The sequence below is a fragment of the Neofelis nebulosa genome, chromosome 16 (genome assembly GCF_028018385.1).
Source record: "Neofelis nebulosa isolate mNeoNeb1 chromosome 16, mNeoNeb1.pri, whole genome shotgun sequence".
In the NCBI taxonomy this organism is placed as follows: Eukaryota; Metazoa; Chordata; class Mammalia; order Carnivora; family Felidae; genus Neofelis; species Neofelis nebulosa.
In genome coordinates, this window is record NC_080797.1 from 5,230,248 (window position 1) to 5,717,834 (window position 487,587).

General features: G+C 48.2%; 1 protein-coding gene and 1 long non-coding RNA gene across 5 annotated transcripts in view; one reads left to right on the forward strand and one right to left on the reverse strand.

The window, feature by feature from the left end:
* LOC131497600 (uncharacterized) overlaps positions 1-10,055 on the reverse strand; it is a 24,550-nt gene extending 14,495 nt beyond the window's left edge. Inside the window, exon 1 of the long non-coding RNA XR_009255041.1 lies at positions 9,869-10,055. This is a non-coding gene — a long non-coding RNA (uncharacterized LOC131497600). The remainder of the gene's footprint in view (positions 1-9,868) is intronic.
* A 185,522-nt stretch (positions 10,056-195,577) lies between these two features.
* Positions 195,578-479,674, forward strand: SHISA6 (shisa family member 6). Of its 4 annotated transcripts, XM_058705523.1 has the most exons (6): positions 195,578-196,325; positions 220,607-220,767; positions 325,840-325,935; positions 467,880-467,936; positions 471,458-471,610; positions 473,332-479,674. In XM_058705523.1, the coding sequence occupies exons 1-6, from the start codon at positions 195,685-195,687 to the stop codon at positions 473,877-473,879; spliced, it is 1,656 nt and encodes a 551-aa protein (XP_058561506.1). In that variant the 5' UTR covers positions 195,578-195,684; the 3' UTR covers positions 473,880-479,674. The 4 variants fall into 4 exon arrangements, with proteins under 4 accessions (XP_058561506.1, XP_058561507.1, XP_058561508.1 ...); XM_058705524.1 differs by lacking the exon at positions 467,880-467,936; XM_058705525.1 differs by lacking the exon at positions 325,840-325,935.
* Positions 479,675-487,587: the final 7,913 nt, after the last annotated feature.

Consider the following 487,587-nt stretch of genomic DNA (forward strand, 5'->3'; position numbering starts at 1 on the left):
ATTATTACTAGACGTCCAAAGGTTGACCAAGCTTACCCACTGGAAGGTAAGGGCGGGGCGGGTGGGTGGGGGGAGCGCAAGCCCTCATGTTCGTTCTGGCTCCAGAAGCCAGACGCAGGTGTTACGGGTGGACCTTTACTCTATGGGCAGAACAGTGCAAGTACAATCATGGTCTCCGGAGTCCGACAGCCTGGAACTGAGTCCCCTCATTCCGGCTTTCCAGCTGCATGACTTTGACCTTGGGAAAGTCACTTAACCCACCTGGATTCCTGATTGCAGGGGTCAAGCAGAAGCTGGCTGACAGCTTCCTGGGGACGGACAGGTGCATGCAAAATGCAGGAGGCGGGATTAGAAAACGTTGCACCCCTTTTCGCTTCTACTTAAGGGGCTCAGGTCTGAGCCACGTGGTTGCTGAGCGGGGTAGACAGGCCTGGCGTGCTGGCTTGCAGTCTGTCGCTGCGTCTCACGTGCCTGGCCACGGTGGGACCCGGTCCCTGGGGACTTCGTCGGTGTGATGGACGGCAGACTCTGGACTGGGCCCGAGAACAGTCTTCCCTTCAGCGCGCACCCAGAGCAGAGCTTTGGTGCCCTCCGGGTCTGCGAAACTCCACATACAGAAAACCACCACAACAAAGGCTTGGAGCAAGCCGCACAGGAAGGAGCTGCGTGTCTCTCGGTGCGAGGAGGCATAAACGCGCGAAGTACGATGTGTTTTGACACAACGAGCTCACAGGCACAAACCCACTCTGTCTGCCGGGCTGCGTCTCTCATGCGCACCAGCCACCTGCAGACGGGAAGATGCTGTCAAGGCAGAGCAGCATGAGAGACAGAGAGTGAGTGGGGGAGGCGCCCCCATACTTTTTTTGTTGTTGTTAATGTTTATTTTTGAGGGAGAGATAGACTATGAGCAGGGGAGGGGCAGAAAGAGGGAGACACAGAATCTGAAGCAGGCTCCAGGCTCCGAGCTGTCAGCACAGAGCCCGACGTGGGGCTCGAACCCATGAACCGTGAGATCATGACCTGAGCTGAAGTCGGACGCTGAACCGACTGAGCCACCCAGGTGCACCCTTTTTTCTTTTAAAAAAAAATTTTTTTTTAAGGTTTTTTTTCTTTTTTAACTCCGCACTGTGTTAAGCTCCAGGGATTCAGCAGCTAGAAAGATCAGGGGTTTTGATCTGAGGTTCCCGAGCAAGGAGACAGAACGTCTGAACATGAACATAATTTCAATTAGCGATAAGTATCATAAAAAAAATAAAATAAAATAGGAATAGGACATAACAGGAAACAGAGTGTCTTGGAGACACGAGTTTAGATAGGGTGATTGTGGGAAGGTGAGTTTGAATTGAAATCTGAAAAATGAGAAGCAACCAGTCCGATAATAGCCCCGGGGTGGGGGCGGGGGGTGGGGGGGGGGGAGAAGAAGGAATAGTAGGGGTGAGGGGTTGGGGCGGAAGCCTCAAGAAAGAAAGCAGTTTGGTATCATCTGCAACCAGGAAGCAGGCCAGTGTCACTGAAACTTAGTGATCAAGGTAACTTAGTGATCAAGAAACTTAGTGATCAAGAGTAGACAGCCAAGTCAGACGGTCAGGCAGAGGCCAGCTCATATAGGACCTCATAGGCCATTGAAAAAGAGGCCTGAGGACAGCAGAGATCACTGGAAGGTTTTAAGCAGGGAAATGACAAGTAGACTTTTTCTAAGTTTATTTTTTATTTAAAGTGTTTAATGTTTATTTTTGAGATGGAGTGTGAACAGGGGAGGGACAGAGAGAGAGGGAGACATAGAATCCCACGCAGGCTCCAGGCTCTGAACTGTCAGCACAGAGCCCAACACGGGGCTCGAACCCATGAACCGTGAGATTGTGACCTGAGCCGAAGTCGGACACCCAACCGACTGAGCCATCCAGGCACCCCCGTGATTTTAAATAATATGCCCCCAAGTCACTTCTTGAGAAGTGAAAAGAAAAATCAGTAAGTTATAGAAAAGAAAGCTTTCAACAGGATGACTGAGCCATCCCGGCGCCCCGAATACTTTTTTTTTTTTAATTGCAAAACCAATATGACAACATTAGAGAAAACACATCACATGAAATGTCACTGCCCCAATATGATTTCTATAATTTGTCTTTACTCGCGATCTTTTTTCCCTGTGCTTCTTACCTTTTCACACAGTTGTAACTGGTCTTTGGACTTAATATTATTAACATAAGAATTTTTCTTGAGTTTTGTCTTGGTCTTATTTATGACCTATTTTCTTTTTAAGTTACCCAATGCTATCTCATATGCATTCACTGTACTTTAAATTACTAATCACGGGGGCATCTGGGGGGCTCAGTCGGTGAAGCGTCTGACTCTTGATTTCAGCTCAGGTCATGATCTACGGTCGCGAGATCCAGCCCTGTGTCAGACTCCACACTGGGCTTGGAGCCTCCTTAAGATTCTCTCCCTCTCAGAGGGACACCTGGGTGGCTTAGTTGGTTAAGCTTTAAGTCATGATCTCACGGTTCATGGGTTCAAGCCCCGTGTCGGGCCCTGTGCTGAGCCTGGAGCCTGCTTCGGATTCTGTGTCTCCCTCTCTCTCTGCCCCTCCCTTGCTCATGCTCTGTCTCTCTCTCTCTCTCAAAAATAAATAAACATTTTCAAAAATTAAAAAAAAATTTAATGCCCTGAGGAGGGCACCTGTTGGGATGAGCATTGGGTGTTGTATTGAAACCAATTTGACAATAAATTTCATATTTAAAAAAAAAAAGATTCTTTCCTCTCCCTCTGCCCTGTCCCCTGCTTTCACTCTCTCTCTCTCTCTCTCAAAAAAACAAAACAAAACAAAACAAAACAAAACAAAAAACACTAATCACAGACTCCTGGACTTTAAACTGGTACCAATTTTGTACTATGGTAATATTGATCATTTTGGCTTCTTTTTTATTCCTTTTACTCACTTGCATTAAGCAGGATTCCTGGATGAAAGAGTATAGGTATTTTTATTACTCTTACATATTTTTTTTTTTTTACTTAAATAATAAGCAATGGTCTTTCAATAAAATAATGCAGACTGATCACATGTGTTTGTATGTTTGTATCTTTGTTCTCCCGAGATCCCACTAAACTGACAGAGGGCGGAGAGCACAATACGTGTTTGGAGGGCTCGAGATAGGGACTGAACACAGGGGTAGGCTGTAGCCTGCTGGAGAGACCGTGTGGTGAGGCTCTGTGGATGCAGAGAGGAGGGGCCGGCTGAACCGGAAAAACTAGAACAATGAAAAGAAAAAAGAGGAAATCATAGAACATACCTCAGCCTCTTGTGAATGTACCAGAATCGGCTTAACCTTTCCCCAGCATTGAATGTCGTAATGGCTCATTTTATGTGTCACCTTGACTGGATCCTGGGGTACCTAGATATTTGGCCAAACATTACTTCTGGGTGTGTCTGTGAGGGTGTTTCTGGAAGAGATTACGTTTGAGTCAGTAGACCGACTGTAAAATAATCGAAAACAATAGAATATATTTAATTGGTCTCTGCCCCTGACCCCGGGCACAAAGCTCCTAGAACCTTCATAATTTCACCTTGTTCTAATGTGGCGACTCTCGTGGGGTCTTGGGTGGCTGCTGGGTGGGGGCTGGTCACCAGAAGGACCAAACCATGATTAGAAGCTTGGAATTTTTGTGCCCAACCCCCATCCTCCAGAGAAGGGAGAGGATCTGGAGGGGTTCATGGAGCTTCCAGACTGGTAAACACCTCCACATTGGGAGGGTGATGCTCTAACTCCGTGGGAGACAGAAACCCTTGTGCTCAGGACCCTCCCAGAACCTCTCCCTATGTATTTCTTCATCTAGCTCTTCCTCTGTGTCGTTGGACAAACTGGTGAACATAAGCGTTTCCCTGAGTTCTGTGAGTGTCACCAACAAATTAATCCAACCCAAGGGGAGGACTGTGGGAAGCTCCGATTGGCAGCCGATTGTCCAGAAGCCCGGGTGACAGCCCCGACTCGTGGTTGGTATCTGAAGGGGGTGGTGTGCAGTCTTGTCCGACTGAGCCCTTCACCTGTGGGACCTCATGCTACGTTAGACAATGTCAGAACGCAGCTAAACTGTAGGATACTCAGCTGGTGTGGGGGAGAATTGTTGGGTGTGGGGTATATCCCACACCCATTTGGTGACCACGAGTGTTAGGAGCGTTCTTTTTTTTGTCTTCTTTTTTTAGTTTATTTTTATTTACTTTGAGAGAGAGATAGGGAGCCAGTGGGGGAGGGGCAGAGAGAGAGGGAAGGAGAGAATCCCAAGCAGGCTCCTCACTGTCGGCGCAGAGCCCGACGCAGGGCTAGAACTCACCAGCCGTGGGATCACGACCTGAGCCGAAACCAAGAGTCGGATGACTCATGGACTGAGCTACCCAGGCGACCCCATTCGCGTTCTGTATGAGCAGAGGAGACATATTCAGGAGGAGGACTGGGTAGCTTTTCTAACTCGCTGAGTACAGCAGATTGCCCTTCCCCAAGTGGTTGGGGATCATGCAATGTGTTCAGGGCCCGAATGGAACAAAAAGGCAGAGGAAGGAAGCATCTACCGTCTCTGCTTGACGGCTGGTGCTGACCTTGGTCTTTGGCCCTAGGTCTTTTGCCTGTGGTTCCCACATCTATACCGCTGGCCTCCCTGGGTCTCTGGCTTACAGATGGCTGGTGTGGGACTTAGCCTCCATAACGGTATGAGACAGTCCCTCATAATGAACTCCTTTATATATTAAAAGAGTATGTAATATATCAAAAGAGTGTGCCTAATATACAAAGAGATTTTACATATGCCAAAGAAAATATATATATTATATCTCTAGTATCTATCACCTACCCACCTGTCCTATTGATTGATTGTCCTATGGCATTGTCTAACACGATAGGTTACCTCTAGTGTCGTTTGGCGCCTAGTATGACATTGGTTTGCACTGTGAACCACGTTTCATTGACTGCCCGTGCACATCCCAGCTCCCTAGGACAGCAGCCTCCTGGGAGTGAACTCGCCAGGTCACGCCATTGGAGGGTCTTCTCCAGGTTCTTGTCAGGCACTGTCAAGTTGCCTTCGAAAGGGCCACCCCGCCCCCCCCCCCCCTTGCATGCCGAGACGCTGGTGTCCGTTTCTGCGCGTGCGCAGTTTCACCCCGGTGCACCTGTGTCCTCAGAACCTTGAAATTCACCTTCCTCTCTCCTTTGGAGTCCCCCATGCTGCCTGCCCCTGGTGTTTTCCTAGTGCCTCTCCTCTTTATTGACTCTCAGATAACCCACCCCTCTTCCCTCTTCCAGCCCAGGATGCATTTCATCAGAAGTCCAGACCCAGCTGTTACAGGACTTGGGGAAAAATCACTTAAATCCACTGGAAACCAGTTCCCTCAGTGGCAAAGTGAGAGGATCTTATCACATAATCTCTAAGGTCCTCTCATTTTAAGGTTTTATTGATAATAGAGAATGATTGAAAATAACCAAAATGTTTGGGGTGCTTGGGTGGCTCAATGCATTAAGCGTCCAACTCTTGATTTTGGCTCAGGTCATGATCTCACAGTTCATGAGTTCAAGCCCCGCGTCAGGCTCTGGCCTGATGCATGGAGCTGCTTGGGTTTCTCCCTCTCTCTTTCTCTCTCTCTGCCCCTCCCCTGCTTGCTATCTCTCTCTCCCCCCCCCTTCTCAAAACAAATAAAAACATGATTTAAAATTTTTTTAAAAAGAGGGGCGCCTGTGTGGCTCAGTTAGTTAAGCATCTGACTTCGGCCCAGGTCATGATCTCACAGTTTGTGAGTTCAAGTCCCTCATCAGGTTCTGTGCTGACAGCTCGGAGCCTGGAGCCTGCTTCGGATTCTGTGTCTCCCTCTCTCTCTGCCTCTCCTCTACTCCCTCTCTGTCTCTGTCTCTCTCTCTCTCTCTCAAAAATAAACATTAAAAAATTTTTTAATAAAAAAGAGAAAGAAAAGAGAAAATAACCAAAATGTTTGACAACAGGGTTTAGTTAAATAAACAATGGTATATCCAGAGGATAGGATACCAAGCAGTCATTTTTTTTTCTTTAAGATGGACCTAACTGTCTCGTGTTACCATGCTAAATGAAATCCGCACAACCCTGTAGGATTCCACATTTAATCTCACAAATCTTAATGCCTAAACATAAAAAGAAACACACCGCAAGGCTAATAGCAATTTTCTATATAATAATTATATTCTCGGTAATACCGTCGTCATAAAAATGGCATTTTCTTTCACTATGAAAACCAGATACTGAAGTAGAATGAGCTTAAGCTTTTTGGCCTCTGTGCAGCTTTTCTGGGCCCCCAGGCAGGACTAGGGCACTTGGTCCCGGCTCCCACCGTATCTAGAATAAGCTTCCATCACAGCAGACATTACCCTGCATGGTCATCACAAGCCAATGGGTCTGCTTCCTACCGAATTCTGAGTCTCCTGACAGAGTCTTTGTCTCGTTTATTGATGTAGCATGTGACGCCTGGCACTTCGAACACGCCAGACACATGTTGAAGAGTGAAACGATTCCTGTCGGAACTCCGGACCGATTCAATCGGATTTACTTCGGAGGCTTGATATTGCCCACTACCTCTCAGTTTCTACGGTGAATACTGTGAGCCCCTCAGATCATAGTTTCTCCTCAAGGCTTTGTCTACAACTGAGCTGAACTGCAACCGGGAGATGGGGGCTGCCCAGGCATATGGGTAGGAAAATTCCTTCGAGGGACATGGGGGCATCAGGCAGCCATACCTGGTGCATCAATTACGTGCACACACATCTATCTCCCCACGCAGGCTTCAAGCTGTGATTTCGCTTCTTGCGCAAATGTCAAAACGGAGTAAATGTGCCAGCTGGGCTAGAGGACATGAGTAACTGTTCCCCCCGGCAGTTACGTTTCTCAGGGCAAATTAAAGAATGGGCAAAATTTTGTTAGCTCAGCCTTTCTGAACTCCATTAACTCTGGAACACCGAGGAAATTAGTTTTGGGGATCTGCAAAGCTGGGGATGGGATTTCGGACTCTGGGGACCCAAATGGGGTATTGGTGCGCCCTGGAAAGCCTCCTGGGATGCTTTACACTTGGGATGCCACCCTCCTCACCTCCACCGATGGTCACTGTCACGAATGCTATAGAAAATACGTCCAAGATGGGGCGCCTGGGTGGCGCAGTCGGTTGAGCGTCCGACTTCAGCCAGGTCACGATCTCGCGGTCCGTGAGTTCGAGCCCCGCGTCGGGCTCTGTGCTAACAGCTCGGAGCCTGGAGCCTGCTTCGGATTCTGTGTCTCCATCTCTCTCTGCCCCTTCCCTGCTTGCTCTCTGTCTCTCTCAAAAATAAATGAAACGTAAGAAACAAACAAACAAACAAAACAAAAAACAAAAAAACCCTCTCCTCCGGCTCTTGTGGGTACCCCATAAAGCCCAAATTCCTGAGCTGGTATAAAAGGGCTTTCACAGTCTGACCCAATTCCCCACCACAGAGCCCATATCGCAGACACACTGAGATGTACACATTGCTCTGGGATGGCTTCCCGACTCATCACGCTCCTGTGTCTTTGCACCCGAAATACTTCTGCCTGGAGAGCTTTCCTCTGCCTCTTTGGAAATTTTGTTTGCATCCTTAAAATCAGCAAGCATGGATTCTTGCTCTCTCCTTTGGGTTTTCACAGTCCCTTAAGCAAACCTATTCTCTAGCAATTACCCCCGGCGTTATAAATATCTGTTGACGTATGTTCGTCTCTTACTAAACTATGAGATTCTTGAGAGCGGAGACCTGCCATTCATCTCTGTGGAGCCAGTGCTTAGCAGAGTGTCTGACTCATCATGGATCCTTAATTCATGTTTATTGAATTTATTAATTAAGCCATAACCAAGGCATCACCATCCATTTAATTGCAAATGAAGTCCCAAAGATGAAATTAACAGCCTCATTTCTATCAGCCTCACTGATAAAGTGATGACAAACACTGAGTGCTTCTCACCATACCAGCCAACGTAGAGCAAAGAAAAGCATCCAAGGGCATTGGCCTTGCCCTCGAGTAGATTGTGACAGAGTGGGAAAGATAAGATTCCCGTTTACAAAACAAATTGAGGACAACATCAGGAATGTTTGAAAGCTATGTTAGTTGTAGCGGGCCTCTGAACTACCTGGGAAGATCCCCTTCCTCCTGGCCCGCCATCTCTTCCTAAAGTGCGGTTGGAAGGTGTAGTTGTTTGGAACCCAATGTGGGGGGGGGGGCAGGGGACCTTGAACTCATCAGGCTCAGAAGAGGTTTCTAGATGAAGCTAGGTCAAGGTTGTTGACAAAAATATGGTTTGGGGAGGAGTAAAGAAGAAGATTGGGAGGAAAGCATCTAGAAAGGGGAAGCAATGCTGTGAACCCACATCACAGGCAACCTGAGTCAAATCTTTAGGTACCACAGTTGTTTGAAGGATTCTGTTGTGCTGTGGACATAGAGAGCAACAATAAAGATAACTCTGTTCATCTTTTTTTCTTTACCATCTACACAGCGTTGATGCATCCTTGAAATAGTCATCGGGTGATCCTCATGACGATCATATCTGGCGTGTTAAGTGCTTAGAGGTTGAGTCTTCCTTGACCTTGTCATACCATAGGCTAAGGCAGAAACCCTTCTCCATGCTCCAAGGGGCCTCCGAGGTTCCCTGTGACACAGCACATTCACATGCTATGTTCATTGGTTTATTCCTGGGGAGAGTAGGTGCCATATCTTACCTGTGTCCAGCACTTGGAGTAAAATAGGAGCTTGGTAAATGTTTGCGGCATGAGTGATTGAATGCATAAGTGGAGTACAATCCATGGCGACCCTACTTACCATCACTATTGTCTCCATAAAGTGCCTCATTCTCCCCCTGAGTTCACAGGTTACTCACCAAGTCCCTGGCAGCGAACACAAAGATTCCCAACCCATCTCAGCATCTCCAGCTCACCAAACACCAAATGCACAGAGTTGCCCAGCAGAAAGCTGGATCCGTCCTTCCTCCAGGCTTGGAGTTACTAAAGGCTGGATAATAAAGATAACAAAGCATGGCATGCCAGCTAGAGCACAGAAACAGACATGACCCAGCAGCCCCAGGCTCTGCTGATAACAAAGGCTTTCTGAGCAATGGCCCTTCAAAGCAACAAATCAAGATAGACAGCCTGCCAAAAACATGCCGATCCAGCAGATGCAGAATCCTTTACCCGCTGAGAAACAACACTTCCAGCCCATCCATCACTTAGACAACTCAAATTAGATGGTGAGAACATCAAAGAAGCAGAGTCTGCCTTTGTGGCTGTAGGAAAGCTCCTGGGCAACTTTGCTCCAGGTACTCCCCTCCTCCGCACCTTTCAGGTAACCTAAGGCATAAGTACCCTTATCTGCCTGTCAGATTTCCATTCATCCTTCAAGACTCAGCTCCAATGCCCTCTTCTGTGATGCCTTCACCCATCTCCAAACAGCACGTTGTTAGGTCAAGAGTAGATTTTAATGTTGTTCTGGCTAAGGGTCTGTGCCCTGCCCAAATTCCAATCTTCTGACCCATCACCTTTTCCCCAAAAGAGGTACACACAAAGAGAAGTGACATGGGGCACAAAAACCCCATTTGTATTCAACGCCTCAGTGTATAGCTCTCAGAAAAAGCAGAACTAGATTATAAAATTTAACTTGAAGCCCAAATTGGGTTTCTATCTCCTCCTAAAGCCAGAATCCAAGTCCTGGGGTCTTAGCCCCCTTAAACATGGCAATGATGAGTGCATTCACTTGTGTAGGATGAAGGAGAGACTTGGCAGTCCTGGCCTGATGAGGCAGGCTCTGAGTTCACGCATCAATCCTACCCCATGGGAGGGGTAGGCGGGAGAGGAGAGAGATTATTACTTACCTTTTTCAAATCAGGTGGCCCCACTCATGTATGGCTTGGCCAATGGCTTGGACTCTGGCCAATTACATTAGCAAGGAGAAGGAGGGTCACCTTTCTTTCAAATGTGACTTTAACCCTTTAACTACTGATCACATATCCATGGAATCCGATTTTTGAAGTGACTCTTCCATACTCAACACCTGTGTTCTGATTTGGATCCAAGAGCCTGGAAAGTTCCGTTTTCAGGTGCCGCTTAACAATGCCCTCTGTGCCTTCTCATGAGTGGGCAAATTCAGCAAGAGGAAGGGTGAAGGTGTTCCATTTTATAAAGAATCAAAAATATCTAAGTCCTTCTACAATGGGCTTATGTGTCGTAAGAACAGCTCATGACACTTCAAGACTGTCTTGGGGGAAATGTTCAGGACTTGTCTCCAGGATGGAGTGGGACACTGTTAGGGAAGGAGAAGTAGAGGTGTACAAAAAGTAAGGAGATCCTTTAGGGAGGAAAGAAAAAGAAGCTGGGAGAGATCAGGGAAGGAAGGGACCCCTGACATCCTTCTGTGAAGACCCTAGGGACTGAAATGAGACTCAATAGACAAGTTTGTTTGGGACCACCTCTACTCTGGTTGAGTTCATGGTCACCTGATGGTGAAATTACCTCTTAGTAATACACTGTACCTGCACAGCTTCCTGAATGTGTGGATATAGCTGAGAACTCTGTTACTTCTGGGAACACTCCAGCTTTCCCATCCTTGGTTATGGATCCTGGTTTCAATTCTGGCATTTCAGACCCAAGTGGCCTCTAGTATGATGTCTGCCCTAAGGTTTGGCACAGATTGTGAACTATGTCATCAGCTCTTTCAAGGGCAGGGGAATCGGTAGGACAAATATGGCACATGTACGTGTTGGAACACTCTGCCTGGCAGTCTGCTTACCAGTATGGGGCCCCCTCCCCTTTCAGACACAAGGAAGGATTGTATTTCCCTGCCAACTTTGATGTTAAATCAGATACAAGACTACCTTTGGCCTAGGAAATGTGAGCCAGTGTAACTTCCATAAAGGTGCTGAGCATTTAACTGCCAGTGGCCAACTTTCCATTGCTTTCTCCTCCTCTCAAAAAACCTAAAGCATTATGTTCAGATAGAGGCATAATAAATAGTGTGGAGTGGTTATGTGGCACAAACCACCTCCCAAAACAGTGGGGCTTGCGGCACAGACAACAGATTTTTGTTGAGTTAAGCCACAGAGTTTTTGCTGTTTTCTACAATATGCATTAGATGTAAATTATAAATTATAAATCTAGATAGGATTTATATAACCAACTGGGGGTTCAGTTGGTTAAGCATCCGACTCTTGGTTTCGACTCAGGTCATGATTTCATGGTTTGTGGGATAAAGCCCCACATCAGGCTCTGCACTCGCAGTGGGGAGCCTGCTTGGGATTCTCTCTCCCCTCCTCTCTCTCTGCCCCTCCCCCACATGTACATGCTCTTTCTCTCTCTCTCAAAGCAAATAAACATTTAAAAAGTACAATATCCTTTTGAAAGTAAATCTATAATATTTATATATGAATAATATATACAATTTTTTTGAATGGGAATATTAGTTCTTTCATCATTTAACTCTTTTTCACCATGAATGTATGTTATTCTTATAGACACAAAAGTGCGATTTTTAATATATGTGTATGTGCTCTTTCTCACCCTGGTGCTTCCCTGAGTGGGTCGTCTGATAGGCTGACAGTCCTTGAAGGCCGAGTTTTGCTTTCTGCTTCTCTCACGCAGATTTGTCACACACAGATGGTGCTCAAAGAATATGTGTTAAATGAATGAATGATTAGATGGAGGCTCTCTCCTCCTTAGCTGTCAGAGAAGCTCAGAAGAGCATCACCTTAAAGCAGGAGTGGAGACAGAGTGAGGGGTCAAGGAGAAAATGAGAATGATCTGGACACAGGAAGTCGATGGGGAAGTCCAGGGTAAAGAACTTTCTGAAGACCCATCAGACACAGTGCCTTGGAAATCTTGTCTACCACCTCCTATCCATCCTTCGAGGACCAATTCAGATCCTACTTCTTCCATGAAGCCTTCCTTGACTTCTCCAGTCTTCAGGAGTCTTCTTCTTCCAAGTCCTACAACACTCAGACTATAGATCAATGGGATTTCAAACATAATTCCTTATGGGGTCTTGGAGCCCTCCTGTCCTCCAGAAATCCCTTGTGAATGGGGCGACTTGGTGGCTCAGTCGGTTAAGCGTCCAACTTCAGCTCAGGTCATGATCTCATGGTCTGTGAGTTTGAGCCTTACATCGGGCTCTGTGCCGATGGCTCAGAGTCTGGACCCTGCCTTGGACTCTGTGTCTCCCTTTCTCTCTGCTCCTCTCCCCCTCACGCTCTGTCTCTTTCACTCTCTCAAAAGTGAATAAACATGTAAAAAAATTTTTTAAGAAATACCTTGTGAACTATCTCAGAAGAGGGAAGATGTGCAATCTCTCCATCCTGTCCTTGACCAGAACAGCTAAGACAGCTGTCCTATTTCACCTGCTTCCATATACAAAGAACAGGTTCTGCTGCTATAACAAAAGAGGGTGTGTGTGTGTGTGTGTTAAACAGGCTGTGGTATCTCCTCAGATACTTTATTTCAGAAGGCGTGGAGACCAAGGTTTTGCATCTATTGGGGTGTCTGGGTCTTCTGCCACTGGTGAGGGAGAGGTTAACTGTGCCCATCTGTGATCTGGCAGCCAGGGCCTCTCAGCCATGGGTTGCCATAGTGACAGTCACAAGACACTCAGTAGTACAGACAACTGCATCAGGAGGCTCCCCCTCGCTCAGCCTAAGGCAGGTATGTTCCTACAGACAGTGTATTCTGCTCTTGTCTTTTCCCATTCAGATTCCTTGGAAACTGCTGCCCCGAGAATCCATGTAAAAGAACGTCTCGTACTTCTGGTGTATTTTTCAGCTCACTTGCCCTTTTCAGGAAAGCAAAGCAAAGCCGGACTTCCATTTTGGAAGTCAGAATCAGAGGGGACCTGATGAGCTACGTATAGAATCATTGCTTAGACTTTGGGTCCCAAACTGAGACAGAGCCTGCCTCTATGCTGAGATCTCTCTTCTTCATCAGACGGTCCTTCACCCAGACCCTCCAGTCTCAGAGGCTGGTTCCCTGAACACTGGTCCTTGCCCACTATTGGAGCACTCTGTTGAAATTCTTTTTCTAACCCTAGTGAAACCAAAGAGAATATGGCCTGGACACAATGCTCAACACCTTAAATACTTGTTCCCTATTTTATATACGATAAAATCGATGTGAAGAAAGTCAAATTGCATGCCTAAGATCGTATAACCTGTCGACTCCAAAGTTCATGCTCTCAGCTACTCTGCTGTCTTGTCTCTCATGCGAAGCTGAAACTAACCTCCCTGGTGACTTCTATTCTCATTCATTCTCTGGAGCAGTAGGGGCACAACTCCCCTTCCATTTCACAGCCCCGTACCTTGGAGAGAACATACGTGACGTCCTTCAGTGGATTGGGAACACCACAGGCAGTTGTGATGCTCCCTCGGGCCCCTTCCACTCCAGACCAAACTTGTCTGTCCTCCCTTAAAATGTATGACAAGACGATCTGGTCATCATTCTTAACAAACAGATGCGTTTATATCAGAGTCTTTCCAGAAAAGGGCAGACGACTCTGGAATGCTGCTCCCCCAGCCACCCCCTCCAGTGACTCAGCATTGGGCCACCAGGAATGAAATGCCTGGCCTCCACACCATCAGCTTATGCACTGCCTAACACCCATCAAGCAAGCAACAACTATGAGGCCATACTTGGTCCCCTGGTCCCAGTAGTCATGCCAGCGACAGGAGCAAAAGTTCGTCTGTCTTGGCACAGACTTTGGGAAGGCAACTGGGTGACAGACAGTTTGGTGACAGACAGGATACACCTTTGGGTATTGACTAATTGTCAAGCATGGGTTGAAGTCCTCAGAAACTCACCCCTTTTGCACTGTACCCTCAGAGAACCCCATGATCATAGGATGCGGTATTTAAAGGGACAATGGTGATTTTTTTTCTAATCCAATCTGATAGTAACTGAGACCCAGAAAGATGAGACTTCGTTGTCAGTTAGCAGCATCAGGAATCAAATCCAGGTCTGTCCGAATCCAAAGTCCATCCTCTTAACCCCCACACTGTAAGGTGTATTGTTCTCTAGTATTGACCAACACCCTGGCTTTGGGAAGTGTGCAAAATGGACATAGTATAAGTACAATATAGAACTATGAATACTAACTGGAAAATAATCTGCCATCTGCCCAGCCCTCCCCATCAAAGGTAGCCAGTGTTGTCAGCCGGGACCAAGACCCACACCTCTCTCGTGTTTCCCTGAGGCAGCCCTTTGTACTCTGTACATCAGCCTCCCTAGTGCACCCTATCACAACATGGGCAGGGATGGCATGATCTGGGGCATAGAGTGACCCAACAACAGAATCATGGCTCTCGGTGAGCTTGTGATTCCATGGTAGATGCAGAAACAACCCCACCTCGTGCATCTTCTCAGCAGACTGTGACACAGCTGTGTGATTCGTCCTTCTTAAAACCCTTCCCTCTCCTGGTTTTGGAGACAGTACCATCTATTAGCTCCTACATAATCATGAACTCCTTTGATGACTCCTCATGCTCTCCTAGATCTCTAAGTATTGGTGGCCTTCAGGGATCTTCCCTCTCATCTCCAAAGAGACCTCATCCTAGGTGACCTCATCAGTTGCACGGCGTTGAGTACAACTGATGCTGACGACCCTGACATTTTCCTCTTCAGCCTTGACCCCCTTCCTAAGCGCCAAGCTCCAACATCCAACAACCTATATGATGTTTTCAGTCCAATGGTTCCAGGGATCCTTGAACTTAACATTTCCTAAACTGAACCATATCCCCCCCCCCATCCCAAGCCCATCTCTCTCCCTCACTGCTATTGGACTTACCTTTCATTCCCATGGGGTATTCATTCAACATATGTTTACTGAGTGTCATCATTATTACAAGCATTATTCTAGTCCATGGGGCAAAAAGAAAAAAAGACGAAGTCCCTGTTTTCATGAAGCTTATACTCTAGTAGCAAAACCAGAAAATAAAGCAGTAATAAGCTCGATAAATCACATAATTCAGGCATCAATACTTATGCCTCCCTCTACATCTCAGTAGATGACATCACCATGGCTACTTGCTGAGGCCCACATGCTTGAAGTCATTCTTGACTCCTGCCTTTCCCTCAATATCTCTATGTGATCCATCAGCAAGTTCCACCAGCTCTACCTCCAAAATATATTTGTTTTGAAGAGTTAAGTGGTGGAGGTGTTAAGAATGGATGGGATCAGGGATGACTGAAGTATAAATCGTATGCTGTATCTGGAAAAAAAAAAAAAAGGAATATGTTAGATGAAAAAAATTTTTCTTCATTCTTCAGAGAAATACAGGGAATGGGGATCAATCACCAAGCACACTCATGTTGGTTACCGGGACAATTCATGCTATTGCTGCTTTCCTGGGTTTTGTATTTCTCCAGGACTTGTTTTTTGGGGAGGGGGCTCTCTAATTCCTCTTTTCACTGAGGTGGGGGTGGTGGTACATCTCTTGCCATTGTATTCAATCCAAGGAAGATCTCCAATTGTTCTTACGAAGTCTGACTGAGGCATGGGTGCAGGGGCATGCCTTTCCATGCCTCTTCCCACCTCATTGGTATGTCCTCATCCCATCCTCTGAGTATGGGTCTTAGAAGTGTCTTGCAGTGTTTAAAGGAGGGCTTACAAATGGAGTTAGATGGCAACCAAAAATAAGTGTGTGCATCATAGGTGTCACTTCTGTAGGATGATCATCAAATGATCTGTTGGTCACGGCTGACATCAAAATGGGGGACAGCCACAGAGTTTCTCTACAGGGCTCATGCCCCCTGCAAGGACTCACTTGGCTCCCACGTTTTTCCAGAGTCTTGGCAATATTGAAAGCTTTCTTTCTGACACAGGGTGAAGTTTGGGAAGCTCTTTGTGTTGATTCCATATCTTTCTGCCTGGTCCCTCTGGGTGTCATCCATACTCTGTCACCTCTCTTTCCTTTCTTTGGTGGTGGTGGTGAGGTAGAGAGAAGCCTTGCTTTGATGCAGCCTGTACAAAATCTATTGCCATAATCCTGCACTGCCCCCCTTCTTCCTGAGACCTCGCGTTTCAAATTGCAAAAGCTTAGCCATTTTGCCAACCTTCTTCTGAGACAAATATGTAGAATGTCTAGTGGACAGAATGGTGAAGTTGATGGTGAAGAAAACACACCGAAAATAACAGAATCTCTCTACCAAGGTCGTGTTGTCATTGAGAAAGTCCCCAAATTGTGGGGTAGGCTACACCTGTAAATATAAGACCGTTGGGGTTTATAAAGAGTCTCTATGTACAAAATCTCACTTAATCTTAACATCAATGCTGTGAATTAGTTACAGTTAAGATAATACAAAGGATAGATGATAGATAGAGTAGGTAGGTAGGTAGGTAAGTAGGTAAGTAGGTAGATATGATGGGTGGGTAGATGGATGGAGAGAGAGAGAGAGAGAGAGAGAGAGAGAGAGAGAGAGAGAGAGAGAAGGGTGGGGGAGAGAGAAAAGCTGCCCAGACCTTATCACCAGGTGAAAACCCTGGCATTAATGACTACCGATTCTACTGGTAGACCTCTACCCTGGACCTTTGACCCAAATACCCAACGTTTATCCATCTGAGATTCACTCAAACAACCAACTTAAGGCAATTTCTCTTCCCCTCTCAGATCTGGGAAGCCCATCATGGGGTCATAGGCTTACCGTCCTTCCCCACTGCCCTGAGTGAGTCCTATACTGTTGCTGTCCCCCACTTGCTGGAGATAATGTGATCTGGAACCAAGGCAGGAAGATGGGGCTTTAAAAGAGATGGGTAAAAGGGAACAGACTTACAGGTGACTGTGACAGGGGTGGGAGGGAGCTGCATGCTTGAGCTTTAAAGAGTGTGGAACAAACTTTAGGTCTTCCAACCATGAGCAACATAAAGTGGAATGTGCTGATTTTTTTCTTTTTGATTTGTTTTTAACTAGACATGTTCCAGGGGGGTAGAGCAGACCTGCATTGCTTCTAGGAGAACTTGAGTTTCAACGCAACTGCCAAAAGCCCTTTAAGGACACTGTTGGCTTCTATCCTTCTTATCATGGCCGAGAAGTGAAGGTGCACTGAAAAAAAAAACAAAAAAAACTCATTCTGGTTTAAACAAGAATGGGGGGAGAGGAATCTGGAGTCGACCTTCTCTGCTTTTTGTGGTGAGAGACCACTTTATATTATTCATGATTGCAGCAACGTTAGAGTATCAGTGCTGGGTGGAAGGCCACTTTAAGAAAAAGAAAAAATGATAGAAGAACAAATATTAGAATGAGAAAATAGCCAAAATGAATTTCCGGAGCCGTGGGAACTCAACTACTTTTCTTTTGAAATCTCTCTTCAATTTACAAAACAAAACAAACAAACAACCCCCCCCCCCCCCCCGCCAAACTGCTCAAAACCCCAAATCCTGCAGTTTGAATTGAATAGAAACAATTTCCGATGGCAAAGCTGGTGTCCCCACTCCTCCTGGAATACTCCACAACCCTCAATGGCTCCCAGCATTTGAGGTCTCTGAAGGGGAGGGGGCCCTGGAGGCTAAGCACCCATTGGCTTCTCAGGAGATGTACAGACATTGATAGGTTGGTTGCCAGTGGATTGTAGGGAAGAGGGCGTGTCAGAGGGGTTAATTACCCTTCCTCTTACCTCCGGAACATCCCTGGGCCGTGGGGAGGAGGCTGTGGTGAGCTGTCCCCACCCCAGCTGGTCACATATTGAACTGGTTGGACATCTCTGCTCAGGAGTCTGCCCCCCCCACCCCCCACCGGCAGCCTGAGCTGGCTGAGGGCATCTCTCAAGACCCTGGTACCTCTTTATTCCAGGCTTCAAGTGGTAGCCAAGGCAGGCTCTGGATGGGGGCATCTGAAGCTTTTCCCCTGCATGGGTCTCTTTGGGCATATAGACTCTTTCCCCATTTTTACAGTGGTAGCTTCCCTCCCAGTATCTCTTCTTCACCCCACAGGGAATGGAAACTTCTATTCCCTCTACCCATGATGGGTAGGGCTGGGTAGAGGAACTTCATCTCTCTGCCAAACCCACTTAGAGACTTGTCACAAGAGCAATGAATTACTAATCTAACTGTCCCACATCTGGATGTGTTTAATGACTATAGTGACAGCAACCAAGATCATTTTCTTCTTTTACTTTTGGAGTCCCACCTCCCTGCCCCAGACACACACACACACACACACACACACACACACACACACAAGCCCTCTCCCCATGAGGTCAAGCATGCATAAGGTCCCATCTGCCTTTCTGGGCTGACTGGCCAGAACCTGCGTGTCTCCGCCTGCACCTGGGAGGGGGAAGCAGACTGGCCACCTTTGTTCTTGTGGTGGAGGGGACAGGAGAGCATTTCTACAAGACAAGGAAATCCTGCTGGTCTCTTTGGGCTTATACGCCTGCCTGTACTGGTAGACAACTGGCACATTGGGACACATCAAACACTGGCTCAGAGGCTCTGGTTTACAGCCTTTTTTCTTTTTTTTTTTTTTTCTGTATTGAGTTCTCTATTTGGCTATTTTTCCGTCACTACCTCTCCTTCAGTCGAGAACCCAGGAGGGAGGAGAAATGCACTGCAGGGTTCAAGGACTGGAGCGCCATCTGTGGCCTAAACACGCACAAGCGTGTCGGGGCAATTTTGCATACCGTTTTAGGGGTGTCCCAGATCTTTCTAAGGAAACCAAGGAGGTCCTCTAAAGCAGGTCTGAACGCAGACCCTGACTCAGGGGGCTGGGAGGTGGGACTTGCGGTCTGCATTTTTAACAGGCTCCCGGGTGACGCCCATGCCTCTCATCCAGAGCATCTAGACACTCACTACTCAAAGGCAGTCCTGGGACCAGCAGCGTCAGCACCCCTGGGAGCTTGTTAAAGATGCAGAATCTCGGGCCCCAGCCCAGATCTACAGAAACAGAAACGCTGGCTACCACTAGGTAGCTAATCACCTTCTCATTTTTCTTACCGCCCCCACCCCTCCCACTCCACCCTGCCAGCTCATCCAGGGTTGCAGTGCTTAAACACATGCCGTCTGCATTTTTTCCGGGCAGGACTTGGTTAACTCTAGAGGCTGGTCAAGTAGGAAAATCGTTAATTTCCCCCAAGGAGCCCCAGAAATGCCGCTGGCAGCCAGCGTTCCTCTGTGAGTCATTGGAAGGCTTGCAAACAGGACCTTGTGCAGTGTTTGCGGAAGGTAATGTGGCTGAATTAATGACGATGCAGGAGCCTTCACAGAGGTGATTCTTGGCTCTTCTAATTGTACCATTTCTCAACCTTAATGCTGCCTCACTGTCATTTCTGAATTATATCACCACGCACATCCAGAGACACGCATGCCATAGATTAATTCTCCCACTCCAACTGATCAACTACCCACCACATAATTTATACTCATCTGTCTTTGCCTTAATCTAGCCAAACCCCCTTCCTTCTTCTACTCTGTCAACCGGCGTGCTTTTGAGAAAATTAGTCTTTGGAACGTGTCCCTGTCCTGACGCACCATCCATGAAAGTCCATTCAGAAAGCTACGTAAGGAAACTGGGGACGAGAAAGGTCTAGGCTCTTTCCTGACTTTTATCTCTGGCTTCATTCTGATCGGGCACGTTATCTAACCATCAGTACTTTACATACTGAAAGTTGTGTGCTGTTCCATCACTGACCAGGAGACTGTCCTTCTCCAGCTGCCCTGGACCCCACGGCTCACCACACCCTTGCCCCCAGCCTCAACTCTGTGTCCTGACCTCAGAGCTGGAAATGCTGCTTTCTCCAATCAGCACCCATAGCTGGCTTCCTTCCCTTTCTAGTCTTACTTTCTTGGGTACCTGCCCTGACTGTTGGGTCACAGATGCCAAGAGTGCTCAGCTGTGTCACCTTAGCAGACACTGCTGTCTCCTCCTCAGCCTTCCTTGAGCTCATGGGGAAAAGAGCCACGGACTTGATTCTGACTCAGTGGTCCCACCCATTGTTGCTCCTGGCGTGAACTTGGCATCTTGCTGGCCCGGGCACATGGTGCCCTGTGTGACACGTCTTGTCCCAGCTAACTTCTGGGGTTGTGTCTGCCTTTAATCCTGGACCTATGGTGCTCCTAGAGTCTCCCAGACCCCTCGGGTCCTCCTGAAAGTCACCTTCTTGTATTTAGACAGCCACCTCAATGTTTGTCGGCATTCTCCTATCCGGCTGGCCGTCCAGTCTTTGTGCTGCGGCCTCCCTGCAAGTCCCATCCTGCTGTGGTCCAGGGCCCTGGAAGGATCCAAATCTCCATCCAAATCCAGAACGTGGGCTTCTTTCTCCAGCTAAGACCCTCCTGGGCACTTGGTCCTCAACCCTATTACCCTCCCCAGATGGAGCCAGATGAAGCCAAGGGGCCCGGGGGACGCAAGGAGTCCTGTTAGTGACAACCCAGCCAGCAGGCCCATGAGACCTATTACGGTGAGCCAGCAAAGTCTTAGTTTGGGATTGGGGGTTGGGTGTGGGGGAAAGAGCATGGACCCAACTGTTTTCCACAGACAGCTCCATTGAAGATTCTGGGAGTCAGCACAATGCCACAGTAAAACAACAAAGGAACTGGCCCAAATGTGGGGCCAAAAGAGGCACAATTTTAGATATTAGTCTTTGTTCTTTGCTATTGGATTCAACCGAGCATCGTGAGGTCCCAACCTGTGGCAAATCACAGGAGAAACTATTAGCTTACGACCCCATCAGGGGAGGCACTGGGGTGGGGGGCCGGAAGGGGAGTTTCCAGAAGTTATGAGCTGTAGTCAGTTTTGCTCCCTTACAGAGCCTGACGTGCATGGTCAGCCATTTGACAGTGATCGCGGAACTCCCACAGAACAGAGCTCCTGACCATTTGTTCTGCCCACGCCCCTGCTCTGAGTAAATTGCACTGTTTTTTATCTCCACTCCTTGGCTACGGGGTCTTTCTAGAGAGAGTTATGAAACAGTCCCTGTAGATCACAGGTCTCTGCTATTGGATCTCAACAGGGGCTTCTCTAACACTCATCAAGCCTTCCCTCTACCATGTAGCAGGGTCTCATTCCTCATGCCCCTACAGCCCCTGACTTTATTCCCACATGTGCATTCTAAGCTGATGACCTCCCCCCTCCACCCCGCCCCTTTACAAAGTGCTCCTCCAGGCCCAGCAGCTACTTGACCCAGCCCCTCACTAGCTCCCTCCTCCTGCTGCCTTCCTGCCATCCTTGACCCAAGGTTTTGGCTGGAAATGGAGAAGACTCTGCCTGCAGAGGCTGAAATTCGCACACAAAACACCCACTGTTTCTTTGTTAGCTTTTATTTAGAGGAGGAGATGATGTTGACCACAAATAACAGGACTGAGGAAGTCTCTGGAAGTTCCTGGCATCTCACGGGACACAAAATCAAACCTTAAAGTTCTGGCTTCCAATAAGCTCAAGGCAATCGCCAAGCACTCCCTTCCAGGGGGAAGGACAGATGCAAGGCCCCAGGAACTGTTAGCTGGACTGTGCCTGAGACTGTAGAATCCTCGGGGAAGGACAGGGAGGGGAAGAGAAAATCCAAACCCCAAGGCACCATTCAAGGAAGTATGGTATTGTTGGCATCACTCTGTGCTCTAGGTATGTCCTCTGATGGAATACAAATGCCTTCTCATTTTTCTCTTCTTTTAAAGTTTATTTATTCTGAGAGAGAGCGCGCGCGCGCCAGAGGGGAAGGGGCAGAGAGAGAGAGAATCCCAAGCAGATTCCACACTCTCAGTGTGGAGCCCGCTGTGGGGCTCGAATCCACGAACCATGGGATCGTGACCTGAACTGAAATCAAGGGCTGGACGTTCAACCGACTGAGCCACCCAGGTGTACAAATGCCTTCTGAATTCATTCCTATTTTCCATCAGAACTGACCTTCTGGCCACATCACATATTTCTTCTTTGCTTCAGTGTTCCCCCCCCCCCCACCTCCTTTTCGCTCTCTCTCCTGGTTTTATTGGACAAAATCCATCCAGAAAATCAGAAACCATGCGAAATACTTCAAATGTCAGAAACGCGCTGGATGAAATACGTTACAAAAGCATTGGAAGGGCTGAAAGAGCCACAGAGAGGAAGATGAACTATTCCAGAGATTCAAAATGGCAGGAAGCCACCATTGCCTCCTGGAGGAAACAAAGTGGGGAGGTCCCGGAGCCCAGGCGCACAATGGCGGCTTGGATCACGGGAGGCAATTCAGAGCGATCACTGATGTGCTACAGGAAGCAACAAAAGGCCACTGGACCCTACAGCTGCCTGCCACTGCTGGAATTAGAAGTACCCCTCCTGACACCTGCAGGGTGCCGGCCGCTCTTAAGACCCAGGACCCAGTGAACCACCTGGGATGGGGTGCATGGGTGGGGGCTGATTTACCTGGGGGAAAGTGGAATTCTCTTCAGGACCAGCAGAAAAGCTTCGTCCTTCCCTGCACTCCTCCTTCCTCCAGGTCCACATTCTCCTTTTATTTTCTCTTCTCTCCACCAGCCCCTGTCCTGGAGCGTGTAAGGCTGAGAGACCCCCAGATTCATTTTTCTGGTTGGCCAGCGCACCGGACCCTGTTATGACAGCCAGCAGTGTCGGGGAAGCAAGCTGAGCAACCTCTCCTTATAGCCTGAGTGGGGAAAAACTGCCCAGTGTTCATGCAAAACAAGCTGATCTGGAGGGGGCCGTTTCTTTGTCCCCTGTTCCCCCCCCCCCAGGCCCTCTGCCCCTAGCACAGCCCCCCTCTTAGGCTGCCCCCACAGGCTGGTCTGTGCCCATGGACACCTCTGGGCCCATCAGCTGTCCCCATAACGAACAATGACAGCTCATCACATTACCGGCCTGCCCCTCTGGCAGGAAGGTTAAGGGCTGGTGAGGCTCATTAGCATCTGCCTGGAAGGGGACCAGGCTCTGCAGGCTCTTCCTCCTCTCAGAGCCGCCCCCTCCTTCCCAGGCCCCGTTCTAGCAGGCTCTGGGCTGTGCGTCTCGAGCAGTTGGGGTGTGTCGCGAGGCGTCCTGAAGGGGGTCAGAGTAATCTGTTGTTTGACGGTAGTAAAGGGAGGAAGACACACGCACACTTTGCTTTTGAAAACTTACAGTGGGTTGAAGCAGTCATTTCCCGCTCCCTGGAATTCCAAGATGCTTTCTGGAGTAGGAGAGGAAGAGGTAGGGTCAGCGAGAGCTGGGGCTAACGTGCCGGGAGCTTGTCCCACGGAGGTGAGTGTGAATATCCCCCCAGCGTTGCCGGTGAAGAAAGAGTGAGGCCAGGACTGCCCGCTGACTGTCCCCCTGCATCTTGACTGTTGGCTGGGACAGGCAGAGATGAAGGTAAAAGGGCCATGCATCGTCTTAAGTGGCCCACGATTAGAGCATCCGTCCAAGGGGATCCTGACCCAGCACGTCTCCAACGCGAGTGCCACAAAAATCTCCAAAGGATCTTGTTAAAATGCAGGCTTTGACTCAGCGGGTCTGGCGCGGGGGCAGCTGGGGATTTCCATTTTCACTGGTGTGAAAAATGGGGGAAATGTGCCAAGGCTTCTAGGCCCAAACCATCCAACGCCTTCTGTGAAGTAGAGTCTGGAGGTGGGGTGTTTTCTTACAGGGTCCCTTTTCCTAGGGCTCCTCAGAGTCCCCTAAGCCCAAGTCTTCAAGGACAAAGGCCACGCTGGACCCCAGTGACCATGACGGGGGCTGGTTATGCGTGCCTGAACTCGTGCACGCTAGTTTGGAATGGCTGACTTATTCATGAAATGTAATTACATCCTGCTTCTCCACATTTAATTGAAATCACAGATGGACCAAAATTTCAAACTGGAGGGGACTGTAGAAAATATGCAGTTCAATTCTCTTATTTTAAATATTTTTAAATGTTTTTTATTTATTTATTGGGGGGAGAGGGGGAGAGAGAAAGAGTCCCAAGCAGGCCCCTCACCATCAGTGCAGAGCCTGACTCAGGGCTTGATCCTACGAACTGTGAGATCATGACCTGAGCTGAAGTCAAGAGTCAGACGCTTAACTGACAGAGCCCCCCAGGCTCCCCCAATTCTCTTATTTTCCAGAGGATGAAACTAAAGCCCAAATGCTTACATTAGTGGCTTAGCCCCCAACACAGGGTCTGGGCCATCAATATTGGTTCATCCAATTGATGAAATACCCAGCATCCTGCCTTATAAAGTCCATCAGAACAAGGGCCCTTTGCTGTTGTTTTCCAACTTTCTACATTAGGAGTTGCAACCGCACGTCTGCAGGGGCCAAGGACTGAGGTGGCCGAGAGGAGAGAGCTGGTGTGGGACCCAGGAAGATGGCTGACACTTTTTTTTTCCAGAGAAGTTTGGGGTGAACGTCTGATGTTTAAATATGGGCAGCTAATTCAAATTTAAAGTAGAATACTACGGAGCCAAAACAAGACAAGTTGCCAAAGCAGATACATCTGCTTGCTATCAGCCTCCGATCTTCGTGGATGTCAGGGGTTGAAAAGTGATTTTTGTTCACATGTCTGTCTGGATGCCACAACACAGAGCCAAGGCTCAGTAAATACTTTTCCTGCTAGCTTAGTCAGAAAGAGAGCTTCTTTCCTAAATACGAAGGGAAGTTTTCTGACAGTCAGGATGTAGGCGATAGGTCAGACTGTAGAAGTCTCTCTCCGTGTAACCAGAATAAGTCGTTTAGCAGATTTAACTCAGCTTGGAACATGCTTGGAAATCACCTTAAGGATGGGTGTCCAGTACTCTAAGGCAAGTGACTGGGGATTTTTCTGAGCTGAACTGCTCACTTAACGAGCGAGCCATAAATGGGTCCCCGTATCGACCTACACACTCAGTAGATTGTGTGCAGGGATGTTGGATGAGGTACAAACTGTAGTGTGACTGTCTGTCCAATAGGCATATTTTGTAAATGTTTAATCAACATACATGCAAGAAATGTGCACATAATCTAAAAACAGGAAAGTGCACCGAAGAATACCATTGAATGTGGTAGCTACTGTTGTGGTGAGCATAGCACAATGTATAGACTTGTTGAGTCACTAATGTGACCCTGTGTGTCAACTGTGCTTCGATTTTTAAAAAATACCATCCAATGCATTTTTATAAACTGAACATACCTGTATAACCAGTACCCAAATCAAGAAAGAATATGACCAGCACCCCAGAAACCCCTGAGTCCCCTTTTCCAGTTACTCAGCCCCAATCCCACCAGCGTGAACACTCTCACGTCTTCTAACAGCATAGAGTTTCTTTCTTTGTATACATATTGTGTCTGGCTTCTTTTGCTGAACATTGTAAGATTAATTCATCCATATCATGTGTCGCTGTGTGGCCATGGTGTATCATTGCTAGTCTTCCATTGTGTGTATGTGACACTATTTGTCCATTCCACTATTGATGCACATTTGAATGGTTTCCATTTGGGGGGGTTATTACAAATGGCGCTGCTATGAGATTTCTGGTACATTTTTTTGTTTTGTTTTGTTTTTCTCTTTGAGACTATCTATTTAGTTTGAGAGAGAGAGTGTGTGCGAAAGAGAGAGAGGAGGAGGAGGGACAGAGAGAGAGAGAGAATGCCAAGCAGGCTCCATACTTTCAGTTCAGAGTCCGACACAGAGCTCAATCTCACAAACCGTGAGATCATGACCTGGGCTGAAATCAAGAGTTGGACGTTCAATCAACTGAGCCACCCAGATGTCCCATCCAAGACATTTCTTTGGATGAACATATGTACATATTTCTTTGGAATATATACCTAGGACTGGGTATATATATTGCTGGACCATACGTTATGCATATGTTAAGCTCTGATAGATCTGTCCGTTATCCAAAATGATTGTATCAGTGTGCATTCCTGCCAGCAGTGAATGAGTGTTCCGATTGTTCCATATCCGTGCCGACACTTGGTTGTTGAAAGAGAAAAGCTCAGTTTTGTTTTTCATTCGGTGACAGTGTACTGTATCACATCACTATATTTTAATTTGCATTTTCTTGATAACTAAGAAAGCTGGGCACTTTTTTTGGTATACTTAAGGGCCATTTGGGTATCCTTTTCTATGAAAAGTCTGTTAAAATCTTTTGCCCATTTAAAAAGAAAGGTTATCTTTTCGCTCCATTAATGGTGTCTTTTGATAAATAGACATTCTAATGTTTATGTTCACCCATTTATCTTTTTTTCGTCTTTATGGTTAGCTCTCTCACATCCTGTTTAAGAAGTCTTTGTCTACTCAAGGTCACAAACATATTTCCTTGCAAAGCTTTATTAAGTTTTACCTTTCACATTCTAAACAGAGATTGGAGTGAGCTTCTTTCTGTCTTCTCGAGATAATTTCTCCCAGGCCCAGCAGGCCCATGGCATGGCTGAGCGGCCGTACTCCACACGGGCAGGAGCAGGGATCTGAACTTGGACCGCCAGACCTTCCAATCACCAGCTGCTTCACCTCTCTGTGTCTCACTTCTCCAGGGATAATAACCCTGGCTTCCTCATGGTTTTCTGGTGAGGACTGATTATGTGAATCCACACCCAAGACTGAGAACAGTATCTGACACAAAATAAACACTCACTGAGGGTTGGTGATCTTTACCAGTCTCGATTTGATGAGCTAAGGCAGAAAGAGTGACAAGGAGGGATAGAATGGGCCATCAGTGGGCCCCAAATCCTGGAGAGGGTAGAGGGGAAGAGACTGAGGACCACTCATCTCTATCCATCGCTTAAGTAGGCTCATAGACCACAGACCGTCAGAGTGTAAAAGTCGGAAGGTTCCAAGAAGTACACTCTGGGAATTCAGGGCCACAAAGCCCAAATAGCCAGGAAGCCCCTTGGTCACATTTAGCCCCTCCCCTGAGGCTAGGAATGACGGGCCATGACTGTACAACTTACTTTAAGCAGAAAATAATTAAACAGTGAATTTGGGGGAGGAATCAGATATGTTGACAGTCTCTCAGCTTCCGAGAGGTAGATCCTCATCTGGGGGTTTAGACAGTTTTCCCAGAGTGGGTCCCATGGGAGAATGAGCACTTGACCCTAAGCCCACCAGGCAGAGACCCGAGGACCGGATCACTTAGGGGATCAAGAAATTCCTCGAGAGGATTTCTAGAATTGTGTATATTTCTTCTATTCAGATAAATCTCCAGAATTATATAAAATAACATCATACCCCTTTGCTCAGAACAGGGGTCCACAAACTTCACGTGTAAAAATCCAGCCGCCAAATATATTCTGGGCTCCTTGGTTTCTGTCGCAACTTCTCAACGCTGCCATTGTCTTGTGAAAGCAGCCACGTAGACAACACGTAAACAAGTGATTGTGGCAGTGCTTTATATTTATGGACACTAACATTTGCATTTCATATAATATTCATATCAGAATATGATATATATATTTGGTTTTTTCCAACCACTTAAAAACGCGAAACCATTCTGAGTGTGTAGGCCTTGCACGAATGGGCACTAGGCCAGATTGACCCGTGGGAGGTAGTCTAAGTCAATCCTAATCAGTGGTTTCCCAAGTGTGGTCCCTGGACAGCATCAGCATCACCTGGCACCCTGCCAGAAATGGGATCTCTCAGGCCCAACCCACATTTACTGAGTCAGAAAGTGGGGGGGAGGGGCCCTCATGGTGATTCGTATACATGGTCCAGTTTGAGAATCGCTGGGCACTTGTTCCAAGCCAATGTTCCCACCTTCTGTCTCTATCTTTTTTTTGCATTAGACAAGCCAATTAACCTGAAATCTGGAACCCCTTCTGAGAAGTCCTGCCCCATAGCTGCTGCTTGAGACAAATGGCTCCAGAAAATTACTGGCAGGTGTCCACGTCCTGGGCCACCTGGGCCGATTTGCCTAGTACCAGATGCACGATCAAAATCTGGTATCTGTCACCAAAGTGAATGCGATTCCCCTTTGTGAGCATTGTAACTGGCTAGGTCGGTAGGAAAACATTCACTGCTGTGGGGGCCAAAGTAAAGACCCAAAACTGCAGAGATGGAAGGCAGCACACAGCTTTCATGGGGCAGGACACGGTGAGGGGACAGAAGTGTTAGGGGAGGCAGCCAGCTGAAGCTCATCGTTACAGACAAAGGTCTCCAGGAAAGCGGGTAACTGAGCTCCCTTAGCAGCCAAGCACTAGGGAGGACATCAGACGACATCTCCACTAAAGGGGCAGCAGGGAGACCTGGTCACTGAACTGCTTTGCACCCTGAAACATGAGGCTGCCTCCCATGCCTGGGGGATCCCAGGTCCCTGTAAAATTTCTGGTCCCACGTGAGTCCTGCCAACACACAGTATTGGAGTGTCTGTTCCTTGGCACCAGAAGAATAGAACATTCTCTCAATGGACAGAACTCGGTTCCACTACCTTATTGAGGCTTCCCTTAACGCGTTATGCACGTATGTGTTTTCCTCTCCGACATCTCCTCCTTCATGGACCTAAATCTTACTCTCCAGGACCTCACTTAGAAGCAGTCCTCCCCTCAAAAAAGTCCCCCTTGGTTCTCCTGCTCTTCCTGCCTGATGATTTCACCTTCCACCCCAGAGCCAGCACCCTGTTACCGGAAACCCTGTGCATTGCATTCTGCCATATTTTAAGTTAGCCATTGCAGGGCTGTTCAGGTGACTTGAGGACTCAGGAACCTTTGTGTCCTTGCCCTCCCCAGTCCATGGTCGAAGTTTAATCAAAGTTGGGGGGGGGGGTCAGAGAAGGTCCAGTCATCCCATTCTGGGTGACCTCTCCACCCTCGCCACCCACAGCCATTGCACAGACAAGAAGAACAAAGTCCAGAGAGGTGACAAGATTTGACAGCCTTGGTTGAACAATGTTCTGGGACAGGAAGGACCGGACGTCCCTGGTAGGTCCCTTTTCCTAGCCCTGTCTCCTTCACACTTCTAAATCCCTTCTTCACACTTCAAGCTGAGGGGACCCGAGATAATTTCAAGGGCTTTCAATGACCATCTGCAATGAACTGTACGGGAAATATCTCCAGTCATTTAGTGTTGGCACGTTTCCAGGGCTGTGACAACCTGCTCTTGAGCAATCAAACTTAATTATCTTGTTGTCTTTTCTTTCTTTTTCTTTTTTTTTTAATGTTAATCTCATTTGTGAGGGTTTCTGTAAACAATTAGGTAAGCAGAGACTTTTAATTTGAATGAAGCAAATCGGATGAAGGACTGTATTTTACCAAGAACTCCCTCCAAGGCTTTAAAAATCTCAGCTGAGTCCCGTGTTCGTATCAGAGCCTGCATTATCTCCTTCTAAAAATTCGCTAGAACCTTGCTCCCTGGGAGCAGACACTTGGATGAGCTATGGAAGAAAATTCACTTTTTTTTGGTTTGTTTGTTGACCACCACAGAGCCCAAAAGAGGAGCTGAGGAGGGGACGGTCCCTATTTTGTTTGGGCTCCACCTCTTTGGACCCAACAATAAACTCATGGAATTAGGCTGAGCAGCTGTTTAATAGCAGCAGTGTCTGCTTAGGGAGAAAGAAAAACCCAATCACAGCCCTGCGCAGGCTAGTGTTTCCACCTGCTTACCCAGCCATCCGTTGTCCCTCCAGGATCAGGCATCCTTGCCATTTGAGTCCTCAACGCCCAGCTCTTCGTGGGGGTGGCTGGTCAACCGTCCCGTATTGCCTGATCATGGCCATTGGCTTGCGAGGGACAAAGGTGAAGGAGAGGCAATTATGGGACGTTTTCTGGAATGCTGGGGCAACAGCAGCTCTCTTTCTGCTGGTGGCGGTAGGCTGTAAGAAGGAGTGTCTGGTCCTGTCAGTGGCTATGTTGTCACTTTGTGAGAAGAGTGATCTTCATGAGAATGAAGGGAAAACAAAGGAAAGCAGAGGAGAGAGAGAGAGAGAGAGAGACTCCTGATGCCAGTGGTTGAGTTCATACCCCAATCAAACTACATCCTGGATTTCTCAGTTATTTGGCCAGTAATCCACTTTGCTTCCTCCCTAATCCAGTTGAACTTGTGTGTGTTACTTACAACTCAAAGAACCCTTTAAAATACAGTATTGAAGGGAAATCTTTTCAAGGCGAAAAATGAGGACTGAACTATGTATCGTCAGTCTTACACCAGCAGTTAAAGCCCCATTTCAGCCGAAGCCCACTCAAGAGCCTGAATGATAAACCAAAGTAGGATTACTCATATGGAAAGAATAACTTGCATTCTACCTCTGTTCACTCCTGGCCCTCTGAGGCACTGGGACCCTTCTTCTCCAGAATCCCCAAGGATTTGAGCAATGACCTGGGTGCCTCTTGGTGTTTCTCTGCTGACACGTCCAGGGACGACTTGGCCATACCTTGGCTGCCTGGAGTCCACAGTCCCCTCCCACTGCAAAGGGCGCAGGGCCAGGATCCCCAGATCTTGCCCCTAGTCTGTCTACGACTGTGTACATTAGCTTGGGCAAGGCACACAGCTACCCTCTATCCATTTCCCTCGTGCAAGGCAGTTAGGTATGGCCAAGCATGGTACCCAGGGGTCTAACCTGTTGGAGCGCCTTTCAAAGCCTCCTCTGAGTCCTTGTGCTGCCCTAGCCCTGTCACAGCCTCTCCTCCCAGGGATCTCATGCTCCTGACTCAGACCAGATTCAAACAGCCTTTCTCACCGCAGCCCATGTTCTGCAGAGCTCCTGGTGCCCCCAAACCCAAAGCCAGCACAGCCTCAGAACCCCATGCTCCCCTGTGCCTGCTTAGCCGTGGCCTCACACTTCAGCTCCCCTCTGTGTTTGGCAGCACTTAGAAAGAAAGGAGAATTCCATATGCAGCATCTGCTGGGATTGAGATTCTGGTTCCCCGGAGGCCCCAAGGGGAGATGGGAGTGAGGAGGGGCCCTGCAGCTGGCACGTACAAACGTGCCCAGGAGAGACTGGAAGGCTCTGTACCTGTTAACCACTGACAGTCATCACACGTCTGAAGAGTGAGCGAGACAAGAAGTCCTCAGTGTGAACTGGAAGAAAAAACAAGAGAAGAGCAAGCTAGTTGCAGGGCTCACCCTTGTGGGCAGATGCAGCCTGGCCTTTATGAAGGGAGAATTGAACTTTAAGGCTTCACATGTGTCCCCCATGGGTGAGGCAGATGTGCCCTGAGTGAGCTGGATTCCGGGACATCTGTCAGCCCCGCTTTGTATGGTGCAGCTGGGCAGCCTGGCTCTGTGCCCAGTTATGAGCATCTCTTGGGGCCTGTCCAGCTTACGAGGGGATCAATAAACATTTAAATGTCATGCTTCCAGCAGCCATCCGTCATAGTAAATGTTGCTGTTCAATAAATGTCACTAGAGGGTCACAAAGTCTCTCTTGCAGAACACCCTCTGGCCACCACTTCCTCTCTTGACCCTCCTGCTGGGATCATCACTGTGCCCTGCTCCTGGTTTCAAGTAGCAAAGGGTGAGGGGCTGTTTCTGAGCTTGAAGCTAGGGGTGGTCTTTTTTCCTGGAACTGGCTTCCTTACCACATATACTCTGTGGTCACCATTAGTGCAGTTTGCTGGGCATTTCTGGTTCTCCTTGTTTCTGGAGCAGGGTAAGATCGCACTTCCTGGCCCCTCTGTGATTGGATGTGTCTAAATCACTAGTTCTGACCAATGCAGTGTGACCAGATGTGACAAGTGTCACTTTGAGACTGGAACGTTTAGTTGCTGATACGAGGTTGTCTCCAGATCGCCTTTCTTTCTGACACGGCCACTCAGAACATTGGATATAGTGGCTCTTCCATAAATCTGAGTTTCTGTATGGCTCCAAGGAGTTGAGCCCCTTCTGTCATTGTGGACACACAGCATGAGCAAGAAATATACTTTTATCGTTTGAACCTCGTGAGATTTGGAGAGTCTTTTGTTACTGCAGCATGACTTAACCTCTTCTGACTGATACAGGTTCGAAATTGCTGAGATATTTGAGAGAAAGGAGCAGATATCAACCTGATCCTTCCTCTCACCTGCCCCAGGCATCTAAAAGAACCATACAAACTTTGCGGCTGGAATATAAGCTGTCCTTTTAGTCTAAGAGTGGCTGTTTTTGTAGCACTGGAGAGATTTCTTCACCCCATGTCTGCTCAGGACACTCCTTCCATGGCACCAGGTTCTCGCTGCTCTGGATTCGGGGCCACTTGGCATTCTGAGCGGGCTCTTTGAAGTTAACGCTCACATCCCAGCAGTGTAGCTTTGTATTCTCGTCATTGATGATATCTTTCAAAAACTGTAAAATGAATTTCCATAGTGTCTATATAGTATTTGCACTTCCTTTCCCACCGCCAGGAAAAACAAAACCATTTACACAAACATTCAGTTAAGGACATCATGGCTTTTTGTAAACACATCAGAGTCATATTTTTATTCTTTCCCGCCTCTTTGCTCTCCCTCTGCTTTTCCATAATGCATCTGACCCTTTTAGAATGTCTTTCTCCTGTTTATATTATGTGTATATAATATATTATATATATTCCCACTCCAGAGTTTCTACAGTCTCAGGAAATATTTAAGCTTACTACCCTTACACATTGATTTTGTTTTGTCCTCCTTCCTTTCAACAAGGCACCATAAGTCTTGTTTTTTTTTTAATTGCAGCTTGTTTTCCCCATCTCCAGTCTACCTCCCCCTAATATTCCTCAACTTGTTCCAAAACTCATGTAACACTCTCAGACGGCCACTGTTTTCCTGTGTATGCTCTTTGGATCCCACGGGTGTTTTCTCCTTAACCTTCTGAAAATAGAGGTAGGCATTCATCCATCCATTCATTCAACTATTCAGCACACGTTTATTGAGCACCTACCACGAGTGGACACCGTACCAGGCACTGGAGATACTGCAGCAAATAGGTGGGCATAGTCCCTGACTGCCTGATCTCATAGTTTTATAGAAGAAACTAACAAAGATGTAAAGTCCTTACGTCAGATAGTGATACGTGCTCTGGAGAAATATACAGCAGAGTGAGGTCATAAAGAGTGGTAGGGGCTGGGTATTTTTTAAAAAATTACCAAGCAGGTCTCTTTGAAGAAGTGAGGTTGAAGCAGACACCTGAATGAAGCAATAAGGCAGCCATGCCCTACGGGACGAAGAAGCACCACATGGCTGGAAGGTGTTTGATGTGTACATGGAATATCGAGGAGGCCAGTGTGGCTGAGCCTGGTGAGTGATGGGAGACGGGCTGGAGGTAAGGCTGGAGAGGTAGGCCAAGGGCCTCCTAGGTCACAGTCAGACTTTGCAATGGATCTAAGTAGGATGAGACCCCCTGGAGAGGGAAGAACAAGGGGTGGCATACTCTGGTTCATGTTTTACTTGGATCACTCTGACTTCTGGGTGACGAACGGAGAACATACAGAAACAGAGAGTCTACTTAGGAAGCCAAGGCAGACGTCCAAGAAAGATAATGGTAGTGTGGACAGAATGGTGCTGGTGGATATCCGGAGACAAGTGACTGGATTCAAGATATACCTCGAAGGTAGGGCTGATAGTCATTGCTTGAATACTTAGAGGGTGAGGATGCTTTTGGTGTCAGTAAAAGTGGATGAGTGGTGTTATGAACTGAGGTGGGGAGTCTATGGAGGAACAATGAATGAGGGAGGGCAGGACATCAAGTGTTCATATGTTTTTAAAAATTTTTTAACATTTATTCATTTTTGAGAGACAAGGCACAAGTGGGGGAGGAGCAGAGAGAGGGAAACACAGAATCCGGAGCAGGCTCCAGGCTCTGAGCCATCAGCACAGAGCCCGAGGCAGGGCTCGAACCCACGGACCGTGAGATCATGACCTGAGCCAAAGTTGGATGCCCAACCGACTGAGCCACCCAGGCACCCCATCAAGCATTCAGATATAAACATTAGGCTTCATATAAAAAATAGAGATGTGGGGGCGCCTGGGTGGCTTGGTTGGTTGAGCGTCCGACTTTGGCTCAGGTCATGATCTCATGGCCCGTGAGTTCGAGCCCCGCGTCGGGCTCTGTGCTGACCGCTCAGAGCCTGCAGCCTGTTTCAGATTCTGTGTCTCCCTCTCTCTCTGCCCCTCCCTTGTTCATGCTCTGTCTCTCTCTGTCTCAAAAATAAATAAACGTTGAAAAAAAATTTAAAAAAAAATAGAGATGTGGGAAGGAAGCATCTGGACAGCTAAGGGAGATACTGAGGCTTGAGATGCAGACCAGGGACCCATCAGGGTATAAGTACTGTGTAAAGCCATAGGACTGGCTGGAATCACCAGGGAATGAGTGAGGGTGAAGGGAGCATAAAAGCAGTCCAATGACTTAGCCTTAGGAAACTTCAAATTCTAAAGGTTAAGAAGAAGCATGGGAATCAGCAGAGATTTAGAAAGAGCAGCCGATGATATAGGAGGAGAAGCAGCGGAGAAATGGCTCCCAGAAGCCAAGGAAAGGAGATGTTTCAGGAAGGAGGGCATGATTAATGGGGTCAACTCTTGGCACCTGATGTCTTCTCATCTGCATCACCAAGTTGGAGAATGTCCTGTGAGGGTCCATGGTAGAAACTTTAGGGAACAGAGCTAGCACAGTCTGCTTTCCTCCGGTGGCCAGAGTGGGGGTTTTAATGCCCTTAGAAAGGAGACAAAGAGACTTGCATACTGGCTTCCGTTTCCCTGCTGGACCATCTTCCAGAGGGCAATTACGCAGTTAACAGGCTAAAGGAAGGTACTTATAAGCAAACATCTGTAGCCTCCCAGAGGGTGTGGGCTGGCCTTCAAACCACCACAATCTGAGCTGCGCCTGCACAGAACGAGGGTCTCTCTCTAGTTAGCCAGAACTTCTGAGGAATTTCCAGGAAGGAGATTCTGTCCTCTTATCTTTAATGAATGACAGGAGTTGGGGGATGTCGTTCAAGGGCTGGGAAGTAGGCTATTCAGAGAAAGAGCAAAACAGCAGCTCGTGAGTGTTCCCTTTCTCCATCTGACTTGCTGACTTGCTTACTTTGGACCTCTAAATGGAAATGAGACTCATGGAGCTGGCCAGAAACTCAGGAAACCTCTTCCTCCCTCATGCCTCACGCCGGATCTAGTCCCACACCTCGCCAGTTTTAGCTCCTAAGTACCCTGATCACGTCTTCCCATCTCCACTGCCATTACCGGGATCCGAGCCATCACCCTTGGCTGGACTCCTAATTAGTCTCGCCACATCTACTCTGAGCCCTCCAACCTTTTCTCCACAGTGCAGAGTCATTCTTTCCAGTCTCCGCTTAGAAATGTCCAGTGGCTTCCCACTGATCTTGTGATGAACCCCAAACGCCCAAACTTCCCAGCATGCTGTCCCACTCTGGTCTCAACTCTAGTATCATTCTTTCATGAAGACCTTCTCTGACCCCCTTGTCCCTCATGGATTCCTTTGCTGTCTACTCACGTCAATTTGTAATTATAAACTTTACACCATGATGATTTGATTAATATCTATCTTCAACACCAGACGTTAAGCCCCATTACATGTCTGTTCTGTCCCCGGCCCCATCTCAGTGGCTGTCACACGCAAGAGTGAAAGACCATGTGAAGAGAGCTGCAGAGAACCCAGGTGAGCCTATTCAGCGAGGAAACAAGGTACAAGCAGTTGTCACTTGGGGACCCACTGCCATTGGAAGCACAAGTGCCATTGCCTTGGACACCAGGTAATTTTACTCTCCTCCCGAAGTGGCTTCTGCAGGTCCTGGCTGGGCTCTGAGTTCAGTGACTTCATCCACATGCCCGTAATCATACACTTCAGCTCTTTTCACCACATCCCTGTAATCATACACTTCAGCTCTTTTCACCACATCCCTGTAATCATACACTTCAGCTCTTTTCAGGTCTCCACGAAAAACCCACTCATGCCAGCCATGTTGTGTATTTCAACAAACTGTCACACTGGATGAAGGTCTCCGTTTCTATCCCCACGCTTGGGTGCAGAAACCCTTGGAGGGCCTGAGGAAATAGCTCTTACCCTTCGCATGATAGGAACTCCTTGAAGAACATTAAGGATTATAAGAGGAAAAGATCCCAAGCCTTCACTCAAGTATAAGAACCAGCAACACCCTAGGGACGAGAGAGTGCTTACAGTGCTTTAATAAAAATGATCCAAGAGCTAGTTCTCAGCCTTTTCTGGGATATCACCCACTCAAGTTCAAGATACATCTGTATCTAGAAGGGACTCTACTGGTCATTGAAGACTTTGCATCTGTGGCTCAGGTCATCAGTTTAAGGAGATTTTTCTTTTATTAAATCATTGGTTTTTGCTTCTGCTCAAATTTGCCTCATTCTTCCCCCCCCCCCCCATCAAATACACGCTTTATCTGTACTTTGGATCTCTCCTTTCTGTTTTCTATTTTTAGCATTGCCCCTTTCTTGATTTTATTTTATTTTTCCTTCCTGATTTTGGGTGAATTCCTCAAAATTGTCTTCCACATTGCTGATGTGATTTTTTTTTTATGGTGTTGATTTTTTACTTTTTTATGCATTTAAAAAATCTCTTTTCACACATTTAATACTAACATTCTCTGCTTATCTCATCTAGTTCCCTTTTTACAACTCCTTAGCAGCTGCCTTTTGATCTCACTGTGTTGTCTTTTGTTTTCATATTGTTGATGATACAAGACAAATGTCTAAAATGTATGCAGTAAATTTTTTTTTTTAAATGTTCCCCTCTTGCTTCATAAGTATACCATCCATCTGTGTTCAGGATCTTTTCAGAGGTCCCGTATTATCTCGTTTCCACTTTTTCATCTTTTTTTTTTTTTACATTTATTTATTTTTGAGAGACAGAGCACAAGTGGGGGAGGGGCAGAGAAAGGAGACACAGAATCCGAAGCAGGCTCCAGGCTCCAGGCTCTGAGCTGTCAACACAGAGCCCGATGAGGGCTCGAACTCACAAACCGCGAGATCATGACCTGAGCTGAAGTTGGACGCTCAACCGACTAAGCCACCCAGGCGCCCCTTTTCATCTTTGAACAATAAAGCTTCTATCTGTGTCTGGAATTTGTTCACCAAACTGGATTGAGTAGATCCTTCTGGAATCATCTCATCGAGGTCTTAAGCTTAAGGGTAGCTTGAGGACTTGAGAGGGACCTAGAGCTATGGACAATATCAGAAGGTTAATTTCATGACAGGACAGTGTCTTTTCTAGGTAAAGCCACTGACTTGGGCCCCTGGCTGGCAAATGGTCCCATCCCCAGTCCATCACACCTGGATGAGGCATTCTGTTCTGTGGAATAGTGGGGCATTTGCCACAGTCTCCAGCCCACTGTTTGGTTTAGCTGCCCATGCCCTGGTATACCACGTGGATGTCCTTAAAACTCCCCATGTGTTCTTTCTGCGCTGTTACCCTCCACATCAACAGGAGACTTCCCACCTTCCATAGCTGCCACCAGTAGTCTCATACCTGACACCCATAATTCCCTAGCATTGATCAGATTTTCATTTGCCAAGAGTTCATCCACACATACACAGGACCCACACACGACCCTTCATGTGTTCACTCTTTCCGGTGCCTGGAATATATCAGCATATCTTACTTATGCTTCCATTTCCAACTCCTCCTTGAATACCTAAGTCACTGGTCATCTTCCGCGCCAAGCACTTTTAGATTTCTCCAGCTAGAGTTTCATCTCCCATTATGCCTTAGAAGCATCTCTATTCCCGCCATTGGTAAGTTGTGTTTAAATTGCTTATTCTTTCGTTTCCCCCAGGTAGGTTATGAGTTCCAAGTTGTCAAGGAAGTGTTCAATATACCCTTATTATCCTGTCTGCGTCCTTGACATCTGACAGACAGTTCAGTAAGTGCTTGTAAATGAACCCATCGAGTCAGGAGGCATACACACCAAAACAAAAACAAAAACAGAAAGCAAAAACAACAACAACAAACAAAACAGCATTTTCAAGCTTCAGGTACTTTCTTCATCTTTGCTTTGATAAAGAGCACGGTGGTCTGCTTGGATGCTCCATTTTGACAGAATGTGGGAACTGCAGTTCTCGTACGCACGCTTTTCGACGCCATGTGTCTTGTCTGTGACAGTCCTTCTGGCTTGTGAAACCACACGTTCGAGCTACAACTCCACTGTCTTCCATTCCTCACGGGTACATGGGTGTTTGCAAACATCCCCCTCCCGTCCCCAATGCAGCAAAAACAAGACCCGTTCTCTGTTAATTAGAAGAGTCCTTCAGCTTGAAAAAGAAGAAAACACGCTTTCTCATGTTCTCATTGCTATAAATCACACTGTGCAGTGAGGTGCCTGTCTTTCTCTCCTGACAGACATGGAGAATTGGATATGCCAAGCCCTCTGTGTTAGGTGTACCTTATTTTTGATATTTCAACCAGATGTCAAGAGCCGGGAAAATTTCTTTCCTCTAAGAAAATCCTATCTAATGGTTTTGGAAGAAAGATTGAGATGCACCTGGGTGCTAATTATATTCTGGTTTTAGGGGCACCTGGGGTGGCTCAGTTGTTTGAACATATGACTTCAGCTCAGGTCATGATCTCAGCATCTGTGGGTTCGAGGCCCGCGTCGGGCTCTGTGCAGACAGCTCGGAGCCTGGAGCCTGCTTCCGATTCTGTGTCTCCCTCTCTCTCTCTACCCTTCCGTGGCTTGTGGCTCTGTCTCTGAAAAAAATAATAATAATAGTAAGTAAATAAAATAAGTTATATTCTAGCTTTCCCTAGAGGTGAGTGGTACACTCAGGAGCTATCTCGAATGTGCATTTATACCCTTAGATGCAGAAAATGCCTCCAGTAAACAAAAGAAGTTACTTTTTTTTTTTTGTTAGCTTGAACCTGTGGCCTTTTTCTTTCTTTTTTTCACAGCTTTACCGAGGTACAATTGTTATATGACAAACTGCACTTCCTTAAAGTGTATAGTTTGACAACTTTGGCCAATATACACCCGTGAAACCCATACCATGGCCCAAATAATGTACATAGATATTTACACCCTCGTGGGTTTATAGGCCAGCAAGACCAAGGATTCTACATCCCTAGGAGCTAATGAATCTTTTTCAGCTTTTACCTGTTGCAGACATTGCTTTTTTTTTTTTTTTTTTTTTAGTCATTTGACCCTCTCAGCTCTTCTGGGGTTTCATTTTCTCCTGTTACCCAACTGCCAATGTTGGAGTGTTGGAGTGATTTCTGTTGCCTCTTGAAATCGATCCTGGTCAGTCTGTGGCCACTGGCATTGTGCATCTGGGGAGGAGAGGGATCTCAGCCATTGTGGTCATGCACATCTTCCCATGGGATTATGGTTCTTGGGTAGCCGTCTTCTTCCAGAACTCTTGGGGTCCCCTCTCTCTATTCTACCCCGACTCCAACCAAGTGAATGCAAGTCAGTATTTCTACCACCTCGTCTCTCTCACTGCATCATGACCTTGGCATGTGCTGATGCTGAATTCTACCCTCCTCTTAATCGTGGGTTCCTTTACTGACTGGCTGGCGGTAGCTGTAGGGTGTCAGGTCCCAGCTAGCATGCTAGCAAGCTTCTAGAAGTGGTCTTTTTTTTTTTTTTTAATGTTTATTCATTTTTGAGATAAAGACAGAGTGTGAGCAGGGGGAGGGGCAGAGAGAGAGGGAGACACAGAATCCGAAGCAGGGTCCGGGCTCCGAGCTGTCAGTGCAGAGCCTGACGCGGGGCTCAAACTCACTAACTGTGAGGTCACGACCCGAGCCGAAGTTGGGTCATTTAACTGACTGAGCCACCCAGACGCCCCAAGGTGGTCTTCTTTTAACGTAAGCTTTCTCCTCTTCTGATGAGTGCTAAGGTAGCAAGCATTGTGTGCTTAGAAAGCAAAGGGAAAAGTATGGGCGTCTGAATGATATTAGATCATTATATAGGTTTAACCTGAGTGCAGAATTGAAAGCATGTTAACTTAGAATAAGAGTTGTCATTCACATTCCCCGCCTCACGAGGGGGCATTCATTTTAATTTTCCCATACAGAATATTGAAAGTTAAGTAAGAATCATAGGGCCTCTAAATTACCTTGTGATCATTTGTTTGATGAACAGGGAAGAATCATTTCTCCCTGGGACTATAAAAGTGGTTTTACAAATAATTTGGAAACAAGCAAGTCACACACTGGGGCTTGGAAGTCTTTTCCCCATGGGTAGACCCTTATAAGTGTGAAAATTGTAACGTCATTTACTGTGTTTTTGTTTCCGTGGCATAGTCACTGCCAGGTCTGGCAAAGGCTGAAAGAGGTGACAGGGTCTAACAAAGTTCATGGAGAACTAGGTATATTTGAAGATGAGGCTGGTTGGAGAAAGAGAGAGAGAGGGAAAAAAAAAGAGAGAGCAAGAGGGGGAAGAGAGAAGAGAAGAGATAGGATAGCAGGTTATAGGACATTGAAAAGGATTGGGATAGAGACTTGGAAAAGACGTGGGAAAAGCACTGATTGTAGTTTACAAGGATGAAGATCAATGAAAACAGGCATGGTTGTGTGTTTTCGTTTCAATTACCGCATGACAAACTATCCAGAATGTAGTGGCCTAAGACATATTATACTCACAGATTCAGTGGGTCTAGTCTCCTAGGGGAATGGCTTGTCTTCATTCTGAGATATCTGGAAACTTGGCTGGGAAGACATAATGGCTGAGGGCTGGAACCATCTGGAACTCTCTTCACTTACATGTCCCGCGGTGGATGTTGCCTACGAACCAGGATCTCTGCTGGGAGACCCCTGTGCACAGGTGTTTCACACATAGCCTGGACCTCCTCCCAATATGGCAACCTCAGGGCAGTCAGACTTCTTACGTGGGACTCGTGGTTTCCAGCACGAATGTTCCAGTCAACAAGGTGGTTGTGTTGATTTTGAGAACCCAGCTTTGGATGACCCAGAACAACTCTCCTGCTATGTATACACTTTTGGCCAAAGCTGTCACACGCATGTCAAAATTCAAGGGACAGAGGATGCAGAACTCCACCTCTTGCTCTGGGACGTGTCCGAGAATTCGGGGCATGCTTATTGAAGACATCACAATTTGGCCATTCACCTCACCTGCCACCTTGAAGGATTCCTCCAGACCTCTTACCTTATACTCCTGTCTCACTCCTGAGTGAATCTCAATTTATTTTAATACATAGTTGCTGAATCAGTAAAGGAGGGCACTCACGTTACGCAACCTGAATCTTCCAGGGAAGATAAGGCCAAAATGTTGAGAGGAATTGAATGCTAAGATGGTAAAGAATACAGACCAAAAAAAAAAAAAAAAAAAAAAAAATGCAGTATGTTCAGCGAGAGAGAAATAAAAGGTCAAGGACAGTGTAAAACATATTCATTTTTTTCCCCGTGAGAATGTGAACCCCGTAAAGATAGAGGCAGAGTCTGTCTTTTTCCCAACCTCATCTAATCCTTCCCTAGGGCTTGACGTGGAGGAAGTACTCTGTGAATGTTTCTGGATTGATGAAAAACTTAGCCTTAGTTTGAGACTATCCCCCAAGGTCTTAAAAGTGCCCTAGAAAGCTGTGTTTTTAGCAGAACATCCGGGCAATTCTGATACAGGCCAAATCTGAGAACCACCGATTTGGACAATGTCTGAGGCTCTTCTAACTCTGGCATCCTGTTTCATCAGTACACATTCCACATGATCACAAGCTCCTCAAAGATAGCTATGATGCCTCATAATTCTTTTCTGGTAACTTCCCAGGAGCCATGGTCCCGACACATATTAGCTCAACAAGAAGAAACCAGTAGTGTGATTCCAGGGACCGTCTCAAAAGGACTGACATCTTACCTTCCTGTTGCGGATGTAGATGTCCCTCCTATTTCCCGAGCCTTCCTTGAGCTTTGAGAACTAATCAGATAGGATCTCATTTGGTTTTCCAGAAGGGAATCTTGCAAAGCTTGTGGAGGAGCAGTTCCTAGGAGATTCAGGTCCATGTGAAGAGACAGTGCTCTTATCACCTTGGGATTGGATTTACACGTGATCACATTGTTTCAGATTTTTACGTACATCCTGCAAGGAACATATGTTATGAAACTGTAACTTCTCGTTTGATTGTCCTATACCTCGGTGGCAGATGCTAATAACCTGTGGAAGTAATATAGAGACACTTCCCTTCACAGATGTGCCAACCGAGGCCCAAGGTTGCACAAGGTTTGCTAAGGTTGCACAGCTGTTAGCGATACATCCGAGATCAGACCCCAGATCTTCTGACTTTCAGATGAGAGCATTTGCCCTCATATTTGGAATCCACATAGTAGGATGAGGGAGATTCTGTAATGCCTGAAGTTCCAAAACCTCCCACAAAAGACCACCAGAGTCGTAAGTCAAAGCCAAGCGGCAAGGGTCGTTTATTGCAGGTTCGAACCTGGTCCTCTGCGCACTCATCGCCGGTGACACAAGAGGCCATGATTAGGGTTGGTATAACATTTTTATAGACAGAGACAAATAGCACAGGGGAGGTTTTTACTTGTGGCGGGAGGAAGAAAGGGGGAAGGGGGTAGGTGAGGAATGTGCTAAGCAAGCAGGTTTACAGAAGCGAGAAATGCCGGTTAGTTTGTATACAATCACTCATTCCATTACATATCAGACTACATTTAGGGAGTTTTACAGCCCATTCTATAGCGGGTTACAATCAGGAAAGGCCTCACAATGCTCATAGCAAACAGCAAGCAAAACAGACTTCTCAGCAATTGTATTTCTTATCAAAGATCCATAATAAGCAGAAAAGAGAACCTAGCTTTAAACTAAGGCAGGGCTGTCATTTGGATTCAAAGCTGTTCCTTTCAATTCCTCTCCATCTGGAAAAATCCTAGACTCACCTCAGCCTCAGAGTCACCACCACCATGGCCAGCCAGTTAGTTGCAGGGCATCTGGGCCAGAAAGCGGGCCTCTGAGAAGGTTTCTGAGGCCCCAGAAGCTGAAACAGACCCAAGAAGAAGCTCAGGATGAAATTGAAAAAAACCCTCTGCAAAGAGAGTAGTTCAAGGCCAAGGAAGCCGCAGCTCGGGATTCCAGGGCAGCTGTGGCACTGGTGGACAAGACCCAAGAGAAGATGGCCATCCTGCAGACCTACTTCCAGCAGAACAGGGATGAAATTCTGGATAACCTCTTGGCCTTTGTCTCTGACATCCAGCCAGAAATGCATGAAAACTACCACACAGCTAGGCATGGAAGGAGCAGTTCTGAGCGTGGATGGGAATTTAAAATGCCTTCATAGAAGGGCACCTGGGTGGCTCAGCCGGTTGAGCCTCTGACTTCAGTTCAGGTCATAATCTCACGGTTCGTGAGTGTGAGCCCCATGTCCCCTGCATTGAGCTCTCTGTTGTCAGTGCACAGACTGCTTGGGATCCTCCATCTTGCTTTCTCTCTGCCCCTTCCCCGCTCATGCTCTCTCTCTCTCTCTCAAAAATAAATAAAAACCAGGGGTGCCTGGGTGGTTCAGTTGGTTAAGCATCCAACTTCGGCTCATGTATAAGGCTGTGCATTTATTCTTATAATGTCACCATTGTTTAAAATGCATCTGGAATGTTCTTTGGGATTGCCTTCAGATTCTGTGGCATATTCCTTGGAATATCATTAAGGATAACACCTGTTATCATTTACATGCAGATTTGTTTTGTTTTGTTTTTGCAATAGCCAAATCCACATGGAGCCAACCCTATAAATACTGTGATGGACGGTAGAGGTGTCCCCTCACTGTTTTTGGTCAAGAGTGAAGAATCTATTCGCTCTCTCTCACTCTCTCAAAAGTAATTACACATTTAAAAAATTATGAAAAAAAGGTGGAGGGTCGCCTGGGTGGCTCAGTCGGTTAAGCATCCGACTACAGCTCAGGTCATGATCTCACAGTTCGTGGGTTCGAGCCCCACGTTGGGCTCTGTGCTGACAGCTCAGAGCCTGAAGCCTGCTTCAGATTCTATCTCTCTCTCTCTCTCTCTCTGCCTCTCCTCCACTGTCACTCTCTCTCAAAAACAAATAAACACTAAAAATAAATAAATAAATAAATAAATAACATTTTAAATGCCTTCGTCGAACCAGAAACTTCAGCAAAGCTTGACTTACATTCTTGTGAAAAGGCGTTAAATTATTTCTGTATATTGCATCACGGGGCCCTTCACTTTTTGGAGAATAGCAAATCTAGCTTCTTTGTGCGAACTTACAGCTTACGCAAAGATATTCCCCTTGTACCTCTTGTTTCTTAGAAACAATAGTGTATACTTTGTCCATTTTCCTCTGCCTTCTAGCAACATACATTCAATGCGTTTTCTTTCTTCGATGTTTTAAAAAAAAATCGGTGAAAATAAAATAAAAACTAAAATAAAAAACTAGAAAATAAAAAACTAAAATAAAAAACTAAAACTAAAATAAAAATGGACACAGACCACAGCAGTGGGTTGAACTGGCCGATTTATTGCGGTAAACGTGGCATTAGATATGCTTAGTGATTTCCTTGGAGCGTACGTCAGCTATGTTTTTCTAACATTACCTAACTTTGAAAATGTTCCTATGTATAAATGACCTTTAAGAAGTAACATGGCGATTTTCCCCTAACTTGCCCGCCTACCCTTTGATTATAGATTAATTTCTTACATTATTCCATTACGCATCTGCGTTTATCTATAATCTACCAAGCATTTGCTCTGCTGTTCTCGTGAAAGGCCCTCCATTTCTCAACACCTCAAGTGGAACAGTGACAGGGACATACTCCTAACCACATGAGGCCAGAAGAACAATGTGTTTGCCTGGGTCCGAGGTGCCAGGAAGGGGCCGAAAAGGCCTTAGAAACCCATGCCTCATACATTCTGAGAGAGACAACGCACCTAGGAACCAATGAACCATTCTGTAGCTTAACCGACTAGGTTCAGTCATCATCTGGAATGCCTCCGGGGGGCCAGGTGGGCCTAGGGGTTGAAGTCACCTGTGCCCAGAGATACACTCCTTAGTTGCCGGAGTGGGGATTTCAAATCCATATGTCTCTCCTTTACAGGCCCTCTTGCTGGCAAAGGCATGAGGCTATCAGAGGAGTCTCCATAGAGGATGGCGAGGGCTAAACGTAAGGCCGCACAATTTCTTGCGGAACCTTATTTTCTTCCCTAATGGTTCTTTTCCCAGGGGGCCTGCCGAGGGCAATTCCCCAACAGACAATACCCCCGGTAGTTTTAAGGCCAAATTACCTAAAAGTGGGAGGACGAGAAGCTTCACTGTCGGCGGGCCGCCCTGCAGTCTCTAATCCATCCACAGCCCGGGCCCTGCCACTCAGGCTGGGACAGCTCGGCTTCCAGCAGCCAGCCAGCCTTCAAAGAGCCCTTTCTGGCCAATTTCATCGTTTTAAAACAATGAATACTACTCTAAACGTTTGGGCTGCTTTTCATCTCTCTTAATCAAAATTACTAGAGGACAGGATCCAAGAACATGTTACATGTTATTACTCAGCGTGCAGATAATCGTTTAAAGGTAAAGACTTTGTCACGCAAGAAAAAAAAAAAAACAACTCCTAAAAAGAAGTAAATGTCAGGTTGTTTTTTTAGAGTTAAGCAACACTGGTGTATGCAAATTGCCTGCCTCTCTTCAGAAGATACGGGCGTGTCTGGATTAATCTTCTCTGTTGTTACTTTAAGTAGCAGTGACTAGTCATGTATTTCCCTAACCGAAGCACATTGAATGGAAAATAAAATCATTGCCCCGGAGCCCTTTCTGACACTAATTTATGCCTGTTTATCTTTGATCTTCACATATCCTACCAACAGTCATGTCTGCAAAGATGCTTCCAAAACGTGTTTTCAAAGGAGGAGAGAGCTATGCTTACAGCTCTACCTGGATTTGGTGATTGTTTGGTCATGGACGGGATGAAAAGGACCCATTGTCATAGATCACAAAGAAGATTCTGGAGCAAGTGGTTTGCCCCACGCCAGGTCCAGGCTCTCTGGGCACCAAGTAGGGACTCAGGAAAATAACAACTTCCTGACTCGGCAGCTCTTACCATTTCGGATATTATATTTATGTGAATTCATTCACTTGGTGAATTTGTATTCAAGAGGCCACATGACCTAACAAATAAGAACGAGAACGTGAATGCCGGAGTCAGATTAAGTTCTAAGCCTGGTTCTACCTCTTTACTTGCCTTGAGGACTCAGACGAATTATTTACCCTTTCTGGAAGTCACTCGCCTCTTCTGTGAAAGGTCAGTTAGAATTCAATCCCAGAAGCAGGGCCACGCTGGAATATGTATGTCAAGGATTCGGCCTTAGTCGATCGTGTCTGTCCGACAGTCCCTGGGGAGGCTCTTATGTCCCTGCCTGATGCTGGTACTTGAAATCTGTGGGGCAGGCAGATGGTTGCAAGGCGGTGAAGAAGCACAAGATGGAAGCCATGGACACGAGTAGGAGCAGGCCAGGACCAGCCCAAACTGGTGTCAGTCCTCACCGCCTCCCACTTCAAAGAGGTGGGTGTCCTACAAGAGAGGCTGGCATCCTTCACCGCACAGCCAAACGCACCCCTGGCCCAGGGGATGGTGAAGAAGAAGGAGGGTCCAGGGGAAGGTGGGGCCAGTTCATAGCTGCGGCCCCAGGCCAACAAGGTGGGGGGAGTCCAAAAACAAAATGGCAGCCGTGTCACAGCCACCCTCAGAATCTGGCACCAAAAATATCTCGTAGGGCCCACCCTAACCAGAAGCACACTGCAAAGGGGATTCTGGGAAACGTAGTGAGCACATCACAAAGCCACAAGGTAAGGCTAATGGCAGGACCACACGTAGACATGTCACGAGGACTCATTAAGCATGAAGCCTGGGACAACGCACGGTGATTATGGTGACGATGATGGCACGAACAGCCGTCTATCTTGGGCACCACAAAGGCCAGAAATAGGTCCCCAGTCCCTGTTCTCAATGCCCGTACGTTCTAGTCGAAGAAAGAACACACGCAGACGAGACGTTATCATTGTAACAAATCCCAATTACAACGTCTCAGGAACTGGCCAGTTCCAAATGGGCCAGTTCAGGGGACTTGCCCTTGAAGCACCGGAACCCCTTCTTAGCGTTAATTGGTTTCAATGCACAACTTTGACAACTGCATTTTACATTTCCTGACATCCGACAGAGCGTGAAGGAAACCATTTAAGCTTTGCTTTGCGAGTCTGAGTCATTGCTGGGCGCGTCAGCTATGGTACTGTTCTATACTGGGACCCGTTGCATTGGGGGCAGTTTGGGTTGATGCTAAACAGCCCCGCGATTGATCCTGCTCTCTCGCGCTCTCAGCCCTCAGCCGGCATTTCTCAATCGTTTTATTCTTCCCGCCGATGGCCGTATCTCTCCCGTCTTTTAACGTGCGGCTTCCAATCTGCTATAGCTCGAAAAACCTGATAACTAAGCTTGTTAACACTGTATGCCAAGCGCAGTGAAATGAGCCCTGATGAGACCCCGAGAAAAACGCATTTTGTTGCATTTGTTTCCCCGTTTTTAGGAACAATGCAATTTCAGTGCCCCGCGTAAGCAGTTTCTTCTGTTGTGTGGCTTACTGAATGTGTTCCTGTACAACTCAGAGGCATTCCCGGCGAGTGAGGCCGTGTGCTGCCTGGCTCCCTGTGTGAACAAAGGTCTCGCCAAAGCCCTAGCGGGGAGGACCCCGTAGAAGGACACAGGGATCACACAGCACAAGGCGGTCTAGATGTGCGTGCCCCAGACGACCTTCCTGTGGCCGTTGGGACCGTTGTCACACTGGGCTTCCAGGTTTCATTTCAGCACGGCGTCACCTAGCCCACGACACTTACGTTTCCAATTTGAGGTTAATTATATATTTGGTTCTTACTTGATTTCTAAGTCTTGTGATTTTAAAACACCTCCGAACACGGAAAGTTCAGGAGGTGTGTGTCATTGTAGTGAGGATGTGCGTGCCCGGGGAAGCATTGTCTTTCAACAAGCAAGAATAACTTCCCTCTACACTTCAGCCCGTCGTGTTATCCTAATTTCAATTTTCTGCTTACGTTAAAGAGAAATCTTTCAGTTCTGCCTGTCTGGGGAACTGCATTACCTTTCCAGCCTTCCTTCCGGGGGTGGGGACGGCGGGGAGGTGTTTACTTCTGCTTTGCGACACAGTGTTGAATAGTAGCCAAGAAATGGGCTCTGGGGCCAGGCGGGGTGGGTATGAATCTCAGCTCTGCCCAGTGATGGTTGCATGACCTCAAGAGAGTTAACTTCTCTGTGCCTCAGTTTCCTCATCCATAAACAGAGATAATACAGTATATGCCCGCTAGGTATACAGCAGTAAGGATTAGTTTGAGCAATATATCCAAAGTGTTGAGAACAGTGCCTGGCAGAGAAAGGGTGCTTCTCAAATGTTGGCTATCGATACTCTGGCTTTTCTGCCACTCCAGAACCTCAAAGCATAAAACGAGGCCCAAATGAAAGGAAAGGAAAGGAAAAGGAAGAGCCAGACCATGAAAGTTAATACTGGCATTAGAGCAAGGATTGCTGTAAATCAAATTTATGTAATTATAAGTGTTTTTAATTAATTTCAAAGGAGAACGGCCATGCCCATCAGTGTTTGGCAGAATGCCTGTATTTGAGGATGAAGAAAATTTGTGTGCGTGTGTGTGTGTGTGTGTGTGTGTAAGTGTAAGGCTTTTAGGATTAAAAAAAAATAATGAATTCAGTCATCCATTTAAAATCCCTTTCGAAGTGAAATCACATTTGCATGACAAACAACATAATGTCTATCAATTAGAGTCATGTTTGCCTGGTAGAAAATAGAGCATTCCTGAAGCCAAACACGGAGAAGTACGGCATCTTGTCTTTTCGGTTCCAACTTCCATCCTGGAACCTCAAGAGAAACCCATTGGGTGCCTATAAGAATTGAATGATATCTAGGGGCGCCTGGGTGGCTCAGTCGGTTAAGCATCCGACTTCGGCTTATCATGTGATCTCGCGGGTCATGGGTTCGAGCCCCGCGTCGGGCTCTGTGCTGACAGCTCGGAGCCTGGAGCCTGTTTTACATTCTGTGTCTCCCTCTTTCTCCTCCCCCGCTCATGGTCTGTCTCTCTCCTCTCAAAAATAAATAAACGTTAAAAAAAAATTAAAAAAAAAAAAAGGAGTACACAAGGGAAGACGACCAAAAGAGAGGAGATGGGTGGAAATCCGTATTTTTCTCAAGCTGCTCGTGTGAGCTGGTCCAGCACTGTGGGTCTCGTGTTGATGGGCCCTCCACGGCAACCTTAAGATCTGGGGTTGTGGGAACAGCGGCGTGACTGTGATTGACGCGTGTGTACATGCATGTGTGTGTGTGAGCGTGAACGTACGTGCCATTAAATTAATGTAGCCTGGCTGTCCGGACCTCTTCTTCTTGAGTCCCAAATCACAAAAATCAACCTTGAAGGTCCTTCGTTATCTGTCACCCATCCCAGATGGAATCTGCCAGTTGCCCCCTTGAAACTCGGTTCGGTCTTTCCCTGACTGGGACCAGTCTCCGGTCCTCTTTAACCATAGGGGGGCTGGCAGCGGGGTCTGCTTCTGTCTCTCACCTGTGACTCCTCATTAGCGTCAGAACATCAAAGAAGGGGAAGACCCCAGCAACCCAACCTTTGGAGGTCTCCCCAGCCTGGCTTGGTTTGCACACCCTCTTCTCCCCTCATGCATGATGACGGGTTGTACTCACCGAAGCTTCTGCAGATCGCCTGCTGGAGCCACTGTTACCTGCTTTCCTCCTGAGGGACTCTTAATCAGAAGCCAGGCTTCTGCCCCATGCAAAGGACTGAACATCCCAGACACCAGGTAGAGAGAGTTCCCAGTGGGCCCGGGTCCGGGATAGTTACTATCTTCAACTTTGGTAAATCAAATTATCTGTCTCTCTCTCTTGCTTGCTTAATACCTTCCAGTGACTTCCCAGCGGCCTTGAAATGAACTCTGAAGTCCTCACCATATTCCTCATGGCCTCGTCAGTGCCATCTGCTCTGGCTTTAACTCTTCCTCCAAATTCACTCACAGTACCTTTCTTCTTAGCATCCACGCTACACTCCCACTGGCTATTCTGAGAATGTCCTAAGGTCTTCGTCACCTCAGGACCTTTAACCATTTTTTTTTAACATTTATTTATTTTTGAGAGACAGAGCACTAGCGGGGGAGGGACAGAGAGAGACAGAATCCAAAGCAGGCTCCAGGCTCTGAGCTGTCAGCACAGAGTCCGACGCGGGGCTCGAACCCACAAACCGTGAGATCACGACCTGAGCCGAAGTCGGACGCTCAACCGACTGAGCCCCCCGGGTGCCCCTCCTCAGGACCTTTGCACATGATATTTCAGCTCTAATGCGCCTCTCCTGGCTCCTTGCACAAGCAGATGACTTCTCATTCATCAGATCCAGCTCAAATCTCACTTTTGGAAGGCCTTCACGAACCACCCAAGCCACAACCCAGGTTACTCCCCAGCACAGTGCATGTAAATTTCTTCTAAATCACGTTCCACATTTTAATGATCTTTTTATTAGCCTACTTGATTCTAGCCTGTTTCTCCCATAATTACGTAAGCCCAGTGAGCAGGTATCACTTTTCCCATCCTGTTGTATCCCCGATGCCTATCAGAACAGCACCCGATACATATTAAGTGCTTAGTAAAGAATCGATAAATGAATGCGAAATATTAGGGCCAATGTTGCTACCAGGAAGAATCACTATAGTTAAAAAGCTGAGCATTCAAAAAATAAAAAAGTAAAAAAAAAAAATAAAAAGCTGAGCATTCATGAGCCATCTCTTCTGGTATTTACCTGGAGAGCAAGCAGGGAAGGGCAGACTGATACAATTTCTCTTTCTTACCTACTTCCTCTGTAGGTACAATTGGGTGAGTAGTTTGGAGCCTGCTTTGGAGATTTGATCCTGTTAAATTCAGAGAGTGAGGAAGTCTTTGCAAGAGGCCTTACGCTGTACTTCCTAATCAATTTTGCCACCAAGCCCCTCGGAGGCATACCCAGTGCTCGCCATCTATCAAGTAAGGACGACTTTAATTGTAACTCTTCTGTTGTTCCTAACATATAGGTATTGCAGGCATATCCAGGCATTGATGGCCCTTGGACGTGATAACACCATATTAGCAAAACCCGACACTGAGTCAATGTTTTCGTGCCTGATCCGGAGCCAAGTTGGTAAATGCACAAAGGGGAGTCTTTGGGGCCAAGCGCTACTCGGGGAGATGTAAACTCAGGTCCCAGTTCTAGGAGACAGCTCTGGCCAGGCTCGGGCTGGTGGCAGCTGTCCCCAGTAACTGGATTTATCAAGAAAGCAGAAGGCCTAGAGTCAGGTGAGGAGTGTCCCAGACCTCTCACTGAAATCGCAGGCTCCTGGTTTGGGCCCAAAACGGAGAGATTTTTTTCGTGGAATTTAGGGAGGTGCTTTCTGTCCTGCTCCACTGTGGTGTTGTGTGTGTGGGGAAGGCAGGTCTCTCCTGGGGATGACACAGTCCGACACAGTCCCTGTTGTGGATCCAGGCTCACCTTGTTGTGGATCTGCTGTTTCTGCAGCTGTCAGACCTCGTCTGTGTGTTGGGGGAGGCGATGTCCTACACCACAGAAACCACGGAAGTCTCATTGCCTGGGCTACTCAAAACTTTTTGAATTAAAAGAGTCAGAAACTCGCTCAACCGGTCTAAGCAGTGCAAGGAAAGTAATGGGTTCCTGTAACTGGGGCGTCTTGGGGTGGATCTGGCTTCAGGCTGGGATGGCTCCAGAGGTTCACGTGATATTGCCCCAATTCTCTTTCTCACTGTCACTCGCCATCGCTCAGCTGTTTGTCTCTGCTTGTTTTTATTTTCAGTTAGGCTTTGTTCACGGGACAGTGGCATCGTGACATCTCGGGTCAGCAATTCCCATGGCTAAAGCCTCAAGCTTACGTTGTCTCGAGAGCTCTCGCTCTTGGAAGAGAAACCATGTTTTTTATTCTGATGTTCATGTAAATCCCCCCACCCACCCCAAAGGTCTCTGATTGGTCTTGCTCAGGTCCTGTGTCCAGATCAAAACCAACCCGGGTGTTGTGGGAATGTGGTCACTGATCGCCTGTCTTGGTGGCATGCTCAGTCCTCTGGTAGAAGGGGTGAAGATACTCGAAGGACCTCCCCACCAGACTCACCGTGAGCAGGGGAATCGGTTACCACAAGGAAGGGATACGGAGCACATAGAAAGGAATGCCGACCTTTCGTGCATTTGGAAGGTAGGACGTGTCAGAGCCCAGAATCGGATTAATGCAAGTTTAGAAATGCCAAAGGCTGAGGAAACTCAGCGTGTGGCCAAAAAAAAAAAAAATCAAAGCACGCCCCTTTGGCCTGGCTAAAGCATCCATGCGGAATTAGGGAGGGGGGAATTTGGTATTGTAATTTGGGGAGATTTTCTTTCGAGAAGAGAGAGCCATTTTCAAGTTTAGGTCTTGATTTCTTCCTGTTGTCTGTTAAAACTTAGACATTCCTGGGGCACCTGGGTGGCTCAGTCGGTTAAGCATCCGACTTCGGCTCAGGTCATCATCTCACGGTTCGTGGGTTCAAGCCCCGCGTCGGGCTCTGTGCTGACAGCTCAGAGCCTGGAGCCTGCTTCGGACTCTGTGTCTCCCTCTCTCTCTGCCCCTCCCCTGCTCAGGTTCTGTCTCTCTCTCTCTCTCTCTCTCTCTCTCTCAAAAATAAATAAACATTTAAAAAAAAGTAGGCATTCTTGTTTTGTCACGTGGGTTCATTGTACAGTGTCTGGTCGACTGTATGGATGGAAGGAGTTTTACATACTCTGAGAGAGAAAGTAGACAGCATTGTGACTATCTGGCATTGTATACTCCACGGATTCTGCATACATAGGGTTCAAGTATACACGGTCCTACGTTAGATGCCGTCATGAATCATAAATATGCTGCCCCTATCACGGTCCCAAACAACACAAAGGAGCAGGGTGGCTCCACAGGGCTGGGCTCAGGAGGTGGGAACAGAAATATCCCCGTGGACCCCGGGCTTGTCTGCTGAGCGGCTTGGCTAGAGAAGAAAAACGATGCACATTGAAGGTAACGGGATGATTCCACCAGTCTGCCTAGCCTTCTTCCTTTTCTCACGGAGAAAGCGAGACTTGAGCACTTCCTCCATGCTCCCTTCTGACAATCCCCTTTTCTGTTCCTCCCTCCATCCCCACGCACAGAATGGAGAAGGAGTCCCTACTCTAATCAGACAGTCTCCGGAGACACTTTTTGGTCCACGGTATTTATTAGAGGGGAGGGGCAGAGAGAGAGGGAGAGAGAGAGAGAATCCCAAGCAGGCACTATGCTGTCAGCACAAAGCCCAATGCAGGGCTCAACCCCATGAATCGCGAGATCATGACTCGAGTCGAAATCAAGAGTCACAAGCTTAACCGACTGAACCACCAAGGCGCCCCTCTTGTTTTGTTTTGTTTTGTTTTGTTTTGTTTTAAATTCTTTCTATTCTCAATATTTTCAAAACGAAAACAAAACTTTTCCATCTATAGTATCTGTTTTCCATTTTTGACTCTCCTTCCCTTCTGGTAATTGGAAAGTTAAACACTTTGTTTTCGTTCTCGTAGCAGCTGTCTGTTATATTTTCTTGAATTTCCACCTGTAAATGGTACCTAATGGCACCCACTGCTTAAGATAAAGACCCTGGTGCACTCCCCTTCCTCCTCTCTCTTCACCCTGAATCTTCCATCACCTGACTTAACTTGGTTCTATCATTTTCTATGGTTCCCTTGTGATTAAGCCTATGAATGAGATGACGTTCATGTAGTTCTGTTACTTGAGGTATCACCTCTATTCTATCTTTCAACATCCTTCTCTAGCCCGCCTCGAAAGACCAGGAAGTCAGCCCGCATATGTGATCCCCTCCCCTACTTTCTTCCTATATCCCAACTCCTGAGTCTTTGGTGACTTACATTATTATACGTTTTCAAGGTTAAGCACACGCTGTGGTTTTCACAGACATGTAGCTTTCGTTTCTGGTGTTATTGTTTGTTTTGGGAAATGTTCTAGGACTTTTGCACCCTGAGTTCTTGAAGATTTTGCCAGTATTTCCTTTGGGAACATTATATCTGAATTTCAGTTACTCCCCAAACTCACCTCCCACCCACCCACCCCCGCCCCGTACTACCCTGAGAATTTTCTAGACACTGTTTTGTAACTTTGAGTGTTCCTATAGATAAGTCTTACCAACACCTGTATACGTATATGAGTTGCTTTTCGTGTGTTTACATGTGTGTGTAGGGTGTATACTGGGGACTCCCTAAGATCCTGACAACAATCCCTTTCCCCTGGTGTTCATGCCCTTGCGAAATCCTCTCCCCTTGGGAGTGGGCTGTACTGGGTGATTTGCTCCTAACAGGCAGGATATCATAAAAGTGATGGGATAGCACTTCCACTATTAAGTTACAAAAAGACCGTGCTTTCTGCCTTTCTTGTCCTCTCCAGCTCCCTTGCTGGCACATCTGGGCAAGGTTGCCAGATTTAGCAAGTCAAAATGCAGATGCCCGGTAAATTTAAATTTCAGACAAGCAACAGATAATCATTTAGTGTAAATATGTCTCATGCAACATTTGAGACATACTTACACCGAAAATTATTCGTTGTTATCTGAGATTCAAACAGTTGGCTCTCCTGTGTTTTATCTGGCACCTCTAACTCAGAGGGAGGCCAGCTATCCTATTGTGAGGAACTTTATGGAAATGCCTCATGGCATGGATCTGAGGACAGCCTCCAGCCAATAGCCAGAGAAAAACCAAGGTGCTCAGTCCAACAGCCCTCAAGGAACAGAATCCTGTGAACAGCTGCATGAGTGAACTTGGAAATGGGTCCTCCCCAGCCCACCCCTGAGATGACCACAGCTCAGACCAACCCCACGGTTGCTGCCTTGCGGGTGATCCCGAGCCAGAGACCCCACTGAGGCCACGCTTAGATCTCTGTCCTACAGAAACCATGGGATAATAGATGTTCGGTTTTCTAAGCCATTGAGTTTTGGAGCATTGTGCCATGTATCAATAGATAACTAACACGGGGTGTCTGGATGGAATCCTTTCTTAACTAGAATGTTTCACTGAACTCCCCTCACTTCATGAGGGGTAACTTTGCAGCTGGCATTAATCAATCCCTCTTTGCATCCATGGGAGAAATCTCCAGATGCATCCAAGTTTTCCTTCTTTTTGAATAGCTTTCCTGAACTATTTTATCGTTTTCTATTTCTTTGAAACATTTTATTCTTTCCAAATTCTTTTTTTGTTTGCCCCATTTTCTCAATCCCGTCTCGCATATTCCTGATGGTGTTTCTGAATTTCATTTTCTTCTTCTTTTTCTTTCTCTTTTTTTTTAACTGCTTCCGGTGTTACCATCATTTCCCAGATGTTTTCCTTTTGCGTTTCCGCATGTCCCTTGAGCCTAGCCAACCCACTTCTCATCCCCTTCTATTGTTCTGCCATTTCTTCCACAGAGCCCAACACGGGGCTTGAACCCCGCAAGCCATGAGATCGTGACCTGAACCAAAGTCGACGCTCAACCGACTGAGCTCCCCCAGGCGCCCCATGAAAATTCTTGAGAATTCTGTGTTTTGCCCACCCCATCCGGGAACCTCAGAGACAAGAGCCATCTTACAGCATCTTCCCTTAGGAGGATTTTAACTGTGTGTGTTCTCCCTAACACTCACTAGTTATAGTTTGAAGTAATGAACATGTGTCCGTTTCATCAACTAGGAAATGTTTCCGTTCCTTGATGTCTTTGTTGTTCTCAGGGAGCTTCCAGGAGAAAAAAGGAGCAGAGATTCTGGTACAAGCCTAGTATAAAAAGTCCAGGAGCGCCTGGGTGGCTCAGTCGGTTAAGCGTCTGACTTCAGCTCAGGTCATGATCTCGCGGTTCGGGAGTTCGAGCCCCATGTGAGGGTCTCTGCTGTCAGCACAGAGCCTGCTTCGGAGCCCCTGTCTTTCTCTCTCTCTGCCCTCCCCCCTCCCACTCTCTCTCTCTCTCAAAAATAAAACAAACATTACAAAAAATGAAAACGTTTTCAAACCATTCCGAAATATAGAGAGTAAAACTAAAACACTTATGCCAATATCACACTCTTTCCTTGTGTATAGAAAAAATAATTATTTTTTAACAAAACTCACTTTTTATAAACACTCACATATTGACACTTATCTTGTACCTCCTTCCGTGTCAGTCCATTTAGACACAGGACACTCTCTGTGTGATGGACACACATGCGCGTGCACACCCATGCGTGCACGCACGTGCACTCACACACACACACACACACACACACACACACACAGTCATTTTCCATTTTTCTGGAAATTCAGGCTCTGATTGGTTGTCAGCACTTGGGATCGCTACAGTACAGACCCGTAAGAACTGTGTTCCGAATATCGAACCCATTAGCAAAGGCTTTCCTTTCTGTTCCATTTCCCTGAAGTCAGGACAGGGTTTGGTGACAGATTCCTGGAACACAGAGTGATGGTTATCACACTTTCCTAAAGTGAAAACACGCCCGCTGGCCTCTGAATGCCTGCTGAATTTTATACCCCTCTGTTCCCCCTCGATTTCCTTCAGGGCACCTGGAGACCCCTGGATGTTTGCATGAAACCTAGGCTGCGGTGCTCTGCCTGGCTCTAGGGCAACACTCCCGACATTCCAATCTGTGTGTCTTCTGCGGGCCACTGTGGTCAACACTACTTTCTGTCACATGATAGCAGCCGCGAAAGAGGTTGAGCGGAGCAGACAGACTGGCAGCCAGCCTTCCACCCGGGGAATTCCGTATCTTCCTTTAGCGCGTCTTGGCTAAAACACGTGATGAGAGTTGTTGGCTCTTGTGGTTGATACGCTATGGGAAAGTAATTCTGCATTACTCGGAACTTTTAATGGACACGTATCTATGTTTTCGATATTAAATAATGCTGACGTTATTTTCATGAATCAGTGCTCCCCAAGGTAGGGTTTAAATAGGTTCGTGCAGAATCAGATCCTGAGACAAGGGCTTGAGTACAAATGGTTTATGTGGCAGTTGGGTGTCCCCGGAAGCACAAGGGAAGATGGAGATGGGAGGAAGGGGTGGTGGTCCAAGGAGCGCTAAATGATCAGGTGACCACTGTGGGCAGCTGGAACCCAGTCCTACTGGGGGCATCTGGGCAACAGTATGCACCAGGATATCCCACTCAGGAGCAGAGAAGTAAGGGTCCTAGCCCCCCAACTCCCGTCTGTCATTGCTGAGGGCTGCTCCTGGAGGCGGAAAGCCCCCACACTCTGGCGCATCCTGAGTAGGTCAAGAGAGAGCTCGTAGGTGGAGAATCACCGGTGCTCACTGTCGGACACTGTTGACGTGTGTAGGCCAAGAAGTTACGAGCGGGGAGCCCAGGCTATCTGCTAGAATTGCTCACATCCCTCTGTTCATGCCATCCCAGCCCTGCCCTCTCTAGGAAGTCGTGATCACGATTTAAAAAAAAAAAAAAAAAAAAGACTGACAAGAGGATTGGCTAGAGAGACTCCGATCACCTCTGCTGTGCTTGGTCCCGATTCAGCATCTCCTTCTGGTGGCTTTTATTGCAGATGGAAGGAAGCTCCTCAGCCAGCCCTTCAGGCCCCGGCTTCCAGGATCCTCGTAAAGCCTTGGTTGCTGCACTTGCCCGATCATGACTGCCGCCAGGTATAAGGGCACCAAGAGGTGGCCCAGTGAATCCACACGGTCCCAACCAGTTCTTCCTTCCCTCCATTTGCTCATGACAGTCATGATCAGTTACCCCTGCCAGTGTAGTAAATCCTGTCTGTCTGACGACCCACTAAACTGAGAAACCCCAGAAGCTATCGGCCACAGCTTTGGGCTCAGTGGAACTATTATTATGCCCCCGGTACACCTATCCCCTCCATACAAGTAACCAGTATTTCCAACCCAGAAAAGCCAAATGTTATGGGGCAGAAAGCACAACTTCCCCACCTGAGTCCCTGGAAGTGGTGTGGAGAAAAGCCATTCTTACTTTGGACCTTGGCTTTTGGACCTAAGCCTATGATCTCTTGAAAGACAGCACCATACCCTTTTAAGAGTATCATCCCTAGGCTGGTGCATTAGCTAAATGTTAAGAGGTCATTCCAATTTTATTCAACAAGCCACTTCTGGATGAAACAGTACATGAAAAGGCCACTGGATACCACGATCATGCACCCATTTGTCACAACTCCTTTGCTTTAAGATAGGTCCCTTGTTCTTAGGGGATGTTATTCAGGATCCCACATTTAGGTTCCATGGACCTTTGGAAAGTGGTGCTGATTGACACACGGTGGTCGGGAAAGCAAACCTATACCCAGAACATGTACTAATCCTAATGAGGATTCATTACGGTTCTTTCCAGAGAAGAATGATTCCATTGGGATCAACTTGACATCTAGTGGTAGTTGGTCTCCTGAAAACCCCAGGCTCAGTGCTGGGCTGTGTGGCTTTTTAGGCCAGGACAACCAGCCACAGCAGTCACAAGGCCAGCCATGGCTATCGGGAGCTCATGCTGTTGGGTCCACAAATACTTTTCATCATGGATGAAGGCACTAGGTGGTTGAGGACAGAGGTTGGCTGAAATCTACGTCATTCCATTCCCCTGGTTCTTTGGTGACTTATCAGTGGATGTTTTCTCGTCATTATTGACTGACATGAGACACAAGGACCCATGCACTTGGTGCCCACACCATATACCCCATATGTCTACCGGATGCCCCTTCCCTTCTCCCAATTGCTTCTTCATGTTCTTCTAGGTCCCTTCCCCTGCTACCCAGGCACCTGACAGTCAGCCAAGCCATTTGCCAGCACCCAGGGTCCTTATCAGAGACCACTTCTCTTTCCACACCAAGTTGATGGCTTGGTGTACTGCTCTGAACTCTGGCCCCTGTGAGAACATCCCTTACCACTATTTTAGGGTCCACCCTATATGGAGTTATGGTGTGGCAACACTCTAATTTCTTTTCTTTTTTTTTTTAAATTTTTTATATTTATTTATTTTTTTTTTAAATATTTATTTATTTTTGAGACAGGGAGAGACAGCGCATGAATGGGGGAGGGTCAGAGAGAGAGGGAGACACAGAATCCGAAACAGGCTCCAGGCTCCGAGCTGTCAGCACAGAGCCCGACGCGGGGCTCGAACTCACGGACCACGAGATCATGACCTGAGCCGAAGTCGGATGCTTAACCGACTGAGCCACCCAGGTGCCCCTATTGATTTATTTTTGAGAGAGAGACAGAGCACATGCACGGGAGGGGCAGGGAGGGAGACACAGAATCCGAAGCAGGCTCCATGCTCTGAGCTGTCAGCACAGAACCCGATGCAGGACTCGAACTCACCAACCGTGAGCTCATGACCTGAGCCAAAGTCGGAGGGTTAACCCACTGAACCACTCAGGCGCCCCGGTAACACGCTAATTTTCTAATTTCTGTCCACACCAGTAGGCTGAGCCAAACCCTTGATAAAATACAATACAACAGCAGAACACCAAGAGCCTACCCTTGTGTGGCTCTGCTCCAGTAACACCTAACAGAGCAGCAGCCGTTGGCTCTGCTGTTTGGTTACATTTGCAGGGGGTTTAGCACCACGCTTGATGACCTGTCTGGTTTTTGCAAGGGCCGACTCAGTGCATTAAACAGAGATACGGGAACCACCGCCTCTGCGACCTTTCAGTGGGGCATGATTTTCTGCCATTTCAGCTGGGATGAGTTACTGCTTCTAATTTGCCGTCTTGGCTGGAATGCTGAGCAGCTCCGGGGGCTTCCACTTGGCCCTTCCTACCATGATAGCTTCCCCACTTTGGGGCAGGAACCAATGACAGGGTTCCTCCAGCTGCCAAGCATATCCAACCCAATTAAGCACGCAGAAACCACGAACATTATCACAGTGTGGGCTGGCAGACTCGGTGGTCATTTATGAAATGGAAAGAGGCCAAGACTCCATTTATCACCTGTTTTTCACAAACCCACTCTATGCCATCGTGATGGTGCTTTGGTTTCTCTGGCCTTGGGTGTCAGCTCAAGCTCTGGATCCAATTGCCATTGAAATATGTAGGTGGTCCCCTTTCCGCAGGGCACGGTGCAGTGAACCCTGGGTGATTTCCTTCCCTGTAGTGCAGGTCCCCCTGGAGGAGGGTTGGGGGAATTCATACCATGTATTCTGAGGTTTTCCAGGAGTTTCTATGAGAGGATCTCCCTTAATCACAGGGTTCTGGATCTGAGAACTGGCTCAAACCTGGAAACCAGATGAGGATTATGATCTTGCATTGGGCCACCAACTTCAACACTCTGATCCTCTGTTCTTGGGGTTTATTTTGGTTGGACAAGCCAAGCAGCATCCTATTTGCTCCCCAGCTAGCTGCCCCTAGCAATGCCACCGTTTGTTATTCTTTGCCAGAGAGCCCTGCACCTCTAAGCCTCCTAGTTACTATTCCAGCATTGCTGTCCATTACAATCATTAAATCCACCTTTCCTCTGCTATTCTGGAATTCTATCATTCCCATTTGATACAAGGGAGTCTAGCTTCAACCTCCCACTATCAACCCCGGGCTATAAGAGGAAGCTACCACTGAGCTTCTCAATGAGGCTGGAGGCCCCTTCACTAGCACATTCTCTATTCCCTTAATAAAGGGGCTCTCCTTTGGGCCCTCCCAGGGAACACGGTCAGCTGGTGGGCTGGCTGGTCTCTATTAAATGTCCATTCTAACAAGCACACCTCTGAGCCTCTTGACATCTTCCTCAAAATTCTACCAAGGCCATTCCAGAATCTCTACTTGATTTTCTGCAACCCATCATTGTGTCCAAGCTTCAAAAAGAAGCCCTTCCAATAATCTAGTCTGTCCTGCTCCTTCTATCCTCTCACTATATTGTCTGTTGTCATTGGAGACTATGCCTGTGCCATAAACTTTCCACGACTCAGCTTCTTATATTTCTTCTTTAGCCTCCCACCCTCCAGAGCCCAGATATATGCTCTTATTCTAGTACACACAAGCTGTGCCCTGCAGCTCTTCTGGAAAACAGCCACTCTCTTCCTGTAGCAGAAATGGCACTTCCCTGCTTGAGTCATGCTGCGTCTTGACCCTCATTATCGCTCTTGAGACAATGAGAGAAAGCAAAGGCCAACTTTGAGGAGGATGAGCTTTCTTTAAGGCATGCTCCTTTTGCTGACCTCCAGGCAATAAGGTTGATGTCCTCCAGCAAGAGAGAGAAGGCCACCTGTGTTGACCCATAGCGTTCAGAGGGAAGAAAGTGTTCCAGGTTCTCAATAATCAGCGTAGGAGACATACTGGGCTGTGCATTCAGCCTCCTTTATAAGTCTGCCGCTCTCCCAATGAAGTCTGGAGTCTGATTTTCAGCCCAGTCTTCCCTCTGACTGCAGGAGATGAGAATCTCTTTGCAGACGACCATGGATACTTTCTGGCGTTCTCACCATGCCCTAAGCTGATACACGGTTGATCTGAGTCTGTTAGGTTCTTCCTGTAGAGACTCCATGGCAGTCAATGACGCCCGGCTCCATAATCCTTACAATTACTGCCATGCCCATATCTTTCACGCATCACAGCATAATCATGCACCTCTCTTTCCACCTATCACTCTATCCAAATAAACCATACGTGAAGATCTTAGCACACGTGAGTCTACAGCATGATAATGATTTTGATGATATCCCCTTAATGTCGGGAGTCCTATGGGTGGAGAAGGACCCAATTTCAGAAACCCACCCTGAGGGTCTGCTTCTCAGGATCACTCCTTTTACCAACCGTCTTGGGCTGCGTTACCCCCAGAAACAGATCTTGAGACAGAAATTTTAGTTGAAACGGTTTGTCAGGGAGATGATCCCCAGAAAATCTGTTAGGGGAGTGCAGAAAGAGAAAGGGAAGGAGAAGAAGCCAACAGAGGTAGGTCAATGAGCAGGTTGCTGCTGTGGACAACTCAGACTTGATCCTGGTAGGAATCTCAAAGTCATTTACCCTCCAAAGGGCAAGGACCCTGTAGGACTTGTCTTCCAAATCCTTTCTGTCATTAGGTGATGGCTATTCTTGGTAGCATTAGCTGCCTGGCACTTTTGTCCTGCCCTACCTATACAGGAGCTGAAAGAAAGCCCTTAGATCAGGGGGTCCCCAAACTTCAGCCTATGGGTTAATTCCAGTCCACTTCCTGTTTTTGTCAATAAAGTTTTATTGGAACATGGTCTTGCCCATTCACTTACATTTTGCCTACAGTTGTTTTCATACTATAAAGACAGAGTAGAGATTGTCTGTCCCACAAAGCCTACAATGGCTCCTACCTGGTCCTTTGCAGAAAAATTTTTGCTGCCTGCTCCTTGAGAGGGTCATAGTGCTTGCATATAGGATGCCATTGGCATATACCTAAACAGTGAGTGCTGAGGTGGAAGGAATGGGCAACAGTGAGCATGTACTAAAATTTACTTTACCCATTTTTGGTAGTTACTTGGATTATTCCCCACTTTGCACTTTTGTAGAAAATCCTACCAAGTTATGTATATCTTTTTACACTTTTGTGTATATCTTCTGTCTTTTTTATAGCTTTATTAGGATATAATTGAGATACAAAGGATTGCATGTATGAAATGTATACAATTTGATTGAGATATATTCATATACCCACAATACATCCCCACGATCATGGTAATAAACATATCATCTCCAAAAGTTTTCTTGTGTCCTTTTGTTTTGTGTGTGTGTGCGTGTGTGCGTGTGTGTGTATATTAAGAACACTTGACAGTTACCTCCTTAATGAACTTTTAAGTGTACAATGCCGTATTGTTAACTATAGGGACTATGTCATACAGCAGATCTCTAGAATTCATTCATCTTGTGTAACTGTAATTTTATACCCGTTGAACAATAGCTCCCCATTCCCCCCTGCCTCCACCCCCTGGCCAATATCTCTGATGAACATAGATGCAAAAATCCTTGACAAAATATTAGAAAACCAAATCCAACAATACATTTAAAGATATCATTCTCCAGGGCGCCTGAGTGGCTCAGTTGGTTAAGCGGCCAACTTCGGCTCAGGTCATGATCTCACGGCTCATGAGAGAGCCCCGCATCAGGCCCTGTGCTGACAGCTCAGAGCCTGGAGCCTGCTTCGGATTCTGTGTCTCCTTCTCTCTCTGCCCTTCCCCAGCTCACACTCTGTCTCTGTCTCCCTCAAAAATAAATAAACGTTAAAAAAAATTTTTTTTAAATATCACTCTCCACTATCAAGTGGGATTTATCCCATGGATGCAAGGGTAGTTCAATACATAAACTCCTAGAAGAAAAAACTCCTAGAAAGTAAAACTCTTGGAAGAAAACATAGGCAATGATTTCTTTACCATCAGCTGCAGAAACATTTTTCTAGAAACATCTCTTCTGCAAGGAAACCAAGAGCAAAATTAAACTATTGGGACCAAATAAAAATAAAAAGCTTCTGCACAGCAAAAGAAACCATCAACAAAATAAAAAGGCAATCTACTGAATGAGAGAAGACATTTGAAAATGATATATCCAATGAGGGGTTGATAATAAAAATATGTAAAGAATTTATGCAACTAAACACCAAAAAACCCCCACAATCTGATTAAAAATGGGCAGCGGGCCTGAATATTTTGTTTCCAAAGAAGACATACAGACAGCCAACAGATGCAAGAAAAAGATGGTCAACATCACTCATCATCGGGAAAATGCAAATCAAAATGACAATGAGGTATCACCTCACATGGCTAAAATTAAAACCACAAGAAACAAGTGTTGGTGATGATGTGGAGAAAAAGGAATCTTTATGCACCATTGGTGGGAATGCAAACCGGTGCAGCCACTGTGGAAAACAGTATGGAGGCTTCTCAAACAATTAAAACTAGAACTACCATATGATCCAGTAATCACACCCCTAGGTATTTGCCCCAAAGAAAACAAAAGCACTAATTTGAAAAGATACATGCACCCTTATGTTTATTGCAACATTATTTACAACCCAAGATAGGGAAGCAGCCCACGTGTCCATGGATAGCTGAGTGGATTAAGAAGATGTGAGACATACATATCTTACATATATATAATATAGCTGACAATATATATATATATAATATTCCGGTAATTTAACAAGCAATAAAAAAATGAGATCTTGCTATTTGCAACAGCATGGATGGAGCTAAAGGGTATTATGCTAAGTGAAATAAGCCAGTCAGAGAAAGACAGATACCGTATGATTGCACTCATATGTGGAATTTAAGAAACAAAATGAATGAGCAAAGGGAAAAGAGAAACTGAGAAACAGACTCTTAATTATAGAGAACAAGCAGATGGTTACCAGATGGGAGGTAGGTGGGGGATAGGTGAAACAGGTGATGGGGATTAAGAACACACTTATCTGGGGCACCTGGGTGGCCTGCAAAGAGAAGGTACTTAACAAAACTTGGTTGAAGAGTATTGGATGGATGGATGGATGGATGAATGAATGGATGGATGGATGAGTGGGTGGACGGGTAGATGGGTGGATGGATGCATGGATGAGTAGGTGGAGGGATAGATGGATGTATAGATGGATGGATAGATGAGTGGATGGATGGATGGAATAGAAATTCTGCAGAAATATGAAAAGTCCCTGTTCCCTATGGGTGCTCTCACCTGTGCTTGCCCACTGACTGTTTCAGTCATGGATCTAGCCCGGGGTCATGCACATGCTATATTTTTAAATACTACTTTTTTTTTTTTACCATGCATATGTTGGCTATCGTTCTTAACTGTAAGAAAAGATGTAACAGAATCATATGCCTGCCTTCCATCCCTGTCTCTGAGTCCCTAGCTTCCCTCCTACCACTGTCTTTTCCGAGCTGCTCTGTGCATGCAGCCGCATGTAACTCCATAACCCTGTGTTCCTCCTGCCTCGGATTCCTGTGACACCGCCTCCCCCACCGCCTCCCAGCATGGCCTGTGGCCAACTGAAGCATCCTGAGAGTGAGAAAGAGTACCATACTCCCTGTACACACAGGAAACTAAGGGTCTGGCCTGGCACTGAATCGGGAGATGGAAGTCAAAACCACCTGCTGCCTTGATCGGGTGAAAACAAAGTCTATAGAGTTTGCTCTGTGAGATGAAGCTTGATATGGATATTCTCAGCTCCCCACTCCACCCTGCCCCTAATATGTACTCCCCTTATATTACCAACCTCTGCTTTCCCTAGCTGGGATGATAGCACCCATCCAGTTAAGGTAGACCAGCCACACCTTGTGATTCCACTCTGCTGGCCCTGCCCTCCACCAACACCAGTCCTCTGTTCACCTCAGGAACCCTCTCGGGCAGCCCCACAGAGACCCTCACCTACGCTACTCTCCTCCACCGATTCTGGCACGAGACGGACGCCTTGATTTGTCTGAGCTCTGGTACAATTTGCAAAAGGCTGTGATTTTGTAGGAGTCGAGACTGCGAGGTAGCCATTGTTTACTGGCTCAAAGCCTTGGCATTCCTAATCACACCCAGCCTCCGGCTTCAGGAGCATGAAGAAACCCTATTTACTAGCACTCAATGGGCCTCTGGGTGTTATTTCAGATGCGGAATAATTAGCAATATGCCCAAGAAGCAACAAAGCCTTGAATGGTATTTAGTGACAATTATTCAGCCAAACCATTGCTTACTATTATAGGGGCTTATTAGCACCAAATTGTTTTGATAGGAAGTGGCATCAGCAATAAAAAATAATGGCTGCAGCTTGCTGTGCAATCCGAGTCAGCAGAAAGGGACTGAAATGCGTGCACATCTCTTTTACTCTCCCCCCCCCCCTCCAGAAAATCAGGGGACCCACTGAGATGTGTTGGCAGGGACAGGAAGGGACTCAGGTGGCTCCGGGTAGCGAGCAGGTGGGGGCTGTTCACTGCAGTCACTCTGTCCTTCCTCTTAGTTCTTATCCCTGCGCGGAGGAGAGGTGTGGGGACCAGCCCCCTGTACACCTGTGCCCAGCTCCCCTTCAGGTCCAAGTGTCAGAAAACAGGGGACACGCTGCCATCCCCTCCCCCGTCTCTCTTTACATTTATCCACCAGAAATCTAGGGTCAGATTTCCAGCCTGATTCTAGGCTGGAAGGGAGTTCAGGGCAAAGACCTACATTTTACAGAGCAAACTAACCCATGATTAAAGATGTTTACCTGATATAAGGTCACAAAGCAGGACTGAGATGAGAATCTGTGTAGGCTTGATATGTCCTTTCTCATATGTCCTTTCACACGCTTTAAGCAGCCTGAATCACACTTAACGTGCTTTACTACAGTAGAGAACATATTGTCAGGTGCACGAGTCAATTCTTTGGGCTGCAAATGACTCGAATAGTTTGGAATGGAGTTTCGGTGTGTGAAGTATGTGCACACGTAGGTATTTAGAGGTACACCCAGTACTCAATGAACTTGGCTTAGCTTCAACTCTTTATTTTCTTTCATCTCCATTTCATCTCCCCACAGTCGGGCTCTTAGGAACGTTTTAATTTTCTTTTCTTTTCTTCTCTTCTCTTCTCTCTCTCTCTCTTTTTTTTCCTGTTTATCTATTTTTTAGAGAGAGAAAGACAGAGCACCAGTGGGGGAGGGGCAGAGAGAGGGAGACACAGAATCCAAAGCAGGCTCCAGGCTCCAAGCGGTCAGCACAGAGCCTGACGTGGGACTTGAACTCACAAACCACGAGGTTATGACCTGAGCCGAGGTTGGACGCCCAACCAACTGAGCCACCCAGGTATCCCAGGAAATTTTCATTTTCAAGGTCAATCCCAAATTGCACTTCTTATAGGCTATGGAGAGTACTCAGGGACGAGCCCCCTGCCTCAGCTCTCCAACTTACAAGATTTACTCTTGGAGACAGTGGAAAAAGTGTTATAACAAAAAGATTTAAGATTTATAGAAATAAGATTGAATGAGAATACAAAATGGAGGGGCGCCTGGGTGGCTCAGTCGGCTGAGCGTCTGACTCAGTTTTGGCTCAGGTCATGATCTCACATCTTTTGGGATCGAGGCCTGAGTTAGTCTCCTCACTGAGCATGGAGTCTGCTTGGGATTCTCTCTCTCCCTCTCTCTGTCTCTGCCCTGCTCACTTACACACACACATACACACACACTATCTCTCTCTCTCTCTCAAATAAATAAACTTAAAAAAAAGAATGTGACATGTAAATAGTGTTAAATGTAAATCTTCACATTTTGGTTCTAAGAAAATCAGTGCAACAAGGAAGGGGAGCCATGTGACTGCAGATTTGGGAGTTCTGTTGAGGTGTCTTATGTGAGTCAGTGTCTTAGTTGGCTTGGGCTGCTGTAAAAGAATCCTAGAGGCTGGGTAGTTAAAGCCACACACATGTATGTTCTTCTCCCAGTTGTGAGTGCCAAGGTCAAGGCACCAGAATGGATGGATTCTGGTGGGAGTGCTCTTCTTGGCTTGCAGATAGCTGCCTGATTTCTTTCCCAGTGTGCTCACATGACTTCTCCTGGGGGCCTGCACACGGGGAGGGAGACAGAGGACACACCCTTCAAACTCACCCCACTATTACCTCCAAAGGATGTTTGTTTTCTTCCAGGGCACAAGAGCAAAATTAGGGGGAAATCACAAATTCTACCTCCACCAAATTTAATACAACAGATGAACAGTGAAAACTTTTAAGAACTCAAGTCCCACCTCACCCCTGTCAGAATGGCTAAAATTAACCACACAGGAAACAACAGGTGTTGGTGAGGATTCGGAGAAAGGTGAACCCTCTTGTACCATTGGTGGGAATACAAACTGGTACAGTCACTCTGGAAAACAGTATGGCGTTTCCTCAGAAAGTGAAGAATAGAGCTACCCTAGGGTCCAGCAATTGCACTACTAGGTACTGACCCAAAGGATACAAAAATGCATACCCAGAGGGGTACATGCACCCTGATGCATATAGCAACATTAACAATAGCCAACCTATGGAAACAGCCCAAATGTCCATCAACTGATGAATGGATAAAGAAAAAAAAAAAAAAAAAAAAAAAAAAAATATATATATATATATATATATATATATATATACACGCACACATATATACTGATGGCTGGGACATTACTCAGCCATCAAAAAGAATGAAATATTGCCATTTGCATATGGATGGAACTAGAGTATATTATGCTAAGTAAAATAAGTCAGAGAAAGACAAATATGATATGTTCATATCCTAACAGATGAACATATGGGAAGGGAAAAAAAAAGGGAGGGGAAAAAAAGCCATAAGAGACTCTTAATGGTAGAGAACAAACTGAGGGTTGATCGAAGAAGGTGGGTGGGGGATGGGCGAAATGGGTGATGGGTATTAAGGAGGGCGCTTGTGATGACCACTGAATGTTGTATGTAAGTGATGTATCACTAAATTCTACTCCTGAAACCAATGTTATGCTGTGTGTTAACTAACTAGAATTTAAATAGAAATAAAATAAATTTAAAAACCCCAAATCTTCTCATCAACAAAAAGGAGCTTCAAGCCATAATATTTGAAAAAGAGAGACAGAGAGAGAGAGAGAGAAAGACAGAGGACCCCAAGAATCTTCACAGATCGGTGCATTGGGATGGTATTAGAACCCCCTCCACTCATACCCCTTCCCCCAGAATACTACTTGACGTTGAGAGGGGGTGAAAGGATACATGAAACCATTCTACAAAATCAATTCATTGTCCCCAACTTGGGGAAAGGTAGGTAGAGAGCCACCCAGTCAACCCAGTGTGTGGATGCATAAGGCTGGAAGGGAAGAGATTCCACCACTCACCGCCCCCGCTCCCCGCTGCAACCATCCCACCAGAGACCAGAACAAACAGACAGGAACAACAGAATGATTACAATCACTGGGGGCTAATTATCTCTAGGAACAAGCAAGGACTTAGAAAAACAGAAGACAAATACATAAGAGAAAATACGTAAGCCAAGATCCTCCATGAAAACTAGAAGGGAGAAGAAAGAAAAACCCAGGCAGAGATCATAGAAAGACTAACAGACCACAGAGCTTCTGAAACCAATTGGACAGAGCCCCCCTCCAAAACAGAGAAAACAGAGCTCCCATAGGAAAACAGAAAAAAAAGGGAAAGACTTTCTAAAAAAGAAAACGTAACAAGAGAGAATCAAGGTCCTGTAAATCTTTTACATATGTAAAAGCTAATGCTGTCAATTTATCCATGAAAAGCAAAACATTAGACTCTGGGGATCCAAGCCCCCAACACTATGTGAGAAATTCATCTAAAGAAAGAGGACTTTCTGTGAAGACCTAAGAGAAGTGAAAGAGTAAGCCATTTGTGCATGTGGGGAAAGAGCAGGTGCCCAGACTCTGAGGCAGGAGGTTACCAGACATGTTTCAGAAATAGTCCGAGGCCAGTGTTGCCAGCGTGGAGTAAATGAGGGGGAAAATGGTGGGAGGTGAGCTGGGAGAGGAGATGGAAAGTTAAATCGTCCCCCATCCTGGTGAAGATCTTGGCTTTCACGGTGACGCAGCAAAGCCCCCGCAGGCTTTGTGATGGAAATACGCCACGTTGTAATCCAATATTAACAACACCATGTCTTCCGCTGCATTGAGAATATGCTCTAAGCAATAAGGAGGAAGCTATGGACTAATAAGGAGGCTCTTGAAATAAACCATTATGGTGGTTTGGACCAGGATGGTGGCGGTTGGGGGTGGTGAGAAGTAGTGAGATTCTAAATATATAGTGACATTAGCGCCAACAGGATTTTCACAAGTGGAAGAGTTGGCCTTCGCTGATGAATAGACAGCTCATCCATAATAGCTGGAGAAAAGAAGTAAGTTTTCGGCATGGGAGCCCATAGGTGTGTAGAAGTAATGACAGAAGCATATGGAAGCTACTGAGTGTGACCTTTTTTTTCTCAGTGAAGCAGGAAACAAGGTCACCAGCCCACACCAGGCTGAGGACGGGGGCGGCAGAGGTTTGAGAAGAGAGGAACATGTTTGGAACAGCCATCTAAAGAGAATGGAGACAGTGGACGTCCTAGAAAAATATGGTAGAGTGGCTGGTCAACAAGAAGGGTCCACTGAAGGGCTAGTGATCATTAATTTAAAATGAGACTAATCGACACGCTGGTGTGCCTTCTTCCAACCACATTCAGCTCAACAGATGCAGACATGAAGAGCTTGGAAAGCTGCATTTCATTAGGGCTGAAGATTAGCCAAGACAGTATGATGAGGTAGAAGGCAATAGAGGAGGGGGGGTGACTGTACTGTAATGATAAGCCATGAACTGAAACTGGGTAAGGATGACAGGAGGAACCAAGAGGGTAAGGGCTGGTGAAGATTAACAGGCTGGATAAAGAAATTGCGATTTATATACACAATGGAATACTACTTGGCAATGAGAAAGAATGAAATATGGCCTTTTGTAGCAACGTGGATGGAACTGGAGACTGTCATGCTAAGTGAAATAAGTCATACAGAGAAAGACAGATACCATATGTTTTCACTCTTATGTGGATCCTGAGAAACTTAACAGAAGACCATGGGGGAGGGGGAAGGGGAAAAAAAAGTTAGGGAGGGAGAGAGCCAAACCATAAGAGACTCTTAAAAACTGAGAATAAACTGAGGGTTGATGGGGGTGGGAGGGAGGGGAGGGTGGGTGATGGGCATTGAGGAGGACATCTGTTGGGATGAGCCCTGGGTGTTGTATGGAAACCAATTTGACAATAAATTTCATATTAAAAAGAAACAAACAAAACAAAAACAGGCTGGATAGACTGATTGACAGTCTCCATGGAGAAGAGGTTTTCAAACTTTACTAAAGAGAAGGATCTGGAAAGATAGAGGTAGTGGTTATTGAGGTAGAAACTTAGTTTATGGATATCCTCCTTCACACCCATTGGATTGATGAAAAATCTAGACTCTCAGATAATGCTACATGTTAGTGAGGGTATGAATTAATAGGAATCTTCAGGGCACCTGGGTGGCTCAGTCGGTTAAGCGGACAACTTTGGCTCAGGTCATGATCTCGTGGTTCTTGGGTTTGAGCCCCGCACTGGGCTCTGTGCTGACAGCTCTGAGCCTGGGGTCTGCTTCAGATTTTCTGTCTCCCTCTCTCTCTGCCTCTCCCCTGTTCATTCTCTCTCTCTCTCTCTCTCTCTCTCTCTCTCTCTGTCTCTCTCTCTCTCTCAAAAATAAATAAATAATTTTTTAAAAAATTTTCAATAGGAATCTTCATGCCCTGCTTTGGAAGTTCTGCGACTCTTCAAGCAGAGTGGTCACACTTAGTGAACTTAAGTAAGCTTCTATCCCAAGATCCAGCACCCTGCCAATACCCACGAGAAGCTTCCCACAAGTGTGTAGAGAGACTCCTACGGCAGCGTTCATTGTAAGACTGTTCGCAGGAGCACAAGGTTGGAGGGAATCTGGGCACCAACCACTGGGGAACAAAATACAATGTAGAATATGTATAAAATGTAATATACTGCATCTATAAAAAAAACAATATGTACAAACAGCAATATAGAAAGTTCTTTAAAAGATAGGGCTTAATGGGGGAAAAAAAGGTAAAGAAGAAAGCAATGTTTTTAGAGCTACATAGTTAGGTAAAGATATAAAATTTAATACACTGGAGTGGGTGTCTAAGAGGGAATGATGAGTTTGGGGGGAAGAAGAAGAGAAATAACACAGGAGAGAAGTCATGTCCAGATTGATAAGAATAATGAGTTTTGTTACGGAAGAGATTGATTTCAACTGCATGAAGCTTTAAATGGGGCAGAAACATTAAAAAAAAAAGACAAACTTCACTCTGAGGAATACCTAAAGATGCAAATTCTTCCCTTACTAAATAAAAACAAATGAAAATAAGTAAATTAAAAGCTCAACTCAAGAAGTTTAAAAAAGGAATAAATCTACAGAAGGAAGGGACTAGTAAAGATAAAAAGCAAAAAAAAAAACCCACAAATTTTAAAACTAGAGAGACAGTAGAGTTGGTTTAAAAAAATTAAGAACGTTGAGGGGTTTTTTAAGTAATAATTTGAAAAACCCATATATCACTGATTAGCCGGATCAAGAAAAAAGTACATCATTAGCAATGGGTTCGGTAAAATAACATCAGAAAGAATATTGTAGGTAAAAACATTGTAAAGTGATTTACTTTGATGCAAATAAGTCAGAAAGTAGTGGAGGAAATGGATAGCTCTCTAGAAAAACATAAATGGCTGAAAATGATTCTGGAAGAGATAGAAATTCTAAATGCACCGGTAATATTGGAAGAGCTGAGTACAACAACAGCAAGAAGAAATAACAAGCATTCTAAAGGGTTGCCCATTTCCACAGACATCATTCTAACCCTGAAGGAACGTATAATTCCAATACTATTTATTCTTATCTAGTTAGTAGGACTTAAAGAGAATTTTTTTTTAATTTTGTACAGAATCACAGTAACTCCAATGCTAAAAGCATATACAATTTTATTCCAAGATCTGATACAAACAGCACAAAGAAAAACAACAACTTTACTTATGATTATCAATAGAGAAAACCTTCAAGAAAATTTTATCTAAATAAATTAGCAAATGTTGAACGAATGGTATACTGTTGCGTGGGGTTATTTTTCCCCTGTGAGTATAAGGATAGTTCTACGGGTTGAACTGTGTTCTCACAATAGATGTTCAAATCCTAACCCCAACATCCACGAATGTGACCTCATTTGGAAATGGTGTCCTTGGTCAAGTAAAAATGAGGTCATTAGGGTAGGTTCTGATCCAATAGGGCCCGTATCCATGTAACAAGAGAAAATCTGGGCACAGAAAGATATATACAGAAGGAAAACACCATGTGAAGATGAGACAAAGATTGGAGAGATGCATGTACCAGCCAAGAAATGCCAGAAATTTCTAGCAAACCACAGAAGTAAGAGGAGAGGTGTGGAACAGACAGATTCTTCCTCACAGCCCTTGGAAGGACCAGCCCTGTGGACAGACACCTTGATCTCGGATTTCTAGCCTCCAGAGCCGTGAGACAATAAAATTCTATTATTTAGGCCTCTCAGTCGGTGACATTTTGCTACGGCAGCCTTGCGAAATTAATAGAGACGATTCAAAGAGAAAAACTATATGATAATCCCAGTGGATGCCCAAAGTCATGTGAAAAAAATTCAACAGGGATTCTTGGCAAAACAGTAAAAACGAAGCCTTATGAAAATGCTGGAATCAAAAGCCAGCACCTTGCTAGCTGGGGAAACGCTAGAATAATGCTCATTACAGTCAGGAACAGAAGAAGATACATACTCTCAGGGTCCATATGGTTTTAAAACACTCTTCTGGAAGTTCTACCAAAGCGATTAGACAGGGAATAAAATCCGAGGAGGCACAATTACCACTGTGTCCAGAGATACGATTGTACGTCTTGTGAGAGCCTACGCGTCAACTAACAAATCAAAATAGGAAATTTCGATGTGCTATCTGGTTAATTGACAAGGAGGAGAGCACTCTTCTCTAAAGAAATGGAATAAACTGCCTCGGAATAACGAGAGCGGGGAAAGAGGTTGACAGTACACCAGAGGTGAATCATCCCAGTGTCGGCAGTTGGGCCCCCACCAGGCTTCGTCCCATCTGCCTGCACTACGGCAAGCTGCTTACCTGCAAGCCTCTCCCACTACATATTCCCAGTCGGCCTTACCATTAATGGCTCAGACCCAGTGCAAAATCGACTGATATAAATAGCAGTAGAGAGCTCTTGGAACTCTTGAGAAAAATCAGCCCAGTCCCTCATTTACTAACCATGGGATTACACAGCGACACTAGAGAGAAAGACCAAGGTGAACAGAGAAAAATCAGTGCCAGACACAAAGTCATTTAAAAAATAATAATAATAATAATAAAGAAGTTCTACTTAGTAACTCAGAGAGTTTGGGGAAGATACTGTAATCATGAAAGAACAAAAACGTGGGGCGCCTGGGTGGCTCAGTGGGTGAAGCGTCCAACCTCGACTCAGGTCATGATCTCACGGTTCATGGGTTCGAGCCCCGCATCAGGCTCTGTGCTGACAGCTCAGAGTCTGGAGCCTGCTTCGGATTCTGTCCCTCTCTCTGTCCCTCCCCTGCTCACGCTCTGTCTTTCTCTCTCTCGAAAATAAATAAGCATTAGAAAAATAAAATAAAATAAAATAACAAAAACGTGTTACAAACAGTAGCAATTTTATTTATTTATTTTTAAATGTGTAGTTATTTATTTTGCAAAAGAGAGCATGCGTAAGCAGGGGAGGGGCAGAGGGGGAGAGAGAATCCCAAGCAGGCTGCACACTTAGTGGGGAGCTGGATGTGAGGCTCCATCCCACAACCGTCAGATCATGAGCTGAGCTGAAATCAAGAGTCTGATGCTTACCCGACTGAGTCACCCAGGCATCCCCCCAAAATAGCAATTTTAAATATATGAAAGGGCTTGAAAAGTAAGCCTATAATGGCTCAAACTAAAAATTTAATAAAGGGCTGGAAGAAACCATTAAGGCTACCTCGCAGAACACAGAGCAAGAGATCAGAGGTGGAAAGTCTCTGAGTGAGGGGACAAGGAACATGGAAAATAAAGAGAATTCAAGAGGCACACCTTCTAAGTAGAATCCCAGAAATAAGGTATAGGGAAAATGGAAGGGAGCCCTAAGACAATATAAATAGAAATTTGTGTTTATTTCCAAGGCTATAAAGAGATGTGTTTGGGGATTTCCAGGGGCTTCCTAGTGCAAACTACCATAGGTGAAGAAAGATCTACACTGACATGCATCATGGGACATTCCAGAAAGATCCACACATCGTATGAAATTCCTAAACACTACAGATAAAGAGATAATCCTTAAAGACTTCAAAGAAAAGAAAAAGAGTCATAGATAAAGAGACCCAAACTAGCCCATCAACAGACTTCGTATTAGCAACACTCAATGTTAGAAGACCAAGTTTTAGGAGAAAATTATTTTGAACCTAAATTATGATCAATTATCCTATCAGTCAAGAGGAGTTGAAGAGAGAAAGACTTCCTGACTTGCAAAAACATAAAATGTACCCCCCTATGATCCCTTTCTGAGGAGACAGACTAGTCCAGAAAAAAACATAAGTAGAGAAGCAGGAGAGAAGATGTAAGTAACAAGAAACAGAGAAAGTTAAAGAAAAGAAATTGCAGCTGTGCAATAGGTTGAGATTAATCGGAAAATATACAACAAAGTCCTAGAAGTATGTCTTCGTGAAAGAAACTGGAAATTAATCCAGCAATAGAATGATGGAGTGGCTGGATGATTATAAAAACATGGTAAAGGGAGCATGTATTTCTTTTCTCAGGAAGAGAATTGAGATTTAGTAAGAAGGAAAAGCAAACATAAAAAAAAAAAATCCCAACAACCCTTTATCCAGATATGAAGCAAAATAAAACGAAGCAAGTTGTAAGCTATTGATCAAGTATAGGGAAAAAGATAATTCACTTGACCTGGGTGCTTGAAATAATTCTACATCAAGCGCTATGGGATTTGTGTCAGGGTTCAACCAGAGAAACAAAACCAGTAAGAGGTAAAAATATTAAGAGATTTGCTGCAAGGGATTGGATGTTGCAAACGTGCAGCTTGGCTGGGCAAATCCAAAATCCAAAGAGCAGGCCATCGAGAAGGGCAGTTGGAACTCTTGTGTGCAAACTGAAGCTTCTGTCCGCGGGTGAAATGTCCCTTCTTCCCGGGAAGCCCCAGCTCTGCTCTTAAGGCCTTTGCATTAATTGATTGAGGCTCACACAGGTTATCTAGCACAACCTCTACTTAAAGTCAACTGATGAAGGACTTCAGTTGCATCCACGAAATGCCTTCACAGATACACCTAGATTTGTGTTTAATTGGATAACTGAGGACTGTAGCCTAACCAGGTTGACATGCAACTGCCTATCACAGTGTGCAAAGAAAGCGTTATAGGGACACCTGGGTGGCTCAGTCGGTTAAGCATCTGACTTTGGCTCAGGTCATGATCTCATGGTGCATGAGTTCAAGCCCTGCATCGGGCTCTGTGCTGACAGCTCGGAGCCTGGAACCTGCTTCGGATTCTGTGCCTCCCTCTCTCTGTCCCTCCCCCACTCATGCTTGCTCTCTCTCTCTCTCTCTCTCTCTCAAAAATAAATAAACATTAGAGAAAAATAAGACATTATAATCTTAGGCCACCCTGTGGCTCGTGTAATAAATGGGGCTTGCATATGATACTGTAAATGCATTTGGTTGTTCTTCAGCTTCCAGGATAAGCTTTAGGACAAATGATTGCCAATATGTTTGTGGGGCACGAGATAAACATCATCAACATTGTCAATGTCAAGATATGGATAAATCTTGATGTGGAGCTGTAAACAACCCAAACACTCATTAATAAATTATGGAATGTCCATATCACCAAGCGCGATGCTACGCGTAGTTCAAAGGCGATGCGTGGGTTAAAAGGAGGATGCAGCTCTCCCTCTTCTGATACGAGAATTCCAAATTGTGCTATTAAGTGAAAAAGCAAAGGACAGATCAATATATTTATACACAAGATATATGTGTATACACATAATTTTTTCTAGACCATACATATACTAAGGATATACACACAGACACACACATATAAATACACATGTATTTATGTATGTTTAGACATATATGTATACTTGTAAATTTTTTAGAAAGATATCTGGGAAAGAAAACATTTTTAGCCTGACATGGGTTTTTTTTTTTTTTATGTTTCTTTATTTTTGAGAGAAAGAGGGAGACAGAGCGTGAGTGGAGGAGGGGCAGAGAGACAGGGAGACCCAGAATCTGAAGCAGGCTCCAGGCTCTGAGCTGTCAGCACAGAGCCTGATGAGGGGCTTGAACCCACGAACCGCGAGATCATGACCTGAGCCAAAGTCGGACGCTTAAGTGACTGAGCCACCCAGAAGCCCCCTCTTTTTTCTTTTAAATCATATTCTTTCTGTTTAAAGAATTTCCATCAGCCATTATTTTAGGGTAAATATGCCGGTTGTCTTCATTTCTTTTTCATTCCTGAAACATATTTTCTCTGGATGTGGGATTCCAGATTGGCCATTCGTTGCGTACTTAAAAAATGTTTCGTTCCTTTTGGCTCTCATGACTTCTGATGAGAAATCTACTGTGATTTGAATGTTTTCCCTCTCAGGGAAGGTGCTATTCCTCTCTTGCTGCTTTCAAGATTTTTTTCCTTCTCTCTAGTTTCCAGAAGCTTGCCTACGATGTGTTTTGGTGCGTATTTCTTGGCCTTATCCTGTTCAGGGTTCACATAGCTTCTCGAATCTGTAGTTTGTTTGTTTTTTTAATTTTTTAAATGTTTTTATTTATTTTTGAGACAGAGAGAAAGACAGAGCATGAGCACGGGAAAGGCAGAGAGAGAGGGAGACCCAGAATCTGAAGCAGGCTCCAGGCTCCGAGGTGTCAGCACAGAGCCCAACACGGAGCTCGATCCCATGAACCGTGAGATCATGATCTGAGCCGAAGTCAGACTCCTAACCGACTGAACCACCCAGGCCCCCCTAGCTTGACATGTTATAGAAAGGTACTGAGATGTTAATGGAGAAAGAGAAACTTTTATTTTTCACTTTTGTGCTAGTTGAATATTGTTTTATAATGTACATGTAACATATTTATTATTATTTTAAGGTTACCAATGTTATTTGGATGGTGGGATTAAAAGCCATTTAAATTCTCTTCATATTTTCCAGGTCAAAACACACACACACACACACCACCTAACAAATGTTACTTAAAACCGTTTACGAGGGCGCCTGGGTGGTTCGGTGGGTTAAGTGTCACAACACTTGGTTTCAGCCCAGGTCATCACCTCATGGATTCATGGGTTCGAGCCCCACATCCAGCTCTGTGCTGACAGTGTGGAGTCTGCTTGGGATTCTCTCACTCTCCCTCTCTCTCTGCCCTTCCCCCACTCGTACTGCCTCTCTCTCTTTCAAAATAAGTAAATAAACTTAAAAAAAAAGTAACTCAAAAACTTACTATAAAAAATGTTTACTGAGTACTTACTATATGCTAGGCAGTATGCAAAACCTGGTTATACAAAGGTAGATAAGAGCTTCTGCAGGGCGCCTGGTTGGCTCAGCCAGAAAAGCATGAGATTGTGGGTTCGGGCCCCACCTTGTGTATAGAGAGTTAAAAAATAAATAAGTAAACTTAAAAAAAAAAAAAGAGCTACTGCCTGGAGGGAGTTTCAGCTCAGTTGGGAGATATGTGTATTCAACCAGAATATTATAAAATATCATGGTGTAATGATAGAAATAAGAACATGGTGTGATAGAGGCACCAGTTACGCCCCCTGGAGCATGACGAGCATTCCTGTCGCGGGTGGTCACAGGAGAGGCTGCAAGTGTGCCGTCTGGAGAGGGAGGGACGAGCCAGGTGACTGGACCCTGAACTTGGCTTTCCCATCTGTAAGAGTGACTAAACACTTATCTCAGGGTTGCGAACAGACGAAATGAAATCGTATCTATAAAAAGCTTGTAGCGGCATTCAAGTCCAAGTGCTTTTCTCCTTTCTCTGACTCATACCGGAAGCTGGAAGATTGCACCAGCTAGAGGTTTCTGTTCTTTCTAAGTCAGACACCAACAACAATCCAGAGGGAAATGACTTGCCCAACATGACTGGCTGGCGGGAGGCAGAGGTGAGACCAGAGCACAGATCTCCTGACACTGTCGTTGACACTCCTTGCATGGTGCCCACAAGCAGGGACACCACATCGTCTCCAGTTGTTCGTGTGTTGTGATGGGTGCTGGGCGAGGTGCCATTATCTCCAGTTGCCCGAGTGTTGTGATGGGGTCTGGATAAGTGGCGTGGGGACCAAGGGAGTCACAGAGCCCCAAAGCACAGGTCATTACACTTCTTGATGGAAGGCCAGGCTCCAGGTCTGCAATGAGTTGTCCACCTGTGACCCTAGAGCCTGCGGTCTTTGTTGATCTGTTCCTCCTCCCTCCCTTCTCAGCAACCGCAGGTGGAGGCGTCTGCTCCCAGGTCTGGGAAGCTACCCATGAAGGCGTATTATCATGTTCAAATGTGTGTGTGTGTGTGTGTGTGTGTGTGTGTGTGTGTGTGCTGGTGGGTTAATCCCCTGCATTCTACCAGATAAAGGTCTATGTCAGCCCAGCCCCGGAGTTAAATTTGATGGGGGGCATTTGAACAATAAGGCGGTGCTCGGTTTGTAATACAGATGGAGATGAAAAGTCCATGGCTCCATTTTATAGTGCTTCTACACAGAGGAGGGGCAGTGGGAGCGTCAGCAGCCAAAGGCATCTCAAGAGCTCTTAAATTCGGAAGGAATCTGAGGGTCGGAGCTAATGAAATAATCACCCCCGTGCTCCTGAAGGGCAAGCCACACGCAAAACTGCACCGAGGAGCCAGCTGGGTGTCTGCACGAGCTAAGTTGACAAAGGGGGCTCTTCAAACACTTCTTGCTAATCAGCTAATTACAGATTACCCTGTAGAGAAGTTCCAAATTGCCAGCGAAATGTGCTTCACAATTGCTCTGTACAAAAGGCAAAGGTTATATTTCAGCTGTGCCCATTATTAAACCAAGAGACTGTCCTTTATATTAAAAAGTGAGTGAAGACAATAGGGGTAGTTCTGCTCCCTGCCGTCCTTTCAGCCTCAAGAAAATTTAACTCCGGGGCTGGGCTGACACAGACCTTTATGTGGTAGAATGCAGGGGATTAATCCACCACTAGGGGGTCCCAATTACATCCAGTTATCTAACCAGGTACCAACTCTACAGGTACATTAACATGTCAAAGGACAGATGAATATTTTGCCTCTTAAATGATGTCTTTCTTGAGTTCCTTGGTCCAGGAGATCTCTGATCCTTGGAGCCCAGATGATTCCTTAATCAGCTAGTGGCATGCCTTTTGTGATGATGTTTATTCTGTTGTGGACAGGATTTGCTGTAAATAGGAGGTCAGCTTCTTAAAGTACCCCAAGAGACCAGGGCCATATGCTCAATTGAATCAGGAAATATATATCATCAATAACAGTGCTACTACTAACTGAACACTCCTATGTGCAGGGCACTTTTATAGTTGCTATGCATGTATTAGCTCACTGCATCATCTTAACACTTTGCAATAAGTACTGTTATTACTCTCATTCTGCAAATAAGGAAATTAAGGCTTATAAGCAACTCCCCCATACTACCAACATAAGTAGTATATTAGCTCTCTATTGTTGCATAACAAATGATCCCCACAGCCTCGGGGCTTACAGTGATGATAAACATTTACCACCCTCACACAATTTCTAGGTCAAGAACTCAGGAGTGCCTCCATAGGCACTTCTGACGCAGGACTTCTCGTGACGTTATGGTCAAGACGCCAGTTGGGGCGGCATCATCTGAAGGCTTGACTGGGGCTGGAAGAACTGCTTCCAAGATGGTGCACCACACAGCTGGCGAGCTTGTGCCGGCTTTTGGAAGAAAATCTGGTTTTCACCCTGTGGGCCTCTCCGGGAGATGCTGCAATGTTCTGGCAACATCGCAGCTGACTCTCTTCAGAGTGGGTCATCCAAGAGAGAGCAAGGTGGGAAATTCGATGTCCTTATAATCTAGCCCCAGAAGCCACACATTGGTACTTCCACGGTGCTCTGTTGGACCCACAAGCCTGCCATGATCCAGCGGAGGAAACCCCCTAACACAAGGGCATGACTACAGAGAGAGAATCACTGGGGATGCCTTGGAGACTGGCAGAACTTGGATGTGAGCCTGGGTCTACTCTCTGCAAAGCTGTACTCTTGAACGCTGAACTCTGAAGCATGTGAGATACCTGGAGAGTCATGGAAGAGTCAACGATGGCAAAATTAAAACGACAACACATTGCGTGCCTACTATGTCCTAAGCATTATACTGAGTTATCTGCATCAGACCTAATGATAAGGCTCAGAGAAGTTCAATGATTTGCCCAGCGTTTCAGAAGTGAAATCAAAATTGTCTTTATGAATGCGAAGCCTATAGAAGACAAATGAGCAAGTATGAATGCAGGCCACTTATGTGAAGAGGGGGAAAGAAGCCAAAGTAGTGTGAATCTGTGATTGAGAGCAGACTGACAGCAGAAGGCAGAGTTGAAGTCGAAAATTAAGCCAATACAGACAAAAGAACATCATCACTCAATTGGAATGCCATTGAGCTAAACTTGAAGGGTAAAATCTAAGAAACAGATAAGAAGAAAGAATTCTCAGGGCACCAATTATACACTGCAGTTAGTCAAAGTATCACATTGACATTGCAATCTAGTTCTGTTGAGCTGAGTGCACTTGTCTTTTCAGAGATACATTTTGTGTTTTTAAAGACAAGGAGATAAAAGACAAAGAGATGAAGGTAACTTTGTTTCTTTTTTTTTAATGTTTATTTTATTGTTGAGAGAGAGAGAGAGACAGAGCGTGAGTGGGGAAGGGGCAGAAAGAGAGGGAAACACCGAATCAGAAGCAGGCTCCAGGCTCTGAGCTGTCAGCACAGAGCCCAATGTGGGGCTTGAACCCATGAACACAAGATCATGACTTGAGCCAAAGTTGGATGCTCAACTGACTGAGCCACCCAGGTGCCCCTTTCTTTTTAAAAAAATTTTTTATAAATATTTATTTATTTTTGAGAGAGAGAGAGAGAGAGAGAGAGAGAGAGAGAGAGAGAGAGAGAAAACACAAGCAGGAGAGGAACAAAGAGGGAGGGAGATACAGAATTTGAAGCAGGCTCCAGGTTCCAAGCTGTCAGCACAGAACCCAACCTGGGGCTTGACCTCTTGAACCATGAGATCATGACCTGAGCTGAAGTCAGTGCTCAACTAACTGAGCCACTCAGTGCCCCAAGGTAACTTGGCTTCTGAACATGTCTGTAGACCAGATATATCCGTTTGGGTAAGGAGGAAAATTTTAAAAGCCAAATGTCATTTTCACCTTAAGTGAGATTCCTTTTCTTCTTTTGCTATTATCAATGGTTTAACTAATACACAACTTTACAAATCCAACCCATGCACTAGTCATAGAACTGTACAAACTGGCACAAAATATTTAGAAGCATAAGGTATTATCCATGGCCTAGAGCATCTTGGATTTATTTGGAAAGATGTATGTGGGGAGCCCTCTGCACACAACTCTACACAGTGATTATCTGTGGGTTCAATTTTGTTCATGGATAGTAAGCCGAGAAGAAGGACAGGGGATGTGTGAAGGCAAAGCTAGTAGGGGAAGGATGGGTGGAGAAGAGATTTGAGTCCTGCTTTGGGGATGGTCAGGTTTGGATTGGTCTCTCCATACATTGGCTTGGGTTTCTGCAAAAGCAAAGCCTGAGACAAAGGCTTGGCACATATAATTTGGAAGATAATCCCAGGAAACAAGAGTAAGGCAGAACACAGCGAGACTGAGATAGGGAAGCAGGAGCCAGTGAAGGATGTACCCTCCCTGTAGGGGACCTTGGCTCCTCGGAGATCTTAGAGAAGCATGTGGAGCGCCTCATAGAATGTTCTATCTGAAGGACAGGAGGCTTGGGTATTAATCTAGGGGCTGCCATCCCCCATTGTTTGAGGCTTAACCACAGAGACGTTCACCTCCCTGCTCTTCCTGACTGTGCCAGGACGTGAGGTGAGTGGACTTCTGTGGCTTCAAAGAAAACCTGAAGCCAGGAAAACAAAGGACTTGCCGGGCACAGCCGTGGCTCAAATCAGAGGTGGTTGGAAGAGATGTGGTAGGAGGCACAAAAATCACCTGCTACGACCAAGAAAGTAAAAACCACCTCCCCCTGTCCCCAACTTGTCATCAGCCAGAAATGCATCAGATGGCCACCCCTGAGTGGAAGGGGACGTGGAGAGCAAGCGGTTTCAGCGGGGTGGTCTGTAAGTAAAATACAGCCTGGGAGGCAGAATGGGAATGGGTACTGGGCGGGCAGCTAACACAGTGTGCTTCGTGTCCTAACTGAGTGGCCACTACAACCTGTCCCCCCAGGACCCATGAGTCATGCGGTGTGGGGACAGTTCTACTGGGAGCCACCAGCCACGCTTCCTTCCAGCAACTTGTCAACACTTCACTTTGGTGGTTCCTATGCCTTCCTGCCCCCAGGGAGTGAGCGAAAGGGGCAGCAGACACATAATCCACCATTCACACCACTGCCATCCACCTCTTCCATAAGCTGAGCTTTCTATCGGAATCCTGGAGACAAGCAGAAGGTCAAGGATGGGCCGTCGCCTTGGCAAACCAGAGAAACAGGAGGGGACAAGAGTGAGGCTCCTGCTGCTGCTGCTCACTTGTGCTACTTAACTGCCTGACATGGTGCCATGTTCCTGGCGTGGGTTGCCCCCAGGGGAGGGAAGGGTCTGTTAGACTCTTGGCAACAGGTGGAGACCAAAAGGCAGACATGGCTTCTCCCCCTTCCTTCTCATTCTCTGCTGGTTTTCTTCCAAGAAGGAATCATCAAGACTCTTGCATCTTGAGCTTCTCCTTTCCAGACACCTCCAACACAAGGAAAAGGCTGTAAAATGGGAAATTCTGTCCCATCTCTTAATGCATTTCCTCCCGTCCCCATCTCTGTAGGGAAACGACCCCGCCGAGGCTGGTACCACGGTGGCCATGGTAACCGAGTAATTGACATACAGTCTGTAAGTCATAAACTTAATGAAAGTGTAGTTTTTATTGCACTTCACTCTCATCTCTGATTAAATCAGATCTGCATAACGCAAAGGTATTAAATTTCCATGTTTCTCATTGTCTCTCCCCTGCCAGTAGGAAGAAAGCTCTGTGGTGAGGGAACCCTGCCAGTAGGCTGAGAACACCATGGCTCTAGATTTTGCTGAAAAATGTTTTTTAATAATTGGTGCTGGCTGGCTCACGCAGCAAAGCAAACTTTTGAGAGACGGTTGGATTCTGGCTCCACGGACACACAGCTGCTTTCCTCTGGCGGGTGGAGACCATGGCGGGAGAGAGGAGTAAGTCACAGAGGAGAAAGGAGACATGAATGAGGGACACGTTGATGCCAGAACTAGTTCCAGAGCCCCACGCTGGGGCCAGGCCTGCCTGAGATCTGGGGACACAGAAAGGAACGAGTCAGAGCACCCGAGTGCAAGATGCACAGAATCTAGATGAGAGACTCACCTGGATCATGTGTCCTTGCTAGCAGTAAAAATCAACAAGAATGGGGACTTGGGAGGAATCTGTGCCGGCCAACTGGTAAACCGCTGTGTGGCTGTTTCAAGCTCTGTGCTTCAGGGTTCTTTGGGGATTTAAGATCAATCACGTTGATGCTTATGCTAGAAGAGCTATCGTGCTAATGGGGGCGATGTGGGAACCACTACACTGTGAGAGGTAATGTGACACTAAGGACAAAGGGTGGCCAAAATTTTCAGGGAGGAGTGCTGACTTCTAGCAAGGGCTTTCAAGAAGGTATCGAAGAGGTGTTGCCTTCAGACAACGCTTATTTATGGCAGGGGTCCTGCAAAGCACTTTTAGGTGGAAGGAGGCATCATTCTGTTGACAGTTTTTAAAGTTTATTTATTTTCAGGGAAGAGGGGCAGAGAGAGAGAGGGAGAGAGAGAGAGAATCTCAAGCAGGCTCCACGCTCAGTGCAGAGCCCAATGCAGGGCTCGATCCCAGGACCCTGGGGATCATGACCTGAGCCAAAATCAACAGTTGGATGCTCAACCAACTGAGCCACCCAGATGCCCCCTCTTGAATTTTAATTTAACTTCATCTGAGTAGAAAATAGAAAAAAAAATGAGAAAGGAGTGTATAACAAGGCAATGGTGCTCAACTGGAGACAACGTTTGCCCTTTCTCCCCTCCACCCGAAGGACATTTGACAATGTCTGGAGACACTTTTGGTCGTCCCAATTCGGGCAGGGGCTCCTGACATCCAGAGAGCAGAGGCCAGTTATGCTGCTCTATATCCCATAATGCATGAAACAATCCCCCATCACAAAGAATTGTCTGGTCCCACATGTCAACAGTGATGAGTTTGGGGGACCCTGTATAAGGGAAAATATGCTATTAACTGATGACTTCAGAGATAAGGAGAGAGCTGAGCAGATTTTGAAGTTAAGTCCCTGCCCCAGCAGGACAGATGCTGCACAGTCAGGGCCATGTCCGGTGAGAGGACCGACCCTCTGGGTTCAAGGTGTGTGATCCATGAGGCTGACCAAGGAGTCTGGGCATTTCAGGCCAAGGTGAGGAGCTGCAAAGAAGTCACACCTAGTTGTACTTTTAGTAGGGCTAAATTTTGCTTCCTTGCCTATGATTATGTGTCAAGCATCCCCGGGATCCTCCCTGGGTTTACCCCTTTCCTGCCCCCCTCCCCTTCCATTCTTGGGATACCTCTTCCTATCCTCTGTTCTCCCAAAGTTTAGATAGCAGATGCATAAGCGTGATGTGTTCAAAGTCAGAGTCAAAGAGGTGAGAGTCGGGGAACAGGTCTAATCTCAGGGTCCCATTCCTTCCATTTAAAGACTTTCTAGCAAAGAACTGCTCTTCATTTTCTCTAGTGAGAGGAAGATGTCCAGAAGAGAAGTGAGCTGCCATAAAATTGCTTGAAATTCTTGGGTTTGAATTTTTGATCGATTGAGTGATTGATTGATTAGGCTCCATGCCTAATGTCAGGCTTGAACTCACAACCCTGAGATTAAGAGTCATATGCTACATGGACTGAGCCATCCAGGCACCCCGGGATTCTTGATTTTAACATCAACCATTATTTGAGGTAGTTACTATCAGTTAATGGACGGAGAAGCCATATCTCAAAGACATTATGGAAATCTTGCAAAGTAAAGGACTAGGAAATTATGGCGTATTGTGGGGTGACAAATTCTGGGCCCCTTATAATAATCGCCACCATTATGAAAAACTTATGTTTGGCAAGCATATAGGTTGGGTCAGGCACGTACTACGCGATCTCCCTATAGCCCTCGGAGGTTACCCAAAGTAGCCACGATCTGCAGAATCAGATTGAGGAGCACATCTCTGGGTCTCAGGCCGGGGTGTTATTCATGTTACAAGCAGGGATACCCTCTCCTTCACCCCCAGTTTCTGCACACATCTCATCAAAGTATCACCTTCGGTTCCTGAGAAATGTAACACAGGACACACACCCCCCAAGAAGCATGTATGTGCCTCCTGACTTGGGTTTCTGTCCTGGTTCACTAGCTTCCTGGCCACTGACTATGTCTGCCCTGTCTGGGGCCAACCCTGGACCAACCTTCCAGGCTGAAAGGAGTCCCCAGAAAGAAAAGAAACCATGCCTTTTAGCAGGGCAGGAGCGCACGCACAAAAGCCCCTGTGGATCCTGAAGTTACTGGGTACCCTGAGGAAAGCTGTCATTTCCCAGATTTCAGCTTGAACATTATCTGTTATGTCTTCCTAACAGGAAGCTCAGCACAAAAAGCAGTGGTGATGAACACTGCAGGCCTCATGGGCCACTGAGGGCCATGACCCTTGGGGGTGGTCTTGTCACATGTCAACGGCAGAACTTGCCTCCCCAGGCAGTGCTGGTCAGAAGGAAACTCTACTGAAATGGATCCCTTTTGCAATGGAGGAAACATCCTCTAGAAGCCAATTATAGGCAGGGCTGGGAAGGCGGTTCTGGGGCTGAGGAGGGCCCGCGGTCTAGGGTGAGCCTGTGGGTCGATAGAAGGGAGGTATCTGTGATGAGTCCTCATCTGGTTTCTTCCTTCCCTTAATCTCCATGATGCTGCCCAAGAAATTAGAAACGGATGAAGCTTAGTGATTATGTCTCGCCTCAAATTTCTAGAGAAATGAATGGAGTCCTATGATGATAATTCGGTCCATCAATGGCTTGCCAAATATGACCCTTCAGACAAGCCCTTCAGAGTTGGGTCTCTGACATCTGCCAACACACTGTGAGTATAGTACCTGCCAAAAGATGAACAGTGAAAATGACAACAATCATAGACACTCGCTAAATGCCTTACATGTGTCTTAGCCCTTTTTAATCCTCACAACTACCCTAAGAAGTATGGCTTAATATTATCCCTGTTTTACATTTTAGGTGTAAGGAAATTGAGGCCCAGAGATTATGCCATCTGCTCCTGGGTCCTGAAATGGATGAAGGGAAACCAGGCCTTTGGCTCATGCTCTTTTTCTTGCACAACCTTGAGTCATGACTGCATGAGATACTACTCTGGCCTTTCGGAAACAGGGACAACGAATGAAAAGTAGAGAATATGTAGGATGTGACCTGATCCATCTTCTATTTTCTCAAGAGAGAAAAATCTTAGAAGTAAATGAAAAAAAAATATGCAAAGTAGTAACCAACCATAACTTTTCTTAAAACATATTAGGAAAGGGGCGCCTGGGTGGCTCAGTCAGTTAACCAGCCAACTTCGGCTCAGGTCATGATCTCGTGGTTTGTGAGTTCAAGCCCCGCGTCAGGCTCTGTGCTGATGGCTCAGAGCCTGGAGCCTGCTTTGGATTCTGTGTCTCCCTCTCTCTCTTCTGCTCCCCTGCTCATACTCTGCCTCTCTCTGTCTCTCAAAAATAAATAAATGTTCAGAAATATTAAAAAATAAATAAAATAAAAAATAAACATTAAAAAATTTTAAACATATTAGGAAAAATAAAACCCAATAAAAGATTTAAATACAAAAAAATATATATAGGTAAGATATAAGACTTTCCTTAATTTTTTCCCCCTATAGTCTTGGGTTTTCTTACCGTGGTTCTGTAGCTAACTGGTTTGGACCCTGTCTGGAAGACAGGATGCTTTGGGACATTTGGAACTCTCTAGTTTGGCTGAGGCATTTCACAAATTGCTTGAAGCTTTGGGATCACGTCTTGCAGCTAGTGCTTGCTGAACTCACCTTGTCTGGCTAGTAAAAATTATTTGAGATGTTAATTAAAAATATGGATTTCAGGCCTCACTCTAGGAGTACTTGATAAAGAAAGGAAAAGCCTAAGTCCATGGTCCTTGGCCATAGCTGTGCTGTGAGATTCTTATTCAATTATCCTGGCATGGGACTTGAAGCAAGAAAATGTATTTATTTTTTATTTATTGTTTTTATTTGTTTGAGAAGGATAGAGAGGGCACAAGCAGGGGAGAGGCAGAGGGAGAGGGAGAGAGAGGATCCCAACCCACAAACCGTGAGGTCATGACCTGAGCCGAAATCAAGAGTTGGACGCTCAATCGACTGAGCCACCCAGGCTCCCTGAGAACGTTTAAACTCTTGGGTGATAACAGTGAGCAGCTAGGGTTGATGATGGGTTTGATCTCGCCATGTCAACCCATAGTTATCCTCTGGGTGGTTAGCCTGTTCTCAGCACATGCCTTCCACACTTTTCCTGACCCCCCGCAAGAGGAACCTGTACTCTAAGGCATAAGACAGCTGCCTCTATTCCTTGCATCAATAACCAGACACATGCTGAGTCCACATCAAAAGTGTCCCCTCCCTGGAAACGCAGGTGACCACCTAGTGAAAGGACTTGGAAGCGAGTGAGTCCAGAGGCCTGGCATAAAGCAAACTGCAGCAACAGAAGAGAAATGCAGGTCTCAAGCTGGGGGATCAATGTCCAAATGGGACGAAGGGAAAATAGACAGACTGTAGGCACCGTGAACTTGAGTGAGCTCAGCCTCAGAGTCGGAGTCCATATGTGCAGGGAGACAAAGCATGTGGTCCCTGGAGGTCCAGGGCGCTTGGGGCCATCCAGCTGCAGGAAGCAAAGAGCCAGGGATGAAAGGCAAGGGCTGGGGTTCAGCACGCTTGGACCCTCAGAGTGGATTGCAATCAGCAATGGCATCGTGCGGAAAGGGGCAGGGCTGGGCAGGGATGAAGCAGTGGAGAAGTGAACGGAACATGGAGAAGTGAAACGCTGACCAAAGAATTCCTCCCATCCTCTATTTAAGGACAAGATTGATCCCAGAATCTTTGGAGTGGAAGAAAGTACTTTCACAACAGCTCACCGGATAGAGGACATTCCATCTGGAAGCTCGGAGATCCCCCCCGAAAGCAGGCCAAAAAGAACTTCCATTATCTGCCTATTAATCTCAAGATTCTTGTCCCCGGGCCTCCCGGCAAAGGCTTCTCGCTGATCCTTCCTCCTGGTCTGACCTTGGGAGGTGCACCCAAAAGACTCCTCTGTGTTCTGTCTGTTCACAGAATACTCTCCATACTCCTGGTCACCAAATGTGTGCGCGTTCTCCCCACACCAAGCAGATCTCCAATTCTCCCACACCAGCTGTGTGTCCCACAGTAGCTCAAGTCTGATGCGATTTACCTGGAGTTAGTGCCCACCCCTCAGGTGAGTGGCTCAGTCCCACAAGGCTGCCCCCTGCTTTGCGCACCCGTGGCAAGTCAAGGTTGCCACCAAGGCTCTGCATCAGATGTCTTTGTAACCCTCTTTGGGTTTGATCGTTTGCTAGAATGGCTCACAGAACTTGGGAAAAGCATTCACCTAGTAGATTGCTGGTTGATTACAAAGGATATGACTCTGGAGCAAGCAGACAAGAACAAGATATGGGGGACAGGCATGGAGTTTTCACATCCTCTCTGGGCCCCCACCTGCCCAGCACCTCCGTGTATTTACCGACCTTGAAACTCTCCAAGCACCCTCATTTAGGACTTTTTATGGAAGCTTCATTACATGACGCACAGCTAATTAAATCATTGGTTTTTGGTGACTGATCTTAATGTTCAGCCCCTCTCCTCTCCCTGGAGGTCAGAGGTGGGTTGAGGAAGAGCTGAGAGTGGAAGGTTCCAACTCTCTAATTGTACGGTTGGTTCCCATCTTTAGGGGGCTTCCCGGAAGTCACCCCGTTAATGTAAACTCAGGAAGGGTTGTGATGAATGACAAAAGACAACTTTATGGCTCTTATCGCTTAGAAAATTCCAAGGGTTTTAGGAGCTGTGTGCCAGGAGACCTAGATGATGACAAATCTCGATTTCTTATTATAAATCGCAATATCATAGGAGGTCACTTGCGGGAAGGGTGTTCCCAGCCTGTGGGCACGTAGGTCTACCTTGACTCCAGATCCGGGTCCCACTCACTCAGGTCCGTTTGACAGTTGCCCGTGAGCTGGTGCCAGTGGAGGACAGCAGTCTAAACACCTGTGTCTGTAGGTCTCTAAGCACCATTCCCACGGCTCTATGTTCTAACCCGAGCCTCTAGTTTCGGGGAATATGTGCTCTGTGTAAAAGACACCACACAGCCCAGAGTTGTTACTCATCATAATGACATCACAAAAGGAGGAACTTTTCTCATGAAATACAGCAAAGCCATTTGGGGTGAGATGATCTTCCCGATGCGTATTCCAGAAAACCAGCTGGATGGACATTGCAATCCTCCGAGCCCCAGACACATCCAGGATCTGCCCTTTCCATTTTCTCTGGCTTGTTCCATGGGCTCTATCCCACTGGGTACCTTCTGGCCTCTTCCATGTGCTAAAAGGGCCTCTCCCCAGGAAGGCTCATCATACAGTCTCAGAGCCGCGTGAGGATTTCGTGTGTTCAGCGGGTGAAGTCTCCTTGAGCAGAAGTGAGCACGAGCACAGACTGTGTGTGGGAGTAGATGTTCTTTCAGTGTCTGCTCTAAATGTTCATTGTTCCAAGACAGGGAAATGAATGGGGATTGCCTGAACCACGCTGGAGCTGAAGCAAAACAGCTAACCGAGCTCACGGGGCTCCGCAGGGCAGAATTTTCCTTTTGCTCTTTTGGCCCTACGATCCGTGGGCAAACTCATGGACCAGGCAACTCCTATTTGCTGGCAGTACCTTTCCCAGCCTTCCCCCTACTCTGCTCCTACTGGACGCCCCTTCTAAGGCCCCAGTTTCTGAGTTCTGGAAATTTTTCATGCAGCGGTCCCTGCCCCTGTGGGTAGCAATGACTCCCACGGTGGCTGATCTCATCTTCCCATCCCCCGTCCACCACCTGTGCCACTGAATTCCCTGAATCAACTCTCTGTGCTAAGACCTCTAGGTCTGCCTCTTCACCGGCTGATAAAGTTCTTAAATACTAGCGAACACTTTTATAGCATGGGTAGCACTTTATATCGTTAATTAATTTAATCCCCATGACTTTCTTGTGAAGTGGGTACCATGATCATCCCCATTTCACAGATGCGGAGAACAAGCAGTAGAGAGGTCCCACGGGAGATCAGCGATGGCGCTGGGATTCAGAGGTCGAAGACTGAACCCAGACTGAAAACACAAGCAAGGAAATACACGCACACATGCGCAAACCAGCAAATCAAATACCTTGATTCATAGAAGTGTTAAGTCATGAAACCATGAGGGATATGGCTCTGAAACTGAAGCTTCTGGACCAACAGCATTAGCATCATCTGAGAACTTGCTAGAAATGTACATCTTAAGGCTTCACCCCTGACCTACAAAATCAGAAATGGGGAGAGGGAGAAGGGGAAGCACTCTGTGTTTTAACAACCCCCCCCCCCCTCCACAGGTGATTCAGATGCTTAGTGAAGTGTGGGAACCACTGCTTTAGATCACAGGTCCATCCTTGGATGTTGAGGTCCTAGAAGTGTTCTCCAGCCACTGTGCTCGACTTCCTGAAAACCAAGCTTATTTGCCACACAGCATGGCTCCTTTAAGGGGCTCTGCAGGTCCCTGCCTCTTGGGGAAGACACTACGGTGGGCAGACTTGTGATGTCCCCATCCTAACCCTGGGAACCTGGGAATGGGTCGTGTTACATGGCCAGGAGCAATTCAGGTTGCCAAATCAGTTACTTTAAAATAAAAAGATTATCCTGGATTATTCCGGTAGGTCCAATATAATTATAAGTGTCCCTAAATGGACACCTCCCCAATGGGAGACAATGGGGGACACTTCTCCCCAATGGGGGACACTTCTCCCCAAATGGAGAAGAGGGAAGCTGATGAAGCAGAACTAGAGGGATAGATAGGTGGCTTTGAACATGGAAGAAAGGGAGACAAACCAAGGAAAACAATCTCTAGCCGCTGAAAAGGCCAGGAAACACATTCTCCCTTCAAGCCTCTGGAAAGAACACATCCCTGCCGACGCCTTAGTTTTGGTCCAGTGAAATCTGTTTTGGGTTTCTGACCACTAGAACCATAAGATAATAGGGGCGCCTGGGTGGCTCAGTTGGTTAAGCGTCCAACTCTTGGTTGCGGCTCAGGTCACAATCTCGCGGTTCATGAGTTCAAGCCCCATGTCAGGCTCTGTGCTGGCAGTGTGGAGGCTGCTCAGGATTTTCTCTCTCTCTCCGTCTCTCTCTGCCCTCCCCCCATTCACTCTCTCTCTCTCAAAATAAATAAATAAACTTTTTTTTAAAAAAGAACTGTAAGAGAATAAATTGGTGTTGTTTTCGGCTGGCAAGTTGGTGGTTACTTGTTACAGCAGCCATTGGAAGCAAATACAGACTGCAAACAAACATCCCAGGGCATATTTGACCCCAGCAGCTGTAGAGTCCTAACCCCCCTTCTCAACTCACCTCTTACCCTCCACGTCTTGGCTTCATTTTTTTTTTTAAATTTTTTTTAACGTTTATTTATTTTTAGAGAGACAGAGACAGAGCATGAGCTGAGGAGGAGACAGAGAGAGAAGGGGAGTCACAGATTCTGAAGCAGGCTCCAGGCCCCGAGCTGTCAGCACAGAGCCTGACGCGGGGCTTGAACTCATGAACCACGAGATCGTGACCTGAGCCGAAGTTGGACGCCTAACCGACTGAGCCACCCAGGCGCCCCTTGGCTTCATTTTTTAGACTTCCAAATGGAGTCCACTTTCCACACTTCCTCCTCGTCTAAATCCTACAGTTTCTGTGTCTTCTGGAACTCCCGCTCTCGTTGTCTCCCCTCCAGCTACAGCCTTCTGTAGCTGGGACATTCCTTATCTGGTGCTGGAGGCCGACTGGAAGCCCTGGTGTCTCTGAAGGCCCCTCAAGTAGAGCCTGAGTTTTCTTTCACAGCCTAAAGACCTCAGGGTCAGAAAGCGGTTTCAATGTCCACCAGCGCTAATCCACTATTGCCAACCCCAGCCCATTTCTACGCCCATCCTGCAAAAACCCTTTCTTATTTAAGGCTCATGCTTCTCTTAGCTCAATCACCCTCTCCCCCACCTCCTTCCTGCCATCGATCAGCCTGCCAGTCCCTCCCCACCCCTCACTGAAGATGATATGTCTTTCACTTCTTCTGTCTACCAACACCCCCGCCAACACTCTTGAGGACTGGAACCTCCATGACAATGACACAAGCAGCACCTCCGGCAGTGCCTTCCAACTGCACATCATCTACGCTCTTCCACGGTCACACCTAGACCTTGTCACCTCCAGCAACCACATCTCCCTCAGAACTCACTTTAAGAGCTCAACCCGGTGTCTTTTACTCTGGCCTCCCCCGATGCTACAAACCTTTGATTTCATTGCGCCTTGCAAACCCTGTCCTCATTTTGCTAACTAGCTACAAACCCATGACCCATGAGTTTCACCCCTTCCTTGCAAATATTCTCAGTCCCTCGGTCCCTCTCCGCCACCGGCCCCAGATGTCACACTGTCTTGTTCACCTGGTAAACCGCAGTCCTGGCTGGACCCCCATAGCTGCGTCCTCCATATTGTCACAGGAGCAGCTGAGCTCTGTGTAGAAAATCACACATCCAGGTTAACGGCTTTGCTTTAAAAATCACAGCCGTTATCCCCACGCGAGCCCTTCCTTCTGCCTGATGCATCTGTTGTCCTTCCTTACCAACTCCCCTCCTCCCCACCCTGCCACGACTATTCCATGGTTTCCTTTTTGCTCAGATCTTCCCCACTCTCCCCTCCCACACACTTAGTGGGTGTTCTCCCTCATGCATGCTGGGGAAATATAAGCCATCCCATGGAGATGCTCTCAGGTTCTCATCAGCAGATCCGTAAGCCTTCATTCATCATCACGCTTCTTCGCCTTCCCCCTCCTATAAGCAAGAGAGAGCGCTTTGCTCCTAACCCAAACGAAATCCTCCCCCTGCTTTGCTACCCAAAGAACGCGCTGTTTTGGTTTTTCTTCCTCTTTCCCTCATCATAGATCTTTCTGGAGGGACATCCAGAGCTTTAAGGGCTTCTATCAGAAATGAAAAAAAAAAAAAGGCCTAAAATCAATTACCTACAATTCCACTTTCAGAGGTGAGATAAAAGCCAGGAAAATTGACTGAAAATAAGCGGGAGAGAGAAATCATTGAGATAAGAGCTGACATCACTGGAGTTGAAAATCATCCACAAAACTAAAAGTCAGTTATTTTGATCAGAAGGTTAGCAGAACTAGCAAGTGCCAAGCAAGACTGCTTAAGATAAACAGGGGGGAGCGATCACAAATGACCAACATCAGAACAGGAAGAGGGATTATCATTACAGATTGCATGATTATCAAGACAATTGAAAGAGAACGCTAGGAATAACCTTATGTGAACAAAATGGACAATGCAGATGAAATGCCGTCCCCTGAAAAACTCAGATTATCAAAACCGACACGAAAATAGCCTCATACCTCCCGAAACGTTAAGCTGTTGATCCAAAACCTCACCACAAAGAAAACATTGGGCCTGCATTATTTCACAGGGGAAATCTCATTAAATGTTCGAGGAAGAAATAACATGGAATTTACACAACCTATTCCAGAAAGTACAGGAAGGTTGAGCTACTGATGGAGACAGCAGAGGAGTGAAGGGAGTCAGCCACAAAAAGTTACGGCTTCATGATTCCATTTAAATGAAGTTCTGGAATGGGGCACCTGGGTGGCTTAGTCGGTTAAGTGTCCGACTTCAGCTCAGCTCGGGTCATGATCAGGTCATGATTGGGTCATGATTTCGCAGTTCGAGAGTTTGAGCCCCACGTCGGGCTCTGTGCTGACAGCTCAGAGCCTGGAGCCTGCTTCAGATTTTGTGTCTCCCTCCCTCTACCCCTCCCCTGCTCGCGTTCTCTCTCTCTCTCTCCAAAATAAATAAATGTTAAAAAAATTAAAAATAAATACATAAATGAAGTTCTAGAATCAATACAACTAATTTATCATGGAAAACTTCAAAAAGAGTGATTTCCTTTGTTGGGATGAGAGATGAACTGGAAGGGAATGCTAGGGAACATTCTGGAACAAGAGGGATAGGTGAAACGGACGTCAAAATCAGATATCATGCATTTCACCATAAGTAAATTTAATGACTAGCCACCCAAGAAGGTTAGGTTTGGAGAAGGACATGAGACAACGAGAGTTGGTGGTAAAAGTTGGGTGATGAGTGACAAACCTCATTATTAACCTTCTGTTTATTAACCTTCCGTTTCTGTTGGGGGTGTTTTACATCCCCATAACCAAGCGTTTTAAAATGGAACAGTCACAACAATGGTAGTGTGACGTCTAACGTGAGATATTCCGTTCGTCTGTCACGCCATGTCAAGTCGGCAGACTTCAGGTTTGCACAAGATGGAGTATATTGGTATTTCCTTGCAGTCTGATTCTGTAAAATTGTTCTCATCGGTACCCAATATGCACATTTGCACCCGGCTTTCCTACTCACATTACACCGTAGACATCTTTGCACAGAAACCCAGTCTTCGTGGTCACCACTTTTAATGGCGACCCCTCTGGCCTCTTAATGCTGAAACTCAAATTTTGTCTCATTATTTTACCTACGTCGAGTGTTAGTGCTGCTGGGAATGATACGGCTTGAGCAAGAGTATCCCTCAGGACCAGGCATTTAACTATTTATGCTCTCTATGCTCACGGTGTATTAAGGAGGATTTAAGGGTAGCTTGAAAAGACGCATAAAATACAAGATAGGATAGAGATCAAACAGAACACAAAAAGAAAGAGACACATGGTTAAAGAGGGAACTGAACCAAGGATAGTTAAGGAAGGACAAATCCGGCACTCTTCTTTTGTCTTCAACAAAACATTCCCACAACACCAAACTTTGGGCAATGATGCTTAGTGTGTATGTTGGTTGGGGTCGGGGTTGGGGTTGGGGTACAGAAGGGTAACCAAAGAAGCCTCTTACAAGACGTAGTTATCGTTGAAGCCCGAAAAAGTTAGGGAATGTCTGCGCAACTGATAACTAAAAATAGCTGAGTAGCTTCAGATGTAACTTAGGAAAGCTTTTCATCTTAGAATGGCTGATACACAAGAGCAAAGGGGGGAGGGTGGATCCAGATCCCCGTCCTGCTGCTCCCCTGCTGGTTATTTTGAGAAAATAACTTCCTCGCTCTGATCCTTCGTGTCCTCCTTTGTAAAACACGCACCTCCTAGCACGGTTGAAGGATTTCTTACAGATCCCACGAGCACTGACGGGGACACGCTGGGTGGTGGGCACTATTCCGGTCCTGCGGGAAGGGATTGGCGGGTAAGGCTCCACCTTTACGAGGCTCACCTTCTGGTGGAGGTGAAGATACAGAGAAGGAAACAAAGAAGGAAGGTAGTTTCAGATGGTGACACTTTGATTCGAGAAAATGGCCCTCCAAAGGGGGCTAGAGGGAAAGGGATATGTGTGTGCACTTTGCAAGATCTGTGGATTTGGGAATTCCTCTCTGCAAAGATCCTATTTTGTTAATATTTATTTATTTTTGAGAGAGAGAGAGAGAGAGAGAGAGAGAGAGAGAGAGAGAAAGAGAGGGAGACAGAATCAGAAGCCGGCTCCAGGCTCTGAGCTGTCAGCACAGAGCCCGACGCGGGGCTCGAACTCACAAACCATGAGATTGCAACCTGAGCTGAAGTTAGACTGAGCCACCCAGCTGCCCCAAGATCCTATTTTAAAGGGATCTGAAAGATGAAAGGTGTCAGGGACGAGCCATCGAAATGAAGGGAACATAACACGGAGGCTTGTGTTTTAAGGATCAGCAAGAAAGCCAGCGTGGCTGGAGCAGAGGGTAACAACGTAAAGAGACAAGGCTGGAGAAGTAGACGGGGCCCAGCGCTCATGGCACCAGGGTTCAGGGCCTGCATTGTGTGCCCTGCACACAGAGGCCTGTGCAGGATTTAAGCAGTGGACTTAAATGGGATTCACGTTTTTAAGCCACTGCATGGAGGACGGGTTGTAGCAAGAGTGGAGGCAGGGAGACCAGCTTGGAGGCCGTCAGATTTCAAGGGTGCAGTACAGTTCCTGGCACAGAAAAAGCACTCGCGGGATCGCCTGGGTGGGTCAGTCGGTTAGGCATCCGACTTCAGCTCAGGTCACGATCTCACGGTTTGTAAGTTCAAGCCCCGCGTCAGGCTCTGTGCTGACAGCTCGGAGCCTGGAGCCTGCTTCCGCTTCTGTGTCTCCCTCTCTCTGCCCATCCCCACTCAAGCTCTCTCTCTCTCTCTCTCTCTCTCTCAAAACAAATAAATAAATAAGCATTAAAAAAAAAAAAGCGTTCACTAAATTCCAGTTATTTTGAATTGGTGATCTGTAGCCCTTCTTTTTAGAAAAAAGATATTAGTGAAGATAAAAAAAAATTAAAAAGAAAGAAAAAGACATTAGCGAGGAGGGACAGTGATCTCCTTAAGACATCCACTATTTGAGAAAATCAGGTCTTTCTGTTCTCTGTAGCAGAGATACCTTCTCCTGGCTCATCCAGTGTGGAAGCTTGGGACCGGGGCCTTTTCTAGAGCTTCTTTTCCCGGGCGTTTCCAGGGAGGGGGGTGTGGGGGTCACAGAGAACTCCGTGGGAGGTTGTGAGGCTGGAGGCAGGCACTCTGTGGCTCATCCATGGGGGCGGGCTGCCCCAACTTCCCCGGGGAGTCCCTCCACCTTCTGTGACTCCCACTCCACCAGGCTCAGCCACAGCAACAATCGCCAGGGGCTTCGGTGCGTCCTCATGGGCCCAGCTCCGATTGTGGCTTCTGGAATGTTCTTACTCTCCTCTACTTTACACCCATCCTTCCTTCTCGGGGGCTGCCCTGCGTGCACTTTGGACTCCAAGCTCCAACATTCACTGTGAAGGCGGAAGGCTTGCGGAGAGCATTTGATTCCACAATTGGATAAGGTCAAATCCCCGCATCTGATCATGTACACGTATTGAATAATGTTCATAATTACTCATATCATATACAACTATATATATATATACATATATATATGTATATATATATATATATTTAGAGAAGAGGTAGAAAGTTAGAGTCGTATGGTTAGAGTTGTATAGTGAATATGGTGATATAGTTACAGTTTATAAATTTACATATATATGGGGTTATGTAGTTATATAGTAATATAATTACAGATTGTGAATTTACACATATATAGTTATATAGTTAGAGTTTATGAACTTACATATATATAGTTATATAGTGATACAGTTATAGTTTATAAATTTACATATATAGGGTTATATCATTATATAGTGATATAATTAGTTTATGAACTTATGTATATGTATATAGGTGCATATATGTGTGTGTATATATGTTGTGCTTCTTCAATTGACCCCACTGTTCACCAACAGCAGCAGATCAAAGAGAGAAAGAACCAAATATATCTCTGATTTATGTGGAAATCTCCAAGTGTCCAGTCGCCTGGGTGGCTCAGTTAGTTAAGTGTCTGACTCTTTTTAATTTTTTTTTAATGTTTATTTGTAAGAGAGAGAGATAGACAGACAGAGTGTGAGTTGGGGAGGGGCAGAGAGAGAGGGACACACAGAGTCGGAAACAGGTTCCAGGATCCAAGCTGTCAGCACAGAGCCGGACATCGGGCTCGAACTCATGAACCATGAGATCATGACCTGAGCCGAAGTCCGACACTCAACCAACTGAGACTCCCAGGCACCCCTAGAATTTTTTTCAAATCTTTTTTTAACTTTTATTTATTTGTGAGAGACAGAGCATGAGCAGGGGAGGGGCAGACAGAAAGGGAGACACAGAATTGGAAGCAGGCTCCAGGCTCTGTGCTGTCAGCACAGAGCCTGACGCGGGGCTGGAACTCACGAACCGTGAGATCATGACCTGAGCTGAAGTCCGACGCTCAACCGACTGAGCCACCCAGGAGCCCCAAGTGTCTGACTCTTGATTTCAGCTCAGGTCATGATCTCACAGTTCGTGAGTTCGAGCTCCATATTGTGCTCCACAGCTGGCAGCTCAGAGCCTGCTTGGGATTCTCTCTCTCCCCCTCTCTCTATCCCTCCCCTTCTCTCTCTCTCTCTCCTCTCTCTCTCTCAAAATAAATAAATAAATAAACTTAAAAAAAAAGAAAGAAAAGAAAACAGACCAAACCAGAAGGAATGTATCCTACAAACCAAGCCAGCCCCCGAGATTGACAAGGATAAGACTTGCCAAATTGTATTCTTTGCGAAAGTTCCCCGGTTCATTTTCTGACAGCTGGCACAAGAAAGATTTAAAACCCTGAAGAGGAGGGAGGAGGTGGTTTCCATCTGTGGTCATTACCTGATCCTGCAGATTTCAATTGCCAGGACTAACTCCATGGGGCATGCAGTTTATTATAGATTTCAAATCCAGAGAAGGGTGCAGAAAATAATATAACATACATCCCTGTACTCACTGCTGGTATTTGACAAATGTTAACATTTGCCATTTGCTTTGGAGGTTTTAAAAATAAAACTTTTCAGATACTTTAGAGTATCTGTAAATATCCCACTCAATCCCATCTCCTTATTGTTCTAATTTGAATTTCATGGTGCATGTCTTTGCAGAGTTAGACACATCTAACTTGCACATCTCAAACTTGAACCATCTTCAGGAAGCTGTCACATAGAAGTCTGTTTTCAGGGGCGCCTGGGTGGCTCAGTCGGTTAAGTGACCGACTTTGGCTCAGGTCATGATCTTGCGGTTTGTGAGTTCGAGCCCCACATCAGGCTCACCGCTGTCAGCGCAGAGCCTGCTTCGGATCCTCTGTCCCCTTCTCTCTCTCTATCCCTCCCTCACTTGCTCCCTCTCTCTCACAAAAATAAATAAAACATTTAAAAAACACAAGTCTGTTTTCAATACATACTTTGGTTGGTAGAATTAGGGAGTGATGCCGCTCGGTCTATATCATCTCTGTGACTCTCTTCTAATCCTTGATGATATTCCACATTTTGCACGAGAGCCCATACTAACAAGACCACACCTTTCTTCCTTTGTCCCCGCAACCTTCCAACTCACCGTGGGCCTTGCTAGTCTCAGACAACACATCAGATTCCCGGAAGCCATGCCTCAGGTGACCCTCAAGGCTACTGAAAGTTCTGGTCAGCAATGCCAACGTGGTGGAGGTGGGGATCCCCACACCGCTGAGCAATTCTCCAGCACCCGCTGGATGTCCTACAATTCATCTCAATTCCAATACGGTCTACCTGGAGATATTGTCAGATCCCTCAGGTTAGGGGTTCAGTCCTACAGGACTGACATCCCTTCCCTCCACTGTGAGAACTAAGCCCACTGAGTCAAAGGAGGGATGCAGAGACTCAACACAGGGAAGTGAGGCTTTTATCTATGTTCTTGCAAGAGTGGGTGTCTGACAGACAGGCACACTGGGGGCAGTCACAGCAGACAATTTATCTCCTAGCATGCAAGTCCATCCCCTGGCTCTTCATTGGCTGAGTGCTGCAGAGGTAAGTCCCTCCCTTGGCTCCTCATTGGCTGAGTGCTGCAAAGGTAAGTCCCTCCCCTGGTTCTTCATTGGCTGAGTGCTGCAGAGGGTACAGCCTTACTTGGAGGTCGCCTATGCCCATATAAAGCAAAAAATAGTCTGATTGGAACAAAGGTACATTTTCTGAAGTGACACAGACTTTCAGTCCTTCCTCCCTTTGTTCTTTGGCGTGTGCTCATTGCAAAGCCCCAGAAAAGAAGCCTGTGAAACAGAGAGGGGAAGAAGAACCAGGAAGTGAAGTGTCTAAGGGTTTGGGACTCCACTGTGGTGGCGGTGGTGGGTGGTACATATTTCCAATAGGTTGTAAACGTATTAATTAGTACAGCTTTTATTTGGTATTTCTGGAAATGAATCACCTCCCTTACTTCTCACACTACATCAGACACTAACAGCAATCCAGGTACCACCTGGGCTTCTGACCCACTGGCTACACACGGATCAGAAGTTCCCACAACCCCTTCCTTTGGTGTAATTAATTTGCTAGAGCAGCTTACAGAATGCAGAGAAACATTTTACTCACTGGATCACTGGTTTATAATAACAGGATACAGCTCCAGAAGAGCCAGCTGGGGAAGATACGGAGGCAGGTGTGCGGAAGGGGTATGGAGCTTCCTAGCCCTCTCTGGGTGCACCACTCTCCCTAAAGCTTCCCAGGTGCACCAACGCATAAGTTCTCCAAACCCTAGCCTTTTGGGTTCAGCACCTCTCCCATCCCCAGAGGTCAGGGGGTGGGACTGAAAGTTTCAACCTCTAATCACTGGGCTGTTCCCCCACCCCACCACCAGCCCCCAAATTTAGGTCACCCAAGGGCTTTCCCAGAGTCACCCTTCTAACCAGCTCCCACATCCTGTTTCACCAAAGAAAGGGGACCTGGGTGGGAGATGAGATGAGAGGAGGTGAGAAGGTACAGGCCTATCCACATCTCACACATCTCCCTCTCTGGGGCTGTCTCCACATCCTGTCTCCTTCCTGAGACCTTCTGCTCTGCATCTCCAGGGCTGTCCCCTGCCTCTTTCCTGCTGTGCCTGCTGGGGACTCACATCTCATTGTCCCTGCCAGGCCCAGCTGGAGTGTGACCTTCCTGACAATCTCTTCCACTCCCAATCCTAGCTCTCCGATGCCCTGTCCTGGCCACAGTCCTATAGAAAACTCTATTACAAGGGGAATTTGACCTTTCACAAGCTTATCACCAGGGGATATCACAAGCCTATCACCAGGGGATAGAGAGTTTAGCTTTTCCTTAATATAAAGAACCAATGAGTGTTCTTCCACTGTCTCTAGGAGATAATGATTCTAATGAGTCCTGATTGGGGACAACTTACTTCCTCTAAGAAACCCGAAATCAATACTTTCCTCTCTCTGGGTGCCTGGCTAGTGCAGTTGGGAGAGCATGTGACTCTTGACCTTGGGACTGTAAATTCCAGCCCCACGTTGGGTGTAGACATTACTTAAAAATAAAATCTTCTAGATACATACATACATAATTTCCCTTTTCTTTACGGAATGAATAAAATCACAGGAATATAAGACACAGCATAAAGAATACAGTTAATGATACTATAATAACGATGTAATGGAATGGTTGATAGATACACTTGTGAACATAGCATAATATATAAACTTGTCAAATTACTATTAATACTAGTTATTATTATTACTCCTATAATAATCATAGTATTATAATTAGATTATAATAGTAGTTATATATAATGTGAATAATAGTATATTACTATAGTATATTATTACATAATAGTAATTATAATAATTAAACTCTATACAATTTTAATAGTAATTATATTAGTTATAATAGTAATTATAATAGTAATTATAATATTTAATATTATAATCTAATAATTACTATTATAATCATTATTATTACTATTATGCTATTATTACTATAATAATAATAATCCACTGAAACTAATGTAACACTGTATATCAGCTACACTCAAATCAAAGAAAAAATACTTCCCACTTTTTGAATCTACTAATCCAACTAGTTTTCTTTAATTGGACATTTTCTTCTCAAGGTTCATGGGTTCAAACCCCACATCGGTTCTGGGCTGATGGCTTGGAGCCTGGAGCCTGCTTCAGATTCTGTGTCTCCCTCTCTCTCTGCCCTTCCCCTACTCACCCTCTGTCTTTCTCTGTCTCAAAATAAATAAGCATTTAAAGAATTAAAAAAATAAAAGGGTGTCTGGGTGGCTCAGTCGGTTAAACGTCCAACTTCAGCTCAGGTCACGATCTCACAGTTCATGGGTTCGAGCCTCGTGTTGGGCTCTGTGCTGACAACTCAGAACCTGGAACCTGCTTCAGATGCTGTGTCTCCCTCTCTGCCCCTTCCCTGCTCGTGCTCTGTCTCTCTCTGTCTCTCAAAAATAAATTAACATTTACACACACACACACACACACACACACACACACACACACACATTAATTGGACATTTTCTTAGATCAGCCTGAAAAAAAAGCAAAATCTACCCTGACTTGCTACATGTTTTGTTTGTTTATTTGTCTCTCCCCCCATTCTCCCTTCTCTTGGTAGCATTTGTAGGTGTCTTTGAGTCTAACTCAAGCCAATACTTAACAAAAGAAAGGAGGTTTAGGTTCAGGACATCCTATACTTGAGGCAAATTTATCCCTTCCAGTCCACGGTGTATCAAAAGGCAGTCCCTGCTGGCAAGCGGTGTTTCTATCATCCAGCTCTCTGGGTGCTAAGCCTTGGTCAATACAAAGAGGAACTGGAGAAGCAAAGTTCTGGGGACAATGTGTCGGGAAGCAGGGACCCCTCAGGTGATGAATTTTTCCCAATTCACCCAGGACTTCCCCGGTTTTCAGTGCTGACAGCCCCGCATCCTGATAAACCCACCAGTCCTGAGCAAGCCAGAGAGGTTGGTCGCCCTGCCCTACATGTAAAAAAGATTCTTAAGATCCGATTGGAAGTATTTGACAGAGAAAAGGAGTCTTCAAACTTGGGAAGGTTTTGGATGGAGCTAGAGAACATAATGCCAAGGGCAATAAATCAGTCAGTCAGAAAAAGACAAACACCATGTGATGGTGTTCATGTGGGGAATTTAAGAAACAAAACAAATGAACAAAGAAAGAAGGAGACCAACAAACAAAAAACAATCTCTTGAATACCGACAACTAACTGGTGGATGCCAGAGGAGAGGTAGGTGGGGAACAGGTGAAATGGATAAAGGGGAGTTTAAAAAACTGGGAAGATTTTGCAAAACCCAGGGTCTCCAGGCATTGAATATAATGAAATATAATGAATACAATGAAAAATAGTTGAATATAATGAAATCATATGGCCAGGGGAACCTAAAAGATCATGGGTGCAGGAGGAGTGAGGGTTGTCCCATACAGAGAACTTATGTTTAATCCAAGAACTAAGGGTTGACTCCAAGGGGGGAGTAGGAGACCTTACAGTATCCCCCCCCCCATATTTGCCGTTTGATGAGTGTTCAACAGAAATGAATAGAAAAAGAGATCCCTGTGGCATGTTACTAGAGATGTCTATTTTTTTAATTAAAAAAAGTTTTTTTTCAGTTTATTTTTGAGAGAGAGAGAGACAGAGAGGGAGGATGGAGGGGCAGAGAGAGGGAGACACAGGATCTGAAGTAGGTGCCAGGCTCTGGGATGTCAGCACAGAGCCCGATGCAAGGCTTGAACTCAAGAACGGTGAGATCAGACCTGAGCCAAAGTCAGATGCTTAACCAACTAAACCACCCAGGCATCCTGAGACTTCTATTCTTGATGTGCTCCTTTAACAGTGCGTAACTCTAGGGTGATCTATTCTGATTGTCAGTAATCTTCAATTGTTTTAAAGTTTATTTATTTTTGAGAGAGAGAAAGTGTGTGCACGCATGCAAGCAGGGGAGGGACAGAGAGAGAAGGAGACAGAGGATCCCAAGGAGGCTCCACAGTGTCAGCACGGAGCCCAACCAGGGGCTCCAACTCAAAAACCGTGAGATCATGACCTGAGCCCAAATCAAGAGTTGGACATTTAACCAACTGAGCCACCCAGGTGCCCCTTCAATATTTTTTTTTAAACAAAAGCTCACAAATAATTTTAATGTAATGATTGCGTAATATTTAAATAACTCATGATGGGATTTTTCTTTTTCTGGGAGCATATCTCCATTTCGAAGAATCCAATTTCTCTCATTTAAGAGAATCAGTCGGGGCGCCTGGGTGGCTGTTGGTTGAGCGTCTGGCTTTGGCTCAGGTCATGATCTCACGGTTTGTGAGTTCAAGCCCCGCATCGGGCTCTGTGCTAATGTCTCGGAGCCCGGAGCCTGCTTTGAATTCTGTGCCTCCCTCTCTCTCTGCTCCTCCCCTACTCATGCTCTGTCTCTTTCCTTCAAAAATAAATAAGAAACACTAAAAAAAAAAAAAAAATTAAAAGAATCGGTCACTGGGGCACCTGAGTGGCTCCATCGGTTAAGCGTCTGACTTTTGATTTTGGCTCAGGTCATGATCTCGAGGTTCATGTGTTCGAGCCCCTGGTCAGCCTCTGCGCTGGGTTAATGTGCCAGCATCGGCTCCCAAATAGTCTGATTAAATGTGATTAAAACAAAGGTTGAATTCATTTGAATGACTTTTATATTTTGGGCTACGTGTTTTTATTTTTCAGCTACTTTTAAATATAGGCTTAGATTTGCCCCAGGAATTGGACAAAGAAGAACAAAAATGTATGAGTAAGGGAATGGAAGAAATTACTCAAATTTCCGGGAAGTTAGTTCTTTGTGGGTTGGTGTTTATTATCATATAATTTATTTTTTATATAGGTTATATTTTACATACCTAGTTTGGCTATATCTAGATAGATAGATATATAGATGATAGACAGATAGATAGATAGGTAGATAAATGATAGATAGATGATAGATAGATAGATAGATAGATAGATAGATATAGATGTAGCCAATTCATTTTTTTTTTTTTTGGCTGCCCTTCCTAATCCAAAGGCTGCAGCTTTTTTTTTTTTTTTAGTTTTTTTTTAATGTTTATTTATTTTCGAGACAGAGAGAGACAGAGCATGAATGGGGGAGGGTCAGAGACAGGGAGACACAGAATCCAAAACAGGCTCCAGGCTCTGAGCTGTCAGCACAGAGCCCGACACGGGGCTCGAACTCACGGACTGTGAGATCATGACCTGAGCCAAAGTCGGCCGCTTAACCGACTGAGCCACCCAGGCGCCCCAGTAGCCAATTCATTTAATGAAGAATTCAGTTAATCAACAGAATGTTCCCCGTCCCTAGCCCCTCGGTCTTCCGCATATTGGCACAACAGAGCAAACTGTCTGGATTTTTCAATCGGCTTTAATTTCATCACCTCCATTAGCCAACTTCCCTGAGAGACCCCCAAAGACCGCGAAAGATGAAGCAGGAACAAAGAAAGGTATTACCTGAGAAGACTCTTCCCTTGCTCCCACACAGTTCTCTTCCCAATGCGTTGTGCGTTTCTCAACTCACTTCATTCAACGAAAGCTGTCAAGCATCGAACGTTAATGAAGCTCTGCGTCTGGTATCATGAGTAAACCGGGTGGAAGAAAACAGGATCCCTACTTTGAGAGCCTACTTCCTCTGGAAACTAGGACACGTGTGCACACTGACAGCTTAAGACATGGAATGTGGGTCATTCCAGAAGACAAGGATCAGATAAGAGGAGTCATTAATTTGCCTAGGGAGTCAGGGAGTCCTTTGGAGCCAGTGTGATGTGAACGGACTTGCCGTGGGTCACTGGGTAGACATCTGACAGTGGGGTAGTGCCCAGAGGGCACGCCTAATGGGAGAGATGGGGTGGGAAGCTACGGACTGTGTTTGAGAACGTCGATGAGGTCAGAGCCTTGGGGGTTTGCAGAGTATAGGGACGCATAGCCCCTCCAGGGTCACCAATGTCTTTCTATAGGTGTGTCTGCAGGCCAGGTGGAGTTAGCTGGAAATGCAGAGTCTCGGGCCCCATTGGCAACTTACTGAATTAGAATCTGCATGTTGACGTGATTTGCGCACACGCTACAGTTTGAAAAACACTTGGTTATCGCATGCGGGTTTCTCTCCGGTCGTGTGCAAGGTGACATGTTCTGGGCTCTCAGTCGGATTTGCCAGGATCCCCTTACCTACTGCTCACAAGGCGGTGTGGGCTTCTCTGGCGGGGAAGTTTCCTGCTGATTCCTCGTGTCTTTCTTGGGTTCGGCGGGACCTGCTCTTCCTCCACAGGTAACCACAATATGGTGGGTCAGTAGCAGACTGTACAATCTGTGTGGTTGGTACCAATTCCCCTGCTTCTGCCCTGAGAGAAGTTGTGGAGTTTTCTCTTTATGGGGGCTTCGTTTCGGTCACTTCCTGGAATAGAACTCAGCCGTTCATTCACCACAATCACGGTGAACTAGACTCTATGTTGTCTCCAGCTGTCGTGTTTCAGCTTCGAGCCTGTCCTCTGTGATTCTGGGTCCGGGGTCCTGTTTGGCCAGCGGGGGCCCCCTGAAGCTCTGCCCAACAGCAGGTGCCAGAGGGAGGGAGGCTGTCCAGAGGAGAGGAAACCAGCTTCTTCCTGTTCTTGGCCGTCCTGGTCAGCCTTGCTACAGGATGCTCTTTACCCTGACAGCGGCCTCTAATTCCAGTTTCTGGTTTTCTCCCCACGGTCCCCAAACTAGTCACATCTGTCCCTGCAACCAAGAGAGAAGGGCTGCAGCCAGCCAGTGGGTCCCAGTTCTGGGGTCCCTCCCCTGAGCAGCCACACACCAGCACCCGCCAGCCAGGTAGCGGCCTCTCCTCCAAGACCCGGGTACCCCAATCCGCAGGGTCCCTCCTGAAAGCCTTGGGGCTCCAGGACCCGCAGCCTCTTACCTTCAATCCCCAAGCCCTAGGGGTGGTGGCTGCTTCCCGTCCCACCTCACTATTCCTCCTCTGCCTTGTCAGCTCTCCGGTACCTATTTCCCCAATTCCTTGTATGAAGCCCCTTCTCTCAGGATTGCTGGGATTGACTCTGTCTTTTGGACTAGACCAGGACTGATGCAAGAGCAAACCTTCACAGAGCTTGTCTGTATCCATCCAGTTAAGGGAACATGCAAATAACCGAACAAATACAAGGCATCAAACGCTCTGCTAAAATAAACATAGGGCACAAAAGAGACACAAAAGACAGATGCTAACCTGCCCTCAGGGGAGCCACGAAGTATTTTACAGATAAAGTAGCATCTAGCTGAGACCTGCAGGTAGGTAGGAGTTAATTAAGGGATGGACGGAGGGGAAAAAGACTGTTCAAGACCCAAGCCGAGAGAGAACATGGCATGTCTGTGTCCCCTGGGCTAAGGGAAATAGAGAATTGTTGAGACCCAGAGGTAAGACAACATCTGGTGTGACTGACAATGTTTATTACATTGCTAGAACACACTGTGAGGGGTCAAGAGTATCAACAGAGCAGTCTGAATAGTTAAGGAAATTTCAACTCAGGAATGACCTTCTTGTACGCAGTCTTAGGGAGTCTGAGGACAACTTGGAGCCACTGACGAGTTTCGAGCAAGAAGGAGACTTGATCAGATTTGCATTTCAGGAAGACGGATGAGCAGGAGAAAATCCCTGCCATCAGGGAGACAAGATAGGGGGTCGCTTCATTTATCCAAGGGGAGAAGAAGACAGGTGTGGGAGACTCAGTGAAGTTGGAACGTAGTATTGCTTGGAGGAACAAGGTCAGGCAGAGAGAGAATGAATCAGGGACTCATTCATTCAGTAGATATTTCACATGGTTGGTGAATCTAAACACACGTGCATGCACCCATCTAGGTATCAGGAGCTGTAGGGTTATGTCACTGAGCAGGTGGCATTCGGATGTTTGGTCTGTAGAACTTGCTCAATGCTACAGTGCTGCTCATTGAGCCAGGAGGATCTCTGGTGTCTGATGGGATACTCTTGTATAATTTGTTTCTACCCCTATCGATTCCATAGCCCACGAAACTCTGGAGTCCGCCCCACAATTTGTGCTAATTCTCAGGGACGTCCCCTCCACTGTTTCCAAGCTGTTTTCGACCTTGAATGTTGTCTCTGTCCTCACCATGTTGAACAAGGTAAGAATCTTCACACGTCTTTCCATAGCTTTAAAGTAACTCCTTCTCTCAAGAGCCCTACTGAGCCGGGATGGTGTTACTGGGGATAATGTAGCTGGAGGGTGGGGGGTGGGGCGGTTCACATCACTCACCGCACAGCAAACTGTCTTAAAATCCTTGTTTGAGATTTCAGCTCTGTAAAATCCATTCTGTGATCCTGTCCCGAATAGTTCAGAATCAGGTGCCACCTCACGTGGTCTTGAATTAAATCCCCACCCTCCAACACACCCAAATCCTCCCCGTGGATGTGAGACCTTTGGACACGTGGTAGAGGAATATAAAGATAGGACCTCAGAGGTCACTGATGATTCCACTCAGATTCCAAACGGGAGTTACGAACACTTCCTTAAGGCCAACCCTTCTATGCCACGGAAAAGGGGCAAAAGTGCTGTGGAATCCCAACATGTGCTTGTGTGTGTGTGTGTGTGTGTGTGTGTGTGTGTGTGTTTTAAGGGATAAGCACACTCTTTTTTTTAACGTTTATTTATTTTGAGAGAAAGAGACAGAGCGCACGCAAGGGCAGAGAGAGAGGAAATCCTAAGCAGACTCCATGCTGTCAATGTGGAGCCTGACTTGGGGCTTGAACCCACGAACCGTGAGATCATGATTTGAGCAGAAGTCAGAAGCTTTAACCGACTGAGCTTCTCAGGCGCCCCAAGAAAAACTCTTAGAAGCTAGTGCCCGTGGTCGGAACACGAACGAGAGGGCTAACCCATCGTGTTCAAGTTGCGGATGTCCACCATGGTGGGGGACACCATGAACTAATGCAGATGGAAGGGCACAATTTGCCAGAACTGTGCTCATGTCAGAGTCTCGGCAAACCAGATCCATGGTAGATGGTTCGAAGGAAGAGACGTGTGTGAGCAGACCGCTGACCGGAGAGGCGGGCTGGGCGCAGGGCACAGATGAGGGAGGAGGGATTACCCAGAGACCAGCACCGGAAGGAAGCTGTGGTCACCCCTGGGGGCTGAAGCAACTTGAAGTGGAAAGATGTTGATGGAGAGGAGGAGGGGCACCTGGTGGGGGGGCTACGGTCAAGGAGGGAAGTCGAAGATGAAGCATCCAAGCCGGGAGGAAGAGAGGGGCACCTATCCTGACCTCTCTCCTCCACTCAGTCTCCTGCTGATACTTCCCATTGGCTGAACCCAACCAGGAACCATCTGGAAGGAGAGCCTGGGGGTGACACAGGATCTAGAGCCCAGCGGAGAAAGACTCTGAAGGAGAGGCGTTGGCAGACGGAACATAACCACAGAGGGGGCTGCTCTCTGGTAGGAAGTTCTGCTTTGGAAAAGAAAAAGACCTCAGCAGTCTCTGGTGTGTGGGTTTGGGACAATTTATTCCAGCAGGGCACATGCCGGGAAAGACTAGTGGGCAGGAAATCACAGCCCAGAAGGAGGCCCAGGCGAGGTCCAGGCTCTGACCCTGCAGAAGAACGGGCTTGTGTGGTGCTTCTGAAGGGGGAGTGCTATGGTAGGCTTGTGGCCAGGCTTCTGGCATCGCGTGTGACCCGTCTGTGTCTAACTTTTTTTTTTTTTTTTGTCATTTCCAGGATGGGCCACTGCTCTGCTTGGAGGGGTCATGCAGGATTCTCCTGGAAGGCATCCAACCCCCGCTGACTGACGCTGAGTAGGGTTGTATAACTCAATATCCCACACTGAAAGCTTTCTTTATAGGTCGCGTCCCTCATGGAGCCATACAGGCCTGTCCGTATCAACAGAAATACAGGGAAAGAGAAGCAGAGAAGGGGCCTCAGTCCTTTGGGAAAGACCTCAAGTTTGCAGAAGTAAATTAGGCTGTAATTCCACGTCTCTGTCCGTCTGTCCAAAGGAGAATGGTCCGCTACTCTGGGGACACTAGACTCCTTTAAAGATGTCATTTTGCACCTTCGAATCTCAAGACACAACGTGGTTCCTGCCACGTTCCTTGGCCCCTCTCTGTCCATATCATCACCCTTCTTTCTCCGCTGAATCACTACGGTGGCCTTGTCACCGGCCTTGACATCTGTGGTGTGCCCTCTACCCTGTTCTCCAGGCTGCACCTGGAGACATCTTCCCAAAATGCAAGTCTCATTAAATCAGAGCCTGGCTAAAAACCCTTTGGTGGTTTCCAGTGGAATATTCTCATAGATTTTTACTACCTGGGCACTGCCTACCTTTATTCTCACTATTCTGTAACATCCACTCTCCACCCACCTTGCGCACACACACACACACACACACACACACACACACACACACAGACAACCAGCACAGACCATTTATTTCTCTATTTCAGCTTGACTGGACACCCCGCAGTCATCTTTAAGATATATGGCCCCTTGCGTTTTCTGACTCGGGGTACCAAGATGCAGAGGCCCGCTTCATTCCCCTGGGCTCCCTTTCTAAACATCGTGGAAGAAAACTGCCTGAAATGTTTGCTACAAATGAAGTGTGTGATCTTCTCATTAGTTTCTTTCTTTCTTTTAATCATCCTAAAAGGAGTCTCATAAGTCATGCTTAGGATTTACTGGGGATGCATGATAATGAAGGCAGTCTCCCGATTTAAGAACACTCCTGGGATTTCTCCCATCTCTTACTGCAGGGCACAGATGCTGTGCCCTAGATCAGATCAAGGCGGAGGCTTGGATAGCGGGGGCTGCCCTGTTGATGACTTCCAGTGGGAAGGCGGACCCAGTAATGTGCTCGGGGAAATTTCCTAAGTGTTCACAGAGAACGTCAGGACACTGGGTTTCTAGTGACATTTTACTTGATTGTTACTGAATATGTTCTCAGAAAGCCAAGCTCTCCATTAAAAAAAGAGAGGGAAGTCTTTTATTATGTTTTGAATGTTTGTTTTGAGAGAGGGCATGCGTGAGTGGGGCGGGGGGGAAGGGGTGCAGAGAAAGAGAGAGAGGGTGAGAGAGAAAGAATCCCAAGCAGGCTCCACACTGCCAGCACGGAGTCTGATGCGGGACTCAAACCCACGAGCCATGAGATCATGACCTGAGCCGAGATCAAGAGTCGGACGCTCAACCGACTGAGCCACCCGGGCGCCCCTGGAAATCTTTTATTAACATGTCACAAGAGTTGTTGTTTCACGGAAGAGATTATTTTTAAAAAGATGATATAAAATCCTCAGGGGCCAGGTGCTGTTCTAGAGGTTGGAGAATGGAGAAGTAAACCACAAAGACAGCGTCTGCGTTGTCCAGAGGCAGGACCGGGAGAAAATAAATAGCCAAATGATGACACGATGTTCAGTCAGCAAGTGATAAGACCTGGGATGGGAAATAAAGCAAAAATAAAACGCTTGTGTATGATGGGACACGGTGCCTATTCTTGAGGGAGAGTCAGGAAGAAAAATCTCTTTGAGGAAATGGAGTTTGTTCAGAGACCTGAAGTGATGGGGGAGGTCATGCAGACGTTTAGGGAGACAGTGCACCAGGAAAGGAGCCGGCAAGTGCCAAGGAGCGACAAGGATGCCAGTGTGGCCACATGTCAAGAGCAGGAGCGACACAAGATAAGAGAAGTAGCCGACGCTGAGCTCTAGTGGGCCTTGGGGGCCACAGTCAGGACCCGGGGTAAAGGGAAGCCACAGGGGGACTGGGGACGGGACGAGGGCGGCATGGTGGCCAATGCCTTCAGAGGACCGCTCTGGCTTCCGTGTGTGAAGTGTTGACCGTGGGGAGAAGAGAGAACAGCGGTAGGGACACCGACGAAGAGGAGACCACAGGTCTGTGCGGGACACTCGTACGGCCGGGACTAAGGCGTCAGCGGCGTGGGGTGTGTGGGATGGCCGGGCTCAGAATCTATTTTGGAAGCAGATCATCAGGCCTTCCTGTTGAACGAGAGGAAAGTAGGAGGGAAAGGAATGAGCAAAAGAGAATTCAGGGGATGTGTCCTGAGCAAATGGGCGAATGATGTTCCCATTTATTGAGGGGAAGGCACAGCAGGATCGGCAAAAGTGGAGTGAGAATAAAGACTGTGCTGTGGATATTTTACGTCTCAGAAGCCTAGCAGGTATGAAGGTGGAGTATCGACTGGGCAGTTGTATATTCAAATCCGGAACTTGGGGTCACCATCAGGACTGGAGATTTTTTAAGGCAGGTAAATTCAGGGTGTGTATCAGAATTAATAAGATGGGTTTTAATTTTTTAAAACTGTCTAGGGTATGAGGATAGGGAAGAGAGGAGGGCTGACGTGTTAGAGTGGGTGGGAGAGGAGAATACTCGCAGATGGGACTATGGATGAATGGCCAGCGTTCTAGGAAGAAATACGTGGCCACGTGGGGTTCCGAAAGCCACGCAAGAAAACATTTTAAAAAGGAAGGAAGGAACGCCTGGGCGGTTCAGTTGGTTAAGCATCTGACTCTTGATTTCTGCTGGGGTAGTGATCTCGCGGTTCGTGAGATGGAGCCCCGCGTTGGGCTCTGTGATGACAGTGGGGAGCCTGCTTGGGATTCTCTCTCTCCCTTTCTTTCTGCCCCTTCCCCGCTCATTCTCTCTCTCTCTCTCTCTCTCTCTCTCTCTCTCTCTTTCTCAAGATAAATAAATACTTTTAAAAAAAAAGGAGGGAATCAAAAAGAATGTTGTTTTTTAAAGAACACATCCACCAAGATGCCTATTATTTTAAAAAACAGAGCGTAAGAAGTGTCGGTGAGGATGCAGAGAAATTGGAACCCTCGTGCATCGCTGATGGGAATATAAAATGGCACAGCCACTGTGGAAAAGAGGATCATGGTTCCTCAAAAAGTTAAAAATGGAACTACCATAGGATCCAGCAATCCTGCTTTTGGGTAGAAAAGACTCCAGCAAATATTTATAGACCTATGCTCATGGCTGCATTACTCATAACGGCCAAAAGGTGGAAGTAACTCAAATGTCCATCCTCCCATGAATGGGTTAACCAAGCGTGGCTGGTATTCAGCCACAAAAAGGAAGAGAACTCGGGCACAGGCTACAATATGGATGAAACTTGAGGACATTATGCAGAGGGAAATAAATCAGTCACAAAAGGGCAAATACTGTATGGCTCCACTTAAATCAGGTTCCTAGAGTCGTCAAATCCATGAAAAGCAGATGGGTGGTTTTTAGGAGAAGGAGGGAAGGAGAAATGGGGGGCTATTTTGTAATAGGTATAGAGTTTCATTTCTGGAGGATGAAAATCATTCTGGGGACGGAGGGTGGTGATGTTTGCACAAAGTGAACACACTTAATGCTGCTGAACTGCACTAAAAAAATGAACTATGCTAAACTGCGCTAAAAAACCTTTACACTCAAAAATTTTGCCAAAATTATCAATTTTCTTCTATGTATATTTTTGCACAGTAGCTGATCTTTTTTTAAAAAAATGTATTTTTTAGGGGCGCCTGGGTGGCGCAGTCGGTTAAGCGTCCGACTTCAGCCAGGTCACGATCTCGCGGTCCGTGAGTTCGAGCCCCGCGTCAGGCTCTGGGCCGATGGCTCGGAGCCTGGAACCTGTTTCCGATTCTGTGTCTCCCTCTCTCTCTGCCCCTCCCCCGTTCATGCTCTGTCTCTCTCTGTCCCAAAAATAAATAAAAAATGTTGAAAAAAAAATTTTTTTAAATGTATTTTTTAATATTTATTTATTTTTGAGAGAGAGAGAGGGAGAGAGAGTGAGAGAGCAAGCAAGGGAGGGGCAGAGAGAGAGGGAGACACAGAATCCAAAGCAGGCTCCAGGCTCCGAGCTGTCAGCACAGAGCCCAAAGCGGGGCTCGAACCCATGAACCGTGAGATCATGACCTGAGCTGAAGTCGGAGGCTTAACTGACTGACTGGGCCACCCAGGTACCCCAGTAATTGTTCTTTTTTAAAGGATGATTTATTTTTCAACAAATATGCTGGAACAATGGGATATAAATTTTTTAAAGATAAAATTAAATTCTTATCTCACACAATAAACAACACCCAACTAAAAATGGATTATAATTCTAAATTTAAGAGCTGAAACTATAAAAGCTTTAGAAGAAAACATAGCAAAAAAAAAAAAAAAAGAAGAAGAAGAAAACATAGCAGAAAATCTTATGACTTTGGGTTAGTGAGATTTCTTAAGACATCAAAAGCACATAATCCATTAGATCAAAAAATTAATAAATTGGACTTCATCAAACATTAAAATGTCTCTGAGATGACACTGCTTACAAAGTTTTAAAAAAATCACAGAATGAGAGAAAATACTGGCAAAATACATATCTGAAAAAGGATTTCTATCCAGAACGTAAAGAACGCCTATAATTCAATAATCAAACAACCCAATTAAAAATGGGCAAAAGAATTAAATAGACAATGCATCAAAGAAGATACATGGATGGTTCATAAACTCATAAAAATATGCTCAACACAATTCATCACTGGGGGAAATGCAAGTTAAAACTAAAATGAGATACAATTAACATCTACAAGAATAGTCAAAATCCCAAAGACTGACCACACTAAGTGTTGAAACCCTAATGCACTGCTAGTGGGATTGTGTAAGGGTATGACCACTTAGAAAACATTTCGGCAGTTTGTTAAAAAGTTAAATTGAGGGGTGCCTGGGTGGCTCAATGAGTTGAGCGTCCACCTCTTGATTTCAGCTCAGGTCACGATCTCACCATTCACGAGATCGAAACCCATGTCAGGCTCTGCACTGACAACGTGGACCCATGGGTTTTCTCTCTCTCTCTCTGTCTCTCTCTCTCTCAAAATAAATAAATAAGCTTAAAAAAAAAAGTGCAACTAAGGTAAAATCTAACACACACATAACCCTATTTTATGAATCCAAGCCACCAAAGGTTTTAAGGCACACTATTATTTTATGCGTCGCTTACAAAAAGAAAAATGGAGTCAGTTACAACTTGAAGACACTGTTGACTGTAAGATACATCCTGGTATCAGGAATGTCAAAATGTGAAACACAAATGTGTACCCTCCAGCTGAGGACAGTTAAAACTAAAGAATAAGCATTAGAACACTAGGATACAGCGATCCTGTGTCAGGCTGCATCCAGACATGTTTCCATGGCATTTCCCCCAACCATGTAGAGGAGGTATCTCCCCATCTGACCAGTAGTTCTTCCAGGAAAATCCAGCCCCTTGGTCCCCTGTTTCCTATCCTGCAAGGATCTTTTCCCTGATGGACTCAGTGTCATCTGGTTGGTTTCAAGTACTTTGACCTTGTAAAGGAGTGTTTCTCAAACGATCTGGGTTGAGTCAGGTGGGTTGCTTGTGAAAAACACAGATGCCCTGTGGCCATGGGGTCCAAGTTCATTAGAATTCCCGGAAATGGTGCCAGGAATCTGCATTTTAACAAGCCCATCCAGGAAACTCTAATACATACCAAGGTTTAAGGACATCTACCTTGAAAGAAAACCATTGCCTACTTCAACGAAAAGACTCTCTTCCATAAAAAGGAAATTAGAAATATCACAGATGTGTCACCAGTATAGGCCATGCACCATACCCTGAAGGACAGGGATAACAAAATAAGGCAAAAACCGGTGAGATGCTCACCAGACCCATTTCTCCCCTCTGTCAACAAGTCACATTACATTACAATTTTTTTTTCTTTCCCCTCCTTTTCAAAAAAGATTGCATTTTTATTTTATCAGTTGCCAGTTTCCCCAACACATTTGTTGAATAATCTACCCCTGGCTTACCGATCTGAAATGCCAAGTTCCTCCTGAAAAACATTCTCACATGTTCTTGGATCTGTGACGGAGGTTTGTGTTTTGTTTCTTTTCATTCCCTGTGAAGCACAGACTTGGAAACCTATCTTTAAAATCAAACCAATCAATTACATTATTCAGATCTCTAGCCTCCCTATCTTGTGCCTTTTGATCTGTCAAAGGTTTAAAGAAGTGTCATAACTTCCTTGCTACCTTTCTAATTCTGTCAATTTCCCTGTGAACATCCAATGTTTCGCTTGTGTATGTTTTCATGCCATCTCATTGCCCAGATAAAAGTTTGTGTCAGTTACACATTTACTGTGAACTGTAACGTTTATCAAAACAAACTGAGGCGTCTGGTTTTCAAGTCATAGGGAAAAAAAGGTGGTTTGTTTTCTGTTTCTTCTCAAACCATTGCAAAGAACAAGGAGAAATTTTGAAAGGTAAATTCTACCTTTGATGAAACCAGATTTATACAGCCCCAAACAATATCACTTCTATGGAACAGGAGTGTGAATGAATGACTGCCAACTGACTTAGCAATGAGAGAAAGGTCCATGCCCCCTATAGCAGGGGGTTGCGGGGGAAACTGAGGAGAAGTACGTCAGTATTGCCCGGCTGAGTGCTGGACAACCTCAGGAACTGGAGACAGCAATTACCAAAGAAGCCAGAGGTGAGGTAAGGCTGACAATCAGGTGATTATTTCAAAGTTTCTGGGAGAAGCAATTACATCCAGCATCCCCCACCCTACCCAGCACCACCCTACACAGATAAGGTAAGGGCCAAGGGCACTTTGCCATGCTGATTATTCTAAATAAAAGTTACTTACGAGGCAGCCCGTGCAGGAAGGACACTCAGACCCTCCTCTGTCCCTGTGAAAGCAGGAAATAAGTCTCCCATGTGAAAGGTGTCCTTACTGTACCAGGAAGTAAAGAGACAACCTTATCACCAGAGGTGAGGAAATGCAGAGACGAAAAGACTGTATAAACAATGCTTGTTACTTTTTAATCATTTACTCCACCCAGTCCAAATTCTGTTTAGAATTCCTCACTAAAATGGAGCACCTGGGCAGCTCAGTTGGTTAAGCATCCGACTCTTGGTTTTGGCTCAGGTCATGATCTCATGGTTCGTGGGATCGAGCCCCGCACTGGGCTGAGTGTGGAGCCTACTTAGGATTCTCTCTCTCTCTCTGTCTTTCTCTCTCTCTCCCTCTTTCTCTCTCTCTCTCTCGCCCTCTGCCCCTCCTCCTTTCTCAAGCATGCATGCTCTCTGTCTCTCAAATGAAATTTTTAACAACTTAACCATAAATTAAAAAATAAATAAGTAAAAGTAAAAATGTGAAAACCATCACGAAACGTCCAGCAGAGAGTCTGGAAAACAAAGTTGGAAAGTCTTCAAGAAATAACAACAAAATGATAAAGAGATAGACAAGAGGCCACAAACAGATAAAGGGGGATTAAGAGGTACAAACTTCCAGTTAGAGAGTCAATATGTCACGGGGATGAAAGGCACAGCAGAGAGGAATATAGTCGATAATCTTGTAATAGGGTCTCATGATGATGACACTTCTCTTTGGTAGACCAGAAGTACAGAATCACCGAGTCAATATGCTGTGCACCTGAAAGTAGTTTAACATTTTATGTTAATTATACTTCAATTAAAAAAAAAAAAAAAAGAAGTAGACAAGGAGAAAGTTTCCAAGTCCTAATTATATTACAGTTCCCAAAACCAAAAATCAAGAAAATGTACGGGAAGATATTATCAAGCGAACAATAAAATTAACCTCCCCAGAAGTCAGGGATTAGAGGTTCCAGATTACTTCTGGCCAGATGTTCAGCACAACGGGTGATAAAATCTGCTCGCCAATTCACACAGTGGTGAAATTTCAGAGCACCGGGATGAAGAGAGGATCCTAAAAACACCCAAGGTGGGATGGGAAACAGGTCGCCCGCAAAGGATGAGTAATTAGAATGGTGTTGGACTTTCGCAAAGCAGGAGCCAGACGGTAATGAGGCGAAGACCCCAGATCCGACAGAAATCTATTCCAACCCAGGACGCTGGACTGGCAAGATTTTCAATCAAGTGTTAGGATGGAAATGCAGAAGTCGAAAAACACAAACAAAAACAAAAACCAAATGGCTATCATACATTTTCATCCGCACCCCCCCCCCCTTTTCTTTTCCTTCTGGAAGGTAATCAAGGATCTGTCCCAACACGATTATCTAGTAATTCAGGAAAATGAAAGAGAACTCAGGAGAGTGGGCAGAGTGGATGAAGGGAGTTCCGGACGGCAATAAAGGTAAGTCCCAGGTGGTCAGATGACTCAAGCCTAGAGCTACTGGAGCAGGATGGGTAGCCCGAGTGGGGATGTCTCCTCAAAGAGGTTTGCGACGACAGGTTATCCGACAGATGTAACATGCAAATAATGTTGAGAGATGTTTTTGCGGAGCTTAGTAATTATGGGAAAAGCCACAGGTTCAAGAAAAACAAACAAACAACTAAGCAAGTGAAAAATAACGAGGCGAGTGTGACTCCAGGAAAAACAAATGATGCACCAGAAAGAAAATACTCGTATCACTGGTTGGAAAGGTAACACTGTTCGCATAGTGGTAATAATAACAACCCCTGTAACAGACGTGGTTGGTTCTTCGCCTATTTCTACAGCCTCTTGATTTTCTTATATCGAAACCTCGATTGTGTTCTAAAAATTCTTGCAGGGGCACCTGGGTGGCTGAGGCAGTTAAGCGTCGGACTCTGTACTTGGGCTCAGGTCATGATCTCAAGGTTTGTGGGTTCGAGCCCCGCATCAGGCTCTGCGCTGACAGCTCAGAGCCTGGAGCCTGCTTCGGATTCTGTGTCTCCCTCTCTCTCTCTGACCCTCCCCTGCTGCCCTCTGTCTCTCTTAGTCTCTGAAAAATAAATAAATGTTGGGATTCCTGGGTGGCTCAGTCGGTTGAGCGTCCAACTTCGGCTCAGGTCATGATCTCACGGTCCATGAGTTCGAGCCCCATGTTAGGCTCTGTGCTGACAGCTCAGAGCCTGGAGCCGGCTTTGGATTCTGTGTCTCCCTTTCTCTCTGCCCCTCCCCTGCTCATGCTCTGTCTCTCAAAAATAAATTAATGTTGGAAAAAAATAAATTAAAATAAATAAATAAATAAATAAATAAATGCTTGAAAAGTTTAATTAAAAATAAATAAATAAAATAAAAATAAATACATATTTTTTTAAACCATCAAAAATAAATAAACTGATCAAATGAGGTCAGTTTGTGTCCACGAATTTTAACATTGAACTACAACTAAGAAACAGCTAAAAGAGTTGAATAACGTTGCCTTTAGAATATTGGATAAGAGGGAAGGAGTAAGGACCCGACACATTTGTTTTATCTTTTGAGAATTAAAAAAAAAAAAAGTTAGACTATGCACATCCCTAACCTTTTTCATTAAAAAATTAAAGCTACTTTAAAAGTAAGGCAAAAAATCTTTGTCTCATATAATGTCTTTGACCTTGGATTTTTGTATTCTGCTAATATGATAACCTCCATGTTCCTCATTTTGCCTTTTATGAAATATCACAGTCATGGGGACGCCTGGATGGCTCAGCCGGTTAAGTGTCCAACTCCTGGTTTCGGCTCAGGTCATGATCTCACGGTTAGTCATGAGATCGCACCCCACATCGGGCTCTGCGCTGATGGTGCTGAAGCCTGCTTGGGATTCTCTCTCCCTCGCTCTCTGCCCCTCCCCTGCTCACGCTCTCAAAATAAATCAACGCACATTAAAAACAATAAAAAGTAAGAATAAAATATTACAGCCGTATCTTTTGCCCACGCTCTTATCTTAGCCTGTTCAGATTGTCTTATTTCAGGTTTGTAAAATGTAAACAGTATACACTCAGGTTTGAGGTTCCGACCCCATCTGTCTGTCTCTTGGTAAAGAACCTTGTTCCATTTGCTTTTATTGAAAAGACCCCTATGGTTGATCTTTCTTCTGCCGTCTTTTCCTATGCTTTCCACCGTTTTGGGTTTCTTTGCATTCAGGCTCAATGAATGGATTTAGCATTTTGAGAGACATATTCCATTTTAGCTCTCCTGATTGTTATCTGTAAGGTTTTTCAAACCTGCTTGTCAAAAGGCGTTTCTTAAGCGGTTCTTCCTTAATCATCTGAATCAGGACTGAAACATTAACTTAGCCAATTTTTATGTTTAAGACAGATCATCAATTTTTTTTTTTTTGCTGCTCCCTTTCTCTTTACCTCTTCTTTTCTTCCCCCTTATGATCCACATTTGCCTTTTTACAACTTATTTTTGAAATGTTACATTCTTTCAACTCAGCTGTACTCATACTCATGTAACCAACTGTGTTCCATAGACTGTCCGAGACAATAGATTGGAGAGAGGAACACAGTCTTTGACCTCCAGGCACTAGGGAAGCAGTTACAGTCCAGAGTAAGTGGTAAGAGGTGCACCTGTGTTACCAGAGGACCCAGGAGAGGCGTGAAATCTGGACTGGATTCTCCGGGAGGACTTCCTGGTGGTGATGCTTGAGTTAAATTTGAAAACATGATGTTGAGGACTCAGCCCAAAGAGTGGGGAGAGCTCTTTCCAGGGCAGACAGAAGGAACAGCCTGTGCAGGAAGATGCTTTGGTTTGGCTTTTCTCACTCGTGCCACCCTTCATGTCCCCCACCCCCAACACCACCACCCCCAGAACAGAGAGAATGTAGGAGCCCGTTCCAGGTATGGATCTATGAATCCAACTCCAAAGTCCATTGCTAAAACTGCCGAGTTATAAATTAATCCCCTGCCTCTCGCTGAAGTATAATGGACACCCAGTGCTACATTAGTTTCGGCAACTCAGGGCATTAAACAAGGCTCACCAGGATGAGCGAAGTCACCACGTGTCCCCACGGAATAGTTATTCCGCTATTATGGACGGAAGTTCCCCACGCCGTACTTTTCATAGGCCTTTTGTCTTCCACACAGAGATACCGTAACAAGGGTTGGCCATGCTACACACGTGACGAGCCAGAACTGTGACTTCGTGCGTCCCAGGGTTTTAGGAGCAGAGTGGTGGCTTTGGGGATGGTGGCCGAACGGTCAACGAGGTGACAGCATGAATCCTGCAGCTGAGTTTTGGAAGTTTCTATTGACGTCTTCAAGCTCACGGATTCTTTCCTCGGCTGTGTCCAGCTCATCGACGAGTCCGTCCAAGGCCGCCGTCCTTCCTCTCCGACCTGTGGGCTGTCCTGGTTTTGTTTTGTCTGCCTTTCAGTGTCTCTCTCAGTGTCGTGTTTTGCCGCACATCAGACATGACGATGGGTGAAAGGGACCTGGTACTGGCTCCTGAAGAGTTTTCTTCTCCTGAGTCAGCCCCACTGAGTTGTGATTCTCTGCATGCCTGTCTGCCTCATCCATTCTGGGGGCAACTGTTTGCTCTTTGATATCAATATTCTGATGGAGCTAAGAAAGACAGTTGATTTTTGGCTTGTCCATCTTTTCTCTTGTTGTGTGGACGGGAGAGATGACTTCTAAGATCCTTACGTGTTGGCCAGGAAGCCCAAAGACGTCCCTAGTTTTGGATTTTATTCATTAGGAGTTTGCAAGCAACATTAAGGAAGCTGGTTTTAGAATTTTGGAATGAGACTCCTTAACCGCTCGCTCTGATTGCCTGCCTGGTGAATGGCAGGAAAGAACTAGGCTTTTGTCTTCAAATAAGGATGTATTCATTCACCCAGTCCTGTTCTTACAGACCTATAGAGCTTTAAATTTTTTTTTTTTTTTTACATTTTATTTATTTTTGAGACAGAGAGAGAGGGAGAGAGGGAGCACAAGTGGGGGAGGGGCCAAGAGAGAGGGAGACACAGAATCGGAAGCAGGCTCTGGGCTCTGAGCCATCAGCACAGAGCCCAAGGCAGGGCTCGAACCCACGAACCGTGAGATCATGACCTGAGCTGAAGTCGGATGCTTAACCGACTGAGCCACCCAGGTGCCCCTAGACCTATAGAACTTTAAAGAACACTCCCTCTCCTTGTACAGATAAGCCCATGGAAATTTTCTCAGGATCACACAGCCAGTGACAGATATGGGACTTGGGTCCAGTTCACGGTTCCCTCCACGGCCCCTTTTGTCTCCCTGGTCTACGCTGCTGAAGACAGCGAGCGTCTGTTAACCCTCCTCCACAGAGATGATAACCCCGACAGCAAAGAACCTGGAGCAGGGGCATGGCGTGGCCTCTCTGGGGGAGGCGGGAGTATGGAGGAGATACCAGGATGATTCAGAGCCAGGAAGAAGCATCCTGAGTGGAGGAAGATGGGTGCTGAAAAGTAAAAGGCACTTGGTGACTACAGCAATGTGACAGTCGCCTTACTCCATACTCCCTGGAGCTCAGCACCCTGCCCACATCCGGACATTGTCTGCACGCTGATGCCCTCTAGTGGTTTACAGGAAGAGATCCTTTCCCCAAACCTGCAATGGGAAACTTCACAAGGTTGAGCCCCTGGGAGGGAAAGAAAATATCCTTCCTCCACCCGTCTCTTGGGTGCAGAGATTTGTCTCACCAGGTTTTTTTTTTTCTCCAGATATACCCTTTAACTTCTTATTATTAGACAATCCAAAGACATTTAGAAATATGAGTGAAGGAGAGCTTCCCCCACCCCCCACCCCCCATATGGAGAACCATATGTACCCAAGTGTGAGGCTGGAAGAAGGGAAACCATTAGAAACACACAAAACCCCACGGGGTGTGCATGCACAAATATGCTCACCCGGGTGCATGAAGGCTTTGTGGGTCCTATGAGTTATGAAATGTGCAATGTCCCTTCGAGGAAAAAAATATATATATACATATATATGTATATATATATATATATATATATATATATATACATATATATGTTACAATATATATTTTGTATTTATAATACAAATACAAAATTAAGCACAGAGCCTTGGAACAGTCCCACTCATCAGCATCATAGTGAATAATCTTCGCATGTACCCATCTGGTTGCGCACACACCCAGAGGAAATGAAGATATAAAGCAGAGCTATTTCTGTGTTTTGCTATTACCCTTGAAATCCCATATATACTGAGAATGGCCTGTCTCAGCAAAGTACCTTGGAAGGCTGTGCATTTCTTCTTAGACTGTCACCATTGTTTAAAATGTATCTGGAATGTTCTGTGGGATTGCCTTCAGATTAGGTGGCATATTCCTTGGAATCTTGGAATACCTTTAAGGATAACACCTGTTATCATTGACGTGCATTCTTTTTTCTTTTTTGGCAATAGCCAAATCCACACGGAGACAACCCTATAAATACTAAGATGCATAGTCGAGCTGGCCCCACACTGTTTTTGGTCAAGAGTGAAGAATCTTTTCGCTCTGTGTCTCTATCTCTCAAAAATAAATAAACATTAAAAAAATTATGAAAAAAATTGGGGGCGCCTGGGTGGCTCAATCGGTTAAGCGTCCCACTTCGGCTCAGGTCATGATCTCGCGGTTCGTGAGTTCCGGCCCCGCGTCAGGCTCTGTGCTGACAGCTCGGAGCCTGGAGCCTGCTTCGGATTCTGTGGTCTCCCTCTCTCTCTGCCCCTCTCCCGCTTGCACTCTGTCTCTCTGTCTCTCAAAACTAAATAAACATTAAAAAAAAAAAAAGAATTATGAAACAAAGAGTAAAGAGTCTTAAACATTTATCAAACTGCTTTTTCCTTTCCTTGCTTCAACCCTATTCTGTGAAGAAATTACTCTGAAAAGAACGCCACCATCCAAGTGAAGGGAAGAACCATAAGACGAGGTGCGTGTAGGTGGTGGCCAGGAGAAGGTGCCTCACACCCTCTGGGTACATGAAGGACCACTGACCAGGGGCCCAGATCCCTTCTGTCAGGCCAGGCCTCCCACAGGCTGCTCCCAGCTCAGACATGGCTACAGCGGGGACAAGCGGAAAGACCCCTTCCTTGCAGGGACTCCTCCGAATGGCCCACCTGGGCACAAGTAGACTTTGCTGCCACTTTTTTAGACTACGTGGCGGTCTGGGATATTTCCACCAAACCTTCTCTTCTTGGGTCCTTTGTTGAGGATCGAACCTGCACCACAGTCTGAGCGTTCTTCCAGCTTCCCTGGGCCCCTCCCTATTTTTTCCCCCATAGGCATTTTTCCCGAAAAATGCAGTGAATCCCGTCTTAGTTTCTGCCTCTTGGAGGACCAGACCCAGCCTTCCACGGTGACCACTCTGGAGCACAGCATCGTCCTCGTTGTCTCTAACATCCACATAACGACAATCACGTCTCCGGCCCCATTTGACTTCTGACGGCTGACGGCTTTTAAGCTTCACCCCTTCCGTCGACCCCTTGTACCCCACATCTGGGGAAAATGATGAGAAAGCCTTTGTGCTCCTTCTTTGGAGCCAGGAGGGGCCTCCGACTCCCCGGGGCCTGACCCTTGTGGGAACTGTCACCATGGCTTCATCACCTAACTGCCATGGAAACCCAGGCCAGCCTCCCTCCCTCTATCTGCTAAGTCCTTTTGGACCTGCTTGACAGGCTTGTCCTGCTCTCCCCGGAGCCTTCAACTATGTAAGTACTAAGCCTATCATGCCTTCCTGGTGAGTATAAGGCATCATCGGTTTTGACATCCGAACCAAAGGGGACGCAGAGGGGGCCCATCCATCTCTGAAGGTGATCACAACCGTAACCACGTGTTGTCAGTTGCCAAATACTAGAATCGGCTACCTAGGTCCCTGACAAAGAACGAGTGTTGCTAAGCACCCCACGTCCTGACTTGAGAGGGTCACCTGCTGCACAGCGAGCCCCTGCCTTCCGCGCACGTTCAGCGATGTCCCCAAAGACAACACCATCCACCACTCCTTACGCACAACCGCACAGACTGAAAGGAAGTCTCTTAAGAGACAGAGGAGGTGGCATTTTGATCCTGAAAAGTGGATCTTGCTTTTTCTCCCCAAAGTTGAGAGTCCTCCAGGGAATCCATCATCAAGTGGAAAATGCCAGAAGCTCCTGTCGCTCCACGAGGTCGGGAACCTGGGCACCTGGTCTGAATGTGTATGAGCTAATGGGTCGGCCAAGCGCCTTCTGCTGGGGCAAGTCAGAGGTGACAGGAGAAGGAGGGTGTGGCTGAGCTGGGGGAGGTGGTACTTGTCACCATGTCGCATGGCCAAAGATGCACAAGCTTCCTGAGAAGGCGTGAGAGTAGGCAGGATGCTACTTCGGCCGACAGGGCTGCTAGTGTGGTGGGGAGACCTGTGAACAAGACGTTCTGGGTAGACAGCCGGGAGTGGACACCGCGGGGGGCGACGGAAGAGGAGGAAGACACGGCAGACTGAGACACAAATCCAGGGTGATGTGTATGTAGCGGGCTCTCTGAAACACCCACAAATACCCTCTGAGAAATAACCAGAATTCTTCGGGAAATGTGGCACACACAGAGAACCAATGGCCACTAGGTGTTAGAGAAGAAACAGCAGCCAACAGAAAGAAGAACTTTCGTACCTGGCAGCCGATAAGGAGACAGACATCACCCACTCCCGCCCTTGGCCCCCATCATCGGGTGCGGTGTGAACAGCCCTCTGTGTTCCAAGCCACCAGCTGCCAGTTGGGCGAGGGGGGACTGAAACGATTATGGAACTGGTGATTTAAAATTTAATGTTTATTTACTTTTTGAGAGACAGAGAGAGAGAGAGAGAGAGAGCTCATGGTGGAGGGGCAGAGAGAGAGGGAGACACAGAATCCGAAGCAGGCTCCAGGCTCTGAGCTGTCAGCACAGAGCCTGACGCGGGGCTCGAACTCACGAGCTCTGAGATCAAGACCTGAGCCGAAGTCAGGCGCCCCGAGGAACTGGCAATTTAAAATAACACTGAATGGAAGAGAAAGGAAGCAAGACCGATCTCATAACCAAAAGTGACCAAAGAGTTTTGGAATTTACCTGTGATGTCCTCAAGGGGATCCTCTGTCCAGCGGGGATGGGAAAGCCGGTTATCACCTGAGTCAGAGCAGGAGCTAGAGAAAAGAAAAGGACTCTGTTTCTATTCCAGTGACTTGATATCCTTCTCTAAACACGGCTACATATAATTTTTAAAAATACCAACATCTTTAAAGGAAATAATTAAACACTACCTACAATTGGATGCCCGCCCTCCGTGCACCCAATTTATGGCTTTCACATACTAGGCAATGTTAATTTCAGCTACAGGTTATGGCCGTATTTCCGACCTTCTGGGATTTGCTCACATTGTTCTCTCCACCTTGGATATCCGTCCTCAAGCTCCAAGTCCTATCTTTCCATTTAAAATCTCACGATGCTAGGAAAAACACAACCATCCTTTCTTCTGTCTTCACGGAGTCTGGGGAAGAGAATGGCCCTTGGCTAAGGATTTAATCTAGCATTTTCAAGAAGTAATTACAGAGCCTCTGTTAGGTCTTTGTGTAAGCAGGAGAGCAGTTCTTAAGAGGCATAAAACTGGAAAATGGGCCCATTTCGTATTTCCAACAGGCCCTAGGGGTCCCAGTTTGAAAGGGCGGAGGCATCCTCACTGTTCAAAGGTAAATTATATGCGGTGTTAATTACGCATACTGAGGAGGCTTTGAGAACTGTGGGGATGTTAGAAAGGCATTTCTCTTCCACCTTATGGGTTTAGACTGTAATATCTCTGATAATTAACACTTGTCTTCAGGAAGTGTGTTATGTGTGCGTGCTGGAGGAGGAATTGGAAAGAAACCCCATAGCTCTCCAACTGGCAATCAATAGACGGAGAAGGATTGTCTGCATTTGCCATGGGACGGAGCCCCCTTGGGGGCTGGAACCGGAGGGTCCACGTCGACCTTGGACGGCTCTGTTAGACTTGGGATGCCAAAGGCATCATCCCACATGGGAAGAGTCAGAGCTGGGAGCGTGTATTTCTGTTGGCCGGGAGGGAGGTGGTTTCTAGGTGGTCAGTCCCTGCAGGAAGACAGATAGGAGCTAAGACCCCCAAATGGGAGAGCACAGCCAGGAGCTAGGGGAGCCCATGAGGGCACCCCTGTGTGGGTTTAACACTATGAGTGCCTTTCCCCATACCGGGGCGAAAGTCCTATTAGAGGTTTAGAGATCTGTGCCCCTCCGTCAGTGTCCTCCCATTGCTACAATCCTGCACAAAGGTTGATATGTGACTGATACGGCATACAGCTGAGATGTGCATTAGACACGGCTGTGGCGTGAAGGACAGAGGAACAGCCCCATGAAGGGAAGCGGGCTGGCCCCAGGGGCCGGTGGCCTTCCACGTGTGGCCTTGCGGCGGGAGAAGCATCGCAGCAGGAACTGCTTCCTGGCCGAGCGCTCAGGGAACAGAGATGGGGCTGGGAGCCGTGGGAAGGAGAGCAGGGTGGTGTAGCCGCGCAGGCCGGCCGCCGAAACCCTCGTCGCTTCTCACGCATAACAGCGACGAGCGACCTTTCCAAGTGGGAAGAGGCTGACGTGTCAGCTCCTCTATTCACTCTTCAGGGCTGTCTTCTCAAATGCCACATCCTTCACCAAGCCTCCTCTGAGCTCATCCAAGCTGGCAAGATTCCCCCATGCCTCCAAATGCCGAGAGACCTTGATGTGGGCCCGTCTTGTGGCATTTACCAACTTCTGCTTTATTTTTTTTTTAATGTTTATTTATTCTGGGGGGAGAGGGACAGAGAGTGTGAGTGGGGGAGGGGCAGAGAAGGAGAGGGAGAGAGAGAGAGAGAGAGAGAGAGAAAGAGAGAGAATCCCAAGCAGGCTCCGTACTTTCAGCACAGAGCCCGAGGCGGGGCTCGATCCCAGGAACCGTGAGATCGTGACCTGAGCCGAGATCAAGACTCAGACGCTTAACCTCCTGAGCCACCCAGGCGCCCCACCAATTTCTGCTTTAAGTGAGAATCATTTGTAAGGTAACTTTTTGCCCAGACACCTTTGGCCTGCCCTCACTTCCTACATGCCCGCTGCACATCCCCCTGCCTGACACACTCCCTTCCTAAATAAACGAAGAACATACCAAAATATGTTTGAATTATGCTTCTATCTGAGCCAGGACTAAAACAGCGTCTTGAGAATTACAGGTGCCTGCCCGCCCAATAAACATTTGTTCAATATGCCTATCTCTCTGTCTCTCAACCTCAGCACTATTGACACTTTGGAATGGATAACTCTGTTGTGGGGGCTGTTCTGCTCACCGAGCATGCTTGATAGCATTTTTGTCCTCTGATTCCTAGCTGCCGATAGCACCCAGCTCTAGCCGTGGTAACCAAAAGCGTCTGCAGCCACTTCCAGATGTCTTCAGGGAGCAAAATATCTCTCCATTGGGGTCCACTGCCCTAGATGTTCGGTCCTCTTATCATTTCAGCATTCGTGCTACAAAAAACATTAATGGTTCATAATACGCATGTATGTATATATATATACACATGCACACACGCATGAATGCACACATCGGGATCCATAAACACGAAACACTCAGAGTCGCAAAGCGTGACATAAATAAATCACGTGTGAAAAATGCATTTGAAAGGAATTTCCCAAGCTAGGAAACCAAAGACATCTCTTCCGATTTTTAAAAAGCAAAGTCTTTATTATCAAGTGAAAAAAAAATCAGCCACAAATTGGAGATAACATTCAATGAGGTTTTTTTGACCTTTGTAGAAATTCATGCACTTAGATCTTCAAAAGATCACAGGCGTACGTATAAACACAGGAGGAGATAAACACCGTACATGGAATAGAAAATGACCAAAGGCAACAAGGTGTTTCCAGCTACAACGGTGAGAACGCAGGGGTCTAATGATCCCCCGCCCCCTACACCCAGGTAGTCATTGAAATGACCACTGTTCTGCAAGCAGAAAAACAGATCAGGATGTCGTTCATTTTCCTGCCTGCAAGGAAAGTGTATTATGGGTCTCAAACGTCTAAGGATGGAGGAAACTTTCCCAGGGTTCTGGTGCATGGAACTCAGGCACAATCACTGGAAACTGTCTTAAGACTCAAATAAGACTCAAAAGTCTGTCTTAAGACTCAAATAAGCAGCTTAAAATGGGGTCCCCCTTCAAACAGAGCCGAGCATAAAGGAAGAGCCAACACATAACCCCGTTGATGTCAGCCATGATGGGAGCCAATGAAAGAAGGGTCTGGAATCGATAAGAAGAAGCCTAAGACAATTCATAAATCCAGGGAAGTTCTAGAAGCAAGTACAAGAATCTGGGTTGGCTTCTTCCCCCAGCAGGTGACAAGAGTCTGTTGGATTTAAAGGGACAGTGCTGTAAAAGCAACCACAGTAACAGCAGGCACCTTAGTTGAATTTTCACCAGATACACCCAAGTGAGACTTTGATTTGAAAGGGAGTCAGGAGACAGGTGTGGATCATCCATTTTACCCAGAAAAGTAATGGCAGTAGCTTTCTAGACACGGATGAGGTAATGGGTTCTGCTCCCTATTTCATACCCGTAGTTGTTTCTGGAAATTTAGCCTAAAATGTGTTCTACCAGCCCTTCCAAATATTTCCAAAGTGAATTAATACAATTTAATAAACTCCTTACTGCTTAAAGTAGCTACAGAAGATAGTATGGTCTATAGCTACTAACACAGAAATCCTTGGATTTTTTTTTTTAATGTTTACTTATTTTTGAGAGAGAGAGACGGAGCATGAGCAGAGGAGGGGCAGAGAGAGAGGGAGACACAGAATTGGAAGCAGGCTCCAGGCTCTGAGCCATCAGCACGGAGCCTTACATGGGGCTCGAACTCACCAAACGTGAGATCATGACCTGCGCCAAAGTCGAACGCTTAACTGACTGAGTCACCCAGGCGCCCCAGAAATCCTTGGATTTTAATTCAAGTTCTGTGTGTTTGTGCGTGTGTGTGTGTCTCCTGAAATAACACACGCCACACGAACGCGAATTTGGAAAAAAAAAGGATTCAAAAGATATTCTCCTTAAGAGATGTATTTTATTTTATTTAAAAAATTTTTTTCATGTTTACTTATTTATGTATTTTGAGAGTAGAAGGAAGGGCAGAAGGAGAGAGAGAGAATCCCAAGCAGGCTCTGTGCTGTCAGTGGGGAGCCTGACGTGGGGCTCGATCTCACAAACCATGAGATCATGACCTGAGCTGAAATCAGGAATCAGACGCTTAACTGACCAAGCCACCCAGGCGCCCCAAGATGTATTTTAAATGTAAGGATATAGAAAAGTTAAATATAAAAAAGGTGAGGGGCACTTGGATGGCTCGGTCAGTTAAGCGTCCAACTCTTTTTTTTTTTTTTTTTAAGTGTAGTTATTTTGAGAGAGAAAGACTACGAGCAGTAGAGAGGAAGAGAGAGAGGGAGAGAGAGAGACAGTCCCATGCAGGCTCTACACTGTCAGCTCAAAGCCTGACTTGGGGTCTAAACTCACTAACTGCGAGATCATGACCTGAGCCAAAGTCAGGAGCCAGACGCCTAACCCATTGAGCTACCCGGGGGCCCCAAGTGTCCAACTCTTGACTGCGGGGCCCCAAGTGTCCAACTGTTGACTGCAGCTCAGGTCATGAACTCATGGTGTGTGAGTTCGAGCCCCTCATTGGGGTCTGCACTCACAGCAGGGAGCCTGCTTGGGATTCTCTCCCTCTCTCTCACTCTCTCCCTCATTGCCCCTCTCCCCATCATATAGGTATGTGCCCTCTCTCTCTCTAACAAACTTTAGAAAAGGAGGAAAAGAGATAGTATATGCTATCAACTAAATGCTTGGGTCCCCCCACCCTCCCAGCCCCCACCAAATTCATCTGTGCAAACCTAATCCCCAATGTGATGGTATTTGAAGGTGGGGCCCTTGGGAGGTGCTTAGGTCATGAGGGTGGGGACTTCGTGAATGGGATTTGTGCTCTGATAACAAATCCCAGAAAGCTCCCTTACCCCTTCTGCTACGTGAGAACACAGCAGGAGGGTGAGGACAGAGCAGGAGGGTGGCCGTGAACTAGGAAGCAGGGCTTCCCTGCACACCACACAGAATCTGCTAGTCCTTTGATCTAGGACTCCCCAGCTTTCAGGAGAGTGAGAAATGAATTTCTCAACAGATACATTTCTGTTGTTTATAAGCCACCAGTCTCTGGTAGTTTGATATTACAAAAACCTGAACGGACTAAGATATTATGCAAAACCAAATTTTTAACAAACCTGGCATAACTTAATAGCAGACAAAACAGACTTAGGGCGAAATGTATTATGAAGATAAAAGGGAATACTTTATAGTGACAGAAAAGGTTTGATTCACCAAGTGGATATAACAATTGTAAATTTGTATTCACTTAATCACATAGCCTCAAAATACATACTGATAAATTGATAAAACCAAAGGTAAATAGACAAATCCATGATCAGAGTGGAAAATTGTAACACCTCTCACAATATGTGTTAGAAAAGCAGGTCAACAGGCACCTGGGTGGCTCAGTTGGTTGAGGTCTGACTTCGGCTCTGGTCATGATCCCACGGTTCGTGGGTTTGAACCCCGCGTCGGGTTCTGTGCTGACAGCTCAGAGCCTGGAGCCTGCTTTGTATTCTGCGTCTCCCTCTCTCTCTGTCCCTCCCCTGCTCACACTCTATCTCTCTCTCTCTCTCTCAAAAATAAATAAGCATTAAAAAAAAAAGAAAAGGTCAAAAATCAATAAAGTTATAGATGATTACAATTATGCAATTAGAAAACATGACCTCATAGAGATATAGATAATATTCCTCTCAATAACTGAGGACTATACTCTCTCTCTCTGTCTCTCAAAAATGAATAAATGTTAAAAATATTTATATCAAATGTCTAGAAAAAGTAAATCCACACAAGCAAAAAGTAGGTTAATGTTTGCCAGGGGGTTGAGAGGTTGGGGGAATGGGAAGTGACTGCTTAATAGGGACGGAGTTTCCTTTAGAGGTAATGAAAATATTCTGGAACTAATAGTGATAGTCACACAACATCATGAATGCACTGAGTATCACTACTGATCAATTTTATGCTATGTGGTCCCTCTCCCCACACAAACTAGTGGGAGATATATATTTTTTTGGCTTTTTAAAAAAGTTATTTATTTATTTTCAAAGAGAGAGAGAGAGACAGGCAGAGAGAGAAAGAGAGAGAATCCCAAGCAGGAGGCTCCATGATGTCAGCCCAGAACCCAATGTGGAGCTCAAACTCATGAACCACAAGATCATGACCTGAGCCAAAGTCGGATGCTTAACTGACTAAGCCTCCCAGGTGCCCCTGGGGATGTACATATTTTAAGAAATTTGAAATAAAGTAGGTTAAAAGCATAGCCAGTGTAATCTCAACAAAGTAGAAGAAAGAAAAAAATAAATATAAAAACAGACATCAGTGAAATGGAAAAGAGTCTACAAAGGAGGATCAATAAAGCTACAAACCTGAGGCAGAGGAGGAAGACTAATAAAATTGATATGTGCTTAGTAAGACTGATCGGGGGAAAGAAAGAAGGCACAAGTATGTAATGTGAGGCATGAACTAGGACACATCACCAGAGATCATGCAGACATCAGAAAGGAAGAGAAAAGTTTGAACATCCTTATGCCAACACATTTGAAATTTTAGATGAAATGGATCCAGAATCACTTCATTTGTCAAAAGTGACATAAAAGGAAACAGAAAACCCAAATAGCCTGACAACTCTTCAGGAAAATGAAACCACAAGTTAAGCCATTCCCACAAATACAGTTCCAGGAGCAAATAGCTTCAGTGACAAAGGACAGTTTTACACGGGGATTAAAACAGAGCCTACCCCCCAGTTTGTTTTATGGGGTCAGATTTCTCAACACAAATACCTGACAAGGTCAGTCTGAGAAAATACTCATTTGTGTGCAGGGAAGCAAAACCCCTAAAAAAAAAATGTCAGCAAGCTGAATCCAGCGATGTAGAGAAGGAATGATCTATTCATTATAATTAAGTGGAGTTTATTCCAGGAATGCATGGTTTAATTAAATATCCGAAAGTCAATGTAATATAGCACATCAACAGAATAAAGGAGAAAAACAACAGATGCAGGAAAGTCGTTGACAAATTTAAACATCTGTTCATTTAAAAAAAAGGCTTAGCAAGCTAGGAATGGGAAAAGGCTTGCTTAAGCCGATAAAGAGTGCACACACACACACACACACACACCTATAGCAAATTTGATCCTTAATGAATTAGTGAGAGTTTCCCTTTGCGATTAGAAATAAGACTTGGTATAAAATGAAAAAATGTTAGCATCTATACATCTTACATTAGCATCAAAAGCATCAGATATCAAATACCAAGGAATCGATCTAACAAAAGTTGTGTAAGACTTCACTGTACAAAATGTAAATGGAAAGAGGCACCTGGGTGGCTCAGTCAGTTAAGCGTCCGGATCTTGGTATCAGCTCAGATCATGAGATCAAGCCCCAGGTTGGGCTCCATGCTGAGTGAGGATGGGATTCTCTCTCTCTCTCTCTCTCTCTCTGTCCCTCCCTCCCTCTCTCTCTCTTAAAATAAATAAATAAATAAATAAATAAATAAATAAATAAATAAATGTAAAAAAAAAACAATTGGGGCGCCTGGGTGGCACAGTTGGTTAAGCGTCTGACTTCAGCTCAGGTCATGATCTCAAGGTCTGTGAGTTCGAGCCCCACATCGGGCTCTGTGCTGACAGCTCAGGACCTAGAGCATGTTTCAGATTCTGTGCCTCCTGTCTCTTCCTCTCCTCCACTCATGCTCTGTCTCATTCTGTCTTTCAAAAATAAATAAATGTAAATACAAAAAATTTTTTTAAAAAACAAAAAACCACAATCGTTTCAATACAAACAATAAAATTGTTAGGGGCTGGAGAGTAAAAGTAAAAAGTTGTCTTACTTACAGCAGTTTTGATAATAAAGGTACTTCCACAGTTAAACAGCTATTTTCACTGCAAACTAAAAAGAACAAATTTGTGGATAACAATGAACCAGATGTAGGAAAGCCCTCTGAGTTTGCATCTCAGTCCACAAGCCCAAGGTTCTCTCCTGAGCTCTGGTACTTTTGCCTTCGATCTTTGCAATTTTGCACATGGGACAGTTCAACCCCCTTTCCCAAGGGGTGGGCTGCACTCTCAGGCTGAGCACCCCCTCTCCCACCCCAAGGAAGGGGCAGGGGAGTGGTCTGTCGAGGCAGGATTCACGAGCTCACTCCAGCAACTAGGAGCTGCTTTCGTGGGCTTACGTTCTAGAAGGGAAACACAGGAGAATGTCAGATGGTGAAAAATACTATGGAGGAGAAGGAAGTCCTAAGAAGTTACCCAGCAGGGGAGGGGTCTCTACAGCCCTGGCAGCCAGTGGGCAGCCTGCACGGCAGAGGGGAGGCACACTTTGGGGGATCCCTGGGCTTCGTTCAAGTTGCCAGGTGGGCACTGACCTTAACAAGAAGCTCAGGGCCGAAGAACTTAAGAGGGCTATCCGTGATCACACCGGGGTCCCCAGGCACCGACAGTGGGGCTCTGGGGAAGGGCCTAGGGAACACGCAGAGAGCAGGAGTCAGCAACATGGGGTACCGGTCCACACGGATGCAACCTGGGACGCCTGGGGACCGAAGCAAGGATTTGAGGAAGCCCCGATGATGATTCCCTTCAAGTTGCTACCAGATAACGCGAGCCGGGAAAACTACCCCAACCTCAGGGCTTGAGATCTCTCAGAATTTCCATTTCCTTCCGCCCCTCGGGAGACCTTGCCAAGGCTGCTCTGTTTTCTGTAAGAAAACAGGAGGGTGAGTGCCTCACAGCCTACCCCGGCCAATAATTCATTTGGAGACGAGCTGTTCATCTCTGTGATCTGGATTCCAGTGGGGCGCCCCTGTGTGCACCTGCTCAAAGGCGGGGTGCTCTTGCAGGCTGCCATCGACCGTGGCAAGGGATGCCGGGTGAGGGAGCCCCTCCACATCCGTGTTAACCAGTTTGGGGCCAACCAAAGGAAAAGGATGGGACTCCTCTCTCCTCAGTGTTTCCGGAAAAGCTGGAGGCTGGGTACGGGTTGTTGGGCAGAGGACGGGACTGTAGGTGCAAAACTCACCAGAGCAAAGATGCTGGACTCTGGTGACATTCCTCCCAGCCTCCCAAACGCCCTGCCACCAAGAGATTGTCTTTCTGGCCAGAGATGTGCATCTCCTTTCCCAACCCCGGCTGCTTTAAAAAATGTTATTGTAGGGGCGCCTGGGTGGCGCAGTCGGTTAAGTGTCCGACTTCAGCCAGGTCACGATCTCGCGGTCCCTGAGTTCGAGCCCCGCGTCAGGCTCTGGGCTGATGGCTCGGAGCCTGGAGCCTGTTTCCGATTCTGTGTCTCCCTCTCTCTGCACCTCCCCCGTTCATGCTCTGTCTCTCTCTGTCCCAAAATTAAATAAAAAACGTTGAAAAAAAAATTAAAAAAAAAAATGTTATCGTTACTAGCACAACAAGATCCAAAAGGCAAATAAGAACTGGAAAGAAAATTCACCCCGGGATGGCACATCCTTTGTTTTCATTTTCTAGCTTCCTACCCACCCCATCTCTCTCCCCTCCCGCCCCCCAACCTCATCCGTAAGCATGGAGTGTCCTCAGTCATAATCATGGCAGGCAGAGTTTTTATTCGGCCATCTTTCACTTAATAGCTGATCATTGTTTTCCAAGTTATTGCAGTTTTTTTCTCATTGTAATTTTAATGACCATAGCATATGCCACGGAGCTGATGCTCTAGAATCCACCTGACGACTCCTTAATGAAAGTGAGTCATCCTTCCCAGGTGCATCGCCAGAACCACATCTTTGCAAAGCCTTCCAGGGGCAGCCCAGACTCAGAGAATGTGCCCTCCTCAGAACTCATGAGCATTTCCTCTGGTTCTCAGCCTCCTGGTATGTGCCCCCTTGTGTTAAATTTTTTTTTTTTTTAACATTTCTGTGTGTAGACATGTTGTCTCTCTCTCTCTCTGGATTCTGATGGCCTTGAAAACCAAACTAAGTCATTTACACCTCCGTATCCCCCACACGTCCCCCTTCTCTCTGCCCCTTCCCCGCTCACACTCTGTCTATCTCTGTCTCTCAAAATTTAACATTTTTAAAAAATTAAAGAGAAGCCTATTTAAACTAAAAACAAATTTTTTAATGTTTATTTATTTTTGAGAGCGAGAAAGAGAGTGCGAGCAGAGGAGGGGCAGAGAGAGAGGGAGACAGAGTCCAAAGCAGGCTCCAGGCTCCTAGCTGTCAGCACAGAGCCCGACGCGGGGCTCGAACTCACAAATTGCGAGATCATGACCTGACCGGAAGTGAGATGCTTAGCCGACTGAGCCACCCAGGCGCCCCTGAAGCTTATTTAAAATTAAACATATGCCTAAAAACAATTAAAGGTACACCTAACTTAGGATCCAGGAATCCCACTCCTAGGTATGATGAACCCTTGAGGAATAAAACATATGTTCACAAAAAGCACCTGTACAAGAATGTTCCTATCAGCCTCATTCAGAATAACCCCCAAACCAGAAGACAAAACATATTTCCACTGACAGGAGAATGGCTGAACGATTTCTAGAAGTTCATATAATTCTACTCAGCAGGACAAAGGAGTGAGCTATGGGTTCACAGCACACCTCGGGTGGATCTCGAGGACACCACGCTGAGCGCAGGAAGACGGACACGGGCGAGGCCAGGAACAGCCCAAACTAACCCACGGTGATAGAAATGTTGCCACTCCGCGCACTGACAAGCACTGGACCCCAAACATGAGCTTGCCAAGCACATGAGTGCAAGCAGCTGCCATTCAGACCCTTTTAACTGGATTAGGACCCTCTTCCTTGGACCCTCGGGAAATGTCCCAACGTATCAACTGTAGGGAGCTATCCCAGCAAGAGTTCACTGACAGAGCAACCATGACTCTAGGTATCGCTGATGCCCTAGGCACCCAGGGCAGCTAGAGCGGGGAGTGAAAGGCACCATAAAGACCCTGAGATGGAAAGTCGCTGCTGGATTCTCCCCTCTGTTCCCCTGTGGGGATGTGGCAGGTGTGGGGGGGGCACACGCACACAGCACAGGGCAGAGCGTGGGCCACTGAGCCCACATACCCCTCAGGGGACCCCAGGGCTTTGAGGGTAGGGGAAGAAGGGGATGTGGCTCTCCTCTTGGCCGACTTAATGCCCCACCCTGGTCCTGCCCTTCTTCAGCCAGGGTGTCTCCTTGCCGGGGTCGAGCCTGGGATCCGGGAACCCATCCCCAGCAGCCTTTTCCGGAGTGTGGGCTGTCCGTCAGTCGGGAAGGAGCAGGTCCCATCGCCTGAATTGAGACCACTGGGATGAAAAGGACTGGTTTAGAGATTTTGCCTGGAGCTGGATGTAAGCTTTTCCAGTCCTGGGAAGTGGGCAGACAAGGAGGCTGAACAATACTTTTTTCCTTCGTGCTTCGCCTAACGGAAACACTTTTGTTGCCGTTTTTTGTTTTTTTAATTTGAGAGAGAGAGAGAGAGAGAGAGAGAGCCAGGGAGAGGGGCAGAGAGAGAGAGAGAGAGAGAGAGAGAGAGAGAGAGAGAATCTTAAGCAGGCTTCACGCCCAGAATGGAGCCCAGTGCAGGGCTTGATCCCTTGATCCTGGGATCGTGACCTGAGCCGAAATCAAGAGTCGGATGCTCAATGGACTGAGCCACCCAGGCACCCCAGAATTCTGTTTGATGAGCCCTGGGTTTTAGAGACAAGCAAGATTATCTAATGAAGGCCGTCTGAAATTCAAGTTGCTTTGCAGTGAGCGAGCCGAGGCCCAGGGCTTCCCCTCCATCCACAGGGAGAATTTGCACATGATCCCAGCTTTCTCCCAAGGGTCCAGGTGCTACCCAGCTGGCACTTCCCAGCTCCTCTGCCAACGGTTGGCCCAGCTAAGCCCAGATTCGGTTCCCAAGTCTGTAATGTTTATTTGCTGCCTGCAAAATCACTCCCAAGTTTGCCCTGAAAAATGAAAGTGCAGAAATGAGCTGAGATCCCTTTCCTCATACCTGACCCTGTGGTGCACCTGGCGGGTCTCTACAGGACTCCGTCCTGCTCCGTAAGACGACAGGAGAATGCACAACCTATGGGAGCTGCTGACACTTTGCCCTTGCATCTCAGCACATATCAAGTGATATTTGCTGTTCACCCAAACCCACTGCAAATAGTTCTCCCACCAAGACCCCAAAGTGGGGAGTCTCTCAAACACAGAAAGAGGTCCAGACAATGGGTAACCAAAGTGAATGACAGCCATTCGTTAAATTTCTAACGATCAGGGGCACCTGGGTGGCTCAGTCGGTTAAGCGTCGACTCTGGATTTCGACTCACGTCATGATCTCACCGTTCGTGGGTTTGAGCCCCGAGTCGGGCTCTGTGCTGCCAGCTCAGAGCCTGAAGCCTGCTTCGGATTCTGTGTCTCCCCCTTTCTCTCTCTCTGCCCCTCCCCTGCTTGCACTCTGTCTCTCTCTCTCAAACATAAATAATAAACATTAAAAAATGTTTTAATAAAAAAAATAAATAAAAGAGGAGACAGTGAACATATGACTCTGGCTTCCGAAGGACCTCCTCAAACGAGTCAATATCTCCGACCAGCTTCCCTGTTGAGGTTGGTCCTGGCATCTGAGAATTGTGATTTACTAATCTAAACAGTCCAGCAGAATTTGGCTGCTCCCATCAATGGCATCAAGACAGGAATAAATACAGTAGTTAAAAAACCAAACAAACAAAAAAAAACAGGGATTGGACCAAAAGACAAAACTATCCAGGAAAAAACTCAGTTTAGGTCTCAAACGCTGATGTCCACTAATGGTAGAACATGTAATCTTACTGATTCAAGGTAATGCACTCACTGGTGTTAAAATTTAATCTCATTTAGGTAAATGTTCTGTTATTCTTAGCGTTTTCCCTCGTCTTTCCAGACCTGAGACAGTGACTTCAGGGCCTGGGAATCGGGGGAGATAGGGGGACGTACCCCCCTGCATAAGCAGCGGCCGCGGAGGGGCGGCTGCAGCCGTATCTGCTGTTTCCAAGCCTGGGGCATCTGCCCTTGACCGTCCAGGACCCACTGCTGGAGCTGCTGTGTGGCCCTCACTCCATCCCACGGCTCTTTCAACCAGGCAGACCTCCCCACATCAAGCATGACTGAACCTCCTGCCTTCTCCCCCCAACCCCCTAAATGCCCCCGCACTTTTCAGGGAAGGATTCAGCTCCTTTTCAAATTCCTCTTTTTAATCTATTGTTTATGGATAAACTTTGCCTTCTCTCTAGGCCTCACCTCTTGATCTTTTTACCAAGCTTCCTAGAATTCAAAACATCTGTTTTTGGGTGTTTTTGTTTTTGTTTTTTTTTAAGGTAGCTTGTTCTCAGAATAAAGATCTATGGCATTCAAATTCTTATACTTCCTATGGATTTACCCACCCACCCCCCCCCCCACCAATTAATTAAAAGTATAAAAGCCTTGAAACTGACTCTGTACCACTGGGACCCGATGGGAAGTGTATATGAAAAGCCTCTTCTTCAGTGATGAAAGGAAAGGTAGAAGGCAAAAGAAATCAAACAAAACCACACACATTAGTATCAAAATATTACTAGGGCGCCTGGGTGGCTCAGTCGGTTAAGCGTCCGACTTCGGCTCAGGTCATGATCTCGCGGTTCCTGGGTTCGAGCCCCGCGTCGGGCTCTAAGCGGACAGCTCGGAGCCTGAAGCCTGCTTCTGATTCTGTGTCTCCCTCTCTGTCTACCCTTCCTCTGCTCATGCTCTGTCTCTCTCTGTCTCTCTCAAAAATAGCTAAACATTAAAAAAAAAAAATTTAAATAATGAATTAACATTTAAAAAGTTGCAAAAAATATATCAAAATATTACTTACTGCAAACCAGATTACTTCTGCTCACACCTTCTACCGATAGCCCAGAGCTGGTCGGAGGCATGGCCCAGAGCCTGCCCACCCCCACCCCCGGCATCCCCACATACTTTGTGGGTGCTCCACCTCAAGGAGCCAGGGACCAGAGGAGAGTCAGAGTTTCTCAGGTGGAGTGTGGAATGCGCATGAGTAGGGGAGGGGGCGGGGAGGAGCCTGCCATGTCCCTTTCTGAGCTGGGAGCATGGGCTAGGGATACCGATGAGGGGAATACAAAAGTCCCCGTTATCAAGGTAGGGTCAGAAGACAGGAACAAAGGGATATGACATATTCCAAAACTTAGAGGCTACTCTGCTGTGCTTGGCTAAAAGCAGACCCATTCCCTTCTGCGTCTGGCACGAGTTTGGGGGATAGAGCGTGCCAGACTGAAAACAGATTATCGGATGAGGGGTTTCTTGGGACTCTGATGTCTTCTTTATTTGAACTTCTCCGCCCAACTTCCCCTTGTTGAATGGAAGAGAGTTTGCTGCACACAGTGCTTTGCGTTAGTCCGGCTTCCCCAGAGAACCAGAATCGAAATCAACAGGATATGTAGATATAACAAATCTTCATAAATAATTCTTTATTTTATATAGATATAGGTATAGATAGATATGGATATATCTATAGATATGTAGATAGATATGTATCTGATTTGTCTGTATAAAATAAGGAATTATTTATGAAGTTTTTTTATATCCAGGGGCACCTGGGTGGCTCGCTCAGTTGGTTAAGTTTCTGACTTTGGCTCAGGCCATGATCTCATGGCTCATGAGTTCAAGCCCCGCATCGGGCTCTGTGCCGACATGTCAGAGCCTGGATCTTGCTTTGGATTCTGTGTCTCCCCCTCTCTCTGCCCCTTCCCAGCTCATGCTCTGTTTCTCTCTCTCTCTCTCAAAAATAAACATTAAAGAAAAAAGATTTATTATATCGGGGCACCTGGGTGGCTCAGTTGGTGAAGCGTCCAACTTCAGCTCAGGTCATGATCTCGTGGTTTGTGGGTTCGAGCCCCATGTCGGGATCTTTGCTGACAGCTCAGAGCCTGGATCTTGCTTTGGATTCTATGTCTCCCCCTCTCCCTGTGCCTTCCCTGCTCATGCTCTGTTTCTCTCTCTCTCTCAAAAATAAACATTAAAGAAAAAAGATTTATTATATCAGGGCACCTAGGCGGCTCAGTTGGTGAAGCGTCCAACTTCAGCTCAGGTCATGATCTCGTGGTTTGTGGGTTCAAGCCCCACGTCGGGATCTTTGCTGACAGCTCAGAGCCTGGAGCCTACTTTGGATTCTGTGTCTCCCTCTCTCTCTGCCCCTCCCCGGCTAGTGCTCTGTCTCTGTCTCTCTCTCTCAAAAATAAACATTAAAAAAATTTTTTTAAGATTTATTATATCTATATATCCTGTTGATTTTGATTCTGTTCTATATAAAATAAGAAATTATGTATCAAGATATTTTATGAGCGATTATAATCATCACTCACGCAGTTATGGAAGCCAAGTCCAAAATCGGCTGAGTCAGTGTGCCAGTTCAAGTCCAAAGGCTATCAAGCTCCTGCAGAACCAGGAAGATCAGAGGTCCCCGCTCAAAGGTGTCAGGGAAGAGAATTCTCCCATACTTGCAAGCAGGTGGGACATTGTGTCCTATTCAGGCCTTCAACTGATTGGACGAGGCCCACCCACACCAAGGAGAGCAATGTGCTTTACTCAGTGTACTGATTTAAATGCTCTTCTCATCCCAAAACATCCTCCCAGAAACTTCCAGAATAATACCTGGGCAACATCACCGGTCCTTTCTCCCCACTAATGCTGTCTGCCCATCACCCGCAGCCCCCTGCGATTCTCCACGACCTCTAACCTTCAGGCTGACGCTTTGTCTCTAAGTCGGGGAAATGGCTGCATGTGCACAGGCATGGTGCCATTCTGTGCCTCTCTCCGCCAACTTCCCTAGCGCCCAGAGAGCCGCCCGTCCGCCTCAGGCCCACGCTTCCCTCCATCTCCCTTCCATGGCGAAGTCTTCCGGAAAGAAGCACACACGCTGCCCAGCCTGACCAGGAAGGCCCCCCGGGGAAGGAGAATCTCCGGGCCCAGGTTTGAAGGCCGAGGTCCAGTGTCCATTCTGCCACGTAGCCTCCGAGGTTTGAATCCAGCACCGTTCCCCGGGCCCCAGCCGTCCGCAGGAGCTGCTGAGCTCACAGCCCCGGAACAAGGAACTGGTGGTTGTGCTGAGAGCGATGACCAGAGCTCGGAAACATTAGCACCGATAAAATTAGATTTGACCTGGGAGATCATTCCAAACACCAACTCGAGCGCCTTTGATGTTCTGAACCCCATCAAACTGCACACAGTTCTCTCTCCCTGGCTGTAAAGTCAGTCTCTTCATCAGAGAAATCAAAGAGACCTGTTTTTGTTGTTGTCGTCAAAATCTTTAAAGCTCTTTCCCCGGAGGTGCTGCACCAGGCTGGTGGCTGAGGCTTCCGCTGGTTGAGGACAGCACTGCAGCCCTCGAGGCTGGGAGCTTAGCCGACTTCCCACTCTGAACGGTGCCACCCAGAGCCAGAGAACGTTAAACGATAGCTGCTTCTTAGAGATGGAGCGACTGAGGGCCAGAGAGGTCCCCAGACCTGCCCGTGAACCCTAAGCTTTTAGTTCAGCCTCGGGTGCCTTTTCTTATTGCAAGAGGTGAGGGAAGCAGGCAAGGGAGGTCGGGCAGGAGGAGGGCAGGAAGGCAGTGAGCAGGAGCAAGGAGAAAGTTCCCTGAGAACCGGGACTCATCTGTCCTGTTTACTGCCTCAGCCCACCCCCCCCCCCCCCCCCGCCGTGGTGGCTCTGTGTTTGACGTATGATAGATGCTCAGTAAACATTTGGGGAAGAGGGATGAGAGGAGGAAGAGAAGGAAGGAAGGAAGGAAGGGAGGGAGGGAGAGAGGGAGGGAGGAAAGGAGGGAGGGAAAGAAGGAAGGAAGGAGAGGAGGGAGGGAGGGAGGGAGGGAGAGAGGGAGGGAAGGAAGGAAGGAAGGAAGGGAGGGAGGAAGGGAGGGAGGGAGGGAGGGAAGGAGGGAGGGAGGGAGGGAGGAAAGGAGGGAAAGAAGGAAGGAAGGAAAGAAGGAGGAAAAGAGGGAGGGAGGAAGGAAGGGAGGGAGTAAAGGAGGGAAAGAAGGAAGGAAGGAAGGAAGAGAGGGAGGGATGGAGGGAAGGAAGGAAGGAAAGAAGGAAGGGAGGGAGGGAGGGAGGAAGGGAGGGAGGGAGTGAGGAAGGAAGGGAGGGAGGGAGTGAGGAAGGAAGGGAGGGAGGGAGGGAGAGAGAGGGAAGGAAGGAAGGAAGGAAGGAAGGAAGGAAGGAAGGAAGGAAGGAAGGAGGAGGAGAGAGGGAGGGAGGGAAGGAAGGAAGGAGGACAGAGGGAGGGAGGGAAGGAAGGAAGGAAGGAAAGGAGGGAGGGAGGGAAGGAGGGAAAGAAGGAAGGAAGGAAAAAAGGAAGGAAGGAAGGAAGGAGAAGAGGGAAGGAGGGAGGGAGGGAAGGAAGGAAGGAAGGAAGAGAGGTAGGGATGGAGGGAAGGAAGGAAGGAAAGAAGGAAGGGAGGGAGGGAGGGAGTGAGGAAGGGAGGGAGGGAAGGAAGGAAGGAAGGAAGGAAGGAAGGAAGGAAGGAAGGTAGGGATGGAGGGAAGGAAGGAAGGAAAGAAGGAAGGGAGGGAGGGAGTGAGGAAGGGAGGAAGGGAGGGAGGGAGGGAGGGAAGAAAGGAAGGAAGGAAGGAAGGGAGGAAGGAAGGAAGAGAGGGAGGGATGGAGGGAAGGAAGGAAGGAAAGAAGGAAGGGAGGGAGGGAGTGAGGAAGGAAGGGGGGGAGGAAGGGAGGGAGGGAGTGAGGAAGGGAGGGAGGGAGGAAGGGAGGGAGGGAGTGAGGGAGGGAGGGTGGGAGGGTGGGAGGAAGGGAGGGAGGGAGTGAGGAAGGGAGGGTGGGAGGGAGGGAAGGAGGAAGGCAGAAGGACAGAGGGAGGGAGGGAGGGAAGGAAGGAAGGAAGGAAGGAAGGAAGGAAGGAAGGAAGGAGGAGGAGAGAGGGAGGGAGGGAGGGAAGGAAGGAAGGAGGACAGAGGGAGGGAGGGAAGGAAGGAAGGAAGGAAGGAAGGAAAGGAGGGAGGGAGGGAGGGAGGGAGGGAAGGAGGAAAAGAAGGAAGGAAGGAAGGAAAAAAGGAAGGAAGGAAGGAGAAGAGGGAAGGAGAGAGGGAGGGAAAGAAGGAAGGAAGGAAGAGAGGTAGGGATGGAGGGAAGGAAGGAAGGAAAGAAGGAAGGGAGGGAGGGAGGAAGGGAGGGAGGGAGTGAGGAAGGGAGGGAGGGAGGGAGGAAGGGAGGGAGGGAGGGAGTGAGGAAGGGAGGGAGGGAGGAAGGGAGGGAGGGAGGAAGGAAGGAAGAGAGGGAGGGATGGAGGGAAGGAAGGAAGGAAAGAAGGAAGGGAGGGAGGGAGTGAGGAAGGAAGGGAGGGAGGAAGGGAGGGAGGGAGTGAGGAAGGGAGGGAGGGAGGAAGGGAGGGAGGGAGTGAGGAAGGGAGGGTGGGAGGGAGGGAAGGAGGAAGGCAGAAGGACAGAGGGAGGGAGGGAGGGAAGGAAGGAAGGAAGGAAAGGAGGGAGGGCAAGAAACGAGATGTGACGTGAAGGCAACCTTGCTCTGAGGCCATGGGTTTTTACCATCACTTCCTGATGCTTCTGCTGTTTTCCTTGCACTTCTGTGTTCTGTGAGGGTTGAAGGGTTCGGTTGACTGGTTTTTGTTTTCGTTTGGGGGCTTTTGTTCTGTCTTGCTCTGTCCAAGTTTAAGAGACTGGGGTTGCCAGGGCTCCAGCTTCTGGATGAGTGGAGTCTGCTGATGGTCACGGCGTCATTCTCGTCGAGTGTTCCCCGAGCTCTCGCCTAATGAGAACTAGGGTCAGAACCGGACCACAGAAGTGTGACCGTCACAGTCCACAGGGGTCCACGTCAACGCTCCTCCCTATTGCTTTCCGGGACTCTTCAGGCCCCCGAGGGAGATCTTCCCTGGGGTATCAGATTGTCCCCTCTGGATCCAGATCGTCCATGAGCGAATTAGACCGAAAGACCCAAGCCGCTATCATTCATTCACTCATTCCCGTGCTCATGCGTCTGTTCATGCACTCAGTCGTCCAAAGAGTATTTATTTGTGCCACACGCTTGGCTAGGCAGCTCCAAAATGAATGGGACTCAGTCCCTGACCTCCAGGACTCACCACGAACACAGGAAACAAGCATGTCTACCCCTAACGTCTCCTTCTTCTTGCTCTGGAATAAATGGAGCAGGGCCCCCCCGTCCGCCCGGGTCATGACTCATCTCCAGCATCCTGCACAGCGCCTAGCAGAGAGGACACGCTCAGAAAATATTTTCCGAATGAAGAAATGAGCAAAAGCCCAGGAGAGAGGAAGTGTGCATAAAGAAAGGAGATGTGGGGAAATCGTAAGGAAATAGTAAGATTTATCTGTGATCCTTGGGAACACTGTCCGTATTTTTAGCCTCCTACTCAACGTAGTGACAGTCGTTAGAAACAAAGGACAGGAAGGAGCAGGGATGGTGTCTGGAAGGTAAGGAATGGGGGGGGGATTGAAAGTTTCAGAGGGGGGCAGAGAATCCTTGCAATATACCCCCAGTTGTGACATACAAATGATTGCCTCTCTTGGGGCACCAGGGTGGCTCAGTAGGTTAAGTGCCCAACTTCGGCTCAGGTCATGATCTCACAGTTCATGAGTTCGGACCCCGCGTCGGGCTCTGTGCTGACAGCTCAGGAGCCTGGAGCCTGCTTCAGATTCCGGATTCTGTCTCTGTCTCTCTCTCTCTCTCTGCCCCGCGCCCGTTCTCTCTCTCTCAAATATAAATAAATATAAAACAAGGAGGAAGATAATGGGTGTCACTTCGTGGAGGTCCTTCCCATAAAGCGGTAATCACTGAACAGCAGGAAAATAACTCCCTAAGAGGCCTCTGTGCTGTCACTAGCTCAAGAGTCCTCTCCAGCTGACCAAGTCGAGATGGCCCCAGCAGATAGTGTTAACAAGCTCTATCTGCGGTCTGCTGTCTGCCAGAAGCTCTCTCTTGGCCACAGGTCACCGATCTCTCCCCAGCGAAGGGCTGTGGTGTTCAACCGGACTATGTCACCTCGTCTGGTAGGCTTTCCAAGATGGCAATGGTTCCAACACAGGGAGGGCTGCTTCTGACCAGGGCTGTGTGGGCACAGCCCAGACTCGCTGTTCTCCCAAAGGGAAGAGCCCAGACTTGCACTTTGAGATTCTGAGTCCCAGGGGAGTCTCCCAACTGCTCACAGCACTCCTTTCCTGGCCTCGGAAAGGAAGTCACAAGACCTAAAGGTTGGCCGTTCTCTTGGCTTTCTGGCAAGTAGACCCTCACAGCTCCAACTGGGCTGGCCGGGGTTTAAAAAGTTGTAGTGCAGGGGCGCCTGGGTGGTTCAGTCGGTTGAGTGGCTGACTTCAGCTCAGAGCATGATCTCATGGTCTGTGAGTTCGAGCCCCGCGTCGGGCTCTGTGCTGACAGCTCGGAGCCTGGAGCCTGCTTCGGATTCTGTGTCTCCCTCTCTCTCTGACCCTCCCCCATTCACGCTCTGTCTCTGTCTCAAAAATAAATAAACGTTAAAAAAAAAAATTAAAAAAAAAAAAAAGTTGTAGTGTATGTCCACGAGTTTCAACCCCTCCACATACGTGCTAACCCGGGAACCGAACACACGTATCATCACGACCTGTCAACACACCTACGTGTTTGGGGAAGGATTTCTAAAATGTGGTTTCTTCGTTTGAAAAAGTAGTTCTGTTTCCTAACATGGAGGCCTCCGTGCTTAAAACCAAAGATGCAAAGACATCTGTAGCTTCTAGCCTTGGGCAGAGTTGATTTAGGACTTAAGTGTCAGAAACGTGATCGGTACTGAGGTGTGGTCTCTCGGCCAGGTAGGGCATCATCAGGTTTCAAAGAAACTCTATGAAGTTCAACCTAGATGTATTCCATCCAGGGTTTTCTAAACACACGATTCCTCTGCGTCAGGGGATGCGGGGTTACAAAGAAGGAAAAGAAGATGGGGTGAGCATTGTATTCCTGGGATGGGTAGGGGGTGGACTTGAGATTGGTCCAATTCAGCCCCACTTTAACTAAGAACCTAGGACCTTGCTTCTAAACCATCATCGTTCCTTTATTTGTCTAAACCAACATCATCTACATCTCGAAGAGCATCCAAGAGTCCCAGGACATTCGAGTAGGAAAGTCCACATGGCAAGGTGCAAGAGGGCTGCCCGGAGTGTCGAAACGCGGCTGGACATCCCTCGTAATCAACAGGCAATGTTCTGGCAGCCATGTGCGAGAATTACTCACTGGATGGCAAAGAGATGGAAATTCTCACAACTTCTTGGCATACGGCATGTTCAGTTCTCACTTGAATGGGAAGGGAAGAACTTCAGGTGGTGAATCAGCTCTCACATGCCACCGTGGTGCCGGGGACAGATGGCAGTCCCTTGGGCACAGGAGGGCTAGCCCCTTCTTAGCGGCTCAGCTCCTATCTGTTTGGCCTGAGTCCCTGGTATCTCTATCTGGTCTGGAAGTAGGGAAAACTGTTGTGTGCATCCTTCTCTTTTTTTTTTTAAGTTTATTTTTATTTTGAGAGAGAGAAAGAGAATCCCGAGCAGGCTCCGCTCTGTCAGCGTGGAGCCTGACACGGGGCTTGAACTCACGAACCGTGAGATCATGCTCTGAGCTAAAACCAAGAGTGAGACGCTTAACCAACTGGGCCACTCAGCTCTGCATATTCTTCTAAATCTATTGGCCTTATATCCTGAATCCTGGCTTCAGAAATCCAAAAGACAAGGGGCGCCTGGGTGGTCCAGTCGGTTAAGCATCCAACTCTTGGTTTCGGCTCAAGTCATGATCTCACGGTTCGTGAGATCGAGCCCCAAGGCGGGCTGTGCACTGAGAGCGTGGAGCCTGCTTGGGATTCTCCGTCTCCCTCTCTCTGCTCCTCCCCTGCTCATGCTCTCTCTCTCTCTCTCTCTCTCTCTCTCTATCAAAAATAAAGATTAAAAAAAAAGAAAGAAATCCAAAAGTCAAAAATTTGGTTCCGTTGTTCCGTTTCTGCTTTGACAACCCTTCCGTAAGGTACAGGGTACCTCCGTTCTAGTCATCTGGGCTGGAAGAAAACGCTTCTGTGTGTGTCTATAATGGTCTTCCTAACATTTCCCCTCCTAATTAGGTACAAATACTGCCAGTTACGGGCACAGATTGTCAACTTCTGGCCTCCCCCACAGGGCACAGCCTCGTAAGCTTAAAGAATGGAGAGCTGCTCTGTGTTCCTCCCATGTTTTCCATCCCTGTGCAATGGAGTAGGAATTCGCTCCTCTATGGACACATGAACAGGAGGCATGGGTACCATCCCTCATGTTTGGCAACGGAGGACAGTGGGTATGTTAGAGGTACCATGGGGTCTACTGGGAAATCAAGAAGGGCACCAACCCAAAGTAGACCAGATCTCCTATTTCCATTCCATTGATCTAAGTTCTGCCACCATCTCAAACCCCCCTTGTTCCAAAAGGAAGGAAACCAACCCAACCCAAACCAAAACAGGAGTTTAACTGGACAGACTATCATGCTGTGTGCTGTTAAAGATTTCTCTGGAGTAGACTAAGAAACACACGTGCTGATGGGGCCCACAGGGGAATTGTTCAACCACAACTCAAAGGCCTCCTAATCAATTAATCAACTGGTCGACTCGAATGCCTTTAATAGAGCACCTACTATCTGTCAGGTGGGCGTGGGGTTTAAGTGCCCTCGGCTGTGCGCGAATCCAGAGATGAGCCTTTGGAAAGCGAGATCGGGGTCGGAAGAACATTGAACAGTCAGCAGAAAAGACAGCCACCGGTGCAGTGTGGTGTTAGGGTAACATCACTGCGTCTACTAAATACCTCCTGTGAGTCAGACGCTGTGTGGCCTGCTGTACACGCATCATCTAATTTAATCAGAGAGTAGGAATTATTCTCAATTGGCAAATGATAAGACTGGAGTTGAAGAGGTTAAGGATTTTTTTTTTTTCAAGGTTAAATAGGAAGTAAGAGGAGACGCCGCTCAAAACCAAGTCCCCGGGGACCTTCAGGTGTTAGCCCATTGAAGCATGTGGATGGCTGTAAATCAAGAACGAGAATTCTCTCCGTTTTAGAAACAGAAAACTAAAGGGGCGCCTGGGTGGCGCAGTCGGTTAAGCGTCCGACTTCAGCCAGGTCACGATCTCGCGGTCCGTGAGTTCGAGCCCCGCGTCAGTCTCTGGGCTGATGGCTCGGAGCCTGGAGCCTGTTTCCGATTCTGTGTCTCCCTCTCTCTCTGCCCCTCCCCCGTTCATGCTCTGTCTCTCTCTGTCCCAAAAATAAATTAAAAAACGTTGAAAAAGAAAATTAAAAAAAAAAAAAGAAACAGAAAACTAAAGCACAGAATTCAGGCGACGAGCCCACGATCAGACACCGCTCCGCTGGGTAGCTGGCATTCGAACCCCACCAGCAGGCCCGGAGTTGAATAGTCCCCATTTTTTAGCGCATGGGGTAGTGTGTCTGTCCATTTTATCACGCGCTAAGGCCATAAATTTAGACAACACTGACTACCAATAAGTGGTACTTGCAAAGTCCTTCCTTGGGGCGTGATTGACGCCTTATCTATCATTCAATCTCCTAGATCCACTCCAGACCCTGGCAACTGTAGTCGGTGTGCCCTAATCATGGCGATGCACCGTGATCGGTTGGTGCCCATGACAAGCAATATGGTGGAATATAAGAATCAGTCGAATCAAGACTAGAAGATGGGTTCTTAACCACAACAAAAGCCCTGGACAAGTCATCCACATTTGCTGTATGTCACCTTCCTCACCTGTAACACTGTTAGACGTTCGCCTCCTCCCGCTTGACTTGCTTGTGGTTCAGGGAACCAAATAAAAGTCTTTCCGAAGGGCAGAGAACTAGGTAGACACTTTTGCCTAAAATACAGTGTCTAGGGCAAAAGATTTAAGCTATCAGTTCAATAAAAGAATATCCAAAAACAAAAACAAAACCCCCCAAAACAAACAAAAAAAACCCACATCTTTTTAGGTTTCTTGATTTCATTATGAGGGAAGTGCAAATTGAAGCCACTCTGAGACACTACCACACATCCTACAGAATTGCTAACATGAAAAAAAAAAAAAAGAAAATACCAAGTCTCAGTGAGGGTGGGCAGATAATGGAATTTTCACACACTGTTAGTAGGCATGTGAAACAGTTCAACCACGTTGGAAATTCTTTGGCATTATCTCCATCTGCATATCCTATGACTGAGTAATTCTACGCCTTTGCATGTGGTAGGGTCCCCTCCCTAAGGAATAAAAAAAAAAAATACCCTCAAGGCAACCTGGCTATCCATGTACTAACAACATCCTTCACGACCTTGTAACATGAGACCACTTAATCAGACTGCATGTTTGTGTGTTACCATATATGGGAGAGAGAGAAGTAGAACATGTGTAAAAAAAACGACACCATGTGGTGTTCGGGGCTCAGTTCTTTGGGTACAAACCCAACTGAGCGGTGCCAGCATGGATAAAGCTGCCTCTTGGGAAGAAAAGCTTCAGTGTCACGACTCTCTGTGCGAGAATCCTGCTACAATGCATACACACGTTCATGAAAAGACACATAGTAGAATGTTCAGAGCAGCTCCATTCATAAGAGCCAGTGTCAGGAAATGCACCAGATGCCCAAAAACCACGAAATGGGTAAGCAGTGGAGTATCATGCAGCAGGGACAATAAACAGATGTAACAATGTAGATGTATCACGCAAACTTAATGCTGAATGAAAACCAGACGGAAATAAAAAAAGAAGATACAATATGCAATTTTATTTATATAAAAAGTCAAAAGCAGGTGTAGGGCCAAGGGCAGGCTGTCCCAGATGTGCCACTTTGGCATATTCATTATTTAAGTTACTTTCTTTTTTTAAATGTTTTATTTTGGGGAGAGAAAGAGAGCAGGGAAGGTGCAGAGAGAAGGGGACACAGGATCCAAAGCAGGCTCTGTGCTGACAACAGAGAGCCCCAAAGTGGGGCTCGAACTCACAAACCGTGTGATCATGACCTGAGCCGAAGTCGGATGCTGAACAACTGAGCCACCCAGGCGCCCCAAGTGGTAGGACCTTAAAGCCTGGAAAGCTATAGAAACAAACCTTGTTACTTTCCTTCTCCTTTACTGCCTCAGCCCCAATTCCGCTTAGAATTCCTTACTAATTAAAGTCCCAAAGCACCTGTTTTCTTTATCTTGTCAACTTCCTCACAAATGCAATGTCTCTTTGTCCAAACGTATAAAACGCTGCCAGCCTTGGTCATTCCTTTTCAAGACTGGGACTCTGTGTGCACGCACATAATGAAGATTTGGCTTTCCTCCTGTTAGCCCGTTTCATGTAAATTTAATTCTTCATCCAGCTGGACGATCTTGAAGGTAGGACTCCAAAAAAAATAAAAAAATAAAAAATAAAACCAAAAAAACAAAACTAAACTAAAACCCCCAAATTCTCCATAAAGCAATATGCTGGGTTTTTTTTTTTTTTTTTAATTTTTAACGTTTATTTATTTTTTGAGAGACAGAGACAGAGCATGAGCTGGGGAGGGGATGTGGTGGGGGGGAGTCACAGATTCCAAAGCAGGCTCCAGGCTCTGAGCCATCAGCACAGAGCCCGATGCAGGGCTTGAACTCATGAACCACGAGATCATGACCTGAGCTGAAGTTGGACACTCAACCGACTGGGCCACCCAGGCGCCCTGATATGCTAGTATTTTTATTGCCCAGTGGAAGTGTGCTGAGTGGAAAATCTCTGTTTACTTAAAACTTCTCTTGAGGCTGGTATCTCTAATAGATAGAGTGCTCCTGCGCTGTAAGTAAGAAAACAAGAAAACAGACCGAGAGACAGCGGCAGAGGATAAAGACTCACAACTGACAGAATAAGTGGAAATGGCCATAAACATGAAAGGATACACAGCCTCACCAGTCATGAAATAAATGCAAACTAAACACTGACATTCTTTGGTTATTGGATTTTCAAATATTAAAGATATTGAAAACATCCAATGTTGGGGCACCTGGCTCAGTCACTTAAGCATCTGACTCTGGATTTTGCTCAGGTCATGATCTCAGGGGTCGTGGGTTCAAGCCCCGCCTCTGGCTCTGCATAGTCAGAGTGGAGCCTGCTTGGGATTCTCTCTCCCTCTCTCTGCCCCTCCCCGCCTCTCTCTGTCTCTCTCAAAATAAATAAATAAGCTTAAAAAAAAAAAAAAAAGGAAAAGAAACTATCCAGTATTATCCAAACAGGCAATTTTGTACATTGTTGGTAAGAATGGGACTGGAGTATTCCTCTTGAAGAAAACAGATGTTAAGATTTAAAATATACATTTTTCAACATTTAAAACAGATGAGGGGGCACCTGGGTGGCTCAGTCAGCTAAGCGTCTAACTTTGGCTCAGGTCATGATCTCGCTGTTTGTGAGTTCGAGCCCCGCGTTGCGCTCTGTGCTGACAGCCTGGAGCCTGCTTCAGATTCGATGTCTCCTTCTCTCTCTGTTCCTTCCTCTCCCCTTGCACACACACTCTCTCTCTCTCTCTCAAAAATAAATAAAGACTAAAGAAGAACTTTAAAAAACATGAGCTTTTAACCCTATAGTTCCTATAAAAATACTCAGCAAAGTGTGAAAAGACACAGGTTTGTATATAATAGAAAAATGGAAAGAAACATAAACACAAAGCAACTGGAAACATTTAAAAATAAATAACACTGTTGCCATATCATGTTGCTAAATGCAACAAGGATATGGGAGAATGTACAGATGCTATTATATATACATATATGTATAGTTTTTAGATATGGGTTTTAGATTTTTACAGTGTGTATAAACTGGTACAATCAGGAAAGGCAATGAAGAATTTCTAATACTCCAGGAATAGACCCCAAATGCTAAAAACATTATGTCTAAGTGATGGGAATCTGGAAGTTTAAAATTTTTTTCTTCATCGTGTACTGTCCAAAATTGTCTGCAATGAGTATCTACCCCTTTTCAAATCAGAAAAAAACAGGCGGAATTTAAAATAAAAAGTATATACAATTTAAACTACAGCATATGATAAAAATCATGTCTAAAATATGGACAGCTTAAAGCTTTAAAGGATAAACACCCCAAAGTTAATGGCGTTTAAATGGATGGCAGGATGAGAGGTTTTTCCTCCCTTCTGCTCATTTGCAATCAACAGCTGAGTGATGTGTCGATCATTGGTTGGAATGACAGTGAGTTTATCATTATTGTAATTGATGCGCTCATTAGTACCTGACTTCTCCCTCCTCTGGTTTCCTACGTGCTTGTTATTTCCACACGGCGATATTAATTACGGGGATATAACACTAAGATGAATGGTTAGGAGGGATTCCAAAGGCATCATGGAGACACACGCTAACAGAATAAAAAGGGGTCTTCGGAGTTCATTCTGTCCTGCCTCGCGGCTTAAGACGAGCAGATTTCTGGACCATTCATCACATAAGGCGATCAGTGCTGCTCCTAAAGATGCCCACGGAAATGCCCAGTTTGTGCCCTGACATTCCAACAGCCGCCTGCCAATAATTCACTCTCGCAAACCAACCGGTCAAGTAACCCACCCCGTGGTGCTTTCTTCTCCTTCATAAACAAAACTGACCAATGGTCGTGGGTGAGTGTTTTTCTCCGGAACAAAATCTAAAATTTCAGAGTTTACCTTTGGAAGGAAATACCTAAATGTCAGGGGCGGGTGGGGTGCAGCTGGTGAATGGCCCCAGTGCTGAGGCCCCTCATCTTTCCAGGAACCCCTGATTCATTACATATTAATGAATGAATTCTAATTCATTAGAATTATCCCACTGTCACCAATCCTGCCATGCTGCTTCCTAAGAATACATGGGTCCCTTTATAACGGCCTGGGCAGAAATAGATGCCTTTGCTTTTGTCCCTTGCACAGAATTTTCCAGAAGACTTTTCAAAACACTAATATAGCCGTATAAGCGAAGATAAGAGCACAGGCCACAAGGATATACCGACATGTCAACCACGGTTACAGGCACAAAGTCGGACTACACGTTATTATCGACTATTACTTTCTCTCTAGGTTTTTATTTTTCATTTATTTTTAATTTCTTAAAGGTTTCATTCATTTATTCTTTAAGTTTTTAATGTTTATTTATTTTTGAGAGAGAGAGCGTGTGCAAGCATGTGAGCTGGGGAGGGGCAGAGAGAGAGAGGGAGACACAGCACAGAGCCTGATGTGGGGCTCGAACTCACAAACCGTGAGATCGTGACCTGAGCCAAAGTCGGATGCTTAACCGAATGAGCCACCCAGGCGCCCCTATTTATCTATTTTGAGAAAGAGAGAGAGAGAGAGAGAGAGAGAGAGAGAGAGAGAGAGAGAACACCCCAAGCAGGCTCCATACCATCAGGGCAGAGCCAGACTCGGGGCTCGAACTCACGAACCATGAGATCATGACCTGAGCTAAAACCAAGAATTGGAGGCTTAACTGACTGAGCCACCCAGGCACCCTTTCTCTACATTTTTAAAAATAAGGCATATACATTTTTCCTGTGCAGCGAGCCTTTTGCTATGTGTGTACAATTCTCTCGTCTCAGGAACATTTTCTTCTACTATATCCTTGATGATCCATTTTAATTAAAGTGTATCATTCTGCACATCGAGAACAATATCTGTCTGCTGATTTTACATTCTCTGTTCTCATCTATTCTTTTTTGCTAATTGGAATGTTTCCCCATTGTCCTCTATACCTTTGGGGAACTTTTCCAATGTGTTTTCTGTGTCACTTATATGATTTTTTTTTTCCTGCAGGATCAGTGCTATTTCCCCCCCCCCCCAACTGCTGTGGAAATATTAGCTTTATTGCCACAGTCTTTCGTCTCGTTTTTATCTTACCCTGCTGTCTCTTTATTTAGTTCATTCTCTCTTTAAATTTTTTTTCAACACGCATTTATTTTTGAGAGAAAGAGCATGAGCAGGGGAGGGGCAGAGAGAGAGGGAGACACAGAATCCGAAGCAGGCTCCAGGCTCTGAGCTGTCAGCACAGAGCCCGATGCGGGGCTTGAGCCCACGGACTGTGAGATCATGACCTGAGCCAAAGCTGGACACTCAACTCATTGAGCCACCCAGGCACCCAGCTCAATCTCTCTTTAAAGATATTTTTATTATGTGTCAGAGAAACACTACTCCTTGTTCTCTCTTGAAAATGCCAGGTCACTTCCTAATACTCTGTGCTTTCTTCTCAAACATAGACTTTTCAGATACAGGTTCTTCCTCATCTTTGGCTTGATATACCTCCCTCGGGTTCACGTTCTCACAGATGCGTACTTGAAGACCCCTCAGTGCCTTGGTGCTGCATTCTGTCCACTGGGAGGATGACCCAATCCCTGCTCAGATCTGTGGCTCCAGAATGAGTGAATAGGTGCAGTTCCCCATCCCACCCTCACTTGGATACAATGAGCCAGTGGGGAGCAGAGTGGGTTGTCTGAAGCTGACAAAGGACATGGAGGAGGGCTCTGGGCCTTGAGCCCTGGGTGATGAGAAGTGTCCAGAGAGTGGAACGGGGGTGCATTTGATCCAAATGCGACCTTTGCAAATTCAGCTCTGGGCTAGCATTAGCCGTTCCCCTTCCTTCGAGATCCCAGAATCTCCCATAAACGTGAGACAGGATGGGACCCCTGGGTGGCTCAGTCTGTTGAGCATCCAACTTTGGTTCAGGTCATGTTCTCACGGTTCGTGGGTTCGAGCCCCGCGTCGGGCTCTGTGCTGACAGCCCAGAGCCTGCTTCAGATTCTGTGTCTCCCTCCTCCGCATGTGCTCTGTCCCTCTCCCTCTTTCAAAAGTAAACATTAAAAAAATAAATTAAAAATAAAAGGTACGCAGTTGCATTTTTGTTATTTAACAAAGTTTAAGAGGTTTGTTTATTGTGTCCGTATTCAGACACAACAATGCGCTGAGGGCACGGGGCCGTTATTAGGCAACATTTCCCAGACTTCACAGACACCAGTAAACATTCTGAGGGAGTCTCTTATTGGACGAGCATTTCCTGGAAGACACTTTGAGAAACAGTGTTTCTCAGGCCAGTTATAGGCGAGTTACAATGTGTCAATACCAGCAGCCGCCCTAGAAGAACCTAGAAGTGTCTGAGGAGTGGCTAAGCCAGGACCAGCTGTGCATGGCAAACACCACGTGGGGCTGGAGTGTTCCCTGCCGTCCAAGGCGGTGGATAAGGATTAAGGGAAGGAACGCATCCAAAGCCAAAACTCAATAGCGGGGAAACTCGCCCAGATGCAAGGCCCCAAGTCTGTCTTCCTTTCCATGCCAATCTGCCAGCACGAATCTGGCCAAGAAGCAAAGTGTATTTACCGTTCTGTCTGAGGAAGTCACAGCACAACGATGTTCTCTTGATCTGATACGGCTCATAGTTTCTCACAAAATTCAGAGTATTCGACTTGAAAGGAATAAGGAATTGACCGACGTCAATACCTTTGATCTCAGGGCGCCTGTGTGGCTCAGTCGGTTAAGTGGCCGGTTCTTGATTTTGGCTCAGGTCATGATCTCACAGTTTGTGAGTTCTAGCCCCAAGCCGGACTCTGTGCCAATAGTAAAAAGCTTGCTTGGGATTCTCTCTCTCCCTCCCTTCCCTGCCCCGCCCCCCCCCCGGCTTGTTTTCTCTCTCTCTCTCTCTCTCTCTCTCTCTCTCTTTCTCTCAAAATAAATAAAAACTTTAAAAAATTGAAATATCTTTGACCTACAAATGGGGAAACAGCCTAAAGGGCAAAGCAGGTTGTTATAGGTCATCCCAAAAGGGCAGTGCTGAGTCTAGGACCCTCATGCCCAGTGCCCTTTCCATGAAACCATGATGCTTAGCATTTAACTAAAAAATACAAGTGTGGAAATTTAAGGCCAAATAGCTAAATAAGAGTACTTTATTCTAAGTGTGTGACTCAGCATTCTAAACACAAAATTTAAGCTTTTTTCATCTTCCAACTTGGGCAGAAAAAAAATAAATTATTAGTTTGTTCATTCATTCATTCATTCATTCATTCACTCATTCATCTACTGGGCATCTACAACCTACCAGGAACTGTATGTAGAGGCTTGGAGTATAATGGTGAAACAATGTGACACCATCCCAAGCTTGCGTTTTGATGGAGGAGACAGACGTTATGAAAATAATGACGGAAACAAATACCAGGGTTGGGGTACCTGGGTGGTTCAGTCAGTTAAGAGTCCGACTTCGGCTCAGGCCACAATGGCACAGTTTGTGGGTTCGAGCCCCGCATCGGGCTCTGTGCTGATGGCTCAGAGCCTGGAGCCTGCTTCGGATTCCGTGTCTCCCCCTCTCTCTGCCCCTCCCCCGCTCACACTCTGTTTCTATCAAAAATACGTAAACATCCAAAAAAAAATTTTTTTAAAGAAACAAATATCAGGTTGTTTCTGACAAGACTCATAGACAGCTGAAGAGTAATAATAAGATAAGCAAAATTAATACCTAACCATAAATACAAAGAATCAAGCGGTCGGTCTAAAAACAGGAAATATTTTTTTGACCCCCAAATCCCATTGGCTGGAAAGCTAGAGGAAGAAATCCAAACACAGACATCAATCGCCATCCTCCTTCCTTTGAAAAGAGCTCTGGGGTAGACCCAACCCACAGCTATGGCTCCAGACTAACCTCCTATTTGGTAAACCGCCCGTTGGGGGCGGGAGGAGGGATCTCTCTTCCTTTAGCAACACAGCTTTGTAGGGGAGCAACAAAAACCATTTATCATCGTGAACCTGAGTTGGATCATACCACTGAGCCAGTGGGCATGGTTACAAACACTCTCGAGAAGTATTGCCCAACGGTCTACACCATGCCCACAGATTACACACCATAGTGAGCCGTGTGTGGGGAGGAGAACTCAGGGCAAGAGAACAGAGGCCCTTGCTCGGCAGGGCTGGGAAATGGAGTTCGTGCCATACCTAAGAGAAGGTCTTTCTCTTCCAAGTCAAAGTGATGGCAGGGCTGCTGGAGGGCGCTCTCGGGATTTCACCACACTGCCAAATACAGAACCAACGGGGCCAGGCAGCTTATCCCCAAGGGCTCCCCGACTCTGCCCTGAGTGACACTGGCCAAACCCTTGGACCACGGAGAGTCCCGGTGCTTTCTTTTTTAAAAGTCCCCATGAAAGGGGCGCCGGGGTGGCTCAGTTGGTTGAGTGACAGACTCTTAATCTCAGCTCAGGTCTTGATCTCAGGGTTGTGAGTTCAAGCCCTGCGTTGGGCTCTGTGTTGGGCTCTACGCTGGGTGTGAAATCCACTAACTAGCTAAACAAACAAACAAACAAACAAACAAATAAATAAATATAAGAAAATAAAGGCCCCATTTGAAAACTAAAGGAGAGTGTGAATTTTAAGCCTGGCTCATAGTAGGAGTTCAATACATATGAATCCTTCCTTTCCACCTGCTTTCTGCTTCCTAAGTTAGGTTCCTTCCTACGTTTGTCACTAAGCACCAGGCCCTAAGTTATCTGGGTCTCTGGTGTCATCATCTGTGAAATGAAAGAAGAGGGCGGGAAGTGATGGCCGGGGGTTCCTTGTAATTCAACCCGTTTCGGATCCTATCATCGTAACAGGTGCACCTCTCGGAGAAGGAACAGGAAACGCTGGGATCTCTGTCACCTGGGTCCCTAGGGGTGAGTTCTAGGAGGCTCCCGGGCATCAACCACGACCTCCACAAAGGCACGAAAAATAAACGAGGAGGAAATTGCCAACAATCCCCGCACAGCTGGAGGCGCTCCCCCGGAAATCAGCATTTCATCAGTAGCTTCATTTACAGCAGAAAAGTTGCTATTTGCAATAACGTCGGGACCTGCCGGCTGGATTCAGTGGCTCCCCGGCGACGTGAGCCATCACCAAACTACCAATTTTCACTTCGCAAGTCAGAATGACCCCTCCGGGGTGCCCTGTGCCGGAGGGGAGAAGGGGTGGGTGTCTGCTGGGACAAGTTTGGGCACAGACTGCACAGGGGCATCGGATGGCTGTGGCTGGCCTGCAGTTCCTGCTGCTTGCAACCTCTTCCCAACACAAACACGTAGCGTTTCTCCTTCTGGAAGCCCCTCAGGAGCCCACCCATCGTTGCTAGAGTCAGAAAGAGGAGAGGAAGGCGGGCGAGGAAAAAAAAAAAAAAAAAAAAGGAAAAACAGGAAGACGTGACTGTTGGAGCACAGAACATCAGGTGGTCCCAGGAGTCCCGGTGTTGTGCCGAGATCCGTCACGAGCCAGCTGTGTGGACCTAGCAGTCGCTTCCTCCCTCTGGGGATCCAGCATACACAAGTGTTCAAGGGTCGAGGTCGGACGGATTGGCCTTGACCGGCTTGCGTCTCTAACGTTCTGGTTCTGTTATTCTCCACCGGGAAGGGTGGAGAAAAGGAGGAGGTGGCAAGCAGGGGGGATGGGGGCAAGGAAACAGGACGCAGACTGCCACAGGAAAGAGGGAAACGACACAGACTGGCAGAAGAGTATCCCTCCCAGAGCTTGAAGGGATCTCAGCAGCGATCCTGATGACAATCAGGATCATGAGCGACCGAGGTTCAAGGGCAGCACCCTGCAGATCAATCAGGATGGCTCCCACTCAATGCCCCACTCTCCAGGACCCAGGAGACCCCCCACCCTGTGAGTTCCGAGTCCTGGGGAACCCAAGGGGAGGATGGGAGGCACTCGGGCTGTGAGTCTGGTCATCTGGCATTGAGGTGCCCAGGGCAGTGCAAGGGACCTCCCCCCGCCCCCATCAAGGTTGTCCTGAAGAGGTAGGTCCTGAGCATTGACCCCCATGGGCTCTGAGGATGCACCCCCCCAGCACCAGCACCCCTAGTCACTCTGTACCATCGAGGGACTGACTCCCAGCTACTTCTGTAAGCCTGGAGGGCCATGGGCTAAAGCCTTCACAGGGGCCAAGGGCAGGCCACCCCAAGATGCACCACCTTGGCATGAAAATTATTTTGAGTTAAAAAGCAGGGGCACCTGGGTGGCTCAGTTAGTTAAGCATCCACCTCTTAGACGCTTTGGGCTCAGATCATGATCTCATGGTTCGTGAGATCGAGACCCACATCGGGCTCTGTGCCAACAGTGCAGAGCCTGCTTGGGATTCTCTCTCCCCCTCTCTCTGCTCCTCCCCTGCTCACGCTCTTGCTCTCAAAAATAAAATAAACATTAAAAAAAAAAAAGCAACCAAATCCCTGAAGATTCGGGAAAACCTCTTTACCTCCCCCATAACTACGTAAAAGAATTTAGATAGAAGACCAGCTTCAGGAGGGGAGCTATCCCGATAGAGAGCTAGTGTAGGATGCGAAGGAGGTAAGGTAGGAAGGGAGGAGTCTGGCCTGTTGGTTTCTATGCCCCATTTTTTCTCAGTGGCTCAGCAAACATTTACTTACCAAACATTTAACTCTTTTCATCTCCTGTGAATTGCACTCCTTCCCTTAGAAGTCCCAGACGCCCACCCCGCTCTCCTTAGATCAGAATGACGGACATACCTCATTCTGCCCGACTCGACCCTCTTTGGAATCTCCACGTCTGTTTGGATCCCATATACGTACAGAATTAAATCTCATTTCCTCCTGTCACCCTGTGTCATGTGACCTTGATTCTTAACTCCAGCGAGAAGGACTTAAAGGGTAGAGGAAATGCTTTCTCCCCCTTCACCTTCTTGTCCACTTGTGACTTTCCTGGCTACCCTGTTCTGTTATTCTCACCTGCCTTTGTTTTAAGCTCTTCTAACAGCTACTGTTATTAGCTCAGTGCCTGCCTCTCCTGGCCCCCAGCACGTGTGCTGGTTTCTGACTCTCTCTCCACGTCCTTTTTTCTTTAAAATGGACCTGGCTCGCCTTTTTTGCCAAAAGTTAGAACTCTTTGGGTCTAACTTGGACAACCAGCTTCATCACTTCCTTGTACCCAGCACGGGACACCCCACCCGTAGCAGACGATGAGGAATCCACTCCAGTCATCCCTTAAGGACTTATCTGCTATATTCACATTATGTTTACGAGATCGAGAATGGTGGGAGTAGAGGAGGGATGAGGTAATTGTGAGGGAGGAAAATAATTCTCCCTCTATTTCTTCTAGTTCTTGGCTGAGATCCCCCCCCATTAATAAAAGACAAATTAACAGGAGAAAAACAAACAGAAGTTTAATAACATGTAAAGCTCCTGTATGCATGGGAAAGATCTGGAAAAACCGAGTAGCTCCTGGAAATGGCCCAAGCCAATCTTTAAATATCAGCTAAAGACAAAAAATATCCAATGGTAGGGAGCCAACTATGAGAAGCTATCAGGAAAAGCCCCATAAACAAGGGAAAGGCTGCTGTGCAGATGTAAGTCTTTGCCTACTGCATTGGTAAGAGTTTCTAGAGACTTAGTCATCCTTCTATTTCTGGAACAGAAAGGGAGACACCATTACAGATGGAAATTTCCCTTATAAACGTAGAAGTCTCTTACAAGGGCAACTTCTACTTGGTTTTCAAGAGCTCTTCCTGTGTTTGCTGTTTCGTAAAAGTGACAAAAGTTGCTTTTATACTTTTTTAAGATTTTATTGTTTTTTAAGTCATCTCTACATCCAGTGTGGGGCTCGAACTTACAACTCTGAGATCAAGAGTCCCATGTGCCACCAACTGAGCCAGACAGGCCCTCTGGCAATAATACTTTTATATCTAAAATAATATTTATGCCAAAGAGACATATTTTGGGGCCCCTGGGTGGCTCAGTCGGTTAAGTGCCTGCCTTCCGCTCAGGTCATGATCTCAGTTTGTGGGTTCGAGCCTCGCGTCCGGCTCTGTGCTGACAGCTCAGAGCCTGGAGCCTGCTTCAGATTCTGTGTCTCCCTGTCTTTCTCTGTCCCTCCCCTGCTCACTCGTGTGTGTGTGTGTGTGTGTGTGTGTGTGTGTGTATACACACTCTGTCAAAAATAAATAAACATTAAAAAAATTTTAAAAAAAGAGACATATTATAGGGTGGCAATTCAAAGACAATTCAAAGACAATTTCTATTCAATTCAAAGACAATTTCTATTCGAAGACAATTTCTAGCAGTGCCTGGCTGGCTCAGTCGGTAAAGCATGTGATTCTTGATCTCGGGGTTGTAAATTGCAACTTCATGTTTGGTGTAGAGATTATATTATTTTAAAATAAAATCTTAGGGGCGCCTGGGTGGCTCAGTCGGTTAAGCGGCCGACTTCGGCTCAGGTCATGGTCTCGTGGTACGTGAGTTCGAGCCCCGCGTCGGGCTCTGCGCTGACAGCTCAGAGCCCGGAGCCTGTTTTGGATTCTGTGTCTCCCTCTCTCTGATCCTCCCCTGTTCATGCTCTGTCTCTCTCTGTCTCAAAAATAAATAAATGTTAGGGGCGCCTGGGTGGTGCAGTCGGTTGGGCGTCCGACTTCAGCCAGGTCACGATCTCGCGGTCCGTGAGTTCGAGCCCCGCGTCAGGCTCTGGGCTGATGGCTCAGAGCCTGGAGCCTGTTTCCGATTCTGTGTCTCCCTCTCTCTCTGCCCCTCCCCCATTCATGCTCTGTCTCTCTCTGTCCCAAAAATAAATAAACGTTGAAAAAAAATTTTTTTTTAAAAAATAATAAAAAAATATAAATAAATAAATAAATGTTAAAAAAAATTAAAAAAATAAATAAAAATAAAATCTTAAAAAAAAGAAAGACAATTTCTTTTCTTATATATTTATATATAATCTATTGTCAAATTGGTTTCCATACAACACCCAGTGCTCATCCCAACAGGTGCCCTCCTCAATGCCCATCACCCACTTTCCCCCTTCCCCACCTCCCATCAACCCTAAGTTTGTTCTCAGTTTTTTTAAAAAAAAAATTTTTTTTTAACGTTTATTTATTTTTGAGACAGAGAGAGACAGAGCATGAACGGGGGAGGGGCAGAGAGAGAGGGAGACACAGAATGGGAAGCAGGCTCCAGGCTCTGAGCCATCAGCCCAGAGCCTGATGCGGGGCTCGAACCCACGGACCGCGAGATCGTGACCTGAGCTGAAGTCAGACGCTCAACCGACTGAGCCACCCAGGCGCCCTGTTCTCAGTTTTTAAGAGTCTCTTATGGTTTGCCTCCTTCCCTCTCTGTAACTTTTTTTTCTCCCTCTTCCCCTCCCCCCTGGTCTTCTGTTGAGTTTCTCAGAATCCACATAAGAGTGAAAACATATGGTATCTGTCTTTCTCTGCCTGACTTACTTCACTTAGCATAACACTCTCCAGTTCTATCCACGTTGCTACAAAAGGCCATATTTCATTCTTTCTCATTGCCAAGTAGTATACCATTGTGTATATAAGCCACAATTTCTTGATCCATTCGTCAGTTGATGGACATTTAGGCTCTTTCCATCATCTGGCTATTGTTGAAAGTGCTGCTATAAACATTGGGGTACAAGTGCACCTATGCATCAGCACTCCTGTATCCCTTGGGTAAATTCCTAGCAGTGCTATTGCTGGGTCATAGGATATATCTAGTTTTAATTTTTCGAGGAACCTCCACACTGTTTTCCAGAATGGCTGCACCAGTTTGCATTCCCACCAACAGTGCAAGAGAGTTCCCCTTTCTCCACATCCTCGCCAGCATCTAGAGTCTCCTGATTTGTTCATTTTAGCCACTCTGACTGGCGTGAGGTGATATCTGAGTGTGGTTTTGATTTGTATTTCCCTGATGAGGAGCGACGTTGAGCATCTTTTCATGTGCCTGTTGGCCATCTGGATGAAGAAAGACAATTTTTGGAAAGAAATCAGGTCCAAATCTTTTCAGAGAGTTAACCGCACTTAAGTTTTTTGTTTTTACTTGCTGCAAACTATTGAAAGGCCTGTAAGTAATTCGGGATTGAGTCTTAACCTGTTGCAAGAAAAACCCAAATCTGAAACAAGAGAATCCTAGACGCCGAAAGAGATGGGGTCATATTAGTTTGTGTTGTCTGGATGATCTGAGGGACAACGGGATAGGAGGGAGTGGATATGAATCAGAGAACATTTATGAGCCAGAAAAACCAACGTGAACCCAAAAACTATGGTGAGGACTGGGTTGGCTACCTCTAAGAAGATGCCGGCTGGAAGGATTTTTAAGTCATCCCCAGCGATTACAGAAAGCACAAGAACACCCCCAAGAAAATCTGTGATATTGGAAAAGGATTTACAGTAAATCCATAATCGTGGACGAGGAGCACAAGAGAAATTGCATTAGGCAGAAATCGAGGACAGTTGCGTTCCTAAGAGCCTAATACTTGGTTTCCATATAGCAACATTTCTCCAATTCTACCTCAAAATTTACATGTGAATACAGTCATTTTTTTCATCTTTATATGTTGTTACATTGATAGCTCGTTTTTATAGACTTGGGAGCCCCAGCATTTTGGCTGAGAGTATCTCTATGTTTTCCATACTTGGGGGAAGCACAACAGCGAACCTTCAATCGCACGGTGGTGGCCACCAGGGACATGGACCAAGGAGGCCCTAAGTAGGATTCTTAAGACGGCGAGATTGCAGAGCTCAGCATCAGAAGCATCTGAAACGTTTGTTAAAAGATATGCTTTCCCGGGACCTGATAAAGGTGTTCAAACCTTGGACTGAGGGGCGCCTGGGTGGCTCAGTCGGTTAAGCGTCCGACTTCGGCTCAGGTCACGATCTCGCGGTCCGTGAGTTCGAGTCCTGCATCGGGCTCTGTGCTGATGGCTCAGAGCCTGGAGCCTGTTTCCGATTCTGTGTCTCCCTCTCTCTCTGATCCTCCCCCGTTCATGCTCTGTCTCTCTCTGTCTCAAAAATAAACAAACGTTAAAAAAAATTAAAAAACAAAAACAAAAAACCTTGGACTGAGACCTGGAAATCAGAATCACTTGGAGAAAGACCCAAGAATCAGGTTTAGAGTAAGGGTCTGTGCCAAAGTCTACTTTCCAAAGCAGCTGAAACCAAATCTCTAACACCCACATCCTTTTCTGCAATATAATCCTGCCTCCAGACTGTTGAGAGGTGAGCTGTGTTAACACCGCTTCCCCACCCCCACCCTCCCCCCACCCCCCTTCAGTCTGAATGAGCTAATGGCTTCTTTGACCAGTGGAATACCGTGGAAATAACACTGTGTGACTTTGAGGCTTGGTCATAAAAAGTGATGCCGTTACCGGCTTGTTCTCTGGAGCGCTCACGTTTGGAGTCCTGAGCCACTGTTTAAGACCAACCATGCTGAGGCTGCCATGTTTTTTGGAAGCCCGCCGCCTGAAGGGACCCAGTCTCCAAGTCATCCCAGCTCAGATCTTGCAGGGAAGAGACACCTCCCCAATCCAACGCTTTCCAGAGGGCAGATGATTAATACTGGGGTTGTAATTGACATTAGAGTTAGTTTCAATGTCAAGACTGATCATTATTTATTTACTCAGCCATTCAATAAAAATGGTTATGGATTCCCGCCATTGCCAGATTGTTCTAAAATCCAGAGAAACAGCAGAGACCAAGAAAGACCCCCACACACACACCCCAGTGTCCTGGAGCACGCATTCTAAGGGTGGCAATGACATACATATACTAACAACTTAGGGAAGGTGTTAAATGTTGTGAAGACGGTCAGGTGATGGGACAGGCAGGCGCGAATTTAGATTGCGTGGTGGTCCCTGAGAGTCTCCGACAGAAATGGAGTGAGCTGAGACCTGGTACTAGTTTCCTGGGGCTGACAAAATAAAGTGCCACAGGCGCAGAAATTTACTGTCTCACAGTTCCGGAGGTCAAATGTGAAGATCATAAAGGGCCTCTAGAGAGAATCTACGCCTCTCTCGCGCCTTCTGGCGGTTTTCTGCCAATCCCTGGTCTTCCTCGTTTGAAGAGGCATCGCCTCCATCCCTGACTTGACTGCCTTTTTATATGCACACCAGTCTTACAGGATTTAGGGGTCCACAGCACTCCAGTCTGACCACAACCGAACTCAACTACACGCGCCATGACCCGATTTCCAAGTAAGGTCACATTCTGAACCCCTGGGGGGTTGGGGCTTCAACATATAAAAGGCGGGAGAGCACACGGTCCAACTTGAGGCAGGACCCGCGGGCTGAGGACCCTGCTGGTTCCGTTATCCAGAGCTGGGCATCCCGGGCAGAGAGGAAAGCAAGAGTAGAAACAAGCTTGGTGTTCAAGAACTGGGCTAGCAACCATCCACGGCTGGCGTGTAGAGAGGAAGGGGGAGCGAAGTATTAGCTTCACCCTGGCCATTCCAATTCAGACACAGGGCTCCCAAGCTGGCTGTCCTCTCCATCCCCACCACCCTTCAGAATATCCAAAGAATCCTATTCTAAGACAGAAATCTGATCCAATCTTACTAATTCTTTCAAAAAACAACAGCCAAAAAAGAGGCTCCCTCCATCACCTCTCCATGATTTGTAAGAGAAAGAACAAAACTCCAGGGCCGCTCTGAAGGTGATACAAATCGAGCTCCACTCCAGCTGACATTTCCAGCCTTTTCCGTAAGCTCGACTCACCTCCCAGCCCCAGGACCCACCGTGCAGGTTCAGGACTCTATTGTTTCATACTTTCCCCAATTTTCCGGCTCTTTTCTTGATGAACCTCACAAACCTTAGGAGTTATCTTGGTATCATCTTTGCCTCTCTGGTCCTCGGTTTCTCTGTCTGTAAAATGAGACATTGGGACCAGGTAAAACACGAGCCCCATCTTCCACGTTAGAGTCAGAGTTCATATAATAACCGTATCGCCATCAGCATCAACGTCAGTCTCGCTCTTTGCTTGGTTTCAGGGACGCGGGTGTGGGGATATTTCTCTGTTGCTCTAGCTTTTGTTGGTGTTTTTGTTTTATGGTTTAGCTCTTTTGACACTGACATTCGCTTTTGCATCTTTAAGTCTTGTGTGTTAGGAGAAGAGTGTGGTTTTCTAGGTAAGGGTTTGTACAGTTTTTTTTTTCTTTCCTTGTTTTACTTATCTGCTCCCGGGCCCCTGCTAAATCAAGACAGCTTTTCTGAAAATTGACCCCACAAGAGGCTGTACGGAAATTCTCCCAGACCCCCTCCCGATTAATCCTCTTTTCATTAGCATGTTTATCGGAAGCCAGGAGAAATTCTCGGGCAGCTAATGTTTAACACCTGCAAGTTCTGAGAGTTGGTAGCAAAACCACATCCATAAAAGAATCGCTTGCTTTCTCAGAGATGTTAAATTTGAACCCTTTAAAGGTTGGACTTTTGTTACGATTCCTATTTCTGTTTTTACATCAAGTCATATGTTAATTAATGCTCTCCTCCTTTCAAATGTAAAGAGAGGCGGAAAAAAAAAATCTGAATGAAACCATTTCAGTGCATGAATGGCCACAGTCAAGAAAGCCTTCTGCATTTCAGAGGCGGGGTGGTTTTCCTCCGGCACAAGCCTCAGCCCTGGCCTGGAGGAGGAGGTGGGTCCCCACCAGGGAGGGGGTGTAGACAGGGAGCCGGGTGAGGTCTCCTGGTTTGAAGGCTCACAGAAACTGGGAGGCTCTCTGCTGTGCAGTACTGGGTGAGCTGGAAGTGTGGCAAGAAAGGACCGGCAGGAAAATCGTCAGAGGCTCAAAGCACGGTGTCTGTGTGTGCGTGTGGCGGGTTGGGGGGGGTGGTTACCGCCTCCTTCTCATGGGGGCTGGGGCGCAATCCCACCTCTCTCCAAAAAGCAAGCAAAAAGCCAAGTGAGAGGTGGGGAAGAGGGCTCTAAGAGCATCCCAGGGAGGGTACCACACTGCGATGGGACACGGCCGGGGAGAATCTGACCAAGTCCTTCGGAGTGATACAGGCATGGTGACCGAAGCCCCCGTATTCTGGAAGTTTCTAAAGACAGGAAGCTTGCAGAAGTCCTCAGCAGGTGGGCAGTGAGGAGCCTCACAGAGGACCCAAGGGCTGCCCCTGCACCTCTAAGAGCCAGAAGAGGCGCTTAGCCATCCCAGAGCATCACTGGAGGACCGTCTAAGTTAAGAGAGGAGGCGGATGTTTGGTGACCAAGCCTGACCACATCGGGAAGGGGCGAGGCAGAGGGCGTGGACCCCCAGCAGGTCCAAAGGGAGACAGGAGGATGTCAGTGACAACAGAGGATAGCAGGACGTTGCACATTATCCTAGGTACAGCAGGCACCCATCTACACTGGCGGCACTGTATTTCTAGGGACCGACAGGGATGCAACGAGCTGGCTGGACCCCGAGGCCAGGATATGTGCCACCAAGCAGACAGGTAGGGAGGGTCATCTCCAGTGTCTCTCATTTCTCAGTGCCCTCCTGGGGGGAATGCGAGGTGGAAATGTGCTGGGGAGAAAAGAACCCAGATGGGGACTCTGCCCTCCCCGCCGCCCCTCTCCGCACAGCAGGGAAGAACGAAGGACTAAGGTGCCCCTCCCACCGCACCTCTGCAAAGCCCCAAGGCTGATTGAGAGGAGAGAAGTTATAGTAGGGTGTTTGATTAAAGCCTTGAACCAGGCTGGACTTTCAGTAACCGAAAGCAACCAGTTACACAGTTGGCCCTGGGGATGGGAGGCCGAGTCAACCGAATGTGGTTGGAAGCTCCAATGGAAAGAATAAACCTGACTGATGTTCAGAGCTCACCACAGTCTGCTTGCTAAGCAAGATGTTCTTCAGTGTTCTTCAGGTCACAGTGAGGAATAAATGTGATACTTAATTAATTTTTTTTTTAATTTGAGAGAGAGAGAGAGAGAGAGAGAGAGAGAATCCCAAGTATGTTCCATGGTCAGCACAGGGCCTGATTCAGGGCTCGATCTCATGACCCTGGGATCAGGCCCTGAGCTGAAATCAAGAGGCGGATGCTCAACTGACTGAGCTGCCCAGGCGTCCCCAAATGTGATCATTATTAAAGGCACGCATGCACGCCACACACACACACACACACACACACATGCACGCTTAGCAAAATCAAACTTCCTAAAAATTCTCCTTTGTCTGACTTTTCTTTCCCTGCAGTTTCACACGTGACAGCTTTTCAAAAATATGTCCCCTGCTTTCTACACACAGTCCCTTCCCTGCTGCAGGCCCCCCCTGGAACATTAACATGTCCCAACCCTCCTGACCCACACACACCAGACAATAAGCAGAACCCTTCAGCTCAGGCTGAATTTCCAGGAACAGCCTTGTGGGAAATGCAGAGAAGGTCACTGTCTCAGTCTGTTCGGGGCTGCTGTAACAAAAGTACCAGAGACTTACACAACAAACTTTTTCTTTGCCCCACAGTCCTGGAGGCTAGGAAGTCCAAAATCAAGGTGCTGGCAGATTCGGTGTCTGGAGAGAACCTGCTTCCTGGTTCTTAGAGAGCTGTCTTCTCACTATGCCTCCCGTGGTGGTAAGTCAGGAGACAGCTCTCTGGGGTCTCTTTTATAAGGACACTAATTCCGTCATGGGGCTCTACCCTCAGGACCTCATCACCTCCCAAAGCCACTACCTCCTAATCCATCACGTTAGGGGTTAGGATTTCAGTGTCTGAATTTGAGGGGAGGGGACACAAACATTCAATCCATAATAGTCACCCTTTATCTGGTTTCCTTCCTTCCTTCCTTCCTTTCTCCTTTCTTTCATGACTTGCCTATTCATGATATTTACTCATAAAATATATATATTTTTGTATTTTATTACTCATAATATACATATATATAGAAATTTATTTATTCCTTTAGAGAGAGAGAATGAGGGCATGAGTGGGGGAAGAGCAGAGAGATAGAGGGAGAGAGAGAATCTTAAGCAGACCCCACGATCATTGCAGAGCCCAACTGGGGGCTCAAACCCACAATCCTGGGATCATGTCCTGAGGCGAAATCAAGAGTCGGATGCTCATCTTGTATTTCATATAGTTTTAGGAGTACTGGGTAAGTGAAGAATGTGCCATTTGCTAACGTCCCATGAGAATAATGATCTGGGGGAAACCCGTACAGAAATGCAGTTAAACGAATATTCCTCAGGGACAGTGGTACGTTTGCCCGTGTGATGGAAGGCTGGCCCCACCCTCCACATACACACCGGAACAGCATAAGACGCAACACCAGAAAGGAAAGGCAGGGGGGCGGGTGGGAATGACAGGATTTTACCCCCAACATGAAAGCTTTAGAGGCAAGTCCTTGATATTTCTATGAATTTGAAGGGTTGCTATTTTATTTTCACGTTTAAAGATTTTATTTTTAAGTCATCTCGACACCCATTGTGGGGCTCAGACTCACAACCTTGAGATCAAGAGTCACATGCTCCTAAGCCAGTGGGGCGTCCTGGCCTATTGATTATTTTAAATCAAAGTTACTTAACAGGCAGCTTGTGCAGGAAGGACACTCCTCGGTCCCCTGAAAGCACCTGTATTATAGACACCCTTCCTGTACCAGGAGGTAAGAGACATCCTTATCACGAGAGGTGGGAACTTTACAGCCAAAAATGCTATATAAACAACCCTCCTTTCTTTTTATTCGTTTACTCCCCCGGCTCACATTCTGTTTACAATTCCTCCCCAACTGGGGCTGCCAAAGTTAACTTTCCTTTGTCCTGTCAATTCCTCACTGATTTCTTGTCTCTGTCTACAAAGTACAAAAACTGACCACCTTGGTCATTTCTCTGGGTCTCAGTGTTAATAGTGGGCATCTGTGGGCATCTGTGGGCTCGTAATAAAACTTTGTTGTTGTTTTTTTCTCCTGTTAACCCATCTCATGTAATTTATTAAAAAAAAAAATATTTTTTAAGTAATCTCTACACCCAATGTGGAGCTTGAACTCATGACCCCGAGATTAAGAGTCACATGGGGCCCCTGGGTGGCTCAGTTGGTTAAGCGGTTTTAGCTCAGGTCATGATCTCACAGTTTTGTGGGTTCAAACCCCACACTGGGCTCTGCACTGCAGCACAGAGCCTGCTTGGGATTCTCTCTCTGTCCCTCTCTCTGTGTCCCTCCCCACCCCGAGCTTTTCCTGTCTCTCTCAAAATAAATAAGTAAACTTAAAACAAAAAACAAGAGTCCCATGCTCTACTGATAGAGCCAGCCAGGTACCTTCCTCCCCTTCCCTTGTTGCATCTAAATTTAATTCCTAGTCCAGCTGGAAGACCTTGACCGGTAGAGGGAGAATTTTCCCTTCCCTGCACAAATGAACTCTTATTTGAGATTTTAGGGGCTTACTTGGCTTCTTTTTTTATTTGGAAGCCATGAATCCTGCGGTCTCTAAGTCCATGGGCTGACTTTTTGCAGGAAGGGGATGGGGACTTGGGAGAAAAATCCTCAAGAGTAAAAATGAAAGAATTGGAACACTTCGACAGGCCACCCCGAAATATACAGGGTTTCTGGAAAGGTTACAAATTCGGTGCCTCTTAGAGCTGATAGAATTTGAGCACTTGTGGGTCCATTTATCTCTAAGCGCCAATGGTCACAGAGAAGGCAAAGCAGTGATGGACGGGCACAGACATTGGGCCCTAACTTGTTCTCTCCTCCAGAGCATCCAGCTGTGGCCCAAACCCTGAACATTCCATGCAGCAAACCCAACACCTTGCAATTCACCACACCCAGTCTCCTTAGAAATCCATGCACCGTCACCGTCGTTGCTGTCATTATTATTATTATTATTTGGACAAGCTTCTTGGACGGTTGCCCCTTTAGCGACTCATCAGAGTATTTCTCCAAGTTACATGCATGCCTCTTCCTAAGAGCATTCCGATAAAAACAATATCCTCCACTTTGATTTATTTTCAGTAACATTTTAATGGCCCTATTAGGCTGGCATCCCATACAAATGTGCCCTTGGCCTGCCTCTTACTCTGGCTCTGTTCTAGTCTGACTTTCAGAAGAGAAGAAATCATAAGAGATGAGTCAGAGAAGGCTTAAGAAGGATCAGACATAGCTCCATCTAAAAACCAATCGAGCTCAGGAGATAGCATTGCTAAAACCTTTTAAGATTCCTTCTGTCCGGGCTGGCTTGCCATGTTTTCCCACCAAAAAAACCTGTTTCCTGGAGCATTTATCTTCACATTTTAATGGGTTTAAGAATCACACTGTGAATCAGCTGACAAGTCAGATCACCAGAAATTCTGATTTGTTGGCTTTGGCATGAGGTCTAGAGAAATAGCGGTTCTAATAAGGACCTCAGCCTGGTAAATTTTGGTGCAGGCATCATATTGATTTCAAAGCAAGACATAATAGGCACACATTATACAAAATCAGCCTTATGCGACCTGGAAAGCTAGAGGTTATTTATTTAAGATGTGATAAAAAAAAAAAAAAAAAAGATACGCGTACCTGCATCCTTTTCCAAATGGAGTGCAGAGGCAAGAACCCCAAAGGTAGGAATGAATGGTATTACCAAAGATGAGGGGAAACTTAACCCATCACTGGTGGTTACAGATAGCAAGATGAGTGATTTGGGGGCAGCTGATTATGCTTTAAAATAATCCTTGGGGCGCCTGGGTGGCGCAGTCGGTTAAGCGTCCGACTTCAGCCAGGTCACGATCTCGCGGTCCCTGAGTTCGAGCCCCGCGTCAGGCTCTGGGCTGACGGCTCGGAGCCTGGAGCCTGTTTCCGATTCTGTGTCTCCCTCTCTCTCTGCCCCTCCCCCGTTCATGCTCTGTCTCTCTCTGTCCCAAAAATAAATAAAAAACGTTGAAAAAAAAAATTAAAAAAAAAAAATAATAATCCTTAGAGGGGTGCCTGGGTGGCTCAGTTGGTTAAGCGTCCGACTTCGGCTCAGGTCATGATCTCTCGGTTTGTGAGTTCGAGCCCCACGTCGGCGGGCTCTGTGCTGACAACTCAGAGCCTGGAGCCTGCTTCAGATTCTGTGTCCCCCCCCCCCCCCCCCCCCGTCTGACTCTCCCCTGCTTGTGCTCTGTCTCTATCTGTCTTTCAAAAATGAATACACATTAAAAAGACAATAATAATAATCGAGAAAATGCTCCTATAGGAGGCACCCAAGAGCCATGATCTGAGAAGGAACACTTCAGGAAGAAGATTCATAGATTCATCCGTTCAGCCCAGAGAACCAGTGAGCCACCAAATGGATTGCATCCTTAGGAACAACATCGGATCAAACGAAAGAGGCTAAAATTTATGTCAGGCAGGTTTTATCTCTATTTCCAAGTCTGATCAATGGGTAATAGCTCCCTGGAGCACTTCATCAAGAGAGAATGTGAAGTCATTTCTAGGCTCAGCGGAAAAAACAAAAAACAAAAAAGAGCATTGATTGATTAGCGATGTCTGCCACCAGCAAGGAGAAGGGAGAATCGGAGGCATCCTTGCAATTTCTGCTTAGGCAGTGATTGGCAAGTTTATCCAAGCTCTGTGCTAGCAGAAGGACTCAGTCATTCCTGAGAAGTGCCATCTCTTTCCTGCTCTTTCCAGTCGGGGAAAGGGTTGCCATGTGAGCAATAAAAACAACAAAAACACAAAAACACCTTATGTGATTACGTTTCTCCTGCTAAAGACAGTCGTTGTACTAGCACATCAAACACTTACCTGGTAGACGTCCAGACCTGTTGTCCTTGCCCGTTCACCAGCACAGACTCTCTTATCCAGGTCTTCCAGACTCCTTGCTTTGCCTCATTTTCCAAGAGAGAAGAGAAGCCAGTAAGTAGCTCTTTCCTGTTCCGTTCAAGGTCTTAATTGCCAAACGCTTCCCCTCCTACCCTAGCGATCTCAACATTTCAAACGCACAAAAACGAGCAGTATTTCATAAAATGGCTGGTATGCCTGCCTTCAAAGAGCAAACTCGTTTTAAGTACCTACTTCACAACAACAACAAAAAGTCGGTGTGCTTATATATAACTGAGAAGCTAATTGCCAATCAACCATATCAGAGTTGCTTATGTGAGCGCCTGTCAACACTTTGGTTAACTAATTCGAGTCGGTGCATGCAGACGAAAGAAAGAAAACCACAGCGTAAAGTACTTCAGAAGAAATTTAGGTTGGCGGTCTTCTAGAATTCAGAGTTTTCTCCAGTACAGATTCACCTTCCTCGACTATAGTAAATACCTTTTGGTTGTTGTGTCTGTCCCAATAACCCCTCCGAGCTACTACTTTCTTCCTAAGGGCTCCACAGTTTGGTTGGGGACACCCATTGTTCCAGGGAAGCTGACTTCCAGATCACATAAGGCTGATTTCAACCCAGTGCTAGAGATAAGAGCGAGGGACCAGTCAGGGCACTCGTCCTGCCCGGCCACATTGACAGGCTCAGTGTGGCCATGTGATCTCAACCAATCCGATTGGATTGATACTTAAGACTCTTGCTGGGAAGAAAGATGGAGGCTCTTGCTTGCTAGAGCTGCATAGACCTTAAAACTTCCTCAAACCGTCTTAGACTAAAGAAGACAGCCAGCCTTAGCAGAAAATAACTTTGAAGAAAACATTGTTGAAACAGGGATGAAAAAAAAAACCCCTTGAGCTGCTCTCTTGTGGATTTTTCAGGCAAATGAATCAGTCTGTTTTCTGTATTGTAAACCCACTTTTAATTACCTTCCTTCTCTGTCCCTGGTAACCATAGCTGATACACCTAGTTAATCTGAGTCAGGAGAATCCATTTCATCAGTGCTATCTTTGTTTCCTATGACTCAACTTTTTCCCTTTCTCATTTTCTTTCATGAATGAGATTTGGGAAGCGGGGTAATAAACAGCTGATAATGATTGGGATGAAAATCTCTGGCATGTTCCAGGGAATGCTTTGGAAAAGAATATGCATCTTCTGAATCAATACCATTTACATGATGCTAACAGGAAGGGAAGGAGAACTAGGCTGGTTTTGTTGTAGATTGAAATGCCTGTGTACTACGGGGAGGAATTAATTATGCAAAATAGTAAACTATGCGCAGACAAATGCTAATTTGTCAACCTGCGAACTGAGCTTCCTAAATCTTAGCTGGCCATAAATCGAGTCATTTTCAAATATATTAGGCAGATGAGCTGCACCGCTAGGGTGATATATGTATTTAATCCCGAGGCCCATGCACGTACTATCTTTCATAGGATATGAACACCCCCTACCTCCAGGGCCAGATTTTATTACGTCTTCCGTGAATACATCTGTGAACACTGCACCTTCTTGTTTCTGCCACTAACTACAGCTGAGCTGCTCAAAGAATAAAAGAAGGTAGTGAAACAGAAGCTCGGATTTACGCGTGTGAGGGGTGTGCAAAGGAGAGTCTCTACCTGGCAACACAGGCAGAGGGAGCGGTGACCTTCGATCTAATGCATCCTTGGGAATTTCTCTCGCCCATCAGAGCAGAAAACATAACAGGCCCTCTGAAGACCATTCAGGAAGGCGTAATCACAGAATCTTCTCCTGGGCGAGTAGCTTCAGAGCTTTGCAGAAACAGGAGACAGTTAAGAGAGGAACAGGTGGCGTGGGCAGCGGTAACCTGTTGGTTTGGGTTGGCCCTTGCCGAGGTTAGCGGTGTCTTCATGCTGTGGGGCAGACTTCCACGCCGGGTGCGGGTTTGGCCTGAGGCACCTTGCATCCAGCCACGGAGAGAGTTACAGCCAGCTGCCCCCCACCCCGCCTCGGGGTTGGGCTAGTCTTGAAGGAAGGACAAAGCAGCCCTGAAAGTTGAAAAGTGCTTTGCTTTCGGGCTGCCCCTGGCTGGGAAAGGAGAAATTAACAGGAAATGTCTCCTAAACTTGGTGGGAGGAGGTCGTCGAGAGGGCGTGACTGCTGGTGAACCCCAGAGCTGGACACAAGCGATCTGAGACTCCTCACCCCATCCTCTGTCCTTGGAATGCACATTCCACCCCGCTAGGAGCCACTTGAAGGGCACGCCCTTGAGAGAGCAGCGGGCTGTTGAGACCATCTGGGCCGTGTAAGTGATCAAAGCTTGGTAAACCCTCTACAGAAACTCACAGGCTATCCAGGGGTAATGCAGGAAATCTACTCTTCCTGCAGCTGCCCAGTTAGCAATCTGGAGTGGTCTGTCTCTTTCTTTGGTCTCTGTTTGCCCTCTGGGGCTGGGGTGGGTTTCAGATTTCACCTGGGGGGACTCGGGAAAAATCCACCAAATGCACTTAACCAAATGCACTTACTGAAACCACCAAATGCACTTACTGAAATTATTCCAGGTAGGATTAATTTCAGCATTAAGCTATAACAGGAGATTAAAAATAACAAGGCAGGGAGGGCACTACCTAACTCTTTTTTTGTTTCCTCGCCAACGTGGTTCTGGGGAGGTCTGGTAAGGGAAGCCCTTGTCGTCATTGGACGTTGCGTGTCCTAATTGTGTTGATTTAGGTGAAAAGACCTTTCCGCTTTTCTAAGTGCAGCTTGTCCTCATGCCACCGTCCCCGACTATCACCAGATTATCATGGAGATAATTTTCTCTCAGTATACAAACCACTCACTTCCTTATACTTTTTTATGGTTGAATGGTACTCCACTGTATGAATGCACCATTATTTGCTTGTTAAACTATTCCCCAGGGGTAGGGCACGTAGGCTGTTCCCAATATATTGCTGTTCAAACAAGTGCTCCTATAAATAGCCTTGTCTGTGTATCATTTTGCATGTGGACGAGTATTCAAGTGAAATAAATTCCTAGAAGTGTAATCGCTGAGTCAAAGGGAATGCACAACTGTAATTGTGAGAGATTTCTAAAAAAAAAAAAAAAAAAAAAAAAATGCATGACTGTGGCTTTAATTTTCATTTCTATTATAATTGAGGTTCCTATCTTTCTAGGTATTGGAGGGACACTGTGTCCTTTCCCATGGACAGTCTGCTCACATCTTTTTGCTTATTTTTCTATCGGGTTATTGGTCTTTTTCTTATTGAGTTGGAGAAGTGTTTTATGAATTGGGAAAATTAGCTAATCGTCTGTGATAGAATTACAAATGTTTTCCTAGTTGCTGTTTGCTTTCTATTTTGCTGAATGAGTATTTCCCACATGCAGACCTTTTATTGTTATTGGTGTTGTTAAGTTGAATTTATTAATATTTCTTTGTGTGAAATTTGGGCATAAAGTTATACTTTATGGCAGCATAATCCCATCTACCCTTCATCCAGTTCTTCCCAGTGGTAACATGCTGCAACACTATGGAACAGTATGACAAACAGGAAATTGACATTGCTGTAATCTATCAATCTTATTCAGATCTTATCCATTTTACACGTACTCAGTTGTGTGAGTATATGCGTGTGTGCGTGTGTGTTTTTAGCTTTCCACATTTTGATCATATGCTTGGGTTTATGTATCCACCACGACAGCAGATACAGGACGTTTCCCTTGGCCACAAAGATCTCTCATGCTGCCCTTTTATAACTACCCTCCTCTCACTCACCTTCACCCTGCCACAGAGCCCTGGCAACCATTGATCCGGTCTCCATCCCTATAATTTTGTTATTTCAAGAATGTTCTATCGGTGGAATCATGCAGTGGTAAACTTTTGGGGACTGGCTCCTCCTCCCCCCCCCCCCCCCACCAGTGTAATTCCCTTGAGATGCACCCCCCACTTCTTGCATATCGGTAATCAGGATCCTTTTTATTGCTGCCAGTATTTTGTGATATGGATGTACCATCACATAACTATTTCTCGTTCAAGGGCATTTGGTGTTTTCAAATTTGGGGCTATTACAAGTAAAGGCACTATGGACATTCATGGACAGGTGTTTGCGTGAACATATGTCCTCATTTCTCTGGGATAAGTGCCAAGGAGTGCATCCGCTGGGTCATTTGTAATCACATGTTTACTTTTGTAAGCAACGGCTCAACTTTTTCAGACCGGATGTACTGAAAATACGTTACATTCCATTAGTACCAGCAGCGCACAAGGGATCAAGGTTCCCTGCATCCTCCTCAGCACGTGGTGTTGTCACTCTTTATCTTAACCATTCTGATGTGAATTTAGTGGTACCTTATTGTGCTTTTAATTTGTCTCCCTAATGGCTAATGATGCTGAGCATCTTTTCATGTGCTCATTCACCTTCTGTATATCCTCCTTGGTGACATGCCTGTTTATGGGGTTTGCCCATTTTCTAGTTGGAGGGTTTTTTTGTTTGTTTGTTTTGTTTTTGTTTCTGTTTTTGTTTTGCTTTTTACTTTTGATTTTTGAGTCTCTTTGTATATTCTAGATAACCACTACTTTGTTAGACGTGTGATTTGCAAATGTTTTCTTCCAGTCTATAGTTTATCATTTCATTGACAGTGACTTTCACAGAAGTTAATTTTAATGAATCCCAATGGATCAGGTTGGTTTTTGGTTTAGGTTAGAAAAAAGATCGTGAAATGTGACATGTGTACTCCCCAAGTGTGATGGTTGAAAAATGAACGTGCTTAACGCATTCTGTAGAAGTGAGAGGTATAGAGGCCAGGACCAGAATTTTCTTCTCACTTGACAGATTAAGGGTCCTGTACCTTGCCTTCACTTCCTACTCGAGAACCTTCCCAGTATCCCACAATGAATGGATTTCTGTGTATATTTAGGCAGAATGATATAATCTGGCACAATATGTCTTTTGGTCATGTTTAACTCGTAGGAGTCAAAACTGAGAGCTTCCCAGTTCTCCAAGCTTCCTTTGAGCTCACACATCACTTTCAACCTGCTTTTCTTTGTAATATCAATGCTTTTCCATTAAAATTGTTTACGGGGACACCCGGGTGGCTCAGTCGGTTGACCATCTGACTCTTGATTTCAGTTCAGGTCATGATTTCACGGTTCATGGGTTCGGAGCCCTGCATCAGGCTCTGTGCTGACAGTGTGGAGCCTGCTTGGGATTCCCTCTCTCTCCCTCTCCCTCTGCCCCTTCCCTCCTCATGCACTCTCTCCCTGTCAAGTAAATAAATAAACTTAAAAAATTAAAATTATTTATGATGTGTTGTGATAAGTATGGACTCTAAAGGTACCCACTTGACCCACCCCAGCTTCCGCAGCCATGGATGCAGGAAGGGACCATGTTCTGAGATGCACGAACTGAGCCCATGAAATTCTAAAAGTTGAGATGAAAGCCTTACCGAGGTAGTCACAAGAAATGGCATCATATACTGGGAGAAGGGCCTTCATCAAAGGGATCATACCATGTGGCATCAGGATGGTCTTGGGTCATCCAAGCCGACTAGCGCCCCTCGGCCTGGGCTCTGAGCCCACCCACGGTTCTCCAGGAAAAGTGGGAGCCTGTGACCTTGGTCGGTTGTGCCCTCTGTTCCCAGACTGGCCTGTGTTAGTTCATGCTATGCCTCGTGGTCTGGGGAGGTTCTGGAGGAGTCCACTTCTCTGAGTGGAGGTGTGTGTCTCATCCATCGCGCCCTATGATTATCAAGTTAGCTCAGGCCCAAGCATCCTGCCTAGTTGGCACATCCTCAGAGGAAGGCTTGCTTGGGAGGGCGGTAGCTCTCCCCGGGGAGCCGTCTCCTACTTGTTTGCACTCCGCTATCAGGAGCCTTGCCCGGTCCCACAATGCCCAGGGGAGAGCTGGAGGGCCCCGGCTGCTGGCAGAGCTGGGTCACCCCGAACAACAACCCTCTCCCCCCCACTGCTGGGGAAGAGGCCCCAAAAGACTGAGTGAGCTCTTCAAGATGCCCGTCCCTGGGAAGACGCGAGGAGAACGCTTGGAGAAAGAGCCAGAAGGATCTGTACTTCTCGTTCCTGGGAGAGGACACGGGTGAGGGGAGAAGAGCATGTGTCCGGCTGCAAAACTGCAGGGACGTGTCGCCTGAAAACACGGGGGTCAGTGATGACCCCCTGCCCCCTGAAGCGTAGGGCCCAAGCACTCGGAGGCACTCGTAGGTGCTCCAAGGAGCCCATCGCGTGTTCCCGGGTGCGAGCCTGTCACCAGACGTCTTACAGGTGGTTGCTGCCAGTGCCCGTGGCTGAACCGCTGGGGTCTTTCCTTTCTTGGCTGGGCCCGGGTCCAGGGCCCTTCACTGCCGCCCTGACCTCCCCTCTGCTCCTGAGGTTGCTGCGTTGCTTCCTGGTCTTTGCCACAACCTCCACCTGGCCCCTGGCAGAGCACATCCGCCTCTCAGGCTCTGCCCTGTAGGCACCTCAGCCCTCCTCCCACACTTGACTCAGTGTCCGTGCACCACGGGGAGTGAGGGCGTTTCCAGGGAGCCCGTTTGCAGCCCAGTCAGTGCCCCCACCTTCCTAGCCATGCGGGGTTGTCCCATGTGCCTTGGTTCTAGATGTTGTAACTATATAGATAGAGAGATTCTAGATGGGGAAATAGCGTGGCATGTTTCACAGTCCACTCTTCCTTCCCCCCGCTCTCTGTTTCCTTTTTATTTTATTTCTACAGTTAATTAAATTAATTTATTTAAGTAATCTCAACTCCCAAAGTGGGGCTCGAACTCACAAACCACGAGATCAAGAGTCGCATGCTCTTCAGACTGAGCCGACCAGACGGCCCCCCTCCGTTTCCTCTTTCTCTCTGCCTTCCACTCCCTCTTCCACAGTCTCTAAGGTCGTGAAGAGTGAGGTTTTCTTGCACTTGTCCTACAGCGACTCAGACCTCCTGCACCTAAAGCTCCAGGAGCTTGTTGCTTGTTGGCTGGTGTCGCTGAATGTGCTAAGTGGGGGGCACGGGGGCTCCCAACACCAGCACTTTCCATTCTCTCTTGACCGTGGAGGGTCCAAGGCTTCCTGTTTGCGTCCCTTCCCAGCGAGCCAGTCCTCTCCCTTCCCCGGGCGGGGGGGGGGGGGGGTGGGGGTGGGGGGGATAAATGCCCTGAGTCAATTGGGGAGCAGATCATAAGCATGGAAGGTTTACAAAAGAGACGAGCATATTAACGTTTAAAAAATCTTGTCCCCGGGGCACCTGGGCAGCTCAGTCGGTTAAGCGACAGACTCTTGATTTCGGCTCTGGTCATTTATCTCACAGTTTCGTGGGTTTGAGCCCCATGTAGGTCTGTGTGGTGACAGTGTGGAGCCTGCTCGGAATTCTCTCTCCCTCTCTCTGCTCCTCCCCTGCTCATGCTATCTCTCCCAAAAATAAATACATAAACTTAAAAAAAAAAAATCTTGTCCCTATTACACAGAAAAAGGAGAGCTCCTTTCCACCAACATGCGCGCGCGCACACACACACACACACACACACACACACACACTCCTCTCCCTATTCTGTCCTACTGGAGTCTCTGAAACCCTGTGAAACCAGGGCAAAACTTCTTGAATAGGACATACAAAGGAAAACCTCAAGTCTTTGGGGCAGGGAGGGGCACTTCTATGCTTCTGGCAATGCTCTGTTTCTCGATCTGGGTATTGTTTAATAAAAAGCATAAAGGGATAGCCATGGCTGGAAATCTTCAGTCACACCAAACCTCTCCTTTGGGAACATACGGTCTCTTGCCTGTGACCATGACCTGCTCAAAAGACGATGGCTTTGCCAACACGCCTCTGCTTTTTTCCGGTCCCACCTGGGCCTGAGAACCATGGGCCTCCCTCTCCAGTCTCCATCCCGGCTTGGATCCCTTCTCCAATGCTGCGTCCACTCCTCTACTGCTTCTCTTGGTCATATTTGTTTCTCGCGCATTTCCCTGGCTGGTCCCCTTGACCTGGTCCGGCCTGAATTAATCGATGAGGACATCTGTGTGCTTTCCTCAGCTCCAGGCTCTGTCTTCAATTCTGATTATTCCATTTTGACAGGAGCCATCTTGGCTAATCCACATTCCAAGCATTGCCTGCAATTTTGTCACCAACCCAGGCTAAGTGACAGGTGGGAGAGAATGAAAGCAGAAGGGGAAGATGAGGCAGTGATTGTCAGCCGTGCCGTTTTGAGTTAGAACATCTTTTTAAACACAGACCTTCTTCTGCGGGAAGATGGACAGTGAACCCCAAATAGCAGTCGCTTCGGGATTTGGGAAGGAGGAGGTATATACGTGGGTAGAGGTGATAGGCGTGTTAAGTGTGTTAAACGGAGCTTTAACTTCATCTGTAATGTTTTCTTTTCTTTTTTTTTTTTAAGTTTATTTATTTATTTTGAGAAGAGAGAGAATCCCAAGCAGCCAGCACGGAGCCCTACTCAGGGTTCAATCCCACGAACCACGAGATCATGACTGGAGCTGAGATCAGGAGTCAGACGCTTAACGAACTGAGCCACCCAGGCACCCTGTAATGTTTTAATTTTTAAAAAGGAGAATGCATTCCTATGTTGTTTGAGAAAATCAAAAGATAACAAATAATAAGTATGTCTAAAAACAAAAAGTAGGGGTTTTTTTTTGAAAAATACACAACCGGTAAAAGCCCCAGTGCATAGGTATATAACATGTAAATGTCGGTCTGTATGCTAAAGATAATGCCCAGTCTGATAGGATCTGCTCGTAGTCTAGTGTTATCTTTGCACTGGACCATGAGCCTTATCATGCCCCCATTTGCTCCCCTTGGCACAGACCGTGGACACTGGTGTGCATTTGGCCCCCCAAAACGGTTTTTAGCCAATCTTAAAGGAAGCCATCTGGCTTTCTTAGGGGATGGTGATCTGAAGCGCTGGGCCGAGAAAGGAAGGAAGGAAGGAAGGAAGGAAGGAAGGAAGGAAGGAAGGAAGGAAGGAAAGAAGGAAGGAAGGAAGGAAGGAAGGAAGGAAGGAAGGAAGGAAGGAAGGAGGGGAAGGAAGTGAGGAGTGGACAATCTCTGTTCTTTCTGGAAACGAACAGCAAGGTGTTGAGGGTGCTTAATTATCCCCCCACCCTGTGCTCCCCATAAGCTGGCCCTATGCCCAACTGCAGGGAACTCAAGAAAGAATCTTCTTCAAAGTCTCTCAGCGTGACAGAGTAGGGATTGCTACCAGTCATGGAGGAAACGTGTTCCTGGAGCTCTCGAGTTCCAACGCGGAGACTCGCCGCGTTCTGGCACTCTGCATGTGACTTGTGTCTTGCTCCAAAGCCTACCCAGATTGGGGGGTGGGGAGCTGTCACCCTCTCCTTTGAAACTGCTCTTCCTCTCCATTTGCTGCCACAGATGCCAACACAATTCTTGTTGCATTAATTTGGCCGGGAGAGGGAAAAACGGCAGCAGCATTAATTAAAAAATAATTTGCCACCCAAGAGAAAGCTAGCCCATTTTCCCCGACTTCCAGTCGACGGTCCACAGATTCAAGGGAGGGGACGATGTGAGTTCGGTAGGCATGTGAATGAGAAGCGAGAGGTAGTAGAGAAGCGGCTCTAAATGTGATGAAAATCTTCAATCTTAGAGGTATCTGGGAGGCAGATCTTTGAAGGCACTAAAAAAAAAAAAAGCTGTGAAGAATCAGGGGAAAGTACTGGATGGGAAGGTGATGGTGATAATGGAGGGATTGGAAGAAAATGGCGTAAGTGGATTTTTTTTCTTTTAAACAAAGAGAAATAACGCCATTCTTCCATAAAAGGAACCTGGACCCTTTGGAGACATGACTTGGGTCGAGGGTGGGGGCAGGAAGTGTAGATAGTCCAGAAGATCTCATGCTGGAAAATAAAGACATGCTTGAAAACGAGACAACACAACAACAACAAAAAGCTTTCAGCAAACTGAAAGAGCTCCCGGTGGGCAACGCTGGGACCATTTGAGCACAAAAATAATACTGCAATCCAGTAATACTGGGCTGTGACTTAAAGTAGGAATACCCACAAGGCCATAGTGATGTCAGGGAATGACTGAATATATAAATACGTGGAGGAGAAGAGACGAATCTCCTATACAGAAGAATCCCATAGAATTTATGTGTCTGTGACCCCTTCTTGGAAGTGGAGGGTCACTCCCCACTCCCAACCTGTGACCTGTGCATAGTGACTTTCCTTCCAAAGAGTACACCGTATGGAGAAAGGGGGGGGTGGGGGTGGGGAGCGAATCATTTTGTAGTGGAGGAATCTGACAACGCGCCCCCAGCAGGGGTGATCCAAGTTAACATCATTCCTGTTAAAACATATTAATAGCGTGTGTCCTTGATAAGACGACAATGACACTTCACCTCGGTGGTTCCTTTCTTCCCCCAAACCCATAACTCCAGTCTAACCATGAGAAGAGTCATCAGACAGACTGAAGTGGGAGGGCATGCTACAAAGGTCCTGACCAGTCCTCCTCAAGCCTGTCAAGGTCATCAAAAAACAAGGGAAGTCTAAGAAAGTGTCCCAGTCCAAAGGAGCCTAAGGGGACATAACGAACAAATGGAACATGGGGGGTCCTGGATGGGATCCTTGCACAGAAAAAGGACCTTGGGAAAACACTGAACAGATCAGAATCAAGCATGGGCTTTAGTCAACAGGGACATATCAATAGCATTTGCTTGGAACCATCAATGTCAATTATAATACGGACCTGGGTCAAGACTGAAAACAAAAAAACAAAAAACCTTATATTTGCATTCAGAACCGGAAGCCTCACACCTTGTCAGCCCTGCTTACATTGTAAAAGAAAAAAAAAATTACAGTGGTCGCAAGCTGTGTTTTTAAAACGTAATGCTGTTCTAACTGCGTCTAATTTCAGGTGGACTCCTTTCGAAGTGAAGGCAATATTTTCAGCCATCCAATTTTTTTTTTTTTTTTTTTTTTTTTTTTTGTCCTCGCCTTGTTGACAGAGTAGGAACCACTGAGCCAGAGAAGCAAAGGAGCAAATCTGGGGCAAGAATCCACAAGGCTGACATGCGAATTATTCGAAATCCAACAGTCCTCGTAAACCCGTGTCTCCCGGGCCGCCTGCCACGAAGGGTGATTTTTCTTTTTCATAAGACTTTCCTCTTACTGTGGAATTAATTGAGTTATTTTCGGTTCATTATGTATGCCTTTAAAAGAGACTTTCTAATAAACTCAGTTCTTATCAGTTAGAAGCCTCCTTCTGTTTCACATTTTGTCTCCTGTGTGTGGCCCTTTGTTCGCTAATCAGAATCACAACTTCCAAATGAAGGGGGGAAAGCATTTTGTTCTCTCCAACCCATTTGGCGTGTGAGCGAATCAGAAGCGAGCTAAGACTGCCACCTCTTTATTTGTTGTGTTAACCAATTAAAAAGTGTTACTCTCTTGGTAATAAAGTGTAACTTTGTCCCCCTGGGTCCTCACTCTGGTCCCTCTTGATCTGGCTCCTTATTTAATTTTCTAGCCGGCCTCACTCTGGTCTCAGATTCCGGAATCATCCAGGGCTCTACCTACGTCAAAGCCCTTCTCCGCTGGAGGGAACACATGGAACCATTCTGTCCTTCCCTCTGAGCTGACCGTCCACAGGAGCCGGTGACAGAGTCAACGCCACATAGGGCTGTGTCAGAAAACTCTTGGAAGAAGTGATCTCCAAGGACAGCTGTCCATACAAGGGCTGTGCCCTCAGCAATGTTTATATACCAATAGAGAGCATAAGGTTCGGACAGGAACAGTGAGACCAGAATCTGTACGCATGTTTGTTCAAATATCCAGATAACTGATTTAATAAACTGGAGGGCAGCCAGGATGGACGCTTGTGTACAAAGCCAGGAAGGAATTCAGAAATATCATGGAGGAAATGTGTGTCTCGGAAACATCACATCCCTTGCTGCCAGGACTGGTTCGGTTTGACTTTTGATCCAGCCCTTATGGTTTTGTGTAATGGAGAGATTTGGCAGGATAGGAGAAATGAACATTTTTATTGAACTTCTGAGTTTCCAGAATATTTGAGCATTCATGATCTCACTGGATCCCCACACCCTGTGTTGTTTCAAAGGCCAGAATTACCTACTGTCTTTTTACAGCAAAGGAAACCATGGCCCCCGGAAGTCACCCACTACTTGCTGAACTAGTAAAGAGTAGCCTCAGGACTGGAATTCAGGTCTCCTGAATTCAAGGTTTAGGCTTTGCATCCTACAGCGATGGTTTAATTTTTTCTTCGGGGGTCTGAATTCATTTGATTGTCTGATGACACGTCTCCTAAGCAGACACATGCACACTTTTGCTATAATTTCAAGGGGTTCCCCATCAACCCCAGGGTGCAAACCACTGTCCTCTGCTATGTAATCTCTATAAAGGTCGTAGAGCAAAAATAAGGAAATTCTGAAATAGGACAATAAGCAATTTGAAGATGAGAATTAAGACCAAATTCCTAAGTTCTTCGGCCAAATTTTCTCTCTTGTCCTGGAATATATTATCTCACAGAGGGAATGGCAGATCTTGAAATGAAATGTGTTAAGAAGATACCCTGGGGGGATATGTATACACAAAAATGGGAACACGTTGATGGATGGAAAATAAAAACCTGAGAAGATACAGAACGGCAGGAACAGGGGGAAGCGTAAGATGAAAGGGAATAAAAATAACGGTCAATTAGACATTTCGATCATGATGATTGTGCCACCAGCATAGAGTGCATATTTATGAAATCTGTCGGGGGTGGTGGGGACCGAAAGAGGAACTTGAGGGGTATGGGATGTGGAGGGAATTGGGCGTCATCGACAAGATGGGCTAACGGAAGCCAAGGGGGCACTGACTCGCGTCACACTTGGTCTAGTGGGGCTTATCCCACACGTCAGTTGTGTCTCTAGCTATCTCTGGAGAGCCCATGCTTTAGAATAAATACCTGCTCATGCTGGAAGCTTGTAAGCCACTTCGTGGCCAGGTTCCCTGTCACTGTGACTGGACCCACTGACAACGTCTTTCCTTGCCTGTGGGTTCCTGTGGATGTTCTTATTCCCAACCACTGGATGTACACTGAATCTTTCCCTCCTTTCCTGCTTGGAGCAGGTTTTCCAGGTCTGCTGGGTTTAATTTACCACCCTGCCTTGACTTCCTTCTCCACTGCAAACTCTCCGGGCTGCCTACCTGGTTCTCAGTGGATTTTCTGCTTCATGCTCCACATGTGACTTCGTTGACTTTGTACCCATTGCAAATGGCCGGAGACACCTCCAATGTTGTGTGGCTCAGGATCTTCCTGGTCTCAGTTTCTCAGTTTGATTCACAACTGTCCAGTCGCCACACCAACACCACCATGACATTGTTCTTCAGCCTCTGGGGACTCCTCCTGGAGAAGGATTTGCAGCCGGTTGGTCTCCTCCCTCCAGGTTTGGGATTCTAGGAGATAGAGTTGGGCTTGGGGGAATGGGGTATGAATAGGAAGATACAGTGAACAGGTACACCAAGTGCTGAGCTCAGATTTGCAAAAGAAATGAGAAAACCTGACCCTCAAGCAAAGGTTGAATAAATGGTTCTCAGGCTCTCGAGCCGACTCTCTCCAGAACTTCCTTTGCCAAGCATCTTTGGGCCAGCCTTTCCTCCTTTCCTCGGTACCTGGCTCCAGCAGGCCCTACCTTAGCACTGGTTATGTCTGCAGAGGGGGTTATTCAGGGTCTCGTTCAAGGCTCAGGATGTCACAATGGACGTCTGTCCACCGAAAAGTAATTCCAGGATCCAATTAGTAATTTTGAAAATTAATGGGAGTTAACAATAACAAAATTGGCCCTTTTCAGCCCAGTTACCTCAGTTATTTTAATGATGGTGATTCACCCTTAGCTTGGCACTCAGCCAACAGATGGTCCATCCAGATAGTATCTACATCCTGATGCAGAATCCAGAATTGCTGTTTATTCGTTTGGCTGTATTAATGACCAATTTGTGCTCAGTCAATTAGATTAGATCAGTGAGTTAGATCCAATTAGTTTATTCAAGTTTTTTTCCTTTAAAGGAAAAAGACAAGCCATGCCAACCAGTTTTTTAGTATATATTTTTAAAATCACGTGTACCTATTCTGAAGATACCATTGTCTATGGCATGTTTAATGTCATGAAAGTCAAGAAACAGAATTCAAGGTGACCCAAGTGACGATAGACACAGTAGACACTACCTAAAAGGTAGGACACCAAAGGGTGAAAAGAGTTGAGACCGATAGGGAATGCTGGTTGATATGAATCCTATGCCAAGAAAATATCACATCTGTGTTTAATGTGCTCAGCATTACAGGGGAACATATTTTTTGCAGGTTAACTCATGGGGTTTTGAATAAGATGTCAAAAAATTCCAGCCCAACAGAAAATGTAATAGTGATGCATGGAATTTGCACATGAATATCTAGGACTGGCCGTGTGGTGATTATCCTTGGCATTCGTTGGGTAGAGTCTTCATTATCACTTTTCTTGGGGAGAGCTAACCCTAGCATGCATTTCCTCTAGCTGCAAATCAGTGACGTCTTTCAGCAAAAAGCACATAATAACCAATGACGTTGGTGTCCCTCCTTTTATACATATTTCAGGTTGGGCCAATGGAGCTGCAGAATTGGAATGGAATTCTAAAACCATGTCTATGTAAAGAGGTAGAACCTATATTTGAAACTTCTTGAGCTGTCAGACAAATAGGATTTATTCCTTGTACTAGTTCCAACGCTAGTTAATCTCTGCTGGCTCTTTGGAGCTTTGTGTGGTGAAGAGATTTTTGAGGCTATGACCGGTCTCAGCGGGAAAGCGTTCCATAATTGATTAGTGATGTCTGCCATGGGCGCGGGAGGAGAGCGTTATAGCACGGGATGTTGTTGTAGCCTGTTCTAGCCGCAAGGAGTGACTGAATGCAGTGCCTTGTAGCTAAATGTGTCCTTTTGGAGTTAAAAGTATAAAAAGTGTATGCCCTTTAACCTGTCATTGCTAACAAATTTGGAACAAACATGGACAAAACCACATTTGATAGTCTAGATGATCATAATAGGATAGCAGCCCCTTAAGGGGGCGACAATTCTCAAGAAGCTATTAAGACATTGAGCGCACATGTGGCCCACACATTTGACTCTTCAATTATGTTTCCAGAATATCTCCTGCGGTGCTTTGAATCTGCTAAGGCTTCCTCCTGGAGGTGTGGCTCATGACCTAACTGTAAGAATCTGTGTCCTAGAGAGCTTCTGGACATTCAGCTAGTGGGGGAAACATTTCCGAAGTCCTCTCCGAGAAGTACTTTTTCCTTGCAACCACTGGTGACTTAATTAGCTCCAGCTGCCATGACAAAATATCAACAACTGGATGCCTTGGAGAACAGTCTATTTCTCTTAGTTCTAGAAACTGAAAATACAAGATGGCGTCAGCAAGGTTGATGTCTGGTGAGAGCTCACTCTTGGGTTACAGGTGGCTCCCCTCTTGTTATATGGTCGCATGACAGAGGACTGTGGTCTCTTCTTCTTTTTTTTTTTTTTTTAATTTTTTAATGTTTATTTATTTTTGAGACAGAGAGCATGAACGGGGGAGGGGTAGAGAGAGACAGGGAGACACAGAATCCCAAGCAGGCTTCAGGCTCTGAGCTGTCAGCACAGAGCCTGATGTGGGGCTCGAACCCACGAACTGCGAGGTCATCACCCGAACTCAAGTCAGACACTTAACTGACTGAGCCACCCAGGTGCCCCATGTATTCTCTTCTTCTTATACGTATATTAACTCAGTTGGGGGCGGGCGGTCACCCTCCCAATTTTATCTAAACCTCATTACCTCCCAAAGACCTCATTTCCAAATACCATCATATTGGGGGATAGAGCATCAATGTATACATTTTGGAGGGCCACAAACAGTCATTAGACAACATTTGGTATGTGGTAGAGAGAAGGCAGTTCTATGAGGCCCCAAGTAGGATTCTGGATAGCAGGTCAGAAAGCCTAATTTATTTGTTCGTACTTTGACTAGCACCTAGCAGGACCCATTAAATATTCATTGAAAGACCGATAGACAGAATAAATGCTAAGGAATGAATAAAGGAATGCAGAGAAGAGGTGATCCCAGGCCAGGCTAGCCGTAGAGGTAACATGAGGTCATTCTTGCCCTCACATGTCTGGCTGATCAGATACAGGCTGTGAAGAGTCCAGAGGATATCAATTCTTAGGTACCCATCCAGTTCTAAAATGATGCAGTTCTGGGGCCACCTGGGTGGCTTAGTCAATTAAGCATCTGACTCTTGAGTTTTGTTTAGGTCATGATCTCATGGTTCGTGGGATCGAGCCCCCACAGTGGGCTCCACACTGAGTTTGGAGCCTGCTTGGGATTCTCTCTCTCCCTCTTCCTCTGCCCCTCCCTCGCTCATGCTCGCCCACCGCCCCCCCCCCCCAAATTAAAAAAAAAAAGCCACAGTTCTAGAATTCTAATTATGCAGGATGCAAACTTCCTTCACTCCATCTCTAGGTGGGGAATGCCGGAGCAAGGCATTCCCTTTCTTCTGCTTCCTGTTTGGAGTCTCTCTTATTTCACTACAGCAATTGCTTTGAGTTTTGGAAAGGGTCTGAAAAAGACCTTTCCATTTCCAGTATGACCTAAATTGGCATTCTCTAACATCTCTCTAATCAGAGACAGTAGCAAACATGACTTCCTTCCTTCCTTCCTCCCTCCCTCCCTCCCTTCCTTTTCTTTCTTTCTCATCTGCATACATGTTTTCATGATATTTTGGACAGAACACATTACCCTTCCATAGAGTCATGTTGATCAACTGTGAGGTCAGCTGTATCAGTTAAAATGCTTTCTAATTGCAGACAGACAATCCAGTGAAAAGAGCTTAATTAAAGTGGGGATACATTGGCTCAGGTAACGTAAAAGTGCAGGGGTGGGCAGACTTCACAAGGGGTGAGATTCCAGGTTCAAATGGTGCCAGTGAGACTGTGTTTCTTTCCATCTCTTGGCTCAGCCCAGGATGCTGCTGGCTCCTTCCTCGGGAGCAGCTCTGGGTTCTCCCTTCCCAGGGCAAGATAGCTGTCCTGATGCCATGCTGGCTTCCTCTCAGGGGAAAGGAGTGATCATCTTTCTCAGTCCTGCCCACATAAGTTCCCAGTTATTCTATGGGCTTCTGCCACTGACTTATTTTCTCCGAGTCTCCCAAATAAAGAGTTAAGATGTGCTGTGGGGCTTAAAGCTGGGTCCTGTGGAACCCCGGGCAGATCCCATTAAATGAGAGTGATGGAGGCTAAACCTCTGAATAAAGATTTGAGACTCTGGCTCAAAAAAAGGGGGAAAGAATGTTGGGAGAAATAGCATATCAGATGACAAGTTCCCCAAATGCTCAAAGAGCTGGCATCATGGGCTCCAATCCATAAGATTAACCAACCTACGTATGAAGGATTTCACGTGGATGCCAAAAGTCATCCTAACTCGTACAGGTGTGGAAAAGACTCTAGTCAACTGTAAGCTTGGTCTGAACCAATACATTGATTGGCCTCTTCAACAACAATAAAAATCCAATGTACTCGAATTTTCAGCCGTTAGAGCTGTCTAGCATTGAAATTAATGGCCTGAGAAGATAGTTTCTAAGTTGTCACTAGATGTCCTAAAGCAAAAGCTATATAGTCACCTACAGGGATATCACTGAGGGAATGTGGGGAAGCACAGACTCATTCATTCATTCATTCATTCATTCAACACGTATTTACTGAATGCCCCTGGTGTATGCTCGGATCTCTTGAAGTAGAGGCTGAGACAAATGTCGACAGGCTCCTTTTCAGGGGAGGAAGCAGGACGGTGCAAATGCAACAGAGGCTCTACAAAACCTTGGCCACAGGGAGCCTGGATCTTTGGAGAAAACGTGGCCCATCAGAGTTCCTGCGTTGAGCTAAAATAGCTAGGCCTTTGTACTTTCCAACTTGATTAGTCATTGGATGTGGGCCACTCAGGGAAGGAAGCCTGTGTTCCTGGAGGAGAAGCCTCTGTCCCTAGAGGAGCTGACAGCTGGAGATGTGTCCTTCTGTGTCCACCACAGTCTACTGCGTGCCAAGCAGCGTTTTGACATTGAAAGTACAGCAGTCAACAAAACAGTAGCAAAGCTCAAGCAAGAGCCGGCATTCCGGTGGAAGGTAAGAAGAGAACTTTTTTTTTTTTTAGTTTTTTAAAGTTTCATTTAAGTGATCTCCACACCTAACATGGGGCTTGAACTCACGACCCCAGTATCAAGAGTCACATGCTCATCCGACTGAGCCAGCCAGGCGCCCCTGAGAACTTTTAGAAAATATTTAAATGGGTGTGTAGCGCTTGGTGATAAATGCCGTGGTGCATCATGGTGAGGAGAAGGTAGCCGTGATGGAAGAAGAAATAGCGGGTAGTGGTGGGATAGTTATGCTATATTCATCAGGACGTTGGAGGAAAAACCCTGTAGACATCGAGGGCTTGAAGGGCTCCAGGCACTGAATGAGTGCAAAGGCTTTGAGGACGAGTTAGGACATCACTGTGGCGGGAGGGAGTGAGGAACAAGCAGTAAGACAGGGGCTTAGAAGAGTAGCAGGGGACCAGATCGGGCAGGGCCATGAGGCCATGGTTACACTCAGAGGCCATGGTAAAGACTCACGGTGGGAAGACACAACGGTGGTCGTTTGGTAGACACACTGCCTCCGCTTAGCGTCCCACTTTATAGAGGAGAAAACCAGATCCCATGGCAAGGGTAGGATCAGTACCAAGCTGCACAGGTAGAAATCCTAGAGAAAGTCAGAGTGGAGACAAGATACCGGATATATCCATTAGGATGCATTGGGCTGCATGTTAGAGAAACTCTAGATTCAAAGAGGCTTCCGTAAAAGGGAATTTACTGATTTCGCATTACTGGGAGACCAGAGTTGTGGGAGCCCTGGGCGCAGTTCCGTGAGTGGCTCAGTAATGCTCCTTCTGTCTTTCCATCTGTCGTCCTCGGTGTATCAGTCAGGATGGGCTAGGATATGCTGCGAAAATAGACCCAACTCCAGTGGCTAAATTTAAGAAGCAGACGTCTAGTTTTACTTCACGTCCATGGCCGGCCACCATTTCTGTAAACTGGGGGCTGTCCCTACTGCCATCAGTCACAGGCTGACAAAGCCACGCGCACACATTGCCAATCACCATGCCAGAAGAAAATGAGAATTCTACGGAGTGTCTGGAAGTGCCGATTAAATGCTCTAGTTCGGAAATAACATACATCATTTCTGCCCACGTTTTGTCCACCCTCCTACTCACAAATGGGCCAGAGATTACAATTCTAATATATGCCTGGGAGGCAGAGATACTCAGCGGCCCTGATGATTATCAAAGGAAGTGTCAGCTTCGACTAAGGACTAGTTGCCCCCCACCCCCACCCTCCACCTCCCTGCAAGGTCAGAACATTCACAGATACAACACTCAAAAAAGTAGAGGAATTCTCACCATTTTTGAGAGCGAGGATCATTTCCCCAGAATCTCCCAACGCTTCCCTCAGTTTGTATTGGCCAGAAATAGATCACGTGTTCATTCTTAACCAACCACTGGCCCAGGGGGAATTATCATGGTTGGTTTAGCCCAACCATGATAATTGGGATCTATCCAATAGGGATTTACCTTCTAGAGCCAGAGGTTGGGTCACTTTCTCTTGAGCCTGTGGGCTGGCTGGCTGAAGTCGGTACAGGTGTTGAAAAGATAACTCTTCTCTGGCACTTTTTAATGAGTTAAACCCACAAAGGAAGGATACTTTCATATGGGCAACAATTCAGGTATTGCAACCAGAAGGACAAAAGTAGAAACATGGATGCTGGTGGGCAAATGGATATTGGTAGGTAACGAACCTGATCTACCACGAAGGGCAGAAGAGGAGGGCTGGGGGTGCCAATAAGAAATATAATGCAGGGGTGCCTGGCTGGCTCAGTCAGCAAACTGTGAGACTCTTGATCCTGTGGTCATGAGTTCGAGCCCCACGCTGCGTGTAGAGATTGCTAAAAAATAAGTAAAGCTTAAAAAAAAAAAAAAAGAAAGATAATGCACTGCAGTGAGGGTTGGAGTGAATAACCTTGAAGATCCTATCCAATCCTGAGATACCATTATTTTCTGTGAGTTTGTTGACATTCCCATCTGTGAGCACAGGGGTTCAAATCACATTTGCGGGTGGGACTCTCTGAGGAACCAAACCCATTTCCCTCACTCAGTACCACCAGCTTCCAGATTGCTCTTCTGTGCCGTGGTCCTTACTCCGGTGGACTTAAGAGATCCAGCGATTGGGTCAATCTGACAGTGTCCTCCCCTGGAGCGGAACCCACCAATAGCTCTGGAGGGTTCTGCAGTGGAGGGAATGGGGTGGGGGGAACGGCGTGGGGGCAAGTGCACAAGAAGAGGGAGGGAGGGGCATCCCAGAATCCGCCCCTGGTGCCTTGGAATCTGGGCTCCAGCTCTCCCATTCATCCATTCTGGAGTTCCAAGGAGCGGTTCTCTGCCTTTCTGGCACGGGGGATCCTCAGTTCGGATCACGCAGGAGCCGGACCTAACACCCTTCCCACAATCTCTACGGCCCACGCTCTTGACAACGGCCCCTGCCTTCAACCTAAGCCACCCCGGCCCTTGCGCAAAAGGTCAGGACACACAGGCAGAATTCTGGCAGTGGCCGCGGCTTTTTGTTCTCATTTCCCCCATCTCCTCCATGGACACACGCCAAAGATGATGATTATGACTCCCTCTTGAGGTGGCCTCAAGGCTTCGACTTGGACCCGGGACTCCTTTCCACAGATCCCATGGGCAATCACACAGGAAGACTTCTCTCTCGGCACCCCCCCCCACCCCCCCCTTCACCTACAGCAGATGCATTTCAAAGCTGAGTCTTAAGAGACTCAGGCAGCTTTTTCCAACTCCGCCTCAACGCTCTGGAAAAAGTCCTTGAAAGAGGCAATAAAAGGTGCCACCCAGCGCCGGGAGCGGCTTGCGCCTGTGTTAGGGTTGCGGTTGGGGTCCTGGGAGGGGGGGGGAGGAGTGTGACTCAGGGCGAGAGACCGCAGGCCCTGCTCACAGGCAGCCCTACCACCTCAGACAAGCCACTTGACCCCTGGCCTCAGTTTAGGGACCTGTAGCAATGGGTTTGGCCTCCTCCCGCGGCTGCGAGCGTCGCCACTAGGGAGAGGCAAAGGCTTGCAGATCCCCGAGTCCCCCAGCGGGACTCGGGGAAGGTGGGACCCGCGCCCAGGGCGGCGCGGGGCAAAGGCGGCGGAGGTCTGGCCCAGCCGCGGGGCCGGCTCCGGAAGGGACGCTCCCGCCCCGCTCCCGGCCCCCTCTCCGCCTCCAGGCTCGCCGTTTCCAATAACGGGAGTCCTGGGCTTCGGTGACGCGGAGCTTCAAGTGCCGCCGAGAGTGGGGAGCGGCGAAGAGGAGCCCCCCCCCCCGCCAGGCGTGTAAACGTGGGCGGCGGTGAGCGGCCGCCTTCCCCTCCCCTCCTCTCCCCTCCCCTCGCGGCGCTCCCGCGTGTGCGGGTGTGTGAGTGCGTGTGTCTCCCTCGCTCCCTCCCGCACGCGCTCCGGCCGCTGCGCTCCCTCCCGCCGCCGCCGCCGCCGCCTCTGCAGTCGCAGCCGGGCATGGTGAGTGAGTGAGGGCCGGCCGCCGCGCGCCCCCCGCCGCAGCCCGCTCCGTCCCGGGGAGCCAGCCCGCGGCGGGAGCGCGCTGCGGGGCCGGCGGCCCGTGCGCCCTCGGTGGCCGGCGCGCAGGGCCGCCGGGCCCCCCGTCTCGCCGCGCGGGCTCCGCGCCCCTCCGGCCCCGAGCCCGGCTCGTCGAGGGCGGCGCGCTCCCTCCCCGCCCGCCGCGCGCCCTCCGCCCCCCGCCCCGCCCCGTGACCGGCTCCCCGTCTTGTCCCGCAGGACCCGCCCGGACGGGACCACGCCGCCGCCGCCGCCGCCCGGAGCCGCGCTTCAGGTCCCGCCTGAGCCGCGCCGCCGCCGCCGCCGCCGCCGCCGCCGCCGCCGCCGCCGGCGGGGGATGGGGCTGCCCGGGAGGCGCGCCGAGCCCGCAGGGGGAGCGCGGAGCCGGCGCGCAGCGTGAGCGCCCGAGCAGCCAGCGCCGGGCCGGTCCGTGCGCACCGCGCGCCGCCGCCGCCGCCGCCGCCGCCGCCGCCCGCGCCCCGATGGCGCCATCGCCCCGGCGCCGCTGAACGCCCGCGCCGCCGCCCTCGGAGCCCGGCGGCCGGGGAGCGGCCTGCCGCGGAAGCCCGCCCGCGCGCCCTCCCGCCCGGCCCCGCCATGGCGCTGCGGCGCCTCCTGCTGCTGCTGCTGCTGCTGCTCTCGCTGGAGTCCCTGCACCTGCTGCCCGGCGCCCGCGCCGCCCGCGGCCGCGCCGCCAACCGGACCCTGAGCGCCGGCGCCGCTGCCGTCGGGGGCCGGCGGCCCGGGGGCGCCCTGGCCCGCGGCGGCCGGGAGCCGAACGGCACCGCCCGGGCGCCCGGCGGCCCCGAGGCGGGGAGCCGGCGGGGGCAGCCCGCGGCGGCGGTGGCGGCGGCCAGCGCGGCCGTCACCTACGAGACGTGCTGGGGCTACTACGACGTGAGCGGCCAGTACGACAAGGAGTTCGAGTGCAACAACAGCGAGAGCGGGTACCTGTACTGCTGCGGCACCTGCTACTACCGCTTTTGCTGCAAGAAGCGCCACGAGAAGCTGGACCAGCGCCAGTGCACCAACTACCAGAGCCCGGTGTGGGTGCAGACGCCCAGCACCAAGGTGGTGTCGCCGGGGCCCGAGAACAAGTACGACCCGGAGAAGGACAGGACCAACTTCACCGTCTACATCACCTGCGGGGTCATCGCCTTCGTCATCGTGGCCGGCGTCTTCGCCAAGGTGTCCTACGACAAGGCCCACCGCCCTCCGCGGGAGATGAACATCCACAGGTGAGAGGTCCCGCTCCCCGAGCCTCCCGCCGCCTCGCCTCGCCTCGCCTCGCCCCTCCCTCCTGTCGCGCGTTCCCCCCCCCCCCCCCCCCCCGCCCGGCCCTTCTTCATTCACCCTCGGCCTCGGCGGCGGCGACGGCGGCGACGGCGGCGTCGCCACAGCTCTCTGGCTCTCCGAAACCCAGCTTCTCCCTTGCTCCCCTGACATGCGATAAATCACAGCCCTCTTGCCTTTTTTCACCATTTCTGCAGAACCCAGAACGCAGGCTTTGGTGGCAGGGGCAGAGTAAGGAGCCGTGGAACTCGTGGAGTTGGGAGTGTAAGAATTTTACAAATTGTAGAATTCTGGATGGCCGGGCAGGACTGGGGGAGGGGGGCGGCGGTGGCGGTCCAGGGTTCAGTTTTCCAGGCAAGTGGGCACTTTGGCATAGGTTTCTCTTGCATTCGGTTTTCTGAGTGGAACCAGCACAGCGTCTTTCAGACTAGGGTTCTGAACAATGCCGGCAGCTGACAGGAGAGAGTACCAAGCGATTTAGTATAAATCGGATGTTCTCTGGGTGTGAGAGCTGGGGGTGATCTGGAAAGGATGTTTTCCCCCCGGGGTAAGAAGGGGTAAAGATCTATCTATCCGTTCCGAGTGGACCAAGGGCAGATGGTGTCTCTTCATTACATCCTGCCCAAATGGGATGCTCATTTTCTTGCGGAGATTGGAGGACTTGTTCTTTCAAACCCTGTAGGCAGAACTCTCCGAGTGAACATTCTTGCTGTGCTAAACCTGGTGGGCAGCGTTTCCAGCTTACGTTTAGGGGGCCGGTGGGGGAAGCCTCCTACCAAAACTTACGCCAAGAGCACAGAATATGGTAATGTTTGGTCCTACCCTGACTGCCTCCCATCCCACCACCCTAGCCCCCAGTGAGTCCTTAGGGAGGTCGGAGCCCAAAGAACGGGAAACCAGACTGTCTTCACCACTCGGGGACCGATGCACCCAGGGGAGGCAGAGTTAGCTCTGTTTCTAGTCCCCTGGTGGTGGTGGTGATGAATGAATGACCAGACTTGGTTCAGCAGAGTCTTTCGGGGAAACAAACCGTGCCCCAGGACCTGCCTCCGGTTTTGGCACATGGTGCGGGCACCGGCTGGTAACTGGGACCCCCCTCCCGCTGACCCGTCCTCTTTCTGAGTTTGCCTAGCCGGTCCCCACCCTGAGCCATATACCTGAAGCTCGTCTCTACACTCTGATTGTTATCCTTTTGGCCTGGAAACCTCCTTCCCTTGCTGCTGTGGACGTCGTAAATCACCGATACCTTGATGAAGAGAGAGAAAGGAGGATAGAAATTTCTGGGCATGATTTTTTTTTTTTCTTCCTTTAAAGCTGTTGAGAAAAGATGATGTTCCCTGGCAGGTTTTATGGAGTCAGACGCACGAAGTTTGGGTACTTACACAGTGACATTCTTGGGTGTCAGGACTGGGTGCTTCCAAAACCGTTCGTAATCTTCACTCGTCACCCTAAGGTGCCACTTAGGTGGCACCCCATCTTCTCTTCCAGGTAGTGAGTCTGTGCCTGGCTGGTCCTGGGGGCTGATGGAGGGATTGAGACAATGATGTGTAGTCAGTCGGTGTCCCCTTTGGATTCTCGCTCTTGGCTCCTCTTGGAAAGCAGAGAAGGAATTGCCTGTGAAGCAGGTGGTCCTGGTCCAAATCGTCCCCCTCTCTGTGCCTTCAGGCCTCTTCACCTTTCTCCTGGGCTCCTGGCCTCTCACGCCACCTTCCCACTATGGCTGTGGTCTCCTGCTGGCTGGTGCCCACAGACCTTTCTTTGGGTTTCTTTCTTCTCGGAGCCTTTGTTCTGTGCTCTCTTAGACGGAGCCTTCCCCTGCCCTGACCTTGATGACCTGAATTGAGTCATCAAGACCTGGGAGGATGCTGATGGCCTTTGGATGCTGGCGCTGGCCTGTGTTCTCCGGGACTGTGACCCTGGAGATGTCCCTGTCCCTCTCGGTGATTTTTCCCCTCCCCATCCCACCGACCCCCTTCCCCAACCCCAAACTAGGGTGCTGGTCTGTGTGTGGGTGGATAGCCCTGTGACTGGTGATGTGATTAGAGCAGTTTGTCTCTGGGGTCGGGGAAGGCAGGTGACCAGGGTAAGGGAGCTGAATTCAGCCTCAGACCATTATGTAAATAGGGGACGTTTCTGCCTCAAATTCACCTCCTGATTTTATTCAGTTCACAGCACCTCTTCCAGCAGCTGCAATGTTGCCCTGCTCAAGGCTTTGGAAACTACCATACTGATGCTTGTTAAGTAGGGGATGATGCCTGTCTCTGTGTTTGGGGGAAGGGGACGGAGCATGAGCTACTCATCGAGGACATTCCATGAGTGACCTTGGGCAGCGGGGGGGGGGGGGGGGGGGGGGGAAACTCCGTGTCTGGCCCTGGGTGACTCAGGCACAACAGCATCCCATCTCCGCCCCCCGCCCCTCCCCCCCCCCCCCCCCCACCAGGCGTGTCAGGGTGAGTGTGCACATTGAAGGTTGCTCCTCCCCGACTCCTGGGTGTGTTCCCATGAGTTGCTTCACTTTGCTCACACTTTAAGAGGTCACCGCTTGCCATCCTGGGGAGTTTTTCACGCAGCTCTTCTTGTTGGGAGCCAGGGTAGGGAAAAGGGAAGAGATCAATCCCCACCATAGTGAGTTTTCCCCCCAGGGCAGAGTGGGGAGGAGGAAGGAGGCTCACTCTTCAGAGGTCAGCGGAGGAAGCGGGACGTGCGTCTGGTTCCATGTGCCTTGAAATAGTTCAGCAGAGACGTTTCCATTTCTGAAAAAGGCAAAGAATCTATTCCAGGGCGTGATCCTTTCTCTGGTAGATGGCTAGCTGGGCCGGCAGGGGCTGGGGCCCAGGGAGGAGAACTGCCTCCTTGAAAGGGGTGTTGGTGGCATGGTCCGAAGGGGTGAGAGGGAGGAGAGAAGGGAGGCTGCAGCCCTGAGATCAGCCATCTGCCTCCTCCTGGTGGCCCTGGGCTGGCCAGCCCTCCGCCTGCCCAGGGTACACATTCCTCAGAACAGGGCTTGCTTTCACTGCTCTGGCCCCCGAGGGGAAAAGCAGATTTAGTCTTTTCCAGAAGTGATTAGACCTGGCCATCCTGTTTCTGTAGAAGTCAGCGTCTGTAGGGGAAACTCAGCTCTCCGGTGATTCTGATAGATGAGCAAAGTCACACTCAGCTGGACCCCGGGGAGGAGAAAGTGACGGCCAGAGGGATCAAAGGCAGAGCTGTGCTTTGGATCTGGGGAGCCACTGGATGCCGGGTGACCACCTTTCCTGGCCGGAAGCATGTTTCCCACCTGGATCTCTACCTCGCCTTCCCCTGTTCACCCTCCCCGGGCTGAGGCTCGAGCTGGTACTGATTTGAATGCTTCTTGAGCGGTCTCTGCACCGCTTCCTGGTTCTTGGGGCTCTTTGCTCAGTGAGGGCTGCCCGCCCGAGGCAGGGCTTTGACCCAGCAGCCGGCCCTGTCTGAGCATCTCACATGCAAACCTGTTTCTTCCTCCTCCCCCAGAGTTGATTCATTAGCGTCCTCGACATGAGAATCTCCAAGGGAAGAACCGTAGCTTTAATGGCTACTTAGCAGATGAGGTCTGAAGCCATTTGGGTGACCTAGTTCAAGGTGGTGGACCCAGACCTGCCCTGGGTCCCCCCGCTGTACGGGGGTGGAGGGGGTGGAGGAATTTGGGGTTGGGGGGGGTCGTGCTCAGGGTTGCGGGCCAAAGAACCTGAGCAGATGTTACCAGGAGAAAGGAAGAGCGACAGGAGGTGACCCTACAGCCGTCGGGAGGGTCCTGTGTCTTTGGACTCCTCTGGTTGTTTCTAGAAGAAGCCAGGGAACCCTTTGTTTCCCCTTTTCTCCCTCTAGAAATTAATTACAAATTAATTACAAACCCAAAGAGGTCTGTTCTGTGCGCACAGACCCGGTAACTGTAATAGCAGGACCCCTTTGCTGGCTGACTTCGTGAGGTTCTCTTCATAGGTTCCCTGGCCATGAATTGTCAGAGCACCCCCACAAACACCCCCATTTTTGGAAGCACTGTGAGCTCATTCTAACAAGTCGATCTAAACAGAGAGTCAACTTTTTTATTTTATTATGTTTTACTTCTAACAGAGCAGTTGCAAGGACAGGAAAAAGAAAATCTTGCCTTGGATGGAAGGCCCCCCTTTAATGTTTTCTGTTTCTGCGGGGGAAAGCAGTGAAGTTGGGGAAGGGTTCAGGAAGGCTCATGGAAGAGGGTTTAGGGAAGGTAATGGGGTGAGAAGTGGACACAACGTGCATTCCTTCGTTCCACGGACAAGTCCCACTCACCTGCTGGGGGCCAGCTCTGTTTATAACCACAGAACGTATAAGCCTCTAAGGTGTGTGTGACCTTGGACACATGAGGCCAGCAGAACTCATTCTTAAAAAAAATTTTTTTTTTTAATGTTTCTTTATTTTAATTTTTTTCTTTCAATGTTTGTTTACCTTTGAGAGACAGAGAGAGACAGAGCATGAGCAGGGGAGGGGCAGAGAAAGAGGGAGACACAGAACCGGAAGCAGGCTCCAGGCTCCCAGCTGTCAGCACGGGGCCTGTCGAGGGGCCCGAACCCATGAACTCTTGAGATCATGACCTGAGCAGAAGTCAGACGCTCAACCGGCTGAGCCACCCAGATGCCCCAGTTCATTCTTGATTTTAACATGTCTGCCATGCAACTACTTTTCAAAAACCCTGCACTTTGAGGGTTCCGCCCGGCATGTTGCTGGCTGTCTTTTGCCCTCTCCGGTGCCCCCCGCCCCAGCCCAGGAGGCGTGCACATCGGTCCCCCTTCCCCACCCACAGCCGCACCCCAGGCTCTGAGCACATTCCTTGGGAAGAGCCTACCCACAGTGCTAGGCTGCCAAGACACAGGTAGAGGAAAAAGTCCGTTTCACTGTTTTCAGCCTATTTTAATGAGAGATCAGATTGACTGTGCAGTTGATTCAGATCCATTGTGCAGGAAGCAGTGGTTCAGACAGCTGAAAAAGTGTGCTGATGGAAGGAGGTTAATTCACCAGCCCCAGGCAGACATGCCCACGAAGGATACGGAATAGAAGGGAACCACACCAAAGGAAGCTTCATCCTTCCTCCCCCTGCACTGCCTGATGTCTCCAGGGCCTGGCAGGATTGATTGCCTTTAGATCTTAACTTTCTGGCTCCTCTTCCGTAGTGAGTTAGAATCCCCACCACACGCTGAGAGAGCAGCCAGCCACTGGCTACTGAGTCCCGCATCATCTGCTTTTTAAATTGTGAATTCAGGTGTGGTTTGTCTTGTGGTGTTGATTGTATCCCTTGACGACATCCATCCTGTGGCGATGGGTGGAGGGGTGGTTCTGGAGGACTATATTAGGGTCTACGTTGAATTCATTAAAACAATTTTTTTTTAAAGTTTATTTATTTTTGAGAGGGAAACAGTGCGAGCGGGTGAGGGGCAGAGAGAGGGAGACAGAATTCGAAGCAGGCACCACAATGTCACTGCAGAGCCTGATGTGGGGCTCGAACTCATGAACTGTGAGATCATGACCTGAGTCAAAGTCGGATGCTCAACCTACTGAGCCACCCTGGCGCCCCTAAGTTCGTTCTTTGAAGTATCTTCTTCTGCGGTGATCCCCCCACCCCCTATGTTGGGAAACGCCAGCCCATTGTTTTTCCGAGTCACATTTCTGACCTCGCGTTTCTAGTAGGTACTGCAGACCAGGAGGAGGGTTTATCTGCAGACCCTCAGAGGGTCTCGGTCCCTTGGCCTTGAACAGGCTTATTTCATACACGTTCAGGATAGATTGTGCCTGTCCATTCTTGTTCTTTTTTATCTCTACAAGTAAAACCATGGGCGCCTGGGTGGCTCAGTCGGTTGAGCGTCCGACTTCCACTCAGGTCATGATCTCGCGGTTCGTGAGTTCGAGCCCCGCGTCGGGCTCTGTGCTGACACCTCAGAGCCTGGAGCCCTCTTCGGATTCTGTCTCCCTCTCTCTCTACCCCTCCCCGGCTCGTGCTTTGTCTCTCTCTCCCTCAAATATAAATAAGCAGTAAAGAAATTTAAAAAAGAAGTGAAACCAAAACATTCTGAAAAGGCATGGTAATATAGTTGACCCTTGAATGACTCTGGTTTGAACTGTGTAGGTCCATTTATACGTGGATTTTTAAAAATTAATTAATTTTTTAGTTTTATTCTGCACTTTTTTTGTTTTGTTTTGTTTTGTTTTGTTTTGTTTTGTTTTGTTTTGTTTTGTTTTTAAAGTAGGCTCCACGCTCCTGCTTGGGGCTCCAGCTCACAACACTGGTATTCAGAATCACATGCTCTCCAGACTGAGCCAGCCGGGTACCCTCAGGATACTTTTTTTTCAATAAAGACAGTGCAGAACTGTAACGTATTTTCTCTTACGAGTTTCTTGATATTTCCTTCTCTCTCGCTTACTTTATCGTAAGGTTACCATATATGACGCGTGTAATGTACAAAACGTGTTAATTGACTGCCGTGTTATTGGTAAGATTTCTGGTCAGCAGTAAGCTGTTGTGGTTACGTTTTGGAGGGAGTCAGAAATTATACTTGGATTTTCTTTTTTTTGTTGTTTTTTTAAATTTTTATTTTATTTTATTTATTTAAAAAAATTTTTTTAATGTTTATTTTTGAAGGAGAGAGAGACAAGAGTGTGAGTGGGGGAGGGAAGAGAGAGAGGGAGACACAGAATCTGAAGCAGGCTCCGGGCTCCGAGCTGTCAGCACAGGGCCCGACACGGGGCTCGAACTCACAAACTGTGAGATCATGACCTGAGCCAAAGTCAGACGTGTAACCAACTGGAGCCACCCAGGCACCCCTATTTTATTATTTTTTTAAAATTCACATCCAAACTAGTTAACATATAGCACAACAATGATTTCAGGAGTAGATTCCTTAGTGCCCCTTACCCATTTAGCCCATCCCCCCTCCCACAACCCCTCCAGTAACCCTCAGTTTGTTCTCCATATTTATGAGTCTCTTATGCTTTGTCCCCCTCCCTGTTTTTATATTATTTTTGTTTCCCTTATGTTCATCTGTTTTGTTTCTTAAAGTCCTCATATGAATGAAGTCATATGATATTTGTTTTTCTTTAATTTCGCTTAGCATAATACCCTCCAGTTCCATCCATGTAGTTGCAAATGGCAAGATTTCATTCTTTTTGATTGCCGAGTAATACTCCACTGTATAGATATACCACACCTTCTTTATCCATTCATCCATCAATGGACATGTGGGCTCTTTCCATACTTTGGCTATCGTTGATAGTGCTGCACATTGGGGTGCATGTGTCCCTTCGAAACATACTTGGATTTTCTTAACAAATTATTATTTTTTTATTTTATTTTGAGAGAGAGAGAGAGAGGGCTAGTGTAGGGGAGAGGGACAGAGGAAGACAAGGAGAAAGAAAATCCCAAGCAGGCTCCAGGCTCAGCGCGGTGCCCGACCGGGGGCTCGATCCCACAACCCTGGGATCATGACCTGAGCCGAAATCAAGAGTCGCACGCTCAGCGGGCTGAGCTGTCCAGGTGTCCCTGTCCCTGGGTTGTCAGCTGCACGAGTCATTGCCCCTAACCCCTGCCTGATTTGCTCAGGGGTCAACCTTCTTTCTGTTATTTTGTCGTCCGTTATAGAATCGTTGAATTTTTTTGCAGGCCAAGTCAGCAGCCTAACGTCCTGATTTTATAAGTGAGGCAGCTGACACACAGGGAGGTCAGATCACAGTGCCCCGGGGTGGGGGGAGCAGCTGGGGGTGGTGAGCTTGACCTGGAAGCCGAGGGCCACTCTGCGTCCCGGGCCCACTCTCCTGCCTGGTTGCCTCTCAGCCTTGTCTTGCGCAGTGAACGTCTATTATTGTCTTACGCTATGCACCTGTTTCGGAAACTCTGTTATTGTCTTACGCTACGCACCTGTTTCTGAGTCAACACCGGATAACTTCCCGATACTTAGGGATGTGAGCGACGGCCTTCTCCCTTCTCTTGCTTCCCTGACTTTCCTTGGTCCCTCCTCATTCAATTTTACGGTCCCCTAAAATGATTTCCGTCGCACTTCCACGGTCGCCTTGTAGTTTTCCCCACTGTCCCTTTGTAAAGGGCAATAACCTGACCTAAGCACAATCCTTGGATAAGATCTAAGGAATGCAGACCATCGAAGAAGGGAGATGCCCCGCAGGCCAGAAGGTTGTGAGACCATCAGGTAAAACCGGAGGTGGTCGTCTGTGATTCAGAAGGTGCGGTCTGAATGCTTTCTCTCTCTCCCAGAGATGGGTGGGGACGCGGCCATCTAACCAGGTCAATGAGTTTTGGTTTTGCCAGAGACCGGGAGACCTCCAGGCAACACCCTCCCTGGGGCCCAGGTGCGTGTGATTTCAGGTTTGTCCCCCGGGATGGCCCCCTGCATACAAGACAGCTCTGTGGGCCTCAGAAACGCATTCACTGGTGTGGGCCTTGCCCCTTCTCAGCTCTGGGCCACCATCCCACAGGGGCGAGGTGGATACAAGGTGAGGGGGCTGAAGGGGCTTCAGGGACGTGGCTAACGAGGCTGGAAATTTGGGTCTGACCATTACATGAAATTCACCTCCGCGGCCTGCAGTTTGGAGCCTGATTCTGTGTACCTCTCCTAAACGTGTCCCCCTTCTAAGCAGTCACCTTGGGAGGCCACACGCCGACTCTCCCCCGGACAGTGTTGTCATAGTGTTTTCAGAGCCCATGGCACGTCATCTTGACTCTCTCTGTAACGGGGCACATTTTTATCCTCTTGGGCTAAGATTTGATTCTTGTAAGAGGCGCTAAGTCACGGGGCGGAGGCCGACGAGTGGAATCGGCGATCGGCTGGTTATTGGCGGAAGTAAAGAGTGCCTCTAGCAATGAGGCCTGCTGTCCTGGGATCCACATCAGCTGTCTCCAGAGGCCGAGCCCAGGAGAGGCGCTCGGGTGATGAGTGGTGGGGCCCGCAGGTCAGAGCCCGGCTCTCTGTGGCGGCCACTTCTCAGGGGCCGCACCTCCCCGGCCGTAGGACATTCAGCTCTGCGTTTTATCGGTGTGTCGGGGCAGACCTCGCGGGAGCTGGAAAAAGAAAGGAGTTGAATATGCAGGAAATAGTTCAAATGACTGCCCAGAAAGGGAGGGGAAAAAAAGAAAAAGAGAAAAAAAGAATGTCCCACATTTCTTCAAGAGATAGTAGTCAGATAGCTCAATTTAGATTCCTCATTTGATTCTGAGGGTACAGGGACCCAGTTTCCTCGGAATGCATGCGGCCCAGCTTGGGGTCAGAGCCGGGCTTCTCAGTGCTCTCCCTTTCCTGCACGTGGATGTCACCACCTGTGCAGTTTGGCATTCGCGTGAGGTCCCCGCCAGGGCCGGACAGCCGTCGAGGAGGTAGAAATGTTTGCAAGCACAGGAACGTGGGGCTTCCCGTGAGAATTGCCTGTAGGTTTCTGACATGCGTGTACTGGGCCCCCAGGTCCCCCAAGAGTACAGTCACTGTGCGAGATTGGTCACAGAAGCAGAGCGAGGGTGGGGCAGGTGACAAGGGGCCACAGGGGCAGTTTGTGGCCGATTCTTGCGTTTTTTGGCGGGGGGGTGGGGGGGGGGCGTGGTGGTGGTACAGCGGGTGGGCTGATGTTTCTCTTTTCCATCAGGAGTTAGTAGGACGGTGAGGTGGCCCTCCTGCTGTGTGGGCTGGGGCAAAGCCTCTGGCACTCTTGGACCCTGGGAGGAACCAGCCCTGCTCTGTGGCTGGGGAGCCAGCTTCCTCGGCTCAAAGGTCAGGATGGTGGGGAGGTTTGTTGCCCAGAAGCCTACAGGAGCCCATCACCTGTGCACCTGCAGAGAGCTGGTGTCGAGGAGGGCCAGAGGCCTCGGTTAGCTGAGGGCTCAAGGTCATGTGGATGAAGCGGGGGTGGGGGTGGGGGTGGTGGTAGGGAGACTCTTGGGAGAGTGCTCAGTCCCCAGGGCTTGCTCTGTGTCTGGAACCCTGCTGTGCACTGGACCTAAGCTGCCTCCGTGCGTCTTTCCTTCACCCTCCGGGGATAGGTGCCCATTGAACAGACGAGGAAATCAACTCAGAGAGGCTTAGTAACTTGTCCAAGTTCGCACGGCTAGAGCTGTGCCAGTCTCCATCTCCTTCGGGGGCCAGCTGGCTCTCATCTTCCCAGATGTAAACGGGTCACCCAGATCAGGGTACTGCAGACCCGGGCTGGTGGCCTCGCTTGCATTGCCTGCAGGGCACAAGGCCACCAGGGTGCGGTGCAAAGGCTTGTTTTCAAGAATGGGTTATATTGGTCGAGGATAGCGAAGGCGATGCAAAGAAAATGTAAAAAATCAGAGAACAAAAAACCCAAAGCCACACACCCCGATTCCAATGGACAACCAACAGCAAAACACAAAACACAAAACAAAACAAAAAAACAACAACAGACCTTTCCAGTATTGGCAGAACCCCGGGGCAATGCTGCACGAGTCCCAGCTCTGGAATAATAGGGGCACTAGGGAGAAGAAGTGATTTGGGGGCAAGACGATGGACCTCGGGCCATTCCCAGTTTTAATTACTGAGACATACGGCTCAGAAACAGCTCCATTTATCACTGCCCCCCACCCCCACCTCCCTGCCCCATTTATAACCAGAGCACCGTGCACACAAGACAGAGTTTCAGCCAGCTCACTGCTGCTTCCCGCTCCGGTCCTGTCCTTCTCCCGTTTCCATTTTCCTAGCCGTGCTTCCTAATTCCTCATTCTTTCCAGGTGTTTCTCTGTTTCTTGTGACCTCAGGTCCTCTGTCCTGAAAGGCTCGCTCAGAGGAAGGCATCCTGGGGAACCCTCAGCGCCCCGGGCTTTCCTCCCAAACTTCTGTTGACCTGGTCGTGGCCATGGCCGTGGGCAGTGGTGGGGCTGGCCTGCAGCTCTGGGACAGGGTCTCTGACCGGGGCACTTACCTGCTTGAGGTGGGTGTGGGAACCATTTCTCTAGAAAGTGAACATGGATGCCACCACCTGTGCAGTTTGGCATTCGCGTGAGGTCCCCCCTCCCAGGGAGGGGGGTTCCTGAGCCCTGTTTGCAGTACTCCCCCCCCCCCCCCCAGCCCCCACCCACTTCTGGTCACAGGAACAGGAGAAGCCTTGATCACCCTGGCCCAGAGCCACTGTCCCCACCTCGAGACCATGGAGGCCGAGTTCCAACCAGGCTCTGGGTGGCTACAAGGTTGGCCCTGCTCCCCGGCGTTTGGGAGAGGAGTGCGTGCTCTCTGCCGGCTTCCCAAACACTCATTATTCCTTGCTTTTTTGGCATTTGGTCTCGTGTACTGTTCCCATTAGCTCTGGCATTAAAGTCTCATTACTTAGGACATCTGTCCTCTGGACATATTCGCGGCCCCCTTAGCCAAATGTCCTCTTCTGGGAAGTATGCTTTCCACTCTGTCCCCTTTTCCAGCTTCCTTCGGTCTGGCTGCCCCAGGGAGGAGGGATTTGAACCCGAGAGGGCCCTCCCCCCCCCAGGAGGAGGGGCGGCTGTTGATGCTGAGTGGCATCTGAGAGCGTGTTTCAGAGCCCATCAGCTCCTCCCATTTGGAGGTCTTGGGAATGCAGACCCTTGCTGTCATCCCTCAGTAGGGCAGGAATGGACGCAGAACGCCATAATAGCAAAGGAGCTGTTTCCAGGAGAACTTTCCTAGACCAGCCTTGGATCCCATCAGGCAGGAACTCTGTCCTCAGTCACCCTGATGTCGGGGCCTCCTGTAAACCCACCTCTCGGGCGCTGGTAGGCAGGTGGGTGAATCAGGATTCCAGCCACCCTGTCGGACTGGCAGCTGACACTCTGTGACTTTCTACTGTGTCCTGAGTAGTTCACTCCCTCCCATCTTTGCCCGGGGATGATCCCCCAGAGGCTTGGGGGAGGGGGGGTGGGATGGGGGTGGGGCTCTTGATGCTGTGGGAAATCACAGCGCCTTTCTGTTCTCAGATCATCAGCAGCCAGCTTTTCTTGCCCACCTCCTCTCCCAGCCTCAAGCGTTCATGAAGAGAGTTGGGTCTGTCGCTTCTGTCTCTCTCCATCTTTCAAGTCTGATCATTAAAATGTGTCTTCTCCTTCCCGCGGGTGTCTTTGTCCACTCTTGCTTATTTCTTCCTTCTTTCCTTCTTTTGATCTCTTTTCACTTCTGTTAAGATGGTGGGGGGGGGGGAGGTTCCTTTGCTTCCTTTGCTCTCTCCCTCTCGTTCTCCTTGAATTTATCCCGCTATAACTTCATTAAACTGCATCGATTCAGACTCTGCTGATTCAGAAATTATCCAAATCGGACCTGGGCGAAGTTGTTCTTTCCTCTGTCTGACAAAAACCTGCGACAGACTGATGAATGGTGAAGATTGTGCAGGGCGCACACACCATGCGGAAGGACAGATTTTTCCAGCAGGCTCTTCCGTAGACCATTGGCATGCTAATTACAAATCTTTCTCACCTAGTCAATGATGTAGCTGTCTGAAGATCGGTTTCTGTTTCCTGTTTCCTAGCCTAGTTTGTAATCCTGCAATGGCCCCGGGAAACAGTAAAAATGCATTCCCTTTGGAGCGTTTTTGTTTTTGTTTTTGTTTTGTTTTTGTAATTTCCATGTCTGTTTCCTCGATTGGGATTAGCCTGCTGGAATCCGTGATGCTTGACCTCAGGCTGCTTCAAAGTCCCTTCTTAATTCCCTCTGGGAATGCCTGCTGATTTCCCCTTCTTGTTTCTTTTCTCCTGTCTTTCCCGGAGTTTTTAACATCTGGAAACTCTCTCTTTTTCAGCTTTGGGAGTGGAGAGTCCTGCCACAACCCAAAAGGTTCACCTCATTTCCTCTTGCCACAGGGTGAGCAGCTGGGCACCGGGGTTTATTAGGAACCTGGAGGTGGACTTTGGACAAGTGGCTTTGTCACTTCCAAGAGACCGTGAGCTCTGTCTCTGCTGCTTCTGTGCTTTCTCAATTGCCCATTTCTGCCCAAGGAGCCTGCTCGTACATCACTGTCTCCAACACCACAGTTTGGATTGAGGAGACAGCGTTGCAGTCTAATGCAGGATGTGATGGGATGTGCCTAGACTGTACCCAGCCCCTTATAGGAAAGGAAAGGACTTTGACCTTTCTCTGCATGTGTGGTGCTCCAGGGGCACCTGCATAGCCCCCATTCTTTCACTTTTGGGGCCATCTTCCATCTTTCTGTGCCTTGAAGCATTTCCTGGGAGCTAAGAGGCAGGCTAATCCCAACCAGTGTTGCTTTCCGTGCCCATGACCTTGGGTATGAGTCCCTCAGCCAGCCCCCACTCCGGTCTGTTAGCCTGGCTGTGGGATGGGGCCTGTTAGGTGGTGCAGGTGAGTTCTTCCCTGGTTCATTCTGATCTCAGCATACCTGCAAAAGTTCCGGAAAGCAGAGAAGTACATCTGTCCTGTGAGTTGCAGACAGCCCTGGGGAAAATGTACTCTCCCTTCGGAAGAGAATGCTACCTGGAAATGTCTTCCTGTGACTGCTTGGTTTTAGCATCCTAAACTCATAGAATCTCTTGGGTGAGAGGGACTTAAGAGGTGTTTTAGTGCCTCTCCTTCTGGGGGCCAGGTCCCCCTCCTCTTCTGCAAGTGCGTCGAGAGCTGGGCTCCCTCTGTGCCTGGAGGAGTCCATGGGTTCAGAGGACACAATTCTTGGTAATTCTGATGGGGAGCTAACAGTGGCTTTCTGGCACGAGACGTACCTGGTGGGACAAGCCGTTGCCGTATCCCTTCTGTAAGATGGCAAGACTTCCCTTTGAAGATGGCGGTCAAGGCCCGCTTCAGTTTTCCTGCTTCTTGGATAAACATCCCTAGTTACAAATCTGTTCCTCACAGGACACGGGTTCGAGTCTTTGTGCCTGTACGAATGTTGCTCACATCGAAATGGGGTTGTAATTTGGGGCACCTGGGCTGCTCGGTCAGTTAAGCCTCCGACTTTTGATTTTGGCTCAGGTCATGATCTCACAGTTTCATCAGTTTGAGCCCTGTGTCGGGCTCTGAGCTGACAGTGCAGAACCTGCTTGGGATTCTCTCTGTCTCTCTCTGCCTCCCTGACTTGCACTGTCTCTGTCTCTCTCAAAATAAATAATTACACTTAAAACCCGAAAGAAATGGGGTTGTAATTCTATAACCAAACCGAATGTGACATTTCCAACAGCAACATACAAGTCGTTCAAACTCCATTCAATCCGAAGATTCCTTTTGGGAAATTGGTTGGTCTCCAGTGCTAGGCCGGACTCCCCTGCTGTGATGTCAGGATGATGCATGGGTTTGCCTATTTTGTTCCCACCTGTATTTTGTGGCTCGAGTAGTGCCTGGCACAAGGTAGGCCCTCAGCTAATGAGGTTGAAAGAATGAATGACTTAATTAATTAAAATGGAGAGCATGGTGGGTGGTCTTTCTGTGTGCCCCACTCTTCTGATGTTTGCCTTGATGTGAAGAAACTTGAGCTTGGAAATGACAGTGATGTTTATGATTTACAATTTATTTATTTTGAATGAGAGAGAGAGAGAGAAAATGAATCTCAAGAAGGCTCCATGCTCAGTGTGGAGACCTACACGGGGCTCGATCCCAGCACTCTGGGATCATGACCTGAGCTGAAATCAAGAGTCAGGTGCTCAACCAACTAAGCCACCCATTAACCCTACACACACACACACACACAGCCACGTGTGTGTGTGTGTGTGTGTATAATATATATATGTGTGTGTGTATATGTATATGTATATGTATATATATGTGTGTATATATATGTATAGATATATGTACATATACATATGTATATATATACATATGTATACACGTGTATATATATACATATGTATATATATATACGTATATATATTTATATTGAGAGAGAGAGCGAGAGCGCGCAGAAGGGGGGCAGAGAGAGAGAGGGAGAGAGAGAGAATCCCAAGCAGGCTTCATGCTGTCAGTGCAGAGCCCGACGTGGGGCTTGAACCCACAAACCGCGAGATTATGACCTAAGCTAAAATCAAGACTCAGACGCTTAACTGACTGAGCCATCCGGGTGCTCCCCTATAATTTTTTTTTTTTTTAAAAGAAGGAAGGAAGGAAGGAAAAGGAAGAAAAAGGGAGGTAGGAAGAATGAAGAAAAAACCCAGCTGAATCACTTTGCAGAAAATGTTGCCCTGGTGAGTTTGATACGTTTGCCCTTTCATGCCCCACTGGAATCCTGATTTGTTTTGTTCGTGAGGGGAGTCTCTTGGCTTTTCGGTGGCTGTACTTTATCTCGAAGCTTCCCGGCTCGCTAGCAGAAGCACGGTTTGTGATGGCCTTGCAGAGACGAACGAACAGACACTCTCTTTGCACTTGGCTCTCAGAATCCAAGTTCAGTGTGCAGTGAAAGCTGCTGTGTGTGATCAGACGCATTCCTGTCCTCAGTCAGGCCTGAGTGGAAAATAGGGGATGTGGGTGGTCCCTTCCAGGATGACCCGTGGCCGTCACATGCCATGTGGTTCACTCTCCACGGGAGGAGTTTTGCCCATCTGGCATCAGGGATTCAGTCCTCCGGGACGCCCCTCTCCCACCACTTTTTTGTCGTGGTCCTATAGGCCGAGTCTGTGCAGACACTGGGAGGTTGTATTTGGATTTATTTATTAATCAAATATTTATAGAGTGCTTACTGGTTGCCAAGTTCCGTTCTAAGTGCTCTGCAAATATTAACTCATTTAATCTCCATGATAACTCTAAGAGGTAGACATTATTTTTGGCCTTATTATTTTAGCCTTATCTTTTGAACGAGGAGGCAGGACCACAGGCCACGAAGTAGCTACAGGAGATCACTGATGCGCCCGGTGGCCAGCAGCCCCACAGTCCGGCTCCAGAATCCCGCATTTAGCCACTAGGCTATCCTACCTGCGTTTTGCTGCCCCCTCCGGACTTAGATCTGTGCCTACAGCAAGTCAGGCAAACCACACCGAGATAACAAAAGAGAACAGCAGTGGTGGCCACATTTATTTTTATTTTTATTAAAAAAATTTTTTTTTAATGTTTATATTAAGAGAGAGAGAGAGGGAGAGAGAGAGAGAGAGAGAGAGAGAGCGAGCGCAAGTGGCAGAGGGGCCGAGAGGCTGAGAGAGAGGGAGACAGAATCGGAAACAGGCTCCAGGTTCTGAACTGTCAGCACAGAGCCCGACGCGGGGCCCGAACCCACGAACCGCGAGATCGTGACCTGAGCCACAGTGCCCCTGTTTTTCAAAAACATTTTTTTAATGTTTATTTGAGAGAGAGAAAGAGAGGCAAGTGGCGGGCATATTTATTCACTCCTCTCCCCCCCCACCCCCGGCCGCCCGTGTGGCTCTGGTAACCAATCTCGGTAGCATTTTTGTCTTCCCTGTCCGAAATGGTGGCTGTGCTGGCCACATCTAGGTCTTTGGATCATTCCGGGACAATCCAGATATTTCTGAAGAGCCTAGGCTTGGGGTTGCTGCTACCCAGTCTTCCCAGGCCTGGGTGAATTTTCACAGGACTCAGGAGGCAAGGAGTGGAGTGTGTGGAGGTGAGGCTCTCAGGGGTGAACTGGGGCCCCATAGGATGCGCCTCTAGGCCCTGCCCAGCTCGTGGCTGGCCCCAGGCCACAGCCCCAGGACAGGGGCCCATCTGGATAGAGGACCTTACCCCGTTTGCCTGGAAAACACGGAGCCTGCGGGCTGAGCCTTCCCTGCCCGGGTCCTGCACTGTTTATTGGCCAGGGTGCATTCCGATTGTGATCGTGCCCTGGGCAGCTCAGACCTGCCGAACAGCTCAGTGCAGGTGCACGAACATTGTTACCACAACAAAGGAGATCTCCACACCCATTTGGAGCCTCTCTGTGACGGGAGAGCGGTCTTGTGCACACACAAAGCCAGCAGCTGTGTTTTTCAAGTGGACTGTGAGAGAACCAGGACTAAGAACTAAATTAAACCGTTCTCCTTGGTCCGTGTTTATTAAAAATATAGTCACTCCGATTGTCCGGAGTGCATATTTTCAGAGAATAAAGACCCCCCGTCTGCCCAGTGAATAGGCTCGGGCATGAGGTGAGAGAGGACACGGGCTGTACCCAGGCTGTCACGGTCAAGTATAAACCTCCCTTCTCTGGGACTCAAGTAGCCAGAATACTTTTTTTTTTTTTTTTTAACGTTTATTTATTTTTGAGACAGAGAGAGACAGAGCATGAACGGGGGAGGGTCAGAGAGAGGGAGACACAGAATCCGAAACAGGCTCCAGGCTCCGAGCTGTCAGCACAGAGCCCGACGCGGGGCTTGAACTCACGGACCGTGAGATCATGACCTGAGCCAAAGTCGGCCGCTTAACCGACTGAGCCACCCAGGCGCCCCATGTAGCCAGAATACTTTAACTGGAGTAGGATGTCTGTATTCTACTTCTAGGAGAAATAAGAAAGTAACTGTCAGAGATTTACTTAAAGAGAAAAAACAAAACAAAACCCAAACCCAACCTTTCCTGGTTTGCCCCGTAGTTTTGACGTGAATAGCTTCGTTTCCCAGAATCGTCTTTATTTTGCTTCGTTTCTTCTCCGAAGAGACCTAAAGATTAGACTGGTGGCCCCTCTCAAGGAAGAAACTTGCATTCTTAAAATAAGTGATTTCGAAAATCCTTCAAGATCAAGAGTGTTCTCATTAGTCCTCAGGAATAACATTAACCAGAATAGCTCATTCAGGGAACAGTTGATGTGTTTGGCCTTTTATCATACCTATCCAACAGCAGAAATGTCTGCCTGTTCTTCCCAGAAAGAGGAAAGGCATGTGTAGGGGTCTAAACGAACCAGCTTGCTTCACCCTTGACACAGAAAAACTTATTGGGCTCTAGGAGAACTTACTTTCTCCCCTTTTGTGTGGCTCAGAAATCCAGAGATCTGGCGGGGGACAGAGGCTGGTTTCCATCGGCTCTATCTCAATGAGCAGTGATGTTCGTGGGGTTCGTATGGAAAGTATTAATGGAGATCAAACAGACTTCCCAGGTGAACTAAGAGTCCCTAGGTTCCCCCCACTTAATTTGGCGGGAATCTCAGTTTTACTCCCTGTTCAATGAGGGGAGATTGTGAGAAGAAGTTCCATAGTTTTATCTTTGTTTTTTTTGGTACTCTTTTCCTACATTTCTTTTCAAACTTAGAAACTCCACAAAGCCCAGGGACTGCCTGCTTTCAGAAGCCAAGGGTCTCATGGAGCAGGACTCTGGCTTCATGCAGAGCAAGGGTCTAAGGGTCTAAGGGTCTATGTCGATGTTCTGCTTAGATTTTGTTGCCCAAATCAGTTGCCTGCTGAAAACAGTGTAAAAAGCGTTCGAAGCTTGCTGGTGTCGAGGACCCACAGAGGTCGGTAGAACTGGGTAGCTGAGCGCAGCCGGGTTCTGTTTGGGCAGATTTTCCCACCAAAGATGGATCACTGTCTAAAACCCTGTGTTCAGAGACCGTGGGAGAGAGATAGTAGGTAGAAAAATAAATGTGACTGAGTGGATGGAGGGACAGATGGTTGGACGGGCGGATGAACGAATGGACGAATGGGTAATTTGGTGGTGGCACACCTCTGTTGCTTTGCCTGCCTGTCTTGGAAATCTGGATTTACCCCTTATTGGTTGTGTGTCCTTGGGCAATAAAGCTGACCTTGCAAAATCTTAGTATTCTCATCATACTGATTGTGGCTACCAAGAGCATCTACCAAATAACGTCATTTTGAGGATGATAGGGTATAATGCATGGAAGAGTTCAGCATTGATATCTGGATATCTGGCACGTAGTAATTGTTCAGTAAATGAGAGCGGTCAGTTTCCTAAGTCTTCGATTTCCCGTGTAATTTCCTAAGCAGGCAAGACGATGAAGGAAAGTCATGAAGGAGGTCTTAGCTTTCTCTCTCTTTTTTAAATCTTTTAAAAAATGTTTATTTTTGAAGGAGAGAGAGAGAATGGGGGAGGGGCAGAGAGAGAGGGAGACACAGAATCCGAAGCAGGCTCCAGGCTCCGAGCCGTCAGCACAGAGCCTGACGCGGGGCTCGAACTCACAGACCGCGAGATCGTGACCTGAGCCGAAGTCGGACGCTCAACCGACTGAGCCCCCGCAGGCGCCCCTACCTTTCTCTGGTTAAGGGGAATCACTTGCCAATTTCAGAAGGATTTCATGTCTTCAAAGCATGTGGCAGCATATCAAAAAGTGTTGGTTGGGCTGGGTCCCTTGTGTCCAGATCACTCCGCACTTAGGGACGTTCAGACACTCTTTCATTTCCTTGGGGGTCGCTGACAACATGAACCAAGGTTTTCATAGATAATTGGTCTTGACCTGAATCCCTCATCGACCGACTGAATCCCTCTTCTCTCCAAGCCCAAATGTTCACTGGCGTTTGCTCAGTTGGCGGACCCGGCTGGGGAGACCAGAAGGACTCGTGCAAGTTGACCGTGGCCGTGCACAGGGACGGGAGGTGTATGCGGGCAGCAGTCCCGGGAGCGAAAGGACACCCAGACACGAGTCACGGGCCCTGGATTTAAATTTGTGCTCCGTCACTTGCTAGTCCTCGAATCACTCGGAGCCTCGGTTTCTTGTTAGAAATTGGGGTGGCAGGGCACCCACAAGGGTCGAATGCCCAGGATGACGGCTCTTCCTGCTCAGATTTGCTGCCCAATTAATCCCCTGCCCACCCCTGCTCGCCACGCATACGAAAAAGCCAGAGAATCCATGTGCCAAAGGGAGGGGTGGACCAAGGCAACTGGGGCAAAAAAACATGCTTTTGATAGTGTGGCACAAGTGGGGGAGGGGAGGTTGAGAGGAACAGGGCTGTTAGCAAGCTTCTTCCAGTTATTTAAAAATGATGATGATGGGGCGCCTGGGTGGCGCAGTCGGTTAAGCGTCCGACTTCAGCCAGGTCACGGTCTCGCGGTCCGTGAGTTCGAGCCCCGCGTCGGGCTCTGGGCTGATGGCTCGGAGCCTGGAGCCTGTTTCCGATTCTGTGTCTCCCTCTCTCTCTGCCCCTCCCCTGTTCATGCTCTGTCTCTCTCTGTCCCAAAAATAAATTAAAAACGTTGAAAAAAAATAAATAAATAAAAAATAAAAAAAAAAAAAATAAAAATGATGATGATGTTGGTGATGATGATTTCAATGAAGTAAACTCTACGCCCGACCTGGGGCTCGAACTCACGACTCTGAGATCAGGAATTGCAGGCTCCAACAATGGAGCCAGCCGGGCACCCCAAGATTCTTCGGGTCTTTAAATGAGATGCTAGCCGAGGACCAGGGAGGGCCGGTGGGGTTGGCTGTTGGCTGGAAAGCCCCCTCTGCCCTCGCTTGCCTGGCTCTCTGTCCTGCTGTCTGCTCTCACCGCCCCTCCCCACTCTGAGTGTGCCCTCTGACCCCCCTCCCCCCACCACCTTCTGAGCCCTGTGCTTTCTCTGAATTTCTCTTTGTTCCTCACTGCCCCTTTGCTCCCTAGACCTTTGTCCCTGCCCGTTCTGTCCCTTCCCTGCGTCCCTTTCTCCTGCGTCCTGTCTCCCGTTCCCCCTGTGCCTCTCCCCGCCTCTCCTCTCCGTGGGCCCACTCACCGTCCGCCTGTCCCCCTCCGTCCTCTCCTCCCTTCCGCCCCTCTCTCAGGCCTGGAGCTGGTGCCCACTCTTTCACAGACCCCGCCTCCCTGTTCCTCAGTGACCGATTTTCTTTCCCGCGGTTGGAAAATAGCTCAGGCCCTGACCCATTTCCTGGGGCGCATCCAGATTAATTAGGTGAGCCTGGCATCACACATTTCAGAATTAGAATAATATTTATCAAGCGCCCTGGGGAGAAGGGGATGGAAAGAGGGAGAGGAACAGAGGAACAGGAGCAAGGAGGGAGGTCAGGAGCTGAGGGGCGGAGGGAGGGGGGGTGTGAGTGGGGCAGGGGAGCTGCCAGAGGGGGACTGCTCCTAAGGACACCTCCTGGGAATTAGGGCACCTGTTCCCCTTGCCAGAGGGCACTGGGGAGGGATGGGGACTTGGAGAAGGGTGTCCGGCAGTCAGGGAAGCCACAGAGTGGGGGACCAGGAGCGTGGCCCTGGCCACCACGCCCTTCGTGGGGACCGTGCAGGGCAGAAGCCTGCCCCCAGAGAGCCCGGCTCTTCAGGGACACCTCCTCTGGCACGTCCCTCTCTTTGGCCGTGCTGCCCAGCTCCGCCCAGCCCACCGGGCATCTGGAAGGGATGCCGGACAAGACGTCACCCTCAGGAGGAGATGGCCTGGCTGTGCCCCAGTTAACACTCATTCTCCAGCCGCAAGTCAGACCCAAGCACCCTGGTCTCCACCAAGCCCTGGTGGTCTTCACAAAGGTGTCTTCCCTCCCCACTCTGTCCTCAGAGGCTGCGTCTCGAAGGGCTTCTCGGGAGACGGGCACCGAGAGCCTCCCTGTCCTGCAAGAGGGGCGCTCCATTCGCAGCTCTCGTCTCTTTGCCGACGAGCCCCGGAGTGAATCAGCTGCTGTTAACGCTGTCAGTGTGGACCAGAGTGATAGGAGCCCAATGCCCTGCAGAGGCAGAAAGAAACTGGGCCGAGCTTTAGTTCTTCCCCTGTGTATGTCACATGGCTGGGAAGTGCGCCAAGGCCTAAGGGCACAGTGATGACCCCAACGGACGGGCCCACTCCTCGGGGACATTCCTTTCACTGAGCCCAGCCCGGTGTCTGACCCCTGGTACGGGCTGTTCAGTAGACATCGGGGGAGCTGGATGGCACTGGGCCCTTAATCCAAGACTCCCTTCCTTCTAGTCTTGCCTAGAGGTAGGTCAGGATGTCTCAGTCTCACCACTGTTGACATCTTGGGCCAGAGAGTTCTTTGTCATGGGGGGCTGTCCTGTATAGCGCAGAATTTCAGCAGCACCCTTGGCCTCTGCTCACTAGAGGCCAGTAGCACTTGCCTCCCCAGTCGCGATTGCCACAAACATCTCGGGACGTTGCCAGATGCCCCCTCCGCCAACCCCCCACCAGGGGACAAAATCACCGTGGAGAAACACGGATGTAGGCTCAGTCTTTGGCCTCCCGAGAGCAGTGGACTTAACCACAAGTCTCCATTCTCCTTCCCAGGCACCAGAGAATTGGGAGTCTTTGTAAACACTCGAGAGGCAAGAAACCGAAAAATAATATACTTTTGTTGGGGGGAGGGAGGGATAGCAGCTTTATGGAAATGTAACTCACCTACCTTAAAATTCATCCTTAAATTTTTTAACAATTGTTTTACTTATTTATTTTTTTTTTAGAGAGAGAGTGCAAGCGGGGGAGGGGCAGAGAGAGAGGGAGACAGAATCCAAAGCAGGCTCCAGGCTCTGAGCAGTCAGCACAGAGCCCTACACGGGGCTCGAACCCACGAACCCTGAGACCATGACCTGAGCCGAAGTTGGATGCTCAACTGACTGAGCCACCCAAGCGCCCCTAGCCCAGGGTTTCCTTACCATGGAAACGTGGTAGGAAAGTGTCTTTGATAACCAGAGCAATGAAGGAATCGAGAGGACCTGCGTGGACGTGTGGTTATAAACATACCGAAAATATAACATTTTGGAATGAGAAGGGGTCTAATTAGAAGGGCCATGTTCCTTTAAACCCTTTTGTTTTGCAAATGGGGGAGAAAAGATTAAATGTTGGTTTTAGAGGTCAGCAGATCTGCTGGAAGTTTTAAGAGCTCATCTGGGATTAGAACGCAAATCTCTTGACCTTTTAGGTCGGTGCTTGCTTCTTCTCCCCACACCCTGAATCTCAGGTCCCTGACCCAGACCCCGGGTCGGCCTGAACTTCCTTCACCAGGCGAATGAGCCTCTGTGTTCTCCCTCTGCTTGGTCCACCCAAGCGAACGAGGGCAGTGACACGTGTCTGCTCCTCCCTTTACAGCCTGAGAGAAGAGAATGCCAGCCAGGGGCAAGCGTTTGGAACATCTGAAATTGCTATATAAACGCCAGTAAATGATAAGATTGCCAGGTTGATGCTCTTTTCCTCGGAAGGTTCAGCATGTCAGAGGAGGCATAATGGAAGACAGCAGTTCACGCTGAGACACAGTTTTAGACTGATGTGGTTGTCACTTTGCAAGGGATCGGAGTGCCGGGCTCTGGAGGCCCAGTGTGAATGAAGCCTTGGGGAGGACTGGGGTGGGCCGGGGGAGGCGTAGAGGCCCCAGGGACACCCCGGGTGGATGGAAAAGCCTTTGCCTGGCTTGTACGAAACAGGGATGCACTCAGAACTGGGGACGTGGCCCTAAAATGGCATTCTCTACATGGTGGTCTCTTGAAACGTATCCACACTCACCTTTGCGTCCGCAGACGATTCATCCCTGCCTGTCTCTGTTTTCCGTCAGCAGTGGTCACGGCCACATGCCACACAGCACACCCACAGAGCCAGTCCTGTTTGAAACCAGGTGGGGGAGCGATTTCCCCTAAATTGTGAGCCGTTAGGCGACAGGGACTGTGTCCTATTTACCCGTGTCTCGGCAGCAACTGACGCACGCTGGGTCCTCCATGAACGCACATTCGGTCGTCCGAGGGATGTTTTGAGTAGATAAAAGCTGCTGTCTCGGGATGGCCGGGTCTCCTGCGGAAGGGGAGCTGTGTATCCCCGTTTCTTCCTCTCTGTGTTTGTGTATTTTCCCGTGTGTGTGTGTAATCGTTGCCTCCTCTGGGCTCCCGTTGTGATCATGGTCTGCACGGCTCGTGTGGTCTGATACTTACCCTGTTACCTACACGGCCCGTCTTTACAGTTAAGTCACCCCTTTCTCAGATGGCGGGAGCTATGTGCTGGGTCACCAGTATAACGTCTGTGCTAGCCGGTGTGTCTGTTTCAGCGGGGCGATTGCGCCCCTGTTATGCATAACCTGCTCCTGCAGATGAGGCCACTGATGCCAGCCCTTTCCTGCGGTGGCATCGTACTGACCAGGGGTACAGATATCTGCCTGGCATAAGGGGGTGTTTGAGGAGCTGGTAGTCTGAAAGGGCTCATGGGAAATAAAGACAGAAACCATAATCACTGCCTTTTAGTGCCGATACCGCCCAGGCATGGTGACCTCTACCTGGGTTAGGGTTAAGGTTACGGTTAGGGTTAGGGTTAGGGATAGGGGTCCCCCCAGGACCAGCAGCAGACACAGCTCGGACGACTGAGGACCGAATACTGTGTCTGTGTCTCCTCCCATAACTCTGTGCATCAAAGGGCCCATGAAAGCAAGCCAGTTCCCTCTGTGGTTGTGTATACTTGCTTCTTGAATCTCACTGTGTGATCTCCTCCTTGTTTAGGGCTCTGGCCGACATCTTAAGACAACAGGGACCAATCCCCATAGCACACTGTGAAAGAGAAACTATCTCAGCTATCAATACCTCTCCCAAAGAGAACACACCGGTCAGATCGTCCTCCAAAAACCACTACACCCCCGTGCGTACGGCCAAGCAGACTCCAGGTAAGCGAGCGCTGATCACCTTGTGTCTTTGCTGGGGGCTGGTGAGAGGTTTCGGTGATGTGTTGTCCCGGTGGGGCAGGTGGCAGTACGTGTGCCGTGGGAGACTCTACTGGGCAGGCGGGCTTGCGGATGAGTCCTGGGACCGTCTCCTGGGGAGGGACTGACGCGTCAGGACTGGAGGAGAGCAGTGATCCAGGGCATCCGTGATTGCGTGAGCGGCCGCATCTTCTCTTGCCTGAAAGGCAGCTTGTGGTGGGCGTGGTAGAGTGTGGTCACCCACTTGCCCATGTGGCGAGAAGGTTTACCTTGTCCAGGATGCCAGGTATGTGACGAGAAATTGCTACGGTCATTTGCAGAGATTTCAACTACTGGAGTCTCAGAGGGTAGGGATTATGTCTGTATTATGGGGTGACTTTTCCCTGTGCCTGGTAGATTCCCCGGATATGTGACAGTTGCCGTATCATGGTGGTCATTGCTGTAACCCCATGAAGGAAACTAAGTGGGGTGTATTTTCCTTGTCATATGGATCAACGAAGGAAGCTCAATGAAATTTAGTGACGTGCGCACCGTCAGTAAGATGTTACTACTAATAAAATACCACCGATACAGTCATATAACTCACATTTATTCAGGGGCCTTGTTCTGGGCCAACTGATAGGCTGAGCATTTTACGTGTATTTTCAACGTTTTTTATTTATTTTTGGGACAGAGAGAGACAGAGCATGAACGGGGGAGGGGCAGAGAGAGAGGGAGACACAGAATCGGAAACAGGCTCCAGGCTCCGAGCCATCAGCCCAGAGCCCGACGCGGGGCTCGAACTCACGGACCGCGAGATCGTGACCTGGCTGAAGTCGGACGCTTAACCGACTGCGCCACCCAGGCGCCCCTTACGTGTATTTTCTTATTCTTCACAGCAGTCTGAAAAGTACTTCTGTTGTCCCCATTTTGTCTGAAGAACAGAAAGGTTCAGTAATTTTCCCAAGGACACATGGGGAGAAAGAAAGCCGGGCTCCAAACCAAGGCTAGAAGTGTCAGGACTAGAAAACCCAGAAATCCTAATGAACCCAGCTGGGCTCATGAGTCCGAAGTATCTGGTTGGATAGTCTCTTTACAAGTGCAGCTGGGCAAGTCATTTCTCATCGTGATCGTGACCGGACAGCCTCGCGCTGACCCCGGTCTGCAACACAGCTTCCACGTTGACACTTGGATCAGAAATCTGGATGTCTCTCCCCCTATGGCTTTCCAGAGGATGGGATGTTTGGTCTGAACTTCACCTGCAATAAAGATATACAGGCGCTAGGGGGCAGTAGGTATGTTGCAAATTCAAAATGTGCTGCCAGGGTCAGTTTATTTTCCGTTCATTCTTGAACTTCGCTACGTTTGTTAAATCAGAAATCACATCCTTGCCTTTAAGGTAAGAGAGTTCAGTCTCTTGAGAATCTGATGAAAGTTAAGGACGTTCTCCTTCAGAACTATTCATTATGTATATATATATATACGCACACACACCTATGTATTCATCCAGCATTTTGAATACGATGTGGACGCTTGCAAAGTTAGAAATCCCTGATTTAAAAGTAAAGATGAGAACTCTACTTTTGCAAAAAGTCTAAGATGGCATTTTTAGCCTTGATATCCATCGTAGATGCTTAAAATGTAGGCAGTAGAAGGAATCTTGGCAAAAACATCTGGACCAGTAGTTCTAGCTGGATATTAGGATCACCTAGAAGCTCTTAAAAATGCCGGTGCCCACGCCCCACAAATTAACCTGAATTCCTTAGGGAAGCTGCTGGCATCATTACTTTCAAAATCCTTCCCGCGGTGATTCTCACACGCAAATCGGGTGAAGAGACCATTGGTCCGGATGGATTCCTTGTTTTATAAGTGAAGATACTGGTTCTCAAACTTGGCTGCCCATTGGCATTACCTGGGGAGCTCTCACGATGAGGGGTACCTGGTTCCCACCCCCCGGAGATTGTGATCTAATTGACGTGGGAGTGTGGCCTAAGTGTGAGAGGCCGGTCGCTGAGTGTTGAAGTCTTGTCGGGTGATTCGATCGTGGAGCAAAGTTCGAGAATCGCTGGGTGGTGGGAATTGCCTAAAGGTACAGTCCTAACCAAGCCTTCTCTTCACCGATCGCTGTTTAATCTAACCTTGGTATCACGTCTAGCTTTGAGGAGGGTATTTTTGTTTCCCCAAAGACTCATGGTTTGAGGTCAGGTTTCTCCAGGACCTCGTTTGCCATCCTGGAACTCCGGGTCACGCCAGTATCCAGAACACCCCTGGCAGTTTACCTCACCCCACTCTGATTTTCTCTGTCTCATTCACCAGCCTGCTTCTTCCCAGCCACTGAGTCCAGACTGATTAAGTGGACGGTCCCGCTTTCCTCTTAAATGCGTTTCGCCGGGCAGGGAAGATTTGTCATTTTCTTCTGGTTTCTGCATATATCCTCTCCCGCTAATCCCAGGAGGAAAGCTTACAGTTGGGGGATCCCCTTGTGTGTTTGGAGAAATCCCACCCTGTATTTTTCAAAGTGGAACTCTTCACTTGGCCTTGAGAGATGGGAATTGTTTCCCTGGTCCAGAGAGTGCTCTCGGTAGCGGTAACACTTAAATTCGAAAGCAATTTCATGACCCTCAATGCCTGTAGCTCATAACGGACACAACCCGCTTTTCCAAAATGACTGATGATATCCTTTGCCGCAGAATATTGCAGTTTGAGTAGGAGTTGAAACAGAATTTTACCGAAGTGTTCCAAGCGGAGATTTCCTGTGATTTTTGCCACTGTCGAGTCAACAAACCACTGATCGGAAGAGTACAGTGGTGGCCGTATCAGAGCATGTGAGCAGTTTTGCTCCTCGAAGCGCGGTCCGTGGGCCAGCCGTGTCAGCATGGCCAGGGGGTTTGGTGCAAATGCAGTGTCTCAGGCTCCCGATCGCCTGCTGAAGGAGAATCTACATTTTTTATTATTTTTTTAAGTGTTTATTTATTTTTGAGAGAGAGAGAGAGCGCGCGCGTGAGCAGGGGAGGGGCAGAGAGAGAGGGAGACACAGAACCCGAAGTGGGCTCCAGGCTCTGAGCTGTCAACACAGAGCTTGACGCGGGGCTTGAACCCATAACCGTGAGATCGTGACCTGAGCCGAAGTCGGATGCTCAACCGACTGAGCCACCCAGGTGCCCCAGGAGAGCCTGCATGTTAATGAAACCACTTAGCCAGTAAAGTTTGAGAAGCGCTGGGAAGGCATGGGGTCTGAAATACACCCCCCTGTTTGCTGTCTGGCCCTATGACTTACTACGTACGTGACCTTGGCAGGTTGTTTGTCTTTCCAAGTTTCCTTGTCTGCCCCTTGAGGCGAACAGCCCCTGCTGCCCAGAGTTGTTTTAAGGATATAATGAGTTCAACCAAATAGAATACTTTTTAAACCGGTCTTGACGGGTAGCACGCACTCCATATTAGCCGCGACTGGGCTGCGAAAGTATATCCACAGCTCGTGGCAAATTAGAAAAACAAAATGTGAGTAACAAAGACATTGGTGTTCTTAGACCAGGCGGGGTCCATGGGACTGTGTCTGAGATGAAGGCCCCTGGACCCCAGATGAAGGTTCCTGTGTTTGGCCCCTGCCTGTGGCTCATCCTCTCAGGGTAAAAGATTTGTAGGGCTTTGTAGGACTCAGTCAGGTTTTCGGATGCCAAGAGAATGTACTTGGTTGGGTTAGGAAATGGAGTACCCTGCGTTAATAATAATACAGTGAGAGCATGAGTAGCCAAGGTACCATTTACTGAGCACCTACTATGCGCTGGGTCCTCTATTAGATACTTTTAAGTTCTTATTTTTATCTTTTAAAGTTTGTTTATTGTGAGAGAGACAGAGACAGAGACAGCATGAGCGAGGGAGGGAAGAAGAGAGAGAATCCCAAGCAGGCTCCACACTGCCAGCACAGAGCCCGATGCGGGACTCGAACCCATGAAAATGTGAGACCATGACCTGAGCCGAAACGGAGAGTCGGACGCTTCACCGACGGAACCACCCTTATTTATTTTCTTTAAAAGATTTTATTTTTAAGTGATCTCTGCACCCAACGTGAGGCTCGAACTCAAAACTCCGAGATCAAGACTCCCATGCCCTACTGAATAAGCCAGCCAGGCACCTCTAAGTTCTTTTAATTCCAGTAGATACTTGATAATAGAGGGTGGGCCTGTAACGTTTCTTAAGTATAGGGCCCCCTATTCCCACACTAGAAAATTCCTCTTCCCTTCTGTAAGAACCTTTTAATAACTAAGTCTTTCAGAAGTCCCTTCCCGACTAGGGGCGCCTGGGTGGCTCAGTCGGTGAAGCGTCCGACTTCAGCTCAGGTCACGATCTCACGGTTCATAGGTTCGAGCCCCGCATCGGGCTCTGTGCTGATGTCTCGGAGCCTGGAGCCTGCTTCGGATTCTGTGCCTCCCCCCCTCTCTCTGCATCTCTCCAGCTTGAGTTCTGTCTCTCTCTTAAAAATAAAGAAGCATTTAAAAAAAAAAAAAAAAGAAGAAGTTCCTCCCTGACGTTAAAGGGAGATTCATAACGGAGGGTGACTCTGGACGTAGAAAATCGGTGAAGCCCGTTTCCGTCCCTCCCCCCACAGATCTGGCTGTGCCCCCAGGCCTTTGCCCTGCACTGTGTGGTCCACGCAGCAGCTGCGACCCTCTCCCATGGGAGTTTGTTAGAAGTGCAGAAGCTTGGGCCCTTTCCCAGAACTACTGATCAGAATCTGCGCTTTACCGAGCCCTTCAGACGATGTGTAAGCACACTAAGGCTGAAGAAGATCCCTTCAGCAACGGCGAGCCTCAGCCCTGGCCGCACGGTGGAACCCTGTGCACCGTTCTGGAAATACCACTGCTTGGCCCTCACCGCAGAGATTCTGGATTAATTGGTCTGGCGGGTGGGGTGGGGGGAGATGGGCAGGCGAGGGGAACGTCTTGAGGGCTGTGGAGTGTGGGTGCATCTCAAGACCCACAGCTTCGAGCCCCGCTGGCCCAGGTTAGCGGGCTGCAGGGACACGTCCTCTCCAGGGCAGGAGGGAGTGAGGAGCGGGTGCACTGAGAGGGGGAGGGGCCGGTCTGCAGCTCGGACGGGGACGCCTGGGCAGCGGCAGGGATGAGCACAAATACCAGAATTGACTGGGGGGTCGGGGAGTGCCAGGCTTCGCGAAATGCGCTTGCGTCCGTAGCTGAAGGTCCCCTGAGCCTGTCTGGGGGCAGCTGGGGGAGCGCGGGGAACCTGTCTCTCGCGGTAGCCGGTGACACCACGTGTTGGGGTTCCAAAGTTTGAATTTCCCACCCCCCCTGACCAGGAGTGGCATCAGCTGGGGGAAATGAGCAATCGGTCATCCTGCCTCTTGTCAACGTTGTGTGCTGTGATGGCAGACGAAGGGAGCCAGGGGACGCGACTGCGTAAGGGTTGTGGAGACCGGGAATGAAGCCTGGGCGGCTGGCCGAGGGGCGCTTTGTCACAGCCCTGCACGGCCTGGCCCCTCGCTGCTCCTGTGACCCCCTGCGCCTCCCGCCGGAACCCAGACCCTGTCCCTCCCCATGTCGAGTGGGTGCTGGCCTTGGGGGGTCTTTCCCTGTTTTGTGTCTCTGGCCGGAAGCTTTCCGTCACCAGATCTTTGGGCTGTGACAGCTGAGGCCCAGACAGCACGGCCCTCCCTGACTTCCCCATCTGCGCCCATCCCCTGCCTTTTCTTCCAGGCACTTAGGCCATCCAGCATCGTGTATTTGTGGCTTCGATGGTTAGCTGTCTTTGTCCCTGTCAGGACGTAAGCTCCGCGTAGGCAAGGGGTCTGTCTTTCTCTTCTCTGTGGCGTCCCTGGACCAGGAAGATGCGGTTGCTCGGATGGACGTAGGAGCCAATGTGCAGGTGCTCGTCACGGAGCCGCGTGCCACAGAGACCCCATAAAGGGCTTCTCTATAAAATTAGTAGGGAGTCGGTCACTTAGCCTGGCAGTCTGGTCATCCGGTGGCGAGCTGAGCCAAAGGCTGTGGTTCCAGCACCCAGGCTTTTCACCAGGCCCGTCTGGCTCTGTCCTCCTGTCTGGGGCCGACCCAGCCCTCCGGGCTCAGTGTGGCCGGAGGCTGGGAGTTTGCTTCCCTGGCTGGGTACAGAGGGGCCCCCTCCATTATGGCCAGTCTGTCAAGAAAGACTCTTGTGCAGAGAGAGGTCTCGGGAGCTCCGGCAAGCTCAGAGCCGGTTTCGGGCTGCGGGCGAAGCCGGCCAACCTGGACCATGTACCTGAACTCTGAGAAAATTCCGGTCAACCTCAGCCCCTGGTGGGAAGTGGGATTCTTCTTTCTCAGATCGCCCGCCCCCCCCTCCACTCCCCACCCCAAGGTGACAGGACTGTCTCGTTCTATGGGGGATGGAGAGGACAGCCTCGTACGACTTTGGGGCGCTAAGGGGATGGGGAGATCAGTTGAGCCAACCTGGACTTGGCCTGTGGGGAAACTGAGGCACACGGAGGTTGCCTAGGGGAGAGGTGGAAGGGTGGGGCCTCAGCGCTGGAGCTGGAAGTGTGGTGTGTGCAGCTAGAGAGAGCTTGGCGTGACTCCTCCCTGCCCGGTCACAGGCTCTAGGGCCCAGGCTGTGTTGCCTCCGTCCCACGTCTCTGCAGTGAGGTAACTGGCACCCTCCTCCGACAGCCATTGATGACCGAAGGGAATAATCCGTGTATCTCAAGGGCACTGACCTTTGGCTCAGTGGCTACCTTCACTGTTGTGACTGTCCTGTCATCATCACCCACACCTGCCATTCTCCTCTACCTTTTCTTTCTTTCTTTTGAAAGAGGAGCACGGGTGGGGGTGGGGGAGGAGCACAGAGAGGGAGAGAGAGAGAGAATCCCAAGCGGGATCGACACTGTCAGCACAGAGCCCGACGTGGGGCTCGAACTCAGGAACTGTGAGATCATGACCTGAGCCGGAGTTGGATGCTTAACTGCCTGAGCCACCCAGGCGCCCGCCTGTACCTTTTCCTTTCTCCTTCTCTGTCTTCCTGGCAACTGCCAGGCATCCCTCTGCCTCCGCTCCTTTTCACGGTTTCCCTGATCACTGGTTCTCAACTGCCCTGTTCGTTTTGAGGACCTTCTGGGCCATTCCCTGCCACTCCTGAGTTTTCTCTTGGCAGTAATTTCTTTCCAAACCCACACCTGTGCTTCTGACAGTCTCCTAGCAGACTGGCATGGCCTTTCCCCACCAGAGATTCATGGCCCTTGTCCGGATGTTGGGTTACCTCCCTTCCCCCCACAGCTTGCCCTCCCTCACTCTTAACAGCCATTTCTGTGGGTCCGCGTCTGGGGATGACGGAGGCTGGGCCATGGGCTGACCACAGCAGCCCCATGACATAGCCACTCTCTCTGTTCCCTCCTTGCAGGGTCTGAGAGACCCACAGAGTTTGCTGAGTCGAGGCTGGCGGTGGAGAAAAGGCACATCACTAATCCTTGATAACACGAGTCGCATTAATTAGTGCTTAGAACGGAGTTCATACAAAGCACCAGGCACCACGTAATGCCATTTATATCATTTACTCAGCGTGACCCTGTGAGGTGGTATCATAGTTGCCCCATTTCACAGGTGGAAACATTGAGGACAGGGAGACTGGAGACCTTGCCTAAGGCCATGGACACAGTCCTTGGTAGAGAGAGAGAGGGTTCCCAGCCAAGCGGGCTTCAGCCACTGTGCTATTGAGCTCTTCTATTACTATTTCTTTTTAAGTTTGTTTACTTATTTAGAGAGAGAGAGAGAGAGAGAGAGAGAATCCCAAGCAAGATCCTTGCTATCAGCACAGAGCCCTACATGGGGCTTGAACTCACGAAACGTGAGATCACAACCCGAGCTGAATCCAAGAGTCAGACGCTTTACGGACGGAGCCACCTGGGCTGGGTGCCCCTCTTCTCTTACTTTTCTGTTTCACTGACATTTCCTTATATCCCCATCACGTTGAACCTGGACCACGGGACGTCCTTCACGTATGCCTCGCAAAGAATCTGCCATTACACTCGACCCGAGCTTGGAAGCGTGTAAAACTGGTTTTGGTCTCACTCGTTGGGAAAACACGGGGTAATCAGGCCAAAATCCACTGTCACTCTGGCCTCCCAAATAGTTTATCATGGACCCGATGTTGTCCTGGGTCCTGGAGGGGTGGGGGGGTCCACGAACGGAGCCCTGCGGGTTCCCCGCCCCCGGAAGAAGTGTGGACCGGCATGTAGACATCCTCACAAGGACAACACCAGGCATGGGAGCAGAGAAGGGAGCGGGGGACCCGAGGTTCTGCAAGGACTGGCATGCTTGAGCGGGTTTTGCAGGATGCCCAGGAGTTCCAGAGGCTGGAAAGGGTAAGGTGTGTGAATAGTGCAGGCAGCCTGCCCAGATCATCAAGGGTGGAAGATAAAATCCGAAAGGACCGTTCAAGCAGCCCGCAAGCCCTTTCTATGGTCTGGACAGAGCCAGCAGGCAGCCGAGCTTGGTAATAAGCTTGTGGTTCCCCTTTCTTATGGAGGGACCTGCGTTTTACCCTCTGTTCCACATCAGTTTTGGCCGTCCCAGTATTCTTCTTTCTTGCTTTCCTCTGGGTTGTGGGGCACACTTCTAGCTGAGTGATTTCTGGCCAGTGAGATGGCCACAGAGTCTGTGTCACAGCTGTTTCTCCCGTTTGTGTTCTTGCTTTCATGCATTTTCCCGTAATACTGGCTCCTTTCTGCAAAATTCCACCACTCAGGTTAACTGTGCCTTCACCCAAGAATTCAAGGCAGTTTGGGGGGTGGTGACAAGCATAGACGATGGGGCCAGACTGTTGTGGGGGGGGGGATCCAGACTGCCTCGATTTTCCCATCTGTGAAATGGGGTTGGGCATAACATCTTCCTCCTTGGACTGTTGTGGGAGTGAATGAATTTGAGGGAAAAGGAGTCAGGGCAGCGTCTGACGTAGGGGAGCACTGTTTTCAGCCTGCAGGGGCTCATGTGTTGGCCACTAGGCCACCTGTGGCTGTTGAACGCTTAGAACTGAAATTGGGGGGCGTCTGGGTGGCTCGGTTGAGCATCTGATTCTTGGTTTTGGCTCAGGTCACGATCTTATGGTTTGTGGGTTCGAGCCCTGCATTAGGCTCTGTGCTGACAGTGTGGAAGCTGCTTTGGGATTGTCTCCCTTTCCCTCTCTCTCAGCCCCTCCCCTGCTCATGCTCTCTGTCTCTCTCTCTCTCAAAATAAATAAGTAAACTTAAAAAAAAAAAAAAAAGAACTGAAATTAAAATGTGTTTCAGAGCCTCACAAACTTCCAATGGTTAGTTTGGAAACAAGAATGTAAAATATCTCTGTGATTTTTTTCTGTTGGAACGCACGTTGAAATGATAGTATTTTGACTCTATTGGATTAACTAGAATCGATTCTTACAATGAATTTCTTTGTTTCTTTTCCTTTCTTTCTTCCTTTCCTTCTTTCTTTCTTTTTTTTTTTTTTTTTACATGACCACCAAAAAAACGTAAAATCACATTGAGCCAAATGTTAGTGGTATCGAGTGTCTACTTGGGTTCACGTTTCATTCACGAAAAAAACAAACCCTTCGTGGAGGTTATGCTGTGTTGGAGGAGACAGGAAGTATGCCAGTAGATAACTTTGGAGCGTGCTGAATGCTCAGACACAAGCAGACAGGAGATGTTTTCGAGGAACTCCGGGCGGGGGGGGGGGGGGTTGTCACTTTTGACAGCGTTGTCCTAGGAAGTGAATTTGAGCTGGTACCCGACTGGCAAGCAGGAGTCAGCCATGGAGAGACTTGGAGGAAGAGCATTCTAGGCAGAGGGAATAGCAAGTAGCAAGTGCAAAGGCCCTGAGGTAGAATGGTTTCAGTCCAGGGCACTCCCAACAGGGCTTGGCAAACTTTTTCTGAAAGGGGCCAGGTTGTAAATGTTTTAGGCTCTGCAGCCATAAAGCCTCTGTTGCCACTGCTCAGTTCTGCCATGGCGTGGAAAGTAGCCACCGTAACAGGTACATGACGGGCTTAGCCGGGTGCTCACAAACCTTCATTTACAATAACAGGTGGTGGGCAGGACTTGGCCTAGGGGCTCTAGTTTGTCAACCCTTGCTCTCACCCTCGCTCTGAAAGCCACAGCGGCCTTCTGTGTGGCGTGTGAGCAGGGCCACATCCCTCACCAGGGTGCTGTCCGGGAGCTGGTGGCCAGCCCACGACCGTGAGCCCCTGAGGTGCTTTGCAAATGCCAGTCTCCCTCCCTTTCCTCCAGCTCTGGCCAGGGTGTTGCTCGAACCTGATTTTACAGCCAGTGGAAGGGGTCCTAATGAGGGTTGATGAATTAACCACATCAGAGCCAGACTAGGGTTCTCCATGGACCTGAAGTTCTTGGAAGAAGGGGGTGGGTGGTTATTGATCACCCGGGTGATGAGGCACAAACGTTCTCATTAAGTGTATAAGCGGCCCACCAGGTGGAGGGAGGGACGGATGGCATCCCCTGATGATGACAGCCGCAGGGTGCAAGATATCTTGGGGTGTAGACACCCCGAGGTCACATCACACAAGCCCATTTTGCGGCGCAAAGCGTATCCTTCCGCTGGTCGCCCGCATCGTGTTTATTTCCGGTCTCCAGACGCGTCTCGCCCTGGCTCTTCACCCCCTCCCCTCCTTCTCTAGGAGCCGAGCTCCTCCAGCGTGTAATGCGCTCCACTCCCCACTTTTAACTCACGAGGACAGCCCTCCCTCCCCACCGCATCCCTCCCCCTCTCCGCCCCCGGACAGCCCAGCCGAACTTTGCAAAAACAGTTGTCTACACCTGCTGCCTCTACTTCCTCTCTCCTCCCACCCGCTTCTCAGCCCGGGCGGGCGCTGGCTTCCGTCCCCCTCCACTCCACGGCCTGGAGACCCCCTCCCCACAGCTTTGGGGGTTCAGGGAGCTGGCTCCGCTGGGCTGTGCAGCCAGAATAGCTCCCCTGCCCCCACCCTCTCGAAGCCAAAGCTGCGGCCCCCAGAGCCCGTTCAGGCTGCCCGGGCACGCCCTGCTCCGTGCTCTGGAATATTCTGTCTGCTCTCCCCCCGCCTTGCCCGCCTTCCCTTACCTCCCAGGTCTCAGCTGAGCTACCACCGACCCGGGGGGTGCAAGCCCCAGTGACGCCCCCACACCCTGGGCGGCCTGCCCTCGCAGAGCGTCAGGGAACTGGGTGAAGAGCGTCGGCCCCGGCTCGCCCTCCCCCTGGCTGTAGGGCCTTGGCCGCTTTACTTAACCTCTGCGTGCCTCAGTTTCCGGGTCTGTAAGCTGGGACAGCGACATCTCCTCTGCCTGTTGTAAGTGAGAATTAGAACCTGTGTGCCAGGTGAGGTCTGTTCTCAAGCCCCGTGGGGCCTCGGTGCAGCTCAACCCGCCATCCCTGGGGCCTGGCCTGCGTACAGCACAGCGCGGTAAACGTCCCTTTGGTCCCGGTAGGGGGCTGCAGGTCACCGCTCCGTGTCAACAGAGAAAAACGGCCGTTTGTGGATTGCATCGAAAGCACCTTGCATCCAGATCCGGGGCGGATCCAGAGGCAGACATGCCTGCTGTTTCCCAGGCTCGTGTTTGGACCCCTGCACTCCTGTGGCCTGTGGTAGGCACCTGAGTGTGCCAGGAGAGGGACGTGGTGCGGGGAGACCTGAGAGCCCCATCCATTTTTTGTAAAGTGTTGTTATGGCGTTATGATTATTATTTTTTGAAGTCTACTTATTTTGCAAGAGAGAGCGCGAGCACAAGTGGGGGAGGGGCAGAGAGAGAGAATCCCAAGCAGACCCCACACCCGACGTGGGGCTCGAACCCACGAACCGTGAGATCATGACCTGAGCCGAAGTCGGGCGCTTAACCAACTGAGCCACCCCGGCGCCCGGAGAGAGGCCCATTCTTCAGTGACATTAACGACTCTGGGTGCTTGGTAACACGCTTTCCGTGCACTGACTTACTTGAATCTCGTAGTAGCCCCATGGAGCAGTCACAATTATCATGCCCACTTTGTAGATGGGGAAACCGAGGCCCAGGGGCTTCAGAATCCCGTTGGAAGTTCACACAGCCAGGAGGGGGCTGGTCTGGGCTCTGAGTGCAGGCAGTCTGACCCCACACCCCAAGCCCTGAAGTCAAACTGATCAGAGGTACAGATGGGACGCGGGGAGCCCCCTCGCAGCTGCCTGGAACCCGTCCTGTGGCCGGGGGTCGATGCCGGCTCCTGCTTGGCACGGTATGCAGACTTGGGGTTTGTGGAAGACGCTAGAAGGGGCCGATGTTTTCTCCGCCAAAGGGCACATGTTTTCATGATGTGAGCCGCTCACCTCCAAGGCAGAGATCACTTGGGCAGTGCTGAGCCACTCGCCCCAGGATGCGTTTAAGTAGGGTGGGGGCAGCCCCTGGGTGTTCTTGGCTTCGGGAGAGGCTCGCCCAGCCACCTCTAGGGTTTTTCCTTTCTGAGAATATAACAGGAGTGGCAGCCAGCACCTGCTGGGGGCTGCTGGGGCAGGGTGTGGATCTGGCCCAGTCTGCCCCATCCGGAGCTCACTTAGCACCACAGGGCTTTGTCTTTCTCTTGGGATTCTGTGACCCCTGGGGTCAGAGCTCAGGCAAACCCAATGACCGGATCGCTGTCCCATTCTCTGTGCCAGGCTTGTTACAGGACCCCTTTTATTCCCACTTCAGAATTTAGTGCCACTCAGAGAGTGAGTCCCAAGCCCCCATGTTCCGATCCTGGGGGTCCTGGAGGGCGGTGGTGAATAGCTCTTCCCAGCCCAGGAGTGCCTTAAGAAGGGGTGTGCCCGGAAGCAGAGCCTTCCAGAAGCCAGAGGAGCTGTCCTCGTTCTGACCAGCTGCACCCCTCAGGGCCCCATCTTGCCTGGGGACCTCAGGGACTTGGCCAGCTTGGTCAGAGTGGACACCCTGCCCACGCCCTTCCTGCCAGGGAGGCAGCCTGGGGTCGGGGGTGGGGGTGGGGGTGCAGACGGAGCCCGCTCTCACCATATGGCCGGGGGAGAAGGGAGAGTCACTGAGCTGGCCCACTAATTACCTGCCGCACCCAGGAAGCAGAAGGATTTAGAATGTGTTCTGGCTGTTACCAAAATGAGGTGCAGGGGAGAGAGAAAGACAAGGCGCTGCGGACAGGGTTAGAATTCACAATGACCTCGGTGAGTTGGCAAAACGGAGGGACCGGCAGAACGCGCTCGGTGCAGCGAGGACACGAGCAAGAGGGCAGGGAAGACGCGTTGTTGCCGGCCTCGGGGGAGGGTGGCCTCACGTCCCTGGTCCCCCTGGGTTGGGAGGGACGAGAGCTCCCAGGGTGTGGGGACCCCAGCCTCCACCTGAGTGGTGGTGGGGGGGTCCACGTCCATCACCTACTGAGCACAGGATATTGGGGGGCCAGAGGCGGAGGAGGGGACATCGAGCCATGTCTGTCTAGGTATCAGGCACCCACTGTGCATCAAGCCCTCCATTAGGTCCTGTGGAAGCGAGAAGATAGATGAGATACAGTCCTCGACTCAGGGGCTTACGTCCGGGAGCAGGAAGACAAGTCTATACGGTCCAAGGATAATCAGCCATCCAGGTGCCCCAGCAGAATAACAAGCCACGTGCTGCTCAGAAGGTTCAGAGGGAGGCCACTGTGGTCAGGGCGGGCGTCACCTAGTACCTTAAAGGGTGGGCAGGATTAAATGGGCCAGGAGGGTGGAGGTGGTGAACGGGGGGCCAGAGCCTAGAGGCTAGAGATGCTTAAGGGACCAGTGGTTTGCAGAGGCGAGAAGTGACCGGTTCCTTTGGCAAGATTGGTTGGGGCTTTTCTGTAAACAGTCTTGGTGGAAGAACTGGGGAAAAGGCCGGAAGGAAATGGAACTCTGTGTCCATTTGGAGAAGGCTGCTCTGAGCAGGGGACTTGCCTTTCTCTTTCTTTGAACATAAGGGCTGTGTCCCTGAGGGACAGGAGGTATGTGGGTAGGGGTGGGGTGCCTCGCGTGGAGGCGCCATACGGCTCCTCCGTTAGTTGGGCTAATGATGGGGGATGGGGAAGGCGCAAGGCTGGACCCTGGAGGAGGCTTGGAGAGGAGGCTTGGGGGGGGGTCTAGGGTGAGAGGTGCACAGGGCAAGAGGTGTAAACACTGCAGACCGATAGCAGCACCTTGAGAAGAAGGGAAGGGGAGGTCAGAGTGGGACTCCAGAGATCCCTTCGTTCACATAGAAACGATTTTGATCCTTTAGTGGGGACCAGGCACCGAGGCTGTGGGAGTGAACGAAAGGAAGTGCCTAGCCTCAGGGTGCTTCCATTCCGTTATAGGAGACCGGAAATAAACCCATAAACATAAAACATACAATCAGGCCATGTGAAGTGCTTTAGAGAGAAATAGAGCAGGGAAGGAAAGTAGAGAGGGTTAGAAGTGGTAGGAAAAAGGCTGATCTGAAGAAGGGACCTAAGTTCCTGGTCACATTACCGAAGCAGAGACCTGGCTGGCCACTAGTGGCTGTGTGCAGGGCAGAGGGGAGACCGTGCCCGGTGTGTCTGGGGAACGAGAAGAGCAGGGTGGCTGGTGTGGAGACAGCCAGGGCAGAGACACGGCAGTGGAGGAGGTCAGTGAGCTGGGGCACCGTGGGCCGCGGCGGGGGGGGGGGGGGGGGGGGTCTTGGGTTTCATTCTGGGTGGGATGGGAGCCATGGTGGGGGTGTCAGCAGGAGACTGATAAGATCTGACTTGTGCTTGACATAATCCCTCTGGCTATTGTGTTGAGACGAGACCCTGGAAGGCAAACATGGAGGAAAAGAGGCGTGGGAGGAGGTGGAATCTCCTGTACCATCTTGGGGATGAGACCAAGGCTTCGACTAGGGATGGTAGTGATGGGGGATGTGAGAAAGATTCAGCTTTGGTGTTTATTTGCTTATTCTTAACTTCTTATTTGGAATAGTTTTACAACAATGGAGAATTTTGAAGTGATTAAATGATACAGTGAATAATACCTGTGTGTCCTTCATGATTAACAATTGCCTCCCTCCCTCTCTCTCTCTCCCTCCTCCTCTTCCTTCTCATTGTCATCATTACCATCGTCACCGTCATCATCATCACCATCCCCATCATTGCCTCCATCACCATTATCATCATCACCATCATTACTGTTGCCATCATCTTCATTATCATCACCACCATCATCATCACCACCACCATCGTCTTCATCACCATCATCATCACCACCACCATCATCACTATCATCATCACCATCACCATCACCATCATCTTCATCACCATCATCACCATCATCATCACCACCACCACCATCATCATCACCACCATCACCATCACCATCATCATCACCACCATCATCACCATCATCATCACCATCATCATCACCATCACCATCACCATCATCTTCATCACCATCATCATCACCATCACCATCATCTTCATCACCATCATCATCATCATCTTCATCACCATCATCACCACCATCACCATCATCATCACCACCACCACCATCACTATCACCATCATCTTTATCACCACCATCATCATTACTGTCACCACCACCATCATCACCATCATCATCACCACCACCATCATCACCATCACCATCATCATTACTGTCGCCATCGTCTTCATCACCATCATCATCACCACCACCACCATCACCACCATCACCACCATCACCACCACCACCATCATCACCACCATCACCATCATCATCACCACCACCATCATCACCATCACCATCATCATTACTGTCGCCATCGTCTTCATCACCATCATCATCACCACCACCACCATCACCACCATCACCATCATCATCACCACCACCATTATCACCACCATCACCATCATCATCACCACCACCATCATCACCATCACCATCATCATTACTGTCGCCATCGTCTTCATTGTCATCATTACCATCACCACCGTCATCAACGCTGTCACCATCATCACCATCATTACAGTCACCATTATTATTATCGTCATTATCACCATCATCATCACCATCACCATCACCATCAGCATCATCACCATCAGCATCATCAGAACCGAAGCATGTGAGAGTATGTTGCAGAAATTATGATACCATGATTCTTCGCTCCTGACTGCTCCATCATGTATCTCCTAGACTCAACCATGTTTTCTTACATAACCACGAGACAATTAAAAGATTTAGGAAACTCATCTTTGTTACAATGATAGTGTTTAATAGAGAGTATAGGATTTATTTGAAGTAGAAATGTCAGCATTTGCTGATGGATTGTATGGAGGGTATGAGGGGAAGATAGCAGTCAGCGATGACATCAAGATTTTGGATGGAGAAATGGTTGATGAGAATGGCCAGGCCAGTGCAAAGGCCTGGAAGGAATCGTTGGGAGCTTTTGCCCAAAAGAAAATTAGGAAGAGTCTGAATGTTGGCAGATGAGCTGAGCTGACCTGGGCTGTCCCATTTCTCCAGGGGATGTTGCCACAGCAATTATAAGCAAAGAACCTGGGCTCTCTCTTTCTTTCTCACCATCTCTCCGTCTCTCTCTCTCTGTCTCTCTCTCTCACACACACACACATATGCGCGCGCGCACACACACACACACACACACACACACACACACACCCTACATGTACGTATATATACATATATAGACTTCCTTCTCCCAGTGATGTGGATCTGAATTTAGCCATAAGTACGTCTCACCATAACTAAGCAGAACCCATGATGACCCATTAGACTGTAACTGCCTTGAGGCCAGGGACATGTCTGCTCTGCTTACTGTACTCACAGTGTACATCTTTTGGCATTTAATAGGTATTCAAAAACTACTTTTTTAATAAAATGGAATGACACAGTGAATGTTCTTGTTTAATACCTTAGACAGGATGCAGTAATCATGATTATGTATGCTTGCAAATGGCAGAATACCTAAAAAAACACCAGTTGTTAACACAAAAGAGAAATTTGTCTCTCTCTCCTGGAAAAGAGGTCAGTCCAGGGATGGTAGGCTGCTACAGCGTTAGGGAGCTCCTCTTATCTGTTTTGGTTTCTAAGCATATGGCTTCCATGTCGTGGCCCAAGGTGGCTGCCCAAGTGCATGCCATTGTGCCTGCATTCCAGACATCAGGAGGAAGAAAGGACCAAGATCATATCACATTTCTTGAAAGACATTTCCTTGAAGTTGTCATACCAATCTCGTTTGCATCACATTAGCCAGTATAGTCTTTATTTTGGGGGACCATGTGACCAGTTAAAATATGGAAATTCTTTTACTAGAGAAAAATGGCTCATGGGGGATTTTAGTGACCAGTGTCATAGTGTGGCCTGGAAGGGGACCGGGGCTATGTGGTGCTTTCTACTACAAACCATCAATATAAAAAGCCAGCAGATGCAGTGAATCACTGTGGCGATCATCTGTTCTTCCCCACTGCAAGGGACAATGAGTGGTGTCATTAAGGGCACAGTGTGTGGGATGGTCAGGCCGCTGAGACACCCCTGGAGAAACATCTGAAAACTCGGGAGGAGTGTTGTTTTCCCCCACTTTTGACTCTGAAACAGAGACCACGGAGCGTGACCCCCATCGTGAAGCCAGCACATTTGGGGGAAGCCTCTGGAGAGGGTTGAAGAGTCCCCAGCTCTGTGTCCCCAGCTGTGAGGTTCCCAGAACCCAGGGCTGGGTCCTCTTCAGCTTCGAGTCCTCCCGCTGTCACTGCTGGGAGCTCGTGTACCCTAGCCCATGCCTGCTGAATGAAGAGAAGGCAATCAATTTAGACTATTCAGGAGTTTTACAAGATGCAACCAGTTTTTCCAAAATAGAACGTCGGTGGAGGTTTTGCCAGAAGTATCTAGAGAGTATGTCAGTGTGGACCTTGCCACAGCCCAGCCACCTACCCATGTAAGGAGGCAGGAACAGTCCCTCCTGGATGAGGACCCTCCAGTGGGTGGGAAAGGCAGCCAGCGAAAGCCCACACCTGCCCGTCCCCGCTTCTGGATTCCGATCGGTACGTGAGCTTCATATTTCCCTTTGTGCATGTTTGGCTTAGGGATTTATCACCGCAGCTTAGATCTGCGATGAAATAGATAAGCCTGCACTTTAATAAATGTGGCATTCCTTTCCCCGTGAGAATTAGATGAAAGGAAACAGGGCCTCCGAGGAGGCCAGGGAGGGCAGGCAGTGGAGCTGGGGCAGGGAGATGCCACCCACCAAACAGCTTTGGGACGGGAACACTGGGGCATGGTCGGGGGGTCGTTTTACAGGGAGGCGGTCAGCATCCCTGCATCAGAGGCACAGCCCTGTGTTTTCCCTGGAAAGAAGCTAGAGCGACGAAGTTTTAGGCTTGCAGTTGAGTTCTCCCTTGTGAGAATAGTTTGGATCCTGGCCTTGAGTCCTTCTCCTGGTGTTGTTGTGAAGAAACCTCCTGCAGATCTCTGGAAGAGACATGGCGTGAGCTCAGAGGCTGGGGGACTCTGTCAGGCTACGGTTTGCGCTCCAGGGAAAGCAGAGAGGCACCGTGACAGTGGAGAGAGTGGCCAAGCTGTGCAATCTTGAGCAGAGACATTGCTTCACTTCTCTGGACCTCTGTTGGCTTTTTTCTCCGTGAAACTATGAATACCTACTTCTAGGATCCTTGTGGAGAAAAGCAACGATAAATGGAAAGAGCTAGCAGGGTCCCCGCGTGTGGTTGATGAGCATTATATGGTAGCATTAGTATTCTTAGTATGGAGTTGGGATCAGCATCGTGTAAGAAACAGACCCTTCCGGGGCGCCTGGGGGGCTCAGTGGGTTAAGCGTCCGACTTCGGCTCAGGTCATGATCTTGTGGTTCGTGAGTTCGAGACCCACGTCGGGCTCTGTGCTGACAGCTCGGAGCCTGGCGCCTGTTTTGGATTCTGTCTCTCCCTCTCTCTCTACCCCTCCTCTGCTCATCACTTGTAGGTGACAGGCTTATACGGGCTGACTGACTGGCTCAAGGCCACACGTGTGGCATAGATCTGTGCAGTCACACATGTGACCTTGTGCATAGCAGTACCAGGAGTGGTTATAAGAGCTTGTAAGGACGGGTCAAACAGTGTTTCCAGCCCTCTTCTGATTTTTCGTTCCTAGCCATAATGTTGCAGAGCCTGAGAACATGGAGAGAGAGAGACAGACAGACAGACAGGACCAGGGCAATGACCTGTGTTTCTAGTTTTCATTAGTAACTTCATTCTCTCAGGCCTGTTCTTGGCACACACCTGACTTCTTAGATTTTCTCGTAGATGAAGCTGACAGCAACTTTCAGAGTCATGAGGGTTTGGCTGAGACTGGCTGTTGCAAGCCTGTGGGCTTGCGTGAGTCAGAAGGAACAGACAGACATCCTGAGCCTTGTCGTTCTCTGAGAAGGAGTGAGATGTTTTCCCACATAAACCATCTTAAGTAGGAGCCATGGAAGAAACAAGCCTTGGTAGCATTTCTGTTTAGGTTGTTGCCGCATAGAGATTTGCTTAGACACCTTGTGGGTCTTTTCTTTGAAATTTCCTCTGGGATGTATGGTTGCTATGAGTGAAATTTACTCCCAAGAAGATTGAGATGCATTAATCCACTCGCTCGTCCGGTATGTATTGAGTACTGACCCTATTCTATGATGGGATGTTATGCCCATGGAGAGCTTACAGTCTAAGAGGTACACACAGGAAGACAAGAGTTAAAAATCTGCACAAAATTCTGATGAAAGAAATGTTCACTTATCATCCTTAGGAATAACACTTGTGGACAGAGAGGTTGAAATACAACAGATGACCCAGGATGCATTGAGGGGTACACGTGGGTGGTGGGTGGGCCTTCCTGTACGTGGGAGCATACTTCAAGTTCATTCGTTCTCTTAGGGTTTGGTGAGTGCCTGCTGTATACGAGGCACGGTGTCAAAGACTGAAATGATCTAAGGAGGCAGTACGGCAGATGACTTAGAAGAACAGATAAGACTCAGATGGTCAGAATGCAGGGGAGGGATTGGCTAAGATAGGAATGGAGTGGATTAAAAAACACCATCAGGATAGATAAAAAGAGTGGGCTTCATAGGATATAGGATAGACTTGCTTTTTCTTGAAGTAGCTTGCTTATGATGGGGGCAAATGGTAGGAGAAGGTTAGAGAATGGGTTTGGAAACAGAATGTGGAGGCCTCAAATGCTAGGATTTGTTCAAGGGGAATGCCTAAAGGGAACACCATAATGATAGTAGTGTTTACATTCATATTATCCTCACGTGCTAAAATAGCTGACTTGAAATTTTTGAGTGCTGGTGGCTGGTGTATAAAAATATGATTAATTTTGTATAATGATCCTGCACGCTGCCAACATGCCAAATCCCTGATTAGTTTTATTAGCTTTTTCAGAGACTCTTTCTTAGGATTTTCTACATAAATATTAATGCCATCTGTAATATAGTTTTGCTTCTTTTCTTATTATATGCATTGGATTTCTTTTTCTTGCCTTATTGCACTGGCTACGATCTCCTGTATAATACTGAATGAACAGGGGAAATTTTGTTCCAGACCTTAAGGAGAAAACATTCTTTTACGTTGTAATGTGTGCTACATTTTTTGGAGATATCCTTTATCAAGTTGAGGAAGTTTCTTTTTATTGGAATTTGTGGAGAGTTTTTATCGGAGGTGAATATTGGATTGTATCTCTTTCTCTCTTTTTTTTTTTCCTGTATCTATTGAGATGATTATATGACTTTCCTTTTTAGTCTTGTTTTTTAACCTTTATTTTTGAGAGAGGGACAGAGTACAAGCAGGGGAGGGGCAGAGAGAGGGGGAGACACAGAATCCGAAGCAGGCTCCGGGCTGTGAGCTGTCAGCATAGAGCCCGACATAGGGCTTGAACCCATGAACCATGAGATAATGACCTGAGCTGAAGTCACATGCTTAACCGACTGAGCTATCCAGGTGCCCCGCTTTTTTAGTCTGTTAATATGGTGTATTACATTGATTGGTTTTCAAATATTAAATTAACTTTGCATTCCTAGAATAAACCTTTCTTGGTCAGGGTTTCTTAATCATTTTATGTATTATTAGATTTGATTTGCCAAAATTTTATAAAGAAGGTTTTGTAATTATGTTCGTGAAGGATATTGGTCTGTAGTTCTGTTTTTTTAATCATTTTGGTTTCACCAGTATCCATGCAATACATTCTCATAGAATGAGAGAATTCTCATTCTATTCTCATAGAATGTATTGGGAAGTTTTCCCTCTGCTTCAAGTTTATGCAATAATTTTGCTAAGATTCACTGGCGAGACCATTTGAGCCTGGAGTTTTGTTTATTTTTATAGGAAGGCTTTTAAACTAAAAGTTCGATTTTTTTAATGGATGTAGACCTATCCAGATTCTTTCTCTCTCTCTCTTTTTTAACATTTGTTTATTTTTGAGAGACAAAGAGAGACAGAGCATGAGCGGGGGAGGGGCAGAGAGAGAGGGAGACACAGAATCCGAAGCAGGCTCCAGGCTCCAAGCTGTCAGCATAGAGCCCGATGCAGGGCTTGAACTCATGAACTGCGAGATCATGAGAGATCATGACCTGAGCCGAAGTTGGACACTCAACCGACTCAGCCACCCAGGTGCCCCTAAAACAATTCTTAAAAAGCTTTTCCTCACCTTCCTTACTCTCAATGTCTTATGTATCCACAGAAGCTGCTTCTGTGAACACTTTCCTGTCCCACAAAACTCCCCCCAAACTCAGCCCCCTGGCCCCTGCGGGTCTCCCCACCCTTTGCTATGTAAGCCGGCTTCCCTTCTTGCTCTTTAAAATTCTCTTCACCTATTACCCAGATTTCAAACATCAGGGTACCGTTCCAGAACTGCCTCTTTGGGGTTGAACGTGGAAGGTGGGGAAGGGTCAAGAGCAAATAAATTGGGCCTAAACACTAGTTCATGTTCATTTTGCTATCACACCATAGTTCACCATAGTGCTCTAGAGACATAGGTGATTGACCATCATTCTCTCCTCATCCCCCCACCCAAGGGGCTCCTGTGAAGGAAGCAGGTGCAATGAGATGCCTGCTCGCTCAGAACCTGAGTCTGTAAACTGTAATTTAGATGGATTTCCCCAAAAGCCACATTCCACATATAGGTTTATGTTGTGCAGAGCTCAACATAGGGTTACGTTAAGAAACCGTCCTGGTGTTAGTGTACGATTTGCCCCAGGATAGTTTCAACTGTTCTAGCAGCGTGCCAAAATCATTGAACTCGGACCGGGACATCTGGGTCTTTTTCCCAACCAAATCTTCAGGGTTATTGCATTCTGTAAAGTGTCCCCACAAAAACATTAACCGTTACTTACTGTCCGTGGAGACCGTGTCTGTAACAAAGCTTGTTGCCTATGCATAGCGCTCTACAAAGGCAGATCTCTCTGAATGTCTATCAGTTAATCATCACCTCAGTCTATTGAGGAAGAAGAATTATTTTCATTTCGTAGACGATTCTCTGTGAAGATTCAGAAGGTTTAATTAACGTGTCCATCACCACACAGCCCGGAGGTAGTGAAACCCAGACTTGAACTCGGGTCTTCTGATTTGATGGCTCCATTCCGCACCTGCTTCAGCAATGCCTTCAGAGAACCAGACTTTTCCTACCCTCTGTCTTCACCTTTCTTATTGTCTCACGGCTGCAAGATGGCTGCCTCAACTCCAGCCTTGCTACATTCCAGGCAACAAGAATGGGGAAGGGCAGAGTCCATGACCTTTATGTAGCTGGACTGACTGCTGCCCTAAATAATGTATGCTGTGTTAGCAAGGAGAGGGGCAGATTGGCTCTCGGGTGGATAACTCCCCATGTCTACACTGCTTTTTGAGTCCACTTTCTTCTATCTTATGGGCTCAAAAGGGACTTCCTCTTTGAGGAGAGGCTCACTTTGACAAATCTCTATACCATAAAACAATTTGGAGGCCCCTTGGAGTCCATTGTATTTTTCACTTGACATTTTCGGGGCGCCTGGGTGGCTCAGTCGGTTAAGCGTCCAACTTCGGCTCAGGTCGTGATCTCCCAGTCGGTGGGTTTGAGCCCTGTGTCGGGCTCTGTGCTGACAGCTCAGAGCCTGGAGCCTGCTTCCGATTCTGTGTCTCCCTCTCTCTCTCTGCCCCTCCCCTGCTCATGCTCTGTCTTTCTCTGTCTCTCAAAAATAAATAAATAAACGTTTAAAACTGAAAAAAGAAATAAACATTAAAAAATTTTTTTAAAAAACACTGGACACTTTCACTGACATGGTCCCATTTCTTTTAAGTTTACATTTATGTATTTAGAGAGAGAGAGAGAATGCTTAGAAGGGGCGGAGAGAGGGGAGAAGGAGAAAGCGAGAATGCATGGAAGTGGCAGAGAGAGAGAGAGAGAGAGAGAGGATCCCAGGTAAACTCAGCATTGCCAGCTCAGAGCCCAATGTGGGGCTCGAACCCTGGAAACTCGAGATCATGACCTGAGCCAAAATCAGGAGTTGGGCACTCAACCAACTGAGCCACCCAGGCGCCCTGACCTGGTCCCATTTAAACTCCCTGCGGTCCTGAGATCCAGATATTATCCTCTTTATCATTCGGGGGGTGGTGGGGGGAAACTGAGACCAAAGAAGGTTAGTTAGTGATGTGTTCAATCCAGGTCCTCCTTGTCTGGGGTTCCATGGGGCTCTGCCTTTGCTCCTAACTAGAGAGTGGCTCTGAGGAGGTGCTGGCCCGGGATGACCCGGGATGACCCTGTCTGGCCCCACGGCTTGTGCCCGAGCTCAGGACACCCACCTTGGCCCCATTTTGCGCCCATGAAATCAGCCAGGAAAACAAGCCCTGAAAAATATCCCCCCGGGTTTCAAGTCTCACGGACGCACATGCTCACCTGCAGCCAAGGCATCAGTCTTCACAGACAAGGCTCCACGCTTGGGGTGTCGGCTCTTTCCAGTTGGATCGGAGGAACTTCAGATGCGTTGTTGGAAGCCTGTGCTGGGATCAGGCTTGCGTGTCGCGTTTGGTGTGTTAGGGAGACGGGGACAGATTCGCCACCCCGAAGCTGAGAGGCAGCGCGCGACGTTCGCGAGACTTGCTGTCATTTTCTTCCTTCCCTTCAGCTTCTTGCAGATGAGACTTCTTCGGGGTGGGGGGTAAGGGGGTGATGCGTTATGTATCCCACCGCCCCTGTGAGCCCCGAGAGGAGCAAATCTTCCCTTGCCTTTGGGAAAGCGTGTGTCTGGAAAAGGAGAAAGGGGATCGTTTCTTTGTTAGGAGTGATGATGTTGATGCCTTTTGAAAAGTGAATCTGACTGACGGCTCAGGGGCCTTTGTGTTCAGTTTGTACAGTTCGCATTTAAGGAGAGCGTCATGGGAGCAAGGTGCCGCAGGGGGTGGGAGGGGGACGGGAATCCGGCTCTGCGTTTGCTATAAAAACCCACAAAACTTTGGCCAACGTGAGCATTAGGGTGGCTGGGAGGTGGCTCTTTGGCACTTTGTAGAAGCTGGTGGCTGCAGTGACAACAGTCGGAATGAGAGGGAGGGTGGTGAGTATCGCCTTGTAGGGGGAGGCGTGGCCCCACGTGGGAATGCTTCCTTGAGCTTGGGGAGTACCACTCACCTCCTCTGCAGGAACAGGTGTGCCTCAAACAAGGGAGGTCCCGTTCTTCGGCGGTCACCTCTCACCATACCTCCCCACCTGCCTGCGCCCCAGAATTTGCCCAGGCCTTGTCACTGACGGGGGACCAGAGCACCAGTGTGCATCCCTCTCTACATCAGGTTCAGTAACAGGTGCAAAGTAACAGGTGCAGATGCCCCTGCACCCCGAGCTTATGCAATTCTGTGCCTTTGTTGTTGCCATTTTCTGTGCTAGGAGCTCCCTTCTCCTCCCCAACCACCTACAGAATCCTTGTCATCTCCTACACCTTATGGGCAATGTCACTTCCTCCGGGAAGCCCCCCAGGATACGTCTCTTCCCTTCATCCACATTAGAATTACCCCCTCTTCTCTCCCCTATAGCTTTTGGCTTGTACCCCTAGTTGGCATTTCCATGATCCTGCCCTTTATCAAAGTTGTGTCTCTGGATGTTGCTGGAGCACAGCCAAGAAAAATCATGTCCGTTTCTGGGAAAGAAATGCTCTATGGAAATCAGGGGTAGTCGCATCAGTTTCCCTGCAAAGGAACCAGAACCCAGTCGGGGGACAGGCTCTTCCATTAGGTGAAATGTCTCTTTAAACCCCATAGTTACCCCAGGACATTTTGTCCAGAATATCATAATTCGTTTACTTATATCAATGATATGAATTGGGAATCTCTCCCATGCAGAGCACTGCACCAAGCCTCAGAAGCAGGATTCAGGAGAAAGGATTACCTAGTGTTCGTTAGAACGATGGAAGAAAAGAGGTGCTATCCTAAATGCCTGATGTAAATATTTCGGTGTGAGTTCATTTATGTAAAGAAGCATCTCATCGAGCAGACATGACTGACTATTCTATGCTTTTGATGGATATGGCTTCTGTTGAAATCCCCTGCTTTTTAAATCAAGTTTTAAATGTTTATTTATTTATTTATTTATTTATTTTTTTTTTTTTAATTTTTTTTTCAATGTTTTTTATTTATTTTTGGGACAGAGAGAGACAGAGCCTGAACGGGGGAGGGGCAGAGAGAGAGGGAGACACAGAATCGGAAACAGGCTCCAGGCTCCGAGCCATTGGCCCAGAGCCTGACGCGGGGCTCGAACTCACGGACCGCGAGATCGTGACCTGGCTGAAGTCGGACGCTTAACCGACTGCGCCACCCAGGCGCCCCCTATTTATTTATTTTGAGAGACAGGTAGAGCTTGCGAACTGGGGAGGGGCAGAGAGAGAGGGAGAGAATCCCAAGCAGGCTCCGTGCTGTCAGCATGGAGCCCAACGCGGGGCTTGAACCCATGAACCATGAGATCGTGACCTGAGCTGAAGTCGGATGCTTAACCGACTGAGCTACTCAGGCGCCCCCCTCCCCTTTTAAATTTGGGTAATTTTCATTACTCAAGTAAAACATTTTCATTATAGACAAAAATGCAAAGACACAGCGAATAAATGAGAAAATAAATGACTCGTAATCTTACCCAGAATCACAGGTTTACATTTTGGTCTTTAATTGCGTGTATGTGTCTGGATTTTTAGAATAAGGGTCTACCCTACACCATGTTTCAAAGCCTGTTCTTTTCACTTCACTATATGTCATAAATACCTGTACATATTAATAAGTACACACATAGAATGTCATTTTTAACAGCCCCCCCTTTTTTTCTTTTTTTGAAAGAAATGGAAATTTCTTTTCAAAATTTTCTTGGGAAAATTTGAAACCTATGAAAAGTAGAGCGGTATATATAACGGACCCCCAGGTAGCATCACCCAGCTCCAAAAACTGTCAACTCACGGGTAATCCTATTCATCTGTAGCCTCCACTCCAACACACACACACACACACACACACACACACACACACACACACCACTGTTATCCAGGTTATTCTGAAATAAATAATAAATAAATTATGAAATAAACAGATTCCAGATAGGACATCACTTCATCTGTGAACATTTAAGGCTGAGTCTCTAAAAGAAAAAGACTCTTAGAAAACACACACACAGCCTCAGTAGCATTAGCTTGCTTAAAGAGATTCGCAGTCCTTCGCTAATATCCCCAAATACCCGGCAAGTTCCAGAATCTCCTTTTGTAGCTGCATCGGACCTTTTTATGGAGCTTTAGCATACTTACTCCACTGGTGCCCTGGTGATGGCCCGAGAAGATGATATTCTTGTTTTCCACTATTACAGGTAATGCCACAGTGAATAACGCAGACACAGATTTTTGCACACCTGTGTAATGATCTTCGTGGGATGCGTGGCTGAAAGTGGCAGTGTTGAGTCAAAGGTTGTGTAGGGTTTTAAAGCCTTTTATTCCAAAATGCCAGATTTCCTTCCCCTTAGTTACACTCATTTACGAAGTTCGTGAGCAGTCCAGGAGACTGCTTCCTTATTACCCTTGCGGCTGTATTTTTATTCTTCTGTATAAACGTGAGAATTCCGTCATCAAAATAAAAATACAATGGAACTTGTTTTCATCTTATTTTTTTTTCATGTTTATTTATTTTTGAGAGAGACAGAGACAGAGTGCAAGCCGGGGAGGGGAAGAGAGAGAGGGAGACACAGAATCTGAAGCAGGATCCAGGCTCTGAGCTGTCCGCACAGAGCCCGACGCGGGGCTCGAACTCACAAACCCTGAGATCGTGACCTGAGCCGAAGTCGGACGCTTAACCGACTGAGCCACCCAGGTGCCCTGCTAGTTTTTATTTTTGACTGCTTTTTTGTATAATAGATTCTTTTCAGATGAATTTGTATTGTAATACCAAAATTCCTGTCTGAGATCAAGCATTTGATATCCTTCAGTAAATATATTAAGTTTTACCCATGTGACTTCCCTATACTCCTTTTAAAATACCATGAATTTTGTATAATTTTTCATAATTGTGAATAGGAGTGCTTTCTTTCTTCTCTCCCCCCGCTCTCTTTATCCCACCCAGACTAATTATTGCTGGTATAAAAGATTAATTTTTGTGCATTCTCTAATTGTCAGACTTACTGAAAATTCTTCCTCGTTTCAGTGTTCTCCCCCCCGACCCCGCCCCGCCCCGCCACCTGCTTTTCTTGGATTTCCTAAAACTGTGTTCAGAGCATCCAGTAATAATGATCGCTTTGACTCTTTCTTTGAAGTATTCTGACCTTTCTTTCTTTCTTGTTTAACTGCACTGGCTAACGCTCCACGTAAGGCTGGATGATGAGATGGTTGGCTTTCACGCTTCACTTCTTTACTTGTTTAAATTTTTATTTATTTTTAGTTGAGAGAGAGAGAGCACGAGTGGGGGAGGAGGGCAGAGGGAGAGAACCTTTTCTACTTAATTACGTATTTAATTTATTTTTTATTTTGAGAGAAAGAGCACACATGCATGTGGGGAGGGGTAGAGAGAGAGGGAGAGAGACTTTTAAGCAGGCTCCACACTCAGCATGGAGACTGATGCGGGGCTCGATCTCACGACAGTGAGATCATGACCCAAGCTGAAATCCAACCGACTGAGCCACCCGGACGCCCCAAGACTTATTTCAAAATTAAGAATAGGTGTTGAATTTTTTCTGCTGCCTTTTGGGGCATTTATTTAACTCATTATTTATACCCTTCTCTACCTTGTGAATATGGTGACGTATTAGTGTGAATAAATTCTTCATTCTTGGAATACAAACCCACTTCCATCAAACACGTGTTACCCATTTAAAATAATGCTGGATTCTATTCTCTGATGCTTTATTTAGAGCATGCACATCGGATTTCAGGAGTTAAACTGTCTCCTCCTTAAGGTTTGAGACGCTCGCTTTGCAAAATGAATCGGAAGGTGTTTCTTTCCACCCCGCCTTTACTCCACTGCTGCAGCCAGTGGATTCTGTGCTGGGAAACTTTGAAGGGTTTTACCTGTGCAGTTGCCCTCAGCAAGAAACTGAAAATATCTATATATTTATGTAGATATTAATATTTTATTAAATAGATGTATTTTTAAACAACATTTCCTGTTTCTTCCATGATTATTGCAACCCTGGGGTTTTCTGTGTGTTCTCGAATTCATATTGGTGAGTCATACTTTCACAGAAAATCTGATTTGGTTGAGTTTACTGGCCTAGAGCTGCAAGTGGCCTCTTATTATTTAAAAATACCTCTTCTGGATCAGCAATTATATACCTTTTTTCTTTTATATCATGGTGTTTGTGCGTTCAGGCTTCTGACTGTCGGTTGCCAGAGGTTTAATTAGTTGTTTCGTAGAATCCGTTAGTGCACACGTTGGGATTGGCCTCCAAATTCTTTAAATTTTATTGTTTCCTCTTAAATCTAACAGAACTTGAAGGTGTAAGTTCTTCTCTAAGGGTAGCTATAACTGACGTTTTTGCCTGTGTTTTTATAGGTAATATTTTTGTTACCAGTGTGTTCTAAATATCTACGGTTAGGGATGGGAATTACACTTTTACCCAAAGATTACTTCTGCCCCCAAAATAATCTTTTAGACTTTAAAGATTAAGACTCTACATTTCTTTTTTTAAAAAGAGATTTACGTATGTATGTATATTTGGTGAGGGAGAGCATGTGCGCAAGTTGGGGAGGGGCACAGAGAGAGGAGACAGAATCCGAAGCAGGCTCCAGGCTCCGAGCTGTCAGCACAGAGCCCGACGTGGGGCTCGAACCCATGACCTGCGAGATTGTGACCTGAGCCGAAGTCGGACGCTTAACTGACTGAGCCACCCAGGCGCCCCAAATATGTGTGTATTTTTAATGTTTGGGGTGTAAGGGCTCACTGGACTTCTGTGTCCACAGTGGGTTATACCTTCCTATCTCTAACAGCTATTTGCCTCGAGTCCTGTGCTCTGTAACATTAATATTGCCAGCCCTGACCCTTTGCGTGTTTGCATTTTCCTCCTATAACTTCGCTCTTTCCCCTTGTGATTTTGTTTCATATAATTTTATTTTAGGGACACCTTTTTTACACAATATACCTTCCATTCTGTTTTGCATCTCTACGTGAGAAGCTTTTGTTATAACAGAGGCATGACGCCTACGTGCATTTATTTGACAGCCGATACATTTGGTTCTTCTGTTTTTATGTCCTTCGTTTCCCGTCTATTTTAAAAAAAAAACCCTTCCTTACCGTTTCCCTTCATTCCCTTCCCCCCCCCCCATTGTTGCCTCTTTTATTCTCCAGTGATTTGGAAAGTATTTAGCTTATTTTTATTCCACTGGTGCCTCCCCTCCCCTTCCTCCCTTCCTCGTCTTTCTTCCGTTTTATTTAGAATGAACCAGAGTGTGGAGTCACGCATTCATTCATTCAGTGGATACTTACGAAGGGACTTGCACGTGCTATGTGACTGTGACTTGTTGGTGGTCAGATCCCAGCTCTTACGGAGTTGTAGTTTGATGCAGTGGAGAAGGTGACAAATAGAGCAGGGAAGGCATTACAGAGCGATACCACCTGGACACATGGGGTAGAGCGGTGTGCTGGAAAGTTTCTAGTGGCTTTTTTGCCCTGGACGACCCGGAAATGCCACTCTTCTGGCTTTCCCAGGCTGCTAGAGCAAAATTCCACAAACTGGGCTGCTTACACGCTAGAAATGTATTGGGTCGGGGCGCCTGGGTGGCTCAGTCGGTTAAGCGTCCGACTTCAACTCAGGTCATGATCTCATGGTTCGTGGGTTCGAGCCCCGCGTCGGGCTCTGTGCTGACGGCTCAGAGCCTGAAGCCTGCTTCGGATTCTGTGTCTCCCTCTCTCTCTGACCCTCCCCCACCCATGCTCTGTCTCTCTTGCTCTCAAAAATAAATAAAATATTAAAAAAAAAAAAAGGAACGACATGTATTGCATCAAAGTTCTAGATGCTGGAAGTCCACGACCGGGGTGTTGGAAGGGATGAGTTCTCCTGAGACCTTGACCGGGAAATGGTTGCTTTCTGTGTCTCCTCCACATGTCTGTCCCCCTGTATGTTGCTCGTTTGGTGTCAGAATCTCCTCTTCTTATAAGGACATCTGTTATATGGCACGTAGGTTCACCCTGAAGACCTCGTTTTAACTTAATCACATCTTCAAAGACCCTCAAGTCCCGAGAGAGTCACACATTCCAAGGAACTGGGTGTTTGGGCTTCAGCATATGAATTGTGTGTGGGGGTGGGGTGGGGTGGGGTGGGGCAAGACACAATTCAGCCCCTAGCAGCCTGTCTCGGGAAGTGACGCTTATTTGGAGATCGCCGTGGACGTGTTCCCTTTGAGACGTTCGGTTAGAGCTGCCCTTTATGCAGTACGGGTCAGTGTCTGGACAGCTCAGGAGTAGTCTGCCTTGGAATATAAATGCATGAGTCATCTGCACCCAGGGAGTCATGGAAGGGATGGGGCAACATCCTGTAGGAAGAGAATATTGAACTAGAGAAGCGAGAAGCGAGCCGAAGACCAAGTTGGGAGGTGCCCTAGCGCTTTGAGGTTGGTCCGAAAGAATCCTGGACAGAATCACGTGAAGGAGGCAGAAAGAAAACCGAGAGAGCGTGGTGTTCTGGAAGCTAAGGAGGACAGTGTTGGCATCCCGTCCAAAGCCATGGGAAAGTCGAATAAAACGGGAACGAAAGGGCACCCATTGGGGCAGAACGAGAAAGTCGTCCGCGCCCTCAGGAAGAGCAGTGTCGGTGGGGCCCCGGGGACTCGAGCTGGTTGGGTAACCCACGTGGGGACCCAGTCTGGGTTGGTTGGGTAAAAATGGTGGAAGGGGGGCAGTGGGACTGTAGAGACGGCATGTTCAGGAAGTTCTGCTCGGAGGAAGGAGGTGGACAAGGTGGTGGCAGAGGGGGCGTGAGTCAAGAATGGGTCTCGTACTGATGGGAGAAGCCAGAACGTGACTATGTGCTGAAGCACTTGGTCCGGTAGAACATAGGAGACCGAAGGTAGAGGAGGGGCACCCAGATGAGTGAGTCTGAGGCCATACTGATTCGTATGCGGGCGTGTATTGATTAGCTTGGCTGTGCGTATGGCATACCTCGAATCCCAGTAGCTTACATAAGATTATTCTGTCCTGTTCAAGTGATAGCCCAAGACAGGCTTTCTAGGGCTGGGATGATGGATCTGTTACTAAGGATTGTTCAAGAATCCAGCTCCCTCCATCCACTTATTCCAGCCCCACCCTGGGGGCTTGTCCTTGGGGACCAGATGACCCTACGACTAGACCCACATTCCAGTTATCACGATGGAAGCAGGGCCAATAGAACAGCCAGCCCTGTCCCTTCCGGGTGATGGCCCAGAGGTTTCCCGCACATCACGGTAGCCAGAACGGGGTCACCTGGTCGTGCCTAGCTGCAAAGGAGGCTGGAAAGTCTAGTAGTTTTTCTTAGCGTGCACGGAGTCAGCTCAGAGTTGAAGCTTCTCTCACCATTGGAGAAGGAAGTTGGCAGCGGTCGGAGTCTGGCCCAACAAAGTCCAGAGTGTCCGGCAGTTTCTGTCACAGTCCCCTTCAGCAAGAGGACACGGTTTCTCCGTTGTCAGCGGGAAGCAAGAGGGAGAGGGTGTTGGTGCCCAAGGGTGCGTGCCAGTCTGATGGCCAGTGGGCGAGAAAGTTCCCGGCTTTTGAGGTGAGGTCCTCAGCCGGCAGGAGGGAATGCCAGAGTTTGGAAGAGAGAATAATTGCTTGTATTATGGAGGGCTTCACTCTGTGCCAGCCTCTGCTCGAAAAGCTTTTGCATGTATTCATTGACATACCCTTTTTTTTTTTAATGTTTATTTTTGAGGGAGGGAGAGAGAGCGAGAGAGAATGAACAAGGGAGGGGCAGAGAGAGAGAGGGAGACACAGAATCCGAAGCAGGCTCCAGGCTCCGAGCTGTCAGCCCAGAGCCCGACGCGGGGCTTGAACCCACGAACCATGAGATCATGACCTGAGCCGAAGTCGGATGCTTAACCGACTGAGCCACCCAGGCGCCCCTTGACATACCCTTTTGGAGAACTGATGAGACGCCGAATCCCAGAGAGCTTTCGCCATGCTTCACTAAGACCGCACAGCAGGCATGCAGGAGCGCAGGGAACTTGAACTCCAGCCGCTCCCTCTCAGCCTTACCCCAGTGCACACTGCCTCCAGCTTGGAAACAGGGGTATAGGGTCTCTGAAAGTAGGACCCACATTATGAGGGCCTGCCTGACAACACCGAGCGCCCAGTGGAGATGTGTGACCATGACCATGAGTTTACGGTGACGCCTCGAAGCCCAGTTGTGCAGAGGAGTTGAGCTGTGGGGTGTAGGTATGGAGAAGGAGACAGATCGCTTGAATCCCGTTAGACTGTTCTGGGAGAGCGTAGCAAAGGGAGACCCAGCAAGAGCCCTGCGAGTGTTTGGGATGCGGATATTACAATGATCGACTCTGAAATCCAGGCTGGACCAGTGGGCACAGGGTAATGACAAGGGGTGGCGGCCGGGGAGAAGCCCGTGGGGTCCCTGCCAGTGAGGATGAGGGAGGAATGTGGCAGTGAGAAGCTGGGGCACCAAGCCTGCCAGGAGGTGATGCAGCGGGGCGTTCGAATGGTGATTTTATGGGTATGGATTCTGGCTCTGAGGTCGGCCCCCGGGGGTTGGTGGAAGGCGGGGGGCAGGCTCCCTGAGAACCGAGAACACTGGCAAATGGTTCCCAGCGGGGAAACCATGTGACAAGTTCATGGCTGGCAGCCAACTTAAGGAGATGGGGCTTGTTACTGACTTACAGGGAGAGGACGGAAGGAGCCCCGGCCTCTTCTCCTCTTGAAAGCAGCTGTTTGAGGGCATGTTGACATCGACAGTTGACTCGTCCGGGGACAGCAGAAAACCGGTCAGCCACTGAACGTGCTTTGCTTCTGGACCCCGTTTCCTCCTGTGACCTAGAAGACTTAAATCCTCTGTAGCTCCCATGTTCCCTTTTGTAGAAAAAGAGGGCCAGTCAGTAGTAAGGAGCTAGGAACGAGCACATTTCCCTGTGTCATTGTGACCTCTAGTTCGTCATATTCCCTGTCCGGACTGTTGTGTTCTCCTCCGTAAAATGAAGCAGTTGGACCAGGATCATCATAGCTAATGGTTATTGAGAATTGCTGAGTGCCAGATGTTCTTGTAAACGCTTTACATATATTACCTTGCATTTAATTGTCCGGACAGCTCGCTCTGAGGTCGATACTGTTTTTAATCCCCCTTTTTCCAAAGAGGGAGCTGAGACACAGAGGATAAGTAATGAGCTGTGTTGGCTTCCCATTGCTGTTGGGACGAATTACTACGGACTTAATAGCCGAGAACAACACGGACATATTCTCCTGTAGGTTTGGAGGCCGGGAGTGCAAAATGAGTTTCGCTTGGCCAACGCCAAGATGTTGGGAGAACTGGTTCCTTCTGAAAGCTCTAGGGGGAGGGACCTGCTTCCTTGCCTTTTCTACCTGCTAGAAGCTATCTATACTCCTTGGCTCATGGCCCCTTACTCCATCTTTAGAGTGCATCACTCCAGCCTCTGTTTGCCACCCCATTGCCCTTATTCTCTGATTCTGAGCTTCCTGCCTCCCTCTTTGAGGGGCCCGTGATCACCCGGGTCCCGCCGCATTCTCCAGGGTGATCTCACCATCTCAAGATTCTTCATGAACCCCATCTGAAATATTCCTTTGGCCCTGTAGGGTGACATAGTAACGAGTTGAGGGGTTAGGATGTGGACATCTTTGGGGACCATCATTCTGTTTACCGCACAAAGCCCCAAGGCAAGGGATCCCAACTGGTGTGGTCCTGCCCTGAGCATCACCCTGCTGCAGCGTCAGGATGGACCGCCACATGGCCGGTGAGCTGCCCGTCGTGTTCTTGGAGTATCACCGGTCGACTCTCCCTCTGAAATCTGAACGTATCCTCAGAACCCAGCTGGACACTGGGACCCAGGCAGCCACGTCAGTTAATCTGGATTGGCGTGCACGACAAAGCCTCGGGGGCCGTTCTCAGTTTGGGTCTTTACGGCCCCCATCCGGATCGGACATCCAGGACTTCCGTGGTTCTGGTGAGAGTGACAGAATTGGCCTACATGCCCCTCTTGAGAGAGAATTTTTCTTTTAATTTTTAATTTTTTTTAACATTTATTTATTTCTGAGACACCGAGAGAGACAAAGCACAAGTTGGGGAGGAGCAGAGAGAGAGGGAGACACAGAATCTAAAGCAGGTGCCAGGCTCTGAGCCATCAGCACAGAGCCCGATGCAGGGCTCAAATCCACAAACCGTGATCAAGATCATGACCTGAGCCAAAGTCAGATACTTAACCCATTGAGCCACCCAGGCGCCCCAAGAATTTTTCTTCCTTCCTTCCTTCCTTCCTTCCTTCCTTCCTTCCTTCCTTCCTTCCTTCCTTCCTTCCTTCCTCCTTCCTCCCTCTTTCCCTTCCCTTCCCTTCCCTTCCCTTCCCTTCCCTTCCCTTCCCTTCCCTTCCTTCTCTTCTTCTCTTCTCTTCTCTTCTCTTCTCTTCTCTTCTCTTCTCTTCTCTTCTCTTCTCTTCTCTTTTCTTTTCTTTTCTTTGCAAGTTTAGGGCCATTTGCTGTAACTCCCCAACTGGGCGTAAACATGAACTTAAGAGTAGATGGTTGTAGGAAAAGCAGTCTTCTTGTTCTGATTCCTTGGCATGTCAGCCAGGAATCCCAGCTCTTCCTGAAATGTTAGTGGATAATTTCAGCGTTTGGGCAGTGGGGGAGGGAGGTGGAGCCACGGCGGGGGCGGGGGGGGGAACACAGCCCCACCCTCCGGCCCCATCTGCCCCGTCTTCAAGAACATGCTGTAATCGCTGAGCCCCGCATGAAGAGGAGAGAGAAAAATCACAGCATGTTCACCCAGGAGAGGAAACAAACAGCCTTCGATATCAGGCAGGGGAAACACTTTTAAAGTGTTTCTGAAGCCAAAGGAAGTTCCCAGCAGAGCCTCCTGGAGTCCCGTCCTCAGCCTCCTCTTCCTGTGTCTGGGTGTCAGAGCCTCCCCCCACCGGGTGCTGGGTTCTCTCTCTCTGGTCCCATGTTGGACTCCCGCATGCAGCTGGCACCCTCACTGGTGCCCTTCTTCCCCTGCAGCCTGTAATGTCGGGGTGGCTGCAGAGAATGGGTTGGGAACACTGGACTGTCATTTGGAAGCTGAAGTGTTTATCCCCGGATAGACCGTAACCTCTGGGGCCATTAACCACACTTTCCCCAGAGTGTCAGATTGCCCAGATGGGGGGAAAATTCCATCTCAGTAAGAGGGGATTGCACACTGACCTTTAATTGTCTTTCCAATTTCCCACTTCTTTGGGGGGCCTACAGGGTTTGCTACAACGCCTACTGCACTAGGTCCAAATTATTGCTGCATTTTGGGTCAATATCTTCCTTAATCCACTGCTGTGCAGGGTGCTGGACAGAGGCCTACAGTGGCCGCTTTCCACCCTCCGGTCACACCGTGCATGAATTATCCTTTCTCCTCTTCTGAGCATCCTTGGTTCCATCTCCCTGCCGGGCCCCTCCTTCCTTGCCTCCCAACAGCCAGAGGCAGCTTCCAGAAATGTCCACGTCTGCTAGTTTCTTTGTGGGTCTGGGGGCCTCCTGAGAAAAGACATCTGACTGAGGAGCACCCTGGTGGCTCCCCATGAAGGTTCCCGCAGTCTGGGTGCATCCTTGCCGATCCCCAGGGTCAAAGTCATGTGGATAGAAGGGGTGCGGATGCGGGAGAGGTGTCCCCTAAGGCAAAGCTCCGAGCTGCAGGGGCTCCCTTCCCTCTGCAGACAAACCCTTTAGGGTCCTAGAGCTGAACCTTGGGCCTGTGGTTGGAGCGTCCTGAAAACATTTGCCAGGCTGTTTCCTGCCACCAGAATTTAAGGAGTTGCAGGGAGTGAAGTAGATTATAGGATGTTATGCTGGAAAGCGCCCCCTGAGTTTATCCAGTGTAAACCCCTAATTTTACAGATGAGGAATTTGCCCAAGGGCCAACAGCTAGCGAGTGGCAGACCCCGTGGCCAGAGTCCAGGGGCTAGGATACCCAGGTCCTTGCTCAGCTCCCTTTTGCACATGGGTTCCCTATGCCTCTGTACATGATGGTGCCTGCCACAAAGGCGAGCGTGTGCTTTCGAAAGGTGGTGGGGGGAGAGTATGGGGGAGAGGAAGGAAGCAGGTGCTGAGGAACTAGCCGGAGTGGCTTGGTCCCTCTAGAACATCCAGACTGGTCCAAGGCCTCTTTTGCTTCCCGCACGAATGATAATGCTCAGGCCATACATGGCCCACGACCCAGCCGTTTTATGGATAGGGCCGAGAAGGCAGTCTCCTAAGGGTCAGAGCTCTTGCAACGTCAGCCCTACCAGGGGCTAGAGGTTGCTATAGCAACAGAAGGGGAGGGGGAGGAAAAAGAAGCAAGGCGTAATCCAGGTAGGGTGGAGGAGGAGGTTTGACGTTAGAACTTCTTGATGGAAACCAGAACTTTCCACAAGCTTTGCTGGAGTTTAGTCAGAGGCTGGGGACTCTGTCATTTCCCTGCGAGGTGTGTTGCAGCAGGTGTCTTCTGGGGGCCTCCTGGGGAGGAAGATGTCCGAGGAGGAGTGTGCTGGGGGTCGAGCAAGGCCTCATCCCAGTACCGTGCCGTGGTCTGTCCACAGGCCTGTGTGATAGTGTGTGTGTGTGAGTGTGATCGCCTCTCACTCCACTGGGAGGCAGTCAGAAAAGTGCACCTGTTGGAGACCCACACAGGAAAGGGCTGTACCAGAGGCTGAGCCTGGGGGAGTCCTCTCCAGGAAACGAAGGACAGAGGGGGCCCTGGTCGAAGCCGAAAGGGAACCAGGAATAGTTCTCAGACCACGTGCATCCACAGACAGCCCTGTCGATCAGCTTAGAGAGGCACAGGCCTGGATGCCACCCTGGCCTTCCGAGGCTCCTCCGTGAACATCTCATCTCTGGTCACGCCAAGCACCTGCCAGTGAGCTTGCTACCCCCGGGCGAGTTATTAATATCTCATGAAGAAAACAGAGCCCCCAAGATCAACCTCATTGGGGGCATATTGTGCACACTGCAGAGGCAACTATTTATAAAGCACTTAGAACATTGCCAGCGTTCAGGAAAATTAGCCGTTTTGTGGATCTCCGAACAACCCTATTAACTGTGAATTCATACTCAGGGAAGTACTACGAGCTGAGCTAACCGCTGGGATCACTGGCCCTCCTTGAAGTCCTATTCGTATTCAACAGATGGAGGGCACCAAGATTCAGGGAGTTTAAAAAGGGGCACCTGGGTGGCTCAGTTGGTTGAGCGTCCGACTTCAGTCAGGTCGTGATCTCACGGTTCGTGGGTGCGGGCCCCGTGGCTGCCTCTGTGCTGACAGCTCAGAGCCCAGAGCCTGCTTCGGATTCTGTGTCTCCCCCCCACCTCTCTGCCCCTCCCCTGTTCACGCTCTGTCTCTCAAAAATAAATAAACGTTAAAAAAGTGTTTTAGATAAATGTCCAAGGGTGGCGGCACGCAGGAGGAGGAAGAACAGAGCTAACCAAAAGAAAAGGGACAAGTGGCTTCTGCTGGGAAGCTGTGACATGGGGGCAGGAACACCCTCGGCCAGGTGACAACATCTGGGTCCCCCTGACAGACTTCTGCACGGTAGGCTGGAACCGGCTGACAGCGCTCCCCGGGATGATGGGCTACACTGCTTTAAAAGAGAGACCCCCTTGGCACATCCGGATCTGGGTTCAAGGTCCCCGGACCCTGAGCAGTTCTTTCACAAGGTCTGGGCGAGTCTGCTCCTGGTGCAGGGGTCTAGACACTCAGTGATCCGAACCCTCCCCGAGCTGCACCCCCTCCTGTATCCCGCCTCCCCTTCCCCCTCCTCCCCTGTCTCCCACACAATGTACAGTGGTGCTGCGGAGTCAGAAACAAAGTCCCAAGGAGTGTCACCACTGAGGAAAGGGACGAAGGGAGGACCAGACCTGGTCCACAGCAGTGATGGGATTCCTCTGGGAATCAGGAAGGCCTGATGCCTTGGGAGTGGGGCAGGTTTCCGATGGAGACCCCGGTTCTGCTCTCTGGGAAGAGCTCTGTTATCCGTGGTCACATGCACTGTGACCACTGGACTTAACCTCCCAATCCCCCTGCCCTGGATGGGTCTTCCTTATCCATTCTCCCCTGTGCCTGCACCTGGGTGGTCGTTGGTCCGTGTGCCCCCCTGGAGGACAGAGAGCTTTCCTGCTTCCTCCCTTGTCCACAGTCAGGACCTTGATGGTGGTTCTATGCATAAAATAGGCTGTTCCAGCTCAGGTCCGGTGTTTTGCGGCAATGCAATTCCCGTGGAAAACTTAGTAGACTTCTGGTCTACCTACTTGCCATCAGCCCTGTGTTTCATTGGCCTCACTCAGTAATCTTTCCTGGCTGTAGTTCTTAAGTCTGCCTTCTGTCTTTGCTTCTTGGACCCCTACTGTCTCTGCACTCACCGGTGGCTGGCTGAAGGGCATCTGACACAGGAGAGGTTGATGGGAATGGGAAGCTGCATTCTTAAGTCTTGGCCAAAGAGATGGATGTTGTAGCTTGACTTGACCCCTGGCCACCCTTCGGTGGGGCTGCAGTTCTCCCGTGGAAGGTGGCGAGGACAGATCGTGATGGACAGAGAGCCGTCCCCATCACTCAGGCCATTTGCACCAAGTCTGTGCCTCATGGAGTTGACCGTGACTCCAGGAAGTGAATAAACACACAGATTGTTCATATGACTTTGAGTAACGATACATGCTCTGACGAAAAAAAAAAAAATAATGGGGTTTGGAGACACGGGGTGACCAGGACTGTTTCTGGGATGGGGTTACATGACCCTTAGGAATGCTGGTCCACACCTTGAATTTAGAGACGTGAATAATTTAGATGAAATAACTATACTGTTTTTAATATCAACAAGCAAATGAAAGGGGTGTCCTTAAAAAAAGGGCAGGGTTTTTTGCTGTTGTCTTTTCTGGTGCCTTCAAATCATCCAGCAGACTGAGCTGTCTTGAGCGGGGGTAAGGTCACTGGCACAAGGGAGCTAGACACGCAGGTTACTGGAATTTTATCACGGAAGTGCATTGGGCATCCCCCCTCCCCCCAGAAAGCCTCGTCCAAACTCTAGTTATATAAAGTAGCAACCTGCGGTCCCGAGGGAGGAATCACCTGCCCTGAATGTCACCCAGCGTTCTGGATTTTGCACAATTCCTGCTCAGGAGGACGTCCCCACCCCCTATAATATAAGCACACACAAATGCAGCCCAGTGACTTCTCCAGAAGATGCCGGGAGCAGGATGCTCTCCTTTCCACACCCAAGCCTGCCATGGGTCGCCTCTCATACTCCCTGTCCCTAAAGCCAAACATCTCAGGCTTCCCAAGTCGAATTTCCAGAGTGTTTCATTAAATATCTCACAACACCCCCCTCCCCCCCAGGTCCTGTGCTCTCCTGTGGCTGCTAAGCACCCTCATTCCAGCAGCTGATCCAAAAAGCAATGAGGTTTGTCCAGCATGATTTGTTTTCTTTCATAAAGAAACTCGGTGATCTCACAGCTGATCTTTGCCCGGGGCTCAGGCTGCAGCCAATACCCTTGAGTTCTGTTTGGTAAGTAGTCACAGGGGCTGTCTTGCGGCCACAGGCAACAGCTGTAAAGAGAATGTCGCGTGGGGACACCTAGGTGGCTCAGTCGGTTAAGCGTCTGACTTCAGCTCCAGTCATGATCTCACGGTTCGTGAGTTCGAGCCCCATATCGGGCTCTGTGCTGACAACCCAGAGCCTGGAACTTGCTTCAGATTTGTGTCTCCCTCTCTCTCTGCCCCTCCCCTGCTCACACTCTGTCTCTCTCTGTCTCTCAACAATAAATAAATGTTAAAAAAAAATTAATAGAAAAAAAGAGGATGTTGTGTGAAGGGGACAGCAGACAACCTTTGGGAACAGGTCCTGAAGGCCGGTGACAGAGGAGCTCAGGAAGAACGTGTAGACTCGCGCTTTCGTACTTTCACCTGATCCTAAGCTTCCAAAGACTGGTCACTGCTGGCGAAGCCCAGACCATCCACGTGCGCACTCTCGACGCAAGCATTTGGTGGCAGAGATCAGACATAACTAGATTTTTTCCTGCAGGGAAAATAAGATGCTACTTGGGTCCAATTGCAGATTGGTTTCTGCAATAGCTTGAATTGATCGACTGGATTGTCTCTCGCCCTGAACCTGTGTCTTTTCTGCCTGGAACCCATCGTATTAGCGGTCTGTCCGTTGTATTTCTTTGAACGCAGGAAGATGCTTGGATGCCCGGGTGGGGTCATTCCCCAGTGTCTCTTACGACTTGTTTTTGTTTGGGTCTCACTCTCTGATGCCTTGACGTGTTGACTTCGGATGTTGGATTTTTACTCCCTTGTGAGTGATTGCTGGATTCTGTTCCTTAATTCACTTTACCAACTGTAAAGTTCTTTCTGTTCTACATAGAAGTTCAAACTTCCTTCTCTTCTACAATTCTTCCCACGCAGTGAGATTCCCGTGGTCGGTGTTGGTGTTGGATTTCCCTTCCCCATTTCCAAATGCGGAATGGAAATGTCAGGAAAAGGGATGCATTCACTCATTCGCTCGTTTGTTCACTCAGACGTGTCAAAGACATTGTCCTCCTCTGCGTGGCCAAGGCGGGACTGCAGCATTCTCCAGCTTATAGGTTGGGGAAAAGGAGGAGTCCTGTCCACCTTCCTCACCTCTTATCACCTTCCTCAGGTAGGATACAGGTGCCTGAGCACGTCAGCAAAGGAGGCTGGGAAATTCAGTGCATCTGGCCACCCGTGTGTCAGGCTGCGTTTCTCCCGTGGAAGATGGGGAGAACGGATTGTGATTGACAGTTAAGGGTCCCCATCACGCCGGCTCTTTGCAGAATGTCTGAGCTGTCATGAAGGTCCCGTGACTGGCAGACGTAAATAAATACCCATATTCGTAATGTAACTTCACCTAATGATGCTGTGTGCCGGGCACCGTCTTAGGGCTGAGACTACCAGAGTGAGCAAAACAAAGTCAGAGCACATGAAGTCTGCGTCCTCATCACGACATTGGCGTGGGTTCCAGATCACGAACAACACATAGATAAGCAGGCACATCATATAACGTCACATAATGGCAAACCCTGTGAAGGAAGATAGTGCAGGGAGGGGGACATAGAATGACCAACGTGGCCACTTAGGATGGTCAAGACAGAGGCAGGGAATGTAAAACTCTGAGACTGAATTGCACATGGTTGGAGGGATCCCAGGGGGTCTTGAATGATTGGTGCAAGAAGATGCCGGGGGCGGGGGGAGAGGAGGCAAAAGAGGTCAAAGAGGCCACCAGCGCCGTTCCCGAAGGGACTTGGGGGCCAGTGGAAAGCTCTGGAGTTCGTCCTCAGTGAGACAGAAGCTCTTTGCGGGTCAAGAGCGAGGGAAAGATGTGATCTAATTTATGCTTTAAGAGGATCACTTCCGCTGCTATGTGGACAGGAAACTAAAAAGTATTTTCTCTACAACCTTTGCAATTATGAGCACGGGGTCTGGGCTGAGGTTTTCCTGTTGCTATGGGACAGCACCAAGTTTCAGAGTCAGTGGCCACACTAGTTAAAATGCGTTGTAATACGTTATGTTGCAAATCTGCTGTGAAACGATGCGAGTCAAATGAATTGGGATTGCTTACCTTTTTTTTTTTTTTTTTCCTATTGTAAGGATAATTTAAATAGAGTAACTATGACACATCCTTGAAGTTTGAAAACTTCATTTCTCAGGGGACATTTGGAAAATTCCTTCATAGGAGCCTTCCTGATGAAATGTGCCAGTTTTGGGGGCGCCTGGGTGGCTCAGTCGGGTAAGCATCCGACTTCGGCTCGGTCATGATCTCCCAGTTCGTGAGTTCGAGCCCCTCATTGGGCTCTGTGCTGACAGCTCGGAGCCCGGAGCCTACTTTGGATTATGTGTCTCTCCCTCTCTCTGTTCCTCCCCAGCTCATGCTCTGTCTCTGTCTCTCAAAAATAAACATTAAAAAAAAAAAAAAAAAGAAATGTGCCAGTTTTAATGTTTTTTCCCCCACAGAACTATGTGTCTTATACTATGCGTGTTTTCTAAATTCATTAATTGCTGCTTTTATGTATTAATTTCCTCTCTTGACTTCCTTGAGAAATCCTGGTTTCCTGACTCGAGCGCTTATTTGATGTATTATCATGCTTTTCTTTTTGTTTAATAATGAAAACGATACAAAGCTATGAGTTTCCTTCTTATTACAGCTTTTGCCACATTCCATAATTTTGCTATGTATTATTTTCATTGTCATGATTCTTAAATAGTCTGTGATTACAATGTGATTACCTCTTGAATCCAGAAGTTTTAGAGATTATGTTTTTTTCTGACAATAACATCTGCCGCTGTTTTGAAAATGCATACAGTTTATAAATGGATAAATTAAAAAGCAAAACCTGTCCCCTCCCCTCCACAGGATAGATCTTTCCAACAGCTTGGCATGCATCCAAATAGACCTTGTTCAAACACATATAAAATGATACAGTGCAAGCATATATGATTTGTAAAAATGAGATAATATGCATGGCCTCCAAGTCCTTTATTTATTCAGCAATAAGCTGTGGTAGTATCTGTAAATCTATCTGTCTTAGTCTTTGAAAATGGCTATATTATAATATGGAATGCACTGTAATCATTCGTCTACTAACGGGCATCCAGGAGGCTCGGTTGTCTATTTTTTAAGTATCTTTTTCCCCTCATGCACTCATTTCTGTGGAATACCAGACCGAAATTATGCCCGTTTTTCTTTGTTATGCATAAAGGCTTTGGGACGCCTGGGTGGCTCAGTCAGTTAAGCGTCCAACTTCGGCTCAAGTCATGATCTCACAATTCATGAGTTCGAGCCCCGCATCGGGCTCTGTGCTGACAGCTCGGAGCCTGGAGCCTGCTTCGGATTCTGTGTCTCCCTCTCTCTCTGCCCCTCCCCTGCTCATGCTCTGTCTCTCTGTCTCTCTCTCTCAAAAATAAATAAACATAAATTTGTTTTAAAGGGCATTAATATGTTTCTACACTGGCTGCCAAACAAACACACAGAAACAACCATCTGATTTATCGCACTTGCCTGGTGAGATTACAGCAGTCCTCGCCTTAGCCTTATTCAAGGGGAATATGTACCAAGACCCCCAGTGGATGCCTGTGACCGAGGATAGTACTGACCCCTATATATACCATATTTTTCCTATATATGCGTACCTGTGATAAAGTTTATCAGTTAGACACAGTAAGGCATTGACAGCAATAAGTAAGAATAAAATCGAACACTCATAACAATATACTGTAAAAAAAAGTTATGGGAATGCCGTCTCTCTCCCTCAGGATCCTGTTATAAGGTACCCACCCTTCTTACGAGGATGTGAGATAATACAGAGCCTCCGTGACAAGATGAAGTGAAGTGAGGGGAATTGTAATGTGGTGTTGGCATCCTATTTACCTCCTTGACCGTACGTCGGAGGGAAGGTCATCTGTTTCCTGACCGAGGGTAACTGAAACCATAAATGAGGGAAGGATACGCCCCCATGACCAGCTTCCAGATAGAGGCTGTTCTCAAAAAAATCCCTCAATATTTAACTGTGGACTCTTGCAAGCTGATATAAGCCACTTCAGGCTGATTCTAGCCACCCAGGTCCCCCGATTTACTTTTTTTTTTTTTAAACATTCAACGACACTTTAATTGAGCATTGTCTACATCCTGTCCATCTCTCTACCTGCTGGGGACGCAACATCGAACAAGACAGATTCCATTCTCTGCGCTGGTCGAGTTTATTTCCTAGGGAGCAAGACGGATAAAATGACAAGGTGAAAATACGCTGTGAGGTTAACAACTGGGGAGCTACACTAGAAAATAAAAGGAGGACCTCTTTTTTTGATATGACATTTGGGGAGACCTCTCTGGAGAGGTAGAATTTAAGCGGAGACCTAAGTGTGCAAAGGAGCCGGCCGGGCACACAGAGTTTAAAGACTAGAGGTTAGAGGTGGCATCCACAAGCTTTCCCGTGGCAGCTACAGCGTGTGCAAAATCCCGAGAATTGGGGAGAGTCGGAGAGAAGGTTCTCAAGGCTAGAGCATACAGAGGAAGGAGGAGGGAGCGACAAGGACAGGGGCGGGCTCTGGGGTGGCCGGACTGCATCTCATTCTAAGTAAGTGCGCAGCGATTTTAGGGTAGAGAATCGGTGTGATCCTGTTGAAAATAAAAATACAGGAAAATCCCTATTGGGGCGCCTGGGTGGCTCAGTCAGTTAAGCATCCACCTTTGGCTCAAGTCATGATCTCATGGTTCACGGGTTCAAGCCCCACGTCGGGCTCTGTGCTGACAGCTCAGAGCCTGGAGCCTGATTTGGATTCTTTGTCTCCCTCTCTGCTCACTCTCTCTCTCTCTTCCTCTCTCAAAATATCAATAAACACTAAAAAAATTTTTTTTAAAAATAAAGGAAGGTCTGGGCCAGGATCATCACATTGTACAAATCCTGGGGGAGCCGTTCAGACCGCATTCTGCGCTCTGCAGACTGGTTGTTTTTCCCTTCACTGATGTCATCTGTCTTCTGGGGAGTCGACACCCTCTGGTTACTACATATGTTGCAAATATTTTTTCACAGTTGGCTGTAACCCATTGCAGGATTCAAAGTCTCCAAGTTTTAAATTTTCATGAAGTCCGAATTTGCTCATCTTTTTCTCTTTTATTCTGAGTTTCTTTTATCCTGAGGTTCCTTGTTGCATGGAGAGAGACACTCTCCCTTTTGCAAATGTGTAAGACGGCTTTCACATTCTTTCCGTATTTGGACTGGGGGGAACAAAACCCCATAGATTTCAAAATGAATCCGGAAATGACTTCGGTATATAAACAAAGTAGGAAACTTTTATTGTGTGTATTTTTTTTTTTTTTTCCCTGTGTGCCTTTCTATCCGTCCATGCTGCTGTTTGAATTGGGGCTCCGTCCTGCATTTTGTTGTCAGGAAGGACAAATTTCCTGTCAATGTGTTCTGTTACAGAATGTTGGTGACACTTCCTGCATTCACTTACCTTTCATGGTTTCTGCAATGAGCTTGTCGCGTTCTGTTTTTCAAGAACGAGATTAAAAAAAGAGAGAGACAGAGAGAGAGAGATACGGATTTTATGTCTTAATTTGGAAGAGAACTGACATGTTAGATAGATACTTTCCGTTTTCCTGTTCAGTAATATGGTATGTGTTTTTGGTTTTCCAGACCCTTCCTTCTTTGACTTCCTTTAGCAACGTTTTCATATATATATATATATTTTTTTTTTTTTCATAGAGCCCTGATACCTACCTTATGTTTTATTACAGGACATATCATCATTTTGGTTATTAAATAAACGGGCTTCTCTTTCGTCGGCTTTTGCCGGGATGTAGGAGAGCTACTTTGATGTGCTTTTCTTCTGTCTGCTCACTGTTTTTGGATTTTCTCACTGGTTTTAACAGAAGTCCCGTTAATTGCCTTAGACTTTGTAAGTGATAGTATCATCTACAAATAATGGCAGTTGGACCCCTTTCATTCCAATATTTCTTTCTCTGACTTTTTTTGCTTGGTACATTGATGGTAACCTCTTTCGAAAAAGGTCAATTAATTTAAGGGTAACAGGTATTCCTTACATAAATGTCTTTGGGATTTGCCATGAAGTTAAACCTTTTGTTTTCAGGTTCCTGAAAGATGACTTTAAAAATGACTTTTTCTGCACTTAGGGCAACAGTCATGTGTTTTGTTTTGTTTTGTTTTGTTTTCTTATAATGTCATGAACTATATAACTTACTTTTATTTTTCACTCTTGAGCCTCTCTGTATTCCTGGAATGAATTTTCCTTGGCTTTGATGCTTTATCGTATTATCATGCTGAGATTTGGCTTGCTAATGTTTCATTTAGATTTTCTTTTTTGGTATTGAAATTTACAAATGAGATTGGTTTGGAACTTTTATTTTTCCTTCTATCTTTGTTTGATTTGGGTCTGAGAAACCGAACGAGTCTGAGACTTCACTTATTATTACAAGGCATTTATCATTTAGACTCAAAGAAAGACTGAGAAAATTTTTAGTCTTTTTCTCTGCTCTGATGTGGTTTAAATAACAAAAAAACATTATATATTATTATTTAAAAATTTGATCAAACTGGGTCATAAAGTGATCTGGTCCTGGTGATTTTTGAGGCAAGTAACCCCCCCCCCCCCCCCCCCGTTCATTATCTTCTGTTGTTATTGATAGATTAGTTTTTGTTATGTCCTCAGCCAATTTTGTCTATTTTATCTAATTTTTTTTTCAATATATGAAGTTTATTGTCAAATTGGTTTCCATACAACACCCAGTGCTCATCCCAAAAGGTGCCCTCCTCAATACCCATCACCCACCCTCCCCTCCCTCCCACCCCCCATCAACCCTCAGTTCTCAGTTAAGAGTCTCTTATGCTTTGGCTCTCTCCCACTCTAACCTCTTTTTTTTTTGTTTTTCCTTCCCCTCCCCCATGGGTTTCTGTTAAGTTTCTCAGGATCCACATAAGAGTGAAACCATATGGTATCTGTCTTTCTCTGTATGGCTTATTTCACTTAGCATCACACTCTCCAGTTCCATCCACGTTGCTACAAAGGGCCATATTTCGTTCTTTCTCGTTGCCACGTAGTACTCCATTGTGTATATAAACCACAATTTCTTGATCCATTCATCAGTTGATGGACATTTAGGCTCTTTCCATAATTTGGCTATTGTTGAGAGTGCTGCTATAAACTTTGGGGTACAAGTGCCCCTATGCATCAGTACTCCTGTACCCCTTGGGTAAATTCCTAGCAGTGCTATTGCTGGGTCATAGGGTAGGTCTATTTTTAATTTTCTGAGGAACCTCCACCCTGCTTTCCAGAGCGGCTGCACCAATTTGCATTCCCGCCAACAGTGCAAGAGAATTCCCGTTTCTCCACATCCTCTCCAGCATTTATATTTTTTATCTAATTTTTAAAGACTCGTTGGTATGAAGTTGAACAGAGGAAATGTCAAAATTAATTATAAAGTATTCACAGTCTCTTGTTACTTTGGGTTTATTCTCTCCAACTAAGATCAGATTTTGCAACGTTTTTATTGTGCTTTTCAATAAGTTAGGTTTGGATGAATCAGGTCTGCTTTTTTTGTGTTTGACTAGTTTCTCCCAGTAATTGTATTAATTTCACCCTTCTGTCTTCTTTAGGCTTATCTAACTTTGCTCATTCTTGTTTTCTGACAGATGCATTTAAAGATAGATGTAATTTTTTTCTTTGAGTGAGACTTTTGCCCCATCTAATAGATTTTTATTTATTTATTTATTTTTTAATGTTTATTTATTTTTGAGAGAGACAGAGACAGAATGCGAGTGGGTTAGGGGCAGAGAGAGAGGGAGACACAGAGTCCGAGGCAGGCTCCACGCTCTGAGCCGTCAGCACAGAGCCCGACGCGGGGCTCGAACTCACGAGCTGTGAGATCATGACCTGAGCTGAAGTCAGAGGCTCAACCGACTGAGCCACCCAGGCACCCCCAGATAGATTTTTAAATATCACCATTTTAAAAGCTTTTTTTTCCCTAAAGAATGTATAATTTTCTGAATTTCCCTTTTCACACAGAGATTTAGAAGAGTTTTTACTTTTGTATTTAAAAATATTCCATCTCTCCCTGTCTCAAAAATAAATAAAACGTTAAAAAAAATTTAAAAAATATTCCAGATAGCTATTGTTTTGGCCATGGTTAGCCTATCTGAGGATAAGCCTCTTGCTATGATTTCTACTTCACGAGGTTTATCAAGATTTTCCTTGCGGCTTAGTGACTGACTTTTTTTTTTAAGGTTTTATTTATTTGAGAGGGAGAGAGAATGAGAAGGGGAGGGACAGAGCAGGGGACAGAGGATCTGAAGCGGGCTCTGTGCTGATAGTAGAGAGCCAGATGCAGGGCTTGAACTCACTAACCTTGAGACCACGACCTGAGCCAAAGTTAGACACTTAACCAATGGAGCCACCCAGGCGCCCTATGACTTATTTTTCTAAATATTTTATGGATATTTGGGAAGCATGCATTTTCTGTGTCTTTGGCTGTCCATCCACAATTGTAAGTTTCAACCTATGCATTTTTTTCTGTCTCATGGTTTTAAAACCCTAGTGAAATAGCTATATTTTTCACCATGATTGAGGGTTATTCAGACTCTCCTTTATTTCTGTGAATTTCGCTTTAAATATTTCTCTACTGTATTTGCTTTTGTTCAAAAAAAAAAAATCAGGATTGCTGTTATTTCTTTCGTCTGTAGTTTTCCCCGAAACATAGTATTCATTTTTGTCTCTTTTGCTGCCTTTTTTTTTTTTTTGCCTTTGTATTATCTGTTATCTGATAGAATAGTTCCAGTCTTGATTCCTTATTAATAATAAGTGTATAGAGTGTCCTTGTTCAGTTCTTTATCTTTTGCCTGTCTGTAACATTTTGCTTTTTGAATATATCTGTGTATGTGTATGTACATATATAATTTGTTCATTTGTGTTTACGGCTTAAAAGTCCTTGAAACAAATAAATGACCGAGTTTCCCAGCCACAGTGTAAATAATTGTTTAGATTTTTCTCTAGCTTTTACTGGTTTCTTTCCTAGCCTGCCTTCCCTCCTTCCTTCCTCCCTTGCTTTTTTGGGGGGTGGTGGGAAGGGTTCTGGGGTAAAGTCTCCCTTTATTTTAAAAAATAGATTGAGTATTGGGGCGCCTAGGTATGGCTCAGTTGGTTAAGCAACCTACTCTTGGTTTCATCTCAGGTCATGCTCTCACAGTTTCATGAGTTCGAACCCCGTGTTGGGCTCTGTGCTGACAGCGTGGAGCCTGCTTGGGATTCTCATTCTCTCTCTCTCTCTCTCTCTCTCTCTCTCTCTCCCTCCCTCCCTCTCCCCCTCCCCCACTCATGCTGTCTCTGTCTCTCTCACAATTAATAAATAAACTTAAAAGTAAAAAATAAGTTGAGTAGTTGGGTAGCAAACCTATGAGCGAGCATGTGTCTTTCTGAAAAAAATGTCTTTATTTTCCTCTTCTGGCTTTTAATCAAATTTGGTTTCTACTTTTTTATTATGGAAAATTTCAAACATAATGTGGGTGCATAGAGAATCCCACCTGCCCCCACTCCTGCCTCTCACTCCCACGCTGGATTCTTTTGAAGCAGGTCCCAAGATCATTTAATTTCATCCATACACAGTAAATATTTTAGCTGAATGTTTTATTTCTGAAAGGTAGTAAGATAAAGACATGCATTGGGAAACAACCACAATGCCATTATTATACTACGGAACTGACACTGCTTCCCTAACGCATTCAAATTAGATTCAAATGATTTGAACATCAGCACTTTGAAGTTTTTGCTCCCTTGTTTCCTCACACCTCGTTTTGCAGGTGAGAAATAGAATCCCAAGTCCTCTTTGTAAACCGACTTGGCTTTTGGGAAACTGGCGATGTTTGATTTTTACACGGGGGGTTCACCTCTTCCCTGCCTCTCCTTATTTCCTGAGCTCTGGCCGCACTGGCTTTCTTATAGTTTCCCAACATGCCATGCCACAGGGCCTTTGCACCAGTGGTTCCGTCTTCTTAGAATGCTGTTCTCTAAATAGTCCATCCTGCCACTCCCCGCTTCCATAACTCTCAGTGTCCTTCAGATGTCAGCGTAATCCCTACTCCCCTGGGAGGCTGCCTGGGTGACCTCATAACACTGCTGCCTTATCAGCTTGTACCTCTGATGTATCCTTGTTTTAGTACAATGTCTCTTTCCTAATCCACCACCAGATAAGCTGCATCAGGGCAGGGACTGTATCTGTATTTGTTTCTCTTTGCACCTGCCGTACCTAGCATAATGCTTTGCACACTGTAGGTGCTCAATAAACATCCCTTAAAGACTTGACTGTTTGATTTGCTTCAGTGAATGAACGATGCGTATCTTCCTAAGGCTCTCACTGCATCTGTATTCCCTAAACACTTTGTTTTTGGATTTTTTCGCAGTCCACCTTGTTTCTGTGCTCCTGGAATTCTCAGGAGACAGACACCAGCTCTCACCTGAAGTTTCTACAGCTGCTGATCGATCACCTTTCTCTCACGATTATGATTTGCTCCTCTTGTCTGTGGAGTTCAAGTGTTTGTGCGTCAGCCTTGCATTAACTTTCCTGGGACTGGTGGTCAGCTCTGCGTGGGGTTTTTGTTGTCCTTAGGGCTTCTTTGCTAAGAAGTTTACATATTTTTCGTCACCGTGTGTGCTTGTTTTATATGCGTGATGTGCTCTCATATATCTCTGAGGAGGGACGCCTGGGTGGCTCAGTTGGTTAGGCATCCGACTCTGGATTTCGGCTCAGGTCATGATCTCATGGGTTGTTGAGTTCAAGTCCCACATCAGGCTCTGCACTGACAGCATGGAGCCTGCTTGGGATTCATTCTCTCTCTCTCTCTCTCTCTCTCTCTCTCTCTCTCTCTCTCTCTCGTAAATAGATAAATTAAAAAAAATATCTCTGGGGAGCAAATTTAGCTTATTATAAAGTTGTCTTCTGTTTCTCAAGTTAACTCCTTTTTTATGAATTCTTCAGTTTATTTAGTCCAGTACTGCTCTTTCATGCTGCTGTTTTCCTTGGAAGGTTGGGAATTAAGGATTGTCTTCTTCTTTTTTTTAAATTCAGTGCCCTAGGGGAGCCGGGTGGTTCTGTCAGTTAAGCGTCTGACTTCGGCTCAGGTCGTGATCTCGTAGTTCATGAGTTCGAGCCCCATATCAGGCTCTGTGCTGACAGCTTGGAGCCTGGGGCCTTCTTTGGATTCTGTGTCTCCCTCTCCTGCTCACACTCTGTCTCTCTCTCTTTCTCTCTCTCAAAATAAATTAAGCATTAAAAAGTTTTTTTTTTTTTAAGTCAATGCTTAATCATCTAGGTAAGTAATGTCTGACTTACTCCCTTTTACAAAGTGAAGGAAACATGAATGGCACCATAGCTCTATGATTATTCAAATTATTCTGTTCTTCCATGCTTGAGGATGTGAGGCTGATTCGCAATGTATTCATTCATCAACTCATTAAAGTACTTCATTAACATTAATTGAGTCTATGCTACCTCCCTAGGTCCTGGAGACAGAAATACGAGTAGGTTTCTGCTCTTTCCCTTATCAGGTCAGCTAAGGAAGGGGAGAAGTACACATAAATAAGATGGGTTACAGTACAGAGATGTTGAAGCAATCATGATGACGGATTGCCTAAAAGAACACTAGAAGACAAGAGCTTGGGGAAGTCCTTTCTTTGTTTTTAATTGTTTCATGTTTATTTATTTTTTGAGAGAGAGAGGCAGAGCATGAGCAAGGGAGGGCCAGAGAGAGAGGGAGACTCTGCATCTGAAACAGGCTCCAGGCTCTGAGCCATCAGCACAGAGCCTGATGCAGGACTCGAACTCACAAGACCGCGAGATCATGACCTGAGCCGAAGTCGGACGCTCAACCGACTGAGCCGCCCAGGTGCCCCTTGGAGAACTTCTGAAACACAGTAAAACCTTGGATTGTATCTTGTTCTGCCAGTGTTCCGCAAGACAAGCAAACACTTGTAATAAATTGTAACTTCATAAACGAGCGATGTCTTACAATACAAGTAGCACGTGATGCCCAGTGTCACATGTCACAGCTGAGCCAATGGTTCTTGAAATTCGCTTTGATACACGAGTGCTTTGGATGACAAGCATGTTTCCGGATCGAATTAGGCTCACAAACCAACGTTTTACAGGAAGTGAGTTATTTCCTCTTATATCCCTAGTCCTGGGACAAAATTAACACCCAATAGTAACAAATTTTCATGTAGTTTTTCTTTCTTGAGGTATGTTGACACGCTCTGTTAGTTTCAAATGTACAGTGTTGTGATGCAACATTTATATACATTACAAGGGGATCACCACAGTAAATCCAGTGATAAATGTCACCGAAGTTGTTGCACATTATTAACTATATTGCCTATTAACTCTGTATTCCTGTGTCGTATTTATTTTATAACTGGAAGCTTATATATGTTTTTAAGTTTATTTATTTTGAGAGAGAGACAGAGATAGCATGAGTGGGGGATGGGCGGGGAGAGAGAGAGAGAGAGAGAGAGAGAGAGAATGAGAATCCCAAGCAGGCTGTGTGCTGACACGGGCTCGAACCCACGAAGCTGCGAGATTGTGACCTGAGCTGCAACCAAGCATGGGACGATTAACAGACTGAGCCACACCCAGTGCCCCCGAAGTTTGTATTTTTTAATCCCCATTCCCTGTTTTGCCCACGTCTCTGCCTCTCTCACTTCTGGCAGCCGCCGGATCGTTCTCTGTATCTATAGGAGTCTGTTTCTGTCTCGTTCCGTTGGCTCATTTGTTTTGTGGTTTAGAGTCCACGCGTAAGTGAAATCATACGACTTTTGTCTTTCTCTGACTTGTTTCACTTAGCGGAACGCCCTGGAGGTACATCTGTGTTGTTGCAAATGGCAAGATCTCATTTTTTTTTAAAGGCAGAGTAAAATCCCCTTTATCCATTCATCTCGTGATGGACACTTAGGTGGCTTCTGTATCTTGGCTCTGGTAAGTAACGCTGCAGTGAATATAGGATTGCATATATCTTTTTGTCTTAACTGTTTGCATGTCTTCAGATCGATATCTAGAAGTGAAATTGCTGGGTCATAGGGTAGTTCTAGTTTTAATTTTTGGAGGAACCTTCATACTGTTTTCCACAGCGGCTGCACCATTTTGCATCCCTGCCAAACGTGCCCACGGCCTCCTTTTCACCACATCTTTGCCAACATTTGTTTCATTGCATTTTTCTTTTCTTTTTTCTTTTAGGGAGGGAGGGAGGGAGAGAGAGAGAGCATGAGCAGGGGTGGGGGAGGGGCAGAGGGAGAGAGAGGGAGAGGGAATCCCAAGCAGGCTCCTCAGGCTCCACGCAGAGCCTCACATGGGGCTTGAACCCATGACCTGTGAGATCATGACCTGAGCTGAAACCAAAAGTCAGACATTTAACCAACTGAGTCACCCAGGTGCCCCTGTTTTTTACAGTTTCCGTATCTCTCCTGAAACTTGCCGTCTTGTCACTCGTTGTATTAACTTTGTTCTAAAGGCTCTTAAACGCACTTCAGAATTCCTTTTTTTTTTTTTTTTTTTAATAACAGGATCCAAGTCATTTGTGAAATCCCTGCCATGAACTGATCTTTCCCTTAAACATTTGTGAAATACGCTTTGCACGTATGGTAATTTTTTTTTTTAATCTACGTCCTGGGTATTGTGCATGATGCATTGTAGAGACTCTGGATTCTGTTATCATCTCCCGAAGATTGTTGTGTCTTGTTCTAGTAGCTAGATTGCTGGTCGATCATGAGCTCATTGGAGACTTGGGTTTGCGTTCTGTTGGGTGAGTCTCTGTTGGTTTTGCCCTAAATCCTGGTCGTGGGTTATATTAATAAGTCTGAGGTGTTGACCAAGCTTCTCTGACTTGGTGGGACTCACATGTTAAATTATGTCGCCCGAGGTGGGCGGCACCTGCAACCCACCCACCTCTAACTTTGTGGCTTTGCCCCTCCGGCCTGTCACGGTCTTGTTTGCACATGGGGGTCAGCCAAAGATTTGGAGGGAGTTTAAGTGCAGACTTTGGGAGGGGTCCCACCTTCTGTGGCTCCCTCATTTCCAGGATCTCCCCCTTCAAGTTTCAGCCCCTCTGGGAGTCCCAAACTCTGTTCCTCCAACTCAGGCCAATGATCCTTTGGCTTCTGGCTTGAATTGGAAGCACTTGGTGCCTTGTGGGCTGGGGCTTTCCTGCAGGACAAACACATCTTACCAGACACGGTTTTCTGTTTTCAAGGGTCAACCCCACACCTAGTTTCTGGCTTTTCATCTTTCTCTGTACCTTCACATAGTTGGGTATCCATTTTTTGCCCAGAAATTGTAATTAACGCAAGCCTTTTTGGATACGGAGCTCAGGGCTTACGATACTGGAATCGAATTCCTTTTTAGTTATACTGGAATAAAAAACCTAGCTTTTATTAATTAGCGTGCAATACATCCACACTAGCTGGGGACACTAGCTGAATGCATTTGATCCACTTGGGGGCAATTCTCTGTGTTTATAAATGGGGCGATGCAGACGTAAAATGGCAGGTTTCTACTAGAGTGCTTTCCTCAAATATCTTACCCGAAGATTTTCAGCCTCCTAGTTAAAATGTGAGGCTACGTCCGTTCTTTACAGGGCAGATTGGGCATGAGAATATCAGTAGGGTGCTTGTTTTAGAAACTAGTTTTGAGGTGTTTCTTTCAGGTTGGGGGTAACCTCCGGAGGTTTGAGGGAGAGGAGGAGAAGGAGTTGGACCAGGAGAAGAGAGACAGTGACTCACTGACATTGTTTTCTGAGAAAGTGTTTCCAGGTCAGGTTAACCAGTCCTGCCCAATCCTGTGCCCGCAGGGGCCAATGTTCTTTACGCCCTTCATCAAGAAATTCACAGAGGATCTTGGGATTCCATTCTGTTCTTAATCTGTCACCGAGAGCAGGGTGAGTCCTGTAGAACTCACACGGTTCTAATTTTATCCAAACTTCATTAGCTTGTCTTAAAATAATTTCCCACGCCAAAGAATAATAGAAAGCTGGCACTCATCACATCCAAGCGCCTTTATTTTACTAATGAGGGACCCGAGGCTCTAGAGGGGACTGCTCTGGGTTGTCATACTCTTTAGTGGCTAAGCTGTCACTTGAACCTGAAATCTTTGCTCTCTTTCTTGACCATCCTGTCCTCCCCTCCCCTCCACCCTACCCCTTACCTCCATTCCTCATCTCCCCTTCCCTGTCTTCCTCTCCCCTGTCCTTCCCTCCACTCCTCGCCTCCCCTCCCCTCCACTCCTCGCCTCCCCTCCCCTCCACCCCTCCCTCCCCTCCCCTGTTCTCCCCTCCCCTCCACCCTACCCCTTACCTCCATTCCTCATCTCCCCTCCCCTGTCCTCCTCTCCCCTGTCCTTCCCTCCACTCCTCGCCTCCCCTCCCCTGTCCTCCTGTCCCCTGTCCTTCCCTCCACTCCTCGCCTCCCCTTCCTCCCCTCCCCTGTTCTCCCCTCCCCTCCACCCTACCCCTTACCTCCATTTCTCATCTCCCCTCCCCTGTCTCCCTCTCCCTTGTCCTTCCCTCCACTCCTCCCCTCCCCTCCTGTCTTCCTCTCCCCTCCCCTGTCCTCTCTTTCCCTACTCTCCCCTCCCCTCCCCTCACCTCCCTTCCTGTCCCTTTCACCCCTCCCCTCCTCTCTCTTCCCCTCCCGTCCCCTGCCCTGCCCTCCCCCCACCTCTCCCCACACCTCCAGAGGCCCTGGCACGGCTTTGGTATCCCCATCCACACTCCTGGTGTTATCTGGGCTTCACTTAGCTTTTTAGGCAGCTTTATTGAGATTTAATTTACATACTACACAAAGCACCCCTGTTTCATTAACTTCTTACTGCTGCCTGGAATCCAGATCCCAGATCCCAGAATGCCAAATACAGAAGGAAGGCTGTTCCGAGTGAGACCGTCGAGGGCCCCCCTGACACCTCAGGGTGCACCCCCCCCATGGTAGATGCACCCCTATTTCCTAGAAACCCCATCCAGCAAGAGCCACATCTCTAAGTTTCTGGCCCCAAATCCCCTGGAAATCCTTTCCCCACCCGTCTGCAGCTCTTCTCAGCTTAGGTGCTGGGTTTTTCGTCTCATCTCGGATCCGTGCACGCGTGTCAGACTGGCTCACGTAGGCTCTCAAGTCTGATGCCTGTACGCCCAGGGAGAGACTTCCTAATCCGTTTTCTGAGCTCCTTTTCTGTCTTTGACATCCTGCCTCTGCCCTGGAACGCGGCACCTAGAAGGGAACTTCGCCGTGAGTTGTCTTTGGCATAAAGGCGGAACAAAGAAACCGTGGTCCTGGAACACCGCCCCGGCATGGTGGCCCCTGTCGGGCACAGAGGTTGTGCAGTGAGTCAAAACAGACAGAGGCTCTCCCTCCGGGAGCCTCCAGGAAGTTAGGCTTTCTGGGGAGTAGTTGCTCTTTCGAGTTGGAAATCCACACCTGCCCTGAGTGGTGAGTGAGGAGTCTGGACAGGTGGACGCAGTTCTGGAGAATGGAGGCCAAGCTGGTGGTAACCCTCTGCTCCTCCCTGACCCCTCACCCCCACCTCGGGAGGGTTCACAAGCCTCTCAGAGTCCGGGCTGGAGAATCTGGAACGGGAGGTGCAGAGAGAGAGAGAGAGAGAGAGAGAGAGAGAGAGAGAGAGAGAGAGAGAATCTCAAGCAGGCTCCGTGCTGCCAGTGTAGAGCCTGATGAGGGGCTTGAACTGACGAACCGTGAGATCATGACCTGAGCTGAAGTCAGACACTTAACCCAACTGAGCCACCCAGGTGCCCCTGAAACCTCAAACTCCTCCCCTCCACTGCCAGCCCCGTTACAGTTAGGTCTTATTAGTTAACAGAGAAGAAAGCTGACAAGAGTCACCCGGGGTGCCATAGATGACTAATCCCCCCACCGGATCCCAGGCGCCTTCCCCCACCCCACCGCTCCTGCCCCAGATCTCCCCAATAAGCACCAGTTCTGCTCCGCCGCTCCAGACAGCCACACAAACTGACCAGCAGCCCAGTCACCAACCCCGAAGTCCCAGCTCCTGGCCCCCAGGTTCCTCATCCAGCAGGGGCTGAACGTCCCCGGAAATATTTCTGAGAATTTTGCCGTCACATCCTGACCCATCAGGATGCCCTCGATCTGGGCTTAGGATCCCCCTTAGGGGAGGGGAGACTTAGGGGTACAACAGGACAGGCTGGCACATGGAGCCAGGGACACTGGACTCTGGGGTGTCTGCGGATCCGGCAGAAGGGGGCGGGGAGGGGGCTCTGTCAGGTCGAGCCGCACGAGCTGTGGGGACAGGACAGAGCCAATACTTTTCTCAGACTGCGTCAGATAAACTGGGACATCTGCAGTATTTCCTAAGCAAACTAGGTTACCCACCCTGCCGCTGTGGCCACCCGAGGGCATCGGGCAGCTGGGTGACCCAGAAAGGGCCATCTCCTTGTCCGGCTCCATCTGGAATCCCAGCCCCTCATTCTGCACACCCCCAAGACAGGCGCCCTGGGTGGAAGGGAGCTTCATAGCACCGGGTGGGATCCAGCCCATTTCTGCTGCAGGATGCTTCTCCCAGACAATCAGGGGGCAGAGGCGTTTTGGATCATGTTAAAAAGACAGAATCAGGAAGGGAAAGGACGATAAATCTTCCCCGTCTACTTTTATGTTTTATAGTCTGGAGAGAAGCGAGATAATTGCAGGAAAGTGTGGCATGTTAGGTGGAAAAAAAAAAAAAAACCCAAAAAGCCTTGACTTCAAGACACATTGATGTGAGTTGCTAAACTTGGAAGAATTATTTCCTTTCAGGGCCTCTCTCGGTGGTTTAATGACGGGGCTGGCTTACAAAGCCTCTGAGGGGGTCTTTCCTGGTCTGAAGGGCCGTGGCCGGGTGTTATCTCTAGTTAACGATGCCCAGGAACAGTAAAGGAGGGTAGCCACTGAGAAGACACCCCTCTGCCGCCCCGAAAGGGGTTGTAGCCAAGAGGAGGACCCCGCAAAGCAGCGGGATGTAGGGCGAGGCCAAGGCGATGGCTCAGGTCAGCCGCCTTCTGTTCTTTCCTCCCGAGATATGTACCCTCCCCCCCTTGATGGCTACTCATCAGGGGCCGGTGCGCATTGACTAGGGTGCAGCGTCGCACTGGGGGTGCGAGTGAGGAGGGGGGAAGCCCGCAGCCGGGGAATCTCCCGGCCGATCGCCAACAGGGCACGTTGGCGCTGGGGGCTACGCTCATTTACTCATGCCTTCGTGATGGCATGGCACCTTATCTGGCGAGTGCCCCGACCTTCTGCACCCGAGGCCACCTGCCTCTCTTTGTGATTTGGTCTCGGAGGGCCGTGTGCATACAAGACCTCTCATGCATCCTCTGTATGAAACCCCCGTGGCCCGCGAGTGTGCCGAACTCCTTAATGCAGGGGACACAGGCCAACCTGAGAGCCTTTATGCCCCGGGGCTACACTTTCCTCCCCGCAGGTCCCGGAGCAGGGGCCCCCCACACGGGTAGGAAGCAGTCCCCGGCCTTCTTCCTGCCTCCACAGCAGGGTAGGACAGGAGGAGACCACCAAAGATCCACGAGACCCTGAAGTAACAAACAGAAGAGTACAAAAGACATCTTTCTGTCAAAGCAACAACTTCTGGGGCCCCTGGGTGGCTCCGTCTGTGAAGCGTCCGTCTTCAGCTCAGGTCATGATCTCACGGTTCGTGGGTTCGAGCCCCGCGTCGGGCTCTGTGCTGCCAGCTCGGAGCCCGGAGCCTGCTTCGGATTCTCTGTCCTCCTCTTTTTCTGCCCCTCCCCTGCTCTCTCTCTCTCTCGCTCTCTCTCTCTCTCAAAAATAAATAAAAATTAAAAGAAAAAAAAGCAGTAACAACTTTTGTCCCTATTTCTCACACTGAGCCTAAAAACCACGTGTTTGAAACCTGGGGCACAGGGTCAGAGACCGAAGTAACTATTATCTCACTTCCACATTCACCCAGGATTAAGGGATTACTCCTACATCGTATGCCACAAACACACACTCATCTGGAATAGCCTGACCGCGCTCTGGGTTTATGGGATTTGCAAAGAACGCCACGGCGGCGTTTCTGCCGTCAGTGTTGTGCTCCTGCTGCTCACAAGCTGGGTGACCTTGGGCCCCAGTCATCTCACCTCCCTGAGGATCAGTTTCCCCATCCGAGAAATCAGAGGGTGGGTGGAGCTTAGAGAGGCTTCAAGACACGAAGAGGAAGAGAGAGGGGCTCAGTTTACTTCGCTGGGGGGAGCCTGGTCGGCAGTGGCCGCGGTAAAGCCAACGTAAGTCCAGAGACGCTAGAGTAAGGAGGTAGAACTTGGGACAGAAGACAAGTAAGTTGAAGCTTTTCCGTCCAGACTTCTTCCAGAAGCACACAGACACATGCATTTTAATGCATGTGAACCCATGATAACAATTTTTTTAATGTTTATTCATTTTTGGAAGAGAGAGAGAGAGCACACGCATGAGTGGAGGAGGGAGGGAGAGAGAGAGAGAGAGAGAGAGAGCGAGGCTTTGGGTAGGGGTGCAGTTGGAAGAGCCTTGGGAATGAGCGTGCTGGTTAGCCCAGCTTTTCGTATTCTGTTTCTGTTCAGGAAGTGTTTGTGAACCAGTTAGCGGGGGCCTGGGGAGAATCACACGCTGGTCGAACAGAACCAGCTGTCCTGCTCTGGGTTCTTGGTGCGGGCGGGGTAAAGAAAACCAGCTTAAAGCAGCGTACGTGAAAGAGGAACGTGTTGGCTCATTGTGCATAATGCTGTCGGGAACAACTAGATCAAGGTGCTTGAGTGATGTTTTCGGTTCTCACCGTGTCTGTCTGTCTGTCTCCCACGGTCTCTGTTTGCCTCTGCTTCATTCTGGAGGCAGGCTGTTGCCGTCTAGGTAGAATATGTCCCCCAGCAACTCCCGAATGCGTACTCCTTACGCCTTCGCATCCCAGAGAAGAGTGGACATGCTCCCTACCTTTCCAGGCAAGACTCCAGGATTCTGGCTGAAATCTTGGTTGGATTGCAATCTAGTCTTGGATTGGCCCACATCGAACCCAGTTTCCGGGGGTCCTCTGATTGGTGAGACCAGGCAGGTGGTTTCCTCTCTGGCCAGAGAGGGAGCCACCTGTCAGAGCCACCCGGACCATGTGTAACTGCTGTGGAAGGGGGCTGACGTAGACCCACGGAAACGTCACACCCGTTCCGTCTGCGCTAGATGATGCCAGAGCCAGTAGAGGAGTACTGGCATTAGGAAAAATCTGGTCAAACATAGATGGATCTAGGAGGCATAATGCTAAGCGAAATAAGTCCGTCACAGAAAGAGACATACCCTATGATGTCACTCATATGTAGAATTTCAGAAACAAACGAGCAAAGAGCGTGCAAGAGAGACAAACCAAGAAACAGACTCTTCACTCCGAAGAATATAAACTGATGGTTCCCAGAGGACAGGGGGTGCTAACACAGTTTCACGACAGTTTGGGGAAGTAGGAATCACAGATACAAACACATCACCCTCCCTGGGTTTCCCCGCCATGAGGTCCGTGTTAACAGAACGCTTCTCATTACAGGCAAAGACAGAAGGGAAAAAAAAACGAAAAACAAAAAACACCTGTGCCCAGGGCACCCTACCAGATTACTGGAGTGTAGAAACCAAGTTTCAACATTCAGGAAACATCTAGTCACTTGAGATAATTTAAAAATTATTATATATTCAAAGTAATGAAATTCGGGCCGGCCCCGGTCTTCTGCCTGATGTCAAGGGACAGGGGACAATGGAAACGTGTCCCCAGGCTTCTGAGATTGGGAACCAGGAACTTTGCACCCAGATGAAACGTCTTTCTCCTATAGAGACAACATAGAATCGTCCTTGGATAGGCTCTGTCTTGGAAAATAGGAAGTCGGAGGCTCTCGGCGACCAAGAGATCACTGAACTTAGGGCCATCAGGGGATGGGTGTTTTGCATTTAAGAGCTGAGGGAGGTCCTGATGGAAGGGTGATACACTCCCGTCCGCGGTGTGGAGGATAAACACACCTCCGTGGGAACCCTCCCCGGAGTTGGACCAGAGGCATCTGGATGAAGCTTCAAAGCGAGGGGTTTCGTAATTCATTATTCCCCTGCTTCATGCGGTCGACTCTGTAACTGGATATCAGAAATTCCTCTGGAAAAGCTTCTTCCTCAGAAGAGTCCAGGCCAACGAGATCAGCATCCGCACCAGCCTTTCTTGGACGCTGGCTCTTAGTTGGGCCTTTTGCTGAAACACTTAAGGTAAATTATTTCAGGTGAATCTCACCCCTGCATTCAGAAGTCCCATTAGGTGGGCATTTACAGCTAAGCTTTAAAAACAAAAACGCTGGGGCACCCGGATGGCTCCGTCGGTGAAGCGTCCGACTTCAGCTCAGGTCGTGATCTCACGGTTCGTGGGTTCGAGCCCCGCGTCGGGCTCTGTGCTGACAGCTCGGAGCCTGGGGCTGCTTCAAATTCTGTCTCCCTCTCTCTCTGCCCCTCCCTCAGTCATGCTCTCGCTCTCAAAGATAAAATAAACATCTAAAAAAAGAAAAAACAAACGGACCAAAAGCCCCCAAATGCTAATTAAGCCCACTTCCTTTGCTCTTGAGAGGCGGCAGGACTCTGGGTGATTTCTTCCTCCCTTCCCTTTTCTCTAGATTCTGTGTCTCGTGACTCCAAACTACTTCTTACATGAGAACGAACAGCACACAGTTATAACAGACGTGTTGGTGTGCCTTACATCAGATGCATTTAATCGGAGTGCACACGCACACACACAGCCTTTGGGGCACTTCCTTACGTCTGCCCTTCTCTTCTTTAAGTCTTTATTTTTATTTATTTATTTTGAGAGAGAGAAAGTGCAGGTCAGGGAGGGGCAGAGAGAGAGAGAGAGAGAGAGAGAGAGAATCCCAAGCAGGCTCTGCGCTGTGAGCACAGAGCCCGATGTGGGGCTCGAACCCACGAACCGTGAGATCGTGACCTGAGCCGAAGTCAGACGCTTAACTGACTGAGCCACCCAGACGCCCCTCCTTACAGCTCTTTCTTACGTACACAGACCTACAGTCTCTGACCTCTGTGCCCGTGTCCCCTGCCCCTCTGAGCTCTGCCTTCACTGGCTGCCTCCCTCTCTCTGTGTCCCTTTCACGCACAGACTGCCCTGCGCCCCTCCCCATCTCCACTTTATCTCCCGGCCCCCCATCCATCTTACTTGCCTTCTCCCTCTTCTCCCCCCGCCTCACCCCTTCTCTCCTGCACACGCTCGCCTTGACTAGTCATTACACTACACTTACAACCCGCAAGACATATGGATTCAATTCCCCAAACGCCACAGTCCTCCCCCTTCTCTTGAAGAGTGAAGACGAGGGAACAGCCTCATTGGAACGTCACCTGTCACCTGTCTCACTGGCACCAATAGACAGAAGAGCCAGGGCTGAAAAAAAAAACAAAACTGGGAAGACAGTAACGTGTTTCCCGCCACACACACCCCCCCCCCCCCCCCCCGCCCCTGCTAAACCAGCACTTTTGAAAAGCCTCCTTTGTTCCTCCTCAAGTTAAAATCCAGACACAGGTCCCGTAGCTCCCATGGTAGAGGGTGGACGCGGGCCATGTGCGACGGAGCTGGGAGCCACGGGCCGTCCCCGTCCCTCCAGCTCATCATGCTTGCCTCCCGTTGCCCTTTGGAATCTTCCCCTTTAGTGCAGACGAGGCTCCATGGGACTCAGCTGGGAGCCGTCTTCTCCAGGTTCAGAGCACTTCCAAGTAGATGAGTTACGTCCACGCAGGGCTTTGTGACACTTTCAGATCGGTGGCCAGCGTCCTTCCGCCGCTTTAGGAGAATCGCGAGTGAGGTGGACGGGTTCCATCAGATGGTTCATCCCGTGATGGTCCTCTCACCGGAAGCCTGTCCCGGCCCCCGGCTCTGCAGCCTGCAGAGGGGCTTCAGGGGGGTCGGAATCCTTGCCTCTCAGGGGTGGCAGCTGCCTGCGATGCCAAGGCAGCACCCGGGAGAAGGCCACGTGGCGAGAGGGCAGTAGACGGGAGCCTTCGGAGGGACCCGAGAGGGGACTCCGCGGGCAGTGGCTGCCGGTGGGCAGGGCTGGGAGCGCATCAGTGAGGGCATCCTCACGGTGCCGCTCCAGGCCTTGGGGCAGGTCCTGCGCTGTAAGGGTTATTCGTGCCCCGCCCCGCGGTATACACGGTGACCGGATGGATGGGTTCCCCTGGTGCACACAGAGAGGGGACCTGTGAGCACCAGAGGGTTGCAGAGTGTGGTGTAAGTAAGGGCTGTGTGTTTAGTTCGTGCCGGTTCCTGACACAGAGCTCCCAAAGCTTGAAATTTCCTGTGTGTTAGGGGTGATATGTACACCTTCCTTCCTTGTTTGCTTCCTTGCTTCCTTCCTTCCTTCCTTCCTTCCTTCCTTCCTTCCTTTCTTTCTTTCTTCTCCCTCCCTCTTTTCCTTTCTTTCCTTCCTTCCTTTCTTTCTCCTCCCTCTCTCCCTCTTTTCCTTTCTTTCTTTCCTCCTTTCTTTCTTTCCTTCCTTCCTTTCTCCTCCCTCCCTCTTCCTTTCTTTCTTTCCTCCTTTCTTTCTTTCCTTCCTTCCTTCCTTTCTCCTCCCTCCCTCCCTCTTTTCCTTTCTTCTCTTTCTTTCTTTCCTTCCTTCCTTCCTTTCTCCTCCCTCCCTCCCTCTTTTCCTTTCTTCTCTTTCTTTCTTTCCTTCCTTCCTTCCTTCCTTTCTCCTCCCTCCCTCCTTTTCCTTTCTTTCTTTCCTCCTTCCTTTCCTTCCTTCCTTCCTTCCTTCCTTCCTTCCTTCCTTCCTTCCTTTCTTTCTCCTCCCTCCCTCCCTCTTTTCCTTTCTTTCTTTCCTCCTTTCTTTCTTTTTTCCTTCCTTCCTTCCTTTCTTCCTTCCTTCCTTCCTTCCTTCCTTCCTTCCTTCCTTCCTTCCTCCTCCCTCCCTCTTTTCCTTTCTTTCCTTCCTTCCTTCCTTCCTTCCTTCCTTCCTTCCTTCCTTTCTCTCTCTCTCTCTCTCTCTCTCTCTCTCTCTCTCTCTCTCTCTCTCTCCCCCCCTCTCCCTCTCCCTCCTTCTTTTTTAATTTTAGAGAGAGAGAGCAGAGGAGAGGAGCAGAGAGAGAAGGAGAGAGAGAATCCCGAGCAGGCTCCATGCTCAGAGTGGAGCCCAACGCGGGGCTCAAACCCACGAACCGTGAGATCATGACCTGAGCTGAAGTCGACCGCTCAACTGACTGAGCCACCCAGGCGCCCCCAGGAACGTCTTTCGTTTTAACAATGTGACTCCTGGTGGCCCCTCTGTAGCTTAGGATGGGAGCTTGTGTACCAGAAAGACCAAGCCTTGATGGGAAGCTTGGAACGTTTGCTCCCCAGGGCCCCCCAACCCCACGGAGGGGAGATGGGCTGGAGATAGAGTCTGGTCACCAGTGACTGGTGATTTCATCAGCCATGACGGCGCGATGAGATCTTTGGCCAAACCTCGGCCTGTATGTGTCTTCACTTCAGCTGTTCCTGAGTTGGATCCTTCACGATAAACCGCGAGCTGTTCCGGCAACTGACCAAAATGAGAAAGGGGTCGCGAGAGCCCCAGGGGACAGCCCGCTGCCGGAAGTACGGGGGGCCCAAGGCTCGTGGTGGCATTGGCAGGGGGCAGTGTTGTGGGACTGAGCCCTTAGCCTGTGGGGTCCAATGCTACCCCCGGGTAGACGGTGTCGGAATTGAAGTGAATCGTAGGACATCCGGCGGGCCGGGGCCTCCAGAGCTGGGACGAGAGGAACGAGGCTCCAATGGCAGAGAATTTGTGATCCCTTTCCTTCCCTTACTTTCCAAGCGGCTCCATAGAAAAGGTCCTTGGGCCGGAGACCTGGAGTCTCAACATACCTCCAGCCCCAGGAAATGGGATCTTCCCCACAAGTTCTCAGGTGCTTGAGGCTCGGGTGAGCGTAGAAGAGAGACAGAGAGGCAGACTCGGGGTCCTCCCCTGACGCCACCACTCATTGGCAGGGAGACTTGAGTGCATCACAGACCTTCTCTGAGCTTCATATTCCTCATTTGTAGGATAGGAAGGGGGTCATCCTGATAGTATTTACTACACAGCATCACTCTGAAGTTCAAGTGAGGTCTGCAGATAGTACCTTGTAAAACCATCAAGGGCTGGGGCCCTTGGACAGTCCGTTGAGCGCCCGACTCTTGACCTTGGCTCAGGTCACGATCTCACGGTTCATGGGTTCGGGCCCCACATCGGGCTCTGCGCCGATAGCTCAGAGCCTGGAACCTGCTTGGGATTCTGTCTCTCCTTCTCTCTGACCCTCCTCTCTCTCTCTAAATAAATAAATAAGCCTAAAAAAAAAAATTTAAACCATCAAGGGCTATGAAATGGTAGCTAACTCTGTAAGTTTCTCCATTTTATGTCTCTGGTCCTTACATACCTTTTTTTCCCTGAATAAGCGTGATGCGGATGTGGGGGAGGGGAGGGGTGCTGGGAGCAGAAGGGGCAGCAAGGTAAGCCTTTGGAGGGCAGAGGCGGCAGACAGGGTGGGCCTGGTGGGGGGTGTAGACGCATCAACCCCAATACCGAGTGTGTGGGTGGGGCCCATCCTGCAGCCCCTCACCCCCACCCCGGATGTCCACACTCACTCTGACGAGGCTTCTCCACATCACACACCTGGCGACAACGAGAGAAGTCACGACGCCCCCTTCCACCCTCCGTTCCTTCAGGGAGGAGACAGGGAGCGAGCCCCGGGCACAGCCTTCTCCTGCCCCTCTCCGAGGAACCTCCTGCAATTAATGGCCTGCCACTTGCCATCTGTCCTGTCCTTCCCCGGTCGCCCAGGGCGCAGGGATTCAGAGCTGGCACATTGTGATAGCGTACAGTGTTCGTGTCACCTCTGATTCCTTCCAGAAAGTCATTAAGCAGATCTGTGTGGGAGCTGCTGCATCGTCCGTAAAGTTCCTCCAGGGCAGGCGGCACAGAGGTGGCGAGAACAGGCTAGGATTCCTCAAGTTCAAGGGGGCTGGAGTCCGTGCGCGCTCAGATGAGAGACGTGTGAATTGGGACGAGGACGAGCCGCGCTTAAACCCCAGATGGACTCATCTCCTCTTTTCCCTTTGGCTTCCTCAATCTGAGACGGAGCCCCGAGTCTTCCTTAGGACCCCAGAATCACAGGGAGTATTACACCTGTGCCTTGCCTCGCGTTTTCCCCAAAGCGGAGTCTGACACAAGAACTTGGCTGCAGGTAGTTTATGTGGGAGGCGTCGGGTGGGGGGGTGGGGGGGCAGAAGGGAGGGAGTGGGCAGGAGGAGTCGCTAATCTCGGGATGAGTGCACGAACCGGTTTTCTGCGGCCAGCCCCTGGGACCCCTCTGCGGCGTCATGTGCCTCAGGGGTGCCCCACTGGGAGGTGCGAGGTGGGTGAATGGCCACCTGCTTCTGGCACCCTGGTGCATCAGTTCCCTGCACTTCTGGGCTGCCCGTGTTCGTGCAAAACCCCGAGGCAGTAAGGCAGAGAGAGACCCCTGGTGCGCTTGACATGGGAGGCCCGCAGTTGGCAGAAAGCTGCCCATCACAGCTGCACCGAGACCACGGGGCCGGAATGCGGTGTGGTGGGTCATTAGCATCAGCTCCAGAGAGCCCGCGTTCTTCCTGGGAATGGGGCTTCTTCATCTGGGCGCAAAGAGTGCAGGTGTCAACATCAGGGACCGTCAGTGGTCCCAGAAGGAAGGATGAGGGGCTGCTTGTAGGAACAGCGTAGAAAGATACATTGTTGGGGAAGAGTCTTCCGGACCCGCGTCTGCTTTTGGGCAAGGTCTTCAGCGGTGGGCTGAGCACACGAGATAGGGCGTGGTGGTGGGCGGAGCACAAGAGATGGGGAGTGGTGGTGGGCGGAGCACACTAGATGGGGCGTGGTGGTGGGCGGAGCACACGAGATGGGCGTGGCGGTGGGCGGAGCACGTGAGATAGGGCGTGGCGGTGGGCGGAGCACACGAGATGGGCGTGGTGGTGGGCGGAGCACACGAGATGGCCTTCAGCAGAGGCCCACAGACTAGGTTCATCCCTCTGCCGTTGAGGATGCTTTTGGGGGACCAGCACCTCCCTGCGTCTCCCAGCCGCATAACAGTTTGGGCCTCTGGCTCCAAAGTGACGGGCCAGGGAGCATCTACTAACGGAAAGCACCCCCGAATCTGTCCCCTAGAGCCCGCACTGCTAAGCAAGTCCCCTTAATACCAGAAGGCTTTTAATAGGAGGTTTAGCCGTTTCTTAATTGGTCATCTTGTGATCCATGGTTCAAGGTGACTTTGAATTATAACAGACAATCTTGCTCCCTCACTAATTAGCACTGAAACCACAAAGGCACTTGTAAAGGTTGTGCTGATTAAATTATTGAGAAACTGGGAATAACCTAAATGTACAATTATAGGGATTATTGAATTAATTGAACGATGTACAGAATAGTGCAAATATCCATGTATGTTACCTAGAGTGCTGTTTAAAATATTAATAGAAAGAAATGGGGGCAATCTAGATACCCAACAGTAGGGGATTCACTTAAAAAGAAAAAGAAGAGGGGCGCCTGGGCAGCTCAGTCAGTTGAGCGGCCAACTTCGGCTCAGGTCATGATCTCACAGTTCGTGGGTTCGAGCCCCGTGTTCAGGGTCTGTGCTGACAGCTCGGAGACTGCTTTGGGATTCTGTGTCTCCCTCTCTGTCTGCACCTCCCCTGCTCATGCACTCTCTCTCAAAAATAAACATTTAAAAAAAAATTAAAGTGGAGAAAGACATTTGAACTGGAGCTCGCATAGACATAAGGTAAGGACTTTCCAGAAAAGTCTGAGAAGTCCAAGAAGTGCCACTGACAAGGGCCGCAGTGACACCCAGGAGAGAAGCACAGGAACAACCTGTTAAAAGCAAATTACTCTTTAAATATTCTTTGTTTTTCATGTTTATTTTTGAGGGAGGGAGAGAGAGAGAGCATGCAAGCAGGGGAGGGGCAGAGAGAGACAGAGAGACAGAGACAGAGAATCGCAAGCAGGCTCCACACTGATGCACAGAGCCCGAGGCGGGGCTCAAACTCTCAAGCCGTGAGATCACGACCTGAGCCAAAGTCGAATGCTCAAACGACAGAGGCATCCAGGCGCCCCGCCTCTACCGTTTTAAGTTGAGCACACACGAGTGTCCGGTCATTGTATAAGCATGACATGGTGTGAGCCGAGCCTGGGTGCTGATCTGGGGATTTGCAATGTGTACCGGTTACCCATCACTGTGTAACACGTGAGCCCAAGACTTAGCGTATTAAAACAACACTATTATCTCCTGCAGTTCTGAGGGTTGGCAGGATGATTCTCTTGCTGGGTTTGCCTGAAGGCTCACTCCTGTGGTTGGGTTCGCCCAGTGGGGCAGGTGGGGGCTGGCTCATTGAGGCCCAAGAAGCCTGGGCCTCCTTCCCTGGTGTTCTCTCCTCCTTCAGTAGTCGAGGCAAAGCTACCTTACGTGGTGGCTAATGGGCTGCAGGAAGCTAACGCACAAGGTTCCAGGTCTTTGAAGGCTGGCACGGCATTGCTTCACCCCCCGGCATGTCTTCGTGGCAAGTGACAAGGCCAGCCTAGATTCAAGGGGAGGGCAGACAGACTCCATCCCTCGACGGAGTCGCCTCGTGCATGCAGAGGGGTGGGAGACAGTGCCGGCGATCATCTTGGCAGACGGTCTAGCGCAGAAAGGAGCCAGTGTGCTGGCGGCTCAGATTCTCCAGTGTCATCTCCGCTCTGGAGGGATGACACCCAATTCCGTGAGGGCCACCTACCAAGGCTGGGACCACAGGGGGCTCTCAGCTAGAGCAGAGGACACCGTATGCAGTGGTCTGTGGAAGGAGAGGCCTGTGGACCGTCTGTCTCAACCTCACGTATGTTGACCCTGAATCCTTAAAAAAAGCCTAATAAAGTAGACACTCGTACGAGGCCCATTTTCCAGATGAGAATATGGAGGCACAGAGAAGTTAAGTAGGTCACCCAGGTGGAGCCCCACTTTTATTTCGTCTCAGAGCCTGCGCTCCTAGCCACCGGGCTGCTTGAACGTTTGACCTTCTTTCGCCCCTGTTTTGTGACCCCAGTGCCCTTGCCCACAGAATGCACTGGTGACCTCACTTACGATGAGGAGGACCAGGTGTTTGGTTGTTGATTACTTATACACGGCTTCTGTCTCACATGGCTTTCGTGTAGCCTCTAGGGGCGGTCCTGTTGGGTCCCTGTGCCAACTGAGTCCAGGATAAGGGGAAGCGGATTCGAGAGGCAGCCTGTTGGTCCCCAAACCTTACGGTCTGGAAGTGAGAATGGGCTCGCACAGATGCAGGTTTCCAAGGGAGACCGTGGACTCCCCTCCCCCACCCCCCCCACCCAGGACCCGCCAGCGACTGCTTTTCGTCTCTTAGCTTGGTTTTAAACGTGGTTGGCCCTGAAGCTGTGGGGGTGGGTTAGGGAGCTTCCACGGATCCCCCACCCCTGCACCCCAAGGAGCCTGTGCCCCACGGCGTGCAGTGTTCCAGGAGGAAACGGGGCCGCAGGGCGGGCAGTGGGTACCAGCAGAGGGGCTGCTGGCCAGCTCCCTGGTCTAGAGATGGGGAAGAGGTGGGGCAGCCCAGGGATGGGAGCCTCAGGCAGCCCGCCCTCTCCTCACCTCACCTCTGTCACCCTCCCCAGTGCCTCCTGGAGGCCAGCGCACATCAGGCCATCCTGTCTCTCTGTCTCGTTTTCACCAAGCCTCTTGCGTGACCTCCCTGGTGATGTTGCTGCCCAAGGGGAGGGGGGTCGGGGGGACGGGCAGGAGCTCTTTCTTTCCTGAGCCCTCATCCTCCAGAGGATCTGCAGCCAGTCCAGGGCCTGGAGAAGTGGGGATGTCTATCAGAAAAGCCAGATCTGTGGAGCGGCAGCCTTAAGCTATGTAAATATCAAATCAAGTAAGGGCCCAAATCCTCTGGGACAGGCATTCTGGGGGGGGCGGGGCAGGGAGAAGAAGGAGCCATCTATTGTGAAGAGGCTGAGGCCAAGGGCAGGAGGAGGACCAGGGGGTCAGAGGGAAGGGAGGGGGAAGGAAGGGAAGGGGGGAAGAGGGAAGGAGGGAGGGAGGAAGGAGGGAGGGAGGAGAGAAGGGAAGGAGGGAGGGAGCAGTGAGAGAGGGAGGGAGAAGTGAAGGGGGGAGGGAGGAAGGAGGGAGGAGAGAAGGGAAGGAGGGAGGGAGCAGTGAGAGAGGGAGGGAGGAGTGAAGGGGGGAGGGAGGAAGGATGGAGGTGTCCTTTGCAGCACTCAGCCCACCGTGAGGGGCCAGGTCCAGGCAGGAGGGGTTAAGGTGCAGAGAGAACGGAGGGGCTTGGAGCCACCAGTCGGTGTCTAGGACATTATCCCTGACGATAAAGGTGGTGGGGTTTGGGGGAGGGACGCGATGCTCCCAGGAGCACAGATTATTTTTCAAAACCTTGTTTTCCATCAGCAGAGCTTTCTAGTAGTGCGTACAGGTTAGGGGGTCACCCCTAAAGCAACATCCAATCCCCCTACCCCACCCCTAGAGTACAAGACAGGCCCGTGGTTCCGAAAGGAATTCTAATTTTTTCTCCCCCGTGGGAAGATTCGCACCCGCACCAATATTTATCCAAGGGCGGGGGCCATGAACACTGGCCGTGAACATGCGAGGCAAGGTCCTGGTTCTAGAATGTTCCAGCTGTTGGGGCCGGGGGGAGGCAGAGCAAGCCCCCGTCTGGTGTTGGTTTTGGGGTTGCATGTCATACCCATTCCCTGGGTATTTTTTCGAGCTGCGTAAAGTGCACGTCTCTCCAGAAACAGAACTGGGGACCAGTTCGGGCTGCGCGAGACCTGGGGGCTTCTGGTCCCAGCCTCTCATTTTCCAGACCAGGAGACTTGAAGTGCTCACAGCCACAGCCGTGTGCAGCAGAGGGCAGAGAACAGGGGGGCTGGCTCCGGGCGGTGCCCAGGCCAACACCGTGGGCGCTTCCCGCACTCGTCTGGATGCCTGTTTTCCTCCTGTGTTTTGTACGTGGTAGCAGCTGGGACACCGGTTCATGACTTATTTAGGGTAGTAACCGAAAGCCGTGCGTCATCCCAGTGCAGGCATCTGGAAGAGGGAGAGGGGGGGTTCTCTGCTTCTCAGCTCAAGCCAGGGTAAGCTTCCCACTCGATTTCCTTGATCCTCTCCTAAGAGGCGGGAACCGGATGGGATTGGTCCGATAGCCGGGCATTTTTAGCCCACGCTTAGGAGATCAGTGACTTCGCTCGGGTCCCCCAGAAGGCAGAGCCTCAGACAACGGCTGGTGCGGGGAAGTTTATTCTGTGGTGCGATCCCAAGGGTGGAGGATTGAGAAAATAAACAGGGAAGGAGAGGAGGCTAATCCAGGGGTTAGCGAGCAGGCTTTAACAGTGGATAACGGGAGCTCGATCCTGCTGAGCACATGGCCCTGAAATTGTCTGCCTGAGATGCTAAGCTGGGGAGCATTTATCTCCTGGATCCCGTACCCAGAGGCGGTTGAATCCCCTTCACTCTGAATTTACACATGATGGAACGGCTGAGCGGCAGTGCAAAAGGCCTGGGGCATGAGGTGAGGGTGCCAGGTGCAGCTGCGGTGAGGGTCTCTCCAGACACACCTGTGTGTAGCCGGCCAGCTGCCATGGTGACTCACAGCCCAAGCCAAGATGAAGGTTGAGAGGACGTGAGGCGAGGCATAAGAAGAGGTCAGAGACTCATGCGTCAAGAGGCAAGCATTTTCTTTGCCTTGCTGTGCCAGGGACCTGGCCAGGCTTCCGCGAGATCCTGAGACCCGGTCCCCTAGGCTTCAGGCTACCGTGGTGGTTCTGAAACTTGAGGATCCCCTGGAGGGCATGTTGAAACATGTGTTCCTGGACCCCATCCCAGCATTTTTCATTCCTGAACTCTTGGTGGGCCTGACAGCTTGCATTTCTAACAAGTTTCCAGATAATGCCAATGCGACTGGTCTGGGAACCACAGTCAGCCATCACACTTTGTCTACCCGTCTACTGATGGGCATCTGCGAGGTTTCTGCTTTGGGGCTATTATGAATAATGCTGTCATGAACAGGTTTTTGCATGAACGTACATTTTCAGCTCTTGTGTGTGTGTGTAAGTGGGAGTAGAATTGCTGGGTCACATGGTCACTCCATTTTTAGGAACAGCCAGATTGCTGTCCAAGGTGGTTGCATCACTCACCACCAGTGAGAGTTACAGTTTCCCCCCATTCTCACCAGTACGTGCTACTCGCCTGCCTTTTTGATTATGGTATCCTAATGGGTGTGGGGTGGTATCTCCTTGTGGTTTCCGTTTGCATTTTCCTAATAACTAATGACATTGAGCATTGTTTCCTAGGCTCATTGGCCGTTTGTATATGTTATTTAGAGACACATCTATTTAAATCCTTCATCTAGTGTTTAATTGGGTTGCCATTTTATTTTTTAATTGAGTTTTTAGGTAACTCTTTTATGTAAACGCAAGTCCCTTATCAGATGTAGGATTTGCAAGTATTTTCTCCCGATCTGTGGGTTGTCTTTTAACTTTTTTGAGGCTATCCTTTGAAGTAAAAGATTTCCAAATTCGATGAAATATGTTTTATCTACTTTTTCTTTTGTCGCTTGTGTTTTTGGTGTCATGTCTCAGAAGTTTATGCCTAATCCAAGCTCACTAAGATTTACCCCTATATTTTATTCTAAGAGTTTTACAGTTGTAGATCTTATATTCGGGTTACGGGCCATTCTTTTGCATATGGATATCCAGTTGTGCCAGTGCCATTTGTTGAAAAGTCTTGTTTTGTCCCTCATACAGTTTTCTTGGCCCCCCTGTTGAAAATCAATTGATCATAAAGGTAGAGGTTTATTCCTGGACTGTCTTTTCTAATCAGCCAGTTGGAATTTTGATAAGGATTACATTGAAGCTGTAAACCCATTTGGGAAATGTTGCCATCTTAACAATATTAAGTCTTCCATTCCATGAACATGGGATGTCTTCCCAATTATTTAGGTGTTCTTTCATTTCTTTCTGTCATGTTTAGAATTTTCAGGGTAAAGGTCTTGCATTTCTGTGTTATATTTGTTATTTTTGATGTTACTATAAATAGAATCAATTTCTTAATTTCGCTTTCTGGTTGTTTGAGGACAGAGTGGCTCAGGAATGTTAAAGTAACTTGCCCAAAAGTCAGAGTTGCCAGTGTATAGAAATATGATTGATTTTTGTGTGTTGATCTTATATCCTTCAGCCTTGCTGAACTCACACATTCTAGTAGTTTTTTTTAGTGGACTTCTTAGTGTTTTTATACCATCTGGAAATGGAGATAGTTTCATTTCTTCCTTTCCAATCTGGGTGCCTTTTACTTCTTTTTCTTGTCTAATTGTCATGGCTAGAACCTCTAGCACAAGAGAAGTGAGTTAACAAGAGAGTTAATCCTAGCAGAGAAGCATTTAGTCCTTTCCCATTACATAAAATGTTAGCTGTGAGTTTTTTACAGATATTCTTTATTAGGTGAGGGTGTTTCCTCTTATCTGTGGTTTTGGAAAGAGTTTTTATTTTCTCATGAAAGAGTGTTGGATTTTGTCAAATGCTTTTTCTGCATCTGTTGAGATGATCATTTGTGTTTTGTTTTTTGTATTCAGTCCTTTTCTCTCTAATGATAGGATATATTATATTAATTGATTTTCAGATGTTAAGTCAACCTTGCGTTTCTGGGATAAATCCCACTTGGTTATTATGCATAATCCTTTTTATATGTTACTGGATTTGTTTTTCTGGTATTTTATTAAGGATTTTTGCATCTATATTCATAAATATCCAAGAAGTTTTGCCCCTCTGAAATTATTTTAAGATGTAAAGAACCATTTTATTTTAGTTTTATTAAATTTTTTTTCTATTTTGAGAGAGAGAGAGTGCATGTGAGCAGCAGAGAGAGAGGGAGAGAGAGAACCCCAAGCTCCATGCTGTCATCACAGAGCCTAATGCAGGGCTTGATCCCACAAACCATGAGATCATGACCTGAGCTGAAATCAAGAGTCAGATGCTCAACTGACTAAGCCACCTAGGCACCCCTGAAGAACCATTTAAAATTTTTTTCTTTTAATGTTTATTATTTTTGAGAGACACAGAGAGACAGAGTGTGAACGGGGGAGGAACAGAGAGAGAGGGAGACACAGAAACCGAAGCAGGCTCCAGGTCTGAGCTGTCAGCACAGAGCCCGATGTGGGGCTCAGACCCACAAACTGTGAGATCATGACCTGAGCTGAAGTCGGACACTCAACCGACTGAGCCACCCAGACGCCCCGTTAAAGAACCATTTTAAATGAGATTTCAGAGATTGCAAAGTGATTGAAGAAGAATTAGTTTTACTTTGAAATTTTTGGTCTCTTTCAGAGTCTTTAAAATACTAAACTAGTAGAATAAATCTGAGATAAAATTATCTAGGATAAATTAGTAAATCAGTATTTCTAGAGATCACCAAAAGAGTCTGAGCAGAATTTCCTCAAATAATACACCATTCTTTGCTTCTCTTTTGTAGTCTGGAATGTTCTTTTTTTTTTTTTTTTAAGTGTTTATTTTTTGAGAGAAAGAGAGAGTGTGAGCGGGAGAGGTGCAGAGAGAGAGGGAGACACAGAATCTGAAGCAGGTTCCAGCCTCTGAGCTGTCAGCACAGAGCCTGATGTGGGGCTGGAACCCACAAGCCATGAGATCATGGCCTGAGCTGAAGTTGGCCGCTTAACCAACGGAGCCACCCAGGTGCCCCTGTAGTCTAGAATATTCTTTTTGTTGTGATGAAATAATTGTCACTTATGCCTGTATGAGTTTGTCACTTGATATAATAGGCAGAAATGTTTGAGTCTTAACGATATACTCAATATGCTTATCATGATCTATTCATGAAAGACATGATATGTATTATTTGGTATAATGAATTGATATATTTGTTTGATACTCAACTGTGTATTCATGGGATAATCAGTATACTGATGATGTTCTCATGAATACTTAACACGATACATACCATCTGTTATAATGAACTATGCTTAGAGGACAAAGGGTATGTTTCCATTTCCTAAGTTTATAGGCCACTGTATTGCATGTTTGTGCAAGTGAATCTTAAATCACTTAAATCATGCGTTGTCCACATGTATTATCTGAATAACACTTCTGATAATTTTGTGAGATGGACCTTATTATTTCCATTTCATGGATTAAGGAACAGTAGTTTAGGAATCTTAAGTGACCTGCCCAAAGGTCAACAAGAAAGGCAATTGTAAGCTGGAATCCAAACCCAATCTGACTCTAAAGGGAGAAAGGAGGGAGAAGGTGGTGGAGAAAATCAAAGCAGTGTGGGTAGACAGGGAGAGATGCAAACCTATTGGCAAAGATGTTAAGTGGATTCAGGGAAGGGACAGCTGGGCCCGGGGGGAAACGTGGACACCCTTCCCTCGAGAGCACTGATTGGATGGCCGATGCCAGTGAGGACACTCATTGCTGCCTTTGGCCTGATGCTCCGGGGTTTCATTCCCCGCCCGCCCCCCCCCCCCCCAACCCCATCATGTTCCTCTTCCATGCACTGCCTTGACCTAGAAAGAAAGATCCATGGGGACGTATAAAACCAAAACACAGAGCTCACTTCTGAGCTTAAACAGAGTTTTTTTTTTTCAGGCTAATTGGTGATCCATAACAGGATGTAAAATTCTATTTTGTTGCATAAGGTAGTGGCTCCATAAAGCACAGAAACACGGTAAGAAGTGTGTCCTCCTTTTCTTCCCATGTTGGGAGTATGTGTAGTGAAACGGCGTTTAATTGGGCCCCATCACTTTGACATTTGTGATGGTCTGGACAAGAGCTAGGCCGAAGCTTTGCTTGGCTCTATTTATGGGACCAGAGAAGAACTTGTAAGTTATTTGTTTATATAAACGAACATGGGGGTGTTATATCTCCTTGGGAGATAATCAACGATTCTCAAGAACTTAATGATAACTTAACTTAATGGATATGAGAACTATAAATAACTTTTTGCCTATTATGAAAGCAGGTCTCAAAGACCTTCTTGACAAGTCTTGGTTAGTTAATGATACCACCCTCTGTGCTAAAAACAATCGAATACTTATTTAATACCCGTACTTAATTCAATAAATATATGATCATATAATTTCTCTTAAAATATTCGTGATCCTGAAGGGCCTTGTCACTGTTGGCCTGAGACAGAGAGAGAGAGAGAGAGAGAGAGAGAGAGAGAGAGAGAGAGAATCCCAAGCAGGCTCCATGCTGCCAGCACAGAGCCCTACATGGGGTTTGAGCCCACAAACCGTAAGATTGTGACCTGAGCTGAGATCAAGGGTTGGACGCTTAACCCACTGAGCCACCCAGGCACCCCTGCCCTTTTTATCTTTTTAAAGAAACAATTTCTTTCGGGGGTCTCTATTTGGCAGCCTACTCAATCTGTGTATCTTAACACCCAAGATCCTAAGTAGTCAAGTGGAATATGTATTTTGCGTTTGTATTAAGATTGCTCATTTTCAAACCGTGTAATTACCTTGTGAGTGTCTTACTCTTCACACTGATGGAACAGGTTGACCAAACACAAGGACGGGCATCAGAACTGAAATCATGAACCTGACCATCCTGTGGCCCTTCCTACTCATCTGGCTTGGCTTTCACCAGGGTGGGGGCAGGCACAGGTATACGTCTTCCCAGAGTAGCGCCTACAGGCTTTGAGATGTCGTAAAGAATGGGGGGTTGCGCCAGGGGTACAAGACAAGCCCCGAAAGCCATTGCGTGGCCTGGCATCCTCTGGTTTAATTTTATGCCACCAGGGAAACACCGTCAGCTAGACGCATTTGGTGGTGCTTTTCAAGGAAGGAGAAAATTTTGGCTGGCGTGATAATTTTGCTGGAAGGTATCAGCCTGTAAATTTGCCATCTCATCCCCTTTGCTGGGTCTCTCCATCTTGGATCATCAGAGGAACCATGCCTAACCTCGTGGTCCATCAGCATGGTTTTGTGCATATTGTGGCTCTCGCTGGGTCGGAAGAAAACCATTCATCGGCTCGTGGCTTTGACCTGTGGCCTGCCGGGGTAACTAACGCCAATCGATCCCCTGATTTCAGAGTCAAATCCTTGGTTCAGAGTAAAATCCTCTACTCCTTGGTTTTGGAGGAAATACACCCGGAGAAGCTGAGTTGGCTTTGTTTTCTGTGCCGGTTGGCACAAGGTCCTCCCTGGAGGGCTTTTGTCACCTACCCACCCACCTACATGGTGACAGTAGAAGTTATTTCTGGTACGGGTTTTACACTGTGACTGTGTCTCCCTGGGCTTGAGTCCTGTGGCTGAGGAGCCTAGGGGTATGTTTAGGTCTGAGGGCAACCGCTTCGTTTACAAAGTGCTTTCCAGATGCCTTCCTTGGCCTCAACCCTGTCCTACCTGTCTGGAGGCTTCAGCTCTCTGCTCAATTTGATAACTGATGGGAGGGAAGGCATGGGATAAGGTAAAAAGAGAGTGAGAGACGGTGATTACTCACATGAAGAGTTTCAAGCCCAAAGACGTGAAGTGGGCAGAAATGAAGCGTGTGGAGAGTTAACACGACCAGAATGCAGGGTGTTGCATGGATCCTGCACCGTGCCTTCCTCTCACGGATAGAAATGCAATCCTGCAAGACCCAAGAGGAGCCAAAAGGAGAATGCCAAAGCATAGTTTCCTTTTCTAACTAAATGTTTCTTGGAAGGGCTTACTGAAAACCATGGGAAACAACGTCCTTCTTTTTTTTTTTTTTTTTTTTTTTTTTTTTTTTATGACTGCTATTCATTGGCAGCTGACTCTGGTCACCACAAATCAAGAAGGAAGAACAGGGAGAGAATTGGTGCCCTGGAGGTTGGGGCTGCCATGACGAGACAGAAACATGAAGTTGGTGCCCCCCAGTTTGGCAAGACAAAGGTTAGGGCACGGCATGGTCCCGACGTGAGGACCGTGAACAGTGTGGCTCAAGTGAAGGTGATGAACTTGGCTCAAGTGAAGGTGATGAACTTGGCTCAAGTGAAGGTGATGAACTGGTCTCTCCTCCAAGGGTCGGTGTTTATCAGCAAAGGAAACATGACACCACGAAGAGGTCATGATAGACGGATGGAATCTGTTGTCTCTCAAGATGGTTGGTACTGGCTGGAGACCGGAAGCCCTGTCGGACTAGCCTGTCTGCGCCAGAAGTGGCCACAGGAGCCACTGTTGTGACCTCCCCCAGCCCACCCTGCTGTTCTGACCTTGACTGCATTAGGCGTCCGGCTCTCTCAGCATCTCAGCCCCAGACAGACAATCTTCCTCAGCCTTCATCATTGGAACATCAGCGCTCTGATCTCTTGCACACTCAATCTCCCCGACTGTTCTACTGCTGAACGCTCAAACTGTAGATGTCTGCGGTTGATCCAGACCCCCCCCCCCCATTTTTCTCATCATGAAGCGCTCCTGAGGTCACATACAGCGTAGCATAGTCACCAAGGTAGTATTTCTGTTTCTGAAATGACTTCGCTTTGGAGCATCAGCGACTAGTTGTGGCCATTCTTCTGTCCTTAATCTCTCTGTTCTTGTGTATTTGAAGCCATTGACCGTCTTATGTGGTGCATTTTCTCCTGTTTTGATTTCCCAGACTGAACACGGTCTCCATTTTCTGCCCACCCTTCCAGTAGCTCTGTCTCCTGGGGATTCCTCTTCTTTGTCCCTTCTTTTCTTTTCTTTTCTTTTCTTTTCTTTTCTTTTCTTTTCTTTTCTTTTCTTTTCTTGTCCCTGCTTTTAAAAATTACATGTTTCCACAAAGATTCTTTTCTTTAATATTTGCCTGCTCTACCCCTCCCCTCTGTCAGTTCATCAATCTATTCTGTTCTCATGGGACACACTCCCACCTCCAGGTAGATCCTTCTAGAATCCGCTTCTCTCCCCTGGTCTGTCCCTCCATTTCCAACTTCCTGAGGAGCATCTCCATACAGATGCTCCACTGAAACCTTAAAGTCATTTTAGCTTAATGGTTTTTAAACTTCGCAAATTATTTGGAAGCTTCTGTCTCTTTTCCGTCTTCCTTCTTCTTCCCCGCCCTCCTCCAGTGGTGGCATCCTTCCAGGTTCAAAAAACTATGGGTCATTGTTGATTCCTTGTGCTATATGCATTTCATTATTGCCTCTGCTCTGTCACCATGTGACCCTGGCTTGTTCATCTTCCTAAAGTGCTCTCTTCATTCAGCAAGTGTCTCACGAGCGGCTAATATGTATTAGGACGTGTGTCAAGGGATGGGGTTACAAAGAAAAATGAATATGGTTCTTGACCTCCTGGAGCTCAAGGTCTAATGGAAATAGAGATGTGCAAACAAAACAGCTAATAAAATTTGATCACTGTTGTAATGGAGACCTGGTTTAAACATGATAAAAGAGACGGAATTGTATCCGTTGGAAAGATGAGGTAGGTTTCTCAGAGGAGGTGATGCTTAAGTTGAAGCTTGGAACACGAGTAGGATTTTACTCAGTCGGTACTTTGAGAACTCAGTATCCCAGGAAGAAGAAACAGCATGCAGCCATATGTAGAGATATCCAAGATACCTGTTTTCAGGGAACTATACATGGGTCTTTGGACATTCAAAGACAAACACGACAGGATGAAGGCAGGATGTTTTGTGTTCTGCTAAGGAGCTGGGCGTTTAGCCTCTACTCCGTAGCAAACCATTAAGGAATTGTGGGCAAGAGAATGACATGGCCAGATAAGGAGGTATGGTGGTTAGATAAGGAGAGGGTAGACTAAAAGCAGAAAAAATGGTGGGCACCATATTTTAAAGGTCTCGTAAGAGGTGATCGACAAGGACATGGGAGGGGGGTAGGTTTGAGATCTAAGAGGGAAGAATCAGGGGCACCCGGCTGGCTCAGTTGGTAGAGTGTGCGATTCTTGAAGCCCCGTGTTGGGTGTGGAGATTACTTAAAAGTAATATATTTGGAGAAAAAAAAAAAAAAGGAAGAATCAAGAAGACTCAATGACTGATTTAAGTATCTGGCAAAGACCTTGGGTTGGTTTCTCTACAACGTGACCCTGGAAAGGGTCTTCACCACCCGTGTCAGAATATTGGCTTCGTAGGCTTAAGCCGTTGTTGGGTCAGTCCAGCCAAGAAGTGAGGCAAGTGTGTGGACTGAGATGACATATGTGTTTAATGCAGTCTGCCTCCGGCTGTAGGAAGACGCACATGACAGGTGTGCCCACAGCCACGGGGACCCCCGTGTCATCATGGTATACTCAGAAGGTACCCTGATGAACATGAGGGGAAGACAGATGCTTTGAGGAATGGAGGAAAGATCATTTATCTGTTCATAATGTAGATTTTAATGTTGCTCTGAAATGCAGGACATCATTCCTGCCTTCTGGGACTAAATGCTGGGAAGAGACATCTGTTTATAGAGTTGTCCTGGGCATATTATATAAATTTATGTGTAAGTAAGAATTTCAGGTGGACTCTGGGGAAGACCGGGAAAGGGGAACAGACCCCGGCGTATTTTTCCTTTTGTGAGAGAACTCCCCACCCCAGGGTCTCTCGACCTCGGCGTTATTGACATTTTGGCCCGGATAATTTTTTATTGTCGCTGTCAGATACTTGTCAACCTCTCTGGCCTCTACCCAGGGCACCCCTCCCAAGTTGTGATGACCAGAAATGTCCCCAGACATTGACGAATGTCCCCCAAGGGAGCAAGATCTCCCAGTAGAGAACCACTGTCATACACTAATGCTTCTCCAATTTTAAGGTGCATGGGACTTGCCTGGGGACCTTGTGTAACTGCAGATACTACTGACTCAGTAGGGTGGGGACTGGAGATTCTGCATTTCTGGCAAATTCCGGGGGGACACCAGTGATGCTGCCCTGAGGACCGAGCTTTGAACAGCGAGGTCTTAGCACGTCCGTACATCCCACCTTCGCTGCTTCCATACGTCCTACCACCACGCAAGGGAGAGCCTGGGTGGCATCAGAGATCCCGCGAGGGCCCCCGCCCTCTCGTCTCGGCGAGGACATCCCCCAAGCCCTGCCCCGATCTGTTCCAGGCTCCTGCGTTCTCAGTTGGAGGGGTGTAGGGCAGGTGGGAGTAAACCGAAGGGGCACATCCCGAGCCCCTGACGTCAGGCCGGAAGCCTGGGGCAGGGGGAGATTGAGGAGGCCTGAACTTGCTCACACATCAGCCAAGGCAGCTGTGTCTCAGTCCACGGGGTGCGGTTCAGAGGGCACAGCAGCTAATGGGACCAGATGGTCTGTGCCTTGTTTGTGGGCACGTGCCTCCCCCGTACTCACACAGTGATTTCCTCATTTGTTTCCTGCCCTCCGGAAACAGAATAGCCATTTTTAAATGAAATGGGGCTGAAGGCTCTCTTTCTTCCCAGCCTGTGTGCGTTGAGCCTCCCGATGTGAATATGTTCAATCATGGAACTTTCTTTAAAAGCGCTGGCAGCCGGCTTTATTTGGAAGCCAAGCAGGGTCGTGATTCGGAGCAAAATGAGAAGACCCCAACCCCCACGCCCACCCCCTACAAAGGGACCCCTAGTCGGGGCATTATCTGCCATCAGATGCAAAGAGTTACAGGGGGTGTCGTGTTCTGAGCCCTGAACTGTTAACACATGAGGGCAAAGCCCTTGTGAAGGTTCTCCAGAGGGGCTAGCTGGGGGCACTTCACTCCAGAGCCATGCGCTGCAAAACTCAGGCAGACGTCAGGGCCCAGGGGCTGGTCCAGGGCCCTTCTGTCCTCAAGCCTGAAAGGAAAGAGATGGGCTTAAGTTTCTTACCCGGAGAAGTCCGTCTACCAAATCCGAGTCCTTCGAAGCTATAAAACGGACTGGACATGCATTTTATTCCAAAACAGACCCATTGTTTTCAACACCCCACCCCACCCCACCTCACCCCGCCCCACTCCCTTTTGGGAGCCCCCATGGTTCCCCCCCCACTGCTTTGCCTCAATCCTGAATGGCCGTGCTTGAAACTGTCTCAAGCAGACGTGTCTGTCTAAGGCTGGGAAGACAGCTTCAGCCCTGTCCTTTCGTCCTGCCTAGCCTTTGAGTTCCTGATGAGACTCATGACCTTGACCAACACCAATCCCCGTTAGGGTAATGGACTTGAAGCTCTGCTGTTCTATAGCTGGGTGACCTTGGGTGCTGGGCTCAACCTCTCGGAGTCTGGTTTCTCCCTGGTCAGATGGGTTTGCTGGTATTTCCCTTTCCGTGTGGTTGTGGGCAGTAGGTAAGGGCGGTGGGGGTCGGAGGCGGGTTCCTGTTTGCCAGGTGCCTCTCTGCCAGGTCTGGGCTCTGCCCGCCAGGACTTTAGGCAGGAGGATTAGGGGAGTGACATTGGCCTCTACCCCTGGCTCTAACCCTTCCCAGCCCTGTTCATTTTTTCTTTTTTCTTTTTTCCTATCTCAAGTTAGGTAACATACAGTGTTAGTTTCAGCAAAACCCGGTGATTCATTCATCCCCTACGAATAACACTCAGTGCTTCTCCCAACAAGTGCCCTCCTTGAATGCCCATCCCCCATTTAGCCCATCCCTCCCCTCCCCCCCCCTCCTGCCAGCAGCCATCAGTTTGTTTTCTGTATTTAAGAGTCTCTTAGAGGGGTGCCCAGCTGACTCAGTCGGTTAAGTGTCTACCTTTGGCTCAGGTCATGATCTCAAGGTTTGTGAGTTCGAGCCCCGCGTCGGGCTCTCTGCTGTCAGTGCAGAGCCCGGAGCCTGCTTCGGATCGTCTGCCCCCCCCCCCCCCGCCCCTCCCCTGCTCGTGCGCACTCTTTCTGTCTCTCTCTTTCTCTCCCTGTCCCTCAAAAATACAAAAAGAGGCTCTTCTGGTTTGCTTTCCTCTCTGTTTTTATCTTATTTTTTCCCCCTTCTCCTCTATTCATCTGTTAAGTTTCTCAACTTCCACAGGAGTGAAATCAGATGATATCTGTCTTTTTCTGACTGACTCACTTCGCTTAGCATAATACCCTCCAGTTCCATCCACGCTGATGTGCATGGCAAGATATCACCTTTTTTCATCACTGAGTAGTATTCCCTGGTATATACACATCTTTTAAATTTTTTTTTTTCAACGTTTTTTGTTTATTTTTGGGACAGAGAGAGACAGAGCATGAACGGGGGAGGGGCAGAGAGAGAGGGAGACACAGAATCGGAAACAGGCTCCAGGCTCCGAGCCATCGGCCCAGAGCCTGACGCGGGGCTCGAACTCACGGACCGCGAGATCGTGACCTGGCTGAAGTCGGACGCTTAACCGACTGCGCCACCCAGGCGCCCCTATATACACATCTTAATGCAGCCCTGTTCTCTTCCTGACTTTCCTTCAGGCAGAATGCCTCCCCTCCAAGGCCATCCGCACCTCTGAAAAAGTGGCCGTGTGGCCAGGCCCTGGAGTTCATTCTTGTTGATCCAAGCAGTTTCAGAGCGGGCCCAGCGGGGAGTTCAGATGCTACACCGTTTTGGGGGGTGGGGGGCAGTGGCTGCGGTGGGGGCCCGGGAAGGAAGAGGCTCAGCCCAGCGGGGTCCACAGGCCATAGGACGGGCTTCAGGGGCAGACCCGCACAGACTCCCCACCTCGCCTGGAGCCGTGAGCTCGGCCTTGTGGGCACTCAGAGACACAGGCCGCCAGCCCTAGAAGGTTCCATCACGTGGGTTGGCCAAACCCCGGCTCGGTCGGGCCGTGTGCAGGCAGTGGCTTCCAGCTGGCCTCCGCCCGGCTCTCGTCACTCACGTGCAGCCGGCTCCCCGAGCTGCCGTTCGGCAGAGTCAAGCACCCTGTACAGTCACTCTCTTCCCGGCCTCAGCGACACAGCAGCTCAGCTTCCCGGAGCCGCTTCGCTGGAATATCTTATTTAAAGTTCACACCCGAAGAGACGCGGGTGTTGATGGCTAATTTCCTCTAAACGAGCAGAGAATCGGGAGGCCTCTTCCCTTGGCTGACAGCTGCGGGGTCCGCGTCCATCTGTCTGGTCCCTGCCGGCCCGATGCTGCCTCCGGGTGGAGGGTGGCCTCGGGCCAGCTGCCAATGGCACGGCTTCCTCCGGTTCCTTCCAGGAGCACGGCGCACCAGCTGTTGACTTCTGTCCCCGAGCCCCCTGCCTGTCCCCTTGAAGTGGCACCACAGTGTCCCTGCTGGACGAGTGGGGGACAGGTAGTTTTTCCTCTCCTCCAAATGCCAGGCAGGGGAAGCGACCTGCACGGGGTGGGGGAGGGCGGTGGGGGGAGCTCCTCAGCTTTCCTCCAGGCTTCGGTGGGCAGGGTGTGAGGGCCGGTGCAGTGTTTCGCCCCGTCACTGTGCAAGAGACAGGGACGCTGCACAGGGGCGCCCCGGTGGCTCAGTCAGGCAAGCATCTGGCTCTTGATTTCTGCTCAGGTCATATCAGGTTCCTGGGTTCGAGCCCCACATCAGGCTCTGTGCTGACAGCTTCGAGCCTGCTTGGGATTCCCTCTCTCTCTTCCCTCTGTCTCTGCCTCTCTCTCTCTCTCTCTCTCTCTCTCAAAATAAATACATTAATTAAAAAAAAAAAAAAGAAAGAAACAGGGAGGCTGCACAGGTAGAGGCCCGCATTGCTGAAGGGAGGCTGTGTGTGCGTTTTGCAATATGCCTTTTATTTATTTTTTTGGTACCATTTCACAGTAACCCCCTGCCACCAGAATGCACCCCATCTTAAACACAGAATATTCCTTATCGTAAAAGAAATATCTGCTCATTAGGGGCGGCTGGCTGGCTCAGTCAGTTACGCATCCAACTTCGGCTCAGGTCATGATCTCGCGGTTTGTGGGGTCAAGCCTCGCGTCGGGCTCTGTGCTGACAGCTCAGAGCCCGGAGCCTGCTTTGGATTCTGTGTCTCCCTCTCTCTCTGCCCCTCCCCTGCCCATGCCCTCACATTAAAAAAATAAAAATAAAAAAGGTATCTGCCCATTAAAGAAAGTTTGGAAAACACAGAAGAGCACAGAAAAATTACTCCTCATCCCTACAAATTCCCCTGCGTCTCCCCTGCCCGCCGCCCATTTTTACAGAGATGTAACACATTGTATATTAATTATAAATCTTTCGCTCACTTAATGTGATTCCCTGACATTCTTTCACAGCGTGGAAAGATTTTGCAGAAGACAGCAGAGAATGAGTGAGTGGCACCCAGCCTTGGAAGGAACATCATTTATTCAGCCGTTTTCCTGTTGATCACATTTAGCTTGTTTCTAATTTTACCCTATTATAAATAATACCGTGATAATAATCATGGCATATAAATCTCTGCTATGTGTGCAATTATTTCCCTTGGATAGATTGCTATTAAGTGGAATTATTAAATCACAAGCTGTGCATGTTTTAAGACTCTTATTATATATCATCATATTACCCTGAAGAGATACCTTTCCAAAAAAAGAGAGAGAGAGATCATTCCTTTTTTTTGTCTTCTCTTCTGAATTGCCCGTTTATGTCCGCAGCCTGTTTTTCCCCTAAGGAAGCTCATCTCTTCTTTATTCAGAAGAGCTTTTTTTATATACGCTGAAGATAATAACTGTTTACAAAATTATTGTTAATTACGGTAATATACGCACAACATAAAATTCACTCTCTTGGCCGTTCTTGAGCGGACAGTTCGGTGGGGTTGTGGCCATCCGTGTGCTCGTGCAGTCATCCTGGCCATGCATCTCCAGAACGTTCGCATCTTCCAAAACAGAAGCCTAGTAGCCTGTGAACATGGGAGTACGTTCACGGTCGTTTTTGCCCTACACGATGCTCAAAATCTTCATACGATCTGACCTCTTCATCCCTCCTTTTGTTGCTGGCTTCTCCTCTTTTTTTTTTTTTTTAAGGTTTATTTATTTTTGAGAGAGAGAGAGTGAGCACAAGTGCGGAGGGGCAGAGAGAGAGAGAGAGAGGGACCCAAGCAGGCTCCAAGCACACTGTCAGCACAGAGCCTGATTCAGGGCTCGAACTCATGAACTGTGAGATCGTGACTTGAGCAGAGATCAAGAGTTGGATGCTGAATGACTGGGCCACCCCATGGGGCACCTGGGTGGCTCAGTCAGCTAAGCGTCTGACCTCAGCTCAGGTCATGATCTTGTAGTTCATGAGTTTGAGCCCCGCGTCGGGCTCTGTGTTGACCGCTCAGAGCCTGGATCCTGCTTCGGATTCTGTGTCTCCCTCTCTCCCTGCCCCTCCCCTGCTCATGCTCTGTCTCTCTCTGTCTCAAAAAAAAAAAATAAGCATTAAAGAAATTTAAAGAAATATGACTGGGCCACCCACATGCTCCTAAATAGTCTTGAGAACAAGCCCTGTTTTTTAATTTCTGGCCCAATCAGTCTTGGTCAGGAAGTGGGAGAGGGTCACGTGACAGAAGAGAAACTGGGCTTTCCAGATGAGTCCTTTATTCGGAAGTTCACGCAGTTCTTGTAGGAGGTATGGGCTGGGCAAACATCCTGATACGTGTGTGTGAGGAGAAGCTGTATCCAAAGGACATAATCCACATTCTTTTGTCTTCGTTTCTTTTCTCCACTGATTCGGATGCCCTGTTTATCATAACCTCGATCCTTAACACTTACCAAGGTCTCCCTGTCGTCTCCCTCTCGGGTGTTCCATTCTGTTCCATTTAGCTATTCTTAGGTTGGTACCTCACTGTTTTAACGATTGTAGCTTTATCTCTTATGTAATATCTGGTTCAAGTTCTCTTTCAGTTCAGAAGGTCTTGCCTCTTCTCTTCTGTTAAATTTTCCCAGCTAGACTTCAGACTCCACGCGCCCGCTTTGTATTTCCCACAGGCATGCTTCTTATTTGAATGGTTTTAAGATCACAAATACATTAGTTTGAGGAGAATTTACATTTTCAGAATATCTCATGTGCACACTATTCATACTTATTTTTCTTTTCTGTTTTTTAATATTTTATTTTATTTAAAAATTTTTAATGTCTATTTATTGTTGAGAGAGCGAGAGAAAGAGAGAGAGAGAGAGAGAGACAGGGTGTGAGCGAGGGAGGGGCAGGGAGACAGGGAGACAGAATCTGAAGCGGATTCCAGGCTCCGAGGTGTCAGCACAGAGCCCAACATGGGGCTTGAACTCAAGAACCACGTATTTTTCAATAAAGATGACTTTAGCTTAGAGGCTTTTTTGTTTTAAGCTGTCACAGCACCGAAAAACTGGATCCACCCGGGGAAAGATGGGAGGCTCAAAGTTCATCTCATCTGGCACCTGTTGAGTGAGTGAATTAGATGAATATGTGTTCAAGTCCACGTGCACAGATTTTGATTCCGAGAGAGTGAAAAGCTGGGATGATTGGATGGATATTCGTAGCAATGGAGAGGTGACAGCAGTTTGGGGAGATGTTGCCGATCCTTTTGCCCCGTCCTGTTTGTTGGCTCTCTCGTAACCACTCAGTGCTTCCCTGCGTGTTGATAAGGCAGGGAGTCCTGTGACTCAGACCTTGAGATTATTCGAATGTGGACACAGGGGCATCTGGGTGGCCCAGTCGGTTAAGCGTCTGACTCTTGATCTCGGAGCTTGGTCCTTGCTGTCTGTAACTGGTATTAGGCGTGCTCACCAGTAACGGTAGTGAATACTTGCAGTGCTGTGGGTCACAGAGACGGGATCGGGTCGCACCCAGCCAGAGTTCATGGGGGACAATGGACCACAAGCCACATGTGATGGATCACCGGGGTGGCGAGGCAGTTGCCAGATGGTAACAGGAGGCTGGACTTTTGAACACAACCTTACTGCCGCTTCTCACCGCCGAGATGAAATCCTTGACCCCCACGTCCAAGTCCCTGGGGCCCACTTCTTCCGAACATGACCTCTACTCCCCTTCCTGCTGAGGCCTTCACTCATTCCACTCTCTTGCCATATAATAGATCTTTATTTCTCACGGCAGCGTGACACGGCTCGGGAAGACCGCAGGCTTTGGGGTAAAAAGAATGTTTTGTTCCAACCCTGCCTATTTATGTAACTAGCTGTGCAGTTTGGGACAAATTATTGAAAATTTTCTTTTTCTTAAGTGCCACGTGGGGATGATGAATGCACCCTTTGTGAGGTTGTTTCAAAGTTTCCATTAAATGAGATTTTATGCAAAGCATGTAGTCAGGTGCTACCTTAGAGGTGGTGACCGTCTTATTCGTAGCTGGCCTTCCTTTTGGTTCAGGGGCCTCCTAAATGTAGAGATTGATCCCATTTCTTCTGGGTTTAACCTGACTTCCCCTTCCTCCTCCTCCTCCTTCTTCTTCTTCTTTAAATATATCCATTCCATTCTTTTTTTTTTTTAACGTTTATTTATTTTTGAGAGACAGAGTGCGAGTAGGGGAGGAAAAGAAAGAGGGAGACACAGAATCCGAAACAGGCACCAGGCCCTGAGCTGTCAGCACAGAGCCCGACGCGGGGCCCAAACCCGTGAACTGTGAGATCATGACCTGAGCCGAAGTCGGACATTTAACCGACCGAGCCGCCCAGGCACCCCCTGACAACCCTTTCAGTGGAAATACTTCTTTTTACTTAACTCGCTCCTTTGGAAAGGGTGGTGGGCCTTTAATTTCATATTCACTGTTGCACTGAGTTTATTAGCGGAATCCGTGTCCTCGGGCCGGCTGCTGAGATGAATACACTCTGCTTCCTTCCTGGCATGCACCGTGTGGCCCTCTTTCCTTCACTGCTCGCCAGGCGGCCAGAGCAGACTCATGGTACAGCTTCATTAGAGGCAGAGCTGAAGCCTCTTCCCCTCCGCCAGTCTTTACGCCAGATCCCTTTTCCATCCCCTCCTGTGCAGCCGCAAGGTGCCTTCCCTCCCCTTGAAGGAAACCCGCTGAGCCGTTCATTATCGCAGGGTCAGCTCTCCGAGAGCTACATCCTAAACCTCTGTGAGTAGTCTTGCTTGCAGAGGCATGGCAGAGACAGGCGGTGGTGGGGCAAAGGAAAGAACGTGAACTGTACTTGGAGGCAGGAGATGGGCGACGTCAGACTCACTTGCTCTTTCCAGGTCTGTTTGTTTCTAACGAGGGGGTCTCTAAGTTCCCTTGCAGCTCGGAGGGTCTTTGGGTTTGTAAACAGAGTTAAATACAGGCAGTTAGGGGACTGGAAGACTGAGAACAGTTGCCTCCTCGTGGTGTTGGTATAATTGGGGTACAGACGAGAGTTTCATGCAAGGTTAAAAGCATGGGTGTTTAGGGGCGCCTGGGTGGCTCAGTCGGTTGAGCGTCCCTTGCTGGCTTTCGGCCCGAGTCGTGATCTCACAATTTGTGATTTTGAGCCCTGCATCGGGCTCTGCACTGATAATGAGGAGCCTGCGTGGGATTCTCTCTCTCCCTCTCTCTCTCTCTCTCTCTCTGCCCCTTCCCTGCTCTCTCTCTCTTCTCCCTCTTTCTCTCTGCCCCACCCCTGCTCCCACTCTGTCTCTCTCTCTCTCTCTCTCTCTCTCTCTCAAAAATAAATAAACATTAAAAAAATAAGAAAAAAAAACACAGAACATTTCTCTCACCCCCTATGATTCCCTAGGCCCCTTCCCAGTCTGTAGTTACCCCCAGAAGTCACAGCCCTGCTGCCCTCAGTCGTTACCAAATGGCTTCGTCTGTGCTCTTGGAGTCTTTAAAAAGAATGTGGTCTTGGCCTTCGTATAAGTGGAATCACACCACATGTACTCTCGTCGGTCTGGCTTTTCATTTAACATAATCTCTGCGAGACTCATCTGTGTTCTTACACTCGTCACCTTGCGTAGCATCCCTTTCAGGAATATTCCGCCATATATTTATTCCAGCTCCACTTGTCGGGCATTCGGATGATTTCGTTTTCTTTATGACTCTTTCAAGTAGAGCTGCGGTGGACAATCTTCGCGCAGGTTCAGCCGTGGACCCTGTTCTCATCTGTTCTCAACTTCTTGGGTAAATACCTGCGTGTGGAGCTGCCGGGAGGTAGAGAGAAAAAATATTGTACCTTCAGGAGAAACTACCCAAGAGTTTTTTCAAGGTGGTTTATCATTTCCTGTCCCCACCAGCAGCAGCGTGTGAGAGTTTGGTTCACATTCTTGGCAACCCTTATTGTGGCCAATTTTTTTAATTTCAGCCACTCTGGTGGGTGTGTAGGGGCGTCTTATTGTGTCTTCTTCTTCTTCTTCTTCTTATTTTAAACCATAAAAACCGTGTATTCTGAGCCCCAGGTCCTCCACTGATGGGATACGTGAATAGTGGCAAGATCCCTCAACCCCGAGACTCTTCTGGTTCCTCCACTACTAAATAGCAGGAAATGGGCAGTGATTGGCCTGGGAGGCATAGGGTCAAGGGAGAGTGTTGTATGTAGTGTTCTGAGAAGTTCAAGGTGAATGTGCCCATTGAGGGAGAGAAACTGGTGATTCAGAAGGAGGGCGATGATTTCAGGAGGTAAGTCCGTGAGAAGATGTAGGGGGTTGTGGATGTTAACAACTGGCAAGGAAGAGTCCCTGTAAATGAGAGTTTCTTTCTTCCCACTCTGATTTCTCCTTGAAGGATGAGGCAAGGTCAAGTTGGAGGGTATGGGGAGCGGGTGTGGGAGGTTCCAGGAGACACCATGAAATACGTCTGGAACGTGGAAGAGTGAACATTCCAAGGGAGGAGAGCAGAATCGCCAAAGGGTTGAGGGGCCATTTGAGACTTTGGGTCATTCATGCCAAGAGATACTGGTAACGAGAGTAGCAGACGTACAGCGTTGAACGCACCCCAGGCACTGTTCTGAACTCTTACGTGTATTTATTCATTGAATCCTTTCAGTTGCTCTATGAGCCAGCCTCTCCTCATCTTATAGATGAGTCCGCTGGAAGGCTAAGTGACTTGTCCTCAGTCACACAGCTAATAAGATAGGGAGCCGAGCACCGGACATCGTTTTGCCGAGCCAGGCAACAGCCACCATGTATCGAGAGCACTTAGAATGTCCACCCAAGGTCTTAAATACCACATGTATGTATTAACTCGATTATCACAGAACTCTCATTGGGCACTGGTTCGTCTCCTTTTACAGGTGGGAAATGAGGGTTCAGAGAGGGTTCAGGTAACTTGCCTGAAGTGCCACAGCTACATGGCCACTGCTTGGCTCTCTCTGCTGGTGGTTCTGCTGGGTGAGCACAGCAGATGAGGCGGAGGCCGGGGCGGTGGCTAAGGATGCACCATGGCATCCCAATGGGCCAAGGAGGGAAGAGGGCCCAAGATGGCGGTATATGATGTATGCGTAGGAGGCCGGCAGGATGGCCTTGTAAGGTGGCGCTCTTGATGTATATGATGTATGCGTAGGAGGGGTAATTTGGGAACAGTGTAGCAAAAGCATTATTGAAAAGAAGAAGGTAGGGTGTAAGGAAACTATAAGGAGCAGCACCGTGTTTTGGACAAGCTAACAGCAGCAAACTGGTCCGCTGCAGGACTGAGGGGACGAGGGGGAGGGAGCAGGAAGGACTGTTGTCTGGAGGGGAACTTTGATAGCCCATCCGTGACGGAAGGACCTGATTATAATCCCACCCTCCTCCTGCCCTTCTCTCCTGCTGCCTCCCCCTGGCCAGGACTACCCGGAGGTCCCTTGATGCAATTCGTAGAGGTCAAGTTGAGGACCTGCCACCTTCAGAGTCCAGCCTTGGGGACCCACACGGGAGGAGCGGGGCCTGCAGGGAAGATACTCAGCCCGGCAGCCCTGGGGAGGGTCTTGCTCCGCCTGCCCCCTGCCCCCGCTGGACGAAGGTGACCCAAGTGTCCAGGAGCAGAGAGGAGGGAGGGGCCCTGGTCCAGGGGACCCTCCTGGGCCGGGACGCACCCTCAGCAGGAACGGGATGGAGAAGCAGAGTGTGCATCCTTGGTGCGTGGACCACAGGCCATTGTACCGAACAGAGAAGAAGCGAACATGAGAGCCGTGCTTGGCGACTTGTGTCTGAGCTGCTTCAGACCCCGGTCCCTGGGAGGAGTGGCTCTGAGAGGGGAGAAATGGCAGGAGCTCACCCCCAAGAGGGTGCCGTGTTGAGGGACGGTCATGTGGATGGTCTCCCATGCATGCCCCTCCCCCAGCTTTCTGTTCTCTCCTCAGGAGTGCGGCCCACCCCCCCCCCAAAAAAAAAAAACCTGCCGTGAGGGGAGACTGGAGACCGATCAGACTACATCCAGCTCCCAGTCCTGTCCCCACCCTGCCCGGAACAATCCTGGCTCCCCCGTGTCTTTCCCTGGGACCTGGAGTGGGCAGTCTGGCTTTGCCCACGGAATGAGATGTCTGCGCGTGACGTTAATTCCATAAACCCCGAGGCGACACCTCACCCTATGCCTAAAACTCACTGTTGGGCTTCTCACCTCCTATTTTGCCACACTGCGTTACTCAGCGTGGCAACAAACGCCTATCCCAAATCAACGTGCCAAAGCCCTGGGTTTGAATGCGAACCTTCTCTCATTGATCACTTCTCAGGGATGTTCCATAGTCCACAAACTAAATTGCCTTCCCATTAGGAGTTCAAGCCTAAAAAAAAACAAAAGAAAAAAGAAAAAGAAAAAAGATGACAGCCTCTAAAATTCTTCCATCTCCTATTTTTTTTCTTTTAAATAATTTTTTAAAGTTTTATTTATGTTGAGAGAGAGAGAGAGCATGAGCAGGGGAGGGGCAGAGAGAGAGAGAGGGAGAGAGAGGGAATCCGAAGCAGGCTCTGCACCATCAGCCTGGAGTCCATCGTGGGGCTTGAACTCACAAACCACGAAATCATGACCTGAGCCAAAACCAGGAGTCGGTTGCTTAACCAACTGAGCCCCCCAGGTGCTCCTCAGTGTGTGTGTGTGTGTGTGTGTGTGTGTGTGTGTGTGTGTGTGTGTGTGTTTTAGAAGATAAGAAGAGGTCAAGAAACAGGAGAGGAGGTCTCAGGTGCCCCACGGGCTACCCCACTGTAAGTCTGCAAGGCGATAACAAGAGGGGACTTGAGCAATTCACAGATTTCTTAATCGACCCCTCCCTACAAGTCCTCAGGCTTGGGAGCCAAGGCGAGTCTTCCCTCGCTGTGGAAAGAGCCTGCATCCTTGCATCCATTCAGATTCTCTTCAGGACTCTTGGCCAGGGTCCTGCTCTCAGGAATGAGCCAGAACCCAAATGGGGATCACAGTCAGAGACGGGAATTTGGTTCGACTCTGGGCATCTTTCCAAGGGGATTACAGCCAGCACATCTGAGGAGAAAATAAATGGCGTGCTGGGGTCCCCTGAAATAGAAACCAACCTCTGCACCGTTTCCTCGGGCATGGAGGAGGCTGTGGGCTCCTTGGTGCATTAGGGAAAGCTCTTCTGTGAGAAGATGGGGTGTTCAGTCACAGCCAGCAGCCAATGACCTTGGACTGTCTGCTTTTGCTTCCCAGTTCCAGTTTCCTCATCTGCAAATATCAAGGCTAGAAGAGATGCCCTTGAACAGTCCTTCAGCTGTAACGTTCCCTGATTCTATCTCAATGGCAGGGGGAGAGGGGGAGGATTTAGCCCTCCTCCTAAAATATCCCAAGATTAATGTCACCATCAAGTAATCCTCTCTCTCTCTCCTCCCCTTGGTAAATAATTAGGATGCACTAGAGGTGTGGTCTCGGACTTTTATTTTTGAGCCACATAATGCTCTCTGAAACAAGAAAACTTACCCCAAAGCCTGTATAATATACAGGAGACCACAGCAGAGCTCCCCTCTTGCAGAGGATGAGGTTGACCTAGAGTGTGCCCTTGACCACAGCCGGAGACCTTTAGAGAGTACATCTTTGTATTTTTGTTTGTCTGTTTTGGTTTCAAACACAAAGTACCAGTTTTCTTAAATTCAAACCAACAAACCTGTGGTTCGGGGGACATTGATTTGAATGGAAAGGGGTTGGTTTAGCAATGGCTTTCTGCAGAATTTGCCCCTGGTGCGACGGTTATCAAGATGTATTCTAGATTACGCGCCCCCCCCTCCCCCGCCGCCAACCCCACCCTGCTTGTGATCCTGACCTTCTGTATCTGATGAGAGACCCTGCTGTCCTCGAGCGGAATGATAGGATGAAGAGCGCCATCTTGAAAGTCCCGAGTTCAGGGTCCGGGTTCCCAAACCATCAACCTGTGTGACCTTGAGAAGGCCTCTACTCAACGTCTCTGGGGTTCTGTTTCCTTCTCTGTCACATGAGAGTGTTGGGCAAGGCAGTTCCCCAGACAGCCTGGGATTGCTCACCCTGAGCCCTCACGGCTGGGGACACATGGCCTCCACCGGGAGGGCGATGCACCTGGTGACCATCCCCAGCTCTCCCAGCTGCGGAGTCTGCAGAGGGAAGACGCCAGAGGGCAGATCTGTGGCATCGCCACAGTATTTGCCAACAGCTCTGCTAACTGCACAGACTCCCCCTGTGCTTGTGTGAGCAAGCCCTAGAATTGACACATAAAATAAAGCATTCCCAGTAGCTAGTCTCTCGAGATTGTTAGACTAGTAAATAGTCATTGTCAGGACAATGTGCAATTAGACCTGGCCTGCCCCCAGTTTACCTTGGCGGAATGAGCTCAGAGCTGCCTCATTCGCTCAACAAATGTGACTGCGTGGAGGAACACAGGCCTCCTGGCTGCCAGCCCACTCCCCGTTGTGGAGACACGGGTGAGAGCTCTGGGGAGCAGGAAGGAGCTTTGGGGTTTCTCTGGGGAAGAGCCATCAGGCAGGATAGCAAAGCCCAAGGTCTTTTGCTCTTGACTCTTTCTGGCCTGAGGTCAGCTTGGGGCACCATAAGAGGACCCTTGAGTTACCTGCATGAGAAGAAGGAAAGACTCGAGTCTTTATGTGAACAGCAGCTCCCATTTACCGAGGCTTATTGGTGCAGGGTATTAGGTGAAACGATTTATACCTGGGATTTCCTCTAATCCTTCCTACCCTCTGGCCAGGTGGGTATTAGGATCTGTGTTTGATAAATGCCTTGTCATTTACACAGGGAGAAATGGCCCCTCTTACTTCCTGGCCCTTGTATTTCTTTTTATAAAATGACATTTATTAGAGTTTTTATCCCCCACATCAAGAAGTACAAAGAGAATAACAAAGACGGGCCCATGATCCCACTCCCTAAGCCCAGAGAAACTCTGTAAATAGTACAAAAGTAAAAAAATAATGCATGGTATGTGTTTAGAAAGTTCAAACAGTAAAGAAAGTGATCAATCTTTCAAAGGTAAACACCTCCCCTTCTTCATCCCAGGACCTCTCCCGAAAGAAAAGGAGGTTGTTGTCGTTTGCGTGCATCATTATGTCCAGACAAAAGGACCGTTTGTATAAAACATCCTACTTGTGATGGGTCTCTACATACCCTCGCTGCATTATTTTCGTTGTTGTGTATATAAAAAGGATCCTACTGCAACATTGCTCTACTCCTTGCTTTTTATTTTTATTTTTAAATTTTATCTTGGAGGTCTTCCTGCCTCTGTACGCACAGAGATGCCTCTTTATAACAGCTGTATAGTATTCCACTGGATGCACGGATTCCAGTATTATTCGCTGCCTGTTGCCAGGACTACCGAAGTTGATGCCACACTATCTGGCCTGGTTCATATGTAATGGGAAGCCCAGGAGACATATTTGTAGGGTAAATTCGTAGCAGTGAGATGCCAGGTCAAAGGCTTGTCCTTCAAGTAGGCTCCATTCATTGACATCCTCCACCAGCAGCTAGAGAGAGCTGGTCGTCCAGGCATTGGGTGTCATCCAATGCTTACGTTTTGCTGAATCGATTCATTTTTTAGAAAGATCCTGCATATTAAAAAAAAATTAATGTTTATTTATTTTTGAGAGGGAGAGAGACAGAGCAAGAGCAGGGGAGGAACAGACAGAGAGGGAGAAACAGAATCTGAAGTAAGCTCCAGGCTCTGAGCTGTCAGCACAGAGCCCGACGTGGGGCTCGAACTCACGAACTGTGAGATCATGACCTGAGGCAAAGTCAGCCGCCTAACTGACAGAGCCACCCAGGCGCCCTTAGAAAGATCCTGCATATTTTGATTTGCATTTCCTTAATTATGACTCAAGGTTAATCGTATCTTTTACATATCCAGGGGCCTTTTTAAAAAAGACTTCTTTTTTCCCCCAGGGGATGTAATTACCTATTCCTAACCTCTGTGCATTTTTTTCTAGGGTGTTATGATTATTGATACAATTGAGCTGTTTTTTGTAAACAAAGGGAAAAGTCCTCTCTCACATGTATTAAAAATATTTTTCCCAGGGTTCGCCGTGTGTTTTGGGTTTTGTCTCTGTCGTATTTTTCCACAGACAAGTTCAGCAGTGGGCCCGGCACCATTTTGGCCTTTCAGAGACCAGCTCCCTGTCCGTTCTGAGAGCGTGCTGTGCGTTTCAAGCAGGCTCTAAAGATGGGGAGCTGTTCCTCTGATCACGGATGCTACGTTCGGTTTTATTGCATCATGATAACATACTTTTATTGCCCTGTTTGCATGCCAGGTTTTCCAGGGCCAATCTAGCACTGCTTAACTTTGTTTCTGCCAATAAAGACAATTTGTGAAATGTTACAAGTGTGTGATCCCATTGACCAGTCTCTTCTTCATGGCTTTTGGGATTTGGGTACTGTTTGAAGATTATAAATAAATACATCCTTGCTTTTAGAAATTCTGTAGTTTTGCTTCTTGCTTGATGGATTTCATCATCACGTATCTTGCCCCTTCCCCCAAGGAGAATTTGTGGGGCTTGTAGTCTCTGAGTTCTTAAAACTGGAGACTCTGTTTCCTTTATTGTTGAAGGATAATTTGGTGGTGAATAAAATACTTGGGCTATAGGTACTTAACCAAAACCTAGGTATCTATCCATCCATCCAGCCATCCATCTATCCATCCACTTATTCACCCACACATTCATTCCATTCATTCACTTGTTCCTTTTCTCATCCACCCATCCATCCACCCACCAGCCCAACCACCTACCCACCCATCCATCCACATATCCATCCATCCATCCATCCATCCATCCATCCATCCATCCATCCACTTATTCACCTATGCATTCATTCCATTCATTCACTTATTCCTTTTCTCATCCACCCATCCATCCACCCACCAGCCCAACCACTCACCCATCCATCCACATACCCATCCATCCACCCATCCATCCACCCACCAGCCCAACCACTCACCCATCCATCCACATACCCATCCATCCACATACCCATCCATCCATCCATCCATCCATCCATCCATCCGTCCATCCATCCATCCATCCATCCATCCATCCATCCATCCATGCATCCATCCATCTATCCATCCATCCATCCATCCATCCATCCATCCATCCATCCACTTATTCACCTACACATTCATTCTATTCATTCACTTATTCCTTTTCTCATCCATCCATCCATCCACCCACCAGCCCAACCACCCACCCATCCATCCACATACCCATCCATCCATCCGTCCATCCATCCATCCATCCATCCATCCATCCATCCATCCATCCACTTATTCACCTATGCATTCATTCCATTCATTCACTTATTCCTTTTCTCATCCATCCATCCATCTACCCACCAGCCCAACCACCTACCCATCCATCCACCCACCAGCCCAACCACCCACCCACCCATCCATCCACATACCCATCCATCCATCCATCCATCCATCCATCCATCCATCCATCTGTCCATCCATCCATCCATCCATCCATCCATCCATCCATCCATCCATCCATCTATCCATCCATCCATCCATCCATCCATCCATCCATCCATCCATCTATCCATCCATCCATCCACTTATTCACCTACACATTCATTCCATTCATCCACTTATTCCTTTTCTCATCCACCCATCCATCCACCCACCAGCCCAACCACCCACCCATCCATCCACATACCCATCCATCCATCCATCCATCCATCCATCCATCCATCCATCCGTCCATCTGTCCATCCATCCATCCATCCATCCATGCATGCATCCATGCATCCATCCATCCATCTGTCCATCCATGCATGCATCCATGCATCCATCTATCCATCCATCCATCCATCCATCCATCCATCCATCCATCCATGCATCCATCCATCCACTTATTCACCTACACATTCATTCCATTCATTGTTATTCCTTTTCTCATCCACCCACCCACCCACCAGCCCAACCACCCACCCATCCATCCACATACCCGTCCGTCCATCCATCCATCCATCCATCCATCATCTAACAAATAAAATAACAATAATTACTTAACAGAGAATTATGTCCTCAACTACCCAGCATATGAACTAAAACACACAAGCACCTCATATACCCTTCCTTCCTCAATTACATTCCACTCCCTACCTCCAGAAGTATCTGGTTTGAAGTATTTATCATTTCCCTGAATCTCTTTGTACTTGTATTGACACTACATGTGCACATATCCTGAAACAATATGCACATATCCTGAAACAATATAGAGTGTTGTACTGCATGTTTTATAACTCTCCCCATATGATGGCATCCTGGTTTTCCTCAGCTTGCTTAGTGTACTCAACATTAGGAACTGACAATCCCCCCAGCTTTGCTACTTAGAGCTCTGGTTCATTTCGTTTGCCCTGTCGAATAGGGTTACATCGTATGAGTATACCATTATTTATCATTTTTTCTCTTGGTAGGAATAGAGAGCGCCCCCCATTCTGTCTTTATTACAAACAATACCGATATGAACATGGCTCTTGCCTGTCTCCTCATGCACATGTGTGAGGATTTATCTACCAAAAGGGGGCATTGCTGGTTCTACACTATATCCATCTTCAACTTTATTAGCCATTGCTAAAGTTCTTTCCAAAGCATTATGTCCAAGAGTTCGTGTTCCTGCTTATCTGAGTTGGTTGTGTTGGGCATTTTCATTTTTGCCAGTCTGTAGGGTATGAAATGATATCTCATTATGGCTTTAATTTGAATTTCCCTGATTACTTGTGAGATTGAAGGCCACTCTGTGTGTGTATCGTCCCTTCCGGTCTTCTCTGCTGTGACTTGTCTATTCATCTCTTGGGGCTGCGTTTTCTGTTGGGTTCTTTCAGCTTCTTATTAATGTGAAGTTCTCTAGGAGTCTTGGATATTCACGTAAATATATATTTCTAGCCTTTGGCTTACAGTTTTTTGATGTTTCGTGGCTTAAAAACGCTCACTTTGTTTCCTCTTGAGTCTGTGCCTTTTTCTCCTTGTTTCAAAATCCTTCCCTGCTTTGTGATCATTAACGGATTGTCCAGTATTCTTTTCTAGCAGATTTAAGGTTTGGTTTTTCATGCCTTGGCCTTTAGTACCCTTTGAATTGATTTTCGTATTCTTTGCTTTTATTTCTTTTCATTTTTCTTTTCTCTTTCCTTTTCTTTCTCTCTCTTTTTTTTAAAGTTTACTTATTTATTTTGAGAGAGAGAGAGAGAGACAGAGAGAGACAGAGAGAACATGAACAGGGGAGGGGCAGAGAGAAAGGAAGACAGAGAATCCCAGGCCGGCTCCACGCTGTCAGCACTGAGCCCGATGGGGGGGCTCCAACTCAGGAACTGTGAGATCGTGACCTGAGTTTAAATTGAGAGTTGGATACTTAACCAACTGAGCCACCCAGGTGCCCTCTTTTTTTTTTTTTTTTCTGTATTTCTGTATGTGGTTGTGGATGTGTATTTTCCACCTCTAGTAAATGAAAAGTCTGGTATTTTTTTCCCTTGTGGAAATTTTTTTTCTATTCTTTTTTCTTTTAATTATTTTCAATGAGTTTTGGAGGAGTGGAGTCCAAACATCTCTACTGAAAAATATTAGCAAACTTAGCTTTGTTCTAAACACCTTATATATGTTACCTCATTTAATCTCCTCAACAACCGATGAAACAAACATTACTGTTTTTCTTTTGCGGTTGAGAAAACAGACAGACAGGTTTGAACTTGTGAGCCTGGTCCAGAGTATGTGTTCTTCTGTGAGCAGTGTCTGTCTCTATGGAAATAAAAGTCTCAAAATTCTTCAAAAGATTGCCTCACTTCCCCTCCCCCACTTTTTCAAGTGTTTTATAAAGATGATATTTTCCATTATTTTTTAAAATTTTAGTTAACTTATTTATTCATTTTTTCCTTTATTTTTTAAGTTTTTTTGTTTTTTTTTTTTTAATTTTTTTTCAATGCTTTTTTATTTATTTTTGGGACAGAGAGAGACAGAGCATGAACGGGGGAGGGGCAGAGAGAGAGGGAGACACAGAATCGGAAACAGGCTCCAGGCTCTGAGCCATCAGCCCAGAGCCTGACGCGGGGCTCGAACTCATGGACCGCGAGATCGTGACCTGGCTGAAGTCGGACACTTAACCGACTGCGCCACCCAGGCGCCCCTTTTAAGTTTTTTTTAATGTTTATGCATTTTTGAGAGAGAGAGAGAGAGAGAGAGAGAGAGAGGTGGGGGAGGGGCAGAGAGAGGGAGACACAGAATCCGAAGCAGGCTCCAGGCTCTGAGCTGTCAGCACAGAGCTCGACGCGGGGCTTGAACTCACGAACCGTGAGATCATGACCTGAGCCAAAATCAGATGCTTAACCGACTGGGCCAACCAGGTGCCCCATTTATTTATTTTTTTTAAATTTTAAATGTTTATTTGAAAGAGAGAGAGAGAGAGAGAGAGAGAGAGAGAGAACGAGTGGGGGAGGGGCAGAGAGGAAGACAGAAAATCTAAAGCAGGCTGTGTCGTCAGCTCAGAGCTTGATGTGGGGCTGGAACCCATGAACCATGAGATCATGACCTGAGCCGAAGTCAGACACTCAGCTGACTGAGCCACCCAGGTGCCCCTCCTTTATTTTTTGAAAGCCATTTCACTAGAGTATATTTGGATTTTGGTCCCTTCTCATATATAGTGTGATGCTTGATCTTGCCTTTTGTCTTTTGATCTAAAGACTGAAGTCTTGCCATCTGCTCAGGAAAACGAAAATCTATTAACTTTTAATCATTGCTTCTGAATTATCCCTTCTGTGTCTCTTCTGGGAATACTTTTGGGCATCGATGGAAACTCCTGGAGTTGTCCTGTCTGTCTGTCCTCTCCCAGCATTTCTGTCTCTCTGTCCTCCTCCCCACCGAGTGCCCTTGACTTTACTTGACTGGTCTCCTTCAGGACGCGCTCTGGTGGCTGTATTTACAGCCCAGGCAAACCGTCCTGCTCAGTTTCTTTCCCTCCCTTGGCTGTTGGTCTAATTTCACAGATGCAGACTGCTGTCACATCTTACTGAAATCACCATTCAGATGTTACCTCATTTCCCCCTCCTGTTTCTTGCGGCAAATCTCCTTCACAAAGAAGCTTTCCCTCTAGTTCCTCAGACTCACTTCCTTACCGGAGTCACCACCATTGCATGACTCCAGGAACCCTGCCCCAGGTCTCTCTTTAGTTTCCACCTGCCTCCTGCCAGGGGGACAGTTGAACTTGAACCTCAGTGCTGTCCCTGTGACTTTGGACTTCCGGATGTGGTGATGGCGGAGAGAGCAGTGCGTTTACCGATTGTTCTTCCCATCATGCTACCCTTGTTCATGCTAAAACTATTTGTTCCTCTCGAGGGGACACAAAATGTAAGGCATTCTAGACCTTGACCTCCCTAACACTGGCCCTGTACCCAGCTCAAGCTGGACCCGTCGGTAGTTCTAACACGGTGGTTCATAAAGTGTGGTCCCTGGACCTGCGGCCATCATCAGCATCCCCTGAGAACTTGTCAGACATGAACTTACCTCTGACCCTAGTAAGTCAGGAATTCTGGGGCTGGGGCCCAGCAATCTGGGTACCGCCCCGTGAGCTTGCTGTGCTCAAGTTTGAAGACTGCAGCTCCAACAAAAGCTGAAGCTCTCACCCTGTCTTCTCCAACTCCGTGTCACTGGCTGCTTTCTTTCCCAACATGCGTCCTGAGAGACACCTTTGAAAAATGTAAGGGTTCCCTGGAGACGTGGGTGCTCATTGACTGGTCCCTAGCCTTGGTCTCCGTGGTTACTTTTCATTTCACATAACTCAATATTTTCCAAACCGATTTGCCCATAGAATTCGTTACTCCTGTCACCCGCTCTTGGTCCTGACCCCTCACCATATCTTTTCTCTACCCAACGCCAAGCCTCCGTACTGAAGCTTGTTGGAACCTGAACTCCAACTTCTATGAACTTACTCATCACCAGGTAGACTGCTCCTGAGTTAGTGTTTCCATTGGGTTCAAATCTCAGGGAAGAGTCACAGCTGCACAGTTGTGACCGTTCAGACCACCAGGTGAGGCGGCTCGTGTCAGACTTGTACAAAGGTGGGAGCCTGGGGAGTCAGGATTTACCGCTAACTAGCTCCGTGAACTTGGGAACGTGACTTTTCCACAAAGCTCTTGTGGGGAGTAGATGAAGCCAGGTGTGCATGATGGAAGGAACATGTGGTTTGTGGTGGGAGAAACTGGGTGCCTGCATTGGGTCCGTCATCTGCCTCTGGTCTGGCTTTCCTTTTTCCATCAGTAGATGGGGGAACAATAATAATCCCAGACAACATACGTATGCGGTAGTGGTTAAAGTTTTCGGAAAACAGAGGGCGCCTGGGTGGCTCAGTCAGTTGAGCCACCAACTTCTGCTCAGGTCGTGATCTCACAGTTGGTGAGTTCGAGGCCCGCGTGGGGCTCTGTGCTGACAGCTCGGAGCCTGGATCCTGCTTCGGATTCTGTGTCTCCCTTTCTCTCTGCCCCTCCCCCACTCATGCTCAGTCTCTCTCTGTCTCAGAAAGAAATGAACATTAAAAAAAAATTTTTTATATTAAAAAAACAGTACATGTGAAAAATTTCTGTAAGCCGCATTATACTACAAAACATTCGCTGCTATGATGTCAACCCCCGCCCCCTTCCCGAAACCCTGACACCATGTTTTCAGAGGCTCTGTCTCTCTGCCTGGTGCATAGTAGGTGATCAGAAAACTTGCTCGTTAAACCAGCAGAGCCCCAAAGTGCTAGGGCACCACTCGGTCCCAAGGGACCTCGTTCCAGCTGACAGATAAGAAATGATTTGTAAGTAGCACACGCACTGTTTATGTTCTATCTTCCCCAGTATTGATTTGTTTATCAAAAATTTTATTTATAAAAGAGCACAAAAATATGCCAGCCCAAATTCTGCAGGATGTATCGCGGGTTCTGAATTAATGAGGTCCAAATTTATGACCGTTCTGAATTGTTACTTCCTTTTCCTGCCCTGTCATTGCTTGGGGGTGGGGGTGGGTTTGGGGAGAAAGTGGCCTTGTTACAGGACAGGGTTCCCTCCCTCCCTGCAGCTCACCCTTCCAGACACCCCTTCCCTGCTGATCCCTGATGAGGATGCATTTCTCCAGGTACTAGAGGCTGGTTTCTGGAGCTGTGACATAGCTTGAAGCCTCTTAGTCCAGCTCCCATTCTATCAAATAATCCCATTCTATCAAATTCTGGGTTGTGACCGCAGTATTTTACAGTGAGAGAGCTCCTTTTGGGAGGCTGTGGACCCTGAGGAATGAGTATCTATTCCAGAGTGGAGGGCATCGCAGAAATGGTGGCAAGATTTTCTTAAGTTCCTGAGGGGCTAAGACAGTGGCTGTCAGAGTTTGTAAGCCCAGACCCTCACCAACGGAATCAGAACCCCTGGAGTTGTGTCCAGACATTTGCATTCTTAAAAGCTTCCGGATGGTTCCAGCATGCACCTAGGTTTGAGATCTGCTAATTGAGAGGGTGCCCTCTTAAGAAAAAATGTGATTTGGGTTGTCTTTACAATTTCCATGCAGCTTTTTCATTAGAAATTTATTTTACCTAGTTGTATTATAAAACTGACCTACTTACTAAAGGGGGGAAAAACTTGGAAAATATGGAAACGTTGAAAGGAGAGAAGTAAGACTCAAGTTCCAATGATCTGAGGGCAGTTGTGAGTATCAGATGTGTTTTCTTTCAGGTTTTTTTAATGTGCTGGTTTGAATTTTTTACAGCACTGTGGTCATATTTAATATAGCATTTTCTGTCCACTTTTGAACTTACCATTACGTCTTAGGTACTTCTGCACATTGTGTTAATTCCAGGTACAGTTTTTAATGCACTCTTGTACAAATACGACAAAAATGTGGCTTTTCTCCATTTTCCTGTGTATATACCTCAGGATGGCATTTACGGAGTCCTTTCTTTCTTTACAACACCTGCGTTTCAAGAACATTTGTGAAATCGTGTTTTGAATGTCAGAAGAGGAATGTATCTCTCTTTCTCTGTGGATTTCTTCTCCCAGGGTCTGAGCCCGCCCCGACCTTTCCTCGGTCCAGCCCCGCAGGTAGATGGGCACGTGGGGCTGGCACAGAATAAGATCTTATTGCAGAAAAGTCAAGAGGGGAAAGCAGTAAATCTTTTCCCAGTGTTTTACAACCACCATTCTGGATCTCTCCTAAGTCGTGAGACTGTAGTTCCTTAGGATGTGATGGGACTTATAAGCAGAGGCACATACAGAGAGCTGTCCCCACCAGACAGACCCATGCCTCCGTGCTTCGGAAAGAGAGGAAACCAATGACTAAGGCGAGATGGAGAAAGAGGGAAGCTGGGACAGAGGTGACGATGGTCGGGCAAATAGACTGATGTTCTGGTGCGCTCGGTCAGAAATGCCAAAATCTAGCCACCTGTTCCTTTCCCCCCCCGCCCCTGTTTTCCATGTAACCTTCCCAGAATTGTTGTCTTTGTTGTGCAATTGCGTATATATATATATATATATATATATATATATATATATATACACACACACTTATATGTGTATATACACATATAATATACATATATATGTGTATATACACAATTGTATGTATATATGTACACGCGTGTGTATATATATACACACATACGTGTATATATACTTGATCTATATACTTTTTATATACACTGTATATATATTACATTATATACGTGTTTATAAAATGATATACGTATTTCTCCTTGACGGCTGCTACCTTCTGACTCAGCTGCTGGCTCAGAAATGAACTTCCTCACTGCCTCTGGGGGAGCTGCAGCGACGGGTGCCCATGGGTGCACCAGGTAACTGTGCCCCGTCTTCTTGCAGGACATTATGGGAAGGATACCCACCGAAGTGGAGGACCCGATCTCCATAACTTCATCTCATCTGGATTTGTCACGTTAGGAAGAGGACACACGAAGGGTACAGTGGAAACCATTTTTTACTAAAATACAGAGGTTGCCTAGGGGAGCCCCGAGCTGAAATGGGAAGGTGACGTTGGAGGAGGCTAACATTCCGGGACAGGAATAAGTTGAGGGGGGTTCCCCTTGCAGCGTGGCCTGGTGACATATGTGGCTTCTGACGGGAAGGCAGGTCCCAGGTGTGACTTTTAGAGGCCCCATAGACTTGCAAGAGACGACCCTCCCCCCCCGCCTCAGCCCGCCCCTGCCCCGTCCCCCCGGCGGGAGGGACCGCAGGCAGAGTGGCGAGAAACCTTGCCGGCAGATGCGAAGCGTGTTCTCCTCTTGGTTCTTCCTCCTTTTCCTTTTTAAAGCCACGTTTTATAAACCGATGTATGTCAACGGTCCGCACCGTGGGTTTCTAAGCCAGCGTGCATGGCGAGAGTTGCTGTGTCCTACGTGTGTCTGTGTAAACACTCTCTCTGTGGTGTGGACACAAAGGTAGAGGTCACGCAGCCCTTCCGACCTCCAGAGGAACGCTAACGTGGCATTTCTGCTGAGCTGCTTTATGACCTAACCGACAGCTTGCAGAGCATCTGTCCGGGGGTGGGAGGGGGGGTGTATGGAGTCCTCGATTCTGTCTTTTGTTTAAACAGAGCCCTCCTAGTGTTGTGAGCATTCTGTCCTATCAAATAACTGAATCCCTGACTCCTCCGATTACCTTCCTGACACCTGTGTACTGTTATAGACCAACTGTGAATTCTGTTGTAGGGATGGAACGATCCCTGTCTTCCTCCGCAATATGTGTCTCTTTTAAGTGTGAGCGAACAAGGAACTTCGCGAGTTTTTCGTACATTCCATGCAACGACTTTTTAAATTCCCTGTGTGATGTTTGTTCACCCTGTAGAGAAAAAAAAAAAAAAAAACAAACAAACAAATCTGTATCTGTGTATGTATTTTCTGTTGTGTCTCTTTGTGTCTAAATAAAGTTTATTGAGGATACAGGTGGCATTTGTGGCTACTCAAAGTCGCAGAATCAAACTGGGACCAGAAGGGCGGTGGGGCTGCACGGTTAACGGATGAAAGACATCATCCTAGTCCTACCCATATCGGCTCAAACCTAGGACGGCCAGCCCCCACGTCATCTGCTTGGCGATAATTACCTATCGCTGTGAAACGAACACATCTGAAATGTAGCGTTTTAAGACAATAGCAAACACATATCATGTCCCGTAGCTTCAGCGGGTCCCGAATTCGGGGGCAGCTGAACTGAATGCTTCTGGGGTGGGCGTCTCTCACGAGGTTCCTGGCGACATTGCAGCAAGGGGCTACCTCATCCAAAAGCTTGACCGGGGTGGAAGGACCTGCTTCCAGAATCGTTCATGCACATCGCACTGGCTGTTGGCAGGAGGCCTCAGTTCCTCCCCGTGACGTTCTCTCCATGGGCTACCTTGTGTGTCCTGACAACATGGTGGCCGGGCTTCCCCAGAGTGGGCGATCCAAGAAAAAGAAAGAAAGAAGTCCGCGTGTCTATTATGACACCAAGCCTGTGGGTTACATTCTGTCATCTTCTCAATATCTTCTTGCTTACACAAGTCAGCTTTATTACAGATGGCGGGGGGGGGGGGAGCCACACAGGGATCCCTGGGGGCCATTTTGGGGGTTGACTACTGCACTCCTACCTCAAAGCTACAAATATGAATTTTTCTTTCTTTCTTTTTCTTAATGTTTATTTATATTAGAGAGAGAGAGAGGGAGACAGGGTGTGAGCAGGGGAGGGGCAGAGAGAGACACAGAGACAGAATCCGAAGCAGGCTTCAGGCTCTGAGCTGTCAGCACAGAGCCCCACGCGGGGCTCGAACCCACGAGCTGTGAGAGATCACGACCTGAGCCGAAGTCGGACGCTTAACCGACCGAGCCACCCAGGTGCCCCCAAATCTGAGTTTTTCCAACAGAACACGGCAACTCTTACCATGGCTTTTCAGCTGCAGTGGTTTCCCACCCTTACCCCTATCCCTTGTAGGTAGTCTAACCTGAAATGTCAGCTCATCAAAAGAACTATTTATGTATATATAAGTGTTTAATATATTTATATATAAATATAAATATTATATAAAAACTATATATAAAAACTATATATAAATGTTATAAATGTTACTTACATATTATAAATATAAATACTGTATAAACTATATATATAAACTCTATATATATAAATGTTATATATATATATATATATTATATGTATATAATGTTTTGGCTTGGGGCTCATACATTCATTCAACAAATAAATATTTCATGAGGCTCGCCATGTGCTAAGCAATATTCAGAAGTCGATGAAACGGAATCTGCTTTTGTGAAAACTCCTATTCCGTTGGGCGAAGCAGACAAAATAAATTCTCGATGATTAAGAGCAGGGGGAAAACCGAAGTCCGCGGCAGGAAGCAGCTTGGATAAGGGGGTAATTGGGCAGAGACCTGCATCCCAGGCAGAGGCAGCAGGAAGGCTCTGAGGTAGAAGCTTTGTTGGGGTGTCAAGAAATACAAGGGCGGTTGTGTGAATGAAGCAGGATAGAAAAGGACGAGAGTGGGGGACATGGGGCCGCAGCCAGGCCATGCGTTTATCAGGCAGTGGACACAAAGCTGCAGCGTAAAGGGGATTCTGTATCCCTGTCTGTCCTTTGGGTCTCAGTCACCGGGGAGACTGTACCCTGTCATGGGTGTGGGGCTTTGCTGATGCTGGTTGCTCGCCCTGATCTTAGCTTGCCTGCGTCTCTCCCCCTGCATACGTGGCGGGTCCCCCATCCACACCCTTACCAGATCCTCTTTTCCGTCCCCTTCCATCAAGGCCTCTGAAACCTCCTGTCTCCAGGAATGTACGCTGCGTGTATTTTCCAATTGAGAAAACAACTAAAGTTTCATGAGCAAAGAGACTGGGGCTGGGGGGGGAGCTGAGGAAACGGGGTCCCCCCATCTGATATCGGGACTCTTTCTTTGCACACAGCCTGGGTCTCTGGAAAAGGGCCAGGCTTCATCTTCCCTTCCAGCAGAGCAACCCAAAGCTCGGCTCTGAGTAGTGCCCATAAGGCAAGTGGTGGCATGTAAATGCCCCATGGGAAGGTAGCCACTCCAAATTGTATAGCATGTATGTTTCATTCCTTTCTTTTTCTTTTCCTCTTTATTTCTTTTTGCTTCACCCCTACGGCCTGCTGGGGACCTTTTCCTTAATTCCCGCTTTCCCTTCTTCCTACTACATTGGCATTAGGCCTTCTGATGGCACCCGGCTGCCGTGTGGCCCCACTGTGACGCTCAGAACTAATGGGGTAGCTAACTCCTGCTTTAGAAGGTAATACCATTGCACTACCAACCTGCATCACTGAACTGCACAGGTATTTCTATCAGATTCTGATTATCTGAGAATCGTGCATTGACCGTCCCTATTCCAAACGGTGTCTGGAACCTTCTTTGGAAGCTCGGATGCCTCCAGTCCTGTCTGCCATGTCAAAGGCCCCAGAGGCATCGTGGAGAGAGAAGTGCACTCTAGTTTCGGTGGCTGCTCCTCCAAATTCAGAGAGTTGGGGTTGGGGATGCTATTGTAGAATGAGATCCGTAGGTGCACAGGGAATGAAACCCTCTGAGACAAAGCCCAAACAAGGGGATGTTTTTTGGCTAATGGGCTTGCAAAGGTGAGACATTAGAAGAAATGGAAATCTGGCCTTGGGGGCTTCATAACAGCCAAAATCCCCTGTTCCATCTCTGTCCTGTTAGGAGACCCCTAGGGGACCACGCAGTCATTGGTCAACCTCCTAGGGGGCATAGCACCGCCTTGGGCTCACAGGTACCACACTCTATACTGATGCCCCTTTTCAGGACTTTCTAACTGCCTGACTATGCTCTGCCTTTTATAATTCTTACTCTTCCCTTTCTTCTTCTTCTCCCTCTTTTCTCTGAAGTTTATTTATTTTGAGAGGGGGGAGTGCAGAGAGAGAGAGAGGGAGAGAGAGAATGTCAGGCAGGCTCCGTGCCGTTAGCGCAGAGCCCGACGCGGGGCTCGATGCCACACACCATGAGCTCATGACCCGAGCTGAAGTTGGACGCTCAACTGACTGAGCCCCCCGGGCGCCCCTGTTTTCTCCTTCTTCTAAGGAGCTACTTCTCCATGTGCCCGCTGCTCTGATTTCTTCCTTTGACCTCCTCCCTGCTGATCCCTTAGGAGAAATGGAAGTCAAAGCCAAGGAAAATGCGGATCAGAGTGACCATGAGTTTAGACCAAGTTCCCCCTAAAACCTTTCCTCTGTTCATTAGATAGGATCACGCCGACCCCCACCTAGGACCCCAGAGCTGTCTTTAGGGAAACAGAACATCCCCGAGGCTGCCACAGTGAAATCCCAATGATAAAGGCTATTTGCCGAGCACTTACAATGTTCCGGCATTCTGACATGTGCCGTCTTATTTTCACCTTTATGACGACCCCGTGGGTGAACTCTTGTTACCCCCTTTTGGTGGGGAAAGAGAAGTCAAAGTAGAGCAGTTGAGTAATTTGCATGAGTGAATGTCACGTGGTCACTACCGGCTCATCCCAAATCCGGTCCTGTTTCCAAAGATCATGCTCCCAGCCACCACACACCCTACCTGTTGGAGAAGGGGGCGGGTGGCGAGGCAGCACATGGGCAGTGGTTCCACAGGACGCACATGCGTGGTAAACACTCCATAGCCAACGGTTGTTCTTTTTAGAGGCACACATCTTGCAAGGTAGGAAGTCACGCCAAAAAAAGACGGGCCTGGAGTGGGCCACCGCCACCGGATTAGCCGGGGCTGTCCTTCCAGAAAGGAAGCTCAGTCTGCTCAGATACGTTTTCAGGGTCTGGCTAAATGAACACACTTTACGGGGACCCTGCTCCACGTCGGCATTTTGGTGAACAGCTCAGTCGGGCTGGTTGTTTTTGAGTCTGATCAAAAGAGCTGGAAAGATTCTTTTCCAGGATCCCCCGCGTGTCAGTATTGTTAATTCCAGGGATCTCCACCTGTGTATCCCAGGCCATGCCAGGCAGAGTCCTTATGGGCCACGGTGGTAGCAATGCCCACATACGCATGGCGGCTGTCTTCTGCACTTGGGCGTTCTCTCCTCTGCTCTTTCTCAATATTCGCCAGGCCTTTCCACCGTGCCAGGAGCCACATAGGCACACGCACGCGTGTGGGTGTGCATGAGAGAGAGAGAAAGAGAGGGAGAGTGTATGTGTGTTTGGGACAGAGAGAGAGAGCCCTGCAGCCTTTACTAAAAGGTAGGCACTCCAAAGTCACTGCCCCTTTGTAGGAGGCAGACACTGTCACTCATGGTCATTTGTTCCTTCAGGTGAGCACGTACGTTGAGCACCTGCTCCGTGCCAGACATCATCGTAGCCATGGAGGATGCAGCAGACAATCTTACATGCCAGTGTGAGATGTTAGAAAGAAGTAAATGTGTGAAGCATGCCGGATAGAGTTAAGAGCTATGGGACAAGACAAGGCAGAGAAAGGGAGGGAGTTGTAGTTCATACAAGAGCATCCACAAGGCTTCAGAGAAAAATGACATCTGGGCACAGACTGAAGGAGGCAGAGGATCAAAGCCGTCTGGATTTGGGGGAGGGGGCTCCCAGGACAAGGGAACAGCCATGTGTCCCCCGCCAGGCTGTGGGGAACAGCTGGGAGGATTGACCAGAAGGAGCTGGAGTGTGGGGTCAGCCAGGGGCGGGGGCCTGAGCACATGGGGCCCGTGGGCCATTTAAGGATCTGGTTACCATTCTAGGCAAGATGAGAAACAAAACGTTTTTGGCTTGAAACACTAGGAAGCTGGGAGTCTCCGAGAGGGACAAGGTTTAGGCAGAGGTTCGGGGTGATGTGAACTCAGTCTGGCTCCCTATTAAGTTTTAGATGCTTATTAATCGGATCATCCATGCGGAAACGTCAAGTTCAGGAGAGACATCCAGGTTGGGGATGTGAATGTGGGAGTTTCCGGGGCGTGAATCTGGGAGACCACATGACATCAGCTAGGGAGAGTGTCGCCTCCAGGCGAGCAAGGCTCCGGGAGGAAGCCGCTGGGCACCCAATATGGAGAGCCTGGGGAGATGGGGAGGGTACCTAGGGAGGAGACTAGTCTGGAAGCAAGAAAACCAGGGCAGTGTGTGTGGCCTTGGAAATTGAGTGGGAAGCAAAGCAGGTGTTCCCAAGGGGGACAGTGATCAGGTGTTTAAGACACAGAGAGGTCCAATGAGCCGAGGCCTGAGCAGTGACTCCTAGATGCCACCTGGTAACACGGAGGTCGTTGGTGAGCTTGGCAAGAGCAGCCATGGGGAAGGCACGTGTGTATCTGATGGAGGAGACATACGTGTGTCTGATGGAGGCAAGAGAGGATGGATGATGTCTGGGCTGTGCTTCTACGAAATCGAGGCGGACCGGGTGATGAGAAGACCCGGGTTTGTTACACCAGCCTCTTTACTCGGGGATGCGTCTGAAATGCCCTTGACAGAACGCTGTAAAAGGTTTTTAAAGTAAGAAAACAGGAGAAGAGGAATAAGAAACCGCAGGCGCGGAAGACCCTGTAGAGTTTTATTGTGAAACGGGATAGGAACGAGGGCGGTGGCTGGAAGGGAGCGTGATGTAAAGACAGTTGTGTTTTGTTTTAAGACGGGGGAAGTCAACAGTGTATCCACATGCTGATAGGAATGGTCCAGCGGAGACGGGAAAATCGATGACGTGGGGCGGGGGAGGGTGTTTCAGAAGTGGTGTCCTTGGTAATGGCATCTACCATGTAGGTGGAGGGGCTGGTCTCAACCAGGAGGAAAATCCACCGGAGAAATCCACCGCAGATGAGAGGCAGAGAGTATACGGCCCCGGGGTCATGCAGGTGGACATAACGCCATTGGTGCTCGGTGACTTGGAGAGGCAAGGTCATCAGCTGCGAGTGAGGGTGAAGTTGGTCAACCAACTCAGTTTGCCCCAACTGGTGCCATCTTAGTTCAGTCCCAGGGGAACGAGACACTTGGTCGCCCTGATGAGGACACGCGAGCAGGCCCAGCCAGCGTGGCTTCAGAGCATCTTTGACACCCACCTCTAGAGCCCAGAGACTCAGACTGAGCTGGCTGCTGTCTGAAGCCGGCCGTGCCCAGCCTCCAGGTGCTCAGAGGCCGTGGGGCTTCCTGGAGATCAGTTGCAAGAAGCTGACCATTCCAGAGCCTGCGGAAAGACCCTTAGTGGGTCTCCTCATTCTGTCTAAACGATGCTCCCTGGGGACCAGGCTGGAAACGGCCCACCCCACCGCCCAGCCAGCCCGGGCGTGGGGTCTGAGGCAGAGGATACGGCAGGAGAGTACCCGCTACATCCAGAAGAGCTGGGGGCGTCCGAGCAGGTGCTGAGATCAGAGCTGGAAGTGACCAGTTCAGGAGTCTCAGCAGGGAGGGCAGTGGCATGGGTAGCCCTGGCCAAGTCCCACAGAGGCTCAGGTCCCCAGATCTAAGGACGAGGAGCAGCGATCCAGAGGGAGGGTGCCGGACTGGTGGCATGTGCCCCCTGAGCAGGGGATGAGGCCGGAGGTGGGTCCTCACAGGGACCCGTGTGGACAGGTGTTAGCCAGTGAGGAGTCTGGGTCAACATTCTACCAGGAATAGGAAGCCAGGGCAGGGGAAAGCGAGGACTGGAGCCTTGTGGTCAGCGTGGTGGCTGGGAGGTGAAGTGTGAGAGGGGGCAGAGCTTTTGGTAATGACAAGGTCCAAGGGGTAACGTGGGAGTGGGTCCTGAATATAGCGGAGAAGCCAGTCAACGCTGAGGTCAGGGAACTACTTCTTCAGGCCCACCCAGAACTGTCCTTCTTGGCTGCCTTCTGTCCATCCTGGCCCGAGCCCCATGGCGGGGCTGAGCCTCACGCGGCCCTGACCCTGTGCTCACTTCTCCCACCAGCCCGTTCGTCAGGTGCCACCACGGCTGGCATACAGGGTTCGAAATGTGGTCTCCTCTTCTAGAAAAGAAAGAATGGGTGGGCAGGCCACGCCCCCCACCCCCACCCCCACGGTTTGAGCAAGAGGCTGCAGACCATCCTGTGGATTGTGGCCAGGGGACACATTTGGCTAAAGAAACCCAGCGTAGTCATTTTCACACTCTGGGAGCCAGGGGAGTGAGTGGGCTTCGCTAAACCCAAGGTGTTCGAAGGCTGGGCTCCAGATAAAGCACAGAGCTCAGAAGGCATCTGGTCTCCATGGCAACAGAGAGCCGGGGAAAGTGCAATAGCAGGGGAGGGGGAAGGCTGGGTCTGGCCGGCCTGAGATTGGCCTCTGAGAAGCCTGTGCCACCTGGGAACACCCTTGCCTGGACTTCTCCATAGGTCAGGGTGGGCGGGAAGAACAGGGAGGAACTCTTGGGTTCTGGGCTGGGGGCACCACAGATCCCAGCTGTCTCCGGATCGCTCCGATCTGCGCCATGGGACAGCTCCCTTGGTATGCTCTCGCTCCTGATGAATGGCTGAATCCCGGGAACCAGGCTTTGACTCTGTGTGCTCAGCCTTAGTCAGTGGTCTTTCCCATGATTCAGGCCAGCACACATAGGCTGTCCCTGAGCCTCCCACTCAGGAGAATATGTGGTATCAGTGTGATTCCCTGTTTTCTTAGAATTGAGTCAACCTCACGCGGTGGTTAATTGGTTAAAATGGACTGCGTCAGAAGCAAAGACAGATGTGCGTGAACGGTGAATCCATTTCTCAACATCACTGCTGTTCAAACAGGAAGAAATAAGGCGGAACAAAACCCAGGGCAGGACCTTTGAAAGCTCTCAGTTGGATACTTCCATTTGTGAGTTCAGCCATTTTGGTTAAAGGCAGCTCTTCCACCATTTGCTCTTTCCTAAGTTGGTCCTGCAAACAAGAACACCCATGACTACCCCCGCCCCCCACCTCCAAGAAGCAGAAAGGGTGCTATGTCCCTCCTCAGTCTTACTGAGGACTCTGTCGTCACCTAGGTTAGTTTTGGTAGCAGTTAAACCTTGCAGAGGATGCTGAGGATCACGATACCCATCAGAGCCAACTTTCTGAGCCATCCAAGGGTCCACTTCTAAGGTAGGCCCACCCTACTCTCCATGAGAGACCCACTTTGAGGCCCTGAGGAAGTCGATTCATAACTTGGCCATCCTCTCAGGTTCACCGTGTTCTAAGGGCAGTGCTTGGGTCCAAATGGCACACACGGGCAGGCGATGCGGCATCTAAGTCGTCACCCAACCCACACTGCCTCAGCAAATCATAGTGTTGAGAAAAATCCCCATTCATCAGATCTTTGCTGAGTCCTGGACCATACGTGTCCCTATTTAATGCTTGTCTGTGGGCCCGCTGCCACTGGCCCACAGAGGCTACTGGGCCATGCTGGAACAATCCTCCGGGCTGATGTGAGGGGAGGAGAGATAGTACAGGGCAAAGGAGGGGTCAGGATGCACTGGGAAGTTGCCTTGGGAAATTTCGGAGTCCAGAGTGCTAATCGTTACACTATGGTGCCTTGGGAAATTTCAACTCGCCTGCAGGGTACACGTATGTTCTACTCAAAAGAGGAGTAACCCAGATGGATGTCTCCGGCAGTGAGGCAAAAGGGATGTCTTGTTGGCACATTGAAATCAGTGAAGCATCGCCCCTCAGCTTCTGCCAGCCTGACTCCTTTTCTGCTCAGGCGGGAGGGGAGGCCCACAGAAAGCCTTCAGCACCCTGAATCTTGGTGTCTCTTTAAGTCCCCATTGGGAGAGGAGAGAGGATCAAGCTCTTTGGTTTTCCCAGAGGCTGGTGTGCTCAGAGTTCTACTAGCTCTGGGCTACATTCTTCTTATTTTCTAATCTCTTGCTAGTGCCAAATCTGAGTTTCCTCTTGCCACGACCCATGGCTCCAGTTGGCCCCAGGGGCAGGTTTGTGGCCAGCGCAGCCTCTTCCTGGCATTGGGCTTGGCACTGACTGGTCATCCACCTTGGGAATCTTCCCTTCTCGGGAGCCAGCCATTGGCAGTTGGCTTCCTCTCATTCTCTGCTGCTCACTGCCAAGAGTCTCCTGAACCCTGACAGCTTAGCTGATGGGGCTCTCAAGTCCGGGAAAGTGCTGGGTCACCCCTACGCCAGCAGGAGTCTGTGGCCAGGAGGTGGCCTCTCAAAGAACGGTTGCCAGGATTTCATGGCGGCCCCGAAGTGGGACGGAATCCTGATGATCTCAGTTCTCAGGACACCACTCTCTGGAACATAACCATATAACTCTGGGACTCCACTTCTGTGCAGATCATGGATGAGGCAGGATAAGGATATCCCAGCCCTTCCTGCCTGGAGTCATGGCCTCAGCCTCGGTCTTCCTGCCCTCCAGATAGTGATGTAAACTTCCCTCATTAGATAATTATGGAAGAAGGAACGTGCCGAGAAGGAGAGAGTCGCTGGAGTCAGACGGGTTCCTTTACTCCTGGTTCTGTCCCATGCTAGCCATGTGACCTTGACTTTTGTGACATCCATCTTATTATCCATAAGATATTAGCACCTCCTACCATGCAGGGCTGCTGTGCAGGTGGCACCAGATAACGTGCCAGAGTGCAAAGCACCAAGCAGTGGTAGCTTTTCATATCGTCGTAGCTTAAGATGCTGGAGAACCTTACTGTTCAAGGGGTAATCCTGGCATCAGCATGTGGGCATCCCCTGGGAGCTGGCTCGAAATGCAGACTCTTGGGCTGCAGCCCGGACCTCCTGATTCAGAATCTGCATAGTAGCAAGATCTCCGGGCGATTCACATGCACCCGAAAGTTTGAGCAGCACTGCCCTGGAAGGCTTTAAGTGCAGTCCCCCGCATGGTCTTCAAAGTCACCTCCATTTCTGAGATTCGTTAGCCGTGAAGTCACTGCATACTGAACGCCACTGTGTCTTGCATCTGGGGAGGGAAAGAGTTCCTCCCTAAGAGGAGTACCTGAGCTCTGAACAGGGATGCAGAGAGACCTCCTAAGACCTGAGCGACCTGTCCCAGATGTCGGAATCACAGGGATCTGTCCAATTCGGGGGAACTTAACTATGGGTTGAGCGAGGATGAGAAAAACAATGCCAGGCTTCCTGAGGTAGCTTCCCTGCCAGACAAAAGGGAAGTGCCATAAAATCTATCGCGAGGAGTGTGGGGGAGGATTTAAAGAAGGAAAGCCTTTTCTCCGAGTGGAGGAGACCTAAAATGGCCCTCGTAGAGAACTTGAGGTAGCCCTTGAAGGTCAGGAAGAATGTGACAAGAGTGGGCAGGGTGGGCATTGTGGGTGGGGATGCCTCGGGAACAAAGACACGGAGAAGGGAAAGGCCAAAGGGATGGGACATAGGACCCCCTTTACTGGGGTACAGGGAAGTGATGGGGCCACGGGACGCCTGTAAGAGGCAGGCATCCTACAATGCCTGTAGGAGGCAGGGTCCTGGAAATGACCCTGGAAAGGTGGGTTGGAGGAAGTGTCCTAAGTCCTCCCAGGGCAGAGGAGGACAAAATAGAGGCTGAGGTCAGAATTCTAGCTGGTTACCACTACCCACCTTCTCCTGTGCTTTCCTACTCCCCTCCTGCCTTTGAGAGCAAACCTAAATCAGGCACACACCAGGCAGGTCCCTGCGCGAGGTAGACTCCTTCTCCCTGGGCAGAGGTGGACACAGCCAACTTAGGGGCAACTCCCTGCCTCTATGTCCCCCACCAAGCGTGTCCTCCGGGCGTCGATCCTGGCGCAGCTGACCGCAAGGCTGAAAAGGCATCGGGTGGGCTCATGGAGCCGGTGTTCTGTGGAGACTCAATTACCCCCTTACCTGCGGTTTTTCTGACTTAGTTCTTTCTGTGTCAGGCCTCAGTTTCCTCAAGCAAGCCAGAGCATTGAAGATTCAAAAGGCCCTTTGTTCTCTGAATGCCCCCGAGTGTTCTCGGAGTGACCTGTTCTCCTGCCCACAATCTACATGCTCTATATGCGTAAAGACCCTCGGGATATGGGCCTGATGCTGGAGGGAGGTGATTTTATTTCCTGAGGTTAACAGCAGATGGTTCAGGGTTCGTACCTGAAGGCCCTTCCACCAGCGATGCAGAAATGTGCAATCGGGCTCACGGGGGCCAGAGCTCATCAAGTATTCATTCCTTGAATAGGATGGATGTCAGACTCCTGTTATCATCATCATGCTTTCCAATGAATCCTGTGTCTTTTACCCTGGGAGAGTGATTCTGGGGGAGCATAATGGTTTTCTGTTTTTTTTTTTTTTCACTAAGAGCACTTGAACGCAGATGCCCAAACCCTGAATCCATTCAAATGAAATGGATGGGGCCGATGGGATGGACACCAGCTGGGCCCTGATTGAATCGCGCGACAGGTTTGACAGAAACTTATGTTTGTGCAGATGAAGGCAAGGGGCCCTCAGCCCGTGGCCCCTCTGGCTACTTCGGGGCTCAGGCAGAATCCTGCTGCTGTCCTTGGTATCTTTCCTCCCTCACCACCCACATCCAAGTGCGTTACCATTCCGTTCCGTTCCGGTCTCCTGACCTTGCTCACTACTTGCTTAATCCAGCATCCTGGTCCATGACTCCCTCCCTTTGCATTTAGACAACTCTCAAAGACATCCCCCCCCCCACCCCTGAATGGAGTTTCATGCTTGTGCCCCACGTCCTGTCCTCTGCTGAGCCGCCAGAGTGATCAACCGTATTGTAACCGAATTTAACCTGATTTAATCCAATGGACCTAACCTAACCTGAAGCTTAGACCTCTTGTCACTCTTCGCTTTGCAAAACCTCAAAGGCTCTCTGCTGGAGCCAGAGTCCTAAATATTAACCCCGACACTTCAGAAAGGCACTTGTGAGTCATAAAAACACTGAGTTCAAAACTCTTAAGCGGCAATGTGTGTATACCCTTCCTTCCTTCCTCTGTCTCTCCGTTGACAATGTGACCCAGGAACAGAGCAAACACGCGGCATTCGAGGCTTGCACCATCTGGCCCCCGCTTACTGCTGGAGCCCCACCTGTTCACTGCACTTCAGTCAGAATCAGGCTCCTTCCTCTTCTTCCCTCCCTAGGAGCTGGGCTCAGACTGTTCCTTCTGTCTGGAATGTTCTTCCCCTGTGGTCTTTATTAGACCAGCCTACTCATTGTTCAGCTCTCTGCTTGAATCTCCCTTCATCAGGTTACTCTTCTTGGCCATCAAATGGAAATCCGACTTTCCGTCGTAGTTCCTAATTTCACCCTTAATATTTCCTTTCCGTACTCTTCAAAAAATTATTTTTAATTTGTGCGATGCCTTGCCTGATGCCTGTCTTTGCTGCTAACCGTGTGATGAGGCACCTTGTCTGGAGGTGTTTACCATGTGTCCCCCGTGGCTAACACGGTGCCTGGCACACAGTTGGTGTTCAGTGGATATAGTCAGTGAATGAGTGAATGAATGAATGGGTGAATGAATGAAGTGAAACACTACACTGGAAGTCGGGAGAACTGTGTTGTTGCAGGTGAATGTATGGGAAAATTCCTTCCCCTCTCAGGTTGCATCTCTCTACCTGGAAACTTTTCTCGAAGATCCCTTCTAGTCCTGGGGCGCCTGGGTGGCTCAGTCGGTTGAGCCTCCAACTTTGGCTTAGGTCATGATCTCACGGTTTGTGGGTTCGAACCCCACGTCAGGTGTGGGGCTGTGCTGACAGCTCGGATCCTGGAGCCTGCTTCAGATTCTGCGTCTCCCTCTCTGCCCCTTTCCCGCTCGCACTCTGTCTCTCTCTCTCTTACTCTCTCTCTCAAAAAATAAGTAAACATTAAAAATTAAAAACAAAAACAAAAACAAGGTACCTTCTAGTCCTGATGTTCTGGGACTCATGTATGTGTGTTGAAGCACAGGGTGACGGGTGGGAAGGTAGTTCCCCGTGACCTGAGTCGTCTGCAGAGCTGTTCTCCACCCGCTCAGACCTCTGTGGGAATTGATACTTCTCCATTTTTTGTTTCACAGTACTTTTTATGACTGCAATCATATGCTCTTAAATGCAAAAGTACAATATAGTCATCACTTGGCTCCTTGCTTTTTAAACTTAATACAGCTTGGATCTCATTCTAGATCAATCTTCCCTCCCACCCCCACCAGTGGCTGCCTAATAATCCATCCTATCATACCATCATTTATATAATCGGTATTAGGCCCACTGATTACTTTCTTTTTACTGACTTTTAATCTTTTAAATGTTTTTATTAGAAATAATTTCAGGTTTACATAAAAATTTCAAAAATAGTGCAAAAATTCCTCCAACTTCTCCAATTTTAACATTTTATTACATTTACTTTATCTCTCCATAGATAGATAAATAGATATAGGTAACATGTCACATATACATTTAACATCATATGACACAAATATAACATCATATATATATATGTTTTCTAAAAATACATATATAGGTTTTTTAAAGTTTACTTATTTATTTATTTTTTAATTTTTTTAAATGTTTTTATTTATTTTTGAGACAGAGAGAGCATGAGCAGGGGAGAGGCAGAGAGAGAGGGAGACACAGAATCTGAAGCAGGCTCCAGGCTCTGAGCTGTCAGCACAGAGCCTGATGTGGAGCTCGAACTCATGGACTATGAGATCATGACCTGAGCCAAAGTCAGACGCTTAACAGACTGAGCCACCCAGGCACCCCAAAAGTTTACTTATTTGTTTTGAGAGAGAGAAAGCATGAGTGAGCACGAGCAGATGAGGGGCAGAGAGAGAGAGAGAGGGAGAGAGAGAATCCCAAGCAGGCTGTCAACACAGAGCCCAATGTGGGGATCGATCCCATGAACCGTGAGATCACAACCTGAGCTGAAATCAAGAGTTGGATGCTTAACCAACTGAGCCACCTAGGTGCCCCTATATATAGGGTTTTTTTTTTTAATATTTGGGAGTAATTTGAAGATATGATGGCCCCTCTATCCCTAAATACATAAGTAAGTAATTCCTAAAATCAAAAACATTCTCTTACATATTCACAGTATGATTATCAAAACAGAAGAATAACATTGATGAAATACCACTACCTAATCTACAGCTTTTATTTCAATGCATCACTAATGTCCTTCACAACAAAAGAAAAATGTTTTTCCTGGTCCAGGATCAGATGTTATTAGCTTTATTTCTACATGTTTGAACACTTTGGTTGCTGTTTGTAACAACAGCTTCCCTACCTTTATGACCTCTGACGGGTTATATTTGTGCATGTGAGGGCCATTGACTTCTGTGTGTTAATTATATGTCCTGCTGTCTTAGTGATTTATTTTATTGTTTGGCTTATTTTTAATATTGACATTCCAGATTTTTATCATTGACACATATCATATGCATATCATATGCATATTGCCTCTCCTTTACCCCTGTGTCTCTAATTGATTTAGCTCATCTGACTGTATTGGCTTAATACCACTAGTATAGTGTTGAATACTAGTGGAGATAGAAGGCATCCTAGCTTTGTTTCACTGTTAGAGAAAATGCTCTAGAGCTTTCCCATTAAGATACTGTCTTTAGGACCAAGGTCTATAAATAGAAGATGGATGGATGGATGAATGGATGGATGGATAGATGGATAACTGGTTCAGATTAATTCATGTTAAAAATATCCCTCAATTCCTTAAATCAAGAATGGGTGTTGAATGCCAAAGGCTTTTTCATCACTGATGGAGATATAATCTATGATTATTCTATTAGATCTACTAATATGGTGTATAATATTAATAGACTTCCTAACATTGACTTAATCTTGCATTCCTAGAATGAATCCCACCGGGTCATATATTATTTTCTTAATATTGGACTTTGTTTATGAATGTTTCATTTAGTATTTTTGTATCAATATTAATGAATGATAGTGGTGTATTGTTTTCTTTCTTGTGCTGTCTTTATGTTTCGTATCAGCATTATTAAAGCAAGTATCGCTGGGTTTGTTAAGGAATTGGGAACTTTCTTTCCTTTTCAATGCTTTGGAACAATGCTCTGGAACAGCATTAGGACTATCCAGTCTTTGAAAATTTGAAATAATTATCTTATAATACCATCAGGGCCTAGTGCTTTTGAGGGTAACTTATTAGTAACTTTTTCTACAAGATATGTATTTTTTCCTATTTATTTTTGAAATTTTGGTATTTGTTATTATGTTTTGTTTGTTTTGTTTGTTTTGGGTTGTTGTTCTTTTCCTAATAGTTACCATTCAATGCTCCTTAGTCCCATGTGTTTAAATTTAATCTTTTTCATCTGGTTTATCTGTTTTTTGTTGTGGTTGATATTCTTTTCTTTTAAATTTTTTAAACATTTATTCATTCTTGAGAGACAGAACATGAGTGTGGGAGAGGCAGAGAGAGACAGAGGGAGACACAGAATCGGAAGCAGGCTCCAGGCTCTGAGCTGTCAGCACAGACCCCGTCGCAGGCTCCAACCCACAAACCACGAGATCATGACCTGAGCCGAAGTCGGACACTTAACCGACTGAGCCACTCAGGCACCCTTTTTTGTTGATATTCTTTAACTTATGCCTTTTGCCTATACAACAATGAGTACATATATTCTGCTGTCTTCTCCCAATTTTAGTTGGTTTATTTCTACTTTGTCACATATAGCACCTGTACATTTTTCATGAACCCTCTTACCTACCTGTGTTTTAACCTTTTAGATTTCTCTCAATCTCTCTCTTTCTCAATCTCTCTCTCTTTCTCTCCCCCATCTCTGCTCATCATTATTTTTCCTCTGAGGTTTGCCCAGTCATCTCTTGGTTGGATGAAATTCATATCCCAATAGATTGCCTGAGAAGGGCTCATGAATACAGAATCCCCTAAGTTCTGGTTCCTTGAAATTTGTTCCGTAGCCATGATGCTTAAAGAAAAGTTTGACCAGTTGTAAAATTCTAGGTTTATACTTTCTCTCCTCGCGTTTTTGAAAACACTGTTGCACTGTGGCCTTTGCATGCTATTGTATGCTATTTTTTGAGAAGTCTGATGACAGTCTGATTCTTCTGATTTTGTAAGTTATTTGCTCTTTTTGCTTAAAAGCCTTGAGCTTTCCGTTAGTTTTACTATGACATCACAGATGATCATTCTGAGTACGTCACCCAGTGCCTTTTGGCTGTTCGGAATGTACCATCAGATCTTCTTTTGGTTTAAAGAAAGGCTTACATAATTGTGTTTTTATATAATAGTTTTCTTACCCAGTTTTGTCTTTCTTCTTAAGGTACCCTAATTATAGGTATGCTGTGTTTTTGTTTTTGTTTTTGTTTCTTCTGTCTTCCAGTGTATCACTTTCTAATTCTTATTGCTTTCTTTGGTTTATTTCACTGTCATGGCTGCAATTTTTGCCTCTCCTCAATGCCTTTCATATGTTTTATTGTGACCCTGTTCTCTTTTAGGCATCTTGTGCTTTAGTCTTTCTTTTTTCTTTTTTCTTCCATTTCTTTCCGGATTTCAGTAAATCCTCTTTAATTTTTTTTTGCTATTTATTTTTAATTTTTGAATTTCTCTTTCAAAGAATTCTTTATAACTACAAGTGTGTATTTAAGGCTATTTAATTCATTCCAGAATGTTGTGTTCAGTGCCTTCTCCTTTGTACTTACTTTCATGTACAGTTGGAAGAAAATTATCATCAGTAGAGGTGTTTGGATTCTCATTTGTTTTTTTTAAAGATTTGTATGTATTTATTCATATTTCTTCTATCCCATTTTTTTTTGATGTGGGGCAGTGTAGAAGATTCCTATTTTAAAGGTAGCCTTTTCTATTAATGTAGAAAGTACAATTTTTCTAATTGGCTTCATTATTGAGAGTTTTTTTTAAGTTTATTTATTTATTTTGAGTGAAAGAGAGAGAGGCAGAGAGAGAGGGGGAGAGAGAATCCCAGACAGGCTGCACACTGCCAACATAGAGCCTGATGTAGGGCTCAAACCCATGAACTCTGAGATCATGACTTGAGCTGAAACCAAGAGTTGGAGGCTTAACCAACTGAGCCACCCAGGTGCCCCTATTATTGAGAGTTTTACCCTTTGTTTTACAGGATCCCATTCCCCATCCCTGTGCTTCTTTTCTCCTTTGCCAGCCAGTCTCCAAAGAGCCTCTCTCTCTCTCTCCCTTTTGACCTTCTTCTTGTCCAGAAACAATGCTATAGAGGACTGCCATGTTGATTGCTGTGTAGTTAGTACTCTGACCTATCAGGACACTTTTCCATGTTGTTATTCTCAGGATGAACCTTTTTATTCCAACAGTAGTTTTAGATTGTTCTTAGGCCTGCCACAATCTCCCCTCTTCTCTCTTCCACACGTTTTATTCCAGACTATTCTTGTTCACCATACAGCTTAGAGCAGGAGTGGAAAGAGAACTTTCTGAGATTTGTTATATATATATATATATATATGTTATTAAAAGTAATTTAATTTAATATCTGGGCATTTTCTGTTTTCTGGCTATGCTGAGCACACAGCTAGAAATAACAGAACTGGAGTTAAGACCAGGGATGTGTGATTATAAAGCTTTTAGTTGCATCAGACAACAGAGATGGACAAGGTTCATGGAATATACAGGTGTATAGAGAGAGCTACACATGTGAATCAGTGTGTTACTTCAGCCACAGTGCACAGCCCCTTGTGTAATACAGTAGTCACTTCCTACTTTTGCTGCTGACTATGGAAACCCCTAACTGGTGATTATTAATTCCAACTAATTGCGTATAGGACTAAATATTATGTCACTGACAACTATGGAAGTATGTCATCACCCCGTCCTCATTTTACTAGAGTGATAGATGTAGGAGGACAGGAATCAGAGCAACTTCTTTGGGAATGCTGGGCCACATGGAAGGTTCTACCAGATGGTGATGGATCTCTCAGGCAAAAAACTAGCCTAAACTCCCCTGGCAGAGGTCCCTGATGCAAAATGAATCTCCAGATCTAAGGACTTCTCTTAGTCTCCATTCTTCTTGTTTTGCCTTTTCTCCAGAATTTCCTACTATGGACTTACCTCTCTTACTTGAAAATCATCTCTCATGATGGTAGACTACAGTTTCTTTTGAACGTGCCTTCTTTGCCTCCTTTTCTGTGTATAGTTTCCCTTCCATCACCCCATTGGCCTGAACATTTTCCAAGCTCTGTGCTAACCCTCTATTCTCTTTCTTAAAACTTTCTCTTAGAGGATGTACTTACATGCACAACTCCTCACAACACTTGTAGCCAAATGTCCCAAAGCCCATCTCTCTTGCCCTTCTTGCCTTTTGGATGAACTTCACTGATGAAAGCCTCTTCGCAGAGAAGTGGCCCTAGAAGTGGGAAAGGTAGAGACCTGCCTGCATTTTGTGCCATCACCCCAAACTCAGCACGTCCTATGGCAAACCTGCCGCTTGCCTGCAAAACGGACTCTATTTTTGGTGAAAATTCATTGACATGATGTTCTTTTAGCTGCCCAGACCGAGAGCCGGAGCATCACTTTTGCTCGATTCTTTTGATACGTACTCCTGCTTCTTCCATCCTTGTTCTGTTGGTTCATCCTCAGCCCATCTTTTGAATCTTTCATATTTGTCTATTTCCCCAGTAAGACTTCTGTCAGCTCCTTCCCAATTTAATAGCTGCCTAACTGGACTCTCTGCCTGTCACTCTGTGTGTGCCCTGCACCTCCCCACAGTCCATTGCCAGATTAATCCTTCTTCAATATCATTTTCAGTAAACCAGACTCCTGCTCAGAGTGGCTGAGAGTCCTAGAGTGGCTCCCATTTCCTGCATTTCTTCTATTCACCTAGGCATTCCGTGTCCTCCACCTTCCCAGTCATTCTGATTGTCCTTCTACTCAGTTCAGCCCTGTTATGAGTAGCCTGCTGGTATACTCAATCTTTCACTGAATGTACAGTGTTTATTTTGCCTCCATGAAACCTAAAATGTTTGGTTTCCCACCTTTCTGCTTACTTTAAATCCTACTCTTACTTTATCACTGCATATATGTCTGGCTTTCTTCCATGAACTTCAACGTCCAAGAGTTTTACCCCCATCCAAGTCCAGACCTATAGAGGACTGTTTTATTTTTTTATTTTTTAAGTTTATTTATTTTGTGAGAGAAAGAGAGGAGGGTAGGGGCAGAAAAAAAGAGAGGGAGAGAGAGAATCCCAAGGAGGCTTCATGCTGTCAGCACAGAACCAATGTGGGCTTCAACTCACGAACCATGATATTGTGATCTGGAGCTAAAGTCGGACACTTACCTGACAGAGCCACCCAGGCGGAGGGCTGTTCTTAGTCGTTCTAGAGATCTATAAACTAAAAATCCATGCTTCTCCCCAAGCACACTGATATGGTGGACTATGGACAGCGAATCTACAATGAACACTGCACTCAGAAGGGTGAAGAAAGGGGGCACTTTATAGGCATTGGTCCTTAGCAATTTTGATACCTGTCTGAGCAGACATTGTGAGGGTCCCTGATATGGGTTGGGGAATGTCCTTTGATTAAGCTGCCGTTCTTTTTTTTTTTTTTTTTTTTTAGTTTATTTATTTATTTTGCAAGAGGGAGAGAGAATCTCAAACAGACTCCACACTGTCAGCACCAAGCCCATGAACTCCAAGATCATGATCTGAGCCGAAATCAAGAGCCTGATGTTTAACCAACTGAGCCACCCAGGTGCCCTTGATTAGGCTGCAATTTTGCTTTCTGGAGGGGCTTCCTTGTTCAGCATTTGCCATGGCTTATGGCCGAGCCCTTTGCAAGTTCCTCATTTTCCATGATCTTCCTTGGCCATGTCTGAAATATGTCCTCCTTGGAAACCCCACAGCCTTCTCCACCCACCCGCTTGCCCTAGAGAGTCAGAGGCCTAGGGATTCTCTCATGTCCTGAAGAGTGTCAGGCTCCCTGTTCCTTTGGCAGCTCAACTCCATTAAAACAGGAGGTTTCTTACCTGTTTGATCCTGGTCACCTCCATGTGCCCGTCAACACCCACAGTTCTTGAGATCCAGACCTCAGAACTGCTGTTTTCTGTGCTTTCTGGCCCCAGACCCCTTTCCCTCACCTCTTGGGAGGTATTCTGTGCCTTTCAGACTTTGTGAGAGAACACAGCTTTACATTCTTTACTGAGTCACCTTGTCCAATTCAAACACTGTCCTTCTCAGCTCATGCAGGAGGGGAAGAGGTGCAGAGAAAATGGCACCCCAGCTCTTAAGTGCTCCACTCCGATGTGGTACATGTGGCTTCCCCTCGTTTGTCATGTGGTTGTGCCAAACTTTGGGAGAGCAAAAATATATTATTCTTGCACCAGGACAGAAGGAAAGCCAGGTCCGCTAGTGAATAGGATGGGCTGTGTCACTTCCGGGTGGAACCTGTAGGCTGCAACTCTCAGGCGCTGAGTCCCCTGTAAAGGAGCCAGCAGTGATGCCAATGGGAAGATGCCAAGAGGTGCAGATTCTATCTTTGGGGTCAGGGTCACAGAAGTACCTGGAGTGCTGGTAACTTGTGGAGAGAATTGTAATGCTCTGTCTGGAACCCCCTGGAGGGGCTGCCTCCCAGCCTCCTATCCTTGACCTTGGTTGGAACCCTGAAGCAGCTCCCTTGTGGATGGAGAGGGGGTGTTGCAAGAGAACCTATCCCATGCAGCTTGGGGTCCCAGAGAGGGAGTGCCCCGAGAGACCACGCTTCTTGGGGGTCATGCTAACCCAAGTAAGACTTCTACCTAAAATTCACATTCACAGGAATCTCTCGGTTTGTTAGAGAACAATCACTCCCAAGACCCCGATTTCACCAGAGAAGGTTCAGAAGCCATCACGGAACAAGATGGGGTCCGGGCAAGTCTCTGCACCCCTTTCCCTCTTCCTACGGGCACAGTTACTTCCCAGGAACCACTACAGTGTGCAAAGTGCCGAGAATCTGATTGTATCGTCTTGCAACTGGCAAGTTCAGGGGGCTTCTTCTGGAACTTTCTTAGGGGAGCCCAACGAAAACTGCCGGCCCTGGTAGTGACGAGATAGATTCTCAGAAGAGAGGTCAGAGACTCCACCACCTCCCGTCCACGCTGTGTGGGTCTGGAAGTGCCTGGGCACAGTGGGCTTGCGTGAGTCAACGGTGGCCTTGGGATGGGTGTGGGCGAGGAGTGGCTGCGACAGGTGCTGGGGCTCAGCCAGGCTCTTCTCCTTTTTGACTAATTGGTTTCTCTTTTGTTTTATGGAACTTGACAGCACTGGTTTGTGGCTTTTCGTGGTTGACTACCCCCGTAGTACCTAATTACAGAGGAGATTTTTAAAAGCAACAATGAACACATTTTCTAAATATGTTCTCAGTCCGCTCCCTCCCTGGGTAATTGGACGCAGAGAGGAAGGAGGGCTGGGTGGTATTCCCAGAGGCCTCTTGTCAATCAGTCCCAGGCAGGTGCCACCAGGGCCACTCAGGAGCACAGTCGCCTGGAAACCCGGAGGCAGGGACAGCAGGAAGGGGGCCCAAGGCCCTGAGGCCACGCCCCAGGCATGTGAAACTCTCAACACCTGCTTTCTTCATGAGCACCAAGGCACCCCTCGAGAGCTAGGTGGGAAATTATACACTTCAGCCAAAGAAGAGAGGTGTTCTGTCAGAAGAAAAAGAAAAATCTCGAGCAGCTTCTAGGGAGATCAAAGCCAGACTGAATGAAAAAGCTCCTGGCACAGGTGATCCTGAGACTTTTTTCTTTGTTCTTTTGGATGAAAAGAGTCGTCGTGCTAGGGGCAGCAAACCTGTAATTCACTCACTTACTCAACCACCCATTTGTTCATTTGCTCATTCTGTGCATTTGACCCTGTGCCAGACCGTGGAAGCGTCTGTCGCTGAGAACCTGCCTGGGCAACCTGCCAGGGGATGTGGAGCGGGGTTCTGATCCACCCCCTCCCCTCAAAAACCAGAATTAGGATGGAGACAGTCCAGGGACCTTGTGCCTCTGTGTCCTAGCGCCCCGCCGGCTCAGATACCATGCTGCCTCTAGCTCCTTCTTAGTGGAGGAAGAGGAAAGAAAATGCCTCTGCTTAACTCCCATGACTCTTTCCCTACGTTTGGCTGGCCACCTCCTACTGCCCTGTCACTGCTTAGAAAGGCCTGGAACTCTCTATCAATTACAAGCTGCAGGCCAGACTCCAAAGGAGGTCAGTGTAAGGCATGAATCACAGATGCCCCTCAACTGGAGAGATGTTCTCATAACAGCCACAGGATGCTCCAGGGCACACAGTAATGGCCTGTCACACACACACACACACACGCATGTGCATGCACACGTGCACGCACACACACACACACACACACACGAGCACAGGGAGATGCAAACTCTTGGCCCCTCGCCTATCCTTTCTGGAGAATCACATGGAAATTGTGAGTCATTTTACAGCTCAAGAATGACCTCACCTCTGGGTTTCTTATCTCCATCTGTTCTTGCGGCAATCACACGGGGCTGTGCGGCCCTCCCTCGAAATCCTCGTGCCACATGATAACCCCCCTTCTCCGTGTGGAACCGCCCTTCTTCCAGAAGCATCAGTCTCCCTCCCCAGCTCTCTGCGCAGAGCAGTCTTACCCACATCCCTCCATCATGGGTCCTCTGTCCAACTGGACCCACACAGTAGTACAGTGGCTCTCAACACCAGCTGTTTGTCGCACTCATCAAAACTTAAAAGTGTAGGCAGATTGAAGGCTTCGTTCTAGACCTCCTGAATCACAATCAATAGAGGCGTAAATCTGTCCTTTTGATAAGCTTCCAAGGTGATTCCAATGTGCCGCTGTGATCGGGGCCTCTCAGAGTCGCAAGTGCCTTTGAATCCCCCGGGGATGTTGTCAGAATGCAGATTCTGAGCAAGTAGACTCGGGGTGAGCCCGTGACGCGGCATTTCTGACAGGTGCCTGGGGTTGGTTGGTCCCGGTCCGGGGACAAACTGTAGGTAACAGAGCTATAGGGTTAGGGTTCTCAACACCGGCTGCACATCGGATTCATCTGGGGAGCTTTTAAATATCCTGAACCCCAGCCAACGAATCTATAGTTTGTGGCACTGGGACCCACACATCAGGAATTTCTAAATCTTTCCAGGTGGTAACTTTACGCAGCCCCGGTTGAGAACCACCGGTCCAAGAGCCATTTCCTAGCAGACCGGGTCTGTGTTTGAGCTCCTTATCTCCCATCCCGCCCGTGGACCTGCTACCTACTCTCCAAAATCCATTTTCCAACCAGCTGGGCACTGCACATTTTTCTCCAGACAGCTAGACAATACATATTATCATCACAGAAGAGCTCGTCGCAACCCATCCCTTTCTGCAGGTAACCAATAGCTAGCAATATTAGCAAAGACAGTACACCCAGTACATTCTCTCTGCACAGAAAATTAATTCTCAGTTGTTGCTTCATGGTTTCTTGGCTTCTCTCCCTCTCCCGGGCAAGTCTGTGTTGTACCCTTACACAACCACATAGGCATGTGGTGCATAGACACACCCCATGCTTGGGATTAACCTCTTGTACGGTCCCACCAGTCTTGACTTCCTTAAAAACTGGAAGGGATTTTAGGATCTTGCTGCCTTACATCTTCTACCTTCCTCAATGTCCTCTGTATTTCTGAACTTGTTGTGATGTGTTTGCCCACCTTGCTGGCATGGCTGCCTCCTACCTGTCTTCTGGCTCCTTTTTTCTGGACTTTGGGAGGACCTCCCCTCCCCAGACCAAGATAGGCACCGTGGTTGTAACACCTGTGTGCTCTTCTAGTAGCCCAGGGGGATGTCTGTCACCATCCGCAGTGTAATGTGCAGCATTTGCTGATTTTCTAATTTTTGTTTTCAGTGTTTGTTTATTTTTGAGAAAGAGGGAGAATGAGGGAGACAGAGCATGAGCAGGGAGGGGCAGAGAGAGAGGGAGACACAGAGCCCGAAGCAGGCTCCAGGCTCCGAGCTGTCAGCACAGAGCCCGATGCGGGGCTCGAACCCACGGACCGTGAGATCATGACCTGAGCCCAAGTCAGACGCTGAACCGACTGAGCTCCCCAGGCGCCCCTGGAATTTGCTGATTCTCTAATGTGCTTCTCCCACGGGACTGTGAGCTTCCTGAGAGTGGGAAGTGCCCACCTCTCAGTCTACACCGTCTTGCACCAAGCTCAGAACAGAGCAGAGGGTCAAACAACATTCATTGAATAAATCACCAGTTCCTCGCTGCTTTCCTTTCCTTTTTTTTTTTTTTTTCTGCTTTCTCTACTGGGTTGTGTAAAACGTACAGGCGCTGATCTGCGTTAGCATGATTCCGACTGGCATATGTCCCCAAACCAGTCCATACCCAACAAGAGTATAATTGGAAAACCCAGGCCTTCCAAAACCCTGCCAATCATGCTGCTGTGTAAATAGGCACAGGTGATTGGTTCTAATCAAAGTCATTAGGGTGGTTCTGGAATGGTCCTGCTGCCATATGTAGATAATTATGGCAGAAGTCTACATTTTGGATGTTGGCCAATCTAAATAGCATTAGCATGAAGAATTTGCATAGAACAAAAGGAGAGGGATGGTGCAGTATTTGGACATAAATAATAATGGCTAGTATTTATATAGTATTTTCTATGTGCCAAGAATTCTTCTCACTGGTTTACATGTATTAACTCATTTGCTCGACAGAACAGCCCTATGATGGAAGTACCGTTGGCATCTCAGTTTTATAGGTGGGGAAACTAAAGCTTCAGGGAGAGTAGGTAACTTGGCCAAGATTATACAGCTAGTAAACATGGCGGGTCTCTACTGGGACCAGCGGACTGGCTTCGGGTTTGTGCTCTTTACTGCCATACTGCCAGAGAACGGGCTTCTTCTAGGATAGAACATTAATCAGCTCTGTCAATATGACTCGGTTAACATCCCCCATAGTTCATGTGTGAGTAAGTAAGAGACCTCACTTGACCCCTGGAAGCAAGAGTTTTTACATCTCATCAGAATAGTAGTCCCTAAATTTTAGGTATACCAGTTGACTTTTTTTTTTCTTTCTCAAATACACACACACAGACAGACATACTCGTCTGTCAGGAAATACAGAGTCAGGAACCTTCAATGGACAACTTATCCTTAGATGCAAATTAATTTTTTTTTTCATAATGAGAACAGTGCCGCTGTTTTCCTAGGATTTTATTTCCTTTGCATATAAGACTGGGAATAAGAAATTTGGCTGGTGGTTTCTGAGTCTAAAATACTCCTGTTAATGATACGTCTCTCGGTCCTTACCTGATGGTTATTCAAGAAGCTGTGCCCTGTGGGGTGTGTCCAGTCCCCTTCCCCATGAAGAAAATTAGAATGGGGGGGGGTCCTTGTCACACAGTCAGGGACCTTCCCGTGAAATGAATTTGCCCTCATTCTTAGAGTCTGGCACCCTTTGAGAGAACCATTTCATTGGGGACATCCCATTCGAAAAACTAGGACTTGCAGTCAATGGTTCTGTATGGCCATTTCTTCCAAGATGTGGTCTCCCTGACGTCTATGATGTGCTCAGACCAGGGGGCCGCACTGCCTCTTTCCATCTCTGAGGTCAGTGGGAGAAACTGGGAGCTGACATTTTTAACAAATTCTCTACAGCAGACTGTTTTGTGAAAGACACGTACCCAGCAAGGTAAGGACTTTGCAGTAGCTTCTATAGTCTCTGTCCTTTCGATGCCGCAGGAGAAACCGTTAGTGCTTGATAACAAAATAAATAAATAAAAGCAGTATCGGTATCTTTAAAGCTGTGGTTCTCAAAGTGTGGCCCCAAGGCAAACAACATCTGTATGACCTAGAAACTTGGTAGAATGCACGTTCTTGGGTTCTACTCTGGACTTACCGAGTCAGAGACTCTAAGGTCAGGATTAAAGACGTGTGTTCTAATAAAACCCTCCAGGTAGTTGGGATGCATGCTCAGGTTTGAGAACTACTGTCATAAAGAATTAAGATACATAATTAAATCATGCTTCTTAATATACGCTCTCACCCAAGTGGATGGTTGCAAAGGGTACATTATTCAAGTACCATGCCCTCAAAGGATATCCTAGTCGATATGTTACCATGGAATGAGGCTCTGTACCAGGCATGAAGCTTCAGTCGAATTATAGTAAGGATCTAGACAGAAACCTCTGGGAAATTGAAGCCATCCGTTCATTACTGACCCCAGAAGAACACTTCCCCAGTGTACGAACCATTATTTGCCCACTGATCAAGGCAGGTGGGATATGGTTGAAGGCTGATGATGAATTCAGATGATTCTCACTTGGAAAAGCTCAGCTGTCTTCCTTGCTCACAGCTGCTTTATTGAAACTATGATATTAAAGCTGAAGTTAATTCAACCAGTGACTTTAATCACCTAGGGTGATAGGATGCACTGAGAGACCATAAAGACTGGGGCCTCGGTCAAATTCAAATGTTAGTGCTTTTAACTGGGGCCATTGCAAGACTCACAGACAAATGGAACAGGCACAGGGTGATCTTTGAAATTAGTTACAAAGAACAAAACATTAGAAAATAAGTGGAGTGATTTTTTTTCTGAGGATGAAAATGTATCCTTTCAGAAATAATTAATTTGATAAAATTACTCATTAGACCCATGTACCATCGTGCCATTAGAGCTGCAATGTCTGAAGTAACTTCAACTTTTTGAAGAAGCCAGTACAAAATCTAAAAGTTCCATACCTAATTAGGCCAGACAGTAATGAACTTGCCTTCCCAATACTGTTCTGTGGAGAATACTAGCTATAATGACCCTCTGCTTGCCTGTTTGAGAAAGGACTTCTTGAGGTATCATGCCAACCATGTATGGATCATGTCATAAAGGATCAGAGTTTCAGGGACCCCCCCCCCCAGTGACACCACCACAATTTCCCTGAGTAGACCATTGGTGTGACCACACGTGTTACTTTTGATACGCATACCTTTGGTCATTTTCCTTTCTCTGAGTCCAGAAGCACCAAGATGGGAAGTTTATACATCGTTGGAAAGAAAGGAGTGAGAAATCATAGGCTCACAGAATTCTTCATGTTGGTGGAAGGGTTCAGCTGTCCTCATTCCCTTCTGTTGGCCCAGCCACAAGCTGTGGGTTAAGACCTGGGAACCTTTCAATCTTCCAGAGGTTCAAGAACTATCCTTGATTCACAGACCTTTAAACCAGCCTTGACTCCCTGAAGGTCCACTCTGTAGGGGTGGGCTCTAGTAAGGAGGAATAACTCAAGTCGGCTGAATACCTTCTCTCAGAGGAGGCTAGGGGAGTTTACCCAGTGTCCTGAAGCAATATTAATTCTTTAAAAAATTTTTTTAATGCTTATTTATTTTTGAGAGAGAGAGAGAGAGAGAGAGAGAGAGAGAGAGAGATAGAACACGAATGGGGAAGGGGCAGAGAGAGAAGGAGACACAGAATCCGAAGCAGGCTCCAGGCTCTGAGCCATCAGCACAGAGCCCAATGAGGGTGGGGCTTGAACTCACAAACCGCGAGATCATGACCTGAGCCGAAGTCGGATGCTCGACCGACTGAGCCACCCAGGCGCCCCAACAATTCTTGAACATCGCTTTGGGCCAGCAGGGTCTTCACCTCTGTCCTCCTTCAGACCCACAACAGTTCTACAAGTTTGGTACAAGTGAGGATGGATGCTCAGAGAGATGGAACTATGGAGATGGAATTATGGGATGTTGCATAGTTCTTAAGCAGCTGGGCTAGTATTTGAGCTCAGGTCCACTTAGCATTAGCCTTAGGGTAAGGTCTGACTCTAAAGTCCAACTTCTTCCCTGGCCCTCACTACGCAAGTGGGTCACCCCAACATACTGCCCTTCGATAACCTCACTGAGTATGTGGAAGGTTTGTAGGTAGATGCGAATCAGCCCTCTCTGGGGCATCTGTTAGGTCTGAGACGCCCCAAGCATACACTATGCCACTCCAGAAACAGTTTTGGAGGTAGCAATTGTCCAAGTGTGGCCCCTGGACCTACTGCATCAACGTCACCTAGGGATGGCTTGGAAATGTACCTTATCAGACGCCACCCGAGAACTACTGATTAGAAACTCTGGGGGTGGGGTCCGGGGATCTGAGTTTCGGGAAGTCATCCAGGTGGTTCACCTGAAAGGACAAGGTCTGAGAACCACTGGTCTCACTGCTCCATCTTGGGGAGAACAACAGCTTGTTTCCTCTTTGACCTGACCACATGATTACGATTTTCTTCTGGGTATCTGAAGTTTTATTCACCACACACATGCCCCTAGGAGTCCAGTGGGTATGTTCACATGTCTCCGGGCTTTCTGGGATACAGGAGCTTAAGAAAAAAAAAAAAAAACTAGAAGGAGTAGAAAAACTGTGCCTCCCCCTTCCGTTTTCTCTAATGAATGCCCACCACTTTATGATTCCCTTTAGAAAAGGGAATGTGAGTTTCTCATAGTTCCTTTCCTCCCCAAAGATATTTAGAGAAGATAAGAAAAAGGATGTCTCTGAATATGTGAGGTTGTTGCAAGTTGTAGTGAAAAGATGAGCTTTGGAAATCTGTGGAACTGTGTTTAAATATCATTTCTAGTTTACCGGCTTTGAGACTTTGGGAAAGAATCCATTCAAGCCTCTCAACTTTCTGTTTCCATTTTTGATGTGAAGAAAATAATACGACATAGGGCTGTTGTGAGAATCGCGCGGTGTATGAGGTGCCCAGCACAGCACCTGACACGTTGTGGATATCAGGTAAATAACCGTTATTATTGAGAACAAAATGGTCTTATTTTTTTTTCAGGAGTAGAGGTCTGGAAGCCTCTAGATGAATAGGATGTACGTTCCCCAAGGATCAAATTTATCTTGGTAAAAAAAAAATTAATATGATCTTTTAAAACCAAGACTCTGGGGACGCCTAGGTGGCTCAGTCGGTTAAGCATCCAACTTCAGCTCAGGTCATGATCTCGTGGTTCGTGGGTTCGAGCCCCGGGTCGGGCTCTATGCTGACAGCTCGGAGCTGGGAGCCTGCTTCGGATTCTGGGTCTCCCTCTCTCTCTGCCCCTCCCCCATGCTCTCTCTCGCTCTCTCTCTCTCTCTCTCTCTCTCAAAAATAAACATTAAAAAAATTAAAAATAAATAAGTAAATAAAAAATAAAACTGAGACTCTGTTTAAGCTCTCCTTCACGTTTTTGAGTTTTGAGGGGAAAGCATTCTTTGAAGACTTGGCCACTCCCACATCCCTCCCAACCAGAAGAGCCTTTGAGGTAGGATTCCCATCCTCTTGGCTCCCTCCCCTAGCAAGTCTGCAGGAAGACACTGGCGCCTATTTAACTGAGTAAAATAACGAATGAGTGCGTGAGCGAATGAATGAATGAGTGAATGCCCTTTGATTCTATGCCCCCAGGTCTCTGTGCTACTCTACATCTGTCCTCACTGACCACCTTAACTCCAGTCGGAGTTTCGGGAACACCCCCTTCCCATGGGGATTGTGTTGAGCTGCAAGTAACAGAAAACGAGCCTCCCGCTAAGATGAGTTTATTTGCCCGACAGAACAGGGGATCTGTTCTTTCCCTTATGGTTGCTTGATGGCTGGAAGGTCCCAGCTGCCACAGCATCCAGGCATTCGAGGGCAGGAGGGCAAGGACAGAGGGGGAGTAGTGTCAGCAAATACCCATTTCCGCCTCTACATCACTTCTCTGCTGCTGCTTGACAGACCATCCCAAACTGGGCCATGAGCGACCACCATTTATTTAACTCATGTCCTTGTGGGGCAGTAGTTTGGGCAGTCTCCGCTGGGGAGGTGACTTCTTCTTCTTCTTCTTCTTCTTCTTCTTCATTTTTGAAAGAGAGAGAGAGCACTAGCAGGGGAGGGGCAGAGAGACAGGGAGACACAGAATCCGAAGCAGGCTCCAGGCTCTGAGATGTCAACGCAGAGCCCGACGTGGGGCTTGAACTCACAAACCATGAGATCATGACCTGAGCCAAAGTTGGACCCTTAACCGACTGAGCCACCCAGGAGCCCCTGGGCAGGTGTCTTCAATGTGGGGTTTTCTCATGTGTCGGCAGGGTGAGTCAGTTTCTGGGGGTGGGCACCCACCCACCTGGCCACGTGCCTGTCGTCCTTCCACGGGCTCACATGAGCTAGTCCTGCCTGGCCACCCAGGAGCGGGCGGAAGCTCCATGGGCCTCTTGAGTCCTGGCCTCAGAACCAGGCCATCATTTTGCCTCATTCTGTCAAAAGCAAGCTTGCCAAAAGCAAGCCACAAGGCCAGTTCAGCTTCCAGGGCTGGAAAAACAGTCCCCGCCTCCTGATAGGGGTTCCCTCCTCTTTCTCCCCCTCCTCCTCCCCCTCCTTCTCCTCCTCCTCCTCCTCCTCCACCTCCCCTCCTTTTTTTTTTCTGTAAGTTTTGCCAGAGGCTCTAATAATGACAAGCCAGAGAAAAGCGTGCTGGGAAAAAGTGTTGGGATGGAGCACTTTGCAGTCCCCACCCTGTCATTTCACCCCATCTTTGACTTTGCTAATAAAGTTCTTCTTTGGACCAGCATCCGTCTTAGACTGTCAGAAACCTCTGCCCCAGGGAATACCCCTAGAAGCATGCATTTTGGCCCAGGGGGCCCTCAAAACAGGCTCCTGGTGAGGTGTTAATGCAGGCAATATTCCTCCTTTCTTTCGCTGCCCCTCCTCACCATTGAAATGTCAGTCAGTGCAAAAAAAAAAAACTCGTGAAAGCACAGAAGGGCCACCCGGCTTCCCGCTGTTTTGCTAACTCTCCCTGGAAACATAGTCTGTGATCAGGTATGAAGGGAGACCTTCAAAAACCTGCGTATAATAATACCTCTCCCGAAGGACTTTTACTTGAGAGGCAAATAATTTGTACATGGCATGTAGGTAAATATCAGTCTGGATGCAGAAACTTCTGGGAACATTAACGTTTCAGGGACCATAACACACACACACACACACACACACACACACACACACACACACATTCTGAAGATAAAGAAGGTTGTTATTCACTAAAGAAAAAAAAATAAACTTATGATCTGAAGCTCAGAAAATCACAGTGAGCATTTATTGTGCCTGGTAGTGTGCTAATGAGCATTCTGCATAATCTGATTTAATTTTCAAACTATCTAACGAAGCAGGCAATATGCCCCTGTTTACAAATGACGAGTCTGAGGCACAGACATGATAGATAGGTGTTTCAAGATCGTGCCTGGAGAATCAGGATTCCGTTTCATCTTGGACCGTGAGCCCTTGCCCCTAACCGTGAGAACGCACTGTGTTCTCTTTATTTATAATTCATGGCGCAAAAGTAATGATGAGTATGCCTGGAAAATACTGTATGCTTCCTAAGTATCAGCTGACAGTCTTGACCGACCCAGCCTATGGCGGTCTGAGAGCCAAAACAATCAAAACAGTCAAACTGCGCACAGTTATCCAGCGCCCCCATGACCTCAGTGTTGTTGAAACAAAGGAGAATATATTACTTAAGCCAGATGGTTATTGACAATTGTAGACAAGATCTTTATTAATGGAGCTGTTCATTAGCTCTGTCATTTTTGCATATCGATCTACACGTCCAGGTCAAGAGTTTGTTGTGGACTTTGCTACTGCTTATTGTTAGCTTTTTGTCTTTGTCCTCTAGGGTTTTGGCATCGTCCAACAGATTAGAGTTCCCCAAATCATATTCCACCGAATACCAGCCTGAGGTGTTTGTCAGTATCGTATGAACGGGAAGGATCCCACAGTCAAATAGATTGATAAAATGTAGGGCTCGTGAATTCACATTTAAAGTTTGTCGCTTTACTGCATGACTTATCAGAGCCTTTGGGATAGTGTAGCATGCATCGTGCCATCGTGGCCCTCCAAGGTCCGCCTTGTTGGCCGTACATACTGGATGTTGGGAAGTACTGTTTGAGTGCTGGTCAGCCTGACCTCACTGTGGTGGGTCCAAGTTCATAAATGAGAGCAGACCTGTAGAGATCTCCAATCCTACCCATGCATATCATGTCTCATGTGGTTTTAAATTATTTTCTTCCCATCCTTCTAAAAATCCTTTTCTGTTTGAACAGAAATCACTTTGCTTGTAGAGACTTGGGACTTCTGTTTACCTAGAGAAACATAATTTATGTGTTGGCTTTTAAGGCCCAGAGAACATTTTATTTGGTTCTTTGTATGTAGTGATTATGTACAAAAGTGTGCTATATCCTCACGTGGACATCACTTTACATTTCTGGCGCCAAATTCAAGAAAGAAAACCAAAGTTGGGGGTGGGGGGGACCTGCCATTTTTGGAGAGATTATCTGTTTTAATGTTTAATTGTTTATTTTGAGAGAGATTGGAAGGGAGAGAGAGAGATGCCCAAGCAGGCTCCACACTGTCAGCACAGAGCCCAACGCAGGGTTCGAACTCACGAACCATGAGATCATGACCTGAGCCAGAAGCACTTAACCGACTGAGCCACCCAGGTGCCCTGGAGGGATTATTTTGTATAAGTCCTTCTCACGTGCGACTGAACCCTTTCATAACCCGTGGAGGTATGTGTTTTTGACTTCACTTTGGAAATACAAAACCTGCATTTTGCAGCGAACAAAGATAGCAAACTAAGCTTACACAGATAATAAGCATGAAGCGTTAGGATTTGAACCCAAATCTGTCTGACCCTGAAACGTATACTCTATTTATTATGAAAAAAAAAAACCAAAAGAATTAAAATAAAATGATAGGGAAGCTACCACTTGGATAATAGTAATAGTTACAAAGGCTACCATTTTCTTCCCATGTGACAGAAGGGGCTAAAAGGGAGTTTAATCAGTATCTGTTCAACCAGAAGGAGTAAGAAACTCGTCTAGTCTGTTCACTAGATTCGAAAATTAGGGATTAGTCCTGAAAGCTTGACGAGGATTATTTTCAGAAAGATCAAACTATTAATTAAGAAAATAGTTAAGGGGCGCCTGGGTGGCTCAGTCAGTTAAGCGTCTGACTTCGGCTCAGGTCATGATCTCACGGTCCATGAGTTTGAGCCCCACTTTGGGTTCTTGTGCTGACAGCTCAGAGCCTGGAGCCTGCCTGGGTTTTCTGTGTCTTCCTCTCTCTCTGCCCTTCCCCTGCTCATCATGCTCTGTGTGTCTCTGTCTCTCAAAATAAATAAGCATTAAAAAAAATTTTTTAAAGAAAATAGGTAATAAAATTCTTACCTGTAATCCCACAAAGAGATGGCTTACTCGAAAACCATAAAGTAGATGGAAGAAGTGAATGGATACATGACTGTGTAATTAGCGCTTGGAACTTTTGGTTGCAAGATCACTAAGATGATGGTGCTCGTCACAGCGTGCCCTTTGACCTGATGAGCAAGTAGACAGTCTGTTCAGTATAAATGGCATTGTAGCTTCATCTTGGGATGTTGACAAAGCAGTTGGGACTTCTCTGGGACAGAGCCAGCCTTTTATAGACTGGGACCAGTTTGGAGACGTAACCTTCACTCCTATTAGGATTTAACTAAGATGCTTCATATCATCTTTTATCAAAGTCCGTGCTGGCGTTTTGGACTCAGTAGGAACTCAGAGCTTCTAGAATTTGAGCTAGGGGGCGGGCCTTTGTGGAAACAAAATAGTCAGTCAGCAGTCAGGATGTGTGTTCCCACCTGAATAAGGACAGCCTCTATTATTTGATCGGGGACCAGATCTAGGAATTAGATCGGTCGGTTTTAAGGGAAAGGCGTCAAGGGGAGGTACTCAGGAAACAACATCATCATGCCCTCCCTATCTTGTGAGCAAGGGTACAGGTGGGGTTCAAGCCACCTGTGCCCTCCTTAACCCTCAAATTGCACATTTTCTCCACCTCCCCTTCTCAGCCACCCCCTCTTATTTCTTTGTCCCCCCCATCCCACCACACCCCTCCACACAACACACACACACACACACACACACACACTTTGGCTTGATTCCGGGCCCCACCGCTTAATAGCTATGTGATGCTTGGCAAGTCTCTTAACATCTTGGCGTCTCTTTCCTCATATAAGAAAGAGAAGTAATAACTTCTCTGCCCGCCTCACTTTGCAAACTGTAATGTGCTATCTAAATAGAAGTTTGATGTTGTCATTATTATTGTCCTATCTCCATTTTCCCCACCAGAGCATAAGCGTGTCCCTGGTTGGGGCTGTCAGACATTGTGTCTGTTGAAAAGTCTGATGGGGGGCGCCTGGGTGGCTCAGTCGGTTGAGCGCCGACTTCGGCTCAGGTCACGATCTCGCAGTCCGTGAGTTCGAGCCCTGCATCGGGCCCCTGTGCTGACAGCTCAGAGCCCGGAGCCTGTTTCAGATTCTGTGTCTCCCTCTCTCTGACCCTCCCCCATTCATGCTCTGTCTCTCTCTGTCTCAAAAATAAATAAACGTTAAAAAATTAAAAAAAAAAAAAAAAGAAAAGTCTGATGGGGAAGGAAGTGCCTCTTCTCCCCACCACCCTACTGTTGCCAACACATTTCTAGAGTTTATGATGGACTTGCCCTTTGCCCTTTTAACTACTTGAGCGTTGTTGATCTGGTCAGTGGAGAGCATTTCATTGGGGTTCCATTTTAATCTGCCCAGCAGTTAGTACTAATTGAGGTTCTGCCTGTCTTTCCATTTCTCTGCTCACCTGGCTTTCTTCCGCCTTACCGGGAGATAGATGGGAGGCAGCCAGGAATGCCAACGAATGCGATTGAGTCACAAGGTTTAACGAGGAGAGAGGGCAGGAAACACGGGAACGAAGAAAGGCATACTGTTAGGACAATTTGGAAGGTATTGGGATAATTTCAGAGCAGATTTTTCCTTGCTGTTATAAGTTCACTTAATAGATGTGATGAGATCACTATTATAGATAGATGACCTTGAGTGAACCACTAGAGATTTGGGGACACACTGGAGACGTGTGTGTGTGTGTGTGTGTGTGTGTGTGGCAGTTGAAAACACCATGCAAAAATTTCTTGAATTCTTTGAGCACAGCCAAGAGATTTCTTACTTATAAGCCAAAACCACCTGTCACAATGAGTACCAAAAATAATAACCTATAAAATGTAACTAAACAAAAGCATTGCATTGGAGGGACGGGGTATAGAGTCATGGAAATGACACTGGGCCGGAATTCAGAGCTGAGTTTATGTTACATTTCTGCCACCTTCTTCCGGGGTGACCTTAAATAGCAATAACAATTGCGCAGCATCCTTCAGATTGGAACACACCTTCATGGTCACCGTGTCATTTTTACCTGACCGTGTTGCTGCTGCTGACGTGAAACCAGCATGCGGAATCCAGCTGGGCGCCAGGTCCTGCCTCCTGAGGACCGGTTGCACGACTTTGAGCCAACCTTTGGCCCTTGCGGTCTTCATTTGTTCCCATACAACCAATAGGGTTAATGAGGCATTCCCGTGTGGTTATTTCCAAGATGAAATGTGACCGTGTGGATGGAAGTGCTTTGCAGCATCCAAAGGATTACCTAGCGGTTTGTGGGATTTTAGAAACAAGGGAGGAGATTTGGGACCGTCTACTTGTAGGGTTTGGGCTGAAAGCAACAGGAAGTAAGTCTGTAAGTGAAGCAGCAAAGGAACCTATTGGGGTGATATCACATAGTTCACAGACTCCACGGCAGAGCTGAAGATCCAGGCTCAGAAAGTGTCTGGGAATCAGCGGAAGGTGGAGGGGGGGGTGCATTTCTGCAGCTGTGACATGCCACTGGAAGGGTGTGATTGGGCACAGCTCGTGTCACAACTGGATCCATTGCCAATGCCACTGGCCCCAAGAAGGAGTTGGCCACCACCCAAATAAATTCTAAATGGTCACTTGCCTCATAGCACTGTAGTAAGGAGGCATGATTCTATCTCTTATGTCTCCTGGGATTTCTCCCCACATAGGTGGGGTGTTCAGAAGTCAACTTCAGGCATGTTTTTGTGAAATAACCTACGCAGAGTCTACAGATTGTTGCTGGCAGGGCTAAACCCCATGGCTCTGTGTTCTCAGTCTCCTAGACCCTTTCACCATTTTATGTTTCCTCATATAAATGCGTTCAGTCTTGGAACGAATATCGAATCTCTCCCGTATACCAGGCATGGTGGTGGGATTCCTCCAGCTCTCAAAGTTTAAGATTTTATGATTAAATGTTTCCATGTAGCGTCCTCCTGGCGATAAAGCACCGTGCTAAGAACACTGTTTTCACAATGAAGTTCTAGAGAGCCTCAAATTTAAAATGCAGATTACTATCAGAAGTGTCCTGCCGACTCAGCAGAGAGGCATGGCTGGAAAAGATAATTTGCTCAACAAAAAGAGGAAATAACAGCACCAGGGGGATTTCTCAGGCCCCATCAACATCCACCGTTCAACTTTATTATATAAGCCAAAGAAGGGGTTGTACAGGTCAAGGACGTACAGCCCAGAGAATGAATCCAGAGGCTGGCTTGCTTTGGTACTGCCTAGATCTTATATACTGCAGGCTATTTCCACACACACCCTCTCCACTCTGTATCTGGCACCGAGCTACAATATGGCCATGGGGTGGAAAGAACGGAAGCTTTGAGAGTCTGTTCAAGGCTGCTGTCCACGTAAACAAACAGGGGAAGGCATGTACCTTTTTCTTATAGAGGCTTCCTACCTTCCCCTCAATCACTGCCTGATGGAAACAGAGCGGCCACAGATAAGATGGCAAATAGACATCCCAATCTGAGTTCCCTAGAAGATGGAGCATGAGGCAAATTCTTGGTGTTAACAGTATGCAGAGGAGTCCAATCTCAGCGGGGCGGGGGGGAGGGGGAGGGCGGTGGTAAATGGAGGGTGGAAAAAACAGAAGGGACTCTGGACAGGCAGGAGAGCAACCTTACGGGGTTCTACCACAGCTCTTAGAACAAGCACAGTGGAGCGCTTCGTCTCTCAGGATGTCTTGAGAGAGGCCACCTGACACCCACTGCATATTTTAATAGTCCATCTAGGAGGAGGAAGGGAGAAGAATTTTTAGGCTAGCTCTGGTCTCTCTTTGGTCAAAGTTGTCCCACGTGGCATCCATTCCCCTGCATTTTGGGGGTTTACCTCCCAGGCCCTCCAGGAGCCGCCTAGGAAACCAGGTCTCTGGCAGCAAGGAGAGAAGTATCCATGGCACAAGCCACAGTACTCAAGCTAAGCCTGTGCTAAAAGCAAGCCACTGGCACTCCCCATCTCTTCACCTGCAGCCTCACTGGCGGCCAGCTGGACAGGACATTGCATGTGTCAAAGAGCCCCATAACGTCTCATGCCTTGGTAGCAACGGGAATAAGAGGCAAGAGGCACCCACATGAAGGTACAAGACATGCTTACGAGTGATATGGGGGGCCTAGAACAGTCACTGCAGAGACCCCAGCCAGCTAAGCAAGTGGTACACCATGAAGAAGGGAAAACAGAGATGGACATTTCCTCTTGCACCTACGAGCATGGGCTTGGGCCAGGAGGTCTTTGTGGAGGTTCACAAGTACCATCAATGGACAGACATGGCCAAGGGTATCCAGGGAGGTAAATACACTGGGTTACATACACTAAGATCACCTTACACGATGCATACTAAAAATTTTCTGGATAGAATACAAACAAATTAAAATGCACAGCTGGACTCAAAAGAAAGAAGGGGAAATCCCTGCTTCAGGAAAAAAGAGGAATTTAAACCATATTGGTAAACGTATAGACTGGTTTGGGAGTTACTCTTGGAGGGGGAAAAGAGTACTTTTCTTATGCCAGTAACATATGGGATTTGGGGCTTTTTTCCCTCCTACACAGAAAAAAGACTCAAAACCTTAGGCTTGGGCAAAGTGGGAAGCATAGAGTCAGGGACTGCATCCATCCTACACCTAGAAAAAATACATACCCATCAGCACAAGGCAGTGACAAGGAAGCTTTTCTCACACTGTCTGGAGCTGGTTGGGCAGAAGAGTTTCTTCTGAAAAGTCAAAACCAGGACTGCATTTCTTAGAGGTCTGAAGTCTGATTTTATATTGCTGGACAATTATAGGGAACCATCAAGGTGAAACTACATCATAAAGCATGTAAAAATTGGTCCTGAGCCAGTGAAACAACTAAGTGCTCGGTATAAGCAAAAACAAAAATACAGGGAAAACAAGATTTCTTAAGGAAAAAGGAACATCCCACAAAAGGTCAACTTACCATACGACCAAACTGTCTGATAATTAGACTTCCAGAACTGGAGCAGGGCAATTTGAAAAAGCATTTAATTTTTTTTAATGTTTTTATTTATTTTTGAGAGAGAGAGAGAGAGAGAGAGACAGAGCAGGAGCAGGGGAGGGACAGAGAGAGAGGGAGACACAGAATCCAAAGCAGGCTCCAGGCTCTGAGCCGTCAGCACAGAGCCCAACATAGGACTCGAACTCATGACCTGAGCTGAAGTTGGACGCTCAACTGACTGAGCCACCCAGGCGCCCCTGAATAAGCATTTAAAAAGTGTACTTAAAATTATTAAAAATATAAAGAAAAGGGATTTATTTTATGAATAAAATATTAGGATCTTATGAAAAAAGGACAGGTAACTTTGGAAAAGAACCAAACACAAAACTTCTAGATGTGAGAAAGGTCACGGCTGAAATTAAAACCTGAGTAGAGAGGTTAAATAACAGATAAGATACCACCAAAGAGAGATTCGTAGATTGGAAATCATTTCAAGAAATTATGGAGAATGCTGAGCATAAAGAAAAGTATACACAGGAAGAATCAGGCTAAATCATTTAAAATCTATAAATCTCACATATAACTAATATGTTGTATGTTCCAGAGGGAAAAGATGCAGAGAAAATATGGGGGAAACAGTATTTGAATGGATAATGATAAAATGTTTTCCAACATTGATGAGTAATGTGAATCCAGAGATTCAAGAAACACAGTGACCTTCATGCAGGTGAAATAATCATAACCCCAATTCTCAGGTAACATTTTAAAGCAGATAGGAGATAATGACAGGTTCCTTCCTCAGGAGAAAAATAATTGAACTGGCAGAAGGCGTCTCGATATTTACAATTTGTGGCAGACAGCGCTGTGATGAATCAAAATCACCATCAGTTTAAGAGTCTATACTACACTGTCATTCAGGAGATAAGGCAAAATAAATACATTTTTGCACAAATAAGGACTAAGAGATCTCCCTCTGTCAACATTATTGAATCTTGAAACAATACTAAGTGAGGAAAGCAAGCTCGCGATACCATTGACATAAAATTAAGAAGCCCAACACCGGAGTATCTACTGTTCATGTAATATTTAGAATACAGAGCAGTGTAGAGGAATAGCAACCACGTTTGAGATAGTAGTTGCTGCTCTGGGTAGGACAGAAGAGAGGCACAAGGGATGGGGACATCAGTGACACATCAGCTACAACGTCAATGTCCTACATCTTTGTCAACGAAAAGAAACACTGGGAGGAAAAGTGGCAAAATCCTAACATTTTTGAAACCTAGATGGAGGTACATGGTGCCTGCTAGTTTACTTCCGTACTTTCTGTGTGCTTGAACTATTGCAAAACAAAGTTTTATAAAGAAACAAATCTACATCAAAAGAAAGAGTCTACATCCACTAGGAAAGAGGAGGAAGGAAAGGAGAAACACAGGGAGAAGGAAGAAAGAGGTGGCTCACCTTGGTAAGCTCTTGACAGTGGTTGGAAACAAACATGCTTGTAGACAATGGGAGCCCATTTGCGACAGAGACCTGGATGTCAAATCTGGGTCCTGCTTTCACTTCTGCCACCGAGGCGCTATGTGGACACATGCACAGACTTCCCCGCTCTGCCTCTTAGTTTTCCTCATTTTTTAATCAATGGGGTTGGAGCTGTCAATCAGCAAGATCCTTTCCATTTCCAACACTCTTTTGTTCAGCTTCCTTTGACTTTTCAGATGGCCGCATTTTAGGGCATAAAAATGGCTCTTGCTAATGCAGCTGTATTAGTAAGGATTCCTTTGTCTTCAAGTGATGAGGACTCAGTCCGAGCTGGCTCAAGGACAGTGAAAAATTATTGATCTGTGTAAGATGAAACACAGGGCTAGGGCTATCTCGTGGCACTTTGATTTGGAGCTCACAGGTACTCTCGTGTGCCCCAGGTATTTTTGTTTTAATCTTCCGTAGTGGGTCTTTAGTTACATTGGCTTCCTTCTCAGCCATCACGTGGCAGACCAGATGGCGGTTGTAGCCAGATGTTGACAGCAGCTCCAGTCTAAGTTTTCTGTTCTGCAAGAAAAGCAAAATCTCTTTCCCTGAAGTCCCAGTGAAACACTCATCGTGTCTCATTAGCTTTGATAGAGTTCTAAGCCCAACGTGGAGCCAGTCACTGTAGACAGGGTTGGGGAAGGGGGGAGGCTATGTGCTGATCTACTTGAGCTGCACAGGCTCCCGCTATGGAAAAGGCACAGCTTCACCTCAGCCACGCAGACGGAGAGCGGGGGAGGATTCCAGTTCCTGGGATAGAAACCAGGACGTGGAAACCAGAAAGGGGAAGATTAGCTATCGGATTACCAAAACAAATGTCCCACTACAACTCACAAAACTACAGGAATGATTTCCTAGTAAGGACAGTCTAAGAATGTCAAGTCTCGTTGTATTCGGAATGACAAAGGGTGAGAGAGAAATCTTCACAGTGTGGACCATTCGAAGCACAAAATGGGGCCATGTGGGGACAAGCACATATTTGCTTTCCCATTCCAGTATTCAGGAACTAGGCAGAGAGGCATCTTTAAAAGCTTTTTAAAAAATGTATTTATTTATTTTTGAGAGAGAGAGTGGTGGGGGGGGGGTTGGAGGCAGAGAGAGGGAGACATGCTGTCAGCACAGAGCCTGACGCAGGGCGCAGTCCCACAACCCTGGGGTAATGAATGACCTGAGCCGAAATCAAGAGTCAGACGCTCCACTGACTGAGCCACCCAAGCACCCTGAGGCTTCCTTAGCTTGAAGGATGTGGCTCTAGTCCATTCGCATGAGTTCTGAGTAGAATGACAGAATTTTCTAAAGGTATCATGGGCAATGAGGCACCTGGCTGGCTCAGTTGGTAGAGCCTGTGGGGGGAGAGTTACATATGGGGAGGTGGGGAGGATTGGGGAAGCATTTCTTTTTCCTTCCATCCTTGTCTGTTGGCCTAGATATTCCAGAATCCTCCACTTTCCTCTTTTCTACCTGCCCCAGCCTCCTTCCCCACGCTCCTTGCATCCAGAAAACAACAACAAAAACCGCACGGCGGTCCTGGGTCTACCCCGCGACAGCCACAAAGATATTACTGGAAGCGGCTTGGCGGTCTGGGCTATAAATTAGGGGATGTGCTCAGGAGCCCCGTGTAAAGGTTCTCTAAGGCTCCTCTGGTTGCCTTTTTGTCAAAACGCCCAGAAGAACCCGTCTCTCATTTCCTTGTCTCTCTCTGCCCTTTTCTGCTGCTCTCCCTGACCTCCAGATCCAAGCTTCCTTCTGCCAGTTCCCATGATGCCCTCAATGCTGCATGGGCAGGCCCCCCACCCCGACCCTAAATCTTCTTGTTCAGAGTGAGGCATCTCCAAGTTAGTTAACTAGTTAAGTAATTAATCAATTATTTTAAACATATTTCTAGGGCACCTGGGTAAAAGAGTTGATCTCGGCTCAGGTCATGATCTCACGGTTCAGCATTCACTGGCAGGATTTGGTTCCTGGGGGGCTGTTGTCTGCATGCCGCCCGCAGGTCCTTGCCACATGGGCCTCTCCAACAGCAGGTCAGCTTGCTTCATAAGGGAAGTCCAGAGACAGGGTGACAGAAATGACTTCCATCACTCTCGCAAGGCCCTGAGTCCGGCCCACATGCACGGGGCCTGGATCCCATAAGGGGGTTGATATGGGGGGTGAGAATCCTGGGAGCCATTTCAGAGGGCTCCCCTCCATGGAGTTCAAAGCCTATCTGTCCAATTGAACTTAACCCATCAAAATGCAGATACCCCTCCTAGAACTGGGGGACAAAAATCAATAAGCTTAAGTTATTTACATTTACCCTTTAGGGTGAAAGTGATTATTACATTGTGTCCTTCAAGGTAGTTACCTATGTGTAGGGATTTGAATAGGAAATGGAGGGAAGGAAGCTAATAGTTACGGCCGCCCTACTGCACGTACTGTTATTTTCTCAGTGTCCAGAAGAGGAATCTGAGGCTCACAGACTTAAAGAATTTGCCTCAGATCGTGCACCCACGATGGGCTGGGGTTACAACTGCAACTCTGTTCTTCCTGTCCCCAAAAGCACATTTTTCTTTTCTCTCTCTTTTTTAAGTTTTTTAAATGTGTATTTATTTTTCAGGGGGGAGGGGAGAGAGAACGAGTGGGGGAAGGGCAGAGAGAGAGGGAGAGAGAGAGAATCCCAAGCAGGCTCCACGCTGTCAGCACAGAGCCTGATGCGGTTCTCGAACCCACGAACCGTGAGATCGTGACCTGAGCCGAAACCAGGAGTCGGATGCTCAACCGACTGAGCCACCCAGGTGCCCCTAAAAGCACATGTTTTCCTTCATCGGTCATTAGTGCTGTTAGTCAAATGCTTCCAGTTCTGCCCACTCTGGGCCCAGCCGATGACCGTACTTTCTACTCCTCTTGCGATTGGGTGGGGCCAGGAGATAGTTCTGGCTCCCGTGTTGCGTGAGCTGGGTCTTTGGACCCAAGCATTTGATTGCAAGACCTCCCAGAGGCCTCTTTCCCCTCTGCCACGGCACCAGCAAGGTTTGAACCCCGGAGTGGCTGACGTGCAGACCTCTCGGGCCACCCCTCTGGTTCGTAGCAGGAACCAGAAATAAACTTGGGTTGTCGGGAGTCACTGAGGTTTGGTGGGGGTGATTCGAACTCTCCCGATTGATGTCTCTCTGAAAAGATAAAGGAGCGAGAGTGAAGGGGTGTGGAGGTTGCCCCTGAGGAGGTCTCATCCTTATAGCCGGCTGGCATGGGGTCATGGCCGGCACTCACCTTGACCCCGGTCACGGGGCCCCATGGGGCCCGCATACCCACAGCCTTCTATTTCTGAACACTCCTGGATAGAATCAGGACCAGAGGGACGGACGCCATGACTCACAGGCAGGGCGAGAGCCCCGCCGTCTCGTTCACTTTGGAGCAGCAAAGAGCACGAACAGCGTCTGAGCAGTGTTCTCCCTTCCCAAGCCTGATCTGACACAGCTCAGCAAGAGGCTTTTGAAAGCAGCTTTAAGTGGAGCAGGGTCCTCACATCAAAGAAGCTTGTCACCGGGGAGCCTTGGTGACTGGGGCAGGCATTTGGGAAGCTAGATCCCCCTCAGCCGGGCTGGGGACCGGCACACACAGGCTCGGGTGCCAAGGCTTGGGGCAATTTGGGGAGGGTCCCAAGCCTAGATTACTGGGCATCAAAACATCATGCCCCCTGTGCATTCCTCCCTTGGGAGGCAGGACTGCCTTCTCTTATGCTGCCTGGGTCACCAACCCAACAGCTCGTCCCTCTGGCTGCATCACCCCTCCTCTGCCCTCTGTACCACTGAACAGTGACAGCAGAGACTTGCAGCTGCTCACTGGCACAAGTCCCGGATGGACGCGAGTCCCTTGGTAGGCGGCCGTGTCCACACAGGTGCCAGCAGAGACGTGCCTCCTCTGTGGCTCTGCCCCTTTAGCACACACACCACCCCCCTCCCTTCGCATGTGGTTGCCTGGCTGAAATCTGGCTTTGCTCAAAGATCAGAGTGTATCAGCTGAGTCAGAGAAGTGGCATATTCAATGACACCCTAAATCTGGTTTTTCTCCTGGTCCAAGGGAAAAATGCACCCTCCCTAAGGGAGGGATGTTATGGACAACATGGGTCCCTAATCTGGCCTCTTTGTTTTCAAGTCCAAGATTTTTTTTTTTTTTTTGGAATGAATTTCTTCCTGAAGCTTCCACCTTGTGAATTTGTGTCCACCCTTCAGAAAACCCCACCATACCGGATGATCTCACCCAAGAGCTATGTATTCCCTGTTCCCCTCTGTGCAGGAGAAGGCTTCCTTTTTTTTTTTTTTTAAATGTTTTTATTTATTTTTGAGAGCGAGAGAGAGAAAGCATGAGCAGGGGAGGGGCAGAGAGAGGAGGGTACAGAGGATCTGAAGCAGACTCTGTCCTGACAGCAGAGAGCCCAACATGGGACTCGAACCCACAAACCTTGAGATCATGACCTGAGTTGAAGTCGGACACTCAATGGACCGAGCCACCGAGGCACCCCCAGGAGCAGGCTTCCTTAAGACTAAGTTACTCAATCGACAAACACACCAGGGCTTGGGGTTGGGACTCTGGTACCATCTTCCAGGGTAGATGAGGTACTTTAAGTACACACTCAGGATATCTCTCTTTGTGATGTCAAGTTCCACCTCTGACCCATTTGAAGAATGGCTCCTGTTGCCAAATCAAGTTGAAACATCACTGATGCATCCAGCAGACCACTCTCGCCCCAACTCTTACAGAGGTAGCAAACTGGTTTGAAATGTCTTGCTGACCACAGAGTGCCCTTCAGGAACTCTGGGTACAAGCAGATTGACTTATAGGGAAGAGTGAAAACATTCAAGTCTGCGTTCTTCCATGAGGATGAGCACTGGAAGGTCAGAGAAGAGAGGACCTATGTAAGGCTTTGTAGTGGTGAATGGATGGCTCATTGAGAAGACACTGAAAGAATGAAAAGCGAGATTCCCATGACTTCTCACCTGTGCAGAGGGTGGCCTCTGCTCTTGGCCATGAGCTGGGCTCCTGGGCCCAGCGGCATGGTGGATGCCTGCTCAGAGTTGGTGCCAAGGGAACCCTTAAGTAGATACCCCAGACATCGAGTTATCTGTAAGTTCTGCTTTTCCAGCCTGATGTTCATGCTCAGCCTGCCCCACCGAGAGTTCTGTACAAAAGGCTGAAGTTTGAATGGATCACAGGGCTGGACACCAGCCGAACCGTAAGGCCACCGCCTCTGTATCTACGGGCAGTTATAGAGAAAATTGTGTCTATTACAGTGGTTTAGATTCAAGCAATGAAAACCGACCCTGCCTAACCTAAGTAGGAAGGAATTTATTAGAAGGACATCAGGTAGCTCATAAAAACAGAAGGGAGAAACCCACCCAGATGTCCATCAGTTGATGAGTGGGTGAATGAAATGTACTCTATCCGTACAATGGAACAGTATTCAGCCACAAAAGGAGTGATGTATACCGACGATGATTACAACGCGGACAGAGCTTAAAAACATTATGCAAAGTGAAAGAAGCCAGTCTCCAAAGACCACATATTGTGTGATTCCATTCATAAGAGAAGTCCAGAAGAGGCAAACCTGTAGTGACAGAGAGGAGGGTCCTGCAGGCCCACAGCTCAGCTGGAGGGCTGGAGGGAAGCAGGGAGCGACTGCTATTGGGTACAAAGTTTCTTTTGGGAATGATGACAGTGTCCTAAGATTGCTTGTGGTGATGATTGCAAAATTCTGTGAATATACTAAAACCCGGGGCGGGGGGGGGGGGGGTTGTGTATTTCAAAAGGGTGCCTTGTATAGTATGTGAATTATATCTCAGTAAGGCTGTTATATATTTTTTGAAAGATGATATTTAGAAAATCTTAAAAAAAAAATAAAGGAGGAGGCTGGAGATTCTGGCTGAGAAACACTCAGGACCCAAGACCTTTTAAAGGGTGGCTCCCATTGACTGGGTGACTTTCAAGCCACTTTTGTTCTCATATTCTCTTACTCCACTCGAGACACAGAGACCCAGGAGATCATCTCATCAGCTTGCTTGGGGTTTGTCGTCCAAACAAGACTACATTGAATGGACAGCAGGTGGCCTGAAAGGAAATCAAGAGGCTGTAACCAAAGAGGGGAGAGTGGATGTGAGGCCAGAATCAATGCACGCTCGTCTCAAGTATGTCCACAGCCCAGTTTTGTCTGTCACGAGAGATTCCTTGTTTTGGAATTCTTTTGTCCCGTCACCTGGGTCCAGACTTACCACAGCCCACATACGTTTCCTCCCCAGTTTTCTTACAAGTATTTGGAACTGTGTCCGATCCTAATGCAGACTGAACTTGGCCTGAGCCCGGCAGCTCTCTGACCACATCTTCTCTGATGCCCTTTTCAGGCTTATAAGGATGGCAACCCCACGTTGCTTAGCATAAGGCAGGGGGTGTAACGAGGCTCAGACAAATCCGTCTTCACTTTCTTCAAGTGTTCCTTGTGTCACATCTAGAGTTTTCCATTATGTGAAAGGGAAACTCACATACGGTGTCATTTTTCTGTAATATTTAACTGGTACCTAGCACAGCTTTCTCCCACGTTTAAATTCTTTTCCAGTCTTAATGAGTTACTCTTGTCTCTACTTAAGGGAAGGGAAACTTATCTTCACGTTTCTAAATCTCCCTTACCCTAGCCTCTTTCACAGATTTTAAAGATTGAAACCGCTAAAGGCTGTTGAAAGACTGTTATGGACTGAATGTTTGTGTCCCCTCCCCCCAAATTCATATGTTGAAGCCCCGGCTCTCAACGTGATGGTATTTTTTGGTGAGGCTTTAGGGAGATAGTTAGGGTTCGAGGAGGTCATGAGGGTGGGGCCCTGGCCTTAGAGGGTTAGTGCCCTTATAAGATACGAGAGCTCATTTCCTCTCTTCCCTGTGTGTACCAAGAAGACGTCACATGAGCAGACAGCAAGATAGCAGCTACCTACAAGCCAAGCCTAGAGGGCTTAGGATGCAAAAACCTGTCTTTCCACAGCCTTGATCTTGGGCTGCCCCTTGTGAGAAATAAATCTTTGTTATTCAGGCTACAGACTCATACAGGCACAGAATTACACCTCTGTGTTTATATATCCACATGGTTTCCTATAAGCTATATAGCTGTATTGTTCTCTCTTATCAACGTTAAATGACAGTTATGTGTAGACGGTTGACTCTACCCTCTCCCTCTTCTTCATCAGATGCCTATTGTTCACTTTCATGACGTCTCTGTGTTTCTCCTTGGTTGTACTTCGACCAGTCTACTTAACTGGTTGTTTGCTGTCCGTTTATCCTGCTAGACTGCAGACCCCATGAGGGCAGGGTCTCCATCTGTCCTGCACAGAGCCTATCACAGTAGACCCTGAGAAATAGTTGTTCAATATTTAAGTGAACGAATGAATCCTGAGGCAGCTGAACCATACTGATTAATAACATCTTGGCTTAGTTGTTCTAGTAAAGGATTCTATTTTAGACTTTGGAAGAGCCTAATGTAGTTGTAAGATTCGATTTTCAACTTAGTGATACCCTTGTTGGAAGTCTTCCCTTTCCAATCATGAAGTCAAACCCCCAAATGGCTGTTCCCATAATGACCATCACCCAACTAAAGCCAACGGTCCTGGGAGAAAACTCTTCAGCCTCCTGTGTAGAACACAGGTGTTGCTACGTAATGGCTACCTTCGTTTGTTCCCCTTAAAGCAGAGCCTGAGAGAGGGTCTTGGGTCCAGGGAGGTTATTCCAAGGAAGCGATGGTGGGGGGTAAGGAGATGAGAGAAGGAAGGAGGAAGAGCCAAGAGCCAATATATGGTTGTACTGTCAAAGTTACTAATGTAGACAACAGGGGCTTAATTAAGGTGTGATCTCTGGAAAATACCCGGAATTGTTTACTTAAAGGATAGGGATGCTGGGTCACCTATCCAATGGCTCGTCTCGTTGGCCAATGATTGCCCCGGAAGCATATACTTCCCACCCTTCCAGGTTGCCATTGGGTGAAAACTAAGGATTCCCGGGGGTTTGGAGAAGGCTCAAGGCAGAAAGGGGACAGGGACACTGTGCCTGAAACCAGAAATGGAATATCCCAAGTGTCTGGTACCCTGGTGAGCCTCAGCTCTGCATGTTTCCTTCGGGGTAGTACGCTTCCCTGGTTGTTCATCTTAGGTTCAAGTCGGCGATAGGCTTGTTCCCCAACCCATGAGCACACTGGCCGTGGCGGGATAGATCTCTCCAGTAGCCAAATAGGTGGATTCTCCAAATGAGTCATTTCCTCCTGGCCCAACCTGCACTCCACTTCGTGTGCTCGCCTGCTGTTTTTAGTATCATGTATTTCTCTTACTCACTTTCTGATTCCGCGAGTGACTCCTTAAACCTCTAGGTCCTTGGGAACAAGTGTAGTGTTGGATTTGGTCTGCAGAGCCATGAACATGGCCTGGGCAGTGGTTCCGTGATATTGGGGCTGATGCTGCTGAAGGTGGGGCTGGTGATGATAAGGTTGGCAATAGTGAGCAACGACTCTGGCCTGATGTCACTTGTTATGGTGACATTTGAACCTTGGCAGGTTGGGCCACGGTGGATGAGGATTTCTGCCATGCTTACTTGCCACCCTTTCTGCAAGGTTTTCTTACACTGCACTGCTCCCTGAGGGCATCCCTGCGTCTCTAGTCTCCATGCTGGGATGCAGTCTTTGTCTAATTCTTAGCTAATTCATTAAGGAGCGATATGTTTCAACCTAAGTGTTGTCTTCACCAACTGTTTTGTCCCTCGTCCTTCTCTAAACATCAAGGTATGTTTAAAAACCTAGGGTGTTCCAAGGGGCACCTGGGTGGCTCAGATGGTTCAGCGTCTGACTCCTGTTTTGGGCTCAGGTCATGATCTCACTGCTCGAGAGTTCGAGCCCAGAGTCAGGCTCCGTGCTGAACATGGCACCTGCTTGGGATTCTCTCTCTGCCCCTCCCCTGCTCTCTCTCTCTTTCTCTCTCTCTCTCAAAACAAATAAATAAGAAAAACAACCTTGGGTGTACCATTAGTAACTAAATTAGTCTACTTGGGCTGACATAACAAAACAGTCCAGGCTGGTGGTTTAAATAGAAATTAATTTTCTTACAATTCTAGAGTCTGGAAATCCAATATTGGGTTGTTTAGAGCTCTCTTCCTGGCTGGCAGTCGGCAGTCTGTCCCCACATGGCCCGTCCTCTGTGGCTGTGCCCAGAGAGAGAAAGAGCTCTAGGGTCTCCCATAAGGACACTGGTCCTATGGGATTCACGCCCCCCCCTATGATCTCATCTAACCTTTATCACCCTCTTACAGGCCCCTTCTCCAGAGACGGTCTCCTTGGGGGTCAGGGCTTCCATATACGAGCTTTGCAGTGACATAATTCAGTCCTTAATCATAAGCACAGGTAACAAACTCATTCTATTTTAAAGATACTATTAATCTTGTTGGGAAACAATGGGCTCGATTTGACTCACCTTCAGGGACCTAAGTCACAGATGATGAAGCAGGTGTTACAGAAAGTCTGGGTTCCCCAGAAGCTAACCCCAAGCTGAGGATTCATGTGCAAGTGACTCATGAAGGAAGTCCAAGGGGATATGGGTAAGGGAGTGAGGGAAGCAAGGCAGGAGAAGCAAACACGCGAATTTAAGCAAAGTCCTGAGGACTCTTCCCACGACAATGTTCATTATACCTACCATCGTGCTGGCCTGGAGGCTGACCTTTCCTACTCCCAGACCTATCAGCCATTGGCTAAGGGCTTGGCCAGGGGACCTAAATTTCCAGAAATTTCCAGTTCTGTGCATCCAAGAAAATCCTTCCAAGAAGAGAGGCGAATAGTGTGTCCATTGGAGGCAAAAGCCTACTTCGCCTAAGGGAGGGGAGCACAGAAGGAGTGGAGGGGACCCCAGGGGTCAGGTGGACCATCAACAGTGCCCAATGCCGGGCTGGGAGAAAAATAAAGAACATCTCAGGGTGGACGAGCTGTCAATGGAGAAGCCAGTGTCCTGGGGAGCCCCTGGCCGTGCCCACCAGCTCTGTCTTGGACTGAAGGCGGGCAAAAGTTATTTGCTAGCCTTTCTCTTTCCCAGAGACAACGCAAGAAGCCCTAGGATTTGGTGGTGGAGAGCCACAGACTTCATGAGTACAAACTTCAAAATGTAGTGGCCTCCTAGACCCCTGGAAAAGACAGAAAATGGTGTGCATTGGAGCCCCACGTGTCTGAGTTGGATCCTGGATCTACAACTTGCTGATTGTGTGGCCTTAGTCGAGAGATGCGGTCATCCTTGCTCAGTCCCCAGGTTCAGCTAATTCTGCGTGCCATCTATAAGATGGCAATGTCACATAGATACAGCTGCTAAGAAGTTATCCTGCACCCATGGAACACTTGACAGTTTCTCCTTCCGCCCGTGTGTTCCCTTCTTTCCGAGCAATCGCACGCTTGCTTCTGGAAACATCTGAAGGCATCTCTGCCTCCTTCTGTGTCTCTTTGGGTCTCAAGGTTTTTAGCACTCTGGGGAGAGAAGGCTTTATGGTCTGGTGACAGCTTTTCCTTCCATGTTTTCTGGTTCTTTATCAGAAGAGAGGAGATTCACCCTCTTTGATGACTCAGACATCCTTGTACTTTGCTGGAGGGAAGGGAAAGAGCGAGGGGGGGATAGTGGGGTGCATCTCGGCCGAGCAGGAGGCAGCTGGAGGGCCCTCAGTGAACAAATGGATGAATTCATCATCCAAGCTAATGTTCGCTACGTCATCATCTGCACTAAACTAGTCAACAGCTACTGCTGTCCAGTAGCTTCTGTGGGTTTCTTGGGGAGGAGAGAGGAGCGGGAAGAAGGATACGATTTGTAGGAAGAGAAGACACCAGCCTGTGGTCCCTGCTTCCCCCTTTCCCCTGCCCCCTGCCTGCATTCTGCCAGCTCTGGATTTACTCCAGGAGCACATACTGGAGCAGTGTAGGGTAGAGTTCTCAACGTTTTTTATTTTTATTTTTGGGACAGAGAGAGACATAGCATGAACGGGGGAGGGCCAGAGAGAGAGGGAGACACAGAATCGGAAACTGGCTCCAGGCTCTGAGCCGTCAGCCCAGAGCCCGACGCGGGGCTCGAACTCACGGACCGCGAGATCGTGACCTGGCTGAAGTCGGACGCTTAACCGACTGCGCCACCCAGGCGCCCCAATGTAGGGTAGAGTTCTACTACTGGAATAGAGAGAACATGGCTTTGGATTTGGATCTAAATGGCCTTGGGGCTACTTATTTAAACCATACTGTGTCACCGTAACCCCGCTGTGGGTTGGGACAAGCCAGGCTGGCCGCACAGCGGTTCGCTCATCTACACTGGGTGTGAGAAGCAGGGATAGCACAGGACAGGTGCCCAAAATACAGCCTCAGCCACCCAGCGAGTGGAGGTCCTTTTTTTTAAACAAAATTTTTTTTAATGTTTATTTATTTTTGAGAGACAGAGACAGAGACAGAGCACGAGCAGGGGAGGGGTAGAGAAGGAGAGGGAGACACAGAATTTGAAGCAGGCTCCAGGCTCTGAGCCATCGGCACAGAGCCCGACACGGGGCTCGAACTCACGGACCGTGAGATCATGACCTGAGCGGAAGTCGGACGCTTAACCGACTGAGCCACCCAGGCGCCCCAAGAGTCATTTCTGATTTGAGTCTCCAGGAACAGTAAAACAAAACAAAAGAAAAGAAAACGAAACAAAACAGAAAAAAACCCAAGCACCTAAACTAAAGTTACTCTCCAAAATACTCTCCAGTGATGGGTATGTCTCTGGTAGAGCGGGGAGGTGAGGAAAGCGTCCCCATGGATTGGAAAGTCAACCCCCAAATATGTTCACACCCAGTCTGCATCTCTGTGTTAGAACTTTTCCCCTGCGTTAAGCTGCCGTGTATCCAGCATCCTGATGTTTGTTCATGCTACTTCTTTTGGGGGGCCTGTGAGCTGTGTCTGGTCTCCCAGTGAACGCCACGGGGCCCAGCGCTGGTGAGTCACGGAGTAGGAACTTGCAAGGGGGACTTGTGTGTGCCTTGAGCAGGCTTGAGGGCGGCTCACCCTTGCTGAACCAGAGAACGCTGGAGGCCTTTTGTTCCTAACAAGCAGAGTGCTCAGAGCAGGGAACCGGGGGCAAAGCCAGGAAGCAGAGATTACACCTCTGCCTTGCTCCCTGGGGGGCCCTTCCTTCCTCTGTCACCCCCTTTCTAGAGTGCCTTCCTCAGCATTATCATCATCCTGATGACTCTGGTACCAGATCACTGGGATCTGCCCTCCAGCAGAGGCTCTCATGTTTCTGGTCTTTTCCTTTCCCACACGTCCCCAATCCATCCTCCCAGGAGACCAAGCTGGCCCTTTCTGTGACTGCACCAGAGCCCTGCTGGGTCCTGAGTCCCCCTCCCCCCCCCACCAGTTCAGCCTTCACTAGCTGTGTGACCTTAGCAAAAGTACTTAACCTCTCTGAGCCTTGGTTTCCTCACCCATAAATGGAGCCAGTAACCGTACTGCCCTCAGAAGACTGTCTCGAGGACTGAATACAATGACACATAAAATGTTTAGCCCGGTGCCTCACACACACACACACACACACACACACACACACACGGGGTCTCTGGTACTATCTGTGCTAATAGATTCAGGGGATGGGAGTTTGCCTTTGGACGGGACCCTCGAACAACAGACAGAGCTCTCCCTACACCACGGGTGTGCTGGGAGGGAGCCCCAGACAGGAGTCTGCAGGGTCCTGTGGGTCCCACGCAGCCCAGCGGTGCTGGGCTGGGTTGAACCGAGCCGTCCTGTCTAATGATGTGTCACCTGTCACCTGCAGTCTTCCTTTTTATCCGAACCACTGCTCATTAGCACTTGCTCAGGCAAGGAAAGAGGGGGCAGAGATGGGGCTAAATCCTGTCCATCTTGGCACTTCTTAGGAGGAAAAGAAAGGCGAGAACTAGCTCAAAGCTACGTCCAAGTTGAAGGACCTACAACCACGCTGAGCTCTGCCTGCCCCCTCCCCGGCAGTCTCAGGTATTTGACAGCTTTGAAAGTACCCGGCTTGCCCCGGCCTGAGAAGCCGTGTCTTCAGGAGTCTTGAAGGACACCCTGACGTTTGAAGAGTTTCCTTTCTCTTGCAGCCGCCCGAGCCCTCAGACAAGGGCTCCACATTTTGGCATAAAGCTTGTAGCCAGGACTTTGCACGCCTGGATTATGGCTTCAGCTCCCACCTTGATTATGTGTACCTCGACGTCCCCATCTCAGAAATGGGTGGGAGCATGATGTCCCTCATAAGGGGGGGGGGTGGTAACATATTCATAGGTTTTCATCACTCACTCAGCATCACTGCACAAATACTTCTTGAGCCCTAAGCCATGTATGTACCAGGCACTGCTAAACAATGGGAGTATTAGAACTAAACCCCCCCCCCCCAATAATAGGTAACATGAGCTAGCACTCACTGAGTGTCTATTCTTCAGATAAAGAAACCAAAGCACAAAAAGTGTGTGTCATTTGCCTGGATCCTCGCCTCTGCTAAGGATGCGCCCCTGGAAAACACAAAGATAACGGGGCACTTCGCTTGTTTTCAAGATGCTCGTAGTCTAAGGGGATTCTCAGCCATGACGATGGCAATATGATATTATTTGTGCTGTAACAGAAGCAATGGTAGGATAAAATTGTCCGGAAACAAAGAGAAGACGATTGAGGTGGGTGGGGGAGGGGAGAGTCAGCAAAAGACCCCCAGGGTGGAAAACACTTGAGCTGAACATAGACACACGTTTTCCTTCTGCAGAGGATCTGTGTCAGCTCACCATGGATGACAAGCAAAAAAAAAAAACAAAAAACAAAAAAAAAAACAAAAAAAAAAATGAACTCAGGGAAATAAGAGAGGAATAGAAAAACCAAGATCCAAGATCAAGAAAGGATAGAGAAAGTTAAGTGTGTGTCTCTTTTTCCGTTACCGTATTTCATGAAAACAGCCATTAGGAATTTTCTTTTTTGCGTTACCGTATTTCATGAGACTGGCCAACAGGCGATGCAGTGTATGTGAAAGGCCTTCTTGAGAGGTCTTGGAAGGAACCTTAGTGAGGTCTCCAGAGCGGTCCAAACAGAGGTCCGCTAGAGATCACTCATTACCTGTGAGCCAGGACGGATGGGCACCGTGGCTGCGGATGCTGTGGACCAAAATGAAACAAAAATAACAACGGTGACCAAAAAAAATCTCAGCTCCAACTCGAAAGTCACCAGAAGAGAGGCTCCTAGCTGCAGGTGTATAGATCTAGATGGAGCTTCTGCTCAAACAGGCAGCCCCTGGGGCTTACGCTGAGGAGAGAAGCAACAGAGGTTCATTTAACAATGGTTTACATAATTCTCAGGAGAAACCACAGGAAGTCAGGAAACAGTTAACATAACGACTGAAAGGCGGCAAATGAGAATCAGATGTGACCCTGAGCTTCCTGGCAGCCACGTCAAAAAGGAAATGTACACGTGATTAGTACGGAGCCAGAGCCTTACCAGTTCCCTGGAGGACACCACGATTTTCTCGGTGTGAAGTTCTAAAATAACTTTATTGCATGGTGTGGCTAAGTTGTTAGAAGGCAGTGAGCGACAGCTTTACAGAAAATGCAGGTGTAGAGAGGTGGTTTTAAAACAACCTTTCAAACATGGCCTTTGATAAAGCTGGGAGGATAATGTTGAAACACACCTCAGTGGAAGTACTTAGGAGAGGATCAGCATCGTACTTACCAGTCCGGAAGGAAGAGGCATCATTGCAGACCAAAGCATCCCTATACACACTCACACATAAACCCTTGCAAAATAGCTCAGATGAACTTGATAGTGATGTGTTTTAGCAGCACAAATACACCAATATTAACTGAGTACACGATGATGTTGCTTGTGTGCGGTCTTGCCCTTGGCTATAGGACAGGGATTCTTTGTAAAATCCAGGTACACTCAGGGGCTCCTGGGTGGCTGAGTCAGTTAAGCGCCCCGACTCTTGGTTTTAGCTCAGGTCACGATCTCTCAGTGTGTGGGTTCGAGTCCTGCGTCGGGCTCTGTGCTTAGAGCGCCGAGCCTGCTTGGGGTACTCTCTCTCTCTCTCTCTCTCTCTGCCCCTCGGTTACATTCCACAAATAGGGATTGAGCCCCTGCTATGTGCCAGGCATAGGGCTAAGTGCTGGAGGTACAGAGGTATAAGACGCACTGTGCTTGATGGGAGGGGCTGTGGCAGGGCAAGCAGAGGAAGGAAACAAGGTCTCCTGTCCACAACGAGACAAGAGATCGGACCAAGCTTCTCCAAGGAGATGGCCTGTGGGCTGAATCTTGGAAGATGGGTAGGCATTGGTCAAACTGAGGAATAACGAGGGAAGAGTGTGGGCCAAAGCAATGTGCTTGCACGGACCTGTATTGTCCATTGAGCACAGGAATCTGTGTGTGAGATAAAAATGCATAGACAAATGCACACATGTACACCCCTCATCTGTGGTGGGACCATTTTCAGAGACAAAGACTCACAGCCTCAGGAGGTAGGGAGACCCAGCAGCTCCCTGTCCCAGCTGCTCATGGCTGCCCCAATTCAAGCATGTTGGTGTTAATTACTGTGGCTCTGACCTTTAGAATATAGCATTCCTCATCCAAATCCCCAACACTCCTCTCCAGAGAGGCTGCTGGTCAGCAAAACACTCTTTGACGCGTATTAAATGAAAAGAAATTGCAGCATGGCAGGTAAAGACGAAATCCACGCGCGGGCAAGGTGTGGGAGCAGATGTGGTTGGTTCCCTTTTGTGTCCAGACCAGGAGACAAGCCATTGTTCTCCTTCTGTCTGGATGTCTCTGACCAGCTGCCTGATCCAGCTTGCCCTGCTGACCCAGCTTCCATGGTGTGGAGCTCAGGAAATTTTTCATCTTGGGTCTCCCATAGTGGCGGGAGAAGCCAGTGAGGTCTGGCTTCTGCGAGCTTCTACGTCTTAGTTTGACCATCTGAAGAAACAGGTGCGGTCTTGAGGATGTGGTCTTGCTCCTGAGGAGACTCTAGGAGTCTTATCTGAGCCCATCTTCTCTCAGACCAGGTGCCATCTTCCTTCCAAAGGAAGCAAAGCCATTGCTTTTGCCTCAATAACAATGAACTGGTTTCAGATGTAAATAAAGCCACAGGCGCGTGAAACAAATAATACACACTGAACCACACACACACAAACGGGGTGAAGCACTGAGATATCACCTCACACCAGAGTGGCTAAAATGAACAAATCAGGAGACTCTAGATGCTGGAGAGGATGTGGAGAAACGGGAACCCTCTTGCACCACTGGTGGGAGTGCAAACTGGTGCAGCCACTCTGGAAAACAGTGTGGAGTTTCCTCAAAAAATGAAAAATAGACCTACCCTATGACCCAGCAGTAGCACTGCTAGGAATTTACCCAAGGGATACAGGAGTGCTGATGCAGAGGGGCACTTGTACCCCAATGTGTATAGCAGCACTCTCAACAATAGCCAAATTATGGAAAGAGCCTAAATGTCCATCAACTGATGAATGGATAAAGAAGATGTGGTTTATATACACAAAGGAATACTACTTGGCAATGAGAAAGAATGAAATCTGGCCATTTGTAGCAATGTGGATGGAACTGGAGAGTATTATGCTAAGTGAAATAAGTCAGTCAGAGAAAGACAGATACCCTATGTTTTCACTCATACGTGGATTCTGAGAAACTCAACAGAAGACCAGGGGGGAGAGGAAGGAAAAAAAGAAGAGAGGGAGGGAACCAAACCATAAGAGACTCTTAAAAACTGAGAATAAACTGAGGGTTCATGGGGGGTAGGAGGGAGGGGAAAGTGGGTGATGGGCATTGAGGAGGGCACCTGTTGGGATGAGCCCTGGGTGTTGTAATGGAAACCAACTGGACAATAAATTTCATATTTAAAAAAAACGGGGTGAAGGTGACAGAGGCAGGGCAACGCACAGTATTTATACCTTTCTGAAGAGGAAGGGTAAGAAGAAAATGAGGAGAAGGAAGGACCTCTCAAATTAAGGGCAGTATCCTCAGAAACCAAGAGCTGGGCTGATTCGCCCAATGGGAGGCAATCGTCTCATTCCCAGAATTCTCTGGGGAAAGTGGTGTAATCTGTGGGAATAATGAGCGGTTGAATTATTTTAGCCTCCCAGCTGCTGACCTCAGAGAAGACCCCCCACAGTTCCCCTGAACAGGCTGAATGGAACCTAGGAATGAAGCCACCTTCCTTGAGTTAACACAAATCTCTTAATTCCAGACTCATTAACAGCCTCACCCTATTCCAGGCTCTGCTGGGTTGGCTTTAATCCTCCCCCCCCACACACCCCGCAACTAAACCTTTTCAGAGGGGAGGCAGGCATTTCATACTCCTCCATACACAGTAACCTCGCTGGTTTGACAGATTCCTCCTGGGCCCCCTTCGGTGCATGCACGAGAGTTGCTCCATTAGTCTCTTTGTTATTGTTGTTTGGGCATTGTCTTCTCAACGGTTTTTTCTTCTTCCCACTTCCTTGCACTGTGAGTCCAAGTGTTTTATGGCTGGCCACGTTCTATGACTGATGGCAGTACCCCGTGGGGTGCGAGGGGCCGCGTTATCAAACTGAAGAGCTGAGAAGCCAGCAGAAGGCTTATCAAACCCAAGAACAGCAGTGGGCAGTGGCCACAGAGGCAGCTCTAGGATTATGGGGACTCCCACTTTCTAATGACGCTTCCTACTCTCTGATGTGACTGTCTCCCGTGCGTCCCCCCCCAGAGTTGCGTGCCAGGGCACCCAACGGAGACATAATAATGGCCTCGTTTATAAACTCCCTGGGAGCGGAAGGGAAAAAAGAGTAGCCAAGGGGAGAACTAATATTTATGGAGTCCCTGCCAAGCACCAGGAACTTTGCCTGCGTTATTTTATTTAGTTCACGAAAGTACTCCTTGATTGTCCTATTAAAAAGATAAGGAGACGGGCTCCTGGGTGGCTGAGTCAGTTAAGTGTCTGACTTCGGCTCAGGTCATGATCTCACGGCTTGTGAGTTCGAGCCCCGCATGGGGATCTGCTCTGACAGCTCGGAGCCTGGAGCCTGCTTCCGATTCTGTGTCTCCCTCTCTCTCTGCCCCTCCCCTGCTCACACTCTGTCTCTTTCTCTCTCTCTCAAAAGTAAATAAACATTAAAAACAAAGTAAATACATAAATAAATACAAAGATAAGGAGAGAAAGGCTGTGAAAAGTTGAGTTGTGTCAAGCCAAGCCAGCGTGCAGATGCCTCTATCGAGATGCGCTCAGTGTATGTCATGAGCGCCTTAACTTTTGTATGATTGTCCTGAATTCTGTGACGGGAGTGTCTATTTTGTGTCCCACCACGCTTACTGTTTTGAGGGGGGGACACCATGCAAACATAAAGGCAAGATCCCTTCTACTAAGGAGTTTACAGTCAGTCTCTTTGGAAAGAGAAAGGATATGCAAGAAGGGAAGGGGAAAGCTAACGTCGACTTCCTCCTTCTTGAATGTCAGGCACTCTTCCTATATTATCTTGTTCAGATTACACCACGGTCCTTTCTGGTAGGCATTTTGTGTGTGTGTGAGGAAACAGGGACTCAGAGGGTTAAGTAACTTCCCAAATGTCCTATAGCTAATGACTGGCTGGCAGTGGGCTTCTTGTTGGTTAAACCTTCATGGTCAAGGGTGGCAGAGTTGATATTTAGCCAAGTGCACGGGACACCCACTGTCCCCAGGTCTTAAAGCATCACCAGTACACCCGCAAAGCACCCAGGTCCATCCATGGTGGGCGTCTCTTATAGTGATCTGGCCATACAGGCACATCGTACTGTGTGAGCAGCCTTAACTGCTGAAACCACTTGCTTACCCCCAGCCTCCTCTGAAATCAGTTACCAATTATAAATTCAATTACTATTACTAAACAGTGCTGGCAGGCTAATGCATCGTGGCCCACAACAACTCACGGGCCCGTGGTTAGAGAACATCGTGTACTTTTAGTGAACACAGCCCCACCATGTTGGCTGAGGGTCAGTAGCTCCGGAGATAAGATGCGTCCAATCGAGGGCAGTGGGGTTGCCCCATGCAGTTTGAGGTGGAACCACCCACAGGCAGTGGAGGGCCCTTGAGGACATGCACCAGATGTGGCACTGAGGTCGGGCAATGTGAGTCTAGTCTGGGATGCGCTGACTATTGCCAGCAAGACCCCAGGTCCCCGAGGATCAACCACCTGGGCGGAAGCTGAGTTTCGTTGAGCTTTTGGCCCCCAGGGGAGGCAAGACTGGTTGCAAGGATGTGTTAGTGGGTTATTATAGCGCAGTCCATCCGTATGGTCTTGAGTTAAGATGGTAAGAAGTGGACTATAGAGAAAAGGTGACAAACACAGAGGTTTCACTTACAGGATGGAACAGAGCCATCAAAAAATTTAGGTGTGGCTGAGGAAAAGCATGACAGTGGCAGGTGGCAGAAAGTGGGGCGAAGGGGAAAGGTAATTTCACTTTGGTACAATCCAGGTTAGGTCTGAAGCGTGTACAGGGCACTGAGGTTGACCATCTGTAGGAAGTTGAGGGAAAAGTGAGAAACAGAAATGGGGTCTTCCCATTAGTCACTGGGACTAAATTGTGGGTCTTGTAGTAGCGGGGGGGGGGGGGCGGGAAGCTCACAGAAGAGGAGACAGAATGGAAAGAAGAAATCAACCAAAGAAAGAAAGAGTGTCTTAGACTCCTTGGGCTACTGTCACAAAGTGCTACACACCGCGGCTTGAATGACAGATTTATTGTGTCCCAGTTCTAGAAGTCTCCAGACCTGGTTCCTTCCAAGAAAAGTAGGCCAAGAACCAAAATATCAAGAGACACGGAGACCACACTAAGAGAGGAAAAATTTCGCGAAAGGATAATTGGTCAAATGGTTTTAGAAATGTACCTCAGACCTGTCTGCAGAAGGGGCATCTGAGTCGAAACAGGGACACGAATGGCAATTTGTCTCCCCCAGCAATGTGAAAGTTACCTAGAGGCGGAATTGGGCACAATGTAATAAAGTCTCTTCAGAGCACTCATCCGTGTAACACGTTGACTGTGGTGCCATGAGCACCCCATCTCCAGGGGATTGCGGAATACATATCATTAAATTTAAGTTTGCTTGCTTCTAGAAAATTTCAAATTGCATTCGTGGCTTGCGTCGCATTTCTCTTGGCCAGCACCCATTCGACATGGGTCATGTTTCTATTTCTACAGCAACTGTTTACTGAGCACCTACTATCTCAGGGTCTAGCGGACGCTCCCCAACTCAGAGAGTTCACAGAAGATCTTTTCTATGATCTAACAAGAAGAGAGTATTTCCCCATGAGTCACGGACTAGCCACGGGGAAGCGTGCACTTCTGGTGACACAGGAGAGATTCGGGGAAGGAGGGGCAGGGACAGAAGCTTCCTGATGGTCCCGTGGCTGACACTGTCCCTGTTGCCGTGTGGCATCCGTGGCTTGAAGCTCTGGATGGTTGCACTTTTTATGGTCGTTTTCCCCCTGCAGTCGACCATGATTGCACCACCTAAAGGAAATCGCTGCTCAAAATTTAGTGTCTTCCTTTTAGCTTTTTGTTGCAGAAACCTTTCAGAAGGAGATATGTATATACGCATATGCTTTTCCCCTTTGTGAAAGCGGGAAGCGGGCGGCATTGGTGCCTGGAGGTCTGCTTCAGCGCTAGCTCTCCATTAGGCTGGGGACCCCACACACGCCAGAGCCGGGAGCCTGCCCTTGGAAGCAGCCGGCCGGCATGGGGACACTGTGGAGTCGCCATCTGCCCCACTGTCCTCCTCCTCCTCCTCCTCCCCCTTCTCCCCTCCCCCACCTCCTCCTCCCTGTCCTCTCCCTCCCCCTCCTGTCCTCTTCTTCCTCCCCCTCCTCCTCCTCCCTCTCTTCCTCCCCACACTCTCCCTCCTCCTCCCCCTCCTGTCCTCTTCTTCCTCCCCCTCCTCCTCCTCCTTCTCCTCCTCCCCCTCTTCCTTCCCATCCTCCCCTCCTCATCCTTTCCTCCCTTCCTCCCCCTCTTCCTCCCCCACTCTCCCTCCTCCTCCCTGTCTTGTTTCTCCTCCTCTCCCTCTTCCTCTTCCTTCCTCCCCCCTTCCCTTCCTCCTCTTCCCCCCTCTCCTTCCTTCTCCCCCTTTTCCTCTTCTCCACTTCCTCCCCACCCTCAGTCTGGCTCCACGTCTCTGGGAAACACTGAATCTTCTCAGGACCAGCGCACAGACTGACATCAGCGTTCATTTCCTACCAGCCCTTCCCTTCCTCTTGTGACGACTCACTAATCGACGTTAATAATTTTGGCAAAGGCCCAGAGATACCGAGCCCCGGCCCCAAACAGGGGGAACCCTGCCATGGGGACAGCCGGTGGTCAGCCGTGGGCGCTGAAAGCTCACCTGCTGGCTGACTCCACAGAGCAGGCACTCGGTGAGGGAGAGCTGGGGGTCCGAGCTGTGGCAGCAGCTTCAGGGAGGCCGGGGGCTCTCATCTGTCCCCAGCCCTCACCCCCCAGATTCATCCCCCTCAGGCAGATCACTCTCCTTGCCCCCCACAGACCCTCGGAGGAACAGTACTCACTCGCTGCTGGCCGAACCAACTTTAAGCTGAATTCCAACCCACAGAACCAGAAATTGGGGCGTTGAGATCAAGCGTCCTGTCCCTCTGCCATCACCACCCTCTTCCCCACCTCTGAAAAGCCCTTCAACCATGCACAGAACTCCTGCTTCATTTCTGCCCCCTGGCTTTCTCCTTTCCTCTTCCAAAACACTTGTGAAGGTTTATTTTTAAATTTACACGCATTAAAATTGGCTTGTGGCGGAAGCGTTGCTGGAAAAGTACTCCACACTAAAAAGGAGGGGACTAGTAAGACGTTCAGCGGCAAGGGTGACTCTCAGAGGCATTGTGCGGAGGGAGAGGAGCCAGGATCCGAAGGGTGCGTACTTACGATTCCGCTCGTGACATTCTGGAAAAGTCAAGCGGCAGGGACAGAGGACAGATCAGCGGTTGCCAGGGATTAAGGGCTGGCGTGTACCACGATGTGATTCACGTGGATTCGCCCATGAAAGGACATTTAGGGTACGAGTTTTTGTTGGGACAGAAGTTTTCATTTCTCATGGGTAGATACCTATGGGGTGAGATCTCTGAGTCATCGGGTATATTTAGGTTTGGTTTTGTGAGTTAAACCAGGAACTGCTATTGACTTGTAGACACCAGCAAATCACGGGGTTTTCCCAAGGGGCTGCCGTCCATTCCAAGCTTGGTCACTCTCTTTCGTGCCCCCGCCACGTGCACTTTCTCTGCAAACCTTCTGCCTCCAAACAGTAGCTTCCAAGGGAAGCCATCCAATTGAAGCCATCCATCATGGCTGTCACCGTGTTGACGGGGGTCGTTCTTATCTCTTAGGGAGCTATGTGCTCACCCCCACATCCTCTCTGCCCTTTCCCGCCATCACCTATTCCCCACAAACAGCCCAAGTCATCCCGAGAGAGAGGTGGGGTAGGGACAGAGAGAGAGGAAGACACAATCCGAAGCAGGCTCCAGGCTCTGAGCTGTCAGCACAGAGCCTGACGTGGGGCTCGAACTCACGAACCGTGAGATCATGACCTGAGCTGAAGTCGGGTGCTTAACTGACTGAGCTACCCAGGTGCCCCCTAAATGCACATTTTTAAAAAACGGGTGAGTGGGAGGTAGACGACCGGAAGGAGGAAGGAGGATATGAAAATGGCCTCAAGGACCTTGCCAGATCTGCTCCCGGTGTGTGGTCACTCAGGGCCGCCCACAGAGGCACCTGCTCACTGTGGCTGGGACCACCCCGAGGAGCCCCCTTTTTTCAGAGTCACCCACAGGCCCCAGATGAGCTGGCACTGGCCCCAGGAACACCCTCCTTCACAGACAGCAGGTTGAAGAATGGAGTCCCAGCCTGGATTCTGCCACGAACTCAGACAAGTCTGATCCCCTTCTCTGGCTCCTGGCGTCCACATCCCTAAAACGAGGAGTGGACGAGACAGCTCGTTGTCCCACATCTTATTTCGTAGCCGCAGAGCCCTGTCCTCGTCCGAAATGGTTCTCAGAAGCCAGTCGGGGAAGCAAGTTGCCTTGGGGACGTACCGTTGGAGGCGGGTAAGGGACGGGCACCTTTGGTCCCTACCATGGCCACGCTGTGTCCCTCACGTGCGGTGAGGACAGCAGGAGTCGAGGTCTGTCTTTAACGTGCTCCTCAGCCCTATATCTCTGTGACTTCATAAGAATCTACCGAGCAGGAAAGTATCCCCCGGAGACTGTAGACAGTTGCACACAAATGGAAATAATAAGACCCACAATCCCACTGTGCGGCCTGGCCGTTGAACCAAGCGATGCTTTCTGGACTTTCTGGCGGACCCTCAGCTCCCACCAGCTGTCAGTCACCTACTTCTCTGCATCGATCCTTCTAGCTCTTTGCCTCCACCTGCCATCCCGTCCAGGTCTCTCCTGTGGCCTAGGTCCCCTCGATGTCGGGAGAGTCTTAGAAGAAAGCAGCTCCCCTGTCAGTTCTGCCTCCCTCAAAGCCCTAGCTTCAGGTCTCTGCCTAATTGAATATTCATGGTGACCAACTGAATATTTATTATGCCAGAAGAGCTCCATAAGGCCCTGTCTTCTCCCCACCGTCTGCACTCGGTCTTTCTAATGCATATGCAGCCTTCCGTGGGCTGTGGCAGATGTCCCTCTCTCTCGCCCCCCCTCCCCCCCTCCGCCAGTGCTGTCCCTGTCACTCATTTCTCGCCCGTGCACTCCTCCCCTCCCCCCCCCGTGCTGTTAATCCCACTCATCAATCCTTTACGCGTTAGCCTGCCTCCGTCTTCCGGAGCAGGCTTTTCTGAATTCCATCCCCCACCCATGCGGACCACAGTTAGAGCCCAGGTCAGAACCGCTCTCTGCTGAACAGAAGCTTCCCGTGCGCTTCGTGAGGCTAATGGCTGCAGGATGAAAACCCACTTTTCCGTTGCTTTCCGTCGGATTAGATGGGGTGCTGACGCTGAGCAGGAGGGACATCCCCGACAAGACAGCCGAGTGTTTATAGAGCACGTGGCACGGGTGAACAAGTGTCAGAAACGCTTTACGAACCTTATCCTGAGTCAACCCAGTGAGTATCTCCCGGGTGACACCAGCACCTTCTCAGGTGGTAGTTTTCTCATCAGGAAGCTGGAGAAAAAGGCCTGCCCGTTGCGCTGATACATAGGTGACATGGTGAGAGGGAGGTGGCTTTGCTAGGCTGGTCGGGAGTTCCCCTCCCCCTGCCCCTTTATTACAGGTCCTTTGCTCTCCCTCCTCTGTCAGGGGATATGAATGGCCCAGGAGTGAGCTCTGAGCCCCACAGAGACAGACACTGAAGGAGGAGCTATTATTTCTGTGGTCTCCCCGTTGAGCGTAGCCGACCACACGCTAATGAGGATGGATGAGGCTGTGTGCTAGAAAGATCTGTACTCCCGGAGGATGCCGTGCCAGGGACGTGGACAGTCATGGCAGCCAGGATGAGGACCCCTCTGCCAATCTGCAGACTAGACCGGGTCCCCTTGTTCAGCACTGCAGCCACCTTCGTGTCCTTGTACCGACTGGGCGTCCACTGGTGAGATGCAGGTTGGCATCCCCTGCTCTCCCCAGGAACAAGATGTCACAACACAGCTCCTAGATTCAGCCAGCCTCCCTGTGGACCAGCACCCACTCTCCTGGCAGCCTTCGACTGCTCCCCCAACTTCTCTGAGCCCTGACATCCCACTTGACAGATGGGCATAATCCTGCCCACATCATTGGGTCGCTGTGGGGAGTCAGTGGAGTCCTGGTGGGTGAAAGACACTGCGAATACAAGACCGATTCCCAATGTTCCTCCGTCACGAAGCCTTCCCCTGTCCTCCTACACGGAATTAATCCTGTATTCCTCGAGACCGCCTCCTGAATATTAACACCATGTCCCTGTTAACCGCATTTCTCCCAGCCCACCCTGGAGAGTGAGGGGCCGCGCGCATGTATCTGTTTGCCCGCTAGACGGAATCTCAATGGGGGTAGGCAGGCAGGATGTGGCTTTTACGCACCTTTATGTGAATCCCTGTAGACATCACAATGCCTGGGACATAGTAGATGTTCAGTAAGCGTTTAATGAATAAAAGAATAGATGGGGCGCCTGGGTGGTTCAGTGGGTTAGGCATCTGACTTCGGCTCGGGTCATGATCTCACAGTTCATGAGTTTGAGCCCCACGTCTGTGCTAACAGCTCAGGGCCTGGAGCCTTCTTCGGCATCTGTGTCTCCCTCTTTCTTGGCCCCTTCCCCACTCACGCTCTGTCTCTCTCTCTCTCTCTCTCAAAATTAAGAAAACCTTTTAAAAAATGCTTTGTTAAACAAACAAACAAAAAAAGAGTGCTGGCCCCTTCTGCCTGGACTCTGCCCCTTGTGTTATCTTTTCTGTGCTACTCATGATGTGGAGGTAAGAGAAGGAGATTTCTCTTAGGGTCCATATGCCCTGGCCTGGGGGATGGACCCCAGTTGCACGAGCTGGTGAGGAAGTAGGAAATCATGGCTCTGAAATGCAGAGCCCAGCTCCTTCCCCTTGTCGTCTACCTGTGTTCAGCCCCAGAATACTTAGACAGAACTGGATGGAATCTTGGAAGTGATTGCTTCTTGTCTCTGAAATTGCTTCCTTGTCTTCTGGGCCAGTCCCCCGGAATGGCTGCAGAGAGCCCCCGCTGTTTAATATCCAGCGTGCTGATGGGGGTGATCGCTCATCAGACCCCAGAACCCCCAGCGAGTTCTAGAGGGACCGCGGACGGCCCCAGACATGCAGGTCTCAGACAAACGGCTGCCTGGCGGATTGGCCAACATGATTCAACAAACGTGATTAAAGGCCAGAAAATAGGACCTGTGAGGAAAGTGTGAGCCATCTGGTTGATATATCGTGGAGAGCGAATAACAATGGGCGAGTCTTGAGGACATTCTCCGCAGGAAGAATGGCGTTGCCTGGCTCCATCAGGCCCGGACAGGAAGCAAAGGGCACCCGACTGGGGCAGGAGGGATTTGGTCCAGACGTATTAAGGAAGAACTTTTCCACTGCCCGGCAGTCGGTGGTGCGTTTAAACCGCTGGGAAGGTCTCCCAGAAGCAGCTCCCGGAATCAGATATCCTTGGTAAAAAATGACGGACCTGGGGCGCCTGGGTGGCTCAGTCAGTTAAGCATCCGACTTCAGCTCAGGTCATGATCTCGTGGTCTGTGAGTTCGAGCCCTGCGTTGGGCTCTGGGCTGGCTTCGGATTCTGTGTCTCCCTCTATCTCTGCCCCTCACTCACTCATGCTGTGTGTGTCTCTCTCTCTCAAAAAATAAAGATTAAAAAAAAATTAAAAAACAAGAAAGCCATAAATAATGGATTTTATTTTATTTTATTTTATTTTTTTTAATTTTTTTATTATTTATTTTTGGGACAGAGAGAGACATAGCATGAACGGGGGAGGGGCAGAGAGAGAGGGAGACACAGAATCGGAAGCAGGCTCCAGGCTCTGAGCCATCAGCCCAGAGCCTGACGCGGGGCTCGAACTCACGGACCGCGAGATCGTGACCCGGCTGAAGTCGGATGCTTAACCAACTGCGCCACCCAGGCGCCCCTAAATAATGGATTTTAGCTGGGATAACAAGAGTGCTCAGTTAATTCATGAATGAATGCCTAGCGGTTTCTGTCTTCGTCGGGAACTGTTAGTATACCTCAGGAGGGTGTGTTGAATCATCTGTTACAAATAAAAATATTTGTGAGGTAGAAAATCATCAATAGTTTTCAATAGAAAACACTCTTGTTTTAAAATTCGCTTAGGATTTATTTTATGGGTAGGTATCGACAGGAAGACAGGTAGCTATGGAAGTATCCGTGATGCAGGAAGAAGTTCTTCTGCTCACAGATCTCTAGAACCAGAAGGCACAGCATTCCCACAGGGGAACCGCCAGGGTCCGTCCGGAGGCAGGAGCACTGAGGGAGAAACACGGTTTAGAGTCTTTATCGTAGTTTCAGCACTTAAAAGACAAGGCAAGGAAGGTTAAACAGGTTTAGGACTGGCTAGTTTGAATAATCTCACTGGGCTTTGAGGCACAGGTGCTGCTGACTCTTAGTCCCGTTAAGGCAGGTGGACAGTGGTCCAGAGTTTAGGAGGCCCACAGAGGAGATGGGAGGACGGGGAGGGGGAGGCAGGCTCTGGATTGGTTAGTTTGCATACGAAAGACTTGCAAGTTGCTGGATCACTCTAGGAATTGGCTAACCTGGAGAGGGACGGTATTTCCCTCCCTTCTGCAAAGCCACAGATGCGGGAGCATCCAGGATACAGAAAATTTAGTTAACCCAACTCTCCATCCAGAAGTGAAAATAGGGACAGGGTTTCCAGTCGTCTTGATGTTGGTGGACAATTAGAAATTCACGAGCCTGGCGGGGAGGGGCAGAGTCCTTGTGAACCTCTGGTCTGTAAAGCATGACCTGGAGGTTGAGTGGCTTATCCAGTTAGGACGCCCGCTCAGGATGCCACCAGCAAGGGCTTCTTTCCACCATGATGCGTCTGTGTTCCAAGATCACAAGTTCCAGTCTTAACCCAGCTGTCTACCCAGCATGTGTCCTGCCACCGGGAATGGCTCAGGCACCCGCTGAGCCACCCCCCCCACCCACCGAACCCAGGACGGAGTACGGTGTGGCTGCCAATGGGTGATGTTCTTTGCCGCATCTACCCTGTAGCCACCACCACCGTCAGTGCTGATTTGTGAGACAACCCTGGGCCAGAGCTTCCCTTTACTTCCCTCCTTCCGGAGATCATAAATAAGGCTGACGGTGTTTTGTCAACGGCAAACCCCCTGAGTAATTTTAAGAGCCAGCTCATTCATTTGACCAACATTCGTTGGACACCTGCTGGAGCTAGGTGTTATACTAGACGCTGGGGACACGGTGGTGCACGTGGGACACACGGGCCATGCCCTTGTTTAGTAGAGATACAGGCTAAGTAAACATAATGAGCTAATGACGCATTGCATACGCGTCGTGGCGGAATAAACAGCGATGTGTGGAGGAGAGGAAGGTGGACCTCTTTGGAGGGATCAAGGTTGGCCTCTCCGAGGGGAAAGGAGACTGGGAGCCTGAGCAAGGCACAGGAGGAGCCTTCTGCACAGGCAGAACAGGACCCATAAAGGCCCCAAGGAGGGAAGAACGTGACTCATTGTAGGAAATAAACTCCGAGGAAAGTCAAGGGATTTGGACTTTACCCCAAGGGGCAGGGAGAGGGTGCCAAAACAGGGGCCTAACGTGAATTAAAGTGATGTTTCTTGAAAGATGACGTTGGCAGCTCTCTGGGGGCAGAATTTCAGAGAAGGGAGACAGGAAATAGAAAAATTCATCAGCTAGGAGGCAGCAGGTTGGTGACATCGAGATTGAGGAGGGTGCCTTGGGCGGTGGATCCACAGGGTAGTTTGGGGTGCAAAGGAGCAGCAGTGGGGTGGGGCCACGGGGGAGGCAGCAGGTTGGTGACATCGAGATTGAGGAGGGTGCCTTGGGCGGTGGATCCACAGGGTAGTTTGGGGTGCAAAGGAGCAGCAGTGGGGTGGGGCCACGGGGGAGGCAGCAGGTTGGTGACATCGAGATTGAGGAGGGTGCCTTGGGCGGTGGATCCACAGGGTAGTTTGGGGTGCAAAGGAGCAGCAGTGGGGTGGGGCCACGGGGGAGGCAGCAGGTTGGTGACATCGAGATTGAGGAGGGTGCCTTGGGCGGTGGATCCACAGGGTAGTTTGGGGTGCAAAGGAGCAGCAGTGGGGTGGGGCCACGGGGGAGGCAGCAGGTTGGTGACATCGAGATTGAGGAGGGTGCCTTGGGCGGTGGATCCACAGGGTAGTTTGGGGTGCAAAGGAGCAGCAGTGGGGTGGGGCCACGGGGGAGGCGAGCAGGGGACGCATCGGCGCAAACTTGCAGACTTCCAGCTTTGGACCTGGCTGGCCGTGCCTTTTCTTGAGACGGGGAAAGAAGATGCCAGGGGGTCTGATGTGTCGATATCGTCAGTAGGAGCCGTGATTAGGATCACTATTAAAAAGCGTTGTCCCCCAGCTCAGATCTCAGTAAGGGTGCTGCTAGCATCAACAACTCAGTTTGGCCTCAATGCGTCACATTCTCTCTGCCTGGGCATCAGTATCCTGGCTCTTGACTCAAGAGTAGAGTTTCTCAGCCTCGCACGGTGGACATTTTGGGGTGGGGTAGGGAGGTGACTCTCTGTCGTGGGGGCCCGTCTTGTGCTTTGTAGAAGGCTTAGCAGCATCCCGAGATGCTGCCAGATGTACCCACTAGAGGCCAGTAGCATCCTCCCCCTGAGTTAGGACCATCATAAATGTCTCCAGACCTTGCAAATGTCCCCTAGGGGACAAAATGGGTCCTGTTTCAGGGCTGCTGTTCCAGAAGCACAGGAACTGAGAATTAGATGTAAAAGTTCATCTAGGAAGGACAGGCTACCCGCTTGTAGCATGGGGAGCTCTCTGACCTGCCTGACTCTTGAACTCATGTCCCGCAGCTTCTGGGCTAATAGCAATCTGGGGTTGCAAAAAAGCCTCACTCAGCAGCAAAAACACGCACCGAAATAAATACAGAGCACCCGTGCCAGGTGCTGCCCCATGGTTCTCTCATTTAATCTCCATGACCACTCAGTCTGCCGACAGGAAAGCAGAGGCTAATAGAGGTTGAGTTGCATGCTGGTGACCATGAGGTCATTCATGAAGGGGCGGAGGCAGGGTTTGAACTCAGGTCTTTCGTGCTAGATCCTGTACTCTTTCCTTGGTGTCACAGTTGCCTTTCCTGGACACTGTGTCACAACCCGAAGCATCTGTGCCTGAGGACGCCATAGTTTGGCCGGTGGGAGAGGGGGGCGGGGGGGGGGGGCAAGAGCGGTGACCCTCGTAGCCACCAGTTACTCCCGTTCTTCTGTCTTGATCCTCAGCCCCAGGCTGAGAGCAGGGTCTCACATTACCCACTGGAGAGAGCTCTGGGGGCTGCATTTCACTGCCCACCACCACCTCCCCGGCTCCGCCAGGACCCCCACCATCCCCTTCGCCAGTGCTCTCGGCTCAGCTCTCTCACAAAAGCACAGCCATGCCATTATTGAAGGACACCAACCTCCCAGCTGAACAAAGCAGCCTTTCCTCGGACTCATTAAAGCCCGAGTCTCTTCTGAAAAAGATCAAAAGCAGACATAATCCCAATTCCCACGGGATCCCAACCTCGGTGCAAGACACACAGGCTGTCACGTCCCTGGGCATTCTAGGCCCCCATCCCGGAGGCTCTGTGTTGAGGCTCCTGGGTTTCATGCCCCAAGGTATGTGGTGGGATGAGTGGGCTTCCTCCACTCCATCACAGTGATTTTCAACCCATCCAGCCTAAGAACCATGCCACAGAAGCAGAGGGCTACTTGTGAGTCCCTTGAGAATTGTCTGATACTATTTTAGTCTTCTTCGTTGTTGCCCACAGACTCCCCTGCATGCATTCCGTAAATGTTTCCTAGTTGGTGGATAGATGGAAAGATAGAAGGATGGATGAATGTATGGGTAGGTGGATGGATGGATGGATGGATGGATGGAACATTGAATGGATGCATGGAAAGAAGGGATAGAAGAAGGAATCTAGGAAGGGAGGAAAGGAGGGAGGGAGGGGGGAGGGAGGGAGAATTAAGAGGTCTTCAACATCAAGTCATGTTCTTTACTAAAACTCACCTGCCCATTCAGAAAACCCTATGATAATTCATGCAAGCAAGTTTTTGGCTTTTGAGGAAAACCCAGTGGGGCAGTAGTTAGGGGTTATTTTATTTTTAGAAACGTATTTGTTAATCAGCGTATTATCCCCTTGAGGTAGGGTGAAGAGTAAAACAGTCAATTCAGATGTTGTTCTTACAGAACTGGTCATTGCCATGAATTGTCCTATCATATATTTATGGTTTGAAAATCAGTCCTATGAAACATCTAAACACACGACACGATCATTCCCCTTTCCAAGGGAATACTGGCCCCACCACATGCTAATGCAGGGTCTCCAGCGGGTCTCCCAGCCTCCATGAGTCTGTCCCTTTGTCCTCAAAATGAAGATAATAATGGCGTCCACCTCAAAAGGGGTGAGTCAACGAGATAATATCTGCAAAGCTCTTGACGAGAGCTGGGGTACATAGCAAGCACTCAGCAAATAATGGGTGTATCATGGAAAATGCTCCTGGCCAGGTAGCTCAGACCCGCCGTGTTTTTGTTTTAACAGCTACGCAGTACTCCAAGCTATAAAATGTGCCATCATTTTCTTAGTCAGCGCCCCCTGTTGATGGATATTTAAGTTGTAGCCTTCATACATTTCTAGTGTGATACGATGGGGAAAATCTTTTGCTGACACGTTTTGTAGATACGTGTCAGGCACCAGTAAGGCACTGGGGGGAAAGTGATTGGATTTAAGATGGGGCAGAGGGTTTGGTTTAAATTTATCATACGCTATCAGCCATGTGAGCTGTAGATTTTGTGGCGGTTTTCCTCCTATTTGGAGGAAATTGTAATTGTTCATAATCATGATTGTCCCCCCCACCCCCCACGCCTACCTCGAGAGAGCATTTTTCTCACAGATTTGGGGGCAGGGGGAAGGAGACTCTATTTCCCATCTTGCCAGAGGGATCTTCCAGTTTTGCCGTTCAGGAAAGGTATGACACCTCCCCCCCTGGAGCCAGAAAGCTCAGCTCCCACAGCCGGGATGAAGGCTGAGTCCTGCCCTCGGACAAAGACGACAGTCCAGACCACAAGGAATCAGCCTGATGGTTGTTCAGGTTGTTTGTTGGAGGAATCGAAAAGCCACAGCTTGACAAGGTTTGTGTTTTTCCCACATACTTTCAATTGCCTCTGCGACTCATGAGAAGACTAAGCCGCCAGAGGCCAGCTCTCACAGACTTAACCACTTGGCCTCCACCAATTTTCATCTCCCACAGGGTCTGGCCCAAGGGTCCACTCCCCCGTGTGTCTTCGCATCACAGAGCCCTTCCCTGCTTCAGCCGGGGGTCTCTTTCCTGCCTCCAGCTGACTGACTCCTACGGGCATTCAGAGCCTACTTAGCACAGGAAGCCTCATACGATCGTGTCTGTCGTTTCAATTATTTTAATATTCACGATGTCTCTCGTAGTCAGCTTTGCGTTGTTGCTGTTCGAATATACATATAGCCACACGTCCTATATTAGATTATCGGGTCCTGGAGGACAGGGACGAGGGCCCCGTAAAGCAATTTTTCCTACCTCCTGTCTCCTGTACACATAACAAGCACGTGATGCAAACTTTACAACGTGACAGAGTTAAGAACATGATTTACAGTCACATCGTTCGCTTTTCGAGGAGTGTTTGCTGGGTTCCGCAAAGCAGCATCTAGTTGGCAGGCTTTCTGCATTGTGTGGAAGACAGAGGAGGGAGGAGTCTTCCGAAAACCTGCCTCTCAGCCTTCTCGGCCTCCAGTGCTTCCAATGCTGGTGTAGGTGTCGGGGAAGAGTCGTCGTCTAAAGGGAGGAAGGGACGTTGGGAGAGCCAGGAAGTTGGCATATGGGAGGCAGTGCAGAAACACCTCACCTCACCTGGCAGGCTGTTTTCTCGGCTTCCTTGTCGAGATGCCTTAGCTGCTCTGCAACCCCCCCAACCTCCCAGGGGAACTGGAAGCTTCTGGAGCATGCTGGAGTCACCCCTGTCCTGGCTTCTCCTCCTGCAGCCCCCACAGCCCGGTCACCCCCTGAGCCAGGATGCTGCCTTCTCGTCTCTGCCTGAGTCCCGGGCCACTGCTCTGACACTGAGCTTCATGCTGGGTCACTGAGCCACTCCCACCTAAAGGCGTCCTGATGTCCCTGCGGTTCCCACAACCACTCCTGTGCCGGGATCCCATGCCAGCAAGGCCTCCACACCTTCCCCTCTGAGAAGAGAGAGCTTACAAATGGTCCTAGCGGTGTGTCGATTTCAACTCAATTCTGCTAATGGCAGGCACATTCCTCTGGCCACCGTCCCAAACCCAGTGCTTAAAAGCTCAAACCGAAGAAGGTTCTCATGAAACAGACTTCAGGGGAATGTGAGTATCATCAAGTCAAGAATGCTGACGTAGACCCTTCAGGTGCCTTGGACCCCTCAGATAGAGAGAGAGCCCAGGCCGAGGGGGTGGTCAGGGAAGGAATCTGAAAGTGATAACTATGCATGCACAGGCTCAGGGAGTTGAGAAATGGGGAAATGCTCCTAAAACAGGGAAACAGCTTTCACTGCAAGGTGCCCTTTGGGTTGGTGACAGCTGTGTGTGTAAAGGTCATTTAGAAAGGACAATCAACCCAACACCCACCTCCCCAGACCCACCTTTCCCCAAGTGATGCACTCGATACAGGCATGCCCAACCTGAGGTCCCCAAGGGTCTGTCACCATGGAGAGAGGGACCTGGATGGCCCTGTGGTCACAGATAATCACATGGGCACTCCAGACTGGCTCACTGGGCTCCTCATTTCAGCAGGGCATTGCCTCCAGATGAAAGGTCAGGCAGCCTCACTCTGGGGCTCAGTCCTTGGAGAAGAGCACAAGGGTTGGAAATGTGCAGCCTGGGTTCTGATTCCACCTCTGCTTTGTACTAGCTCTCGGACAAGCCATGTCCCTGGACGTCAGCACCTCATCGATAAAATTTAGGCAAGACTGGATGTAGGTCCCACCCAGCTCTGTAATTTCCAGACCCACCTTTCTGCGTCCCAGTCCAGTCACCAGACCTGCGATTCAGGGATCCTGGTGGAGGATGGCGATGGAGAGGGCAGGACTTGTGTGTTGAGAAGGAGAGCTCTCATGCCCCCAACCCCCATGCCCTAGCTTTCTCATGGGTCTGCATGTAGAATCCAGATGGCGGAGGGGAAGCCACATTGAACTACCTGTTACTGAACCTGAATGTCCAGGTGATCAGAATGTACCACACTCCACCTCCATGTTCATGGGAACCCTGTCATCTGCCTGCCTGCCTTCTTTGAAGAGTTATTAGCTGTTTCTTTGACTCTCTGTGGGAAAGTGTGACACTTGTTCCCTATTGCTGCTGCAACCTGTTAGCACAAACTCAGTGGTTTAAAACAACACAACCTATGACCTTACAGTTCTGGTGGTTCAAAGTCCAAAATAGGGCTCAGTGGGCTAAAATCAAGATGGCGGCCAAGTGGTGTTTCTTTCAGAGGCTCCAGGGGAAAATCCATTTCCTTGCCTTTTCGGGCTTCCGGAAGCCTCCTGCACACGCTGGCTTGTGACCTCAGGACTGAAACCTCTGTTTCTTTCTCTGACTCTGACCTTCCTGGTTCCCTGGGATAAGAACCCTGTGATTGCATTGGGTCCACCCAGAGAGCCCAGAAAAATCTCCCCATCCCAGGGTCCTCAATCACATCTGTAAAGTTCCTCTTTTGTCCTGCGAGGTAATAACATATCCGTAGGTTCTGGGGACATCTTTAGGGGGCCATTGTGCAGCCTGCCACTGGTGCGTTTGCCCCTGAGTCTGTTCCTGCATCACACTATGGGAGGGTAGAATGAAAGCAGAGAGCAGGAAGCGGTTACCAAATGGACATCAGACATCACGATCCCAGAAGCTTACTGATCATTGGCATCCACTGGATGCTGTCATGGCCTCTTATAGACTGACTTGTCCCTCCTCCTTTCTGCTGACTCTTGACTCCTTTATGCCAATTTGGCATTCACCCCATCTCTCCCTCCCCGGGGGACCATTTCCTAGATGTATCTGCAGGGTGTTCAGAGTTAGTTTGTATGGGCGCGAAGATTTATTCCCCTTCTAATTATTCATTCATTCATACATGCATGCATTCATCCATTTGACATTAGTTGAGCATCTACTATTGTCCACATGCGGTAGGCTGGCCTCGGTGTTGTGATGAACAAGCTGGAAACAGACTCTGCCCTCCGATGGTCACACACGCACACACACACACGTTTGACTTCAAGTATAGACCGCCCCTCCCCCAGTTTGTGGATTTTAAAGATCACTTTTGATTTTCATCACCTTGGCCCTATTATGGAGTTGGCCCTCAACGACTTCTCAGTTCCCCCTGTTATTTATTAGATGGCAAGAGGATGGCAGGTGACTTTGTCCCTGAATCGATGAAAAAGCTCGAGGAAGGCAGGACAGGAGCGGACCCCATCCCTGTGGTTGTCACAACCAAATGTGATACAAGTCCCACCTTCTGGCGGGACCGGCCCTCTACTGACAGGGGAGCCTTGGCTCTCTGTCTTAGCTGGTCCTCACTTCTTGGAGGAGTGGATATATGAGGGATTAGAGGTCTTCTCTTACGGCTCCTGTTGATGTAAGAGGAACACAGTATCCCTGTTCTGAGAGCTTACTTGGGCAGAATAGATACAGTGTAAGTGCCTAAAAGCAGGGATTGCTTTGGCTAAGCCTCCGTTCAGATAACGGAGAACCAACATATTCACTTTTCCCTCCAGACCCTCCCGTGTGTGCGGCAAACCTCCTCTTTCCTGTTAGCTACGGCTCCTAAAACCTTTAAAGCTTTCAAAATCTCCTTGATATTAGGGGTTGGTTTATTCTTTTCCCAGAAAGCTTATGAAAGCATAAAATTTTAAAGCCTGGAGGGGACCTCGGAGAACAGATGCATGATTTAATTTATATTTTTAATTTTCCCGGTTCAGCAACTTGGGGGACATGAGTTTACAAGTCAGTCTCCCTCTGCTCCTTGGTCTGCTCCCATTCACAGCCCGCTCCCCCCAGCTCCCCCGAGGCCTCCTGAATACCAAGGTATTTCTTGCTTTCCTGAAGCACGTCCACGTGGGCGCTGTGAGTTCTCCCCCCCGTCCGTGGTTGGGGTGCACTGGAGGCTCTGTCTTTTGGGGCATCTTAACTGGCTTCCACAGGGAAAGGCTGTGCACACACAGGACCCACGTTTCCTGGGAGCACTGTCTCCTGATGTAGATGTTATGGCTTCTGCCATTTCCCATGAAGATGCCTCTCTGGGCCCCGTGCCCCCCCAGGGACAGAGGAAAGCTTCTGGCTCAGAATGAGCCCCCCGTGTTGGCAGAATAATGCCCCCCCACAAAGATGCCCGCATCCTAATCCCTGACCTGTGCCTATGGTATTTGCATGGCAAGGGGGATTTAAGATTGGAAAATCAGCCTGGATTATCCAGGCGGGGTTAATGTCGTCCCAAGGGTCCTTATGATCAGGAGGCAGGAGGGAGCATGTCAGAGAGAGAGAGAGAGATCAGCAGGTGCCGTGTGACCGGCTTTGAAGGTGCTGTACAGGGGCCCGAGCCAAGCATGGAGGCAGTTTCTAGGGCAAGGGGACAGACTCTCCCCTGGAGTGTCCGGAAAGAACACAACCCCGTAACTCCTTGACGGTAGTCCAGGGAGACCCATTTCAGACGCCCAAGCTCCAGAACCATAAGGCAATAAATTCATGTTGTTTGAAGCCCCAGAGTTTGTGTTCGTTTGTCACAGCAGCCACAGGAAACTAACACAGCCTCTAAGGAGGAGGAACCCAGATCAGGCGTTGAGGGTATACCACCACCTTTGGCTGACGTGCACGTGATCACACGGGCCTTGCAGGAGGCGTCCTCAGGATCCCCGGGCCTCAGTCCTCCTGCTGTGTCCGGGCTTGCCCAGCAGAGCATCAGCTCCAGGCCAAGAGCTGTTGTTTTCCCTCTAGGGGCTGCTCCCTGGCCTTGGCAGCAGACTTCCCGGCTCTGGCTTCCCGCACCCTGGGGCCATCAAACTGCTGATTCTGAGCGAAGCCTCTGTTCGCACAGCCGGGCCCACCTCAGAGCACCTCTTCTGTTCTCTGCTCTGAGTTCTGGGTTCCTAGTGGCCAGCCGCAAGCACCCCGTGAGTGGGAAGTCAGGGCATCTCTGGGGAGGGTTCCTCGCAGACAGCAGTCCCCGCCCCCCCCCCCAGGGGATATGCAGAAAAGTGTTGATGCTTTTCACCTCCTCTTAACTTAGGAAGAAGGTCCCCCTCCAGGGGACCCAGGGGCCACCCCTGACCCCCTCAGCTTGGATTCTCTCCCACAAGGATGATGACTCGGGCTCCACACGATCCAGCCTTCCAGATGAGTGGGCATCCCTGCCTTGGTCTCCATTAACAGCAGGTGTCAGGACATGAAAATGAACAACAAGGCAGATGTGAGGGACACAGTGGCCCAATTCAGTACACAGTGAAGTCACAACCGGGCGCCGGAGGGATGTGTGGTGATGGGGGCCGGTGGCGGGAGGTGGGAGGTTGGTGGTGCAGAGGACACTCGTCTGCTCTGCCCTGACAAATGTGCCATGCAATCTCCTGGCACTGTCTTCTGGCAGGAGGCAAATGGTACTGGACTCCCGAAGAAAGGGGGGAGCGCGGTGAGAGGCACTAACAAGGGATAGTGCGGTCCCCGGGGGCTGACAGTGGCAGGGAGTTGTTGCAATCGCTGACCGAGAGCGGCAAGGGGAGGGTTGATTCCAGAACCCAGAGGAACCCAGAGGACGGGTGGAGAGCTTGGCTGCAGGAGCTGGGACCAACCCACAGTGACCCACGTGGGCACCTGCTGGGGGAACCCAGACCCGTGGACTATCCTGCCCCCACCCGTCTCCTGCTGGTGATCCCCACTGACGAAGCCCAACGGGAGCCAGAGGAACAGGGGACTTGGGGGTGCACAGAGTGGAGCCAGTGCTATTGAAGCTGGAGGGCTGACAAGGGACACCAGTGCGGTCACTCGGCCCCAGTGCGTCGGTCTGCTTTCTGTTCGCTCACATACCGGCCTCCCTGTCACCTTTCGTGGCTCTGCTTAGGGTCATCTCCTGGTGGGGGGACGGCTTCCCTGACCTCCGGATCTACGGCACCTGACCCTGTGGCATCTTCTGCATCACCTCCTGCCGTCTGCAATCATCCTGTTGGCTGGCTGCTCCCGTGTCGTGTGTCCCTAGACTGGGGACTGGGGAATGCGTTTGACCCATTGAAATAAAGGTCTGCTGAGAGGACCTATGCTTTTCTCTCTCTCAGTCGTACCCATAGCAACTAGCACTTTGGCCGGTGGGTATTCTCAAGCCCTGGCTCAATGAGTGGGTCGGTAAACTCCCCCTTATGAATGAACGAATGGAAACATGGAAATAATGAGTAGGGGCTTGTGCCACCATAATAGACGGGTCAGGAGGAGCCGAACATGGCCAGGTTCACCCCCAAGTCACAGGGCCTTGGTCTACCAGGCTCTCCGCTGACTCTGGGGTGCACGGTCCCCATGGCTGCGTTTTCTCTCAGTGTGCTCCCCACACGGGTTCCAGGAAGGAGCCAGATGCCCCCACGCTGTTCCCTACAAGACAGAAAAAGCCAAGGTTTTGCTGGAAAGAAATGACATGGAAATCAGGGTCCCGTGCTGGAGGCATCCACGGGGTGTGCAGACTTAGACCAACTGAGGAGCTGAGTGGGGAACAGCACCCAGGCTGGAACAGAAAGGTCCCTGCCAAGGAGAGTCTAACAGCACCAAATTGGGGCGGGGCGGGGCGGGGGTTGTTCCAAAGTGAGGTGACCATCTCATTTAAAGATGTCAGCTGAGGGACAGGGGTGAAGTCTATTACATACATGGAGTATCTAGAAAGAGAAACGTAGCATTCAAGAATCAGAGATCAAAAGTGATTTTAAAAATATTTGGAAACATGTAAATACGGCATCCGTTTTCACTGAAATAGAGGAGGCCACACACTTAATAAAACAGTAGGTAAAGCAGGAGGTGATGTGACAGACTGGACAATTCGGCAAGGCCTTGGTAGGCTAAGGAAAGGATACAGGGAGCAAATATTGCCGAGGGGCCAACAGATTCCACGCGAAATAGCCACAGGAATGGGAATGGTAAGCCAGAGACACTCTCCAGATGCCGAAGCAGGAAAGAACGATGGATAGAAGGGGCCGGATGAAAAGTGTTTGGAGTCTGAGCTCACAGAATGAAAATCCACATAGACATAAAGGGAGTATGGAGAACAAAAAAAGGGAATTCATTTTTTAAATAAAGGAATCGAATCACTTACAAGGATAAAATAGGACAAAGTAAAATAAAATTTTTCTCAATTTCGGAAGACGGGAATAGGTAGATGGGGTGGTGGAAATCAACTGAAAGTAACCAACACACAGACATATACTGATGATTTTATTTTTCCTTTTAGTTTCGAGGATAAAGCTAAAGTGTTCAGGCTGGGTGGAGGGGGTGGGAACCAAGGAAAAAAAACAACAACAAGAAAAAACTATCTGCAAAGGAACACAAGTTACCTTTGCCATAGAGATCTCCATAATGCAGATGCTGTGCATTCCAGAAGAGAGCAGCTAAAAAGCCAGACAGAGACAGAGAGAGAGATAAAGAGAGACAAACAGAGAGACAAAGACAGAGAGAGCTAGGGGGAGAGAGACAGAGAGAAAAATAGACAGGGAAAGACACAGAAAGACATACAGAGAGAGAAGAGAGAGCAATAGAGAGATAGAAATAGAGAGACAGGGAGAAGAGAGAGAAAAAGAGAGACACAGGGAGAGAGACAGAGAGAAAGACACAGAGAGAACCAGAGAGAGAGACAGAAGAGAGAGTGAGAGAGAGAGAGAGAAAGACAGAGGGACATAGGGCAGTTCCACCCAGAAGGGAGGGAAGGGTTTGGATCCAAGAACGCACCAGCCAAGCAAGGTGTTACTCATCAAGACAATACAGAGGCTGCCTCGGATATGTAAAGATTCCAAAAATGTGCACCTGACAACCAAAAAATGAGTCAAAGAGTTCCCGAGAGAACACACAGCACTGGAGGACCCTGGAGACTAATCACACATACAGATCTAAAAAAAAAAAAAGATTGTCAACATAGTCACAAGACAATACAAATATGATTCTTGAAAGAAAAAAAAGTGACACTGTAAGGATAATCATTTATCAACATCAATCAGAGCCAACTAGTTGACAGCCTAACAGGTAAATCTGGGAGGGAGAGGAGGAAATATAAATATATGGTAACATTTTCCTCCCAGATAGGTCATTAGGTATGGTTTCACCATGGACTTTGATAATAGAAAAAACACAGGCTTGACGATATTTATAAAGATGAAGGTAATAACTGTAGCATGAAAATTAACATTGTACGGGGGTGGGGGGACCAAAACATGGTCCCATAAAACTAATGATATGAAATAAACAATCAAGGAAACATAAAAAAGCAAAAAAACACAAAAAACAACAAAAAAACCAAAACCCAAAACCATAAAAATAATAATACGCAGACATAAGTACAAACCCACCAAGCCTGAGACCAAGATAAGTGGATTTAACCCCTATGTTAAAATACAGGCTTTTATAGGGCTCCTGGGTTTATCAGTCGGTTGAACTTCCGACTTCGGCTCAGGTCATGATCTCACGGTCTGTGAGTTTGAGCCCGGCATCGGGCTCTGTGCTGACAGTTCAGAGCCTGGAGCCTGCTTCAGATTCTCTGACCCTCCCCCGTTCATGCTCTGTCTCAAAAATAAATAAACATTTTTAAAAATTTAAAAAAATAAAAATAAATAAATAAAATACAGTCTGGCCAGAAATAATGGTTCAAAAACATAAAGCTCTGTTTTATGTTACCTATAAGAAATACACTTACAGCCTAATGACTTGTAAAAAAAAAAAAATTGAAGTTAAGAGCTAGACAGAAGAATACCACCTGATATAAATAACTACCAAAAAACCTTTTTTTTTTTTTTTCAAAGGCAGTGGTGTGTAGAATTCCAAATCAGTGTTAGCATGGAGTCACTTTTTATTGTCTAGGTAAATAATCCACATGGAAAAGCTACTGGACTCATCTCTTTGTGCACTTGGTAGGATCACATCAAAATACGTAAAGAGAAAGTGGTGGGAATTGAAGAGAAACATTGACATAAATAATACGGGCTGGGGGGGAGGGTGCACCTGGGTGGCTCAGTCGGTTAAGCATCTGACTCTTGACGTTGGGTCAGGTCATGAGTTTGAGCGCCACGTCAGGCTCTGCACTGACAGCTGAGCTCGCTTGGGATTCTCTCTTTCTCTGCCCCTCCCCTGCCCACGTTCCTCGCATGTGCTCTCTCTCTGTCTCTCTCTCTCAAGATAAATACACTTTAATAATAATAATACAGGGGAATGTTTCTCAAATAAGCACATAGTGATCTGCGTAAATATTTCAGAATTCAATATTGACATCACTAACCTACAAAGAAGTCAAAATGTTTTCTTTTCTTATGACCGTGGGATATTTACAAAATGGGGCTGTATGGGGGCGCCTGGGTGGCTCAGTTGGTTAAGCGTCCGACTTCAGCTCAGGTCATGATCTCGCGGTCCGTGAGTTCGAGCCCCGCGTCGGGCTCTGTGGTGACAGCTCAGAGCCTGGAGCCTGTTTCAGATTCTGTGTCTCCCTCTCTCTCTGCCCCTCCCCTGTTCATGCTCTGTCTCTCTCTGTCTCAAAAATAAATAAACGTTTAAAAAAAATTAAAAAAAAATGGGGCTGTATGTGGGCTATAAAAAATGTCAATGAATGGACTGAACAAAAATGAAAAAGAACAAGGGAATTTACCTACTTGTATCAGAATGTAGAAAGATACAATTAGATAAATCTTTGGAAATTAGCAGGGCATAATTGACAAGCTTCGGAAAAAAAAAAAGGACATTCAGGAATTAGAAAGCAGAATCAGTTAGTGGAATGGACCCTCGAATTGTGCTTAAACAAAATGCAAATAAAATATATAAGGCAGGGGGACCTGGGTGGCTCAGTCGGTTGAGTGTCCTACTTCAGCTCAGGGCATGATCTCGCAGTTCGTGAGTTCGAGCCCTGTGTTGGGCTCTGTGCTGACAGCTCAGGGCCTGGAGTCTGATTCAGATTCTGTCTCTCTCTCTCTCTCTCTCTCTGCCCCTCCCCTGCTCATGCTCTGTCTCTGTCTCTCTCTGTCAAGAATAAATAAACATTAAAAAATTAAATAAAAAAAATATATATGTATATATATAAAGCGAATGTCCATGTTAATGAGAACTAGCTAGAGAGAGAGAGAGATACAAATACACAAAATAAAGACCAAAATAGGGTAAGAAACTACGGATCCAGAAAACACATGTTCTTGTAATTTTCTAGGCAACCGTAAATGATCAAAATTGACTTTTTTTTTTACTTTTTTTTTTTTTTCAACGTTTTTAATTTATTTTTGGGACAGAGAGAGACAGAGCATGAACGGGGGAGGGGCAGAGAGAGAGGGAGACACAGAATCGGAAACAGGCTCCAGGCTCCGAGCCGTCAGCCCAGAGCCTGACGCGGGGCTCGAACTCACGGACCGCGAGATCGTGACCTGGCTGAAGTCGGCCGCTTAACCGACTGCGCCACCCAGGCGCCCCTCAAAATTGACTTTTTAAAAATGTTTAAAAGCCTGGATTGGTGAAAAATCACCAAAGAAATTGAAAAAATTGCCAATGAATTGCCCCCCCCCCCCCGGCCCCAAAAAGAAACTGAGTGGAGATAAATTGGCAGGCAGTGTTGGAGACTTTATGCCAAATAACAAATAACATCACCAACGTGAATCCATCATGACGTTGCTTTTCCAACTGGGGAAAAAAAAAAAAAGAAAGAGGCTGGTATTTTACCCCTCATAATATCAACCTCTTCTCCGTCAAATAGCTTAAAATTAGTCTACCTTTGGTCTCGCCCTATCGAACAAAAAGGACAGACCCTTTGCCCTGATGTTGCTCTGTAAATGCCATCTGTGGCACATAATTATCTCCCCCACCTTTAAAAAACGTAGATAGTGTTGTTGTTATCACGATAGTTTGGACGGAAGGGAAAGGTGCCTGGAGAAGACTGGTTTTCACGGAAAGGCAGAGGTAGGACTGGGGAGGTTGGCAGAAGAGGGGAAGGGGGCCCAGGGCCACCCCATGTGGGGGGCAAACAGGGAGAGAGGGGTCCTGTCTTTCAAGAAGCCAAGAGTGGTCTGATGGGCTGTGACACTGGGGAACGTTGTGTCCCGGGCACTCGGCATCCAGGCCCTTGGTGGCCAATGCCTCTCTCTCATTTATTGCCCACCAGTACTGTCTTTGTGAAGCCCATGGTGCAGGGTCCCAGGAAATATCTATGGAAACACTCGTGGCCACGGGTGAGCTGGGGCCCAAGCATGGGCACTGGGCAAGGCTCCCTGTGCCAGATGAGAAGCCAAGGGAGTTTTCAGGCAATTATTAGAACAATCGTAATAATGACCCAGGAGAACAAAGGGAATCAAGTTGGCCCTCGTCCTGGGGTAAGACCTGGGAGACAGGAAGAGGGAGAGGAGTAGGAAAGAGACTTCTCCAGGGAGCAGAGATGCTTTGCTAGCACTTTTTTTTTTTTTAAACACTCCTAAATGACTCTGGATTTGTGTTTCTCATTCAGACTGGATGTGCTAAGGCATTTTCATTTTGTTGCCTCTCGCTCCCACCCTACCTTCCCGGCAAATTCCGTCCCAGCGCTGTTGATTTCTGTCTTGCGACCATTATGGAAATCTGGCTTCATTTCTCCTCCTAATTTATGATCTTGTTAACATGCCCGCATGCCAGATGGTCCTGTTCTTCAGGTTGCGAGTTAATGAGATAAACAAACACTGCTGTAAGAAGCAAGTAGGGGGAGGGTTTGTTTTTTGTTTTTTGGTTTTTTTCCTTGAATGGGCCCCTCTTGGTTCCTCCACATGTGCTTTGGAGGCCTGTGCCACAGCTCCCTGTGATCCTAAGCGGGTGAACAGCACTCAGTGGCACTTAAGCGGCCACCAAGAGGTGAGCTATTCCTTCCCCGCGGCGCTCCGTGCTCTGGAATTCTGTCCCAGAAAGAGACAGGGCCTCGGGATCACTAGCCACCCGAGTCTGCCATGGCACTTGAGCCGACCTGTCCTGCCTTCCGTGGTATTATTTGCTCACCCCCATCACAGCACTTAACATCTTGTACCCCGATCGTTTATTGTTCTTTCTGCCTTCTCCATCCGAAGCTCCCTGGGGCCAGAGACCATGCCTTTTTCCTCGGAACCCAGAATGCCTAGCACAAGGCCAGACCCCTAGTTGGTGGATATTCAACACCTAATTGTGAAACGTCTCCACTATAAATATGCAAATTGCTGCTAAAAAGAAGAACAAGGAGATGAATGAGTAAATACACACTGCAAAGTGGCAGGACCAGCAGAATCAATGAGATGGGCTGCCGGGGAGACCCCAGTCCTGGGGCGGGATGGCGGGGGGGGGGGGGGGGGGGGTTGCTGTGCCACTCGATGTTTAAGGACTTTTTCTGTGGTAGAGATACCACCCAAGGGGAGACCATAATTAGACCCACGGAGGTAGAGTTTTCTGTTATTCTTCATCGACCCTTACTTAACTCCGGCATCCGGGTACCGGGAGGAATCTCGAGGGCCCACATCTTACACCCTGCTTGCCTTTATCAGCTGCCCTCATACTGTCCTATCAAGATAGCTCTCCAACACCGGCTACGGAAGGGGTGGGGGAGAAAGAGGCAGGCCGGCATTACTAAGTTAGCGCTAGCAGACTGAGTCACTCAGTGTCGTTGCTGTCTAGCTCAGGGCTCAGCAAACCAGGCCGGCCGGCCACATCCGGCACCATCTGCTTTTGTAAAAAAAAGTTTATTAGAACACAGCCCCGCCATTTGTTAACATATTGCCTACCGTTGCTTTCCAAGCCACAATGGCAAAGTTGAATCTTTGTGACGGAGACCACACGGCTTACACAGCCTACAATATTTACTCTGGCGTGGGGCCCCTGGGTGGCTCAGTCCGTTGAGCGGCCGACTTCGGCTCAGGTCACGATCTCGCGGTCCGTGAGTTCGAGCCCCGCGTCGGGCTCTGTGCCGACGGCTGGGAGCCTGGAGCCTGTTTCGGATTCTGTGTCTCCCTCTCTCTCTGCCCCTCCCCCGTTCATGCTCTGTCTCTCTCTGTCTCAAAAATAAATAAACGTTAAAAAAATTAAAAAAAAAAAAAAATATATATATATATATATATATATATATATATATATATATATTTACTCTGGCGTTTCGCAGAAAAAGTTTCCTGAGCCTGAATCCAGGGGGAACACGAGAAGCCCTGTACACATGCGTGCATGAGCTTGCATAAGCGAAGGTGGACCATCACCTTGTCCACCATCAAGAGGCACCGAGAGCCGTGCCAGCAGACGAATGAATGAATGAAATGAGAAATGGAGCTCCCCATTGTAGTGAGATTTTTTTCTTCCTCTCTCGGGCATCCAGAGGATGTGACAATGCCTGGGCGATGAAAGCCTGCGTGTCAGGGCAGAAAGTAGATGTCCGCTGACATCATTGTCCTCACTGGCTTCTCATTATGAACCATAATTCAGGACATGTGGTGGGATTTGGTTGGGAAGGACGGGGGCCAGGGGAGAGCCGGTTGTGGTCCCGTTTGTCCTAATCCCACGTACAGGAAATACTGTCACGGCATAGACAGTACCAGGAATCAAGAGCAGCCCCTGTGGCTAATTCACTCCTGAGATTAGGCTCGAGCTGGAAGAACGGGCAGATAGAATTCCAAATAACAAGATTAGCCTCAGGCAGGGCGCACGGATGCCCCTGCCTCTTTTTCTAAGATGGGCGACATTTCCATTTAGCGCTTTGTTAATGCCAGGACCCTCTTGTAAATATCCTGTCTGGTCTGCGGGTCTCTTTTGTATTTCAGCTTGGAATGAAATTAGCTTGCATTGCCCCTCCCGAGAAGCTGGAGTCTACTCTTAGGGATACGACCCTTCTCGAGAGCAAGGCACTGGTGATAACTCACTTTCAGGTCAGCTAACTCAAGGGTCATAAAATGTCTCTCAGCGAACACAAGAGGCCCAACCAACTGTTTGCCCAAGTTGCTTTAAGAGGCGAAACTGGTTCAGATCTCATTTAGACTAAAGGGCAAAAGACTATCATCAGATCGGTTTTTGTTTTGATGGGGGGGTGTTGACACTGAAGAACCCAGACTATTATAAGACTGGAGGAAGGGGACTACGTTTCCAGTGGATAAAAGTCTTCCTGACTTTCGTTTTGCCCGAGGCCAGCCCTCAGCTGTCTGGATAAATAACTAGACTCCACGCAGAGTGGAACAGGGTCCAGTGACTGGCCTTGAAGAAGTCTCTGTGCTATGTGTAGTCAAGAATTATTGGCAAGGCAGTGGTCAGAATCATTGCGTGTACTAGTGGGGAGGGTTCTCCAGCACCATCTTGTTCAATGTCCTCCAGGGAGGTGAGACGGTGCCTACAGCCAAGATTAGAATTCCCAATTCCTAAACCGACCTTTTTGCCAACGTACCGCACTGCCTCTTTATATTACTAAGGACACTTCCAACTTGAGAAGCCCAACTCAAGCTGAATAACAAGTACAAAAAAGTGTAGGGATGTATGGGCTCATCTTACTGAAAATGCTTGGTGTACTGGCCTTCAGGCATGGCTGGATCCAGGCGTACAGAGCATGTCATCAGGAATCAATCTCTGTCCATCCCTCTGTTCTGCTTTGTTCTGTGCTGGCTTTGTTCTCAGACAGGTTCCTTTACATCTTCTCAAAGGAAAACCAGGGTACTGTTCCCTTCCAGAGGAGGAGGGGGGAGGTGCTGGGAAACAAAGTTGACAGGGCCTCATGCTGTTCCCTGCCGTGTCTGTTGTCTGAAGCTGCCTTATGTGGGTTGTGTCCATCCTCCTGGTTTGGATCCTTCCCACTCTGGTTTTTTTTCCTTGCTCATTCTTGGCTCGCTGAGCAGTCTCTGAATTCTTTCCGGGTCTCCCACTCAACGCCAGGGTAACTGAACTCTCCCATCAGCCCTGAGCTATATATCCCTTCACTGTTTCCCTAAATCATTACTTCCCTTTAGGGAGAAGTCTGCCCCCAGACCACCTGTTGGCCTCTTAGCGACAGTGCTTTCCAGGACCCCGACTTTTAGGGAAAATTTTCTATTCATGCCCACTGTCATGTTTTTTTTTTTTTCTTTTTCCCACCCTGACTGCTGAGTCCTTTCCTCCACTTAAACTGTTTTTCACAAATCTCCCCATATAATCAACAGAGTTTCTGAAATGCCCTTCCTTATCCATCATCACTTAAAATGAAATCTCCCTCGAGTATATAGATTTAGTCCTATGTGCATATAATAATAACATAGCGTGGTCCTTAAATACGGTTTCTGTCCTTAAATATGGTTTCTGTAATGTGATCTGGTACTTTCTAGTTTGTGTCTCATTTATTCTTCATGTTAATCCTCTAAAGGAGGCAATGACCCCATTTGTCAAATGAAAAAAAAAACAAAAACAAAAACAAAACAGGACGCCAGCTTCGGAAGCTTAAGTGTGCCAAAGGGAAGGCACTAGGAAGGAAACGGGGTGGGAGCTGGGAAGTGAAAAATCCAGAACAACGCCAAGGCCAGTTCTGTTTCAAACACAAAGATGCCTAAATCAGCTGAGCTTAGACAGTGGTTCTCAAACTGGGACCATTTTACTGCCCAGGAGACATCCGGCAATGCCTGGAGACATTTTTTTTTTTTTTTAATGTTTATTTATTTTTGAGAGATAGAGAGAGGAAACGAGCGGGGGTGGGGCAGAGAGAGAGGGAGACACAGAATCCGAAGCAGGCTCCAGGCTCGGAGCTGTCAGCACAGAGCCTGAGGCGGGACTCGAACCCACGAGCCGTTAGATCATGACCTGAGCCGAAGTCGGATGCTTAACCGACTGAGCCACCCAGGTGCCCCTGCCTGGAGACTTTTCTGATTGACCCAACACGGGAGATCAGGGAAAAACCAGGGAGAGGAGAAGGGGAAGCGAGCAGAGGAAGGATGGAAGAGAACGGGAGAGTGGGGAGGGTGTCTGGACTTGGCTGACAAGAGAGGAGCATCCCAGGTCACGGAGGAGAGAGGACGGGGCCTCCCCGCTGCCTCCAAGCTTCAGGGAGCGCGATTTTAATGGGAGTCTAATTAAGTCAGAAGCAGCCCGCATTTATTCCAACTCTGCTCCAGCGGTTTCTGAGCCCACACACCCCGTTACACTCTGGAGAGCCTCTACCCGTGGTGACTCCAGATCTGTGTTCACGGCGGAGGGAAGGGAGGGGAGGGAGGGCAGCCGGGCCCCCAGCCCCTGGCCGGCGGGCGGGCCTGGCTCAGGGGCCTTCCTTCCTGACCCTTCCTGTCTTGCTTCCCCCGGACTGTGCGTGGCTGGAGGCCGGATGGCCGTCCACGGGGGGTGTCTGTTGATGAGTTGGTGTGGGGCTGAGAAGCCGAGGGAGGAGGTCCACCCGCAGGAGTATTTCAGGTCCAGTGACCTCATCCGTCCAGCGGAGTGAGGCCCAGTGAAAAAGAAAGGGCCTTGCCAGTGGCTTTGTGACAGATACAGGGCCCTTCCGGGGGACGCAGGACAAGTGTAGATCCAGGACTCAATCAGGCCTCACGCCAGATCCCGGCCCCTGAGCACAGAAGGAGAGAGGTGCTCCAGGGCCCTGGGTTCCTTTGGGGGTCCCGTCAACACAGTGCCACAATCTCGCTGTTAGGGGAGAGTCTCCCCAGCGTCAAGATTATTCCAGAAAAGAACTAAGCCAGGGGCCAAGGCAGTGAGGGGCCTGGGGGTGGCAGGCCCAGCCCCGTCACTTACTGAGTGACCTGGGCGGGGGGTGGGGGTGAGGCTCTTTGCCTACTTTGCAGCACTTTCGTGGAGTAATGGCCATACGTGGGGATTTTGCCAGGAGCCGCGTGTGGTGAGGGAGAGGGTTTTGCGTAAATGGAGCCCCGGCAGTGTCCCTTTTGATTGGGGTATGGGAGGTTGACGGGAGGAAGTGCTGAGAGGGCCCGTTGAGCCCATGTGCAGGCACCGAAATGCCAACTCAGAGATCAGCGTTCCGTTTTGTGTGGTTCAAGGGAAACTGTTGAGGGTTTTGAGAAGCGAGATTGGAGTCCCAGATGGGAGACTGTGTGTGTGTGCGGGGGCGGGGGGGGGGGTGGGGGTGAGTGGGGGACCTGCCTGGAGTTTCTGTTCTTCCTAGGGCTTTCCAAGAAGGCCCAGTGCAAGCGGGGTGAGAAGTATAGGGTATGGAGAAGACCATGCACAGGTTCCAGAATGCTTAACTTATTTGATCAGGGTCCAGTTGTACCAAAAACTGCAACAGCATCGGGTTGAATGGACCCTGACCCTGACTCATAAAAACCATGACTGCGTTCGGGGCACTTGTGGGTGGCTCAGTCAGTGAAGCGTCCGACTTCGGCTCAGGTCATGATCTCACAGTTCGCGGGTTCAAGCCCCGCGTCGGGCTCTGCGCTGACAGGGCAGAGCCTGCCTGGGATTCTCTCTCCCCGTCTCTTTCTGCCTCTTTCTCTCTCTCTCTCAAAATAAATAAATAAAGGGGTGCCTTTATAAAGGGGTGGCTCAGTCGGTTAAGCGTCCGATTTCAGCTCAGGTCATGATCTCATGATCCGTGAGTTCAAGCCCCGCGTCGGGCTCTGTGCTGACAGCTCAGAGCCTGGAGCCTGCTCCCGATTCTGTCTCTCTCTCTCTCTCTCTCTCTCTGCCCCTCCCCTGCTCATGCTCTGTCTCAAAAATAAATAAAGAAACATTAAAAAAAAAAAAAAACTGCATTGACGGTCTTAGTGAGACCCTGAAAGGTAGTCTGGCTTCGGAATCAGAAAGACTCTGGGTTTTAGCCTCTAGCAGATGTGTTCAAAGCCACAACTGTCATCCTTAAAACTAGATGCTTGCAGGAGCACGGTGCGTGGTGAGGGCTCAGCCAACGCCCGTGTCTTCTCTCCACCCCGGTCCCTCTTGCAACACATCACTCTGTGTATCAGGCCTTGTGGTCCCTTCACCTGATGACGGGTCGAAGCCCGGTGTCCTGTAAGCAGGTCCCCCGGACCCAGGTCTTAGCTCAGGGCCTCGACATTCAGACCGTCCCCAGGCTTCTCAGGCCATCCTTCTTCTCCCTCTCTTCTTTTTGCCTCTTCGTAGTTTTTAAAAATAGTTTTAATGTTTATTTATTTTTGAGAGAGAGAGAGAGAGAGCATGAACGGGGAAGGAGCTGAGGGAGAGAGAGAGAGAGAGAGGCAGAATCGGAAGCAGGTTCCCCAGCAGCACAGAGCCAGACGCGGGGCTCGAACTCACGAACCACGAGATCGTGACCTGAGCCGAAGCTGGATGCCTGACGTTCTGAGCCGCCCAGCCGCCCCCTTCCTTTTGCGTCTATGCTACCACACACAGCGAGCTTCCTTCACAGCCTTCCAATCCTGCCAGCCACGCCAACCTTCGTCATAGAATTCTGTCACTGGCGGGAAGGGAACACCTTGTGGCGAGTGGGGGATCCTTCCCTGATCTCTCCCCAAAACACGAACCCTCATTTAAGTTTCCCGTGAACGTCCTATGTGTTCAGAAGGCTTTGATTGATGACCACCCCTGAGTTCAGGGGACCTCGCTCACCCATACAGCTCCTGCACGCTGTGACCCCTTGGCTGGCCAACCAAACACGGTTCCTGGAAGGAAATATAGCACCTGCTACTTGCTAGGCAACCTCCCCGCCCCCCCCCCCCCCCAATGCCCTGTCACCTTCAGGTGCACACACTTTCCACCTGCCCAAACCCCTGTGGTTCAAGAGAAACTACCTCTGACCCATCAGTGGAGGGGTGGGGCGGGGGCAGGCACAGGGGTACCATATAGGTAGGCACGGAATCAGGAGCGACCGGTTAGGGCTGGACGTGCCCAGGCTCACTGACCTCCAGGCCTCTAGGCTCTGTCCCCAACCTGCCACAGCTGACGAGTTCAGCCATCCCTCAGGAACACTGGCCTTGGGGCTCCCATCAGATAGAATAGAAAAGGAAATCATGCTTCAACTCCACACAAAAAAAGTAATTTAAAAAAATCCCCTGTACTGAATTCTGTTCCTTGTGGGTTCCCCCCCCCCCCGCCTTGTTCTTTTTCTTTTTCTCTCTCTCTCTCATTTGAGTCTGATTTCTCATTTGAGTCAAAACTTATTTCGCCAGAGAGGTAGTGGTTCAATCTGATAATTAGGAGAAATACCAGTTACGTCAGGCTGAGGGAGCGTGAGACAGTCCTCATTCACATACGTCCCCCTCTCTGCCTCCCATTAGCTGCCACATCCCACCCTCTCCCTATTTGTTAGAATCCACTGCCCGGACGCCCTGACCCTATTTCCTGCCTTACTCTATGTGCCGTTCAGTGCCGTTGCCCAGATGCTATGCCACAGTGGCTTACTGTCCAAACCTAACCCTCAGTCCCCTATCTGCTTCCAAAATCGCCTGTCACTTGTCAACTCAGATCTATAGGTAAAGGCACCACCCTGGCACACTCACAGAGCTTCCAGTAAACAGGGAGTTTCAGAAGGTGCCGGGGAAATGGAACTTTCTCCAAGTGTGGTCTCTGGAACGCTCCTGCATTGGGGGAAGGGTACAGAGCTGCCACACCCTCTCCCCGAACGGCCATTCAACCAACACGTGTGTTCACCAACCCAGGAGCTCTGCGAGCCTTGTCCTTTGGGGTTCTACGGAGGCTTCATTACAAACAGGCACAATTAATTAAATCATTGGCCGTTGGTGACTGAACTCAATCTCTACCCCCTCTGCCCCTCCCAGGAGGTCAGAGGGTAGGACTGAAAGTCCTCCAGGCAACCAGCCCCCATCCTTCCTTGAGCTCCCAAAGTCGCCTCCTTAACATAACAAAGGACACCTTGACCAGGGTCAGGATTTAGGAAATTCCAAAGGCTTTAAGAAGCTCTGTGCTAGAAACAGGAATGAAAACCAAATACATATTTCTTGTTCTAAATCACCGTTTCACAGGACCTGGACAAAGCTGAGCAGACGAAAGGCTAACCAGCAATGGTATCAGGCAGATTCCTCAGGCTAAGCCAGTGGCTCTCAAACACGACTGTGCATTAGAGTCACCTGGGAGGCATCCAGAACTCTTGGTTCTCAGGTTGATGTTTGGAACAGTTATATCAAAACATGTGTAGTTGGGAGCCAGTCATCAATATGGGTCAAGGCATCCCATACACAGCCAAATCGAGGATCGTGGGACTGATGGCGACCTGCCTTCTGATCGAGTGACCGACCATCCTGAGTTTGCCCAGGAATGAGGGGTTCCCTGGAACATGGGAAATTCAGGACTAAAACCAGGAAAAGCCTGGGCAACATAGAATGAGTTGGTCGCCCTGCCTCCGGTAGACTTTACAGAGCTCTGTCCGGGAAAAATCCAACCCCAGGGTGAAAGCATTTTGTCCATTGTCAAGTCTATCAGGTGTATTAATCAAACAGCATGAGTCTTAGAATCAGAGAAAGCCAGGCTCCATCGCTCATTAGCTATGTGACCTTGGGCAGGCTGACTTCTCCACCAAGCACATCAGTACTTTTTCTCTCTCCTTCCTTCCCATCTTCCCTGAAGGTCATAGATTGAGCTGCATTCTGTGGGTGGTGTTCTCCAGCACAGGGGACAAAGTGGAACCAAGTTCTACAGAGGCCAAGAAAACTGGGGACTCTTGACAGGTTGCCAGAGAAGGGTAGGGGCTGGAGGCGAGAGATAGGAGAAGCCTGGCCATGCCAGGGTGTCTGCACTCAGCATGCATGTTTTCTACCCCCTTCTGACACCGATTGGCAGACTTAGCAAAGAGGGGCCTCGTATCCAGGATCTTCCCTCAAGGCCCCCTCAAGGCAGCTGCCTACCCTAGCTCTCCATACCCTAGGCATGCCCCTGGCCTGACCATGTTGTATGAAGACTGCAAGACTGCCAGGACTTTGAGCCATCATCCACTGTTCCTGACACAGGCGCAGCCAGCACACCATTCCTCCAAGAATGAAGTGAGCATGTTGGCTCATATGTTTTTGGTTTGCATTCTCTCCAACCCTTTAGTTTTAAACAGCAGGGGGTTGATTTATCCATGAAATGTGTAACTGTTATGCTTTTCTGGCTGTGGGCCAGACTTTGAAATCACACAGTTAAAGCTGAGGGAAGGAAGTGTCAATTATTAACGGAGGCTGCATCTGGAGGATTCTCAAAGACCTTTCCCAGGCCCCTCTTTCTTACCTGGCCCATGCCCCCACGAAGCCAGAAGAGGCCTGAAGCTGCAACTGAAATTCCACCCATTCATGTGTACATCCCTCCATCCATCCATCTATACTTCCATCCATCCATCTTCCCATCCATCCATCTATCCATCCATCAATCAATCCATTCATCTTTCCATTTTCCATCCATCCATCCATCCATCCATCCATCTATCCATCCATTCATCTTTCCATTTTCCATCCATCCATCCATCCATCCATCCATCCATCCATTTTTCCATCCATCCACCCATCCATCCATCCATCCATCTGTCCATCCATCCATCCATGTATCCATCCATCAATCAATTCATTCATCTTTCCATTTTTCCATCCATCCATCCATCCATCCATCCATCCCTCCATTTTTCCATCCATCCATCCATCCATCCATCCATCCATCTGTCCATCCATCCATCCATCCATCCATCCATCTGTCCATCCATCCATCCATCCATCCATCTATCCATCCGTCTGTCCATCCATCCATCTGTCCATCCATCTGTCCATCCATCCATCCATCCATCCATCCATCCATCTGTCCATCCATCCATCCACCCATCCATCTATCTGTCCATCCATCCATCCATCTATCCATCCATCCATCTACCCATCCATCAGTCAATTCATTCATCTTTCCATTTTTCCATCCATCCATCTATCCATCCGTCTGTCCATCCAACCATCCATCCATCCATCCATCCATCCATCCATCCATCCATCTGTCCATCCATCCATCTGTCCATCTGTCCATCCATCCATCCATCCATCCACCCATCTGTCCATCCATCCATCCACCCATCCATCTATCTGTCCATCCATCCATCCATCTATCCATCCATCCATCTACCCATCCATCAGTCAATTCATTCATCTTTCCATTTTTCCATCCATCCATCTATCCATCCGTCTGTCCATCCAACCATCCATCCATCCATCCATCCATCCATCCATCTGTCCATCCATCCATCTGTCCATCTGTCCATCCATCCATCCATCCATCCACCCATCTGTCTGTCCATCCATCCATCCATTCATCCATCTTCCCATTCATCCATCTACCCATCTGTCCCTCCATCTATCCATCCATCCATCTATCCATCCATCAATCAATTCATTCATCTTTTCATTTTTCCATCCATCCATCCACCATCCATCCATCTATCCGTCCATCCGTCCATCCGTCCATCCATCCATCCATCCATCTTCCCGTTCATCCATCTACCCATCTGTCCCTCCATCTATCCATCCATCCATCTATCCATCCATCAATCAATTCATTCATCTTTTCATTTTTCCATCCATCCATCCATCCACCATCCATCCATCCATCCATCCATCCATCCGTCCATCCGTCCATCCATCCATCTTCCCGTTCATCCATCTACCCATCTGTCCCTCCATCCATTCATTCATCCATCCACCCATCTGTCTGTCCATCCATCCATCCATTCATCCATCTTCCCATTCATCCATCTACCCATCTGTCCCTCCATCTATCCATCCATCCATCTATCCATCCATCAATCAATTCATTCATCTTTTCATTTTTCCATCCACCATCCATCCATCTATCCATCCATCCGTCCATCCGTCCATCCGTCCATCCATCCATCTTCCCGTTCATCCATCTACCCATCTGTCCCTCCATCCATTCATTCACCCATCTATTCCACAACTATTTATTGATGGCCTACTATGTACCAGAAGTGACCTGGTGCCCGCTGTTCCGGTACTTACAGTCTACTTGCAACAAAACTTAAGATGCTCCAGGTGTAATGTCCCAGGAACTGACAGGCCTTCCCTATGTGCCAAGAAGGGGTGTCTAACCTGATGAGATTTTCAGATCCACAGTAGGGTACCCCTCCTCTTACCACTATTTTCATCCCAGCCAACCTTCTGTTACCTGAAACTCCTTTAACATCCTTCATTACAGATGAGACTTAAAAACAAGCTAAGAGTTACTGTCTTAATTTGGATTCACAGTAGAGTAAAATTAACAGAAAGTACCCTAGTCCAGAGAGTTGTAAACTCAAATGGCTACAGGGCCAGCCATAGACTGAGATGAAGTAGGACAAGTGGTAAACCATACAAACTAGTGAGGACTGTGGCAAACTGGAAACCTGGGTCCCATTTAAAGGAGGAGCCAGTCAGTTATAATAATATAATGCAGATCTTGTGGGACTGTATCTTCTCATTCTTCAAGAGAGTTCAGGAATCCAGATTTTGTATATAACTTCCTAATTTTTATTTTTTTTTTTAATTTTTTTTTCAACGTTTTTTATTTATTTTTGGGACAGAGAGAGACAGAGCATGAACGGGGGAAGGGCAGAGAGAGAGGGAGACACAGAATCGGAAACAGGCTCCAGGCTCCGAGCCATCAGCCCAGAGCCTGACGCGGGGCTCGAACTCACGGACCGCGAGATCGTGACCTGGCTGAAGTGGGACGCTTAACCGACTGCGCCACCCAGGCGCCCCTATAACTTCCTAATTTTTAAAACAATGAAGACCAGAGGCTGGCTCAGCTGGTGGAGCATGGGGCTCTTGATCTCGCAGTTGTGAGTTCGAACCCCACGTTGGGCATGGAGCCGACTTAAGAAGAATAAATAAATAAATAAATAAAAATTTAAAACAATGAAGACAAAAGAAACACCTATGAGGGCAAGATGCAGTGTGTATGCCACTTCCCATGACTATGGGCACTAAGCCAGAGATTCTAGCAGGGAGGAAGCCCAGAACCCCTGTCCTAGGCCAGGCCCCTTTAGATCCTCTCCTCAGGACCACTTCTGATAGGGGATGCCCTGAGGACTCAACCAGGAGGGAGAAAAAGAGAGGGGAGCATCACGGGGAAGGGAAATGGATGAAGAAAAAGGAACCTGCACTCATGGGAGACCAGCCTGGCTCATGTCCTAAGACTGCTGCTAGAAACACTTAATTCTTATGTCTCAGCTGTCATTTTCAAGGGTCCTGATTTTTCACAAAGCCTGGGAGGTGAGAGGAGTGGTCTGATTTATGGGTTAAAATAATCGCTCTGGCTGTTGCGAGGAGAAAGGCAGGCTGTGGGCACATCCATGTGAAAACAGGACAACTGCTGAATTGGCTACTGCAATGGTCCAAGCAAGAGCTGATAGCTGTGGCTGAGGTGCATCAGACAAGGACACCAGGACAATGTGTGGACACAGAAGGCTTCCCAGACACTTTGGGCTGCTGGCCTTGGCGAGTTGGCCAAACCACTGGGGAAATGCCCCTTCAGGAACCAATCACACCTTATCAAATATTTGTCCAAAGTCTTTCGCTTGACTCTGAACCTAGCCACAAATTGTCACCAGCCACATTCCCCACAGTCTTGAGCCCTCCACCTCATCAAACTTCTCTCCTCTCACAAGATCTTCCCTACAGCCACTTAATTTTGTATTTCCTTCTTTTCCTGGGGCCTTCCTCCTCACCTTCTTCCCACTTCTGTTCCTCACTACGAACTTCAGACACCTCCTCCCCCCCAGGCCCACGTAGCACTACCTTTGAGTGTTGTTAAAGCCCATTTATCCATTGGGCACACCTGCTCCCAGAATGGATTTCGAGAAACAGGTGTTGGTCTTTATTTCCTTATAGGTTAATCCCCAGCTCCCAGGAAATGCTTACTAAACACAATACTTGCAGAAGGGAGGCAAGAAAGGAATGTGGATGACAGGTGGGGTACTCTCACTGATTCTAGCCTAAGAGTTCACTGCTCTCCTCATGCTGTTTCTCTCCTGCGCGGGTAGAATCCACCGGTGGGACGTACCGGGGACAGTGGAGCTCTCACACTAAATAGAGCATTGTGTTCTGTGATTAAAGCCCAGCCCAAGGGGTGAGCCTTCCCTGAGCTGGTCCCCCATGTCCTGTCTCCCAACACACCCACACCCCGTTTTTTCTCACCCTCAATTACAGTTAGGGAAGGAGCAGTGTGATAAAGGAAACAAAAAGTCAAAAAGAGGAAAGGGGGAGGGGAGAGGGAACAAGAGAGGACTGGACTGTGGGGCCGGACAGACCTGGGTGGCCTCGGAGGAACTATTTTACCTCTCTGTGCCTGAATCCTCATATTTATGAAAGATCTTTATAGAAAAGATCGTCAGCAAGGTGATGGATCCCAAGTGCTCAGCACAGAGCCCGGCGTAGTCACTCAGGACATGATTGCGGTGTTTTCTCCAATGTCATGATTGTTCTCAAGGGGAGGGGAGGACGGAGGAGACAGATGCTGCAGCCACACTGTCCCTCTGTCACGGCCTGTCCTGTGGGGTTCTGTGAGCAGTGGCACATGGGCTGGCTTCCCTGGGGATGCATAATTAACATGCATCCAACGGAGGCTTCTCTTCTGGAAAGGGCAAGGGTGCAAACCTGGGCTCCAGCCTGGAGTAAGATGTTCATAATACCTAGAATTCATTGCATCCGTGAAGTGGGAGAGACAGTGTAGGACACTGAGAGGAGGCGATGCTGCCTCCATCCTTATGCAGGACTAACAATGCCAGCCCCAGGGAGTGGGCTATGGGGCGCCTGTGTCCCCCTTTCAGCACCATGTACCCCCCCAACACACACACATACACACACACACACACACACACACCCAAACTTCTGCTTCTCTCCTCCACCAGTTCATACCTGGCTCTACCTTCTCTAGGCAATGACAGACTCTGCTTGGCAAAACAGCTCTCAGCTAGTTAGCACTTTAGAATGGGCTAATTTGTGCTAGAGTGTTAATGTCTACTAGGATGGCATGCAGACTGATTCAGAGCTTTAATAAGGAGCAATGCCTTAAATTAGTCCCTATTAAATAGTGGCTAGGAACATTTGCAGTAAGTGTGTGGAGTCTGAGACCAAGGCGGAGAAGTAGACAGGTTCGCCCAGGCAGCACCGGCTGAGGGAATCTGACCTCTCATGCCGTAGCCGTGCACAGATCGTATTCTCAAGTGCAGAAGCCCCTCCCAATTTGCAGATGGTATCAGAAGAGGCAGTTTGGGAAATCAGCCTTGTCAAACCCCAGAATATGGGCTGGTGGCAAGACTGTAAGACTGGACGACTCCAAGGGTCGCCCTCCATGTTGTAGTCTCTGTTGCTTGTCTGCACAACCCTGTATACGGCAGCCTTGGCTGGAAGGGATCTTAGATCAACTACCTGGCTTTGTAGGTGAGGAAACTGAGGCACAGAGGTGAACTGACCTGCCCGAGGTTCCATGATGGAGTCAGGTGGAGACCCGCAGCCCTGGACCCATTTTATGCCACACTTTCCCCGGTTGTGGTTTGCTCAAAAGGCCAGCTCCCCTCTCATGCACAGCAGAGATGCATCCATAGGTAGCCACTGGTCCAGATGTGTCCGTATATATTTATGTCCATATATCCAGTGGGTATGTTCAATATGGTAGCTACCAGGCACATGGGACAATTTAAACTGATTTAAATGAAATAAAATTAAAATGTCATTTCCTGAGTGTTGCCAGCTGCATTGTGAGTATTTGGTAGCTACATGTGGCTAGTGGCTACCATATTGGAATTTCCACCCTCTCAGAAAGTTCTACTGGGTGGACACAACTGGACTTATAGATCGTACTCAACACAGTTACACAACTGGCCGTGATCATGTAGCTTGAAAGTGGTGAGCCAAGACTCCACTGGAGTCTGTTTGACTTCTGAGGCCAGGTACTTAATTACTAATCTCTACTGCTTCCAGTGAGTGGATGGAAAGAGTATATAGACTAGAGGGCTGCAATAGAGCCAGCCAAACAGAGGCTATTTTCAAGATGGCAGGGACAATTAAAGGGCTCAGAACCAGTGGCAGGAATTAATGAGGCTTGTTGGGTACTAGAACAGAAGACCAAGAAGACCAAGGGGTGGTTTAATCCTGTCTCTGGGAGCAAGAGAGCCATGCAGGCAATGGCCGCCAAAGGCCAGGGGAGGGTAAAGGCACAGGGCAGAGAGAATGCAGGTGGTCACAGGTGGTGCTTCCTGAGCACTGAGCAATGGAGAAGACACGCATCGAGGGGACAACCTCCATCTAGAGATAGTCCAAGAACAACAGCCCCGTGTTACATACCCTTCATAGCCCCAGTGGTGCCCTGCAGACAGGGGACAAGAATGAAAGGGATCGTCTTCCCTCTCCTCATGGTGGAAAGGGAAGGCAGAGGGAGGCTTCTTGGGATGGGTTTGGGCACAAAGCCAAGTCTCATGGTGTTTAATTCCTGGGTTTCAAGCTCTGGTCTTTGGGAGTGATGGTGGGGTAGGGGTAGATGGGTGTCTGGGAAGCTGGACCACCTTTGTTCAACCAGCTCCTTTTTTGTTTTGCTTCTGCTTCAGAGAAAGGCGTGCTCTTAAAACACACCTGAGTTTCCCTCCATAAGAGCTGCAAGGGGTCTAGAGGTCTCTAGCCAGCACCCTCATATTACACATGAAGAAACTGAGCCCCAGAGAGGTTAGGTGACTTGTCCAAGAGCGCTCAGCTAGTTGATTGCAGGGCCAGGGCTAGAACCTGGGTTGACAGCATGGAGGCTTTTATGGCAGTTCTCAGCACACAGAGGGGATGTCCTTTGCCTAGTACCCAGCGCCAGGAACTTAGTCACCAAACGTCACTTAAACAAAGCAAAAGCAGGCGCCTATATGTTTATTCTCAATCCCTGGATGTTTCCAGTAGAGCTGGAGAGTGGAGGTGGGGCTGGGGCTGAGAGTCTGGACAGAGAAGAGCCTTTGATCTTGATGTCACTGAGATTCTTGACGAATGTGACCCCATTGCCCCCCCCCCACCATCTCCCCATTCTTCCCACTTGTCAGCCTGACAGTCAAGTCTCCTGGCCTCATTATCTTTGTGGCCACTGCCTGCTTCTGTCCTCCCCTCAGAGCCCGGCCTCTGAGACCATTCTACAAAACGCTCCAAGGTTCCCTAGACCCTTTCTGCCCTTGGAGATGTAATAAGGCTTTGTATATTGTTGTCGTTGTCAAAAATGTGACACACATGGCTGGATTTTAATTGATGATGTTTATTAACTGACGCTCTCTGTACCCCCTTGCTCTGTTCTGTGTAGGACTCTACACCAATGTAGCCCACCCTTATCTGCCTTCCTGTGTATCTGTGTGCTCGTTAGTCTCTCTGTACCCCTTCTGTATGTACAAGTAGGTTCATGTGTACACTCTATGCAGTCTTCTTTTCTCTGTCTCTCTGTGCATTTAACCTTGTACCAATGCTCACGATGTAATAAAAACAGAACCAAACAAACTCAACGCCTTCTGGCGATTTTTAAACCTAGGGGGAAATGCTCACTTACCTGGGATGGACGCGTGAGTTATTATTACCGAAAGGCAGTGGGTCAGAGAAAATTTCTCAGTGACCTTGGAAGATCCGTGGGCCCCTTGGCCTTTTGCCCAAGGTCGGCAGGTAAGACGGGGAGTGGAGGTGCGTTCCGCGCGAAATCTCAAAGCTGAGAGCAGAAACAAGGTGGCTGTCGGCACGTTGAGTCTCCTGGGAACGGTGGGGGCTCCGTGGCCCCCAGTCTTTGGTAGAACTTTTTAAAACATTCTGTAAAATTGCACCTTGAGAAATGCTCTTCCATCGTGAAGAAGAGGCTAGCCATCGCTCCTGTCCTGCCCTCCCTTCCCTGATCATAGAAGCCTGAGGAACTTTGTTCATTTAAGAGAGACTTCTTGTCCCGAGGTTTGGACATGTTCCTGCTGTTGAGTGAAGCCAGCCTCCCCGGCCTTGGTCCACCGGTGGTTGAGGCAGCCCCTACGGGCATCCCTATGTCTACCCTGCCACTCCTCCCCGATCATGTCCCCCGTTAAGCGGAACTCATATGTGGGTGCTACGTGTAAGGTGACAGAAACACTGTCTCTCTTCCTGGCTCTGCATTCTTCTGGCTTCCTTTTGATTCACCCAACAAATACTTACTGAGTTACCTGGTAGGTACCAGGCACTCTTAGCTGTGGTGATACGAGCGGGAACAAGACAAATACGGTCCCTTCCCTCAAGGGACGTATCCTCCAGTGGGAGGGAGAGCCAATGACGGAGCCCATAAAATACCACAGATGCAAGTTGTGATAAGGTGCCCAAGGCAACAGGATACAAATGGGTGATATGGTGCACACTCTACATAGGGGGTCAGAGAAACCCACCCGAGGAAGGAAACTGTGTGCCTGGAGCTAGATGGTGGGGAAGAGTCAGACTTGAGGATGCCAGGCAGAGGAACGCCATGGACACATGCTTTCTGGTGGGAATGAGAGAAAGGAAGGAGTGGGGTTCAGAGAAGAAGACGAGGCCCGAGGAGACTGGGTGTTGTAAACCAAACTAAAGACTGTGGGTGTTCTTCTGAGCACAAGCAGGAGCCATAGGAGAATGCTGGCCCTCCAGAAATGGGCCATTTACACCAACAGCCTATACTTTGAGAAACCAGATGGGAGGTAGGGTAGGAGGAGGAGAAGAATCTAGAATGACTCCCAGGTTTGGGCCAAAACAACTGGATGAAAAATGGAAACCCTTGAGCCCATCCATCCTAATGGATGGGAGAACTGATGTTCTCCCCAGTTCAGAACATCCCCAACATACGCCCCCATGTCTGCTCCTTACCATCCTCTCCCTGCCCACACCATCCCCCCCACCCCCACCCCCTCCCGCCAAGCGTGTGTGGGTGCCTACAGCCCTTCTCCTGCTTCTCCTGCAGCCCGCCGGCTCCTTGCCTCTCTGAGAGAATTTCCTTTCCAGGTGATCAGATCACAGTAAGTCTCCGTGAGGCCCTCATTTGCCAGAGTATCATTAAAAGAGTCCTGAACCCATCGTTCTCATTTGTAGGAGTAATGAGCCTTGGGGGACACGACTTTATACCTGGAGGGGACAATGGTGCCATCTTAAAATCCTTCCCAGGCAGGTCTGACTGCGTAAAGCATTGACTGACCCTCATAAGGCTGGGCGGGCGGGGGTCGGGGGCGGCATTCAGACTCCATGCCTACCCGAGCTCAGACTCTCAGGTCATCCAGATCAAAGTTGTGTGTGGAAAGCCCAGTTCTGTAGCTGGAAGTGTATACAATCCCCGGGCATGGACAGGAGTTGCTTAACGGCTGGATTTTACTCCCCCACCCCCACCCCACCCACACCAAGCCCATTAGCCACCCTGCGTGGGAAACCCAGTCTGAGCAAATTCACCCAAAAGGCGGACACCCGTCGTCGACTACAGCATCGCACGCGGCCACGTACCTGCGCAGGGTTTCGCCGTCTGCAAAGCATTTCGGCCTCTGCCATCTGGTTGGAGGCTCCCCATAACTATGCCGGGGGACAGGGAGGTTTGGAGAGCTTTGGAAGTGCCTGAGGCCACTTCTCGGGGGTGTAAGGAGAACACGTGACCTTCCACATCTGAGGGGCGCCGCTCACTGGCTCCGCAGAGATGTCCTCCCTCCCACCTTGGGGCAGCCGCTGTCTGGCCTGCAAACCCCACCCCTTTAGATCATCCAAGCTGTGCTAAGAGAGACCAGAGCTTGTGCATTGACGCCTGGCCATCCACAGTGAGAAGCTCCAGGCTAGACTTTCCCCCGCAGGAACGGGGTGAGTTGGATGGGGGTGTGCCACTCGGGAGGAGAGGGAGAGAAAGCCAGTGTGGCAGGAGGAGGGTGCACGGACAGCTTCGAAGGATGCTTCGTGTGCGCATTGCTCCGGGTGGAGGAAAGGGTTGATCACTCACCTCTTGGGGAAGAAAAGCTTTGAAAGCTGGGCTCCGTGAAGGAAGCGGCAGACGTAGGGTAGGACGTGGGAGAGGAGAGGAGGGCAACATATGGGGACACAAAAGCACATGAAGGGGAAACTGATGCTTCCTGTCTGCAGCTTGCACAGAGCAGGAAGCCTTCCCTCCCCCCCCCCCCACCTCCCCAGGTCCCCAACGAGGACACTGTAGCGTCACCTGTCCACCCACTAAAGTGAGTGCCTGAGTGGTCAGTGAGCCCTGGGTGAGGTGGGAGGTGGAGAAGAGCATCAGCTTCTACTCTTGATTCGGTTGAAGGCTTTCCTGGATTAGACAAGAAAGCCAGAAACATCCACCTGATCTACCTTGCCAAGCGATGGGTTTGGCCCACAGTCCGTGAGCGTGTAGGTAATTCTTAAGCCACAAATTCTGGGATCCACCGGAGAGGTGAGTACAAATCCTCACCCAGCCAGCCTGGTTGCCGTGCAGAGGTTCAGAACGTGCCCAACGTTGGTCAGGGAGGGGGCTCTGGTTTCCTGTACAGGGCAGCGTAGAAACAGCACAGGCATTTGGAGAGACGTGGATTTCAGTCCAATGTGCCACCGCTGACCAGCTCTCTTGGATTGGGGTGACTAACTTACATCTGTCCCCCAATCGAATGCAGACAGCGGGATCTTACCAGCATGCTAGGATTCACCGAGCGCAGGGCCTGGCCCGCGAAAACTGGCTTCCCCACATGGCAGGCATTATCATTCTTGCTATTGCGGGGAGTGGGCACCGGGGAGGTAGCTAAGCATCGGGCTCTGCGCTGACAGCTCAGAGCCTGGACCCTGCTTCGGATCCTGTGTCTCCCTCTCTCCGTCCCTCCCCGACTTGTGCTCTGTCTCTGTCTCTCTCTCAAAAACTAAGTAAACGTTTAAAAAATTAAAAAAAAAAAAAAAAGAAGAAGAAATTAACCTGGAGCTTAGCCAGGGTTTCATAAATGATCAGTTAGTGCTGTCATAATTGTCATCATCAACCCTTAATATTGCCTACACTTTCAAAGCTATGTAAAATTATACAAAAATTATAAAACTTATTTAAAAATATAAAAAAGTTATCCAACGGGAAAACCATCTTAATTTACAGTCCTGTGCCTGATCCCCTCAGCGACTGTAAATCCGTAAGCCCGCCTCAAGCGCCTTCTGCGTGCAAAGGGCTATGCAGGTGATACGGGGGACAGATGAGACTCCTGACTTCCAGACCCTGATCTGGACAGCCAGTCCAGTCCTGAATGCACAGATAAGCCAGAGGCATGAGGGATGGAAACTTTGGGGTGTGGTTAAAAAGACCACGACGCCAGGAATCAAGAGACACGAATTCTAGTCCCATTTCTCTGACTCACCGAGCGAATACCCTCACCGCTCTGACCCTTGGTTTCTTCATCTGGAAATGATTGATCCCTGAGATTGCTTCTGTCCGATTTGAACGCTCGGTGATTTCAGAGGACAATTTAGTGTCACACCCTCTGTTTTTACAGAAAGTTCTATTGAAAACGCCTCTCCTTGAGCAAGATTGTGACAATCTGTGTGATAAGGAATAACTACCTGTGTGATCTATCTAGTGGCCTCAGGACCTATATATCCTGTGTCATTTTCATGCTTGGGGGAACATGGCCCTCAGATCAGTTTGCCTTCCTTCTCAGGCAAATAAAAACAGTCTTGCTGTTCCGGTACTTGCCTGTGCTCCCAGGACGCTCACAGATAAACGCAGCACCCCTTGACAATAACCACACGCTACCCGCCTGCAACAGCTCATTCCTCAGGCCTTGGACCAATTCTTTCCCAGTCTTACCTGTTGAACTTTGTAGCTGTGCGTCCACGCCTCAAACTTCCAATCAAGTCCCTTTAGAAACTGGCAAAATTTAAGTTCCCTTAATGGTTTAAATATAAATAACTGTTTGCTGTTGAAACAATATAAGTAGATTGACTTAGTCGGGGGGGGGGGGGAGAGGCACCGGGGTGGTCCAGTCGGTTGAGCATCTGACTCTTGATTTCAGCTCAGGTCATGATCCCAGGGTCATGGGATCGAGCCCCACTCGGTGTGGAGCCTGCTTGGGATTCTCTCTCTCCCTACTTCTGCTCATGCTCTCTCTGTCTAAACTAAAAATAAGAAAAGAAACCATGCCTTAGTCAAAAAAGAAAAAAAAATGCTAATAATCCTATCAGTCAAAGGTAACCTTTTATTATATATCCTTCGGGACTGTTCTCTACATGCAAATTATTCATATAATTAAAAGAGAGAATCATAGTTTATTATATTGTTTCCAATCTGCTTTTTTGTTTCACTTAACATATAGAAGTTTGTTAATGATCTATATTATGAGTCGTAAAGGCCACATGGCATTTCTTTGCTTAGAGTTCTCTATCTTATTCAACTGATCTGTTCTTCTTGGACATTAAGGTTGTTTCCAAGTTTTTGCTATTACCAACAATTTTGCAGTGAGTTGGCTTGACTATTCTCTTAGTCTCTGTTCCTATTAAGGAAATGGCTGGGCAAAAGGGTCTATATATCTTTTTTAGATTTTTAAGGCATATTACTGGGTTTATTTCCAGGAGTTTTGTAGTAATTATAAAAGTACCTGTTTCCTTTCCTTTCCCAAGAAATATGTGCTATTTTATTCATGCTCTATGTGTTCTCTTACCTTTTTTAATCTAAGAGTACCTGGAAAAGTCAATCTCACTGATGTTTTCAGAGATATTTCTCTGATCACTGAGGCTGGGTATTTTTTGTTCATACATTCATTGGCCAATTATATTTTGTTTATTCAACAAGTATTTATCAATCACCTTGAATGGGCCAAACATGTTTCTAGTATTTCTTCCGTGAGGTCCCTGTTAATGTAGAAACATCTAACTTTTAAGTGAGCTATTGCTTATTAAATTCTTCATTTTCAGGGTGCCTGGGTGGCTGTTGAGCGTCTGACTCGTGATTTCGGCTCAGGTCACGATCTCACGGTTTGTGGGATCGAGCCCCGTGCTGGGTTCTGTGCTGACAGTGCGGGGCCTGCTTGGGGTTCTCTCTCTCCCTCTCTCTCTGCCCCTCCCGGCTTGCAATTTCTCTCTCTCTCTCAAAATAAATAAATACACATTTAAAAAAAAATTCCTCATTTTAACCAAGACCACATGTCTGGGTAACAGATCCTGTAAGCTGTCTTATGTAAATTCTCTCGCATCTTCCATGGAGGCAATGTGCCTGCTCCCTCAGCCTGCTCTTCTCCTGCCCTTCCCCAAATAAGTACAGAAATTTGGAGGCAGGTCCCTATGAGGATGCCACCAGCAGACTCCCAGGGCTCTCCCGGATGCTGGTGAATTCACTCCTGTCTGGAGTCAAGAATCCATTTTCCACATCCAGAAGCTCTGTGCCATGAATGCCCCAGAGCTGATCCCCAACAAGCTCACCTAACGGTAACCAAACTCACAAGAGACCTGGGCGTATTCGCCCGAGAGCCAGCTTCTCTACGTGCGACGGGAAATATAACTGTCAGGCAAAGCAGACAACTGCGGGACTCTTCAGCACGGTTTCTCCCTCAGGCCAGCGAGAGAAGTAGCCGGAGCTCTCAGAAGCAGAGCCTGAACAAGGAAGGACAGTAGGTGACAGGATGTGAAAATCTGCTGGCTTCCAACTCCGATGCACCTGTCTCCCCTCCCCCTCCCCCACCCCCCCGGCTGGCGCCTGGGTGGGTGCAGCCCGTTTGGACTTCATGCTGGTGGCTAACGTGACCCCAACTTCTTCACGGCCAGCTCTGTCCATGTCCAGCCATGTCCAGCACAGCTTGCTGTCCTGTCCGCCATTCATCTTGTTGAAGCGATCTGACCCGTGCCTCACGCCCTGGTGGAAAGTTTCATATGTTGGTTTGTGTTATTGCCCCCGTGTCCAGTACATGCATATCGACAAATTACCCCGTTTCAGGCATCAGACGCAAAAATGTGGGCTTCTGCCGGTGTCTGAGATAACACAGTAGTGAGGCAAGGGCAAGTGAGTCACCAGGTCTAATGATGTCCTCGTTTTTGGAATTTTTAAAGAAGCTTTGAAATGAGGGGGTGGGTGCCCGGGGCAGACCTCTCTGCTACCTTGGCTGCTCTCGGCTTTTCAGCCTCAGTTCAGGGGATGGTTCCACTTGACCTTGGACTCCCTTACAAGGACAGCATCCATCATATGCACATCTTCGGGCTTTACTTAAGGCCTCAGCTGATGCGGCAGAAGCCCGGAAACACAAAAGAGTTAACATGCCCGGGGTTAACTGTCAGCCAGCGAGGGTGGGAGCCGGCACATGAGCCCTCCCCCCCAGTGGGTGGTGCCAGGAGGCACCCACACATCTCTCGGGAGCCCCCTGCATGGAACACGTGTCCTACAGCACAGAGCAGCAGCCTCGGTCACACATCCTTAAATACAAGGCTTGTTTTCTTTCCTTGGCTCAATTCCAGAGGCCGTCCCCCGAAACGAACAGTGTGCACCCACATCCTTGCCTCTCCCTGTGCTTTTGAATGGGCGATGTAGAGGCCAAGGAGGGCCAGTCCCTTGGGTAGTTCAGGGAGCTGCAAAGATGCCACACGGAGCTCTGTGGACCTCCTTTAGAGACCACAGCAGGGGCTGACGTCCCTGCCAGGGACTGGGAAGTCTCAGTAGAAAGATCCAGAATTCCCCTAAATCCTTCTACAGGTGCGTCAAGAGGAAGCGAGAGCGGTATTGCCAGGAAAACCCTTAGAAGACGCCCCAAATAGCCACCATGACTTTGTGTGTTTCTTGGATGCCACAATAGAAGAATTTCCCACCTAAGGTTGCGTCCCTTAGAAGCTGGGGCTGGGGCGGCGGAGTTCTTGGGCAAGAGCCGTATTGAGAGGCTTTTCTCAGGAAACGGAAGTGAAGGAAGGAGGGCGGAGCGGGGGAAGGAAGCCAGGCAATGATGTGGGCCCAGCTGGAGATGGGCTTCTGCCCCATGGAGAACCCTGGAGCACAAAGTGCAGAGTGTTGATCACACCTTGAGACCAAAGGACTGGCCTCGCGCACCCCCCTGTCAGTCAGACATTGGCTGAAGGCTGCCCCCACCTTGGCACTTCCTAACACGGGGGCCTGGATCCTCACCAGGAAAATCATCCCGGGAGCTGGGTGGGGGGGGGGGGGGGGGGGGGCGGGGCGGGGATCGATGCACCAGCTCGGCAAAGGGGTCCCAGGTGATGGGACACCTGCAACACGCATTGCATTTCCCTTAGTCCAGACCTCCCGATCCTCAAGGAAGACCATTTTTCCCTTCAACTTCTTCATGGTGCAGAGACTTCTGCTCTGGCCGTGTGCTTTGAAACTCCCCTTATCCAGAGCTGTCTGTTAATCTTTAATCTCTCCAACTGAGAGAGCTCAGGGGAGTGCCGGGGATTCTCTCCAAAGACAGATCGTTAAATGTTATGACATCATCCTAGACATTAGCATGAAAATGCTTGTAAGTCCCCATCATTCCCTCCAGGGTTGCACGCTGATAATTAGGAATCTTTTTATAAGCTCAACACCAGAGCGTTTTCCTCAAGCATCACGTTGCCTCAGAAGTGAAGCCCCAACCTTCACCGTAAGGATCTCTGACAGAAAATTCTGGAGGTACCTGCCCTGCCAGCCCAGGCATCGGCGGCAGATGCCTGCCAGGATGCCTCGTGGAGTACCTCAGGGTCTAACTCCACTCCATCTTCAGTTTAAGATGCTAGGTTCCAATTCTGGTCCTGCTACTCACCAGCCAAATGACCTTGACAATACAGTCAACCTCCTGGGAGCTCATTCAGGGGGACGGAATAAGGATTAGGTTCCAAATGGATGTTAACAGCGCCTTATCACAATCAGGCGTTCGGTAACGTGCTGGGAAACCAGCCTGGGGTGGGGGGCAACTTGGAGAGGGAACCCTGATTTACGTTTGCTGATTTCCATGGTGTAGACCTTCCCATTATGACTAATTTGGAACTGCCCATGGGTTAACTAACAGCCAGCTTGCAAAATTGCTGAATGTTTGAAAATCTGTTCGAGGGAGCCGGTGGGAGTCTATATCTTACCGCTAAGCCCATCAAAATGGTGGCTACCCGTACTTGTCCATGCTTGTTGGATAAATGGCTTAGGAAAGGCACCACTGGGATTATTCCCAGCCAAGGGATTGGCTCTGCAAGGATGTCTCACAGGATCTTGGTCGGATGCTCATTCTAAACCTTCATACTGTTGATAAAAATCTCCCATTCCCTACTCCCGCTACAGCCAAGACCAGCCCAAATTCAATACCTTCTGGTGAAGGCATTGTGCTCAAAGGGAGTGCGGAGATTTGCCCGGTCTTTGGGGCTGGGAATCTGCTCCCGCTAACAGGAACCTAGAAGCCAGAAAGAGAAAGTGGCATGGAGGTTTGGGGAGGTAATTCTGCATTTAACGAGCCTACCTGTGCAAGTAGCCATGAGGCCATTGAAAACGTAGCCTGCGCCCCAGGGATAAAACCCAAACAAAACTGCCTTTCCCTGTGGCCTGCGCCCCGCTCCTTGAGTCTTGGCATGGACCACAGCCCCTGGTCACGTTCCCCTGAAATAATCCACTAACACCAGTGGCATGAGTGGCAGGGGGCGTCATATTGGGTGGGAGCATGCAGAGTAAGGTTGCAAAGTCCGTCTCAGACACACTTATGTGCCAACTCACCCTACTGGTCACCCACCTGCTCCAGCAGCACCCCAGTCCGCCCTCCATTGACGGCCACTCCCATGAGCCCTGTGGGATCTCCTCGTCGCCAGAGCGTTTCTCCAAGTATTTCTTCCGACCCCGTGACATGTCTCCCCACAACAGCACTCTCGTTGATTCTGTTTTTCTCTGTTTCATGCCCTGGGAAGGGTGCGGCTGGAGGTGCCTCGTTTAGGATTTGCACCCAGTGGTGCTGTCCAGGCACCAATTCCAAGCCTAGATTTTCCTGGTCTCATTTCCCACCATGGTCGCTCAGTCACTTGTGTGAATACCGGCCGCCCGATTTTACCTTTGCGCCTCATTCACTTCTTCGTAAAACAGAGATGTTGATGTTGCGAGGACCGGAGGGATTAGTAGACGTTAAGATGCTTAGAACAGCGTTTGGCACATGTTGGCTTTAGCTCTTACTGTCATTGGTAGGAGTCGACAATGAGGAATAGACGGGCTCTTTAAGGAGTACTTTTCAAAGGGAAAAATTCTGTGTCTCCCTCTCTCTCTGCCCCTCCCCCATTCATGCTCTGTCTCTCTCTGTCCCAGAAATAAATAAAAAACGTTGAAAAAAAAAAATCAAAGGGAAAAAGGCTCAAGACAGAGGTTTGCAGGGCTTTAATATGTGGAGGTAGGAAACATACACACACATCGTAATCTGTACAGGCTCATTTCCACTTGAAATTTATGAGCACGCATCGCAAACCGGGGTCCGACGGCCCCAGCGATCCTATTATCTTTCTCTAACAAGCTGGCTTTGCCAGTCTGAGACTGCCATTCTCCCCTCCCCGGGTGGCACATTAGAATCATCTGGGGAGTTTAAACTATAACTAACTGCAGGGTTAGTTATACTCACCGCAAAGTAAACCGTAGTGGAAAACAATGTCGTTTTCAAGCTAAACTCCAGTTAAAGCTGGAGACTCTCAGGACCCACCTGAGACCAGTGACATCGCAGCCACCGTGCAGGGGAGGGAGCAGGGCATGGAGAAATGTTCCTTTAAGGGGATCATTTCCTAGCTCCTCTCCCTCCCCTCAACTTCCCACACCGTCCCTTCTTTTCGGCTCTCAGCTGACAAATTTGCTTCGGACTTCAGGGAGAACACTGAAGCCGTTTGAAGGAGGCTGCCTTAGCTCTCCCCTGTCAACGCGGCTAAAGGGGTTGCATCTGAGGTCAAGCCTCGTGCCTTCTTTCTCTCCAACAGAGGAAGGTCCAGCCACGTCCTCCTTCTCCCACCTGCTCTTGCAACGTCCTTTCTGCACAGCATTGCCTCTGCTTCCCCCCAGAATCACCCCGGTAGCATGCAGACACACTCTGGTTTCTCTCAGCTTGGGGAACAACAACAACGACCACAGCAAAAGCAAGCCGTCTCTTGCCTGCATGACCCCTCCCCCGGTCCCCAACTCCCAGCCCCGTTGACCCACTCAAGAGGCGTCTGTCCGCACCATGTGCACGGAACGCGATTCGCAGCAGCCAAGAGTGGACGGAACCCAAGTGTTCATCCGTAGAAAACCACAAAGTGTGGTCCATACGTTCGGTGTGTCGGAAGGCATTTGACAGGTGCTTCCACACGGGTGAGCCTCGAGGACGTGATGCCGAGTGCACTTAGCCAGAACTTAGCCAGAACTCACCCGAGGACCGATACCGTGGGATCCCCCCCACCCCCTTCTAAAATTCATAGGGACAGAAAGTAGAAAAATGGTTGCCTGGGTCCGGGGCAGAGGAAGGAATGGAAGGTTATTTGCTTGGTACAAAATTCCAGTTTGGGAAAATGTAAAGAGCTCTGGGGGTGGATGGGGGTGACGGTCGCACAACACGGCAAGTGTGCGTGATGTCGCAGAACTGTGCGCTTCAGAGTGGTTACGATGGTCAATCGTATTGTCACGCGCATTTAGCACAGTTTAAAACAGTAATAGTGATAGCTGTATACACCTGCTCTCCCCACCGCAACCCGCCGTGTGTGTGCCTCAACTCACAACCACCCTGGGGCTGCTTCCTTGGTTCCACCAAACCTGTTCCAGCCAAGGTCACCTTGACATGCACGATGACACATCCAGTTCTCAGGGAGCGAGCGAAGCGCTCCTGTGAGGCTAAGCTCGCTCCCGGACGTGCCCTGCCTCCCTGGTTTTCCATGACACCACACTCTCCTGTGTCCTCCTCCTGATGGCCCGTCGCACTGTCGGGCTCCGGGGTTCGGGGTGAAGGGTAAGGCTTCCCGGTTCTCTCCTGGACCTTCTGTCTCCCCACTGTGTATGCACACCTTTCTCCAGGGACACTCGCCTCCTCTGTTCTATGTGCCGTCCACGTGTGCACGATCTCAGAATCCCCATCCATCGCCAGCCCCAGATTCTCCTCTCAACTCCAGACTTGTCAACCCCAGTGCCTGCTTGGCCTCGCCATTGCAGTGTTTCGCGGGCACCTCGCACTCACTGAGCTCGGAGTGCAGCTTTCCACTGTGCGTCCACCATTCATTCCCATCTCAGCAAAGGTTGAGCTGCTCCCCTTTGAGGGGTATATCTACCTTCTCTCACTTCCTCATCCCCCTTGTCTAATGCATTAGCAGATCCTAATCCCCCCCCTTCAGACTTGCATCTTGGATCTGTCCACTTCTCTCCACGCCCACTATCCCTGGAGTACCAGTCACTGTCTTTTCTCAGCCAGGCTGTTGCAGAAGCCTTCTTACTTCTCCGACGTCCCGACTGATTCTTTTCAACCCTTATCTCAGGTCTCTCTGCCCCTTGCCCTCAGCCTCTGTGTTCTGGCCACCACCAGTCATTTTAACTTCTCATCTGTGTTTGTGCTCGGTTTAGCTTAACTCTTTCCTACCCCAGGGCCTTTGCACATGCGGGCACACACACATGCTTCCTTCTGCTTTCCTCCTCCTCACCGCATGTCCCTGTCCGGCCCTTCTCACCCGTAAGATCTCTGCATAAACGTCATCCCTTCACAGTGGCACACCTTCCTTGATCATCCAAACTAAATAAGCACTGCTTTCTGTTGTCATCTATCCCTTATGTCTCATGGTTATCTTCTTAGACTCTGTCACCACTAGCAATTATTCCCGTTTGTTAACTCATTCTCGCCTGTCTCTGTCAATAGATCCCAAACCCCATGAGTACAGACTGTGTCTACTTGATTCGCCACCGTATTCCCAAGACCCTCTGGTAGCATTCCCCTGGGACACGCATGATACACTTGATAAATCCTTGGATGACAGATTGGGGCGCAGGGTCCTCATGGGACACGATGCCTTGGCTGTACAGCTTGGGTTTAGATGAAGATTTTTCTGGTCTCCCTCTGGAAGTTTGCAGTCCCGAATTCTCCTCCATGTTTATTTACTCACAAAATTGAATTCTTTATTAACACTGGTCTGCTGAGCTCAGACAACATAAACCGGTGGGCTATGTGACCCTTCAAAGCAAGTTTTTGAGGGTCATGATTAAGTATACATTTTGCACTTAAAGTAAGCTTCCGATAACATCGAGTATTTATTTGGTTATCTCCGTTTTACAAATCCCTAACATCACCTTATCCTCATTCTTAGTTTAGGCAAAATCTCGTTGGGATTTGAGGCTTAAATCAGCCTGACTTCAAAAATATTTGCAGCTGATATTTCAGAGCTGCTGGCTACAAACTTTTAGAGATTCTTTCTTGTAATGGCTGCTTTTTAAAAAGTAATTGCGGGGGCACCTGGGGGGCTCAGCGATTTCAGCAATCGACTTCAGCTCGGGTCGTGATCTCACGGTTCCTGGGTTCGAGCCCCACGTCGGGCTCTGTGCTGACAGCTCGGAGCCTGGAGCCTGTTTTGGATTCTGTGTCTCCCTCTCTGTCTGCCCCTTGCCTGCTTGCGCTCTGTCTCTCAAAAAAATAAATAAACATTACCAAAAAATTTTAATAATAAAAATGAATAAATAAAAAGTAGTTACAAAGAAAGTGAGCAGACTTTACCTCTTCTCTCCTTGCCTATCTTTTGTCTCTTTGAAAAGACAGCAGAGGAGGAATGAAGAGGGAGAGAGACAGATGTAGTTTTTACACTAAGTTTTTTTAAAAGCCCAGGATCAGAACTGGCATCTGTCTCATTAGTAGATGGCATATTTCATATTATTCAGACTGTGCTTTTGTTCTTTCGTCCCTGTGAAGTGTTTTCAGCGAGAACATCTTTATACTGAGTTGCATGCCACAATACTTTGCACAGAGGCTTCCAGAAGCTTCTTTGCCTTATCAAGTTCCCAGGCGTGACTTGAGATCACAGATTGCCTCACGTTCCCTGTTTTCAGAGCCATTTTCCAAAACAAGTTGTATCCTTTGCTTGAATAGAATTTCTTTTCTTTTCTTTCTTTCTTTTTTTTTTTTTGTAAAGAATATTCTTACCAACGTTTAAACACAGTCTCTCAGCAGATGTTTAAAGTGGTTTCATCCCGGATACTGACGCCGAAGGCTCTCTGAGCCTCTAAAAAACTTGGGTGGTAAGTTTTCTGGGCACCTCTGACCCAGCCTGAGCAAGCCCAGATGACGTAGACGGGCACGTTCTAGAGCTGAGTAGGGAAGTTTTGAGAGATGAAAGAGAAAAAGAAGAGAGAGAGAAAAGGGAGGAAAGCATTGTTTGCTCTGGTTGGATTTGCTGTCTTTGCACTAGGGTTCTGCTGCTTTGCTGCGTTCGTTTCTGGCAATGTATTCCTCCCGTCGCCTGTGAGAGGATTAGAGTCTGCAAGGGGAGTCTGACAAAACACCCGAAAGCATAGCTGAATAAAAATGCCTAAAGATCACTGCAGAAGCGGGCGGAGGCCTCTCTTTGCAAGCCAGGCAGGTGGATGTGCCTGAGTGACGGGAGGCCAGCGTTTGCTAAGACCTTGAGCAAGACGTCAACATTGTAGCCACCGGCTAAGCGTCCTTTGAAAGCGGGATGCTTCGAGGTATAAACTGTTCGTGCTTATCTGCTTGTTCTCCATACAGTTGTTTACTGGGTGGGGTTACAAGGAAACAGCCCCACAGTCTTGAGCCCTTGGAAAACAACGTGCGGACCTTCTAGCTTGAGCCACATGATGGGGCCACACTTGTGCCGTGTGGCTCACAGGGCCCCAAAACTCCCGAGAAAGAGACTGGCCCCTGTCTCTTCAATTATAAAACGGCAACACCTAAAATCATCAGACAGTAGCTTCTGGCAAAGTGGGCAGAACAAGAAGTTTCTAGAAAGATGAGTTGCTGGGTTGGGTTTGTTTTTTTTTTTCCTTCTATAGACAGATATGGTCCAGAATTAGAAAAGAAAGTGTCCTGAAAGAGGCAGGCAGATATGGATAACAGATGACTGACATGTTGTAAGAAGCAAGATAATTCTCTGAGGAGTGGGCTTCTACCTAGTTTTTTAAAAATTATTATTGGGGTGCCTGGGTGGCGCAGTCGGTCAGGCGTCCGACTTCAGCCAGGTCACGATCTCGCGGTCCGTGAGTTCGAGCCCCGCATCGGGCTCTGGGCTGACGGCTCGGAGCCTGGAGCCTGTTTCCGATTCTGTGTCTCCCTCTCTCTCTGACCCTCCCCTGTTCATGCTCTGTCTCTCTCTGTCCCACAAATAAATAAACGTTGAAAAAAAAAATTTTTTTTAAAAATTATTATTATGTTTTACTTGTTCTTGTGTAATTGTTGAATGTTTTGCAATATTACTTCTATGATATGAATTTTTTTAATCTCCCTTTTTATTTTTTTTTTAATTTTTTTAACGTTTATTTTATTTTTGAGACAGAGAGAGACAGAGCATGAACGAGGGAGGGTCAGAGAGAGAGGGAGACACAGAATCTGAAACAGGCTCCAGGCTCTGAGCAGTCAGCACAGAGCCCGATGCGGGGCTCCAACTCACGGACCGCGAGATCGTGACCTGAGCCGAAGTCGGACGCTTAACCGACTGAGCCACTCAGGTGCCCCAATCTCCCTTTTTAAAATAAAAGAGGTTATGGGGCTCCCGGGTGGCTCAGTCGGTTAAGCGTCCGACTTCGGCTCAGGTCACGATCTCGCGGTCTGTGAGTTCAAGCCCCGCATCGGGCTCTGTGCTGACAGCTCGGAGCCTGGAGCCTGCTTCAGATTCTGTGTCTTCCTCTCTCTCTCTCTCTCTCTCTCTGCCCCTCCCCTGCTCATGCTCTGCCTCCCTCTGTCTCTCAAAAATAAATAAACGTTTAAAAAAAAGCGTTTAAAAGAAAAGAAGTTAGAGATGGTTTAGCTCTCATTGCTTTTCGATCACCTTGTTGCAAAGGAACTCCTTACACGTTCCAAAGCCCTGGAACGAGGTGTGGAAGGTTCTCTCGCGTCTAACACGTGGAAATCGAGCAGGCTTGTGTCATCGCTGTCCCCTTCAGTTTTGTGGTTCACCTGTTTTTCCCCTTGTCTCAGAAGGAATCGGAGGAGTTTTGCGAAAGCAGAAAAGGACTCGAAGGTCAGAGGCAGTAAGACATGAGCAAGGGACAAGAGGCAGAAATGAAGCAAAACCATACAGCTCCTTTGTTTACTCACCTGCTGGTTTGATCTGGCCACTCCAGCAGCCAGCCAGAGAGGCAGAATCTTCCGGGGTACACAATTCATGATGTCCCTAAGAAGGAGTTATGTCCTTCAGCCAAGAGAGGTATGCTTCTTGGTGTCAAGATTGAGCTCCTTTCTCCCCGCGGTTTCCTCGAAGGGGCTATTGCCATGTAATGAATGAGGTTATCTTAAATGATGAGCTTCACGGGGCTGATCCACAGAACAACCTTCTGTAGACGGAGGGCATCAGAGCCAGGGTCGGTCGCCCTAAGTCAGGTGCCGTCAGCTCCCCGCTCTCTGCTGATTCGGTTGGCCCAGGTGTGGTTTCGAATACCGAGATGAGTCGATGGCTTGTATATTTTACCTACAGCCTCATGTTTACAACAGACCTGAGTCCAAGATGTGCCCACAGACTGTCCCCGTGGACACCGTTGGTTTCCACCTGCTTCACATGGGTACGGGCGGGCAGCCAGTGTCATGCCTGTGTCCCACATAGCAGGGACAAAACCATTTTAGCCTGCAGGGTTTTTGAAACACGTTTGGCCATGTCCCCACCCCAGCAAAAGTAAAACTCTCAACACAGACTTTCTGGTTTGAACATCACCCTGTCCTGCTTCCTTTTCGGGAATCAAGCAATTTGCAAAATGAATAAACTAACTTGCATGAGGTTTTAGGTAAACCGGGTAAGAATTAGGGACTACCTACGAAAAATTATGACTTGAGAAGGTGACTTATGTCAGGGGTTAGCAAACGGTTTTTTTTTTTTTTTTTTGAAGGGCCAAAGAGGTAATATTTCGGTTTTGCAGGCTTATGTACGGTGTCTCTCGCAATTTTTCAAGCTTATCATTCCAGCATGAAAGAGTGCTACACGATATGTAAATGATAATGTAGCTTATTCCAATAAAACTTCATTTCTGAAAGAGGCACACTTCAGATTTGGCCCCCCAGGCCATCATTCGCCAGCTCTGGGTCCAAGTCATTCTTTCTGGCAATAATTACCTACGAAAGACCAATTTTCCCATCAGGCAATTCCTAATTTAATAATCTAATAAAGTAAGCAATATAAAAAAATGCATTCCGTTATAGAGAGAAGGATCACTCCTCTCCTCTCTGTATGAGTGAAAATGCAGGTAGACAAGTTATCCAGTTGTGGACCCAGAGCAGTAACAAACAAGACAACATTTAAACCAACTCGTTCAGCTGGAGGTTTTTATGAGGTCCGATGGAAATAGTGCGTTATGGTTTTTGTATTTCCATCCGCACCAAGAATACATGTGAAACGCCAAAGCCTGATCCTTAACTGATTAACTGTCCATAAATCCCCATGTAGTCTATTAGTTTTCTTCACGGATTTCCTCACAGAACAAAAAGATGTACTCCAGACGTCGAGATGGACTGGCCATGAGTAGTATCCCCATCCTTCGTATGAACTGTTGGTCTAAGGAAACCCAAATCTACAGTTGATCAAGTGAGAAGCCGGCTTATCCTTTGGGTAAAGCGTCCAGGAAAAGAGTAGGTATATAACATGGGGCGGGTAAAGACCTGCTCTTTTAGGAAGGTGGGATTCACTTTCCGCCTGGTCCAGGCAGGTGGGATCTCATCTGGAGGTCAAGCAGCTAGTGAGGGACGGGAGTCCATGCGGCAGAATGGTCCTTACACAGCCCTGGAAGCAGACACCTAGGTTTGTTTGTTAACTGTGTGTTTGCTGGTTATCATCATTGCTTTGTTCTTAAGGTGAAGAACTTTAAAATTAACTTTAGGGGTGCCTGGCTGGCTCAGTCGGTAGAATGGGTGACTTTTGATCTCAGGAGTCATGCATTCGAGCCCCATGTTGGGTGTGGAGATTACTTAAAAATAAAATCTTGGGGCGCCTGGGTGGCTCAGTCGGTTGAGCATCTGACTTCGGCTCAGGTCATGATCTCGTGGTTCGTGAGTTCGAGCCCCACATCGGGCTCTGTGCTGACAGCTCAGAGCCTGGAGCCTGCTTCGGATCTGTGTCTCCCTCTCTCTGGGCCCCTCCCCCTGATCTGTCTCTCCCTCTTTCAAAAATAAATAAACATTAAAAATAAATAAATAAAATCTAAAGGGGCACCGGGGTGGCTCAGTCGGTTGAGCGTTTGACTCGTGGTTCCGGCTCAGGTCACGATATCATGGTTTGTGAGTTCGAGCTCCGTCTTTGGCTCTGTGCTGAGAGTGCAGAGTCTGTTTGGAATTCTCTCCCTCTCTCTTTGCTCCTCCCCCACTCGCTCTCTCTGGCTCTCTCTCCAAATACATAAATAAGCTTAAAAAGTTTTTTAAAAATCTGAAAGAAGCAAAACAAAACTTTAAGCATCGTAAAGTCCCAAGGAATTACTTCCACGTTTTTGGGGGGTAAGTTATAATACTCCCTAAATTATTTTCAGCTACTTGATAGTATTTACCAAACCAGGCACTTACATCCGCTGTAAAAGAAAAAAAAGAAATCATTGTAAATAAATGTTATTATACAAAAATGCACAAGATCTAAGAAGGACAACAAATATTTAGTAAGGCATGTAATAAAGGATTTAAATAAATGGGACATATAGACCGTGTCCCTGAATGGGAAGATTTTCAATTACCCCCCAAATTAACCTATAAGTATAATAATGTAATTCTAAGCCAAAATCTAAATTTGTTCATCTCACACAACAGTAGCAAAAAGCCTCTGGAACCATAAATGTGTGAAACTTAATGTGCACATACACACGTGTGTGAAAATACACATGGGCGTTTGCACTATTATATCTTAAGATGTTTAAAGGCAAAATAAAAATGCCATGATTCAGACAGTGTGAGCGGTACCAGAAAGACAGAATAAACAGTGTGGAATCGCGCAGGTGGTGAATCGGGGGCGACAGGGAAGGCACTGAGACACGGATATTTGTTGGGAAGAAACACGCTGTACTTAGGTGCACAGCACGGGGACCCGGGGACCGCAGCAGGGACTTTCAGAAGCGCCCGGCTGGGGTCCAAGTCCAAAGAGATGCCCTCGGGCCACAGATCCCAGTGCCAGCAGCCCCCCGGGAGGCTGGCTTCACCCCATCTGGCTTAGCTGTCCTTTTTCTTTCCTATGCAACTGCTGCTTAATATTTTATAGGATAGATTCCCAGTCAAGGCCTTGGTTTCCCCCCAGTTAACTCCTCTACTGTCAAAACACTCGGAACTACGGAGTCATTTCTGGATGTGAGTTCATCCTGGCCGGGCAACCCTCCCTCCCTATCCTTAATCTAAACAGCCTATGCACTACACGAGGCGGCTTCCTCCACAGGCAGTTATTCGGGATAGGATTAAGATGGATTTGCATCAAAGTGAGAAAAGCTTGCCTGGACTGCATAGTTAACCACTTTAAAAGAAATGAAATTCTTATCTCATGACGTAACAATAAATTCCATGTATATGGAAGATTAAAATTGCCAAGAGGGAAACCGGAAAAGAACAGGAAAAACGCTGTTCGTGCCCCTGGGAACGGAAAGCCTCTTTTTGAGCACACCCCAGCACTAGGGCCAGAGGCCCTGCTCAGCAGTTGCTTGCTGAATTGCAAGTTAATAATTTGCCAGACAGACGAAACAGAGCAAAATACAGATGAAGTGTGACCACATGAGAATTTAGGATAGGCGCAAGTCAAGAAAAAATGAAGCGAGAAGACAAATACTTTTTTAAAATGGGAAAGATGTTAAGGGGGCTGGATGGGGGATTGATATCCTTTATGGGTGGAATTCTTAAAAACTGAATAAGAGGGCAAGAATAAGTTAATCATCCCAAAGGGGAAGAAATGAGCCCAAGAAACTATCAAACATACATCAAACGCACTTCCCCTGTCGGACATAAGGGAATTTAAATTGATTTAAAAAATGATTAATCTTGGGGCGCCTGGGTGGCTCAGTCAGTTGAGCGTCCAACTTCGGCTCAGGTCATGATCGCCTGGTTGGTGAGTTCAAGCCTCGCGTCGCGCTCTGGGCTGACAGCTCAGAGCCTGGAGCCTGCTTTGGGTTCTGTGTCTCCCTCTCTCTCTGCCCCTCCCCCATTCATGCTCTGTCTCTCTCTGTCTCAAAAATAAATAAACATTAAAAAAATTTTTTAATGATTAATCTCTCTAGTAATCAATGAAATGTAACCTTTCGATTTGGCAAAAACCACTCACTCTCCCCCGCCAAAAGAAAAGGCCCTAGGGGCGCCTGGGTGGCGCAGTCGGTTAAGCGTCCGACTTCAGCCAGGTCACGATCTCGCGGTCCGTGAGTTCGAGCCCCGCGTCCGGCTCCGGGCTGATGGCTCGGAGCCTGGAGCCTGTTTCCGATTCTGTGTCTCCCTCTCTCTCTGCCCCTCCCCCGTTCATGCTCTGTCTCTCTCTGTCCCAAAAATAAATAAAAAATGTTGAAAAAAAAAAATTTAAAAAAAAAAAAAAAAAAAAAGAAAAGGCCCTACCCAGGGGTACTCAGCACGAGGGGACATGAACACTACCACTCCATTCAGCACTGAAAGAAGTATCAATCAGCACACGATTTCCAGGAAGACATTAAACCAAAATTTTAAACACTGCATGCTCCCTCTCATGTAGGAATTCTGAGTCTAGAAATTTTCCCTGGGAAAGCAATCAAAGTCATGCACGGGAGTTCTGCCTGCAGAGATCGAAAGTACCATTTATAACACCACTGAAATGGAATCCACTTGAATACGACCAGAGGGAAATGGTTTAAAAAAGACCCCAAAACTACCAGCAACGATAAGGGTGCGTCCCTATGGCTGACCGCTGAGCCACCGTCTACAAACGTCACAGGATCCTTCGTGATTGACTTTGACAAAGAGTCACGGTATCGTATCAGTGAAAAATCATGGTGCGGCAATGTCTTGTTTTTCTGAGGGATAAAAACACATGTCTTTCTTTAGTTCGTTTTCATTTTCTAGGCTTTCGACGATCGCAGGTGTCAATTACATAGTTTTTAAATAATCCAAGGCGGTAAAGACGGGAGCCGTTTTCAGAGGGGAGACTGAGATCCTCCCGGGGACCTGGGGAGACGATTAAGTGAGTGCACAAAGGCAGTGCCCCCTTCAGGGTCCCCTGATGCCCTCTGCTTTATCACACTTGACGGGATGTCTCAGCACACCATGGTACCAGATGCTGGCATGTCTATTGTCAAGGCTAGTCATTTATTTAAGATGTTCTTTGCGGAAGTCCTTCCCTGCTCAGGAGGAAGAGAAGTGGTGTGTGAATTTCTCATCAACAAAGCAAGGATACGATTCGTAGCAAGGGAGTTCAACTCTGATGGCGGTAGACGGTTCTCGACCGAACAAGAACACCCGCTTCATGACGGAATTGGACGGGGCAAATGGCGAAGTTACTAATTGTCCTTTCTTCCCCATTGGGGATATCGGCTGATGGCTGTTCTTTTAGTGCAGTGTTCTTACGGTCAGGATTCCCAGGAGGCCAATAAAGCCTTTCCCGTTGTCTTAGGAACTGATCTGAGCAGTTGTGACCATGACAAGATCAACTGTGAAGTTTCGGTGAACAGTCGAGCAGCTCAGGTCTGGTTAATGAGGGTTAACGTGGTGGCTGTGCAGCTGAACGTGTGGGACCTGAGAGCTTGTGTGAGTGTGGATGGCAGCCTCAGGCTGTGGTTACCGTCACAGTAGAGCTCTGCCTTGTCTGCTCCCAACAAGTGCTCAAGCCAACCAGCAGCAGGAGGGAGGCTCCCAGCGAAGAAATGGAATCAAGCATTTATCACCACCTCTCCTTACATCTTCTACGTGGCCCTTTGCTCGTTAAACAGGGGGACCACCTCAGTCCGGAAGGAATCTCAGAGTTGATTCAGCTTCACTAACCTCCCACCTGCAATCCACAGTAGCCTCCTGTCTTAGTCCGCCTGCTGTAACAAACTGTCATCGACTGAGTGGCTTATAGGCAACAGAGATTTGTTTCTCGCAGTTCTGGAGGCTGGGGGTCCAAGACCAGGGACAGCATGGTTGAGGTCTGGTATGAGCCCCCTCCAAGGTGCAGAGGGCCAACTCCTCTTGTATCATCACCTGGCAGAAAGGGGGCTAGGGGCTCCCTGGGGTCTCTTTTGTAAGTCACCAATCCCATTCATGAGGGCTCCACCATCATGACCTACTTACCTTCCTAAGGTCCTTCCTCTTCACACCATCTCCCTGGGGGGTTAGGGTTCCAACAAGGGGATGTTGAGGGGACACAAATATTTAGCAACAAACACGTCTGGACGGATTTTCCTTCCTCCTTCTAGTCTTTCCCACTGATCCATCCTTAGGAAACGAGGCTTTTGTCATATCACCCTCCTATGTGGGAATCAACAGCCTTTCAGGATAAAGTCAGAGACCTTTTCATCTGTCATTAAAAACAGCCGTGACCTAACCTCATTCCACCCCCCCCCACCCCCCACCCCCGGTATCTCTGCCTTCTCTAGCTCTCACCTTCCACCTAATCTGAACCATCTGGTCTGCTAGCTCCTCCCCCACTCCTTGGCCTTGGACTTCCTTTACATGCAGGAAGTGCCCTCTTCCGATTTCCCATCCCCCCAGCCCAAAAAGGACGTCTCTTTTATAGCCTCGTTCAAGATTGACCTTCTTTATGAAGCCCTCCCTAATTATACTCTACGAAAATCTTCAAGATAATTGATGTGCCCTCTGCAGTCATACATACATGTATTTATTATTTCACTCAAAAGCATTTATTGGACACCTACTGTGCGCAACAAAGATTGTGTCAGATCTACCTTTGTATCTTCCCATGTGCCCAGCATAGTGGACTCATGTATTCATCCAACTGATGGTTATTGAGCACAAGTGCTGTCTTGCTCGACTTGGGAAATACAAAGGTGAATGGTCTATCACTTGCCATCACAAAGACCCACTGTGTTAGAAGAGACAACAAGGCATGTACCTATGTCATGATAACAAAACGTAGAAAGCAGTACATGCCTCCCCCTCCCCCCAAGAAATTACAGAGAATAAGAGAGCTCACTGGGTAGATAGATCGCTGGCAGCCGAGGGGGGTGGCAAGGTCATCTTTCAGCCTTGAAGGGTGGATAAGAACGGAGCAAATGGCCAACAGGGAGAAAGGATCAGAGTGTAAGGAAGGGAAATGGTGCAATGGACGTCAGCAGAAAGGCCAGCACGAGGCTGTGTGCCGGGACTGTTCTAAGAAGGTCATGGGCAGGAAAGCAGGCATGAGACAGCGGAGGACCCCCAGCCGGTTCACTGCTCTCTAGAGGGTCATGCCTCATTAATGGAAGCAGTGCTCTGCATGACGGTCCCCAGAAAGAGAGCACTCCCTACCTGAACTCCCCATCTCCTGGGTCCCCAGCAGTGTGGCTGGCTTCTGCTGAGCGGTATGTGCCGATGGGATGGTGGCCTTTTGGTGGATGACAGAGGGTTGCATTGGGAAGCCAGAAGATGGCCATCAATGGGGAAGGGCTGCATTACTCTGGGCTGAGTCGGAGACAGCCTTCCTAGAGGTGCATGGGGTGGGTGGAAGAAAGGGCCCTATAGATCAGGAATCGTATGAGATTTTCTCCCAAGTATTAGCCAATTGTGACCAGTTTGTAAACCCAAAGAACTGAGATCCCCCTTGGAGCTCAGTCCTGCAGAAGGGTCCATATTTGTACGTTGCAGTCAAATGGCAGTATAGTGCAGAGCTCAAGGCCACTGTGTTTGGAGTCCCCACGTGTGAATTTGAATCCAAGTTGAGCCACTTACTTGCTGTGTGATCTTGGGCCACTCGGTATCACCTATAAAATATGAATGACTGGGGAGCCTGGGTGGCTCAGTCGGTTAAGCGTCCAGCTTCAGGTCAGGTCATGATCTCACCGCTCATGAGTTCGAGCCCCACATCGGAATCTGTGCTGACAGCTCAGAGTCTGGAGCCTGCTTCGGATTCTGTGTCTCCCTGTCTCTCTACTCCTCCCCCCACTCATGCTCTGTCTCTCTCTCTCTCTCCCTCTCTCTCTCTCAAAAATAAATAAACACAAAAAAGTGATTAAAATGTGAATGACCTCGTAGGATTTCTGTGAGGTTTCAGTGACATGATGCTTGTAAATTACTTAGCACAGTAAGTGTATGACAGAACACATGGTAACTGACAGGGGAAAAGTGACTGTCCTTGCCCAGACACAGAAAAATTCCATTTATGCTGGGGGTAGCAATGCACATGGTTACTCAGGCCAGACGCCAAGTTCAGAGTGTCCTCAATTGGTATGGTAATGTAAAGAACAAATGCGAAAGTTACAAATGGACCCAGATCACACACACACACACACACACACACACACAAATTCACTTCTCAAAGAAAAATGTGATACTATGTCAGATACACTCATAGCTCATAGTAGTTACGGGATGGACATGGATCCTCTGGTAACCTACTTTATTCATTTGGGATATTTTGGGGTTTCCCAAAAGACTGCAAGCCCTCCAAATATCAATCGTCTTTCCGTTCTGCTTATTCTAACTGGAGTCGCCTTTTGCGATATTGAGCTACTGTGTGTCACCCGGGAGATGTGTTGGGTGCCCAGATCAAGCTCTATTGTAGGGCAATTGTAGGATGGGGTGCCTGTGGGTGGGGGTGAGGAGAGTCTGGAATTTGCCATAGACTTTCACCCCCCCCTTTGCTGAGGGAACCTCAAAGGTCCCACCCGACGTGCCAGCTTGGCCAAAGCCATCCCACCATTTTCCACATCCACTTCATTTTACACCTGACACTCCTACCCCATACTGCTCCCAGGGCATTCCAAGGTTGATTTTCCATGGGTATGATTTTTTTTTAATGTGTATTCATTTATTTTGGGAGGACGGGGAGGAGCAGAGAGAGAGGGAGAGAGAGGATTCCCAAGCAGGCTCCACGCTGTCAGCACAGAGCCTGACGCAGGGCTAGATCCCACGAGCCGTGAGATCATGACCTGAGCCCACATCAAGAGTCCAAGAGGAGGATGCTTAGCTGACTGAGCCACCCAGGCGCCCCTCCAGGCATTTGATTTAAATAGCTCTCAGGGATTTGCTTGGGTTCTTACTGCCAGGAGGATGATTAGTCCCCTGGAAGGAACAGAAGCGCTGGTAAATCCTCCTTTTGTGGTGATTACAATAACCCTCTAGCAGAACAAACACAGCCCTGGTGCCTTAGGGCTCACGGGAGCCCCAGCTGTCCTGAAAAAGTGGATCACAGCAGGTGGCAGGCAGCTCTCCCAGGGAAACCTCAAGTTTGTCTTTTTAAGTGAATCTGGCAGAGGACACGTTGTTTTCCTGTGTAGGCATGACAACCCAGGGCAGACTGGAAAATTAAAGTCCTTGCCAGGAGTGGGGAAACAGAGCAGACCCACTGGGGAGGCAGACTCCCAGGGGAACGACCCAGGGGACCTTGAGTCTAAGCCTCTAACGTAAGAGAAGACTGAGTCAGAGAGAAGGAGGGGGAAATGGACTGGAGCACAGAATGGAGGACCTCACAATGTCACGGGCACGAACCAGCCACCTTGGGAGGAGTCGGCCTCCTAATGCCAGGAATCACAGATTTCTTCATTCCACCAAGACTGAAAGGGTGGTGTCACAGTAGAAGGTCAACGAATCCTCAAGACGCAGTGAAAGCGTGGGCTGGATCTGAGGTGGGGAAGGAGGGGGGCCTTACTCCTCCACACACACTTACACTCAGACACATCTAAAATATTACAACCCACAAGCCTGGCTACGGGCCCAGAAAATCCGCCACTCTGGGCACGAAGAGGGTGAAGAATAAGAAACTAGAAAGTGGGACAGGCAATCAAGTATCATCACCATGGCCTCTTGCCCATTTCTTCTGCCTCGAGACTTGATTCATTTACTCATTCATTCATCCTTCAAAAACTTGTCCCCGCGCCTCCAAGGAGCCCAGCCCGGGGAGTATTTCTTCAAGGTAAACACGAAAGAAGTGTGATTGATCTCCACCTCCAGAAACGTTCCATGTATTCGTTAATAGTTGGGGAGAAGTGCCTCACAGGCAAAAGTTTTGAATCATCTCCGAAAGAGCGAAGGAAAGAGAGAGACAGAGGCAAAAAGGCAAGACTATGTGTGATTAGGCACCGAAGGCAAAGGGTGGTGGTAAATAAATGATCAGTTATCAGAAGGGCAAGGACATCCCTGTGCACTGGAGGGCCTGGGAATGACTTTATGAAGACGAAGCTGGGAGTTTTCTCTTCAAGGACTGGAAGGGTTTGAGGGGGAAGTAAGGAGGAGAGCAATCCAGGTGGAAGATGTTCCTGAGCAAAGCACTGAGGTGGCGATGGGCGTTGGGGGCGGCAGAGGGGAGCCAGTCCATACAAGGTGCTGGCATTTTGGGTGAGACAAAGGAATCCTAGACCACACGCAGCTCTGAAAATGCAGTGACATTGACAGATGATGGTCTTGATTCCGGCTGCAGAAGTATTGTCCAGGATGCTTTTGAAGCGTTGATTCCTGGAGCTGATCTCTCAGATCCCCTAAATCATAATTCAGGGGCTGGGGGAAGGTCCCAGAAGTTTTTAATGAGTTCCTCAGGTGATTGTTCAGTCCACTCGTTCAGAAATCTTTGGCCTTAGGCATCTAAGTTTTAAACCTATCGGTAATTTGTAGTATTTGCAAGCTAATGGCTAGGATGAAATTAGAATTTAAGAAAGACCAATCTGAAGGTGTCTGGGGGGCTCAGTTGGTTGGGTGTCTGGCTCTTGATTTCGGCTCAGGTCATGGTCTCATGGTTCATGAGATCAGGCCCTGCATTGGGTTCTGCACTGACAGCATGGAGCCTGCTTGGGATTCTCTCTCTCTCTCTCTCTCTCTCTCTCTCTCTCCCTGTCTCTCAAAATAAATAAACATTTTTTTAACTAAAAAAAAAGAGAGAGAGAGTAATGTGGCTGGAGTGTCCAAGAGCAGAGACTGGAGGCAGGGAGGAACTCAGGAGGTTATCATGGCAATTCCAGAATGTGGTGATGGCACCTAAGACTTGAGAATCTAGAACCAATATGCATATTACCCCTTTGTTCTGTCTCATGCTCCCCATTGATGGAGGCATCGTTTATGTCTTTGGGTATTGTCTCCCACAACCTTCCTGGGACTCACTGTGACAGAAATTGCTTGTGCTGTATGTCACCAGGGATGTGCAATACCTCATCACTCTTCCCTTTCACCCACTCCCCTTCCAGACACACACACGAGCAAACACACAGGCACCTAAGGGCATGTGCACACATACCTGCCCGCAGCTCACTGGCCCACAGAGAAGACTGGCCTATTCCCCTGTCGCTGTAAAACCAGACCACAGTGTGAGGACACTCACTGTCAGCTACGGCACCTTCACGGCTGCAGAGGTGAAGGTGAGCGTTCCGATTCTAAGACACCTGTTAACTGCTGGTGATCCACATGCTCTCAGTGGGCAGAGGTCCCCACCCTGCTTTTCTGCTTCCTTCAAGCAGCCTTGGCGCTCAAATGGAAATTGTTTCGTCACTCTATAGCTGTGTCAGTGCATTGATCGATGAGTCCTGAGCGCTAATTAATTGTTATGTTATCCAGCTCAATCCATCAGGAGGTTGGACTCTGCCAAGGCCCAGGACTCCTTGAAGGGAGAGGGGGAGGGGGAGACAGGTAATTGAGGGAGTGGAGATGCGATCCGTTGATAAGTCTGGGGAGAGACAGGACGCCAGGTCCAGCTGACTGTATGCATGTCACTGTGGAGAGGAGCTCCAGGCAAAATCTGGGGACCATTAGCCTTCCTAGTCTTTGTACATCACAACTTCTGCCTTTCTCCCTTCCTCGTCCACACCTACCTGCCCAAGCATCCCAAGACTCCATCCATTACCTAGAACACCATCTGCCCAAACTCCCATAGACCACCTTCGGAATGAACCACAGTTAGCATTTGTCAGAGTGAGATAACAAGTCTACACAGGACAGTTTTTCTGTTTGACCCTCCGCTCGACTCCCCACCCTACTCAGTCTCCTGGGTGCGCTAACCTTTGCGGATTGCTCCATGGATGATAGTTGGCTCTGGTAAATGGGGAATCCTGGAAAGAGAAAGGAATGGGATGCCTATTTCCTAGGCTACCTCGTGGTACACTCACAGGAGCCTGGCTGTAGCCCTCCACCAAAGAGCAGGGAGCCCTGTCCACACAGCTCCCTCCCCTCTTGGGTTCCAGAAGCCACTTCCTTCTTTCAACATCCAGGCCCAGTTTGAATAAAGCCACCCCACTCTCACTAGTCCCTGGGCACCACACTGTTCCTTATGGGCTCCCTACATTCTGCTCACACCTTTGAAAATAGTCCCTTTATTAAAGTCCCCCTAACGTACCCAGTTGGATGTGTGTCTGTTTCCTGTCTGCACCCTAACTGTGTTAGGAGAAAAAAAAAATTCTCCATGTCAGTTAACTTGACTTCTCATCCCCCTTTCATATGCCTGGTGAATATCCAAGAGGAAAGAAAGATACAGTATGTAGACCCCCAAGGGTTCTTTGATCCAGAGTCACTCTCCACTCTCTCCCCACCTCCAGAATTCAGAGTAAGCATTTCAGGGAAGCCAGATATACACTGAAGGCTAAGTGCAGCTAGTGTAGAGAGGAGCAGAGGCACCAGAAAATGCACAGCTCCTTGGACCCCCCCCCCCCCCGGAAAACACAAGAGACTTTGTAAATAACACACAAGCTTTCAGATAATGATGTGCCATGAAAAAACACAGCCTAAGACCTAGTCCCTTCTCTGCCACCAACTTCGTGATGTTGGGCAGGTCACTTCGCTTTGCTGGGCCTCTTTATCGCACCTGTAAAATGAAGGAGCGATCGGTCGATTTTAAACATATAAACACGGGAAACTGTTTCCTCAAATGAAATCTTAGGTAGAAGGCCAATATGGAAAACAGATGGGAACCAAGTTGCTCTGGGTGAGGCATGGTGGGTTGGGGGTAGGGGAGGGGGGAGGGGGTGAGCAGTGTTAAAACACCACCCGCTAGACTCTATTCTTAAACAGCGGCCTTGAGGTACCTCCAAAGAGTCCACAAGATTTCCTGGAGCCTGTTTCGGAAACACTGTTCTAGAGGTATACCCTTGAGTGCCTGCTTTGATGTGAACACAAGGTGGTCTTTACAGACAATCATTGTTGCCCCCTCCCTGCCCAGAGGATGTAGAGGGAGCCTTTGAGCTGGCACTTAAGGCAAGGCTGGCAAAAAGCCCCATGTGGAACCTTTCTCTTTGTTTCTGAAAATATGTCCATTTATAGCAGCAAGTAATTCCCTTTGTCTCAGGGTGAAAAAATTTTGGAGCTTATTAGGTGATCCTAGGAAGTGTCTTCTATTCCAAATGACTTTTCCCAGCCGATACTCTGTTAACATGTGCGAGTGAGTATGAAATCTGGACACAGATCTCATTCTCCCTGGATGCAAAATGTTTGGCCCAAAATGCATCGGGGATTTACTGATACCAAAAGGCTTGAAAACACCTTTAAGCTCCCCCGAGACTAAGGACCCAGCCAGACACCCTTTCTTCCTGATCTCCCCCCAGCATCTCTTTGACTGTCACTGAGATCTCCAGGCTACCTGGGAGACTCCCCCAGCCTGGTGGAGAAACAGGGAACTGGGGAGGGGACCTGGGTTAAGCTGGTCAGGGTCCAGTGAGAAGGTTAGCAAATCTGGTCCCCATAAAGTAACTGCAAAGCTGGACAAAATTGATCAAAATAGTCACTTCGGTATTCTGGACAATTCATCAAAAAGCTTGCAACATCTGAGAAGCATTTAGGCTTGAAATGTCCATCAACTGATGAATGGATAAAGAAATTGTGGTTTATATACACAATGGAATACTACTTGGCAATGAGAAAGAATGAAATATGGCCTTTGGTAGCAACGTGCATGGAACTGGAGAATGTCATGCTAAGTGAAATAAGTCACACAGAGAAAGACAGATACCATATGTTTTCGCTCTTATGTGGATCCTGAGAAATTTAACAGAAGTCCATGGGGGAGGGGAAGAAAAAAAAGAGGTTAGAGAGGGAGGGAGCCAAAACATAAGAGACTCTTAAAAACTGAGAACAAACTGAGGGTTGACGGGGGGTGGGAGGGAGGGGAGGGTGGGAGATGGGCATTGAGGAGGACACCTGTTGGGATGAGCACTGGGTGCTGTATGGAAACCAATTTGACAATAAATTTCTTATTTAAAAAAAAAAAAGAAAGCTGCTGCATTTAAGGTCGGAGTGGAGAATTGATGACATGCTTGGGGCTTCTCCTAGCCTCCCCCCAGATCAGTCAGCATAGAGGTTCTGCCCCGATGGGGCAGGCTGTCAGCATTGATAGCTGTGCTACTGTGTCAGATGACAAGCCTGCCCTCTCAGCACATACAGAGGAAAACCAATGCGATGGATGTGTCACTTCTCATCTGGGGCAATGCAAACCGGTCATGGTCAGGAAGACCCATTCAAAGTGCTAAAGACACCAGTCAGCCAAGAATTCTGTAATAGCAAAATTAACCTTCTTTTTTTTTTCAAGTTTATTTGTTTATTTTGAGAGAGACAAAGACAGTGCAAAAATAGGGGAAGGTCAGAGAGAGAGGGAGAGAGAGAGTCCAAGCAGGCTCCACCCCATCAGCACAGAGCCCAATGCGGGGCTCAAACCCACGAGGCCGCGAGATCATGACCTGAGCTGAAACCAAGAGTCAGACGCTTAACCCACTGAGCCACCCAGGTGTCCCAGCAAAATTAACCTTCGGTTTAGTAAATGTGCAATAAAGACATTCTCAGGTAAACAAAGACTGATAGCAGTCCAGACTGACAAGAAAAACTAAAGAAACTTCACAGGCTGAAAACAAAAAAATGTACGCCAGACACTAATTCAAATTCACAGGAAGAAATGAAAACACCAGAAATGATAAATACGTGATTAATTTGAGAAATTCTGTATTTTTTCTCACGTCCTCTCTAACTTTTTAAAAAGACATAAAATTTTATGCATCAATAATTTTAATGCTGATCATGGCATATGATGTATGTATATATACATAAGGAAGAATGTCAGAAACTCTCACTGTCCCTACCTATCGGCAGTTTCTTAAGCATGAGTGCTTATAAGGTTGTTGTATGCTTTTTGGTCAATTTTCAGACCACTGAATAGATAGATAGATAGATAGATGATAGATAAATGGATAGATGAATAGATACATAGATAGGTGGATAGATAGATAAATGTATGGATAGATAGATGATAGATAGATAGATAGATAGATAAATGGACAGTTGGATGAATAGATACATAGATAGAATGGATAGATAGATAAATGGATAGATGAATAGATAGATAGATAGATAGGTGGATAGATAGATAAATGTATGGATAGATAGATGATAGATAAATGGACAGATAGATGAATAGATAGATAGATAAATGGATGGATGGATAGATGATAGATAGATAGATAGATAGATATAATATATATGACAACAACAGTATAATGGAGGGAGGTTCATTGGAACAATAGTGGGGCAAAGTTTCCATATGCTACCGAAGTAAGTTAGTTCTGAAGATTGTAATAAATGAAGGTGCATATTGTAATCCCCAGAGCAATCCCTAAGAAAATAACTTTTAAAATATAGTAAAGTTGTCAAAGGAATTTAAATAGACATGCCATGTTCATGGATTGAAAGACGCAATAGAGTAAGCATAGGAGTTCTCCCAAAATAATATACAGACTTAACAAAACTCCTATCAACATCCTCACAAGAGTCTTTGTAGGTATAGCCTATATTATTATAAAATTTGTATGGGAAGGTAAAAGAACTAGACTAGTGAAGATAATTTTTAAAAGGAAAAATAAACTGGGAGGGATCAGTCTACCCCATTTCAAGAAATAGATAGCTACATTGATCAAGACCGTTGGTAGGGGCGCCTGGGTGGTTCAGTCGGTGAAGTGTCCGACTTCAGCTCAGGTCATGATCTAGAGGTTCATGAGTTCAAGCCCTGAATCGGGCTCTGTGCTGATGGCTCAGAGCCTGGAGCTTGCTTCAGATTCTGTGTCTCCCTTTTTCTCTGCCCCCCCAAACTCGCGCTCTGTCTTTTTCTCTCTCTCTCAGAAATAAACATTAAATTTTTTTTTAAAAAGACTGTATTCCTAGGGAATATAGTCAATGGTATTGTAGTAGTGTTATGTGGTGAGAGATGACAGCTACACTTACAGTGAGCACAGAACAGTATATAGTAATGTCAAATTACTATGTCGTACACCTGAAATTAATGTAACATTATGTTCAACTATGCTTCAATAAAAAAAAAAAAGACTGGGGCGCCTGGGTGGCTCAGTCGGTTGAGTGCCCGACTTCGGCTCAGGTCATGATCTCACGGTCCGTGAGTTCAAGCCCTGCGTCGGGCTCTGTGCTGACAGCTCAGAGCCTGGAGCCTGCTTCAGATTCTGTGTCTCCCTCTCTCTCTGACCCTCCCCGGTTCATGCTCTGTCTCTCTCTGTCTCAAAAATAAATAAACATTAAAAAAAAAAAAAAAGACTGTTCCCGAAAAAAATTTTTTTTAGTATTGGCAGAGAAAGGACATGTAGATCAATGGAACAGAAGAGAAACCTCAGAAATAGCTTCAAACAAATATATCTAACTGGTTTGTTGTGTTTTTTTTTTTACAAATACATAAAATCATTTTAATAGAGGAAAGAAAGCCTTTTCAAGAAATGATGCTAAAGTAACTGGACATGAGTAAGCAGAAAAGAAAGAAAAAAATAAAGAAAGAGAGACAGAAAGGAAAGAAGAAAAAGAAAACAAAAATCCTCAACTTAAACCTAAGTCTCATACTTTGTATAAAAATTATCTTAAAATGGACTACGGACTTAAATATAAGACATAAAACATCTAAGGGGAAAAAGAAGAAAATTGAAAATCTTCAGGACCTAGGGCTTGGAAAAGAGTTTTAGATTTGACACCAAAAGCACAATCTATAAAATAAAAAATTGAAGGGCACCCGGGTGGTTCAGTTGGTTGAGTATCTGACTTCAGCTCAGGTCGTGATCTTGTGGTTCATGAGTTCAAGCCCAACATCACGCTCTCTGTTGTCAGCCTGTCAGCTCAGAGCCTGCTTTAGATCCTCTGTCCCCCTCTCTGATCCTCTCCCCCGCTTGTGCTCTCCCCAAAATAAGTAAATATTTAAAAGAAAAGAAAAAAATTGATAAATTGGGCTTCATCAAAATTAAGAATTTTTTTCCGCAAAAGACTCTGTTAAAAGGATGAGAAGGCAAGCTACAGTCTGGGAGGAAATATTTAGAAACCATATATCTTACAAGTAACTATTATCTAGGCTATAAAAAGAACTCTCGACATTTAATAGGAAAAATGCAAACAATCTGATTCGGAAGTGGGCAAAAGTAATCAAGAGACATTTCACTGAAGAAGATATACAGATGAAAAATAAGTACATGAAAAGATGTTTAACATCATTAGCCATTAGGGAAATGCAAATTATAGCCACAGTGAGATATTACTACATAACTACCAGAGCTAACGAAAAATGTCTAAAATAAAAAATAATGACAACACCAAATGCTCACGAAGATGTGGAGAAACTGGATGACTCATTCATTGCTGGTGGGAATGTAAAACAGCCACTTCAGAAGACAGTTTGGCAGATTCCTTAAAAGATTAAACATATAACAATCACATAATCCAATGCTTAGGAGCAAAATCCTAAGCATTTATCCTAGAAAATGAAGACACGTTGACACACAAAAACCTGCACATGAATGTTTATAGCAGCTGTAAATCAGAATATCACAAAACTGAGAACAGTCCAGCTGTCCTTCCAAAAAATGAATAGATTGTGTTGCACTTAGATCATGGAATATTTACTACTCGGCAATAAAAAGTAATTAACTATTGATACATGCAACAACCTGGTGCATCTCCAGTGAATTATGCTTGATGAAAGAATCCAATCCAAAGAGGTTACATACTGTATGATTCCACTTGCATAACATTCTTGAAATCATAAAAGTATAGAAATGATGGACAGGCTAATGGTGGCCAGAGGTTAATGAGGGAGTGGGTGCAGGAAGGAAATGGGTGTGGCTATAAAAGGGGCACAGGAAGAATCCAACTAGCAGTGGATATGTTCTATACCTTGACTGCATTAATGTCAATATTCTGGTGATGATATAGTCTGTAGTTTTGTAAAGTGCTACCTAACTGGGGGAGCTGGCTAAAGGGTACACAAGATAACTATATTCTTTCTTTGAGTTGCACATGACCCTACAATGAAAAAAAAATTTCTTTCATCGTGGAAAATAATACAATAAAGGCAACATTCATTTTGCTTATAAATCTGCTATCGGGGCAGGGCTCCGTGGGTATAGCTTGTCTCTGCTCTGCCTGTTTCAGCTTGGGCAGCTGGAAGTCTGGGGGGCTGGGATCATCTGAAGTCTTCCTTACTCACATGTATGCCAGTTGATGTTGGTTGTTGACAGATATCTTAGCTGGAGCTGCCAGCCCTTACCTGTAGCCTTATAGCCTCTGCAGGTGGCCTGGACTTCCTTACAGCATGGCGGCTGGGATCCAAGGTTGAGTGTGCTTCAAGAGAGCCAGCTGAAAGCCATATGAACGTCTGCAACCTAGCAAATGTGGAAGTTATACAGTATTCTTTCTGTTGGCAAAATGTTCACCGAGGCAGTCAAAAGTCCCTCCAGTTTCAAGAAGATGGAGAAGATATTCCCTGTAATGTTTTGGGAGAGCATGCGGGACTAGAACTATAAGTATGGTTGTTTTTGTAAACTATAATGTGCCACAGTCTCTAAAGGCTGACTCCCTTCCAAATCTACAAGACTGCCTGTAGTGACATAGTTTACATGCCATGGGCCCAACCATGCAGAGAGACCAAACCTCTCTTATAATGATTCCTAATTTCTGGAAAAGGAGCTCTACTGGGCCCAGGCTGAGTCAGGTATTCACACCCGGTCAAATCAACCATGACCTAGAGTCTGGGCTGAGTGAAGGAGAGTAGGATCATGTCACATACAACTAGAGCCAGGTGGGGGGGGGGGTGGAGCACAATAGAAGGGAGCACAGCTTTCTGAGTGGGAAGACTTGCTTCTAGCGATCGAGGCAACCCAGAAAAGGCCAGAGCACAGAAGGTAGATTTTCTTTTTTAAAAACCATGCTCTCTGTCAAGAGACAGAGCATAAAACAACATGACACAGAAAGGTTAGATGTAAAAGGATAGGCAAAGTTTATCAGGCAAATGCAAACAAAAGGAAAGCTGGGTTGGCAATATAAATACCAGATCAAGAGGACTTAAAGACAAAAAAAAAAGCATTAAATAGGACAGAAGGGGTTATTTGGTGTTGATAAAGAGGACGGCTGCAAAGAAGACATGAGCACCCTGTCTTTTTCTGCTGAATAATGTGGCTACGAAATACAGAAAGCCAATTCTATAACAAATACCAAGAGAAAATGACAGGAACAAATTAGTGGGAGACCTTAATACACGTCCCTCAGTCCTTGACAGAATAAATAGGCAGTGAAGGAACTTGGATAGGACAGAACTGAATAATGTATTTCATGGGTCTGATTTAATAGATCTATGTCAATTTTGTACTCTCCAAAAAGAAAATATACCTCTTCTCTAAGTACTCATGAAACATTTATCAAAATCAATCCTGTAGTAGCCCACAAAGGAAATCTCAATAAATTCCCCAAAGCAGAAAGTGTACAGGCCATGTTCTCTGACCACAATACAGTAAGACAGAAAATTAACAGCCAAAGCGCAAACCAACACACCTGAACACTTTGAAATGTAACAACTCTACTAAACCCTACTCTACTAAAGAATTCTTGGGGCGCCTGGGTGGCTCAGTCGGTTAAGCGTCCAACTTCGGCTCAGGTCATGATCTCCTGGTTGTGGGCTCGAGCCCCGCGTTAGGCTCTATGCAGCTCAGAGCCTGGTGCCTGCTTCGGATTCTGTGTCTCCCTCTCTCTCTGCCCTTCCCCCATTCACACTCTGTCTCTCTCTCCTTCAAAAAATAAATAAACAGGGGCGCCTGGGTGGCTCAGTTGGTCAAGCGTCCGACTTCGGCTCAGGTCACGATCTCACGGTCCGTGGGTTCGAGCCCCTTGTCGGGCTCTGGGCTGATGGCTCAGAGCCTGGAGCCTGCTTCCGATTCTGTGTCTCCGCTCTCTCTGCCCCTCCCCCGTTCATGCTCTGTCTCTCTCTGTCTCAAAAATAAATTAAAAAAAAAAAAACGTTAAAAAAATAAAAATAAATAAATAAACATTAAAAAAAAGAATTCTTGGGTCAGAGGGAAAACCAGGGTTGCAATTACGGATCATTTAGGATGTTGCAACCGTAAGAACACTGTGTACTGACACTCACAAGAAGGTGCCAGAGACTAAATCGGTGCGAAAGACCTCAGATTATTAGCAGAAAAGAGGAAACGTAAATGGACTAAAGATTTGAGCCCAGAAATGAGAAAGCAAAAGCAAAACCAAACCAAACCAAAGAAAATTAGGAGGCAGAGATGAACAAATCCAAAAGCATAAAATAATGATTTGAAGATAAAAAAAAAAAGAATTGATATGTATAAGGGGTAGTTATTGGAAAGAGAAGAAGAAGAAGAAGAAGAAGAAGAAGAAGAAGAAATGGCTGATCTAGAAAACATTAGCACAGAAAATTAAGAGTAAGAAGAGGGTTGGGATTTCATATATAGATGGGTGATTTTTTTTTGAGGAATGGTATAGTGTTAAGCTAATAGAGTTAAAAATGTCTAATGGGTATGTTTAAGAAAAATAGGAATGACAAGTTAAATTTAGAGTTAGAAAACTGAACTAATACGTAAGGAAAATGTTGCTGACTGTGAGAAGCAGCGTGCATAATGGTTAACATGCCAACTCACCTGGGCATGTTACATCCCAGACTTCACCTGCTAAGCCAATTATTCAACCTCTCCAAACCTCAGTTTCCCTAATTCTAAGCTGGTGATTATAACAACGTCCATCTACCAAATTTGTTGTTGTGCAGTCAACGACATGGTGAGTCAACCGCGTACTATGGTCGTAACAGAAAAGCTCCCCAAAGACACTGGAAATTTCTACTACTGCATTCCTTCAAACTTCCTAAGAAGAGGTAGATCATGTGCTATATTAATAGTTTCAGGGCACACAGAAAAGTGAGATGCTATTCATCCAGCTTTTACAAAATCATTTATCTTGATGAACACACTTGATATATTAGCACAAAAGAAGATAGACTCTCTTTGTGAATATATAGGAATTGAATAAAATATATGCCAGTGGAATCCAGTGTTGTAATGGAAGAATACCGCCAAAATCAAATAAGGAAATTCCCAGGAAGAGACAAATGGCTCTGTATGAGGAAATCTATCAGTCCACTTTATCACGTGGCCAGGCAGTTGGCAGTATGTTGACCTAGAAAAACTGCTTTTTATTATTCGCCTAAGGAAATAAGACATGATTGAAGACCAGTGTTCGAGGTTGCTTGCTGGAACGTTATTGAACTTTTAAACAATCTAAATATACAATAACAGGGGAATGCTTAACCATACCTGTTAAATGAACATATTAAACAAACTGTAGACATACATATACTGTATTCTATAGAATTACTATTGTGAAACCATATGAAATCTTTTGAGGAATATTTCAAAACATGAAAATATATTCAAGGGGCACCTGGCTGGCTCAGTTGGTGGAGCCTACGACTTTTGATCTCGGGGTTGGGAATTCGAGCACCATGTTGTGTGTAGAGATTACTTAAACACAAAACCTGAAGGGGTGGTTGGGTGGCTTAGTTGGTTAAGCATCCAACTTCAGCTCAGGTCATGATCTCATGGTTTGTGAGTTCAAGCCCTGCGTCAGGCTCTGTGCTGACAGTTTGGAGCCCTGATTCAGATTCTGTGTCTCCCTGTCTCTCCGCCCCTCCCCTGTTCGCGTTCTGTCTCTCTCTCAAAAATAAATAAACATTAAAAAATAAAATAAAATAAAGTAAAAAAATCTTAAAAAAAAGAAAATATATTCAAGCATGTTGTCCATTAAGTATCAAGGAAACAGATTAAAAGTAGTGTGTTTAGCAAGCTAACGTATGTGGAAACTATCCATATTTATCTGTTTGTGTCTAAGTACATATGCATATGAGCAGTTAGGTTTCTTCCTTTTCTTTGCTACTATAAAGATGCCACAATGAATAACCTCACACATTTGTTGTTTTGCACAAATGTGAGGATCAAATCATTGTATTTGTCTCCATTTTAAGAGTTGAAATCCTATTCTCCCCAAAATGAAAAATGCACAAGGTAATTCATTATAATATTTGTGTGTGTGTGTGTGTGTGTGTGTGTGTGTGTAAACACACACATAGTAATTTAAAGGGGGCAGAGAAACAAAAGGAAATATAACAAAGTGTCATGATGGTTACTTTAAGACAGTTTTAATTTTCGTCTTCATACTTTATTTTTTTATTTATTTTTTTTTTAAATTTTTTTCAACATTTTTTATTTATTTTTGGGACAGAGAGAGACAGAGCATGAACAGGGGAGGGGCAGAGAGAGAGGGAGACACAGAATCGGAAACAGGCTCCAGGCTCCGAGCCATCAGCCCAGAGCCTGATGCGGGGCTCGAACTCACGGACCGCGAGATCGTGACCTGGCTGAAGTCGGACGCTTAACCGACTGCGCCACCCAGGCGCCCCGTCGTCTTCATACTTTAAATGTCTTTTCTTGATGCCAATGTAGGAAAAAATTGAATGTCAGCAAAACATTTGAAGTGAGATTCAAACAAAAGGAAACACGTTGATCTTGTAAACAAAATATCTAAATTCAAGACATTTATCCTGCTTGCAAACTCATCTGTACAGAAACACAGGGACTGCTTCGAATGAGATATTTAAGGAGTTTTTGACAGAGTCTGGAAATTGGTAGGCCAATAATATATATTCCAATCAAAATCATTATGAAGATTAGTATTTTAAGAATATATGCGACCATCTTTATGGGGCGCCTGGGTGGCTCAGTCGGTTGAGCGTCTGACTTCGGCTCAGGTCACGATCTCGCGGTCCGTGAGTTCGAGCCCCGCGTCGGGCTCTGGGCTGACGGCTCAGAGCCCGGAGCCTGTTTCAGATTCTGTGTCTCCCTCTCTCTCTGCCCCTCCCCCGTTCATGCTCTGTCTCTCTCTGTCCCAAAAATAAATAAACGTTAAAAAAAAAAAAAAAGAATATATGCGACCATCTTTTTTTTTTTAAATTTTTTTTTTCAACGTTTATTTATTTTTGGGACAGAGAGACAGAGCATGAACGGGGGAGGGACAGAGAGAGAGGGAGACACAGAATCGGAAACAGGCTCCAGGCTCCGAGCCATCAGCCCAGAGCCTGACGCGGGGCTCGAACTCACGGACCGCGAGATCGTGACCTGGCTGAAGTCGGACGCTTAACCGACTGCGCCACCCAGGCGCCCCTATATGCGACCATCTTTAGCACAGAGTGCAGAGCACAATTGGCGACCAGGAATTGTTAACTGAACCTGAATCGATCCCCCTTTCCTCAGTGCTACCTAAGCTCTGAGATGTAAGATGAAGAGTGTGTCTCTGTAACTGCCACTGTCCACCATTCTACCTGGGTTCTTCCATTTTTTTTGTAGCTGTCTCTTTGAGGTTGCCATACTGCCCAAAAGCAAATATACCAAAAAAACCCCAAAAAACCCATAAAGCAATGAAACTTTTTTTTCTGCTTGCCTCTGGAGGACAAGCAAAAAAAAAGAAAAAAAAAATCTATCCATTATCTCCCTTCCTGGATTCTCTCCTCTTGCTTAAATCCACATCCAGTGCAAAATTGATTCAACCTTTTGCAAATGTTTTCTTTCCCCTGGATATAACTTAATATTCTGTCTTGGGAGGGAAGAATATCTTTATGTGAGAAAGTCTGGCTTGTTGCCCAAACTCACACCCCCACTGGATAGTTGTCCATGACTATTTAAAGAGTCTGGACTGAACCAAAGGAAAAATGTCATGATTCCATTCATATGGGAAATTTTGTCTAGAAGGAGTCCCCAGGATGATTTGTCTTGGAAATGGCCAGAGACTAGAGCTAAGAGAAATCTGGACAAAAAGATATATTATAGGCCTGGATTCACGGGGTGACTGTAAGAACAGGATTTGGGGAACTCACCGGTTATGGAGGATGAAGGGAGGGAAATGGTGGACCATGACTGGAGCTTTACATTCAAGCCCATGAAACATTAGTGTCACGGACAGACAGAAGCTTGACCATGGGAGGATAAAGCAATGAGATGATGAGCTAACTTTGGGACATCATGGTTTGGGCTAAGGGCAGGAATTTCAAGGCCATGTCCACAAGCAATTTAAAATCGAACCCTCCACACCAGACAGACCTCGAATGAGAGGTGTAAATTTGAGAACTATCAGTCTGGGTAAGAAGGTAGAGCCTTCATGAAACACTAGTATGTTGAGAATACAAGAGGAAAAGCTATCTGGTGAGAATGCTTTATAGTGAGCAACCAAAGACTACGGCCAACAGTAGAAAACATGGCTCCAATAGCAAGATAGAAGGAAACAGACACAGAGCTTCTAGCCCCAAGACGATGGCGTGGCTGTAATCCATGGTTTAGATAAACTAGACCAAAGGCTATGTGCCCCCTTTACCCCTTGCTTTAGTTAAAATTAGATGCAAAAATACAATGTTGAGTTGAAGCAATAACACAGGGATGAAGTGTGTTTTCATGGCAAAACCACACTGTCATTGGGTCTAAGAAGATCTTAGATTGCCTTGAACTCTGTGCTTTGGCAACTGTGACTCCATTAACTTTGTGACTTGTTCAATCGATGTGGACTTTTGAAATGTTGGGCTGTGTCATTTCTAGGCAGGACAGAGCCTAGAACGCGGGGTTCCTGATCCCAAGCTGACGGTTCCCGTCAGCTTGCCCCATCTCAGGATGCACCCAGGCACCTGTGTATAAAGACTCAAGACAAATCAAAGCCCCATAAAGGTGCAACCACCTTAAGTTAGGGCATCCCCTTCCTGGCTAACGATGCCCTACAATCCTCCTCCCCCCAAAAAGGTCTACTTCCCCTGGCCAGTCCCCCACCCCATATATGTATACTTGTCAAGTGCCCCTTAGTCTCTATCCTTCTCTTCCACCCACCTCCACCCCAACAAACCTCTGTTGTGGTCAGCCAGATCCACAGATGTGGGCGGGTCTCCATGGTGACAGAGGAAGCCCTGATGCAGGAGGAGAGGGACACAAACAGCAGAGGAAGGCTCTTTGCACCTAATACACTGCCTTCTGCCCTTCATATTTCCAGGGCATAAGAGGGCCCAGGCCTGTAAGGGGGGCTTCCTTTGGCTCAGAGAAGCACATTAGACGTCAAGAGAGGCGCCGCTATGTGGAAGAGACAATGGAATGCCTGAACTCTTCTTTAAAAATCTCTTTTCTATGATTTCCAGGTGATCGCCAGTATAACCATCCGATTTTAAGCAGTGCTACCCAGACCCCTACACATGGTGAGAGATGGCTATGAGCATTCCGTGTTCCGTCCCCATCCCCAGGGGCTCCATCTTGACTCCTGATTCCCGTCAGGCATCAGACATATGGTCATGACTCACTGGAGCTCAGGAGGTGTAAGGAGCCCACAGTGGCTCAGTCCCACTCTTAGACCATTGTCTCCCAGCGTTCTGTCTCGGAAACCAGAGTGATCTTCTGCCACGGAAGGGAAGGAGGGAGACCCTTTCCTAACCCATTCTCGTGTGCACGCTAGATCACTTCTTGGAGTCATAAATTCCATATGTCCAGAGCAAAGAGCGAGCACGCTCATTTGCCCAAGTCTACATGTGGTACCATTGACTAATGACGTGCGACTTGGCATAAACTCTATCAGTCCTCCCCAAACCACTTAAGATTTGATGACACACTCAAAACCAACCCAGGTGATCCGAGCGTTAGCCTCCTGACAGGGGAAGAAGGTGAAGGTTGGAGAGCACAGGAGGGTGGGCATAGCGCCAGAGGTTTACAAAACCCACGTGCCCTTCTTATAACATCCTCCTGATCACAACTTAACACCTAGCACTGCAGAGTAAAACTATTTTTGGTACCCGCTCCAAACTTGGTAGAACATAAGACAGCCATGGAGATTATGAACCATCAGTCGCTTTGCTGCCTTTGCTCTGAAGGAGTGAAAACATCATTAAAGTTTAGTGAGAGAGAAACTCAAAACAGAGATAAATTATGTGGCTCGCTTGGCAGAGAGACTGACAACCCTCTTGTGAGACTGTGCTCTGCTTCTGCATTGAGGTGTTGAGCATTATAATTAGGAAGACAGAAGTGGACTATTTTGATGTCCCCCTCTAGTGCTGGGCTCCTAGTGGAACTATGTGATGAAAGCTAGTTTAATAAGATGTTTAAGGTTGCAGGGACCAGGGGAAACCAGAACTGAAAGAAACTGGAGAGATCAGTGAGGAAGCGGCAGCTACCAGTGGTGATGTGGACAGTGGGAAAAGAAAGAAGGGCTCGGATATAAAATATTTTGGAGAAAGGACCGAGAAAACTTAGTGACGGGGCGAGTATGGTTGACGAGAGTCAACAGTGAGTAAAATGGTGAGCCGTGATCATTGAGAAGGATGGGGGTTCTTAGAAAGGCAATCTAAGGAGTCAGGAAAGCAAGCCAGTGTGCAGAGGAGAGGAAGCTGTTGATGGTGAATTTGGATCTGGACATCTAAAGCTAGAGACCAGAGGAGACTCAAGAAAAAGGATTCAGCAGGCAGCTAGAAATGCAGACATGAAGCCTGGAGGGAGGTTGCAGCTGAAGATGTAAGTAAGTGACGCCTTGGAGGCCGGAACCGATGCCCTGCGAGTGGGGGGCAATCCGTGCAAGAAGGCTGAAAGAGAAAAGCAGAATGCAGAAGCAGAGAGCCTGGGGGGGATGCCCACGGCGATGAGGCAGCAGCAGGAAGAGGAGCCCGAAAAGGCGAGCGAGGAGTGCTCTGCTCACTCCTGAACATTCTGAAAGGCTTGCTCTCCAGAAGGAGCTAACACCTCCTGGGTGCAGAAGAAGCCATTCATCCCTCCTCTCCCTCTCTTCTTTTTCCACCTGCTGCAGGGGCATGAGGGTAGGCGAGACCCGGTCTCTGCCCCGTGAGCCGCTCACAGCCTGGGGGAGGCAAGGTTTCCCCCGCGTCTCTTCGTTGGGGGCTACGCTTTCCCCAGGAGCTGGCGGCGAGACTATTAAGAGGGAAGGTGGACTGTGTCGACTTGATTAACCAGAGAGCATTAACTGGGTCCTTATTTGGGGCCAAGCACGGTGAAGCCATCAGCCAAAGGGGAAAGCAAGGTGTCTACTGTTAAGGATATTGCAGTCTTTGGAGATCCCCAAGAGCAGATCAAGTCAAATGATTAGAGACCACATAGACACGGAAATGTGTGGCATTGTCTAGGGAAGCGGCAACAGGGGCTTGAGGACCAGATGCCACAGGGGGCTGAAAAGACGTGACGTGGCTGGAGCGGAGAGTCTTGAGCGAAGAGCCAATCTGGGCACAGGACGAGTAAGGAAGGACATTGCAATAGGAGGGAGAGGCTGAGCAAGGGGGCAGGGGTGATCATGGTGGAGGCCGAGGGCGAGGAAGAGCTGGCCTTGGCTCAGCAGCATGAATTGGAGGACAGAGCGGGGTGGGTAGGAGCACCCAGAAATGTTGCATTTGGAAGTGGGTGAGCTGAGCAATGCCCTCGGTGGCGGGATGATGCCAACGGGCAGAGGGAAGCTCCTTCTTTCCCCAGCATCACTGAAAGTGAAGCAGTAGGAGCAAAGGACTGGTGGCTGTCACCCAGCTCCGGAGAGCAGTGCTCCCAGCTTCCTGCCCACCCCGCTTCCTGGCGTCTGTCCCGATCCATGCCAGGGAGGCTCTTTCTGTACAGCATGTTCTGATCTCTCGGGGACGTAGAGCGTCCCTCACCCCCTCACATATGTACCGAGCTGGCATGAATGCCAGCTCATTGGCTGGGCTCCCTTGGCTCCACCCCCAGCGTTTAGGGGTACCAGTGAAGGCAGGAAGGATAGAGAAGCTGGGAGTTCCCTGTAGTGAGGCTGCCCTTGGACCAAGCCTGGCAGTTCTTCTCTTTGTCCCCGGTTCATAGAATTCCTGACTTCTGGAGTTCGGCACTCTCTCTGCCAAGAGGCGTGGGGAGCCACAGCCTGGCCCTTCTCTGGGTGCCCCAAACCAAAGAGTATGGAGGGACAATGAGAGAGCCACCTGCCCACCTCATTTCGGGGAATGGCACCACTGTTTCCACTGTTGATTTCTTGCTAAGGCTCAGAAAGTCAGTCAAGCACCAAGACATGCCTGCCTGCTTCCTTCCTGCCCAACCACCCCCCTCCCCCACACCCGCACCTTCTCTCCCCCTCCAACCCCTGTGCTCTTCCTAACGTGGCCCCCAGAACTTTTGGGGAAGGAACTGGAGGAGGAGGGAGTGGCTTCGTAGGTGGCCTGTCAGGGGCGGGGTTTGGGGAGGCTGGAGGCGGAAGGGGGGACCTGAGGGCTGGCATTGAGGGACGGAATAACGTCATGGGCAGCGTGGGATGGAGTCTCGGTGAACCTGGGTCCTGGACCCCGTCCTGTGAGTACGTGGACGAGACCACCGTCACCCCACCTATTTCCAACGGAGATTTTTCCCCCTGGGCCTGAGAGCTGTTAGGGACAGGACAGAACTTTCACACACTTTTAGGACCGCCCTCAGCTCCAACAGGCTTACCTTGTCCTCAGAAAGCACAGCAGCGCGCAGGGAGAAGGAGTCTGTCATTCAAAGAGGGATAGGCCGCCAGCACGGCCAGCGGCGGCTAAAACAGCACCTGTCCCTAGCCTTGGAGGCAACTGGAACTGAGCATGGGGGAAACCAAGTCACCAGCACCACCCACGTTCTAGTACAGGGGGGCCAGGAAAGCAGGATAGGGAGTGAGAGCTAGAACTCGGATCCTCCCCTCCTGCCGGCCCATCCTCCTCGCCAACGCGACGCACCCCACCCCCTTCTTTTGCAGAAAAGCCACGGATGAACAACATCCTGACGTCGGCCACGGAGCCCTATGACCTCTCCTTCTCCCGCTCCTTCCAGAACTTGGCCCACCTGCCCCCCTCCTATGAGTCTGCGGTGAAGACCCACCCCAGCAGGTACTCATCCCTGAAGCGGCTAAGTAAGTACCATTACCTCGCGTTTGGGGTCTGCTCCGGGGCCTTTGCGACACCTTCCTGCGCTTCCCTCTCTTGCCCTACACCGGAGGGGATGGGTCTGGAGTTTCGAGAATAAAGAGTAAGGTGTAGCCTGGGAAGAGCGGACGGGAAGCCCCTTGTGTCTGTTCGCTATGGCCTGGATCCATGTCCCCGTAGATAGAGTGGAGGCCACAGAATCATCAGAGCCACGTTCCCGTGGGAGGCAGCGCCATGGACGAGTTTAACCGCAAGAGAAAGCCTTCCCCCAGCCTCACCCAGCACCCGCCGTCTTCAAACCACATTCCTCATGCCCTGCCTTACCTTAGAGTGGAGGCTGCCAGTGCCACAGCCTTGTGTGAGACCCTTCCCAGAGACCCGGCTTTGGAAGGGCCCAGAAACCAGCTCCCTCTCTAACCCGGCCAACGCTGCCTTGAGAACCCGAGCCTCCCCTCTCCCGTGCACACACCCCGTTTCCTCGCGGGGTGCCGTTCCTCCGGTGGTCCCAGCTCTGCCATTTGAGTCTGGGGGGGATCTGAACACGGATGGGCTTAAGACCCATGAAGACCCATTACAATGTCAACAAGGTACATGGAGAGGTCAACAAGAAGAGGAGAGGTCTTCTTTCCTAGCTTTCTGACCCTTGGACCTCCTGCCTCCATGCCCTCATGGGTCTGTTTTCATAACCACCCAGCTGTGGGGCCGAGTCTTTACTTGACGCTCTGGGGTAATCTGCCCTGACGGAGTCCATCCCGTGGGTCCACATCAGCCACCTCCGCGGTGAGCTTCTACGGCTAGAAGCGGGGGTCCCTGATGATCCGAGGGCTCGATGAACGGCGGGGAGGAGGGAGGCAGGACCTACCCATCCGTGACTCTCTGGGAAAACCGGGGAGCAGTCAGAATTGCCACATTCTGCAGAGATTTAGAAAACCGCAGGACGCCTCATTCCTGAAATTCGGGCCAAAGCAGGCTCGCGTGTGTCCTGGGTACATTCAAGGGTGTAGCAGTCAGTGTGAGCGTGGGAGGGCCTCCCGGATGGGGAGAACGGGTGGAGCATTGAGCGAAGTCCAAATATAGGACTGCCTTGGCCGTGTTGTGGGCACAGGCGACGTGGGTGTAGGCTTGATTCTGGGTGTGTGTGGGACTGGGGGCGGGTGCTGGTTTCCTGTGGGCTGGCTGTCACCGCCACCTCAGGGGGGGTGTTACTATGTTCCTAAGTTACCAGCTAAGCATTTTCACGAGTGCCTCTTGGTCGGAGCGTCTCGACTTCACTGTAGCGGGAGTCTGGTTCCGCAACCCGGCTTCCCTGGAGAGAGGCTCTGAACTTCCTCAGAAGGCCGCCAACTGCCTCCCGGGGGTTTCCGCAAGACCCGGTCTCTCTCAGGACCACGGTGTGGTCGAAGCGGGATTTCAGGGGCTTGGCTGTGCCATCAACTGTGCCTTGAGCCCCCTGGGGACCTCGAGGGAGCCCGTCCACCCTTGGAGACTCAAGGTGGTCCTAGACCAGAGGCATCGGCATTGCCTGGGAGCCGGGTGGAGACGCAGACTCTCAGGTCCACCCCAGGCCAGGAGGTCTGAACCAGGACCTGCGTCTAACAAGACCCTGGGGACTGGTTTGCACTCCTCCACCCGTCTGGGCTGTGCTGTCACGCTGTCACCCCAGCTGACTCCTCTCTCTCTCTCTCTCTCTGTCTGTCTCTCTCCCCAGCTGACAAAGAGGCTGACGAATATTACATGAGGCGGCGGCTTCTGCCTGACCTGGCCGCCCGCGGCACCCTCCCCCTCAATGTCATCCAGATGTCCCAGAAGCCCTTACCGCGGGAGCGGCCCCGCCGGCCCATCCGGGCCATGTCACAGGACAGGGTTCTGTCCCCAGAGCGGGGCCTGCCCGACGACTTCGGCTTGCCCTATGACCGCATCCTGTCCGACGAGCAGCTGCTCTCCACGGAGCGCCTGCACTCCCAGGACCCGCTGCTGTCCCCGGAGCGGACGGCCCTCCCCGAGCAGTCCCTGTCGCGGGCCCTCTCGCACACGGACGTCTTTGTGTCCACGCCCGTGCTGGACCGCTACCGCATGACCAAGATGCACTCCCATCCCAGTGCCTCCAATAACTCCTACGCCACCCTGGGCCAGAGCCAGACGGCCGCCAGGCGCCAGGCCTTCGCCTCCCGCAGACACAACACGGTGGAGCAGTTGCACTACATCCCGGGCCACCACACCTGCTACACGGCCAGCAAGACGGAAGTGACCGTGTGACTGGCCGGGCGGGGCGGGGCGGGGCCGGGAGCGGAGCCCCTAGCCGCGTGTGGCCGCCCTGCCTTGTCCCGTCTGCAGGAGGTGGGGGCGGGCCGCCTCTGCCCAGAAAGCCATACGCCGGGAGACACGGCCCCGGTGGCCTGGCCGGGCACACTCACACCTGGGATCTAGAGCGATCTCTCTCACTCTTCCAGAAGCATCCAGGGGAGTGAGGGGAGGGGCTAGGCCCCAGCCCCGCCTCCCCCCGCCCCACCACCACTAACTCCCTTCAGCCCCATGTCCCTCCCCCCCTGCAGGTTCTGTCGGGCCGAGAGACCCTGGCCTGACCTTGGTCCCAAGCCCCCCATCCCCTGGGTTTGGACTGGCCAGCAGGTGCAGTCAACGGGCTGACCAAATAGGCTACTTGGTCTCATTCATTTCCCTTCGACCGCATCACAGAAATCTTCTAGTGCCTACAAACTGTCTGCTTGCTCTCTCAGAGCCAGGGAGCTGCTGTGTCCATAAGCACAATAACGTTCTCTTCTGCCTGCTGGAACTCTCTGGTCCCCACCGAGTGGCCCTTCCCCCTGCCCTGCGCCCCTCCCCCAAGCCCCAGGATAGGGAGGGGCTCCCTTTCTTCAGCTGCCTCCCCCGTTGTGGGGAACCCCCCCCACCCAGTTCTAGCTGGTTGCCCCACCTGCAGCCCCCGCCCCCCACCGACCCCTTCCTCGGGCTCTAGGTGTGTGGCCCCCGAGCTCTCTGGGGCTTTGCTGGAGCCCACCCAGAGGAAAGTCACAATGGGGTACAGGGACTTTGGGGGTATCCTCCCCATCAACCTATGTCCACCCTTCCTCCAGGCCTCTAGGTCTGAACTATGGCCCGACACTCAGGCCTGCCTTCCCCTCCTTTGCTCTGCTCCCCAGAGGCCTCTCTGCCCGTGGCCAGAGAGCAGAAGGTGGAGAGAGCCACTGTGATGCCCCGGGGCCTCAGGGGCTCGCCATCCCCATCGCCCCGGGCTCTGCCTGTCTCCCAAGGCGCAGGCTGAGGCAGAGGCCTCTAGGGAGGGTGGCTTGGCCCCCAGTGTTGGAGGACCCCAGGCAGTGGCCTTGAACCGTGCCCACCCCTCTCTCCCCACCGCTGCCCACCCGCTTGGCCCCTTCTCTGTTCAGTGCTCCTTCTCCCTGCCCCCTCCCCACTCCCCCTGCCCTTCCATTTCTCTCTCCTGGCTGTTGCTGCTTCAGACCAGTGCCTCTTCTGGATCAAAGCAACAGAGACCCATTGGCAAATGCAGACAATGCTACTCCAGGGCTCTGGGTCTGGGGGTTAACTGGGCAGCTCCCCACCCTTCCCCTGCAGGGGGTACTCGGGCACCGGGCGGACCCAGGCCTTCAGCTCTATTGGGGGACTGGCCCCTGCCAGCCCATCTCAGCCCCTTCTCTGCCTCCAACGTGGGCAGTGGGCAGGGTGTAACAGCCTCCTGGAGAGTGAACCGTGAACTAAGCAGCATCCAACTCCCGAAGACCAGAGCCTGGGGGGAGAGAAGGTCTCCCCCATTCTCAGGGCCAGGGCACTTCCTTGGGCTGGGGCGCGGGGAATCAGCCCCAGACTGGCAGGTAAAGGTATGATACAAAAATATACGACTGTCGCCACACTCGGACTCCAAAAGCAGTGACCTTAAACTGGGGTTCTAGGTTCCCCCAGTTCTGCATACAACATGTATGGTCCTTTAACACGGGGGTTGGGCAGGAAGAACCCCCCCACCCCCCACCCCAGCGTCAGCCCTTGGAATTTTTAATCTCACCACGTCTACGATCCACCGAAAACTCAATCGACTAAGTCCTTTTACTTATTTCAAGAATTCCAAAGCTCTTGTCTCCCCCTCAAGGCTCATCATGAGGGGATTAAGGCTGGAGGTGGTGAACACAGCTCTCAGCTTCCCCACTGGGGGAGCATCACCGAGACTGTGAGGCTGTGAGGACAGGGATCACTCTCTGCTTTCCTCCCCTACAAACACATAAACCTTCTCAAGGGGCTGGTCCCCAAGGTTTTATGAGCGTTTGTTCTGGAAGGCAAGGCTAAGAGGGCTGGGGGGAGGAAGCCAATCTAAATGGAGCAGTAGGGCACTCCCAGAGACGAAAGTGTACCTCTCACAGCTGGTCCCCCTAAACCCACTGTCCTCTAATCCAGCCTCCCCTCTAAGGCTGCCTGCTGGTGCGGAGGGGAAAGGGTGAACATCCCCTCCCCAGGTGTCTGCACACATACACACGCCGAACCAGAAACCTGATCTCATCCCGGGTCAGAAGCATCTTGGCACTGAGTTCTGCAGCCGTCAGCATGATGCTTCTCCCCTGCCCTGTCTGTCTGCCTGTCTGTCTGTCTCAGGGGCTGTTTGATAGGTTGATTCCAAAGCATTTCTCATCCCAGCCTTATTGCTGTCTGGTTCAAAACCTCTGCTGTCAGTCAGATCAGAAAATCCTACCTAACGTTTACTTTATTTAAATTATTCTTCTGCTTCTCACTTGGGTCAGGAAGGAAGGGAGGAAGGAAAGAAAGAAAGAAGGAAGGAGTGGAGGGAGGAAGGAAGAAAGGAAAGGAGGGAGGGAGGGCAGGAGGAAGGAAGGAAGGAAGGAAGGAAGGAAGGAAGGAAGGAAGGAAAAAGGAGGAAGGGAGGGAGGGAAGGAGGAAGGAAGGAAGGAAGGAAGGAAGGAAGGAAGGAAGGAAAGAAGGAGAAAGAGAAGTCTACAAACTTGCTCCAATTCAGTCCCCCATTTAAAAATCCATAAAATTATGTCTTCACTGGGATACAGAAACATCTCATTTATTCAACTTCCCATCCACGTTTGTAGAACAAGCAAAGCCACATGACCAGGCAAGCTCACATAACAGGAAAGAGGAGGTTCTGGGCTGGAACCCAGATACCCTGACTGCCAGCCCCACCAGGCTGGTGGCCACTAGCACCACTAGGCATAGAAGGGCCATCCATCCCCGTGGTGAAAGCCCTTCTTTCCCAGCAAGGGCAGCTCAGAGCCCTCAACTTCCTTCTGCTTGTTGTGGTCTCTGTGTGTGTCTCCATTGCTCTGGTGGGAATGGATGGGGCTCTGCATAGGCTCTCTCCTGCCCTGAAGGATCTCACAGGTCCCCTTGGTCTTTGATGGCAGTGAAGCTCTCGCCATCCTTCATGCCCTTCCGCCTTTCCCGTCTTGCTTCTTCCAGTTAACTCTTGGCTCCATAAGTTCATAGGTTACAAAGGATTTCCCACGAATTCCTGGATCCCCCAGACTGGAGTTGTACCCTCGGGACTCCCCAGTGCCTTGGGTGAAAGTTCCAGACTTTCCCCTTAGCTCAAATTTCTCCCCTCTTTCCACTCTCACACCCAGAAACTCCTATTTTAACCTCAGTCTTCTATGCCATTTCCAGTTTTTCCCTCCTCTCAACTCCCTGGCCCTGCCCTCTTCCTCCATTTATCTCCCTCCATCCCTAATTTGTTTACCTCCATCCTGCTATCCTCTAAGTTCTAAAACTTACAGCCCTTGGTGAAAACAAGCAAGGAATGACACATTCTTCAAGACTTCTGTTGGCCTCATTGGTTTATCCTTCACCTCCTGCCCCCACAAGATGATTCTCCAGGCCATGCAGCCAAGGGCTCTACCTCTCTGATCTTTGGGAGGTTAGGGAGAGAAGCTGGCCTGTCGGAGACATCATGGTTTGACGGTCAGCTTTGGTTTCTGCAGCTGGAAATTCCCTGAAGCTCCTGCCCAGCCTGCCACGAGCCCAGAGGCTCCTGTTCTGGCCAAAGATTCATATCCTTGGTGGCTCTCGGCCACTCTGCCACCTTGCTTACATCTGTCCTGCTCCTATGTGTCACGGATTTTCCCCCTTTCTCTCAAAAGACGGGAGAGCCTCATGACTCTCCAGGCGTGGAGAAATCTCCATTACCAGTAGCCCTGCCACCAAAAAATCCATTTTTCTTCAGAGATGCTTGGCCACCAGCCTTCCTTCCATCCTCAGATCCCATCCACACAAGTGTGGACTTGACCCGAGGTCGTCTGAAGGGGCTGCTGGTGACCTGGACCCTAGACATCACCACCTGCTCTGAGAAGAGTTGACATGTCACCTCCCACAGACATTCCTTCCACTGTCCTCCCTGAACCTGGGACATTTTGCTCTGGAGTATTTTCAAGGAAGCTTGTTGTGTTTTAATGAAGTATTTTTCAGGGTTCAAATGTTATTTTTTATAAATGCAGCATTTTAATGACAGACTCAATATGAAAGATAGGTCTTCCTGGGCTCTATATTTAATTTCACAAGGCAGCATGCCACAGGAGGGAAAAGCACAGGGCTAAGGCTCTTGGGGACATGGCTTTGTCTCCATCTTGCTGTGTGACCAAGGACGAGTCATGTTCCCTCTCAGTGCCTCAGTTTCTCATCTGTAGAACGAGGGGCTTTGACTAGGTGAGCCTTGAAGTTTCATCCAGCTCTTACGTCCTAGGGCCTTCATTCCCCATTGGCACCCCCTCCTTTCTTCACGTTCCTCCCCACCTCAAATGAGCTGCACACATAACGCCTGCCCCATGATGACATCCTCAGATGCCCTGGGTGGCCACTAGCCCCCTCGCTAGAGTCTTGAGGTGAGCTCCATGGTCTCGGCCACCCAGAGATGCTCATACCTGCAGGGGTAAGGCCCTACCCGTTCAACAGGTTACCAACAGCGTTCACAAAAGCCCTCTCGTATGGACACATCTAAATTATCCCGGGTGTCTGTGTCACTGAGGCATTCCAAATTTGAAGTGTTCATTGTGATGTGGTCCTTGAAGCTGGAGGGAGGCGGTTCTGACTTCCGAGAGAGGCCAGGCTGGAGGAGACAGGCCCAGAGGGTGCCCCACAGGGGTGTCAGGTTTGTATTTGAGGACAGCTTGGAAGTGCATTTCAAGCCACAGAGGAGAACACACGGCAAAAGGTCCGTGTTGAAATGGATGTTCTGACTCCAGAACCCGGGTCCTGAAGACCGAGTCTGGACACTGGGCTCCATTCCCACTGGAAGAGGGGGAGGCATCCCGCCCTGGGCAGCTAGGAGGTGGGCACTCACCCCAGGCTAGTGCTTTTCCAGCCCCTCCTGGTGACACAACCGTCCTCCTGGTGAAAGCTCGCGAAGCAAGAGCTGATGGTGCAAGTCTGCAACATCAAACCCATCTTGTAAATCGGCCAACCCATCAACCTCCCATCCGTAAGAGAAATGGCGTCGTATGTTTCCTTAACACCTTCTCTCCCGAGGGAGGGGAAGAACCCCCCCCCCAACTTTGCTGCCCACTCCTGCTGTGCCCCGGAATACCACTCCATGAGAGGACTTGTTCATTTGCTTCGTAGTGGCAAATATTCCTCTAGTTCTGTAACTCAACTAGACATTTTGTAGTAAAGAATTCTTGAAATTCTCTAATAAAAAGCAATTCTTACTGTAATATTTTTAGTTTGGGGACACAATTTCCTAAGGTGTGGGGGGCGGATTAATGAACATTTATACGCATTAGCCCAATTTACGGATTCCGTGTTTATTATATGGTAGTACTGATGAAAAGTACCTTTCTATCTGTACCTTTACACAGTTTCTCCGTTCCTCGTAAGGAAGCTTCACGATGAGCAGTGCTCATGCACCTGCTGTTTCTGTACAGATCTTAGCGTTCACTTACTTGTCAAAGCACATTCTATATGTACTGTAAACAGGTATCCCTTTAGTAAGATTTAGTCTTAAGGATTTTTCCACTTTTGTCAGTAACAGATATTTATGGATTAAAAGAAATAATAAAGCCGTTTCAACATAACCTGTGTCTCTTAAAATGGCCAACGTGCTTGTTTTTACAAACATAGAGCCGTAACGGAAGATAATTAAAAGACCACAAAGGAGGGGCGCCTGGGTAACTCAGGCGGTTAAACGGCCGACTCTTGATTTCGGCTCAGGTCATGATCTCACGGTTTGTGAACTCGAGCCCCGCATCGGGCTCTGGCCTCACTGCTCAGAGCCTGCTTTGGATCCTCTGTCGCCCTCTTTCTGGCCCTCTCCCACTCGCACTCTCTCTTTCAAAAATAAATTAAAGTTAGAAATGTTTTTATTAATCACAAAGGAATGCAGATCACTGGATACAGGGGCAGAAGCAAGAGTTGACTGCATAGAGAGTGAGGGAAGTGTCTTAGGGCGATGCCACCAACTGTATAAATGTACTAGAAATCATCCAACTGTATCATTACCAGGGGCGGATTGTATGATGTTCAAATTTGGCCTTAAAAATGCTTTTAAAGACAGTGAGCCAAAGCAGGGAGGAAGGCTTAGGACGATGTCAGCGGACAAGGTATGCTAATTCAAAGCAGAATTAGAAGCAATCACTTTGTAGCCACGTGCATCGACTCTGGTGCTATTGTTTTTAGCCATGAGGTCCTAGTTTGCTTTTACCGTGAGTTCTTGTAGGTAGCATAGGTGGTTAGAGTATCCGTGGTTTAATATCCATGCCGACCAAACCAGACAATCAAGCGGCACCATGAAAATTGATTTCGATTTGGAGTCTTGCTCAAGACCCTCTTTCTCCGGACCTGTTTTTTAATATTATTTTCTTTGGCACATATTCACTGCTGCTGCTAAGGTCATCTGTTGTTCTGTGTGTCTGAGTTTTTCACCATAACCTAGATACTGGTGGGCTCAGGTTCAGCAAGCAAAGTCGTGCCAAACAGGACATGGTCTTTGGCCAACTTCGGCAACGCCATGCTTCCTAGAATCTACAGTGAATTATACTCTCTTACCAACTGCCTGACTCCTTCGCAATTAAAACTCTTCTCATTGGGTGTTTTGAGCTTATATTTAAAAATCCCTTTAAAGGGGCGCCTGGGTGGCGCAGTCGGTTAAGCGTCCGACTTCAGCCAGGTCACGATCTCGCGGTCCGTGAGTTCGAGCCCCGCGTCAGGCTCTGGGCTGATGGCTCGGAGCCTGGAGCCTGTTTCCGATTCTGTGTCTCCCTCTCTCTCTGCCCCTCCCCCGTTCATGCTCTGTCTCTCTCTGTCCCCAAAATAAATAAAAAATGTTGAAAAAAAAATTTAAAAAAAATCCCTTTAAGGGCACCTGGGTGGCTCAGTCAGTTAAGCCTCTGACTTCTGCTCGGGTCATGATCTCACGGTCCGTGAGTTCGAGCCCCACATTGGGCTCTGTGCTGGCAGCTCGGAGCCTGGAGCCTGCTTCAGATTCTGTGTCTCCCTCTCTCTCTGACCCTCCCCTGCTTGCTCACTCTCTCTCCCTCTCAAAAATAAATAAATCTTAAAAAAAGAAATATCAATAGCTATACTATTAAAAAAATTCCCTTTATTATCTCCTGCCAATGGCATTCCTCACTTAAAACGGAGTTACAAACCTGTTTACTATTCTAATATTTAATAACACATAACCACACATATTCTGAAATGTATTTTTCTCACTATAACAACTGTTACTACAATGCATTGCTCCTAAGTCACAATGTCTCTATGATGACCATAGCAAATGCATGCACACACATATAGAAAAGCTTCACTAATCTATATTCGTTATTGAAAGGACACCTAAGGGAAAACAAAATTCTGAATTCCAGAATGTTTTTAGAGAAGTATAATTTAATAACAACACTTACATACATGTATAATGACTAAATTAGACCGAAAACATGTTCCCTAATAGAAAAATCTCAGGAGAGTTTTTTTTTTTTTTATTATTGAACAGGTAAGACTAATGTGTAATTAATTTAAAAATTGTCAAGAGGTATGGGTCAGAGAGCCCTAGATACGCTTTAAATGGTATTTGGAAAATATTTTGAAAGAATCTTCCCTTAAATAGGTTAAATAGCCCTCCTTAAATATCATTAGCACTAGGGGGCGCCTGCGTGGCTCGATGGGTTGAGCGTCGGACTCGATTTTGGCTCAGGTCATGATCTCGCGGTTTGTGGGATCAAGCCCCATGTTGGGCTCAACACTCAGTGCGGAGTCTGCTTGGGATTCTCTCTCTCTTCAAATAAACACAAATTAGAAATAAATAGATAAAATATCATTAACTTGAATAATTTATTCGACATTTTCTCTTTGATTCTCCAAGGTAAACCTCAACTTAGCCCATCCCGGTTGTCACTAATTTTGAATAAATGAGGTCATACTATGCTGTCATCAATAAGCCAAGCCAGGGGAGACTCACGTTGGGAGCACAGGAATGCCAGGAGCCCCCCACAGCTTTTCACCTCCGATGTCACTTTAGACACTGATCCTTCTCCTCTCTGACTGAGCATGAGAGGGAAGCTCGGGACCCTTAGGAAGGAGTAAGAAGGATTTTCCTTCAAGATTCTACCAAGAAAATTAAGGACACTCACTGGGCTCCCGTGTGTCAGGAGTCGACAAATCTGAAAGAGCAGAGGTTAGGAATGAGTGCCTTGAAAGCTCCAGTAGGAGGGATTGGTAACTTGTGTACCAAGGATGCGTCTGGGCCTTGGGGCCCTCATCCTAATTGGGGATATTAGACTCAGAGGTCCTTGCCATATCTGAAAGACGTGATCACTGAATTATTACAAAACAACACTCAACTTCTATCAGGACCTCTAGGTCCTAAATGCACTTGGCAATAGCCCATCCTGCTGTCTTCCTCGATCCTGTCCGTCCCAGGAAACCTTGCTCATTGTCCTGGCTATGCCAGCATTTTGCTGTGTGGCCTTGACTTATTTCCGCCCGTCAAATCTCAACGTTCTCTTCTGGAACAGAGTGAGTGGGCCATGCCACTCTGAATCCCTAAAAGCATTCTCAGTGGTTTTAGTATCTGCTTTTGTAGCTTTGTCAAGGTTTTGCAGGGACTCGGTGAGCTCAGCGGGCACTAGTCCTGGCATAAGGGTGGGGTGATGGCAGGAATGCAGATCCTTGGCTGGAGCCACTGCATACCAGATAGCGTCTTTCCGGTCACCCGCATATCTACCCTGCATCAACAAGATAGCTAGAAAGGAAAGGTATTAAGCTAGAGGACGTATAAGGTCCCTTCCCTTTAACTTAACTTTTTGTGACTTCCCCAAATCAAAAACTTGCTTGTTTAAAAAGAAAAGAAAAGAAAAGAAAGATCCCGAAGAACGCACTGTCACAGAAAGTTCTCAATGGCGCATTCTTCTGACGTGTTTGCCCATAGAAACAGAGCTCGAAAGTGTGTTTCAGGACCAGGGATCTCCCCGCAAAGAGGCGAGAAGTTGTTTTGTCCCCAGCCTCATTCCCAACCCCAAGTCTGAGCTCTGGAGATAGGTGTCGAGGGTAGAAGACGAGGACCACTGCCCTCATTCCCAACTCTGTGTACCTTAGGGATTCCTTCTTGGATCATTTATAAGAGCTGCACCCACTGGTTCATCGCAGCAACCAAAGAGGAGAGGATCTCCTCTGCTATTTAAGGGACAACCGTCCCTACATCAGCTTTCAGACTTGGAGAAAATGAAAAGCTGTTGGCTAATCCAGCTGTCGGCTAATCCAGCGGCAATGTTGGTACCCTCTGGGAGCTCGCTGTACTGCAGATTATTGATTCCCACCCTAGACCTAACTGAATCAGAATCTCTGGGGACGGGGCCCCAGAATTTGCCTTTTAGCAAGATCCCTAGGTGATTCTATGCATGTTAGAGAAGCATATCATTCTGCCTGCCCCCCCTCCCCCATTTTGAAATCCTATAACTCTATGTTAGAGGAAAAACTTGGAATTCAAGGGCTCAGAGTAGCCTTGGTCTGTGAAAACAAACAATTTTAGGCAACCAGCTTCGGTGAAGAGGTTAAAACAAAAACGGGTTCACAGAGGATTAGGTATTTAGGAAACGATGAGAAAACTTGAGGCAGGGTGTATAATCCATAGGAAAGGTTAGTAGAAGGGAAAATATGTGACTATTGGAAGGCACTATAGGGTTGAATGAGAATCTTTAAAGACTGCACAAACTTGAGGGTGTGAAAATATGAAGAGAAAGGAGAATCGGGTCAGGACATGGTCGCAGAACAAGATTCATTCCCTTCGGCATAGGAGGAGCACAGGAGGAGGAAACTCTTGACTTCTTCTGAAGGTTTTGGGGGGGGTCAAGATGGCGGCTGTGGTGAGATAAGGAGAAGGAGCCTGCTAAGGGAGCTTTTCCTGGAGAATCTCAATCTTTTTAGTAATTATGACACAGAGTCATTGAATCAGGCAGGTTAGGCTGGATTATGCTAGCGTGATAAACAACTCCCACCCGAATCTCCCTCCCACATGAAAGGGTTATTTTTTCAATCCCACTCTCTGTGGATCAGGTCATGATCTCATGGTTCATGGGTTCGAGGCCCACATTGGGTTCTGGGCTGATGGCGTGGAGCCTTCTTAGGATTCTGTCTCTCCTTCCCTCTGCTCCTATATATCTCTATCTCTATCTCTATCTCTATCTCTATCTCTATCTCTATCTCTATCTCTATCTCTATGTCTATCTCTCTCTGAGAAAGCCCCAACTGCGATCACCACCATGGGGTGGGTTAATACGGACTGGAGAAGGAGGAAGGTAGACACAGGCAACAGAATCCTCACTGCATATCTAAGGTCTGGCTAATAAATTTTAAATCTGGTACACCCACATCTTGAGATCCAACATCTCTGAGTTATGGCTATAAGTTTAAAAAAATTTTTTTAATGTTTTATTTTATTTTTGAGAGAGACAGAGACAGAGACAGAGTACGAGCAGGGGAAGGGCAGAGAGCTAAGAGACATAGAGTCTGAAGAAGGCTCTAGGCTGTGAGCTGTCAGCACAGAGCCCGACACGGGGCTCGAACTCACGAGAGGTGAAATCATGACCTGAGCTGAAGTCAGACATTGAACCGACTGAGCCACCCAGGAGCCCCAGCTATAAGTTTTAAAGCTGATACACCCATATCTTGAGACCCAACATCTTTCAAGAGAAGTTCACAAGCCTTTAGTCTCAGGATCTCTTTACACTTTTAAAAATTATTGAAGACCCCAGAGAGCTTTTGCTTGGATGGGACATATCTATATACATTTATTATATTAGAAATTTAAACAGGGACCTTTAAAAAATGTATCTATTAAATTATTTAATAAACAACAAACCTGTGATGTGTTAATAATAACACATATTTATGAGATATAGCTGTATTTTCTTTTTTAAAATAATTTATTGTCCAATTGGTTTCCATACAACACCCAGTGCTCATCCCAACAGGTGCTCTCTCAATGCCCATCACCCACTTTCCCCTCTCCCCCACCCCCCATCAACCCTCAGTTTGTTCTCAGTATTTAAGAGACTCTTATGGTTTGCCTCCTTCCCTCTCTGTAACGTTTTCCACCCCTTCTCCTCCCCCATGGTCTTCAAGTTTCTCAGGATCCACATATGAGTAAAAACATATGGTATCTGACTTTCTCTGTATGATTTATTTCACTTAGCATCACACCTTCCAGTTCCATCCACGTTGCTACAAAAGGCCATATTTCATTCTTTCTCATTGCCATGTAATATTCCATTGTGTATATAAACCATCCATTCATCAATTGATGGACATTTAGGCTCTTTCCATAATTTGGCTATTGTTGAGAGTGCTGCTATAAACATTGGGGTACAAGTGCCCCTATGCGTCAGCATCCTGTATCCCGTGGGTAAATTCCTAGCAGTGCTATTGCTGGGTCATAGGGTAGGTCTATTTTTAATTTTTTGAGGAGCCTCCACACTGTTTTCCAGAGCGGCTGCACCAATTTGCATTCCCACCAACAGTGCAAGAGGGTTCCCGTTTCTCCACATCCTCTCCAGCATCTATAGTCTCCTGATTTGTTCATTTTGGCCACTCTGACCGGCGTGAGGTGATGTCCGAGTGTGGTTTTGATTTGTATTTCCCTGATGAAGAGTGACGTTGAGCATCTTTTCATGTGCCTGTTGGCCATCCGGATGTCTTCTTTAGAAAAGCGTCTATTCATGTCTTCTGCCCATTTCCTCACTGGATTATTTGTTTTTCGGGTGTGGATTTTGGTGAGTTCTTTATAGATTTTGGATATTAGCCCTTTGTCCGATATGTCATTTGCAAATATATTTTTCCCATTCCGTTGGTTGCCTTTCAGGTTTTTTTTTTAATTTTTTTTTAATGTTTATTTTTGAGACAAAGAGACAGAGCGTGAACAGGGGAGGGTCAGAGAGAGAGGGAGACACAGAATCCAAAGCAGGCTCCAGGCTCTGAGCTGTCAGCGCAGAGCCCGACGCAGGGCTTGAACTCACAGACCGTGAGATCATGACCTGAGCCGAAGTCGGACGCTTAACCGACTGAGCCACCCAGGCGCCCTGGTTGCCTTTCAGTTTTGTTGATTGTTTCCTTTGCAGTGCAGAAGGTTTTTATCTTGATGAGGTCCCAATAGTTCATTTTTGCTTTTAATTCCCTTGCCTTTGGGGATGTGTCAAGTAAGAAATTGCTGTGGCTGAGGTCAGAGAGGTTTTTTCCTGCTTTCTCCTCTAGGATTTTGATCATTTCCTGTCTCACATTCAGGTCCTTCATCCATTTTGAGTTTATTTTTGTGTACGGTGTAAGAAAGTGGTCTAGTTTCATTCTTCTGCATGTTGCTGTCCAGTTCTCACAGCACCATTTGTTAAAGAGACTGTCTTTTTTCCATTGGATGTTCTTTCCTGCTTTGTCAAAGATTAGTTGGCCATACTTTTGTGGGTCCAATTCTGGGGTCTCTATTCTATTCCATTGGCCTCTGTGTCTGTTTTTGTGCCAATACCATGCTGTCTTGATGATTACAGCTTTGTAGCAGATGCTAAAGTCTGGGATTGTGATGCCTCCCGCTTTGGTCTTCTTCTTCAATATTACTTTGGCTATTCGGGGTCTTTTGTGGTTCCATACAAATTTTAGGATTGCTTGTTCCCACTTTGAGAAGAATGCTGGTGGAATTTTGATTGGGATTGCATTGAATGTGTAGATAGCTTTGGGTAGTATTGACATTTTAACAATATTTATTCTTCCAATCCATGAGCATGGAATGTTTTTCCAGAGAAATAGCTGTATTTTCAAAACATAGTGAGAAGAGTGGAATTATACATATAGATGTATACAATATGTATTTGTGTGTGTGTGTGTGTGTGTGTGTGTGTGCAGCAAAATGAGTGGAAGAAAGTTACCCTAAATTATTATTTTTTTTAATCTTTTTTTTTGAGAGACAGAGACAGAGCACAAGCTGGGGAGAGGCAGAGAGAGAGGGAGACACAGAATAATCCGAAGCAGGCTCCAGGCTCTGAGCTGTCAGCACAGAGCCCAATGCAGGGCTCGAATTCACCAACTGTGAGATCATGACCCGAGCCAAAGTTTGATGCTTAACTGAGCCACCCAGGCACCCCTGCCCTAAATTATGAACAACAGTGGTGGTAAGTCTAGGCAAGTTTTCAAATGCCTTTCACTTTTATGCACTTTCCACATTTTCTTTAATGAACATGCATTGCGTTTTTAATGGGAAAAATAGAATTTAATGTTTTAATTTTTAAAAGAAGTAGGGCTGGAGGGCTCTTTTTTAAAAAAAATGGTTTTTTGGGGCACCTGGGTGGCTCAGTCGGTTGAGCGTCTGACTTCGGCTCAGGTCACGATCTCGCGGTCCGCGAGTTCGAGCCCCGCGTCGGGCTCTGGGCTGATGGCTCAGAGCCTGGAGCCTGCTTCCGATTCTGTGTCTCCCTCTCTTCTCTGCCCCTCCCCTGCTTACCCTGTGTCTCTC

Excerpts from the sequence above, each read along its gene's own strand:
- SHISA6 (XM_058705523.1), top strand. The coding sequence starts at position 195,685 with ATGGCGCTGCGGCGCCTCCTGCTGCTGCTGCTGCTGCTGCTCTCGCTG. Across the intron at positions 220,768-325,839 it reads TACGGCCAAGCAGACTCCAG|GACATTATGGGAAGGATACC; the intron begins GTAAGCGAGCGC and ends GTCTTCTTGCAG. Across the intron at positions 471,611-473,331 it reads CTCATCCCTGAAGCGGCTAA|CTGACAAAGAGGCTGACGAA; the intron begins GTAAGTACCATT and ends CTCTCTCCCCAG.